The sequence below is a fragment of the Pan troglodytes genome, chromosome 3, assembly GCF_028858775.2.
Source record: "Pan troglodytes isolate AG18354 chromosome 3, NHGRI_mPanTro3-v2.0_pri, whole genome shotgun sequence".
Lineage (NCBI taxonomy): Eukaryota > Metazoa > Chordata > Mammalia > Primates > Hominidae > Pan > Pan troglodytes.
Genome location: NC_072401.2, coordinates 82,369,187 through 82,920,857, shown reverse-complemented (window position 1 = coordinate 82,920,857; position 551,671 = coordinate 82,369,187). Strand labels below are relative to the sequence as shown.

Below are 551,671 nucleotides of genomic sequence, written 5' to 3'. Positions count from 1 at the left end.
AATTCCAAAAATATTAAGTAAAAATGAAAGTAAATCACAATAGGATACAATCAATATGATACAATATACACAAACATTATTTGGGGCATATAAAATTATACACAAATTATATCAAATTGAATGTATCCTATTGTGATTTATTTTTATGAATTTTTTTTTTTTTCAGACAGAGTCTCACTTTGTTTCCCAGGCTCGAGTGCAGTGGCGCCATCTCAGCTCACTGCAACTTCTGCCTCCCACGTTCAAGCAATTCTCCTGCCTCAGCCTGCTGAGTAGCTGGGATTACAGGCACACACCACCACGCCTGGCTAATTTTGTATTTTTAGTAGAGACGGGGTTTCGCCATGTTGGCCAGGCTGGTCTCGAGCTGTTGACCACAAGTGATCTCCCCGCCTCAGCCTCCCAAAGTGCTGGGATTACAGGCGTGAGCCACCATGCCCAGCCTATGTAAAATGTATATATATACACACACAGTATGTATAGAGAGAGCATATATACAGTATCTATAGAGAGAGAGAGAGAGTGTGTGTGTGTGTGTGTGTGTGCGTATGTGTGTCCAAAACATAAACTCATGCATGGCAATGATACATTATTGACAGGAAATGGCTAACCCTGGGGAGAGAAAGCAAAGAGATAGAAGTATGGTTTTAGTTATATCCATAATATTATGTATCTATATTATTTTATTTATTTAGAGAAAATCATTCTGAAGATGGCAAAATGTAAATATCACTTAAATTCAGATGGTAGGTAAATGGTTGTCTAATATTATTTACTGTATACTGGAAATATTTAATGATTAAATTAATTTTTTATTTAAGTTATTAATAAGAAAAACAAATTGTTTTGAGAAATACAAAAGCAAGGCATATTGAAGCCATCTGAAAAGGCTCAAGTTCATTAATAGTTAATTTTGCCCCCATGACTAGTACTTGATGTAACAGCTCCAATTAAGCCCGAAAGAATGTCTGTTTTTAAACTTATCTTGGTGGGGAGCAGAACTGTTTTCTACTTATCTCCCATGACAGTGTGATGATTAAATTTTAAAAGGTTTTCCAAGCTTTTGTTGACCTTACATTTACAAGTCAAAAGACAGATTTAGGCAAGTGAGCAAGTCATTCATACTTCAAATCAGTTTCTGTCATTTATTCAAATTTTTTATTATATTTGCTTCTTGTGTTTTTTGTTTGTTTGTTTGTTTTGAGACAGGCTGGAGCGCAATGGCGTGATCTCAGCCAGGTTCAAGCAATTCTCCTGCCTCAGCCTCCCAAGTAGCTGGGACCACAGGCATGTGCCACCACGCCCAGCTAATTTTTATTTTTATTTTAGTAGAGACAGGTTTCATCATGTTGGCCAGACTGGTGAACTCCTGACCTCAAGTGATCAGCCCTCCTCAACCTCCCAAAGTGCTGGGATTACAGGCATGAGCCACCGTGCCTGGCCTTTTATTTCCTTCTTTGGGTTGCTGATTTATTTGTTTGATTTTCTCTGACATTGTATACACTCGATGAAAATGCAAACCAATATAATTTAAGAAATCCCAAACTAAAGAATGTCTTTGTACCATGGGTAACCATCGCAGTAGCAACTGGTTCAGTCAAGAATCATTAATGGGTGCTGAAACTGGTGGGCAAATGTTCAATGGGAAACAGGATATATAGCCCCGAAGTATCTCACCACAAATTACTTTTTAACTTTAAAGGGAAAAATAGTAACTTTAGAGTGGAGAAAACAGGCAGACATCACTTTAACCAAAGTAGCATCATGACTACTGAGACAAACCAATATTATGTGAACTGATGTGTGCACGACACAACACACTGAGATTACAGCATCACTTCTGTGCTAACCCTAACCCAAATGCATAACCCGAATCTAAGCATGAGGTGACATCAAACAAACCTAAACTGAGGAACATTCTACAAAGTAACTGGTCCATATGCTTCAAAAATGTCAAACTCATGAAAGACAAAGAAAGCCAGAGGAGTTATCCCAGATGAAAGAATACAAGAGCGACATGGCAGCTAAATGCAATAAGTGATCCTGGACTAGATTGGACTCTGTGTCACAAAATTATTTTTATTTTCCTAAGAATGACATCATTGGATAATTGGTGATTTTGAGTAATTCGTTCCATGTTGCTTTTATTGAGAAGCCTCAGAATGCAAATTTAATATAAAATACTTAAAGTATCGACACCATATAACAAGATTAAAACTGTGAAAACATTAGTCTCACCTTGCCCCTTCTGTAAGAATGATCCAGTTCTAAAAGACGGTTCTTCAGACTTTGCTCTCAAAAATTACAAACAACTCTCATAGTAACATTGACAGAGAATTTCTAATATATATAGGTCCTGAATATGTTACAGATTTCATAAACTAAATTTGAGGACTGTTGGTGGGAGCTCAGTAGCTGATCTATTCTACTGAAAAGCTGAAAAAGGAGAAAGATGATTAATAAGGCTGTCATAACCAAACAATATGAGTTTTATAGCTTATACCAGCTTTCAGAATTGCACTTAGAAACACAGTGGCAATCAGTCCAATACCTTGACCTTGATGCAATGCATTCTATTTCCTGTATCATTAAATGTAGTGGAATTGTTATGAAGATGAGTGTTACACATCCCAGTTTTTTGGATAATGTTCTCCATAAATTTTATATATTGACTGCAATGCCTTATAGTTAAAAGGCAAGCTTGTTTCTCATTAACTATGTAACTTCAAGCTAATTATTTGGCTTCTTTGAGCCCTAGAGCCTGAATTTGTTATATGATAGGGTCAGAATCTCTTGTCTCTGAAATTCTTTTCAAGTCTAGTTGTGGATCATTCGAGATTTCAGTCAATAGTTAAGTTATCTGTAAAAATGATATATTTCTTCTAAAGCCAAAATAGAAAACTGCTCTTCTTTAAGAGCAATTCCTTATGTTAGCTTATTTTATGAAGTATTTTAGTTACATGAAAAATGTATAATTAAGAATAGAACAAACTTCCGCGTACCCACCATCCAGCTAAAATACAGAACATTACAGTTTGTTATCTACCATGTTGGCAAAAATCCTTGAGTCTGACAAAATGCCTTATTACCAACTCTGCAGGGAAACAGGCACTTTCACATATTGTTGGCAGGAATGCAAAAACAGTATGATGGGAATTTGGCAATATCTAGCAAAATTACATATGCATTTAATCCTGGACACCACAATCACCTTTCTAAATCTATCTCAGAGATATATAGGCAGAAATATGAAATGATGTATATACAAACTTATTCATTGTAGTACTATTTGTAATAGCAAAAGATTGCAAACAATCCAAATGTTCATCAATAAAGGACTGGTTGAAGAAATAATGATGAAGTACTATTCCACTATAAAAAATAGTCTATAAGATGCTGTGAATTGCGTATAGCATGCTACCTTTTGTTTAAGAAAGAGGGACTATAAGTGTATGTGTGTGAGTGTGTGTGGAATAAGCATTTTTTAAAAGTGATAATAGAAGGATAAACCAAAAGCCGATAAAAAAATGATTACTTATAACGGAAGGAAAAAACAGGAATCAGAGGATGACAAATACACATAAGAAAAGATGTTCAACCTCATACGTCATTAGGGAATTGCAAATTAAAATGAGATACCACTACACATATATTAGAATGGCTAAAATTCAAAACACTGACAGCACTAAATGCTTGTGAGGATGTGGACAACAGGAACTCTCATTCATTGCTGGTGGAAATGCAAAATGGTAAAACCACATAGGAAGACAGTTTGGCAGCTTCCTACAAAACCAAGCATACTCTTACTGTATGATCCAGCAATCATACTCCTTCGTATTTGTCCAAATGAGTTGAAAACTTACATCCACACAAAATGCTGTATGTTATTTTCTACAGCAGCTTTATTCATAATTGCCAAACCTTGGAAGCAGACAATGTCCTTCAGTAGGTGAATGGATGAACAACCTGTGGTACATCTTTACGGCAGAGTATTATGCAGAACTAAAAAGGAATGAGCTATCAAGCCACTTAAAGACATGGAGGAAACTTAAACGCATACTGCTAAGTGAAAAAAACAGTCTCAGTAGATAATTATAACTGTAATAATCCACCCTTATCCACAGTTTTGCTTTCTGCAGTTAACCAAGGCCTGAAAATATTACATGGAAAGTTTCAGAAATAACTAATTCATAAGGTTTAAATTGCACACTCTTCTGAGTAGCACGATGAAATTTTGTGCTATCCTGCTCCATCCTGCCCTGGACCTGAAACATTCCTTTGTCCAGTGCATCCATGCTCTATATATTACCAGATACATTAGTTACTCAATAGCTGTCTCTGTTATCAAATCAACATATACAAGAAGAGTGAGTACAGTACAATTAGATATTTTGAGAGAGAAAGCATATTTACATAACTTTTATTACAGTATATTGTTATAATTGTTCTATTTTATTATTATTGTTGTTAATTTCTTACTGCACATAATTTATAAGTAAACCTTATAAGTATGTATGTGTAGGGTTCTATGCTATCCATAGTTTCAGGCACCTACTGTCGGTCTTGTAACATATCCCTTGAGGATAAAGGGGGACTATTATGTATGACATTCAAGAAAAAGCAAAACTATGGATACAGGAAAAGGTCAGTGGTTGCCAGGGTTTTGGGGAAAGAAGGGAGGGATGAATATTGGAACATAAGGGATTTTTAGGGCAGTGAAATTACTCTGTATGTTATTGTAATGGTGGATATGTCATTAGACATTTTTCAAAACCCACAGAATGTGCAACACAAAACAACAAACCTTAATATAAACCATGGTCTTTAGTTAATAACTGTACCAATGTTGGCTATCAATTGTAATGAATATACCACAATAATGCAGGACATTAATAATAGGGAAGAAGAGGCAGGTTTTCTGTAAACCTAAAGCTGTTTTAAAAAATAAATCTGTTAACGAAAAAGAAAGGCAGGGGACACAGACTGGAAATAAACCTTCTCAGATGAAATCTGCCATATGGTTTTGACTTTCAAAACATGTAAATGTGACTATTAAATAACTTCAAAAACCAATTACTTTAAGAAGAAAATAAAAGAAAAAAGCAATCCCTAAAAATCTAAACCAAATTGAGACAAGTGAACTTAGCTCTACAGTAAGTTGGTGGCAAGACCAAATAGAGAAGAGCTCTGTCTAATGACTGCAAAAGGAATATTTTGGCTTTCATTCTTTTGTGAGATATATCCTAAAGACTAAAACATCACAAAGAAGTGTAACCTGTATTTAGTCATTTTATTGTTACTTACAATATTGGGGTTGCTATTTTGAAACTGTTATTTAAAAAATACCCATGATGCTGGGTGTGGTAGCTGCACCTGTAGCCCCAGCTACTCAGGAGGTTGAGGCAGATTGCTTGAGGCCATGAGTTTGAGGCTGCAGTGGGCAATATAGCAAGCACTCTACCCTGGGCAACATAGGAAGACCCTATCTCTAAAATAAAAAATAAACAAATAAAAAGCTACATATAGCAAATATACATTATTTATATGGTAGGAAAAGACAAATACATGTTAATGTTATTAAAAACCAAGATTTTTAGCTTAAGAGAACAAAGGCAAAATATTACAAAGTAGGTTAAAGTTCTAATCTTTAATTTAAATAGAAAATATCAGTACAAACTCATTATTTACTTTTCTCCTCCTAGAAAATAGTTATTTCCCAGTTCTATCCACTGGAAAGTTCTGGAAGTAATAACAACTTAGTAGCAATGATCATCCCTAGTGCTCAGATTATAGTCTTCAAAGACCAAGGAAGCAAGCAAGGCCTTTGAAGAACTGGCTGATTTCATATAGAATAGGAAATATACATCCTGAGCCTGAGACCACTTGCTGTGCCTGAAAGACAGAAAGCGATCAGAGACTACTGGGGTCACATCAAAATAATGAAAGAGTCAAACTAAAAATGCTCCACTCGCCAAAAATGGCAACAATTTGAGCATCAAAAGAGAATAACAGGACACTTACTATATGATGCAAATGAGTAAAAGAATCCAGAGACATGATTCTACTTTTAGGAATTCCTAGAAAAACCTAATCTATAGTGACAGGAAGCAGATTAATGGTTGCCTAGGGCTAGGGATGGAGTGGGAGTAAGACTGACTGCAGAGGGGCCAAAAGGAATTTTTGGGGGTGATAGAAATATTCTATATTCTAGGCCAGGCAAAGTGGCTCACGCCTATAATCCCAGCACTTTGGAAGGCCGAGGCAGGTGGATCACTTGAGGTCAGGAGTTCAAGACCAGCCTGACCAGTATGGTGAAACCCCATCTCTACCAAAAATACAAAAATTAGCTGGGCATGGTGGCAGGCACCTGTAATACCGACTTCTCAGGAGGTTGAGGCAGGAGAATCGCTTGAACCCTAGAGGCAGATGTTGCAGTGAGCGAGATTACACCACTGCACTCCCGCCTGGCAACAGAGCAAGACTCCGTCTCAAAAAAAAAAAAGAAATTTTCTCTATTCTGACTGTGGGGGTAGTTATACAGGCATATGCATTTTTCAAAATTCATTCAATTGCACAGTTTCTTTTTTTTTATTATTATACTTTAAGTTTTAGGGTACATGTGCACAACATGCAGGTTTGTTACATACGTATAAATGTGCCATGTTGGTGTGCTGCACCCATTAACTCTTCATTTAACATTAGGTATATCGCCTAATGCTATCCCTTCCCACTCCCCCAACCCCACAACAGGCCCAGGTGTGTGATGTTCCCCTTCCTGTGTCCATGTGTTCTCATTGTTCAATTCCCACCTATGAGTGAGAACATGCGGTGTTTGGTTTTTTGTCCTTGCGGTAGTTTGCTAAGAATGATGGTTTCCAGCTTCATCCATGTCCCTACAAAGGACATGAACTCATCATTTTTTATGGCTGCATAGTATTCCATGGTGTATATGTGCCACATTTTCTTAATCCAGTCTATCATTGTTGGACATTTGGGTTGGTTCCAACTCTTTGCTATTGTGAATAGTGCCACAATAAACATACGTGTGCATGTGTCTTTATAGCAGCATGTCTTATAATCCTTTGGGTATATACCCAGTAATGGGATTGCTGGGTCAAATGGTGTTTCTAGTTCTAGATCCCTGAGGAATCGCCACACTGACTTCCACAATGGTTGAACTAATTTACAGTCCCATCAACAGCGTAAAAGTGTTCCTATTTCTCCACATCCTCTCCAGCACCTGTTTTTTCCTGACTTTTTAATGATCGCCATTCTAACTGGTGTGAGATAGTATCTCATTGTGGTTTTGATTTGCATTTCTCTGATGTCCAGTGATGAAGCGCATTTTTTCATGTGTCTTTTGGCTACATAAATGTCTTCTTTTGAGACGTGTCTGTTCATATCCTTCGCCCACTTTTTGATGGGGTTGTTTTTTTCTTGTAAATTTGTTTGAGTTCATTGTAGATTCTGGATATTAGCCTTTTGTCAGATGAGTAGATTGCAAAAATTTTCTCCCATTCTGTAGGTTGCCTGTTGACTCTGATGGTAGTTTCTTTTGCTGTGCAGAAGCTCTTTAGTTTCATTAGATCCCATTTGTCAATTTTGGCTTTTGTTGCCATTGCTTTTGGTGTTTTAGACATGAAGTCCTTGCCCATGCGTATGTCCTGAATGGTCTTGCCTAGGTTTTCTTCTAGGGTTTTTATGGTTTTAGGTCTAACATTTAAGTCTTTAATCCATCTTGAATTAATTTTTGTATAAGGTGTAAGGAAGGGATCCAGTTTCAGCTTTCTACATATGGCTAGCCAGTTTTTCCAGCACCATTTATTTAATAGGGAATCCTTGCCCGATTTCTTGTTTTTGTCAGGTTTGTCAAAGATCAGATGGTTGTAGATACACAGCATTATTTCTGAGAGCTCTGTTCTGTTCCATTGGTCTATATCTCTGTTTTGGTACCAGTACCATGTTGTTTTGGTTACTGTAGCCTTGTAGTATAGTTTGAAGTCAGGTAGCATGATGCCTCCAGCTTTGTTCTTTTGGCTTAGGATTGACTTGGCAATGTGGGCTCTTTTTGGTTCCATATGAACTTTAAAGTAGTTTTTTCCAATTCTGTGAAGAAAGTCATTGGTGGCTTGATGGGGATGGCATTGAATCTATAAATTACCTTGGGCGGTATGGCCATTTTCATGATATTGATTCTTCCTACCCATGAGCATGGAATGTTCTTCCATTTGTTTGTATCCTCTTTTATTTCATTGAGCAGTGGTTTGTAGTTCTCCTTGAAGAGGTCCTTCATGTCCCTTGTAAGTTGGATTCCTAGGTATTTTATTCTCTTTGAAGCAATTGCAAATGGGAGTTCACTCATGATTTGGCTCTCTGTCTGTTATTGGTTTATAAGAATGCTTGTGATTTTTGCACATTGATTTTGTATCCTGAGACTTTGCTGAAGTTGCCTATCAGCTTAAGGAGAGTTTGCGCTGAGACGATGGTGTTTTCTAGATACACAATTCATGTCATCTGCAAACAGGGACAATTTGACTTCCTCTTTTCCTAATTGAATACCCTTTATTTCCTTCTCCTGCCTGATAGCCCTGGCCAGAACTTCCAACACTATGTTGAATAGGAGTGGTGAGAGAGGGCATCCCTGTCTTGTGCCAGTTTTCAAAGGGAATGCTTCCAGGTTTTGCCCATTCAGTATGATATTGGCTGTGGGTTTGTCATAGATAGCTCTTATTATTTTGAGATACATCCCATCAATACCTAATTTATTGAGAGTTTTTAGCATGAAGTGTTGTTGAATTTTGTCAAAGGCCTTTTCTGCATCTATTGAGATAATCATGTGGTTTTTTTGTTTTTGGTTCTGTTTATATGCTGGATTACGTTTATTGATTTGCATATGTTGAACCAGCCTTGCATTCCAGGGATGAAGCCCACTTGATCATGGTGGATAAGCTCTTTGATGTCAATTGCACAGTTTCTAAATGAGTGCATTTTATTGCATTTAAATTATAATTCCAATAATATTAATTTTTAAAAAAGAGAAAAGGAATAAAGACTACAATGAATAGAAATCATAAGTGTAAAAATCTCAGAGTCCTTAATAAGTCTTTTTTAAAAATCGTCTTCATTCACCAATTGCCAGGATACCAACTGCTATAGTTTGGAATACTGTTCCCTCTTAATCTCATGTTGAAATTGGACACCCTATGTTGGAAGCGGGGCCCAATGAGAGGTGTTTGGATCACAGGGGCAGATCCCTCATGAATAGTTTAATGCCCTCTCCCAGGAGTGAGTTCTTACTCAGTAAGTTCTCATGACAGCCTGTTGTTAAAAGGAGCCTGGCATCTCCTCTGTTTCTCTCTTGCTTCCTCTCTCACCATGGAGCTCTGTACACGCCAGGTTTCCTTCACCTTCTACCATGGATGGAAGCCTAAGGCCCTCACCCGATGCAGATGCCTGTACTGTACTTCTTGTACAGTCTGCAGAACCGTGAGCTAAGCAAACCTCGTTTCATTATAAATTTCTCAGCCTCAGATATTCCTTTATAGCAACACACAACACACTAAGACACCAAATCATTATGCTAAAAATCGATAAATGTAAGTTATCACTTACCCTGCTTGTCTTATGTGGGCTGGACTTCAAGGTACCTAGTGGTTGATGAGGGAAAGTTCTTTATAGAACAATTACAGTTAATAAATGCAGAAAGAATGATAAATTAGAAAATGACTATTTTTGAATTATTTTACAAAATGATGAATCTAAGTAAAAATCATCAGTGGTTTCTAAAACCATTAGGTGAAAGATAGATAAGGATCCTTAATACTACATCTATTGATGAATCAGGTCAACCACATTTGAACCACATTTAATTGATGGATAACCAGACATTACGTGCCTCTTGCTGTGATACAATAGGAAGTATAGAGCATCATATATAGAGTATCCTTGCCTAAATAAATAAATCTTAAAAACTGAATCAAAAACAAACCTCTAAATCTTACTGTCAGTTTGTAGGAAATACTATTCTGTACTCGCTAAAATGAGAACGTGAGTCTGACCTTAGCAAGCTTAGTGAAGATGTAGAACCCTGGAAACTCTCACAATCTGCTGCCAGGAATGCAAATTGGCCCACGCAGTTTGAATTTGACAACACATACAAAATGGGGAAAATCACCTCCTTGCCACTAGATGGTGCTTATTGGCTTTTGAGTAGTTTGTTGTATTGTTTTCTGTTACATTGCTGCATTCCTCTTTTTACTTCTGATGGATCACTGGAGGAAGGGACTGGGCACTAGGGACTAGAGCCTCACCAGAATGTTGTCACTGGGATCCCAAAAGCCATATCTGCTGCGGAACTGTGTTGCCCCTGGGGACACATCTCTGAGAGTTGCTGCTTGCCCTAGCCACTTACATTATTCAGTTCCTTAACAATATCTGTCTCTATACTGTGTCGAGGGTATTTTTCTGAAGAATATATTTTTCAATACAGTCTTATTATTTTTAATTATTTCACATAATATCTGTGCTCTCTATTTAACTTTTTTAAGATAACTTTGAAATTATAAAATATGGTACAAGAAAATCCTTTATACACTTCATCTAGGCCCCAGGTTCACCACTTATTACGATTTACCATTCTCTCTCTCTCTCTCTAAATCATATGTATATAATTTATATATGCCATATATATTATTTTATATACTTTTATATATTATATATAATTTATATATTATATAATTTATAGATATGTATATAATTTATAGATATATTGTATAATTTATATATTATTTTATGTATTTATTATATAATATATGATATATAGTTTATATATATTATACATATATATACATTTCTAAACCTTTTAATAGTGAGTTGCAGACATAATGCCCCACTGGCCTTATAAACACAGACACTATTCTATAAAACCACAGCATACCCATCAAAATCAGAAAATTAACATGGATATAGTGCTATCTAATGTACAGACCCCTTTCAAATTTTACCAGTTATCCCAATAGTATCCATTATAGCAAACATACAACAAAACAAAATAAGAAACAAAAAACCCACAATTGTTTAAAAACTTCTTTCCCTTTCCCCTTTTCCTTTCTGTTCCAGGACTCAACCCAGGATTATCCACAGCATTTAGTTGTCATGTACATATCTTCTTCAATCTAGACAGTTCCTCAGGCTTTCCTTGTCTTTTATTATCTTGACATTTTTAAAGGCCAGATATTTATACTACCTTCAATTTGGGTTTGTCTGATATTTTTTCATGATTAAAGTTATGATTTTGCAGGGCAGGACTATCACAAGTGATACTGTGTTAGTGCATCATATTAGGAGGTGCACAATGTCAGTTTGTCCTATTACTGGTAAATTAACCTTTATCATTTTGTTTGTCCACTGTTAGTCTTATAAATAAATGTTTATTTATTATTATTATTAATGATATTATTACATAATTAAAAAGCATTTTATGGGGAGATACTTTGAGACTATGTTAAGTATCTTTTCTCTCATCAAACTTTCACTCATTATTTTGGCCTCCTATTTTAGTATGGTTGTTATCAAATGGTGATTCTCTAATTCCATTATTTCTTTTTTTTTGAGACGGAGTTTTGCTCTTGTTGCCTAGGCTAGAGTGCAATGACTCGATCTAGGCTCACTGAAACCACCTTCCGTGTTCAAGCAATTCTCCTGTCTCAGCCTCCTGAGTAGCTGGGATTACAGGCACTTGCCACCACACCCGGCTAATTTTTGATATTTTTAGTAGAGACGGGGTTTCACCATGTTGACCAGGCTGGTCTCGAACTCCTGACCTCAGGTGATCTGCCCGCCTCGGCCTCCCAAAGTGCTGGGATTATAGGTGTGAGCCACTATGCCCAGCCTATTATTTCTCCTACATTAACTATTTGGCTTAACTTGTAAAGAAGAGCTTTCCATTTATTTATTCATTTCTTTGTATCAGTATAGGTTCATGGATTCTATTTTATTCAATGGCTTATAATATGTTACTAACGTTATTTATTTTGATGCTCAAATTGTTTTGTATTTGGCAAGTGGGATCTCCTTCCGTTTGAATCCTTTGTCCTTTAATGTGGTTCAAATCTACTTTGAGAGCTTTCTTATTTTCTGGTGCAAGAAGATGTTTCACACTCAGCTTATACTGTTGTCTGCACAGTCCTGAAACTGGTGACTTCTCCATGAGCCTTGGTTCCTTTTAGTAAGGTATTTAAAAACCAAGATCTGGGTACTAAGTGTGCTTATCGCTACAAAGATGCCACTGTTCACAGACCCTCTTACCAAACACAGCCAGAGAATACATATATATCCATTCCTATATATATTTCAACCTCTATATCTGCATATTAACACCACTATGAGCTCACAGAAGTATCTATAATTCTAATCATATACCACAGAGTTTTGTTTTGTTTTTGAGATGGAGTCTCACTCTGTCCCCAGGCTGGAGTACACTGGTGTGATCTCGGCTCACTGCAACCTCCGCCTCCTGGGTTCAAGCAATTCTCCTGTCTCAGCTTCCCAAGTAGCTGGGACTACAAGCACTTGCCACCATGCCCAGCAATTTTTATATTTTTAGTAGAGACAGGGTTTCACCATGTTGGCCAGGATGGTCTCAACCACAGAGTTTATTGTAGCCTTTCCTCTTTCTGTATTTGTTCTCCTTACTCTGTAAGAAAGTTATCTTTCATTGTCCTTAATCTATTAATTTTCCCTGTAGGTAATCAATATCCAGATGAAGTGAATTATCTCTTTGGCAGAAACCAACACACGATATCCACAGTTTACTTCCTCAGCCCCAGCCCCTCTAAAATTTCCAGGCACACGATATCAGTCTCCCTACCCCAAATGATCTCCAGTCATTCATGATTCCTGCCTTCCCTGCAGTATGCACATAGGATCAAGCACCAAGGCCTGACTATGCTACCTCCTAAATTTTTCCTGAATCTGCATTTTCCTCTATATTCTATGTGATTGCATGACTAGGAAAACCTTGCCAACTGCCTAGTTAATCATTGATGTCGTTGAGATAACTAATATAATCTTTCTCCCTCTCCCTTTAATTTTTTTGACTTATTAAGAATTATTAAGTGTTGGCCGGGCGCAGTGGCTCATGCCTGTAATCCCAGGACTTTGGGAGGCCGAGGCAGGCAGATCACGAGGTCTGGAGATCGAGACCATCGTAGCTAACACGGTGAAACCTCGTCTCTACTCAAAATACAAAAGAAAATTAGCCGGGCGTGGTGGTGGGCGCCTGTAATCCCAGCTACTCGGGAGGCTGAGGCAGGAGAATGGCGTGAACCCGGGGGGCGGAGCTTGCAGTGAGCCGAGATCCCGCCACTGCACTCCAGCCTGGGCGACAGATCGAGACTCCGACTCAAAAAAAAAAAAAAAAAAAAATTATTAAGGGCCTTATTAGTCATAGGTAAAGATCAGCATATTTCCCCAGCCATGCTTGTTATCGTCCTAGTAATTATTCAAGGGGTTCAAGAATTGAACATGAGAAGTTAAGCCTTGGTCCTGGCCCACAAAGTGGGGAGAATGATACCCAGGTGACAGAGCTGTTTTAATTAAAGGATAGAGGGAGTAGGAGAAGGTGAGAGGCCATTTCTATCAGTTCAGCCTCACTGGTGGGCTCCTTATCCTCTAGCTTCCAATCCTAATCTCTAATGGGTAAGGTCTAAAGCTCAGCTCTTCTCTCCTATTCTGGCAGGGATTAAATTCAGTATTAATCAGCTACTAACTAATTGCTAAGCTTCTATGGGTAGCTCAGGTGGATGCTGCACTCTTTCTAGTAATTTGCCCAGGAGTCCAGTTGAACCGTACTTGTCTTTTAACAATTTTGCTTTGTCAACCACCTTGCTTTACCACCTCAGGGTTGATATAACAGGTGGGTGTGGGGTAAGGTTGGAAAAAAAAGTAACCTTTTTTCTGATTATAAAAGAAATCATTACATTATAGAAATTTGAGAAAAATAAAATGAAGAAAACAAAAAATCACCTATAATATCACAACCTCCTGATGTAATTTTTTCCAGTTTTTGCTATGGTTTTATAAAATAAACTAGACATTATAATAAGTATTAACCTTTATACTGTTTTTCTTTTTCTTTCTTTTTTTTGAGAGACAAAGTCTCGCTCTTCCACCAATGCTGGAGTGCAGTGGCACGATCAGAGCTCACTTTAGCCTCTTTGAACTCCTGGCCTCAGCCTCCTGTGTAGCTGGGACTGTAAGTACAAGCCACCATGCCTAGCTAATTTTTTAAAATATTTTTTGTAGAGACAGAGTCTCAAACTCTGTCTGCTGGTCTCAAACTCCTGGCTCCAAGTGATCCTCCACCTCAGCCTTGTTTTTTTCTTAACATTATAATATAAACATTCTTCCATTTAAAAATTCTTTTAAAACATTAATAAAAATATAGATGTGTCTAATTTCATAAGGTACACATTTTTTACATGGAGGTTGTTTTCAGTTTTTTATTATTATAAATATTTCCAAAATAAACATTTATGTACATAAATCATTTTTCCACATTGATAGTTACTTTCTTAGGTTAAATTGCCAGATCTAGAATTATCTGGCCTAAATCTGTGAATACAGTTAAGCTCTTGGAGAATATTGCCTTATTGTTTTTCGAAAAGCTTGCTGTAATTTGCACTTTCATGGGCTGTGTATGAGAGTGAGTGCCTTTTTCACGCCCCAAACATTGCACCTTAAAAAACAGAGTAAGAAGTAATATGATGAAAAGGGGAGGTAAATAAAAAAGGGAGATCAGGCCGTCACTTGAGAGAGAACGTTAGCTTCTGAGTTCTCTCCTTCTACATGAGAATGTGATGGGGCTATTTAGCCATTCTGATCTTCTTGGGGGCCTTTAGCCTTGTCTAGGGAAAACATGTCTTGTACACGTCTAGGGAAACAAAAGATCTGAAATCATAAGATGCCTCAGTGCTGCTGGAATTCAAACTTACCATTTGACAGGAAAGAGAAGGAAATTAGATTGCAGAGGATGGATACTTTGGAACATCCTTCCTCCCTCCTTTTTTCTCACCCTTCACATCTGATCAATCTACAAATCCTGCTACTCCGCTTCCTCTCTGTCACCACCTCTCCATGCCTATTAGGTTCTCTAGTTCAGGCTGTCATCATCCTTCAACCTGAATAAACACAATAGCCTCCTAACAGATCTCCCTCAAGTCCATCCTTCTCCCAGAGTAATCTGTCTAAAGCACAAATGTAGCCATCACCAGCCCCACAAGCTCCCTTTAAATATCCTCAAGGATGCTTCTGCCTACAGAATGGAGGTGAAGCTATTTTTCCTGAAAGCAAGGGTGTCCTGACTTATTCCCCACCTGTTATTACTGCTTCATCTTTTCCTTTCTCCTTCCTTGTACATTATGCTTAATTAATAGCAACTACTGGTAGTTACTGCCCAAACACCATTCTATTTTTTGCCTCTAAATTGTTCGTTCCCACTACCTAGCATAACTTTCCTCCCTCTCTGATAATGACCAGGGCAGTATTCTATTCAAAATATTCTTTTTCAAAAATATTAATTGCCCATCCCTGGGGTAATATCTTACTTCCCTGCTCAACAGAAATCAGGTTTGGACACATAATTTGTTTGGACCAATAGTATGTGGGCAGAAGTTATGTTTATCACTTCCAAGCAGAAGCTTCACGAGCCAGAATGTGACTTGCTATGGGTTTTTGTTTGTTTTTCTTTTTCCCTGCTATGAGATCAATAATGTTCTAGAAGCTGCTTCGTCAGCTTGGGTCCTAACATGAAAATATTGGCAATCTGGAATATATATGAATGAGACATAAACCTTGATTGCTGTAAGCCCCTGAGATGTTGCAGTCATTTGTTACTGCAGCATAATGTATCCTATCCTGACTGATAATACTGGCCATCTCCTAATCATTCTTTCAGACTAGTATTACTTCTATGACGTTCTGTACATGTATGGCTGCCTAATACTTAATGATACAAATAAATGTTTTCTTTGGATGATATGGTTTGGATCTGTGTCCCCACTCAAGTCTCATGTTCAATTGTAATCCCTAGTGTTGGAGGTGGAGCCCGGGGGGAGATGACTGGATCATGGGGCAGAGTTCTTATGAATGGTTTCATAACATCCTTCTCGGTACTGTACAGTGAGTGCGTTCTCATGAGATCAGTTTGTTTAGAAGTGTGTAACACCTCCTGTCTCTCTCTCTCTCTTTCCCTCTCTCTCGGTCCTGCTCCTGCCATGTAAGACTCATGCTCCCACTTTGCCTTCTGCCATGCTTCTAAGCTCCTTGAGGCCTCCCCAGAAGCAGAAGCCACTATGTTTCTTGTATATCCTGCGGAACCATGGCCAATTAAAGCTCTTTTCTTTATAAATTACCCAGTGTCAGGTATTTCTTTATAGCAGTTCCAGAACTGACTAATACATTAGGGAAGGCCCCATTGCATGATGTTTGGCAAAAAACAGATTCTGCCTCCCACTAAGGAAGCCAGAAAGAGCAGATACTTGCTCTCCTAGACTCCTCACAGCTAGGGAAATACCATGTGACCTAAGGTCAGCCATTTGGAAGTTCCCTGCTCAGGACTTAAGAGTTTTGATACAAAGAAGCAAGAACAGGATAGTATAGCATTAATTCTGTTGCTGGAGGCAATATCCAGCGTCCAGTGGAGTGACAGTAGTGAGAACAGAGTCAAGGGGTGAGAGCAAGTGTCCAAGATAAGCAGACTGTTCTGGTGGTATCTCTGGCTGAGTTCCAGACTGCCTAGTCCCTTCAGTTCCTGCCCATTTCCTGAACCTGCTCCTCCAGTTTTCCCAATGATTCTTTTCTTTTTCCTTTTTTTTTTTTTTTTTTTTGAGATGGAGTCTCACTCTGTCACCCAGGCTGGAGTACAGCGGTGCAATCTTGGCTCACTGCAACCTCCACCTCCCAGGTTCAAGCAATTCTTCCACCTCAGCCTCCCGAGTAGCTGAGATTACAGGCATGAACCACTACGCCTGGCTAATTTTTTGTACTTTTAATAGAGACGGGGTTTCACCATGTTGGCCAGGCTGGTCTCGAACTCCTGACCTCAAGTGATCCGCATGCCTCAGCCTCCCAAAGTGCTGGGATTACAGGCATGAGCCCCTGCGCCTGGCCTATCATGGGTCTTTGCTGAGAAACCTTACCTGAGGTCTATAGCTATATCAGTATATTGTATTTATATCTCTATATGAAACAGAGCATTTCAGCTCATTAATACTCCATAATTGTGAATGAAAATTAAATAGCAAGTTTCAAGCTGGTAGGGAACCTATGGCAATGCTTGAAGAGGAGGGGATCAAATAAAACGTGGACTTGTGAGGGAAATCCACTTTAAGATAATTCAGGTTGAATTCAGAGATTTTAATATTTGTAGTAATCTATCACATCCACACTCTTCAGGGAAGGTCTGAGAGTTGAATATTGCTTAGAAGGAAGGGAAAGTTGAGAGTAGAGACATGCTGTTTCACCTCTGTTGCATGCACTTAAAAGAGAGAATTTATAAATGGCAGATTTTGATTACTTTGCTATTCTATTTTAGCTTCTATTTTTTGTCACTTTTATTACACTTTCTTCTCTTTTATTGTAGTATCTGATTATTTTATACACGATAACTATGGACAGCAGAATTTTTTACAAACTTATTTCCTGAAACTAAAATGGTAACCATTTTAGAGAATGCTTGGGGGTATCTAGTTAATTTGAAGATGCACATGTAACCCAGAAATTGTACCTGTAAGTATATATCCTAGAGAAACTCTTGCATATATGCACAAGGAGACATATACAAGTATGTACTTACAACATTGTTGGTTGTGTCTTCTATTAATAGAAGAATGAACAAATTAATTGTGGTCTATTTATTGAAGAGTATACCATACAGTAGTGAAAAAGAATGAGCTAGGCCTACATGTATTAACATGGGTGAATCTTGAAAACATAATGCTGAGGGAAAAAGAAGATTGGATAAGAATACCAATAATAGTATAACAGCATTTGAAACAGTGTGGCATAGTCATGCAGATGTGCTGGTGTCAGACTTCCCTGGTTCAAACGTGCCCCCACTATTTACTATCAGTAAGACCCAGGCAAGTCTCTAACCTCGATTGGCCTCCAATTTTTTATCTGTAAAGTGGGGATAATATTTTCCACATCTTATAGTTACTGTGAAAATTACAATAAGTTAGTACTAAAGTACTAACAGGAGTACATAGCACCATCATTTTTATGTATATTGTATAAGAATGTGCACATGTTGGTAAAAGTACATACAAATAAATGATTCAGAATGATAAACACAAATTCAGGATAGTGGTTATCTCCTGGAAAAGGAATATTTCTTGATCTGTGGTGGCTACATGATGGGTTTGTTGTTATTCTTCTTATGCCTTTGTGTACAACTGAACTATTTTATGATAAAATTTATGGGCCGGGTGCGGTGGCTCACGCCTGTAATCCCAGCACTTTGGGAAGCCAAGGTAGGAAGATCACAAGGTCAGGAGTTTGAGACCAGCCTGGCCAACATAGTGAAACCCCCGTCTCTACTAAAAATACAAAAATTAGTTGGGCGTGGTGGCACACACCTGTAATTCTAGGGAGGCTGAGGTTTCAGTAAGCTGAGATCGTGCCACTGCACTCTAGCCTGGGCAACAAGAGCAAAACATCGCAAAAAAAAAAAAAGTGTATATATATATATATATTTTAAATATCTGTATATTTATATTTTTTTATATATATAGATATAGATGTAGATTTTTTTTTTGAGACAGAGCCTCACTCTGTCACCCAGGCTGGAGTGCAGTGGCAGTATCTCCACTCACTGCAACCTCCACCTCCTGGGTTCCTGGGTTCAAGTGATTCTCCTGCCTCAGCCTCCCGAGTAGCTGAGATTACAGGCATGCACCACTACACTCCGCTAATTTTTTGTATTTTTAGTAGAGACAGGGTTTCACCATGTTGGCCAGGCTGGTAACTCCTGACTTCAAGTGATCTACCTGCCTTGGCCTCCCATCGTGCTGGGATTACAGGCGTGAGCCACTGCACACCTGGTCTATTTTACGATAAAATTTAAATCGAATGAAATTTATTCTTAAAACTATAAATACAGTGTAACCAAATTTCTGAGAAATCGGAAACTAGAGGAAAAACTCCAAATTATACCATCTTATCCCACAATTTTAAAAATTAAGTAATTCTTCCAACAACTGAGTGACATTGGTGAATGAAAATGTTATTTTTGCAGCATTCTTCATAATAGCCAAAACATGGAATCAACCCAAATGGCCACTGACAGGAGAAGGGATAAACACAATGTGGTATATCCACACAGTGGAATACAATTCAGCAATAAAAGAGGAATGAGATGGTGATATATGCTACAACTTCAATGAAATTCAAAATCATGCTCAGTAAAAGGAGCCAGACACAAAAGACCACATATTGTATGATTCTATTTGCATGAAATTTCTAGAGAAGGCAAATCTGAGGAAGCAAAGAGTAGATTAGTGGTTGCCTAGGGCTTGGGAAGGAACAAGGAGTAACTGCAAATAAGCATGAAGAATTTGGTGGGAAGACAGAAATATTCTACAACTTAGTGACTGTGTTGATTACAGAACTTTGTATATTTACTCAAACTAATTGAATTATACACTTAAAAGGGTGAATATTATGGTATATAATATATGTCAATAAAGCTATTTTAAAAAGCAGTCTTGGCCAGGCACAGTGGCTCATGCCTATAATCCCAGCATTTTGGGAGGCCAAGGTGGGCGGATCGCTTGAGGCCAGGAGTTTGAGACCAGCCTGAGCAGCATGGTGAAACCCCATCTCTACCAAAAAATTCAAAAATTAGCCAGGTGTAGTGGCAGGCACCTGTGGTCCCACCTACTTGGGAGGCTGAGGTGGGAGATTGCCTGACCCCAGGAGGTTAAGGTTGCAGTAAGCCAAGTTCATACCACTAAACTCCAGCCAGGGCAACAGCGCAAGACCCTGTCTCAAAAAAAAAAAAAAAAAAAAAAGAAAGAAAGAAAAAGAAAAACCATCTTAAAAATAGAATAAACATTTATGCTTGGGTGGGAAGGGAACATTATTTCCATTTATAGGCATGAACACGGAAGGATATGATCCTGAGAAAGAACCCAGAATCCTACTCCCTATATCAGCAGAAACTCCTTTCTGTCAGGGTATCTGTGAGAAGGCCACCTTGGAGTAAGACATTTACCAATGTGGAATTGCCACAGTTAAAAAAAAAAAAAAGTAGTGGTGGTACTGTTGGCTGAGGGAAAGCCTGAGATGGTGCTCCTAGTTCTTCATGACCTGTGCATGGTTTACAGGAGATTCAGAAGTTCCTGTATGCCCTGATTTGGGGAGGGTGAGCACCAAGCCTGAGAGAGTGAACTGAAAGAAGCCTGGAGATTGAGATTCTGGAACCACGTATCATATATATGTCGATGACCCCCAAATTTATATCTCCAACTTAAATCTTGTACCTAACTCTAGGCTTCCATCTCCAATGGCCAACAGGGTGTCTACTCTTGCACAGAAAGATCAAAGTAAACAAAGCTCCAAATGGTATTCTTCATTTCTTCAGCCCTAAATCTCTTCCACCCCACCACTCTCCCTGATGGCCACCCTCTCTCCTCTCCACCCCTCACCCATATCCACTGTCCCAGTCTCCTCAGCATGGAATCTACTTTCTCTATCACCACTGATATGGACAGGAGACAGGGAAATACTGGGCAGAGGAGGGCATTCATTTCCCTGGCAAAGGCCCCACCCTCAAACCTGGAGACCTGCAGTCCTAAGAGGGAACAGGCATTTTTGCTTTCATGCCTAGAAAGTTAGCTTTTGGCCTGCCACACCCCCCTATCCTGTACCCATGTAAACCCCAAACCCCAGACTCCAGAAGCAGATGAGGAGATGGGGAGATGAGGAGACAAGCAGACGAATGCCATGACAGAGAAAGAGACAAGAGAAGGAACATCTGAATGCCAACAGGAGCTCATCTGGGGGTGGTCAGAGAGGAGTTCGGCCGCTGGATGGCCAAAACTCTAAGGGAAGGTCATCTTCCCACTCCATTCCCCTTCCAGTTACCCATCCATGCCACTGAGAGCCACCTCCACCACTCAATAAAACCCTGCATTCATCCTTCAAGCCCATATGTGACCCAATTCTTCTGGGATGTTGGGCAAGAGCTTAGGATACAGAAAGCTGTCACACTGGTCTCCTCCTTGAGAAAAGGCAGAGGGTACACTGAGCTGGTTAACACTTAAGCTGTCTGCAGATGGCAAGGCTAAGAAAGCGTTGTAACACTGAGGCCGCAGGCACCCACCCCTAGACACTACCATGAAGCTGGAGCCCAAAGCACTTTCCCCATTCCTGCACCTGCCCATAAGCATGCTCCCCCTCTTGTCAGGGGTTTGAGCAGTGGTGGAGACCAAATGGGCGAGCCACACCCCTGTCGCACATTCTGCAAGGGGAATCAGGGAATTCTCCCGTTTCACCTTTGCCACCACCTATTCTTGGCCACCATCATCTCTCCCCTGGATGAAGCAACAACCTTTTAACTGGCCTGCTTCCACTTTTGCTTTCCTCCAATCTATCCTCCACACAAAAGCAAAGCTCATTGCAAATTGGGTCTTGTCACTCAAGTGCTTAAAACTCTTCAACAGCTTCTCATTGTACACACAATAAATCCAAACTCTTCACCTTGGTCTGTAAGGCCCTGAATAATCTGGTCCCCACCTAATTCCCAATTCCCTACAGCACCAAATGGCATTCTTCCCCTTACTTACTACATTTACTTATGCTTGTTCTTTTCCCAATCTTCACAATTCCCTAAGCTAACATCTCAAGAGTTTGGCATGCACTGTTTCTTCAATTGGTACCAATCCTTCACCTTCTCATCTTGCAGACTTCAGTTTAAATGCCACTCCCTCAAAGTCATCTTCCCCACTCATTCTATCTAAGGAAGCTTTCCTCTTTACTCTCCGCCTTCATTCTTCATTTGTTTTCTTCATAGCACTTCTCATTCTTAGCAGCTATTATGTATTGGTTTACATATTGTTTATACCACTTCCCTTACAAAAATTGAAATTCTATGAACCATGTGCTGTTCACTATTGTAGCTCCAGCATCCAGCATAATACCTGGAATGCTGCAGCTGCTTAACAAATGTTTGATGAATGAAAGCACTTAGAAAACCACACAGATATTTCCCCCTATTGTCCAATTTTCAGAAAGAAACAGATTTTGTTGGCCATATCAGGGCAGTTTTGATTATAAGTAACAGAACACCACCTAAGCCTAAATAAAAGAGAGATTTTTTTTTTTCTTTTTTTTTGAGAGGGAGTCTCGCTCTGTCACCTAGGCTGGAGTGCAGTGGCGCCATCTGGGCTCACTGCAGCTTCTGCCTCCCGGGTTCAAGCAATTCTCCTGCCTCAGCCTCCTGAGTAGCTGGGACTACAGGCACGTGCCACCATGCCCGGCTAATTTTTGTATTTTTAGTAGAGACGGCGTTTCACCATGTTGGCCAGGATGATCTCGATCTCCTGACCTCGTGATCTGCCTACCTCGGCTTCCAAAAGTGCTGGGATTACAGGTGTGAGTGCCCAGCCCAAGAGAGATTTTAATATGCAGACACATGGTTCTCCCAGGAAGCTGAAGGGCAAAGGCATAGGTATGTCTTGGAAAGAACTCAAAGCAGGAATTAGTGCAAGGTAGAGAACTCAAGGATTTTGCCCTACTTGCAAGCTATCAAGTTAGCCTGCCTCAAGTTTCATGGCAGAAGACACAAGATTCCTGCATTAGAGACAAAGGACAATGTATCACGCATAGCAATAGTACCCAGAGTATCAGCATTTGCTCTGGTTCCCACAAGGAGACATGAATAAAGCCAGGTGGGGCTTATACACCCAGTGGGTTGTGTTACCAGTGAGAAACTCTGAGCTTAGGGAACACAAATCTTTATAATTGTCAGTAAATACCGGACCTTTGCTCAGAAGGGAAACATTACCTTTATCTTTATATTGGATAGTAAATAAATCTGCTGTTTGCTGCACAGGGAGAAATTATCTCTGTACCAAAACTGTTTGCTGTGTAAACATCCCTGAAATGATATTGCAGAACAAGAGTAGCCAGTGCCACATCACAAGATGTGCAGAAATGCAAGAGATCCATGGAGAAATGTCTTCCTGTTAACAAGCAGGTGTGGAAGAAGAGCTAAGCAGAAAAAACTATAGATATCCACCATAGATAACATCTCTGGAGCTGTGGTACCTTCTACATAGACTAAGGCAATAAGTTTAGCACTTGTTACAAATGAATTCAGGGAATATTTATTAATTTGTATTTTAGAAAACATTTACCATTAGATTGTTTTTCTTAAGAAAAACATTGATATCTCTAAAAGGTAATTTTGAAAACAATATTAATGTGTCACAATAATCTATTGAAGGAGAACAATTTAATTCCTGGCAATGATGAATTTGAAATAATTTTTTCATGGACTCTCATTTTTTATTTTCTGTTTCTGTTTCTTAAAGAAATATTGTAGCAAAGGGGAAAGTAGGGTATTGTTTGATGTTTTTCCTGCTTGAGGGAATCTGAAGTATTCTGATTCTGCATGAATAAAAAAAAATTGGAACACTTACAGATACTTTTTAAAAATTCTAATGCAGAACTAAGGGGATTGAATACCCTGGGAACTCTTGATAACCATTTCAGATATTTTTATTATATTTATACATGCTTTTGAAATTCTGGCTAGCCACAATTCTGTGGATGATGAAGTCATAGAGTCTTAGGAGATGAATCACTAGTCAAGGCTTACTGCTACCAGTTTAAACTTACTCTATAATTTCTCTCTGACTGATTGTTGTAGAATGGTAGCTTGTAAGTAAACCAGTGATTTATTTGTTTATTGTATTCAAATGATGAATTTGAAATAATTTCATTAATGGCCTCTCATTTTTAATTTTCTGTTTCTGTTCCTTAAAGAGATACTGTAGTAAAGGGGCAAGTAGGGTATTGTTTGATGTTTTTCCTGCTTAAGGGCAAACAACTTGCTCATATGTAATTTGTCTTAAGTTGTTGAAGCCATAAACTATTGGGCTTGAATTAGTTTAACTCACTTTATAGAAAATTTAGCATAGCAATTAAGCACTTAAATAGTAAATTAAGAAAATGGTCCTCAAATCAATTACAATACCAGGATTTTAGATCTCAGTGAAGGATGAGTATTTAGAAGCTTCCTTCCCTCTAAATCAGTGTTAATACTTTTTTTGTCTGTCTCTGAAATTTAAGAAAGATAATCCCTGTTTTTTCCTTGTTTCTCCCATTTCTAACCCAAGAGAAAATGAAATGATTTCAGTCATATTTAGCAGTAGAGTTAATCTACTAGCAAATCTCGATCTCCTGACCTCGTGATCTGCCCGCCTCGGCCACCCAAAATGCTGGGATTACAGGCATGAGCCACCGTGCCCAGCAATCTACTAGCAAATCTAAGTGGAACAAATTACACACTGTTTTTCATGTGAGAAAATACGTTCTTAAGCTAGAGGAATATTTTAATAACAAATATCCATTAGAATCTACATGCAAGACACTAGCTTATCTAATGAGAAAAGTCAGAGAAGTAAAACAGCAAAACAACTGCACATTCTTTAATGTTCATTCAGAATATTAAATGCCATTAATTGACCATCATTATTATAAAATTTACTATTTAGATAAGTGAATTTTAGTACAGTGCTATTTAAAGTATGGAACTGTTACTGGTGTGTGATCAGTACAGAAATTGAGACTAAGCATTTAGAAACCTAGAGCAATTTGACATAGCAATCTTCTGTCTGTTGAATCTAATAACAAAAAAAAAATTTTCAATTTTGCATATCTTTTTAAAATTTAGTTTGTCAAGGAATTCATTTTTAGCATATTTTACAAAAACATCATTCTCCTATGGAGACTATTTGGAAATACAAATAAGAAAACTGGTTCTTACCACAGATAGTTTTAGAAACCTGTTTTAGTGTAAAGCCATCATTTAGTATAAAGTCATCTATTATTACTATTACTCTGAAGTGGTTACTGAGCATTACAACAGTAGGTAGGATTATAAGTTGTTTACTAAATATGCTAGATTTATTAACTCATGTATATATTTATTGAGAAACCAAAATATTTGAAGTACTTGATGAAGTTGATGTGCTAACCATTGCCTGTCTGCCCATATTCCCTCTTGGAAATATTACAGGATTCTGCTCACTTCTGACTCCAGCCTCAGCATGCTGTACCATGGTGGGCTAATATTAGTTAGTCTAATAATATGTGAGTCTAATATTATGTCACCCAAGAATCTGGAATTGGGACACTGAGAGACTGAGTGATTAGGTCATAGTAGTCACATGAACTGAAATGTCACCAGTTGTTACACCACCAAACCCAACGCCACATGTAGACTGATGTTAGAGAACACAGAACATGAGTAAGCAGAGGTTCTGAGATAGAATAAGGGGGAAGGGGGCAAATGGCAAACATGCAAGAAACAGAGAAAGAGATCCCATCAAAATATAAGTTAGGTCCTGTCACTCCTCGGCTCAAATCCTGCCTTGTCTTATGTCATACGGAGTAAAAGTCAGTCTTCACAACTGACTACAGGCTGTAAGGAATCTTTCCTCCATCTCTCTGACTTCATTTTCCACCACGCTCTTTGACACTCATTCCAGTTTAGTCATCCAACCTTGTTTTTCCCTGAAGCCAGGCACATTATTGCCTCAGGGCCTTTGTACTTGCTCTTCTGCTCGGTATGCTCATCCGCAGTTTCCTGCCTGGTTGGCTCCCTCACCCTCCTTCAGAGTTTTGTTCAAACATCATCTTCTAGGCGAGGCCTGCCCTGAGCACCCTATTTAAAATTGCAATCCCGGCCGGGCACAGTGGCTCACGCCTGTAATCCCAGCATTTTGGGAGGCCAAGGTGGGTGGATTACTTGAGGTCCGGAGTTCGAGACCAGCCTGGCCAATATGGTGAAACCCTGTCTCTACAAAAATAACAAAAATTAGCCGGGCCTGGTGGTGGGCACCTGTAATCTCAGCTGCTTGGGAGGCTGAGGCAGGAGAATCACTTGAATCAGGGAGGCGAGGTTGCAGTGAGCCGAGATTGCGCCACAGCACTCCAGCCTGGGTGACACAGAGAGACTCTCTCTCAAAAAAATAAAATAAAATTGTAATCTTGGCCAGGAGCAATGGCTCACACCTGTAATCCCAGCACTGTGGGAGGCCAAGGCGGGTGGATCACTTGAGTACAGAATTTGGAGACCAGCCTGTGCAACACAGCAAAACTCCATCTCTACAAAAAATAGAAAAATTAGCTGGGCGCGGTGGTATATGCCTGTGGTCCCAGCCACTCTGGGGGCTGAAGTGGGAGGACTGCTTCAGCCCAGGAGGCAGAGATTGCAGTGAGCTGAGATTGCACCACTGCACTCCAGCCTGGGTGACAGAGCAAGGCCTTGTTTCAAAATAAATAAATAATAAAATTGCAATTCTGCCCTCACCCACATTCCCTATCCTCCTTTCTCGATGTATTTCTTCTCCATAGCACTATTTCTATGCCCTTCACTCTATTCCCTCTTTCTCCATTTGTTTAACATTTTTATTGATTTTGGGTTTATCTTTCGATTGTATCTTTTTACAAACATAAGCATTTATGTATACATTTTCATATCCTTTCCTGCTTCTTGTGCTAAAGGTGTATACCATAAGCACCATTTTGAACCAGCTTTCCTGGAGCTTCATGGAGATCTTCATCTCTTTTCTTTTTATTGATGCACACTCCTCCATTATGTGGATGTATCATAGCTTTTTTAAACTAGTCCCATATTGATAATATTTGGGTTGTTCTCAGTCTTTTGCTATTGCAAGTAATACCATAAAAAATAGCTATGTGCATAGGTCATTATACGTTTTAGCCAGTTTACTTTTAGAATAGATTCTTAGAAGCAAGATAAGTGGATAGCTCCCTTTTTAAATTGAGATGATACAAGAGGATTTCTGTTCATTATATCCAACAAGTCATGATTAAGATTGCTACCTGTCCCTGTAGGTACATCTCAAGTGACACTTCTTCTGGGAAAACTCTTATTCCAGGCAGAAGGAATCTACTGCTAGTTCCCTAATATGCCCTCAGGTAAAAATAAAAAACAATCCTTATATTTTATATTCTTTCTTGTTCCCATCACTCACATGGCACTTTTTACATGCTGCTTTGTATATGCAGTAATTTATGTACCTCTGATCTCCTTAAATGGACAATAAGCTGCTACCGATTAAGAAGCACATTCTTTTTGATGTTTATCATCTCTGGTCCCTAACAATGTGCCTTGAACTGGTAATGGATGACTGAATGAATAAATACAACAGGTATTTGTAATCCTGCATGTGACAGTGCCCCATATAAAAGTGTCCCTGTGATTTATGTTTCACATAACATACCAGAAAAAAAATCTCAAGTGGACTAAAGAGTTGAACATAAAAAAGGTAAAAAATAAGAAACTATAAGAAAAAAAGTAGTAATATTTATTACCTGCTTAGAGGTCACTTAAAGGATTGTTTGAGCCTTATGCCTTTATTTTTTTTCTTTTTCCCTGAACTAGCCACTGCTTGAGAAACTTACACCTTTAAATAAGACTGACACAATAAAATGAGCCTGGAGCCCTGCAGCACATCATTTTGGATCCTCTTAAATAGCTCCTCCCCATATTCTCTCATGGTAACAATCCTAGCTGGTGGTCCTTCAAGGGATGATTAAATGTTCTTGCCCAAATCTAAGGCTCCAGAGTCAAGCCCATTGATACAGCCATGTGGAAGATCTGGCAACCACATTATTGTGCTCAGGAAGAACATCACCTTCTGTGTGGAGGTTGTGGCCTTTCGACTGAGTGTAGGAGAAGTTACTTGTTCTATGTTCATATGCCCTGCCTGGACTCTAACAGGCTACACCTACTCTTAAAGGGGACCTTGTGCGACATTATGATGTAGCTCTGAATGCATCAGAGGTGAAGAGATAGAAAGGCATGTCTTCTATCTTTGCTTTTGGAGAGGTTGCGGAAATTCATTGCCTCCCAGGTAGCCTGCAATTCCACCTCTGAAAGCAGTACACACTCTCCATCTGTCCTATAGTATATAAATACCCTCTCCCTACCAGGATGATTACAGTTAACACCGTGATCTGCCCTGCTGTCACTGCGCAGCAGAATTTTGGTGGGTCTGCTGTCTACAAATGATTCCATATCATGATTTGAGTCCAATATAAAAATACTCAGTAAGCAGAGCGGCATCTGACTCAAGGTGGACCAAATACAAGGCCACACCTCCTGATCAACTGACCTGGGCTGTAAAAATAGGCAGTAGAAAAAGCTCAAAGAACTTGGGAGGATTGTCCTGGTAGGGAAGAGGAAACCAGTCCTCCAATAATGCAGTCCTCCAATAAGACAACCATGCCAACAGACAAAGCAGTTCTGTTGTCCATTTCTTCACGTGTAGGTGCCCTATGTGAGGTAAACCATACCCACTGATACAACAGGTAGCCGCCTGTGCCATACCCAACTATTCATCTCTACTCTGCCCTGCCCAACACATTACCCTCATTTCTCTAGAATACAGTGAAGATGTGAGATGAAGGCTATCCGGTTTCCAGGAACTATGGGAAGATAGAATCTGTTTACACAACGGTGGACTCTTCTGCATTAGGGAGCTTTGCAGATTGGGCTCTAGTCCAGCAGATCTGGTTACCAATTTGTCTCAATGCTGGAAACTCACAACCCTGCCAAGTCACAGAATCCCTAACCCTTAAATGCAACTGTTTCTTCCACATGCCCTTTGCAAAGGGCATGGAAACAAAGGTTGCAGCTGCCTGCAACCACTTTGTTTTGGCATTCACAAGGAATCACCCTGTTACCTAGTGTTGAACCCGGTACACCTGGCTCTCGTCTGTTTCCCAGGCTCTATACTTTGGCTTTTCATGTCTGCTTCTAGTCTTCCCTATATCAGGACCCGTTCGAACTTTTCTTCTCTGTTCGACTCTTGCCGAACAGAGTCTGGGCAAGAGGCCCAGGACTCTTGCCGCTAAATTCTGACTCTCAGATCTTCTTGCTTTGTTGATTATGGTGTTATTACTGCCTTGGGTAAAAGACTCCTTCTGCTAACTTCTGCCCCCATAAAACTCCTACAGGCTGGGCTAGTTCACTAACTTTTCCAATGAGAAGCTCAGATGCTGAAGCTTTATTTTAGCAAACCACTGACTGATGGGTCTTCAGCCGTTCCTACCTATCTCTCCAGTACCTGGACTAGTGCCCAAGTATACAGCCAAATTTTGAGCAAGAGGTCCAGGAACTACCTCCCTCTCTCTCTCTCTTTTTTTTTCCCCAAGATGGAGTTTCGCTCTTATGCCCAGGCTGGAGTGAAGTGGCACAATGTTGGCTCACTGCAACCTCCACCCCCACCCCCCGGGTTCAAGCAATTCTCCTGCCTCAGCCTCCCAAGTAGCTGGGATTACAGGCACCCGACACCATGCCTGGCTAATTTTTGTATTTTTAATACAGACGGGGTTTTGCCATGTTGGCCAGGCTGGTCTTGAACTCCTGACCTCAGGTGATCCACCCCCTCCTTGGCCTCCCAAAGTGCTAGAATTACAGGCGTGAGCCACGATATCCAGCCGAACTACCTCCCTCTCTAAAGAACTGATTGCTTCAATGCTGGGTTCCAGAGTTGCTGAGACACCAAATCTGGCAAACTTGCTGTTAGAGGAAGATTGTGTTGTTGGTATTGCAAATGCGATGCTTAAGTTCTCAACATTATCCCTCAATCCCCACCCCAGATGGTAGCTGACTAGGTATCAATACTCTTTTAAGTAAAAGAATGGAGAACTCATCATGCTCATGGGCCAAAGGGGATTCTAAGTGCAATTCTGAAGTCAGACCAGCTGGGTCTAATTTAGCTCCACTACTTCCTGGCTATAGTACTGGAAATTATTTAACCTCTCTATATCTCAGTTTCTTCATTTGTAAAATGGAGATGATGATGAGAATAGCAGCTACCTCCAAAGACTATTGTGAGTTTTAAATGAATTATCACATGTCATAAAAGTGGTTAATAACTATTAGCTACTATTATTATTGGGCCAATTTGGAGACCTGGATATTTATAGAATTAAACTTCCAGGGCACATATAACTGTCTACATAAGAAGGATGATGAATAGAAAGTAACTTTGTAGACATACTTGGGCAAATTGAATAGTTGATGATGTCAGTCGGGGTAATACTCCAGGAGTTTTCCAAAGACTCAGAAATGGAATTCTCTACAGCTTCCTAGAAGACTAATTATTTAAGTATCTCAATGGCAGCTTAATTTACTTTTGCTTGATACAAGTCTCTATGTATAATCTACTCTCTCCACTGCATCTCTAAGTCAATACTCAGAATAATGTATTTTAAATCCTAGGGCAGATTATTGGGACTTATCTTATTGACTTGAATATTTGGATTATTCCAAGTTTTCTTCCATCTTTGAATAGTAGTTTCTGTAGAACATCAAACACGTTCAGAAGTGGTTCATATTCCACTCTTCCAACTTCACTGTCCTACTGATATACTACTTAAAGAAAAAAAAAGAAATAATAAATGTTATTTAAGAGCTTATCTTCCCATCTGCTGCCAGAAAAAGGGTGGAAGACAGGGTATTGTTTCATTTTGGGTAGCTTCCTAACAGTTCAAGAACCTGTTCACCCTTTGCTCTGATCACGGACTTACCCACCCCTACATCTATATAATATATGCCCCCAACAGTGTGATAGGGGACCACCCTCTAGACAGAGAATCTCCCTAAAAAAGCCCCCCTTCATTTTGCCACCAAGCGTTCAATTCAAAATTTCTCATATACTTAACCTTTAAGGTTCCTGGGACTCCTTTGTAAAATTGTATTGTACCAAGACAGTGAAGAAGGGGCCGTTTGATAGATCAAAGGGAGGCACATCTGGAGGAGGGATGCTGGTGAGGAATAGATGAAAGAGGGTAAGTAGAAAATAACTGACCATGTGTACCTATGAAGATTAAATGGATGGACTGTCTAGTGAAATGATCTGTTATGTTAAAAAATGGATGGATTGGATAGCAAAGGTTTTGTCAAAGAATCTGAGCATTTTCTAAGGAAATGCAAATATTTCTGTGTCTAGCAATTTCTAAACTACTTTTTAGCATGTGCTTATATAGATACACACACACAACTTGATTTAGGATTTTAGAATGGCTAAATATCTTTAAGCCATTGAGTAACAGTTTTTCATTCCAAATACTTTTAGTGGTTTGTAATATTTTTCACTTTGTCAGGAGTTTCACTAAGAGCTAACATGCATGTAGGAGCAAGTTCTGAAAATGGGACACACCTGCTTAGAAAAGAAACAAATCCTTCTTCCAGCAACAAACCAAGCTTATCATAAAACACAACACCTGAAAAACTAGTTGGGCTAACTGTGATGCATACTTCAGACACCTACTAGCTCTGCTCCTTGTAGCTATATAAAAGTCACTTTTAGAGTGACTTTTAAAAACATGCTGTAACACTTCTGAGTCACCAGAGAAGACAGGGTATCACAGCTAACCTGAAAGAGGAAGATCCTGGCAAGGTTAAGGATAGAAAGGAAATATTCTTGTCCTTATGCTTCTCAATGAGAACTTAAAACTCTCTTCTCAGCAATTCTTAAGGGCTGTTGGCTCTCAGGAGGTAGAGAGTGACCTAGTTTTGAGGATGACATATATGGTATGACATGTTGCTCTTTTGGAAGGAGAAAATATAATTTTAAAAGTCAACCATTCAAAATAATTACAAATTTCCACTTCAATGATTTGAGATATAACCATATTTATCTGAAATTCTCTTTTAGGAGACTTCACTTAGCGTAAGTCCATTAACTCTCTCGTTCAAAAAACATGTATTGAGCACTTACCATGTACTAGGCACTGTTGTAGGCACTGTTTTAGGCACTGGAGGTATAACAGTGAACTCTGTTCTCCTGCAGTTCACATTCTACTGGTGAGAGACAGGCAGTGAAGAAAAAAAGAAAGAAAAGGAAGGAAGGAAAGAAAGAGAGAGAGATGTGTCTGAGAAAAAATGAAACAGGATTAAGAGGATGGGGAATGACACGGATGCTATTTTATGGAGAATCATAATGAGGATAGTGAATTTAGGTGCTATTTGGGCAGAGACCTGAAAGAAGTGAGGGAGTCAGTCATGTGATAACGTGAATGACAACCAGATCCTAGACAGAAAAGCAAGTGCAAAGTTCCTAAAGTAGAAACATGCTTGGCTTGTTTGAAGAAAATCAGGAAGGCCAGTGTGGTAGAGTGATGGGGAAGGTGTTAGTTAATGAGATACTTGCAGAAGTTGCCGAGTATCCAGAGCCCTATAGTCCAGGGAAAAGACTTTGAAGTATGTTGGGAAGCCAGTTGCTTCTGAGGATTCTGAGCAGGAGAGTAACCTGATGTGACTTACACAAAAGACACAGAGACTGTAAAGCAGCAAAGTGGAATAGCTCATTAAAAGAGTACCACTGTAATCTAGACAAGAGAAGATGGCAACTTGAATTAGAGTCGTAGCAGTGGAGGTGCTGGGAAGTAATTAGACATATTTTGAATGTAGAGCCAGCATGACCTGCTTAAAGATTGGATTTGGTGGGTGAAAGAAAGTGAGCAGTAGGGATTATCCTAAGGTTTTTGGTCTGAGCATTTAGAAGAGCTGTCATTTATTGGAATGGTGATGACTACAGGACAAGCAGATTTAAGCGTGTGTATATGTTGTGTAGTGTGTATGTGTGTGTATGAACTGAATGTTGTTTGATACTTAAGAGGCCTATTAAACATCCAAATATCTAAATTCGTGCCTGCCATATAGTAGATATATTCAATATTTATTGAATGAAAAAGGTAAGACATTGAGTAAGGCAATAGAATTTAAAAATCCAAGTATATCTATCCACTATGAACTTCTCTATATGTCTAAGTATATTCACTCTTATGTTTTGCAACCATGAGGACTCACCAGAATCCTTTACTTTTTCATCCTGGAAGAGATACTGGAGATCCTCCAACTCACGCATTCTAAAGTAAACTAAGGACCAGAGATTAGAGAGCAGCGATCAAGGTCAAGTGCATTTATGCTACAGCTAGAACCCGACATCAGGCTTTCTGATTCTTAATTCATTGTTCCACACTACAACAGCTTTTCCTGCCCCACAAACATTAGTGCTAACTTCATAATGTCCGGTGAACTGTTCTTTTCAAGGAGTATATTTGAAGGGTTCGCCTTACAGAAACTGACTAGTTGGAATCTATTTTACAAAGCATTGAATGCAAGTGAAAACTGCTACACGTGAAGTAGTCATGATTTTTAACCCTCTGGCAACAAGTTCAGACTGGTCAGAAAGAGCAATGATATTTAGATGAGCATTACACAGATAATATATATTACTTGACAATTATGTTAGCAAACAATCACATCCTTTGACTAGGTCTGTATAGCTAGAAAAATACTCGACTTATAGTTAGCCAGCAAACTTTTAACACAAATACGTTTTTTGCTACGAATAAATAGCTACGTGGTTTTAAGTAGAACTTACAGTCTACTTAACTTTCAACAAACCAAGTATTGAGTGTCCACTGTGTCAGTGTACTAGACATGGGAAGCAAAAATGAACAGTGTCCTTAAATCAAGTAAACAGACAAAAACAAACGAAAAATAATTCTTAGAGAAAAAAGCAATTTTAAAAAAAGTGCAAACACCTATTGAGAACTATTGATCACGTAGTGCTAGAATATGCAGAATAATTAGATCTTTGTGGAATTGTTGGGAAGAGGTTTCCTGAATGAGAGAGTATGGGATTTAAGAAAAGAATCAGATATGGCAGGCGGAGAATATGGCACTAGAAAAGCTAAAGGGTAGAAGCAAGTCAGTCATGGCATGAGTCCACACTCAGGTGTAACAGGACTGGATCATTGTTATTAAACTAAGGGTGGAGGCGGCAACTGAAGAAAAGCTGCAAACACAAGCCAAAGCAGTTCACAATTGACATCTGAAGACCAACGAATGTGATAATGTGATCAAAACAAAGCATTTAAGTTTTGTTTAGGTTTCCTGCCGCATTCTAAAGGCAGACTTCACATTCTTACAATTTTCTTCATTCTTCAGTATCTGTCAGCGTGTTTAAGTACTTTTAATACACAACTTTTAAAAAAGTCAAGACACACTACGAGGAACTTTTTCCGAAGGAAGTGATCCAAAGAACAGAGTGAGTCAATAAACGGAGAAAGGGAGTAGAGAAGCGGTTTACTATCCCCTGCTTCCGCCCCAGTGTGCTGTAAACTTTAAGTCGGGAAAACTATGTTTTAACCGATGAGATAATGCCTTTAAAAGTGCTTAGCACACTGTCTGGCCAGTAGGAAGCACTCAAGAAATTATGATTATTTTGACCTTAGACCTCTCTTAACTGTCTGAAACTGGGGTTTCTTATTTTCAGGGGAAGAAACAGGACACAGGCAGTCTCAGAGGCTCCTGCCAGCCGAGACAATCTCCAATTAAAAGTTGGCATCGATTAAATATTTGCTGAACAAAGTAAACTGTCTCTCCACCGCCGGGCTGAGCGCCCACTCGAGATCCGGCCCGGAACAAGGGCGAGACTGGCTCGCGGGTCCCACACTCCGTGTAAGGGGTGGAGAACACGCCCACACGCCCAGACCAACAGGCGAGGCTGTTCGAGGACCTTGTTAGCCACCTCAGCCCCGCCCGCCGCGAGCCTTCTGCTGGCCTCCCGTTCTGCACGGACCCTCCCTAGCCAGCCCGGCCGCGTCCCACATCCGCCGACACGCCCCTTCCGGCCTAATCCCCGCCCCTCAAGCACCGGCCCCGCCCCATAGGCTCCGTCCGTGGCCCCGCCCCGCCGCGAGCTGGCGCCGGGTCCTCTCAGCGCCCGCCGGCGGCCGCGTCCACCCCCGACGCTCTGAGGTCACCGACTGGGCCGGCCCGCGGGGGGGCGGAGGGACGGAGGGAAGATGGCGGCAGGGGCCGGATATTGGCGCCGCCTCCCCCAATCCCGGAGCCGGCGCAGATGAGGCAGTTCGGCTGGGGCCAGCGGCGCTTTGGAACCCGAGGTGGGGGGACCCTGGCGGTGGGGCCTGGTCCTGCTATATGCCGGCGCCTCGGCTAGAGTGAGCGGCGGCGACGCCTCTTTCCTCCGGCTCTTTCCCTGTCGCTGCGAGAGCGAGCGGGCGGCGGAGGCGGCGGCGGCGGGGCCGGGATGGAGGACGTTAACTCCAACGTGAACGCGGACCAGGAGGTGCGGAAGCTGCAGGAGCTGGTGAAGAAGCTGGAGAAGCAGAACGAACAGCTGAGGAGCCGCTCGGGGGCCGTGCAGGGCGCCGGCTCCCTCGGGCCCGGCAGCCCGGTTCGGGCCGGCGCGTCCATTCCCTCCTCCGGCGCGGCGTCTCCTCGGGGCTTCCCCTTGGGCCTCAGCGCCAAGTCGGGCGGCGGGCCCGTGTCGGGCCCGAGGCGGACGAGTAGCGAAGAGCTGCGGGACGCCACCTCCTTGCTAGCGGCGGGCGAGGGCGGCTTGCTGGACGAGGTGGAGCCGCTGCGGCCCGACGAGCTGGAGCGCCTGTCAGGCTGGGAGGAGGAGGAGGAGAGCTGGTGAGCGCGAGGCGCCGGGCAGGAGCTGGGCGGGGACGGGCCCGGGGGCGGAGAGCGTCCTCTGAGGGTCCCTCTGGTCGGGCGCCTCGCTTTGTTTTGCCGGGTCCGCTCTCCGGTGGGGACTTGTGGTTTTCTTGCTTTGGCAGAGGGAACGTCAGCTGGAGTTGGGGGTTCGAGGCGTGCGCAAGTAACAGGGTTGTAGCTCGTTGTCCTTTGGATTGTGGACCTTCTGAGTGCTGGACCCTATTGGGGTCTGTGGGTTGGGGCAGCTTGAGAAGGGCTGTTCGCCTGGGGAGGAGTCGGAGGTGGGAAACTGCTTTGTAGGCAGGGATCCTGCTTTGTGTAAGATACTGGCTTTCGGATGGTGGCCCTGGGCATTTTGGATGTAGGAGAGGGGTCTGCTTGATGAGGTATCACCAGGTGTGGGGGTCGGGGGCAGACCAGAGTCGTCTACGTCTATGCAGCGGTTGGTGTTTGGGACCCATTTCTGGCGGGGATGGGGAGACTGTATGAATCAGCACTCCCCTTTGGGTAGTGGGGTAAACCTTGCTTTGTGTGAAGAGAGGGCAGAGGATGGTGCTGCTTTTTTTGTTGTTGTTGTTACTCTGTGTGAAGAGTCAAGGGTGGAACAAGAGCCCTGGCTCTTATTTTCTAAAACAAGAATTGAGTCTGGCGTTTTGCAGAGCTCTGAATTGACAGTTATCACATCCGTCTTTCATTTCCACGTCCTTCTAGGGGCAGATAAAAAGAGTCCTATTTAAAAATTTAAACCAAAGCTGTATTGTCATAAGCCACTTCTTGATGAAATTGTGGCCCCCCCACCTTAATATCACTTTCATAAATAGGACATGGGAGGCTTTTCCTCTCGTTTTATTATAAAGATGTGTGTGGGCAATTATTTGTCTTAATTCATTTTTCTTAAAGTTTTAACTTTTAGCTAAAATGTCTCTGCTCTATTGAAATTAAAACTTCTAACAGTGAAATCGAGATCATTCATAGACTCTGGTATTGCAGGGCTGGAACTTTGCAGTGTTCTGAGGTAGTTAAGAGCTTTCCTGGGTTCGCCCCTGATTTTGCCACTTACTAGCAGTATGACCTTGAGCAAGTTACTCTGAGGCTCACTTTCTTCTTGTATTTGATGGAGAAAATAATAGCACTTACCTCTATAGAGTTATGAAAATTTAGTAAGATAATTATGTATGCATTTAGCGCTGGATCTGGCACATAGTAAACTGTCTAAAACAAGCTGCTATTTGTTACTCTTAAGCCTAGTTACTTAAATCAAGAAACAGAGTTCTTACATGATGTTGTAGGAGATTCTGGTGAGTCTTAAGTGTTGATCCCTGTTCATAAGGCAGTTATAGTCTTGTTGAGAACTAAGTTTTGTGCAGTTAAATAAACTAGAAAGTGTACAGTGAATTACCCAAAGAGTGATAGAACAAAGAGTACTGACAGTGCTCAGTAACTGGGAAAAAAATAGTAGTCCAAAGTAGTTGGGCCAGACTTTGAGGAGGAGGTGGCTTGGAGTCTGAAAGTGAGGAAAGAGCGGGAAGGGCATTTTATGCTCTTGACAGCTACAAGAGCAGAGTCAGAGGTATTTGTAACTCCCAGTTAGGAAGATTTGAGTAACAGAATTACTCTTGAGTATATGATGACATACCTTTATTACCAAGTGATATCAAATATTAGAGCTGACTGTGGTAGTGACAGTTTTTGATATAAATGTGAAATTGCATTCTCCCAAAGGAATCTTGGGTATGTATGCACTTTAAAAGAACCCAGAATCTTGTAAATATTGTCACATGGCTCTTGCAAGTGATGATAATAAAATGATGCTCATAATAATGAGGATTAGCTGCACCCATCAGCCCATTTTAGATTATGTATTATTAGAACACATTGAGTCCACTTGGGGAAGCCGATTAAGTCTTTGGCTGCTTTGGTTCCTGAGCATGAGTTTTGTTAAGGTAAAGCAAGTCTTCCTTAAATACTGTTCCAGGAGTTTCTTTTGACCAGATGATTCCTGCTTACTGCTTTGATCCTGGCTTCATATCTTGATATTATAGGTGTCCTATACTTTTTCTGAGATTTGTGTGAACTGAAAGTTGAATATAAATCATATTTAAAATGCGTTGGGGTATGTGATTAGGGTAAAAGTTGTAGGGGATGGATGTCAGTGGCAGGAAGATTCAAAGTCAATATTTTTTCCTTTCTTAGCAAGCTAAAAATCTACCTTTTGTAACTTCTAGCTATTGCACTTTCCTTTTCATCTAGAGGAATGTTTCCTCCCGAGTGTATGTGCCGCAAAGTGCTAGTTCTGAAGATGTCAATAAGTGTTATGTAGAAAAAAAGTGGGTGGGTTCTGGGATGGAATAAATGTGGGAAAAACTGGGTTCAACAAAAATAAACAGTTTTCTTTAATGCTGGGCTCCTGGAGATGCTAATGTGTTTTGAACCTAGTAAATCTCTAGGGAGTATGGTTTGGTCCTAAACTTAATTGAGCTCCCAGGGAACTAGTATCTTTTTTAGAAAACAGTGCTCTACAGCAGTCACTTTCATACTCTTCTTTTTTCTTTTGGACCCAGCTTCATGATAAGAAATACATTTTAACTCATAATCAGGAATTCACATGTATCTGAATAACTGAAGCAAAAGTTTCACAAAATGTTTATTACTTTTACTACAAGTGGTATGCTTGGATATTTTCCGCTCTATTCTGTTTCATTAAAAAAAAATGCTGGTTACTCCCCAGCTAAGCTGATTTTGTGACCCATTAAAGAGTTGCAATTCTCACTTGAAAAACACTGTTCTAGAATAACTCAGAAAAGTTTAGGGATGAGAACTAACATCGTTGTGCATCACAGTGTGTCAGTCTGTGCCAGGCAGCTTATAAATATTTTTTGCCTCTAATTTTATACATTTATGAGATAGGTATCATTTTCTAGGTAAGAAAACTAATCTCTCTCCAAGCATCAAATAATGCGCACTGAATGATGGCACCAGGATTTGAATCCGGGTCTTTATACATCATAGACTATGCTGTTCCCACAGTATTTTGCTTTTTCCAAGTATAATGTCCTTTTCACATGAATGGCCTCTTCACATAGTTGAAGACTACTGTGGTGTCACTGCTGACCCTTTCTCCCTGCCACACACTGTGAGCATTCCCTTCTCTTCTTCAGAGTAAATAATCCCAGTTTGTTTTATCATTCCTTAGATAATGTAATTCTCTGATCCTTCGACCATGGTTATTTTTTTCTTAATTAACTCTAAGTTGCTCATTGTCATTATACATGGTTCCCAGAGTTGTACCCAGCATTTTTGATGATATTTGGTCAGATGGAGAGTGTGGTGGGTGTGAATCAAATGCTGTTTTTTTTTTTTAACCAAATACTTCATTGACAGTTTTAACTTCTATTATGCTTAATATGAGCCTGAAGTATCAACTTCTCTCCCATATATTTTATACATAAGATGTTAAACTGTGTCTTCCTAACCCTAGTTTTTGTGTAATGGATTTTTTTTTTAGCTTAAATATAAGGCTTTTATTTTATTTTTTTTTTAGGCGTGCTCAGATTAAATATAAGGCTTTTAAATTTCCTTTTGTTAGTTTTTATTTACACATTTAATATTATCCTTTCTGATTTATTTGGTCATCTTTGTATTTGGTAGGCATATCTACTACGTCTTCATTCAAATTGTTGATAAAAATATTAAATTGACATAATAAATTACTCTGAAGTGGGCATGTCAGCTAGACTCACTCTGGATTAATACCAGTCCATTAATCAACACACATGGTTGTTCAATAATTGCTAGTTCTATCTATTATCGTCAGGCCCATATAACATTTTGTGTAGACATTATGAAAGATTTTGTAAAGTGCCTTGCTATAATTAAGCTATACTCTGCCTACAAGATTCTTACCTACAATGAAGAATACTACATTACTATCACCAACCTATTAAAATAGCCATTGCAGTTGATTTGTTTGGACTTGTTCATGATGAATGTTCTAGCATTTCATGTGTCCACTTTTCCTTTCTTCACAAACTTTTTTTTCATCCAGTTTTGAATTTTGCAAGGAATCAGTTTGGTCTGGACTTTCTAGACACTGCTTATTTTTCTCTTTAGAAGTCACCATATTTCCTTTTATCCAGACTTTTGATCCTGCCCGTGTTCACCATGATATTAGTGATAAAATTTCTGTTCTTTTCCATCATTTGGAGTGGTAGGCCTAAGCCCATTTTAAGCTACATTCTGGCTCACTAGATCAGTTTATCTTAGGTTTATGAAGACACTTCAAATTCATACTGACTTCTCATCGATAACCTTTGTTGATAAATGTCCCAATTCAGAGCTAGGTAGGTATGTGGTTTTTATACTTTTTTGTCACTCGTGGCTCTTCACTGCTGAGAGTTGATTTATTGTATGACCTCTTTGTTTATGTATGCTTTTTGTAGAGGGCCATTGGTAAAAGTTGCCTGTAATTTAATTTGGTAAGCCTAAGTTAATAAAGCAATTTGTGTAATTATCACCACTTATCTGAATAGTTTGGCAGTCATTCATTGATTAACATACTAATATCTTGGGAAGTTTTATGTTTTCTAGACTCTTCTGTACCAAGGAGATGTTACTTTAATGTGGTTTGTGTATGTGTGTGGGTTAGATGAATCAGAAGTTAGACATCTAATAAGCTTTCTATTTCCCTTTTTTTTTTTTTTTTTTTTTAAGAGACAGGGTCTTCCCATGTTGCCCAGGCTAGTCTCAAACTCCTGGGATCAGGCAGTCTGCCCACCTCAACCTCCCAAAGTGCTAGAATTACAGGCATGAGCCACTGTGCCTTGCCCTCTATTCCATTGTTAGCAGTGGTTTTCCAGTCATTCTAAAATGGCTTTAATTTTTTTTCTTTAATGGAACAAATACTTAGAGTACCTGTGTGCAGCACAGTGTTGGGAACATTGAGAGACATGATAATGCAAGTTCTTAAAAAATAGAACTTGGCCAAGCAGAGCCTCATGGTTGATAAAAGTATATTGCAGTCACTGTGGTGTGCCCATGTTTTTATATGCCAAGCATTTTGCAAGACAGCAGTCGGCAACCTTTTTGGCATCAGGGACCGGTTTCGTGGAAGACAATTTTTCTGTGGACCAGGGGTGGGGGTATAATCTACAGCTCACTGCAGCTTCAATACCACCCCCCCTCCCTCGCCCCTGGCTCAAGTGATTGTCTTACCTCAGCCTCTTGAGTAGCCAGGACCGCAGGCGCGTGACACCATGCCTGGCTAATTTATTTTTTATGTTTTGTAGAGATAGCGTCTCACTATGTTGCCCAGGCTGGTATCGAACTCCTGGGCTCAAGTGATCTACCTGCTTCACCCTCCCAAAGTGTTGGGATTATAGGCGTGAGCCATCGTGCTCAGCTCCTTTACACATGTTAAATCATTTAATGTGTACAATTTGGAGTTGTAATTATTATTATTTTTATTGTAAAATATAACAAAATTTACCATGTTAATAATTTTTAAGTTTACAGTTCAGTGGCATTAAGTACATTCACAATGTTGTGCAATCATCGCCACCATCCATCTCTAGACCTTTCATCTTCCTCAATTGAAACTGTGTACCCATTAAACAGTAATTCCCTGTTTCCATGGACGCCAGCCCCTGGCAACTACCATTCTACTTCTCTGTCTATGAATTTGACCACTCTAGGTAGCTTGTGTAAGTAGAATCATACAATACTTGTCTTTTTGTGTCTGGCTTATTTCATTTAGCATTATGTTTTCACAGTACATCCATGTGGTAGAATGTGTCATTTTATCCCCATTTTACAGCAAAAGAAACTAAACCCAAAGTCGCATAGCTAATAAAGTGAAATTGAGATTGACACCAAACCTAAAAGTCAAGTCTGATGAAGAACGATTGATCTTGATTTATTTAGCCTATAGATATTTAGCTTGGGGAAGAGAACTTTTTGAGTATTTGAAGGACTCTAATAAGGATTATTACTTATGTAACTAACTGTTCATCGCTAGACTAATAGGTGTAAATTAGAGGCAGGCAAATTTTGTTTTAGTAGAAGGAAGAATTTTTTAATAGAGCTGTTTTTGGATGATATGCACTACCCTAAAAAAATTGTTGGAAATAACCTTCAAAAGACGGCTGAATGCTCCTGTGGCAGGCGATGTTACAAAGAAGTAAAAAAGTTGAATTGGGTGAATTCTGAGTGTTCTTTTAATTCTGTTGCACTCTATGTGGGAGCATAAGAAACCTTCAAGACAGGCTGGGCATGGTGGCTCATGCCTGTAATCCTAACACTTTGAGAGGCCAAGGCAGACAGATCACTTGAGGTCAGGAGTTCGGAACTAGCCTGGTCAACATGGTGAAACCCTGTCTCTGCTAAAAATACAAAAATATTAGCTGGGCGTGGTGGTGGGCGCCTGTAATCCCAGCTGCTTGGGAGGCTGAGGGAGGAGAATTGCTTGAATCCGGGAGGCGGAGGTTGCAGTGAGCTGAGATCACGCCATTATACTCCAGCCTGGGCGACAGAGCAAGACTCTGTCTCAAAAAAAAAAAAAAAAAAAGAAGATACCTTTAAGACAGAGTGCTAAGCTTAAGTGTGAGGAGATATTTAGCAGCGGAAGCATCATGAATGTTTTCCCTTTAAGTCTGTGGCACATTTCTCTGAATATCCTCAGTAATGGCCAGTTGTTTTCCTCTTGAGGGTAGGTTTGAATTTTGAAAACCATTAGAAGTCATTATCTTGCCTGGTGAATAAAAATGAGTTAGCAGGGTATTTAAAAGTCCTCAGCAGTCCAGCGCTAATTTAGTTTTTTCCTAGATTTACTTGCTTTTGCCAGAACCTTCAAGAACATTTATGCCCTTTGGCTTTTGATGTTCATCCGTTTTTTTCTCTTCCTCCTCTTACCAAAATTTTACTTATTCTTCAGGCACAATGCAGATTTTCTTTCCTTTGTGAAATTCTCCTGAATTTTTAACTTGGTTTACTTCCTCTTCATTGTTAACCTATCACTGTTTATATACCCTTTTTTAGAGTATATTTAACGCAGCCACCTTGTGCTTTGGTCTGTGTAGTCTAGAATGTGAGCAGTTTAAGCAGAAGGATAGTAGCATATTCATCTTTATGTTTCTGAACAGGACCACAGTATAGTAAGAGTTCAGTGACATTAATTTAAATGAAATCAATCTATCAGTGATGTTAGGTTAAAATGAGGCAAAACTGTAAAACAGTGAGACCAGATTTCTTACATGACGCTTATGCCAGTTACAGATGAGATACTTCACAGATTCTGAATAATGGCAGTATTGAATGTATACTTTCCCATGATGAATTAAAGAAGAAAATACTGTCTAGATGTAGTGTGTGATTTTTAAAATAAGTTTAAAAATTAGCCAAAATACTGGCATGGCTCTGTTTAGTAGGATTACAGAAGCACTTTGTTTTAAACTTCTTTGTACTTTTTGTGATTTCCAAGTTTTCTGATAAGACATGAATTGCTTTTAGAATTTAAAAAATCCTATTGATAAAATTTAAGTCGGTTTTATTACTCTGTGATCATGTGGGGATCATAATATAACATGATACATTAGAAGCCTTTTTACTTGTAGTTTTCCTTGTTACTTAGTGGTAGTAAGATTATATATCACAGATGGATACATTTTGGCTTCAACAAATATGGTTTCATTTATTGAGTAACTGCCATAGGTGGAGCACTGTGCTGTAATGATAGCACATTTTTGATAGAATTGGAACCCAAGATATGTATTTGATCTTATGATCTATTATTCTTGTTTGTTTTAAATTTAACAATTTAATTGGGCAAAAAAAACATTTATTGAACTGGGTAGCACCCAGGACCGAAAGTGATTTAGAATGCTTCTTAGAATGTTCTTAACTTTACACTTAAAAAATTAAATTCCACAAGTGTAACTATTAAAACATTTATCAGATCTACCTAAATAAATCATGTAGTCTGTTTTCATGAAAAACACAACTTTGGTTTTTAGGAATATCAGATAAGGAACACCAAAGTTGTATACCTCACATCCTGTGAGCCTTCTGGATCACTGATGTTGCTACTGCTCCTCAGTCCCCATCTTTGGGGCCTCCGTGTATTCACATTCCTATGCCAGATTGCCCAGGGAACCTGGTGCTGATACCCTGGTAGCCCAAAAAGGCTACTTGCCTTCTACTTCCACTTACGCAGACCCCTGCCTCCTTACCCTTCTGCTAGGAACATATCTATAACTATATAAATTCATGTAATTTTGACATTATTTTTTAAAATGGCAATTTGGGCAGTAAATAGCAGAATTAAGTAGTGTCTTAATATAAATGGTTTGCATTACCTGAATACACTATTCCTTGTAGTAATTATCTGTACTACCCAGAGCACATTGCATGTGACTCCTGTTGGGCTAATTTTCAGCAGCAAAAATGAATTTGTAAAATAATGTAGGTTTTAAGGCTTTGGTAATAATAAGTTCTTATTTCACCTCTTTCATTTACTCAAAATTACGTCTTCTGAGATCTTTTGAGATCGAAGTTATGGAGGAAATGAACAACTTTAGGACAAACTAGCTTATTTAAGAGGAAGGCTTTAAACTAGGTCTTTAGGAGTGGCTCAGAAATTGCAGAACAGTTTACTTTGATCTGGGAAAGGTCTCACATTCTGGAATAAAATAGAAATTAGAGACTTTAGAGAAAAAAATATTGATTCTATCTCCTTGAAATATGAAGAATAATAGATGCAATATAATGTAGTACCACGGTATCAGATATGAAATTCTTGAAAGTATTTGGAAAGATAAGACAAAGGAAGTTGTATTTCGTTAAAAATCAGGTTTATAATTCATGAGGATGAATCAAATCATCTCCCACTTCTGCAGTGTACTAGACTGAAACTCCTCCCCCACACATCCCTCTACTACTCCATTCAGGAGCTTCTGCTCCTCTCTCTGTGAGAGAGTAAGAAAGTACCCAATTATGTGTGGCTCTTGAGGCTTATTTTGTTTGAAAAGTGTGAATGAGAAGCAGGAGTGGGCCAAGCTAGTCTGTAAGTGACCCTTGACTCCAATAAGCTTGAGGAATGGGATTTAATAGGTACTCTCAAGTTAGGTTTTTAGTATGCATTTAATACCTAATTGGTACTATATTCTATAGTGATAATCAGACTAAATTGTGTGTTTTTGCTAATACCTATTTAGTAGATACAGAAAGAGTACTTTAGTAATTTTAGGCTGTGAATGCTTATATCTTTTGAGTGGGCCTGCTCATTTCTCCTCTGAGTGGGAGATAATGAATCTTGTGTTGACCTGTCACAGTGGAACTCTTATTTGCCATTGGTTATACTTAGGACTGATCTGGAGTGGATTAAGAAGCAAAACCCAAAAAACTGATGAATCCTAGAAACCTGAATCTAGAGGTTTGGAACTTGATGAGCAGGCACGGTCAGTCTTGATGGTAGTGCAGCCTGCGAGTGAAAGAGGCTAACAACCTTTATGTGAGGTGTAATAATCTAGTTTTATCTTAATTCATCTTCACATTTCTGTCTAACGCCATGTCTGGCCAGTGGTAACTGCTGTATAAATATTTGTTTAAATTACTGAGTGGAGCATAAGCTTTCAAGGTGTTTAGAGTTTGGTTAGGAGACAGAATGAACATAGAATTCTGTTCTCTCTGAAACCAGTAATATTTTCTAGAAGAAAGGTGTATATGGGCTTAAAAGTGAGAGCCGGGACTTTGGATTTGGGCACACATGGAAAGGTATTTTTTGCTGTCTGTGAGAATCAACAAGTTTAGGGAAAAGAGCGAGTGATACATTTGAGTAGGGTAGAGAAAAGGCCTGTGAAGATCTTAACTAAAGGGATGTTTGTTAGGGAACAAGTGAGAAAGTTGAATCATTGGGTTGGAGATCATACTGTGAATGGCCTGTGAAATCTAGGAGGAGAGTTTTTGAATATTGGAATGCTTTTAACAAAATGGCATTTTGGAGAGGTTAGTGTGGCAATAGTATGTAGGCGAGAACACAAGTCATAGCTACCTTTATTGGCTAGAAAACAGCCTCTGAGGTTTGTGTCCACCTCTTCTGCCCTGAAGTATTCAAACCAAAGTATTGAATTCAAACCAAACTATTGAGTCCACAGTGATACTCTTTCCATTTCATACCAACTACTTATAATATGTTGCATGAAAACCATCACATCACATCAAGCTAAATGATTAAAGATCAGGCCATTTACCTATGAAGGAAATAATAGATATCATTTTGGTTTCAAGATTGTTTAGTTCCTCTTAAAAAACATTCACATTGTTTAAAAATGTCATTTTGATCTTATTAATGTTATTGTAAGGATAATCCCAAACAGGATTCTGCAACCTTGACATTTGGGTCAGATAACTGTTTGTTGTGGGTGCTATCCTGTGTGTTGTAGGATGTCCAGCAGCATCCCTGGCCAACCAAAAATGTCTCCAGACATTGCCAGGTGTCCCTTTGGGGCAAAATTACCACAGGTTAAGAACCATTGCCTTAAAGGATACTTATGGTATGGTGTCAACATGACCAGAAATAACTAGTACTGTATTGCAGTAATAAGTTTCGTATTCTAGTTACTTTGCTCCATTTACATTTTCTAAGTCAAAAATAGTGCTTGATATGGTTTGTCTTTGTGTCCCCACCCAAATCTCATCTTGAATTGTACTCCCATAAGCCCCACGTGTTGTGGGAGGGACCCGGTGGGAGATAATTGACTCATGGGGCGTTTTCCCCTATACTGTTCTCTAGATAGTGAGTTAACTCTCACAAGATCTGATAGTTTTATCAGAGGTTTCCGCTTTTGTGTCTTCCTCATTCTCCCTTTGCCTGCTGCAATCCATGTAAGATGTGACTTGCTCCTGCTTGCCTTCCACCATGATTGTGAGGTTTCCCCAGCCTTGTGGAACTGTAAGTCCAATTAAACCTCTTTTGTAAATTGCCCAGTCTCAGGGATGTCTTTATCAGCAGTGTGAAAACCAACTAATACTGTGTGGTTCTGAAAATTAAGAATAAGTTAAGGGATTGGGCACTACTTGAGAGTCAATGGAGCACTAACCAGATGAGATGTCAGAACAGTAGATTTAAATTAGAACTGCCTTGGGGAAACTGGAATGAATGGTCACCCAAGAAGTAATCATCAGACATTTATTGAGTACCTGCCATAGGTGGAGCACTATCTATCATGGTAAGAAATAGTCATAAGAACTTTGATGGTTGGAAAGCTTCATGAAAGCTTCAAAAAAGACTTCATGGTCAGTCTTGAAAGGCAAAGTAAGGCTGGGTTAGATTAAAAAAAGGAAACTTTTTTTTTCCTTTATAGTGAAAATAACTATGAACAAAGAATCCATGGGTTAAACTCTCCACGATGCATGAAACAAACATTTATTTGGTCAGTTTGGCTGAAAACAGAAGGTTTTTTTTACTGGAGTAAAGATCAAAGGACATAGTTTTGAATCTGGTAACACAGGATTTTGAAAACTAAGCTGTGGAGTTTATCTGATGGGAAAGTTTTTAAGCTGTGAAACAGTGGTATGTATATATGTGTTTCAGAGTATAAGTGGTAGAGTGTAGATAGATTGGAAATATGAAAGTCTGCTAGGTATGGAGAAAACAGTTAAGATTATTGTAACAGTCCGTACTTGATGAGATGGGGCCTAGACTAGAGCAAGGTCAGTGGAAGTGAAAAGGAAGGGATGGATTTAATAAGGATTAGTGAATCAATAGGATATGTTAATTGAATATGTAGAGAGAAAACAGTCGATATTGGCTCAAACATTTTCATTTATTGATTGGAAAAGATGATGCTATTTTGAGGGTTTTTGGGGGGATGTCCGTAAGAAGCAGTTTAGAGCTCTGTGACTGACACCAAGGAGAAAGATTAGAACTATCAGAAAATTATGTATGTCCAAAAACCAATAGTTGGTTATGGCAAAACAGCAACAAAAACTTTCAAATTAAAAAAAAAAGTTATCTGATAAACATAGAATAAAATAGTAGGAACAAGTATTTAGTTGTATCTTAAGAGTTGATAGAATAACAAAAAGATCCTGGGCTATATAAAGTGAAGGAATAGAAGAGCTCATTTTTACACTCTGTGCATTTTCAGACCCTCAAATCATCACTTCTGGCTTGGGTAATTAAACTGTTGTAAGTGATATAGAAAAAACTGATGGGAAAGGGAAAAAGTTAAGGGATTAGAGTGGTTAAACTTAGCCTCTTAGGGATATTGGGCTATAATTTGATTACTGTCACTTGGGAGAGAGATCCTCGTTAATTGTTATGGATATTTTTTTTTTTTTCCCCCTCAGGCTGAGTCTCGCTGTGTTGCCCAGGCTGGAGTGCAGTGGAGCAATCTCAGCTCACTGCAACTTTTGCAGCCCGGGTTCAAGCGATTCTCCTGCCTCAGCCTCCTGAGTAGCTGGGATTACAGACACCCATCACCACATTCAGCTAATTTTTATATTTTTAGTAGCGATGGGTTTTCACCATGTTGTCCAGGCTGGTCTCATCCAGACCTCAGATGATCCGCCTACCTCGGCCTCCCAAAGTGCTGGGATTACAGGCATGAACCAGTGTGCCCAGCCTGTTATGGGTATTTTGAAAGGAACAAATAATGAAATGATTATGAATTAAAATAGGAAAAATTTGATTCAGTTGATCTACAGCTGGTAACCGAATGGTTAGGACCAAGAAAAAAATGTAAAATTTTCTTTTCTTTTCTTTTTTTCTTTTCTTTTTTTTTTTTTTTGAGAAGGAGTCTTGCTCTTGTCACCCAGGCTGGAGTGCTGTGGCACCATATCAGCTCACTGCAACCTCCGCCTCCCGATTTCAAGCGATTCTCCTGCAGGAATTACAGGCGACTGCCACCATACCTGGCTGATTTTTGTGTTTTTAGTAGAGGTGAGGTTTCGCCATGTTGGCCAGGCTGGTCTCTAATTCCTGACCTCGTGATCCGCCTGCCTCAGCCTCCTGAAGTGCTGGGATTACAGGCGTGAGCCACTACACCCAGCCAAAAATTTTCATTGTTATATTTCAGGAAAAAAATGCCATGCTCTTTTATGATTCTTCATACTTACTTCCTTGCATTCCTTTTCTACTGTGTGCCAGGAAGTTTTCTTTGGGGGTGAGGAGGCATAAGGGATGATGTGAAATATTCTTATTCCTGTTCTTGAGAAGCTTAGAATCCCATGTGAAGACAGTTATAAAATTATATAGAAATTGGGTATATAGGCAGAATCACAAACTCTAACAATGGAAAATTAGATTAGGTTTTCTTTTAGGACAATGTCAATTCTAATAATACTATTCCTTCTTCCCCCCAAGTGTATTTTGTGCTTTCTGATCATCTCAGAATACAGTATAGTTCAAGAATCCTCACATACCTGTTCTTATTTTTATATATAATTCAAAAGAAAAAAGGAAGAGAATGTCTAGCCTGGTATTCTTAAATATTAACTTTAGTTGTATAAACAGAATACAGTATACCCGTCTCTCTTACCTCCTACTCTGGCATGTAACATAAAAATATGTTAAACTTTCTTTAGCACTTCAATGTTAAGGTTAAACACGTATTTAATATACACATTTTATATGTTTATAAATATATAAATGTAGATTATATCTAATTACATATATTTATATTTTTCTCATTCTTACCTGGTTTATATTTTCACAAAGTTGGTAAAATATTTTAATTTTATTATAACTCAAAATAATTTTAGAATCTATAGGAATACTACAGATAGAAAATTCTGAGATGACAATTTTTTAATCTTTACTGTCTTAATAAACCTTTGTTATCAGTGTTTTGTGGGTTCAAACTTTATGTTTCTGTATCTTTTCCAAGATAATTTATTTGTAGATGCTTTATCAACAGTATGAAAAAGTGTTAATTTTTTAAACCTAAATCATTAAGTTGACAAACTATTAAAAGTCATTATAGCAGTATGCATTATCATCTTGGATTTGAAGAATATATCATTTGCTGAAAATATGACGTTTTAGCCAGGAACTAACATGTTCTATGGGTAAGATCCTGTTTTAGCCACTAAAAAGCAAAGTACTCTAAAATAAACTGCATGGATTATGCATGTTTGTAATGTTTATATGTATATATTATATATGCACATATCCATACATATAACCATGTGTGTTTTCTGTGGACTAAAAACTTCTTGTGTTAGTAATTGCTATCCATATATGCAGTTGTAGCTGAAAAGATCTGTACTAGTAGCTGAAAAGATCTGTACTAGTAGCTGAAAAAATATGTACTAGTAGCTGAAAAGATCTTTACTAGTAGCTGAAAAGATACGTGCTAGTATACATAAAGACTGTATTGCAGCTATTGCCACAATTTGCAAGTCTGGAATAGTTTGAGACTCCCTGTCTTCCTGATGTCTTCTCTCAAAAAGAAGCAACTCAGTTTCTGATTGATGCAGTCTAGGTTGGTCTCACTGTAACTAGTGTTTCCCAGCATTCCCGGGTGCATAGTTATGGTTCAGTACTAGAAGTTTGTTTTTTAAAGACTTAATTCTGAACCTCAAGTTTAGTGACACTTCAAGGAATATCAAAATTGTTTTGATTCTCTTAAAATTAAAAAAAACCATGCCATACTGGAATGGGAATAAAGTGAGTCATGAAATGAAAATGGAATCATAATAGCTATTTCTAAAAATTTGAAATATTTTAAAAGGTTATCTTCAGTTTACTCTGCTTGCTTTGCACTGTTTTTTGGGTTCACCGTGTTGTTTTGTGTTCTGTCACACATACTGTTTATATACACATATATTCTACCCTGCAACTAATGTCACTTCAGTGCTTGAAAATAGCTCTGTTCTAAAACTTTATTAATGAGTTTGCCTTGCTAATAATTAGTATTATTGATAATATTTTTAATATTCCTCTAAAAACCAGAAGAACATATTATATATATATTTATATAAGTATAGTATTATATATCTTTTAGTTAGCTGATGGGCCAAATATAATAATAAAATAGCACTATGAACAATCTAGAAGTTCAAAAAGACGCTGTATATTTGAACTGAATATGTTTTTCTTCAACTTAATTGTGATTTTTGGTTGTAGTAGTAGGTGGGATTGATTGAAACCTTATATTTTATAGTTGGTAAGGCTTAAGAGAGCAGGGAACATTGTGGCTGTTAAAATGATTATATTTAAGTCTTTTTTTTTTTTCTCCTGTTTCAAGAGACAGGGTTTCTCTCTGTTGCCCAGGCTGGAGCGCAGTGGCACAGTCATAGCTCACTGCAGCCTTGAACTCCTCCTGGGCTCAAGCAGTCCTCCCACCTCAGCCTCCCAAGTAGCTGGGACTATAGGCACCTGCCACCATGCTCAGGTGACTTTTATTTTTTTCCCCCAAGATGGAGTTTTGCGCTTGTTGCCCAGGCTGGAGTGCAATGGCATGATTTCAACTCACCGCAGCCTCCACTTCCACTTCCCGGGTTCAGGTGATTCTCCTGCCTCAGCCACCTGAGTAGCTGGGACTACAGGCATGCACCACCACGCCCGGCTAATTTTGCATTTTTAGTAGAGACGAGGTTTCTCCATGTTGGTCAGGCTGGTCTTGTACTCCCAACCTCAGGTGTTCCGCCCGACTTGGCCTTCCAAAGTGCTGGGATTACAGGCATGAGCCACCGCACCCGGCCCCACTGATGTTTTTAAAAAACTTTTGTAGAGACAGTGTCTCACTATGTTGCCCAAGTTGATCTTGAACTCCTGGCCTCAAGTGACCCTCCCACCTCAGCCTTCCACAGTATTGGAATTACAGGTGTGAGCCACCACGCCTGGCCCTATTAAAGTCTTTAACTTAGGAATCTTTTATATTCTTTTTTAGCAATGCTATTAGGCAGTAAAGTATAATATTTAAGAGTACTGCTTCTGGAGCACTTTTGGTTTTGCCATTTAATAGCTGTGCCACCTTGGACAAGTTACTTACCTCACTTGTCTCAGTGACCTCATCTGTAGAATGGAGATTATAATAATACATATCTTATAATTTTGTAATGAAGATTGAAAGAGTTACTATATTTAAAACACTGAAGCAGTGCCTGACATGTAATGAGCATTTGATACAGTATAAATTATAATAATTACTGTTACATTGACTAACAACGCTTTTTTTTTTTTTTGAGACGGAGTTTCACTCTTGTTGCCCAGGCTGGAGTGCAATGGCACGATATTGGCTCACCGCAACCTCCGCCTCCCAGGTTCAAGCAATTCTCTTGCCTCAGCCTCCCGAGTAGCTGAGATTACAGGCATGCACCACCATGCCCGGCTAATTTTGTATTTTTAGTAGAGATGGGGTTTCTCCATGTTGAGGCTGGTCTCGAACTCCTGACCTCAGGTGATCCGCCTGCCTCAGTCTCCCAGAGTGCTGGGATTACAGGCGTGAGCCACTGTGCCCGGCCCAACAAAGCTTGTTAAAGCATTATAAGCAATGTATCCTAATGGTTTAGAATTATTAAATTATATTTGCTTGTGAGTAAAACCAAAGATACTTGTATTTTTTTATTTATTTTTATTTTTTTTTTTGAGATGGAGTTTCACTCTTGTCGTCCAGGCTGGAGTGCAATGGTGTGATCTCAGCTCACTACAACCTCCTCCTCCCGGGTTCAAGCGATTCTTCTGCCTCAGCCTCCTGAGTAGCTGGGATTACAGGCTCCCGCAGCCACGCCTGGTTAATTTTTGTATTTTTACTAGAGATGGATTTTCACCATGTTGGCCAGGTTGGTCTTGAACTCCTGACCTCGGGTGATCCGCCTGCCTCAGCCTCCCAAAGTGCTGGGATTACAGGCATGAGCCACCACGCCCAGCCTAAAGATAATAAGATAAACTTTTATTAAAGTTTTTTTTAATGATAGAATTATTAAAATGGAAACAAATTACAATCTCAAAGTGGCCACTTTAATTTACTTTGGTATCCTCCCTTTATCTCTTTTCATATTGCTTTTTTATTCAGTGTGAATTCAGATCCAAATATTTGAACATGTGTAAGTGTCTGTGTTGGGGATTCTGCATTGAACGTTGTGAAGACAGTGTCTGTTCTTTTGCACTGAATGTACCTTACTCAGTGAATAGGTAGAGGGGGATGATTTAGGGGTAGTAAAAGTCTGATTATTCTCCTCAGCCTGTAAAAAATTTGCATCTAAAGAAATTTATTTCAATAATGCTTTTAATATAACTTTTATTTTTATCTTAAATTTACATCATTTTTGTCCTTGGCTTCAGTAGCCTACTTTCAGCTGGCTACAATATGAAAAGTGATTACTGCAGTTACCACAGATTCAGCAAAGTAACTCCTGTCTCCTTTCCTCTCCCCATTATTTACTTATTAATATATGTCTATGTGAAGAAATATATTAACAATGTGAAGTCTGGAGAGACATACTCCAAATTGTAAATAATTTTGGAGTGTAATTTTGGTAGAGAAAGGGAGGTTATTATCATTTCTTATATTTGTACATTTCCATATTACTGAAAGTTATTACACTTAAAGAAATAGTTATATTCTTAGTTGTCTTTAATCACCATATTATACAGGTATGTGTGACATATGGGCCAAAATATGACTTCTTATTGTAAGCTTTATATAACTTTATTCTTAATTACATTTCTAATAAGTCAGTATTTAACAGTATACTTAAATTGTATTTAATAGTGGTTAGGCCGGGCACGGTGGCTTACGCCTGTAATCCCAGCACTTTGAGAGGCTGAGGTGGGTGGATCACGAGGTCAGGAGTTCGAGACCAGCCTGACCAACATGGTGAAACCCCGTCTCTACTAAAAATACAAAAATTAGCTGGGCATGGTAGTGCGCACCTATAATCCCAGCTACTCAGGAGGCTGAGGCAGGAGAATCGCTTGAACCTGGGAGGCGGAGGTTGCAGTGAGCTGAGATCGCGCCATTGCATTCCAGCCTGGGTGACAGAGCGAGACTCCGTCTCAAAAAAAAAAAAATAGTGGTTAGTTCCCTTGTAATGATTGTTCTAAGGGAAAAAGTGGCATTTTGAAAGGCCAGTTTATTCTTATCACATTTTAACAGCTTTATCAAGATGTTATTTATATACCATAAAATGCACACATTTAAAGTGTACTGTGGGCTGGGCATGGTGGCTCATGCTTGTAATCCCAGCACTTTGGGAGGCTGAAGTGGGTGGATTACTTGAGGTCAGGAGTTTGAGACCAGCCTGCCAACTTGGGAAAACCTGGTCTCTACCAAAAATACAAACATTAGCCAGCATGGTGGTGTGCACGCTTGTAATTCCAGCTACTTAGGAGCCTGAGGCATGAGAATCACTTGAACCTGGGAGACGGAGGTTGCTGTGAGCTGAGATTGCACCACTACACTCTAGCTTGGGTGATGAAGTGAGACTCTGTCTCCAAAAAAAATAAAAAATAAATAAATAGATAAAAAATAAGAAATAAAGTGTACTGTGGTTTTCAGTGTTCAGTAGTTTTTAACGTATTCACAGAATAGTACAACCATCACCATAATTTAGTTTTAGAGTATTTTCAGCATACTGAAAAGAAACCCTGTGCTCATTAGTAGTCATTTCCCATTCCTTCTCTCCACCCCCTCATCTATCCTCAGGCAACCACTGATCAACTTGTCTCAGATTTGCCTATTCTAGACATTCCATATCAATGGTATCATACAATCTGCGATGTTTTGTGACTGGCTTCTTTTACTTAGCATAATGTTTGAAGTTCATGTGTAGCATTTTTATTGCCTCCAACACATTTTTAAATGTCTCTTTTCAAATTATAAATACCAACTCAAAAAATTCAAACAGGACAAAAATGAATAAAATATAGTCTCTAATTAGAATGGGCGTAAGGGATAGAATTTCCTTTTTCACAGGGCAATCTAAATGTCTACAAAGATACTTTCTTAAAACATTTTGCATCAATGTTGTACATAGTGGAGACACTTAATATGATCTTACTAGAGATGTTCCAGGAAGGTTTTCCTGAAGAATTGAAATTTAAGCTGATACCCAATAGAAAATAGAGAAGAGCTGGGTGAACTTGAGCAGGGGAGGGTGAGGTAAGCAAAAAAGTGGAATGAAACTTGTTGCAAGGGGAACAACATGCACAAATGACCTAGAAGCAAAAGTGTTGAGCTTTCCAGGAATAGAAATTAATTCCATATGGCTGCTATTTAAATATGTGTGGTGGAGGAAGGTGAGAAATGAAGCTAAAGAAGAACTACAACAGTTAAATCATTGGTTAGGTCTCTAGAGCTGTGGGGATCATTTTTAGAAAAAAACTCCATCTTAAGGGCAGAGGGAAACTGGCACAGAATTTTTAGCAAAAAAATACTAATAAAGTCAGATTTGTGTTTTAGAAAACACTGGCTGCAGTGTACAAGATGAATTTGAAGAGCAGGCAAGTCCAGAGATTTGCAAAATTAAAAAGATTTTTTTTTTCCAAAATTGTTTTATCCGTTCTTTGGCCTTTGCATTTTTATATAAATTTTAGGATCAGCTTGTCAATTTCTGCTAAAAATGCCTGCTGAGGTTTTCTAGGGATATGTTGATTCTAAAGGTCAGTTTGATGGAGTTAACATCTTGTCAGTCTTATGTTCAGATCTATAAACATGGTGTATTTTTTCATATGTCTTCTTTTAATTTCTCTCAGCAGTGTTTTGTAGTTTGCAGTGTACATCTTGCATTTCATGTGTTAAATTTATTCCTGAGTATTTTATTCCTTTTGATGCTGTTGTAAATGAAATTGTTATATCTATTTCATATTCAGGTCATTTATTGATAGTGTTTAGAAATACAATTTTTTGCTTATTGATCTTGTGTCTTGTGACCTTGCAGAACACATTTATTATTTCTTTTTAAGAGTTTTATAATGGATTTTCTATATGCAGGATCATGTCTGCGATTAAACATGTTTTACTTCTTTCTTTTCAATCAGGATGCCTTTAGTTTTTTTTTTCTTGCCTTATTGTACTGTATATTATTTAATAAAAGTATGAGAGTGTACATCTTGATCTTGTTCCCAGTCTTAGGAGAAACTATTTGGTCTTTTACCATTAAGTCTGTTTTTGTGAAAGAGTTTGTGTAGGATTGGTATTGGCATTATTTCCTTAATATTTGATAGAATTAATACGTGAAAACATGTGGACTTGAACTTTTCTTTCTGGGAAGGTTTTTAAATTTATTTATTTCTCTCTCTCTCTGTCTCCCTTTCTCTCTCTTTTTTTTTTTTTTTTTTTGGACTGAGTCTTGTTCTGTCGCCCAGGCTGGAGTGCAGTGGCTCAGTCTTGGGTCACTACAACCTCTGCCTCCTAGGTTCAAGCGATTCTCCTGCCTCAGCCTCCCAAGTAGCTGGGGCTACAGGCACCTGCTACCATGCCCAGCTACATTTTTTTTTTTTTTTTTTTTAGTAGAAACAGGGTTTCACTGTGTTAGCCAGGATGGTCTCGATCTACTGACCTTGTGATCCGCCCGCCTCAGCCTCCCAAAGTGCTGGGATTATAGGTGTGAGCCACCATGCCAGGCTGGTTTTTAAATTTCTAATTCAGTCTCTTTTATAAGTCTATTCAGGTTCTCTTTCTTGAGTTTTTAGAGTTTTTTTGGTAATTTGTTTCCTAGGAATTAATCTGTTTTATCTATTTTATTAGCATTAGGTTGTTCATAATATTCGCTTATATTCCTTTTAATCACAGTAGTGTTTGTGGCGATGTCCTCTCTTTTGTTTTTGGTAAGTTATATTTTCTTTTTTCCTAGGTCAATCTCACTTAAAAATTTATCCTTTTTCTGTCTTTAAAAAAAACTTGGCCTGGTGCAGTGGCTCATGCCTGTAATCCCAGTACTTTGGGAGGCTGAGGCAGACGAATCACTTGAAGTCAGGAGTTTGTGACCAGCCTGGCCAACATGGTGAAACTCCGTCTCTACTAAAAATACAAAAAACTAGTTGGGCGTGGTGGCGGGCACCTGTAATCCTAGCTACTCGGGAGGCTGAGGGAGAACAGCTTGAACCTGGGAAGTGGAGGTTGCAGTGAGCCGAGATCGCAACAGAGCAAGACTCCATCTCAAAAAAAAAAAAAAAAAAAAAAAAAGAAGAAGCACTTCTTCCCCCTATACTCTTCTGTTTTCTATTTCACTGATTTCTACTTTAATCTTTATAATTTCCTTCTGGCTACTTTGGGTTTATTTATTTATTTATTTTTATTTTTTTGAGATGGAATCTCGCTCTGTTGCCCAGGCTGGAGTGCAGTGGCGGGATCTTGGCTCACTGCAACCTCCACCTCCCGGGTTCAAACAATTCTGCCTGCCTCAGTCTCCCGAGTAGCTGGGATTACAGGTGCCTGCCACCACACTCCGCTAATTTTTGTATTTTTTGGTAGAGATGGGGTTTTGCCACGTTGGCCAGGCTGATCTTGAACTCCTGACCTCAGGTGATCCACCAGCCTCGGCCTCCCAAAGTACTGGGATTACAGGCGTGAGCCACCGCACCCAGCCTACTTTGGGTTTAATTTGCTCTTGTTCTAATTTTTCAAGCTTAGATTATTGATTTTAGACCTCTTTTCTTTCCTAATGTGTTTGAAATTACAAATTTTTCTCTAAGCACTTTTTTAGCGTCATCACATAATATTGGTATGTTGTATTTTTGTTTTTATTCAGTTCACAGTAGTTTCTGATTTCCCTTGTGATACATTGTTTGACCTTTGTTATTTATAAGTATGTTGTTTAATTTCCAAATATTTGGAATTTACTACATTGCTTTCTGTTGCTGATTTCTAATTTAATTCCATTGTGGTCAGAAACCATACATTAAATAATTTCAGTTTTTAAAAATTCAGTAAGACTTGTTTTATGTCCTAGCCCTTGGTCTGTCCCAGAGAATGTTCCATGTGCAGTTAAAAAGAGTGTGTTTTCTGTTACTGCTGGATGGAGTGTCCCATAAATGGTTAAGTAAAGTTGGTTGATAATGTTGCTGAAGTCTTCTGTATTTTTTCTGATTGTCCATGTAGTTCTTTTTTCAGTTATTAAGAGTCGGCTATTGAAACCCCAAAACAAAATTTCTGAATTGTTTTTCTTTTCAGTTCTATTACTGTTGATAGGTATGTTTAAATTTATAATGTTATATCTTCCTTTTAGTTTCCAGTAATTTTTTGTTTCTAGTAATCTTTTATATCTTAGTCTATTGTCTAATAATTGCCACTCCAGTTTTTGTAGTTACTTTTTCATGGTCTTATTTTTTCCCATTCTTTTACTTTCAACCTATTTATGAATTTGAATCTAAGATGTTTCTTTTGTAGACAACGTTTTGTTGTGTCTTATTTTTTAATCCAGTCTATCTGCATTTGAATAGGATGTCCCAGTTCCTTGTTTTGCCAGATTGGAGGCTGAGCTCCCCATTGGGCCTCCATGACTTAATTTTAGTAGTAATAGGATAATGAAGTAATGTTTGTTTTTTTAAGCAAGTAAAAACTTGTTAAATCTCAACCTGTTTTAGGTTGCATTAACTGTAAATAAACTTGCTGTGTTCATCAGAATTGTGTCCCTCTTGATTAAATCATATTCTATGATTTAAGAAATTCTAAAGTGTCAAAATGAAAAAAATGTCTTTAGTGGGAAAAATATTTTGAACAAGTCCATGTGTTTGTAAGAAATGAGCAAAGAATATGATATGTATTGTTATTACAAATAGGTTTATTTGTAATGAGAGTTTACTTAGGATTTCCTTTTAAATTGAGAGACTTAAACAACTCTGTCCTGCTAAAGGTGAATTCAGTTATGTGGTACAGCTCAGCTCATGTGTCCTCTGGCAGGTTTAGAAGTATGTACTTTGAAACCTCAACCAAAGGTTACCTGACCAAGGAATTTTGTGCCAATATCATACGGGCCAACGCCCTTTGTTTCTAGACTTCAGGTAGTAATACATAGGGACACTGAAATAAGAGGATAGAGTGATATAGAAAGTTGGTGTACCCAGGGCTTACTGAATCATTGTCTCCCTTTTCATCACTATGAATAAGTGTGGACAAGTTGCTTTAATCTGCTAATGGAAGGAAGGAGCATTCTGTATTCCCAATTAAGGGAGCAAGTACAGGAATGGGAGAAAAAAATAGTTTATAAAGGTAGGCTCAGCAAGTCTTGGTGACAGATTATTGATAAGGGTAGAAAATAAGATGGAGCAATCCTAAATTACAAATTTTTAGTCTTTATAACTGAAAGAATTATAATGCTATTAACAGGAAAGAAATGAGGGATTTGGGGGTGGGGGGGGGCAGTTGTGATGTTTTAGTTGGTTTTGAATTATTGTTGTATTCATTTAGTTTGTAGTAGTTTCTGTATTTTTAAAGATGCCAAAGCACTTTGCAACTTTTTAAAAACAGCTTTATCAAGATATAATTTATATACCATAAATTTATTCATAGCTTATAATCAACATACCATAAAAGTCTTTAAATGTTAGTGAATTTAGTGTATTTACAATGATCAAACCATTACCATAATTATCACTATCATATAATTTTAGAACATCTATATCACCCTAAAAAGAAACCTCATTCCCATTCCTACCTCCAGCCCTAGGCAACCACAAATCTCTTTTCTGCTCCATATGCTTTTCTAGACATTTCATATAAATGGATTCTTATGTGTCAGTATGCATTCACTGAACGTAGTGTTTTTGAGGCTTTTTTTTTTTTTTTTTTTTTTTTGACAGTGTTGCTCTGTTGCCCAGGCTGGACTGCAGTGGTGTGATTGTGATCTTGGCTCACTGCAACCTCCACCTCCCAGGTTCAAGCAGTTCTTGTGCCTCAGCCTCCCGAGTAGCTGGAATTACGGGTGCCCGCCACCACACCTGGCTAATTTTTTGTATTTTTAGTAGAGATGGGGTTTGTATTTTTAGTAGAGATGTTGGCCAGGCTGGTCTTGAACTCCTGACCCCAGGTGATCCACCTGCCTCGGCCTCCCAAAGTGCTGGGATTACAGGCGTAAGCCACTGCACCCGGCCCTGCTTTGCACTTTTTAAAAAGGAGTTTCATAGCCAGCAGTAGGGTAACTATGTATGTAGTACATGTGAGCCATGTGGGTAAATTATGTAAAACCAGTCAGTGTAGGAAAAATATATATATTGAAAGAGTAGTGATATCATAAAATGGTTTTATTATTGTTATTATTCATCTATAGAGGTTTACCTTGCTAAACATTTGCTGACATAGGATATCAGTATGTAATATTTACCACAATTTTTAAAGTGTAATTGCTGAGGTAGAGATTTTTGTTAAGGAATCTTTGCAGTATTTAAATTGGAAAGAGAATGAACCCCATTGATTTCATTTTGAATTGATAGTTATTCCATAAATTGAGATTTTATTTCACTATTTTTGTCCAAATGAATTTGGATTGTAGACTAAAGAAATGGTCGTCTACCCCATTATTTAGCCTTGATGATCTTGATCAAAACTAAATAATGCATATGAGAGACAGACCTAAGTTATAGATGGGGAAAAGAGACAAGTGATGGAAAAGGTACTGTTGCCACTAAAAGTAGTTTGTCTATTGTAGTTCTGTAGATACATCTTTATTTAAATGTTTACAGTGAAACAACACTTCATGTTATTACACTAACTTGATTAATGTAAATGTGAGATTATTGACTCCTTATTGAAACCTTTCACTACATATACAGTATCAAAGCCTAATTTTGTTTGCTTCATAAATTCCATTTAAAGTGTCTTATTTGAAAATCACCCTGGTTAGAAATCAATAGCTATTTGCATTTTTCATATGGAGTGACACTTGAAATAAATTAATAGTAACTGACATAATCTGGATTAATCTGAGAAACATGAAGTAGAAAATTTATGTACACACTTCCTTATCTTCTGCTCAACTTTTCCCTTCTGTATACTTTCCCTGTTAGCTTATAAAATACTGTCTCTTGGTCCTTTTCTGAAACTGAAGCAATTTAGTAATTGATTCACATTTAGTTATTTAGGGTTAAAGTATTGCTTTTCTCCAACACATTGTCGTTTGAAAAGAGGACTACAAATTGGATACTGCTTAACTAAAAGGAATGAGTCACTAATGGTAGATGTTTGTGTATGTCGTGGGAAGGGAAATAGGTGGAGAGCAAGGAATTTAGCTCCTTCTTCTGCTTCGTAGGTAGATTTAATAATCTGGCTATATTAGGGAGTTAGTCAAGTAGTGTTGAAAACAGAATAAACTGTTGGAAAGACAGGTATTTTCTCATAGTCTTAGTAAAACACCTACTTTAGGAATACCTCATTTGGGTTCACTTAGTACTTGGAATTTGGATTTATATTGATTGTTTTACTATAATTTTCTTCCTGTGCAGTAAGTAAATGTGGGTGATTTAAAATATACTCCATGACTTTTACTCCCTTCTCCCCTATTTAAATCGATCCAAAAGGATCCCTGTTTTATATAACCTTGTGCTTAATAAGGAATTTTCTGTTTTTTGTTGTCTTCTTCTAGGCTGTATTCATCACCAAAGAAAAAACTTACACCAATGCAGAAATCGGTTAGTCCATTAGTTTGGTGCAGGCAAGTTTTGGATTACCCAAGTCCTGATGTTGAGTGTGCTAAAAAATCTCTTATCCACAAACTTGATCAAACTATGTCAGGTATGTCTATAATTTTGCTTGTAAATTCATCTCTTTGCTTTCTTTAGTCGAAAACCATAAATGTTGAGCAGTGTGTTTTTAGGAAGCAATTCTTTGGAGCATTTTTCAAATCTCATTGTTCATATCATCATGAGAGTTTTTCCCATGTTCACATAACCCTGTTCTATCATTTACTTAATAGCTTTTTAAAAAAATCTTGTTTTTATTTAGCCTCATCCTAAAGAATAATATCCATGAAATAATGAATTTCGTATGATAAGCTTTTTTCTAATACAAGTTAAATAACTATTAAAATATAAAATGTCTGGTATTGTATAAAATCCTCTCACATTCCACTCTTTGGGGAAACTGGTGTGGTAGAAAGATACAAGTGGAGAGCTACAGAGACCTTGTTCTCACTCTAGCCCTTAATTGCTCTGTCACTGCATTATTTGACTTGTGTGAGCTCAGTTGTCTCATAAGAATGATGAACCTTGAAAGGTAATTTTCAGGGTTAAGTGTTATGTGAAAGAGCCTAGCATGTTTTCTGGCTAACAGTAAGTGCTGAGTAAATGTATTCATTTCCCTTGTTATGTAAAACTGCTTGACATTTTAGGTTTAAATTGCTTTTATGCTCTTTTGTTTAATAGCATTCACAAAGCTGACAAAATGTGTCTGTGGCTGTTTATAACATTTAATGTAGCATGCCAGTGTGGGCAGAAATGTAGGAAAAATATTGTTTATTTCTTCTTGTATTTCTCTCAGTCTGTTTTATGAAATATTCAGATAGTAAAAGATGGATGCATGATTAGTTTTGTTTTTGTTTTTCTGGTTTTTATTTACTTGGCAGCCATGTACTTAAAATTACTTATTTTGGCTTTATTATAGAAAACAGTATGTGCTTTGTGGTTAGAGTTTAAGCTGAAAATGGTCACAGGAAGCAGAGGGGACAGTTAAAGTGGCATACATAAAATGAAGTTTATTTGGCGATAAGGGGTAGTGGTTGTTACATGCAAATAACTTACGGGATGTTATTACAGAGGTTCTGAATCTGGGTCAGTTTTGACACTAAAGTATTACTTTTCCTCTAAGAAAAGAAGCCCTTTTGTTTTTGTTTTTTGTTTTTTTTTGATATGGAGTCTCACTCTGTTGCCCAGGCTGGAGTGCAGTGGTGTGATCTTGGCTCACTGCAGCCTCAGCCTCCCGAGTAGCTGGGACTAAGGTGCCCACCACCACTCCTGGCTAATTTTTGTATTTTTTGTAGAGACGGGATTTTGCCGTGTTAGCCAGGCTGGTCTTGAACTCCCGACCTCAGGTGATCTGCCCGCCTCAGCCTCCCAATCTGCTGGGATTACAGGTGTGAGCCACCATGCCTGGCCAAAGAAGCACTTTTGAAAAAGCAATAGCCTTTATGTGATTTTTTAAATGTTTAGTATGACTATCAGCTTATTTGTTTGAATTATACCCTGAAGCTTGATTTAAGTTATATTCATAAGAGATTATTAGAAATATGTAGACAAGCTAGTAGACCATTTTAAATAGCTGGACATTTTCTGACCAATTTCTGGCATTAATGTACTTAATGCCACAGAACATTAAGTATGGAAATTTTCTGACTATATATTGAGAATATTCCTATAGAAGGAGCATGATTGAAAGAAAAAAGAATATTCCTAGAGGGCTAGGTGGAGTGGCTCACACCTGTAATCCCAGCTGATTGGGAGGATCACTTGAGTCCAGGAGTTCAGAAGCAGCCTAGGCAACATAGTGAGACCCCACCTCTACAAAAAATAAAAAAATAAAAATAGCCAGGCATGGTGTGCGCCTGTGGTCCCAGCTAGTCGGGAGACTGGGGCAGGAGGATCCCTTGAGCCCAGGAAGTTGTTGCAGTGAGCCATGTTTGCACCACCGCACTCCGGCTTGGGTGACAGAGCAAGACCCTGTTGCCAAAACAAAACAAAACAAACAAAAAGTATATATATATATATAGATAGATAGATAGATAGATAGATATAGATAGATATATATATACACATACACACACATACATATATACACATATATACATATATACATATACATATATACATATATATACATATATATACACACACACACATATATATCCCTAGAAACTGTTTTTCAGTACCCCACCTTAGAAATAATATAATTTACAATTTAATTAGGAATTTTCATCATTGAACAGCATGTATTGAGAATCTGCTATAATAGGCATTGTTCTCAACACTGAAGTTATGGCAGTGAATATAATAGACCAAAAAATGGCTTACTTCTTGGAGCTTATATTCTTTTAAGAGGAGTCAGACAGTAAACAAATAAATAAAACTCTGGCAAACTTTTTCTGCAAAAAGCCAGATAATAAACAATTTTAGTCTTTGTTGCCTGTAAGATCTCTGTTGCAGTTACTCAACTTTGCTCTTGTAGCATGCAAGCAGCCATAGACAATACATAAATGAGTGGGCATGGCTGTGTTCCAGTAAAACTACTTAAAGTAACAGGTAGTCGACTAGATTTGGCCTGAAGGCTATATTTTACCAACCCCTGGTTTAAAACGTCCTAAGGAGTACGAATTATTAGCAATTGGTGACTAGCAACCTGGACTTGGGTAAAAGTAAAGCTGCTGCACCTCAAAAATAGCAATTTTGAGTGAGTGGCTTTTTGCTTTATTGCAAGGAGGATATTAGGAGTGTAAGAGAGGCAGTTACTCTTGAACCATAACTAGGTGTAATTAAGTACTGCATCTGTTTAACATTGTTTAAATTTTATAGCTGTATTCATAGAACAATAGCTACAGCTATAAATACAATGTATATTTGAAATATATATTTAAAATCTTTTAAGGAAAAATTTTGGCTTTTACAAGTTTGAACTTTGTAGTTGTAAATCCCCCATTTCCCAAGGAGATTGTTTTTTTTTTAAATACACTTTTTTGGTAAGGCAGAGCTTCCTAGGAACTTAAGTGCTGTATTGCAGCAGAACAGTTATTACTCCTTCACACTTAGGTTTGCTGCAGCGCACTATCACTCGTTCCTAAAATTTTCTTCACTTGTTTTTTTTGACAGTGTATTGTCTTTAACCCTCATTTACCCTCCCTGCTCTTTTCTTTTCAGTCTTCATTGAAGATTCTTCCTTTCCTACCCATCTTTTAAAAATTGTCATAAAATTATATAATACAAAATTATCCATTTTCACCCTTTAAAAATGTACAGTCCTGTGGCATTAAGTACATTCACGTTACTGTGCAACTGTCACTATCATATCCAGGTGAAAAGAGCTTTTAATCATCCTATACTAAACTTTTTCATCATCCCATACTGAAATTCTGTACCCGTGTTAACCAATAACTTCCCATTCCCTTTGCTTCCTCTCTGCCTGTTTTAGGTTTAGGTTGCCCCAGGTCTCTCTTTTGCCTCATGTCTCTCCCTGTTTTGGTGTTTTCATCTGTTTATATGGTGTCTAGTATCACCTCTGTTGAATCACATTCATTCATGCATATATTCAAATAATTTTTAATGCAAACCTGTTAAGTATCAGGCTTTGGGAAAAGGGTGGAGGTGGGGTACATTATAAAGAAAAATGAACACTGTACTGGCACTTAATGGAGTTTATCATCTAGTAGGGGAAACATACTACAAATAATTTTTTTAGTGATATATATATAAAATAAAGGAATAAAGGTATAGTGCTTTGAGAAATAGGAATTTTCCCTTAGGAAATGATGTTTGACCTGAAACCTTAAGATTCAGAACAACTTAAGTGTGCTAAGAAAGAGATGTGGCCGGGCGCAGTGGCTTACACCTGTAATCCCAGCACTTTGGGAGCCAAGGTGGGCGGATCACCTGAGGTTGGGAGTTCGAGACCAGCCTGACCAACATGGAGAAACCCTGTCTCTACTAAAAATACAAAATTAATGGTGTGGTGGCACATGCCTGTAATCCCAGCTACTCGGGAGGCTGAGGCAGGAGAATCGCTTGAACCCCGGTGGTGGAGGTTGTGGTGAGCCAAGATCGCGCCATTGCTCTCCAGCCTGGGCAGCAAGAGTGAAACTCCATCTCAGAAAAAGGAGATGGAGTAGAGCATTCCAGATAAAAAGAAAGGCATGTGCAAAGGCTCCATGTGGGATGAAGCATGACATATACGAAGAAGTTGCTGGAGAAGAGTAAGGAAAGGAGAGATGTGAGATAAGGCCAGAAAGATACATAGGAACCAGACTCTGTAAAACCTTATAGGCCATGTTAAAGATTGTGGACTTTATTCTTTTTCTTTTTTTGGAGACGGAGTCTTGCTCTGTTGCCCAGGCTGGAGTGCAGTGGTGCGATCTTGGCTCACTGCAACCTCTGCCTCCCAGGTTCAAGCGATTCTCCTGCCTTAGCCTCCTGAGTAGCTGGGATTACAGGTGCCTGCCACCAGACCCAGCTAATTTTTTTTGTATTTTTACTAGAGACGAGGTTTCACGATGTTGGCCAGGCTGGTTTTGAACTCCTGAGCTCAAGTGATCCACCTGCCTTGGCCTCCCAAAGTGCTAGGATTAAAGGTGTGAGCCACTGCAGCTGGCACCCGGCCAATTGTGGACTTTTAAGAGCACTAGAAAAATATCGAAGGGTTTTCTGCAAGGGTGTAGTGTATGTGGACAGGAAGGACGTCATCAATTTTATTTTGGAAAGGTTATTCTAGTAGTAGTAGGGAAAGTAGGTTGGAAAGGGGCAAGAGTGAATGTAGGATGCCTTTGAGGAGGGTTGATAATGATAGCTAGGCCATGTATGCTGAATGGAAAGCATAGTAGATATGGTAATAAAAAGGAATGAACCAAATATGAGGAAATGGTGGACAAGAATATCAGTAGTGATTTCTAAGTTGCCAGCTTCTGCGACAAGATGAATATTGGGATCATTCTGGAAGAGGGACCCTTGGAAGATAATTAGATGTTAGTGCGAAGATCATGAGTTGATCTTATATGTTGACTTAGATACATTTGCCATACCCAAGGGGAGAGACATTAAATGGGTGGTGTATATAGGTCTGAAGCTCAGAGGAAAACTTAAGACTAGAAATTTAAATAATGAGGAATGTTTAGCATATAGTTAATAATTGATGTATGATTGAGATTCCTTAGGAGAAAGAATATGGCATAGAGTGAGAAGATAAAAAGGCTTAGAACTTGGAATGCTAGTGATTAATAACTAAGTAAAAGAGAATAAACTCCAGAGGAGATGGAGGAGGAGGAAAAAGGTAGAATTTAGCAACTGTATTTCTGCACAGGTTGATAGTTCCAAGATCATGCCACATACTGCATACTAAATATATATAAAATATTGTTTTATCTTGCGTCTTGTCTCATGGTGAATATGTACAAAACTACATGGTGCAAATTACTGCACTGTCTAACTAAACAGAAAACATATGTTCCTCCTCCCCAAAACCACTACTCTACCAGTAGGCAAACCAGACATTTCATTCAGCTGATTTCTTTTCTTTAACAATCCTTTCCAGTTTTTAATATCTATCCTTTTTTTCTTCTTTTTCCTTTTTTCTAGTCACCGTGTACTACCTAGTTCAGTCTAACTTATTAAACATCAAGATTTCTCTCATTTTTTCTCCTTACACTGATCCGATCATATCATATGCTTGATCAAAATCACAGATAGTTTTATCACTGCTACTAAATAGGCTTAGTAGCCTACTAAATAGGTTTAGAAACCTACTAACTAGGTTTCAGACTTCTGAGCGTAGTGTCTCAGGCCTTCCATGACCTGGCTCCAGCTGGTTTTATCTGTTTTGTCCCTGCCCTGCGCTTTATCACACTTACCTGAGCATGCTCTGCATTTCCGAGACACTGCTTTTGTTCATCTTATAAATACTGAGTAAAGCACATACTTTCCCCATCCTGTCAAGTTACTACTCATCCTCTCAAGACTGCTTCAATGCCTCTCCTTCCAAAAAGCCTTACCCAGTTTCTCTCAGTTGTAATGAATTACTCCTAACTCTTCCTTTCCATTGCCCTTTGCACCTTTATGATAGTACTCGTTTCATTTTGCCTTGCAATGTTTGTTGACTCTGCCTGTGGTACTTGGCTGCAAGCCTCTTAAGAGAGAGAGCACCATATCCTGTTTCTTGTATATATTCTATAAAGTGCTCTTGCCAGTGCTCATAAATATTGAATAAGCTGTGGATATTAGAATATGAAGGAAGGGGCTGGGCACGGTGACTCACGCCTGTAATCCTAGCACTTTGGGAGGCCAAGGCAGGCGGATCATCTGAGCTCAGGATTTCGAGACCAGCCTGGGAGACATGGCAAAACCTTGTCTCTACTAAAAATACAAAAAATTAGCCAGGCGTGGTGGCACATGCCTGTATTCCCAGCTATTTGGGAGGCTGAGGCACAAGAATCGTTTGAGCCCAAGAGGCAGCAGTTACAGTGAGCCGAAATCACGCCACTGCACTCCAGCCTGGGTGACAGCAAAACTTTGTCTCAGAGAAAAAAAAAAAAAAAAAAAGATTGAAGAAGAAATAGTATTTTAAGTGTTAATTTTTTAAATATATGCATTTGATATCTTAGTCCTACTGTTGTACTATTTATTTAATTTTACATGCATAGCACATTTTTTTTTTCTTTTTTTGACAGAAGTATTCAGGTTGACTTTTTTTTTTTTTTTGAGACGGAGTCTCGCTCTGTCACCCAGGCTGGAGTGCGGTGGCTCGATCTCGGCTCACTGCAAGCCCCGCCTCCCGGGTTCACGCCATTCTCCTGCCTCAGCCTCTCCGAGTAGCTGGGACTACAGGCGCCCGCCACCACACCTGGCTAATTTTTTGTATTTTTTTAGTAGAGACGGGGTTTCACCGTGGTCTCGAACTCCTGACCTCGTGATCCGCCCGCCTCGGCCTCCCAAAGTGCTGGGATTACAAGCGTGAGCCACTGCGCCTGGCCGAGTTTTTTTTTTTTTTTTAAGGATTTCCCCTGTCTTGACCTTAAACTGGCTTAATAATAGTCGGTATTGCTTTAAAAAAAAAAAAAATCCAAACTTTGAAAAGGTGATTTAAACAACTTATTTCATAGCTTTTAAAAAAAGTAATAGGTTGAGTGCAGTGTCTCACCCCTGTAATCCCAGCACTTTAGGAGGCCAAGATAGGAGGATCACTTGACACCACGAGTTTGAGACCAGTCTGGGCAACATGGTGAGACCACATCTCTACAAAAAAATATATATATATTTTTTCGAGACGAGTCTCACTCTGTCGCCCAGGCTGGAGTGCAGTGGCACGATCTCTGCTCACTGCAACCTCTGCCTCCCGGGTTCAAGTGATTTTCCTGCCTCAGCCTCCCAAGTAGCACGCACCACCATGCCTGGCTAATTTTTTTTTTTTTTTTTTTTTTAAGTAGAGGCAGGGTTTCACCATGTTGGCCAAGCTGGTCTCGAACTCCTGACCTCAAGTGATCAGCCCACCTCAGCCTCCCAAAGTGCTGAGATTACAGGCATGAGCCACCGTGCCTGGCCCAAAGAATATTTTTTAAAATAAAAAGTAATACATTTGTTACAGAAAAACGAGAAAACATAAGTATGCTTTTATATTCCATTTATTTTTAAAGGTCACTCAGGATTGATACAGCAAGTATCAAAGAATAAACTTTCCAACATAGTAGAAGTGAATTAAGTGGCCAATAATCTGTTTAGGAGTTACTCTTCCTGCATTATTTTTGTTGTTTGGTGTGGCTACTGTTTTATTTGCATACACAGTTTAAGATAATAGAAACAATTTGTTGGGATTATTATATTTTTCCCCCACTACCATAAGAATATTTCTTCATTTAAATTGAGATAATGATTTAGTTTTCTAATAGGAAAACTTTAGAAATGAAACATTAACTTTTTCTCAGTTGTTAAATTTGATTTTCCCCTTCTCATTAATGCAGCTCTCAAGAGGCAGAATTTATATAATAATCCTTTCAACTCTATGAGTTATACCAGTCCTTACAGTCCAAATGCCAGTAGCCCATACAGCAGTGGCTTCAATTCTCCATCCTCAACCCCAGTGCGACCTCCTATAGTCAAACAGCTTATACTTCCTGGAAATTCAGGTAAGGAGAAAATGATATGGAGCTATTAAGGAATGTTTTTTAGCTTACTGCACTGTATCAGAAAATAACATTCATCTGCAGTTCGAGTTCATTTTATTTATGAAACTTTCAACTGGTTAAAGAAAATATCATTGAGGAGCAGCTTAGCACCAGGTACTATATTAGGCACCAGGGGTATAAACATAAGCCAGTGTGCTAAATACATAAAATTTTCTTTAGCAAGTACCTAAAAATTTGTAAGTCTGGCTTAATTAAATGGGTTACAAATGTGATTCTTTTAATCAATAGATCCTTATTGAACAGCCTACTTGGGTTGTAAAAACTACAGAGTTAAAACCTCTTTATAGGAATTTTAATAAACTTTGATACTGCAGCTAAATAATAGTATGAGGTTAGAGGTGAATGTACCAACAGAGTGAGGGGGCAGTAAATGATGTGGGAAAGCCAGATTGCTATAAACCAGGGAAAGAATGTTCTGCTCTGAGACTGTTATTGTGTAGCTTACTCTTCACGAATTCACAATTCACCCATTTATTTACTCTTATTGTCGCTGAAGCTGTTGTTATGACTGATTATTATAACTTCCTTAAAAATTAAGGTTAACCACCTCAAATTTTGACCTGTGCACTCCCTAGTCTAATGATCCTATTCTTTGTGTAGTATATAGGTTGTTACTTGCTACTTACTTCACCTATGATGATACCATGTTAAAAAGTTTAAGCTGCAATATTTGTTTAAAATAGGTAATTTCGTTCAGGCATTATTTGAGCCTGACCTTGTAGTACTTTTCCTATCATGTGCACTCTGCTCTTTTTTCATTAATAGTATAAAGATTAATTATTTTGTACTCTTCTTGCTCTCCTTACATGCTTTTCATGTTGGAGCTGACTGTTATGGTGAAGAATTCTGGAAAACAAGTGTTTCAGATAAATCTGTAATAGAAATATTAGTGACAGTGTTGGGATTTCATTATTTAGTAAAAGTTGATGATCTGATGAAAATATTTCATTAGAAACAAGTTAGACTTTTTTGGATGTGTGTATTCTTTATTCCTCTGGCCTGTTTTCTGTCTTCCTTTTGGTTTAGAATGATAAAGTACTTTAAACATGGCATAATGTAGGAGAAACAAGCCTCATGGTGTTTGTTCCTAAAATCTCTAAGGAATCTAATTTTATTCAAATTATAGTTTTCTCATTTAGAAAAATGAGAGAAAAGATGATGGTGTTTGTCAATGACTGTGAATTCGGGAGAAGAAAACACTACATCATAAACTCATCTATTTATAGAGCAGTTTCATTGGCTATCTTGTGCAAGTTGAAATCCTTAACATATAGTTATTGAACACCAATTACTTGCCAGGCACTGTGCTGAAAGCTGAATTGTTACATCAGAGAATAGATAAGTTATACTTAGATGAAAATATGTTTATGCCATAGCATATAAAGGAGTCTCAGTAGCCCTCATTTTTCTTAATGAGGTCAATTTCTAATTTCAGGGAATTTTTTAAGCAGAAAAGGCAGAACAAGAATGAATTAAATCAAAGGGTATAATATCAAGTTAGTTGCAGTAGGCATTTATTCAATAGTTGCTTTACCAGAGTTTGAATTTTTTCTTTTTTTTTTTAAGGTAACTTGAAAAGCTCAGACAGAAATCCTCCACTCAGTCCTCAGTCCTCTATAGATAGTGAGTTAAGTGCTTCAGAATTAGATGAAGATTCAATTGGATCCAATTATAAGCTAAATGATGTAACTGATGTACAGATTCTAGCCCGGATGCAGGAAGAAAGTAAGTATTCTAATTGTTAAGAGTTGAGGTTTTTTACTATTGCATAATTTTGTTGTATATTAAATATGTCTTAAAGTATTGTGGGGGTAGTAATGTAGTGAAAGTAGAAATGTTGCAGTGGACATTTCAGAGACTTAGTCAACATATGTACATGTTTATTCATCAACTTCTTTTCAGAGTCCATTTTTACATAGAGCAGTTATGCTGTGTGAGGGACAAAGAACAGCATTTATGCTGCTCTGCTTCTATGACTGGTTTTTATACCCTGCATGTTACTCTGCACTAGCACTTAACTCTTGTAATTGTTAGTCTATTACCCTTTGTGTTTTAGTGTAAACCAGCGTTTCTCAATTTTTTTCTTTTCGGTTGCTCCCCTAAGGAGCCTTGTTAAAAACTTCTTTTCCTTTTCTCCCACACTCCCCATGAAATCTTAATACCACAAGATATACTCTATATATGTTTAAGTACTATGAGGGCCATATACAATTTTTTCACACCCCAAGAACCAGTTTTTGCCCTCTTGGGAATGAATATCTCCTCACTTGAGAATACATGGTGTAAACTGTAAAAAAGACCTTTAGGAGAACATTGGAATTGTGACATTAAATTAAATGAAGCATGTGATGGTGCTTTGCAGAGTGAATGATGAAAACTTTTTAGGTCACAGATACCTTTGAGAATCCTTTTATCATCAAAATGTACATATGCACAAAATTTTTAATACTTTTTAAAGGGTTCATGGCTACTTGCCCTGGTACTCATCTGAAGGTAGTTATTCTTGCCAGTACATTTCATTAGAAGATGCCATCTGCATAACTATGGAGTAAGAAATCTCTCTAAAGCAATCTCTTTAACCTTTACAATGAAAAGAATCCTTGAAATACATATGTTGACAAGTCTTGACAGGTGGCTGAGGTTAATGGAGCATTGCTACGGTTTAGTTCAAAAACTTTCTGTTGTCTGTGTATGTAATAGGTTCTCTTTAAATATGTAGTAAGCTTTATCAAGCTGTAGCATTTATTAAGAAACTAAAGTGTTTCTTATTCTGCTGATTCACTTCCCATTTCCATATAGCTTCCCCTAGGAAGATAGAAGGACTTAGTGCTTGCTTTATTTAGCCCTGCAACCTAATAGCAGAGTACTCTTTTTCTTCTGTAATTTTAATTAACTCCTCAGTGAGACTGTGGTATTGTCAGCTGGTTAGGGGCTGATTATTGTTGTGGATGTGAAAAAATAAAGAATGCTGCCTAACTCTGTACTTTAGAACAAGTTCTCTCATTTCTTTGAACCCTGGCTTTTTAGATCCTAGTATTTTGTTAGAAGCTCAACCAGCTCTTTGCTTTTGGTTTTGTATTGTGTTTTGGTAACAATAGAAATTTTAGTCTTACTTTAATAATTTTTTCTAAGCCATCCACATGCATGAATATTTATTTTCCTGATGAGTAAAAATAGTAATAAAAATATATGTGATACTTCTTGAAAACTACAGCTTTTTTTTGTCTTAGAGATGATTTTCCTTTTTACAACATTGTGTTTTGTAATGATTAGAAATGTAGAACTACAGATTTGGGCAGTCACCTGGTCAAGGTCATTCGTTTTTAAGATGAGAAATGCAAGCTCCTATAGTGATCCAACAGTGCTCTTTTCATTGGTCTGTTGTCTTTTGTTAGGTGACTTTAGTGCCATGTTGGCTATAACTAGACACTAAGTAACTTGTTGGTTACTATTTTGGTTCCCTGACTAACTGAAGGGCTAAGTGGACTCCAGGAATTTATAGTTTTAAAGATACCCTAGGGTGATTCTCATCCACTGGTTTGATGAACCGTGTTGATAGCACTTTCTGTGTGTGAATACATGACTTTAGGATTTGAATACCACTTTATAACAGATCTTTTTGACTGGAGTGCTAATAGTTAGCAGGTTGTGCTCAGAATATTACCTAAATTCTATACGTTTGCATTGCAGTTTGTTTCTTCATTGACTATGTTACGTATCAACTTTTTTTTCTGTTGTTCTAGAAGCATCTGTACTATTTGAAGGGCTCCCAAGGTTGCTTGGGTGTTTTCGAAGGTATCAAGCTATATAGGAGAATTCTTTGAAAATTCTTACTTGAAGACTTAGAATTTAAGCTTGAAAACAAGCTTAAAACAATAAAAATGAAAGTCTCTTGGGTAGTGAAGCAATCAAGATTTCGTTTGTGCCCAAGTACTGAATTCCTATAAGTGGGTTAGAAGTTTCTTTAGTACTTTATCATCTTCATGAGTAAGATTATTTCAGTAATTAAGTATCCAAGAAGTTTTATTTACTCACATACGTATTCTTTTTCCACTGGTTGGAATTACCATCCACTGGTTGGATGGTAATTGTTTCCCCTCAATATTCCTTTAATATTAGTCTCAAATTTGGATTACTGTCTTTAGGGGTAGAAATATTTTTAAATTTATGATTCTACCATGTGAGACAGATTTCAGCTTTAAGAAGAAATCTGGAAATTGGGCAGTGGTTTATGGGATTTCATTCAATTTAAAAATAACCTTCAGATGTGATTTATGCCTCCTTATATGGACATATAAGCCTATATAAGTCTAAAAGCAGAAAGGGAGTTTTCTTTTACACTTTACACCCTCTTTGAATTTCTCAGTGATAATCTTTTACTTTAAATTTTAAAATTATTTAAATGTTTAAAAATATTGTTTAAATAAATAACATTCATTGTTGCCAGGTCTCCGGCAAGAATATGCAGCCACCACGTCTCGGCGCAGTTCTGGTTCATCTTGCAATTCTACAAGACGGGGTACTTTTAGTGATCAGGAACTTGATGCACAAAGTTTAGATGATGAAGATGACAATATGCATCATGCAGTATACCCTGCTGTTAACAGGTTTTCACCATCACCACGCAATTCACCTCGACCGTCACCTAAGCAGTCACCCAGAAATTCACCTCGTTCACGATCTCCTGCTCGGGGAATAGAATATAGTAGAGTGTCCCCACAGCCTATGATTAGCCGCTTACAGCAACCTCGCCTTTCACTTCAAGGCCATCCCACAGATTTACAGACAAGCAATGTTAAAAATGAAGGTAAAATAGCAGATTTTACTAATAATTAGACAGTTTCTGCTAGCCTGTGTAACATAGCAAGACCCCGTCTCTAGGAAAAAAATTTTCATAATTAGCTGGGCATGGTGGTGCACATCTGTAGTCCTAGTGACTTGAGAGGCTGAGGCTGGAGGATTGGTTGAGCCCAGGGGTTCAAAGCTACAGTGAGCTGTGATCACACCATTACACTCCAGTCTGGGCAACAGAGCAGGATCCTGTTTTCAAAAAAAAAAAAAAAAAAAGTTTCTAGATTAAAAAAAAGAGAAAAAGTGTCCTTTATATTTCACTATGAAAGTAATACAATTTTTGCCAAGTTTTTGTATTTCAGATAAGTAAATCAAGAGTGTAGTCAGGTTTACTATTTTATTAATAGTGAATCATTACAAAAATAAAAGAGAAAGTGAATTTCATTTTACTTGGTTATGTTGTTTTTGCTTTATTGTTTTATGAAGTTACCTGTATTTAGATTTTGCTTTAAATATAAAATTTGTGGTTATCTTTAAGTGTTCTCTTATTCTACCCACTTACAGATCCTAGATCGAGTTGTTTGTTTTTTTTAATAAGACAAGTCCTTCCTATTTTCTCATCTAAAATAAACAGAATGTTTGATAAACAATTTGATTTTTGAATGCTAGTTAATATTTTAATTTTCTCCATCTGAAAGAATATGATTTTTTTAAAATTAAAATTCTGTTGCAGAAAAACTAAGACGCAGTCTTCCAAACCTGTCCCGAACATCTAATACACAAGTTGACTCAGTGAAAAGCAGCAGAAGTGACTCAAATTTTCAAGTGCCAAACGGAGGAATACCTCGTATGCAACCTCAGGCTTCAGCCAGTAAGTATCCTTCTTATGCTTTCATGTATCAGTTATTTAAAGAGAAGTGAAAATTTTAGATATTTGTTTTATGCTGAAAAACCGTTTTAAACCATAGCTATAGTAAAATTTAGTGTTTATTAGTTGCTGGATGATAATCAAAGTTATATTACAATTTAAAATTTTCTATGTAGGATACTTGATTCTACCAGTATATCTGTCTATACAAAACTCTGGTCTCTCCAGAATTTTAAAATAAGCAAAATGTAACTATTAAAAAAGTAGGTGTAGCTTTTGCTTATAGATACTAGAATTAGAAATAAAAACCAGTAGAGCATCCAAAAATATATGTCCCTTAGTACGTAAATTTTCTTTAATAACCTCCACTTTAAAAATACCTAAAAGTTTGATTATTACATAATTTTAGAATCATACTCAAAATAATCCATTGTTCAAACCTGCAATATATTAAATCTGTTATCAAAGTTGAATTGTTGAAGTTCTTTTCTTTCCAAAACAAAAGTATACCAGGAGAACTCTTGGATGATCTCATTTTATTTCTGCATCTGTTGAGATAAGATTTCTGGTTTTGATTTGATTTTCTGTGTTTGTTAAGGCTATTTTAATGAAAAAATACAATATTGAATCAATATGTATGCCAGATTAATTCATAGTCCTAATCCTACTTATAGATTAAAATTTGAGATAAATTGCCAGAAACCATCACTTTTTAAGAATTGATCAGGACTTGTCTCTTTAAATTATCTTTCAGAAAACAAATTCTTAGAGTTAAAGCTAAACTCTTAAACAGAGAAGGTGAATTTTAGAAGTATAGTAGAAAGAACACATGTAGATTATAATTTTTAATAAGTTTTGGCCATTGGGTGGTTACTAACCCATGAATGTGACAGTATTTGTATTCAACTATTATTTGTAATAGATACTTGAGTTTTTATTTTGTGGCAAGTAGTATGTTAAATCAATACAGGCATTTCTACTATAGCACAAAATATGCATTCCTTAAAAACCTCACATTCTGCAGTATTACACAATAAAAATGATAGGATGATGAGGAGTGGAGGGAATAGTCCTGGAACAGACCACTGAAAACCCAAGCAACTTTCTTAGAAAGCATTAATAAAAACAATAATGATACTAGCACAGTTAAATTCATGTTAAATCTTTATTAAATACTCCAGGAGAGATATAGAACTTCATTTTTAAAGAAAGATTTGAAGGTAATGTGATGGAAAGGAAAGGTTGAGACTGTTGAATTAAGGAAACATATGCAACATAGACGAAGATCAGAGAGAATCATACAGTAAGATCATCTAGGACAAAATAGCCAAACTGAGCCAAGAAGTAGTGATGTTGGAGTAAATGGGCATTGTGTATATTAATGTACAAGTTGATTTTAAAGGAATTTCAAAAAATTACTTTTTAGCTAGGATAGATTTGAGCATGTAGTCAAAACAGTTTTAAATAAATGATTACAGTTATTTTTATGATCTTATAAACGCTCAGTATTCATCCCATGTGTTTCACAGCTCACATCAGTCCCATATATGAGCTGTGAGACACAAAGGGTGCATATTCACTTGGGTCCTTGTAGGGACACAAGGGATGCTTATTCACTCAGATCCTTGTAGGTACACAATGGATGCATATTGTCTCAGATCCTTGTGGCATATTACTATCAGTGGTTGAAGTGGTAGCTGTGTTATATTCTTTCATTTTCTCAAGGCTATGAAGAAGTGATACAAACGAGTTTGTTGACTGTTCACTTATAACTTGTTTATTAAGCAGTTAAAAATTTGAAGATATTTAACCCTTTTTTCATTTTCATCTTTTTTTTTCTTTTTTTTTTTTTGATTGAGTCAGGGTTTCACTCTGTCACCAGGCTGGAGTGCAGTGACACAATCATGGCTCACTGCGGCCTCACCTTCCTGGGCTCAGGTGATCCTCCTGCGTAGCTGGGACCACAGGCGTGCACCACCATGCCCAGCTAATTTAATTTCTTCACACTTTTCCTTGGCCCTGTTGTGTTTAGCTGACTTCATATACTTCATGTTAAGCTGTTGTTACTTGGTGGCTCAAAAATCAACAGGCTAGCAGGAGTTTGAGACCAGCCTGAGCAACACAAGACCTCGTCTCTAAAAAAATGTTTTTTTTTTTTTAAATTACCCAGGCATGATGGTCACATGCCTATAGTCCCAGCTACTTAAGAGGCTGAGGTGGGAGGATTGCTTGAGCCCAGGAGTTTGAAGCTGCTCTGAGCCATGATCATGCTGCTGCACTCTAGTCTATTGAAAGAAAAAAAAAAAAAAAAAAAACAAGCTACGAAAAAACTATATTTGAATCAAAATGACTTCTGTGGTATATTGACAAATTTTCCTTATTTACAAGGTGCATATGATATTACTTATATAACAAATTTATATTATACTGTATTTAGATGCATAATCTTATTTAATCCTTAGAACAATTCTATGAAGGAGGTACGATTATTACCACATTTTACAGATTAGAAATTGAAGCTTTGAATGGCCAAATAACCTATCTCTGATTATACAGCTTATAAGCGGCAAGTTAGAATTTAAACCCATGTTGATTCATCTTGAGCACTGGATCTCAATAGGTGAGAGTCCAAATTCACCTAGTGAGAGTTGTCACATCTGTGGTTTAGACCATGATATAAAACTTATCCAGAAATATAATTTCCATTTTTCCTAAGATTTAAAATTCTAACGTTTAAAGCACTGTAGAAAATTGGTACCCAGAGATTTGTAAACCACATTTATTCAGCTAGATATATGCTAAAACCTGTTTTTATAGCAAATTACATTTTAAACTTAGTACTCCAAGTCTTATTGTGAACTCTGTAACTGAGAGTGCCATTATAATACTCACTGTAGTACTAATAAATAGTATAGAAAACAGGAATTCACAAAACACTTGAAAGGAAGGATAGAATTTGAGCTTTATCTTTGAAATCGTGAGTGATACAGATTAATTTGACACTTGAGAATATCCTGTTTCTGGCTTCTTTTTTCCCCTGACACATTTGGCTGATGCAAAAAAAACCACCCACAATGTTAATGTAACAGGAAAGAAAAATAGTAAATCATTAAGAAGGTTAAATAATAAAACTTACGTATATTATAAGCCATGCTTTTACAGCATGTGAACAGATGATCCGAAACAATGTTTGTACTTGGCTTTCAAAGATGCTTTCATATTTAGTTTGAACTGTTACATTCTGGATTTCTCAAAAGTTTACATGATACATGTCCAGACAGCATCCCAGATACTTTCTAAAACTAGCTATATCTATATCCTCTACCTCGTCCCCTCATACATGCTCTGTATTTGAACTGTTCTAGCATGTCAAAGCTTTATGGAAATGAAAAATAATTCTTCACAGAAACAGAAGAAAAAACAAAAGGTTGGGAACCTAGGATAAAAATGTTAATAGAAATAATGCATTGTCTGTGTCTTAAACTTCACAATGATTGCTTGCCTTCTCTAGTGGTAGAATTACCATTTTGTAATTATAATCACCTGCTGATACCCTATAATTTTTTTTCTGTAGGTGAATTACTTTTCCTTTTTTTCCCAGAAGTTGATAATTAAGGAATATATATAGGGAAAACACAATGGGATTCCAATCATTGATTTACTTTTAAGTGGAAAGTATGTATGCAATTTCATAATGGTGTATTTCAGTACTTGAATATGTAGGTAGAAGAGAAAGTAAGGTACCATGTTTTTTTATTCCAATTGTATGTACTTGTTTATATTTGTAGCTGTAGTAAAGCTTATAATTAAAATGTCACATATTTATTTTGGTATAGAATTATACTGTTCTCAAAAATGTATTTGGAAAGTAGGAAATTCAAAATATTAGCAAGTTTAAAACTTAGTAAAGTTTACTTTAAAATGTTTAAAACTTTGTTGAAAGTTAACATGAAGCAAAAAAAGTGTTACCAATTTATCTTGAAATTTCATATATATTTGATACATGAAAATATATATGTAAGCATTTTTTAAATTAGTATACATAGTTTTCATAATAGTCTTTATATATATAATTTGTACAATTATTATAATAAGCTTTATATACTTTATACATGAATTGGTATTTTGTATTTTTTGTGTAAATTTCAGTTGTTAGTGTAACAGATGTTGCATTTTGTTTTAAGTATTTATTTTTTCAGCTCTTAAGTGGTAAAGCTTTGGTTCTTACTTGCTGGTCTGCATGAACCTAACTTTGCAAGGTTGCTGTTACTTCCACCTAAGGGATCACTTCTTTTGCCTTGTTACTATGCCAATCACTATTTTTATATGCTTATTTGCTGTGGCTGCATTATTGTGGATGCTGGCATTGAAATATGAGATTTATGAGAGTTCTAATGTATCTTCATTTTTATAACTATTACCAATTTTGACTTTTATATTTGGAAAATATAACTTAAAAAGTTTAAGAAAACCAGAGCATTGCAGAGGTCATGGATACATGTCAATTTCTTAGTTTCCTCAATTAAAGGAAGGAATGTTTGTGAGAGAGAGTTTTTCAAAAGGCTAATGCCTTGCTTTCTAAGACTGTTAAAGCACAGGTTTAGCAGAAAGTTAAGTTTCCAGAAAGTCATAGGAATAATTGGTTGAGAAATAAGGGAAGGGAGAAAAACCCAACACAATCTACTGATTTAAAAAATGATACCCAAATTTTATTTGTTTGTAAATGTTTAAGTGTATTATTTCATTTAAACATCAGAAATCATTTATTTTTATAGAAAGGGAACAGAGATCCATATAAATTAAATGAATTGTACAAGGCCATATAACTAGGGAAGTGGTAAAAGCAAGGCCAGATTTCTCCCTCTTCCCAGCTCCTCCCTGAGTCTCCTATTTTCCTCTTCCTCATTGTTTGGATGAGATCATGCTGACCTAATTCAAATGAGTGCATCTTGGAAAACATTCTTGAATGACTGTCAGACCATGATTTGAGATTAACTGCAAGTATTTTGTGAATTACCACAGACGAGTAAAATAATTTAGTGAGATATTATCCATTTGCTTACATTTAGCCAAACAGAAGAATATTTTTGCATGGAATACAGAGTATACCCCAGAGAAAATGCATATAGCATCAACATTGTACTTGGACCTCTTACTGAAGAGAGAAGGACGACTGACTGTCCAGGGCAGTTGTCAGCTTATGCATAGCCATCCTGTTATGAGACCAGTGAGGAAGGAATTCCCATCCAGATTTCACTTACTACCAAAACACTAGTAGATTACACTTGAAATATACATAATTTTGAAACACAAATTGAAATAAATAAGTCATGATTAATATGTGTAATGTGCTAATCTAAGAATGAATGAAACATTTATAGAACATCTATGTAAGTAGTACAGTGATGTTGGCTCAGTTATCTAATCACAAGGACACTTTATAAAGGTAGTTTTTCTGGCCTTTACCGCTGGAAATTTTGATTGAATGCCCTTGGGATAGGGACCCAGATTGTGTATTTTAGAAGCATCTCAGTTGATTCTGGAGCACGTTCAAGTTTGAGAACCAGTGGGTTAGACCCGGACTTTGGTGGACCTTGAATAGCTTAGTATAGAGTTCTGGATTTTATCCAGTGGTCAGTCACTTATGTGTTCCTTAATTATTCAGTAGATATTCTTGGGTATATGTTATATTTCCAGCACTGGGAATATAAACGTTAAGACAGCCCACACCTTCCAGTAGCAGGGAGAGTTAGACAGGAACCTCTGTGGGAACAGAGGAGAGGCATTAAATTCAGCAGTGTGAAGGGATTTTCAGGAAAGATATTAAAAGATATCTCAGCCAGCTCAGAAGGAGCTTATATGAGTTGCCCAACAAAGAAAGGAGATATAGGTTTTCCCAACAGTGGGATCAGTAATGAAAAGTCTTGAGAATGGCAGCCTGAGTATAGTGGTTTTGTATAACTAAAGTGTAGGGTGTATGATGGGTAAGGGAGCGGGTACAGCATCCCATGAGGGATGATAGCTATAGAGACAGGACAGGCTGTAGGAGTTTTAAAATATCATAGGAGTTTGAATTTCATCCTGTAAGTGGGAGGAGCCATATTTGGCTTTTAATCAAGGTGGTTTCTTAGGAAGTTCACTCTGATATCAGTGTGGAGAATAGATTCAGTGAGGTGAGACTAGAAACCACTTAGGCTATTATTGCATAATCTAGGCAAGAAATTAAGATCTGAAGACACAGCAGTGAGGGAGTGAGGGTGATGAGATCTGGATGAATTTTATTTTCTTTTTTTCTTTTTCTTTTTTTTCCTGAGACTCTGTCTCCCAGGCTGGAGCGGCGGTGGCGTGATCACAGCTTACTGCAACCTCCACCTCCCAGGTTCCAGCAATTCCCCTGCCTCAGCCTCCCTCTCAGTAGGTGGGATTACAGGCACGCACCACCATGCCTGGCTAATTTTTTGTATTTTTAGTAGAGATGGAGTTTCACCATGTTGGCTAGGCTGGTCTTGAACTCCTCATCTTAAGTGATCCTCCCACCTCGGCCTCCCAAATGACTCTAAATCAAAACTTCTAAGAAATAAAAGATTTAAACAAAAATGAGGTTATGGGACAATGGGGTATTTTACCTAGCAGTAATTAATCTTCACTCACAGAGGCTGTGCTTACTTAGTATTTAGCACCTTAGAGAAGCTAATTTTTAACATCCTCCTATATATGAAAAAATCATTTTCAATTATCATGAAACTAGTTGTAGTACTAGTGGCCAGGAAAAAAATGCAGACAGTGAAAATATTCTTCTATTGAAATTGTATTTTATAACTGTCAGTAAAAAATAAATAATAAAATCAACATTATAATACAAAAATAGACAATGGGTTAATAATTTGAAGTTACATTGATCATTTTTTTAAAAAGGAAAAATGTTTTTATATATTGATCTGTCACAGTGGTGAATAGTATAGCTTTTGTTTTTGAAAACTTATCAATAGCTTCTTCAGAATTGATCTTTTGATATTGGGGCTTAGTACATCATAGCCAGATTTATCAATCTGTCTACTCTTACTTGATGGAAGAACACTATCTTTAAATTTCAATTTTGAAAGTTTTTTTCATGAAGCAACTGCTACACAGAGAAAATCTTCAGCATAAGGATAAGTTCAGCAGAGATTCTTAAAATTCCATCCTCCAGTAAATTCCAGAAATTGCCATACTTTCCTTGCCTTTGTTTTTGAAGGATCAAGTCTAATGATTTTTCAGTGTCTTCGCAGTTAAAATATTTTAAACACAAGCTCAAAATCGCATATAATGACAGAATTGAGGCAACTCCAAATCCTTTCATTGACTTTAAAAATCACTGTACCATTGTTGTTTATTTCTAATACGCTTAAATATAATAATGTATTGTACCACAGGGTTGGAGGCACACATTTTGCTGAAGCGAGCTTGAATAATTTCAGATTGCTACCAACTTTCTCTTGAAAGGAACATGTGTAGTGGAATCCACCTGTATCAGGGGAGACTTTAAGTAGAAGACTATAACTGGGAGCTTTCCTAATTAAGTCTTACATGAAGTGCGGTATTTATTAAAGTATAAGTCATAAAATGTGCTTACTTAAAGCTTACATGTATGTTATTAAAACTCAACAGTTGTTTATAGCTTAGACCAACTATTTTTCAGGGAGGAGTGCTTTTATAACTGATGTTTATTATTGCTGGGGCATGATGATAATAGAAAGCCGACCAACTTGGTTTTATTTTTGTTTCCAAATTGCCTACAGACAATACACCCACTTATTGCCTACTCTTGGGGAGGTGAGCAGCACTTTCACCACCCTTCCCTTGATGTACATGAGCAGAGTGAAAAGGATTAACTATACGGAGACCACAAAAAACACTGATTGGAATTCCAGAAATAGGGTGTGATGAAGGCCTGAATTTGGTTATTTAGGAGACAACAGGAATGTAAAGGAAGCGATAGATTTAAGAAATGACCAGAGATTAATAAATGGAATTTAAAGTAAGAAAAATTTGAGCTAGAATGACTTGGAAAATGGTGTTTTAACAGAAAAGAGATTTTTAAAGGAGCTGGTTTGTGGAGGAAGACATTATACTGGGAGCATGAAACAATAATTGTTTTGCACTAGCATCTTTGCTTCTCACAGTAAGGTATTGCTGAAGTGGAATTATCTAAATATTAAAATAACCAAAGAAAGTTTTAAACCATAAATATTTTCGAACAGCCAACACACTGAACTCTGTTATTAGAAGGATTCAGAGTTTCACTTAAACTACTACACTTTGTCATTTAAAAGTGATTTTGTCTTAGAAAACTAATCAAATTAAGATAATTCAGAATAACATTGGATTTTTGTTATTTGAGTAACATTATATGACTGTGGTATTTTAGGAAAATCGTTCATTTCATTCTTTCTGTATCAGGTGAATTTAGAGTTTACTGCCTGATTCTGTGTGTAATCTGATTCTTCAGATTTCCCAGTTCACAGTTTTTGCTTGTCTGTAGATAACTGTTGTTATTACAATCACATGTGAAACTTGAGGGATAAATAGGGGTGGGGTCCATTGGAGTCGCCACAGCTATTAATTCAAATAGGATCCTTCCAGACGAGTTCATTATAGACGTTATTTAATATTGAATCCTTATTAAACTTTTTTTTAATGGTTAATAGTGTGGACTGTGATGTGGACTGTAGTGTATGTTCAATTGGTTACCTTTACCCTCATTTATTCCACCCAACAACTGGCCTACGTTCTGTTCTTCAAACATACCAGGCATGGTCCTATCTCAGTATCTTTTTCAATTGCTTTTCCCTCTATCTGGAATGCTTTCCCCACATATCTACATAGCTTACTTCCTATCTTTTTTCAGATTTCTATGCAAATGTCATCTTAGGGAAATCTTTCCTGATCACTCTATTTATAATTGCAACTTAAATCGCCTACTTCCTGTCCCTCTTTTCTACTTAATTTTCTCTTTAGCAGCTATCACTATCTGGCAGGCCATATATTTTACTGCCTCATTGTCTATCTCCCCTTTCCTAGAATATTAGTTTCATGAGAGTGGGGAATGTAGCCATCTAGTTGCCTACTGGATACATTATACCTAAAACAGTACCTGGAATAAAGCAGATAATAAACTATTTGAATGAATGAAAAAAACAGGAACAAGTGAGTAGATGAATAAAAATATAAATGGTTGAAAACATGTATGAATATATATGTAGATGAAAAATACTCTGATAGTAACCTGTATTTTTGTGCAATAGAAGTAAGATAACCCATTGGCCGGGTGCAGTGGCTCACGCATGTAATTCCAGCACTTCGGGATGCCAAGGCGGGCAGATCACTTGAGGTCAAGAGTTCCAGACCAGCCTGGCCAATATGGTGAAACCCCGTCTCTACTAAAAATACAAAAATTAATACAAAAATTAAGGCAGAGCCTTGCTTCATCGACTATGCTGAATGGAGTGCAGTGGTGCAGTCACAGCTCACTGCAGCCACAACCTCCTGGGCTCAAGCAGTCCTCCCACCTCAGCCTCCTGAATAGCTGGGACCACAGACACACCACCATGTCTGGCTTATTTGTGTGTGTGTGTGTGTGTGTGTGTGTGTGTAGACAGAGTCTCCGTGTGTGTGTGTGTGTGTGTATGTATGTGTGTGTGTAGACAGAGTCTCCCTGTGCTGCCCAGGCTGATCTCAAACTCCTGGGCTCAAGCGAATCTTCCTGCCCTGGCCTCCCAAAGGCCTGTAAGTGCTGGGATTATAGGCATGAACCACCTCACTTGGCCAAGAAATCTTAATTCTTTCTGATAATATATCAAGTATCCCTTTATCAGCCCAATAACGTTTATGCAGCCTAGCTAGGTTTAGAGTGACGAGAGCTCTCTTTTTTTGCACATAAACACTAAAGATATATGAAGTCTGACTTTCAAATCAGCAGAGTAACTAAAATATTTTAGAGCTGCTTAAATACACTGGTAGGTGTGAGAGTCATCAGTCTGTCAGAGCCATAGTAACTGTATATTGGGGAAATTGGAACCACTTTTATCTTGGATGGCCCTGAGCTGCTGATTACCTGCTAATTTTGAGTTTCAGTGCAGTTAATAGATTAGGAGTTTGGAAAAAAGCTTAGCTTTCCTCATGGAAAACTTTAAAAGGTAGAGATGGTCTGACTCCTCCAAACCCCTCAACCCACACCAGCATTACATAGCGTGCTCCCCACTTGCATACATATGTGCACAGCTTAGATATCCAAAGTCTGAGGTAAAAAATTAGTTGTACTCTACAAGATGATATTGAACATATTAAAGTTACTAGATTGTGACTCGCCAAGGACCTGCTGGGTTCTGAGTTTTCTTCTCCTTTTTGAGTATGCAGATTATGGTTTCACATTAGGGCAATTCATCTAACAATAACCGCTTTGCCAAAATCTGCTTTTTTTGCGTTGAACAAGTGCTGCACTTCATACTGTGTGCTTGTGTTCATCACTTTTATCTTTGTATTCTTTGTATCCCTAGCATGTTTGTGGTGGTTTGTTTTCTCTTTGATATTTTGACCAATAGACATATTGGAGATTTTCTCACCTGTAAGAAACTCTTTTTTAAAGTTTATGTTCTATCCCCTTTTCTTTCCAACTTAATGCACTAAGCATCACTTTAAAATTCTTTTGCTTCTAGGATTCTAACATATTTGCACCTTATGGCTTCTGTTCTTTGATAAATTTTTAAGTTTGTATTAAAACATTCAAGTTTACAGACGCTGTAGCCTTTATCTTGTACTTCCAGGCAAATATTACAGTTCCTTATTTTTCAACAGCTTCGCAAAGGCTGAAAAATTTGCCTCGCACTTCCCTCAAAGCCAAACAGTTGCTTCAAACTTCATCTACAAAAAGAGGTAACTACAGCCTCTTACTCAGTTTAAAATTTCAGCAAATGATCCAGTTAAATCTTAAGCCATTTGGCATACTGAGTCAGTGGTGTCTGTAAGGCACATTTTAGTCTTATTTTAAAGAATAATAAAATAATGAGGATTTATTCTGTTATTTGGATAAATCCAGAAGAAACATTTTCTACAGAGGTATGTATTGGGTTGCTTTTCTGAAAGGAGTAAATGATATATAGAGAATATATTTTTCTTGCCCACTTAAAATGAAAGGGCATCATTTCAACTTTTTGCCAACTGAACTTCATAAGTGCTTTAAAATGAACCAAATGTCAAACATTCTGTATGTTGATGTTTTTTCCTCAGACTTCAATTTTTACTTTTACTTACCTGTGTAAAATGGGAACACTTCCACATTAGAAGGTAGTTGAAGTTAAATCACAAGTTGTGGTTGATTGATAGGTCTGGAATGTTTATGGAGTGGTAGCTTTCATAATAATAGTTGAAGAAATATATGAAGGTCGGACATCAAAGCTGTCCAATATTGGTTCCAAGACACTGAATGTATGGGCAGCTAGATGGAAGTAGAATTAAGAGAAAACAGTGGGATTGGATAGACCAACAGTAATAAAAACAAACAGAGGCCTCAAAGGAAATGGTATGAAACAAAGAGGAAAAGTATTTTTCCTATCCAGAACATGTAGGTTTTCTGATAGCTTTAGATCTCACTAAACAACCAAAATATGTAACAGAGATAAAGCACTAAAGAAAATTACGCAGGAAGAAGAAATTAGATTTTTTTTGAAAAAAAAAAAAAGAAAAAATTTGGTTACATTTACAAAAGTGCTATAATAGAAGTTTTGGCAAATTTATTACTGCAAATGTTTTTGCAGTGATTTCTTGGATTGAGTATAATTTAAGGAAATTGTTTTAGATAATAGGATTTGAAGGTAAGTCAAATAGGCAAATAAAAAAGCAGAATGTATGAATGTTTGTATTTTGAATATCAGAAGTTGACCATGGGCCTCCAATATGAATGTTTTTTGGTGCCATGGTCAGGTATGTTAGCAATAGACTGGATAGATTATGTTTGATGGGAAAGGAGGTGACTTAATAGGGGTTATTATAGAAAGGGGTTTTTGTGGACTTATTTGGGAACCTTAGGCTTTTTTTTTTTTTTGAGACTTTTCAATATTTTTTAGTACTTCCATGGCTAGGGGTGGGAGGCATATAAAAACATGAACCTGAAAACACTGTGGTATCTAAACTAGGGCAGGAGATCACTATACCGTAATAAAAGAGTAGAAGATTTTAAGTTTATATAAATTTTGTTGTTTGCCTCTGTAAGCTGTTTCATAATGTTTTTTGGAATTAAGTAGGTTTACATAACTTAAAATTTTTACCTAAAGATTTCATGTTGCTGTGTTGATCAGGTTAAGAAAACCATAACTTCTAGCTGAATTTTTAAAATTTGCCTATAGGGGTTACATTATTTTTATCACTCCAAGCTACCAAACTACCTATCCTCTCTGATAAGATAACAGGAAAGCCCAAACTTGGAACTGTTATGAACTGGAATTCTTGGCATCTCTAGCTGTCTTGTTGACTTAGTAAAGGTAAAGAAGGTGGAGGAGGGGCAGGGGGTGTGCTATTCTGTTTTGTTTAATCCCTTACTTATTTAACTTGATCCAGACTTTTATATTTTCTGATTAGTATTGTGACGTGGGCATTATCATTACCTACCTCTTCTCTGTAAATTTTTAACCAGTTGAGAAATGGACACAGATATAAGGTAAGATTTAAAATATTAGCTTAATAATTGATGAAGCTGAAATGGAGAATATCTTTTGGATCCAAGGCCAAAATGGATTTTCTGATTTCCCCTCATATCGAGACATTAAAGGGAGGGGTCTGCATTGACTGGCAGGAGCCTCTTCTCTTGTGGGGTTGTGAGGCACACAGGAGACAAAGGCCACCTGTTCACAGGTATATTTGGCATATTAAACGTGTCCAGTAAAGAAACATGGACCAACAGGTGATAAATTGGCACACAAATCAATTCATCCATCCTGGGGATGAACCTGTACAATTGTCTAGAAAGCTAATATATCGTAGGGGTGACAGGATCATGGGAGGAGGAAAAAGATTACTTAACAATTGGAAATATAGTCACTTTGATTTTAATTGCATTTAGTAGTAGCAGGCGTTTGAAAATGGAAAGTAAGAACTGTGTTGCTTGGCACAGTCACTCCATAAATATTTGTTGAATGAATATAGTCATGCTACTAAAGTCAAAAAAGGATGGACGCGTTCTTCTTTGCATTTTCTTTTTGCAAGTTCTTTGTGTTTCTTCAGCCTATCCCACTCTGAAGAAAACAATCCAGTCTATGTTTTTAAGACTTCATGGAAGTGGCTATTTAAACTGCTTTGAGAAAGATTTTATTCATTCCCTGTTGTTGGGCACTGAGTGAAGTGGAGGTAAATAGGGCAGAGACCTCACCAAGCCAGCGGGAAAAAATGAAGACTAATTAGACAAAGTGAATGCAGAGATAACAGGATATTAATTCCTTCTTAGTTGCCTCTTTCCTTCTAAACACCCCATTAAAAAATGGGCAAAGGACATGAACAGACACTTCTCAAAAGAAGACATTCATGCGGCCAACAAACATATGAAAGTTCTTGCCTCTTCTGTATTTAGAAGGAAAGAGGCAACTAATAAGGAAATACAGAAGGAAAGAGGCAACTAAGAAGGAATTAATGATGGTAATTGTTTAATACTCTTTTCACTATATTTTGAGATACGTTGAAATAAACAGTATTTATAGAAGACCTTAATGATAAGATTTTTGTTTTTCCTTCAATTTTTATTTTAAGTTTTGGGGTACATGTGCAGGATGTGCAGGTTTGTTACATAGGTAAATGTGTGCCCTGGTGGTTTGCTGCACAAATCAACCTATCACCTAGGTATTAAGCCCAGCATTCATTAGCTATTCTTCCTGATGCTGTCCCTTCCCCCGCCGCCCCTGACAGCCGCCAGTGTGTGTTGTTCCCCACAGTGTGTCCATGGGCTCTTACTGTTCAGCTCTAACTTGTGAGAACATGGGGTGTTTGGTTTTCTGTTCCTGCATTAGTTTATTGAGAATAATGTCTTCCAACTCCATCTATGTCCCTGCAAAGGACATGAACTCTTTCTTTCTTATGGCTGCATAGTATTCCATGGTGTATATGTACCACATTTTCTTTATCCAGTCTGCCATTGATGGGTATTTGGGTTGATTGCATGTCTTTGCTGTTGTGAATAGTGCCGCAGTGAACATACACATGCGTGCATACATCTTTATAATAGAATGATTTATATTCCTTTGAACATATACCCAGTAATGGGATTGCTGGGTCAAGAGGTATTTCTGCTTTTAGATCTTTGAGGAATCACCATGCTGTCTTCCACAGTGGTTGAACTAATTTACACTCCCACCAGCAGTGTAAGTGTTCCTTTTTCTCCACAGCCTCGCCAGCCAGCATCTGTTGTTTCTTGCCATTCTGACTGGTGTGAGATGGTATCTCATTGTGGTTTTGATTTGCATTTCCCTAATGATCAGTGGTGATGCGCTTTTTTTCATGTTTGTTGGCCCCATGAATGTCTTATTTTGAGAAGTGTCTGTTTATGTTCTTTGCCTACTTTTTAATAGGGTTGTTTGTTTTTTTCTTGTAAATTTGTTTCAGTTCCTTGTAGACTCTGGATAGTAGACCTTTGTCAGATGGATAGATTGCAAAAATTTTCTCCCATTCTGTAGGTTGCCTGTTCACTCTGATGATAGTTTCTTTTGCTGTGCAGAAGCTTTTTAGTTTAATTAGATCCCATTTGTCAGTTTTTGCGTTTGTTGCAATTGCTTTTGGCATTTTCATCATGCAACCTTTGCCCATGCCTGTGTCCTGAATGGTATTGCCTAGGTTTTCTTCTAGGGTTTTTATAGTTTGGGGTTTTACATTAAAGTCTTTAATCCATCTTGAGTAAATTTTTTATAAGGTGTAAGGAAGGGGTCTAGTTTCAATTTTCTGCATATGGCTAGCCTGTTCTCCTAGCACCATTTATTAAATAGGGAATCCTTTCCCCATTGCTTGTTTTTGTCAGGTTTGTCAAAGATCTGATGGCTGTAGATGTGCAGTCTTATTTCTGAGTTCTCCCTTCTGTTCCATTGGTCCATTTGTCTGTTCTTGTACCAGTACTATGCCGTTTTGGTAACTGTAGCCTTGTGGTATAGTTTGAAGTCAGGTAGCATGATGCTTCCAGCGTTGTTCTTTTTGCTTAGGATTGTCTTGGCTATTGGGGCTCTTTTTTGGTTCCATATGAATTTTAAAATAGTTTTTTTCTAATTCTGTAAAGAATGTCAGTGGTAGTTTAATGGGAATAGCATTGAATCCATAAATTACTTCAGGCAGTATGGCCATTTTCATGATATTATGATATTGATTCTTCCTATCCATGAGCATGGAATGTTTTTCCATTTGTTTGTTTCCTCTCTGATTTCCTTAAGCAGTGGTTTGTGGTTTTCCTTGAAGAGGTCTTTCATTTCCCTTGTTAGCTGTATTCCTAGGTATTTTATTCTTTTTGTAGCATTGTGAATGGGAGACCATTCATGATTTGGCCCTCCACTTGCCTGTTTTTGGTGTATAGGAATGCTAGTGATTTTTGCACATTGATTTTGTATCTTGGGACTTGGCTGAAGTTGCTTATCAGCTTAAGAAGCTATTGAGCTGAAATGATGGGGTTTTCTGGATATAGAATAATGTCATCTGCAAACAAAGATAATTTGACTTCCTCTCTTCCTCTTTGAATATGCTTTATTTTTTTCTCTTGCCTGATTGCCCTGACCAGACCTTCCAAAACTATGTTGAATAGGAGTGGTGGGAGAGAGCATCGTGGTCTTGTGCTGCTTTTCAAAGGGAATGTTTCAAGCTTTTGCCCATTCAGTATGATATTGGCTGTGGGTTTGTCGTATGTGTCTCTTTTTATTTTGAGGTATTTCCTTCAATACATAGTATATTGAGAGTTTTTAACGTGAGGGGATGTTGAATTTTATTGAAGACCTTTTCTGTGTCTATTGAGATAATCATGTGGTTTTTGTCTTTAGTTCTGTTTATGTGATGAATTACATTTATTGATTTGCGTATGTTGAACCAACCTTGCATCCCGAGGATAAAGCCAACTGGATCTTGGTGGATAAGCTTTTTGAAGTGCTGCTGGGTTCAGTTTGCCAGTATTATATTGAGGATTTTTGCATCAACATTCATCAGGGATATTGGCCTGATGTTTTCTTTTTTGTTGTATCTTTGCTAGGTTTTGGTATCAGGATGTTGCTGGCCTCATAAAATGAGTTAGAGAGGTGTCTCTCCTTTTCAATTGTTTGGAATAGTTTCAGTAGAAATTGTACCAGCCATTCTTTGTACCTCTGGTAGAATTCAGCTGTGAATCTGTCTGGTATTGGGCTTTTCATTGATTGACAGGCTATTTATTACCTCCTCAATTTCAGAACTCATTATTGGTTTATTCAGGGATTCAGTTTCTTCCTGGTTCAGTCTTGGGAGGGTGTATGTGTCCAGGAATTTATCTATTTCTTCTAGATTTTCTAGTTTATGTACATAGAGGTGTTTATAGTATTATCTGATGGTTGTTTGTATTTCTCTTGGGTCACTGGTGATATTCTCCTTATAATTTCTGATTGTGTCTATTTGAGTCTTCTTTTTTTTTTTTTTTTTTTTTTGAGACAGAGTCTTGCTCTGTCGCCCAGGCTGTAGTGCAGTGGCACAATCTTGGCTCACTGCAAGCTCCTCTGCTTCCTGGGTTCAAACAGTTCTCATGCCTCAGCTACCCAAATAGCTGGGATTACAGGCATGTGCCACCACGCCTAGCTAATTTGTTTGTATTTTTAGTAGAGACGGGGTTTCACTATGTTGGCCACACTTGTCTTGAACTCCTGTCCTCAAGTGATCGCCCGCCTTGGCCTCACAGAATGTTGGGATTACAGGCGTGAGCCACTGTGCCTGGTCCCTTTTCTTCTTTATTATTCTAGGTAGTAGTCTATTTTATTAATTAAAAAAAAGCTTCTAAATTCGTTTTTTTGTTTGTTTGTTTGTTTGTTTGTTTAAGGGTTTTTCTTGTCTCTATCTCCTTCAGTTCTTCTGCTAGCTTTGGAGTTTGTTTGCTCTTGGTTCTCTAGTTCTTTTAGTTGTCGTGTTAGGTTGTTGATTTGAGATCTTTCTAGCTTTGTGATGTCAGCATTTAGTGCCGTAAATTTCCCTCTTAACATTGCCTTAGCTGCATCCTAGAGATTCTAATATGTTGTCTCTTTGTTCTGATTAGTTTCAGAGAAAGTCTTGATTTTTGCCTTAATTTCATTATTTACCCAAGAGTCTTTCAGGAACAGGTTGTTCACTTTCCATGTAGTTGTGTGGTTTTGAGTGGATTTCTTAATCTTGAGTTTTAATTTGATTGTGCTGTGGTCTGAGAGACTGTTATGTTTTCAGTTCTTTTGCATTTGCTGAGGACTATTACATGATCAATTTTAGAGTAAGTGTTGTGTGGTGATCAGAAGAACGTATATTCTGTTGTTTTTGTGTGGGGAGTTTTGTAGACATCTATCAGGTCTACTTAATCCAGAGCTGGGTTCAGGTCCTAATATCTTTGTTAATTTTCTGTCTCGATGTTCTGTCTAATATTGTCAGAGGGGTGTTAAAATCTCTCACTATTATTTTGTGGGAGTCTAAGTCTCTTTGTAGGTCTCTAAGAACTTGCTTTATGAATCTGGGTGCTCCTGTATTGGGTTACATATATACTTAGGATAGTTAGCTCTTCTTGTTGAATTAAAAACCCTTTACCATATGTAATGCCCTTCTTTGTCTTTTTTGATCTTTGTTGGTTTAAAGTCTGTTTTGTCAGAAAGTAGGATTGCGACCCCTGCTTTTTTCTGTTTTCCATTTGCTTGGCAAATTTTCCTTCATCCCTTTATTTTCAGCCTGTATGTGTCTTTGCATGTGAGATGGGTCGCTTGAAGACAGCATGGGTCTTGACTCTTTATCCAGCTTGCCACTCTGTGTCTTTTAATTGAGGCATTTAGCCCATTTACATTTAAAGTTAATATTGTTATGTGTGAATTTGATCCTGTCATGATGTTAGCTCGTTATTTTGCAGACTTGTTTATGTGGTTACTTTACAGGATCACTGGTCTGTGTACTTCAGTGTGTTTTTGTAGTGGCTGGTAACGGTTTTTCCTTTCCATATTTAGTGCTTCCTTCAGGAGCTCTTGCAAGGCAGACCTGGTGGTGATGAATTCCCTCAGCATTTGCTTTTCTGAAAAGGATCTTATTTCTCCTTCACTTACGCAGCTTGGTTTAGCCAGATATGAAATTCTGGGTTAGAAATTCTTTTCTTAAAGAATGTTGAATGTTGACCCCCCAATCTCTTCTGGCTTTGTAGTGTTTATGCTGAGAGGTCCTCTGTTAGTCTGATGGGCTTTCCTTTGTAGGTGACCTGGCCTTTGTCTCTGGCTGCCCTTAATTTTTTTTTTTTTTTTCCTTAATTTCGACCTTGGAGAATCTGATGATTATGTGTCTTTGGGTTGGTCCTCTTGCGGAGTATCTTACTAGGGTTCTCTGGATTTCCTGAATTTGATTATTGACCTTGTCTTGCTAGGTTGGGGAAGTTTTCCTGGATGATATCCTGAAGTATGCATTCCAACTTGATTCTGTTCTCCCCATCTCTTTCAGGTACCCCAATCATTCATCGGTTTGGCCTTTTTACATAATCCCATATTTGTTCATTCCTTTTTCTCTATTCTTTTCTGCCCGTCTTATTTCAGAAAATAGTCTTCAGACTCTGAGATTCTTTCCTCCGCTTGGTCTGTTCTGCTGTTGATACTTGTTATTGCATTGTGAAGTTCTCATGTTGTGTTTTTCAGCTCCATCAGGTCAGTTATGTTCCTCTCTAAACTAGCTATTCTGGTTGTCAGCTCCGGTATTGTTTTATCATGATTCTTAGCTTCTTTGCATTGGGCTCAGCAAAGTTCAGAACCCTACTTCTGTCAATTCAGCTGTCTCAGCCTCAGCCCAGTTCTGTGCCCTTGCCGGAGAGATGTGGTCATTTGGAGGAGAATACAAATTCTGGCTTTTTGAGTTTTCAGTGTTTTTGCATTGATTCTTTTTCATCTTTGTGGGCTTATCTACCTTTGATCTTTGAGGTTGCTGACCTTTGAATGGGGCTTTTGTGCGGTCCTTTTTGTTGATGTTGTCGTTGCTTTCTGTTTTTAACAGTCAGGCCCTTCTTCCATAGGGCTGCTATGGTTTTCTGGGGGTCCATTCCAGACCCTAGTCACCTCAGTCCCTCCTGCATCTGGAGGTATCACCAGTGAAGGCTGCAGAACAGCAAAGATGGCAGCCTGTCCCTTCCTCTGGGAGCTCCGTCCCAGGGGGACACTGACCTGATGCTGGCCCGAACTCTCCTTTATGAGGTATCTGGAGATCCCTGTTGGGAGGTCTCAGGCAGTCGGGAGGAATGGGATCAGGGTCCCACTTACAGAAGACGTCTGGCTGCCCTTTTGTGGAGCAGGTGTGGTGCTCTGGGGGGATCCCCTTTTGTCCAGACTGCTCTGACTCTCCAGAGCCAGCAGGCTGGAAAGGCTGTTGGCTGAACCACAGAGACAGCGGTCGCTCCTCCTCCAGGGGCTCCATCATCAGAGTTCTGTTCGTATAACCCTGGCTGGAGTTGCTGAAATTCTCACAGGGAGGCCTTGCCGAGTGAGGAGGGATGGATCAGGGTCCTACCTAAAGAAGCAGTCTGGCCACAATCTGGCACAGCAGCTGTGCTGCATTGTGGGGAACTCCTGGTCTGGACCATCTGGACTTTCCAGAGCCAGCAGGCTAGCACAGCTGACTCCAACCACAGAGATGGCGGCCACCCTTCCTCCCAGGAGTTCGGTCTGTGTCAGGCAGTCTCCAGCCTGCTACCACTGGCTGGCTGGAATTCCAAGCCAGTAGGTCTTGTGAGGTGCCGTGGGAATGGAGCCCAGAAAACACTGCTGCCTGGTTCCTTGGATTCAGCCCCCTTCCTAGGGTAATGCATGGAGGGATCTCCTGCCTTGCATGAATTCCTGGAACTGGAGTATGCAAAACTACTGGGTCTCCGTGAGTGCCTGAGTGGCCATTCTGCGGAGACGCCACACAGCTTTGTGCTTTGGATCCTAGGCTATGGTGGCGTGGGCTTGTGAGGGAATCTCTTGATCTGTGGGTTGCAAAGATCCGTGGGAGAAGCGTGGTTTCCCAAGTCAGGGCAGGGTTGCACAATCACTCACCACCTTTCTTGGCTGGCGATGGGGGCTCTCCTGGCTCCATGCTGCATCCAAGTGGGCCATTGCCTCACCCTGCTTCTTTTCCTCTTTCTCCATGGGGTCAAGCTGTTCGCCTAGTCAGTCCCAGTGCGAGAACCTGGATACCTCAGTTCAAGGTGCAGAATGAACTCACTCTTTCTTTCTTCTTTTCATTCCTCTCTGTGAGAGCTGCAGACCACTGCTACTTCCAGTTGACCATCTTGGCCCACCCTCCGACTTTTGCATTTCTAATGATTAGATTTTAAAATGCCTTTTGATATTAGACTACCTGAAAATGGAGAATGAAAGAATTTTGTGATTACCTAGGATTCAAAATTTAAAATTGTCTTCTCTTTTCTATCAGCTGACAAGTATTTATTGAATCTGTATCAGAAACAAGATACACTCATTATATCCTTTCCTCTTTGCTTCTCTATTCTAGCCCCTCTTTGCTTTCTCCTCTTACAGTCGTGTTCAAAACTAGCTTCTGACATACACAGACTTCTTAGAAACAATTAAAATGATAGGAGTTGTTTCCCCTCCTATGATTTTGATATGTAAAATTTGGAGAATGAGAGAAGAAAGAGCATGGAGGCTGTTCTTGAGGTTCCCTCCAAACACACATTCCTGTTAGACCATTTCATGCCAGTTTTGGAATGATAACATTATAGGTTTTATTTTACATTTAGACTTAATAATGTTTTTATGGCTTTCTAAGGCCTTTGTCTTTCTCTGTAGTTAAATCTTGATTACAGCTGTCAATTTCCTTTGCTGAGAAAGTCCTAGGTCAAAACTCTTTAAAGGTCACCTGTATCCAATCAACCTCATTATATTTTTATTGTTCCCTGGCCCACATGTTTATAGATGAGTCAAAATGCTGCTGCCGTGAAACATTTTTTCCAATAGTATAACTGCAGCTTAGTATACCTCTTGAAATCCTCTCTAGTTTCCCCTCCACTTATACATAAACTTTGTTAAAGTATTTCTCTCCATATCTTGATGTTGTAGGACTTTACTTGTTCTTTCATAGACTGTATTGCATTTTTCTAATAATTTAGGGATTAATAAATTTATAATGATTTCTGGTTTATAAATCTGTTTTTAAACTTTGCTATTTTTAAATAAAACACAAAATCAGAAAACCAATGCACAGTTTAATTAATTCTTATACGGCAAACGCCCTTACCATCCATATCAGGAGACTAGAACTTGGCTAGTTCTAGTCTCCTGACTATGAACTAGTCTGACGATGTCAGACTAGAACTCTGACATCGTCCACCTGTCTGCTTCCAAACACAACCCTCTCTTGACCCCTCCCCAAAAAGTATCTACTCTTCTGAACTTTCATAGCAGTCACTTCCTTTTTTGTATAGTTTTATCATCCAAGTTTTGAAACTAGTTTTGCCTTTTTGATATGTCTTTTTAAGTTTCTCTTAGTTTATCGCTTTCTTCCATTTCTTTTCTCTCTCTCTCTCTCGTTGTTTGTTTCTTAGAAGAAACCACCAGATCATTTGTTCTGCAGAGGTTCTTACAGGCTGAACTGTGCTGATTACTTTTTCATGGCTTTGTTTAGCAAGTTCCCTTGTATTTTCTATAAGGTGATAGTTGGATCTAGGCAATTAATTAAATTGTTTTGCTATTTTTTGCAAAACTATTTTTTTTTTGCATAGGTAGTAGTGCTTCTTTATCCAAAGGTGCATAAAGTGGGGTTTCCTCTTTTCATGATGTTAGCAGTCATTGATGTGTAATGCCTAGATTCGTAATTCATTAGTTATTACAGAATTGGGAATTTTAATTCCCGTGTTCCTTTTTTTATTTGTCAAAATACTGTATAAAGAGAATTTTTTCCTTATTTGGTCACCCAGTGGTAGTTTCTTTAGGAAATTCAGACCAAATATTTGTTCTTTCCCTTTATTTACTAGTTTACAAAATTAAAAAATGGCAACGTGGCACCTTCCAAAGGTGGCCAGTTTTAAAAAATGTTTTTCATTATGAAATTACAGATTTAAACGTATTTTTTAATACATTTCAGGTCATTCTAGATGTTTTTCCAACTTTGCTGGAAGCCTCTACAAGTTGGATTCCAAGTCTTTTTGACACAACTCTAGTAGTCTTTGATACCGTCTTGCTAACTGGTATGACAAGATTGGCTGGTCTTGTACATTTCTTGCCAGAGACCTGGAGTCAGGCATTTCTCCAAAAAGTCCTGCTTGCTTTTGGTAGGCAATGGTATTTCAAGACCAAAATCTGTGTGTTTAGCTATACTTATTGCTACTGGGTTGGTCATTGTTTCCAGGTCTTTTTAGTTACTAGAGCTAGGAAATGTGTAGGTTTGTGTTTGTATATTTTTTTAATATTAAATGCAGAGCTTGTGGGCAATTATTTAACCTCCTTTAGCATTCTCTCATCCTGAGAATCTTATTTCTTAGCAACACATAGAATTAGAATATCATAATAATTTGTTTTGTCCCATATTTCACATAAAGTGTTCTTGGAATAACATTAGTGTAACATACAATATGTTTACTGAAAACAGTTTTTACAACTTTTGGTTATGCTCTCTCTCTCTTTTTTTTTTTTTTAAGTTAAGCTATATCCACATTGTCAGATACCTGTTACATACTATTTTCTCCTTCACGTACCTCATTTAGTTTAGGCTCTCCGTTTAAATACATGTTTGATGCCTAATGCCAGTTTATATGTCATTGTCTCATCAGTCATTTTTCTTGTCTGAAGCTTATTCTGTAATAGATTCCTTAAGGAATTATGAGAACAGTATTCATTCTTTCAATTTTTGCATGTTGATGATAACTTATCTCTTGTTTTCATACTTGAAAGTAATTGTCTAGATATGAAATCTTTGGCTCACTTTTTCTTTAACTTAAATGTATTACTCCACCTTCTGCAGGAATAAAGAATTGTTTCTGTTATAATCATTTGGTCTTTTTATCTGGATGTACAATGGATATTTTCTTTTTCTTTATAATAATTTACTAGAATATGTCTTAGTATTGATCATTCTGAGCTGATTTTCCCAGATTCGGGGTATGTTCTTTCATTATAGAGTAGCAAACTTTGTTTTTCAGAAAAGTTTTATTGAATTATAGTTTTTTATATTCTGTTCTCTTGCTTTGGTTTTCTTTTTTTGTGGGAACTCCTGTTGTATGCATGTTCGAGGTTCGTTTCTTGTTTCTAATATTTGTTGCCTTCTCTTGAATTATTTTTTTTCTTCTAAAAGTTTGTTTTCATTGTCTGTTTCTCTTACATTATGTATTGTGTATATTGACTCTTATGTTTCTCCTTAGTCTTCTTCTTAAAATGATTCATTTTATAGCTAATTCCTTCCTGAGTTCCATCAGCTCATTTCCGAGTGTTTCTCACTCTGATTTATGCTATTCTTCCGTATCTTGTAGCAATATTAAAATGTTTTTAAAATGTGAAATAATAGATAATTTCATCTTTGTGTGTATGATTTCTTACCATGATTTCTGGTAAGATTTCACTTCTTGTAGAAGAGTTACTCTACTCCTTATTTAAATTCTTTTTTTTCTTGTAATAACTTTATGTGTGATTTGACTTCAGTCCTTTTCTTTTGCTCATTTTTCCGTGAAATTGATTTTTCTAATCACTTAGCTTGATTTAAGACTTACTAATTTTATGGTTCTATAGCTCTCTCTCTTGTATTTGGAAGTGTTCAGAAACATGGCTGCTTATTTTCTGAGATTTCTTTCCTTTATTCCCTCTCTCCACTTTCAAAATTACCCTTTCTTAAAGTGTACTATTTGGTGTTTTTTAGTATATTCACAGAGGGAGAAACCATTACCACTATCTTATTTTAGAAGATATTTATCACCCCCATAAGAAACCCCATACTTATTAATAGAACTCCTCATTCCTCACTTCTTCCAGCCCCTGGCACCCACTCATCTACCCTCTCTGTCTCTAGATTTGCCTATGTTGGACATTGGATATAAATGGAATTATACAATATATGATCTTTTGTGACTGGCTTCTTTTACTTAGCATAATGTTTTCTAAGTTCGTCATTCTGTAGCATGTATCAGTATAGTCATTTGCTGCATAACAGAGTTTCAGGGCCAGGCACAGTAGCTCATGCCTATAATGCCAGCACTTTGGGCGGCTGAGGTAGGAGGATCATTTGAGCCCATGAGTTTGAGATCAGCCTGGGCAACATAGTGAGACTACATCAGAAAAAATAAAATAGCCAGGCATGGTGGCACACACCTGTGGTCCCAGCCACTCAGGAGGCTGAGGTTGGAGGATTGCTTGAGTTTCAAGAGGTTGAGGCTGCAGTGAGGTGTGATCGCACCACTTCCAGCTTGGGCAACAGAGCAAGACAACCCTATCTCAAAAAATCTAAAACGAACAAAAAAAAAAAACCACGACATTTCAGTCAACAATGGATTGCGTGTACGATGGTGGCAATTTCTATCACCTAGTAACATCATAGACTTTCCAGTAGGACAAGATGTGGAGGTGGAAGATAGTGATATTGATGATCCTAACCCTGTATAGGCTTAGGCGTATGTGTGTGTTTCTGTCCGTTTTTAGCAAAAAAAAAAAAAAAAAAAAAAAAAAAAAAAAATTCAGGTGAAATAAATAAAAATTTAAAATTAAAAAACACTTGTAGAATAAGGATATAAAGAAAGAAAATATTTTTGGACAGCTGTACAACATGTTTGTGTTACAAGCTATGTGTTATTACAAAAGAGTCAAGTTTTTAAGTTAAAGCTTATAAACTAAAATAGTTACAGTAAGCTAAGGTTAATTTATTATTGAAGAAAAATAAATTTAGTGTAGCTTAAATGTGTAGTATTTATAAAGTTTGCAGTAGGGTGTACCCTACTGCAGACTTTCACATTCACTTACCACTCACTCAACTTCAGTTCTATAAGCTCCATTCATGCAAAGTGCCCTATACAGATGTACCATATTTTGTCTTTTATAACATTTTTACTGTACTTTTTCTATGTTTAGATATGTTTGGATATGCAAATGCCGTTGTGTTACAGTTGCCTACAGTATTCAGTACAGTAGCATGCTGTATTGGTTTGTAGCCTAGGAGCCATAGACTATTTTAAAAAATTTTTTGTGTGTACATAGTAGGTGTGTGTATTTATGGAGCACATGAGATATTTTGATACAGGCAATCAATGTGAAATAATAACATCACAGAGAATCAGGTCCCCATCCCCTCAAGCATTCATCCTTTGTGTTACAGACAATCCAATTACACTCTTTAAGGTATTTTAGAATATACAATTAAGTTATTGTTGACTATAGTCACCTGGTTGTGCTATCAAATAGTAGGTCTTTCTCTATTTTTTTTTTTTGGTATCCATTAACCATCTCCACCTCCCCCGACCCTGCCATCAGCTATTCCATATAGCCTAGGTGTGTAGTAGCTTAAATCACTTAGGTTTGCATAAGTACACTCAGATGTTCCTACACGGACAAACTTGCCTAACGATTCATTTCTCAGAACATATCCCCATCGTTAAGTGACACATAACTGTACTTTGTTCCTTTTTATTGCCAAATATTCCATTGCGTGGATGCACATTTTGTTTATCCATTCATCACTTGGTGGATACTTGAGTTGTTTCCACTTTTTGCCTATTGTGAATAATCCTGTGGTCAGACCCGGTGGCTCATGCCTGTAATCCCAGCACTTTGGGAGGCCGAGGTGGGCAGATCACCTGAGGTCAGGAGTTTGAGACCAGCCTGGTCAACATGGTGAATCCTCGTCTCTACTAAAAGTACAAAAATTAGCTGGGTGTGGTGGTGGGCGCCTGTAACCTCAGCTACCCGGAAGGCTGAGGTAGGAGAACTGCTTGAACCTGGGAGGCAGAGGTTGCAGTGAGCTGAGATCGTGCCATTGCACTCCAGCCTGGACGACAGAGCAAGACTCCATCTCAAAATAATAATAATAATAATGCTGTGAACATTCATGTACAAGTGTTTACATGGACAGACATGTTTTAGTTCTCTTGACTATATGCTTAGTGTAATTACTGGATCATATGGTAGCTTTATGTTTAACATATTAAGGATCTGCTAAACTGTTTTCCAGAGTGGCTACAACATTTTACAGTGTCACCAGCACTGTATGAGGGTTCCAGTTTCTCCATCTCCTCAGTAACACTTGTTGTCTTTTATTTTAGCGATCCTGGTGAAGTGTTGTAAAGTGGAATCTCATTGTGGTTTTTATTTTGCATGAATAATGTTGAGCATCTTTTCATGTGCTTATTGGCCATTTGTATATCTTCTTTGGAGAAATGTCTATTCAAATTCTTTGTCTCTGTTTTTTTAGTTTTTTTTTTTTAATTGAGTAGTCACATTCCTTTATATATTCTGGATTCAAGTCCCATATCAGATCCATGATTTGTAAATATTTTCTCCTACTCAGTGGATTTATTCTTCACTTTCTTTATGGTATCCTTTGAAGCACAAAAGTTCTTAATTTTGATGAAGTATCATTTATCAATTTTTGATCTTATGGGTCATGCTTATAGTGTCATAAGAAATCAGTGCCTAACCCTAGTCATTACTCCTGTTCCTTCTGCTCTACCCCACCTGCTCTTGCCAGACACGAATCCGCTGCGCTTTCCCCTTCGGTACTTGGAGCTTTCTGCAGCCCTTCCCTTCCCCAAGTCCGGCTCCGCTTGCAGTATCCTGCCCTCCTCCCCATCTGGCCTGCAGCACCAGCACCAGGACCATGCTCTTCTATTCCTTTTTCAATCCCTATGGGCAAGGATGTAAACCTGGAACTCAAGAATGACCTGCTTATCTGTGGACCCCTGCATTCTGTGGATCAGTATCTCAACATCAGATTAACTAACATCAGCGTTACAGACCCTGAGAAATACCCTCACATCTTCATTCGGGGCTTAGTGGTCCAAAATGTGCAGTTGCCAGCAGACAGGGTCGACAAAGTTGCTGCAGAATGCAGCAAGGAAGGAAGCCCTATAGCAGAAACAGTGATGGCTCCTCCTCTTCCTCCTCCTCTTCCCTTCCCTCTTCCATTGCTGACCCATAACCCCAAGTCCCAGCTTAGGACCCCTGACCGTGAATACTTGAAGCAATTGTGTTTCGTTGGTGTTTTTTCGTCATTGTTGTTTTAACTAGTGAGTGTGTGTGTATGTGTGTGTGTGTGTTTAAGGGATGACTGGATGAGAGGGATAATAGGGAACAGCTGTCCCTGTTGAGAAGGGGAGGATAAGTAGGCTGGGAAATTTCAAAGCCTTCCTAGTCCTCAGCATCTTTCTTTCTCACTACTTCCCTAGAGATGGTGGGAGAGTTTCCTAGGTCTTTCCAGGGCAGCATGTGATTCATTTTGGGGATGGAAGAAATCTGTACCACATCAGGAATAAAATTTACGATGCAAAAAACAAACAAACAAACACTCCTATGTTTTTTTCTAAGAACTTTGTGGGTTAGCTCTTACACTTAGGTCTGTGATCCATTTTGAGTTAATTTTTTTAATAGTGTGAAGTGTAGGGGTCCAACTTCATTCTTTTGTACGTGGATATCCAGTTGTCCTAGCAGCATTTTGAACTCTTCCCTGCTTTTATCTGGACTTCATTTTCCTTTATCTGGAATGTCCCTGTTCTGCTCTATTTGGATTATCTTCTGAGTTTTTTTCCCCTTAGCATGAAGTTTTACCTGGAAGAGGGATTTGGCTGGTTAATTTTAAGAATTCATAGCCACTCATGTTCCTCTTAGACCTTACAGTAGACCTCTTGTACTTACTCACTATTGGAGTATGCAGATCCTTCCCAGTTCAGCTTCTGTTCAGCATTTTTTTGTATGAGTACTTGTTGGTTATTTTGGAATTTTCAGGACATTGAGATATTCCTCTGCTTCCTTCTGCACAGATGCTAATAATTCATATGGTCTTGTAGTTGTCAGTGGCTTCTTCCTACCCACTTGTATTTTGGGCCTCATGGAGATACTCCATCACCTGGTTTTATTGTAGCTATTGTAAATGGGTTTTGGTTTGACCTTCCTAGTTGCTCTGTATGTTTTTATGGAGAGAGTTGAGGAAATTCATAAATTACACCAATGCCGGTACCATCTTTCAAGAATCCTCATAATTATGTTTCTTAATCTTGACATTGACATTTTTTCCGCTTTCCTCACTAGACACTCTAAGGTTAGTTATATGTTAATTTATTAAACTAAAATACAATAAGTTATATAGGTATAGATGTACAGCTGTTTATATATACTGTGTACTAAAACTAACGTGTCTCTCAAATCTTGATATCATGTATTTTGATACCTAATCAATTCCCTAATTTTGGAAATGCGGCTATTTTGTTAAAAACTTCCCCTACCAGGGTGGAGATATCTAATGAATCTTAATAGTTCCTGTAATGTATGTTTGTGTATGTACATACAAACACACACACACACACACACACACATATACATATACACATTCCCTCTCTCTCTCTCTCTGTCTCTCAGCTTTGGCACCCAAAGGGTGGCTAAGGTTTTCAGTTGAATAAACATATTTCTTTTTAAAAAGTTTATTTCTAAAAGTCATTATTGAGGTTGGGGCAATTATCTTGAAGAGGATCAGTTCCAAAGTTATTTTCTATTTAGAGTAAATTGGAAGATTAAGCTGTAAATGTTTGCTGGTAGCTTATGCATTCATATATATCTTTTTGTATTTATGGAAGAAAAGGTATTGAAGTCCTATTTTCGGGGCATTTTCTGCATCTTACATTTAATAAATTTTTCTAATAACAATTTTTGTATGCTTACAAAATAATAGTCATGTACGTTAATGGAAGAAGAAATCAAAGGTTTCTGTGTCTTTCTCTTTTATGGTTACTTGTCAGCAATTGCCATTTTTATATGCTTTGGAGTCATACCTTATAAAACCTGCCTAGGATAGTAACCCCACAAATAAACTTTCTGAGTCTGGTTGAAAATTAAAGTGTTGATAATGACACTTTGGCCAGACACGGTGGCTCACCTATAATCGCAGCATTTTGGAAGACTGAGATGGGCAGATCACTTGAGAGGCCAGGAGGTTGAGACCAGCCAGACCATCATGGCAAAACTCCGTCTCTACCAAAAAAAACAAATTATCCAGACCCGGTGACCTGCATCTGTAGTCCCAGCTACTTGGGAGGCTGAGGCACGAGAGTCGCTTGAACCTGTGAGGCAGAGGTTGCAGTGAACCAAGTTTGTGCCACTGTTCTCCATCCTGGGTGATAGAGCGAGACTCTGCCTCAAAAAAAAAAAATGTTGATAATGACAGTAGAGATGTTTCTCTTTTGGTTCCTGGTAAAGAATACTGATCTGGGAATCTGGAGACCTGGGTTCAGTTCAGTTACAACACGACATCCTGACTTTCCTGTTTGCTCAGTTGACTTCTGTGGTTGTGGTAATTTCCCTTATCCATGAAGTGAGAGGGTTAGAGTACATGGTCAGTAATAACTTTTTTTACAAGGATTCTTTAATTCTGTAGTGAGAGAATCATATTTAATTCATCTTTTTGTTCTTTAGCAGCCAGAACTTATTTTTAAATACTTGTGTCAGTAAATTGTGATTATCATTGATAGGGTAGATACCATTGAATAATTGAAATGATATGACAGTATAGTAAGGGATCGTTGACAAGGAGATATTTTTGTCCTTCATTTGTTAATAATGGAATTCATATGTGTTTTAATAAATGATGTTTCCTGTTGGTCATGATGACCAGTGTTTTGGCAATGTGTTTATTTTTATTACTATATACTTACTGGGCATTTATAGTTTTTATAAATTACGCAGCTAAGGGAAGTTGTAGTTTGAAGGAAGACTGCTCTGTGAAGACAACTTGGAATATCTAACTTTTGTATTGCTAGGTACATGTTGGATATATTTTTATAAAACATTTTATTTTCAGTGAATATCAAGTTAAAAAGATATGTATAATTTATTCAGTTTTTTCATTTTAGGGTTAAGTGCATGCCTGGATTATAGAAACCTTAAGTAGAAAACAAACTTAACACAATTATTAAATACTTATTAAAAGAAAAAATATTTTAAGATACGAATTCTCTATTACCCATCATCCTAATTTGGAGATAACTTAGACACCAAGGTTAGGATTCTTAGTCATGTCATTTTTATAAATAGAGTTCTAATTTTTGCTCAGAGCAGATCTCCTTCACATTATGCCTGACTCGAGTGTAATTCTTGGTATTCAAAAAGAGTAAAGAGAAATTATAACTTGTCAATATCAATTTGGGTAATACATTTTGGGTAATAACTTAATATTTACATTTGAGTTAATTTATAGAGAAAGCCTAGGAGACTGTTCTGAGTGGCATTGTTGAATATCCATCTAGGAAATTCATGTGTAGCAGACTAAAGGAGGCCTGTTCTTTAGATAAGAAAGCCACAGATAAGAATGCCTTACAATTTGTTTAATATTTTACATTTTACTAACAATGTACACATTTATTACTCGTTTGCTCTTCACAGCAAACTTACATTGGCTGAGATTTATTAGATTTATATGTAAGTGGTTTTCTTTTCAAGCAATGCAATTGGTGTGGTATTTTTAATCTTGATTTCTAATGTTCGTTGCTGGTATATAGAAACATAGTCAGTGTTTGTATTTTTATCCAGTTCTGTGACCTTACTGAATTCACTTATTATTTCTAGAAGTGTGTGTGTGTGTGTGTGTGTGTAGATTCATTGGGATTTTCTGTGTAGACAATCATGGGGACAGTTTCTAACCTCTGTGCCTTTTATTATTTCTTCTTCTTCTTCCTCTTCCTCTTCCTCCTCTTCCTCCCTCCTTCCTCCTTCTTTCTCCTTCCTTCTCCCTCTTCTTTTTTTTTTTTTTCTTGTTTATTGCACTGGCTAGAATGAGTGGTAAGAGCGTATGTTCTTGTCTTGTTCCTGGTCTTAGGGGAGATGCATTCAATCTTTCTTCATTAAGTATAATGTTAACTGTAGGGTTTTTGTAGATGTTCTTTATGAGGTTGAGGAAATTTTCCCTATTTCTGTTTTTCGGAGAACTTTTTTCATGACTGTGTTGAATTTTGTCAGATGCTTTTTTTGAGTCCGCTGTTACAATTCTGTGATTTTTTTCTTCATCCTGTTACTGTGGATTACACTGATTGATTTTCAAATATTGAACCAACCTTGCATCTTGGAATACATCCTCCTTAGTCATGGCATATAAATCTATTTATATATTGCTGGATTCTATTTTCTAATATATTTTTAAGGATTTTTACATCTATATTTGTAAACAATATTGATCCGAAGTTTTCTTTTTTGATACTGTCCTTTTCTAGTTTTGGTATCTCAGTAATACTGGCTTCATAAAATGAATTGGGACATGTTCTTTCCTATTTTGTGACGGAGATTATGTTGAATTTGTGTTCATTCTTAAACATTTGGTGGAATTTCCCAAGGTTGCTCCCAACCTCCAGCAAACATTTGTTCTGCTTCTTGTTACCATAAATTAGATATGACTTTCCTCAAATTTCTTTATAACACAACATTCTACAGTGTGTGTGTGTGTATGTACACAGGGACTGTTTTGTGTCTGGCACTCATTTCATTCAGCAAAATTTTTGATATTCATCTTTGTTCTATACATCAGTAGTTTACTCCTTTTTACTGCTGAGCGGTATTGTGTTGTGTGGATATGCTACAAATTGTTTATCCATTCACCTGTTGATGGACATTTGAGCTTTTTTCAGTCTTTGGCTGTTACAAAGTTGTAGTCAAGTCTTTGTGTGGACATAAGCTTTTTTCTGTTTTCCTTTTTTTTTTGAGACAGAGTCTTGCTCTGTCGCCCAGGCTGGAATGCAGTACCGCGATCCCCGCTTATTGCAACCTCCGCCTCCTGGGTTCAAGCAGTTCTCCTGCCTCAGCCTCCCAAGTAGCTGGGACTACAAGCATGCACCACCACCCCCAACTAATTTTTGTATTTTTAGTAGAGATGGGTTTTTCACCATGTTGGCCAGGCAGGTCCCGAACTCCTGACCTCAGGTGATCCGCCCGCCTCGGACTCCCAAAGTGCTGGGATTACAGGTGTGAGTCACCACGCCTGATCTTCTTTTTTCTTTTTGAAGCAGAGTCTTGCTCTGTCACCCAGGCCGGAGTGCAGTGGCATCATCTCGGCTCACTGCAGCCTCTGCATCTCTGATTCAGGCAGTTCTCCTGCCTCAGTTTTGAGTAGTTGGGATTATGGGTGCATGTCACCATGCCCAGCTGCCTTTTTGTTTGTTTTTTCATCATATTGTGCTTTGTGAAGCACAGCAGTGGAAGCACTTTTTAAAAATGATTTTTAGTTTCTAAATGTTTAGTTACAGTGTCAGTAATATGGGATTTGGACATAGAGCCTCCAGATACTTTGATACATGTTTACATGAATGTTTCTTTTCAGGGGAAATACATTTCAAATTCTAGACAACAGTTGGATAGTCAACCTGTTTTTCACCTCTAGAATGTTTGTTCATATGTGGCCCACATTAGTTTCTGCAGTGAGACAGAATCCTGCAGTGCCTTTTCTCTTCTGGTGTTATGGATTCCAAGCTGGCCTATTTAAAATACTGTTGTCAAAGACAGTTGTAATCCTCTAAGTACTTGGTTATTTAGAACTCACAGTTACTTTTTTTCTTTTAGTAGCCCAGGAATAGCTTTTATTGTTTGCATTGCTGTGAAGTTTCCTGAATACACATGTACTAGTGCCCAATCATCAGTTGTAATTTAAAGCAATGGTTTCATATATACAGATTTCCACTCAAAAATTGGTTTTTCTTTGCCATCCCACAGTACCTTCTCCAGGCAAATTCCGTTCCCCTGCAGCACCATCTCCTTTGGCTCTTCGGCAACCAGTGAAAGCATTTAGTAACCATGGCTCTGGTTCTCCTGGTAGCCAAGAAATAACACAGCTCACACAAACCACCTCCTCACCTGGGCCTCCTATGGTTCAGAGCACAGTCTCAGCAAATCCTCCCAGCAATATCAACAGCGCTACTCTAACCAGACCTGCAGGGACAACTGCAATGAGAAGTGGCTTGCCCAGACCCAGTGCCCCTTCTGCTGGGGGCATACCAGTGCCTCGCAGCAAACTTGCACAGCCTGTTCGCAGGTAAGTGGCAGATGTTCTGTTTCAGCATTCTTGAGTGCCTGAAAGTGGATAGACTGGAATGAATTAGCTTCATCCGTATGTTTGATAGTAAACAGAAAGTCATGGTGGATTCCCACCAGAGTTTTAGTACCATTTGAATAAAACTTTACTACATTGTTTTTAAGAAATCCTCATTTGGGACTTTTACCAGTTTGGTTCAGATTAAATTTGTCCACTTGCCTAACGTGATTAAGCATCTCAGAGGACCCCTAGAAAAAAAATAGTTAGAGCCTCTCAATTTGATTGTGATATTCATTCATTTTGAATAGAATTATATTCAATAAAGATGATAAAGGTATATTAGAATATAGAGTGATATTTAAGATAAAACTTCTAGCTACCAAGTCTGAGTATAATCTATAAGCATGGTTTTCAAACCCTTATTCTATAATTCAGAATTATCTGTGAGATTTATATAAATGTAGGGTGTAAGTTTTACCTTCAGAGAGTCTAACTTAGTAGATCTGGTATAAGGCCCAGAATCTGTGGGTGTGCTAGGTATTTTGTTGTTGTTTTTTGTTTTGTTTTTGTTTTTGTTTTGTTTTTGTTTTGAGATGGGGTCTTGCTTTGTCTCCCAGGCTGGAGTGCAGTGGTGCAATCTCAGCTCACTGCAGCCTTGACCTCCCAGGCTCAAGCAATCCTGTCACCTCAGCACCCCCTGTAGCTGGGACTACAGGCGCGCACCACCACGCCTGGCTAATTTTTGTAGAGATGGGGTTTTACCATGTTGCCCAGGCTTGTCTGGAGCTCCTGAGTTCAAGTGATCTGCTTGCCTCAGCCTCCCAGAATGCTGGGATTACAGATGCTGGTTTTTTTGTTTGTTTGTTGTTTGTTTGCTTAATCTTCAGATGATTCTGAATCAGACAGGTTGGGAATGATGCATCTGTAACCTTTCAAGAATGGGATTACCACCATCAGTAAACTTTGGTGTCAAATATAATTAAACTGGAAATATTTATCACTGTTCTAAATAAGTAAATGCTTGCTTTGTTTAATCTTCATAATAATATTAAATGAGTAGGTATTCTTATTTCTATTTTTCAAAAGAGGATATTGAAATTTAATGGAATTAAGTAATTTGCCTAAGGCCACATAGCTAATAAAACTATGAGTTCCAAGTATGTCTGACTTTGGAGCTCTTTTAATCACTGTCCCATACTGCCTTTCTAGTGATGCTGACACTGAGCTTCTAATATCACATTCATCATTCTGCCTCTCAAAATAATAAGTAAATGATAAGGTTGGTTATCTGTGTACTTGGAAAAGGTGAGACCATCTTTTCCTTTCTTTTATCTAGTAGCTATGTTAACAAAATGGGAAGTCATCTGGTGCCCAGTAAAACTTGGAAGTTGTGAAAATGCAGAGTGTAGGGAGGTTGTACTAGTACCTGTTTAGAGCTTAGGACTTGGTACGGCCTTCATGGGATCGTGATGCCACCTGAAGAGTAATTAATATATGTGTGAGATAGTATGGTACTATTTCATAAAGACATTTATCAAATTTTAATTACAAAATTGCTTTATTACAGATCCTTGCCAGCTCCTAAAACCTATGGTAGCATGAAAGATGACAGTTGGAAAGATGGCTGTTACTGACCAGCAAAGACAAGAATGCAGAAGTCCACGGCTTCATGGATACCCTTCACCAGGCTAAAAAACAACTTTTATATGCAGACTGTTCAGATAAGACTCTTGGGGTTTATAAAATCCCAGCCCTCTCTGTCTTAATTAGCACAAACCGACAGAGATCATCAAACAGCACTTTAATGACATTTAACATCAGATGTTTGGTAATCATACAGTCACTCTCCATAGAATCACTTTTAGTTTTGTTTAATAGAAACTAGGTTGATTTTTAAAAAATATTTGACAGAGGCCAATATCTGGGCAAATACTTAATGAATGCCAAAGAGAAATGCCCATTTGTAAATGAGAAAAATGCCCATTTGTGCACAAGAAAATGGTGAATTCAGGCTATCCAAAACTTCACATTCAACCTAATTTACTGTATAAATAGTATCAATAAATATTTGTGTCAATGAGAACTAATATTCTGACTAATTATCTAAAGTGTTTCACTAGTACACCAGGAAACTACAGATTGAGATTAAGGGGTGGGAGGAAAGAAACCTGGGCTAGAGATTAAAACATTCCTAAATTTAGCAGAATTTCAGAAATGATTTTTGCAGATTCATTAGAAAAATTGTCATTTAATCTTAAGTTTTGGATGTAGCTCACATGTCACCACCACCAGATAGTGTTACAGCATGTATCCATCATGTTGCATTGACACATCAAACTTGTGTGTGTTTGTTTTGATTGCCAAAAGGGCTTAATATCAGTTGTACAATCTTTCTGAACTTTATAATTCCTGGCTCAGGAAAGATGGCCTTTGCTATTGAAGCCAACTTCTTCACATGCTGTTATCTTTACAGAACTAAGAGATCTTGTTTCTATTAGCAGGTTTTCATGATAGGAAAGAACAAGTAGTGTGTGTCTTTATTCTTGATACAACACCACCTCGGTGCTTGCAACCTGGAACAAAACCATACCATGAGAAAGAGAGGGGGAAAAAAATCTATGCACTTAACCTACAAAATCTCTGGTGATGACAGTTGTATTGTTGCTATTACATGGCATAACGGTCTATTATGTGGTAGGAAAATATAGCCTGCTAAATCCTACTTAAGTTGATCCACTTTAAACTGAGTAACTGTATAAAACATCTATTGAAAATTCTTTTCCTTTTGACTTAGATTCTGCCTTACATCAATTTTTGCATTTTTGGTAAAAAAAACCCTACTACGTATGACCCTAACCTGATACTTGCTCTCTAATGGCTCTTAATATATCCTTGAAATCGGCTATTTCAATTTTATCAGACTTTTACCAGAGTAAAACTTCCTTCTGTAGCAGGCCTCTCATTTTTTATTATGAGGTCTGTTTTTAAATACTTAATTTGAACAGCTCTAAGATATTGTCACTTAGGTCATCTAAAAGCTTTTAGAGATTTGAACATAAGTTCATTTCCTGTTAATCAAAGACATTCCGTAAGTTGGCAAAAGAAATTGGGAGAGAGAAATAGAAGGCTTGATATTCTGGACAGCATTAAGGTTGATAGGTTGATGATAAAAACTTAAAACCAGGACCTCCATTCTGTCATGACTGACACCATGGTAGTCTGTCAGCTTGACCAGTAGAGAGTCATTCATTTAGCACAAGCAGCTGGAGATTTAAACTGCCAGTACTATGTATTTGGTGTATAATGCAAGGAAGAAACTTTATCCTTGAATTTGAGGGTGATGGGGTGGGTCAGGAAAGGATGGCGCCAGAATTCTACATGATAATGAACTAAAAAATGTTGCTTTTCAGAGGAAGATAAAGCATCTTCTTTTGGGAGGGGGGTATCTCATGTCTAAGTAAGTAAAAGAAAGAAGTAGCTACTGTCTCTTTTAAAAACCACGTACAAAACAGAACAAGTCTCAGTTTTCAGTGCAACATTTCAAAAAATATATATGCTGCAATCTAATAATTAAAAGGAATTTTACCTATTATGAAACACATTACATTTTTTAAGTTAGATAATCAGTTTCAAAAGGAGTATTCAGGTTATTTTACTTTGTTTTTAAATGGCTGCATCAGAAAAAAATGTCTATTTTTTTTTATTAAAATATTTCATCACTTGTTAAAACGTATTTTTGATCTGAGTTTGGTAAAGTATTATTTTACCTGCTGTTGTACTACCACAGACTGTTGACTTTTAGTTTCTTAAAGAGAAAAATTGCCTTTTTACTAGAAAGCCTTTGTATATCGCAATTTTTCTGTTTGGGAAAATCTAAGGATTTACTGTGGTTAGTCTTACAGAAGAAATGTGGATTTGATAAACTAGTGCCTATGATTTTAACTTATGTTTGATATACAGTAGTAAGGGTTTTATGAATGTTGATTATTTTGTGCCAACAGCCCAGAATTGTCACTTATATGTAAGCAGAAAACAATGAGCTCTGCTTCCAAAGTTATTTAATTTTCTCAGTGTTTGAATGTTATTTTTTGTAAGTGTGTTAATAAAAGTGTAAAGAATTGGAAAAAATATAAATATTCTTAACTCAAGCATTTGCTGGATCATTTTTCTACAAAACTTGTTTGTACAATATAAAACACTCTCTGAAGAGTTGACTTTTTTTCAGTTTCGTATCCTGGAAATCACATTTTGTAAAACTGGGGACCATTCATAATTGTCAGATACTTTTTAAAATTATCTCAATACATCACTTTTATTTAAAAAAAAAAAGTTTTTTTGAAAGAAAATTAGATACATATGTGGCCCCAGATGTTTGTATAACTCTAGAATGATCTAGACTATGTATGTTTAAATTAACTTTTTATTGAATGTACAGGTGTCCATTTTTGACGTTAAGCATGGTCCTTTAAGGTCACATGACATTTGATTTGCAAACATTTCTATAGCCGAACTTGTATATGTGGTTGCCTCCTTAATAAACAGCCTGACCATAATGTTTATTATTAAATTTATATTCTTTAAGTGTTTAATTAATCTCTGGATATGGTAAGATTGCTTTTTTCCTCTCAGTTGCCTACACTTGGTTTTAATAAATTACTCAGTTGAGTTTTTCTTTAACCACAGAAACCCAAATCATATTGCCCTTTCAGATTTAGTCTTCATGGGGTTGGATTATGCCTTATATTTTCTCCGTCAGAGTTATTTCATATGTGGATTTTACTTGAAGGAAATTTATAGTTTACTCTAAATTGATTTGTTCTTGGAACTTTTTTACCTGCTGTGAATTGATACCTAGTTTTAAAAAGCTAGCATTTGCCTAGATCATAACTATGTATGATATCTAGTTAGAAAAAAACAAGCAAAAAGCTATTATGAGTTTCCAAGAGGGACAATTAATGCATTTTCATACCAAATGCGAATATTTAGGTGATCACGTGCATCTTTTCTTGTATGGATGGAAAAATCAAGAATTGTACACTGTTTAATGAGTTCTCCATATTCCTTTAGGAGATATTTGCTTTGCAATTACATGTTACAATTAGATTAATACTGATGAGAGGGAAAAAAGACACCCTTCTGTTTTTTTCTCTCAAGCCAGTCTAAAAACTTGAAGAGCCATTTAAAATTAAATGTCACTATACTTGTATTATAAATCAATACATAAGTTTAAACCTGTTATATACTCAGTGCAACAGAAAAACCCATATGGAGGTTCAACCACTAATGTATTTTGAATGATCCTAAATATAAGTCTTGGGTGGCTAAATGGCCCTCTGCTTACCAGTCTGAAAATGAAACCGATTATACTCATCGGCCTTATTTACTATAATACAAACTGGTTAAAACTATGTTAACTGAATGCTAGTTTGAAACAAATTATCTACATTAAGTCATCTTAATGTTTTCTCTTTAAAAGAAATAAAAAAATCTGTTTCTTCTGATTTCGAAAGTAATAGAAACTCTGCTGTAGAACATAAACTAAAAATATTAAAAAGTATAAAGGTAAAAAATGATAGTTGTCTGCAATCCCATAATCCGGAAATATTGAAGTACTGTCCGTAACATGGTTATGACATGTTAAGTGGAAGGGTAGAAGGTCTTTTTTTTTTAAGGAGAAAATGTTTCTTTTAAATAAATGTTTCTTATGTAAAAATGTTGACATGAGTTTGCTTTTGCACAGAAGTATACATTAACTGCTGTTGAAAGCTTGGCATATATCTTAATTCCTGATTTTAGATATTTCTTGATAAAACTATCATATGTATTGTTTGTATTGTTTATAACATTAATTGGTTTTTTACAATTTATACTTTTTTTTTTTTCAACAGTCTTGCTCTGTTGCTCAAGCTGGTGGAGTGCAGTGGCATGATCTCGGCTCACTGCAACCTCTGCCTCCCAGGTTCAAGCAATTTCCCTGTCTCAGCCTCCCAAGTTGCTGGGACTACAGGCGCATGCCACCATGCCCAGCTAATTTTTGTATTTTTAGTAGAGACCGGGTTTCACCATGTTTGTCAGGCTGGTCTCAAACTCCTGACTTCATGTGATCCACCCACTGTTGTACCTGCTGTTGTATTTTTTACCTGCTGTTGTACTACCATAGACTATTGACTTTTAGTTTCCTAAAGAGAAAAACTTTTCTTTTTTAAGAGATGGGGTCTCACTATTTTGCCCAGGATGGTCTCGAACTCCTGGGCTCATGCAATTCTCCCGCCTCAGCCTCCCAGAGTGCTGGGATTACAGACATGAGCCACCACGCCTAGCCTCTATACATATTGAAATTTGAGAAATATATAATAAATTATAAAGAAGAAAAAGTACCTAATTCAATAGGTAGTCAGCCACTTAAATTTGAAGATAATGTCTTTGTTTCTTTTTCCTTCTAAAATTGTAATCATATGCTTGACAGTAACTTTTTCTTAAGTCTGAATTCATGACTACCATGATGTAGATGGATTCTGCTGCTACAAAAAGCCATTTAGTTCTGGAAAGAGTTTATAAATATTCTAAAACTTTGCCAAACTGTATTATTGTAGTCCTTCGTATCGTATCCTTTGTTGATACTTGAATGCCCCCCACCACCACCCCTGCCTCCCATCTACCACGAATCGACAGTATTGATTGAGTACAATGCCAGTTTTAAACTACCTTTAAAGAAATAACAGGCACAACCAAATAGTTAGGCTAGTCTCCAGTAGAGTTACTAAACTTGATCACCGGAAGGGCTATTAAAACAGATTTCTGCACTGTACTCCCGAGAATTTCCAAGTCCAAAAATTCTAGGAGTAGGGTTCCCAGGACAGGTCAGGTGCACATTACTGGACTAATTGACTGTGACTAGAGGATTGGGGTTGAGGTAGAACACTAGCTATGGTTTTCTACTGTGAAAACCATATGGATGGAATGGGGAAAGACCATTTTCCCTGAAGGTGGTGCTGTCCCAAGAAAAGTAGGCCAGGTCTTGAGCAAACAATACAGTAGGTACACATCACAAATGTCTCAGTGCATATTATATAAAATGATTATACCATGTCAGTGGTCACTGACCTGGAGGAAACATTTGTAGTAAGAAGAGAAGTTTCTGGTAGTATTTGAGCTCCTGGCTCAATTGTTCATGAGGCCCTGTATTACTCCTGTCCATGGATTCCACTAGGCATCTTGGTATGCTTATTAAAAGTTCCCCTTCGTACATAGGCCAGTTTAAGCTAAGGTTCTGTCATTTGCAAACAGCAGGAAGAGATGATTTTTCAAATGTTTTTAAAATTGATAAATTATGTACAGAAGTTTGTACAACTCAAATGTTCAGCTCAAAGAATTATCACTAAATTACTACATGTGTAATCACCATGTAGACAAGAAATAGAATGTTCACCGCACCCCAGAAACTCTCCTAGTGTCATCTGACAATCTGCTTCCTTCCTCTTCTACAAAGATAACAGTTACTGACTGGGTGGGGTGACTCACACCTGTAATTCCAGCACTTTGGGAGGCTGAGGTGGGAGGATCGCATGAGCCCAGGAGTTGGAGACCATCCTGGGCAACATAGTGAGACCCCCATCTCTCAGAAAAAAGATAACAGCTATTCTGACTTCTAACATTGTACAGCATTGGTGCATTATATAACATCTCAGTCAACATGGTCTGCCTATAGGTCAATACTCCAGTAAAATTATAATGGGACTGAAATATTTCTATCGCCTAGTAACATAGCCCAACGCATTACTCACGTGTTTGTGGTGATGCTGATATAAACAAGCCTGCTGCGCTGCTAGTCATAGAAGTATAGCGCATAATACTTGATAATAAACAACTTTGAAACTGGTTTACATATTTACCATACTTTATTGTTATTTTAGAATGCACTCCTACTTATTTTTAAGTGAACTGTAAAACAGCATCAGGCAGATCCTTCATGAGATATTCTAGAAAACATTGTTATGATAGGAGATGACTGCTCCATGCATTTTATTACCCCTGAAGACCTTCCAGTGGGACACATGTGGAAGTGGAAGACAGTGATATTGATGATTTTAACTCTGTGCAGGCCTAAGCTAATGTGTGTGTTCATGTCTTAGTTTTCAACAAAAATTTTTTTAAGGAAAAATGTTTATAGAATGAGATATAAAGAAAATAATTTTGAGCAGCCGTACAATGTATTTTAAGCTTAAGTATTGTGAAAGAGTCAAAAAGTGAAAACTCTAAGTAATAAGGTAAAAACCTTGCAGTAAGCTAAGGTTAATTATTGAAAAAAATTTATAAATCTAGTGTAGCCTAAGTACAGTGTTTAAAAGTATAGTAATGTTCTAGGCCTTGACATTCACTCACCAACCCACCTCAAGCAACTTGCAGTTCTGCAAGCTCTGTACATGTTAAGTGCCCTTTACAGGTATCTCATCTTTTATCTTTTATACGGTATTTTCACTGTAGCTTTTCTGTGTTTGGATATGCAAATACTTACCATTGTGCTACACTCACCTACAATATTTAGTGCAGCAACATGCTGTACAGGTTTGTAGCCTAGGGCTATATCATATTGCCTGGGTGTGTAGTGGGCAGTCATCTAGGTTTGTGTAAGTACACTCTGATGTTCCCACAAGGGTGAACTCACCTAACAATGCATTTCTCAGAATGTATCTGTGTCAAGCGACACATGACTGTAATTTAGTTTTGCCTACTTTTGAACTTTAAGTAGAACCATACAATTTGTATTTTTTCTTCTTTGAAGGGTAATTTTTTCTTTGAAAGCTGAAAATGATTTTCTCTTAGTCACTAAACAGAAATAATGTGAGATTCACACATGTCGCTGATGTCATTGTAATTTGTTCATTTTCATTGCTGCTGTTATATGCCATTGTATAAATATATCACAGTTTGTCCATTCTAATGTCAAGGACAGTTATGGTGTTTCCAGTTTGGAGCTCTTAGAGTAATGCAGTTTTGGATTTCAGTATAGTCAAAATGGCATAAGCCCATTGAAGCCTCTCTCACTGACTAAAAATTCTGTACAAAATGTAAAAGACAACTGAGAACACTGGGGGTGGGGGTGGGGTGGGGGGTAGCAGTAGGATTGAAGACGGAGTCAGACCTGGAGAAAAGACCCATACAAGAGTGAACTTCTCATTTCTCCCCTCTTTCTTGACCCTGAGCCAAGGGAGGGCACCCAGAAGAGCTGTCACAGAGGCCCTTCTGGCAGATAAACTTTGAGGAAAAACCCAAAAGATGAGAAAAAGGAGTTCCTGGAAGCTAGAGAATGTCAGGGGAAATCCCCAGGTATTTATGTTTTCTCTCATGGCTTATCTTGGGTAAGCCCTCAGGTAAGCTGTGCTAGCAAGTGGTGCCAACAGTTAAAATTGATGGAAGCACTCTCTCTGGGCAGAGGAAATGGGAAAAGAGCCTTTGCAGTCTTGAAGACTGGAGGTCATCTGCATTTTTCTCTATTTACTCTCTCTGTTCTGAGGGTGGCCTGAGTTGTGGGAACTGCATAGTAATAGTGGTGGAACTAAAATTCCAAGCAAAACCCTTGTTTCTGGCCAGAGGACAGGGGAATGGGCTGTCTTAGGGCATGATGGGGGGAACCAGAGAGAACAAAGCAGAAGGAATCCCTTTATTCTATGTGTTAATTAGTACAAGCTCTAAGCTTACATACTCAGGACAGACCCAAAGCAGCACACTAGAGGCTTTAGTAACTAAAGTACAATTTAAACCACTGGCCAAGACACACATTACTGAGCAGTACCTGATAAGCTTGATCCAATATAATATAACCCTTTTTGAAAGCAACTGGGAACCACAGCCACAGAAGACGGCAGAAAACTTTCAGTATGAACCTATCTGGGTTTATTGTTAAACAAAAATCAGCATTCTCCAGAATATTTTAACAAGACCTAGAGTCTAAATTATAATATTCAGAATGTGCAGCATTTAATCTAAAATTACCTGGCATACAAAGAACCAGGAAAATGTAATACATTCTCAAGAAAAAAGACAGATGTCAACACCAATATGATCCAGATGTTGGACTTACAAAGTTTAAGGCAGCTGTTATGAAATAAGCACTCTTATGAATGGAAAGATAGAAGTCCTCAGGAGAGTAGAAAAAATAAGTTTAAGAACCAAATAGGAATTTTAGAACTGAAAAAATATGTAAAAGTATTTCAATTTGATGGATTCAACAGCTGACTGAAGATGGCAGAAGAGTCAATGAAGAGAGCAATACAATTTACTCAATCTGGAGAACAGAGACAAAAAATTGAAAAAATGAGCAGAGCCTCAGGAACCTGACAACGATATTGAAGGTCTAACAGTTGTGTTATTGGAATCCAATGGTAAATTGGCTCTCAAAAGGTTCTTATTTGTATTGTTTTCCAATGTCCAAGTGCATCCATTTGGGTATTCTCTGTTGTGAAGTCTCTTTCAAATCATTTGTCTGATTTTATATTGAGGTGTCTCTTTCTCTTACTAATTTGTAGGAGTTTTGTAGGTATTGTGGAGAGAGTTTTTAGTAAAGTTGTTTGTAACCCTTTTTAATGAATGCAGGATCTGAAGTGACAACCCCTTAATTCCATGTGTTAGTATTTGGATCTCTCTCTCTTTATCACCTTCCCTCCCTCACTCTTTCCCCTCCATACCTCTTATCAGTTCCACCAGGGGTTTCTTAAGTTTAGTGTTGTAGCTATTTGTTGTGTCCCAGGATCCAGTCCTTGGTCCACCTCTCTGTCTACACTCTTGCAGTGTTTCATGGCTGAGAAACCATTTGTTATATGTCTGGAGACTCCAGACTCACATACCAAACTGCCTCCTCAGTGTCTTCATTTGGATATTAAACAGGCAGCTCAGAGTGTACCTGTGCAAAGCCGCAATTCTGATCTTGCAAACCTGTTTCATTCATCTCAGCTAATAGCAATTTTGGAGTCATTCTTGGTATCTCTTCTCCCTCACTCACTCTTTTGCTCTCTCTCTCCATACACACCTAACCAATCTGTAAATAAATCTCATTGATTCTACCTTCAAAATATATCCAGACTCTAACCACTTCCTTGCCTCAACCCTCACTCCCACATAGCCACAAGTGATCCTTTTAAAATGTAATTCAGTCATGTCAAACCTCATCTCAAATCCTCCAGGGGCTCACCAAGTATTTATTGTAAAAGCCAAAATGTCTATTGCTCCCCCGACTTACTTCTCTGGCATTATCTCCTCCCTCACTCCACTCCATTTCAACTTCCCTGGCTCCTGGCTCCTGGCCTCAGGCACATTCCCTCCAGAGACCCAAGAAAACACTGCCTGTTTCCTCTGCTGAGACGCTCTTGGCCCCAGATGCCATATGTCGAATCCCTTACCTGCTTCAAATCTGCTCATGTGTCACCTCCTCAGTGAAAATTTTGACTCAGCCCCTCCCCCAGCTTCTAATCTTTTTTTTTTTTAACCAAACTCTTCCTCTTTTCCATAGCACTTATCACCTCCAAGCATCCCATATAATTAACTCATTATTATGCCAGCTTTCTCTTCTCCCTCCACTCGTGTGCATGCCCTTGCATGTGGGCACACACACCCACACACACCCGCATGCATGTATACCATATATGGTTCATGGAGGCAGAGATCATTTTTGTTTATCAACTCTTGGCAAATACCTAGACCAGTGCCTGGCACATGGTAGGCACGCAGATATTTACTGAATGAAAGCATTGCTGATGGGAGTCTCTTTAGAGAGCAATTTGAAACACAACAAAATTTAAAACGTACCTTTGGCCTGGCTACGGTGGCTCACACCTATAATCCCAAGTTTGAGAGGCCATGGCTGGAGGATTGCTTGAGACCAGAAGTTTGAGACCAACTTAGGCAACATAGTAGACCCCATCTCTACAAAAAAAAAAAAATTTTTTTAAATGTACCTTTGGACCCATTGATTCCACTTCTAATAATCTATCTTATAGGTGTACCTGTCTATGTGCTTGTGTAGATAAGAATACAAGAATATGTATATAGTAGTAGTTGTGGACAAACAAGGCTGGACTTAAATGTCCCTCAATAGGAAACTGGTTAAATTATGAAACATTCACTGAAATATTAGGCACCTATTACCAAGATCAAGATATAATAGCTCTATGTGTAATGATATGGAAAGACACCCACGATGCATCATGAAAAGTAAAAACAAGGTGTCAAAATGCCATTTGGAATAAAAAGGTTTGTGTGTCATATTTGCTCTGTTAACAATGACTGCTTCTGAAGGGATACAAAAGAAACAGGTAACTGGTTACCTGTGAAGACGGGAGTGGGAGACACAGCTAACAGTGGTAAGGAGATAAGGAACCAGCATTTTACCTGAGTATTTTAATTCTTTTTTTTTTTTTTTTTTTTTTAAGAGACGGGGTCTGTTGGCCAGGCTGGAGTGCAGCGTGATCATAGCTCACTACAGCCTTGAACTCCTGGGCTCAAGCGATCCTCCCACGTCAGTCAGCCTCCTGAGTAGCTGGGACTAGGGGCGCACACCCACCCCACCTAGCCCTGTTTGAATTCTTTATCATGTCCATATGTATACCCACTGCTTTTTCAAACAGTAAAAGAGAAATATAACCGCTGTTTTCCTTGCTCCCCTCAAAAAACTTGTTTTACTTAATGAAATGAGTTCAATCTAGTCTGTGAATGCACTCTTCATTGTTTCAGCCTTCTCCATTCATGGCATCATGAGTTTTGTATTTGCACCACAAGAAGCATTTTCATGAATTTTACTCTAATATTATGCATTTGGCTTTATCAAGGGTTTATGAAGAACAAAAGCTGCTTCTGCCTCTGGTGTAAAATTATCAAGAGCATTGTTCATTATGTGACTCAATATCCCCTATATAAAGGCCCATGTGAGAATTTTTTTCTAGAATGCAGTATCTGGAAAAATCATTGTCTCTTTTGAGGAACTGGGGCTCTCCTTCAATACAAGACCTATGTGATTTATCATGTTTGCATTTTTGTCCCTGTTGCCAGAAAGTTTAGATCCATATATGACGCTCAATTGCAGCAACTGAATTTATTATTTTTTTTAGCCGGTTTTGTCCCCAAAAGGATTTAAGGTGGTTTATAGAAATACGAGATGAAGGTGTGGTTTTTTGAGTCTCGTTCTGTCACCCAGGCTGGTGTGCAGTGGCACGATCACAACTCCCTGTAACCTTGGACTTCTGGGCTCACAATCCTCCCACTTCAATCTCCCCAGTTGCAGAATTACAGGCATGAGCCACTGCACCTGGCAAAGGTGTCTTGTTTGTTTATATATTTGTTTATATAATTTCAACTTTTATTTTAGATTCAGGGGGTACATGTGCAGATTTTTTACGTGAGAGTCTTGCATAATGCTGGAATTTGGGGTTCTATTTAACCCACCACCCAAACAGCGAACATAGTATCCAGTAGGTAGTTTTTCAGCCTCTCCCCTTTTGGAATCCCCAATGTCCACTGTTCCCATCTTTTTATCCATATGTACCCATTGTTTAGCTCCCACTTATATATGAGAACATGCGGTATTTTCTGTTTCTGCGTTAATTCACTTAGGATGATGGCCTCCAGCTGTGTCCATGTGACTGCACAGGACATGATTTTTATTCTTTTTTATGGCTGTGTAGTATTCTGTGGTGTGTGTGTATCACATTTGCTTTATCCAGTCATTTGTTGATGGACACTTAGGTTGATTTCATTTATATAATTTATATATATTAATAATATAAATATATTAAATATATAAATGCTATTGTGAATAGTGCTGCGATGAACATACAAGTGCATGTATCTTTTTGATAGAACGATTTCTTTTGAGTAAACACCCAGTAGTGGGATTGCCAGATTGAATCAAACTATAAAAATCCTAGAAAACCTGGGAAAAACTCTTCTGGACATTGGCTTAGGCAAAGAATTTATGACTGAGATCTCAAAAGCAAATGCAACAAAAACAAAAATTGACAAATGTGACTTAAAGAGCTTCTGCACAGCAACAGAAACTATCAAAAGAGTAAACAGATAATCTACAGAATGGGAGAAAATATTTGCAAACTAGGCATCTGACAAAGGACAAGTATCCAGAATCTATAAGGAGCTTAAACAAAATCAACAAGAAAAAAAACCAACCCCATTAAAAAGTGGGCTAAGGAAATGAACAGACACTTCTCAAAAGAATACATACAAGTGGCCAATGAGCATGAAAAAATATTCAACATTACTAATCATTAGGGAAATGCAAATCAAAACCACAGTGAGATACCATCTCACACCAGTCAGAATGGCTATTATTAAAAAGTCAAAAAATAACAGATGCTGGCGAAGTTGCCGAAAAAGAGAATGCTTATACACTGTTGGTGGGAATGCAAATTAGTTCAACTTCTTTGGAAAACAGTATGGAGATTTGTCAAAGAATTAAAAATAGAACTAAATTAAAAATAGAATTAAATTTATATTTACATTTTTAATATACATATCAGATTTTTCCACCTATTTTCATTCTCAGCAAGCTAGCAAGGCTTCTGTAGGTTTAACTTATTTTGCACAGCCCTATGCTATGGACTGAGAACAAAAGCACTCCTAATCATGTAATTTTATAATCAAGTTAAAATATTAGCTTTATAGGAAATAAAGGAGATTATGACTACTAAGTAAATGTAAGCAAAATCTGTTAGTCTTTTACAAAAAGTGTTTCTATAAGAGTTTCTTTATCTTCATTACTTGTAAATAACAAGAAAAACACTTTTAATTACAACACTCAAGTTTCTGTGGTAGACACTTTTTTTCCCACACTTCTAGAAAGTTGAAGGGGAAAAAAGCTATATTTGAGAATTGGAAATTTGGCCAGCAGCTACTTAAGATATGTACATTTCAAACATCTTTTAGACAAAAGGTGATATCTACTTATTTTTTTTGTAAGATGCCACCAAACCAGACATAAATATCTAGAAAGAGTTCTTTTGATGCTAACTTTTAAATCCAAGATGTTTCCACCATAATCTGAAACACAACTAATTTTCATTGAGGCCTAGGTTTTCTTCTCATGAAACCTCAGAAGGAGATCTGTGAATCTCCAGAAGAAGATAAATGTTACTAATATTTGAGAGAGAAGAACATGATTTTGAAATGTCTAAATCTCAGAATCAGAAAAGAATGATAAATATGTATTCATCTGACAATTATCATTTAGCATCTTCTATGTGTCAGTACCTGTGCTATGTGCAATTTTCATAAAATAAGGAACACATTATTAAGTTCACATCCTAATTTATTTTCCCCAAACATTCTCACGTTTCACTAAGAAATTGATAGTGATTAAGCCTACCACATTATCAAGAAGCAACACTAGATACACTCTCCTTGACCTGGAAGAAATAAGCCAGTCTTCAGACATATTTTATACAAGGGGATAACTTCTTAGTGTAACAGCACCAAAACCGAAACTGACATTCATACCCATGAGCCTTTACAATAGAGCTTCTCTGGAAATTGACTGAGATGGCATCCTTGGTCATAGACATGTGAAGTAATAATTTTTTACTAATTTATGCTATTGTCAATTTCATAGACTTCCTAATTAACAGGGTAAATAAATTAATCAAAAATCAATAGTATGAGTGGAAAAGCTTGATAAATTTAATAATATAGCATTTAAAAAATTATTTTAAATGTTTAGAACATTCCAAGTGGACTCAGTATTAAGTCATACAGATTTTTGAATTCCTTATAAAGGAGCAATGATTATATTGCAGGGCTGATGAACCCACCTGATAACAGAGTAAACAAAAACAAGTCACCAGGATGGGTAGGGAAAGAAAGAATGCCTGGTTTTAATAGTTATTTTCATTTGTTGAAGCATTTTGCTCTTGTAGACTTAAGTTATTTTGGTTTTATTGTCTGAAAGACAGCAGAGCAAAGGTCTTAAAAGGGTGTGGTCAGCTGAGATGATAATGCTAACAATAGCAGCAATTTGTAAAGTGCTTACCATGTGTTTGCTGGGCATGTACATGCATCATTTCAAAACTATGAGGTAGATACTAATATTTTTCCTAATTTTAATACAGGGAAATTTTGGCTTATGTAGGGCAAACAACTTGCCCTAGCAACGCATAGCTAGCAAGTAGCAAACTCAGGATCTGACCCACAGTCAAGTTACAAAGCCCTTTCCACTACACCTACCTGCACAGTTGAAAGTTCCAAGCAGAAAACTGGTAAAATATGATAATGGTAGTTTTATTTTATTGTGGTCAGAGAAGATACTTGATATAATTTCAATTTTCTTGAAATTTTTAAGATGTATTTTGTGGCCTAACACATTTTCTATCCTTGAGATTGATCCATGTGCTGAGAAGAAGAATGTGCATTCTGCCACCACTGGAAGAAATGTTCTGTAAATATCTATTAGATCCATTTGGTCTATAGTGCAGATTAAATCTGATGTTCCTTTCTTGAGTTTCTGTCTGGATGATTTTGGTCCAATACTAAAAGTGGAGTGGTGAATTCTCCAGCTATTATTGTATCAGAGTCTTTCTTTCTCTCGCTCTCTCTCTCTCTCTCTCTCTCTCTCTCTCTTTAGCTCTAACAATATTTGCTTTATGTATCTCGGTGCTCTAGTGTTGGGTGTATATATATATATATATATATTTACAATTGTTATATCCTCTTGCTGAATCTACTCCTTTATCATTATATAATGACCTTCTTTGTCTCATTTTATAGTTTTTGTCTTGAAATCTATTTTATCTAAGTATAGCTACTCCTGCTCTTTTCTGGGTTCCATTGGCATGGTATATCTTTTCCGATCCCTTTATTTTCTGTCTATGTGTGTCTTTATAGGCAAAGTGTATCTTGTAGCAACAGATTGTTAGGGTCTTATTTTTTTGTTTTGTTTGGTTTGTTTGTTTTTAAATCCATTCAGCCAGTCTATGTCTTTTGGTTGGGGAGTTTAGTTCATTTACATTCAATGTTATTACTGAGAAGTAAGGACTTATCCCTGCCATTTTGTTATTCGTTTTCTGGTCTTCTCTGTCTTCTTTCCTTCCTATTTGTCTTCCTTTCCGTGAAGATGATTTTCCTGGTGGTATGTTTTAATTTCTTGCTTTTATTTTTTGTGTCTTTACTGTATACTTTTAAATTTGAGGTTACCATGAGGCTTGCAAATAATATAACCCATTATTTTAACACTGATTGCATAAACAAACAAACAAAAAAACTACAAGCAGAGAGAAAACAAATAAAAACTCCACACTTTAACTTCATCCTCCTGCTTTTAACTTCTTGTTTTTTCTATCTGTATCTTTTTTTTTTTTTTTTTTTTTTTAGACAGAGTCTCGCTCTGTCACCCAGGCTGGAGTGCAGTGGCACCACTTCAGCTCACTGCAACCTCTACCTCCCAGGTTCAAATGATTCTCCTGCCTCAGCCTCCCGAGTAGCTGGGATTACAGGTGCATGCCACCACACTCAGCTAATTTTTGCATTTTCAGTAGAGACAGGGTTTCACCATGTTGCTCAGGCTGGTTTCAAACTCCTGACCTCAAGTGATCTGCCCACCTTGGCCTCCCAAAGTGCTGGGATTACAGGCATGAGCCACCACGCCTGGCCAGTTTTTTTCTATTTATATCATAGTCTATGTCTTGAAAAGTTGTTGTGGTTATTATTTTTGATAGGTTCATCTTTTAGTCTTTCTACTCAAGATTGAAGTAGTTTACACGCCACAATTACAGTGTTATAATATTCTGTATACCTACTACCAGTGAGTTTTGTACCTTCAGATTATTTATTATTGTTCATTAATATCCTTTTCTTTCTGATTAAAGAACTCCCATTGGCATTTCTTGTAGGATAGGTTTGATGTTGATGAAATCCCTTAGCTTTTGTTTACCTGGGAAAGTCTTTTTTTCTTCATCATGTTTGAAAGGACTGCTGGATATACTATTCTAGAATAAAAGGTTTTTTCCCTTCAGTACTTTAAATATGTCATGCCACTCTCTCCTGCCCTGTAAGGTTTCTGCTGAGAAGACTGATGCCAGACATAATAGAGCTCCTTTGTGTGTTATTTCTTTTCTCTTGCTGCTTTTAGAATCTTCTTTATCCTTGACTTGTGGGAGTTTGGTTATTGACTATCTTGAGATAGTCTTATTTTGGTTAAATCTGGTTGGTGTTCTATAACCTTCTTGTACTTGAATATTGGTATCTTCAGGTTTGGGAAATTTTATCTTATTATCTCTTTGAATAAACTTTCTACCTCAGTCTCTCCCTCTACATTCTCTTTAAGGACCATAACTTTTAGATTTGTGCTTTTGAGGCTACTTTCTAGATCTTGTAGGTATACTTCATTATTTTGTATTCCTTTTTCTTTTGTCTCCTCTATGTATTTTCCAATAGCCTGTCTTCAAGCTCACCAATTCCTTCTTCTGCTTGATGAATTCTGCTGTTAAGAGGCCCTAATGCATTGTTCAGTATGTCAGTTGCATTTTTCAACTCCAGAATTTCTCCTTAATTCTTTTTAATTATCTTAAGCTCTTTGTTAAATTTATCTCATAGGATTTTGAATTCCTTCTCTGTGTTATCTTGAATTTTGTTGCGCTTCCTCAAAATAGCTATTTTGAGTTGTCTGTCTGAAATGTCACATATCTCTGTCTCTCCAGGATTGGTGACTAGTGTCTTATTTAGTTCATTTGGTGAGGTCATGGCTGGTCTTGATGCTTGTGGATATTCACTGGTGTCTGGGCTTTGAAGAGTTAGGTATTTATTATAGTCTTTGCAGTCTGGGCTTGTTTATACCGTTTTTCTTGGGAAGGCTTTCCAAGTACTTGAAGGACTTAGGTGTTATGATCTAAGGCTTTGGTCACTACAGCCATATCTGTATTGGGGGCACCCCAAGCCCAGTAATGCTATGGCTGTTGCAGACTTGTAGAGGTACTGCCTTCGTGGTCTTGGGTAAGATCTGGGAGAATTCCCTGGATTACCAGGCAGAAACTCTTATTCTCTTGCCTTACTTCCCCCCAAACAAATGAGTCTCTCTCTCTCTCTGTCCTGAGCTGCCTAGAGCTGAGGGAGGGCGTGACACAAGCACAGCTATGTCACCAGAAGCCAAGGATGAGAATCGGGGACCCCAGGAGCCTGCATGGTGCTCTATACCACTGTGGCTGAGCTGGTACCCAGGCTGCAAGATAAAGTTCCCTTTACCCTTCCCTCTCCTTTCCTCAAACAGAAAATGTCTTGCCCCATAGCCAACACAGCTGGGAATGTGCTAGGTCACACTTGAAGCCAGAACATCTCTGAGTTTCGCCCAAGTCCCCTGATGAGTACTGCCTAGCTACCACTGCTGATTATCCAGGGACCAAGCACGCTTTAATCAACAGGTGATTAATCCTACCAGGACTAGGTCCTTCTCTTCAAGGCAGCAGGTTCCCTTCTGGCCCAGGATGTGTCTATAAATATCTAGTGCCCTACTGTGGTTGTATCCAAGTTGTAAGATAAAGTCCTCTTTACTCGTCCCTCTCCTCAAGCAGAAGGAAGGAGTCTTTCCCAGAGCTGCACTTCCTGGGGCTGGGGGAGGGGTAGCACAAGCATGCCCTTGGCTAGTTTCTCACTTGGTCCCATGCCCCTCAAATCCACTGGCTCCAAGCCCAGTCCAGCACCAGGACTTGCAGTCCTTGTGGCCAAGACTGCCTTTCAAGTTTATTTAGAACCCCAAAGAACTTTATACTGTGGTGGTGGGCCTTGCTGGAACTCACATTCTCTGGGATAGGTAATTTGGCTAGGGCTGGTGTAAATGCTCCCTCCATGGTCCTGGCTGAGTTCTGCCCCATGCTGCTTTCTTCTGTGACAGGGCAGCACTAAGTTCCAAAGCAAAGTCCCACAGTCACTGTGCTCTCCCTCCCCAAAGCACAGAGGTTCTCTCTCTGCTGCCAGGTGATGGGGAATGAATGGTGTAAGCAATTCAAGACTGTCTTTCCTCCCTCTTCAGTGCCTCTTTAATGTGATGTTAAAAGCAGATACTGTGATCACTCACCTGATTTTTGGTTCTTATGAAGGTGCTATTTTTTGTGGATAGCTGTTCAATTTGGTGTTCCATGGGGGAGTGGGTGGGAGATGATTGCTGGAGTGTTCTATTTGGCTTTGGCCATCTTTGAAATTCATTAACATTTAATGGTAGTTATTACAAGTTTCTAGAACTTAAAAGTCTATCATCATTGAGATATCAGTTACCAATACAAATTTACTGACTTGAGCATAAAAATGTATGCCAGCAAGATCCATGAAATATAATAAACTGAAACAGAAAAGTGGTAAGTAGAGCGATGAAAAAAGTATTTATAATGCAGAAAATCACTGGAACAACCCAAGAGCTATCAGACCAGCCTGCTCTACAAAAATCTATGGTATGGTTTGGCTGTGTCCCATGCAAATCTCATCTCTAATTGTAATCCCCATAATCCCCATGCGTCGAGGGAGGGACCTAGTAGGAGGTGATTGGATCATGGGGGCAGTTTCCCCCATGCTGTTCTCATGATAGTGAGTTCTCACGAGATCTGATGGTTTTATAAGTGGTTGACAGTTCCTCCTTCCCACGCACTTCTCCTTCTCCTGCTGCCTTGTGATGAAGTTGTCTGCTTCCCCTTTACCTTTTGCCATGATTGTAAGTTTCCTGAGGCCTCCCCAGCCGTTCAATTCAGTCCATTCGACCTCTGTTTATAAATTACCCAGTCTCAGGTAGTGTCTTTATAGCAGTGTGAAAATGGACTAATACAATCTAATACTGTAATTCTCATTTTTGAGTGAAGGTTTGAGAAAAGTATCAGACAAAAGACATAGAAAACTAGATCCTGAAGACATAATGTAGGTGCAAAAATTCTAAATGGAAGTCTTGCAGCAGTGTTGTGGAAATGATACTGTAACTGCATGGCAGAGTGAATAAGAAAACATCTGGGGTCAGACCTGAATTGAACCCTTGTTCCACCACTTACTAGCTGTGTGATCCTTAGCAGCCCACATCATTAAATTTTAGAATCCCTCCTTCACCCTTGAAAAAAAGAGCTTGATGGTAAAATCTACATAATGGACTTTGCTGTGTGGATTAAAAGAGCTTTACATGGTGCCCTCAATAAGCATTAATTATTTTTATTAATACTAAAGAGAATATTTAGGAATAATTAATTGGTCGATATATAATGAGTTGAAAGTAATAGAAAACTTGATTTTCAGGGGGCATAAACAAGTGTGGAAGAAGTCCATATTAGGTTATTGGTGATGTTGGTTTAGTGCTCAACAATAATTTTGAGGATACAGGCTCTTCCTAATTTTCTGCCCCACCATTCTTAGCGTTTCCTTGTGGTTCATTATCGCTGCTGCGGATCCACTCGGCACATCTTTACTCAAGGCAGGAATATGGGGCAGTGCCAAGCGTATGTGTTCCCTTTTGTCTGGAAAGCAAAAGCTTCCCAAGAGGCCCAGCAGATTTTTGCTTGTATCTTATTGACCAAAACTGTCACAAAGCAACTTCTAGCTGAAAGGAAGCTGGAGAAATATTTAGCTGAGTTCATTATCTTCCCAAATAAATGAATTCTGTTAGCGGTAGAAGAGGGGGAATGGATGTTGGATTAGCAATCAACAGGGTCTGCCCAAATAATGAATGAATTTACTAAATCACAGAAACTTAGCTAACTTTCAAGAACTTTTAAACATTTTTTAGTCATTTTTAATAAAAATATTTTTCGGATGCTTTCATAAAAAGAAGATGCTGATTATGATGTGAATGTTGTTAATATAGGTTCATCAATAAAATGAAGGACTATACTCTGCGTTCAGTAGATTTATTTCTTCCCTGGCTACCAGCTGTCAATCATGCTGCCAGAAATCCAGTGTTGAAGCTATCCTTACAAATGTGCTCTTTTCTTTCTGCCAACCAAAATCAATCTAAATTATTAGAATTTCATATTAAGTAATAATAGCCAGTAAATTCATAACTGTGTTTATTTCTACATGGATACCTAGTTTCTTTTTGCCTGTCTTTGTGATAGTTATTTCACAGGGCTGTTTTCGCATACTTCCTGATTTTTCACTACATTCAATGGTTTGAGTAGTCAGAAATCTGATGCCCAGTTAACTCAGAAGTGAGAGTGAGAAGTGTGAGGGGGGAAGTGTCGCGAACTATACTGCTCATCGAAACTAATAGATAGCCATTTCGAATATTAATATCTATGGAGAGTGAATACCTTATCTTTTAGATTCCTTAATCCTAATCAATGCACTCCAGCTCCACAGGTTTTTTTACATAAACACCTCCCAGGTCTGAGATTCCATCTCTCTCTTCAAGGGCATTTCACTATTGAATTTGTTTGCCATTTTTGTTAGTAATTGACTGTGTCTACCCTTTCTGTTGGTGATATTGAAACCGAGATGTTTATTTCCAAAAAAAATTTTTTATTTTTTATTTTTTATTATTATTTTTTATTATACTTTAAGTTTTAGGGTACATGTGCACAACGTGCAGGTTAGTTACATATGTACACATGTGCCATGCTGGTGTGCTGCACCCATTAACTCTTCATTTAACATTAGGTATATTGCCTAATGCTATCCCTTCCCACTCCCCCCACCCCACAACAGGCCCCAGTGTGTGATGTTCCCCTTCCTGTGTCCGTGTGTTCTCATTGTTCAATTCCCACCTATGAGTGAGAACATGCGGTGTTTGGTTTTTTGTCCTTGCGGTAGTTTGCTGAGAATGATGGTTTCCAGCTTCATCCATGTCCCTACAGAGGACATGAACTCATCATTTTTTATGGCTGCATAGTATTCCATGGTGTATATGTGCCACATTTTCTTAATCCAGTCTATCATTGTTGGACATTTGGCTTGGTTCCAAGTCTTTGCTATTGTGAATAGTGCCACAATAAACATACGTGTGCATGTGTCTTTATAGCAGCATGATTTATAATCCTTTGGGTTTATACCCAGTAATGGGATGGCTGGGTCAAATGGTATTTCTAGTTCTAGATCCCTGAGGAATTGCCACACTGACTTCCACAATGGTTGAACTAGCTTACAGTCCCACCAACAGTGTAAAAGTGTTCCTATTTCTCCACATCCTCTCCAGCACCTGTTGTTTCCCGACTTTTTAATGATCACCATTCTAACTGGTGTGAGATGGTATCTCATTGTGGTTTTGATATGCATTTATCTGATGGCCAGTGATGATGAGCATTTTTTCATGTGTCTTTTGGCTGCATAAATGTCTTCTTTTGAGAAGTGTCTGTTCATATCCTTCACCCACTTTTTGATGGGGTTGTTTATTTTTTTCTTGTAAATTTGTTTGAGTTCATTGTAGATTCTGGATATTAGCCCTTTGTCAGATGAGTAGATTGCAAAAATTTTCTCCCATTCTGTAGGTTGCCTGTTGACTCTGATGGTAGTTTCTTTTGCTGTGCAGAAGCTCTTTAGTTTCATTAGATCCCATTTGTCAATTTTGTCTTCTGTTGCCATTGCTTTTGGTGTTTTAGACATGAAGTCCTTGCCCATGCGTATGTCCTGAATGGTCTTGCCTAGGTTTTCTTCTAGGGTTTTTATGGTTTTAGGTCTAACATTTAAGTCTTTAATCCATCTTGAATTAATTTTTGTATAAGGTGTAAGAAAGGCATCCAGTTTCAGCTTTCTACATATGGCTAGCCAGTTTTCCCAGCACCATTTATTAAATAGGGAATCCTTGCCTGATTTCTTGTTTTTGTCAGGTTTGTCAAAGATCAGATAGTTGTAGATATGCAGCATTATTTCTGAGGGCTCTGTTCTGTTCCATTGGTCTATATCTCTGTTTTGGTACCAGTACCATGCTGTTTTGGTTACTGTAGCCTTGTAGTATAGTTTGAAGTCAGGTAGCGTGATGCCTCCAGCTTTGTTCTTTTGGCTTAGGATTGACTTGGCGATGCAGGCTCTTTTTTGGTTCCATATGAACTTGAAAGTAGTTTTTTCCAATTCTGTGAAGAAAGTCATTGGTGGCTTGATGGGGATGGCATTGAATCTATAAATTACCTTGGGCAGTATGGCCATTTTCATGATATTGATTCTTCCTACCCATGAGCATGGAATGTTCTTCCATTTGTTTGTATCCTCTTATATTTCATTGAGCAGTGGTTTGTAGTTCTCCTTGAAGAGGTCCTTCACATCCCTTGTAAGTTGTATTCCTAGGTATTTTATTCTCTTTGTAGCAATTGTGAATGGGAGTTCACTTATGATTTGGCTCTCTGTTTGTCTGTTATTGGTGTATAAGAATGCTTGTGATTTTTGCACATTGATTTTGTATCCTGAGACTTTGCTGAAGTTGCCTATCAGCTTAAGGAGATTTTGGGCTGAGACGATGGGGTTTTCTAGATACACAATCATGTATCTGCAAACAGGGACAATTTGACTTCCTCTTTTCCTAATTGAATACCTTTTATTTCCTTCTCCTGCCTGATTGCCCTGGGCAGAACTCCAACAATCTAAACCAGGAAGAAGTTGAATCTCAGAATAGACCAATAATAGGCTCCGAAATTGAGGCAATAATTAATAGCTTACCAACCAAAAAAAGTCCAGGACCAGATGGATTCACAGCCGAATTCTACCAGAGGTACAAGGAGGAGCTGGTACCATTCCTTCTGAAACTATTCCAATCAATAGAAAAAGAGGGAATCCTCCCTAAGTCATTTTATGAGGCCAGCATCATCCTGATACCAAAGCCTGGCAGAGACACAACAAAAAAAGAGAATTTTAGACCAATATTCCTCATGAACATCGATGCAAAAATCCTCAATAAAGTACTGGCAAACCGAATCCAGCAGCACATCACAAAGCTTATCCACCATGATTCAAGTGGGCTTCATCCTTGGGATGCAAGGCTGGTTCAACATATGCAAATCAATAAATGTAATCCAGCATATAAACAGAACCAATGACAAAAACCATATAATTATCTCAATAGATTCAGAAAAGGCCTTTGACAAAATTCAACAACGCTTCATGCTAAAAACTCTTAATAAATTAGGTATTGATAGGACGTATCTCAAAATAATAAGAGCTATCTATGACAAACCCACAGCCAATATCATACTGAATGGGCAAAAACTGGAAGCATTCCCTTTGAAAACTGGCACAAGACAGGGATGCCCTCTCTCACCACTCCTATTCAAAAAAATTTTTTAAATCGAAGATTTGTTCTTCAGCGTTAGCACGACGTTGGAAAGTCAAAGTGCTATTATTTATCTAAACACTAGGGGGAGATCTTGATTTCTCTTGGAGTGTTTTATTTATTATTTTATTTTTAGCTTTTTTTAATTTTAATTTTTAATTTTTTAATTTTTGTGGGCATGTAGTAGGTGTATATATTTCTGGGGTACATTAAATACTTTGATACAGGGATGCAATGTGTAGTAATCATAATAAATGGGATATCCCCTCAATCACTTATCCTTTGTGTTACAATCCAATTATACTCTTAGTTATTTTTAAATGTACAATTAAATTATTATTGATTATAGTCACCCTGTTGTGCTATCAATTCTAGGTCTTATTCACTTTTTTTTTTTACTTTTGAGACAGTCTCGCTCTGTCGCCCAGGCCATAGAGCAGTAGGGCAATGTCGGCTCACTGCAACCTCCACCTCCCAGGTTCAAGTGATTCTCCTGCCTCAGCCTCCCTGTAACTGGGACTACAAGTGCATGCCACCATGCCCAGCTAATTTTTGTATTTTTAGTAGAGACGGGGTTTCACTATGTTGGCCAGGATGGTCTCAAACTCCTGACCTCAAGTGATCCACCTGCTTTGGCCTCCCAAAGTGCTGGGATTACAGGCGTGAGCCACCGCACTTGGCCCTTATTCACTATTTCTAACTACTTTTTGTACCCATTAACCATCCCCACATCCCCCTCTCCCACCCCCACTACCCTTCCCAGCACCAGCTTTTTCAGCCCTTCCAGGTGAGCTCTTTGAAGTTTGTTTTTTAACTCTAAGGTCTTGAAAAGCTCAACCAGTCCTGTATGCTGATTTCATATCTTCCTAAGGAATCCTTGGGTGCCACTTCATTTTCTGAGCACAGCATTTTGTTCATGTCTCTCCTTCGGCCCTTGTTCTGCACCATAATTACGTGCTCATCTTTTGCATTAGACTATGAGCACTAAAAGAATTCATGTATTCTCATCTTTTTGTTTCTTATGCCCAGCATAGAGCATGACCTATAATAGATGATCATAAATGTTGATAGAATGATTCACTGTTCCAATGTCTTCTACAGAAGTCTTTTGCATTAGTCTAGTGCTTAAAGCATATTCACACTAGCATAGTTTAACCAAATATTCTTAAGAGCAATAAAAAACAAGTGAAAAACCATATAAAGGCCTACTCCACCCACACTGAGTTATCAGTTTTTTTTATGAAGTCAGAAATACCATAATCATGAGCTTAGACTTAAAATTAACTTTAATTGGGATATAATTCATATACCATAAAATTTATCTTTTGAAAGTATCCAACTCAGAGATTTGTAGTGTATTCACAAGGTTGTGCAACCATCGTGACTATCTAATTCCAGAACATTTTCATCACCCCCAAAAGAAACCCATACTCAATAGGAGTCACTCCCCAATTTCCCCTCCCCCCAGCTCTGGCAATCACTAATCTACTTTCTGTCTCTATGAATTTGCCAATTCTAGACATTTCATATAAGTGGAACCATACAATATGTGACCTTCTGTGTCTGGCTTCTTTCACCTAACATAACATATTCCAGGTTCATCCATGTTGTAGCCTTTATCAGTGCTTTATTCATTTTTATGGCTGAATAATATTCCATGGTATGGATATGCCACATTTTGTTTATCCATTCATCAAGTGGATTGATTCCATTTGTTTGTTCATTTGTTTTAATCTTTTAAGTTCAGGGGTACATATGAAGATTTGTTGTATTTGTAAACTTGTGTCATGGGGGTTTGTTGTACAGATTATTTCATCACGTATGTACCAGGCCTAGTACCCAGTAGTTATTTTTCCTCATCTACTTCCTCCTCCCATTCTTCACCCTCTAGTAGGCCCCAGTGTCTGTTGTTCCCCTCTTTGTGTCCATGTGTTCTCATCATTTAGCTCACACTTATACATGAGAACATGCGGTATTTGGTTTTCTGTTCCTGCGTTCTTTTGCAAAGTATGATGGCCTCTAGCTCCATCCATGTTCCCACAAAAGACATGGTTTCGGTCATTTTTATGGCTTCACAGTATTCCATGGTATATAGGTACCACATTTTCTTTATCCAGTCTGTCATTGATGGGCATTTAGGTTGATTCCATGTCTTTGCTACTGTGAATAGTGCTACAACAAACATTCATGTGCTTGTGTCTTTATGGTAGAATGATTTCTATTCCTTTGGGTATATACCCAGTAATGGGATTGCTGGATGGAATGGTGGTTCTGTTTTTAGCTCTTTGAGGAATTGCCACACTGGTTTCCACAATGGTTGAACTAATTTACACTTGGAGTATTTTAAATCCTTCCCTCAGCTTGCTCTGAATTAAATTTGTTCTATTTTCAGTACAAGTGAATCAGTGTGAGATGTGCATATTTATCAAAATAAAAGGATATATGACAAGTAAATGTAATGCAGTGTCTTGGGCGTGATCCTGGAACAGAAAAAGAACATTAGATAAAAATTAAGGAAATCTGAATCAACTGTGAAATTTAGTTGATAAAAGTATATCAACGTTGGTTCATTAGTTGAGACAAACATAGAATACTAATTCATGTAAGATGTTAACATTAGGGGAAAGTGAATATAGGGTATATGGGAACTCTCTGAACTATGGGAACTATCTTTGCAATTATTCTGTAAGTCTAAATTATTCCCAAATGAAATGTTTATTTAAAAAATATTTTTTCAAAAAATGAGACCAGAACCTAATTCCCATAAAAATACTTTGAAAAGACTATATTTGAAGAATAAGTTGACTATTAGGAGTTTGCTAAATGAGCTATAAGTATCTGAAGATATAATTAAATAGGATTAGATAAACTAAAAATACTTAAATATAAAAATATGTGTTATTTGAACTTCTCCACCTCCTACCAAAGAACCCCTGTCAGCAGAGGAGGTGAAGGGGGAAGAGGCTCTGGGGACTGAGTCCAGGGAAGCCGGCTTCAAGTGCCAAGTGTTTGGCAAGTTTCTTGGGTCCTCATGGTAACTCACGTGTATAGGCTACCTTGAGGCTTGTCTTAGCCTGGCGTTCCATCTGGAAAAAACATAAAACTGATTCTAAAAAGCATTGAAAAGTGACAAAAGTCTGTTAATGTTTCTTAAGGAGCCATCACAGAGGTTTATTGGCCACAATACCTAACAAGAGTTCCCACAAATCCACTCAGACCTCTCTCACACTCTCATGTTCCCACTCCTCACAGGAACTCCCTCATTGCTCTGTTCTCTCTCAAATCCAAAACACGCTGTCCCTAGACTCATTGCTCTCTTCCCCTCTCCTGTCCTTTTCCTTACTCCCGCCTCTAGAATCCATTTGTTCCTCCCTCCAAGTGGCTCCACTTCACTTCTTTAGAGCCATGGTCCCTTCTTTGTGGTGGGAGGGATTACCGGTCTGTGGTTAGAGTGTCCATCCACCAAGACTCTGGTTCTCTTCCGCCTGAGCATGAGGTAGGATTTAACATCCCTGGCCATTCTCTTCCTTCAGCCAATGGAACGTGAGCAGAAATGACATGTCATTTCTAGGCAGAAGGCTTCAGGGGCTGGTATGTGACTCCTGACCTTTCCTTCCCTCCGCAAACACTGTCATTCCAGGTGGTGGAGCCTCCCTCAGCGTGCTCGCTTGAGTGAAAAAACGTGAAGCCCTCCATCCAACCACAGGGACATATAGAAGGAGAAAGGAAAATATCTTTGTGGTTTTAAGCCCCTGAGTTTTGGGGGTCGTTGCTGAATATAACATAACATAGTTCATCCTAACTATCATGGAGCCACCATACCTCCAAGCAAAACATAGTCTAAAAAATGAGTTCCCTCATTTTACACGTGAAGGAACTGAACCACGGGGAGGTTGAGTCACTTGCCCAGTATCACCTAGCTACAAAATCGTGAAGCCAGGATTGAAATCCAGGAAGTCCGGCTCCAGAGCCTGTGCTTTAACACCGTCCCCTAAAGACTCCCAGAGAAGACCAAGAAAGCATGGGACCGTCCTCCCTGCCTTTCCTCCCCACTCTGGGGCCGACTGCTACTTCCATCTGCCTGGGTGGTTTCCTAGGCCTACTAGGTAGATGTTGTCCTGAAACTTACCTGTGTTAGAACCTTTCCCTGGATCTGTGTTTTTTCTTTATTGGTTTACTCCCTTGTTTTGCTGAAGCTTCCTAAGTGGCTCATAGGAAAGGATGCATGAGAGGTAAACTTTTGAAGCCTTCCTTGAAAGTTTAAGATTACATTATATTTTTAAATTATACATAAATATTATATATTTATTATAAATATAAATGTATAAATATATACAAATTTGTTATATATTAATTATAATTAATATAACATATATTTATATATTAATATGTTATATATTTATTATATATTAATATAATGTAATTAATATATAATTAATATATTAAATAATATAGTAAATATATATTTATATATTAAATATAGCAAATATATAATGATTTATACTTATATTAAAATATTAAATATACAATTATGTATGAGTGTATTAGTCAGGTAATAATTTTTTTATATTTACTTATTATATTATAATAAATATGTTTATTATAATATAAATATTATATTACCTGACTAATACACACTTCATAATTGATAGTTCAGAGGATATATTTATATATAATAAAAATATATAAATAAAATATATATTCATGTACTATATAATATACAATGTTTTATTTATATATAATATAAATACATAAAATATGATATATGATAGTTACAATAAATTTATAAGTATATATTTATAATATAAATTATATATAAAAGATTTATAATATAAATATATATTATATAACAGATTTATAATATAATAAATTTATTATAACTACAATATAAATTTATAAATATATAAAAAATATATAAATATTATATTTTAAACTTCCTTGAAAGTTTAAAAATATTAACCATTGTGATGGTTAATTTTATGTGGCAACTTGGCTGGGCCGCGGAGCCCAGATATGTGTCAAAAATTATTCTGAATATTTCTGCGAGGATGTTGGGATGAGATTAACATTTACATAGATGAATTTTGAGCAAAGCAGGTTGCCCTTCATAGTGTGGGTGGACCTCATCCAATCATTTCAAGGCCTGGATAGAACAAGACTGGCCTGCCCTGAGCAAAAGGGAATTCGGTCAGTGGATGCCTTTCACACCTGAACTGCAGCATTAGCTCTTCCCTGGGTCTCCAGTCTACAGGCCAACCCTGCAGATTTTGGACATGCTGGCCTCCTTAATTGTGTGAGACAGTTCCTTAAATCTCATAGATATTTATACATGCATCCTGTTGGTTCTGTTTCTGTGGAGAACCTGACTCATACATAATTCATATAAGTGACGGTTCAGAGGATACCGTATTCTCTCCCAAAAATAATAGCTCCTCAGAATGTTGAGGGTATTACTCCATGGTCTTCAAATATTTTAGGTTGGTACTGAAAGTCTTTTTGTCATTCTATTACTGTTGCTTTGAATGCGGCTCTTTGCCCACTCTTTCTGGGGAAATGAAAAGGATTTTTTTGTGTGTGTCTCAAGTGTTTTGATATTTCATCATTTTACACACACACACACACACACACACACACACATTTGTTGTTGTTGTTAAGGTCTTTTTTAAAATGTGCTGTTCTGGAAACACCATTCTGGATATGAGCCCTGGCAAAGATTTCATGACAAAGACTGTAAAAGTAATTGCAACAAAAACAAAAATTGACAAGTGAGACCTAGTAAACTAAAGAGTTTCTGCCCAGTAAAAGAAACTATCAGCAGAGTAAAGAGACAACCTACAGAATGGGAGAAAATATTTTCAAACTATGCATCTGAAAATGGTCTAATATCCAGAATCTATAAGGAACTTAAATAAATTATTAAACAAAAATAATCCCATTTAATAAACGGGCAAAGGACATGAACAGACACTTCTCAAAAGAAGACATACACACAGCCAACAAACATATGAAAAAAATGCTTAACGTCACTAATCATTAGGGAAATGCAAATCAAAACCACAATGAGATACCACCTCCCACCAGTCAGAATGGCTATTATAAAAAGTCAAAAATTAACAGATGCTGGTAAGGTTGTGGAGAAAAGGGAACACACACTGCTGGTGGGAATGGAAGCTAGTTCAGTCACTGTGGAAAGCATTTTAGAGATTTCTCAAAGAATGTAAAACAGAACTACCATTCGACCCAGCAATCCCATTGTGAGGTATGTACCCAAAGGAATATAAAGCGTTCTACCATAAAGATACATGCAGATCTATGTTCATCATGGGACTATTCACAAAAGCAAAGACATGGAATCAACCTAAGTGTCCATGAACAGATGACTAGATAAAGAAAATGTGGTATATATACACAGTGGAATACTATGCAGCCATAAAGGAGAATGAAATCATGTCCTTTGCAGCAACATAAATGCAGCTGGAGGCCATTATCCTAAGCAAATTAACACAGAAACAGAAAACCAAATGCTACATGTTCTCTTGTATAAGTGAGGACTAAACATTGAGTACACATGGACACAAAGAAGGGAACAACGGATACTAGTTCTACTTGAGAGTGGAGGGTGGGAGGAGAGTAGTCTGTACACCAAACCTCCTGACCTGTAATTTAACCATGTAACAACCCTGCACATGTACCCTCTGTAAAATAAAAGATGGGAAAACAACAACAATAATAATAGTAATAATGATAGGGAAATAACCCAATTAAAAAATGGGACAAAGACCTTAACAGATACCTCACAAAAGAAGATACGCAGGTGTCAAATAAGTATATGAATATACATCCCATATCATATGTCACCAGGGAAATGCAAATTAAAACAATGAGATACCGCTACACACATGAGAAGGGCCAAGATGCAGAACACTGACAACATCAAATGCTGACAAGGGTGTGGAGTAACAGGAACTTTCATTCATTGCTGTTGGGAATGAAAAATGCTACAGCCATTTTGGAAGACAGTTTGGTAGCCACTTACAAAGCTAAACATACTCTTACCATATGATCCAGCAATTGGGCTTTTCAATATTTACTGAAATGTGTTGAAAACGTATCTACACACAAAAACCTGCACTTGGATGCTTATAGCAGCTTTATTCATAATTGCCAAAACTTGGAAGCAACCAAGATGTCCTTCTGTAGGTGAATGAACAAATATGCCCAGATAATGAAATATTATTCAGTGCTAAAAAGAAATGGGCTGTCAAGTGTGAAAAGATAAACAGAAAAATTAAAGGCATATTACTGAAAGAAAAAATTAATCTGAAACAGCTACATACTGCGTGAGTTAAACTATATGATATTCTGGAAAAAAAAAAACAAAAAATATGGAGACAGCAAAAATCTCAATTGCTCCCAGGAGTTAAGGGGTAGGGAAGGATGAATAGGCGGAAGACAGAGGATTATTAGGACAGTAAAAATACTCTGTATGATACCATGATGGTGTACACATGTCGTTATACATTTATCCAAACCTATAGATTATGCAACACCAAGAGTGAACCCTAATGTCAACTGTGGACTTTGGGTGATAATGCTCTGCCAATGTATGTTCGTGAATTGCAACATCCCCCACTCTGGTGGGGGATGTTGATAATGGGGGAGGCTATTCCTGTGTGGGGCAGAGGATGTATGGGAAATCTCTGTACTTTCCACTCAGTTTTGCTGTGAACCTAAAACTATTTTAAAAACTAAAAACTATTACAAGTAAATAGAAATATGCTGCTCCAGGCCCTCAACAGGCCTTTTCAGCCTGGGAACTCACGAGCTCCTATTCTTCTATTCTGGAAATGTTCTTTCCTCATGCATGTACTTCATTAGACCATAATACGCTTTGTCAAGGCAGGAACCATGTGAATCTTGCTCATGATTCTTTTATGGTGCCTAGTGAAGTACCTGGAGCCCAATAGCTATTTAATGAGTGAATTAATGAATGAATGAATGCAGGAAAGAACATGAGTGCTTTGGGAAGAAGATATTCCGCTGAGCTTCGGGGATGCCAAGCTTAAGGTGTACATTGTATGTAAGAGCCTAGACCCACGAAATATATCAAGGCTGCAAATGTAGGCTAGGGAGGTAACTGCATATATTTGGTACTTGAAGTCCTGGTGGTGATATGGTCTCCCTGGAAAGGTATATGGAGTGAAAAGAAAAGAAAGTGGCTAGTAAAGGGCAGTAAAGTCCATGGTTTCTTTGAATGAAGAAAAAATGTTGTTTTCCAAAATTTCCAAACAAAAGCGAAACTCATGGAGAATTTTCCATTATCCTATGGCTTTCTCTACGTCTCAGCAGAACTTTTCATATACTGTAAGAAGCATGATACTAGAGTACACTAATTATTAAGGTTCATCACCAAAACTCACCCCTTCTATATCCACAGAGAAAGAGGCATATGCAGGTAGATAACAGAAATGACAGGAAAAGCTATTGACAGATGAGAATAGCGGCCAGAAGAGAAATATAGGTGAAGTGTTCTGGCCTACCCAAACCCTCAGTCTCCAGCCCAGATCCTCGGCTCCTGAAAACACTACAAAATACTCCCCCAGTACTCCACCCCTGCCACTAGCAAGTATCACTTGCAGGCCCATCCTTTGCTCTCTTAACCATGCCCACATGCTCTTTCCCACCGCGTCTTATTCCTCCTCTCTAAGAAGTCTTACTCTCTGTGTAAGAAAGCTTAAGTCCTCTGCTTGTTCAGCCTAGCTTGAACTGAAACCAATATCCCCAATACCAGCTAAAGTTAGCTAACGTGATCTAATTCCTGGATATTTAGGGCCCCCTCTAACTGCCTCTATCACCAGCAAAATCACCTGCTGGGAACTGACTCTCAGCCCAGGTTCTATTTCTGTCCCCCACCCGCTTCATCTACCTCTGTAAGTTCTGAACCATCTCAGAATGAAGCTCCCAGAGAAACCCTGCCCTGCATGGTATATTCCTGCCAGTGCATGCTTGCAGATGCGCTCATAATTGAATTTGTTCATTTTAATGGTGGAAGTTTGGGCACCTGGGAGCCAATTTTAGAAAATGCATTGGCTATTGGACAAAATGATGAAGTCCAGATCTAGCATGTGGGTCTGAGATTCTCCACTACTGGGCTAGCTAACCAGATTGCTAAAAGGAAGTAGAAAGAGAGTTTATGTGTTGTGACATTCTATACAAACAAGAATTCAGTTCACATTAGTGGAAAGTATTAAGAATCAATCTTTCTCCACAATGAAAAACACTGGATAAAATATATTTAAAACACTGAATAAAATATATTTAAAGTCACGTTAAAAGCAAGGAAGGTCTGGGCATGGTGGCTTATGCCTGTAATCCCAGCACTTTGGGAGGCCAAGGCAGGAGGATCACTTGAGCCCAGGAGTCGAGCCTGGGAAACATAGTGAGATTCTTGCCTCCACAAAACATCCAAAAATTAGCTGACCATGGTGGTGGGCACCTAGAGTCTCAGGTACTTGGGAGACTGAGGTGGGAGGATCACTTGAGCCTTGGAGGTCGAGGCTGCAGTGAGCTGTGATTGTGCCACTGCACTCCAGCCTGGGCAACAGAGCGAGACCCTGTCTCAAAAAAAAAAAAAAAAAGAAAAAAAGAAAAAAGAAAAAGAAAAGACAAGGAAGGATTACCACATGTCATGCCACATTTTGGTGGGAAAAGCCTGAACCTGGAAGCCAAGGAAAAAAAGTATCTGAGCAACAAAACCCTTCTAAGGGGGCTTACTGACACTGATCACTTAGTCTTGAGTTCCCCAGCCTCATGTGGCCAAAAGGACAGAGTCAAGGCCCAGGGCCACTCAAGAAGAGGAAACTTGGGGATAACATTTTCTATGTCAAATGAACCCCAAAACACTACATAATAAAATAAATTATAAACAGAACTAAACTCCTCCTACTTCCCAGTAGTAATGGAACAGGGAAAAACAAACAAAAGAGAAAAAAGAGAGAAAGAAGAAAAGAGAAGAAAAGAAAGGGAAGAGAGAAAGAGAAAGAAAGAAAAAGAAAGAAGAAAGAAGAAATAGAAAAGGAAGAAAGAGAAAGAAGAAAGAAAAAGAAAGAAAGAAAGAAAGAAAGAAAGAAAGAAAGAAAGAAAGAAAAAGAAAGGAAAAGAAAGAATCAAATCCCTAAGAAGTTATGGGCATAGATTGGTCCTCCTAAGTATTTGTACTCTAGACAAACATAGCCTGGGTGAACAGAGAATCTCAAGTTGAGACCATCCACAACCAGTGTGCCCTTGCACTTGACAGAAACAAATGCAAAACCTCTATGAAACAGGAATAATTTATCCTAGGCACCAGGGAACCCACCAAATTTTTCTTAAGGGCAATGACCAGCAAGCAAAAAATACTAGACACACAAGAAAGCAAGGCAACATGAATGAAAATTGGTAGAACAAAAGAGACTACCCAAATTTCAGCTATTCAAATTAGCAGGCACAAATTATATAAATGACAAGTTTGAAAATCTCTGTAAGAAACCATTAAATACAGAAAATCCCTGTAAGAAACCATTAAATAAGATTTCTGTAAGATTTAAGAAAAAGCAACATAGAAATTCTAGAAATAAGCCAAGCATGCTGGCTCATGCTTTGGGAGGCTGAGACAGGAGGATTGTTTGAGATCAGAAGTTCAAGACCAGCCTGGACAACATAGCAAGACCCATTTTTACAAAAAAAAAAAAAAAAAAAAAAAGCTGGCATGGTGGTATGTGCCTGTAGTCCCAGCTACTTGGGAGCCTGAGGTGAGAAGATTGCTTGAGACCAGAGAGTTCAAGGCTGCAGTGAGCTATGATCGCACAGCTATACTCCAGCCTGAATGATGGAGAAAGACCCTGTCTCTTAAAACACACACAGACACACACACTCACACACACACACACCAACAACCAAAATAAAAACTCAAAAGACATGTTTGGTAGTAGAAAATTAGTGAGCTAGAAGATAGAGCAAAAGAAATCACTCAGAGTGTGTAACAGAGAACATAGAAAATACAGCACAGGGAGCGATGGCTCATGCCTGTAATCCCAACACTTTGGGAGGCCGAGGCGGGCGGATCACCTGAGGTAAAGAAATTGAGACCAGCCTGGCCAGCATGGTGAAACCCCGTCTCTACTAAAAATACAAAAATTAGCAGGGCGTGGTGGGGCACGTCTGTAATCCCAGCTACTCAGGAGGCTGAGGCACGGGAATCACTTGAACCCGGGAGGCCACCATTGCATTCCAGCCTGGGCGATAGAGTGAGACTCTGTCTCAAAGAAAAAAAAAAAAAAAAGAAAAAAAAGTACAGCAGAGAAGTATCAAGATAAAGTCTTAACTATTTGTGATTGGAATCCCAGAAGGAGATGAGAGAGAGAATGGGGCAGAGAGAATATCTGAAGAGATAATAGCAGAACATTTCTCAGAAAAAAATGAGATACCTAATCCACAGATTCCAAAGGCTCAGAATATATTTTTATTTATGCTGCTTGTGATTTTAACACCTGAATACATCATAGAGGAAACAAAAACAAAGACAGTCTTAAAAGTAGCCAGAGGGGAAGTAAAAGAGAGAATGTCTTCAAAGTAGAAGCATTTAGACAGACAAGTGAGTTCTCAACAGAAATAATGGAAGGCAGGCCAGGCACAGTGGCTCATGTCTGTAATCCCAGCTACTTGGGAGGCTGAGGTGGGAGAATTGCTTGAACCCAGGAGGTGGAGGTTGCAGTGAGCCGAGATCATGCCGCTGAACTCCAGCCAGGGCAACAGAGCAAGACCCTGTCTCAAAGAAAGAAAAAAAAAGAAATAATGGAAGGCAGATGACAATGCCATAATGTCTTAAATAAGCTGCAAGAAAATAACTGCTGTATCAGTCAGCATTCAACCAGAGAAGCAGAACCAGAAGGAGATATATATTAAGAGACTTGTTGTGGGAATTAGCTTACACAATTGTGAGAAGGACAGGCTGGAACTCTCGGGTACAGGTTGAAGAGACAATCCACAGGCAGAATTTCTACTTTATTCTGGGAAGCCTCAACTCTGCTCTTAATGTCTTTTAACTTATTAATCATGCCCATGCAGATTATCTAGAATAATCTTCCCTACTTAAAGTCAACTGATTATGGACTTTAATCACATCTACAAAACCCCTTCACGGCAACCCCTGGTGTTTGATTGAATAACTGGAGTCTGCACACTAGCCGGTTCGACATATCAAAAGATCATCACAACTGCTAACCTAGAATCCCAATGAATTATATCTTCAATGAAAATATCTTCCATGAATGAGAGCTGGCCAGGCATGGTGGCTCACACCGGTAATCCCAGCACTTTGGGAGGCTGAAGCAGGAGGATCGCTTGGGGCCAGGAGTTCGAGACCAGACTTGGCAAGATAGTCTACAAAAAATTTGTTTAAAAATTAGCTGGGCATGGTGGCACATGCCCGTAGTCCCAGCTACTGGGGAGGCAGAGGCAGGAGGATCACTTGAGCCTAGGATTTGGGGGCTGCAGTGAGCTATGATCATGCCACTGCATGTCAACCTGGGTGAAAGAGTGAGATCTTGCCTCTAAAAAAATAAAAAATGAATGGAAGCCAAGAAAAGATATTAAAACAAAAATAGAGCGCATCACCAGCATTTTATCACCAAAAGAAATTCTAAAGGATATACTTCAGATAGAAGGAAAAAGGTCTCAGATAGACCGTCTGAGTTTCACTAAAGAATCTGAGAAGCAAAATAAATAAACAAAATAACGAAAGAAAAGAGAGATACAGTATATACTTTTAAACTATTGCTAGAGGGCCAAGAGATTGAATGATAAAATAATGAATTCAAAGGAAGTCAAGAAAACAAAAATAACAGGTTGAGCAAAAAATAAGATGATAGGTTTAAATCCAGGTATATCAATAATCATATATTTACAGATAGACAAAATGCTCCAATTAAAAGACAAAGAAGAATTGAGTGGGTAAAAAAATTAGTTATTTGCAAGAGACACATCCAAAATATAAAAATATTAAAAAATTAAAGGTAAAAGGATGAAAAATATTAATCAAAAGAATTATTTAGTAGCTACATTATTATCAGAAAAAAAATTAGAGATCGAGTCATTTCAAAATGACATTAAGTCAAGTCATCGTGAAGAGATGAAGACCCTCGAAATAAATAAAACAAACACAGGCACATTACAAAGAGAAATAGACAAAAAGTCTACCATGGTGTGAGGTTTTGGTCACAGATTCAAAGTTTGTCAGAAGTTTCAGAGAGGTCAATGAACGCTCATGTTTGTGTGATTTAAAAAATGATGAAGACATCTTTGTAATAATCCCAAAGTCAGGGAATAACGTGTATCTTTCCTGAGATAATTAAATTATTATGAAGAAAATAAATCACGATAAAATAAAGGGAAACCTTAGAATTACTAACACAACTTCTGATACAGATAATTTGCATTACATTATTAGAACTGAAAACAGTCACAAAAAATAACAAATCACCAAGAATGCATGGATACCGTGAAGTAACGCCTCTCAAATGTGTTTTGCCTGGATGTGTGTTGGAGAATGATAGGAACTAAATGTAGGCCTGGCACAGTGTCTCACACCTGTAATCCCAACACTTTGGGAGGCCAAGGCAGGAGGATCATGAGGTCAGGAGTTCAAGATCAGCCTAGCCAACATGGCGAAACCCCGTCTATACTAAAAATACAAAAATTAGCTGAGTGTGGTGGCGGGCACCTATAATCTGAGCTACTTGGGAGGCTGAGGCAGGAGAATTGCTTGAAACCAGAAGATGGAGGTTGCAGTGAGCTGAGATGACACCACTGCACTCCAGCCTGGGCAACAAGAGCGAAACTCCATCTCAAAAAAAAAAAAAAACTAAAACTAAATGTAATATCAAACAGTGGCTAATAGAAATTAACACTCTGCCTAAATGTCTACACTGGAAGAGGCAAAGTCAGGTCAGAGAACGCATCTTAGACTTGAAGTTAGAAGCCCTTGAACCTGGGTTCAAGTTATTCCCCTGTCCTTAGCCAGGAGTCATCAGTTATAATTAGCTGTGGGGCCTTGAAAACATCCAATCCTTTCTGACTAAGCACTTCAGCAAACTTTAAAAGGGTTGCCCCTTTTAAAAGAGTTTGACGCCATCCAAGGGTAACCCACCTTACCTCCATTCTGACCCCAGGACTATCATCCTGGGGAAGCAAATAGAACGATTTTGCCATTTTCTCATGCTATGTCTCTGGCAAGGGGTAGGATAAGCATAATACTCCCCATCATCTTGGGGATAGGATTACCACATATCACAAAACCCTAGAGAACATGGCCTGAAACCAGAGGGAGCACAGAGAGGAGGAGAAGCATGGAATGGGAAAGAGAACAGCACAGGCTCTTTTGGACTGCCCAGCAGGGTTCTGTGCCCCTTTGGTACACCTGACTCATAACTCACAACTTGCAGCCCACCACACAGTGAATACGGCTTTTTACATATCACTTACTGCTTTGCAAAAAGTCCCAATACAGTTCCCAGGAATTCTCCAAGTTCCCTTTGTCATGGTGGCAAAGGTAGGGAGGGCCACAGAAAAGCAGCCTCATGGACTCAAGGAGAAAACAGTTTTTCACATAGCCAGAAGCCTTCACAGCAAAAACATGATCTTTCTCTTAAAAAGATCAATTTCATCATTGCAGGGATTTTTGTGAGACTGGGGAGATAATCCATTTGGAAGTTTCAAGAAGTTAGAGAGGTTTGAACTGTGAGAGAACGAGAACAAATCTTTAATTTCTGATCATGTATATTGCTAATAAGTGGCCCCATGAAGTGATCCAAAAAACTTTACCGAATAAGACAAAATATGAAAGTAATTCCCTAATGGGACTTAAAAAAATATATGGTTGAGCCATATGAAGTTGCTGATATTTGAACATTTATTACCTATAAAAACTGTGATTTCATATGTTTCAACTCATTTAAAAGATCAGAAGGAAATGTCCATAAACATTTTAAGGGAGTGCATTAGGGATGTAATATTTTGACTGAGGAAGAGAAGACCAGAAACTGCAAATAAAAGAGAGTAGAACTCTCTTTGAAGAAAAGCCCGTGGACAAGATGGCATCTTACTTATCGAACACAATATAATTTTAGTTAGCCAATTCATAAACAATTTCCCTGACTTTAAATAATATAAATGGCTTAGAGACATGATAACCAAAACTACGCAATGTTCCTTTGCAAAGAACCACATAAGGAGACCATTTCCAAAGTCAAATGGAATGATTTATCCTCATTCATTTTCCTTATCTGTTTCCCTTATTTGCTTCATGAGATAGAGAGAGACTAGATACTCACCAAATACATTCCTTCCTCTTAAACACACAGCTAAATCCCTTTCCCAGGCCTCTTGCACCTAGGTGGCACCCTGTGACTCTGGCATATTGGTAAATGCTTAACACCTGGCTCTCTAGATGAACAAAGGCCTCATCTGTAGCATTTGCCTACTATTGCATGGTGTGAATATTCACACAAAGGCCAATTTCAAACCACCAATATGATATCACTAAAGTAGAATTGGGAGGAAACGCATAAAAGTGACTCTATGAAGCTGGGACCAGCAGGTTCCAGCACACCTGGAGTCACTGAGATGGTGACTCGTTCTTAGCAAAGGAATTTGAGGAGAAGCGACATGTGACCTAGGCAAGCAATTATGAGGTCTTCTCCTCCCTAACTCGTTCACTCCCTCAGAGCTTGGCAGCCCCACAGGGAAGATGATGGAGCTGCAAGTGGTAGGGGACTAAATTTTTGAGTCCCTTCCTGGAGATGAACTGTTCAATGAACTGCTCAGAAACATCCACACTAGACTTCACATGAGTGAGAAATAAACTTCCACTATCTCAAACCATTGAGAGTTCAGGGCTATTTGTTAAAGCAATTAGCCTGTTCTGACTAATATATTGCCTTTTTAGAGAAACTGCAACTACACTCCAACATATCTGATTTTTATCAATTGTCTAAGTCTTGCTTAAACTCAGACTCTGACCAGCTGTATCAGTCCATTCTTGCATTGCTATAAAGAAATATCTGAGACTGGGTAATTTATGAAGAAAAGAGGTTTAGGCCGGGTGTGGTGGCTCACACCTGTAATCCTAGCACTTTGGGAGGCCGAGGCGGGTGGATCACCTGAGGCCGGGACTTCAAGACCAGCCTGGCCAACATGGTGAAACCCTGTCTCTACAAAAAATTCAAAAATTAGCTGGGCCTGGTGGCAGGTACCTGTAGTCCCAGCTACTCAGGAGGCTAAGGCATGAGATTCACTTGAACCTGGGAGGTGGAGGTTGCAGTGAGGAAGATCTGGCTGGAGACACAGATCCAAACCATATCCCCAGCATATAATCATTTAAGTTATATAACAATTTTTAATCCTGCTGTTAAAAAAGTCTTCATTTTCCAATAAATCATGATCATCATCAGGCATTTATTAAATTACGAAGTTAATGTTTCATAATTTTAAAGAGAGACTTTAAGGAAAACATCAATAAGAGACATTTTAGTCTCAAATTTAAAAAGACTTTAAAAATAACTATTTAAGCCCTTTGAAATAGCTAAGTATCAATTAGCAAATCATGCATCCATTCAGTTATATAATCACTTCCACCCTTGGAAGAATGGATATAGAGAGATGCACGTCGGACTTTATTTTCTTGGCGAACTTCCAATCTGAAGATAACAGTGGTTAATAAATTACATGTGACAGGGTTATATTAATTCACTTAAAACTGAAGTCGAATTTCTTGGCAGAATTTCTCCTAATGGTGCAGGCTCTAAAATAGGACACATCTAGTGAAATTTATGCTATAATTGACCCCAGCTGGCTTTGTAATGCTGCTAAATGCAGCCATAAAGATAGAACCCAGTAGCTGAGACAAAGGACAGTACAAACCGAAGTCATGGATCTGATTTTCTGGAACCACTTGAATCATCAAATTCTAACTCACCAATCAGACAAGAGGGGGAAAAACATCTTTTCAGCATCTGTTTTTAACGACTGATAAATTTCTCACTAAGTATCCCCTCTCCTCCATGGAGGTAGCCTTTATTTTGGATGGTGGAAATTCCCAGGAACAAGCTTGGCCGTAAGCCTCCCCTCTTGCTGAGGCTTGCCCGACACTCAGCTCTAGGATGGTGTAGTTGGAGGAAGGATTTCCAGGGCATGAGGGGACTGGCAGAGCATTCCTCTGGTGATATTTTCCTGCTAGAAGACCCCTTGGCTTTCAATACTCCCAACTTCACAGAATGCAGCCTCTCAATACATTTTTCAGCTGAAGTTTATAGAGAAAAAATGTTTACTTATGACCCCAAATCCAATATCTTAAAAATGATGCATAGGTAAAGTCTCAAATTATTTCTGAAAATAACTAGGGGACATCTGAATGGTGTGAGGATGGTTTGAAAGGCATCAAGGGTGGTCTGGCTGGGCCATTTTATTAGGGGGTCTTCAGTGTCATTATCTTTTGATCACAGCTTGTAGGTTCTGAAAACCAAGTGGAAGGAAAGAAGCTATGGAAAGCACAGTATCCTGCTTGCACACGTTCACCTATTCTTCTGCTTACCGTATTTGTGCCCTCAACTCTTCCTGATATCCCCCAGTGCAGAGACTCTTTTACCTTCTCCAGAGAAGAAACCTCCCATCGAGAGGAGCATCTTAGTCAGTTCTGGCTGCTGCTACAAAGTAGTATAGACTGGGTGGCTTATGAACAATTGAAATGTATATCTCACAGTTCTGGGTGCCAGTATAAATTGGCTGTGGTGAGGGCTTTCCTCTGGGTTGCAGAATATTGTCTTTTCACTGCATCCGCACATGGCAGAAAGAGTGAGAGAGCTCTCTGGGATCCCTTTTAAGGGCACTAATCCTATTCATGAGGGCTCCACCCTCATGACCTAATCATCCCCTCAAAAGCCCTACCTTGTAATACTATCATATTGGTGTTAAGATTTTAACATATGAATTTTGGGGGAACATAAACATTCAGTCCATAACAGGGAAGTTGTACAGACACATAAACTGGAGTGTAGAACTGGACATTTAACAACCTCTACTTCTTCTTTTACTCCTCTCCCCCTACTCCCACACTTGAACCTCTTCTCCTCCTTTGAAAACAGGTTTTATTGAGATATAACTTACATACTGAGAAATCCACAAACCTTAAGGGTGGACCTAACAAAGTGCATCGTTAACAAACCTCCTGATGTTGGCCTATCCTTTGCCCCATCTTCCTCAAGTACATGGTGCTGTACATTCTTGAGCCATTGGGAATTTTGGGATGTAAATGGAGTTACTGGTGTAGTCAAACCCCAGTCTGGGTGACAGTTGGGCTGGCTGTCATTACTAATTCTCTCAGGAGACATTTCTCTTTTCTCTTTTTCTTCCCTAGCACCTAGGCTGAGATGAACAAGATACATTTTTATGTGCTTTGCCTTCGCTAAGGCACAGATACTTTTTCCTCTCCTACCTTTGTGAGGAGGCTGTGGCCCTTCAAGGCTCTGGCTTTATGTGGGGAGTCCCACTTCCTACTCCCCACCTGTGTATGCCCTGGGTTCTGTCTCTTGTGCCCTGTCCTTTGCATACCCCCATCGCAGCCTCTCTCCAGGGTTCTGGGTTCCTAGTATTGGCAGATACTACGTTCCTGGTTTTCAAAGACTATTTATTGTATTTAATTCAGCAGTTTTGGTGTTTTGTAGCTGGAGAATTTTTCAGAATATCTAGTCTGAGGTATTGCCAGGAACAATTAATCTTGTTAAATCCTATTCATCTTAAAAGGCTCAACTCAAAGGTCACCTCTTATGTAAAAGCTCTCTGTCCTTCTCCTGGAGGAGTTAGCCTTTCTTCCTCTAATGAAAGAAAGCTTCCACAGGCCCTGGTGACATCCCCACTCCAGGGCCGTCACTCACTTGAAAAGTTGCCTTAACTGTGTCCTTAGGGATCTGTCTCCACCACCAGTTAGGAGCTGCTCAAGGCAGGCACTTTAGGATGCATCTCTTATCTTCTACATTTAGTCCAGTGCCTACCACTGGGGTGTGGTGGGTGGGGGGAGGGAGAGGGGAAGAGACAATTCTAAATACTCACGGAATTAAAAGAAAGTAATTGATAATGCACTAATGCCATGGTTCAAGTTCTGCCGAGGCTCGCTCCCAGTCATGTGTGTTACGAGATACTCAATATACACACATTCAATACAAACACGTATTGGATGCCTTCATTCTGTCCCTGAAACTTGCCAAGCTTCTTCCCATTTCAAGGTCTTTGCAATTGTTTTCTTTCTGCTTGGAATGCCCTTCCCCTGGAAGTTCACATGGCTACCACCTTCCTCTTAGGTAGGTCCCAACTCAAATGCTGCCTTCAGAGACAGGGCTCTCCTAACCACCCCCACCCATGCCCAGCCAGGTTATCCAAATATTCTCTTCCTCATAGCATATGATTATAGAATCACTTAAAGTTAGCTAATTTTTAAAAACGTAATGCGATCTACATACTAGTATTCTCAGAATCTAGGATGATGCCACATGATAAATATTTAGTAAATAATTTGTGGACTGACTGCCTAATATGAATAGGTGCAAAGGATTTTTAAAAAATGAATATGGGGCCCTGGTAGGTTCACAAAGTTCAACTGCTGAAGACAGATCTTCTTTCAGACCACTTTTGAGATTTTTCTATGGCTGTGGTAGACAACTCGTAACATCTGCCTTTTTCTAGGCCAAAGTTTTCTAAGTTATCCTCTGGAACTTTGGGGATCTCACTCATCATGGAACCATGAGTTGGAGTGGGTTCAGCCTGTTTTCTAGGTAAAGTCCTGCCTTCGTCTGTAGGTAGTGCCGGCTTTGGTTCTCCTCAACAGAGTTACAGAGTGGGGTGGAATTCCTTCCAGATGGAACTTTGGCTCTGTTTCCCTTAAAGCATGTCCACCCCCCGCCCCCCACCAACTGATTCTGCCTGTCCTTCCATCCTGTACTAGGTAGAAGGGAGGCATGAGATGTAGATAAGGGAGAACACACTTAGTTGGGATTTAGAAAAATGAGGTGGTACAAGGTGCCAGGGAGTTAGAAGAGAGGGTAGGGCTAAGAAGTGGGATAAAGGGAGAAAAAAAAAGTGCAAAGGCCTCAGAAATAACTTGGGCCTATTTGGATAAGTAGGGTCAATTTTGCCTACAGTTAGCTTGAAAAAAAAATGCAGTTTCTCTTGACTTATCTTGGCAGGAAAGCTTGCGTGAAAATGGGGTAAGGGGGCCAAGCAGGGTCACTGACACTTGTAATCCCAACACTTTGGGAGACCGAGATGGGCAGATCCCTTAGCCCAGGAGTTCAAGACCAGCCTAGGCAACATGGTGAAACCCTGTCTCTACAAAAATTAGCTGGGTATGGTGGCACGCAGCTGTAGTCCCAGCTAATCTGGAGGCTGAGGTGGGAGGATTGATTTGAGCTCCGGAGGCGGAGGTTGCAGTGAGCTAAGATTGCATCACTGCACTCCAGTCTGGGCGACAGAATGAGACCCCATCTCAAAAATAAATAAATAAATAAACAAACAAAAAAATAAATAAAAAATAAAAGAAAGTTGGGCAAGGAAGGGGGTGCAAGATGACAATTTTTTTTTTGTCCTGGGACATGAGCTTCTTAGCTGACAAGGAATATGGTGAAGCAGAGCATAGATTTCTCCTTCAGTTCTAACACTGCAGTCATTCTAGATCTCTGTAGCCCAGTGGAAATGTGCACCCTTCCTGTCTGCACCCCAGCCTTCCAACCATACTCCCACTTAGCTCTACATGCTAAGTGTGTCTCTTTGGAAATGGTTCTGACCACATCCAGCCATGTGTGCACATGGCTTCCAGCAGGGCCCCTTCCTTCAGCTCTAGAGTACCAAGAGTTTGTTAAAAATGCTAGTCCTCCTTCAGAAATTCTGATTCAGTAGACTCAATGTTGGGTCCAGGTATCTGCATTTTAAACTAGCACCACAGGGATTCTGATACAGGCAATTTGTAAATGACTCTTTTATAAAATTGGTAGTTAGATTTACTAAATATTTCTATAAGCTAAGTGTGGTGCTAATCCCTTTAGATGCATTATCTTAATCCACACAAGAGCTCATCCAGTTATAGCTGAGGACACAGGCTGAGACGTCAGCTAGAACTTGTAAATGATGAATCCTGGCCTTAAAAACAAAGGCCTCTGATTACAAAGCCCACATTCTTTCATGGGCTAGGGATAGCTTTTAAATCTTTAAATTATTTTAGGAGTTTCTAATATCTTGCTACTCAAAGTGTGGTCCATGGACCTGTAACATCGAAGTCTTCTGGGAATGTGTTAGAAAAGTAGACTCTCAGCCCTCCAGGCCCTGTGAATCAGAATCTACTTTTTGACGGGATACCTGTGTGATGTCTATACACATGAAAGTTTGAGAAGCACTGTGATAATATATTTTATTTATTCATTTGTACCCTCATCTCATGCCAAAATAAATTACTGATGTCATTTCCTATTACATATTATGGAAATACCTTATACTGTAGCTTGCATATGATTCCTATTGGTTTATGAGCTATAATTCATCCATTCAACTAGATTTAGTGGAACTGATTTTATTATTTGTCACCCAGACTCTTAAAATTATCTCCTATTTGGTTTATCTGCCTTCAGTCTCTCCTGTCTTTTAATCTATTGCTAGAAAAGATTGAAAAAAAAACAGTGGAACACATTATTGCAACAAAATCTTGGTGAGAAACCTACAATAATTAAAGTGCAGCTGCTCCGGTTGAAATGTGTGTGCAGTGGAGGGTGGGGTCAGAGCTCTGTCTTTTTAGCTCCCCCCAGAATCCCCAAGACACTTCCCGTGAACTCCCAGGGGGTCTGTGGAGCACAGATGACCATGCTTACTCTCCCAGTTCCCCACGACAGCGCTGTGACTCTTTCAAAATCAATTAAGTGATGCATTGCATATAATTTGGTAATAATGAAAGTACAAATGTTTGTGATGAATTTAGTTTAAAATAACTTGGAGGGAGTGGATTGAAGTCATGCCCTCTCTTGCATTCCAATATGCTTTCTTTAGGAAGAAAGCCCTAATATTAGATACACACAGGAAAATGGGAGGATGTCACCATGGATGTCGTGGTGGGAAAAAGTCAAGAGTCATGGATCTAGGCTGGCTTCCAGGTTGCTGCCAGAGAGAGCTTCTTTAAAGCTGTAACTCTTTTTGCCTATAAACTCATCCTCCACAGCCTACAGAATTATTAATACGACCAATCTGCTTACCCCTGCTTATCTCTCTCATCTCCCACTCCTCCCAACCTCTCCAGGACTCCAGTACTCCAGCCCCCTCATGCCAAAACACAGCAGATCTTCCATGAGTCTGTGTCTTCCCAGGTGCTGTTCCTCTGCCTGGAAACATCTTTTTTTTTTTTTTTTTTTTACAGAGTTTTGCTCTGTTGCCCAGGCTGGAATGCAGTGGCGCGATCTCAGCTCACTGCAACCTGCACCTCCCAGGTTCAAGTGATTCTCCTGCCTCAGCCTCCCGAGTAGCTGGGATTACAGGAGCGCGTCACCATGTCCAGCTAATTTTTGTATTTTTAGTGGAGACAGGGTTTCACCATATTGGCTAGGCTGATGTCAAGTTCCTATACTCAAGTGATCCACCTGCCTCAGCCTCCCAAAGTGCTGTGATTATAGGCATGAGCCACTGTGCCAGCTTGCCTGGAAATGTCTCTTTAAAAAAAAATTTTTTTTACTTTAAGTTCTGGGATACATGTGCAGAATGTGCAGGTTTGTTACATAGGTATACATGGTGGTTTGCCACATCTATCAACCCATCATCTAGGTTTTAAGCCCTGCATGAATTAGGAATTTGTCCTAATGCTCTCCATCTCCTTGGCCCCCACCCCCTGACAGGCCCCGGTGTGTGATGTTCCCCTCCCTGTGTCCATGTGTTCTCATTGTTCAACTCCCATTTATGAGTGAGAACATGCGGTGTTTGATTTTCTGTTCCTGTGTTAGTTTGCTGAGAATGATGATTTCCAGCTTCATCCATGTCCCTGCAAAGGACATGAACTCATCCTTTTTTACAGTTGCTTAGTATTCCATGGTATATGTGTGCCACATTTTCTTTATCCAGTCTATCATTGATGGGCATTTGGACTGGTTCCAAGTCTTTGCTATTGTAAATAGTGCTGCAATAAACATACGTGCGTATGTGTCTTCATAATAGAACAATTTATAATTCTTTGGGCATATACCCAGTAATGTGATGCTGGGTCAAACAGTAACTCTGGTTCTAGATCCTTGAGGAATTGCCACACTGTCTTCCACATGGTTGAACTAATTTACACTCCCACCAACAGTGTAAAAGCGTTCCTATTTTTCCACAGCCTCTCCAGCATCTGTTGTTTCTTGACTTTTTAATAATTGCCATTCTAACTGGCATGAGATGGTATCTCATTGTGTTTTTTATTTTCATTTTTGTAATGACCAGTGATGATGAGCTTTTTACATATATTTGTTGGCTGCATAAATGTCTTCTTTTGAGAAGTGTCTGTTCATATCCTTTGCCCGCTTTCTGATGGGGTTGTTTTTTTTTCTTGTAAATTTGTTTAACTCTCTTGTAGATTCTGGATATTAGCCCTTTGTCAGATGGATAGATTGCAAAAATTTTTTCCCATTCTGTAGGTTGCCTGTTCACTCTGATGATGGTTTCTTTTCCTGTGCAGAAGCTCTTTAGTTTAATTAGATCCCATTTGTCAATTTTGGCTTTTGTAGCAGTTGCTTTTGGTGTTTTAGTTATGAAGTCTTTACCCATGCTTATGTCCTGAATGATATTCCCCTCACCTCCCCTATTGCTTTGCATGGTGCCTATCCCAAAGTAGATGCACTGTGAAGAGGGTTAAGTGAATGAATGGATGAATAAGTGAATGGAGTAGAGGAGAGGGGGGAGAGAGAAGGAGATGGGCAAAGAGAGAGAGAAGCTCAGGTATGCAAAGAATTATAAAAAGAGAACCAGAGAGACATGAGGAATCCTGACCTTCAGTGCCTGGCTCTAATCCGTCCTGGAACCTGGCTGTTCTACTTGCCTTTGGGATCTTTGATACTGGTTGTTTCCCTCACATTGGGCTCTGTTGCATCCTTTTATGTTTGTCTGTGAGTTGCTCAAGGGCAGAGATCTAACCTCACTCATCTTTGTATCCTCAGGGCCTGGAACACAGTAGGACAACAAGCTATTTCTCCCTTTCCACATGGAGAAAACTAAAGAAACTACATCATGTTTTAGGGTGTTTAGAGCCCTCTTTCTACCCTTTGCTGAAGGTGACATATGAAAACACTCCTTTGAATGAAAATAAAATACAGTGTGTTCTTCAGGGTTCTAATTTATCAGAAAGATTTTTCAAGTTCTAGTTTTTCTATAGTATCAAGAATTATTTATGTTGATTCCCTAAAGAAGCACCAGTACTTTATCATCCCAGTCATTTTCCATTTGCGTGAGATACACATCAGGAATTTCCTTCTTCATGTCAAACTCAGCACTGCACAGAGCCAGGCTTTTAAAACATAATTCATTAGCTTAGAAATAGGAAGGGACAAGAAGTAATTGATCTATTTCAATTTGCTCTCACAAGAGCTAGCTCTTATTTCTTTGCCCCATGGCCTCTTTTTATTTAGTGTATGTATTTTCCCCCAAATTTTTATCTTTTTTTTATTCAAAGGGGAGCAAATTTTAGACTGTTAAGGCTATTTTAAATCACAATTACGGACCTCTCAGTCTAAAATATCTACTTGCCTATTGCAATTAAATCTAGAAATCAGGCAATACCAATGTCTCCTGTTTTGCTGCTGCTCTCATCTCAGCATTCTAGCCAACCTTCTTTATTCTCTGCTTTCCCCTGCCCCCACGGAGATTTTAATTTTGTTAAAACGTTTTTACTGCAGCTGTGACTCAGGCAGCTCAGTTAGCTGCAGAAACACAATGTCATTTAATATTCCAACCCACAGCCCAGACAGTTTCACATTGGGTCATTTGGAGCAGAGCTGTTGAGAATGCTTTATATGACAATGATTGGCAACACCCTGCTGTTGAAAAAAAGGCAGCATGAAAAACAGCTAGTGTGCTCCTAGCAATATCTCTGTTCTCAATACCAGACCATGAACAGGAGCCAACTGAACAGAACCAAATGTGATCATCAGGTGACGATGTAATACTAAAGCCACACTCTTGATTTCCTCTGTGTTGGTTGGATAAGATGCTTTCATTCATTAATCCATTCGTTCATTTAATTATATTCAAAGTGGACCTATTTCAGGATAGGCACAATGCAAAGGCAATGCTAAGACATAAAACAATAGGGGCACAGCTCCTGCTACTAACATACCTGTAGTCTGTTGGAAAAGGTAGATTTCAAAAAAATATTTACAGGTTGTCTGGAAAACCAAGGAAGATAGCACTGAACACTAACAGAGAAACCAAAGGGGAGTTGAAGGGGCTCACAGAGGAAGTGAGATGTGAAGTATATTTCGAGGGATGAACTGGATATTTCCAGATGAAGAAAAGGAGTGGATATATCCCCCAGCAAAGAGATACATATGCAACGGCAAGAGACTGGTGTTGGCAGCTAAGGTAGAAAGGAGACAGGGTGGGATGGAGATCATGAATTCTACCTTATGATATGTTCGCAGTATCTGGTTGATTTAGCAGTCAGATGAGATTTGGGGCTAGCAATAGAGATTTGGAAGTTAATGAGATCATTTTTGAGGTTGGACACGGTGGCTCACACCTGTAATCCCAGCACTTTGGGAGGCCAAGGTGGGCAGATTGCTTGAGCCCGGGACCAGCCTGGGCAACATGGCAAAACCCCATCTCTACAAAAAATATGAAAATTAGATGCATGCCTATGGTTACAGCTACTTAGGAGGCTGAAATGGGAGGATCACTTGAGCCCAGGAGGTTGAGGCTGCAGTGAGCTGAGATTGCACCATTGCACTTCAGCTGGGGTGACAAAGCGAGGCCCTGTCTCAAAAAAAGGAAAAAATCACCTAAGAATGTGCAGAGTGAGAAGAAAAACGAGCCCATGACTGAGTCTTTGGAACATTTAAGGATCTGACTAAAGAAAAGGGACACACAAGGAGTTGTGAAAAAGTGTAGAACGAGTACAAAGAAAAGTGTGTGGCAGATACACAAGGCCCTGCTTTTACCGAAACTGTCTTTCTCATTGTAGCATACTTTGTACCTGATAATCATTTGGATATCTATTAAATGAGTAACTTTAGATATGATCCCACTTAATTTTATCTTAGGAATGAGAAAAGTAAAGCCCAAAATTATGTAATTTGTGTAACTAAGGTATTTTCTTTATCTTTTTAAAAATTTTCACTACGATATAGCCAGGTATAAATTCCTTCCTTCCTTCCTTCCTTCTTCTCTTTCTCTCTCTCTTTTTTTTTTTTCTTTAGTCTTGCTCTATCATCCAGGCTGGAGTGCAGTGGCCTGATCTTGGCTCACTGCAACCTCCACCTCTGGGGTTTAAGCAATTCTTCTGCCTCAGCCTCCTGAGTAGCTGGAATTACAGGCACTCGCCATCACGCCCAGTTAATTTTTGTGTTTTTAGTAGAGACAGGGTTTGACCATGTTGGCCCAGGCTAGTCTCAAACTCCTGACCTCAAGTAATCCACCCATCTTGGCCTCCCAAAGTGCTGGGATTACAGATGTGAGCCACCACACCTGGCCTGAATTTATTTCTACTTACCCTTCTCAGGACTCATTATGCTTCCTGAATCTGGATACATGTCTTTCTTTGAGTCAAGAAAATTCTCAACAATTATATTTTAAATGATTACATTTTGTACATTCTTTCCTCCTGGAATGCCTATTAGATGTGTGTAGAGGTTTTTCATTCTATCCTCCATCCCTCATAATTTATCATATTTTTATTACCTCATCTCCATACTGCCTTCTGGGTAATGCCTCAAATCTATTTTTCAGTTTGCAAATTCTCTCCTTAGCCATGTTTAGCCTGCTATTTAACCTGTGACTGAGATTTTCGTTTCAATATTAAACTTTTCATTTCTGGAAGTGTTCTATCTTTTAAAAAATTATTTTTCAAATCAGCCTGGTCTTCTGGGAGCAATATTTTTTACCTTTTAATGTTTTATTTTCTGTCTTTAATTATGTATTTCCTTTCTATATTTTGGTCTCTAGCCAAAACATGTATTTACTGAGGCTCTTGAAATCTAATCAAGCTGTTTGGATGTTTCCTCATGGGTAGTTATCTTCTCATGTTTGTGACTGTTGATGAGAACTCTGAGGCCTGGGTTTAGGGTATGTCCTTCCAGACAGGCTCTGCTTTACTTCTGTTGGGTACCCTAGGATTTCACCATCCTGAGATCACATGTTGTGTCAATTTCTTAGGCTGGGTACACCTAGGCCACGCTACTATTATAAATTCTAACTTCAAACCTGCGTGAAGACAGGCCTATAGAGTGGGAGACAGAGAAATACTTAACAACCAGCTAGCTCTCTTGAGAAAAGCCCTGATTTGAAGCATTTGTCAATTGTTTTGCAAATATTTACATAATTGCTGATTTTAAGCAGCCAACTTAAGGCACTGAAGGAGGAGTTAGGAAGAAATGTGCACTTTCAGCTCTTGCAAACTACCACAAGCCATGGCTGCTAATTTCCCTCTGTTCCTAGTTCTTTCCACCAGGCCTCATAATTGCAGTTCACTTGCATATTAGACTCCAAGAGGGCATCACAAACACCTTACACTCAACCATCTAAAACCCGAGTCTCAAACATGGCACTTTGCCTATGTGTTCTCTATCTCAGTTAATGTCATGCCCATTCATCCAGTTTTCCAAATTAAAGCCTAATTTTTTCTTGAATTATCTCTCTCCTTCTCCACAAATGTACCTTCTCTCAACTTCTATTTCTTCTCTCATATAAGCTGCCACTATTTTCCACTGGCATTATCATCATAGCCTCCTAGTTTGACTCCCTGGCTGGCCTTTATTCATCTGTATCCATTTGTCCAGGGCTTCTGGACCTGCCTTTCTGAGTCTTAAATCTGGAGATGTCACTTCCCTGCACAGAAAGCTTAGCTAACTTTCTGCTGTCAGCAAAATTAAGATCCAAGTGCTTTTCGTGCAATAGAAGCCCTAAATAATTTGCCCTACTACCCACTTTTCCATAGCTTGTTTCCTGTCCCTGCCACTTTGTTTTTTGTTTGTTTTTTGTTTTTTTTTTGACACGGAGTCTCGCTCTGTCACCCAGGTTGGAGTGCAGTGGTGGGATCTCGATCTTGGCTCACTTCAACCTCCACCTCCCGGGTTCAGGCGATTCTCCTGCCTCAGCGTCCTGAGTAGCTGGGATTACAGGTGCCTGCCACCACGCCTGGCTAATATTTGTATTTATAGTAGAGACAAGGTTTCACCATGTTTCAACATGTTTCACCATGTTGTTGCTCAGGCTGGTCTGGAACTCCTGACCTCAACCTCCCAAAGTGCTGGGACTGCAGGTGTGAGCCACTGTGCCTGGCCTGTCCCTGCCACTTTGTATCCACTCTCTGTTTCCAACATGGAAGTGATGTACTTCCATGACTTTTCTCAAGGTGTTCTCCTGCCCTGGAATGGCCTTTGCCTTTCTTCACATGTTGAAGTCTAGTGCTTCCTAGTTAATGATGCTTAGACTCCACATCTAGGATTCATCATTCCCATTTCTATTTGAACCTAAATATATAAAGTTCATCATAGAGTGCCTTGCATTGCAGTTGACTTACACTTAGAGCTTCAAGGTCTTTGAGAACACAAAACATACCTTAGACATGGTTAATGTTCTCTATCATTCCTACTGCCTAGCAAAACTTTGGGAGATTAATATACAGTTGTTAAATTGAATGGTTATAATACAGTGTTACCAAAAGAACTCTGAAAGTTTAGGAGTCAATGTCTACTAATTACAGACAACTATAAAATAATAGAAGAAAAAATATATATAATATATATTCCAAAATATCAGTTTTTTTTTAAGTTGTTTATATTTGGTCAGCTGTTAAGAGAGAGCCTAAGCAAGTATGATAAAAATGCTCAGGACCAATTCTTAATCCCCCATATCCAGCCCCCATTAAGTCAGGCACTGTTTTGCAGATGTAGTGGGGGAAAGCAGTGACCTTCTCCTCTGTCCCCTAGTCAATATTCTAGACAAGGCAGGGCAATGGATAGCAATGACAGGTGCTGGTGAGCAGCAGCTTTGGGTAATAATTCCCAGATCTCTTGAATGGCAAGACCAGTTCAATATTGGGAGTAAGAAAAGATGTACAAAACATAAAATTATTAACAGACCACGGTTCATCAGCATTCTTTACAATTCTACCAGTACCAATTAGTGAGCAAGAGGTTGTTTCTATGATTTGATTCCTGCATAATGGACAAGAAGTTTATAATTATTTCAAGAAAAATCTATCTTTGAAAGTTTCAAAATAACACTTTCTAAAATAAGAAATGTTAATGCTTATCAACTTTGTATGGTGTGACAGAAAATGAAATAGTCCAAACCCAAACCAATTAGTAGAGTCCAATTTTAATAAAATTTCTTTTTCTTTCATCTGTTTTTGCTATTGACTGTGTAGTCTGGTTACTCAACAAGAGGTAATTTTTCAGTAGTGAGCCTTGAAACATATCACTGGAGTTTTTTTTTATGTTTAGATCAAATAAATTCTCAGTTTAATATCCTGCTAGAGCTTTGTAGATATTGTTTTCTCCTTTTCAGTTTATCAGATGACAAATGCCTCCTGATACAAGACTTTCTGCCATACAAAGATAGTTGTGTGAAATCCCCAGGAAAGGCTTCAAAAACATGCACCAAAAACAAGTTGAAATGTTAGGTTAAAGAATAGATGAAAACAAGGATGGGACTGATCAAAGAATAGAAGATTAGTAGGGAAAAGAGAGAGTGAAAACAATCTTCCCATTAAAGCAAACTTTTGTTAAGCCTTGAAGAAATCTGTAGAAAGCTGAGCCCCTCTGGTACAGACTTGGAGATAACAGGAAAGGAGGGCCTGGAATAAATGAAACCTCAGTTGACACCTTGTTGGTAAGGACTAGGCAATTGAATCATATGATTTGAGAGCCGATGAGCTGGTACCTTTACAAAGCTGATTGCTGTATGAGATCTGACGTGTTATCAGAGCAAACAGGATAGGCCGGGGAGAGTCATGCGAGGACACGAGGAATCACAGCTTCAAAAATGCGGCAGGAGGTTTGGATGCAACAGCTACACACAGATCAACTTTGAGATGCCAAGATGATCTCAGCACAGGAGCTAGATTAGTTACAAGGCACAGAAAGTTATATTTTACATAGCTACCTGTTAGCTCTATGTGTATTTGGTAATGGTTAAGATCATCTCTAGGTATGGAAAGCTGGTCGTCCTTGATGATAGATGATGCTGTTAGCAATTGCTTGTTTTGTGGAAAAACTGAATGTAGCCCATACTTCCCCTTGGCCACATGAGTTTGAGGCTGCAATCCAGGAATATGGGCTACCTGCTTAGGGCTACCTTGAACTCTTATTACCTGAAGCTAACACAGTAAAGCCTTGGACTTGGAAATACCACCTAGAAAGTTATTGGATAACTAATGCTCCTTTTTTTTTTTAACCATTTCATAGAAATGGCCTTATTACTTAGGGACTCCTTCAGTTGCAACTTTAACTAGCTTGGCTAAAAGAAGAAGATTTAATAGCTCATATAACCAGCTAGGTGAGGAGTGTTGTTGGAAAGGACCAGAACAGGGTCTTGGTGTTGCCTGCACTTTCTCTTTTCCCCTCTCATCTCCTTTAATTCAGCTTTTATTTTTGGCTTTTTTCTCCCAGGCTGGGTGATATCATAAAATGAACCATAATTAGTAGCAGTTTCTGAGCTCACAATTTCCCAGCTTCTTAACTAGAGAGGAAAGGGCTCTTCCCCATGGCTCTTATTACAAAAAAAAAAAAAATCACAGGGAAGGATCCCAAGTGGCCAGGGTGGATCACGCTCCACCTCCAAATCAGTCACTGAGGGTAGAATATTGGTTCCTGGCATCACATCGAATGCAAAATTTAACTTTCACAAATTCAACTATGAGAATTAAATGAGGGAAAAACAAAAGAGAGATTGAATGAATGATATGTGAGCCAGGAAATATGAATCTGCAGCTACCAAGGTCAGCCTCAACTCCCTGCGCTTGTCATGGCCTGAGCATCTGGAAGAAAGATCAGAGGGTTCTTTCTTATACTCTGACCCCAAAGCCAGCCACTCCGCCTGGAAATCAGCTATTCCCATACTGGGGAAAGAATGTCATTGTGGCCTTGATGAAAAAAGATTATTTTATTGTTATAGGTATTTAAAGGATTTTCAAGGGCAAATATACTTACTTATAAATGAATTTCTCCCCACAAACTGATAATAAAATCTAAGCCCTGCTTAGGGCTACCTTGAACTCTTGTTAAGATGGGCTCAGAGTGGATATGGGAGGCTCATCCCTAAGCTATCACTGAAAACTTGGAAGTGGGGTCCTGTAGGAAGGGAGCAGCTTCCATTTGGACTTTATGGTAGGAGCCATTGGAGGTGTGATTCCTCCGACAACGGAGGGCCTATTTCCCAGAAGAATAGGGGAACAGTGCTGGGAGCAAAATAATTGAGATAAACAACATTGGACTCACTACAGAGGCGTCCACCGAGGGTGTAAGTGTCTCTAAGTGCCCTCCTCCATTTTGACATTCATGGGTCCACTTCCCCTCAGCTCCTCCCTGTGGCTTCCTGGTCCCATTGAGCGACCAGGATCACTTTTGTCATTGTCCAATTTACTTTCACTTCATTCTCAAAGTACTGCCTGCTCTAAGGTTCTTGTGTCTCAATGTTCCTCCCACTCAAACTGTTATTCAGCTACAAAACATATTTATCTCTGATACTGTGTTGCCCTCTCCACACAGAACCAGGCCCAAATTCCCTAGGGGACAAGAGAGGGCCTCAACCCACGCTGCCTCCTCTTCACCAATCCCCAGACAGCATCCCTAGCCCAGGCTTGTGCACCTCCTCTTTGCCCATCTAGTATATTTCTTGGAATTTAGGGTTTATTTTCTAAATGCATGGAGATCTTAGCCCCTGGAGGCCACCATGCCGTCTCAGTTTTCTAACAATCATCCGTCTCCAGGTAAGATTGCCAGGTGAAATATTTGAAACATCTTTATACTAAAAACGTATTTGTTGTTCATCTGAAATTCAAATGTAACTGGATGTCTTGTATTTTTATTTGCTATGTCTAACAACTCTACCAGTGAGGCTTCCATAAATATGACCTCTGCCTGGCTGGTCCACCAGGCCACCCAGACATTCCTGAGCAGGTTTTAATATGCTTGAGTTCACCATGAGCAGACAAGCCAGGCCCTCACTGATTTGGAGTATCCAGACTTTTGTGCCAAGTGTATAAATGTAATATTGGGAATTAGTAAGTGTTTTAAGAGTGGTATACTTTTTGGACACAGAAAATAATCTTTTGTTTTATCCATCATTAGTTAGTTATTAAAGAGTAATTAATGTTGTTAGAAATGGACTTTTTTATTCTGTAAAATAGACTTAATTATATAAAGCAAGTATAATCAACAGGCCATGTTGCTTTTAGATACAAATCAGCTAAGAACAATATTCCAGTCAGCTCTCCTGTTTGACGGATCTCTATTAAAAGCAAACCTTCCAGCTTCCTTTCAACAAAAGTGGCCAAAACAAACATGTCTGTACAATAGTCCCCCCTTATCCTCAGGGAATATGTCCTAAGACCCCAGTGGATGTCTGAATCTGTGGGTAGTACTGAACCCTATATATATCTACGTTTTTTCTATAAATACATACCTCTTACAAAGTTTAATTTATAAATTAGTTGCAGTAAAATATTAACAACAGTAACTGGTAATAAAATAGGACAATTATGACAATATGCCAGCATCACTACTGTTGCACTTTGGGGCCATTATTAAATGAAATAAGGATTCCTTGAACACAAGCACTGGAATACTGAGACAGTTGATCTGATTACTGAGCCTGCCTACTCAGTGACTAATGGCTGCCTGTCTACACTACCTACCCATTGGTCACTAATGCCAGGCACCTGTAACCCCAGATACTCGGAAGGCTGAGGCAGGAGAATCGCTTGAACCCGGGAGGCGGAGGTTGCAGTGAGCCAAGATCATGACACTGTACTCCAGCCTGGGCAACAGAAGGAGACCTGTCTCAAGAAAAAAGAAAAGAAAACAAAAAGGAATGCAAAAATCCTCCATAATCCAATATATTTTGGCCCAGTCTTTTTGAATGCAACTATATAAATACTTTTAAAGAAACTGGGGCCAAGAGCCACCCTGCAGTCTGCTATGACCATGCCTATGAATAGCCACTGCACTCCAGCCTGGACAATGTAACATCTCTAAAAAAATTTTTTCTAACAAAATACAAAAGAAAGAAATCAACATAAAACGGTACATAACTTGCTTTTTTCACATAAAAATATAACATGAAAATTTAAAATAGTTGCATAGTATTTATTCTATTATGTAAATAAAAAACAATTTACTCAACCAGTTGCATATTGTTGGATACTTAGGTTGTTTCTAATTTTTCTTCTACCAGTCTTATCGTTGTACTTAAATTGTCTGCAAGTCAGATGATTTCTGTAAATAGGCAAAATACATCATTTATAATATTTTTATTATTCAACTGAAAAAGTTCTATTTCACTAGTAGTTAAATAAGCACAAAATATGAAACTTTTAAAACAGCATATTGACAAAGATTCTTAAGGTAGCAGTACTTACTTCTGGAAATGCAATGGAAGAAGCCCTCAAACACCTTTGAGGGTGCTGAGGTACTGAATACAACTTCTGTGTACGCTTATTGCTTTTCTGCCTACTCAACATCCATTTTTCCTCTTTCTGTTAACAGCACCCACTATTCCTCTGAGGAATCCCTTCCCCAAATTTGAGTTGATGTGTCTTGAGTGGGGATGAGACCACTCCCTTGCTTGAGTGAAAGCATTCCATCCTATGGCCACAATGATTGGTTGAAGGATGGGTACACTTCTCTTGCCTATTTTCTATTTAATTTTTTAATTTAATTACTTCTACTTTTAAAAAGCCTTCTAGCTTCCTTTCAAGAAAAGTGGCCAAAACAAACATTAGTGTACAATAGTTCTCCCTTATTAATCCCAAGTTAACCCCAGGACTTTTATGAGAACTCCTGGAAGTAGGTGCTCTCTTTCCATGATTGTTTCTATGGTAGGATATATCCAAATTGATTGTATCCTTGCCACTGTAACATAATAGCATATATCTGAATCTTTTCCAATACTGAAAAATGGCATCTAATTGCTTCAATTTAATTGCTCTGGATACTAGTGAATGTGACTATTTTCATAAACATGTTGGCCGCTTGCATCTCTTTTGTGATCTTGTGTCTATTCATGTCATTTGCCTCTTTTCCTATAAAATAACACAATAAAACTTATAAATTAATCATAAATTTTCTCTTAATTTCTTAAATGATGTTTTTACTATAACAAAGTTGAAAGTTTTTATGTATCCATATCTACTGAGCTCCCCATTATGATTTCTTCTGTTACTTTTTTGCTTAGAAAAATTTTCCATATCCAAAGATGAGATAAACACTTGCCAATCTTTTTCTCTAGTATTTTGTTGCATTATTATTATTATAATAGTTAACCCTTTAATCTACTTGGAATTAGCTTTGGTATACACTGTGCCACAAAGCTCTAAATTTATTTTTCCCCAAATAGCTAGCTTAATTTCATCTTCCTTCCTTAATTTTTTTTTTGACACGGTTTGCTGTCACCCATGCCTGAGTACAGTGGCATGGTCATGGCTCACTGCAGCCTTGCCCTCCTGTGCTCAAGCGATCCTCCCACCTCAGCCTCCCAAATAGCTGGTACCACAGGCATATGCCACCACAGGCATGCGCCACCATGTCTGGCCAATTTTTGTAGTTTTTGTAGAGACAGGGTTTCACCATGTTGTCCAGGGTGGTGTCAAGTTCCTGGGCTCAAGAGATTTGCCCACCTTGGCCTCCCATAGGCGTGAGCCCCATGCCTGGCCATATTTTCTAAGTACTATGTTATCTCTCCCTTTTACATATTGTTTCCCCCTTGGGAAAAGAATACTTCACTTCACCAGTGTCACCACACCAGTGTCATCACACCTGGAGAATGGGCTTAAACCTAATCCTGGGGTTTTCTCATACATAGTGAGGAAGATGAGAAAGAAGGGGAGGCCAGAGCACCTGTTTTCTTTACAATGACAATCACCCCATCAGCAGGAGTGACATCAGGTCTGTAGGTCCCAAGAATCCCCCAAGATTGCAGGTGCAACATGCCCCATGATTTACAATCGCAGCCCATCATCCCCTTCTTTTTTATTTTTTCAGATGGAGTCTCAGTCTGTCATCCAGGCTGGAGTGCAGTGTCACGATCTTGGCTCTCTGCAAACTCCACCTCCCAGGTTCAAGCAATTCTCCTGCCTCAGCCTCCTGAGTAGCTGGGACTACAGGCACACACCACCATGCCCAACTAATTTTTGTCTTTTTAGTCCAGATGGGGTTTCACCATGTTGGCCAGGCTGGTCTCGAATTCCTGTCTTCAAGTGATCCGCCTGTCTCAGCCTCCCAAATTGCTGGGATTGCAGACAAAAGCCATGATGCCAGGCCCCTTTCTGTTTTCAGTCTTCGCCCATTGCACAAGTTGCCTCCCAAGTCCCTCCCTAAACCCTGAGAGGAGGTAGTTGGATGAGTTGAGTTGGTCTGCCTCTAATTACTGCTTATTTAATGTGATTGTGAATTTTAATATCATTAACACGATGAGGGTTTCTGAGGCAAATAGGAGTGGTGCCTGCACAGTTGGCTTCAGCTGGATCCCTTGCCATTTGTGTTCTTGGCTTATCTCATTCTGTGGTTTCAAGACTGTGAAGGCTCAGCAGTGCCTTCCCTCCTTATCTTGTCTGTTTCTCCACACATCTTCCCTGGGTCTACTAATGTAATGGTTGGGTAGCATGGATCATTGTATATCTGAATATCTTTCTTTTTACCTACATAAGCTGACATGTCAACTTAAAATATTTTTGGTCACAACCCACTTCCTTTAAAGTTTAGCTCACTGAAGTTTTTTTTTCTGGGTTTAGTGTTTTGGAAAAGTGTAAGGGTACATTATCCTCCTAGATTCTTGCAAAAGCTCTGCCCTCATGGAATTTACAGTCCAAAAGAGAAAAAATAAATTATTTGTGATGAAGAGTGCAATATGCTTTGCATTTGCAAAGTCTTACTTTTCATAGTCTCCATCATCTTCATGAGATTTGGGGAGGAGGAAAGGCTCAGCCCACCCTTGGGTAATAGAAGTCACTCTGTGCCAGGACAGGAGTTAGGGAAAAGTTCCCCGATAGAAGAATTCACTATATCTTGGCTCCTTGTGAAAGCAACCCTGGGCTAAGACTGAGCCTTGATTTCATTCTAGAAATTCCTGTTGGTTTTCACAACTCAACTGACTATCACTTTATGGTCACCCCCAGGGAGCTAGATGCCTCCTTAACAGGCCCCACCTGGTTGGTAAGCAGCGAAATTATTTTCCTTTCTACATGCCATCTAGTGACTGACTTAAAAGTTGTTGCATCTCCATTCCTAAGAGCTCTGCTTTTGAATTGTTTTGGGATAAACCTGTCTCAAGCAGGGAATCTCGGCACTTTATTTCTTTTCACTCCTTTAATCCTAATGCCAGGGCCTTACTCATAAAGCTTCGTAAATCTGTGGCCACTGAAATATCCTCTCTCCACCTGCCAATAACTTCTTAAACACACATTTTTCATGGAAATTGTTATTAGCCAAGCTCTTCTCTGCCCTCTTTAGGGACACATCGCCGTGCAGATTCAGCCAGGTACTTGTGGGTTCGGTTGATAAGGCTGAGAATTCCTCGTTCCTCAGTTTCCTCGTTTGTAAAAATCGAGCTTGTAAAAATGGTATCTATCTCACGGCTTTGCTGTAAGACTCGAATGAAATAATGCACACGCACTTGCACAAAACCCGCTATATTATTATTACATTCTACTTTAAGACTGAAAATCATGCAAAAAATTGTTTGCAAATTCAAGCCAGATATCGTGTCATGCTTACTAGAGAATCGCTCATATTAAGTCAAGCACCCCTCTTAGGGCTGCAGGCTATAGGAACAGTTTCTACCATGAGCGTGCATCGATGAGGTTATCCACCCACCCCCTCCACTTTGTGTGTCTGGGTCTCCAGATTTCATTATAAAGAGGCAGAGCCCATCAGAGAACTTGATCGGCAGCCAGGAACGGTTTTTTCCTGCTCTGGTCCTTTGTCAGGTCTTTGTTCCGCCCCTGGCTACACTCTAACAGAACCACTTACTGGCGATTCACAGGAGGGGACCGGGCGGCAGGGCGGGGCGGGGCCTGCGGGGCGCGGGGCCGGGGCGCGGAGCCGGCGCAGCGATTGGGTTCACCCGGGGGGCCGCGCTGCGCGGAGTGCCAGGCTGCGGGCGGCTGCAGACCTGGGAGCGGAGACCGGCCCGCCGCCCCCGACGCCGCCGAGCACGTCAGCGGCGCGCAGCCGGGGCTCGGAGACCGACGGGCAGAACGACGGGCGGCGGCTGCGGCGACCGCGGGACGGCGAGAGGCACGCGGCGGGAGGGGACCGGAATCCGCAGCTCCGGCCGCGCCATGGACGGCAACGACAACGTGACCCTGCTCTTCGCCCCTCTGCTGCGGGACAACTACACCCTGGCGCCCAATGCCAGCAGCCTGGGCCCCGGCACGGACCTCGCCCTCGCCCCTGCCTCCAGCGCCGGCCCCGGCCCTGGGCTCAGCCTCGGGCCGGGTCCGAGCTTCGGCTTCAGCCCCGGCCCCACTCCGACCCCGGAGCCCACGACCAGCGGCCTCGCGGGCGGCGCGGCGAGCCACGGCCCTTCCCCGTTCCCTCGGCCCTGGGCGCCCCACGCGCTCCCGTTCTGGGACACGCCGCTGAACCACGGGCTGAACGTGTTCGTGGGCGCCGCCCTGTGCATCACCATGCTGGGCCTGGGCTGCACGGTAGACGTGAACCACTTCGGGGCGCACGTCCGCCGGCCCGTGGGCGCGCTGCTGGCAGCAATCTGCCAGTTCGGCCTCCTGCCGCTGCTGGCCTTCCTGCTGGCCCTCGCCTTCAAGCTGGACGAGGTGGCCGCCGTGGCGGTGCTCCTGTGTGGCTGCTGTCCCGGCGGCAATCTCTCCAATCTTATGTCCCTGCTGGTTGACGGCGACATGAACCTCAGGTACGGATCTTTCTATTCCTTGGGCATCTGTCTCATCCCAGACGCGCGTTTACGGCCGTGGGCTCACGACGAAGGACAGAGGCAGTGGAGGGGTTGGAATTAGGCGTGGAGGAAGGAGGAGAAAAGGAGAGGAAGTTGATGACGCCCCGGCTTTAGAAGTCAAGGCCGACCTGCAGGTTGTGCTGCTAGGGGAGCAAGCTAGACGGCGAGGGGGCTGCTCCAAGGCTGGGATTCCATGCGCAGCGCGGCCCTTCAGCAGGGTCCCTCGCCGTCCTCCCCGAGCGTCGGGGTGGCAGCGCAGGTCGTTGTCCAGTGGAAGACAAAGAGAAGGGGGAGTCTGAACTAGAACTCGCCGGCAACGTAAAAGTAAAATAGGGCTACTGGCCCGTCAGAGAAAGTAATCTCACATAGAGTGCAGGATTGTTGAGTTCGACCAACAAGTAGCAGTCAGCAGCTTTACCATGGCTTACCTTGCAGGGGGCTTGCAAGGAAGAACGTTCCTTCCCCTCAGAATCATCCAGGCTCAATAGACTTTATAATGTCGAGGGCAGCAGTACCGAGACAGGGGGCTTGTTTTTCCTCCCTGCCTTGGGTTCATAATTCCATCGGTGTTAGACGTGCTGCTCTCTTGGCACTCTCCTCGGATGTAGGTTCTGCCCAGACTTCAACCCCGGGACTTGCAGTCTCCCCGTTCCACCTCTACTCAACATACAAGAAAAAGGTTAGCTGGCTGTTTGACTCAAAGCTCGTTCTGATTTCTGCACATTCCCTTTTCTGCAGCATCATCATGACCATCTCCTCCACGCTTCTGGCCCTCGTCTTGATGCCCCTGTGCCTGTGGATCTACAGCTGGGCTTGGATCAACACCCCTATCGTGCAGTTACTACCCCTAGGGACCGTGACCCTGACTCTCTGCAGCACTCTCATACCTATCGGGTTGGGCGTCTTCATTCGCTACAAATACAGCCGGGTGGCTGACTACATTGTGAAGGTAAGGCCCCCTCTTCCCTTTCCATACTAGCTTGGAGAGCCCTTGATCTCTGACCCACAGCAGAAATGTTAGGAAGTTTGGAGAAGGCGGAAAGGAAGAAAAGGACTTGGAAGTAGTTGCATGGATAAAATTTATTTTAAAAAGTTTATGCTACAAAGATAACTTCCACTTTTGGGATTCCTAGAATGACAGCTTTAATTAAGACACAGCTTAATCAAAACCAGCATAAGAGAACTATCAGTACTCATTGGAAGGAAACAGATCATAGCAGGGTGGGGAAGATGACAGTGTAATTAAATGGCAACATATTTTCCACTAATTGTATATAATTAAACATAAAAGCAGATTAAATAAAATTACTTTAATAGAATTGGTGCAGTATTTTAGAAATGCATGGCTATCTTTTCAAAAATGGAACTCTAATTCTGAGAAACTCTGTAGTAGGTTCCTTTAACATTTTATTAAATTTTTAAAAGTAAGTTGATACTAATAGGACAAAAAGTAATGGAAAAGTTACATTGTAGTAATAGAACACACAAAATATTGGCTTTAAAGCACAAAATAAAATTGGGTCCTGGATAAATAATGGAGGTTATGTTGACCTTACTAAATGTGTTTCTTTTTCTTTCTCCATTGCAATATTTTATATGGCTTCTAAAGCTAGTGAAAAGATAGGGGATTTCTATAATTTGTGCAATATTTCTCCTAAGGCTTTGATTTTTTAAAAAATGAATGCTTTCTGTAGCAGTAGAGATTTTAATAGTTTAGTAGATTCTAGTAGTTGACTGGAGGAAAAAAAAATCTTTGTAAAATTAAGCTGTCTTTGAAAATTCAAAAACAGTAGCGAAAAAGAATAAACCATGACCAGGATGCTGACTTCAGGTAATTAATCAAATAAAATACGTAACTATTACTGCAAAATGCACAGGCAAATTCCTTTAGACAAATGAAGAGAAAAAGAGCCACCCTAATGTTTCAATTATGTAGATTCAAGAAGACATAATCTTTTATTTTACTTATTTTCTAAAGTAATTTGATTATATAGAGTCAGCTTTTATTAATATGAAAAGTAGAGAGTTCTTTTCTGTGCATATATCCAGGCTTGAGTAAAAGAAATCCTGCTCCATAATGCACATGTATATGTGAATGTAAAAATGTATGTGTACATGTAAATATGCATATATTAATACCTGTAATATATACTCATAGATACGCTTGAGATGCATTAAGAACTTGTTAATCTTAATCATTAAGCTAATGCTATTAATGTGATGGCATTTACTATAAAACCTTAGGAAGTCTAAGAGAAAGTCAATCAAATGACCTATTTACACACCCAAAACAAGAAATATATTTAATATAAATATATTAATAAATTAATATATTTAATATTTAAATATAATAGACATAAGATTAGCTACCTTTGAATTTAAGGTTAACCTAGCCCTATTCTTTAATTAACACACTATTAAGAAACGGTTTATATAATTGTTACACCTTTGCAAACACTTCAAAATGAGCATTCAATGTCAATGCTTGCCCAAATGATTTAAAATAGTTCTAAGGGACTTTGGAGCCAATATTTCAAAATGAAGAAATCAGACTGTTTGTCAGTGCTTTCAATGTGACATACTTTGAAATGGTATGCTTTTACATGTAATAGCTTGGTTTCTGCCAATTTTGCATCTGTAGTATCTGTACCTTATATAATAATTATTGCAGCATCCTCTAGGGTAGAATTTGTGACCAGCTCAGATAAATTTTAAATAATTTTTTAAGAGTGTAGAGTTATGCCATTCCCGAAGACTGCAAAAGGGATATCCCAGCTATCCAGGGAACCAGAAGCAACATTTAAGCTGTTCTCTCTGGATCTAGTTTCCTTTCCCTGCCCACTCCTCATTAAAAAAAAATAAGTTAACTACCAATATGAAGGAGAACTAGGAGAGGAATTTTTAGATTTCCGCCTTACAATTCATACAGACTGTTTTATTTGAATGAGTGAAATGTACCAGTCAGAACATCAAGATGACACGTTTTATACAGAAGTCAGTTGTACTGTATCCGAAATCCATCTATTGTAATAATACCTAAGCATCATTAGAGACTTACAGATGGGAGGTTTCTCATGAACAAATAAAAAAGGGGAAAGTTGCCAAATTGCAAAGAATTCTTCACATATTTATTTACATTTTTCTCTCTTACATAATCTAAGAGTAGGTAATTGTTTCAATATTGCAAGCAATCCTCTGCAGTATATTTTGAGGGTTAAAAAGATCACACACTGAGCGTCAGACATTTTAATCAAGTTTCACAAGTTTTAACTCATGTAAAATGAGAACTAATTTCTTATGGAAAACACGGGGTTCAGTTCAGGGAAAGTAAACATCCACTTGTCTGCTCTGATGATCAGACCATACCTGGGGTATTAGGTTCAGTTCTAAATGCCCTGTTTTTAAGAGGCACATTCACATATGAAACACATGCTCAGAACAGTCAGGATACCAAAACAAAGTTATGTGATGGAGGTTTAAGTCTGGGGATGATCTGCCTGAAGAAGAGTAGCCTTCCCCTGATAACCAGTTTTTAAGCTTTTGAAGAGCTGTTTTTCAGAAAAAAAGCTTTTGAAGGCTATTTTTTTTTTGAAGAGCTTTTTTTTTTTTTTTTTTTTTTTTTGGTGAGATGGAGTGTTGCTCTGTCACCCAGGCTGGAGTGCAGTGGCGCGATCTCTGCTCACTGCAACCTCCACCTCCCAGGTTCAAGCAATTCTCTGCCTCAGCATCCCGAGTAGCTGGGATTACAGGCATTCACCATCACACCTGGCTAATTTTTGTATTTTTAGTAGAGACAGTGTTTCACCATCTTGGCCAGCCTGGTCTTCAACTCCTGACCTCATAATCCACCCACCTTAGCCTCCCAAAGTGCTGGGATTACAGGTGTGAGCCACCGCGCCTGGCCAGAAAAGCTGGGTTTTTTTGTTTGTTTTTTGTTTTTGAAGAGCTGGTCTCTGTCGCTCCTGAGAGCCTATATCCAACTCAATGGCTAGAGGTTATAGAAGGCAAATTGTCCCTCGACATAAGGACAGGCCTCCAAACAATCAGAGCTGCCCAATGTGGCTCTGGATGCTTCCTGAAGAGGTGGCCTGCCCATCTTCAGAAATATTCTGTCAAAGGTCTCCATTTTGTGTTGGAGAGCATACTAGATGGGTGTTTTCTTCCGTGAGCTTAGGATTCTCTCACCTGAGTTCATCTTCAACCATCTCATTGTAATTTTCTATTACTAGGTTTCCCTGTGGTCTCTGCTAGTGACTCTGGTGGTCCTTTTCATAATGACCGGCACTATGTTAGGACCTGAACTGCTGGCAAGTATCCCTGCAGCTGTTTATGTGATAGCAATTTTTATGCCTTTGGCAGGCTACGCTTCAGGTTATGGTTTAGCTACTCTCTTCCATCTTCCACCCAACTGCAAGAGGACTGTATGTCTGGAAACAGGTAGTCAGAATGTGCAGCTCTGTACAGCCATTCTAAAACTGGCCTTTCCACCGCAATTCATAGGAAGCATGTACATGTTTCCTTTGCTGTATGCACTTTTCCAGTCTGCAGAAGCGGGGATTTTTGTTTTAATCTATAAAATGTATGGAAGTGAAATGTTGCACAAGCGAGATCCTCTAGATGAAGATGAAGATACAGATATTTCTTATAAAAAACTAAAAGAAGAGGAAATGGCAGACACTTCCTATGGCACAGTGAAAGCAGAAAATATAATAATGATGGAAACCGCTCAGACTTCTCTCTAAATGTGGAGATACACAGGAGCTTCTATCTTGCTGAAATATTGCTTCATATTTATGGCCTGTGGTAGTGCACATGGTTAACATAAAAGATAACACTGGTTCACATCATACATGTAACAATTCTGATCTTTTTAAGGTTCACTGGTGTATTAACCAAACGTTGTCACAAATTACAAATCAATGCTGTAATATAATTTGCACCTGGAATGGCTAACGTGAAGCCTGAATTAAATGTGGTTTTTAGTTTTTACCATCACCAATTTCTATGACTGTTGCAAATACAGAAACTATTAGAAAACAGGGTCTTGGAAATGTAGAATTTTGGCACACTATGAGGAAAAACAAGCTATCTTTGTAAAGCATAATTGAGTTTAATGTAATTGTTGTAAAAAAAAAAAAGTGTGCTTGCTCTACTTAAAATTCCTCACAATGTTGAATTTTGACCTGTATTCAGAAGAATTCCAAAACAGGTCAGTTAAATAAGGAAATATAGTATTTGTCAAACCAGTATCAGAGAAAAGTTACATTAATGTATTTGATTACTTGATCTGGTATCTACTTATTAATGAATAATCAACATTTTTCTAGTGGACAAGCCATGTTCTTTTCGACTGGTCTTCTGCATTTATGTAAACACACCCCAAATCAATTTATCTTTTGTAGGAATGATTTGGTTGGGAAATTTTTCAGAACCGCTCTGGAGCAGAACAAAACGGTACCTCCCGGTCACCATTGGGACTGGGGGAAGGGACACGCTCCAGGGGAGAAAACAATTCGCCTAGATGAAGATCCCTGGGTGGTTCTCCATGCACTCGCCGAGGGGGCTCAGTGGGTAGCCTCTTAGAGCAGCTCTGAGATTAAACTTATCATCTGAGTTAACGGGTAATAGACCCAGAACAGTTCCCAAACCTTGGCACTTTCGCTCACTTAGCCAGAGGCACTCGGCCTGGCCTCGGCTTCCCGGTGAGGGAGCGGGGGTTGGGGGGGATGCGCAGGCACCTGGAACAATCAGGGCACCGGGAGAAGCCGGCTCAGCTGATGCCGGTGATGAGTTTCTCTCATTGAAATCCTCCTCACCTCGGGCGCCTTGGTTCCCTTACGGATCAGCCCTTTCATCACAAAGAAAGCCCTCTTTCCAGATCATCTAAGGGTCATTGTGCCAACATCCGGGCGTGGAGAGTTTCCGTAGGGAGAAGGACGAAGAGGGGCCCCCTCGGCGGGGACGCGGGCCGGTTGCTGGAAGGGCGTGGAGGGCGGTGCAGCGTGCGAGCCCCCGCCGAGGGCCATCCCCGCCTCCGCTCGGCCGCCCGGGCAAGTCGCCTATTTAGGGTGCGGCGGCGGGCGGGAGCAGTGCGCCCATGGCGGCCCTGGGGGACGAGGTGCTGGACGGTTACGTGTTCCCGGCGTGCCCCCCCTGCTCGTACCGGTACCCATACCCCGCGGCCACCAAGGGCAAGGGCGCGGCGGGCGGCAGCTGGCAGCACCGCGGCAGGGGCTGCCTTCCCGCCTCCTCCCCCTGCTCGGCGGGCGCGGCCTCGTTGTCCTTCCCGGGCTGCGGGCGGCTGACGGCCGCCGAGTACTTCGACAGCTACCAGCGGGAGCAGCTCATGGCTCTCCTGGCGCAGGTGGGGCCGGGTCTCGGGCCGCGCGCCCGCAGGGCCGGCAGCTGCGACGTGGCGGTGCAGGTGAGCCCGCGCATCGACGCGGCGGTACAGTGCTCGCTGGGGAGGCGCACGCTGCAGCGCCGGGCCCGCGACCCCGAGTCCCCGGCCGGCCCCGGGGCCGAGGGCACCACGGGTGGCGGCTCTTTCTCCCAGCAGCCAGCCCGTCGAGGCCTGGAGCAGGGCAGCCCCCAGAACGGCACCCCGCGGCCCATGCGCTTCCCGCGCACCGTCGCCGTGTACTCGCCCCTGGCCTTGCGCCGTCTCACTGCCTTCCTGGAGGGGCCCGGGCCCGCGGCGGGCGAGCAGAGGTCCGGGGCGTCGGACGGAGAGGGGGGGCCGCCGCCCGCGCGGCTTCAAGGCCCGGAGGAGGGGGAGGTGTGGACGAGGAAGGCGCCCCGGCGGCCGCAGTCCGACGACGACGGCGAGGCCCAGGCCGCAGTCCGAGCGAGCTGGGAGCAGCCGGCCGACGGTCCCGAGCTGCCGCCGCGAGAGGCCCAGGAGGGCGAGGCGGCTCCGCGGTCGGCGCTAAGGAGCCCGGGGCAACCTCCGTCGGCGGGGAGGGCCCGAGACGGCGGCGACGGACGGGAGGCGGCCGTCGCGGGAGAGGGGCCGTCGCTACGGAGCCCGGAGCTGGGCAAGGAGCGGCTGCGCTTCCAGGTAAAGCCTAGGGCGGTCAGGGCACAGGGGAGCCCGGGGGTGCGGGTGTCTTCCTTGGGCCTGGCCCTGTGACTGCTTCGGGCACTCGGAGGTGCGGCGCTTCCCTAAGCGTGGGCCACTTCCGTATTTCCGAGACAGCCAATGACCGCGGTAGGTGTCTTCCTTGACAGCACAGTCTCATGTCCCCGACATCCAGACTTACTCGTGGCGGCTGCTCCACAGGCTGGCCAGGGCGACGCCCTTGGGACGTTCTTATAACCCACATATTTGCACTGTAAACCTCGCGCAGTGGGCGCATAGGCCAGCCCTGACCGCACGGTTGGATTACCTATCAGTAGGCACAACTGAACTTCGGAGCACTTGCCGGCTGGAGAGTCGATTCCCAAGGATCCCTCTCTCCCATTTCCGCACTGGATGTGGCAAAAACCCTTCAACTGCTGGGATTCTGGTCAGCAATTCTGATTTCTCCTTTACGAGCTTCCAGGCTATTGGAAAGCTGGAGCTCCTAAAATGCCCCTTCCTAGGAATTTGCTTTGCTTTTAAAAAGCACCCCCAACTCAGAAATCCAATACTGCGAAAGCATTTGGACTGCTCAGTGTTGCTGCCCGAGGGCAGCAGGCTGAAACTTTAAAGGGCTGGGGCACGCAGAGGGCAGTTGTGACCTAGCAGAAGTGGAAAGGCACAAGAGGTGGTAAGAAGCCCGAGGGAGTCCCTCGCGGTCTCTTCCACGGCCACCACAGGCTGGTATTCCTTTTGAGGGGCGGGGTTGGTGGCGGTAGGCTGATTGTGCGAGGAGTGAATCGAGAGGCCAGGGCTTTCCAGCGTGGCTGTGCAGGAGCTGTGTGTGATCTTAGGCCAGTCATAACCTTTCTGGACTTAGCGCAGTCTCACAGGTGAGCAGACTGAATTAAGTGCTCCCCAGAGTTCCTTCCAATTCTGAAAGGCTAACTCTAAAAACGTGTGTATAACTGCTTGCTTACTGGGAGGAAAGAAGGGAAGTTTAAGTAACACTACTTTTGTTCATATTGAATATGAATTATGGCTTACGTACGATTTAGGTTCCTGGCACTACTGTTTGGGAATTAACTAGCAGCATGAAGAATGTGATCTTGGGTGAACCTTTAAAGTTCCTTAGATGTGGAGTCTTATTTTTCTTCAGCTTAATACATGTGTGCATAGTCTAAGATCAGGCTTTATCTTAAAAGGCCTCCCTACAGAATCCCAAACTTTAGAGAACTGTTTATTATGTCCCTACTTATTCGTTTATTAGCCAGCCTTATGAACTGAGTTAATCTGGTATATGAACTCTAAGGCCCATGCTTGCTTAATTGTTTGACTAGGCTATTAAGCTCACTTAATTACTGTATTGAAGAGGCGTACCCAAACCTGACCTGCTTTCTTTCATGATCTGAAGTTGCCAATTTCAAATATCAAGTAGATCCTTCCCAACGTCTGAAATGAAGGATAATTGAGGTGTTTTGTTGGTTAAATTGACATATCCTGTTGTTCAGTTCTTAGAGCAGAAATATGGCTATTACCATTGCAAGGACTGCAACATCCGCTGGGAGAGTGCTTATGTGTGGTGTGTACAGGGAACTAACAAGGTAAGAAATACCAGGTAACTGGCATCTTCTTGCTGAAAGTGTCAAGGCGATTTTAAGTTTATCCTCTTTGTCATCACAGGTTTACTTCAAACAGTTTTGCAGAACTTGTCAGAAGTCTTATAACCCTTACCGAGTGGAGGATATCACCTGTCAAGTAAATCAGATGTTTTGCATTTTGTCTGACCTGGGCAGTCGTCGAGGGTTTTTAGTATAGTTTGAGTATACTTCCAAAAAGAGGCCAGGCCCCCAGACCTTAGGTTTCAACTGGCTTTTGTTAGGAGTGGTAGAAACAATACTCAGCTGGGAAACGGGGCCTTGGTGTTAGCTTCTTTCTGGCCTTGCAAATCTTGCTGTTGTTAACCTCTTCTAAAACTGTTAACCTCACTTGCAATATGGAAGAATACTTGTCTTACTTGCTACTTAGTCTAATGTATAAGAAAATCAACAAAAACATGCTTGTCAGCTAACATGAGGTAGTCAAGGTTGACTGTTTTACCGAAACGCTTCTTATGAAGCACAACCTTAAAGTACTTAAGCACAGGGGGTTAGTTTGTCTTGCCTGAAAGCTCACAAAGGGACAGTTTAAGATAAATCTAAGTTGTCTAGCTGTATGGGGAGTTGACTATAATGGTAAGCAAGCAATATGTTAACTAAGCATTGCTTAAGCGCTTGCTTGCTATTAACTGTGCTAAGGGGCTTAGCTAATCTTTAAGAGGAAAGAAGTGACTACATTCGCCTCTTATCACACAGCTAATGGAGTCTGAATTGCCAGTTAAGACAGCCTAATCAATACACTTGACCCACGTTGGATATTTAGAAGCATTAACACCCTGGGGTGGTGGAGAGAAACTAAGTATGGAAAGCCACTTAGAATCACTTAGATCAGGGCTGGGCATGTTTCTAAAAGAGGATGCCTTAACCACTCTGCTCTTGGTGTTCATTGTCAAATTCATCCCTGACTTGTTCTCTACCCTTTCTCTTAAACAGTTGTTGTAAAAGAAATTTCACAATTCATAATTGGATCTGATGCAATATAGCAGCACTACAGCATGGTTAAACACCCACTATTCCTAGCCCTGTCATTGCTACGTAGGTAGGGATGTAGGGGGAAAACAAGATTACTATGGGACCTTGCTTAGAGCACATTCATAAGTACTTGAATGGACTAGAAAAATGTTGAAGTCCTAGGAAATCACTAAGGGTTTATCTTCTGTATGCCCTTCTGTATTTTTTTCCCCCAGAGTTGTAAACAAACGAGATGTTCCTGCCCAGTAAAACTTCGCCACGTGGACCCTAAACGGCCCCACCGTCAAGATTTGTGCGGTAGATGCAAAGGCAAACGCCTGTCCTGTGACAGCACTTTCAGCTTCAAATACATCATTTAGGTGAAAGTCAGTGTTGCTGTGCATGCGCTGATGGAGTAGACGAGTGAGCTTTTCCGTGCCTCTCCTCTCCACCTCTCCCTTCTCAAAATACTTCATGAAAGGCAGTGTATTCTGAAAAAGCCTTCAAATAAAGGTATTGCAACATGATTTATACATTGCATAAAATCTGTCTTTGAAAATAAAGTTTCAAGAGCGCTTGTCTTGTGCTAACAGTCTGGGCCTGTCACTTCACCTTTATGAATGCTTGCTGATGGCATAGAGTGGGCCAGGCTCTGAGTTAGGCTGCAGCCACTTGGAAAACAATTTAGGGGGGTGCTTGTAGACGAGGTCTACTTATTTAGGCAGGTCTGGAGGACTGAAGCTTAGAAGGAAGTTAACTGAATAAAAAGCCGCCTAGCGATCGCGCCACTGCACTCCAGCCTGGGTGACAGAATGAGACTCCATCCCAAAAAAAAAAAAGCTGCCTAGCTGTAACATTAAGGCATTCTTTTGGGAGAGGTGGAGGCAGAGCCATTTATTGGTTGCATGAGACCGTTGGAGGTTAACGTTGAGTAAGAATGCTGAGTGGCGGTGATGGGGTAGGTAAAGGCTTTAGTGTCCAGGTGACCTTAGGAGGTAAGCTACTAGGTGGAGGGAGGCTGGGAAAACTAACCTGGCTCACTAGTCAGTTTCACAAATGTGGCAAAAGTGGGGCTTGGAACAGGGTGGCTGTGGGCAGCTAGCTGCTTTTAAGACACTGAATAACCTATCAAGTAGACTTTGTGTTTCTTCAAAGCCTTTTTTTTTTTTTTTTTTAAAGTAGGCCTCCTAAAATGCACTTAAAGATGTCAAGTTAGAGGTGTAGGCCTTAGCTTTTGTCTTCACTGACTTAGTGCTAGTCGGGATGCTAGACTCTAACTGCGTCTAGTAGCTTCTCATGACAACACTGAGGCCCCACTGCCAGAATGTTCCTAGTTGAGGATGGGACTGAGTTTAGAGCCTCAGGTGCATCTGATGAAATTAAAGTTGTAGTATTGGTTTAATTACAGAAACCATATAATTGGAACCATGTGCTAATTATGCCTCCAATTCTCTAACATCCCACTTAAGTGAACCCCTTACTACCTTAGGCCATAGGACTAAGTCTTAACATCTTGGACACTTGTTAAAAGGGACCAAAGTGGGTTTGAGGTCTCCATAGAATCCGTATCTCAAGGGGAAAGGCCCACCTGCATCAATGTGGACAGAGATGGTGCGTGTAAAATGCAGATTACTGGGCACCTGTCCTACCTACATTTGAAGCATGAGAACCTGTGCTCGGTGGAGAAGAGGTGTTATCTCATGGAGCTTCCAGTAGAGTGGGCAGATGGCCACTAGTTTTTATATAAATGTAAAACTGAGGTTCTGACCTGTGATCTGCTTATGTGCCTCTGCAGTAAGGGACCTGACTTAGGGAGATCAGGGAAGCCCTGCTTACAAGAATGATACCTCAGCTAAGCTCCAGTTCGAATGAGTCGAATGAGGCAAAAATGGAGAGGGGAAAATTTCCAGATTAGGGTAACAACAATCTGCAAAAGCCCTGTGGTAGAAAACAACCAGGGGGAGGCCACAGTGTGAGAATACTTTGGAGGACATGCCAGGTGAATCTAGCAGCGCCAGACTGGAAGGGTGTTTTAGGCCTTCATTAGGAGGATGGTCTCTACTGGAGTGCAGGGGCTACTCACAGGCATTATCAGGGAACACCACGGCCTCAAGCTCCTGGGCTCAAGTGATCCATCCTCCTGGCTCAGCCTCTCAAGTGGCTGGGACTACAGGCACTTTGCCAGGCTGCACTAAAAGGTTTTAAAGGTATGGTGGGGATAGTGGGGCATGGTGGCATATAGATTAAAAAATCACTCCAGCTGTACAGTGGATACCTGTAGATAAGGAGACTCACGGGGACCTGATAAAGTGGTGGCAAGGCTAAAGAGAAATGACAAGAACTGGTGTGGGTAAAGGCGATGTGTTTTTTACCGGTTCGAACATGTTCCTGTTGATTTGGCTGGAGGTAGGTACAGGGGTAGGAAACCTATTATTTGTACTGTGGCATGCAAGTGATACATAATGATGTGATCAATAGTATTTGCTCAATGAATGAGTGAATTACATAAATGTACCTACATTGAGTCCTAAGAAAGAAATTTTCACTGGCTATTAATATGGTTACATTGTTCTTTAATATTGCTCGCCATTAATTTTCCTAACATAGCAGCTAACCCTATTTTTCAGTTGAGGAAAGTGAGGATCAGACTGTTTTACCTAGGGTGGGTGGGCATGCAGATATTCAAAGTGGCACAAAAACATGCCATTCAGGTTATGATTACATTCAAGCAATGAAAAGGCACTGCCAAACTCTATGTGTACAATCCAAAAACTAAAAGATGTGAATAGATTTTAAGTTGAGAGAGGTTAGAAGGAAACACTCCAAGATGTCTCTGGGTATCAAGAGAAGTAACTGTAGTTTTCTTCATATTTCCTTTATTTTCTAAAGGAACCATGGATCACTTTGAAAAATTAGGGAAAAAATGCTATAAAATACCAACAAATGGATTTTCATACTGTCTTTCTCCTTTTGTTTAGGTTATCCTGGTGTTTTATGTGAGCAGTATTCACTCACAGGCCTGGATGAGGAACCTTACTCTGCCCTTGAGTCTTTTCCAAGAAAGCATGTAATGATTTCCTAAATTTAAGGGAGGTTATGTGTTTTGCCACACCCTCTATTTTACATCACTAAAAGTAGAAAATATATTTTAAAATAAGAAATCCTGTGGTTTTGTTTTAGAAGCAGCATGAAGAAACTGCCGGATTGCTGCTTTTGCTGTTGTCTTATAAGCGTACTATTTAAAAATGATAAATTTAGTGGGCAAAAGAAAAAGGCTGTATGTAGCAAAAACTGGGCTCCAAATGGAACTAAATCAGGTAATAAATTAAGCATTGGAATATATTTGTTAATAAATGCTAACTTGGGATTCAGAGGCTGAGGAGCAGAGAAGTGTAGGTTGGAGGAAAATGCTGTTGCAGAAGGCCATCCTAATGAATTTGTTTGCATCTTGCTTGCTGCAGGTATATTCATTTTTATTATATTAATAGACTTAGTTACATATAAATAAACACAAAAAGCAAATATCAACTGAAAGGTTTGGTTGGGTAGTCAACTAGTTTTGTTCTTTTCTAAGGCAATTCAAGAAGGTAACATTTGAAAGGTTTCTAAATGATGCACACTGTAATCATTCATTCTTTGTTAAAATACAACACAAACCAACAGCTACAATGCTTTTTATTTTTAACAAAAAGGATGTAAGGAGGGTGAGAAAAACAGAGGACAGTAAGATAGGATGTAAAGTGTGATGTATCTCTGGACGCCATCCCTCTCTGCCTGCCCCACACCCAAAAGTTTTAAATAATTTAAAGGATACCACTTACAGTACCAGAACACCATCAAAATAATTGTCTTTATCAGGGTCAAAAAATACAGTGATTATGAATGAGCCGTGACCAGTTACGAAATTTTACTGGAAATGTAACTAACTGTGGTCAGCAGTCCAATGGTGTGCACAGTGCCTTCAATTAATGCACTTGAGCATACGTAATTACATTTCTGGCAGGGTCCACACCCCCCAAGAAAAGGTAAAGCTAAGCATTTCATTTCTACATTCTAAACTCTGGAATCACAGAGCCCAGTTTAAAAGAAAAGTCACAGTGGATAAGAGATGTATATAAAAAATACAAGGTGTTTCTTTCAAATCAGGAGTTGTGGGACTACATTCTTTTTTTTTTTTTTTCTTTCTTTTCTTACAAAATGCGATTTTAGAAAAGGATAGAGACTCCAGTTCATGTTATACTACAGACTTAGACAGTGAATAAGTATATTGCATGTTTTGGTAGTCAGTCTTCGGGCTTCCTTTCATTTCCCCTAGCCCCAGGTTTCTTTAGGGTAAAGCATGTGAGTCCTGAATAAAGATACAAAAATGCATTTGCAGCTCTTTTCTTGAATTCTGCAGACTTCAAAGCCTGCAAGTCATATATTCCATCATCAATGACCACAATTTTTCTTTAGCTTTGTACACCTATTCTTGTATAACAGTGCATGGCACAAATGTACAAGAAAATAACTGGTTTTAGTCTCTACAGTTTCTATATGGAGTAAAATAAGTTAAAACTTTTCTAATGAGAATAGCTGACAGGCAGCATACATCTTTATTTTACATTTTAAAGTCTCTGCAGGCATCTACTTTGGTTAGTTATCAACAATCGTAACATAAGCACTGATCAGAGAACTGAGCAGCATTCCAATAACGTTAACAGATATATTATTTCTTTTTGAAATACTGGGAAAGCCCAGTTTTAAAATATTATTAAAATGTTCTAACATTTACATACTATGAAGAGTTAGATCTAATAAAATAACATTTCTTCAAAAATAATCTTGCAGTGCTCTTTTAGGCATGCTCTGAGACGTTATCACCAAACATCCATACCTTGAAAATATGACTATCACATATCCATACATCCCAACTCACACACACGTAATTCCTTATACAGACCAAAAAACAAAAAAACCCAAACCCTTATCCCACATACTGAAAAATCAATGGTTTTTGCAAACGAGTCTTGATGCGTATAGCTGACTGCATGTTCATGTGGATGGATGATTAAGCATCAATTGCAGGTTAGGTTTTCAACTGCTAGAAATCCAAGCAGCTTTGCAGGTCTTCAGCTAAAATGAAACAGCCTTGATTTCAGCCTCATTTCACCTGCTTTTGGTTGTTTCAGTATTGGAGGCCATTATTGCAAACATTCTTGGAATTCTTTTCTTTCCCCAGAAAGTAATGTATTTGTAGGCATCACTTTTAGCCCTTTTCTTTTCACGTAGGTTAAGTAATTAAAAAATTCCTTCTTCATACAGTTATTGTGGGAGATATTGGCAGCTGTTAAAATATCAGATGTTTTTTTCTTTCAGATCTTTGTTTTTGATACAGTTTGACATTAGTTACACTAAAAAGTAGATGCTGCCAGAAAGTTATCAGTGAATGCAAGGGTCCATAAAAGGTGCTTGGTTAATATTCTTCATCATCTTCAGTTTAGTTTCTTTCCTAAAGGCCTGAAGTGTCTCTCAGAATCCAGTGCTCACCATATTTCCCATTGGTTTGGCCTGTGCTAGAAGTTGGTATGATTGCACCATGCGTAGAGACTCTCTTATTTCTAGATTAAGTTCCATCAGTTTGTAGTTGGCTTCTGACATGTCCAGGTTAGAGCCTATAACTGCAAAGCTTCCTGTCTGGCCCAGCGTCTGATGATGGAAATATATATGTAACAGTGTCTGTACAGGGTCATCTTCACAACTGCCAAAGATATCACTGGGCCAGAGAGATCTGAAAATACACAATAGTTTTTCAGTTCTGAGACTTAGGCAATAGTTAAGACTAACTCAATTTAAGTTAAATACCTATAACAACAACATTTCCTTGTGAATAACATGATCTGTTTTAATATTTGAGCAAATATTAGTCAAAGTACCACCTGAATTCACTTTCAAAGTACCATCTGAAAGTGAAATCTAAAATTGGTATCATTTCAGTGGCAACCGTTAAAAATACTCATGTTTTTCTTTCACAAAGACATGATATGGAAACAGCAAATTGAAAATGAAAACCTAGTATTACTAAACTTCCTGTCTAATTTAAAGGCATCACCTTTAAATCCCGTCACGTTTTACCTGAAAGCTTTGACTTGTGCTACAGCTGATATAAATTCCTTATTTTTCAAAGTTTCAATTAAAGAATGAATGGCAGTTTCTATAGTAGTTTGTGCAGCTTTGGAAATGTCAATTTCTTCGTTTTCGGAAGCGGACTCAGCTTCTTTGAGGATACTTTCCAGTTGGGCAAGTTCCTCTGACATGTTGATGACCTAAAACAAATACATCTTTAAGGATCTATTCGTATGTTTGGTAACAAAAACATTTAGTTGGCTACAAGAATATACCTGATGGCAGTAGCACTGTTGCTCTTAAAGATTATTTTTAAATGTTTGTCTTGGAAGAAAGGGCAGTTAATATTTCAAGTACTCCATTCTGTAGGAGCAAATAAATTCCACCAAATAGTAGTCTTGAAATTAAATGTTCTTGATAAAGCAACAAGTTGTAATAAATGTCTATATTGGTTTTAATATTACTACATTTTGGATAGTAAAAGTACATTTACTGTTATGGGGGATCATGAAAACTATACAACAGTAAAGTCTTTAGATTTTAAAAGATTATTTACCCCAGGGTATTTTTATATAAAAAATAAATATATATATATTTCTTTTTACAGATTTAATGACTAAGAAATTAAATCATTTCCCCAGTGATAGTTTTATTACCAGCAGATGACTAGGGGGGGAAAAGACTAAAGTTAGCATCTTTGAGGCTATGTATTGATTTTCAACATTCAAAGTGTTCTTTAACATGTTTTTTCTTGTGTGCACTAATAAAACTGTAACAATGTGGGCTGGGCACGGTGGCTTATGCCTGTAATCCCAGCACTTTGGCAGGCCAATGCAGTGGGTCACCTGAGGTCAGGAGTTTGAGACCAGCCTGGCCAACATGGTCAAACCCCGTCTCTACTAAAAATACAAAAAAGTTAGCTGGGTGTGGTGGTGCACACTGGTAGTCCCAGCTGCTTGGGAGGCTGAGGCAGGAGAATTGCTTGAACCCAGGAGGTGGAAGTTGCAGTGAGTTGAGATCATGCCATTGCACCGCAGCCTGGGCAAAAGAAGGAGACTCTGCCTCAAAAAAAAAAAAAAAAAAAGCTATAGAAATACGAATAACATGTTGAGGGAGGGGGGTTGATGATACAGTTTTATGTCTTTATTGAACTGATGTGCTTTGTTTAACTATTTTGATTTTCTGAGACAGGGTCTTGCTCTGTCACCTATGCTGGAGTGCAGTGCTGCAATCACAGCTCACTACAGCTTCTAACTCCTGGGCTCAAGTCATCATCCCAGCTCAGACTTTCGAGTAACTAGGACTATAGGTATGTGCCACCATCCCTGGCTTTTACTTGACTTTTGATTATAGATGATCTGTTTCTACTATGGAAACCTTTAAGGTCTTGAACCTTTTACAACTGCTGGATATCTGCTGTCTTATTTACTCATAGGTCCTGACATAGCACATCATTAAAAAACAAATTATTCCTTAACTGAAAAGAAAAAAGACTCACTATAAGTGACTTTTGACTTAAGCTATTTTAACAAGTAATAGATGTATATTTTAAAATTTTTTTAGAATCAGTTACTGATGCCTAATACAACTGAATATTTACCTCTGCTTCATTTTTTATCGTATTTACTTGGTTGATAAGTTTACAGTAGGCCTGGAACAGAAGCAGCAATTGAAAATGCAATTTGTATAATCTTCGGCAGAGCTCCAATTCCTAGAAATAAATAACATTACATTAAATTTAGGTGTTATTTTCTAGACAGCATATTTCCAATGGAAATTTATAGTTAAAATTGTCTTGTCGTTTATTTTTCTGCAGTAAGGAAGTTAATATGGTATGAAGCTGATGAAAGGCAGGTGAAATATGCTTTAAAGACTAAGATTAAAATAAAAACAAATATCACTGCTGGTTACATAATTCAGTTTTAATGTTAAGCACATTTTCACATTCTACAAATAGACTGTTTCAGCAGGCAATTAATAGGATACTTTAAAAAGGATTCATTAGAATTTAAAACTTTAAATTCATAATTAAAATAATCAACAAATGCAAAGACTTTTGCCCTCATTGAGATGTAGATCTCACTGCATTTATCAACAAATGCTTGATAAAGCAAAGTGAAACCGGATAACCTCTTACCTAAAAAGTAAGAAAAGCTGTCTTTTAAAGTGAGGTCATTTTTCTAAAGAAAACCACTTGGTAATCTCATTGAAATGAAACTATGAAATTAACAACGTGGGCCGAGCATGGTGGCTCACGCCTGTAATCCTAGCGCTTTGGGAGGCCGAGGTGGGCAGATCACTTGAGCTCAGGAGTTTGAAACCAGCCTGGCCAATGTGGTGAAACCACGTCTCTACTAAAAATACAAAAAATAATTAGCTGGGCATGGTGGTGGGTGTATGTAATCCCAGCTACTGCGGAAGCCGAGGCAGGAGAATCGCTTGAACCTGGGAGGCAGAGGTTGCAGTGAGCCGAGATCATGCCACTGCCCTCCAGCCTGGGCAACAGAGCAAGACTCCATCTCAAAAAAAAAAAAAAAGTTGTGCACTTTGATTTTTTAAATTAAGAAATTTAAGAGGAGATATGTTTAAGAAAAAGGTGACTGCTAATTTTATGTATTTTAACATCTCACTATTTTAAAAGAACCAACATTTCATGGATTAGGGCTTTGCAAAACTGAAGCACATACTACTTGTAAAGTAGTCTATGAGAAAACATTGCTGGGTCACAAATGGACAAATGGCAGATGAAAACCAGTTTGTCTGGCAAGGGTGAGTAGTCTATAAATCAAGACAGGTCACTTACTGCTAGTATTTCCATTTGCTAAGCAAGAAGGTGATCAGGTCACAAAAAATACAAAGGAAGAAAAAGACCAAGAATTAGTGTAAGAAATCATTTTAACTAGGGTCACAGATGTTCCAGGTAAACTGAAGAACATATATTTATACCCCAAAGAAAATTATACAAAGTTATTTCCAGAATAAAACTTTTTAGACATTTACTGCAATGATTCAGGGTGTTTTTAAACACTTTGCCAAATAATAAATTACATTTAGGCTATGACTTATTTCTGTGTAAAAGCTACAATGAATAAAACTGAACTATTGTGATCTTGGTAAATTTGGCTATCCAGGTTTAAAAAAAAAAAAACCAAAACCCAACTGTAATAAAACTTCCATTTGTAAACTGGAAAACTTATGATTAGAAAATAATAAACAAATTAATTACTGTTACTTCTCAGAAAAGAGGCTTATAATCGTACATAATAAATACTTATCCATCACCATCAAAAGATTATCTCCAGGGTGGCTCATTCCAGGCTTCCTATCCTTTACTGTCTAATTAGGTCCTACTTTGCCATAACTGGTGCTGAGCCACAGGGTGGAATATCAAAAGCAGATGCATGTTCTAAATTGCATTCCAAATATACTTCAGTAAGTTTCAGCAACTTAACCCGACTAGGTTTGAATCAACATAATGTATGTAAAACACAGAGTAAAAATTTATGAACCATCTTAAAAACTATATGAAAACATGTACAGCAACTTGGATCTGGTCTCTTACGAGGAGAATGACTTCTAACTAAAACAACAATTGTTACACTGTAAATGTATCTTCTAAAAGTCATTCTTAAGCCTGCTTTTCTAAATAGTTTCCTGTGAAGGACTGTTTTTCATAAAGTTTATTCCTATCAATTTAGAAGGGATTTGCTAAATAAGCAAAGGTGAACTTTAGCTCCATGCTGCTTACCATAAATTATGTGGATGCTCATCCAATAAACATCAGTTGAGCACAATCCAAGGTCAACCATATTCCATATCTAAATTTCTGAGGGTTTAGTTCATACAGTTTATTTCATATGGAAATTAACAATTTGAATTTTAAATACCTTTCCTCACTTCTATTAGCACAAATAAAGTAGAACTGATTCTACAAGCATATATGTATAGCCTCTACTTTGGGATGTAATGGAACATAAACTGCTGATAAAGTTTATGATCGTAATTATAGGAAATAACACAAATGTAATGAATTTTACAGCTCTGAATTACCAGCAATTACTCTAAATATGCTAACAGTGCAGTTTTTGTGGATGAGTGTGTGTGTGTATATATATATATGCACATTTTAAAGTATATTAAAATTTGCACATTCTTTTATTCATCTAACAAATATTTGACTGCTTATTATGCAAAAGACAAGACTGGTACACAAGGACAGATCAAATTGCATAAAAAGGGTCTTCCACCCTCAAAACAGTTGAATATGAAAGGTGAGCTGAAATATAAATGAAAGTGTTAAACGTTCAGTTTCCACTTAGTAGAAAACCTCAAGCTATGTTAACTGACTTGATCTTAAGATGGATATAATTTTCTTCAAGGTAGAGGGGATATAAAAAAAATCACTTAATATAAACACCTAGTTTTTGTAGGAAAAAAGGTTACATTACTTGCCGAAGTGATGCAGTTAAACAGTGGCAAAGACAGAATTAGAACCAAAGGATTCTGGTCTAGGGTTAATTCCTTATCTTCATTTCTTTACATAGATGACTTAGCAGTTTCTTTTTAACATTAGTGCAGGATTTGGAGTCAGCCTGCCTAGGTTTCAGTCTTGGTTTCACTATTTGCTGATTTTAGATAAATTAGCTTCTCTGAACCTCAGTTTCCTCATCTTCAAAACCAGGATAATTAGAGCAACTACTTGCCTGAGTTGTAAGGATAAAGAAACTATAGAGGCTGGCAAATAGTTAACACTTAGCGAGTATACTATTATTTTCTCAACACTGCAGTTTTTGCAGAACTTCAACTTTTTACTATAATAGTATAACCTAATAATAGTTTAACCTTTACAGACACTAGAAATCTGTAATAATATAACCAAAGGTAGAATATAAAAGACTGGAATTCTGATGTCAAATGGAAATAAATTTCAGTTGATGAATGTATTTTCCCCTGTGAAGCTGCACTTCCATTGGAATAATTTGTAGGCCCTAACTTATCCTCACTTACTACAATGTATGTGTTTATGTATGTGCACCTTTCTAAGAAAATATAATGCTGTTGTTTTCACTGAGCCTTATATTAAAGAAAAACATTATAATTTATCCAATTCTAATTTTACCTTTAACATGGATATATTATATCACATTATTCTTAGGTTTGCTTTCTTGACCAATTTATCTAACAGAATAGCAGAATACTAACATGGGACAAATTTTTCTTTAAGAGGCACATGCAACTAAAAGCCGACCTGGACTGTCCAGATATCCATCAAGCTTATCTACTGAATGTTATTAAGCTTCAGTCACAAGCTGGTCGTTCATTTTTATTAAAGTGAATTTTTCATTATGAAACCAGTATTTCATTGAGCTTTTACAAAGATTGTTTTGATAACCAAAATGAAAAGTTTTACAAATATTCTTTATTTTTAGAAATAATCAAATAAGGATATTTGAACACATGCATTGTTTTACCTGATACAGAAAATGTATGTTGCAAAAACAAGAAACTTACTTGTGCATCTGTGTTTATCCTATACATGTCTTCTTTGGCACCAAATGTCCTCTTACAATCATCTAGCCACTAAAAATAAGTAACAGTAACGTTTAATATGCACAGTAAAATGGGTAGTGTAACAGCCTGTCCATATACAACACCAAACTTAAAGTTAACTTGAAGTTCTAGGATTGGTTGTAGACCTAGACTTTTATCTCCATTCAAGCCAAATCATTTATATGGAACTAACAAAAGCAGGGATAGCATTAATGTAACAAGAGGCACACACTTGTGACAGCTATACTAACAAAACCCATTCCATTCTAGGGACCTGTGATGTTCCATTTCAGTAAAGGATATTCTTCATTTTGCAGGTTTTATGAAAATCTTTACAACCTATGCCTGACCTTTGTGTAACGTAAGACGGGGAAAGGAAAGATGTGCTTCCCCTCTGATCAATTTAATAAAGACAACTTAGAATTAAGTAGGTCTGTTTGCTTATGAGAAGTGTAATTCTCAGAAGACTAGTGTCAGTTTTAAATTTGTGAACCGGCAATCAAGATCCATTTTAAGTCTTGTTTTTCTTTTCTTTCTTTTTGGACAGTAATGAATGACAAACATGTTATTTATTTCCAAACAATACTGGATGTAGAAGCCAAATGTGGTTTTTCCTTCTCTGGGGGTATTCCTAATGTTGATATAAAAGTACAGGCTGGGTGTGGTGGCTCCTGCCTGTAATCCCAGAGCTTTGGGAGGCTGAGCGGGGAGGACTGCTTGAGGGCAGGAGTTCAAGACCATCCTGGGCAACATAGGGAGACCCTGTCTCTAAAAAAATAAAATAAAAAAAAGGAATACTTCAAAAATAAAGTACATTTTCTTCAGCAAAATATAAATAAAACAATAGCACCGTGGTATGGTAGAAAAGAAAGAACGCTGGACTCACAGAATTTCCAAGCTGAAGTAAAAGCTAAGTGCATTCCAGGTAAGCTCCTAGCTTTGGACAGTTTGATATTATCAGTTGTTTTGACTTCTAAGTTCTTTTTCTTAAAAACAATACAACTTATATATATATATATATGAAATCATTAGGACTTTGAGAAACTCAGACTAGCTGCATTAAGCAGCTACTCTGAAAGTATTTTAGTATTCGACATTTAACATTCTCTATTGTAGCTTATGTTGTACCCACAAAGAATTAAAATTAGACATTTCAGTTATTTCAAAAATGATCTCTTTGACCTTATTTTCCTTTTATTCCAGTCTCTCAGATTTCACCGGCCCTTAGGCTATTTGCTTGACAGCATCTCTGAAGAAAAACATGTTAAGCTTTTCTAGTGAGATACAGCTGATGGCAGCCATTGTCAAAAGCTATCAGTGGATTTCTTTGTATCAGCAAAATGCAGTTGACATCTAACATGGAACCTGTGCATTAATCTTTATTCATACAAAATGTTAAAATATTTATACACTTAATTATGCCTTATCTATCTTGTCCAGTTTGTCCAAGTATACTAATTTGAAAATAATTTCAGTTGATTATTTAATGGCTTATTTTTATACTGTGTACCTAATGATACAGCCTTTTGGGGGGCACTATTCAAAATAATTATTGCTGATTTTTATTCTGTTAAAAGACAAACCCCAACCATATAGTCCTGTGGCTGCACACTGGCCTGAGAGATACAGGTCCACACCTTTCCAGCCAGAGCATACAAGACACGGTAGTTTGTGCTCAGAACACCCTCCAGTTCACATCTAATCAGTCTTCCTGTCACGGCATTTTCTTTATTCAAGGTTCAAATGAAGGTTAAAATTTTTAACTGTCGAGGTTCTACTTCTGGGTGTGATGGAGTAGCCTGTATAAAAGAAGACCAATCCTGCAAGGACAATGATGGAAGCTGAATCCTATCGGCCAAAACTCACTCAAACAGTTAGAGAAAAGTACCGGAGTGAGCCCAATACCCACCCCAGTGCTTACTCTACTCTAGGTGTATTCATATTCACGTCCCTGCGCATAGAGGCTGAACAGAAAGCAGTGGCCTAGAGTTTATGCCCTACAGTTTCACTGGGCTGGGAAAACAGTTTTCAAAGATAGATAGATAGATAGATAGATAGATGATAGATAGATTAGATAGATCATGAGATATTGAGGGCCAATATCCTGGAGAAAAGAGAACTGCAGAGAAGTGACCCCAATAGTCTCTGTGCAGTCTCGCCTTAGAACACTTGCTGGTCCTGTTTATTATCTGCAGGGGGAGAGGCTACAAAACCACACAGCAGCCCCTGGGAGACTGAGAAGGTCGGCAGAGACCGCTGGTCTCTCATTGCTGGGGAGAGAAAAATAATTCAATTCACCTGTGAGCCTTAGCAGTCTTGAATAATAATAAAAAGAATGTATAACTCAAAAACGAATGGGAAAATTAAATAGGGCAGACAGTAAATATTTTAGGCTTTGCAAAACATATAGTCTTTGTAACTATTTAATTGTTACAGTGCAAACATAGCCATGGACAATATGTAAGTAAACCAGATAGCTGTTTTCTACTAATTTTATTTACAAAAATAGGCAGTGGGCCAGATATAACTTGACAGCTGTAGTTTGCTAACCTGTGTTCAAGAAGTTTGTAAGCATTATTAGTTGTTTGAATATCCATATAAATTTTAGAATCAGCTTGTCAATTTCCATTAATATACCATCTGAGATTTTGAATGAGACTGCATTAAACCTATAGACCATTTTGGGGGAAAATGACATCTTTACCATATTGAGTCTTCTAATTGATAAACATGGTATATAGTCCTCCATTTAGGTGGTCTTTCATTTTTCTCAATATTTGCAGTTTTCTGTATAGAGGTACAGCATATCTTTAGACAGATTTATTTGTAGGTATTTGATATTTTCCTATTATAAATGGTATCTATTGCTTTAAAACCAACCACCCTAAAACTTAATGGCTTCAAACAACCAAAATGAATCTATGTGCTGGCTGGGAGTTTCTTCTGGTCTTGCCTAGGGTCACTCATGAGTCTATAGTCATTGATGGCTTGATTGGGGAAGCGGCAGGGTTGAAGTTCCAAGTTGGCTTCACTCATATGTCTTGCACACTGACTGTCAATGGAACGCCTCTGTTCTCCCCTACATGGCCTCATCTTCCAGCAGGCTAGAGGTCAAATAGTTTCCCAGAGTTTATCCCAGTTTGCACTCCGACCAGTATGATGGCAAAAGCAGACACCACAAAAGACCACTTCAGGACTAGTCTTGGAAGTTACACAGCGTTGCTTCTGAACTTGATTGGTTAGAGCAAATCACAAGGCCATCCCAAATTTAAGAGATGGTGAAATGGACTCTGTCTCTTCATGGGAAGAACAGCAAAGTCACATTGCAAAGGGGTGTGGCGACAGAGAAGCATGATTCATTGGGACCAGTATTTTAACAATCTACCTTTGCTTCTAGTAGGCAATGATTTCTGAAGATAGAAAAACCATAACCATGATGGAAAAGGCTGATAACCTGGACTTATTAAAATTAAAAACTTCTGTTCATCAAAAAATGCTACTAAGATAGCAAAACTGCTAGCTACAGAGAAGGAATAATCTTCGCAATACATACATCCAAAAAGGGCTTGCATTTAGGATAAAGAGCCCCTACAAATCAGTAAGAAAAACCCAATCGATTTACAAAAATGAGCAATGTACTTGAAGCCACAATTCACAAAATATCTTAAATGAAGAGATCCATTTGAAAAGGGGCTCAAATATTAGTCATCAGGGAAATGCAAAATAGTACCATGAGATACCACCACACACTTCATTTTTCATAGGTCTATACATGTCACAGATATTTACTACTTATTAATGAAAGACCCATCTAGAAAAATAATTGCCTACTGTATGCAGTTTGTGTGAAAGAGAGAAATTATTTTTTGTTCTTCTGTCCCTCCCAATTGAAAATGTGCTGGATTTACTCTTAGGGAAGGAACAGAGCTACTCTGTTTTCAATGCCAGATTGGACTTGAAGAAGCCTTTCTTAGGAGGTAATTGTCTAATTCACTACATGCTTTTTTCTCCCACTGCTTGCCCATGTACATGTACACATCATGGGAAAAAGATTACAGCTTTGTCAGAGGTTGTGGATTTCCTAGACCACAATTCTCTAATGCACTGAGAAATACTGCTTCAATTTCCCCGCTTGGAATGTTGACAGCAGTGACACAGTCTCCACAGAGAAGCTTTTTACAAAGCTATGGTTTTCCATTGTGCTGTTAGAGGACTGATTTTTAAAAGCCAAAGGTAGGAATTTGCTGGATAGAGAGCTCAAAGAACCTGCTGCTCTCAGGAAAACCCTGAGGCAGGTGCTGAGAGGTCTTCTTTTCTGTCTGGGCTATTCTGCTGCCAGGATTACCCTTCCAGTGTCAAGAGCAAACCACTTTTCGCACATGGTAAAAAGAGACTGACCTGCTCAGCGGCTTCTCTTTTCACATTGTATGTATCCAGGTGTTCTTGCAACTCCAAAACACCAAACTTGAGTGTTTCCAGCAAACCACATGACATCAGCTGTCAAATCAGAAGTATTGATCCAGGTTACCATTTCTGATTGAAATCATGAGACTCACAAAATCATGAGACTTTTCAGTCATGGAATACCTGTTAGTTGGTTTTTGGATATTCTCTTAACTCTACTCTGTCCCATACTTAGAGCTGAGCTCTCACTGGAACAGAGTAGGAGTGCAGTGGGACTTGAGGAGGGTCAGGAAGGACATCCTCAAGTGTTTTCAAAGACGTCATGCCAGACCAGTACATACCTCAAAGGTATCAACCTTGAAGCTTTTTAAACCTTAGTTCTTTAAATATCTTAATATATAATCTAGAAGTGTGCTTAGAAATAAATCAGGAAATGAACCAGGAGGCCTGGGTATTTCACGGGTGGAAGTTTAGGCATCTCCTACCCATTTTTATTTAAGAATATAAAAATTACCCATCTCTAGAGCATGACTTTTTAGTTTTCCCATCTAGGACTCTGTAGAGGGTAAGGGCAGGAAGGAATCAGAATCAGAAATAGTCACAAGTTGCTGCACCTAATATACTAGAATTGTAGTTTGCCAAATATTTATAATCATGTTGAAAATACGAACCTTTATACCATAAAATTCAGAATTACTTAGAAAAAAAGACTTACTGAATGATGCCATTCCAATGTAGTCTTTATAATAAACCTGCATGTAAAAACTTACTGTTTCAGCATCCACAAAGACTGTTGGGCATTCTGAACACAGCATCATCACTTCCAAGGAACTTTTAAATTTGGTACCAATGCGTTGCAGACTATCACCAAGAAAGCTGACTGCCTCATTAGTTATTTCTCCAAACTTTCTTTGAATTGTCTATGGAGAAAAGCAGAAGAAAGAGTTTAGTGTTTCATAAGAAGGCCTTTTTTCACCTTTAAGTAAAGAAGCATAATAGGGTAGACTTTTATTTTAAAATTATAATGATATATAGAACTTTAATCATTGATCTATAAATCCATATTTTTAGGTATTTCCTTAGAAAACATTAATTTCTAAAAAGAAACAAAAATTTACAAAATAGTATTACTGAAAAAATGATATATGCCGTTCATCTCCCTATTCCTGAGATTTTTTTCATCAGGGGGCAGACAGATGGATGCATGCTGTACATTCTTAGCAATGAAAGTCCTCACCTGTCTTGAGGAAGTTGTTCATCAAAAGTTATTACCTGAAAGAAACTTTCAGTAAATGTAGTTTACTATTCTTGGCTATGGGCTGCCATCTGGCTTAACTTTAGGTAAAGTCATAAAAATGTATTAAGAGTAATATCTTCTCAGAGTCCAAGAATATTCATTTCCATAAAACAGACAGTGCCTGACTCATAGTAAGTCAATCAATTAGACTATATTATCAGTAGTATAATTATTATATCAATGGTTAAAGTATACCTACTTATATATGTGTTGCACTGTTAGGTGGCATTATGATTAAAATAAAAAGCATAAATCCACACTTTCAGCCATCATGAAACTTACAACATCAATAAGAATATGAGTAGAAAAACCAAGTAGTGATGCAATAAGTACAGAATTAAATAAGCGCTCCCATTAATGAGCACTAAAGAACTTCCAGGATGAGAAAGACTGGAGGTTGGAGTGGTTGGGAAGGCTTCGGTAAGAAAATGCATTTAGCTGAGTCTTCCAAGATGGGCAAAATTTGGGAGGAGAAAAGGGAGGAAAGGTGGTAGATAGTTCAGAGGATAATAACTTAAATGGTGGCATTTTTCTGTGCCTTAGTTTCCCTCTCCACTGAGTGCTGAAAATCAAATCTACATTCCATAGTTGTGGTGTCAGAACACTTACTGTAAAGCCCTTTAGCACAATGCCTAGCAAGTAGTGGGTACTCAATAAATTTTAGCTTGTATTATCTTTATTATTGGGGAGGAAGCAACCTTAACAGCTAAAAATTTTAAGGTCCTCACAAAGTCAATGGACACTTTTAGTCCATTACTTTAAGCCTTGATTATAAACTGATTTATGATATATTAACTGTAAGCTCCCTGAAGGCAGAGCCTTTATTTCTTTGGTATCCTGATGGTGCCTAAGCATACTGCAGAAAACATATCAGACGTTGTTTTGAAGTTTTATTCTAATTGCCTTAGGGGAGAAATCTCTACCAGTCATTGTGTAATGTACCAGCAGTACCACAATGTCACAGTGTCAATGTAAGTAATACCATTAGCTTAGAAAAAAAAAATTTGTTAAAACTGGTAGGAATATTAAAATCGGAGATGCTGATTTTAGAAGAAAAACTGTAACTTGATTAGGTAACTATAATATGAATTCAGAAACCCTGAACCTCACTGACCTGAAACAGCCTAGAAAACACATGAAAAGTAAACACTGCAGAGGACCCGTCGGTGTCAGACAGCATCTGATTGACGTGGCAGCGCCAGGCTTCCTCTTCATCATCATATGCCACGGGCTGAAAGGCGGCTATGATGGCAGAAAGAAATGGTGACGGCAGAGGCGACGTCTGTACTTCTGGAAAACCATCTTGCTCTTCTTCATCTTGACTATTAACACAGATATCATAAATATCATAACACTATCTCAGAAAAAAAGAATAGGCTCAATCACGTAAGACAGCTTAAGTCATTTGACAGGTTATTTTTATTCATCATACACACTGATTTAGAAAATGTACAACAACCTAAATCTTGTAAGAAAGTGTGAATAAGTGAATTCCTGTTCTTTCTAGTTAGCATTTTTAGAATCAGAACTCTAATTTCAAGCAACTACCTTAAAATAACCCAAGTCCTATAATATGCCACCACTATGGATTCATTTTAGTAACTTCTATGAATAATACCGATTAGAATGCTTTCATTTTCAATGGTCAATTTTGGAGGCTTTTATTTGAACAGCCTCACATTGGTGATAATAATATTCTTAAAGTTTTGATCATGGTCATTTGTGTTAAGGGCTATGTTAGGGGCCTCATATGGATAATTTCATTCAGTCTTCACAACTATATGAGGATTAGGTTCTATTATTATCTTGATTTTAAAGCTGAAATAAAAAGTTCAGTAAGGTTAAATAATATGTCTAGTTACTGGGTAAGAAATGACAGAGCCAGAATTTGAACCCAGGACTACGGGTCCAAATGCTATTAGCCAGGAAACACATGGCTAGCTCAGCTATTTCATAAGCATATACTATGTTCCTAGCAATATGGCCGATAATAGATTTGACTCCAAAGAAACATAAGACCTCGCCATTTCCTTCAAATAATTTATAATCCCTAAAGTCAGATTATACAAACAAAAATGAACAATGGAAAAAGATGAAGATGTATTTGGGTTGGACATTCTACAACTCTCGGCCATAAAAATGAAGAAATATTGAGTCTGACACTTCATAAAAAAGAAATGTGTTATTCAGGGTCTTAAAATTGCATGTTTCGCATTACAAGCTAGTTCTATAAGGCTTTACAGAAATTTTGGAGCAATGCATATGGTCTTCCATATGCATTGGAATGCATGGAGGGACCTGAGTAAAGACTGGAGAAAACAATCAAAACAATCGAAATAAAGCAGACATCTGAAGTGAAAACAAATGAGACCTCAAAAAGGTTAATTTTAAAACTGTCACTGTGGTGATGATTTTAACACATATACCATAAGCTAGGGTAGATAACCTGTACACTTAGTAGGAATGCTCCATTCTATTTCAGCTGCAGTACTTGGCCAAAGTCAACTGTTTGGCTTCAGCCTTTTAGAAAGCCAAATAGCTGAATAACATCGTTTCTGGCATCCCTGAACTTGTGCATGATTAATGATTGAGTGGTTGCATGGGCTACTGCCATATTCAAATCAGTAATATGAAAAAGGTGTATCACTAAGATTTATTGTTAATATCTGATTATATCTTTTCAAATATAGGTAAGTATTCTTGATATGTTGATGGTAAAAAAAAATCTCCAATGTGTTGTATATGTTAAAACTCTATTATCACATGAAGTATAAAGGTGTAATTTTTATTGTAAAAGTAAAATTCTGAAATACTCGATAATAATTAAATATTAATTTTATATAAAAACAGTTATCCAGGAGCTCCAAATTGTTGAATGGGGAAATAGATACACTCACAGAGTGCATGAAGTTAGATAGCTTTATAAAAAACATAATATTGAACCACAAATATTTGTGAAATTTAAACAGTGGATATTCTATTATAATTCTAAGTGTTAAAGAATTATTTGGTTTAAGAGTTTCGTAACAGCCACCAAAATTTCCCCTAAAAGCTATATATAATATATGATTATTATGATTATTATTCAAGTTAGTCCTTGAGTAAAGAAAAAGTTCCACTTGAGAATTCTTCATACTTTCTGGTAATAAATTTTTAATGTATGGAGCATAAACATTTAAAAGGAGCAATCTAGCATCTAAGAAATAATTGCTTTGCCTATTATAGAAATAAAACTTTAAAAATATGACCACTGATCATGAAACTGTAAAAACAATTTTTTGGAATATATTTTAGATTCAAATTGTGGTATCACGGAAGTTCATTCCAATATTGATTTTAACATTTGGCCATTTGGCATCTGCCAAAATAGATATTTGGTGTGCTTCTAAATGTGGAATACCACTTACTATGCTTTGAAAATAGCCTAATTGTTTTTCTTTATGGGAATGTCCATAATCGAAGAAATATCCCATTAGAGTCAGGCATTTTATTTTTAAAAACGAAGATAGTATGATTCTAGACTAAAACACACAAAGTATGATTACAGACTGAAACACACAAAGAAATGAAAGTAAGTAAACTGGAATAGAGGGGCACTCTTTGGAAGGAATAGGGGAGAGATTATCCCCTCACTACAGTGTTTATGATACTGTATTCTCACCTAGACAGTCCGGAGAAATCCGCTTCTTCTTCTTCACATCTTTCATCTAGCTCTTTCAGAGCTAAGGTAACATCCTCTTCACAGATTGACTCGGGGTAGCTTTCAGGAGCTAGAGGCTCTGGCATTTCAGTTTCTTCTAAATCAAGAATTCCTTGACACACAAGAGAATCCTGCTGTTCTTGAATTATATAGGATCCTTCATCTTCAAAGGTTGTAACATGTTCCTCCTTTAATACTGAAGTTGTATCCTACAAAACAATCATATTTTTAGTGAACTATAAACACATAAAAAAAGAATTTTACAACACAATAAATAAGTATTGCCATCCACCTAAGTCTGTTTTATTAAGTGGTGTTCATTTATACAGTCTGTCACCCAGGCTGGAGTGGAGTGCAATGGCGTGATCTTGGCTCACTGCAATCTCCGCCTCTCAGGTTCAAGCGATTCTCCTGCCTCAGCCTCCCAAATACTTAGGACTACAGGCACATGCCACCATGCCCAGCTAATTTTTTTTTTGTATTTTTTAGTAGAGATGGGGTTTCACCATGTTAGCCAGGATGGTCTCGATCTCTTGACCTTGTGATCTGCCCGCCTTGGCCTCCCAAAGTGCTGGGATTACAGGTGTGAGCCACTGCACCCGGACACTTTTATAGTTTTTGAATCAGTTATAAATTATTTTTAATGGTCATAGGTTTAAAATATTTTGAAATTAAAATATATCACCTATTATCATATAGAAACATTGAGGACTTTTTTTCTCTTCAGTAACAGGATTTAGGTGTTTACTTGGAAATATGTGCTTTGGTAAAATATCTTCTCTCATATATGTTCTAACTCTACACAAGTAAAACTTTGTATTATTAGTATAAATCGTCTCCTGTTTGAAATGTCATTGCTTTCATTACAGTGGAACACAGTATATTCTGGATATAAGTAGGAGAGATGACTCAAAATAGTTAACCCACTCGTCCTGTGGGGCTGCCACACAGCAGGAGTAGGTACTGACCAATCAGAAGGATGCTGAACCTAGACAACTAGGCTGGCCTTACTACAAAACCTCATTTTGGCTTTGAGTATTGATAAAGCTTCATCACTTAGCTACAGTTCAGAAGACATTAGGACACTTTAGATAATTATACTTTTGAAAATTAAACTATCACAAGCTCATTATCAAAAAAGACTATATTCTCCTCATTTGAAGTAAACAATAATGAAAATACATGTTATAAAGCATACTAGTGGTGTGCCCTTTCTATCCACTGTAATGTTACTGAAACAATGTTGCTATGTGATAGACAAGTGGTAGAGGCTCAAGAGATATTGGTTGAATGAGCTGCTACTATCAAAAAAGGAAAACACTTTCAAAGCATATATGATGATGGTATCAACACTAGTTTTTAGTTTATTGGTTTAATCAATTTGAAAATAAGTACTAATGGTCATAGTTCTAGGAATAAAGATCAGCTTCTTTTGAGTATTTGGACCTAAGTTACTTCTCAGCTGTAGAGTAGCTCCTTATCTGTTTTTCATGGATAAAAATAGAATTTTCCTTCCAAAATAAGAAAAGTAAGAGAAAGTCAGAGCCTATAACCCTAGACTAGCCCAGGCCTTATTCATATGTAAAACTCATCTATAAAATGAAGGATTTTGACTAGATTCTGGGCTGAGTGCTCTGGTATAAATAATTCCTAACTGCAAATAGTTTATAATCTAGTCTAACAGGTTAGGCTAGTAAGTGAATGACAATAACATATACCAGAGTATGGTAAATGTACAGTAAATACTATCAGCAACATACAAATGGGTGCTGGTACTCAATGATGGGAAAGCTCTCATCTAGTTCAGGCAACTGAGGTGAGTCTCCTTGGAGGAAACAGCATGTTTTGACAAACATGAGGTAGGGATGATATTGCAGGGAAAGTGATTAGAAGATATCAAAGGCACAGAAATAACACCATGAAAACATGAAGTGTATAAGAGAACACTGCTCTGGATTTAGTTAAGCAGGGAAAGCAGCAAACTCTGAGTCTTTACTTTAGCATTAAATATAATATAGTAGGATTATTTCTTAATTCTTCCACCAGTTTATATTCAATATACTCTAAGGTTTCCGGATGAATTTTCTAAAAAAAATTTGGTCATTATTTGGAAAGATAATCTATGTGACAGTACTAGAGACATTTCTACACCTAGAATATTTATTGGCATGAATTTTTCCTTCTACATCAACATGAACATACTATGTTATCTCAACCCAAACTTAGTTCAATGCCCTCACTTTTCATTAGTTCACACCTGCAGTGGATTGTCATTTTTTCTTGAATAATAATTTCAAGATGATATTTTATCTGTAGTTAGTATTATATAACATACAATGAAATTTTCTAGTAATGCCTACATATCACGAAGAAAGTGCTTTTGGGGCTGATAGAATGGATTCCATTGTTTATATGTAGATTATGAGAATCAAATTTTCTTGTAATTCACCTTATTAGACAATGACACATGCACATATGCTTTGTTACAAAGATTTCTTTCCTATAAGGAATAATTTGTCATCCATGAGGTGGATTCCAAGCTATCATAAATAATAAAAGAAACCCTCTGTGAGTAAATACAAGTGAAGAACTTAATCCCCTCTTGAGATCAGAGTGTAACGTGTGTATATTACAGAGAAGAAAGGGACACTCAGCTCTAAAGTTTGTCATGACAGAAGATGCTTTAGCCTACTCCATTTTATCTTTCCAATATTAACATGATTTAAGGGAAGAAATTCGAATAAACATTTTTAGGAGTGGATTTATTCCTTTAATTCACAAAACATTTCACCCATCAAAATTAATTATATTCTTTGTCTTAAGAAGTTGCTTTAAAAATAATTATGGTTTTATTTCAATATCTTGGTGCTTTTCTACTTTTCCTTTTGGTACAAGAGGCAATTTTGGGTCATTTGACACTATTTGGCAAAACAGAGAAAAACAAATTAGGCCAATATATCCAACAGATATAAGGCTGTCATGTTCCCTGTGGATAGCCATTCTTTTGGTGACAGTTTTAATATCAGTAGAACTGTTTCTAAATGAAATACCATGCTTTCAAAATATCCCTTTCATTCTCATCCACTGGTGTTACGGTGTATGGTGTGATCTATGGTGTGATCCAAACTAGGCACTGTAGTTTGGCTTAATAACTAATAAACCTCCCAACAACTGAAAGGAATATAGTCTACTTAAAACCCACCTCTAAATTCCATCAGTTCTCTCCTGTAAACATTTCTCATGTTTGTGCCCTTAGTCAGGCCCTGCTAAATTCTTGCTAATATTCTTCCAGCTTAGCTCGTTCATCTCCTCCAATCTACCCTCAAAGCCTCTGCCTTAGAGACTTCACTACCAACAATGAGGCTGCAAACCTTCTGTGATTATCCCTAACTGCAAGCTCTATGTGTCAGGGACTAGAACCTACTTTCCATTTTCGACAAAAAAGGCCAAAGTTTTAAAAAATAATCAGATCATGTTCTTCTTCAATGGTTACCTGCTGTGTGGCCTGTGACACATGTCATGACAGTGCCTTGGCCCACCCCTCTCCTTCTTGTTCACTGTGTTCCAGGCTCACTGGCCAGTTTTCTGTACTTCAGATATATCAGGGCCTTTTAAACTGCTGCTTCTTCTGCCTGGAACCTTCTCCCTCCAAATCTTCAAGGGGTGGGCTGGTTCTTGTCATTTAGGTTTCACCTTAAATGCTACCCCTAACTTTCTCCTTCACTCGAGTCCACATTACTGTTAGACTTTCTTAGTATGATGAATAAGATGAGACATATTATTTACATTTTGTTTTACCTGCTTATTATCTGTCTCTTCTACTAGAATGAAGCTCCATAAAACCAAAAGCCTTTGTCTGTGTCACAGTTGCCACGGGCCCCGTGCCTAGCCTAGTGCCTAGCACGAGGTAGCGCCTCAGTAGATACTGGTCACATAAATGAATGCTCACATGCCATGTGGTTCCATCTTGGTATCTGGTACAGTGCTTGTTACTTAATAGGTATCTCTTGAAAGGATAAAAATTCGAATGTCTTTCTGTTATCTCAAGACAAAGTCTTAAGTCTTTAGTGTGGCACATAGGACTTCTCCTGTCTATTATCTCAAGATAAAGTCTAAGTCTGTAGTGTGGCATACAGGACTTCTCCTGTCTTGGATCCCATTCATTGCTCCTATTGCTCTTCCTCTTCCTCCTCCCATTTTACTCTCTGGAAATACTCAATTTCCTGCTTTTAGCTAGACACATCATGCTATTTCACACTGCCATCCCTTTCTACATTGTGTCCCTCTGCCTGGAATGTCCCAGTTACCATGAAACCTGTCCTTTCTTACCATCACTCCCCGTGCACAGCTGATCACTTTCCTCTCAGTTTTCATAAAGCCTTGAACCTATTATTGAATTTTCCATACTGAAATGTAATTTCTTTTTTTTTTTTTTAATTTTTTATTTTTGAGATGGAGTCTCACTCTGTTGCCAGGCTGGACTGCAGTGGTGCGATCTCGGCTCCCTGTAACCTCCGCTTCCCACATTCAGGTGATTCTCCTGCCTCAGCCTCCCGAGTAGATGGGACTACAGGTGCACGCCACCAGGCCCAGCTAATTTTTGTATTTTTAGTAGAGATGGGGTTTCACCATGTTCGCCAGGATGGTCTCAATCTCTCTCTCGCTCTTTTTTTTTCTTTGGGACAGAGTCTCGCACTGTTGCCAGGCTAGAGTGCAATGGTGACATCTCAGCTCACTGCAACCTCCGCCTCCCGGGTTCAAGTGATTCTCCTGCCTCAGCCTTCCGAGTAGCTGGGACTACACGTGTGCACCACCACACCCAGCTAATTTTTGTATTTTTAGTAGAGACGGAGTTTCACCATGTTGGCCAGATGGTCTCGATCTCCTGACCTCATGATCTGCCCACCTCGGCCTCCCAAAGTGCTGGGATTACAGGCGTAAGCCACAGTGCCTGGCCTGAAATGAAATTTTTTTTAAAGCCTTCTCTGTCTTAATAGACAGCAAGAGAACGTTCTCTGAAAACAGGGCCATCCATGTCCTATTCTTCTTTCTGGCACCTAGCTGAATGCCTGGCATCTACCGAAAGCACAATAAATATTTGTTGAATTGAATGATCTAAACCTTAGCCATATGAGTATGAGCATTTTAAAGATGGCTTGCTAATAAGGAAGCCAAAGTGCCTTCATTTCAAAATATGTCTGGTTACTGTTAAAGTTCAAATATGTACAAGAGTCAGCCTAACAAGAACACAATAGTGTTTTATCACCTTACAAAAATAATAAGATCTGATACCTAGATTAGATCTAATAACTACATTAATTTGATGAACAGTGACAAAAGGTAGCATTTCCTAATATTTACCAAGGAATAAAAATAGCACATATGGCAGAGCTATAGCAATTACATTTTTAAAAAGTATAATAATCTTTTAAAAAAACACTAATACTTACTTATTTTTGGTCAGTCATTAGCTTCAAATCTGGCTTACTTCTCACAGGCCTTTCCAAAAAACATAATACTAGTGTTCCAAAGTCTTTTTAAAAGATTTCATTTAACAACTGCTAAAAACCACAGCTGGCCTGAGGTTTTAATCCCCATCACAGCACCAATCACATAAACCCAACACAAAGCAAAAAGAGAAGAAAAAACCAAAGCGGTCCTTCTAAGAAAATACAGTGCAATAGATGATGCTCGCCAACCCCAGAGAAGCGTCTGTACATTAACCTCATCATGTTCTGCAATGCAAACTGCTCATTAAAAACACTCAAGATTATTTTTAACCTGTAGGTCATTTCCTTAATCTACCAACTTAAGAAAAAATCAGATTTGACTATTTCATTTAAAATAACTCAACAGGTTAGAAATACTGGAAACAAATCAACTTCAAAACTTTTTTGAAAGAAAAGCGGGAGCTATAAAAGAGTGCTAAAAAGAGCCCAGATTGGCCATGCACCAGCCTCCATTTCTCCCCACCTCAGGCAGCCGGCTGTTAGCATTATCTAGAGAAGCCTCCAAACTTGGGGTCTCATCCCTGATTTGAAGCACTTCCTCTGTTGTGATGCTGCCAGTGGAATCTTCAGACTGGAGAAGTAAGTCAGGATGGTCTGGTATTGTTTCATCAGTGGCAGAATCACTGTTTAACTAAAAAGAGAAAGAGTAAAATAAGGAATTCATTTATGAGTCAAAAGCCACAGGAAACATTCTCTGTCATAAAATATTTTAGGGGCTTCGTTATAAAGAGCTTCTGAGATTTCCTAAAATCATCTTTCTTTCCTTCCAGTCTAAACCAGAATGGGTGTTGTTAGGGTAAGCAGCTAATCCCTCCGTAGAACTAAGTACACATTAATACAGGCTAAATTTTGCTAAACAAAAACTATCAAAGTGGAAGAGCTCTATGTAACTATGTTAACCTTGAGCTGAAATTCATATTGGAGCTGAATTCAAATTCATTCATGGAGGACGAAGATTTATGTGGCACGGTTAAGTGAATGGGCACTAGAGACAGACCGCTTGATTCACATCTACTTACTAGCTATGTGTCCTGGGATAAGACATGTAATATGCAGATCTGCAATAACCATACTTGCCTTGTGTTAGGAGGAGAGTTATGGTGACTAATACATGTAAAACACCTTGAACAGGGCCGGGTGCATCGTAGACAGTCAGTAAGTGGTAACGTATTATGGCTGCCATTAGCAGCAGCGGTTGGTCATTGAACACTTAAATGGGAGAGGGGCAGTTAGTGGAAAGACAAACTGGGGCACCAATGAGATGTAAATACAGGAGAGAGGACTGGACACCAACCACAAACCGACAACTTGACATTGTGCCTAAAGCAGCTCAGGCCCTTCCATTCAACATCACTGCCAGCACTTTACCAGCAGGCCGAGTGGAGCAAATGGATCTAAATTAAAGGTAGGTGGCTGGGTGCGGTGGCTCATGCCTGTGATCCTGCCACTTTGGGAGGCCGAGGTGGGAGGATCACTTGAGGCCGGGAGTTCAAGACTAACCTGGGCCACATAGCAAGACCCCATCTCTACAAAAAATTTAAAAAAATTAGCTGTGCATATGTGGCGTGCACCTGTAGTCCTAGCTACTTGAGAAGCTGAGGCAAGAGGATCACTTGAGACCTGGAGTTTAAGAATACAGTGAGCTATGGTTGTGCCACTGCACTCCAGCCTGGGTGATGGTGTGAGACCCTGTGCCTAAAGAATAAAAAAAGGAGGCATTCCTGTAAGAGCTGTGTAACCATAGCTGGTGCCTGGTCTCCACTGGTTGCTTCCTTATCACATGTACCAGGGTAGCTATTCCATGTGCCTTCTCCTTCTTTACAGTGCCATCTTCAAGTTCCAGCCCTACCACTGGCTTTTCTTGCACCCGTACTCTTCTGAAATAACAGGCTACTCTTGCAGCTTTCATTTTCCACTGACTCTACTTGATCTCGAAAGGGACCAAACTTGTGCTCTGTTTTTCCACACTATGCTAACTAGGAAAGAAAAGTGAGTGGTGAATTAAATGGTGTTGGTGCTCACATTGATACCAAAAATATGTTATCACTGAAGGCCTCTAATAGGGCCCAAAACAACTCACTGTGACTAGGAAAGAAGCAAGAGAAATTATATTTTAGCAGCTAATAGGTGTGCAGTATCAACCTAATAAGTTTAGTGCTGTCATGAATAACAACACGGTACTCCATTAGTGTTGCAATCTTGTAGATTCATTTCAGTGTGTGCATTTCACCAATGCACAAGAAATAATCATTACGAAGTTGGAAGTTAAGAGGAAAATGAGACCAAATGTCACTGTAAGAAAAGTGAATTGTATACCATCTGTGTGCGTGAGAGTATCTGGCTTGCTGTAAGTGCCGCTTCTTCTTCCGAGGACTCATCTGTATCCTCCTGATTGGTGAGGTTCAGGCTGGGGTTGCTACTAGAGCACTGGTACTCCTGGAGGGATGGAGTGTCCCCTTTGTCAATACTGTCCAGTGAGCGCCTGCGAACTCCCCAGTTGAAATTGTCCATACTTTCACCCTGGAAAAGCAAGACACGATTTCTAAAACCTCAAATACATGCTTCTAAATGTACTAAATGTAATATACCAGAAAAACATATACCAAAATGAAAAATACTTAATGCATCATTAAAAGCAGAGTTTCAATCAGCCCTTCAATTTCTTTAAACTGTTAACACACCATCAAATATTTATATTTAAAAAGATCAAAATTATTTGGTTGACAACCTGTTTTAACGAAATAATTTTCTTGACTTTCTATCTTGTATTACTGGGGACCGATTAAATCTACTATCTAAGCCATTTCTATTCTAATACACAAACATGAATGAGACCACAAAGAAGACAAATACATCACAGATGACAACAAATAAACAATCCACAACACCAGGCTGCAACTTACCTGCAGCTCCTGGTTAGCAAAAAGGAAAACACACAGAATTAGAAAAAAACGAAGACAAACATTTAAATATACACTACACTTTTGGGGCAAACTCTTTGTGATTTCTCAAACCCAAAGACTGATTCAAGCTCGGGATTAAGCTTTGTGCAGAAAGTCAACATGTGATTCAAATCTTTTTTTATGCAAAATATGTTGTGAAAAAGTCAGAGACAGACACTTAAAACAACATTTCTATGATACACTTTGGCAACACAAACTTTAAGAAAATCTTCAAGATTTACAAAGGTTTAATACTTAGTACAATGCAAAAACTGACTTCAAATACCCACATGCACTTGACAACATACAAGGTCACAATTATTTCAGTTGGTAGGATAGCTCTGGCTAAATTCAATGGTCATTTTTTGCTATAAAATATAATTTAAAATCAAGATCACAGCCATCAAAACATAACTGTTGCCAATTTTAAAAGGTCAAGAGGAAATATGACAAATTTCAATTTCTCCCACTTAAGGATTTATATAAGTTATGTTTCTGTTATTCTAAGCTGCTCCTCCTTTTGTAAGGATATAATCCCTACAATTTTTCTTAGGCCCTGATATGACAAACCATATTGAGCTGGCTACCAAAATATGATTTTTTTTTCTGTATCCCTTTACACAGGAATTGTCCAGATTAGAAGTTTTCAAATCTTTTTTTTTTTTTTTGAAAGCAGAAGAATACTTATTTCAAATGAAATTTTAGATGGCAGTCAATTGTGCAAAACAGAAAACCAGAGCTGCTCTGGTTGAAGGTGTCCAGGAACTTGGCCCATTGGATCTTTGAATCTGTCCCGGCTGTTTCTGAAGATATCTTGGAAGCCCTAGGGCCCTGCATGTCAGAGTTTGAAAACCACCTTCCTGGAACATATCATTTCAAATATTATTATGTATCAAAACACATAATGGCAACAGCACTCAATAGCAATATATATTTGGTGAGTGAATGAATATGCACTGTGGGCTTTCAAAGTGAGGAGATATTTTATTATAATTTTCATTAGTGGTTAAGTTTGTTTTGTAGCAATCAAAGTATTTCCTATTACCATGTTTTAAACAAGACTATATCCAGGTTTTAGAAAATGTGTATCGCTCATTTGGCGTAATTATGAGGGATAAATTAGCATGCTCCACCCCACCCCTGATTACTGTGACTTGAATTAAAGACAGAACTACAATGAACATCCTTAGTCCATTCTAAGGTTCTATTAAAAGCCATGTTTATTACCACTGACATTTTAGAGCACTGAATGAACTTGAAAGCATTTACAGTTCTCTTTAAACAAAAAAGAGGCAAACAAAAAGAAAAATAACCTTACCATTACAAAAATGTCAAGAGCTGCCTTTAGAAATTTAAATTCTGGACTGAAAAAAGCAACTAACTACAGAAGAGTTTGGAAGCTGCTCCTGGCCTTGGGTAGGGCAGCAGGTCTCTTTAACCTATTCCACTCTGTTACTTGGTTGTGCAAGTCTTTTCTATTTCCTACAATATATTTTTTCAAATGATGAGTGTGAAACTAATTTTAGGGTGGTAACCTACACTTTTTGAAAAAAAAAAAATGAAAAGGAAGAGAATAGAAAATATCAGTATGCACAGCATAGAGTTTGGATGCATATTCTTGCAACTTTTATTTTTAAAGATATATATATATATATACTTGGATGTGATGTAAAATATATTAACTGTGGATTAGTGTCAAAAAAAAGTTTAAAAGCTACTGCTCTGAAAGGTGCTAAATAATACCTGTTCTTGAGTTCCTATGAACCTGTACAATTGTGTCTTTGGGAAAATGTAAATGGTGGAGTATTCCACAGGAGCCTACACAGCTCCTAAACTGACATGAAGGCATTTGCATTACTTGGAGGCACCATGGTCACATCCTCACATCTGCAGGGGGCACTGAGGCATGTTGAGGAGAGGGAACTTTACTTCCTCAAACTGGTCTTCCATGGACAATGAACAGTGTGATACGGGAGAGTGCATTACATTTCATTCCTCCGCCTCACCTATTAGAGCCAAAGGAAACACCCCTACAAGAAGAGCTGATGAATGTGTATGAGCTGTATATGAGTTGTATATGTATATGTACATGAGAGTTGATCAGTGTGTACGATCTGTATGAGTTGTATATGTATATGTATACGAGAGCTGATGAATGTGTATGAGCTGTATATGAGTTGTATATGTATATGTACATGAGTTGATGGATGTGTATGATCTGTATGAGTTGTATATGTATACGAGAGCTGATGAATGTGTATGAGCTGTATATGAGTAGTATATGTATATGTGTATGAGAGCTGATGAATGTGTATGAGCTGTATATTAGTAGTACATGTATATGTACATGAGAGTTGATGAATGTGTATGAGCTGTATATGAGCTGTATATGTGTATGTATATGAGAGCTGATGAATGTGTATGAGCTGTATATGAATAGTATATGTATATGTATATGAGAGCTAAATGTATTTGAGCTATGAGTTTTGATTCTTTAGAAAAAGATACATCAAGATATGGTATACAGATACTTGGTATTAAGGCATTTTGGTCTTCTTGCATACAGATATTTGTAGCAATTTCAAAATGTACATGTTTAAAACAAATCTATTTGATATAAACTTTCAGGGTTAAGAGACTGTGGTTTAGGGAACTGAGCTCAGCTACAGGAATGGATCTCTAATAGCCTAAGACAACCAGGGTAATCCTATTCTATTCACTAGAGTGGTTGTTTCAGAAAGTAGCATGTGTCCTAATTTGGGCCAATGAGATGTTACAAGAAGTTTGCTAAGACCATTTAGGAAAGCAGCTTCCTTACTTTTCTGAGAGCATTTCTGGATGTGACCCTCACCTCCTTCAAACACTGCTGTGTGTGGGGCTAAGATTCCCAGCAATGAAGACCGTTTTGCTGCTATCTGAGGTCAAGCTGACTTGCAGAGAAGGGGAGAGCCTAGAGAACTGCAGATAAACAGCCAGAAACTTCATTGAGCCATATCTAAATATAAGCTCTAATTCTGGACTAGTTTTGTGGGCTAATAAATCTACTTTTTGAGTTTTAAATTCCATTTAGAAAGCATCTCAACTGGCATAACTACCAATATAATGTAATCCAGACTAAATCAATTTAGAAGAGAAACGCTTTGAGTATTAAATGAAACCAGGCATTTGAGAGAGTTACCTACATCATAAAGAAGAAAGTGATTTCGAATGTCAAAGAAAGAAGCTCAGTCATTTGCCAAAGGGAAGAGTTCTAGAAAGACAAACCCTTTGTGATAGTCAATTTAGTGGTAAGTGCAACTCTCTTTGAAGTTGTCCTTAATCAATTTTCATATACATTTTTACCATTTGGCTGCATATTAGTTTGTAAGACAAATCATGCAAAACATTTAAGTCTAAGCATACCCTGAAAATAATTTTGAAGAAATCCATTTTTTAATTTTATATTTTTAAAGATAAAGATGAAAAATGGAATGTTTCTCTTTTATCTCAGACTTATTCTATTGACTAATTGTGGTAATCAAATTTAATTCCTAATTTAGATTTTTACCTTTTTGACCTTACACTGACCTCAATAAGGAATGATCCTGTGATCAAATCCTTAATTCTCATACAACTGTTCTATAAATATTAACAGAGAAAGCCCACATCCTTACCTCTGCATCTTCCAATTCAACATCTAAAAAGTCAAAATCCTTAAAAACACCAAACTGTTGTTCACTGCTATTATCTTCCACAGCTACTTCTTCCTCTTGATTTATGTCTTCTGTTGTAGAAATTAGGCTAGTCTGTTGGTCACCGACTTCCAAATCCTCATTAGAAGAAAATACAACCTGATGCCCGATTAAAAAAAAAAAAAGTCCATCCATCAGATTTGTTACTCTGCGTATATCAGTACCCCAAAGCCACCACAGGCCTCATTCTTCAATGAATTCACAGCTTAAATTTGGTCTTCATGTTTAACTAGTTGAACACATAGTTAGCATGGCTGCCAGGTGTCACAAGAGATAAGAAATCTTTTTTTCATTCTGAGTTAATACCGTAAGTAAGGTAAATTAGAAAAGGCAAGCAAGGAGACAGATCATTTCTTCAAGGAATAACATGATCTTTAAGACCTTGACACAGGCCTTCATGATTACTCACTGATGGGTTCTTTGGGAGGCCAGATTCTGGACCACAGAGAGAAAGCACATTCATTAGCTTTTCTCTTGTTCTTCGCTAAAGGAAAAAAAAAAAATTAAAATGTTAGGACTGCTGATAAAATAAGACAAATTCTCAAGTTTTCATACCTATAACAAAACTGATTCTTCTATGAATGTTCCATTTTGATATTCTTTATGTACCTGTGATAACTGTGGCCTTTTCCAACTAACAGGAACCAAGGCATTAGAATTAGAACCAGAAGAAGTTGAGGAAGTACTTCTAGTGACAGCAATAACTTTTGGTTTCCCATTTCTTCCAGCCGCACTGTGCTGATCACCATATTTGTTTCCAATAATTGGTGTCTACACAGAAACAAAATGTCAGTGTTTGGCTCAAATATTTCAACATAAAAGAAACTTAAAAGGGTTAACAGTGCACCTATAATATTTTTTACAAACAAAAAAAAAGATGAGGAGAGAAATTACTTTGCATGAGGCAGATGTTAACAAAGATCAAAGGTAATGATATATATATATTTTTAATCAAGAGACTTTATTGGAAATAATAATTTTACATCTCAGATTATCAGAAAGCCTATTCCTACTTGAAATATAATCTGCATTCTTTAAAAACCACCATCTCCACCTTTCCCCACCATGATTATAAAATATACCCAAAACTCAGAAAATGTAAAAAAGATTTATATTTTAAATATCAAATCATCTGTTTTCTTACCACTCAGACTTAATATTTGTTAAATTTTGGCGCTTTTTCAAAGCATACTGTTAAGTATGCTTCAGCAATGTGGTTTAGCAAATACTGAAGTAACAAAAGAGGAACATTTCTATGTAGATTCTTACTACAAATCTGATGTGTAATACTTCCAAAATTTATTTCAGTAAAAATTCTATGATAATCAAAAACTCATTTATATTTGACTTTGTAAAGTGTTTTAAATTTGCATTTGAAAATAAAATTCAAGCTCGTCTGCATGTCATACGAGTCCCTTTATGCTCAACTGATCATCAACTACGACCACTTCCCCCTCTCTGAACTTCACACACCAGCAAAACTGAGCTTGCTCTTGTTTTCCAAACATACCATGCTCTTTTATAGACCCGTGTTTTAGCCTATGTTGCCCCTTTGCATGGAATATCCACTAAGTAAACTTCTAATCATCTTTTAATGATGACTCCAGACTTTTAAGGAGGCCTTCTGTTCTACCACCACCACCTCTGTGTAATCAAACTTGGACACTTACCATGCTGACTGTAAACTGTTTATGTGCCTGACTTCCCTACTACACATGTATCCACTGGACGATGTGTGATTGCCTCTATACCTTTGGTGTATCTCCAGTGCCTATGCATGGCAGGTACTGAGGAATTTTTGATGCAACAAATTGAAATTAAGTATATAAAATGTTTTGAGAATTTGCATCACTGCTTCAAATAACATAATTAAGTTACAATCGATTTCTGAATCAGAAGGAAAAGGAAAGCCAAGCTTCTCTATCATACTCCCATGCTATTATACATACATCTTGCTAGAAATTCTCAGATATTAACTAAAAAATTAGTAACAAATATGCTTTCTACATAAAAAAATAAAGTTTAGGATAAATTCTAATGCCAAGACTAAACTGCAATAAAACATTTTTTATCTATATAATTCTAATCAATAAAAAAGTAAGTAGAGCTTCAATTTTTAATCTTTCTCAACCTTACAATACTTGATCAATAACTTCCTTCTTGAAAAGTTCCTCCCTTGGCTTCCGAAAGACCACTTCAATGGCACCAAGGCACCAAGAGTGGGCTCAGGTGCCAGAGGGAAAAAAAATCGGGACTCTCAGCAAGGATGAGAAATCTTTAAGTGAGATTTTTATTAATATACAGCATAGCCAGGCTCCAGGGTTCCTTCTGGACTGATGGCCCCTGCTTCTGTCTAGTCCTAAAATATCCAGTTTCTCAGGTTTCCTTTAGTTGTTGCCTTCTGTTCTTTTCAGTTTTCCTTCCATGGTTTCAGCCATCCACTTATACAACACTGAAACCCTTAATTTGTTACTTCCACCCAAGTTTTCCTCTAAAACTTCAGATCCCAAAATTTAACTGACCACCAGGCACCTCCTTTAGTATGTTTCTGGGTCACTTCTGCGTCAACATGTCCAAGACGGAACTCATTGCCCCCTCTCCTTCCTTGCTGTAAGATCTGTTCCTGCATTCCCACTCTCTTGAATGGTGCAACATTCATCTACCTGTCAAGGCCATTCATCAAATCCTTGATGCCTCTTCCCCACTTTCCCATTAAATCCCATCAGTTACTTCCTTGGTCTTTTTGTAAACCATCTCTCTTCCTTCTTCATTACCTCTGCAATTGTCTTGGGACAGTCCCACATTATCTTTTGCCCAAATTCTTCTAACAGATTCCTTACCAACTGTCCTCTCCTCCTCCCTGCTCTATTTTCTATCCTGTGGCTAGAGTGATCCTCCTAAAATGCAAACCCTAATACGCCAACTAAAAATCCTTTAAGAGCTCCTACTGGTTTAGATAAAACCAGTTTGTTACTATGAAATGCAAGATCCCCATGATCTTGCCCCTTCCTATGCCTTCAGCCTCATGTCTCATCACACTCTACTTGCATTTTTTTGAACTCTGTGCCCAAGGTAGGCGGTACTAGTTGGAAGTGTCTGGAACACCATGCTTTCTCACGCTTACAAGCCTTCAGTCACACATTCTCCATTTCCTTGCATTTAACCTCCCCTCCCCAAACTGCCACAGATGCCTGTCTAGAATTACTTGTCTTTCAACACTCAGCTCAGATGTTGGTTCCTTTCCGAAACCACTCCTTTAGATAGATGCTACATACTCCCCTAGCACTTTTAATGTATTCCAGCCGAGTGTTGATTACTATGTTTAGTTGTTAAGCTAAACACTGTTGGGAAGCTAAGTTGTGGCGTTTCTTTTAGATGGGGAATGTATAGTCTGTTTCTCTAACAGACAGTAAGCTTTCTAACAGCAGGCCTTCCCCCCATCCCCACTTGGTTATTCATAACTGCTATCATATTGTCTAACACTGGGTATGAGCTCAATCAATGTTTGTTAAATCAAAGAATGAATAAATAAACAAATGAAAATTCCTAGTAGAGTAACTTCATCAATTTCTGAGCATCTTACCTCAGATATATCAAAATGAAAATCTAAGGTCTTCCCAGGCAACTCCTTAGAAACATTATTAAAAATTTTAGTGAAGGATATTTCAGGAGAACCTGTATCTCCTCCATAGGTCTTGGGGATATCACTGGGTACGACAAGACTCGCAGAGCGTGACACCACCAGCTTTAATATGTTAAGGGCTTCCTTCCAGTAAGGACTCTGGTTTAAAAAATAATTGACACGTAAAAGTTACAAATGCACATTCAACTAAGAACAACAATTTACTGTACACCATAAAAATATTATTTCTACAAAAATACTTGTAAAAATTACTCATTTTGAAGATCCTTAATGAAAGGTTTGAGTTACAAAAGGAAAGAAAACACAAGTTATTATTTGTACTGTTAGATTTATCAGATACCATACGTGTAATAATGCTACCCAACTGAAATATCTTGCTTTTCTCCCAATAAGTGCTTTGTAATTATCATTAATTTGGACAGACTAATACAGTAACTTGGCAGTAGTGGTAAACAAAACATTTGTATATACGTCAACTTTTAGCTGAATGAAGTTTATAGCTTTGAGACTCTAAAATTTAAGTATTTTAAGTCTTTGCAGACAAAAATTTTTTAACGAATACCTTCCTTTTTAGACATAAAAATATTAAAATACTAAAATACAGTTAAGTCTTTTTTTCTTGATGGCCCAGGCCCCAAATACTGAGAGTAGATATCATGCTAATGTGATGTTCTCAGGGATTACTGAGTTGTGTAGGGTGAGGTTTTTTTTTTCCCTACATATTTTGGCTATTTAAAAAAAATTTTTCTGCTTGTCTTAGTTTTGTATATTCCTACCAGTGAAATCTAGGAATTATTTATGAGATAGATGTATATGTAGAGAAGAGTGAATGTTTGATAAAGACTTTATAATATCTTTCTTTTACCACCCACTGAAAAGGATACATAGAAAAAACTACTTCTTACTTATGGTACCAAAAATCACATCTCAACCTTGTATTATATTATACATATTCTTTCACAGCTGATATCTGAGGAAGGAAAAATAACCATTAAGACACCAAAAAAGGAAGTAAAAAATCTTTGGCAGAATTGGGCTATCCAATTGAGTTCATAACATCTTGCTATGAAGACACCTAAAACACAAAATACTTGATAATAAAAAGGTCTACATGATACTGTGACATTTTAAGAACAGCACTGTAAAAAGTAGTTTAAAGGCCGGGAGCAATGGCTCACGCCTGTAATCCCAGTACTTTGGGGGGCCAATGCAGGCAGATCACTTGAGGTCAGGAGTTTGACACCAGCCTGGCCAATGTGGTGAAACCCCATCTCTACTAAAAATACAAAAATCAGCTAGGCATGGTGGTATGTGCCTCTAATTCTAGCTACTTGGGAGGCTGAGGCAGGACAATCCTTGAACCCAGGAGGCGGAGGTTGCAGTGAGCCAAGATCGCACCTCTGTACTTCAGCCTGGGCAACAGAGACTCCATCTCAAAAAAAACAAAACAAAACAAAAAAAAGTTTATATTTAACAAAATCATGACTAAGTAGAAATAATCATCATATTTTTTCTGACAGAAATAATTACAATCTCTGGGCATCATGAAATGCTAAACTTTAGGGATGTTTTCATAAATTATATTGCTGGTTGCATTTAAATGTAAAAGACTATCGATAATTCAATTCTGTGAAATATTTAGTTGTTTAATAAAGCACAAGCCAGCAGCTGTGATGAGCCATCAGCTAAATATGATCTTGATTCACACATTTATAAAGAAATCTGGAAAAAAAATTGAGTCAACATTTTAAAATCAGGAGATTTTACAGAAAAATGTAGATTTCCAGCTTCTCTTAAAGTGAGAAGTCTGCCACACTGGACCCATATTCTAACATGAAAACCACCAGAGGAAGCTAAGTTGTGTTTCTCCTTTGAGATGGGGAGTGTGCAGTTCACTTAGCCACAAATCTATGCTCCTTCTGGTTATCTGCTTGTCCACTGGCAAGTTGAGCTTGTGGTTCTGAACATAAGAAATGTACCTATGGTTCAGAAGGTAGTGAATTCAATGTGGTATATGTTTCTATGTGAAATATAGCAAATATTTTATAAGTTTTTTTTTTTAAGGTTTAAGAAGAAAAGAGAAATGTGCTTTAGAAAGAGATATAACTGCTATCTGGTAAAGCCTCACTCACTGAAGGATAAGACACAAGATAAATAGGGCCACCAGAAAATCTCCCGTTTTATTGATATCTGCAATCACTGATTTTCAAGGGAATGTTAAGAGGTAATGTGGATTACATAACTGAATCACTGAAAACATTTTACTACAGTTTTATTACTTTCAGATATGAACTAGAATAAATTCCTTGCCAGCTAAGTATTTCCCATTCTAAGTTCTGCTCTAGTGAATGCAAACTTAACTGGAGTATAAACACAACATATTAATCTATTAAGGTTGTTAATGAGCTTGTTCTCTTTGGTGAGTTGTATCCATCCTACTGATCTGCTCAGCAATGCAAAGCTTTCTTAACTGGTAGCTCAAACCGATATCTTAACTGAATTTCAAAGGTGAAATTCAGCAAAGACCAGGCCGACTTGTCATCATTTACATTTAAATCAAGTTTAATTTTCCACTTTCTAAATATCTGGCACTTTTTATCAGACACACAAAAAAATCTCTAAAATGCAAACTCTTCAAAGAGGTTTTCTGTTTCTAAAAGTAGTGTATGCCCACTAAGTAGAATCTCGTTAAAAAACAGAAAGGTACGAAGAAAGAAAGAACAATGAGGCCAGGCACGGTGGCTCACACCTGTAATCCCAGCACTTTGGGAGGCTGAGGTGGGCAGATTACCTGAGGTCAGGAGTTCGAGACCAGCCTGGCCAACATGGTGAAACCTATCTCTACTAAAAATACGAAAATTAGCTGGGTGTGGTGGTACATGCCTGTAATCCCAGCTACTTAGGAGGCTGAGGCAGGAGACTCGCTTGAATCCAGGAGGCAGAGGCTGCAGTGAGCCGAGACTGCGCCACTGCACTCCAGCCTGGGCAACAGAGCAAGACTCCTTCTCAAAACAAAAACAAAAACAACCAATGAGTCACAGTCCTAATTTCCAGAGTTTTGACTGCTGCAATGTGTATATGCATTCCTTCCTGTCATTACAGAACATTACAGAAATTGTTAATACGAAAAGTAGAAATCATACTAATTCTGATTCTGGTTTTTGTCACTTACATTGAGAACATTTTCCATACTGCAAATATCCTGAAAACATGATTTATGGTTGAACCACTTCCCCATTCTTCGACATTTAAGGCATTTCCAATATTGTGTGATTATAAATCATTTTTAGATGAAAAATGTTATATGTAAGTTTTGTGGTCACTCACCTGTACATATTTGCCAATAATCTTTATGATCTCCAGATTAAACTGCTTGGCTGGGGCTGCAGACAGGTCAATATGACTCAATAGACTATAAATAATCTGTAGTAATGATTGCTGCATACTGGACAATCCTTTCTCTAACAGCTAAAAATAATGTTAAAAGTAATATTAAAGTATACTTTAATCAGGTTGAATAAAAACTCAATATTTACGTTTAACAGGTTGAAAAACATAGATTTAGCCTATGAGTTTATAGTTATGTGGATTAGAAATCTAGAGACTAATAAAGTGAAAGGCAGAGTCTATTACTGTTATTTTTCCTTGGTTCAGAAAGGAGAATTAGATGATAACTTTTCATCTAAATCATGGTGTTTTATTTCCTTAACTAATTTAGTAGGTATTACTTTATTATAAACTGACAAACATTTTTAGTGACTAGGAATCTCTTGCTTTTGACTTTCTCTTTGTGCCTATCTACTTAGTAATTTACTTTTCTGGGCATAAAGTTACTTCTTAGGCATCAAATAGATATTAACTTTTTGTGCTGTTCTAGGGCTACTTTATCATCCATTTTTTGCTGTCTCAAAATCATATTTTAGATAGGAAGCAAATGTATCATCAAACTAAAAACTTTTCCAGAAGAAATACTTTTGTATGCTGTAATTATTATTCTAGAAAAGATTTCTAAGCTAAAACCTAATTTTGTAGAAATAAAAATTATAACCATTCTCTAGGATCAGGACCACTAAAAACCCATTTTCCATTTTTAATTAGGTAAAGTGTATATTATTTTGAGTTTCATGTCACTTAAGGACAGTAAATAAGGATATAAACACTGGACATGGAAAAAAAACCCACCTTTATAAAAACTTCTTTTACACTTGATAGGAAGTACTTATATTTTTATCTTAAAAAATTGTTAACTATGTTGACTGTCAGACAATTTGAATATCAGTTAATACCAGTGCTGCTTCTGCATATAAATCAACTTGATAAGGTGCCACAGAGTAGTTAAAATATATATATGTGTGTATATATATACACATACACACACACACACACACACACACATATATATATATATAGTAAATAAGAAAATATTTTTGGTAAATTTACCTCTGCAAGATAAGTCACAAGATTAAATGTTGTATCTGAGAAGGAGTCATGCAGGTATCTGCACACGACATTGATCCAGTTAGAACAGTCTCTGGAATACGTGTGCGTACTGTACAAACTCATCATGTGTGCCAGATTGACAAGTGTTGGGCATTTTTCTTCTGCACAAACCTAGAAAACAAATAAAATTATTTCATTCACCTAAAATAAAGACACAAGTTTAACTTGATTTTATGCTAAATGTATTCGCTTAATGAAATAATTTAGATGTATATTGGTTTTAATGCATTTTACTTCAATACGTTAGAAAAGTGAAACGAGAAAAAAAGCACAAGGCATTCTTCACAGAATAGTAAGAGCTAATACAGAAAGAGGATTAATGTCTTTGTGGGTACTAAATAGTACGGCCTTCTTCAGTCTGAAGATCTGTAAACTGTCTCTGGCAGAAACCATGTATGGTGTGAACTCGGGACATCATTTTGGAATTGCTTTGTCAAACCCAGGATGGATCAGTGCACAAGTGACTACACAGGCAGATATAACTAGGGAATTCTCAGGGAGGCTCCGAGCTGCTGTGACTGGGAGGAAATGCTTCAGCCTCCAGCTGTGTCCGGGGTATCTCAGTAGAGCAGTCAGTTGCAAACAGCCTCAACATGTGTGACAGTCAAAGGACATCACTGGGGCTCTGATGAAATCTGGAGTCCAGAATCTCCAATGGATGACAATCTGCATGGTGGACCTCAAACTGCTCTTCCGGAAATCACCTAAAGCTCTAAGATCCTCGGCCAATCTTTTAAAGGCTACTCCAAAATGTACTGACTCTCATGTTTGTTTGATACAATATTAAAGAATCTGAACCAACTAATGTTTGGGGGGAATTTTACTGACTGAATGCACTTCTTAGTCTGTTTGTTCCCTGGGTTATTGGTGAGGATGTTCCCTGGCCTCTCCCAGGGAACACCTGAGCTATGCAGAACTGGAAAAAGGCCATGCTACTCTTACATACCAATCTGTCATAAAAGGCTAACCTCATTGTCATTTCTGCTTTTAGTTTTCCTTTTCCTTATTCTTCTATCTTATGGATGTTTTGTATGTATTTTTACAACTACCTACAGCATTTGGTAAAGAAACTGTCCTTTTAAATATATACATCTTCAACTTTCAAATGAATATCACTAATTTTGGTAATTCGGAAGATGTTTAATAGGCTTGGAGGGCCTCAAATTCATCATTTGAACATTATCATGGAACAAGCACAAAATATAAAGGTTATGCAAGGTCGTGCATAGACTATTAACACAGTAGTACCTGGGAAGTTATTTTATACAATCATTAAAACCAGCTGATTTCATGCAGTAGTGTTTTGCCCATAAAACAGACACCAGAAAGAAAAAGAAAAAATGGGTTGGTATCTCTTATTTGCATTTCAAAATATAATAATTTAACATATTATTAAAAATCGCATAATTTTATAACTTCTCAAGTTGTTAAATTCTTTAAAACATAAAAAACTTTCCTGAAGAATAAAACATTCTTAGAGAATTCTTACATTCTTAAATAATTTTTTTAAGGAATGATTTTTAAAAACTTATTTTTTGAAAAGGGAGAAAATTCCTTGGAATATATGCTGTGCAATTTTATAATAGAACAAGTGACAGATTTAATTTTGGAATTTTTGAAATGCCAGGTTAAAATACGATCCAAAAAGAGTGTGTTTTATAACAAACTTTTTTAGCATACTATTTTTGCCATAATGAATCACTAAAGAGAAAAATATTTGTCCTAAGTGTTGCCTCATTTTGAAATTCTGTGCTCTCCAAAGGCACAAACAGTAGAACTAGGGATATTTGCATAATGAAGGAGCACATAATGGCAGAAAATTACTCTCGACAGTTATAAGTGAGAGAATAATTAAGGAACCAATTTAATTCACATCCTGCAGGTTGCTAAAAGCATACGGAGAGGGAACCTTTGTGTGCTGTCCAACAGGAAGAAAACAGACTTAAAAACAATTTATCAATCACAGAAGGCCATATCTGATTTCTTAAAAACATAAAAGATATTTGGGAATTTCCATGGCCCTACTGTGGTCACGATATCAGCAGCTCGATATTCAAGGAGCTGTAACATCCTTCAGGCTAGGAGGCCCCACTCCTTAGTTATCCCAGCATTTAGCAGGCAGTAATCATTCAACACATTTCAGCTGCCACTCTTAAATGCTTCTACTTCCCTTTTTAGGGGATTTATGCCTTTTATTTTCTTGAAACCCCCAAGTAAACCAATATACACATTCCCCCTTATATTTGCTTTCCAACCCCTCAGGTAGGGAAAAAAACTTTGTTTACACAAATTTTCTAATCATGTGTCACTAAAATATTAAAATGAAAGTTATTTTAATAAATTTTGTATTACGATTAGACTATTAATGCAAATACAGGCAGTTGGTTTTAGGCGAGTAATCATTTTCAAAAGGCAATATTTCTAATAGTCATAATTTTCACCCTCTCTTGATATTTAATGTTCTATTGGATTAGTTTAATAAAAACCAAGAATAAAAGACTTATTTTTGGCTTATTTCCTACCACCACCATTTTTATTAAAGAAACGAAGATGTTTCCATTAGCTAAAATAATGGCTCTTTTAAAATACATGCTTTTAGAATAATTATATTAAGAATCTTTCCCTATCTAATTTATTTAGAAATTTAATTGGGGATGGTGTTAAGAGCATATTTTATTAAGTATTTTCATATCATTTATTAAATGTTATTTATCAAGACAGTGAAAAGGTTCTTACTCTTATTACTGCTAATGGGATTCATTGGGTTGCCAGTATTTTCTTTCTTTACTATGCTGGCACCTGGAGATAAATGTGTACTTAGCAGTGCTGCAATCTGGGCCATGGAAAGGTGGGGGTTTTATTTGGCTTCCTGCATGCTTGCTCTTTCCCCTTGCTGTGCTACTTGTTAATCAAATCCCAGCTTTAAAAAAAAATTGCTTACATAAAAAGCTTTTTCTGGGGATTTTATTTGCTTGTTCTCTTCTGTAGAAAAAAACTTCCTTTTTTTTTTCTCCTGGTGCTTTAGCCAAGTTCTTTTACTTATCTTGCTATTCACTCACCTCCCCCAGTTCACCAAATTTCCTATTACATGTATACTACTTGTAAATTTATGTAACTCCCTCTTAGAACTGTTTATATTTTCAGTCTGAAAAGCCTTTTTTCCTCCAGACTCAATGACTGACTGAAAAATGTTATGAATTATATTTAAGCAAAAGGCAGGCTGTTTGACAGTTCCTTATTGTTCTTGAGAGGGGACTACTAAAAATATAAAATGTCAAAATCACATTCTTTTAACATGAAGATTAAGAGCTATAACACTTTTAAACAAATGTTAACAGATGATTTATAAAAATATATAAAATGTCAAAATCACATTCTTCTAACATTAAGAGCCATAATACTTTTAAACAAATGTTAACAGATGATTTACAAATAGCTACACCACTGTTTCTAAAACAGTATGATTTTTGAAGGTAAAAGAGCCAAATAAGGAATAAAAAAAGAATGGAGTAGAGAGAGAAGATGAAGAGAAAGACTGTTAAAAGGAAAAAAGGCAAACAAAAAGGGACAGAGAATTTTCCAAATCCTAAAATATATTATGCCCTCTTCTTCCTCAGAACCTCTGCATCTGTAATTTCTTCTGCCTAGAAAACTTCAAACCCTGAACTCCACTCTTTGCCTCTCATCCAGGGATCTTACTTTGGTTATTCCTATCCATTCTTCGATAGTGATCTCAGTCAGCTTAGATATCACTTCCTCTAGGAAGACTTCTGTTTTGTGTGCTCTTTGAGTATTCTGCCCCCCACCCTCCCCCTGCCCCGATAAAATACCAAATCAGACTCTCTGATTACTGTCTATTTACTTCACTGCATTCCCCATGATAAAGTACACTATCTACTTTGCTTATCATGTATTTGTAGCATCTAACCCAGTGCTCAGTAAATATTTGGTAGTGAATAAACGAATGAATGAGAAACAGACAGAGAGGCAGAAGTATGGAAAAAGAGCAGAAAAAGACTCAGACTCAGAGGAGTGTTACTCTAACTAAATAATTTTATTTACTGTCATTTGAGCAGTTGTAACTTACACCATTACTATGCAAGTCCTTTATGTGCATAAAAATAAAAATTTAAATGCAAAATTCATATGGGAAGTGACAATAAAAGGAGTTTTAAGAGATTTCCCCCTCCTTTAACATAGACTACAAAATAATTTCCCTATAGTGTTACCTTTCAGCATAACATTTGCTTACCTTTGCTATTCGACTAGCTGTTTCTTTGCAAAACTGAGTTGGGCTGTCAAAATGCTGGATTAAGTGAGGCAATAAGCAAAGGATGTTAAGAGGAAAGCCTATCAAAACAAAAAAAAGCAAACAATAACCAATTTTATTGCACATTATTTTAAAAGTTAAAGGTATTTTTTTAGATGGTTCACAGAAACCATTTTCTTTTCATTTCCTGGGATACTCGATCTTCTAATTCTTTTTTGGCTTTTACCAAATAATTTAAGCTACCTAGCGTATAAAAACTATGACTATTTGCAAAAAGCAGAAATTAGTAGATTTCAAAACAAATGATTAGTTTACATTTTACTGCATAAAATGCAAAGTGCTGGTGCAATTATATTAACATCACCTGACAATTGGGAAGGATCCACCAATGTATGTTTGGAGACAGAAATGAGTTTACTGAGGAGGTGCACGGTCATTTCTTGTGTAGATGCTGAGGTAAAACCCTTAAGAAAGAGCTGCTGAAGTCCTGGAAAATTAGTCCATTTCAATTTGCTTTGTACATTTTCAATCTTCTCTCGACTCTCTGATTTATCCAAAGGCAAATGGATAAGCAGTTTGTTGAGAAGCCTGAGAGCCAGGAGGTATTCATATTCATAATCTGATTCTAATAAAGATGCTGCTATCCAAAAAATGGTGGCCATCAAGTTGGTAGGCTCAGTAGTGGACTGCACGTCATACATTCCTTTCTCTCTTAGAGAGGAAAGGCTTCTAGTCCTTGCTAAACTACTGCTATGGTTTATCCGTCCATCCATTATATCCAGTGTGTTACTCCGCCGCCGGTCACCTCGTCGGTCACCAATCAAACTTAATCTCAAAGAGTTACTTCTTGCATTACTGTTATATCCCAAATAACTGCTACTATTAATGGGACTTGTGCTTAGATTGAGTTGTCCAGTGCTTTTCCTGTTAGCTGCATACTTGTTTCCCATTATAGGATCATGATATGAGGTTCTTAAAAAAAAGAAAGAATAGATGAATGCATACCCAGTCACTTCTTTTGCTAAATTAATTTTACTTCTGAAAACACTGAAAAATAGTAACTGGTACCAGAAAAATCATTTTTCAGTATATCTGACTTTGTTGAATCAAATTTCAGTTTTCCCTTCAAATTCAAAGAAAATGTACAACAGTATCTTTTCTCTTGTGGCTAACAGTTTCCTTTGAGTTGAAAGGAGGCTCTACTTGCTGAGAAAATTCTGCTATAGTAATCGCTAACAACGTTCAGCTCTGAGATTTAGGCATACATAATGTCCAAAGCTGACTTCATTTGTCTTGTCCTCAAACTTGATGGTCCTGATGTCCCTATTTCTGTCAATGACACACTCTTTTCAAAAGAACTAAGCTCAAAAATTTTCGATTTCTCCTCCTTCCTCACATCCAATTTTTATTAAGAAAATATTGACTGAATGCTTTTTATGTTTGCCAGCTGTATAGAAAAGGAAGGAATATTAGACAAGTCTTTTGAAAGAGGAGATAGATATGTAAATGGATAAATTTATAGCCTGCTAATTGCTATTATTACAATATGTAAAAATCACTATGAGAACCCAAAGGATGGAATAATTAGCACTACCCTGAAGGAGTTAGAAATGCTTAGCTAGGAAGTGACATTTGGGATGGGACTTGAAGGACTAGTCAATTCTGGGCTTGCAAGGTAGAAAAAGTGGGGAGAGAGGCTGCTGCAGGGAGAAGGAACAATATGTGAAAGGTGGGAGAGCCTTAAGGCTCCCAGACAGCTGGGGGAGAAACAGGGTGCTGAATCCTGAATGTGGCAGGAATGAAGTGGTGCATTAGAAAGATCTCTAACCAGCACATTAGAAGAAGAACAGCACTGCTAAAATCAGCACTTGGATTTTTCACAAGTCCTCACTGTCTGCGGCCCATCTCCCCACTGGTAATCCATCTAATTTGGGCAGTATTGTGCTTACTAACAATATTAGAATTTTAAAAGTTATAGCTATATGTAGTTAGCTATTCAAGTTCTCTCTATATTAGGTTGCCTGGTTTAAATTCTTACTGAGAAAGGGCAGAAAGAAGATCATAATGCTTCACGGTTTCAGCCAAAGTATCAATTGCAGATTCCAATGTGAGAAGAAGCTCAATCACAAATCCCTGGGGGGAAAAAGGCAGATTTTAATTAATTATGCTCTGGAATAAAGAAACTGCAATGGACTTCCTAATGGGATTTTAAAATAGAACAAACTCCATGTTGTGTTACAAAATGATTAAACTCTTGAGCAACATGATCTTGCTGATTGATGCAAACTCATCAAATCAATGGTGTATAAATTGATTGTAATGGTGCCACAATTTACTCAAAATTGCTCAGGTCAGAAATCTAGGAACCATCCTTGTTTCTTTCACATCTAAACTGAATCCACCAGCAAGTCTTGAAAATATTACTTTTGTTTGTTTGTTTGTTATTTGAGACGTAGTCTTGCTCTATTGCCCAGGCTGGAGTGCAGTGGTGCAATCTTGGCTCAATGCAACCTCTGCCTCCCGGATTCAAGTGATTCTCCTGCCTCAGCCTCCCGAGTAGCTGGGACTACAGGCATCCGCCTGCACACCTAGCTAATTTTTGTATTTTTAGTAGAGACAGATTTCGCCATGTTGGCCAGGGTGGTCTCGAACTCTTGATCTCAGGTGATCCACCTGTTTCAGCCTCCCAAAGTGCTGGGATTATAGGTGTGAGCCACTGTGCCTGGCTGAAAATATCACTTTTAAAATACACATTAAAAATCTGACCACTTTCCTCTACCTCCATAACTTCCCTTAATCTAAGCTACCACCATTTCAGCTGGACTCTTAACCTCCTGCCCTCTCTTGCCTCCACTCTTGCCCTCCCTACAGATTTCACCCCAATGTCACAATGAGTTTTTAAAAAAAGAAATCACATCCATCACCTTCCTTCCCTCAAAATGTCTGAGTAGTTTCCCATCAATTCAGAGTGAAGTCCTGCCTCTTACCAGGGCTTACTAGGCCTTACGTGATTTGAACCTACCTACCTCATCAATTTCCTGCAACACATCCTGCAATGTATTCTAGCGACACCAATTTTCTTGATGTTCCTCGGAAAAGCCCTACTGCTTCTGCCTCAGGACCTTTGCACCTGTTAGTCCTATTTTCCTATGCCTGAAATATTCTTCCCCAGATCATAAACAGAACCTACTTCATTTCAGTATCTCTTCAAAAATCACCTTCTCAGATGGATTATCATATGTAAAACAATTCCTTCTCCTTTAATCTTATTATCTTATTATATTCACAGCATTATCAGTAGGATAAATTATGTTATGTATAATTGGAAGACTAAAGGTTTGTTTCCCTCAATAGAATATGAGCTCTAGAATGTTAGGAACTTTGTCTCATTGATCACTGTATCCCTGATATTTATAATAGCGTTAATAAAGTCATTCATCTGTACAAACTGAAGTTCTCTAGTGCAACAGTTCATTTATCTTAAAACATAAAATTCAATGCTCCACTTCACATTTAAATTTAACTTCCTATCTTTTTTACCCTGTGATCATCCCAGGTTAAGATCTTGGGGGCGGGGTGTTGTGTGAGTGGGCGAGTGTAAAGCTTTTTCCGATAGGCACTAGAACAGTTGATTTAATTAGTAGGTTATTCGATATTAATTACAAAACTAACTTTGTCTCTTAATTCTTTGCCTGCTCAACATCTGACTATAATTCTAGATGCCCATTATCTTGCTCTAGCTATAGCAATCTATACGGACAATAAATCCTTGACAACTAGTAGCTGCTCAATAACTGCTGAAAGAATATAAGGAAATACCTGTGCATCTTCTCCTGGATCCCCTACAGTTTCTACAAGTCTGGAGAGAACATCAGAAAGTGTAGTTGCAGTGAGAGGCTGCTTTAGGGCCCTGAAAATCTGAAAGGATCTCCCAGCATAGTGTCGAGAAGAACAGGAAAGTGCTGTTTGCAGAGCAACTTCACTAAGGTGATGTTCCAGATGAATTCCTTCTGTGAATGCAAAGGAAACGAGTAGGTTGTTCTTGTTCTTTAGAATACTAATGGGGTTATAATCAGAAGTGAATCATCTTAAAGCTAGCAGCTAGCACACTTCCTGGCTCTCACATTTTATAAGTCAATGCTTTTTCTTTGCTTAAACTCCATTTGCATTTTAGATGACCCTTTAATCTTTACGGAAGCAATCCTTGAGACCAGGGTTTCTCAACCTTGGCACTACTGACCTTATAAGACAGAAAATTCTTTGTTGGAAGGGCTGCCCTGAGCAGGGTATGATGTTTAGCAGTGTCTCTGGCCTCAACCCACCAGATACCAGTAGTAACCCCTTGCCCCTAACCCATAACGGTGACACTGTCTCTAGACATTGCCAAATGTCCCCTAGTTGAGAACCACTGCTCTAGACATATACAATTTGACTATGATTTTCAGAATGTGTTGAATTTTAGATTACTGAAGACTATACCAGCACAATTTTTTTTAAGTTTCCCATTTCTATATACGTCCGTTTAATGTATTTTTTTCATAATATGCAATTGTATTGTAATTTTATGATGCCATCAAACACAAAACTAAGGAGCCTAGCATTTCATAGATAGCACTCATTTTTAAGTAGTAACTTAATTTTTCTTCAGTGAAAACATCTGTTATCATTAATAAATTAAAAGTCTAAAACTTTTAGAGGTATCACAATATCAACTATTAACTTTTTGCTAAGCATTATCAGAAATTGACATCACATTAAAATGTCACTAAAACTAAAATATTTCTTAAAAGATACCTGAGCTTGACTGCTTAAAAACAGAAACCACATGTTTCAAAAATGTAGTTAACTGTTCAGCACTCTTTATGCTAGGATTCTTGGCAGAAACATCCTCATGGTTCCAAAGGGGCCCTCTTTTTCTGAAAACAGAGAACAGATGTAATTTCCTTGGATTTTCACTTGTGATTAACAGTTGTACTCACACTTGCCTAAATTACACCTTTACAATTAGAAAGGATGGTAGTTGAATAAATAGGTCACAGTCTACTACTACTTAGGCACATGAATATGTAATGATCTACAGCAAGGAGAGAAAGATCTCATTTCAGTGTCTAGCAACAGACCAGTCAAATTCTCTCAGACGTAGTAGAAAAAGATGCCAAATTTTGCCAAGTGTGAAGCATATTGGTTACTGCTTATGTGTTCCAGGTCAAAATATAATCTGTATTTAGATTGTAATGCAAAGAAAATAATTTGCTGGTGAAATGCAATGAGAATAATTTACTAGCTAAAACTACAGGGAAAGTTTAGGACAGAGTAATGTCCTCTTGATTCTTTCTTCAAAACGTCTTTGTGTTCTTGGCCACCACCTCGGTTAAGCTCTTTATTAACACAGGCCCAAAGTGCCCTGAGAACCCGCTACGCACTGCTTCTGGTTCCTTCCACCTCTAATGCATCCTACACGCTGTTATGGGGCTGATTTTCTCCACATATTTATTAAATGATGCCTCCCACCCTCCTCCCAGCTTAATGATTTTCAATATAATCTACAACCTTATGGCCTGGGCTTCATGGCCCGCCAGTTTGAACTCTCCCAAGCTTTCCATAATTGTCTAGAACAACTCTCTTTTCTCTGTGTTACAGTCAGAGTGGATTCCTCACCATTTCCAAACACATGGTTTTCTTGTGCTCCTGTGATTTTGTTCTTGCAATGGAATACCATGCCCTTTCTCCCCACCTATATTCCCTCTCTACTCATTGTGTCTTGCAAAGAGTAGACCATAAATAAATATTTGATGACTGAATGATAATGTAGCTAATAAAAGTGAAATATATATTCAGATAATACTCATTCTCTTTGGCCATTAAATAGCCAGATATGATTAAAGTCCTGAGGTATAACTGCATTGGCACAAAAGAGTCTTTGATTGCATCCTAATTTTCAAAATACTGTGCAATACAAACCTGTGTATTTCACATCAATGGTATTTCAGACAACAAAAATATGGCTCATAATACCTGACCAATGAAAGAATGACTTAACACATACACTGCTGGGATGATAAGAGCTGCCAGTGTTACCTTGAGGTAATGAATTCCATGAGGGTTTTGACTTTTCCATCCTGCTCCACTGAGATGTCAACCTCATTGAGGATAGTGGTGTGCAGATGTGAAATGGCAGCACTGTTATTTCCTAAGCTGATACTAGAAGAGGTAGAACTTGAGCTAAGCCCTGAGTCAGTCATAGGGGAGGGCTGGTAATCAGGTATAAAATCGTTAATGCCTGCTGAAAGAGAAAGATCGTCATGAATACCTAAAACATGAAAGAATCTCACAAAATACCTATAGAATTAAACTGTTGTTCCTTATAGACTCTATGGGACACATAAGGCAATCTGTCAGTGCAAGGTGATGTGAATCAGTGCTCCTGCTGATCCTCATAAACACCAAATTACAGCAAGTAAGTTTTGGGGCAAACATTGTTTCACAGCTTGAAAACTTAGCAATTTGGATGTACTATGCAGTCCTCTGCCGCCATCTGCTGAAGAAACTTGCAAGAGGCAGTTTCCTAATATTCTGGCATATTTTGTCAACATTGCTTGTCAGTCACATTTCTATAATATGAACTGATTTTTAACTTTTTATAGAAAATTTTCTATAATTTTTGATCCATTTCCATTGCAGAAAGGCTCATCTATCTGAAATACACATAGTGCGTCAATCATTTTTTAAAAAACTGTTAAAGGTTATTACTAATGCCCATATTTACAAATTGGTAAGAGAAGCCTTAAAAACAAACAAGCTATGGAATTTTGAATAATGGTGCCTTAATATAAAAAGGCAGTAAACTTCATTCCATTTTTCTTTTAATCATAGTTTTAAAAGGCTAATAAGTTTCCTAATAATTGTTTCCTAACTATAGGATTTTAAATAAATAACAGGGTTTTAACTAACTTTAAAATTGATGAACCCTGTATCTGACACTGTATGATTAGAAAAAAAAAAAAGGTAATTTTATTGCAATTTTGAAAAAAAAGTTTCTAGATCACTTGTTATTAGCCTGACGGTACTGATGAATGAAAGAAATGTTAGTTATAGGATATAAGAAAATATACCTTAAAAGTAAAAAACAAAAATTAACATTGACAGTGCAATAAACCATATTAAGTCTCATTAACTTGGACTTCACTACTTCAAAATGTATGTTTTTAATGCAGTAAATATAATCACGAGAATAACAAAATTTTAAATGCCTTACTTTATCAGTTTTCAGATCCTGCAAATAAGAGGAATCTAATACAAGCTCAACATCTTTTTCGTAATTCGTCCTCAATAAATTAAGCAGTTTCATTATGTCTTCAACTTACATATTCCTAAGTTAAATCTCGATAAAGATCGTTCGAGGTAATGCAGACTCAAATATTTTAAATTTAATCCCTTCTTTTACTAGCAAATAATTTAAATGGTACTTAAAATAATACAACTACATTTTTAAAATGTTCTCTAGTATTTCAACTTTTATTCAGTTGACTTTCTCTAATGCAGGATTCCAAATTAATAAAGTATAATTCTACTTTCAAATTGTACATTTAAAGCAAATACCTGTGAAATTATAATCTAAGTGTGCAACTTGTTTGACTGTAAGCACCCTGGGCTCATTAAACTCCTTGTTCCTGAGAAGGACAGAAGCAACAGTTCGGATGTTACTATTGGGTCCCATTACTATTAATAAGTGCAGAAGCAGGCGTTTACAATGTTCGTACACCTCAGGGTGGCAGTGGTCAAACCCTAAAAAGGATAGTAGAGAAACATTATCAATAAAGAGAAATAATGAGTATTCTTACTACCAAACTCACATTTTGAAGAAAAGGAGAAATTATATGAAAGATTTCATGGAAGGTGACATATTATATGGTTTTTTATTGCCCTAGAGTTCTTACATACTTTTACAATAGCCTACTGTCTTATAGTACTAGGGAGACTCAAGGTAAGTTAAATGTGTTTCATGTCTAAAATTTAGTGATCTCTTAAAAATTATTTCTGTTACATAACATAAAAAAATTCTGGAAATGAATTTTTTTTTTTAAAGGCAGGGTTTTTTGTGTGCTTAGCACATAACAGAAAGTACATGATTAACTGAAGGAATGATGTAATACACCAACAGTAAGTGTGCCCATCAGGAAAACTTATAAGGAGATGGCTATCTGGACTTGCTTCAGGAAGCCAATCCTATAAGCATCAAATGTATTATAGATATGGTAGATCCCACATGTTTGCTACAGAAGGCACGATGGAGTTTCAGGTATAATAATGAGGCTATCCAACAACCCAGTTCTTTTGGGAAATACTTAGAACCTGTCTCAACTTTTCATTCACTCTGAAAGTTTCCAATCCCAGAGGTAAGTTAATTTGACTCTTGCCACAGCCACAGAATTTTTCCTTGGTATAGTATATGTGTGTTTGTGTGTGGGCAGGCGAGGCCATAAGATAGGAATAGGAATGGGGGTAATAGACATGTTTGTTTGTGGTTAGAAGAGGGGCCAGACATAACTCCCCAAGAGACCAGAGGAATCATAGTGAAAAGTGTCATGGAAATAACATAAAAATAACAGGAAACAGAAACACATAAAAACTGTCATAAAACCATACTGCTTTTAAATTATCATAAAAATATAAGATGAAAGAATTAGAACCAAATATTTATTACCTATAAAAATTGCATGAAGAAGAAGATGGAGGTAGCTTCCCCATTCCACCTTCACACTATGATCAATGATGAGATCAGTCAAAAGGATCACTGCTATGTTACACCTATGACAAATAAGAGTTTCATTAACGTTTTACTAGATCTCAGTAAACCTAGAGAGAATTTGGTACAAAATTACTTGAAGACTTTAATATCACATTTCATGGAAAAATACAACTTATCAAGGAAAAAGGAGGAAAAACAAATACAGCTGAAGAAAACGTTAACCATTAAGTTAAAGAGATGGAACAGAACATAAGGGCTAAGGGCTCCTTGAACTCAGGAGCCACATTTTCTTCATCTTTCAACCTTGAGACTTAGCACACTGCTTGCCACAGTAGGTGTTCAATACATGTTTGGTGCATTAATACATTTTGAAAGAACGCAGTAATTGCTCTATTGTGATTTTGCTAAGTAGAATTCAATTTAACTCGATGCAAAATAATAGTGCCTACCATAGGAAAGTCATATTTTTCAGATGTAGTAACTGGGTCCCAGAAAGGTCAAGTAACTATGCCAGACACCCAGAAAAGCAGCAGCAGAATTAGATTTAATAATATTAATTTTATAAAGTTAGAATTCTGAGTTTTTTAGATTTCTTAGAATCTAAACACATTGATCTGTGTTGCAGTATCTCCATAAAGAAGATTGCTTTTATTCTGTGTTGTCAGATAGCACAAAGAAAGCCGACAGTGTTCAGCAGCAACTTGGTGCATATGTAAAAGGAATGACGCTGTAGTCCACCTGTGAAGAGGTAATCCAGGTGATGACGTTTCAGGCACGTAATCCACCAGTGGTGACCAGCAGCCTCCAGCTGGTGGGAAGGGCAGTGGCTCTCCTTGGTTATGCTCCATCACTTTCAGTCGCCAATTAGAATAAAGTGGCATTGAATCACCTATCAAGATAAAATGATCTCATTTTCTACACCATCTAATTTCTGCCAATATAAGCAAACTCTAGTAAGATCCCAACTATTTATATAGTATTGGAAAGTGATAAAAAAAATTTCCCACTATTTCAACATGTTTGCTAGGAAAATCTAGGCACAAATATTATCAAATTAAGCAAACCAGGGAGAGGGAGAGAGAGAAAGAGATTAATTTAGGTTCCACCCTGTACGTCAAAGCAAAACTATATTAGCACTTCATCATGATTCCATCAATGATGTCCAAGCCAGGAGATCACATTATTGGTGAAGCTGCCTTGTAACAAAGGGCCTTCTGGTAAGTTATTCAGTTCTAAATATCCTGAGATAGGGCCAACACAGCTCCATCTTGAAAGGAACTCTGCTCTACCACAGTGGGGCTGCGGGGTGCAATAAAAAATGTCAGGAAATGTGAATTCTGTGTGACGTGGGTAAGTCACTTAACCTCTCTGGACCTCAGTTCCATCATGTGCAAAATGAGGAGATTGGACCAGATCATCTTCAGTGTCCCTTCCCAGTCTGAAAGCCTGTGCTTCTATGATACCCTACCTTAACGTTATAGTGAAACTTGGGTAGATTATTCACTTTGCAATTGCCAAGGGAGAATCTTTTAAGGAAAAAGTGAATCCATGCGGAAGGAGCAATCCTGCTAAAAAAAATCAGCCTGTTTCCAGTATTTGTTCTATGATGCTTCCTGAGAACCAGTTCTTATGTTCCTTGTGATTTATCTATAGGAAACCACTGCTTTAAAAAAAATTTCACCCAATTACATTTCTTCTTAAAATCAAGATGTTTCAGATTATGTTGGAACACCACTAGTGGCAGTTAAATACGCTTTTTAAAAACAATTTACTGAAAATATATATTTATTAACATTAATGTAATTAACAATACACCTCACCCTTATAGTTATATTAAAAACATTTGGAATTTATTACTTTTTTCTTCTTCATAAGATCCTCCAGAGCTGCTACTGTATCGGGATTCTAGTCTGTGATGTTGCCGATTCAAATGACTGTTTAGTCCACTGTAAATGTCCAGGTGCACATAGCTATGGGAATGATCACTGAAGTTAGTCACAGTTCACGGTGCAATGGTATTTATACTTTATGTTTCACTTTCTCTGTTTAAAAAAGGAGGACAGATGCCATGGTTCAAGCCTGTAATCCCAGCACTTTGGGAGGCCAAGGCAGGAGGATCATGAGGTCAGGAGATCGAGACCATCCTGGCCAACATGGTGAAACCCCGTGTCTACTAAAATACCAAAAATTAGCCGAGCATGGTGACGTGTGCCTGTAGTCCCAGCTACTCCGGAGGCTGAGGCAGGAGAATTGCTTGAACCTGGGAGGCAGAGGTTGAGCTGAGATTGCACCACTGCACTCCAGTCTGGCAACAGAGCAAGACTCCATCTCAATTAAAAAAAAAAAAAAGGACACAGTACACAAAATACTAACAAAAGTTTACTATGACGTACATTAATTTCCACCTTATAATCCAAAAGCTTAAACTTTTAATCAATTATTTCGACCTAAAATAATATTCTGGCATACAAAACAGGTGGAGTAAATACCATTTATATAGGTCTAAAACTTTAAGCAATACAAAAAGTGACTTACCATATACCACCTATTTATACATTAGAGCATATAAAAAAATCTAGCAGGCTAGCATCTTTAATGTTGAAACTCTCAATGTGGAAAGTTTCCAGCATGGAAATATATTTTTTTCACTCGAATTTTAACACAGCAACATCCACATTTCAATGCAGAAAATATCATTTATTCTGATGACAACCAGTATCTGTCAAACTGAAAGGCTAATACAGAACAGAGAAGTACTTACCTCTCTTCAATATTCTCTTTAATGGGCTTATTATCAGGATTGCCATCTGTGGGAGCTACCATTGTATTGCTACTGGAAGTAGTTCCTGTAATCAAAGACAAAGCAGTACTCGTGAATCTACAAACCTGGAATAACCCAATAAGAACAAAAGATCTCAAATTATAAGATATCAAAACTTAACTAAAATGAGAGCAAAGTCATTTAAAAAAAGGAATGTACTCATAATGACCAAAAGGGAAAGGACATAAGACAAACAAATTTTTGCATGCTAGAATACAAACGGACAGTAAGTAATTAAGTGTTAAGAAGGCTGAATCCAAAGGTAGTGGTGGGTGAAAACCAAGAAGCTTCCATGTTTATATTGCTGAATTTCCAAAAGGCTCAGGGATGAGTAGCATCAAGAACCTCTGGAAACAGGGGTTGAAGGTGGTGCGAAAAAATAGGAAACCTGGCTGAAAGTCAATCTATTTTAGAAGTAACTGGTTCCCCAAATCTACTTTCTTGCCTCTTGCAGCTGGGTGGCTGTCTTTCCCCACTTCTAGAAGTCTTTTCTGATGAGAGTAAATCAGAAGATTCCTGAACTAGGGCACGCCATGTACTCCTGAAAGAGGAGGCACCTTACAAAGAACGGGGGCATTAAATGAAAATGCACATGCTAAAATTTGAGACTGCACCCCCCCCAAACATCCTTCTTACCCCACTGGGCTTCCAGAAAGTTTGAAGCCTGTGTATATGTGTGTGTATAAATATAAACAGTCCAAAGGGGCGTGTGTGTGTGTGTGTGTTCACAGACACACCCTCTGCAGGCAAATGACTAGAAAGAGTTTTCTCTAGGGAATCTGATAAATCTAGGAGAAAAGACCTACAGACGTTGGCATCACTGAAATCATGGTACAACAAAGCACACAGACAACAAGTTCCATATATACTTATAGAACTTATATTTTTTTAATATTCTACTCTTTATGAAAAGACAGATCTAGAATTGGTAGGCTTTTGAGAAAAGTTTTATCAACACAAAACAGCAATGTAGAGAAAATGAGGACTTCTGCTGGGAGAAAACTTTATAACTGTATTGGATACGAAACAACAGTCCAACTATGAAACATGAATAGGATGCTACTTTAAAAAATTATAATTAAATGAAACTTTAGAATTAAAAACATTCTAGCCGATATGAAAAATTCAATAGAAGCATTATTAGACATCTCCTGGAAAATAAAACAAAAGGACTAAGTGATGAAAATGGATGGTAAAAAATAAATTATAAAGAGATAATTTAAAATATTTCTAGTTTTACAGATAATGTTATTAGCATGCTGAAAACATTTAAAGTAAACTGAGTAACAAAGAGTTTAACAGAAATTTCATCTACAATAGCCTTTTTACTATTTTGAATTTCATAGGATGTTCTTCTATTAGGAACATAGTTTCTTCATACTCAAAATATTACAATAATTTTAATATATGCACATACATATAGGTGTGTATATATATATATATACATTTAAAGACACAATAAACTCTTGTTTAACAATTATGTTAAGCTTCTCTTTCAATACTGAGGAAGATTTGTTTTTTTCTTTTAATAAATTTTATTGTATATATCTGAGATTCATAACATGTTATGGGACATAGAGACCCTAAAATGGTTACCATAGTGAAGCAGATGAAGATGTCTATCATCTCACACAGCAATCGGTTTTAACAAATTTCTCACCTGAGGTGACAGAAGGGATTTTATAGCTGGAAGTGATGCGATAATACGGGGGATTATCCATGTGAGTGACCCCTGAACTGACAGGATCGGTCAGCTGAAGCTCACTCACCAGCTCTTCTAGCAACTGCATTGTTTTATCTCTACCTAAATATACAATGACCTTCTTCACCTGTCACAAAAGAAATCGTTCAGAAAAGAAAAAGCAAAGTTTTTATCTCATTAATTTCTCCTGAGACAAACTTTATCAGAGTAAGTTCAACTTTAAGTGGTAGATGAATAAACACAATCTAAATCAAAATTAGCACTGATCAACAATAAGACATTAATCAGCTTTATCAATACTGTCCTCCCTCTAACTCTCAGCATTAGATCTAATTAGGATGAACTGAGTATGTTTAGTGGTTTAGTGGTTTCCACTTTATGCACTTTCTTTACTTTAAAAAAAAAACAAAAAAATACTTTTCTGTAAAAATTTCTCTTTTAATGGAAACACAGGTAATAACATCCTAAGATTTTCCTCTGATTTTTAGTTAGCCAGCCTCCAAACCCAGGGTTTATCTTTTATTCCGCCTTCCCCATTCCCTATAGTCAACCAGAGTAGTCATTAAGAGCAAAGAACTAGAACTAAATTAGAACTCCAACTACATTGCCTGGTTTGGAATGTGGATATACCACTTACTAACTCTATCATTGGAAAGTTGCTCTCAGTTTTCTCATCTGCAAAATGGGGGTAGTAATAGCACCTACTTCATATAGCTATTAGGAAGATTAAATGAGTTAAGGTTTATAATGCACTTTAAAAATGGCTAGTAACACAGTATAAGTAGAAAAACTTTTCAGTAGTATATACATATGTTTTAGTAATGTATACTACTGAAATAACTTCATAACTGATCAGCCTATCTCTTTTTCTCCCTATTTTAATCCTTACTACTCAAAATGTGATCCTAGCAAGACAGGCATCATCATCTGGAGTTTGCTAGAAATAGAGACTCTCAGGCCCACCCCACCTCCAGAATCAGAATGATTCGTATTTTTACAGACATATGAAAAGCCCTGCTTTATATGACCCCTGGATGAATCTTAAAACATGATTTATTATATCCCAACCAAATTCTTTCTTTTTTTTTTTTGAGACGGAGTCTCGCTCTGTCGCCCAGGCTAGAGTGCAGTGGCACCATCGTGGCTCACTGCCACCTCTGCCTCCCCGGTTCAAGCAATTCCCCCTGCCTCAGCCTCCGAGTAGCTGGGATTACAGGTGTCTGCCGCCACACCCAGATAATTTTCGTAGTTTTAGTAGAGATGGGGTTTCATCATGTTGGCCAGGCTGGTCTCGAACTCCTGACCTCAGGTGATCCTCCTGCCTTGGCCTCCCAAAGTGCTGGGATTACAGGCGTGAGCCACAGCACCAGGCCAAAACTCTTATCATGGTTACCCAGTGATAACCTTCTAGGTATGGCTCTTTACTCCATCCAATAGGCACTACTTGCTAATTCTCTCTATTTTCAGGTTCGATCTCCTCTGAGCATGCTGTGTGCATTCCTGCCTTTGTGGGTTCCTTCCGCCTGACTGTGGATCTCCGAGTTGACACTCCCAACCCTAATCCTATCAAGTCTTCAAGCCCCATCCCCCACCTTAACTCTACTCCTTTCTCCATGAAGCTTATACTGACTTCACAATCAGATCTGGGTTGGAATTCTAGATCTATTAAGTGACAAGAGTGAGAACTTGAGGAAATTACCGTTCTCTCTGCCCTGTTTTTTCCTCTGTAAAACTGCAGTGATCTCACCAAACTCATAGATTCTGAGATTTAAATAATGTGGATGAAGTGCTTTTACCATGCCTATAATAAGCACCCATAATAAGTGCTTAAAAAATAATAACCAATAAATTATTATTGACATTTAAAAATGGCTCCTTTTAAATTCCTGGAAAATGGCTATTCCCCAAATTTTCATTTGGCCTCTTAAAAGTATAATCCCATGCTTTTTCTAGTTCTGACTCTAACTCCCCCATTCGTTCATCCAATTAATGGGCACCTTCTATGTGCCAGGCACTACACTAAATGGAAATTTAGCAGTGAATCAAATAGACAAAAACTACCATTCTTAAGGAGCCTACAATCTACTGGTTGATGCAAAATTAATGAGGTAAATAGGTAAAACATATCATGTGTTTGGTGATGATTAAGTGCCAGAAAGATCAATGAAGAAGGGAAAGGAAATGGAGTGTGTGTGTGGAGGTGGTGCATTTGCAGTTTTAGACAGGATGGGCAGCAGAAGTCCCAGTGGGCACTGCCACCTGAAGGAGGACCTGAAAGAGGTGAGGAGTGAGTAACGTGGCTAACTGGGGAAGAGAAGGCAAGTGAGTGTGAGGGCCCCGAGGAGGGAATGCCTGGTGAGAGAGCTGGAAGCAAAGGGGGCCAGCGCAGCTGAAGGGTGGGAGCACCAGACAGAATATAGGAGACACAGTCAGAGAGGTAACGTGCGGTAACGTTGTCTTGTACCATACACCTACAGTTCTCTAAGCACTTCTCAAAGGCACTATGCCTGTGGTACACCTTGGCAATGATGCTTTCAGTGACCAAGTGAACTTGGGGAATGCTGAGTAAAGCAAAGCTATCAAGTGGTTTGTTTAAAATAGAATCTGTAGAACTTTTATTTATTTATTTATTTTTATTTTATTTTTGAGACAGAGTCTCACTCTGCTGCCCAGGCTGAAGTGCAGTGGTGCAATCTTGGCTCACTGCAACCTCTGCCTCCTGGGCTCAAGCAATTCTCCTGCCTCAGCCTCCTGAGTAGCTGGGATTACAGGCATGCACCACCACACCCAGCTAATTTTTGGATTTTTAGTAGAGATGGTGTTTTACCATGTTGGCCAGGCTGGCCTCGGACTCCTGACCTCAGGTGATCCGCCTGCCTCGGCCTCCCAAAGTGCTGGGATTATAGGCATGAGCCACTGCGCCTGGCCTGTAAGAACTTTTAGATAACATTCTGTAGGACTAGTCTTCCGTGGACCACACTTTTGGGGGATGCTGCCACGGGATAGATATCTATATCTGCATCTACAAAGACATGTGAGCATGTGTATCCATTTAACCCTCAGGTTTCATAGTTTCATATCAAATGTGTCCTCTTGACTTGGGCAGATCTGGATGTTCCTTTCTCCCCTGGAAGGCAAAGATGTTATCTTCTTCGTTTCATATCTCTTACCATGCTTTCCCTTGCTTCCAGCAGCCTGAAGGACAATCCTACGTGCACTGAGCTCACACTCACCATCCTGTTCTCATATCTAAATGCCAGCTCTGCCTAGCAGAAACTAGAAACATCCCCAGTGTGTGGTTTCAGCTTCAATATCACTTTCTCTCAAGTGTCATCTTGAATCCTTCCAGACAGCTGTGGTTCCTAGGTTTTTTACTCTCAGAACTCTGCAATTTTTTTATAGCCTTTATCACACTATACTTTATTAGCTTACTGGTTTATTCATTAAATAAATCAGATGTAGCTTCAACAAATAAATTCTGTATTATCCATCAGATTGTAATGCCCAGAAGAGCACCTGGCCTGTCATAATGATAGATAACATTTGCTAACTGAATCAGTGAATAAATCCATGTGCTATTTCCTGACTGTCTTCATCCTGGCCCTTGCCTTGCCTTGCCTCTCCTGGGCAACTGCTGCCCATACTCTGACATCACAAGATACTAGTAAATATATACATATATTTTAAAATTAAACGAACTTGAATACATACGTAAGGCAAGAGGCTTGGTTCGCTATTCACCCCACAAATGCTGATCAAAAAGTGCAAAATTATTTTCAGGTTTTTGGGCCAGCCATCTGCAAGTGTGGTCCACACATTCTCCACCTCCGACCAGGCCAGTTCATCGCCATACTAGATGCAATATGCACAAAAGATACTTCAGTCATGACTGCCTATTATAAAAACCAAACTTGTCATACCATGAAATATTAAAAAATGTTTTGTACAGATAGCTTTAATCGTTTCCACACTTTACAGAAACAATAATTTCTTCCAACAAATCTAAACATAAATATCATTAATCATATATGGTTTTAGTAAAAAAAATTCATATCTAATGAGTCTTTTTTAAAGAAAGACATTTGTTTGGTTATCACAGGATTATGGAGCCTCTTCATCTGTTTCTAACCACATCTACTCACTCAATAATTCTGTGCAGCAATTATAAATACAAAACTCATTTTACCTTTGCTGTCATATACATCAGATTGTTCAAAACCATTGCAGTGGCTTGTGGAGATCCCCATCCTTCTCCTCGTAACCAGCGCCTACTAGTCACCATAAGTTCTCGGTCTTTTAAGGAATCATCTTCATCTTCATCATGTCGCCTTGCTGTGGGGAGAGGTTTTAAGTCCACCAGCTCGATGTTGTTCATCCATGGTAGCAGGTAGTGCAGCATCACCTGCCGCCCAGCAGGGTGAGCTGTCTGGATTCTCTGGCTTATCTCTGAAAGTGAAAACAAGTCAAAGATAACTGATGTAATTTCAGCTTCCTCTGACCCGTAATTAATTCCAACAGATTTCAGAAGCCAGATTTTACTCATTACACTTAACAATTATGAGTATTGTTTTTCCTTTTAGCAAATTTCACCTCAACGACATCATAAAATTAACAGCTAACATAAATCACATACATTTTATACAAAATATTTTTGGCAGTTAAAATAAATGTTTGTGCACTGTTGGTGGCATTGTAAAATGGTGCATACTTTCTGGGAAACAGTATGATGGTTCCTCAAAAAAATAAAAATAGAACTATCATATGATCCAGCAACCCCACTTCTGAGTATACATTGAAAAAAATTGAAAGCAGAAACTCAAACAAATATTTGTACATCCATGTTCATTAACAGCACAATTCACAATAGCCAAGAGGTAGGTGGAAGCAACCTAAATGTCCATTGACAGATGAATGAATAAACCAAATGTATATACATATAGTGGAATATTATGCACCCTTAAAAAAGGGAAAACAGGAAAGAAATCCTGTCATATGCCACAACGGGGCTGAAGCTTGATGACATTATGTTACCTGAAATAAGCCAGTCACAAACAAAAATACTGTATGATTCCACATATATGGAGTACCTAAAGTAGTCAAATCCATAGAAACACAAAGTAGAATTCTGATTACCAGAGCTTGGGGGCAGAGGGAAAAGCAGGATTGTTGTTTAGTGGGTATAGACTTTTCAGTTCTGCAGGATGAAAAAGTTCTAGAGGTCTATTTCACAACAATGTGAATACACTAAACAATTCTGGAACTTAACTGCATACTTGAAAATGATTAAGATGGCAAATTTTATGCTTTTTTATCACAATGAACAAAAACATGTAATCAAAAGATAAAAGAACATCTTTATACACAGATTAATTTTAAATTGACCCATTAGGAACCTCACAAATTTTGGTTCTATATAGGGGAGATGCCTATGATGTGCCTGTTACTTTTACATTCAGATCCTTTAATGCTCATGACAAACCTGTGAGGTGGGCGGAGTCAGAGTAATTTGCTGAACAATTACCAAATGGCCAAGATTCAAACCGCAAGGACAATTCCAAAGCCTGTGAGCCTTTTATACGTTGTTTAATTTCCATAAATCACCATAAACAAAAATCTTCTTTCTCCTTTGCTCCTCTCTTTCCATGCTAGACCCTGTACTTACTTACTCATTAAGAGAAGTGTTTTAGAACTTGGCTCTGGAATTGCACAACCCTGGGTTTGAATCCCACAGATCTACCACATATAGATAGCCTGACCTAGGGCTAACCTATTAACCTCTGATCCTTGATTTCTTATTTGGTAAAAAGAAAGTAACAAAACTAGTTGCCTCATGAAGTTATTGTGCAAATCCAATATAATGCCAATGAAGTGCTCAGTCCTGGCATGCAATTATGCTCAACCTTAACCTTCTACAAAGATTCTATCAAGACATCAATTTTATTACCTCTGGTATAAAAGACATGGAGCTCAGAAAGTAGTTGAATGAAGAGATCCTGACTATGGAAGGAAGAGTCTGTCTGGGGGTATAGGGGTCACGGTGTGGTTTGACTTCCTGGAGGGAGATGAGATGATAGGAGGTGGGGGCCCGAGATGATACCCTAGTAACACTAACACTTAAGATATGGGGCTGGGTGCGGTGGCTCATGCCTGTAATCCTAGTATTTTGAGAGGCTGGGGTGGGAGGATCCCCTGGGCCAGGAGTTGGAGACCAGACTGGGTAACAGCCAGATCCTCTCTCTCCAAAAAAAAAAAAAAAAAAAAAAAAAAAGCCAGGTGCGGTGCCGCACACCTGTAGTCCCAGCTACTGGGGAGGTTGAGGGAAGACGATGGCTTTGTGGGGGAAGGGAGGGAGAGAGGAAGAGGGAAGGAGGGAGAGAGGAAGAGGGGGAGGGGGATAGGGGGTGGGGGAGAGGGAGAGAGAGAGACTCTGTCTCAAAAATAAAAAAAGAAAAAAAGGGACGGAAGGCAAGAATCTACCAAAAGAGACAGAAAAGGAATACTCAATGGCAGAAGAAAAAGCAGGAAATATTAAGTTTTTGGAAATTAAGCGAGGTCAGAGCTTAAAGAAATATAAGATGGCTAACACCAATTGCTGTGGAAAGTAGCAAACAGACTGAAGACTATTAGCCAGTGACTAGACTGAGCACTTGGAAGGTACCTGGTGAGGCTACAGAAAGGAAATTGATACTAGTGGAGTGTGAAGGCCATCTGTGAAGATCTAAGGCATGCAGGAGGACTGAGAATATGGAATAGTGAGTGTATATACTCGAGGCAAGGCACAGGGGTGAGGAAGGGGTTAGGAGCAGGTGTGAAGGAGGGAAAGGATGTGAGGAGCAAGAATGGGAAGGGCCTCAGAGCTGACAACATTTAGAGACCATTGCATTGAATCTGGAGAAAGAAAGGATCAGGGCCCTCAAATTTTAAAGTGGCAAAGTTTATGCTGATACCTGTATCTGTGCAGTAAAATTCTGAATGAATATTGTGTTTGTCTTGCCTTAGAAACAGTGAAAGTGAAAATGTAGGTTAGCTATGGAATTTGTCAGGTTGAGAGGCTGTTTTGGTTTAGAATGAACTACCTTAAGCAAAGGAGTTAAAATTAGTTGATGCTAAGGACAAGAGTGTCTGAAGAGAGAACTGAAGGAAGAATGACAAGGTGGTGGAGGTGTGGGCACGGTCGAAACCTGTACCAGCAGACATCCTAGGCGATGACATGACATTCTAAACAGTTACATGATCTCTTGAGACCCAGCTGGACTCCTCTACTTTCTGTGCAAAAGCCTCTAGCAGCAGCTCAGCAGCCACAAAATCTGTGTTCACGGTGGCCGCTATTTTGTGTTGATGATCACTCATATTCATCTTGGAAGGGCTGTCAGGGATGCGGGGGTTGGGAAAAAGGAAGAGACATTGCTACCAACTACCAGGGCAAACCAAACAGGTCAACTGCTTTCAAGAACTAAATGTTATGAGAATTTAAGTTGTTGTTATTGCTTTTTTCTCCCACTCAGGTCAATTAGGGATGGGAAATAAACTATTTCTATTGCTAAAATAGGTGCTGTGCAAAGATCCCAAGCCAGCTAAGTCCACTATCTCTTGAGCCCAAATGAAATAAAGGACCCACAGCAGAACTCTGCAATCTCCCAGATCCCAGTGTTGGAGCATGGCCAGTACTTACAATGGAACAAGATCTTGATGTAGGCGACAAGCAACATGTGGGAGACTAGAAAGAGTTTTGCTCGAGGCACTGTACCACCTGCTCCTATGGTTAGGGGTTTCGCTCACGGAAAACTGCCTATAACTTTATCCCTGCCTATTTTTATTATTAAACATATGCCAATACACAAAATACAATGTATTCAAGAAGTCCTATGTCTACTAAGAAATACTTTTAAGTCACATGTGAAAAGTCGTCCCTCTTGTATTTTTTTCTTTTTGATGGAATAGGGAGCGAAGGGAAGGTCAGGTATAAAACCCTATAAGGACGCCGTTGATAGAAAAACCTAAATATTGTGACTGATCAGAATTAAGAGTTCTTATTGAAGAAAAAAATATTTCCTATGTAAAGACATGTCTGGTTTTGATTTAACCTGTAATTTAATAAATTTATAATTTTCTAAAAATTGTTTCTGAAGAAATGATTGACAAATAGAAACTACTAACCAGTTCATTGATCATACCTGAGAATATGGCGAGAGTTAGCTCAGGATACGCCCTTGCTAGTTCCTCGGACAACTGATAATATGAAACAGAATAGAGATGTGGTAGAGGAGACAGCTGGCTGAGTACTCCATCTGTTCTCTGAACCTCCAATTTGTGAGCATAGCGAAACATCTTCGGTTCCAGAATCTATAGGAATGTGATTCCATCAACTTAGGTTAAGATTTTATGGGTTCTCTAAAGTTTAACTATAATTTTATAATTTTTAAAAAAACTCTTCTCCCCAGCTGAGTGGAGTGGCTTATGCCTGTAATCTCAATACTTTGGAAGGCAGAGGTGGGAGGATCACTTGAGGCCAGGAGTTCGAGACTAGCCTGGCCAACATAGCAGGACCTCATCTCTACAAAAAAATTAAAAAATTAGCCAGATGTGGTGGTGTGTGCCTGTGGTCCCAGCTACTCAGGAGGCTGAGGGTGGAGGATCACTTGAGCTCAGGAGGTAGAGGCTGCAGTGAGCCATGACTGTGCCACTGTACTCTAGCCTGGGTGACAGAGTGACACCCTATCTCAAAAACAAAATGAAACAAAACAAACAAAAACTCTTTCTCACTAAAAGAATTTACATTCCTCGTATTTAATGCCAATGATCCAGGTTAGTAACACAGTCTGAAAATAACTCCAGCAACTTAATATACGATTACTTGAAAAAGATTTACCACTTTTCTTGCACAAAAATATGGTAGTACAATATATGCATAAGTGAAAAAAAAAAAAACCCTTCAAGGAGGACCTTTCGACATTACACTATTTAAAGAGCTGTACTGCTGAACTTTCCTCTTAATTAACAAAGGCATTAGGGTATATAATTCCTAAGATGGATCTACTGGCATCAGAACCACTTCAGAGCCTTTGGAAAAAGCATCTACTTGAATCCTATTCTTAGCCCTTGGTTAAGATGGAAGAATCTTGCCCTATTATGAATTAGTTAACTATTGTATACTAACAATATATCCGTGTTTGGTAAGTTAACTTTCTAAGTTATTTCTCCTCAACCTAATAAAGAAAATTTACATGAGAATATGATAAAAAGAGCTAATTATTTTTCACATGGCTCTCCAAAAAAATTTGGACACACATTGTTCTCATCTGCTGAACAGAAATACTTACATGGACACATATTTATAAGTACCTTCATACACATACACACACATTATCATAAATAATCCTTCTACAATACACTTAGGAATAGTTTGCATGACTTATAAATTTAAATATCTATATTATCTTTGTCTTATACTTCTAATAATAATTAGGCTTTGATACCATAACTTCTTTACTATAAATAAAGCTAAATACTATTATCAGTATGCTTTAATAGCAAGACTAAATTATTGGGCTTCATTAAATCCTGAGTAAAAAAATATTTAAATTCACATGTTTACAAACCTGTAAAAGTTGCATAGCAACTTCATAGATACTTCTAGAAGAATCAGCTGCTTTAAACAGTATCAGATTTAGAAGCATCACTGTGTCACATTGATAATCCCTAGGAATAAATTTTACATATTAAGTAAATAACAATGTTTAGAGGCTTTTGCACCATTTAATAAATACGATACGCAAAGGGCAAGGCTTATAGGCATCTATCTTCTAAGCCTATGAGGAGACTTGGTTTTTTCAAGGCAATAGGTACAACAACAGATGCATGGTGATAATTGTCCTTATTTTGGTTAAATTCCATTAGAGCACACGTGTTCAACCTTTTGGCTTCCCTGGGCCATATCAGAAGAATTGTCTTGTGTCACACATAAAATACACTAAAAACAGCTGATGAACTAAAAAAAAAAAAAAAATTCATGCATAATTTTTGTAATATCCACCACCACAGATAAGCAAAAAGGTCCTCACATTCAAAGGGTTAGACACGGCTGCATTTGAGCTTAAGAAAAGAAAATACAGTCAACCCTCTGTGGATCAAAAATATGAGGGAAAGGCCAAGCGCGGCAGGTCATGCCTGAAATCCCAGCACTTTGGGAAGCCAAAGTGAGAGGCCAGGAGTTCAAGACCATCCTGGGCAACATACGAGTGAGACCTCGTCGCTACAAAGAATTTAAAAATTAGCCAGGCATGGTAGTGGGAGCCTACAGTCCTGGCTACTCGGGAGGTTGAGGTGGGAGGATCACTTGAGCCTAGGAGTTTGAGGTTACAGTGAACTATGATCATGCCACTGCACTCTAGCCTGGGTGACAGCGAGACCATGTCTAAAAAAAAAAAAAAAAAAGGAGTATACGGGAGGATTTGCATAGAGTAAATACAAATACTACAGCATTTTATATAGAAGGCTAGAGCATCCATGGATTTTGGGATCTGAGAGGGGTCCTGGAACCAATCCCCCACAGATACTGAAGGACAACTAAACTGGTGTCTTCCTATTTTTGAATTCAAAAGAAAAACTTTTCTTTAAGAAAACAGAACAAAATGAAACAAAAAACCTGTATCTAAAGTACCTGTTCTGGAAAACATTAGCAATGGCTTTAAAGCAGCCGGCCGCCACCCTCCTGGAGCCCGTGTAGCAGCGGTCCACAGCCCAGTACATCAGGTTGCTCTGATCAGGGTTCAGCTCCAGTAACAACGTAACTGCTTCACAGCCCAGCTGGTGAACCTAGGTAAAGGTTGCGAAATTGCCCGAGAGAGAACGTTATATATTTTTTGTCTATTTCCCTATAGTTCTTACTAAAGTAATATAGTGCATATATTCATTGTAATTAATAGAAAAATTCCATCTCCTTTTGTTCACCTCCCTCTCATTTCATTCAGCCAGCAGAAAAAACCACACAGATGAATTGAATTTGGCCTCTCGCTTTTTACGCGAGCCTCTCTAGTATGATTTTGTCTTCCAACAGAGCCCTGAAGGCAGTTAATGAATATGAATAGTGATTAGGTGCTTTCAGAAAAATGAGTCATTAACCTCTCCAATTATTTTTATCAAGCTTTATTCTTGTTTTTGATAATCCAACAGAAAAACTGTTCTGAGGGGGAAAAATGTAAGTCCTATTTTAAATTGTGAAGTCTGTATATGTACAATATGAGAGTAAGGAAGGCAGAGTGTGGAGGGCAAGGAGGAATGATTAAATGGAAAGTGGTTAAAAAACCGAAATGAAACATAGCAAATAACATATTTTTCCCATGCAGCTCAATATGTTCTATGCTGGTATTTTATTTATTGACTTAGAACCCTGTTGAGAGACACATACCACTGTATTAATCCTATAATATAAAAAGGGAAATGAAAATTATTCAAATTAGTGATACATAAGAATTGGAACGTTTTTACATTATGGGATCCTATTTAACTTTATATAATATGCTTTGTGCATATGATCCTAACCTATCTTATTTTTTAAAAAGACTTGTTTTTAGTGCAACATACATTAACTGCAAATAATACAATGACAACTTATTATGAACCTTTAAGGAAATTGTCATAATTACCTTTTTGTCCAGAGAATCCAAAATGTTATCCAACCATTTGTACAAATAGCCATCTGATGAAAGTCCTACATTATCTGCAACAGGGCCACAACATAGTACAGCAGACATAGCCTTCAAATAATAATATTAGAATTACATTTAACAAATTTAAGAGGTTAAATGTTGGTTGCTTAATGAGAAGAGGCAAAATACTTATCTAGTCACAATACTTTAATCTTTTTCTTTACAAATTATTTTTTAAAACTGAGAAATTTATTATGAGTAAGTAAATATGATACCAAATTAGACATGGAGTTTGAACAGTACTGGAAGGGAAGATAAAAAGACCAAGAAAAAGTAATTAAGTAAGGGAAAAAAAGGCATTTCTTTCAAGTAATCCTAAGTTCTTTAAGATAATGGTGATCAAATTTGAGTAGATTCTGGAACTGTTTTTCATTGTATTTTATGTATTTAAATATAACTTATGGTATAAGTTTTGAATACGGCAGAAAAACATTTTAATACTCTCAGATCCTCTTTTTAATACTAGTGACTGAGAGACTTAAAAATATTTAACTCTGCTCTTAAGAAAAAAGAAATCAGGTTTCTAAGTAAATACCTTTAACGCACAGTATTGATGTCTATTAATTTGCATATTTCTATCACTGTATCTGTCCAAGGGCGTAAACATGATGCTAAAAGGACCTGCCCAGTGACTGAACAGCATAAATAGACTGTGACGAAGGCTCTGTTGAGGAAAAATACTTCTTCTCTGGTGCACTGTGAATAAAAAAAGATAGAAAACATTTATTTCCATTTCTTTTTGCTTTAACTTTTATACCAACATGTTATTGAATGTGTAATAGTGTAAAAAAGAAAGCAGAAGTTTTCATTTTAAACTATCAAAAACCTCCGCGGTAGCAGGGATCATTTATATATATGCAAATCACAGAAACAAAGTTGCAGTCTGTGTCACCCTGTCCCAGCATTACATGACATAGAGCATCTCTGCAAGCAGAAATTCCATGGCAGGCTCAATGGCACATGAAGGCTGGCACAGAGGTGGGGCCAGGAGTCCATTTCTCCCTGGGCTATCACTGGCTATATGGTAAGATTGGCCAAGATTTTAACACAGACACACCTCTGTATCTTGGTTCACTGGTAAGTAAGGGCTTTGGACGAGATACGTGTTTTCAAACTTTCTATTTTTTTTTTCAGCAGGAAAGCTGCCTTTTCCTGCTAAAGGAAGCTTACATGTAATCTCAGTATATAAAACAGATAAAAGGGCAGTTCAGGCCTAGTGTCCAAACACATTCTGCTGCTTTCTGCGGATGGCATCAGAGAACCTCAGGGCTTTGAGAAACACCAAAGTTTGAAAACCACTGGTTTAAATGATCTCCAAGGATTTTTTTCCCCCATTTTGAAATTCTACTATATAATTTCTCTACATCTATCCTTCTTGAAGAAACTCAGCAGTATCACAATAAACCAACGTGGAAGTTGTAAAAAAGTGTTTAGTAATAGACTAAACCACATCTTTATACTAGTGAGCTTCAGATCAGAAAATTTCGAAAAAAATATGCTCTTTTCCTTTGACAGTGTCATTTTCCTTTCAAAGATGAAAACAAGGCTCCTACAGTTGAAATTGACATATGTAATTAAGTGCTTAATGACCCTGTTATAAAATATAACCCATGTTCTTTAGGCATCCACTGTCTGTATATACTATTCAAAATAACAATGTGACTTTAATTTTTCAAAGAGAAAAAGAAACATTTATAGTGTATGCCAAAGGCTAGTCACATTACTTCTTACAGTTGTAAATAATTTAACTTCTAAAAATGTAATTGTGTATATTAATCTTCCTAGTATCTAAACCAGTATCTGTCGATATAGAACCTACTCAATAATTGGAACATATCTGGTAAATCAGTAACATGGTATCCTTGTTACATTTTGTATTTATGGCCTATACTCTTTTCCCATTATTCAAAAGTATCTTCTTAATTTTATTCTCAATTATCATGAGACACTGCACTCTGCTTATTGCATCTAAAACAAGGCTATCCTAAAGAGCTTATTCTATTGATTTCTCCAGGTTTTTGTGTCAGTATCCTGATTATTACTGAAATTCTATGCTGGGTTGCTTTTTTATTTCTAATCAGTGACAATAATTCAAAGGGAAAACAAACTCCAGCCATCCAGGTTATGCTGACATATTTTTCCAGTATGTTCATACGTTATTTATCAACTTAGATTATTAAACCTCAAGGAAAGAAAAAATATGACGGTTCCTTAATACTCAATAATGCTTTAAGAAACTGAAAATAATACCTGGAACATTCTGAATAATATTCGCCACTAAGGCACTAAAATGGCATCGTATATCCTTCAGTGTGTCAGAGTCTTTTTCATTTTCTGCTTCCAGTAGTTGTCTAGTTAAATCTACATACTCCAATAAAGTGTTGTTGAGAAAATGTGTTTCATTATCAAGGCCACCACTTGCACTGAAAATATTGAAGAAAACAAAAGATGAAGCAAATGGGACTTTATGATTTAAATAAAAAATTCTTAATACTCAAAATCAGAATAATACATGTTAATTTTGCATGCTCATGGCAGCACGCAACTTAATATATGAAAATTAAATGAATATGATTTTGCTTACTTTAATATGAAAATAGATGGTGCTTCTTAATCTAGGAACTGCTATTGCAATTTATATTATTCAACTCCATATCTAACTTAAATCAACTCAGTGCTAAATGTTGTTTCCTCTCTGTGAAACACACAGATTTCTAAATACAGAGACAGGAGGCATATGAAATGGGGAGGATCAGTTTAGAAAAGTAGAAAGAGGAAAGACTAGTTCTATTTATTCAGAGCTGCCATGTCTATTCATATTGTGCCTTCAGCATAATTAAATATCTATTAGTCACTTAGTAACATTCTGGGATAGGTATTATCAGGGATGCAAAAATCTAAGAGAATTCTTGTAAGAATAGGGTAGAGTACTGGGTTTCAAAACCTCTTTCTATACCTATGAAATTGCCTTTAAGAATATCTGCAATGCGCTGGGCATGGTGGCTCACACCTGTAATGCCAGCACTTTGGGAAGCCAAGGTGGGTGGATCACTGAGTCCAAGAGATTGACACCAGCCTGTGCAACATGGTGAAACCCCATCTCTACAAAAAATACAAAAATTTGCCGGGCATGGTGGTGCACGCCTGTAGTCCCAGCTACTCGGGAGGCTAAAGTGGGAGGATTGTTTGAGCCTGGGAGACCTGTGATCTAGTCACTGCATTCCTGCCTTGGTGACAGAGCAAGAGCCTGTCTCAAGGAAGAAAGATGTATCTGCAATGAGGTTTTCTTTGAGGCAAGGGATCTATGTCTGCGCCTGGCAACCACTGACTGACTGATAGGGGAGTATTTGGTTAGAGTCAGAAGTCCTGGATTCCTGTCTTGTTTCACCAATCATTAAGCATATATCCAGTATCTACTCCAGAGTGTTTTAGTAAGGATGTAAATGAACTGCTATATACGAAAAGGCCTAGTAAACAATAAGTGCTATATAAATGATTAGCTATTACATATGCATTTGTTTAGGTCAGCTTTTTCTTATTATGTTTGAAAATTACTTCTAATATATATTATTTTAAAGGTAATTTTTTTTTTTTACTAGTTATGAGTAACTTCGGAATAAATACCCTAAACCCATGAAAACAAGAGTTAGGAGTGGCAATGGTACTACAGTATATTAACTAGATCAGTCTACAACAATAAATATGTATTGAATGAATCAATGTATGACCTTTATTCCTTAAATAAGTGTTTTTCAAATTTTTTCCTTTATTCCTTAAATGAGTGTTTTTCAAGCTCTGGATCATGACCTACTAGTGGATAGGAAACTGATTTAGTGGACTACAACCTGTACCAGAATAAAATCTTCATTAATCTAACAAATATTCATTACCTTCTATGTGTCAGGCACATGAAATCCACTAGGTGACAAAACAAAAATTCTGAATGCCTGTCTTCTTGGCATTCAGAATTCATTTTTTTCCTTAGCCATGAAAATTTAAAAATCCAGAATAGCAATAACTTTCTATTAATAACTCTTTTAAAAATACTTCAAAACAAAATACACAACTGGGTTCAAAAATCATTATTGCTTAATAGTCATATAGTTTTTGGTAATTTTAAATACAGCAAAATTTTGCAGTCCCCAAAATAGAACCATTCAAAGATTCTTCTACTAATGCTACAATTAAAGCAACCAAAAAAGATTCAGATGTGTATCAGGTTGTTAATTTTTTGCAAGCCCACAGGTTTCAATTTTACTTTTCCTAACTTTAACTCTTATTTTTTGTGGAGGAAAGAAAAGAGAATAGTATTTCTTTCCTTTTTTTTTTTTTTTTTTTTTTTGAGACAGAGTTTCACTCTTCTCACCCAGGCTGAAGTGCAACGGCACTATCTTGGCTCACAGCAACCTCCACCTCCTGGGTTTGAGTGATTCTCCTGCCTCAGCCTCCCGAGTAGCTGAGACTACAGGCACGCATCACCATGCCCAGCTAATTTTCGTATTTTTGGTAGAGACGGGGTTTCGCCATGTTGGCCAGGATAGTCTGACCTCAGGTGATCCGCCCTCCTTGGCCTCCCAAAGTGCTGGGATTACAGGTGTGAGCCACTGCATCAGCCAATATTTCTTTTTTTTATTTGCTTTTTATTAAGAAAGAAAAGTAAATCAATGGTTTAAATACTCTGATTAAAAATCTATTTTGAAAGTATTTGTCAAAAGCATTCAATGCTACATATGAAAGGTGTTCGGTAAAATAAATAATTGGGAGAAATGCTAAAGGAATAATGCTGTGCAGTTATCATAGTTACTACACTTGTTGGATTAATAATACTTCTCTTTTTTCCTTTTTGTTTCAAGACAAAGTCTCGCTCTTTTCCCAGGCTGCAGTGCAGTGGCATGGTCAAGGCTCACTGTAACCTCAATGTCCTGGGCTCAGGTGATCCTTCCACCTCAGCCTTCCAGGTATCTGGGACTATTGGTGTCTGCCACTATTCCTGGCTGATTGTTTGCGTTTTTTATAGAGATGGGATTTTGCTATGTTGCCTAGGCTGGTCTCCAACCCCTGGGCTCAAGCGATCCACCCATCTCAGCCTCCCAAAATGCTGGGATTACAGGCGTGAGCCACTGCACCTGGTCCATTTTTTTTTCCTTAAGATATCTTTTCAGTGACCTTTTTGGATATGGTCACATCTATTATATTTCTCCTTCAACGGTCAGGTAACACCATTATCCTCCTAAGGAAATAGTTATTTTTCAACATTCAGCTGATGGAATTTTCCTCAAGGGGCTGGGCTTAGTGTGAAGATGCCTTTACTGCGGCAATATCTCCAGGTTTCATGGTTTTATCTGTGAATGGTGGAAAACAGTTATGAATTATATTTGTAGATTTCATAATTTTCCCTGGCAGGATAGATAGCAAGTTCATTTGAATAAATTTGTAAGCCTTACAATGTTTAGCCTGTGAATATATTATTTTTTCAAGCTCAGAAGAAAAACATCTTTAAAATGAGGTAAGAAAAAGGAAAATCTGTGAAGAAAAAGCTACCACTGTCCACTTGCCAAGATAACTAGGTTCCAACAAATATCAAAATCATAGGAACATTATATCCATTTTTTGCCAGAAGCAATCCAATTCTGGTAGTAGATTTTTCAATACATTTTTAGCTACTGGTCAGTGTATCGAATGCATATTTATTTGTTAAATAATTTTCACAGTGATACATACAGGTTTTCTTGTTGCAATGGTGCTTTTCTGTTTCTATACATTTCATGAGCGAAAAGAGATTACGTTCTCTAGGATCATTCCAAAGTTTTAACAATCTGAATCCAATACTGACCTGTGACTAATGACACCAGCATCTGCCAGCAGTTCAAATATTCGTACCAGTTGTACTCGTAAAATGTCTCGACGCCTGCGCCGTTTCATATTCTATTCCAAAGATACAAACACATTAATTAAAATCCTGCTGGTGTAACTTGGAAAGAATAATGTGACTGTCTCAGAGAGAGGTTCTGGGCTCATTGAAGTTATTTTGCTTGTACAGTGTAGACTGTGGGTACTCTGGTAGCTACTGCCTCAAAGAGGTATGAGTGAACAGTTTGAAATGAATGAGTCAAATAAGGTCACATGACATCTTACATGGTGACAACCCCTGTGTGTCAGGGGAAGTAAAATACTACATTTTTAGGTTATTTGCTAATCAGACAGTTTTGGAATTGAAGCAATTAGTAAACTGTTATCATGGAATTATAAGGAATCCCTAATACCCTCCCAAAAATATGACAGAAGTATAGGGAAAACAATCCTAAAAAGGACTTAAGATTTTGCTCATGCCACAGTTTTCTACACAACAATTAATTTTGGCAGAAAAAATATAAACAAATACAAGAAAAACTTCTTTACTCATTATGATATGAATAAATATGTTTGTATTACTAGGTCCAAAGAACTAGAATAATGCCCAGAATAATAGCTGTAACATTTCAACGTGATTCTGCTTCTAGCAGAAAGTCATGTAAGAGATATCAATCACCTATATCACCTTCTACTATAGCTCATTATTTCATTTGTGATGTAATTTTCATATTACAGAGCAAATTAAAACCATATTTACTAGTCTTTCACTTTCTTGTCCATGACCCAATTTTTCTGCCTTCCAGGTGCATGATAATTTACTAATGACTAATCAATTACATTTACTTTTCTCTTGGCTCTTTCTAAAGTTGACAGCAATTCATTTGAAACAGGATGATTTCTTATCAGTCTTTGAAGATTTCTGCAACTGGCTTTTGCAGTTTGGTTGGCCTGTTTTCATTTTGTCTTCACAGAAACAGTGTGAGTCTAAAGCTCTTCAACTATAACTCACATTCAAGGCACATCACTGCATGTGTTTAATAGCATTCCTTCTGAAATTCAGAAGAATAAATACTGCTATTTTGTTTTGTTTCAATCTCACATTTCTCTAACAAGTCATCCAGCACTGTAACCAAACTGATCATTCTGAAACAAAAATCAAATCAATGACAAAATAGGAATACTATCATGACCCTACAGTGCTGAATTAAAGGAGAGTGAGGAATTGCAGATGATGTTTCAAAGTCCCTAAACTGCAGGGATTATCACCATCTCCCTCTCCTGCTTAAATTCCTCAGGGCATCCCCAACATTAACAGCACTGATTCCCAAACAATGTTCTACAGCAGACTCATCTAAGATGCTTTACAAAAACAGACTTCTGGACCCTATTCCAGGGATTCTCATTCAATAGACCCAGGAGTCTAAAATTTTTAGCAAGCTCCTCAGGTAACTCTCAGATGCCACAGGCACAGGAACTACTGTTCTACTGGTTAAAGCTAAAGCTAGTAGTTTTTCATGAGATATTTCTCATCTTGCTATCCAGCCTAATATTCAATCACTTCCCCCATAATATAACTACACAGAAAAATTTGCAATTTCAAAATTCTTTGTAAAGTTTGCAAATGCTGTTCTTTGCCTAGAATACCTTTTTCCCTTGTTTGTCCACTGGGGAACGTGCTTCAAAATTCATCTGAAATATCAGCACTTCATCTATAATGCCTTCCTTACCCTGCAACCAGAGTCCCAGGCTTTCTTCTCTGTAGTTCTTAGAATCCCTTCTCTATGATTTTACTTGAGTGCATAATAAATTGTTAGAATTAAGGTTTTCATAACCATCTGTCCCACTGGACCTATAGTTTCTGAAAGTTGCTCAGAACCTGTAGATTTGGGAATCTAGGCTCAGTCTTGTGAAACTACAGCCCATGGGCCAAATCTGGCCCACTGCTACCTGTCGCTGCAAATTTTTTACTGTTTTACTGGCAAACAGCCACACTCCTTTTTTTATGTAGTTTACGAACGCTTTCATGCTACAAAGGCAGGGCTGAGTAGAGACAGTATGGCCTGTAAAGCCGAAAATATTTACCATCCGGTCCTTTGCAGAAAAAGTTTGCCAACTCCATTCTAGACCCTATTTTCTGCCCTCACTTAAGTTAAAGCAATTTTTCATCCGTTTTACATAATGGGTTTCTGCATAAGATCTTCTGGGGGGAGGGGAAGTGTCTGCATCTTAAAAAGAAGAATACACTAGATAGACTTCGTAATTTCTAACTTTTGATATAACATGTAAATATGGCAGAAAAATGAATGTTCACTAATACAAGGCTGCAGAACACAGCTCACCTCTGGCCTTCTTTCGAGTGCTTCTTTAATTATGGGATGTAATTCCTCTATTAGTTCCCTGGAAGAAAAATGGTACATATTCTATTAATAGCTACACAGATATAATCTGACACATGTAAATATGTAAAAACATGATGTAAACTGACAAGTGTTAATTCCAATCCTACTGTTTTAAACACAATGTCTATTTTTTTATTTGGTTTATAAAATAACACATTATATTATAGACTATTTGGAAACCAGAAAAAAAATAGTATAGGCCCCTTATTTTAATTTATAGAGGGAATACTATCAATATTTTTATTCAATCAGTTTGCAATCCACATACGTTTTACTTAGTTGAAACTGTTTTATATAAAATGGCATCCTTTTTTATTTTTTGAGATGGAGTTTCGCTCTTGTTGCCCAGGCTGGAGTGCAATGGCGTGATCTCGGCTCACTGCAACTTACGCCTCCCGGATTCAAGTGATTCTCCTGCCTCAGCCTCCTGAGTAGCTGGGATTACAGGCATGCACCACTATGCCTGGCTAATTTTTTGTATTTTTAGTAGAAACAGGGTTTCTCCATGTTGGTCAGGCTGGTCTCAAACTCCCGACCTCAGGCGATTTGCCCGCCTCAGCCTCCCAAAGTGTTGGGATTACAGGTGTGAGCCACCGCGCCTGGCCTATTTTTCTTTTCTTACACTAACATAGTTAATTTTATATGCCAATAATTAATTCATGATATTCGAACATAGGGTGGGGTACCATAATTTTCCTAGACATTTTCATTTATTAATGAATCATTTTATTTTATCTAATTTTCTCTTACTAAAAATATTGCCTTTGTGAACAACTTTGTACATTTTTCACTGTCTTCATTTCTATCCCCTTAGGATTAATTTTACAAATTAAATTAATGGGTCAAAGGGTATGAACTTTGTAAAAATGATAAATTTCTCTTTATTTATATTTTGATTTTAAATTGAAAATGTGCTTATTTTAAGATTGGGAAAATCTGAAAAAACATAAGAAGAAAAAAATCATCCACAATTTAATCATGTATCGAAAACTGCTGACCTTTAAAAGTGCCTCTGAATTGTTTCTAATTATGAGAATTTAATTATTTTAAGTTGAGATCACTTTTAAATCCTATTTTTTTCAATTAGCAGAAAAGTGTCTTTATCTGTCTTAAAATCTTTTTCCAAAACTTCATTTATAAGAAATGCTATCCCATACCTATAGATATATTACAATTTATTAACCTATTCTTTTTTACTTATTTTTATTTAAATGTTCCTCTCTATGGAAATCTTTAGCAAAAGGCAAAAGATTTATACAATCTGAAGCGAAACCAGAGTATTAACCTATTCCCTGGTTGTATAGGCTATCTTGGAGACAAAACATCAGATACCATTCTCATATTAATTGAGGAAATTCTCAAAAGAATAAATTCTGTGCCCAGGAGACAAGGCAGAACTTCAGGCAAAACTGAAGAATTTGCTTCATTAATATAAAAAACATCACGAATGATATCAAACATCTATGTAAATACTTTTTGAAAGATACTCTAATTCTCTTGGATAAGAAGGGGGAAAACTGGAGTTTTAACTACTAGAGCAAGATTACACATTAAAAGAATGACTACATAAATAAATATAGTAGTAAAATATTAAATATTTATATGGCATTTCATTATTTCTAGAACATATAGGTAAGTTTTAATCTGCTCAATCAAAATGAGGAAATAAAGCTTCCAATAAATGTTAATGTTTGGATTTTAATGTTAATCCATGTTAAATGTTACATGGCTAGTTAATTGGTGAAAGTCAGGCCTGGTATGTGGTCAAGCACTCTGCTTGACCCTACCACACCTTCTAAGGACCCTACCACACCTTCTAAGTAGCACATTTATTCTTTTAGGACATAGAAAAAATGTATGAACATAGTTACCTAAAAGCTCCTGGGTTGGTCCTGCCAAGACCTAGAACAAGGGATTCTGTGATTTCCATGCTCTCAGAACGCATCATTGGAACTATGTGCTTAAACAAGGATGAAGGGGATGGGATGCCAATAATCTGGAAAAAAAATATTGTATTTATAACAGCCACTAATGATACTATGTCCAATTAGATAATCTGAGATTTCAGTAGTCTTATGTCAAGGATAAATGGACAGGTGAAACTTTACTATGAATGATACCTCAAATTTCACCTGGGGTGTACATAACTTAAAAGGTTAAATAACTTGTCCAATGGCTTAATGCAAGTTCATTAACAGAACTTGGGGCTCCTAATTTCTTACAGACACTCATGATCATATAATAGGCTGACTCCCTTCATCAGATACTCTGTACCTTTTGGTCCATGAACATGAAGAAAACAAAATGACTTCTAAAATAGTTATCAGTGCTAAAGTCAGACACGCTGGTCTTAAGTTTTGTCATTTTCATGAAAACTAAACCACTGTTCTTATCAAGTACCCTTTAGATCACTACGTAATTTAGGGAAATTCTAGAAAGGCGTTTAATTATTTAAATGATTCCTTTTGGGTTCTGAGAAGTGTGAGAACTATAAAAACTAGAATATGGGAAAATAGGTATGACAATTTCTTTAAAAATGTTGAGTATGATAAACTGAATGAGCACGGGTCTTTCTTTCCAATGGAAAACTATGTACGTATTATTGATTCCAACTAGGAATCCATAAAAGCAATGATGGGCTTTCTTGAGGTATTTTCCTTTTTGCAAGTAAGTAATACATTTTCAACTGAGTTACTTTATTGTCCATAAAAAGAAATTTTAAAATCTTATTTTTATGGGGCCATTCAGATTTCATACATCCAACAGTGGATCTGAGAAACTTACTTTAGAATCAATGCTATAGCCGCTATCTGGGGTAGACGCCAGTGTCTCAGGAGGAGAACATCTCACAGAACCTGCAGATGTGGAAGATGACGATGTTGCTGCACTGCAGCAAAGGATCAGATAGTTTCTCCACAGGCCAATGTATGAGTCACTGCTTGTGGTGGTATTTACTTTCTTAGCATTGATGGGGCTACTAAGGAAAAAAAAAGAAAAATAGGCAGATATGAATAACACAACACGTTTTTAAAAGTTTATTTTAACTAATGCTAAATTTCTTTCTTTTTTTTTTTTGAGACAGAGTGTCACTCTGTCACCCAGGCCGGAGTGCAACTGGCATAATCTTGGCTCACTGCAACCTCCCCACCTCTCAGGCTCAAGTGATCCTCCCACCTCAGCCTCCAGAGTAGCTGGGACTACAGGTGTGTGCCATCACGCCCAGCAAATGTTTTGTATTTTTGGTAGAGATGAGGTTTCGTCATGTTGCCCAGGATGGTCTCTAACTCCTGAGCTCAGATGATCTACCTGCCTTGGCTTTCCAAAGTGCTGGGATTACAGGGGTGAGCCACCATGCCTGGCCTAATGCTAATTAGAGAGATGGTTAGCATAAGGTTTTTCTTACTAGTACTGTTTTTGTGGACTGATATCAATGAATAAAGTAATGGATTAAAAATTAAAATATGTTACCAGATCATTTTAACATTATTCCTGTGATAAAAGTTAATATTTTATTGGGCCATATTTTATAACTTACTATGCATACTCAATGTAGAAAGAAAACAAAATCAAAATCACCTTTAATCCCACATGAAAATAAACACTGCATATTCTATATATCTTTAATTCATATACATGAACTATAAGTGCATGAATACATCTCTTTTAATTTATACAAATTAAATGTTTATTTTATTTTGTATCTACCTTTTAGACTTATGTATTTTTCACCTCTCTATGTAAATTAATATACTTCTGTGACATTATTTTGATTAACTATATGCTATATCAATATGAAGTATCATATTTTATATAACCAAAGTTTTGTTGTTTGACATTTTAGCTAATAGCAATTTTTCCCTATTATACACAATACCATACATTTGAATATATGGTTAATTATTTTCTTAGGTAATTCTTGAAAATGAAATCACAGAGTCAAAGAAGATACATATTTTCAAGGCTTCTGCCAAATTTCTGTCTTGAAAGATTACATCAATAAAACACTTTGAAACAATTCCATAAATCTTTCCAAATACCGAAATTATGTTAGAATTAAGAACTGAGAGCAAAACAAAAGAGGAAAAATACAAATATATAATCCTTGCCTTCAACTAGTTTTGTAATATGTTAAGGTAAGTAATGCAAACACATCACTTTGTTAATTCAGCAAGAGCATCATAGAACAATGTCCTAGTATGTTAGAAAATGATCTAAGCACTGGTAACATATCAGTCAAAAAAACTGTCAAAAAAATCACTGCCCTCATGCAGGCCATGGGAGACATACAATAAAGAAATAAATAAAACAATGTCAGATGGTGCTAAGTTTGATGAAGAAAAATAGAGCAGAAAAGGGAGATAAAGAATGCTGGTAGGATACGGGGTTATAATTTAAAATATGGTAATTAGGAAAGGCTACTTAAGGTCATAAATGGTATGCAAGGTGGCAAATGTCAATCTTTATTTAAAAAGTAACATCCAGACCAGGTGTGGTGGCTCATAGCTATAATCCCAGCACTTTGGGAGGCTGAAGTGGGAGGACTGCTTGAGTCCAGAAGTTCGACATTGCAATGAGCTATGATTACACCTCTGCATTCCAGCCTAAGTGACAGAGTGAGACCCTGCCTCTTTAAAAAAAAAAAACCAAAAAACAAAACACAAAACAAAAAAGAAATCCAATACACAATACCTGAGAACATATATATACAATTAGCATGTATATGTAGAAATATATATACATATATATATATTCAAATCCAAAAGTAAGAAGGACTACTCTGGGTAGGAAGTTTAAGAGATTTTCAAAAATAAGATTGAATTTGAACTATATTAGATACGGATATGCAAAAATTAAAAAAAAAAAGGTATCCTACGCTCATGTGAAGAAAAGCTCACAAAATGGAAACTATCAACCACACTTAATGAACTCTGAGGGGATAATTTGGTTCCAACTTTGAAAGTATTGATAGAAAGTAAGAAAAAAGGTACAGAGTGAAGTCAGGTTTGAAGAGCCTTTAATGTAGGCCTCCAGTGATAGGTCAATCCAGATGCTGGGTTTACATGGGCAAGTTATATGCTGAGAGGACTCATTCCATTCAATGTGATCAATGGTGTACTCTGTAAGGAGAAATCAGGAACCCAAACCCAGATTCAAAAATTCTCCTCTGTATTTAAGAGCAAAAAAACAAAACAAAACAAAACAAAAACTAACTGAAATTTATAATGACCTTGGTCAACTCTCCATTTCATCATCAGTTATTCCAAATCTTTACCAACATCCTCAAATCTCCTACTCAGTGTGTTATTACCACTCCCCACCAGAAGGTGGCCTTCCTTACACTGTCATCGGGAAAAGTAAGGCCACTGAGCTGAGTTTCGCTCTGCTTCTCACCCTTTATCTACAAACTTCTGTATCTACATCCATACTCATCCTTAGATTCTTTCCCAATTTTTTCCCTTAACACAGATTCGATGGACACAACTATGTACCAAGTACAGTGTTATTAAGTAAATTAATAATTAAAATTTGGTGAGACTGTATTACATGAAAAGGATGAAGAAGTTATGAGACTATGTCCTTGACAACATTCTTCTCCCTCCTTAAGACATCAATGCAGTATCACATATTATTTATGGGCCTTCCAATCTGTAATACTTTTGAATTTTTCAAATAAATACATATGAAAGCTGACAGTCTATACATTTTTAAATTTACACTAGGAAAATAACTTACTTTATATCGACCTGAGGGGACAACAACTGAAGTCTTGTGTATGCAAACATCCAAGCATAGCTCACAGCTGTAGAGCAGTGTTTAGGAAGATTTTCTTGCTTTAAAAAACTGGAGAGACTTATAATCCATGGGTCTTGGCCTTGGGTCACATGTGCAAATATCCATATGTGTGATGGACTAATCACATCAAACTGGTGGCTAATAGGAGAAGAGTTCCATTCTGCTAAAGTTTGTAAATCTATCGAGCTAGGGCAATAGAGCAAAGTAGTCTATATGGAGAGGAAAAAATTGATTATTACACATTTCAATAACTTTGAAATTTTACCATATAAATTGCTTTAAACTGAAAGTGGTGTATTAGTAGTTTCTAAAACAAGATAATATAAAGTCCATGGTAGGTTGAAGGGAGTAGAGAATTCCTGAAACTGCATGTAAAGTTTCTGTATGTGCATACATGTCTTTTTTTTGGAGAGGGATTCCACTGTTTTCATTATTCTCAAGAGGACTATAAACCAAAGAAGTTCAGGACCACTATTTAAGTAATTCTTAAATAAATATCCAAATTTCATCGTATACCAAAAGCTGCCAGAGAACTAAAGAGTGAACCATTAACTTTCATGTTGACCTGTATCTATGTATGTGTGGAACAGACTCAAAAATGAGCTCTTCTCCAGAGGTATATATTCTTAAATACTTGTTCAATATTTGAACTCTTATACTGAAGAGATAAACATTTATGTTCAAAGAAAAGTATATTAAGCACTGCTTTAGGCACAAGAAACAAGTCATCCATTACTCTCTTTTTGGAATAATTCATAATTTATGGTTAATATCTAAAACAAAATGTTTTGAATTGTATAGATCCTTTCATAAAATAACTAGAAGAGAGGCTTTTAAAGGTTCTTACCACAAATAAATGATAAACACATGAGATGATGGATACACTAACTACCCTGATTGGGTCATTATATAATATAGACATGTATCGAAACATCAAATTGCACCGCATAAATATGTACAATTGTGTCTATTTAAAAATAAATAAAAATTAAAAATTAGTTTTTTAAAAAGTTTAGCATCATGGTAGCATCATGGCGGGGGGGAATTGTACAGATTTCTAATAATCTCTTAGGCTTATAAAATCTTATTACCTCCCTTGGCTACATATAACTCATGAATTATAAGAATCAGGTGTTATGCCGCAAGCGCTCTTAATGTTATGCATTAACCTCTTGACCATGTATTCTAAAATAGGAGGAAATATTTTTAAATAGTAAGGTTTTATAGCTATTCTTACATCAACTTTGGAATCTTAATATATGACCTTTTACCCAACCAAGACCAAGCAAGAAAGCTTGCATAAACTTTGTTAGTAATATGTTTGTGGACAAAGTGTTTCTCTCCATTTTAATGAGTCAAATTACTTATGACATTGGTATAAAACACTATGTACTTAATCCACTATACTTAAACTTATGTGATACACAAAAAACAGTTGCCAAAAAAGCAGGGTGTAAGTTTTTGCTTTGAGTATCACTATTTTTTTCCCGTAGCATTTTCACAAGTATTTCTATCTCACGAACATTATATGCCATAATAAAGAGCAAACGGTAGCATAAAGATTCCATTTAACAGAAACTTCTTAGATTGGAAGGATTAGAATTTTACAAACATAAAATTATTTTTATTTCTATGTAGAAGAGTACTTAACTAAGTATAAATGAATGTCACTTTTTAAGTACTACTCTTAAGCATTTTCTAGTTTTCAAAAATACTTTCTAACTCATTACATTTGTTAAGGAAGTTATTTTATGTATGCACATGTACATGTATACATATGTGTCTGTCTTAAGTCTCAAAACAAGATTGGGTAGAATGAAGTCACTATAGTTACCTGATCAGCCCCAGTGAGATGTATGAAGCTCTCAAGAATGGATGGGCTTAGCCTGTCCATCACATCTATGGCTAATTCATCATCACCCTGTAAAAAAGACATCATATATCTAAAAAAATTAGGAATGTTTAAGCAAAGTAGCCAAACCCAAGTAAACACTAAAAATTCACTTCAGCACTATTTTTTTTTTTTTTTTGAGACGGAGTCTCGCTCTGTCACCCAGGCTGGAGTGCAGCAGCGCCATCTCGGCTCACTGCAAACTCCGCCTCCTGGGTTCACGCCATTCTCCTCAGCCTCCCGAGTAGCTGGACTACAGGCGCCCGCCACCACGCCCGGCTAATTTTTTTTTTATATTTTTAGTAGAGACCACCGTGTTAGCCAGGATGGTCTCGATCTCCTGATCTCGTGATCCGCCCGACTCGGCCTCCCAATTGAGAACGGTAGGTTAGTTTAGACCCATGGTAGTAACCTACCTACATGGGATAAGGATGGACAAAAAGATGGTTTTTAAGTACTTTCATTAGATAACTGAATGAAATACCTAAATCTTACCTTAGGTATTTCCAAAAGTGCAAATAAAGCCCGTATTTCTCTAAGGACACTGACGGCTAGTCTCCTAGTGGCAGGTCGACTGCTACAGAGAATGACAAGCGCAAAGCCTTCAACCACATGGAATACATTGGAATATGGGCTCCTTTCCAGAGGAGGGGGATGAGAAGCTCCATTAGCTACACCATGCTTGAAAAACAGAAGTTAAAAATAAAATATAAAAATGTATGCCCAGACATTTCCGAAAAACAGTTAATAAAAAATAAAGCAAATCATAGTGATTATGACTACAGGTCTGCCTCAGCTCAAGCAATGTAAATAGCATGTATTTTATAAAAATGGAATAGTGTGCACAGTGAAAACATTTCACTGGCAGTCTAAATATGAATTCTGTACCTAACTTCTATCATTCTCTGATTATTTTGTAACCTTGGAACTGACAGTTGCTCTTCATCTGATTTCTATGTGGAAAATGAGGGGATTGTAGTGTATCTTTCACACTCAAGAGTGTGGACCAGCAGCCTGGCAATACCTGAGAGCTTCTAAGAAACTCCTGAAACTCTTTCTTAGGGCCCTGTTGATTTGCATGCTCATTAAAGGTTGAGAAGCTAGGGTGGCTTCAATGGCTCGGGTCTAAAATTTCAAGGTTCTATGATTTACACATTATCATAAATCAATGATTTGAGCATCTTTTATGGTTAAGGAGCACAGTTACTGTCTATGTGAAACAGGGACTGGTGACATGGATAAAACAATCAAATAACCCAAATGGAAGACTACCAAAAATTTATTGTACTGGCTTTAAATATATTGGAAACAACCTAAAAGTGAGCTGGAATTATCTCTAATTTCTATGCTCATTAAAAACCCAAAGAAGAAGATTAGAAAAGTTAGACACATAAACACTATATATTCACTACAGGAACTATGGGAAAGTTCAGTTTAAGGGATTAGGAACACATTGAGAGTGAATAGAACTAATAATACTTTTAGTGTTTGATAAAGTAAATCTGTATTAAAACCATTATTGGTCATTTAGCACTGACCACATACAAAAGGACAATAGAAAAGAATCTGGTACCTGAGTGTCCTGGTTTTTATTATGCATTTGGGCTGCTTGTTTCCACTGATTTATTAATTGTACCAACATCTTTACGGCATTATCAAGAAGCGTGGGATGGACATCAGTCACTTCACGAACAATAAAATAAACAAATCCTGAAAGAACATCCTCCCGCCAATCTGGAAAATCAAGCATTAGTGCCTGCAGAGTATTGAAAGCCAGAGCACGCAGTTCTTCATCCATATGAATTGTGAGCCTACCAAGAACAAAATTCCATTAGCAAACTTCAATACTTTTCAATTAGTTTTATCATCTGAAACTTAAAACTATGACCTTAAAATAAATGTCCTCTTAGTTGTTTTGTAAGAAATATGAAGATAGCAACCAATGATCACTTTTTCATGCTATATTCAACTTTATGCTAGTTTATACTCTCATTTGTTTAAATTCACATATGAATCTATTCCCATTAGTTGGTGTTTTTACTATAATCTGAATAATAAGTTTGATACAAATGACATTAGAATTCCATTTAAAATCCTTTAATCCTTAAGATACTGTATTGTTATCTTATAATCAATCAAAAATGATATCTAATCATATGCTATCTTAGCACTATCGTCACATTTATTTAATCTTTGCTATCACTGGCAAGGACACGATTTATCTCAATCATTCTTTTTTTTTTTTTTTTTGAGACAGAATCTCGCTCTGTCACCCAGGCTGGAGTGCAGCGGCATGATCTCGGCTCATTGCAAGCACTGTCTTCTGGGTTCATGCCATTCTCCTGCCTCAGCCTCCCAAGTAGCTGGGAATGCAGGCGCCCGCCACCACACCCAGCTAATTTTTTGTATTTTTAGTAGAGACGGGGTTTCACCGTCTTAGCTAGGATGGTCTGGATCTCCTGACCTCATGATCTGCCCGCCTCGGCCTCCCAAAGTGCTGGGATTACGGGCGTGAGCCACCACTCAATTATTCTTTATACACACTGAAGTTACAGCTGAATACAGGATGGCTGATTGTGAAGAAGGATATACAACAAATGAAGATGGAATCAATGCAACACAATGATTATTGAAGGTCAGAATGAGAGTAAATTTAGGAGTAATATTATAAATGGTACATGCCTAGAAAAAAAAAATAAGGCTGAGCTCAGTGGCTCACACTTATAATCCCAGTACTTTGGGAGGCCAGGGCAGGTGAATCACTTGAGGTCGGGAGTTCGAGACCAGCCTGGCCAACATGATGAAATCCCATCTCTATTAAAAATACAAAAACATTAACCAGGCGTGGTGGTGCACGCCTGTAATCCCAGCTACTCAGGAGGCCGAGGCAGGAGAATTGCTTGAACCCGGGAGGCAGAGGTTGCAATGAGCCGAGATTGTGCCACTGCACTCCAGCCTGGGCAACAGAGCAAGACATCATCTCAAAAAAAAAGAAAAAAAAAATGTGTTGACTCCGCACATAAGTTCCTAAAGAGAGTTTAAGTCTAAACAAATTAGGAGATGCTATATACAATCTGCTTTTAAATACATCAAAACAATATGGGGCTTTGAATATAATTTTAGTTACAGAAGTTTACCATAACATAAAAGAGAATGATAAACAAGAAATTCTTTTAAAAAATGGCTACAGTAGTGGAAGCCACCATTATATAATATTATATGAATAAAGAGTTTCTGATTTGGGTCTGAAGAGAATTATGTTAGTAATTGACTACAAAGACAAATGTATCAGAGTTAGAAATAGTCTGAATGAATAAGGTAAGTACGTAATATTAAACACAATTATATGCTTGGGAAGCTGGAAAAATGGAGTTATCCACGACAGAGGCAGAAAGTTGTGTGGTTTAGGAGAAAGGAGATATAAGTATTCACCCTGCTGAACTCAGTTCTAGTCATCACGAAGCCAACTTTCAACTGACAATGAGACTAAAGAGAAGTCTTATAGCTAGACAGACTGAGGAGTAAGCAACAAAGCAGCAGCAGTTCCATCAGCACATGAGAAATAAACAGGGTCAAATGAAGCATCTCTAGTCCAGTATTCTGTCTCTAATAGTGGCACCAGGAGATACAATATTGGAGAAGAGAGTGACAGTCCTCAATGATGTTGACTTTAAAGGTTATTTCAACATTCCTTAAATCCATGAATATGTAAATATCTATCTTACTCCTATCTGTGTGATACAGGGTATACATGTGTGAGTTAACTGCTCATTGTACAGAGCAGAAAACAATAAAGCTTGGTTAATTAAAGGCAGGGGAATTAATTAACTTTCCTTAGGGACAGGATACAGGTCTGCACATTTACAATGCACCTTTGTTTTGTTTGTTTGCTTCCTTTATGGTAAAGTAAATAAGATTTAGACAGCACAATTCCAAATGATAAGAAGAGAGGAGAGAATAGAATAGACCCTGGGATCTTCCTTTCCATTGAGGTAAATTATTAGTAAACAAATATCATAGGAGAAAGAAGCAAAGTGAACAGCAAAGCAAATTGTCATTCACTATTCAGCTGTCTGCTCTTTTACTAGGCTGTCCCATCCCTGGCCCTCATAGTTACAGTTTCATTTTGGTGGAAAAGATGGGAGATCTACTCTTGTGGATCAACATCCACAAAGATGTAGATGAGTTATGTTGAAATAGGAGGAGTAAGAGCAGAATTGAACAGTAGTTGTTTACTGCTCTCCCAAGGAATAGTATCATAAATAATTAATGTTTCTTATTTCCAATGCTGGCATGAACTTTGTAACTCTACAATCTAATTCACAAAAAAATTAGGAGACTGTGCGAAGGGAACAAATTTATATAATGCAAAGTAACCCCTTTCTTTCACAATCATCACAGGAGACATAAAATCTCTGATCACAACAGGCTACAGTTGAGGATAATGTAGTGCCAGGGTGTGTGAAAAGCTAGGGAAGTGGGGAGAAAGGATTGCTGGAACAGTCTATTAATTGTTTATTTATTATGAATTTAACTTACACCTAAGTGATAAATGCCCATCAACAAGTAAACACCTTTCAACATAGTCAAATATTGCTGCTCTGCTATAGTCATTGTATTTGTTTTTTTCATCTAGGACAGGGGCTGGCAAACTGTGGCTCAAGGGCTAAATCCAGCCAGATGCTTATTGGAACGCAGTCATGTGCACTCTATTGTCTATGGCTGCTTTTGTACTATAATGGCAGAGATGAGTATGTGTTTGCTTGTTTTATTGATACACAACAGTTGTACATACTTTTGTGGTAGATGTGATAATCTAATGCATTCAAATAACTTGTAAAGATCAAATCAGTGCAATGAGGATATCTATCACCATAAATACTTGTCTTTTCTTTATGTTAGAAACCTTTAAATTATTCTTTTCTAGCTATTTTGAAATGTACAACAGATTATTGTAAACTATAGTCACTCTACTGATCTATGAACACTAGGTCTTACTTCTATCTAACTGTATAATTGGACCCATTACAAAGATCATAATGATCTGCAAAACCCTAAAATACTGTCTGGTACTTTCCAGAAAAATGTGCTGATCCCTAATCTAGGGAATCCCTAACTACATTAACAAAGCAGTTTTTCAACAGGCTATCGTCTCAACTTAGAATTAGGAGCTAGTATTTAAGTTTGGTTGTCAGGTTATTTACTCATTTTACAGAGCTATGACATGCCTAATAGAAGAGAGAGAAAAACTTAAATGCCACAGTTCTGCCATAGGGGGAAAAAAAAGCACAAATGAGACCTGATTACCACTAGAGATACTAAAGAAATGACTGTAAGAGTAAACACAATAATTAATTGCCTAACTGGGAATTATCATACACTGATAATGCCCGTATGTTAAGGGATAATGTGTTACAGAAATCCCAGGAAAGAATACTAGATGGAAAAATAGGGAACTGAAAGATAGGATTTGTGGGGGGAATCTAGAAGAATTTGAGAAGTTAAAAATTAGTGAGGAAAATGTGTTTAACAACAACAAAAAAAGACAAAATGGAAGTTTAGAAAGTAAATCAGATAAAGGATTAGAAATGTCTTTAACATTGCCTTTTTAGTGATAACAGTAACAAAGGTATATTAGAAATATAAAGGAGCAGAAGACATAAAACAACATAGCAAACAGTAATTCTCATTTACCTTGCTAACAATTCAATCAGGTCAGTTCTGCTCATACCGTCAGGAATCAACCTTGGAATCGCAGCAATACAAGTTCTAAACAAATCAATCTTGGGTTTTCTTTCCCCCCTGAAAAATACAACAGGATTTAATAAGAAACATATTACATATGCTAGACAATTAAATCAAACTTGGAAAAATAACTACAGAAAGTGCGAGTCCTCCCCTAAAGTTTAATGTATTTAATATTTAAAAAATGCACATAAATCCTGTAGATAATTATTAGCCTATATATGGACAAAAGAATACAGAAATAATTCAAAATAAAACCAGCAAACAAAAAGGTTTTCAGTAACTAGACAACAAGCATTACAACCATTATTACATAACATTTAAACAGATTATTTATAATTAATCTTATTAATATTTAAGATTAAATATTTAATATTTAGCCTCCCACAAATAATATTAAAATAAATAACATTGATATCATTAAATAACTAAATACTGGTTATTTTGAGGGGCCTATAAAATTAGCCACATTGTTTTCACTTAGTATCTTCCACTAACAAAGGTCTTAGAAACATTCATCTCATACATAGGTGTTTATACTGTTTGTTCTTGTCCTGTACGTGACACACACACATAAATACACATACTTAAAATTTCTATGTAATAAAATGAGCCACGTTTTTGAAAATCCTGGTACCTCTAGAGGCTTAATACAATTTAATTTTACTATATTTTCTTCTAGTTATTCAATAATTTTATTTATTTTAAATGTCTAACCTCTTAATATACTGGTTTTTATTCTGGTCTGTATTTGAAGGTGAGGCCTTTTAAATTTCTTTCATCTAAATTGTTCTTCAGTTGGCCTAATAAAATAATCCTTATGTAGAAAAGAATTTGGATATTCTCAGTGTTTTGGGTTTTATTTTTATTTTTTATTTTTTTTTTGAGATGGAGTTTCGCTCTTGTTGCCCAGACTGGAGTGCAATGGCGTGATCTCAGCTCACTGCAACCTCCGCCTCCCGGGTTCAGGCGATTCTCCTGCCTCAGCCTCCCGAGTAGCTGGGATTACAGGCGCCTGCCACCACACCCAGCTAATTTTTTGTATTTTTAGTACAGATGGGGTTTCACCATGTTGGTCAGGCTGGTCTTGAACTCCTGACCTCAGGTGACACATATGCCTCGGCCTCCCAAAGTGCTGGGATTACAGGCATGAGTCACTGCGCCTGGCCTTGGGTATTTGTTATAGTGGCAATGGACTCACTACCTAGAGATTTCATATAGTCAGTCCTCTTTTTACATGGTTTCAAAATGCATGAATTTCAGTTACCACACTTTAGTTAAATAATACCAGTCCCCAAAAAGGCAGTTCAAATGTAAGCTACCATACATTAAGTAATGGCATAAACAAACTTTGCTTTCGCTCTTTGGTCCATAAAGCACCATGCACATCATAATCACTGTCATTTTCCATCAAGGCTGTCAGTGATTGGTCAAGGTGCATCTGTTATTCAGTTCATACACAGACAGCAAAGTGTGCAATGGTGTTGCCTCCTGGTCTCCCAGGATAACCCACATGACATTTTACAGAAATAGATAATCAAAAGAGGGTATTGGCTAACAAAGAGGAAGTACCACAAAGAAAGAAAAAGTAACATCACTGTGTAGTGTGTTCTTATAATTTTATGTTGCTTTGACACCCATATTAAATATAAGTTTGACTTTCTCATACCAGAAATAGGGCTCAGTCACCCTTGAGACAGTTTCCAGTTCTACACCCCACTCCATCCCCCAGTTCTTTAATGTGGTTGATTCAGCTATCTGTCTTACACAACTTCTTCCTGGTAATCACCTCCATATGGATACCTAGATGCAGGCTACTTGACTGGCCCCACTGACTTGCGTACCCCACATGGACTATGCAGATGTGCTGCAGTGACCACCTCTCAGGCACAGCATGACCTCCTGAACTCATGCCTGCTTGCTTTCAATCCACCAATTAGAATTCCCCATAGGTAGCTGTTTGGAAAACACCCTCAACCCAAAAAAGGCATTGGCCCATGGGCCTCTTTCTCTCTCTCTCTCTACACATGCTTCCTGACCTCCATGAGTGTGGCTTCCACATGTGCAGTGCCCCCCACCCACCTGTAAGTAATAAAATCTTTATTGCTATCCTGCTTTTTTCCTAGTCACTGAGAGGGTGCTCTCTATCTCAAAGATCCTAAATTAAAGCACACTGAAATAGAATAGAAAGTTAATGCAGTTACAGAAGAAATACACTATATAGGTGTCAGAGGAACTGGGTGAAAGCAAAAACTTACTGACTAAATGAGGGAAGTGGTTGTGGTGAAAAACAAGATTTCCCAGAGGAAGTAACATTGGCAAAAAACTTCACATTAAAGAAACTCTCAGAGATATTGGCATATAGTAGTACATAATAATTGTATATTAAATAAATTGAGATTAAATATCAAATTTGGTATTCTAAGACCTATAATGCAAATATTAATATCCAGAAGAATCTCCTCCCTTACAGAGAATATGTAGATGTTTTCTAGCAAATAAAGTAAGCTATTGCCATAACATACAGTTTCCTGAGGAGGAAGTCCCTAACAATAAGAAAAAAAGATGCAGAGATGACAAATAATGACAAGGCCCTTGGGGTGGGGTGGGATGAGGTAGTGTTTCGAAAAAAACTGCTCATATGTTATTCCTCTCTATGCCCCTTAGTTCCTAGGAGTCAAAAATAATCAGAGTTCAGATTTTCAGGATTTTTTTTTTTTTTAAACTAGGGCTTTGGCAGTGAAAGCATTTATTTGACATAATAAACCAATCATGCCCACATACATCCGGGGTACCTAGGATTCATATTTTGCTTACAGAGTAAGTGTAGGGCCTTGTCATTGACAACACACCAGACTGGGATCTAGAGTGAGTTTTGCTATCTATACCAGTTTGACAGCACTTTAAGGAATAAAACTGAGTGTGTGGAAGGAATCACTGTATTGAAAACTGCAGCAGATAGAAACATGGAAGAACTCCAAAGACCAAGTAAGGAGACAGGTAAGCAAGAGCCATCCACACTGTCTTAGGAAAACTGAAATAGCAATGAAGGCACATAATTTACTACATACGTAATCATGTCTTCAGGCTCCTTATTAGACATCTGCACACTGGTCATACACATTGGTCTCCCAACTTCTTTGTCCAAATGTCTGAGGATGCTATCTAATGCTTTTCTTACTTGAGGATAGTAAACTGACATTCCTAGGGGAAAAAACTTCACAGTTATAAAATATCTGAAATTAGATAAAGAATACTTACTTTCTGTAATAAAAGCCTATTAATCTTTAAATGATTAGCTTATTGTTGCCACAAAAGGGGTTTCAACTGTGACATATTCTTCTCTCTGATGATCAGCTTCAGTATATTGGACTAACTGGAGAAATTATGTGAAAATTATGCAGAGGACTAAAACTAAGTTGAAGAAAGGACAGAATGCAGTGAATAGGATCCTGTGATAAAGATTTAACTGGAAAACTCTTAACATGAAGACTCACGACTATTATCAAAAAAACGTATTCACTGTGGGCTGAGCATGGTGGCTCACGTCTGTAATCCCAGCACTTTGGGAGGCTGAGGCGAGTGAAATCACCTGGGGTCAGGAGTTCAAGAGCAGCCTGGTCAACGTGGCAAAACCCCATCTCTACTAAAAATACAAAATTTAGCCAGGTGTGGTGATGCACGCCTGTGGTCCCAGCGACTTGGGAGGCTGAGGCATGAAAATCATTTGAACTCAGGAGGTAGAGCTTACAGTCAGCCAAGATTGCACCATGCCCTCCAGCCTGGGCAACAAAGTGAGACTCTGTCTCAAAAACAAAAACAAAAAACAAAAAAAACCCAGAAGTATTCATTTTGTATGGCTGTATATACTAGAAAAACCATATTAGGCAAATTTATATACATTTTATATTTGATCAGACTTTTATAAAAGAATATGAAACTGTATTACAAAGCAACATTTAATTTCAATTAAACTAACCTATGACTTTTGCTTCTTCATCTGTCAAGGTTTTATTGAGAAATATTTTCTTTACACGAAGAGTATTTCCTGAGGGAAGAATAACTCCTGTTGTTGGCATGGGTGGTTCACCATCTTTCTGCTGCAAACTGTCTGCTATTACAAGGAAGACTCTGAGACCTATGTTCATTCTCTTGAAAGGAAAAAAATTCAAAAGGAAGAGATGAGTATCATAAATTACCTTTTTTGCATGTTAGAAATATTTCATCAGTAACATCAGAGTTGGGGGGTGGAAGGAAGGAAGATAGTAGGAACACTAACCTTTCTGTCCAACATTTTTAACTAGCACAGGCATTAGAATTTGCTTTAATATCAAATTCCCAAATGCCACTCACTCACTTCTGAGGTCGACCAGCTTCCTTATTGTCTCTAAGGCTTATAGCAATCCTCTTCCTCAACTCTCCTATCCTTCTATGGTCCCGTCCCCTCCCTTTCTAGGCAAATGACTTGTCTTCTACTTCACAGAAGAAAAAAAATCACCAACTTTCCTCAATCTCTCAATTACAAATCACACTAATTTACTTATACCTGCACCTCTTCTCCCTCCCTTTTGCTCTTGGTATAGTGAGGGAGTGACAGTCTTCTTAGTTGTTGGAATCCCATCTGTTCTTGCATGTTTGGAAACATTACAGCACCAATTACATACACGTTTTCTTTCTTGCATCTTCAACATTTTCCTTTCAACTGAATATATCCCCCTTCTCTTAAATATACTGCTATCTTAATGGAAGAAACTTTCCCCAAATACTTCCCTGAAGCCATTCTCACTCATCAGTTACCATATTGCTCAAAACAGTGGGCCTATTTATAGTATGCTACTTGATTTTCCAGCAACATGGACAAGGTCAAGCACCCTTTCTCTCCTGAAACACTCCCTTCCTTTGGTATCTATGTTCCACTTCTGGCTGTGTCATCTTTATCTGCATTTCAGGTTTGGCCTCCCTGACCTGGGTATTAAATGTTAGACTGCTTCAAGGCAACATTCTCCTGGGCTGCCTTCTCCTATCATCATGTATTACCTCCCAAAGCAACTGCATATACTTACATGGCTTCATTTACCACCCATACCAGATCACCCACAAATTTTAAGCCTGGCCTCTCTCTGAACTCAGACCCATCTGACATCTCTTACTTGGATGCCTCTACCTGGATGCCTCATGTTAAACATGTTCAAACCAAATGCATGACCTTGCCCCCAGATTTGATTCCTTCTTAATGTTTTTTCTCAGTGAATGCTCCTCTATCTGCACCACTACAATCCAAGCCCAAGCTGTCATTATCTCTGATCTACATCAGTGGTCTCTCAAGTGGGGTACACGCATCCCAGTGGGTATGCAAGGTAGTTCAATGGAATACGGGAAGAAAATAAAGCTCATATATATATATATATATAATCTAAGTAAGATTAAAAGTTTAAGCTTCACTCTTCTTTATATACGACATAGTACTGGTGCCCTCCCTTAGTCTAAGTATCAGATAGTCACATGTCACATAGTCAAAGACGACACCTTGAAAGACGCAGAAAAGCTCCACAATGTAGCTTCACTTATACATTCTTTCAGTGTATTGCAATTTGCATGTATTTGATTAAATGGGCTAATGGATAATTTTATCTAGCTTTAACTACATGAGCTCTTACAAAAGTCCTTGAAAAGAAAATACAGATCCAAGAAAAGAAAATACAGATCCAAGATAATCCTAACAAAGTAAACCTAATAAATAACAACCACCACCGCCACAGAAAAAAACCCAGCAGAACTGATTTTTTTACTCATACCTAGTATGAGAACTTCAGTAAGAAAAAAACTTACTTTCAGAAATAAATTTATTCAATAGAGTGAATATTTTCTTAAAATGGATGTTCAAGAAAATATCTTTTGTTTCATAATTTTTGTTGCTGGAAACCATTTTTGTCGGTAGAAACCAAAAAATATATAAATAAGAGCTTTATTTTCTTCCTGTATTCCAGTGAACTACCTTCTACACCCACTGGGATACATGTACCCCCAACATGTTAAGTATGTCAGCTATACAAACAATCATGTTTGCCCACTTCCAAAATCTGGAAATAATTATTAAACTATCTTAAAAATATTACAAATGAAAAGCTGCATTATCTTTCCAACTCATTTGTTAACCACATAAACACATACCTTAGGATTTGACTATGTATAGGATCAAGATAGTAATTTAAAATAAATAAGAAAATAAACAGATAACACCTATTTTGCCTTTTTATATTCTCAAATGTAATTAGATTCCAACAAAGAATTAATTTATGAAATATTTTGAAAAATCCTGAAAATCTAATGTCTAAAGAATGAATTAGAGTTTACTAGTGAATAATGAGACCATGGAAGCAGGATGTAACATTCACTTTTTTAATGTTGATTTTTTTTGGCATGGGGGAAACAAATTTTTGTTTTTTCTATAACACCTAGAACAGTGCCTGGCACATTTCAGGTGCTCAATAAATATTGAATGAATGAGATTTATTGAAGAACACCTTAAATATAAATAATGTGAAGTAAAAAAAAAAAAAAAAACCAAAAAAAAAAAAAAACCTGGGCTCATTATAACTTCCAGGAGCCAGCTGAGCTGACTAACCTGATAAAATTTTCCTTTCTTTATTCATTTTTTTGAGATAGAGTTTCGCTCTTATTGCCCAGGCTGGAGTGCAATGGCTTGATCTCGACTCACCGCAACCTCTGCCTCCCAGGTTCAAGCGATTCTCCTGCCTCAGCCTCCCTAGTAGCTGGGATTACAGGCATGTGCCACCACTCCCGGCTAATTTTGTATTTTTAGGAGAGATGGGGTTTCTCCATGTTGGGGTCAGGCTGGTCTCAAACTGCCAGCCTCAGGTGATCTGCCCGCCTCAGCCTCCCAAAGTGCTGGGATTACAGGCATGAGCCACCGTGCCCGGCCTATTTATTATTTTCTACCACGCTTAAACACCATTATTTCACTCCAGCCTGGGCAACAAGAGCAAAACTCTGTCTCAAACAAACAAACAAACAAACACTATTATTAAACCATTCGGCCAGCTATTAGAAAGGTTAAGTAACTTGTCCTGGATCACAGCTACTATTAGAAGTAGAGCTGGGATTTGAACCTAAGAGTTCTGATTCCAGAAATCATGCTCTTAAAAAAAAAAATCTAGGATTTTATATTATTACATTATAATTTTTTTACCTCTGGATTAATGGTGAAAGTTTTAGTAGATTTTCCAACACTGAGAAGATCAAATATTATTTCTTTCATTGCAAAATCCAAGCGTTCCTTAAAAAAAAAAAAATCCTTATAACTTGCTACTATGTGTTAGGTATCATGCTAAGAATTATAAATATAATATACAATGACAACAAGACAGGTTTGTGCCCTTAAAAAGTTCACAGCTGAACAGAAGAAAAATACATATGAATTAAGGTCAAAATACATGATTATAAGTATATTATTTAATTATCAAATGATTTGTTTCATACCCAAACCAACAGAATAAAGTTTTAAACATTCATTCACCAAAATCATATTAAAATCAAAGTGAAAGAATTCCCAGGGTGACAATGAAAGGAAGTCCCAAGACAATAGCCAGGCAGCAGGCCTAGACAGCAGTGAGTTCATACTGGGTCAGGAAGAATGGGGCTCTAGGAAGGAAATCTCCCGGGGGGTGGGGGGAAGTTAACTAATAAGATTAACTGCTGTTTGAAAGGAGTTTTATAATTCTGGTGGAGTGCTGGAGGAAGGTAACTAATTCAAGGGAGTGGGTACAATTCTGGAAAAAAAGAGATGCAACCTAATGTCACAAGTTTTTTGAACACTTGATCTAAAGCACAATTTGCTTTTATTAATCTTACTGATATCCTTATACTTATCGAATTATCATTACTTTTGTACTCTAGTAAATAACAATGTACTAATTCTATTTAAATATTCTTTATTTCTTCACTGTCAAAAATAATTGAATTATGGATCATCTAGATTGTTACAGTTTCAGTTGAAAGAGAATGCAATCAATATTCTGGAATCACAGCATTTTCCCATGTTGACGAGATAACCTTACCTATGTTTCTCCAAGATGGATGTCCCAAAAGGAAATGTGACCAAAACCTTGTATTGGCTCATTAACACCCATTTAATCCCCCTCTAATAATCCTTCCTTTACTGCAGAGGCTAGAAAGCTAAACTTGTACTTCCCAGGATCCCATTTAACAAAAAGCTTGAGGATATAATTTAAACCCTGCCAAGTGATACACTCATGTGAGTCTCTTTGGGAACTGGGATATGTAAAGAGGAGGAGGAAGACAGGGAGAAATGAATCTATTTTACTGGTGAGGACCGTAGCAGACGCAGCATGATTCTGAAGCATACCCACATGTGGTGACTTCCTTGTCTGGTGGCTGTTTTATTTTGGCCAAGGTAGCAGTTTCCTCTTTGTCGTTCAGACTAGAATTCGTTTCTTCAGCCCTACTATAAATTCTCTGAGCTATCTATATTCCTTTCGAGGTCCCTTTGGGTTTAACTAGCTACAGTGGAATCTATTATCAGTACCTAAGAATCTAGATTAATGTAGACTATGAAAATAATTTTCTAAGAAATCCTTGAAGATACTCAGAAGGTAATTAGTAAATGCACTAACATTAGGATTATGAGATATGTTGTTTATCCCTCTTCAATTCAAAGTGCTGCCACCTGTGGGTTTTCTTTCCATCTACAAGTGTGTAGATTAATGAAATAAACTTATTCAATGTTGTGTTACTATGTTTTTAGATGCATAAAAAATTTCAAAGCTCCAAGTGATTAGAATAGATTACTCTAACAATTTATATACATACATACTATGAGATGAAGCACTCACCTGAGCAATGAACTGAATAATCTTCACAAATATATTGAGAGGTGTGTCACGAGGAACCACACTTCGTGAGCCTTTTGGAAAAAGTGCTGACACTATGCTCATAAGACGACTACAGGGAAAAAGATCTAGTCATAATGAGATCATAACATCAACAGCATATTAGCAAAAAATTCTTCCTATTCTTCATAATATATTGACAGAATTCATATTCCACCCACAAAGTATAATGTTTACTAAAATTCCCAATAGTGTGTTTTTTTAAAAACAAGAATTTATTTTTAAGGCACTTTAAAGCAAAGATACTCACCTTTGAGTTACAGTGTTGCTTTCACATTTTATTCTAATTACATAAACCCACAATAATCTATACAAAGATTCCAGTGCAACTCGAGACATTTTCGGATCTTTATTCTGTTTTAAAACAAAAGAGAATAAACTTATTATAATACTTGCAATCACTTAACAGCAAACATATTCTCTGTCAACAACTAAAAGCCAATCTTTTTTGTATTCAGTCTAAAATAGGTTTAAATACCCAGGTACATATTTGGTATAGGGTAAATATATGGCTCAAAAGTAACCATAAATTTGGAAATTGAGCCCTTTCTTACACTTTCAAAATGCTAAAATTTTATTTACTAAATTTTACTTATTAAATACAATTATACTAGTATTTCTAAGAATTCTAAAATTATACAAACAAACTTACTTGATGATGAACAGTTCACACTCCAATACTGACATAATGACTGAAAAAGGATCACTCATTTTTGGCAGAATTCATTTGTAGCCCATATATAGTTAAAATTCAGAACACCAAATGGTATTACAGTCATTTGCATTTACGAAATAATGCAAAATATTATGAAGTGTATATCCTTATGAGTGAACAGGGAGTTAAGAGCGTGGACTCTAAAACTGGGAAAAACAGGGACTAAATCCAAGCTCCATCCTTGGGCATTGTTATATGATTCTGAGTCACAATTTCCTCATCTCTAAAATGGAGAACATATGGTACCTACCTCAGAGGTAAAGTTAATATCTGTAAAGCACTTGGAACAGTACCTGGCATGTATTAAACGTTCATTGACTATTAAGTGTTATAATTTTTATTTAGAATAAGGACATTATTTAAATTATTATTATTTAGAATCAGTTATTCCATTTCAATTACAATTTGATCAGCAAACTTTTTCTTCATTCTAGCTGTTATAAAAAATAAAGTTCTCAAATGACCAATAATTTTGAAATGTTGATTATTTTGAAATAATCTCCTTTTTTTTTTACGGAGAAACTCTTTATACATCCGTTGATTAGTTTTAGGATGTACTGATTGTTGTGAATTTACATTTTAGATTTTTGCACATCTATTTGGATAAAGATTTGATATAATTAAAAATGGAGGATCAGTTACTGTGCTCATTAGACTCTCAGTATCAATCCCTCTCTCCACTGCCAGATCCACAATGATCCCAAATTTCAAATATACTCCCCCAGTAATTTCCAGTTATGTTTGTTAGTAATGTAACTAAAGTAACATATAATGTATACTACAAATATAACAACCAAGCATTTTGTAGTAATGTCTTTGAGAAAACATTATTTTCTTTTCTATCATTTAAATATAAGATATCAGATGTCAAAATAGTTCAGCCAGGAGTTAGGGAGGTAGAGAGAAATGAATAGGCAAAGCATGAAGGATTTTTAGGGCAGTGAAAATACTCTGCATGATACTATAATGGTAGATACATGTCATTATACATTTGTCCAAACCCATAGAATATACAACACACCAAGAGTAAACTCTAATGTAAGCTGTGGGCTTTGTGTGATAAAGATGTGTCAATGTATGTTCACCAGTTTTAACAAATGTATCACTCTGAAGGGGGATGCTGATTACGGGGGAAGCTAGGTATGAGTGTGGGTAGGGAAATTTACCCACAGGAAATCTCGGTACCCTCCTCTCAATTTTACTGTGAACCTAAAACTGCTCTAAAAAAAATAAAGTCTTAAATAAGTCCCATCAGTTTTTAGGTACACATGAAATAACACTTTCATATTGTTAAATTGTATTTTCAAAATATTATTAAAAATTATACATTAAAAATATTTAAGTCCTATTCTACATAAAAACTGTTCTCATATGAATGATTAAATATAAAAGTATTTGGATTATCTTAAGTGATGAGGTATCTGGTATGAAAAAACTTGATTTTCAAACAAAGCTGGCATTCACACAATGACCAAAAAGGCAAGGTGAGAAGTGACAAAAATCAATTATTATTTTTTCAGCTGCTACAATGCTGCTATATGTCTGAATAATAAAATCATCCTAAATTTATCTGAGCTTTAAACAAAGATATTCAATCTAATTTGAACAATTACACAAATAAAAATCTAATGAACTTAATATAAAACAAAATTTTGGTATGTCAGTCAAATATAGTCTTTGGCAACAATCATTTTAATGTTTCTTCTCTTTTTTTCTACTGTGAACTAAAAAAATGATTTGTTTAAAACCAAAATCAGTAAAGCCAGGCATGGTGGTGCATGCCTGTAGTCTCAGCTTGAACCCAGGAGTTGGAGTCTAGCCTGGGCTAGTCAGACCCTCTCTCTGAAAAAATTAAAACAAAAAACAAAAAACAAAAAACAAACCCAAATCAATAGGATAAAGTTTTAAAAATTAATTTGTCAATACTGTATTCCATTAACTTAAAGAGTAGACTTGGATTCTTTGTAACTCAAAGGATAAATGCTTGAGGGGATGAATACCCATTCTCCATGGTGTGCTTACTTCACAGTGCATGCCTGTATCAAAACATCTCATGTATCCCATAAATATATACATCTACTATGTACCCACAAAAATTAAAAATAACAGCAACAACAACAACAAACTATATTCAAAATCTAAGCTACTGTCTCCTTAATTTCACTGGAAATTTTTTAAACATTTTCATTTATAACAGCTAGATAATGTATGTTAAACAGAATATTTTTAAATTGTGACTTTTGGTGAAGAATCAGCATTCAGTGTCAGTTCTATTTCTTAAATTCATCTTCTTGGGGCCACACTGATATTAAACCTTCTGAAGAATGTTTCTGCTGTGTGCTACTCTTCTCTTAAAATACCAGAAGCAGGTTGGAATAAATACATTAGACATGCAATGCAACAACGGGAAAAGGAAAAACAAATGCCACGCTTAAAGGAAATAAAGCAGTATTTTACTTTGTAATGTCAACACAACTCACCTGGAGTGTTTCTATTTGTTTTCTGATACTGTTGTTAGATGGCATCTAAATAAAGCAATGTGAGACAGCAAACATAAACATGAGATGCAGCACATGCATGTTAGATGAAAATAAGCACAAAACAAGACAGCTCTTCACCAAGGTCTCTATTTAGAAGAAATTTGAAATGTCCAAGACAGTGGCCAGAAACACTAAGAAAAAAAAAAAATCTCACGATTTGGGCATCATGTAAGATACACCTATAATATTCCAACTGAGAGAAAACAAAGTTTTAACTACCTAATTTTTCTTAGAATTCTTCTTAAAGCATTGTATTTCAGTTCAACTTTAAATTTTTAAATGAATGTAAGTATAGATTGTTGAAAAAAATCTCCAAATTATTTTCTATGATAACTACTCTTATTATTCACCTATCTCTCTTAATAATTCTCCAGAAACTTTAAAATCACTTTTCACACAAGCACCTAAATTGATATAGATATAGGAATGGGAGACTACCAAATTCTGTTTGGGACAAAAATTAAAGATTTAACTTTTCAGTGAAAATAACGTGACACTGTCACAAGCTATTTATGGGCATATAGAGATAAAGCTCATTTTTCATGGTCATCAACTTTAAAAACTAGTATGGTAATTTTTTAAAACTGTGCAATATCATAAAGTGCCTTGAAATTCATCATATTTATTCTTATGACTAGAGAGTAATGCCTTTTTAATATCCTCAAATTATTGCTAACATGTTTTCTTAAAATATTCAGTGCTTATATCCAACAACATTCCTTATACTACATTCAGAAGTAAAATGGTGGACTAGAAGAGCAAGAGCTATGGAACTATGTGAATATGGACACAAATCCATGCTGGCTCCCAAAACACGGGTTATTGTTTATCTTCTTTCAGCCTCATGTACAGTAAAAATCAAATGAGATTCTGTACTTAGAGGATGTAGCATCCAATAAAAAGTAATAAAAACCAGTCATAAGAAGTATGGGTCTAGGCTGGGCGCAGTGGTTCACACCTGTAATTCCAGCACTTTGGGAGGCTGAGGCGGGTGAATAACTTGAGGTCAGGAGTTTGAGACCAGCCTGGCCAATATGGTGAAACCCCGTCTGTACTAAAAATACAAAAATCAGCCGGCGGTGGTGGCAGATGCCTGTAATCCCAGCTACTCAGTAGGGTGAGGCAGGAGAATCGCTTGAGTCCGGGAGGTGAAGCCTGCAGTGAGCCGAGATCATTCCACTGCACTCCAGCCTGGGTGACAGAGCGAGACTTCATCTCAAAAAAAAAAAAAAAAAAAAAAAAAAAAAGGTATAGGTCTAATAAAAGGAAATTGTTTAGGTTTTTAGTATCAAGAGATTAAATGGATCTCAAAATAGTTTAGGTAAGGCCTTTATCTTGGATCAATTTTCCCTATACATAAAATAAATAACTGTTACAACAGATAACTAGCATAGTTTTTCCTTCAAGGCTCAACTCCTTACCTCAACTATGCAGAGCAGCCACATTATCTAAGACTTAATAAATAGGAGCCAATTCATAAAATTTCTGCTGAATAGAGCCTTAATGTAAGTTAAGGGTTAATGGCCAAGACAATTATATTCCAAATACTCATGCTAAGTGGCTCTTATCTCCTTTAGCCTGGCAGATTGACATAGCCATTAATGAAAATGAACAATATGCCAGAAATATTTAACAGGAGGTAAGGGTTCAAAGAAAACAGAGCATTTAAATGAAAGCCTTAAGACAAAAAAAAAGTTAAGGTACTGCGAAGTATTGCAAATATGTTAGGTGAAACGTATATATATAAAAATTCCAACAAGCAACAGAAAAGTATGAACTGTCATGAAACAAAGCAGCCTTCCAGAAACATTTAAATGCATATCTTAAAAATATTTTAATGAATGTATGAAAAATCATACTATCCAGAAAAATGATCAATTCTCTTTTGGTCCCTATATCTGTACAAATTACCAAAAATAAGAACAGAAACAAGTATAATGTAATTAATTAAATAAAATTTATTTCCTGGTTGCATGACATAAAGAGTTCAATCAGTTTGATTTGGTCCTGGGAATTTTCATAAATAGTCAAATAAGGCATATAAATTCTCATCCAAACATGAGTAATATCAACGTTTATCTAGAAGGAAAATAGACAAAAACATTTCTCAAAGTAGTATATATTCCGTATACCTAAGAAACTGAGGCAGTTTTGAAAATTATACATAAAATCATGAAAAAGACGTACAGGATAACATCCAGTGGATCATTCCTGAAATATGAAAGAAGATCCAGTCCTATTCCTACAATAGCACAACGAGCTGCATACCCAGAGACAAGTCACTTTCTCTATCTGCCTCGGTTCCATTATCTTCAAAGTATAAGGTTTTCAGTCTCAAGTCTAACTTAGAGGAATACCAGGAAATGGAATGTCATGTCTGCAATATTTCTATAACTTGCAAGCAAATATTCAAATAGGCTCATCTAAGTATATATCAAAAGAATATTCAAATCAAGCATTCGCATGACATGCAGCTGAAGAATATTCCCACACTGTCAGAATTGTGTTCCTACCCAAAGAAGAAAAGAGGATCCTGCTAGCAGAGCATCCTGGGAAGAAAATGATCCTTCTATCTCTCACAGTTTTGTTTTCAGGACTAAGAGAGGCTGAATATGGATGTGCCAAATAGTGTTAATGACAAGTACCCTTTCATTCAAGTCAGAATCATTTCAGGAGCTTTTACATCTGTGCAGATCCAGTACCAACTTTTAGATATGGCTGGGCATACTTAAATGTGATTTTAGTGATATTATCAAAGCTTTTTCTCATATTGTTCAGACTTAAACCAACATTACTGATTTTCTCAAAAGACAAAATAAGTATCTAGAAGGTTTTGTGAGATTAATACTCTATAATTCTAAAAGAATTAACAAATATTCCTAGATTTAAGATAATATAAATATCACTAAAAATGTACAATAATCTTGCACTCATTAGGACAAACTAAATTTTCAATCAAAAGTTTACTCATATCTATAAATGATTCCCTATAGAAGAAATACAGTGGGTATAAGAAAAGGAATGTGGCAAAGTGTTGCTATTCAAGTATACCAATAGTAACAAAAGTTTCATTATGCACTGTTCAATTTATATGCATAAACAAAATATACCAGTCAGTATTTACATATCAGAAGTGTGATTACATCTTACCTTTAAATGTGACAAACAGTTCTGTAGGAAAATATGCCAATTATTTAAAAAAAATTGTTTCTGACTGACACATAAAAGGCAGGTAATTAGTGGATATAAAGCCTATAGGAGACGGGGAAAAGACAGAATTAACATTTTTCATCGAAAAGCACTGGACTTTTAAATTTTATATTTCATTTATTCTCATAAGCAAGGAAACAAATCTTTTAAGCAGTTTTCCAATTCGTAATAAGAAATATAATCTCATAGAATAATCTAACACAGAAAGATAAAGAGTAAATTTTCTACGAGGAAAATTCCTTGACTGATCATACCTGTCTGAGTTAGAATATGCTATTAGTTCTCCCTCAACCCATTAGTCTCTCATCCATTTTGTGGTTATGACTAGTCCCTGGGATCAGATGACAGATGGTATTAAAATGTTAGCTTTCTGTTTGTCAAATGTGTAACTTCACGATGGCTACATTAGGTACTCTAAGCCTCACTTTCCAAACACATAAAGTAGAGGACAATAATCACAAATATCTTATAGGGTTGTGAAGCTTAAAGTAAGAAAAAAAAAGTACAAAGTACTTAGTTCAATGCCTGGCACAATCCATGTTTAGTATTACTGTATCTCTAGTTTAGAAGGTCAAATATTTCACCAATTCTCCAAACTTTCTCCAAGCTACGTAAAAGTTATGTGAAATAGACAGGTAGAAAAAAATGCCTTCAATCTCTGAATAGAAAAGACGTAATTAGACAGAAAACAGCTGCTAAAATCACTTTATGACAGTGATCCCCTGAGGTTACAACATATTTTTACTGTACCTTCTCGTGTTTAGATACACAAATATTATTCTGTTACAACTGCCCACAGTACAGTAACATGCTGTACAGGTTTGTAGTCTGGGAGCAATAAGCTATACCATATAGCCTAGGTGTGTAGTAGGCTATAGTATTTAGGTTTGTGTAAGTACATTCAATGATGTTTGCACAATGAAATAGCCTAACGACACATTTCTTAGAACATATTTCCATCATTAAGCAATGCATGACTACCTAGAAGGAAGTCTGAACAACTCAACAAATGCAGAGCTAGTAAAATTAAGAACAGAACATTTAAATAGAGCCACGCAAAAAATACGTATGTAAAACTTGCCCTTGTATTGCACTTCAGGGATTTTACAATTACAGATTTTACCATTCTCTTAAATTTCCACTGAATTCATAAATCAATTACTAAAAATCCCAATTAAATATGAAAAGGTTTGAAATGTTTCTTAATACCAATGAATGCTTCTTTCTCGAGCTCAGTTCAAAAGTAGTCTGATAAAGCATCTCCACAAAATTTTTCAAACAGGGAACATTCACTTCATTTTTAACAGCCTAGTAAAAAGATAATGCAAACAAAGAAAATGATACAGATGTTAGATTAAACTATACAAAGAATACAAGAACTTTCTGTAAGGTTTGAAATTGGTTAATAATTCACTGAGACTCTCACTGAAGTACTACAATGTGCCAAGTGACCAAATGTTAAGTACATAAGATAAACCTAGTCCCACCCTGAGTGAACAAAGTGGGAATACAGGCTAAGAGGACACAGTATAACAGGTCCACTGAGAACAAATTCTCTGTGCTCTTGGAGCACTCAAAAGGGGCCCCTATGGAAAAACTCAACAAGGAAGTAACATCTAAGCTGCATCCAACATCTCTTAACAGAAATAGTGCTAAAGCCTCCCATTTAACCTTGCTGGCCTTATCTCCCACCCTCGGACCATGTGCATGGGGACCCAGCCTTTGGAGCTTCCTTGCTGTTCCTAGAACGCATCAAAGAATTTCTTGCCTTAGGATGTCTACGCTGGGGCCTTTTGCCTGAGAAGCTCTTCCCACAGACACAGGAAGTCTTACTGTCTCATTCCTTTAGATTTTGCTCAATTGCTACCAACTCTTTCGACGTGGTGGTCTTCCCTAATCATACTCTTTTTAAAATTTCAACTCCCTCACCCCTTTGGCAATCCTATGCCCCCTACCCTGTTTACATTTCTTCACATTACTCTCCACAATCTGACATACTACCTATTTTATACACTAGTTTATTTTCTATTTTCTGCACTAGCAATTAAAATCTACGGTACTAGGGAGTCTTTCCTATCATACTCATTGTTGTGTTCCCTTGTGCATAGAGGAAGACCTGACAAACAGAAAGCACTCAATAAATAAATGAGTAAAGAAAGAGAAGCCAGCCAGAGAAAGAGGGGAGGGAGGTTACTAGAGAGGCATGAATGTTCCAGGCAGAAGGAGCTGCATGTGCAAAGGCCTAGTATTATGGGTTGAATCATATCCCCCCAAAATTCATGTTGAAGTCCTAACCCCACAGACATCAGAAGGTGACTTCATTAGGAAATAGGTCATTGCAGATCACATTAATTAAGTTAGGATCGGGAAGACCCTAATCCACATGACTGGTGTCCTTTTAAAAAGGGGAAATTTGGACACAGACATACACTCAAGGAGAATGCCATGTGACAATGAAGGCAGGATTCAGAACCATGCTTCTACAAGCCAAGAAACACAAAAGATTTTCAGTGCACACGAGAGGCTAAGCAAGGGGCATGGAGCAGGTTCCTCCTCACAGCTCTTAGAAGGAACCAACCTGCTGGCACTTTGATCTCACACTCTAGCCTCCGTAAACATGAGACAATATACATTTCTGTTGTTAAGCTATCCAGTTTGCAGTACTTTATTATGGCTGTCCTAGCAGGCTAATAAACCTGGACACAAAAGCAAATATGGTATAAAAGAATCAGGCAACACGATGATAATGGACCATTGTCAAGTGCCTCTCTTCCTACAACCTGCTCCTTTTGATGAACTGCCTTAAAAACTAAAACCTAATCTCAGCCATCTGGGAGAAAAAAAAAGGATGATCAAACAAAGGGTGATGTACAAATGATCATTTGGAAGGGATAAACAGTAATTCAAACAACTTACAGGAAAAGAAATCAAAGTGCATATCTAATAAAAGACTAAAACTGACATGACTTATACATGATAGCCTGTTTTCTTTTTTATAAAATGAGCCCAATTCATATGGCTAAAAACTGGGTGGGAGGAAACGGGGGCTGTGTAACTCAAATAAACCACTTGCAAACCTTTAATTTATGAGTTTTGTGTGTCCCCATTTTTAAAAATCTTCAATGCAAAACAGGTCTTAAAAAAACACGTCAATCACTCTCATTAATATTTCAAATTCTTAACTTTTAAAACAATTCTCTGTTCACCTTTTCTAAACATGCTCTAAAGGTAGGACCTGAATACTACAAACCAATTCATATAAGCCCATAGGTCACAAGTAAGTGAATTCAATGTTTAAAAATGAAAGCCAAAACAGTTCAACTTTTCAACATGTAATACATTTCTTCATTTTTGAGATTTTAATTAGAATAAAATCTGAACAAAAAGAATGTAATTAATCTCCATTTCTAGCCAAGATGGAGCTGGATTTCCCCTACCATCTGCAACAACCAAAAAACAAAATACATGAAATGATCTCTAAAACATTGTATGATCAACAAAAGGAAGAGACCTCTGAGCAACAGGGAGCAAATGAGACGAGCCTTCCCATGGCCACAGCTTATTGTCATGTAAGTATTTTTAGGACAAAAAATAAAAGTATAAGGTTGATAAGGTTCTTGTATAACACACAAATGGTATGAAAATAAGAAAAATACTTACAGCAGCTACAGGGATAAGAATCTCCACAAATAAACCAGCAAGTGCATGTTTTATATCTTTATCTTTCACTTCTAAGAAATACTGAGCACATTCCTTAAAGGGAAAGAGGTATATACTTAGATTAACAAAAGAGGAAAGGTTAAAGAATTTGTAATATCACATCATTTTGTGAACACTCTGCCATTTTACCAAAAAACTAAGGTCAATGCATCTTCAAGTCAAAAAACAAAGCTGGCTGGGTGCGGTGGCTCACACCTGTAATCCCACCACTTTGGGAGGCTGAGGCGGGCAGATCACCTGAGGTGAGGAGTTAGAGACCAGCCTGGCCAACATGGTGAAATCCCGTCTCTACTAAAGAAAAAAAAAAAAAAAAAATTAGCCAGGCCTGGCGGCAGGCGCCTGTAATCCCAAGTACTCGGGTGCCTGAGGCAGAAGAATCGCTTCAATCAGGAAGGTGGAGGTTGCAGTGAGCCGAGATCATGCCACTGCACTCCAGCCTGGGTGACAGAGTGAGACTCTGTCTCAAGGAAAAAAAAAAAATTAATTTACACTTAGAACAACTTAACACATGGAATAAGAGACTAAAAATGATGCCATTAATTTACGTGTATTTTGTTTCTTTTAAAAAGTCATGAAGAGCAAGGACTGTTAGGCTTGCTCTATTTACTGTCATTTAGAAGGTATATCACCTGCATAAATTGAAATGATGCTTCAAAATCTTCTACAGGATACATTTTTACTCGAAAAAATTTCATTCCCATTATTAAGCTGATGACACTTTGTACCACATGTGGGCTTTGTTCCTTTTGTCGCAGTTCTTTTAATTCTGTCACAAACTTCTTCCTTACAGCCTGAAACCTTTAATATACGTGGAGACATCATTTGATTTGAATTAAAAACACTAATTTCCACATGATATTTAAGGGTAAAAATCAAAAGGTATGCTACCTAAATATCATCTCCTTTCTCTACCTTCATTACAATTGCCAGAAAGGCACACAGAGGAAAATAAAAATTGCTACTCTAAATTTGCTGTTCATTTCTTTTAAAATTAAATTAAAAGTTTCTGAAGGAGAAATAATAGGATTTCTTTATTCCTATATTATCAAGACACCACCACTACCATTTAATTAATAACCATAATAGAATAATATCAAATAACCAACCCACAAAACGCCACCATGTAAATCAGTGTCTCCATCTTTTAAGGCTCTTTTTATATAAAGTCTGCAATTAGTTATATGGAGAGCATATTGGAGACTATAAATTTGTTCACAGAGATAAGCCAATCAATCATACAGTACTAATTATCACTTAAAATCAATACATCATTACACTGCCAAAAGGCTTTTGAAATGTGAGCATCATCCTGGATTCAAATCACAATTGTTAAAGCTAGTAAGCTTTCCTTCACTTACATTTGAAAAGGACATCTAATAGTTTATTAATCAATTATACTTATTTATCCCCTTCCCCCCTATATATTATGAAACAATTAAAGACTTTACTGATAATGTTACTTGGGGAAGCCAGTTCCTTAAAGTTAAAATAACCTCAAAACATGCTTTCCAGTGGTCACTGACTACAGTGAGAAGAACAAAAAAGAATTAACAAAATATGGATACATGACTGAAATATAACATCTTTTTTGATTTTAATCTTGGAGAATATGATACCATTTTTCATGACTATATTCTTTAGCACTTCATTAAGAAAATTTTTGTAAAATGGATAAAGTCTTTCCATTGAAATATTAGAATCTAAGGATTTTTTCCTTTTGTTAAACTACTTACAAAAATTATTAGTCACTACAAACCATGAAAATACATACACCAAGATTCAAATATACCTCCAACCTTTATCTCCTTCTCTTCCCCACTCCCACTCAACCCCACCACCTGCCCCCTTAGGTGCTATCAGCCTAACTCAAAGTGGATCCTTTCACGTTTTCTCCCATGTTTATTACATGCATGAGCAGAAAACATCTTAGTATTGCTCTAAAGTGGCATTTCTCCTACAACTAGCAGGTGAGGCTGAGTACCATTTCATACATTTACTGGCTGTTTGGACTTACTATCCTTGCCATCTAGAGTTAACGTAGCCATGATGGAGTGTTCTCCTGGATCCAACTTGCTAATATATTATTTAGAATTTCTGGTCTATATTCCTGAGACAGAAACTCAGTTTTGACAAAAATAAAAATAACATAAACTGTCATAAAGAGAAATACATCACCGCTCATATCTATGTTTTTGTGTCAATTTAATTCCATGCGAGATATTAAGATATTATTGTTGATGTCTAAATCATTTAAAATACTCAAACCATAAGGTATTAAAAAATTATCATCTATATCTAAATCATTTAAAATACTCAAACCATGTTCTAAGTTCTATAGCATTTGCTATACAAGGGTTCCTAGTATATTAAAAATTTTAAAAATATGCTAAATAAAATATTTCACTTAATATTAAAATGCAAACTACTTAAACATTAACAATAATTGTACTTGCCTTCTTAGAATTTAGAAAGGTTGTTTGTTATATGATGATTTCAGGGCCAAAGACTCTTTCAAACACATCTAAGAAAATATAATTTGATACTTTTTTCCTTATAAATTTCCCAGTAGTAACAAAGGAAATCCAAAATCTTCCATAATTGTTACAGTAACCACAAGTTGCTAATAACAAATATATTTTGCTGTTTACTAAAGTGATGGTTCAGTACAACTCAATGTGTATAACTCTTAATGAATTAACAGTTTTAATTGAGTAATCCAGTATCTTTCATCTTTCCTTTTTGGTGTCTCTTACCAATTCAAACTCTGTGTAGCATTAAAACAAATATGATTAGAAAACACTGCATTGCTGAGGAATAAAAGTTCTCACTTGGAAAATAATTATTAGCTCTGTAAAGAGTTCTTTAAAAAGATTCTAACAGAATTGTTAAAAATAGGGAAAAAGATAGTGTCCTAAATATGGTTGGCAATTTCTGATTTGTTCGATTCAGACATTTATAGAAAACCCCAAATAAAATTAAAACAAGTGGTGAAATTGAGGTATGAGTGTTAAAGAGCTTCTGAGAAACAGAGCAGTAAAGTAATAAAAGGTGGAGTTGACTTAGTGCTATGGAAAATGGTGGATTTCGAACTATCAGTATCTATTGTATTCATTGGTAATGAAGCATTCTAAAATGCAAAGAAAATCTAAATGGGTGATTTACAAAACTTACTTTGATTGGGCAAGAACCCCTATCACCTCTGCATATAAATCAGCAATAATATGCACATTCCCAGTGTTGGTTCCTGAATATCTAAAATGACAAAAGAACAAACATAACATTTCATTAAATTTTTCTACAAACTCTCTTTCCTAATACATTTGAAAATTCCTTATCAGAGTACTGTATAATTTTCTCTGAATATTCATTTATACGATAAAAGTAATACTAATTTTATTCTATCTTCAATTTTACTTTACTATATTTAACCTTCTGGTTCTTACATATCCAATCTGTAGTACTAAGAATTATTTTCACAAAATCTTTCTTATCAGCATTTTTTGTGGATTTAAAAGAAATGGGGGCTGGGTGCAGTGGCTCACACCTATAATCCCAGCACTCCTATAAGCCCAGGAGTTCAAGTTCCAGCCTGGGCAACATGGCAAAACTCTGTTTCTACAAAAAATACAAAAATTAGCTGAGTGTGGTGGCGTGCACCTGTAGTCCTGGCTACTCAGGAGGCTGAGTTGGGAGGATCACTTGAGCCCAGGAGGTCAAGGCTGCAGTGAGCCATGATTGCATCTCTGCACTCCAGGCTGGGTGAAAGTGAGACCTTGCCTCAAGAAAAAAAAAAAAAAGGAAGATAAGAATTGCCTTGAACTCTCAAACAAATGACCAGTAAGACTTAAAATAGTCTAGACCTGGATTGCAAAAAAAGGCAACAATCCCAAGTTAGTATTTTACTTACCCTTCCTTATGTTTAAAGTGCTTAAAAGCTAAGTTTAGAACTTCATGAACTAAGGGATCGGGTACAGGATGAACAGGAATCTAGAATTTAAAAAAATTATCAAGTAAGAGTTAAATTATTGGTTTTTTATGAGTATTCTCATCAATTCAACTAATTAAATCAATAATCAATCTTAATGTTCATGGGATTATTACTAATCTGTCAATCTTCCTTTTTTCTGGGAATCTCGTTTTCTCTAAGAATTTGGTTACTCATCAAATTTCACAAGCTCTAAATTTAAGAATATTAGCTTCATAATCACAAATCACTGAACTATAGACTATGCAGTGGGAAAAGCAATAGTTGTTACTGTTATTACTGCTTAATATTTACTGTCAGCAAACTAAAAAGACATGTACACCTCCCTGTAACACTTACAGAAAAGCACCTTTGTAATGAGTCAGCCCTACATTTAATATAACCCAATTTTGAACTATCATGAAAATGGTCACAAGGGACACTATCTTTTCTAACAATCTTAAACTATTTATAGACTTATTATTAAAAACCTGACATTTAAATAGTCTCATTTCAACTCTAAAAGAGTACATGCTAGTTCCTATTATGTAAAACAAATTTTAAAAATTTAAACCAGTAATAAAAGCCCTACTCCTCCACCACATATAATCATTATTAACAACTTCATGTACATCCTTCCAGACTTTTTCCTACACATCCTCACATGCATGCGTGCATTCCTTAGTTTTACTTAACCGAATAATGTATCTTTCCATGTCAGTATTTAGAGCTCCTCCTTATACTTTCTAACAGCCACTCAATATGTATATATCACAATTGGTATGTATATATAAACCATATACTCAATATGTATACCTATATACATATTGGAATATGTATATAGAGTATATATGTATATATTGTATATATACATATATGTATATATACATATATGTATATATTGATATATACATATATGTATATATAGTATATATACATAATATATGTATATATACATATATGTATATATAGTATATATATCACAATTGGTATGTATATATAAACCATATATATTATATATATAAATATATATATGTATTATATATCACATATACTATATATATGTATATATAGTATATATATCACAATTGGTATGTATATATAAACCATATACTCAATATGTATACCTATATACATATTGGAATATGTATATAGAGTATATATGTATATATACAATATATACATATATATGTATATATACAATATATACATATATATGTATATATACAATATATACATATATATGTATATATACAATATATACATATATATACATATATATGTATATATACAATATATACATATATATACATATATATGTATATATACAATATATACATATATATACATATATATGTATATATACAATATATACATATATATACATATATATGTATATATACAATATATACATATATATATACATATATATGTATATATACAATATATACATATATATGTATATATACAATATATACATATATATGTATATATACAATATATACATATATATGTATATATACAATATATACATATATATGTATATATACAATATATACATATATATGTATATATACAATATATACATATATATGTATATATACAATATATACATATATATGTATATATACAATATATACATATATACTCTATATACATATTCCAATATGTATATAGGTATACATATTGAGTATATGGTTTATATATACATACCAATTGTGATATATACATATTGAGTATATGTATATATACATATATTATATATGTTCAATATATTGTATATATTGAAATATGTATATATGTATACACTCAATATGTATACATATATACACTCAATATGTATATATCACAATTTGATATGTATATATCACAATTTGAGGAGCCCCCTATTAATGAACATTTCAATTCAGATTTTCAATATTCAAGTAGTACTACAATAAACATCTTGTGCATTTAACATTATATACTTGTAGAGTTCCACAGGAAAGACTCTGAAAGAAGCAACTGCTGGGTTAAAGAGTTTACAAGTCATTGCTAACACATATTCTAGTTCTACACAGTCATCCTTCAGTATATATGGTGCATTGGTTCCAGGACCCCCGTGATACCAAAATCTGCAGATGCTCAAGTTCCTGATATAAAATGGTGTAGTATTTGCATATAACACTACGTACATCCTCCCGTACACTTTAAATCATCTCTATCTAGATTACTTATAGTATGTAACACAATGTAAATGTTACATAAATAGTTGTTATACTGTATTTCCTATTATTTTTTATTATTGTGTTGTTACTTTTATTTATATATATTGTTTTAATTTTTAATTTTTGTGTGTACCTACCAGATGTATATATTTATGGGGTATTTTTATATTTTTGATCCAAGGTTGGCTGAATTCATGGATATAGAACTCACAGATATGAAGGCCCTGACTGTGTGGGTCTATCTTTGAGCTCTCCATTTTGTTCTATCAATCAATTTGTATGTGTCTATACCAAAATCATACCATCTTTTTAATTACTAAAGCTTAATAATAAGTTCTCATATCTAGTAGTGCAGGTCCTCTCCTTACTTTTCTTCAGAGATAGCTTGGCTATTCTTGGCCCATTGTTCTTCCATATTCCATCTAGAGTCACCTTTTCAAGTTCTATAAAAACTGTTAGGATTTTTATTAGAGCTGCAATGAATCTATAAAACAATTTGAAGTAACTGTATTTTTATATATTTACATGAAATAACTTTTAGTAATATTTTCTAATTTTCTGGTTTTGTGCTTTGACAAAGAGATGCTTGATTTCACTAATTATAAGGAGAATGAAAATCTTCAAGATATCATTTTATACCTACTTGATGGGAAAAAGATTAAGTCTGAAAATACCAAATAGTAGAGAGAATGTAAAAAAGTGAGGTTCTGTATATACTGTTGCAAAGCAGCATACAATCTAGTGAAGGAGATCAGGTATGTCACCCCACAATATATTATTTGGCATGCAGATTATTTTGAGCTAAAGGCAATTGAGAAACAGCAGATGCAGGAACAGTTTCCTCTACAATCCTTACTAAATAACCATTACATTCCATTAGTTTTCTGCATATATTTACCTTCCCACAATTTTATTGTTTCTAGAAGCCCAAACCTTTTTCCTTTGTCTTGTCACTACTCTACAACTTATCACTCTTTGTTAAAATGGTATATATTCCAGTCTGTAACTGAATCTTTGAAAAAAAAAAGTGTATTAATTCTTGGATCTTTGCATATTTTCTTCGAGGCATCCATGTGCATTCGTAATAAACCTTTTGACCCTGGTAATCTTTCTCTTGTCAGTTCAGTTTGTAGAGCCCCAGGCGCTAAATCCAAGAAGGCAGAGCAAAAAGTTTTTTCCTCCCCTATACAGTAATTCTTGTGTATCTACGGTTTTGCTTTCTGTGGTTTACCCAAGGTCAACCATGGTTTGAAAATACTAAGACTGTGTGTGCACATGTGTGTGTGTGTGACACCACATGCATACAGTTTTATTACAGTATATTGTTACAACTGTTCTATTTTTATTTATTTATTTATTTTTGAGACAGTCTCACTCTGTCGCCCAGGCTGGATAGAGTGCAGTGGCACGATCTCTGCTCACTGCAAGCTCCACCTCTTGGGTTCATGCCATTCTCCTGCCTCAGCCTCCCAAGTAGCTGGGACTACAGGTGCCTGCCACCATGCCTGGCTAATTTTTTTGTGTGTGTGTATTTTTAGTAGAGACAGGGTTTCACCCTGTTAGCCAAGATGGTCTCAATCTCCTGACCTCGTGATCCACTTGCCTTGGCCTCCCAAAGTGCTGGGATTACAGGCGTGAGCCACCGCACCCGGCCAACTGTTCTATTTTATTATTAGTTATTGTTGTAAATCTTTTACTGTGCCTGGTTTATGAATTAAACTTTATTATGAGTATGTATGTATATGAAGAAACATAATACAGGCTTAGTATCCCCTATTTGAAATGCTTGGGACCAGAAGTGTTTTGGATTTCTGATTTTCTTAAATTTTGGAATATTCACATATACATAATGAACTATCTTGGGGATAAGACCCAAATCTAATCACAAAATGTTGTTTGTTTCATATACACCTTATACACATAGCTTGAAGGTAATTTTATAAAATATGTTAAATAATTTTGTGCATGAAACAAAGTTTTGACTGTGTTTGACTGCAACCCATCACATGAGGTCAGGTGTATAACTTTCCACTTGTAGTGTCATGTTGGTGCTCAAAAAGTTTTGGATTTGGGGACATTTCAGATTAGGGATGCTCAACCTGTATATACAGGGTTTGATATTATCCATAATATCAGGTACCAACTAGGAGTGCTGGAACATATCCCCTGAGAATAAAGGGAGACTACTATATTTGCTTCAGTTATGACTGAAGTTTAACAATGACAGCTAACGACAACACTCAGCCATGCTATGTGCTCTTTGTTGCCACCCTACTACCACCATCAACATTTTCTATGTTTATAACACTTGTAACAGTCTTACAAGACACAGGTATACCTCCTACTTTACAGATGAGGGAAATGAAGTTCAGAGGTTGCTGTGTACTTCTCTAGAATATACTGTGTCCCTAGATTCTGATATATGTAAATGCATTTGAGGCTGGGCACAGTGGCTCACGCCTGTAATCCCAGCACTCTGGGAGGCTGAGGCGGGTGGATCATCTGAGGTCAGGAGTTCCAGACCAGCCTGGCCAACATGGTGAAACCTCGTCTCTACTAAAAATATAAAAATTAGCCAGGCGTGGTAGCACACGCCTATAATCCCAGCTACTCGGGAGGCTGAGGCAGGAGAATTGCTTAAACCCAAGAGGTGGAGGTTGCAATGAGCTGAAATTGCCCCACTGTACTCCTGCATGGGTGACACAGAGTGACTCCAACCAAAAAAAAAAAAAAAAGGCATTTGAATAAATAAAACAAATCAGCAAGAAAACTTTGGTCTTATCATATTACTGCCAGGAAAGAAAGAGAAACACAGAGAAGTAAAAGAAGAAATACATCTTATCTTTAATTTTAATTAAAAATACATAAGTTCTGGTGAGACAGAGTTCGAGGTGTGATAAAAAAATACACAAGTTCTAAAAATTTTACTTTAAGAACGAACATTATCAGAACACAGACATCCTGAAAGTCCCTATTTCTCCCCTTATTTTCAGTAGTTTAAAAAAAAAATTCTCAAACTGAATTTCCAAAGAAGAAAGAGAAAAGAATCTCATTTCGGGTCACAAAGAAAACGTTCTACTTTCATGGAGTAATATCTCCATCTTTAGCAACAAGAATTTCTAAGATCTTGCCATCGGTGTGATTTTAGAAGCGGCTCTAATTCTACTTCAATATGCAAGAAAATCTAGTAGAAACTATAGTAACTGGCTAGGTGCAATGGCTCACGCCTGTAATCCCTGCACTTTGGGAGGCCGAGGCAAGCGGATCACCTGAGGTCAGGAGTTCGTGACTAGCCTGACCAATATGGTGAAACCCCATCTCTTCTAAAAATACAAAAATTAGCCAGGCTTAGTGACGTGCACCTGTAATCTCAGCTTCTCGGGAGGCTGAGGCAGGAGAACTGCTTGAATCAGGGAGGCAGAGGTTGCAATGAGCCAAGATCAAACCATTGCACCCTAGCCTGGGCAACAGAGTGAGACTCCATCTCAAAAAAAAAAAAAAAAAAAGAAACTATAATAACAAATACTCAGGTTTATTCCAAGGCTATTTCCACTACCACTGCCAAAAGTTTAATGCTTTTATCACATTATGAAAGTAAAGAACAAAAGACTAGCTTAAGATAGTGTGAAGTTGGACTAGCCCAATCATTAGCTAAATGACCAATTCTCAGCACCAAGGAGTGTAAACATCACACTTTAGCAGAATGACAAGTCACCTCCCATGTGGACCTTTGGGACTGCTCATCAATATCTAAAATGCTATTAAGTCTGAAAATGCAAATAATCTACTCCGTATACATAAAAGATATCACCACCTTCTGATAGTTCACAATAATATGAATAAAACCAAGCCAAGAGCTTGAAATGGCTCACAAACTAGGTTTCTCAACTTCTTGTTTGTTTTAAAGAATGAACATATGACTAAAATTCAATATTAAAAAGAGTATTGCTTCAAACTTTATAAATGTGATATTGCTGTTTAAACATGCTTTTATCATGGATCTAAGCCCTTTGGTACAAACATACTATTTTAGTTGGGCATTACCCCAAATTTATTCTAATGACTTTTTTAGAAAAGCAAAATTAGTCCTCTATTATCTGGAATTAATTTTGTTTCCAAGGTGAATCCCACTACTTAATTTCATCATATTTACATTAGCTCTTCGGCTAACTTGTTACAATGAAAAGTTTCATTCAATTTTATAAAATACTGGCCATTTCCACTATTCACAATAGCAAAGACTTGGAACCAACCCAAAAGCCCATCAATGATAAACTGGAGAAAGAAAATGTGGCACATATACACCATGGAATACTCTGCAGCCATAAAAAAGGATGAGTTCATGTCCTTTGCAGGGACATGGATGAAGCTGGAAATCATCATTCTCAGCAAACTAACACAAGAACAGAAAACCAAACACTGCAAGTTCTCACTCATAAACGGGAGTTGAACAATGAGAACACATGGACACAGGGAGGGGAACATCACACACTGGGGCCTCTCAGCGGGTGGGGAGCTAGGGGAGGGACGGCATTAGGAGAAATACCTAATGTAGCTGATGGGTTGATGGGTGCAGCAAACCATCATGGCACGTGTATACCTATGTAACAAACCTGCATGTGCTGCACATGTACCCCAGCACTTAAAGTATAATAATAAAAAAAAAAATACTGGCCATTTCACCTAATGTATCACATATTTTACCAATGAGAATTAAGTTTATTTTTATCATTAAAGAGAAAATTTGGAGTAAAATCAATGAATTTGCTTTATAATCTTCAGCAAATCACTACAATTAAGAACATTTCTTCACCTGTAAAGTGAAAATAATAGATAATATGTATTGAGGACTTTCCATGCATCAGGCATTATTATATTTAATTCTTATGATTCTACAAAAATGATATCACACATTTTTATAGAGGAAGGAAGAGTCAGGGACAATAACTTGCCCAAAGTTACAAAGCAAGCAAGAGAGCTGGCATATTAATAGTACTTGCCATGGCCATCTCCCAGGGTTTATTACAATGATCAGTTGGCACAAAAGAGATAGAGTCCTTCATACATTTTGAAGAGTTCCAAACGTGTGATTATTACAGACAAAACAAATTATTCAAGATACAAATAATTTCTAATACATGAGGTCAAAGTCTAACCTATAAGGAATATTTTACTCGTCAAGACTGAAACAACCATTTATCAACACTTCAATCCTCTGTAGACTGTGTGCCTCATCACAATAAACCTGAATCACATTTTAATATAGGTGTATTATATGGGGCAAAAGTAAAAGTCCTATTAAATTGTAGATATATTACATTGTTTACTCTCTGGATCTATTAAACCTCATGTTATTCTGACAGAAGAAAATTGGGTTAGTTAGTGGTGATATTTCAGCAAGCTCTATTGATTTTTACATCGTTTTCTCTAGTTTTATTAGAGAAGCTACAAAGACTTGCCTTTTACCAGCGGGAATAATCCCTACATAGGATTTTAGATGAATAAAGTGTATCTATGTTCTTGGTGAGATACATATAAATATATTTTTTGATGAATGCATTTAAATTAGCGTATGGGGATAATAGTAACAGAGGGGAAGAAGTAAGTAGAAAGGATACTATAGGTTGGAATAATATGGTGACAGATCCAAAGACAAAGATTAGCTATCAAGGCCACTGCATTTCTTTTTCACTTTCAGTCCATGTGAACCATGGGTCAGAAATGATTTTGTGCAATGCAGTGAATGTGAACAATGAGTCCACCAAAGAAAAAAAAAAAAGATTTTTTTTTTTTTTTTTTTAAAGAGACAGGGTCTTGCACTGTCACCCAGGCTGGAGTACAGTGGTGCAGTCATAGCTAACTGTAACCTCAAATCCCTAGGCTCAGGTGATCCTCCTGCCTCAGCCTCCAGAGTAGCTATGCCTACAGGCACATACCACCACACCCAGATAATTTTTAAATTTTTTAATATTTTGTAGAGATGGGGTCCCCACTACTAAAAAAGTGTTATGTTTATAGATCTTTTTTTTTCTTTTTTTCCCCCTACATGAAGACCTATCTGGACTGTGTTAAAAGAGGAGGAGGAGGGCTACAAAGGCAACAAGGAGGGGAAGAGGACAGGGAGGATGAGGGGGAAGAGATGGGAAAAACGCCTCCACAGGGTTGCCTGTGAATTGTAGTTCTGAAGCCAGTGCAATTGGGCAACTTTAGGATGAGGAGCGAGACTGACATCTAAGAAAAGGATGCCATGGGAAATGAACGAAGGAGGAAGGCACAATGGGGCCAGGTCACTGGGGTTCCTGAATGCTAATGTAGGGAGTCTGCCATTTCTCTGGCTGGAGGAAGAAACCCTATACTGTTTAAGCAAAAAAGTACAAATACTGGTTACCAATCCACTTAAATGAAATACATTTAGCACACAAGATACACCAGGGATAAATCACAATGAGCAGTAGTCAGAGTCCATTGCTGGGCTCTGGCCATTTCCAGTCCTTAGCTCTTCCTATCCTAGTGACTGCTGCCTTAAGGTCTTAGTATCTCAGTTAAACCAAGAGATCACAGAAGTCAAATTTGGCTTGTTAGCACAACTCCCAGAGGAGATTTCTTTCCTACCTCTACCAAAAAACGTTTATGAAATGCATATATTAAAGTGATTTAACCTTTAATTAACTCTGTTTTACATATTTAAAATTATGTTTATTTGCAGATTTCAGAGTACCAAATAACTGTCTTTTCATATTCCTTGTAAAAATAAAAGCTAAATAAAACTGATTATATAATTCAAGTACTTTTATACTATGAGAAAAACAGACTGTCAATTAATTTTATATCTTGTATTTGCTGTTTGTCACATATTCCTTTCTATGTAACAAAAACAAAACTCCCTGTCCAAATGTGTCATATCCAAAATATGACTCTGACCTTTAGGCTTCCTAACTTGTTTCAAAAGAATACAATGTTCGTGCCTGGAAATACATGGTTCATCCTTGAATGATATAACTTTAAAGACCATGATCTTTAAAAAAAAAAAAAAAAAAGCTTTCAAATTCAGCACGCATTTATACTGATCTGGAGTAATAAAAATACTAAGACTATACCTGACACTATATTATATATTCATATCTTTACTGTGTATCTATCCCATTCAAGTGCAAGCTCATGAGTTTATTGCCTAAAACAGTGCCAGCACACAGTAGGCATTCTAATATTCATTGAATGAATAAACATTCCTAACTTATTATCTGAAGTATTCTCACTTGACTGAAAAACATTTGCACATGACAATTCGGTACCCTTATCAAATCACCCCATGCCTCTACTAAAAGTGCACAATTATTACATGTTGGAATGCAGGCTTGGGGGCTTAGAGGAGAAATAAAGTGGAATAAGGGACTGAAGTAGCTGAATGGCAGGCAAACTACATTTACAGCTAAAAGTCAATATTAACACAATTTCCATTCAGCTCCATTTTGCTAACAAGATTTTATATCTTGGATAAGCATACAAAGGCAAAAAATAGAGGAGATAACAGATAGGTACAGGGCAGGAAAGCCCCAGGCAACTGAAAGAAGTATAATTAAATTACAGGAATTTAATTTATGTGGGCTAAAATTCTAGACACAGCATCTTAAAGTAACTGAAACACGAAGGCACAGTAAGCAAAGAATAAGGAATACAGACTTTGCAGAAATAAAAGAGCTTACCTGCTTTAGAACTTCAACTAAAACTAAACAAAAAATGAAGTCTACTGCTAAGTCCCTCCTTTCAAGAAGATAATCTCTTTCACGTTGCTGTTCATCCCTGAAACAAGAATCCAAAATTAGTACTGCATTAAGATTATGACTTTAAAAATAGCTGTTAGTTAGTAGCTCATGTTGCTTACTGTTTTCCTACTATGTAAAATGTGCTACAGCAATTGTTAATATGAAGCTTTTTGTTTTTTATTTTTGTCTTTTTGGTTTGAGACAGGGTCTCGTTCTGTCACCCAGGCTGGAGTGCAATGCTGCAAACATGGCCCACCGCAGCTTCAACCTCCTGGGTTCATGTGATCCTCCCACCCCAAGTAGCTAGACTACAGGCAAGCGCCACCATGCCCAGCTAATTTTGTTTATTTTTTCTAGAGAAGGGATCTCCCTATATTGCCCAGACTGGTCTCAAATTCCTGGGTTCAAGTGATCCTCCTGCCTGAGCCTCCTAAAGCAGATTACAAGCATAAGTCACAGTGCCTGGTCTGAAGCTTTTTAATAATCCAACATATGCACAAACATGTTTTTATGTTCTTTCCCTTTTTATATACGGGGTGTTTATTCAGAGTTCACTATTGTATCTGTTAGCATTTAAACTTAACCTAAAAGAATTAGTAAGAAGAAGAAAAGTATTTTAAATTTCATTTAGAAAACGTAGCATTGTTCCATATTTGATTACTAGTATTTTGTTAAGAACTGAAACAAAAGTATTAACTTTTCAACATGAAAATACAGTACAAATTCTCACAAATTTCAGTTGAAAAATCACAAGTGGCATCTACTGAAGTCCAACACTAAACCATGGACAATCACCTGAACACACGTGGCTCTTACATGCATGACAAGATCATCCTGGGAAATTTGAAGGAGAAGAAAACAAGTTCTAGGAATTGAGCTCCAAGAACAGTATCATAGTACTATTATAACACAGGGTTTTGGCAGTCTTCCTGTATTACAATAATTGCCTCCCTTCATAAACCATATAAACAGGAACTTCTTTGAATATTTTCTTAACTTTATGACTATTAAAAGCTCCTCACTGAACTGCTGAAATGGCACTCCTAAATAGGTTTTTGTATTACTAATTTTTGCATGATACCCAGTATGAGTACTGTAGGGCTACATCTAGTTTAACTGGTACCTTCTCTTGATTTACAGTTTATGTGTGAACTATCCTTCTCCCTTACTACCACCTTTGTAACAAAAGTAATCAACGCAGTTTGCTTAGGAATCAAACAATAACAACCTTCAGTTGATAATATCACCCCTTCATTGGAAGTGGGTTAATTCCAGGTGAAACAGTGTAAAATAAAGCACTTACCCCTTAGACTTTGTGCTAGACCGAGGCCTATATTCATAAGATTCATCTTCCGTTCCATTTTGGCGTCTGTACCAGTCAAACAAGGTGCGAAGTAAGGAAGGGAGACAGTGCTCTGCTACTGAGCTCATAGAGCTTATCAACTGAAAACACAAGATATTACCAGAAAATAAATTGTAACACTGAATGTACCACACTCTAAGTTCTATTAGCTATCATTTAGAAATGAATAAACACAGTAACTCAATGCAATAAATGTGCTTTAAAATTAAAGCAAGGGTCAAGGGTTTAGCCAAGTAATAAAGTTGGCTAAGTTTCACCCACTATTAAACTTTATCCAAATCCACGTGGTTTAGCTCAATGGCTTTCAACCTTTTCCCTGCCTCCATATGCCACCCGCACATGTAAAAACATGCCCATTAGTAACATCCCTGATTAAATACACAGATATCTTTGGGGGAAGCATTACAAATAACATGTACTTTCTGCCCTGGCAACTCCTATGTGTTCATGTGAACAAATGATTCTAAAATATTGCCACTACATGGATGAAAAGACAGAAACAAAGACTACATTATGTAAGAACTGTGGGGAAAGCTCCAATTTACTATGCTATGACAAAGAGGAGAATTATAATTACTCTGCTATCTGCAAATTAGCATGTTAGAAACATGTAAACAGTGTGTAAGGCTTAGACTACATAAAAGGACAACATAAATGATAAGTGTACTGTGATGAAAAAATGTTACTAAATTTGGGGCATTCTTGAAACGATCTGAATTCTAGGTGAACATCACAGATTCTTTTCATGAATGAATCCAACTTGTCTGCACAGGCTACCATCAGCAGTCCCTAAGGTCACTCTTTACCTTGAGGATCCCAAGAACAATTTTCTCTCTTCACAAAAATTTCTGTATGTGATTCAACCCATTTCTCATAAAATTAATATTCTGAAATCAGTATATAATTAAATATGCTTCACTTTGTTAACTTATTTTTAAAAGTATGGGTTGCAGGATATTCAAGGTCTCTTTTAGTTCCATGACTAGAGCAGGAGTTAGTTATTGAAGAAGATAAATTGATACCTCTGTAAATTGAACATTTAATTTTCCTGTTATTTCATATTCCGCATAAAACTTCATCCAGAAAAAACAGAAAAGAATGAAACAGTTTATTTGATTCTGTTGGCTGTTCTCATTTTCATTACTTGTACTCTCCTTTAATAATCCTTTTATTGTACATTATCATAATTTGACAGGTAAATAGTTTCTAATACAGAAAACTAAGGTATAAACAAGGTTCTAATTTTATTTAACCATACTTTTAAAAAACCTGTATTTCATTAACAATGAACACTATCACTCAGAAGAAATCCCTTGCAATATCTAAAGAAGGAACAATAAAAACCCATCAACTATTGTAAATAAATACAAAACAGTTTATACCACACAGAGCTTTTTATTGTGAGCACCCTTACAAAAAAAAAAATCAAGTATGAGGCACAATCATTTATAGTTTATTAATCATTTACAATAAAAATGGAAATTGTCCTTAAAATGTTGTTTAATCAGATTTCAAATCCTGATTATGGATTGATTAGTGACATGGATTCAAGATGTGAATAATCTAAATAACTTTTGTAGTGGCATGAGACTTGAAAAGCACTGTATAAGGTGATCTTATTATAGTCTTATTGTAACAGAGGTCTTACTGCCCTATTTATGGTTTCTTCTTAGACCAGTGACTATTTACTAAATGTATGTAACAGAATCACCTAGGAAGCTGTTGTACATACAGGGGCCAGAGCACCACCCTCAGTGATTCTGCTTTGGCAGAACTGGAGTGGATCCAGGAACACAGTATTTTGGTAAGTCTCCACCGAGTAATTCTAACCACTCTTCTTTATTTAGTCAATTAGCCTGATATGAACATTAAACTCTATTTCTGAGATATATAATTTTGGGTAAAGTGTCCCAGGAGTACTAGATAGTAAAGAAAGTTAATTTAAATTATTGGTTTTTAAAAATAACCACCATATATTTAAATACTTATAAGAAAATTGATCCAACATTTAATCCAAGCAAGAGGAAGAATTAGCATTAGAAGATCAGCACAAGAGTTGTTAGACACCGGCATTCTACATGCAGATTGAGAGCCCCACAGAAAAATAAATAAATGTTAAAAGGTAAAATATTATTATGTAAAAAGTGTGGCAATTGATACAGAAGGAAAGACTGAGGGATGTAACTGAAAATGAAAAATGTGAAAGGTACATTAAAGAGATTAACAATGAAAAGCTGTAAAATGCTAAATGAAGTGAAACTAATCACAGCTCATTATACTACTTATTTAAAAAAACTATCAAATCTAGAATGAATTAAGCATACAAGGATATATAGAAATTAAGGAATTCCTTAATATTGAATACATTTGGGCCAGACTATTAGGATGAACACTATTTCCAGGGGAAAAAAAAATTCTCCCAAAATTGTCATACCTGATCAAACTGAAGATCTTCACCCCTCTGAAGAGATCTGGACAATAGCTTCTCCTATGATTAAAAAAAAAAAAAAATTAAAAATAAAAATAAAGCACAAATATAAAACATTAGAAATCTTCTACATAATAAACAGTTTAGATTTGTGCGTTTGGTTTTGCTCATTTTCACTTGTTACTAGATTGTTTTAAAGAAAGATAAGCCTCCTCTTTGCCCAAGGTCACATGGTTAATTTAAGTGTGGCTCCAGAGGCAAGGCTCTCACTGTGATACTCTCCATACCAAAGAAAGTGGTTGTGCTCATCATCTCCTTTTGTAACAAGTTTAAGTTTGATAGTTCTTAGATTACAGACTTAAAGTTCAACATAGGTTTTGTTTAGATTCAAGTTCAAAAGTCAACAGTATGTGTTCTTTCTTTCATTCATTCAAGAGTTTACTGAAAAGCAGCCTAGTACAGAGATTATCAGTAGCCAGAGGGCCTTGGTGTGACCTCCGACCTGACTACCATGAAGTGAATGACCATAGGCTGATGCCTTATGGTCTCTGTGCTTCAGTTTTCTTATCTGAAAAAACAAGGCGGTTGTCAAATACTGGTATCAGCAATATGCCTATTCTGTTTAAAAGCTTATAGCTTTTAAATATCTGTTCAATACTTAACCTCACTCGTAAGAGAAATATAAGTTAAAAAAAAACAAAGAAATACTTTGGGTATAATATATTGTATATACACATTCACTTACATTGGCTAGTAATATAAAATATCTCTTTTATATGTATGTAAAACTATATTCTGTATGTATATGTAAAAGAACCATGTGTTTACCAGTGGGGAGAGAAATTTGATAGTTAGAAAAAGAGGTAAAAGTTGGGGCCTGAGGATGGAAAGTTGTTACTGCATAAACTTCTGTGCCAGTTGAACTTGCTTGGTATCACAGAAGCCAAGAAGAAAGAGTATTTCATTAAAAATAAACAGTATATTGCCAGTACAATACTTTCAGGAGGTAACCTTCCAGTATGACTGCTTCTTATTAATTTAACTGATATCAGGAGAGGGTTCTGATTTAGTGGTATATCTTGCTTCAGCACAGAACAATCTCTCCTATCACATACCAGAATTTTTTTTTAACTTTCCATCTGCTGATTTTTTTACTGAACAAACAAATATTGAGTTCCTTCTATGGGCAAGTAATATCTACAAAACACAGAAGACGTGGTGGGACTCACTGTGGAAAGCTAAGACCCTCTATCCTTCAACCTCTGAGTCCAGCGGGCATAATAGATACTAAAGTCTCTCTACCATCTCTCATCTGCATATGTACTCATTCTTGCTTGTATGAAGAAATGCCCAAAAGGGGTCAGTCTAGATCACTGTCTAAAATTAGTATAGAAAGATCACCATTGGTACATAAAGAGGCTTCCCCCAGTAGAAAACAGGAGACTGAAGAAATGGACTATGATGCTATCTTGCAATGGGTTGACAGAAAGTGGGAGTAAAGAAAATCTTGGACAAACAAAAGTTAAGATGGACACTGGATATTGTAATGTTAACTTTATATGTCAACTGGACTGGGCCATGGGGTTCCCAGATATTTGATTAAACATTATTCTGGATGTGTCTGTAACAGAGTATCTGTGGATGAGATTAACATGTGAATCAGGAGACTGAGTAAAGCAGATTGCCTTCCCCTATGTGGGTAGGTTTCATCCAGTCAGCTGAAGGCCTGAACAGAACAAAAGAGGTGACCTTCCCATAAGTAAGAGGGAACTCCTCCTGCCTGACTGACTTGAGCTAGGACATCGGTCTTTCTCTGCCTACAGATTCAAAGTGAAACATCGGTTCTTCTTGGGTTTCGAATGTGCTGGCTTTCAGACTAGAACTTATACCATGGGCTCTCCTGGTTCTCAAGCCTTCAAATTCAGACTGGAACTCCACCATTGTTTCTCTTGGGTCCCCTGCTTTCTGACTGCAGATTTTGGGACTTCTGAGCCTCTGAAATCATATGAGCCAATTCCTTGTTATCTATAATAAATCAATCTCTCTTTCTACATACATACAAACACACACCCTATTGGTTCCATTTCTCTGGAGAACCCTGAACAATACAAACATAATTTCTAATTTAATCTCCTCTTTGACCCAAGAAAAGAATATGTCCCAGGGAAAAAATGTATACACATTTGCAAAGAGGTGTATAGAAGGACATTCACTATCAATGGAAAAAATGTGAAGCAACGTCAATGTACAACAATAAAACTTTGGGTCAGTAAGTCATGGTATATTTCTTATGCAGTTGGCCTTCCATATCCTTGAGTTATGCATTCATGGATTCAACCAACCTTGGATCAAAAGCAGTAAAAAATAAAATAAAACTGCATCTGTACTGAACATGTACAGACTTGTGTCATTATTCCCTAAACAATATAGTAGAGCAACTATTTCTATAGCATTTACATTGCATTATATCTTACAAGCAATCCAGAGATGATTTAAAGTATACGGGAGGATGTGCATAGGTTATATGCAAATACCATGCCATGTTATATAAGGGACTTGACCATTCATGAATTTTGATATCCAAGGGAGGTCTTGGCACAATCCCCCATGGATGCCAAAGGACAACTGTATTAGAATATTGTGTAGTCAGTTAAGTAACAGGTAGACATAAATTTATAGATTGAGCAAAATGTTCTCAATATATGAGTTAAATTAGAGAATAACAGATAAAAGGAAAGAAAGTATGTATATATGGTAGTTAATACATATAAATTTAAAACTCTAGGAATATATATATCATACATTAATATGTAAAGCACAATTATAAGTCATTTTTTCATTATACCATTATTAACTTCATTTTCATTTTCTGAGTTTTCTACAAAGAACACAGATGACATGTTCTCATCCTTAAACTCAAGGGTTGCTGCTGGGGTTTCTAGTACTTGGTGGTATCCAGCAAATCCATTTAATTATAGAATACAATATAGCCACGAAAGGTATGGTTACAGAATAAGTGTTTTAAAACATTAAAATAACAATATACCTCAACAAAAACCAGGAGGTATGGAGAAGTGAGGTGGTTTAATTTCCTCATTGTCAAATCTGTTTGTCAATAAACCTCTCTCTCTGTGTGTGTGTATATGTGTATACATGTGTATACGTATGCATATGTTTAAGTTTAAAGATATCTTAAGAACTATTCGCTCTGTAACAAAAACATTATCTGAATGTAAAAATTAAATCATTTTCATTTTAGTTTTTTGTTCTGTTAAACAAAATTAACCAATATAATTAATCAAATTATTCGGCTAATTGATAAGCTAATATAATTAATCAAATTAATCAAACCATTATAATTAGTTTAACTTAAAATAGCATGTATGATGTGATTCTTTTTGTCAGTCTTTCTACCTACTTGTCTTGCTGGCTGCCCCTAACTTACTATATATATTCATAAGAGATGTTTGTGATTATGTTTATAAGTACATGATAGTTGGTTTTTCTGTCGAGAATTTCAGGATGATTTTCTAAACTGTCTATATCATGTATTTTAATTGAAATTTACATTAAATACATATCACAGAAAAAGTCATTCTCTGAAATAAACAAGAAATATATAGAGATTTATGAAGCTTCTCTAGCCAGTAGTCCCAATTTTTTTCTCTCATGTATGATTAATCTTTATGAAAACAAGATCACAAATGTATTTACCACTGAAATATAAAAATTCCCAATCTAACTTAAGAGAATAATGTTTGATTACACCTGAAGCCACATTACTTTCTTAATAAGGTGAGATTTGGGGAACGTCTTTAGTACTCGGGTCTCTGGGGTTAAGCATATTTGGTCAATTATCTTGTAGGACAAGACATTTATCTCTAAAATCAAACTGCACACCATTCACATGCAACATGAGGATTCTGTACAATAATATACTAATATATGTTCAATTAACTAGCTCTAACACTTCAGTGAAACAGTATGTCCCATAATAAGTCCTGTAGAACACTGTTTCTAAAAGTGACTATACTGAAAAATCTTAGCTTTTTTAAAAATGGATTTTACTGTCCTAATGTGAACTATGTATCTAAGATTGGGGGTGGGGAATACAGTAAGAGGTTTCTTTCTAACTTATTTGACTTATTTGATCCCCCCTTTTCACTGTAAATATTAAGTCTAAAGAGCTTTAACATTTTGAGGACTGCTGATTCAAGTAGTTTTTTACTCATGTAGCGTATTTATTCAACACAGTTATAGCCAACTAGAAGAATAAGAGAGAGTGATAAACTTTTCAGAAACACACAGTTGCCTTATGTTTAACATTTATTTGTTTCATAACAAATCCATACTTCCTGAAAGATTTCTGAAGATTTGACATCCTCACAGAGCTTTTCCTGAAGCGGAAAATGGGGGTGGGTTGTTTTGTCCATAAGAACTCAGAAGTGATTTTTGAATGCAAAAGGATATGTTATCCAAAAAAAAAATAAATAAAAAAATAAAAACAGAAAACATGAAAAGATATACTACACTAAATATAAATTACTAATCAAGAACTTTGTATTAACTTCTTAGGTTCATTATAGTGTAGTTGAGGATGCCCTAATGCTTGCTCAAGTAGATGTACTGTGTTTCAATATGTAAGTTTTTTTATATAAAAAAACTGTCACCCAGACTGGAGTGCAATGGCATGATCTCAGCTTACTGCAACCTCTGCTTCCTGGGTTTAAGTGATTCTTCTGCCTCACCTCCCCAGCAGCTGGGATTACAGGTGCCTACTACCACGTCCAGCTAGTTTTTGTATTTTTAGTAGAGATGGGGTTTCACCATGTTGGCCAGGCTGGTCTCGAATGCCTGACCTCAGGTGATCCATGCGCCTCAGCCTCCCAAAGTGCTGGGGTTACAGGCATGAGCCACCATGCCCGGCCTCAATATATTAGTATTTTTTAAAAGACAAACTATTAAAAAACATTTATTGTCTATGTAACTCACCACAAACAACTAAAAAGTAAAATTATTCTTTACACTAACACATAAATGAATGCAAAGATGTGTGTACAGCAATATGTCCTGTAGCATTTCTTTAAAGCAGCCTCAAACTAGGGTAAGGCCAAAACTGCCTATCAATAGAGACTGATTTAAAACTATATATGTAATATTCGACTGTTAGAAAGAATGAGATTAATTTATATTGGCTGATACATAATAATCTCCAATTTAGATTGTTAAAATAAAAATATCTGGGTACAGAAAAAATGTGTATTTTATATATATCTCCCCTTCATTTGCGTGTGTGTGTGTGTGTGTGTGTGTGTGTGTGTGTGTGTTTAAAGGTGATTTCATATAAGTAAAAAAAATAGAACAAAGAATACGAGAGGCTGGGAGGGGTAGGGGAAAGAGAGGCACAGAGAGATTTGTTAAAGAATACAAAATTACGACTAGAGTGGGGGGAATAATTTCTAGTGTTCTATACCACTGCAGGATGACTATAGTAACAATAATACATTATATAGTTTCAAATAGCCATAATAGAAGGAGGATATTGAATGTCCCAACATAAACAAAATGACAAACATTTGAGATGATGGATATGCTAATTAGCCTGGTCTGATCACCATATGTATTACCACATCCCTATGTACTCCCATGAGATCTGCAATTATTATACGTCAATTATTTTTAAGATTAAAATTTTTTAAATTTAAAGAATAAAAAGTTTTTAAAGGTGGCAGGTGCTACAGAGATGGATAAGTAATAGACATGAAAAACTGGTAGACTAAAAACTGTTGATAGTGATTAGATGTTTTTATTATATAACCTTTAAAACTATTTCTACTTTTTATAGTCTTATTTTCATAGTAATAAAAGTTATAGTAATATTATAATTATAAAATATAATACTTTATAATATTATACAGTATTATAGTGTTATTTTCATAATACTATAAAAAGTTAATAATTCCAAGGCTCACAATCCTATATTTTATAATTTAATTCTACATATAGTGCATATGTAGGATACCAACAGCAATATGTAGCTTCAGAGAAAGCAAGAGAATTTTTGGAAAAATTTTGAAACCGTAACAATGACACTGAAACATTTCAGTAATCTGTAATTGGAGATGGCAGGTTGAACACTTGTATAGCCAACCTTCTATCCTAAAACAGAACAGTGAAATAATTTTTATAAGGGCTAAAACAAAAGAACAAAAAGGATGGGAGAGGAGGTGAAAAGCAGATGAAGACCATAACTAATTATCTCACCAAACAACGGTGACTCCTGAGTAAGCAAAGGGGAAAGTCGGCAGTCTGTTCATTCAGTCAGTCATTCACTCATTTGTCCAAATTATTTACCGGGTTCACAGTATGCCACACATTGTTCTAGGTTCTGGAGATACAGCCATAAAAAAACGGAAAACAACTCGCTCTCTTACAGAGTTAACAGTCTAATTAGAGAGTAAAGGAAGTGTATATTATGTCAGACAGATTTAGGACAGGAAGTTGGAATGGGGACTGAAATTTCAGATAACATGATCATAGAGAAGATGACACTTGAGGCACAACCAGAGGGAAGTGAGTGAGCTTGACCCACAGAGAGTAAAGGAAAGATAACCCAACTGATGCTTTAGAACTTCCCAGAAGGCTCAGGAATTGGAGAACTTGGGTACTCTGAAAGTATGGCTAAAGGTGAGGATAAAAATAAGAGGGCTGGTTGAAAGATTGTTTTAAAAAGCTTGTTTAAGAAAGATTTAGACCCTCCCTTTCACTTTACCTTCAGAGGCATTGCCTTTCTTAGGAAAGGGCAAAATACAATGATGCTGACTGGGGCATACAATGGTTGAAGAGGTACCATACTGAAGATAGGGAGGTTAAGCAAGAATATATACACCAAATATCAAAAACCCCAGTTATCTTCTGAGTCTAGTTCCCCAGAATGCTTGCAGCTAAAGCCTAAACTCTCCCATTCAGAGTACTGTAGGAACCTTCTTTGGGGACTCTGACAAGTCCCCCAAAAAAGATCTGACACTGATGGTCCATTGACAGTAATACACAGAAGATCACAGTCAAAAAGGCTCCTCTGTGTACACTGGACTTCCAATCAACTGTGTTTCATTCTTAAAATATAACAAGTTAAAATAAACATGTGAGGAGAAGGTAAAACCAGCAGAAAAATGCAGTTTGGAAGAAACTGACCATACAGGGAGAAGAAACCCTTTAAGACACATACACATATTTATACTCTCAAAAAAATAGTGAAAATTTTAGAGTTTTTAAAATGCTGGGCCTAAATCAAAACATAAGGTCTAAATCAGAAGAAGATAGGTAAATGGATTTTCTTCTATCTTCTTTTCTAGTCCCCAGCAATCTAAAAGATTAACAGATAAACTTGGATATACCTAGGTTATTACCGAGGATTGATCCATCTCCTTTTAGGAAAAAAGGACCTAAGGTATTGGATTGCATAGCCTGCAAGTTGCCATTTCAATCACCGATTGCCCTTCTTGAATCTTCCTTCTAAAATGAAAATGAAATTGTGGCTAAAAATCCAACTCAGCTAATCTTCAAGTCTTTTGGCTTCCTTAATCTTCTTTTATTATGGTTTCTAATATAAGAATGAAAAAGCCAATTCTCTCATTTTAGTGGTAGATTAAATTCTTTCAGCAAAAGCCATTCACATTTGTGTTTTTGAAACCTACTATCTGACTGACCATGAGCAAGGCCAGCCTTCTTGTATCTGACAAGCCCTGGATGCTATTTTCTTTAAAGTGACTCTGAACCCCGAGAGTCATCTTAGATGATTATTACCTAAAAGGGTACAGAATAAATTTCAAAATAAATGAAATTCCAATAAAAGCATTTGAAGCTATATTGTAAACACTGTGACAATATTAGATTAAATGTATTTTCATTATCTAATCTTGAAGCTATGGATTCCCAACTTACCCAGACTTGGACATAAATAAAAACAAAGCTGGCACTCTGCTCTAGATAAGAAGAAATTATCTTGGTATATAGGAGTGTAAGGGGTAAAATCTGTAAAATATGATGGTGATGTGGGGGTTTTCCTGGTGTGTCAGGAAGAGTAAGCAGTGATGCCTCTTCTATTTGTGATGGCAGAGTAGAAACATCTACGTTCTGATGAAATCCTTACCACTATTAATCATAATTTTATAATCTCAGATTACATAGCAGATGCCTCTAAAATTAACTATTAAATAAATGAATTAACTAATAAGATAAATGAATAGCATCAGGCTATTCTGAAAGAACTATCGGAAGCTCTGGCTAGAATGAAAACATTATTATTATTATTAGAAAAACAAAAGGCACACACCACAGCAATACTTCTTAAGGCTACATTCATTAAAATACAAATATTTAACAAAAACCCTCTACTGAGTACCCACCACCACAAGCAGTGCCACAGATACAGAGATGAGAGAGACCTGGTTCCTGGTATCGAGTAACTCACATCGGAGAAGATAAACATGTAAGCAATTAACTATAACGTGATATCATCATAATCTAGAAGTATGTACAAATTATTACAGTAAAATACATATTCATTTAGCTTAGGGGGGGATGACTAAGTTAGAGGGAATATATGGGAAGTTTGGAATGAGAATATACAATATGGCCAGAAGTGGTGGGTCTATAATCCCAGGACTTTGGGAGACCAAGGCAGGTGAATCACTTGAGCCCAGGAGTTTGAGACCAGCTTGGGTGAGATCTCATCTCTACAAAAACACAAAAATTAGCCAGGTGTGGTGGCGCATGCCTGTAGTCTCAGCTACCCAGGAGATTGGGGTGGGAGGATTGCCTGAGCCTGGGAGGCGAAGGTTGCAGTGAGCCAAAATTGCGCCACTGAACTCCAGCCTGGGAGACACAGCAAGACCCTGCCTCTCCAAAAAAAAAAAAAAATATATATATATATATATATATATATATATATGCACACACAAAATCTCAAATATATAAATATATATATAAAAATTGAGAACTGGTAGGACTGTATCACATGATACTACTATAAAACATTTCATAAAATAAAGTGTTTTTAAAATGTGCTGTGTGACTTGAAAATGGCTGAGGCCAGGTGATGGGTCCTAAGTGTTCATTATACCATAATCTTTAGTTTTATATATGTTTGACATTTTCCATAATAAATTCTTCAATTTGTTTAGAGTTGTTCCCTTACTGTATGCTGTTTAAGTAGACTAGTGTAGTAATTTATCATGTAATTCAGAGACCATTGAAAAAGAAAACTAACATTTTGTAGTTTAAGCATATCTATAATCAAATCTTATAATCATGAACTTATGCTATAGGCTTTTGTAATCCTTACTTCTAAAACAGAACTTTATATTAATAATATATATGCTGTCTCTCTATATATATACTATATATACATTATACAATATACACAAATATATATACATTAGTATAAAAATCAATTTGTTATGTGGAAAGCAATCATGGGATGATTTAAACTGAATATAAACATCTGCACAGTTTTGAAATATACATTTGGCTATTATTACGTATCAGATCCCAGAACATATTATTTCATAGATGCTTTCCTCAGAGTAGTTTTCTCTACTTAATCATTGAGAAGAAACTCACCTTCACAGCAATTTCAAGGCTACTTCACTAAGAAAATAAGAGCATTGACAATACTTCCTTCAACTTTCTTCCTGCCCTGTCCTCCCTTCTGTTGTTTTCCTCTCTCATCCTTCTAAGGAACTATAACAGGCTCAGTAAGCACACAGGTTCTAAAGCCAATATATTATTGTGCCTAACTCCTCAGTGCGCCGTCACAAACCCTCTGAATCTGAAATTGGTGGTGAATAGCTATCCCTAATTCAGTTGTGTAAGGAGTGAGTTTCAGCTGTTACAACATCCTTCGCCTTCCTCTCCATTCCCAACATTCCACATTGAACCTACACTGTGTTCTTAGTACATCACATACCCACTTCCTTCCAGCCCAAAGAGTAACCTAAACTGTCACCTATTTAAGGTGGCAGAGAGTCAAAGTTACTTCCTGTAATTATATCAAGAAGGTAAAACTGTTCTGTTTTATTTCTGCTTATTTCCAAATCCAATAACCACTTCTCTCAATGTTCATTGTACTTTGCTGCTCTACGTTATTGGCAATAATAATTCTATATTTTCTTTCCCTTGAAATCATCATTTGCTCTTTTGGCTTCAATTTACACCCTCATATAGATGATACCAAAATCTGTATTTCTAGTTACCATCTCTTGAGTTCTCAAAAAGAATTTCCAACTACCAATCAAGCAACTAATTCCATGTGGTGAGATCACCAGTATCTCAAGCTTAAGGTACACAAACGAAAAATCATTTTATCCACCTTTTCTACCCAAAGATATTCCTGTGTACTTTACCAAAGTAAATATATTATCATCTTTACTAACACTCCAGAGCATCTTTAACCCTTAACTTTCATTCAAAATGCCCCCTACTTAGTTACTTGTCAAGTTCTATTGATTTTACTTCTGTTATTTCTCTTACTTTCTTCTGCAACCATTTCTACTTTTAACACCATAGTTCAAGACCCCTTTCATTCCAGCCTGAACTATGTACAATAACTAAATAGTCTCCGCTCTCAATGTCTTCTCTCTCTATTGTTCAACCACCATATTATCCATCACAATAGCATTTACAACTCTTTAGAAACTGACCCATGTGTTTGTTTTCAGTCTTTCTCTTCCCTCCTCCTCATCATGGGCTCTAATCAAATAGAGCTTCTCACATTCTCCAAGTATGTCTCACACAATATACATGTAAAATATGTTCTCTTGTTTATTATAAGTTTGGCTGTGACCTTAGTGTTAACTCACATTATATCCTAATTTTCCTTTATTTCCTATGTTTTATTTGTTTCCACAATTCCCACTGTTGAAGTTCCTTTTTGTTCTTTTGCGACCTGCAGCAACTTATCAAAGTGGATTCTAAAGTCAGTGCAGCTTTCTACATCACCACTATCCCTTAATATTTTTTTCAAGTATATTATTTCCTTTGAAAAATCTGTATTATAGTGGCTAATACAAAAGTCAAGAAAATATTTCAGATTTATAGGTCAGCTGTACTCACCAAGGGTTCGGCCATTACAACTTCAATTTTCTTTTCAGCTTGAACAGCAAATTCTGCAAAGAGGCTCTTGATGACATATTCACCAGGTTTGACATCTGGGTCAATCGTAATATTTGACATGATGATATTTTTTTTTCCCCAAGTGGAATGAAAGTTGGAAGAAGCACAGTATTTATTTACTTTGCTGACTGGCGCTGAAGCTAAAAGTAAAAGAAACAAAAGAACTCTACTTTAATAAATCAACTCAAGAGGTCTACCATAACTACCCTATTTAATTTGTAAGCTGCCTCTAACCCTCAACCAGTTCTCCCAATCTCCTCTACCATAATCCATTTTGTCTATTTCTAACATACTAACATATTTATAATTTAATTACATATCATGTATATTATGTACTGTTTCTCTCTCTATCCTACTAATGTGAATATAAGAACAGGGATTCTCTTTTGGTTTTTGTTGTTGTTGTTGTTCACGGTAAATTCCAAGTACCTAGAACAATGCCTAGCATAGATTAGGTGCACAGTATTTGCTGAATGAATGAATGGATTCTAATCAGACAGTCAAATGCAATAAAGGAAATAAAACAGGTGTGAATAAATGAAACAGGAATGGGATTGGGGAACTGAAAAACAACACTACTTTGGAAAATACGCTCAGTGAAGACCTCACTGAAGAAGCTACACTTAAACTCAGGCCTAAATGATTTTTAAAATGAGGGAGCAAGACAAAGCACCAGGAACAGAAAACACAAGACTGAACATGCATGCTTAAAACACAGAAAGACCAGTGTGGCTGGAGCTCAAGGGAAGAAGCAGAGGTGGAAGGGGATATGAGATAAGGTCAGAATCAGTAGTCAGGGAGCAAGTCACAGAAGATCTTTAAGAACTTTGTAAGAAAATTAGATTTCATTCCAAATGCAATTAAAATTCAGTGGAAAGCATTAATATGGAGAGGGATAGGATCTGGCTTTCTCTTTATAAAAATCTCTCTGGTACCTCTGGAGAATGGATTGAAAGAGGGAAAATGTAGACCCAGGGAAGCCATTACAGAAATCCAGGTGAGATCATTGCAACTTGGGCTAAGAGGATGGCAACAGCACAGGAAAAAAAGCAAAGTATTTGAGACTTGTCATATATTAGTGGATTAATCAGTGAGGTGACAGAAAGGAATTAACAATGACTCACAGCATTTTTACTTGAATCACTCATAGGATAGTGGTGCCATTTACTCAGATGGAGATGACACGGTGCTGGCAAATAGTAAGCTGCATCAGGCTTGGCCCCAAAAGAAGACACACCACTGCATGCTGTGCAGCTTCACCTGCTCTGTTCTTCTGACTGCCTGGGCAGCCTACTTGGCTTCCTACATACAAGTTTTCCAGTCATGTCCATATCGATCCCATATGTTGATATGTCGATCCCATATCCTCTAACTTAGCTTATGTTGCCTTTTTTGGCTTAGAATATTCAGGGAGAATCTGCAAGTTCGTGCTTCTTTACCTCAACCTGAACTCCAGAGACTGCCCTTGAACCCCTTCCTTGAAAGAGGAAGCAGAACACAATTACTTAAACACTGATTTCCTGTGTTTGTGTCTATGTGCACATAACTATAGGATAATAAATTTGTTCTAAATACATAAATTCAAAACTTATTTAAAAATTTTTGTCAAATTAAAAAAACTTGCTCTACCACACATAGGTCAAAATACACAAATCTGTAAAAGTAATCTAAAGAGTATCACAAACGTAATATATCTAAAATAAATATCTTTGTGTCATATCAAGTTAAAATACATTATGTACTGTATTCTAGAACGAAAATTATATAACAACTCAAAACAAAAACTCACAGTCCTTTGAACACAGTGTACATTATTTTAAACAATGACCTGTTTGTTTACTCTGTTTCATGATCCAACATTGTGTATTATCAAAGAGGGAATCTGTTAACAAATGTCATTGTGGAAAAAAGAAGAGCTCTCTAATTTTTAAAAAATTATTTTGGAACATTAAGAGTACCATAATTTAACTTAAGGTAGTGGTTACAAACTATACCTTTTCCTTTAATTAAGATTCATAAGGTCATAACAGTTATAAAGTTTCTCCGGCTTTAACGTTACAGTAAATGTAACTAAACAAGAACCTTATAACTAACCTAGGTACTTCAATTCTAAATTTTAACAAAGTAAAAACTTCTAAAATGACATTCTAGCCTTTAAACATTTTTTCTACAAAGAAAAAAACTTTACTTAAAATGACTTCACAAATAATTTGCCTTTACTGTCTTCTACTTTCTTAAAAATAAAGCATAACCAAATATTCCTAGGTATCATAATTGCATACATTAAAAAATTTGCCTATAAAGCCAAAAGTTTTAGGCAAACCTTTATTTACAAGTTATCTGTCAAGATAAAAATATTTTGTTTGATAACTCAAATTTTTATGAAAAAAACGTTTTTGATTAAATATTTAAATTTTATTTCTTAGTAGGTGTTTAATAACTGTTAGTTGAAATTATTAATATAAAAAAGTAACAATGAACAGATCTACTGATTGAAATTTCAAAATAAATTTCAAATTTTATTTTATTCAAGACAAATGATTTTTATAATCTAATAAACAGAATGCTAAACAGATCTTTGAAATTACATTATCAAAAAATACCAAATGGCACAGGAAAGTGTTCAAAATACAGCATTAGGTGAGTAAAGATCCTAAGAGTATGTATATAAAACCAAAGTAAAATTAGACAGCAGGAAAAAATATGTGGGCATATAATAAACACACAGTTAATCACTTTTGTTTCTACACACAAAGCTGTGATGAAATCGACTAGAAAAACACCCACACCCCCAAACTGAAACAAGGACAAGGACATGAACAAGCAAGTCACAAACAATAAAATGGAGGAGGCCAATAATATTTAATTTCATTACTATTCTAAACACAAATAAAAATCAGGTAACATTTTTCATCCATCAAAGTTGTCCCCCTCAACTTTATATTTCATCATAATGTTCAGCCTTGGTAAAGATACGTGAATTCTTTTCATTTTCTGCTAATAGGAGAGAAACAGGGATGATCACTCCAAGCAGAAGAAGAAAAGCTAGCTTCCATATAACTAGACTAACTTGGTATTACCTGACTGCTTGCATTAAATACCTTATAATGCTAAGTTGTAATATTTCTCTACATGCTAACCCAAAATTTTGAAAGATTTATGTAAGCCTATGAGAGAAGGAAGACATAACTGTTAATATAATTCTAAAGATTGCAATTCAAGCATTGAATTACAAACTGGAAAAACCCCATGTCGTATTAAACATACTTGGAATATAAATCTACTAAACTCTAACTGCTAATAATAAGAATAAACAGGACCTGAATAATTAAAATTTGGGAATCTAAAAGCTAGCATTCCTGCTCTGTCTCTTAGATAAAGCTCAAATAAAAACTACATATCAGTATTTTTGGATGGCTTACAGTCTCCATAGCACTGTATTTAATATATTTAATAAAATAATTGTCTTTTTCATGCTGATGAGACTCCTAAACCATTATAAAATAAATTTAAATTCAGTCAAAAAGAAGAGACAAGTGAGAAGAGAAATAACGTATAACTCTTACAATTAGGTGTGTTTGAGCTCATTACAGCAGCAGATCTCAGCTTTTTTCTGACTCTATTATGTTTTTACACACTACATTCTGAATAGTAACAGCCCTCAAAATACACACTAGTTCTCAACAATTGGGGTATTTCAAAATCCCTACAGGTAGATGTGGTCTAAAATAACCACACTGAAGTCTGTGGAAGCTGCCTCTAGCTTCCTCACCCCCAGAGGTCTTTAAGGATTTAAAAAAAAAAATCTTTGGGCTACTACCTCACAGCCACAAACTTACATATGTACACACATATTATATGCATATATTTATGCATAGATTTATATAACAGAAATTTTTACATAACATACAATTGCTTAGTATTACAATAATTATTATTTATACACCATATTGGCTAATAATAAAAATTTTGATGATTACCTACAAAAGAAAAAGTAGAAGGTAAAGGCTTTGGAACATGAACAAAAGTAAAAAAAATATCTGTGACTTTACAATGAGATACCATCTCACGCCAGTTAGAATGGCAATCATTAAAAAGTCAGGAAACAACAGATGCTGGAGAGGATGTGGAGAAACAGGAATGCTTTTACGCTGTTGGTGGGAGTGTAAATTAGTTCAACCATTGTGGAAGACAGTATGGCAATTCCTCAAGGATCTGGAACCAGAAATAACATTTGACTCAGCAATCTCATTACTGGGTATATACCCAAAGGATTATAAATCATTCTACTATAAAGACACATGCACACATATGTTTATTGTGGCACTGTCCACAATAGCAAAGACTTGGAACCAACCCAAATGCCCATCAATGATAGACTGAGTAAAGAAAATGTGGCACACATACACCATGGAATACTATGCAGCCATAAAAAGGATGTGTTCATGTCCTTTGCGGGGATATGGATGAGGCTGGAAAACATCATTCTCAGCAAACTAACACAAGAACAGAAAACCAAACACCGCATGTTCTCACTCATAAGTGGGAGTTGAATAATGAGAACAAAGGGACACAGGGAGGGGAACATCACACACTGGGGCCTGTTGTGGGGTGGGAGGCTAAGGGAGGGATAGCATTAGGAGAAATACCTAATGTAGATGACGGGTTGATGGGTGCAGCAAACCAACATGGCATGTGTATACCTATGTAACAAACCTGCATGTTCTGCACATGTATCCCAGAGCTTAAAGTATAATAAAAAAAAAATCTGACTTCAAAAAGCAAACACAAAATTTTTAGTTTAGAAAGCAGGTCTACCCCCCAAGTTAATTCGTGTGTATCAACAAGCATATTCTGAAGTTTATATGGAAAGGCAAATAACCCAGAACAGCCAGCACAATATTGAAGGAGAAGAAAAATGTCAGAGGACTGACAGGACGTGACTTCAAAAAAGTAATCAAGACAGTATGGTACTGATTAAAGAATAGACTAACTGATCAACGGTATAGAATAGAGAGCCCAGAAATAGACCCACACAAATACTATCAACTGATCTTTGACAAGGTAGCAAAGGCAATTCAATGAAGAAAGGAGACCTTGCCACAAATAGTACTGGAATAACTAGAAATCCACATGTTAAAAAAAAAATCTAGATACAGAACTTATACCTTCTGCAAAAATTAACTGAAAATGGATCATAGATCTAGATGTGAAATGCAAAACTTATTAAACCCCTAGAAGATAGGAGAAAATCTAAGTGATCTTGGGTTTGGAGGGTGACTTTTTAGATAAACATCAAAACCATGATCCAGGGGAAAAAATTATTAAAATGAAGCCTCGAGCTCTGCAAGACACTATTAAGGGCATGAAAAGACAAGCCACAGATTGGGAGAAAAAAATTGCAAAATACATACTTGATATAAGACTGGTATACAAAATACATAAAGAACTCTTAAAACTCAACCACCAGAAAACAAATAACACAAGTAAAAAATGAGCACCAGATTTAATACACCTTACCAGAAGAAGATGTACAGATGGCAAATAAGCATATGAAAAGATGTGCAACCTCATATGTCTTCAGGGAATTGAAAATTAAAACAACAATGATACACTACTACATGCTGATTAGAATGACTAATGTTGAAAACTGACAACAGCAAATGCGGGTGAGGACGTGGAGCAACAAGTACTGTCATTAATTACTGATGGGAATGCAAAATACTACAGACACTTTAAAAGATATTTCGGTTATTTTTTTCAAAACTAAACATATTCTTACCACATGATCAGGAAACATGCTCCCTGGTATTTACCCACAGGAGCTGAAGACGTATGTCCACAAAAAACCTGCACATGGTTGCTTATAGCAGCTTTATTCATAATTGTTAAAACTTGGAAGCAACCAAAATGTCATTCAGTAGGTGAATGGATAAATAAACTGTGATATATTCAGACAATGAAATATTATTCAGTGCTAAAAAGAAATGAGCTATCAAGCTATGTAAAGACATGAAGGAATCTTAAGTGTGTATTTCTAAGTGAAAGAAGCCAATCTAAAAAGGCTATATACTGTATGACTGCAACTATATGACATTCTGGAAAAGACTGTAGAGTCAATAAAATGATCAGTGATTACAAGGGCTTGGGAGAAGGAAGCAACGAATAGGTAGAACACAGAATTTTTAGGGCAGTGAAACTCCTCTGTAGTATAGTATATGGTGGATACATGTCATTATACATCTGTCAAAACCTACAGAATGTGCAACCCAAAGAGTTAACTGGAATGTAAACTTTAGTTAATAATCATGTTTCAATATTGTTTCATCAATGGTAACAAACATACCACACTAAAAGGAAGAAACTGGGAGTGGAGAGAGGGTATGCGAGAACTCTCTACTTTCTACTCAAGTTTTCTGTAAACCCGAAATTATGCTAAAAAATAAAGCTGATTAATTTACAAAAGAAAAGCCAAACAAAAGAATAACAAGCCTATCCTATCCCTGTCAGCCAGAACCAAAGTGCCTGGGAAGAGTGAAAATAAAAAACAGCTCAAGCTGGAGCTTAAAACAATAACATACTTGGATCACACTCAAAGACAGGAAACAGTTTATAAGTCAATTAAAAGGAAAATGTCAAAAACACTAATCAGCTTATATGGTAGACAGATTAAAAGTAGTGAACAGAAAAAGCAAAATCAGTATTGGGGAATAATAGCAAATAGCAAATTTCAACTTCTGGTGAGGCCAGTTGAATTGGTGACAGTACCAGACCTTTCAACTACCTATCCAGAGGAAAACTGTACATTTGAAAGCAACTAATGTGAAAAGGAAAAAAGGAAATATAAGTAATGTGTATGCTGTGTGTGTTGAGAGGTGTAATCAGAAAATATCATTTGATGCACAGATATAGCTTATCAAGAGCAGAGAGTGGGCTTTAGAAGTCAAGGATACCTCAAAATTCCTCCATGTTAGTGAAAAGCATACCAGATGCTGTTTGTTTCCAATGGGAACAAAATATAATTTAATATATAAAATATTATCTTTTTAGTCTAACAAATCTATTCTTATTTCAAGTAATATGCTGGTAAATGGCTCTCTTAAAAACAAAAGAAAACAAAAGGCAGGGGAGAGGGTCCCATTTGTAGCCTTTGCCAATATCCTTGGTATAAATATTCACACCCCAGAGGCTCTTAAGCCACTAATGGCTTAACGACTGGCTCGTAGGAATTAGATCCAGAACATCACTCCTAATTATAGTGCATTTATGATGAAGAAACTGACTCCAAATGAAAGCTACTGTCGTGTGGGAGTGGCAGCACTGGAACACAAACTTGCATCATGGTTGCTAAGAACTTTCCCATCAATAACTTTATTTCTTCCATAATTACCAAATGCAGATGGATCCTTCTCTCATTTAAAGGTCCAAATTCTTATCATACTGTTTGCTTAAAATAAATATTTCCCAAATCTAATATTTTGGTTATATCTTCTAATTCATTTGCATAAAAAGAGCAAAAAAGTTTCCCCATTTTGATTAACTACTTACCTATATTTTAACTCTTTTTAAGTTCGCTTTATTTGTTCCATTTAAATTTGTCATCCAATTGTAACTTATTTGAGCTACTGATACGAAATAAAGATTTTATCGTTTTTCCTCAATATTTAATCAATTCTCTTGGGTTCATTTACTGAAATTCTGTCACTGATTTTACTCACTATCATAAACTAAATCCATACTCAAAGTATGCTTTTCTGGGCTTTCTATTCTGCTCATTAAAAATCTGTGTTTGTGTTAGTACCAGACTTTTTATTGTTACAGCTGTATAATAGGTTTTATTATTTGTAGAGACAAATATTCCTATGTATTCACCATCTTCAGCTATTGTCACTCATACTTTCAAGCTTATGCATGCCTTCACGAACTTACTTGAAAAAAACTTGACATCTTTATATTATAAAACTTCTTGTCTAGTATCTGACACACCTCCATTAACTCGTCTTCTTTTGTGTACCTAGAGAAAAAAATGTATACTTTCCTTCAGAGGAGAGATCTAATTCTTATTAATTCTATTCCCAAATACTTTATGTTTCTATTTTGTGCAAATGAAATCATTTTCCCTCACTATCCAGTTCAATGTTTTTGCTTCTGGTTCCATTTCAATGGACAGAAAAATTATTACTTCTGCTTGTTCTTTGGACAGCTGTCCCTAAAATGTTTATTTATCCTAAACTATTCTTATTGAAAAGAGTTTCTAAACATAGAAGTCCTATGACATCTTTGGCATATGTCCAATGTTTTTTACTTGAAGTCTACTACAGAAATATCACTTATTATAAAGCTCAAGAAAAATGACCTATCATCCAAATAATCCATTATTCACTCAGCTATAGTTTCCTTGAGGTTATTATTTTCTTGTGCTTTTTTGGTAATCTTTGGGAGCTCAACTAAGAAACTATTCTAAAAACCTAGAGATAATGAGGTATTTTAAAAATGTGCATGGACCTGGGAGCCAGAAGACAAGGGCTCCAAACTTGACTTGGCTACTCATGATGGTTATAATCTTGGTCAAATTTAACCTCTTTTGCTTCCCTCCTAGCAAATGAACAAGCTGAATTATATTGCTACCATGAGTATGTGTAAGAAGCAACAAGAATGTTGTTTTCATTTTTGTTCTCCACTCTTCCCCTGATATAAATATTCACTGCCAGTGAAAAAGCTATTGTGGCTGACTTTTCTCCTCTAGCTGGAAATGGACCTGTGAATCAACACAAAATAGTCCTGTAAACACCAGAATCCTGCAGGACCTCATCCAGCAAACATACCTGGACCCAGGGACTGGGGGAGGTTGACAACTACATAGAGATGTGTAGCCCTTTTCTCTGACTGCTATGAAGCTGAGCAGAATTGAAATAGATGGGCTGAGTCCTCTGTAGCTTAGAGGGTGAGATGATGAGAAAAGACAAGAAGGAAAGGGGCTCCCTCCTACTATCTTAACAGGCTGTTAACTGCTGCTAACTTAGGCTGCTTTCCCTTCCATCACTCTTGGGATTACTTCTTAAAAGACGGTAGCAGTCTGACCTACACTCAAGTAGCAAACAAAGTAATATAACTGTATACCTAAAGGTATCCAGCAGCCAGAGACAAAGAAAACAAATAAAATATTTAACAAACATCAGCAGCAAATAATATAGGCTGCAAAACAAACCTATTTCGATTAAAAACAGAAACTGAAGTGATTTTTGCCTTGCTATTCAACACCATCCTGGAGATTATAAGTAAATGCAATAATATTAAAAAATTAAATCGTTACAAATATTAAAAAAGATATGAAACTTTATTAACTAGCAACAATCACCTAGAAATAGAAAATGATTTTAAAAAACCTATTCGCAAAAATAAAATCGGTAGAAATAAATTTAATAAGAAAAGCATAGGACTTCATACAGAGGAAAGGACAAGCACTTCCTAATATAAAAGAAGATCTGAACATGTGAAAAGACATAGTCATAGATGGAAGGATTTATCATAAGTGTCAATTTTCATAAAATTAATATATTAATTAGCACAGCTCCAACTAAAATTTTTTTTTTTTGACATGGAGTTGCGCTCTTATTGTCCAGGCTGGAGTGCAATAGCACGATCTCGGCTCACTGCAACCTCTGCCACCCAGGATCAAGCGATTCTTCTGCCTCAGCCTCCCAAGTAGCTGGGATTACAGGCATGCGCCACCATGCTGGCTAATTTTGTATTTTTAGTAGAGATAGGGTTTCCCCGTGTTGGTCAGGCTGATCTCGAACTCCCGACCTCAGGTGATCTGCCTGCCTCAGCCTCCCAAAGTGCTGGGACTACAGGCGTGAGCCACCGCGCCTGGCCAGCCCACTAAAATTTTGATACTGTTTTGTCTAGGTTTATTGGATAGATCTATATTACAGTATACATGGAAGAATAAACACTCAAGAAAAGCCAAAAAAATTACTTTAAAAAATACAAAGAATATTATTTGAAATTAACTATAATCAGAACATAACTATAATCAAGACATATATCAGAACATAATATGATTATATCAGAACATAATATAACAATAATCAACTCAGTAGACATAAGTGTAGATAAATCAGATAATTGTAAAAAAAAAAAAAAAAAGTACCCCCTGCATTCCAGGGTAAGAATTCACATGGGCAAAATTAGAAGGAAAAAGATTATCTAGTAAAAATGTTGAAACAGCTGGCCATTCATCTAAAGAAAAAATAAATATACTATACTCAAAAACCAAAGTCCATCAGATTCCAAACCTGACTGGATAAAACAAACAAACAAAAAAAAACCAATGTCCAGATGGACATGAAGTTAAAAATTCATTTTTCAAAACCTTAGAAGAAATTGGGAATCTTCTTATATAATCAAGGGGTGAAAAGACCTGTAGCCTAGAGAGCAAACCCAAAATTATATATTTTTTAAAGATAAATGCTTTTAACCAAATACAAATTTAAAATATTTAGGATAAATGATACCATAAACAAGACAAAGTTGGAGAAATATTTATAATGCAGATGATAGAAAATATAAAACATTCAAAGAGCTCTTACAAAGTAATAAGAAAAAGACAACACAATAAAGAAAAGGTGCCAAAAGATATACATAAGCAATTCAACATAACAGCAAGTCTAAAAAGCCAACAGGCATATGAAAAAATGTTCAAACAGTGTACCCAGAAAATGCAAATTAAACCAGCAGTGAGCTTTCATTTTATATATATCAGACTGGCAAATACTAAAAAGAATGCATATATCACCTACTGCAGGTAAGGTACAGGGAAATGAAACACTTAACACAGCGCTGATAAAAAGGTAATGCCCAGTTAAGTACAGCGCTGTGGAGAAGGTGTTCTTACAAAGGATAAATATTCTGGCCCCTAGAACAGGGCATAAATTTCTTCGATCTTCAGGCTCTCTGTGCAACCTTCTGATAATAATTTAGCTTTGTATGAGCTTATCCCACAAGAATGGCAAAGGTTGGGCTGCCAACTCCAGCATTAATATCCACTTGGCATATTTCTCACTGTAAATTAGTAAATTGGCAAACATATAAGAATTTGTCTGTCATATTCTTTATGATGATTCCACTCCCAGAAAAGATTTCATATATACTCTCAGCATTCTGACAATGCTAAGCTTTCTGACTTGACCCTGAACTTTGCTGGCCATCTCTGGCCATACCTTAAGTCAGAATCAAAATCTTTGGAATGGGGCCCAGGTATGTGTATGTTTTTGAAAGCTCCCCAGGCTGATTCTAATATGCAGCCAGGGTTGTGAACTATTGCCTTACCCTATTCTTCTAAAATGGAACAGTTGGCTCTATACAATAATTTTACTTAAAGTTGATTGTGATCATTAAAAAGTTTCAAAAGCACCATAAATAAGGAAACCTGTAATTATAATACCACAAATAATAGCCATCAAGTAGTTCTATTCCAACCATACAAAAGCCCTACACATCAAATCATGGCAATACAATGCCCTTGCACTCTACGTAAAAACACACTACTAACCTTATCTTCAACGATATTACTAAGGCTATGTTACTGGAATCATCTTCTTATTTTCTTCCACATAGTCTCCCTATAATAAAATTTACTCATTCAGATATTGTTCCAAAATCATGTAAAGCTTATTTTAAAGAAAAAAGGATCGACTTAATGTATCAAATGTAAGTCTGTATTTGTTATATCATTACTATATTGCATGATAATGGATATTAATAATTAATTCCTCATTTTTTATGAATGCCTTGACTACTTTCTGTATCATATATCAATAATGTAACTGAAAATACAGCTTATAAAACAATTCACAAGATTTTCTATGACATTTACAAGTCATTACCTTCTGGGAAGAACAGGTCTGACAATTTGGAAATTCTCTTCGACAGCCTTCCCTATTCAAATGAATTTCTCTTTAATTATCTTTCTGTAAAAACCCTTAAAACTTTAATCATTTAGCAAAATTTTAAAAATTGGAAAATAGCATGCTTAATGAAAACCAACTAATAGATCTAAAATCGTCAAAAATGCCATCAAACAGGCAATGTCCTGTGGTATCACACATCAACAGACTAGGAAGAATAACCAAAAAGACATGACCCATTCTCATCCTGCAAAAGGCTAGCAAACTTGTCTTATCAATGTGACAATGCAACTGCAAAAAGTTACTTCCAGAAAAGAAGACTAAGAGTTTGACCAGTAGTGGAATAGGCCAGAACCCAGTGATTTGAGACTCTGGCACAGGCTATGCCTATAATAGGCAAGACAGCTGTCAGGTATCATATTTAAAATATTAAGCAATCAGTACAGAGGGGCTATCAGAAGAGCTACAGCCAGGATGCCTAATGACTGAATACCAGCATTGTTGGAGGTCATACGGCATCTAATTATGGAGGCAGAAGACGGTACCTAGAGAATATGATAACAGGTAAAAAGCACCAGGGAGGTCCAGGAGAACAGCAGATGTTATCCTGGCAAACAGTTGAATAATGCAAAGTCTATGAACAGGAAATATATAGACACACAGCTAGGGAGGTGGGTTTAATCAACAAAAAGGTATGTCAGCAGAACTTCATTCTCTTCAAGATCAGAGCAGGGTTCTACATTTGAAGGAAATGGAATACCAAAGTTTGATAAGGAAAGGCTCAGGAAAGAAGAGATACCAATAATTACAGATGGAGGCTTTGACACAAGAATGGGTAGCCGAGATACTACAACTGAAGAACAAAGTCAGATCCAAATTTGTAGTGAGGTTGGGCTGATGGTAAGTCACTTGAACTAATGAACTAGGGGTGTCCCAAACTCCCCATCTTAGCACAGGATAGGACCCAGGGACTGCTATAAGTCTGAGTCTATACATGAGTACTACAGCAGGTACAGAGAAAGGTCATGACAGATATGTTAATAAAATAGAGGGTCAAATTTAACACAGATATTATTCTGGCCTGTTTGCGTATTCTCAGTCACCTGGCCCATTTGGATACTCTCAGTCACCTATGAATATTTTGACCATCTATGTTGGATTTTCTTGATTTTGAATCTTATTAGTAAACTATGTATTTAATATTTATCAATAAAATTTTAAAGCAAATTGTGAAACCCAAATACTTAATGAGTCCGATAATCAGCTGTACTTCTCACAACACTAACTGTTTAGTCTCAAAAATGAAATGTCTCCTTTCTCAAATGAGGTGAAACTAGCTTAAGAAGTTAGAAACAAACAAACAAACAAACAAAAAAGATACAGCAGGCCCATGACTCTAAATCCAACGACACCTGGAGCTAGAAATCCCACTTTTCAGGGACCATCATGAAAAGTTCATGTTGTTTACTTAATAGTACAATGAGTTGGCTTTCTTAGGATCCACTTCTCAAAGCAGACAAATTTATCTGAGGGATGATAAAAGTATTCTGACAATAAGCAATAGGTGATTCTTTTCCACTATGACCAACATTAACTCTCAACAGATACATTTCTGAAACTGATGTCAATGAGAATGTAACTGACCCTACAAAATTAGTTGTGCAAACAGCTAGTTAAAAATTTCCGTTATCTCCTGTACCTAACCCAAGACCTATTTTTCCTACCTCTTAAATATTTCCCATCACTATGAATGTTTTGTAAAGTGCTTAGAAGAGTACCTACACATGTTGTAGGTATTATATACTTGTTTGCTAAATAAATAACATTTCTTCCATTTGTTCAACCTCTATCTCACATATAGTCTATTTCAATAGCATCCTAACTTGTCTCCTGGCACCACCCCAAAGACAGAAACTTGATGAAATCACCCCAATCACTGTCGCAAAGCCCATCAATGGTTACCTATTTATTTTAGGATTAAGACCAAAATCCATAACAAGGTTTTTGCTATTCTACATGGTCTAGTCCTTGCTTAACTTTCCAGCTTCATTCCCACCATGCTCTCCATAGCTCTCTGCTCCAGCCAAACCGGCCATTCCCTCCAGCTTCTAGCACTTGATATCCCTTCTGCCCACCCACCTATCTCCCAAACTGTTAACTATTTCTTCCTTCAGATCTTGCTAAAGTATCACTTGATCAGGGAAGCCTTCAATTAAAATATGCAGGAGTAGAGAAAGTTAGCTAAAGAGTTTGGGTGTGAGATTTTCTGGGGGGTGAGGGAGTGTTCTTAGTGTTCTTTTGCTTATCTGAGCCCCAATTTACTACTCTATAAAACAGCAATTTATCAACTGAAGAATGGATAAACAAATTGTGATATATCCATCCAATGGAACATTATTCAATACATGTTATGACATAAATGAACCTTGGAGATACAGTTAAATGTAAGAACCCTGTCACAAAAGAACACCCATTGTATGATTCCATGTATATGAAATGTCCAGAATAGACAAATCCGTAGTGACAGAAAGTAGAATAATGAGTATGAGGTTTCTTTTTTAGATAATGAAAACGTTCTGCAATTAGATACTGGTGATAATTGTACAATTTTGGAATACACTAAAACCCACCAAATTGAATACTTAATGAATTTTATAGTATGTGAATCTCACAATAAAGTTGCTACTTTGAAAAACAGCAATAATATTCCTCTTGAGATTTTCATGCTGATGGTTACAAGAGATTTAATGTATGTGCATATAATGTGAGTATACACAGATACGTGTGCAAAGACATACGACAGGTACTTACCACAATACTAGACCTATAAATACTTCAACAAATGGTATTATTTCAATCAAATAACACAGATTTTAACTGAAATCTAGATGAATGTATAATGTGCTTTTTGGGGTTGGCTTTTACTATTTTTACAATCCCAAAAAAAATCTGAGTATTAAAAACAATTTATGAACTTTTCTCATTGTGCAAAAATGCAAGTAATCTACGCAAATACAGTTTCTTAACATACCATATCTTATTCACATTTTAACTTATAAAATTACGGTTTAAGAAGGTCAATCTATTTTATGTCTGTGATAAAAACTAAATTCTTTGAAACACCAGCTCTCATAAAAGTATGTATGCAAAATAAATTCTATAAATTAATATGCTTACAAGAGGTATTATATGGACAGCAAATGCATCTGTGATCTTAGCATTACATGAACAGATCTCAGTACTGAGTCTTGCTTTGTCTTATCAATTTTAGGGAACTAAGCCAATCTTTTAAATGATAACATCCTCACGACACAGCTGGTTTAACAGAATGTTCCTGATTCAGTTTTTAAAAGAAGTAATGCCTAAAACTGTTGGCACAAAGACAAAATCCTGAATTTAGGCCATATGAATGTCACTTCATTGTTGTTACTGAAAGAAATAAGCTCAACTATAATCAAACTTCAGCAGCACTGCATCAACATTCTGCCAGCTAAGCAGGCCCTGAAACCAGAGGGCCTCTAGCGACTAATATAAAAAGTAGCATTTAACATTAATACAAAGCACGCAAATGCATCTTATAAATAAGAAACACTATTATAATTAATGATGAACTATAATAATATACACTGCTTTTAAATTATGTTCGATGACACAACCCATAGATTTTTTTCTTTTTCTTTTTTCTTCAGGAGGGTAGGGGCAACATTTGAAATATATAATTTATTTAATGGAAAAAAATTTTCATTTCTTTTTTTATAAAGGCTATTAATAAATCAAGTTTTCCTCTGTTCTTTCCAAGAAATTCACTAAATAAAATGTTATGAAAATGTATTTAATCACTAAAAAATCATTTTATGCATTCCTACTTCAGGAATTGTTCCCCTGAGAGATATCAGTAGCATAATATTAATAACCAAATTATAAAAGGGGCCATATATTTATGCTTCTACCTTCTTCTCTATTATAAATTCATCCCAACAAAAATTATCGCAGCCCTACCCAATATCTTACTTGTCTGCACATTTACCAGAGCTTAAATAAGCATTAAATACACAAAGAACAAAAAGACAATCAACCAATACCCTCCAGAAGCTTACACTCAAGTAGCAGAGAAAGACATGAACAAGATGATGAGTATAATGATACAATGATGTTTAAAGTGAAGAAGAGAACAGACGAAGCATTAACTATGTGGCTCACTGAAGGAAGAATGGGTCTTGAAAGAGGAGTAAAAATCATTGCGATGCAGGCAGAGAGATGAGGGGGTACATTTCAGGCAAAGGTAGCCTCAAATATGAAGGCACAGAATGCTTCCAGAACTGGCAAAGCATGGCGAGAATGGCAACAGGCAAAATGAGCAGAGGCTAGATGATGAAAGGCCTCCTCCCACAGGAGACAGAAAATCTGTGAGGTAAGGAAGGGAGGGACATGAAGAGCCAGCTTTTAAAAGGAACCCTTACCAGCAATGTGGAAGATGCAAACAGGACCAATATGGAAGCTGTGGCAATATTCCAGGTGATGATGAAGAGAGGCCTGAACTAGGATAGTGGCTGTGGAGAGGAGAGACTACGGAAATTTGAGTAGGCAGAATGGCAAGTTGTGGTCAAGGACCGAAAGGGGTTGGGGTGAAAGAGGCGTGGTAACCAACCTCTGGTTTCTGGCTTGGGGAGACTGTGGATATCAGTACTACCTACCATCATGGAGAGCATCCTATCATTCAAAACCAAACTCAGAAAAATCCCTTTCCCTCTTAAGTCTCCACTGACCCTGTAGTTCAATGTGGTTCCTTCTTATTTTTTGTGTTTCCTTCTGTCACCCAGGCTGGAGTACAGTGGCATGAACAGGGCTCCTGGGCTCAAGCAATCCTCTCACACCTCAGCCTCCTGAGTAGCTGGGACCACATGCACCGTGTGTGTGTGTGTGTGTGTGTGTGTGTGTGTGTGTGTGTGTGTAGTGGTAGAAACAGGATCTCAGGATCTCACTATGTTGCCCAGGCTGGACTCAAACTCCTGGGCTCAAGTGATCCTCTCACCTCAGCCTCCCAAAGTACTAGGACTACCAACGTGACCTCCCATGCCCAGCAGACCAATGTGATTCCTTCTATCTCTGGACTCTCAGTCTGTTTTATGTATAACAGTCATTTGGTAAGTTACAGTGCACACACAACATTTCTCATTTGACTTCCTTACTACAACTTTTCACATATACTTTCTCTAAGCTCCTCGAGAGAAAGGAACACGTTTTATACTTCTATCTGCCACAGCACAGTAGTATACGCTCTATAAACGCTGGTTGACTCAAAAGTGTTGATGTTACAAAAACATTCCTAGGAAGAAAGAGCTAACTACTATCCTTTTCTATGGTCTTAATATTTTAACCCCTCCCCCTATGAGTTGTATTTAACTCTCTCATACAACAAAGATAAGTGAAGACAAAGAAGACACCCACAGATACTGGTGAAATAAAAACATTCTTCCACTTTCCAGGGCTACAGCAGACAAGGACAGAGCCCTGCTGAACACTGAGACTAGCAATTTCTTTCCAGTATTAACCTATTACTTCAGAATGGTAAAGACACCTTCATGAGATGTGTACTATGAATGCCCAAGGGCAATGGGATACCCCCAGATTGACTGAATCACTATATTACTAACTGCTAAAAAACAAAGGCTTTACAAACATCTGTTTTTGGTTCACTACTGGATTCAAGGAGTATGATTAAACAAGATTTGGCTGTGGCTGGTTACAGGGTTCAGGCAACGACATGCAGAAATATTTAAATGGCCATAAAACAGGATAACCACATAGTTCACAAGTACCTAAACAAAGTTCTTACAAGACAAGCTGCTGTGATATAATACGCTGTTCTTCTATAAGAAGTTGTTAATTATAGCTTTATTCTCACTATAAAACTGTCTTACTATTTTTAAAAAAGTACATGGTAAGGATGGGAGAAGCAGGGGAAACAGTACTGAGAGAAAGATTAGAAGCTACAGTCCAGTTTACTTGAGCAAAAATGTATTCTACATTACTGTCTCCCTTTTAACTAGTGAAAGTATTTAACTTGATTTAGTCAGTAATTACAATTCTCCCAATATTTTAACTATGTATATTCACTTAAAAACTTTCCTAGAACTAAGATAATTTTCTGCCATCTGGCACAACAGTATCTCCATATGGAAGAATTATTTATAGATAAAAAATAAAAGAAATATAGGGATTGTAAATGCAGTATATTTGGCTGCATTTACAAACCTCCTCAAACCATATTCAATAAGACTTTATCTTAAGAGGGTTTTTGTTCTCATGTCAATATTTTCTCTTTCATATTATTTGCTTAAAAAACAAAACTACACTAAATAAATATTTTGGTAAAGAGTTAACCTGGAAAAATGTAAATTTAATTTCTGATATTTTATTCATTAGTTTGCTCAGGCACCAGCAGCACAGTTGGGAGCAAAAACAACCAGGTTCTATTCCAATTCTTTGCCACTGTATGACCTTGGAAAAGTCACAATTTTTCTATACTTCAATTTTCTTTGACCAAAACAAACATGATAATAGAACCTGTGTTTACTTAATTCATGAGTTTGATATTGTATTATGATACTTTTGGCAAAAAAGTAAACAGACTATGGTAAGTGTTTTGAGATCTTTAAAGGAAAAACTGTGATTGAAATATTGAACAAAAGCAATATTTCTGCCAAATTCATATGTTAGGAAGAGAGTTACGGACAGAATAATAGCTCAACGGCATCAGTTGTATTGACTTAACTGAACTTTGAAATCTAAGTATATCATCCTGAATGTTATTTATCAGAAAATTTACTACATATGAAAATTACACATTATAACTTCAATTAGAAGAATGAGGGAAAGCTATTATCATTATATTATGTTTCTAGTGCCTTAAGATAGCTGATGTTGATTCAAACAACATTCTGTGCTAACAGAAGTGTGGAAGAGTACTGGTATCTGATAACCCTGCAGAGATTAGAATCTATTTGTGGTCTTCTTCCCCCGTCCCACACCCCGCCCCCCATTTATGACTAATTGCGAGAAACTTTGCCAGAATAACACAAATTACCAAGAAATTCAAGGCTGGTAAATTTTCATCAAAGAAAATTTAACTACTGATTTTACAACTGTCTGATGTGTGCATGTCTAGATTTTCTATCTTACTGATTACCATTCAAGAAAATATTCTTCATGCTATTTTCAACAGCTTTTAATCTATTTGGATTGGTCTGAAGAATCAGCATGCAAGGAATGGCAATGATAATAATACCTCAGCATTTTTTTTTTTTCATGTAGGAATATATACTTACAGCTGCTGCTCCAGGACTTTAACAAGGACTTTATGGTAATTTCAAAAAACACAGAATCCTGTAGACTCAACATAGTGTCTCAATCAGCTGCAAAAGCAGCAGCAGCAGCAGCAGCAGAAGCAGAAGCAGCAGCAGCAGCGGTTTTGCCGTTCTGTCTCTCCAAGCCGCTGTCCCTTCTCTTCTCACAGGCAGCAGAGTTTTGGCCCACAGTGCCTTGGCTTCATTACCATGCAGTCTTGCAGTGACGCACAACTATAGTGGAAATGCCGCTGAATGCAGATGAACTATCCAGTTGAATAAAAGCTTACAAGTTTATTATAAGTGCCCAGAAGGGCACCCTCACCTTTCTTTATGCAGATATACACATGGCCAAGATTATCTTCTTTGTTTATGTTACTGTTACCAGTTTTGAGGAGCAGTGTCTCTAGCTATGTAATCACGACTGCTAGTAAACAGACAAGGGTAAGAAGCTCTGCCCTTGGGTACCAACTTTTCTCACTAAGAGCCTTAGAAATTTTTTTAAAAATAAATAAATTAGGATTTAGTATAAAATCTTTAAATCTTTTCCCTTAAGAGCTGATCAAAAAAAAAAAAAAAAAAAAAAAAAAAAAAAACTGGAGGTATTTGGCTGACTACAACATCAGTTTCCTCTAGGTGATTTTAGTAGTAAATTCTCTCCACCTCTCTACACACCCAGGCAGTAAGCAGTGATTTTCTCAGCATGTTTGTGATGATGCAGAGTCCACTGTCTCACTTACCCCACTGGAGATCACGCTGGCTAATGGAATGAAAAGATGATGTAATGAATCTATGGCTGAGCCCCCATCAGCCTCTAAAACTGCTCAGCTCAGGACAAACTTTCCTCTGCTGCATGCAACTTACTCAAAAGTGATAACTCTATTATAATAATGGGATTAGTTGAAAATACAGTCTTCTATTCTTAATATAGCACATAATTCCCACGAAAATCTTATAGTCAAAATGTCAATGAATAGCGAGAAATCCTCTGGTCAAACAAAATACTACACATTTGTAAAACTTTCTTCTATAGAAGCTGTTCTACACTGAAAGCAGATGCTGTTAAAGCCTAACTGCTCTTCAAAACAGTAGAAAAAATTCACAACCAAAATGAACAAATAATATGTCATTATCAGAAGAAAAATGTCTTGGCCTCATATTAGTTTACTGTGACTTTGAAGGTCATGTGTTTGGAGTTATTTTTTTCCATATGTAGCAATACATTTGTACCAATCCATCTACATGGCATTGTACCCTTTAAGTAACACAAAGAATAAGGAAATGCAGTGATCAAAGTCATAACTGAATAAATTTATTCACAGCCAAATGGCTAGGCACTGTATCATAAGCTAAAATAACATCCTTTCACAAACAACTATCATACATTATGGGAAATTCATTAAGAGATATTCAGTGGTAGTGGTATTTTTTGGAAGGGGTGGGGGTCATTTGAAGGTATATTTTTTCTCAGAGCAGTCCAAGAAATCTGGCCATCCCTACTCCTAAACTGACCCAAAAAGTAAATTCAAATCAGGAAGGCAAAGGCTAACCAACACAGAACCATAATACCACAATACTGTTGTTTGGATACATCGCGATTAGAGACATCTCGTAATTAGTTTAGACACCAGGATTTCTCTTCATATAATGGAAAACATGCCTTAAGATGCTGAATGAAAAAAGTGCATCCCACAGCCCAGAAACACTACATACTATAATACATCCCATTCTTATACATTAACAATATATGTCAACATGCAAAATACTCCCAGTTTTACAGAAACTAGTTAAATTTTTCTGATTAATTTATCCCCCAAAGTGATTTCATAATACAATCCTCTTTTCATCAAACAGTTGTTAACAAATTCAGGAAATAAGCCAATTTAGACCCAAACAAATATATAATTATATATACATTATATATAATGTATAATGTATTATATAATGTATATATTATATAATGTATATATACATATAATGTATAAGTATATAAAATTATATATAATGTAAAATTATATATACAGAATGTATTATATAATTATATATACATTATATATAATGTATTATATACATACATATATACACATACATGTATATAATGTATAATTATATGTACATTATATAATGTGTAATATATGTATATATAATGTAAAATATATAATGTAAAATATAAAGTATATATAATATATAATGTATATATGATTATACATAATATAATTATATATAATTTTATATAATGTATATATTGTATACATATATACATAAATATATACAATATATACATTATAAAACGTATATAATTATACATTATATAATGTATAGTTATATATACATTATATATACATGATTATTCATTATATATTCATGAAAATTTGAATATATATTATGAATATATATTTGAATATATATTATTCAAATATGAATTCAAAATAAATTTGTATATTATATTATATATTATATATTATATACTAAATATATTATATAATATATACTAAATATATTATATAATATATACTAAATATATTATATAATATATACTAATATATAATATATAATTAATATATAATTATATATAATGTATAATCATGTGTATATAATGTACATATAATCATGTACATATAATGTATATAGTAATGTATACATATATGCATTATATATAATGTATATAATGTGCATGTATGTATATATGACTGATACATATATATGCATATATATAATGTATATATATATGACTGACTATATATATATATATATATATATATATTTATCTCCAAGGCAAATTAATAGTTTCTTTGGAACACACGCAAGAAATTAATTTCAGAGCTTATTTTGGAAGTTCCATTTTACATCAGGGCTTTATCATACACAGAAAGCAGGTGACTATGGCACTTCCCATTTATATGTAGACTAACTCAATAGGCCCATGTGGGCAGAGCCTCATTCTCTCAACTCAATTCTGAAATGTAAAGACTAAAATAGTGTTACTATTTCAACTATTAATCACAAACATCTTAGCAAAGCTTAGTGTAATAAGTATTTTCTTTCTAATCCTTCCTGAACTTTTATCATCCAGTTTAGCAAAGTATTAACTAGGACAACTACATATGCATGCAACCAAACCTTTTAGATGATGATGGAAGAGTCCCACTATATTCTGAATGCTTTCTCAATCCTTTGATTACTAATCCTGTTTTTGTTTTGTTTTGCAATGGGGTCGCATTCTGTTGCCCAGGCAGGAGTGCAGTGGCACGAACAAGGTTCACTGCAGCCTCAAACTCCTGGGATCAAGCCATCCTCCCACCTCAGCCTTTCAAGCAGCTGGGTAGACAGGTGCACACCACCACGCCCAGTTGACTTTTCTTTTCTTTTCTTTTTTTTTTTTTTGGAGAAGTAGGTTCTTGCCATGTTGCTCCAGCTACTAATCCTGTTTTTAAATTACGCAAAGAACGATACTGCTATCAATCTTCAAATGAGTTTTCTACCCTTAACCTGCCAATTATTCACAGAAACTAAGTCACCGCCACCGCCTAGAGCTTACTGCAAGATTGTCAAAAGACAAGCAATGCCAATTTTCGATTGTATTCTTTTTATAAATTCAGAATTCTCCAAATTGTATCACATACCTCATCACCATAAAAAGATAGCCCCCAAAATTGTTTCTTGATGGCATATCCTTGGCAAAGCAGAAAAATCTAATTTGGATAATTTCCTTCAATTATACTCCTCCCCAACTTTTAGATTATATATTAAAGAAGGCTTTTTAAATGGTAAGTTTTAAAACATTTTTAAGAAAGTCCAATTTCAATATTATCAGCCTTTATTGAATAAGGTCCTCCTGGCATGAGCCAAATACTATATACTAAAGATTTGACACAAAAGATGACCATAGAAGTTCTCTTGCCCTCAACGAGTTAGAAAGTAGGTTTCCCTATTTCTTTTAATCACCTTCCACTTAACTCTATGCCCATTTAACTGGCATTTTGAGGATTCATGGAAGTAGCTACTTGCTTTACATTTTTAAGCACAGAGTCAACAGAGGTACATTCCAATACACCAAAACCATACATACCAGGAAAAATTCTTAGTAAATCTTACAAAATATTGCTATTTAGATATGGATCTGAATAAAATGTTACTTAATATAGAATGAAGTTCGGATTTAACTAGAAATATTATGCAATTGATGAGAATTAAATGGTCTGGCTAAACAAAATTCTTCAATTACTCATTTGTAGGAAAAAAGTACACATGTATGAATTATTCCTCATATTGACAGTTTTAAATATCTCCAAAATTATTAAACTGGTATCCAGAATTACCATAAGGAAAAAAAAGAAATTGGCAAGTTTTTCTATACAAATGTCAAATACCATATCAATCCTAGAACCTTCTACAGCCCCCACAGATTTCAGCTTTTCAGAGTCCTCTCTTTTCTGGAGTTTAGAAAAGAGACTGAAAGGTTTTAGGTAGACTGGGTAAGGTGGCTCACATCTGTAATCCCAACACTCTGGGGGGCCCAGGTGGAGGACTGCTTGAGCCCAGGAGTTTGAGACCAGCCTGGACAACATGGCAAAACCCTCATCTCTACAAAAAAATACCAAAAAAAAAAAAAAAATTGCCAGGTGTGGTGGCACCCGCTTGCAGTTCCAGCTACTCAGGAGGATGAGGTGGGAGGATCAACGGGGCCCAGGAAGTCGAGGCCGCAGTGAGCCATGAATGCGCCACTGCACTCCTGCCTGAGTGACAGTGAGACCTTCATAAATAAATAAATAAATAAATAAATAAATAAATAAATAAATAAGAAAATCAAGGTTTTAGGTAGAAGGAAAGTTGCTTTTACATCTGTTATGTAATTACCACCACACATGAAATATAAACAAGAAAAAAAAACAGTTGTAACAATCACTTCATATTTTTCTTTGAAACCTCATTAAATACCACAACAAAATGCTAACAGTAACTACCTATAGCGTTGACTAACTTCTTGATATACTTACTTCTTTCTTCTATTTACCTATGCCTTCCTATATTTCTCAAATTTTCTTCAAAAAATGTTTTAACATTTCTAAACTTTACTACAAAAAGGAAGCAGGGGCCAGGTGCAGTGGCTCACGCCTGTAATCCCAACACTTTAGGAAGCCAAGGTGGGTGGATTGCTTGAGGCCAGGAGATCAAGATCAGCCTAGACAACATGGTGAAACCCTGTCTCTACTGAAAATACAAAAATTAGCCAGGCATAGTGGTGTGTGCTTGTAGTCCCAGCTACTCGGGAGGCTGAGACACAAGAATTACTGGAACCCTGGAGGCAGAGGTTGCAGGGAGCCAAGATCGCATCACGGCACTCCAGTCACTGGGCAACTAAGTGAGACTCTTGTCTCAAAACAAAAAAAAAAGAGAGAGAAGAAGAAGGAGAAGGAGAAGAAGGAGACGGAGAAGGAGAAGGAGAGGAAGAGGAAGAGGGGGAAGAGGAACAGGAAGAGGGGGAAGAAGAAGAAGGAGAAGAAGAAGGAGAAGGAGAAGAAGAAAGAAGAAGAAGAAGAAGAAGAAGAAGAAGAAGAAGAGGAGGAAGAAGAAGAAGAAGAAGAAGAAGAAGGAGAAGAAGAAAGGAGGAGGAGGAAGCAGCAGCAGCAGCAGCAGCAGGACTCCTTGGAGAAATTCTAGGACACAGGCAGAAAATATACAAGATAAGCCTGGAGCATCTTGGAGTATCAGAAACAAAGAAAGTAGAGAAGGTAGAGAAAGACAAGGGCTCAAAAAATAAAACAATGTGGTATGTCAGATACAGGGGCCAACTGAAAGAGGTCTTAATGGTCAAAGCTGAAACAAATTTGAGCAACAAAATAAACAACATAGGTTCATATTGATATAAATGAATGACCGAAGAAGTAAATAAACAGGGGAGAACAGAAAAAGTTTTCATTGTATGGGAAAGGAGTTAACCTAGCAGGCCTGACTGCTATCCTTTGAAAGGCCTTACAAGGTTGGCCCTTGGCTGACATCTGAGAAATTAGATTTTGGGAGGGACCCACCACTCCCAGAACTGGTTAAGAGTGGCTCCACTATGCCTAAACTGTTTGTATAAATAATACAATTTACATCAAACACCTGCTTTCCTCCTGGGCATCTAAAATTTGAGTTTATGCCAGGTAAGGGGGTGCCCACATGAATAGCTCCAATAAAAACCCTGAGCACTGTCTCTAATGAGCTTCCAGGGTTGGCACCATTTCACCTGTGGTGTGATAGTTCATTCCTAGGGAAATAAATCCCAGGGAAATAAAAACAGGAAGAAATGGGTAATTTCATTATGGAGAAACCTGACAAACACTACCTCAGCCAGGAGATCAAGGTTAACATTATCAGTGATAAGTCATTTTAATACTACAGACTCTTGATAATGATGTGATGAGAATGGCACTTAATCTGTATTCTTCTTCCCAAAAACCTTTAAGCCCAGTCTAACCATTATAAAGAAAAAACATGAGACAAATCCAAATTGAGGGACAGTATACAAAATACCCAACCAATAATCCAACATTATCAAGATCATTAAAAACAAGGAAAATCTGAGAAATTGTCACAGTCTAGAGGAGCCTAAGGAAATGTGGCAACTGAATGTAAAGTGGTTTCTTGAAGCAGAAAAAGGACAATAGATAAAAATAAGACAAATTCAAATAAAATATGAGCTTTTGTAAATAATAATGCATCAACATTGGTTTATTAGCTGTAAACAGTGTACAACAATGTAAAATAGTAACAGCAGTGGAAATTAATTGTAGAGTACACATAAACTCTTTGTACTATCCCTGCAACTTTTCTATAAATCTAAAAGTATTCCGAAATAAAAAGTTTGTTAAAAAAAATTTCATTTTCAAGACTTCTACTTCTAGCCCTGAGGGAGTAACTGGAATTGGGCTTATTCTCCTACCATAAATAATTACAACATTGTACAAAGTATATGATCAAGGTTTTCAGACATGACAAAGGAGAATGATGACCCCTGAGAGATGAGAGACAAATAAGAGGAACACTACAAGCACCTCAACTTCTGCCTAAGGGCACTTTCAGGACTACAGTACAGGAAGGGATCCCATGAAGTCCCACAAACCACAGTAGAGGTCCCCATTAAATACTGAGGGCATTCTGTAGATTCTCCAGAAGGTCATGCCTCATAATGGGGCTAGCAACTATCTAAGCACTCCTTAAAGTAGTTTCAAAGACTCCAAAACAATCCTCTAAACCAAGCTGCAAAGGATCAAGCTGATCTGCAAGTAACTGCCTTCCAAAACAAACAACACTCTTTAAAATAATGTGACAAAATCCAGCACTCAACGATGTCACAAATGGCAGCATCCAATTGAAATGTATTAAATGTGTCAAGGAGTAGGAAAATGTGTCCTATAAAACCAGTCAATAGAGTAGACCTAGAAATGACAGAGATGACAGAATTGATAGGTTCTTTAAACGGCAATTATAAATGAGTTCCAGGATGTAAAGGAAAAAATAAATACAATGAAGAAGAAATAGAAAATAAAAGACTCAAATAAAATGGAGAAAGAAAAACACAGTATCTAAAACAATAAATTCACTATGTAGAACTAACAGAGGATAAGACGCTGCCAAAGAAAAAATCAGTAAACTTGGAGAAATGGATATAGAAACTCTCCAAAGTGAAGCACTGACAACTAAACATAATGAAACAAACAAACAAAAATGAACCTAGACTCAGTGATTTATGCAACAGCAGCAAATGATCTAATATATATGGAATTGGAATCTCAGAAGGAGTGAATGGAAAATATTAATTGAGGACAGGCACAGTGGCTGACACGTGTAATCCCCAACACTTCAGGAAGCCAAGGCGGGAACACTGCTTGAAGCCAAGAGTTCACGGCCAGCCTGGGCAACATAGTGAGACTTTGTCTCTATAAACAAATTAAAAAATTAGGACCTGTAGCCCTAGCTAGTCAGGAGGCTAAGGCAGGAGGACCATTTGAGCCTAGGAGTTTGACGTTACTGTGAGCTACTACCTGCAGCCTGGGCAACAGAGCGAGACCCTGCCTCTAAAAAAATAACAATAACAATAATATTTTTTAAATAAAGTAAATTTAGAAAATAAAATATTATTCGAAAAAATAATGATCAAAAAATTTCTAAAATTGACTGGCTAAACCCACAAATCCAAAAATCTCAAGCAAAAGTAAACAACTACCCAAAGAAAAAGCATGCTAAGGTGCACCATAATCAAACTGCTGAAAACCAGTGATAGAGAAAGAATCTTAAAAGCAAGAAATTAGCCAGCACAGTGGTGCGTGCATGTAATCCCAGCACTTTGGGAGGCCAAGGTGGGCAGATCAATTGAGCCCAGGAGTTTGAGACCAGCCTTGGCAACATAGCAAGATCCCATCTCTTGAAGAAAAAAAAAAAAAAAAAAAAGCAGGAAATTATACAAGGCAGAAGTTAGAATGACATCAATGAAAAGCTTAAAGCATAAAACTACTGACCCAGAATTCTATATCCAGTAAAAATATCTTTCAAATATAATAGGAAAGTAAAAATGTTTCCAAGACAGACAAAAGCTAAAAGACTTTGTCACCAACAAATCTGCACTACAAAAAATAAAAAAGAAGTTCTTCAGGTGGAAAGAAAATCATGCAAGATGAAAACCTGAATCTATACAAATGAATGAAGAATGTCAGAAACAGTAAATGTGTAGTTAAAATACTTTTTGTTTCTCATTTTAAATGTCCTTTCAAAGTTAATTAACTATTTAAAGTAAAAGTAATTAACAATGAACATTTGGGTTTATAATGTATGTAGAAATAAAATAAGTGACTACAATAGCACATAGGAGGACAAACAGAAGTATAAGGTTTCAGGTTCTTATATTATATGTAAAATGTTACCCTACTATTTGAAAGTAGGCTGTGAGAAGTTGAAATTCATTTTATAAACCCCAGAACAGCTACTTTTTAATTAAATATATAATTAAATTAATTTAATTTATATATACATAAAATAAGCCAAGAATAGAATAAATTAGAATACTAAAAACTACACAATTAATCCAAAAGAAAGAAAAGCGGGTGGGGAAAGAAAACACAACAGATAGGACAAAAAGGAAACAAACAGCAAGACAGATTTAAACCCAAACATGTTGGTGGTTACCTTCAATACAAGTGATCTAAAAACTGCAAAGAATAATTGAGTAAATAAAAGAGATCCCCTTGTGTCCTTGGAGAGGTTAGAATCCAATAGTGGATATTAGAAGTGTGTGTGTCCAAATGTTCCCACATACAAACACGTATATAAAATTACGAACTGTGATGAAGTGCTGTGAAGGCAGTGAAGGGGATACACTCACAGAGGAAACCAGAGGGAGCCTGAGATAGGGTGGTCAGGGAAGGCCACTCTGTGGGAACAACATCAAACATGAAACTGTTCAGCAGGTGGGTATTCTTCTGAAGAATGAATCTTTATGCTCAAGCCCAAAAAGAAAAAAGGATAAAAGCAAAGGAACTCTGGCTGACCACAGTTAAAGTGCCAGAGTCCTATCCAATGGGCTCTTCCATTTACCTGAAATGATTCTCAGAGAACATCTGAAATACTCAGAGGGCTCCAGGAAATATTAAAGTAGATACTGAAATGCCCAAGAAGGGTTTTGAGATCAGAACAAGATCAGACAGGCCACTTGACTGGTTAGGTGGCGAGGGGACTTGCAGAGGACACAGTGGAAGTCAATGGGCTATTTAAATTGCTGAGGTGAAAGACAATTACTTTAAAAGAAAATAGTACACTGATAGTAATTAGGAAGAAGGCAGTAAGAATGAAAATAAGGAAACAGATTTCCAATTTTTCCTGCTAGATATTTCCTGATGTATTTGGTGACTAACAAAATGGAAAAACATAAGTAAAGTTAAAATATTCAAAGGTGACCCCCAGGCTTAGCGGACTCAGTAGAAGGTCATGCTGAATGTGGAATAGCCCAGTATGGGTCACATAAAGAAGAGTCTAGGCTATATATTAATAAATCTAAAATACAAAAGGATGAAAGGACTAGACAGCAGAGAAGTAGACAGATTACCAGTCCCACATAGCTCTCACGGCATCTTGTTTATTTATGAAGGGGAAAAGTGAATTAATTATTTTCAAGTGCTTGCTAGCCAACAATAACCACACTTAATGAATTCAGCTGAACTGAGGAAAAAGAAAGCAGTAAAGAGACAATAATTCAAATATAGCAGTATCAAAGGTAAACAAAATAAACCACTCAATAATGAAGAGAATCTGTTGCTGAAACAGTTGGACCAGAATTCTGCCTAGAATTCTAAATAGAAAGGTTTCAGGTCATGTCCAAATTAACTGCTTATATTTAGAAATATAAATCAAGTTTCTAATCATAGCTATAAGTGGGTTTCTAAAAAAGGTAAGTTTTATACAAATGTTACAGATTGGACCAATGCAATAATATACTCATAAGTTAGCAACATAAAACCAGTAAGGAAGTATTTTAACTAAGCTCTGTAATTTGGGGTGTGGTTACCTATGCAGCAATTATATTGCTTGTGTAAGCCATAAGGTACAATTACTGTTACATTCCTGACACAGGTATTCATTAATAGCCCAATTTGTTCCTGGCTTTTGGTTTTAGTTCTTTTTATATATTTCACACATTTAAAAAACATTCCTCTGCTAGAATGAAACAGTCTAGAAGATCACACACCATACCAATTTCCTATCAAATTTGGCACAGTGCTAGAAGATATTATTTATTCAAAGATAAAACATCTGCTCTTTCCAAATATATTTAAAAATCATTCTCAAGCTCCTTTGAAATAGAGATAGAAATATTTAATTACTTGAAACAACAGTTTTTGAAGATATTAATTAAAATCCAGATTTTAAAATTTCTATTCAAAAAGCTCCCAGTTACTGGATTTGTATTTTTATAACATAATGCATATTTATTTTATTGTCTTGAAGCTGGAATTATTAATACCAACATAGTTTCACTGACAATACAGGTTATACAGATGCTTGGGGAAGAAAGGGGTATCTGCCATCAAAATTGGCTAGTCCTAATGGAACAGAACGAGTAAAATTCTATGAAGCACCCATAGTGTGAATATAGCAGAGCTGCTTTGAGCATGAAGTAGGTACTATTAATAATGATGCCAGAAAAGAGACTTAAACTGCAACTACCCAGGGTGTACGGAGACCTCTTACAGTCACCTTCTCCATGAAGCACTCATCACAAAGTAAAGGCTCACTATTTACTGCCAAAACTTGCCTTGTTTCCTAAACTGTCAGTAGTAAACTACATTTTCAATCAACTATAGGTTCTTTACCATTAAAGCCACCTTTGATATCACTCTAATTTTAAACCACAGAGGTGAGTCAGCAAGGCTGTAACAAAATAAAGGTCTAAACCAGGAAAGGAAGAGCCAATAAACTGCAGAGGCAACCAAATATAAGAGCAAAAATAACTCTTAAGAGGACAAGGCCAGGCACAGTGGCTTACGCCTGTAATTCCAGCACTTTGAGAGGCCAAGGCGGGCAGATCACTTGAGGTGAGGAGTTTGAGACCAGCCTGGCCAACATGGTGAAACTCTGTCTCTACTAAAATAAAAAACCAAAAATTAGCCAGGTATGGTGGCACACACCTGTAATCCCAGCTACTCGGGAGGCCGAGGCAGGAGAATAGCTTGAACCCAGGAGGTGGAGGTTGCAGTGAGCCGAGACCACGCCACTGCACTCCAGCCTGGGTGACACAGTGAGGCTCAGTCTCAAAAAATAAATAAATAAATAAATAAATAAATAAGAATTAGAGAACCAATAGGGTTAAAAGGAAAAGATGAAAAGATCATCCAGTAAAATTAAATGGGCAAGTCCAAAACATAGATAAATGTTTGTGCATGGTTAACCTTAATCAAAATGCACTGTATTCAAAGCAATTTAGAAAAAGCTAACTTCATAATCTTAATATTCCTTAAACCCCCACTCTAAACCTAGAAAACCAGAATCTATTGTTTAATAAGATCCCCTACGTGATTCTTAAGCACGTCCAACTTTAAGGGCTACTTAACAGGAAATTTTGGAAGCCTAAGAAATAATAAAGAGAAATTTTCTGTATTGATTACAACGAACGTTTCACAGTTTTTTTTTAAAGTTTCTTCATCAAGTTGACTAGAAATGTGCATCAGCTTATACTTCCTCTTGAGGACAGTGTAAGAGATCATCAAACGGCCCATTTAATCTTAACTCACTCTTTAGAAACACAAAAACCCATCAAAAGTCTAAGTAAAAGAACTAAGTAAAAGAAGAATTTAGGTAAGATTACTATGATTTACTTTGTAATAACTAAAATTATTTTGGATTGTTTAACAGTTTAAATAAGTCAGTGATGGCATGTTTGCTTTGCTAGATAGACTAATCCTCATCCTGATTGCCATCTTTCTGCAAAGAATCATCTGAGATGGTCTAGGTTACCTCTACAGCTAATTTTTTTTAATACAAAACAAAATGACTCAGATTAATAAATTTTATTATTAAAATAAAACAAAGTATGTATTCTACCCCCATATGTAGCAGGATGGGGTGGGAGAGATGAGTGGAAGGCATGTAGGTATACCCTAGTGGACAATCCATTCCACTGAGGACAGGTCATTGAAGACAGGTCCATACAACAAAATAACTAATAAAAGTAACCACTTCAGAACTGCAAATCAGGATACTGGGCACATACAGGAAATGTGTTAAGCCAACAATTGTTATCTCTAAAAAATAAAACATCCGGCCTTCCAAAAACAGTCACACAGAATCACAGAACCCCACCCCCCCACTTTTTTTTTTTTTTTGAACTGGAGAGATTTTAGCAATCATTTATCATAATCTCTTAAATTCCATGAGACAACTGAAGACCAAGGAAGATAAGCAATATAGTAGGATCTCAAATCAAATTAATAAATATTTACTGAACACCTGCTACAGATAAAACACTATTCCAAGGGTTACAGAAAATAGAACTAAGTATAATATTGGACCCTTTCTTCAAAGCTTCCATTCTTTTTTTTTTGGAGACAAGATCTTGCTCTGTCTCCCAGACTGGAGTGCAGTGGTGCGATCTCAGTTCACTGTAACCTCCGCCTCCCAGGTTCAAGCAATTCTCTTGCCTCAGCCTCCCCAGTACCTGGGATTACAGGTGCACACCACTACAGCTGGGTAATTTTTATATTTTTAGTAGAGACAGGATTTCACCATGTTGGCCATGCTGGTCTCAAACTCCTGACCTCAGGTGATCCACCCACCCTGGCTTCCCAAAGTGCTGTGATTACAGGCGAGAGCCACAGCGTCCGGCCAAAGCCTCCATTCTCTATTTCCCAGGTAAGTTACTTGTATGTAGCTCTCTGATGTTACCAATATTCTTTTCTGTGGTCTAGCTTAGGGGTTGGAAAACTGACCCCCAAGGCCAAATCTGGCCCAACAGCTGTTTTTTTAAATAAAGTTGTAGTAAAATGCAGCCACACACATTCACTCGCATATCATCTAGAACCACTTTGGCTCTACAAAACCAGAGCTAAGTACCTGCGACAAAGACCTGTGGCCTGCAAAGCCTAAAATATTTACTATCTGGCCCTTTACAGAAAAGGTTTACTAACTGCTGTTCTAGATTGATCATCGTTTGCTTAATTTGAGGTGGTTTTTTTGTTTTTCTCCTTCCGTTTTGAAACTAAGGCTGGAGATCGCATCACTGCACTCCAGCCTAGGTGACAGAGCAACACTCCATCTCAAAAAATTAAAAAAAAAAAAGAAAGAAAGAAACTAAGACTGGTTTTGCCTAGGGAACCATTGCCTACTGAGCAATGTGCTAGATGGTTTTGAAGGACAAGTCAGTGAGCTAAATATGGCAACTGACAGCACTTCTTGTTAACAAGTAAAAACTTGCTCTGGTACATGAAAGCTAGAGGACTCTTAACATTTATTTAACAAAGGTTTACTAACTGCTTAAGAAGTGCTTGCCACTGGGCTAAGCTCTGGGGTACCCACAAAAGTCAGACCAACTCAGTCCTCAACCCACTATCTGGTAAAAAGAAACAATACTTTCATGTTAAATAGAATAATAACTGAGGCTAGGCGGTGAGGAAAACTTATTAACCCCAACGATAGTCATACAAGAGATTTCCATTCCCCTTGTAGATTCCAGTTTCAGGAAGTCACCAGAATTGGAGGCTTATTAACTATAGCTGCCTCAACCCAAAGGCCACAACTTGTATCTGGGTGGGGTTAACCCTTGGACTGAATATTGCTTCCTGAATTCCTTTTATAGCACTTGATTTTTGTTTAACCTTTACAGTATATGCCTTTAGTTACATTTTAAACTTCAACTTAGCTTTATTCTTCTTAACCTATTCTACTCTTCTTTTTAAAACCGTATCTTTATTTTTTCAATATTTTGAGATAGACATTTTATTGTCTTATTCATCTTTTTACACCTTTATTATTTTAGTATGTTTTACTTGCTATTTATTTAGTGATATATTTACTTAGCAATACATTTTTCTTATCTCCTTTGTTTCAATTATTTTACCTTAGATTCAATACTGCTTTCCTTTTGCTTCTTAAGTGAGGAATAAGCAGCTGTGATCATCAAAACAGTCATCCACCAGGAAGGTGCAGCAACTGAACAATTAGAGCAGGTGCAGCCTCAGAGTGGAGCTGAGTTCTGGGAGCCCTATGGTGTGCCTCACCCTTTAGTTTATGAAACATATGGTAGTCCTGGGATGAGGGCAGGGGTATTTGAGCATCAGGAGCAATTGGGGGAGGAGATTTAGTAGTGGCTAAATATCAACTGATATGACAAATGGTAATATTTTAACAACCAGTGTCACCATACCAGTACCTACTGGATATACACCAGTCTTGTGACTAGTGTAATTTACATTATAATTTATAATAATATTATAAGGGTATATATATATAAAGGATATATATGTAAAATTATATTAAAGGGATATATATAATTTTTATTACATAAAACTTTTATGTAATAAAAATTATATATCTCATTAATTATATATATCCTCTTCATATATCCCTTATATTATTAAACATATATTTAATATATAAACATTTTTAAAAGATAGAGGAGACAGATGTATGTTTACTTCAATTAAGTTTCCTGCAAATTCTAAAAGCCAAGGAAATAAAGATCCTGACCCTAAATTTAACCATACTTAACTGCCCCAATTTTTAATAATATCCATCCGTGTAACTTTGGGAGGCAGTCTAAAAAGACAGCTTTTAAAATAATTTTTTTACTGTTAATTTTATTTTTTTTTACATTTTTTAAAATCATTTTTTACTTTTAATTTTTATGAATAGATAGTAGGTGTATATACACATGGGGTGCATGAGACATGTTCATACAAGCATGCAATGTGTAACAATCACAGGGTAAATGAAGTACCCATCACCTCAAGCATTTATCCTTTGCATTCCAGACAATCTAATTATACCTTTTTAGTTTTTTTAATGTACAATTAAATTATTTTTTACTATAGGCTGGTGCAGTGGCTCCTGCCTGTAATCCCAGCACTTTGGAAGGCTGAGGTGGGTGGATCACTTGAGGTCAGGAGTTCGAGATCAGTCTGGCCAACATGGTGAAACCCATCTCTACTAAAAATACAAAAATTAGCTGGGCATGGTGGCACACACCTGTAATCCCAGCTACTTGGAAGGCTGAGGCAGGAAGACTGCTTGAACCCGAGAGGAGGAGGCTGCAGTGAGCCGAGATTGTGCTACTGCACTCCAGCCTGGGTGACAGAGTGAGACTCCATCTCGAAATATATATATACATATACATATATATATGTATATGTATATATAATTTTTTTTACTATAGTCACCCTGCTGTGCTAGCAAATACTAGATGTTATTCATTCTTTCTAACTATTACTATTTTTGTAACTATTGACCATCTCCACTTCCCCTCTCCTAGCCTCTGATCTCATCACTGCTTTACCCAGCCTCTGGTAACCATCCTTCTACTCTATCTCCATGAGTTCAAATGTTTTAACTTTTAGCTCCCACAAGTGAAAACATGTGAAGTCTGTCTTTTGTGCCTGGCTCATTTCACTTAACATAATGACCTCCAGTTCCATCCATGTTGCTGCAAGTGACAGAATCTCATCCTTTTTCACAGCTGAATAGTACTCCACTGTGTGTATGTACCACATTTTCTTTATCCATTAATCTGTTGGTGGACATTTAGGTTGCTTCCAAATCTTGGCTGTTGTGAATAGTGCTGCAATAAACATGGGAGTGATGACATCTCTTTGATATACTGATTTCCTTTCTTTTGGGTATACACCTAGTACTGGGATTGCTGGATCCTATATAGTCACTCTATTTTTAGATTTCCGAGGAACCTCCGTACAGTTCTCCATAGTGGTTGTACTAATGTACATTCCCATCAATAGTGTACAAGGGTTCCCTTTTCTCCACATCCTCACCAGCGTTTGTTACTGCCTGTCTTTTGGATAAAAGTCATTTTTAACTGGAGTGAGATGATATCTCACTGTAGTTTTGATTTACACTTCTCTGATCATCAATGATGTTAAGCACCTTAAAAAGATACTTAAGAAGTGATTAGACTAACTATAAAAATACCCAACAAAAACTACTGATATAGTACTGTTGCACGAACTTCTTAAAAAACCTTTGTATCTGAATCACACAATCATTTGGCAGTAGCTATATGGAAGACACACATTATGAACAAAAAAGGAAAGCTAGGGCCGGGTGTGGTGGCTCACACCTGTAATCGCAGTACTTAAGGAGACTGGGGCAGGTGGATCACCTGAGGTCAGGAGTTCAAAACCAACCTGGCCAACATGGTGAAACCCCATCTCTCCTAAAAATACAAAATTAGCTGGGTGTGGTAGCGCATGCCTGTAACCCCAGCTACTCGGGAGGCTGAGGCAGGAGAATCGCTTGAACCCGGGAGGCAGAGGTTGTGGTGAGCTGAGATTGCATCATTGCACTCCAGCCTGGGCAACAAGAGCAAAACTCCATCTCAAAACAAAACAAAAAAATATAAAAATACAAAAATACAAAAATTAGCCGGGCCTGGTGGTGCACGTCTGTAATCCCAGCTACCCAGGAGGGTGAAGCACAAGAATCGCTTGAACCTGGGAGGCAGAGGTTGCAGTGAGCCAAGATCACACCACTGCACTCCAGCCTGGGCGAGAGAGCGAGACTCCATCTCAAAAACAAAAACAACAACAACAACAAAAAAAAAAAAAAAAAAAAAGAAGGAAAGACAGAAAAAGGTGCTCTGTTTCAAGCCCCCATTAACTGTCCTATAAGTCAAGTGCTAAAATTTTCAGGAATTATGCACAATAAAAGACCTAGATCCAAATTCCTAGAATACTTTCTGTGACAGAATGCTCCAAGGTTAAATTTGTAATTAAATTGATTCATCTACATCCAAATAAAAATCAAGAAGTCTTTGTAATAACAATAGACACCATTTACTGAACAATTGTCAATTTTGTTGACAATTTTTTATAATCTTGTAAACAATGCTAGAAAGAAGATATGATTCAAATTGATAGGTGAGGTTAACTAGTCTAGAGCGATTAAGCAGCCGGTTCAAGGCAAGTCACTGGTACAGCTCAGCTTAGTCTGGATGGAAGTGCCATCTCCTTCCTTTCTCAACATTTCACTGCCTGGCCCCCCATCATGACTGCAGGTATTCCCAATATCCCTCCTTTGTCATGAGAATTCCCAGAAGATAACAGAGAAGACATGAATACAACAACCCAATAGGGCTTCTCCTAAATCTTCCAATAATTACAGCCTGAAAAGTACTCCGAAGACCCTCTTAAGAAAAGGAACATATTTCACACTATGACACTATGAAAGCCCAGTGCTTCCAAATCCTATTTGTAGTCGGAAAAAGAAGTCCTGACCTCCTTCACACACTTACATAGTAAGTGTGAGGTTCTATCTTGGTCAGGCTGAAAGTTCCATAGCAAACTGATTATTATTTGGAGCTCAGGTTCTTCCAGGCATTGTGCTGCCCAGCAACCTTTTTTATCACTTCTGAATTCCAAACAATTCTCCATCTCCTTCAGTGTATCAAATCATAAGCATTTGAAGTGTTAGAAACCTCAACTCAATTTTCTCCCAGGACCTTCTCTAAACTCCTCAAGAATAGTCTGGTCTTCAATGAAGACTTAAGTCACCCATTATCCACTTTGTTCCCTTCTAAAAAGAAAAGTGGCCTGTCATGTTATTCCTCTACCCAACATTAAGAGTATCAAACAAAAATCTGCTAATCTGGACTTAACACAAGTTAACAACTGAGAGCAATGGTTCTATGAAAACAAAACTGAAAAGATCACTTACTAAGGAAATCCAGTTAGTAAAATAAGTGCTACATTGTGGGTTGTCCCTGCTAGTGAGCTGTGCTGAATACCTAGGGAGAGGTATACCAGTATACGATTTAAACATTTATATCTCATGAAGCCATTAACACTTCGTAATGAAATGGAACCAATACAATATGTGTCTCTTGTTTTTGTAAAAGTCATGTAAAATAGCCATTTACTTAATCAGTTTATCTCACCAGTGTTACAAAAACTAATTATCAACTGATCATTAAAGACAGTTTCAAAGAGTAATGCTTAATACACACTAGAATTAAAGTTTTTTCCTATTAAAATATATCTTTAAATGAAAGCACCAAAAAAGCATACGTTCTTTAATAAAATAATAAAACTTGATAGATACACTAGTCTTTATTTTTTTAAGAGACAGAGCCTCGCTATGCTGCCCAGGCTGGAATGCAGAGGCTATTCACAGATGTCATCATTGGATACTGCAGCCTGGAACTCCTGGGTTCAAGTAGTGCTCCAGCCTCAATCTCATAAGTAGCTGGGACTACCGGTGCATGACACTGCACCCATCAGACACACTAGTCTTTTTTAAAAAAAATACTGTATACCTAAAGATTCAAAAACATCAAACAATAATGCAATGCAATAGAGTAGAAGGAGCAAACGCCTTATTTTAAAACAATGGCATGGCTATATCACTTAGTAATCAAAAGGCCTCAAATAATTTTAAGTTCCCAGGAATGTTTAAAATTCTAGATAACGACCTGTCTCACAGGGTTGTCAAGAGGACTTAGATAGATAACATTCACTAACTTCAATCAGTGAGCAACTATTATGTCCCAAGCCTTGGAACACATCAAACAAAACAAAGTTCATGCTCAGCTTATGTTCTATTTGATGGGGGGAATGGAACACATATGTACTAAATAGGTAGACAAATGAGATCACCTCAGTTATTGGTAAAACAGAACAAGTTAATAGTGTCCGGAATATAGAAGGTGCTCATATGTTTCTTCCATTCTTAATGGTGGTATATATCTTCTTCTGTTAAATGTATCATTGTCTCTGTTCTTGATGAATTTTATAAAAATCAATGTTAAAATATATTTTTTGTTACATTAACCCTTATCCTTGATTCCAAATGGAATGAACAGCGACAATATTATGTTGATTCCATCAGAATAAAATAACCCAATCCGAGACATAGAAGGACTTCTCTGTTCAACAGTCAGAAAACATTGTTAGTACATTCTGAATCAGTAAATAATATCTTCCTCCCACCAACATTTATACCTGAATATAGATATTATAAGTTCCAATTCTACTAGTATTTATCAGTGAAACCAGTCTTGGATCACATAATTAGGACTCTACACACACACATACAAAAAAACAGTCTAAGGATATTTAAGCATTTCATGAATAGGATAAGATTATATCACATCACATGTGATCATTTTGATTTCTTTATTAAGTAGGAATAGCAAATAAATGATTTCTCTTAAAAACTGCAACATAGGGAGGCCAAGGCGGGTAGATCACGAGGTCAGGAGATAGAGACCATCCTGGCGAACACGGTGAAAACCCATCTTTACTAAAAATACAAAAAATTAGCCGGGCATGGTGGCGGGCTCCTGTACTCCCAGCTACTAGGGAGGCTGAGGCAGGAGAATGACGTGAACCTGGGAGGCGGAGCTTGCAGTGAGCCAAGATCACTCCACTGCACTCCAGCCAGGGCGACAGAGCAAGACTCCGTCTCAAAAAAAAAAAAAAAAAAAAAAAAAATTGCAACATTATACAGCTATATATAGTAGAAGCCCTTTGCTGTAACACAACTGTTGTCTAATTATTTAATCCAAAACTCCATTGAAGTAGAAATTGGGGGAAAAACAGATCAAGAGGTTCACTAAAAGTTTTATTTTAACTTAAAATATAAAATTCATGTTTATTCCCCAGCCTTTTGATATAGTGCCAAGGCCTTATCTTGCAAGGCAGATATGCTGATTACGCCATTGTCTTTTTGCCTAAAACGAAACCCATGTACATCAGCTATGACTTCAAGTTTCAATTTCTTTTTTCTTTTTTGTTTTTTTGAGACGGAGTCTCGCTGTGCAGCCCAGGCTGGAGTGCAGTGGCGCAATCTCGGCTCACTGCAAGCTGCGCCTCCCGGGTTCACGCCATTCTGAGAGGTGACAGCGTGCTGGCAGTCCTCAGAGCCCTCGCTTGCTCTCGGCACCTCCTCTGCCTGGGCTCCCATTTTGGCGGCACTTGAGGAGCCCTTCAGCCCACGACTGCACTGTGGGAGCCCCTTTCTGGGCTGGCCAAGGCTGGAGCCCACTCCCTCACCTTGCAGGGAGGTGTGGAGGGAGAGGCGCGAGCGGAAACCGGGGCTGCCTGCAGCGCTTGCGGGCCAGCTGGAGTTCCGGGTGGGCGTGGGCTTGCCAGGCCCGGCACTCGGAGCAGACGGCCAGCCCTGCTGGCCCCAGGCAATGAGGGACTTAGCACCCGGGCCAGCGGCTGCGGAGGGTGTACTGGGTCCCCCAGCAGTGCCAGCCCACCAGCGCGGCGCTCGATTTCTCACCGAGCCTCAGCTGCCTTCCCGCGGGGCAGGGCTGGGGACCTGCAGCCTGCCATGCCTGAGCCTCCCACCCACTCCATGGGCTCCTGTGTGGCCCGAGCCTCCCCGACGAGCACCACTCCCTGCTCCATGGTGCCCAGTCCCATCGACCACCCAAGGGCTGAGGAGTGCGAGCGCACAGCACGGGACTGGCAGGCAGCTCCACCTGCAGCCCCGGTGCAGGATCCACTAGGTGAAGCCAGCAGGGCTCCTGAGTCTGGTGGGGCCTTGGAGAATCTTTAGGTCTAGCTCAGGGATTGAAAATACACCAATCAGCACCCTGTGTCTAGCTCAGGGTTTGTGAATGCACCAATCGACACTCTGTATCTAGCTGCTCTGGTGGGGAGGTGGAGAACCTTTATGTCTAGCTCAGGGATTGTAAATACACCAATCGGCACTCTGTATATAGCTCAAGGTTTGTAAATACACCAATCAGCACCCTGTGTTTAGCTCAAGGTTTGTGAGTGCACCAATCGACACTCTGTATCTAGCTGCTCTGGTGGGGCCTTGGAGAACCTGTGTGTCCAAACTCTGTATCTAACTAATCTGACGGGGACATGGAGAACCTTTGTATCTAGCTCAGGGATTGTAAAGGCACCAATCAACACCGTGTCAAAACAGGCCACTCAGCTCTTCCAATCAGCAGGATGTGGGTGGGGCCAGATAAGAGAATAAAAGCAGGCTGCCCCAGCCAGCACTGGAAACCCGCTCGGGTCCCCTTCCACACTGTGGAAGCTCTGTTCTTTCACTCTTTGCAATAAATCTTGCTACTGCTCACTCTTTGGGTCCATGCTGCTTTTATGAGCTGTAACACTCACCGCAAAGGTCTGCAGCTTCACTCCTGAGCCAGCGAGACCACGAACCCACCAGAAAGAAGAAACTCCCAACACATCTGAACATCAGAAGGGACAGACTCCAGACGCACCATCTTAAGAGCTGTAACACTCACCGCGAGGGTCCGCGGCTTCATTCTTGAAGTCAGTGAGACCAAGAACCCACCAATTCCGGGGACACTCCTGCCTCAGCCTCCTGAGTAGCTGGGACTACAGGCTCCCGCCACCAGGCCTGGCTATTTTTTTTTTTTTTTTTGTATTTTTATTAGAGACGGGGTTTCACACTGTGTTAGCCAGGATGGTCTCAATCTCCTGACCTCGTGATCCGCCCGCCTCGGCCTCCCAAAGTTTTGGGATTACAGGCGTGAGCCACTGCACCTGGCCACGTTTCAATTTCTTTAAAGTGACAGAAGAAACTGAAGGTATCCAAGGGCAAAATCCTTCCAATCTTGTATACTTTCCTGGCCTATGTGAAATTCAAATGCACATTTTTCTCGGGAATTAATCTTTATGAAGTCTAACCAAAGCATTCAACTTTGTTTACACTGAAACAACTCTTGCTTTTGAATCGCACTTTATTGAATTATGTAATATTTAATTGAATTACATAATCACAATAAGTATAACTGGCATAAACAGAGTTGTTTAAAAATATAACCAATTCTTGTTAAGCCCACAACTTAGCCTATTAGGAGCAGAAATGGTAGCAGGGAATTTCATCAGTATTTAGTAGTGTGCTACAGGCATTTAAAAATATATTTTACAGAGGAATAGAGGATATTGGTGAAACCGAAGAGTTGTTTGAGAACTTCTAGGAAAATTTTTAAAATATTAGGCTACTTAACATTTAAAGAAAGTTAAAAATAAAAAAATTATCAATAGCAAAGAATCTTTAAAATATCATTCCCTTCAAATTACACATATTTTTGTTAAATCATAAGCATCTATAAATAATTCTACAGTTAAAAGCTGCAGGTAGATTTCTATATATTCTAAGCTAGACTTATTCTCGGTTGATTCTCTCACAAACGTACAACTGTCAGTACAGATTACAATCTTACCTAAAATATCTTAGGAAAAAATAACGTTTTTTTGTGTGTGTGTGTGTGTGTGTTTTTTGAGACAGAGTCTCTATCTGTTGCTCAGGCTGGAATGCAGTAGTGCGATCTCGGCTCACTGCAACCTCATCCTCCCGGGTTCAAGCGATTCTCCTGCCTCAGCTTCCCAAGTAGCTGGGATTACAGGCACCTGCCACCATGCCCGGCTAATTTTTGTATTTTTAATAGAGACGGGGTTTTGCCATGTTGGCCAGACTGATCTCAAACTCCTGACCTCAGGTGATCCGCCTGCCTTGGCCTCCCAAATTGCTGGGATTACAAGCGTGAGCCACCGCGTCAGCCCGAAAAAATAACTTTTTAAATACTGAATTAGTAATTAAAGAAGTTGGAAACAACTGATTCAAGTATAAAGCTTTGAGATTACATGCCATTTTTTCTCTAAAAGAATAGCTCTTTCTTTGCATCTTTTTACATGAAGTCTCTCCATATCATTGAGTTCTCCTTTCAGTAAATGAACAAAACTGTAACACCCCTTAGGTGAACTGTACTGGTCATATTTTAATGACTTCTGGCTAAACCACTGCATTATCTCTATCCCAGAACCACCAGTAAATAGGAAGTAAGATTCACTTATGTTGAGACGCAAGTAACCTATGTGTACATTGGTATGAACCGTCATATTTACAATTTGTATATGCAATATAAATTTAGTATCAAATCTTGAGATTCAAGAGAAGGAATTGGCCGGGTGTGGTGGCTCATGCCTGTAATCCCAGCACTTTGGGAGGCCAAGGCAGGTGGATAACAAGGGTCAAGAGATCGAGACCATCTTGGCCAACATGGTGAAAATGATTGGCACAGCATTTCAAAAGATGAAGCACAAATGGTCTACACAGAAATCAGGAAAAAATGGTTGAAAAAATTAACTCTAGATGGATTAAAGACTTAAATCTAAGACCTAAAACCATAAAAACCCTAGAAATATAAAAATTAGCTGGGTGTGGTGGTGTGTGCCTGTAATCTCAGCTACTCAGGGGGACTGAGGCAGGAGAATCGCTTGAACAAGGGAGGCAGAGGCTGCAGTGAGCCAAGATCACGCCCCTGCACTCCAGCCTGGCGACAGAGCAAAACTCCATCTCAAAAAAAAAAAAAAAAAAAAATAGAGAGAGAAGGAATTGATCAGTACAAGTACATTGGAAGAGCCAGACACTTTAAAACCAAATCTCTCTACATAAATTGCCAAATAAGTTCTTTAAATTAATTTTAATAGTCATTTCCTGAGGTTGAATTTTTTTTTGCTTCCCCATCCTCAGCCCTGAATTTTATTTTTGAAGAGAAAAATCATGCAAGAGTTATTCCACAAAGAACCTGTAGCCTCAGAAATTTCAACATACATCAGATTATTTGCTGTTTCATGATTATGCTTTACTTTGATCTTGATTAGTAAAAACATATATACCATAGGAAATTCTTAATCATTAGATTGACTGCTTATTTGCAAATTAATACAAATTATAAAATCTAATTATTATAAATTGTAACATGTGTGCTGTATTTAAGAGTATAAGATAGTCTTTTAAAAAAAGAACCAGTTAAGAGATAAAAGTAAGGAGCCATATAAATAGGCATACCATATTACATTTAAATACCAAGTCCAATTATGTAGGCTGTAGTAAAGTGAAGAAAACAACTAAATGATTCAAGTAACTGCACATATTAATATATACATATTTTCACTTATGCATATACACTGTTGAACACAAAACCAAGTGCTGGCTGATTTATATTTTTTTAATTAAAATTATGAGATGCCAACCCATCAGTGGCCTCATTTCCATTTCTACTCAAATAAGCGAACAGTATAAAAAATTGGTAACTCCTAATACCAGTACACACTAGACACCAATATATATTTCTTTTTAAAATGTAAAAGCTCCTTCTTTATTCTTTTACGTAACTGGTATTTTTTAAAAAGAAAGTATGGTTTCTCATAAATATACTATTTTTTAAACTGACATGAAACGATGGTAGGGAGAATATAAGGTAATGGGAACTCTCATATCCTACCCTAAGGAGCTTAAAATGATAAAGTTTTCAAAGGTAATCGCACTGTCTATCAAAACTTAAAAGGCAGTAGAACAGAAAATAGGAGAATCTAGGAAGGGCAGGGGGAAGGTGGGGGAATAGGGAGAGATTTGTTAAAAGATACAAAATTGCAGCTAGATAGGAGAAATGAGTTCTAGTGTTCTATACCACTGTAGGATGATCATAGTAATAATATACAGTTTCAAATAGCTAGAAGGAAAATATTGAATGTTCTAACACAAAGAAATGATAAATGTCTGAGATGATAGACATGCTAATCACTCTGGTAAGATCACTATACACTGTAAGTATCAAAACATCGCTATGTAACCCATGAATATGTACAATTATGATGTCAATTTTAACAAATAAAATGTAATATAATTTTAATATGAAATCTTATACTAATAAGCACTCATCCCAAGGTATGAAGTGATATATGAATTAATATTACATAATTATTTTTAATAACTAAAAAGTAGTCATTCTAAATGTTCCTCTATAAGGAATTGAATAAATCATTATATTCACACAACAAAGCACATTTCAAATGAGACAGGAAGATGTCTATGATGTACTAAATGAAAAAGCAAGTATCAGAATGACTTGGACAATAAGTCTCATTTTTTCAAATTCTGCTAATAAAAATGTGTATGTGCATGCTTAAATATGTATACATATTAAAATATGCATGGAAAACAGCTATAATACATATCAAACTTGCAGAGGGTTTACAGAAACTCCCTTCTACTAAATAGCACATTAATTTATAGGTACAGCTATTTACTCCCTAAAATTAAAAAAAAAATCATAGAGAATATTTTAAACTGTTTTAATCAAATATTTGAAAACTTGAAGCATTTTTTCATCTTTTTCCTAATTTTCCTTTCCTCTAATATTTGTTAGTTACTATATGCAAGCTGATGTTTATCCTAAAACATATTAACCATTATCCTCTCAAACTTTAAAGAACATTATATTTACCTTTGCAGGATTACACATAACAAAAATACTATGATACAAAATAATCCTTGTTCTATTCAAAGATTTAACTTTTTAATATTTCAGCCCAAATATTCATTATCTTTTAAAATAAAACAATGGAACATATTTTTAAACAAAATTTAAATGGTTTCTATAGTAACAGATACAATTCAGTATCTTATTTTTTGTTTACATATCCTATAGGTGTAACTAACATATTGTCAATAACGCTTCAAAATATTTTCCAAAGATCAAAACTATTAAGTGCATTAAAGTTTTATCTTGACTTACAGCATAAATATTTCTCCAGCTATACTTGAAGAAAAATTTTATTAAAAAAGTAGGCCAACTATATACTTCATTAAACATTTTAATATTTAAACTTGATTTTCAAAATATTCCTGCTCACTAGAATTCATACTTGTAAAAATAGTTTTACTTTCCTAAAATACTTTTTTAAAGGATGCAAAGAAATACGTTTTTACTTTACCTAGTTGTTGGTGTTCGTATTTGTCATAATTACTATGACAGAAATTGGTTCCACCTTGCTCATCCACCGTCTTCTCAGATGAAAGTGAGCTAAGACGTTTCATCTTAACTAATCTTGGGGAACTTTCCTCAGTACTAGTATCCAAAACCACATCTCCCGAAAGAATGGGAGGAACAACTCTCTTTAAAAAATCCATTTTAAGGTTCTTCTACATTACTAGGCCCACAAGCACACAGAAAGGTGCCTATACCAACTTCCTTGATGAGAAGTTCAGGTACACTATTTGTGTCAAAGAGCAAATAAACGTCATATGAATTTAGGCGGTGCTAAACCCCAGTCAGTCAATTGCCAGCTGTTTTGAAGCTGATTTTTAGGACATTACTGTTTGTGCTGATAACAAACCAAACAGCTATAGACCATGAAACTGCCCTTCATGTACGCGTACATGTACAATGGGTGTTAACGACAATACTGAGACCAGAAAATATTGAGCGTCCATCTAGTTTAACACTTAGATTTTGAAAACTTTCACTGTGATCATGTAAAGAGAAATTTACTTTGGCCTGAGGTGTGTCTTCCTTTTAAATAAACTTAGAGCTGACGTGTAAAACGGCAACTTGTATTCAAAAGATAATTCTTATCATTTTGAAAATTCACTAACAGACCTCAGGAATGTCAACTTTTATAAAACATGAAAAGGAGTCATTTAAAACTTTATTCTATATTACAAACATTCTAAAGTTACTTTTAAACACCAAAAAAACTCCCTATTACAATCAATGATACTTATCAAGAGTAATGGTGAAAACTTTGGCATGAATAACCAAAAAAATTGATAATTTTAAATATATGGATCTAAAAACATAAAGCTGAAGTACTGAAAGTATAAATTCTTAAATTCAATAAACACAGTCATCAACATTATGTTTTTCAAAATAATTGAGCACCCTACAAAATATCTGGAAATAGCAAAAGTAGCCAATCCTACTGCCTTGATGTAATTCAGAAGTATAACAAGAGAGTACAATAAAGGAATACCTACAAAAGACTTTGAAAACTGAAAGTTCTCTCCCTTCCTTTGCCTGCCCTCTTGTGGGGTTGTTAAGTGAGCAAGAAGGAAATGAAAACACAAAGGTAACAGGGTAAAACCCCTAAGCAATCATATCTATAACTCTGAATGACACATAATAATTTAAAAAATCTGATTCACTTAGTGAAACACAATACAATCTCATTCTTCCAATGCTCAACATGAAGAAAATGATTTGCATAGTATTTCAAAAGATGAACCACAAATGGTCTACATAGAAATCAGGAAAAAATGGTTGAAAAAATTAACTCTAGATGGATTAAAGACTTAAATCTAAGACCTAAAAGCATAAAAACCCTAGAAGAAAACCCAGGCAATACCATTCAGGACACAGGCATGGGCAAAGACTTCATGACTAAAACTCCAAAAGCAATAGCAACCAAAGCCAAAATTGACAAATGGGATCTAATTAAAGAGCTTCTGCACAGCCAAAGAAACTATCATCAGAGTGAACAGGCAACCTACAGAATGGGAGAAAATTTTCACAATCTATTCATCTGACAAAGGGCTAATATCCAGAATCTATAAAGAACTTAAACAAATGTACAAGAAAAAAACAAACAACTGCATCAAAAAGTGGTCAAAGGATATGAACAGACACTTCTCAAAAGAAGACATTTATGCAGCCAACAAACATATGAAAAAAAAACTCATCATCACTGGTCATTAGATAATGCAAATCAAAACCACATTGAGATACCATCTCATGCCAGTTAGAATGGCGATCATTAAAAAGTCAGGAAACAACAGATGTTGGAGAGGATATAGAGAAATAGAAATGCTTTTACACTGTTCATGGGAGTGTAAATTAGTTCAACCATTGTGGAAGACAATGTGGTGATTCCTCAAGGATCTAGACCTAGAAATACCATTTGACCCAGCAATCCCATTACTGGGTATATACCCAAAGAATTATAAATCATTCTATTATAAAGACTCATGCACATGTAGTATATTGCGGCACTGTTCACAATAGCAAAGACTTGGAACCAACCCAAATGCCTATCAATGATAAACTGGAGAAAGAAAATGTGGCACATATATACCATGGAATACTATGCAGCCATAAAAAAGAATGAGTTCATGTCCTTTGCACAGACATGGATGAAGCTGGAAACTATCATTCTCAGCAAACTAACACAAGAACAGAAAACCAAACACCACATGTTCTCACTCATAATTGGGAGTTGAACAATGAGAACACATGGACACGGGGAGGGGAATATCACACACTGGGGCCTGTCAGGGGGTGGGGGGCTAGGGGAGGGATAGCATTAGGAGAAACACCTAATGTAGATGATGGGTTGATGGGTGCAGCAAACCATTATGGCACGTGTATACCTATGTAACAAACCTGCACATTCTGCACATGTATCCCAGAACTTAAAGTATAATTAAAAAAAAAAGAAAAGAAAAATGGGTAAATTTCTGGTTCTGAATTACTTCGTTTTTAATTCTTATTCTCCTACCACATTACTTATTAAGTCAACTATTCTTCTTTTCATTTATTTAAAAAGCATTCAAGATCCTTTCCATGTAAAGCATTAATATAGTATTAAGGTTCAGAGAAAGTTTAAGGATTTATTAATACAAATCCTGTCTCAAGAACTCCCATAGGAAAAAAACAACAAAGTCAAGTAAAAGACATAAATTTGTTGCCCTGAAGCAGGTATAGATTCAACAGGAAAAAAGCACTGACTTTTAGAAGCAGATTGTCTCTTAATCTTCAAGCATAAAAGTGTCAAAATTAAGATCCAATCAGTCTATTCCCCACAAACAGAAAAAACAACTTGTTAGAATGGTAAACTGCATGCCTTAATATGCCTAAAACTCATTCCTTTCTCCCCCTCTCTCCCTCCTTCTCTCTCTGGATATGATCCCATGTTATTTCCATTTTGTCTGTGGTTTTCCCCAGGTCCCTCTGCAGGTTGTCCTTATCTATGAAGCCCAGAAACACAGTGGTACATAGAAGAATGCTAATTCATGTTTGTTCATGACATGCAAGACAACCATTTGTGTCACTGTTAACCTCACCATTCTCAACTGCACTTTCAACTGGAGAGAGCAAGGGGTTAAGGTAAGAGGAATAGGATTAGGTGTTATAGAAGATCCCATAGATTTTTGTCTGATTTCCTTCATTCAACAAATGTTTGTTGAATAGCTTCTCTAATGATCTGTGCAAGATACGAAGGCATTGAAGATATGTCTCTCTACCCAAAAAGCTGACTACTTAAGAAGGGAAATATACTCTCACAGTTATAATATTCTGTGTAGGGTAGGCCAAACCTTTGTTAAGCCTGCACTGCAGTTCAATTTCCTATGCTTCATCTGCTTCCTAAGCCCCCTCGTTATAGGTGTTGATTGCTAACAAACATCGAAAGGATCCACTCTGAGACATACAGCAAAGGGGAAGTACTCCAGTAATGAAACTGTATTTATTACTGACAGGACCTATAAGGAGGAAATGCCACAAAGCCTTGTTTACATGGTGATACTTCTAAGCACTTTAGCTGATTACCACAACTTCTAACTCCTGGTATAATAGTTATAGGATCAAGAAATTATAGTAGAACCTCACAGCTAAAATACAGCATTTAAAAATCTTTTCAGACCTCAATCACTATTTAGCCTTGAGAATATTTACTATAATCTTACCGTATCACTTGAGACAGTAATTTCTTGGTGGTGACTTGGATCATCTAATCCTATGACTCTTGAGTGGTTTCAGGAATTAAGCATTTAGATGTTAACCATCCAAGATACCAATAAATGGCTTCAGCTCTGAAGAAAAACAAAATACATTTACACGTTAGGTGCGTTTAACACCTGTGTGTTACTCACATCCATCCTTACTTCTGAACACATTTTATACATTTTATACACCAGTGTCACCTAGTGCTGCAGAGATCCTCTTTCAATAATGTTACATGACATTTTTTCTAAGTTTTTTATTATGGAAAATTTCAAACTAATCCAAAATTATTAAGAATAGTATCATGAACCCCCCACCATTCCCAGCTTCAACAATTAACTCATGGCAAATCATGTTTCATTTATATCTTCATCCACTTTCCCCAACCTCTATCCCACCACTCTGGATTATTCTAAAGCAAATTCCAGACATTATAACATTTCATCTGTAGATAATTCATTATGTATCTCTCTAAGACAAGGATTTACTTTGTAAAAATAAGTTAATACCATTATAATGCTTACATTAATAATCATCTACTACTATAATAATAATCAACTACTAATCATCACTCAAATTTCCCCAATTGTCTCATAAGTATCTTTTTAACAATTTTCTCTAAATTTAAACAAAATCCATACAGGCAATTGTGACCATATCTCTTAAACAAATCTTAATCTATAGTTTTTCTCCTGCCTTTCTTCTGTATAGAGTGACAATGCTTTTACTAGCCAATGGTTAAACTAATACACCACAACTTAATTATTCAATAATACATTATTTTATTCACTAAAATAAATATAGATTTGTAAAATAGTTCATGTATCTGCTAGGCCTGATATTTATCACATCTACAGATAACATTTGGGATGCATACTTTTCAGAGTCTACCTAAAATAACTCTGAGGGCGTCATGGACCATGAACTACTGTACCATATTTGTAATACTTGGATGGTTACTAAGAATAAAGAAAATGACCACAGGGAATTGGGAATTGTCTTTTTACCATTTATAAAGATTCCACGTTATCAGGCACATTTCATGTTTTCTTGGCTTTTTTTTTTTTTTTTTTTTTGACGGAGTTTCACTCTTGTTGCCCAGGCTAGAGTGCAGTGGCACGATCTCAGCTCACTGCAACCTCCACCTCCCGGGTTCAAGCGATTCTCCTGCCTCAGCCTCCTGAGTAGCTAGGATTACAGGTATCCGCCACCACGCCTGGCTAATTTTTTGTATTTTTAGGAGAGATGGGGTTTCACCATGTTGGCTAGGCTGGTATCCAACTCTTGACCTCAGGTGATCCTCCTAAAGGCTGGGATTACAGGCGTGAGCCACCATGCCTGGCTGGTCTTGGTATTTTTCTATAGCTAAAATAAGACAAATTTTAAATCTGGCATTGAAACTCAAATTAGCCTTTATTTTAAATAACCAGCTGCATATTAGTTTTTCTCTTTAATTAATTTAATCTCCAACCCAACAGAAAGGGTGAAATATCCTGAAATAGTAATTTGTACTAAAAACTCTTAATTTGAAATTCCTTTAGCCAAGTTAGAAAAACATAATATTTCATTTACTCACAGGCATAATCAATTAAATCATGACTAAAGCCAAATCTTCAAAGCCAAAAATCTGGGAAATATGAATAAAATACTAACTTGTTTGTGCTTGTTCATAATATCATTCAAACTTACTGGAATTTTTTACTGTTCCAGCAAATATTTCTAAAATTTATTATCAATATGATAGCTAACAATCCTGCCATAATCTTGATACTTTGCTTATCTTAGGTTCATGGAATCATTTCTCCCTCAAACCTAAAAAAAAAACTAATGTGACAAATAGCATGCCATGTCTTGTGGGCACGGTCCTGCACTGGACAATATTTAATGAGATTTAAGCTATCTTTCATTTCATCTTCTGGGACAAATCACAAAACCAGTCACTACTGGAAAACAATGCAGTTTTAGGAATACAGCAAAAATCCTACCTAGGACCAATTTGTACCACCATGTCTAGGTATTTCATTTTGCTTTGCTTTTGCAGTCTTCTGCTCAGACATAGCAAGTGCTAATGTCATGCTTTTGTTGTATGTGTTTATTCTTCTTGTAATCACACTGTCATGGCACTATGTCACTTTAAGACTTCTCAATATTTGAATATTTGTCCAGAGTTTGCAACGCTTCTTCAGCAGACACACAACCTTGCTATTTTCGACTTTTCACTTTTGATAAGATAAAATAAATGCATCTTTTGGTAACCCTGGAAAATACGTAATTTATACTTCTCTGGCTTTCTTTATAGGTTATAATCACTTTTAGCAGGGCTGGATTGGTGGGGGTGGGTCTTTCTGGGACCTTTTTCGTCTGTTTACTTGCAGGACAATCACTTTTTCATCTTGTCTCCATATGTATTACTTAACATGGGATTAATTTTTATTTTCATTCCACTTGATCAGAGAACATTTTATCTGTAAAGAAGAGTAATTTTTACTACTAATTTTATAATATTATTTTGAGACAGTGAAGGTCAGAGAGGTTTGGTAATTGTACATGGTCATGCTATACAAATAACCATTGCTGTTCTTTCTTATTTAAAACAAAAAAGTTCAAATAAAAACGGACATCAGTTGGTATTTGACAACACTGAAGAGAAGACTGTGAACAGCCCAACAGCACAAGCTTTGAAGGGCAAGACTTTTCACCTACAGCCAGAGTAATCATGTGGAAGCTTCCATGTGTAATAAATAGTGAACAGTGGTCCAGCTCTGGTGCTTGGGAGGGCCTCAGGGCAAATGAGGTCGGGGGGCGGGGGGCGGAAAGCCTCGCTTCACTTCAGTACACAAAGCAAAAGAAAGCTGAATGGGTGTTCAAATAACACGTGAACCTCTTTCCTTTCTGAACAGAATTTCTAGAATAATAACAGAAATGCCACAAATTTATCTTAATTTTAGGAAGACATTTGATGTATGTGTCTCTGATATGCATTAACACAGGAAACAACAATCCCAAGCAAATAGAGCAAAAATTAAGGGTAAATGACTTTCAGAGATGTTCAATATAGTATTCGCAATACTTGTCTGTATGCCGGGAATACTCCACAATTCGAATTGAACAGAGAAGTTATGGTGCCTGGCATATGGTAAATTTGAGCTCAACATAAGGAACAACGACTTAATTAGTATGTAAGTAATACGAAGACTGCTTCAGAAAAGATTGGGGTCCCTGCTCAGTGAGTCTTTAGGCAACAGTTGTTAGGAATGTTAACATTCTTACAGAATGTTATAAAAGGGATTATGCCACCAGGTAAAAAGATTATGGTAAATTACCTCAAAGATCCAAGCTCAAAACTCTAAATCTAACTTCAAAATGTATTTTACATTATACTTGAATACTAGAGGGTGTGGTGACTTAGAAATTCATATTTCAACTAAAGCTAGAAACTGCACTGTAAGATATGGAATCTATGAAGGTCAATTCCTGCCATTCTACTAAAATTAATTCTGGGAATCTTGCAAGGCCTCTTAAAATGATGCAAAAACCAAAATGACACAAGTGTTCTGACAGCCTTTTAGAGTGAGGATGCAATCGTTTTCAAATAAATTTAAAATGATTATAGTTCCTGTAATACCAAAATAATTATAGAAAACAAAATGCAGTAACTTCTTTAATCTGCCAAAGATGGTGTAAAACAAGAAAAATTTGCTCACAAATAATCAAGCGCAGGCAGCAAGCAATTAGTCAAATATTGTTTATATCTGACTGGTAAAAATCATTTTAAAAAAAGAATTTATGGTCATTCCTTTAATTACCAAAGAAAATTCATGATTTGTAAAATTATCAGTGGTTTATCATTCTTCAATTGCTAAGTAATTCACTTTTTCTCTTGAGAAATGCTATAATTTTTAAATTTTTTAAAAAATGAACTTGCATTTAACCTTCTCTTAGTCAATTTTTTTTTTTTTTTGAGATGGAGTCTCACTCTGTTGCCAGGCTGGAGTACAGTGGCACGATGTTGGCTCACTGCAACCTCTGCCTCCCATATTCAAGTGATTCTCCTACCTCAGCTTCCCAAGTAGTTAGGATTACAGGCGTGTGCCACCATGCCTGGCTAATTTTTTGTATTTTTAGTAGAGATAGGGTTTCACCATGTTGGCCAGGCTAGTCTTGAACTTTTGACCTCAAGTGATCCACCCACCTCAGCCTCCCAAAGTGCTGGGATTACAGCGTGAGCTACCGCGGCCAGCCTCTTTTTAACCTTCTCCCAAATTTCAATTTTAAAAAGTATGGAAACATACTACACTGACTAATATAATTACAGATTATATTACATGACCTGCTAAAAATGCTGTGTAATGATACTCAGCCATAATATTTGGGCTTCACTGCAAAAATCTAAATTTCTTGCTGATAAAGCAATGTTCTCTGCAGGTGAATTTGTCAACATTTTATTGACTTTACATTTTCAGCCAGAACAGCAGTTATTGTCATATTACTTGATCTAATGAAAACAAGCAGCAAATTTTCCATTCACAATTTTAAGAAGAAGTTTTCTGTAACAGTTTCATTCATTAAATCAAATGAAAACAGCATCACAGTGGTACATTTTCTTATACACTGATGAATGAACATGTATTTTTAGAATAATTTTCATACTACATTTTCATGTTGGCACAGAAAAATGGAATTCAACTACAAATTTATCATATAAATCTTTCCATTCTACATCTAGAGTTAAGTACCAAGAGAAAATTTTTGGACAAATTCAGAAGTAGCCCAGTTAAGACATCAATCTGGGATTTACTACATACACTCCTAACTTCTAAAAATCTATTACTATAAGTACACCACACATAAGTTTACAGAAATCATACACTCGACAAATATTTATTAAGCAGAACTATCTGCCAGTCTGAGGGAAAAAAAAGTGAATAAAACAAAAATCCCTATCCTTGCGGAGTTTACATTCCAGTGGGAGCTTAAGCCTTTTGGAGTTACTGCTTTAGAAATTTGAAAGAGGTGGAGATGTCATCTTCCAAAAAGCACATTTCTATAACTTTGAAGAGTTGAGCCCTCCTAATCCAACCATTAATTATGGATTAAGAGCCTCTGATAAAAATCCTCCTTATACTTATTTTCTATGCCTACCATTTATAGTAGGTTTTTTAATTTCTTTCTTTCTTTTTTTTTTTTTTTTTTTTTGAGACGGAGTCTCACTCTTTGTCACCCAGGCTGGAGTGCAGTGGCGTAATCTCGGCTCACTGCAAGCTCCGCCTCCCGGGTTCAAGCCATTCTCCTGCCTCAGCCTCCCGACTAGCTGGGACTACAGGTGCCCGCCACCGTGCCCAGCTAATTTTGTTGTTGTTGTTGTATTTTTAGTAGAGATGGGGTTTCACTGTGTTAGCCAGGATGATCTCGATCTCCTGACCTCGTGATCTGCCTGCCTCGGCCTCCCAAAGTGCTGGGATTTCAGGCGTGAGCCACCGCGCCCGGCCAGTAGATTGTTTTACAATTTTACTATTCATAGTAAAAAGTAGTACTTCTTTTTTTTCCATTAAACCAATTACAGCCTTCAACCCTCAATAGAATGCTTTCTGTTTATTCCATTTGTACTGCTCATGAATTTCTGGACTGTCAGATTACCCATTATCAACATGGTTTTTCTAGAATAACCTAATGTATTCAGTGGCTTCATATGGAGACTTTCTTTACTGATTTCATTAATTATTCTCTGGACTCCCTTAAGTTAAAATGCTCTTCTCCCTACCACCCAAACCTATAATTAAAGTCTGCAGAAGTTGCCTACAAAGTCTCTGGAAGATGATACGCCCACGAGAAACACACAATAAATCTTTAACTATTTAACAAAAATTTCAATTAATTCATCCAGAATTTTCTGTTCTTGCTTGTCAGAGGAAGGGAACATGTGACCCCTTAGAAAAATTCTTTTTAATTTAAAGATGCAACATCTAAAATGCTTTCTAGGGTCATCTGTAATCAATGTGTTAACCTTTTATATGTATAGTTTTTTTAATTATACAATGGAACTTATGCTATCTAATTATGACCCTAAGGTCCTATAAAGATCAAACATCAGAGAAAATGTGTATAGATGATAGCTATATTTTACATGTTTATATAAAACAATTGCAATGAAAAGGTTTCTAAGTTAATAAAAATGTTAACTAGAAGAGAAAAATGAATAAATAGCTGCTCAAGGTCATAAAGCAAGTAAGTAGCTACAATTTAATCTCCAAAGTTTGTCTTTCCTCTTTTTCTCCGTGTTCACTGCCTCCAGCAAGCTTAGAGAAGCCTGACTTCTGTAACAGAAACTATGAAAGCACAAATTCCCACAGATGATTTAGATGACCCATTTCTCCCAAATTTATAGCCCCAAAACAACTTTTAAGGAAAGAAGGTCATTTGTCACCTGCAATCTCACAACTTGTACCAAAAGCCTCTAAAATGTTTATGATCTTTGACCCAGTAACTCCATTTCTAAGAGCTTATTCTAGAAAGATAATCAGACATGCACACACAAATTTATTTGCAAAGACGTTCATTGTACTATTATTCCTATGAGCAGAATATTGCAGTAGAGGCAAAGAACAAAAAGGACCAGTTGAAAAAAAATCATGGCACATTCCTAAGATGAAATGTCATCCATCAATTTTTTAAAAAATATATTGACTACTTTGTGATAATATTCCACATACATTTTTACAAAGTGAAAAAAAAATACATTTGGAAGCCAAGAACACACCTAGAAGGATACACTCAAATTGTCTATTCAATCTCCGTTTCCTCATCTATACAATAAGGATAATAAAATCTCTTAGGGCTATTTTCAGAACTAAGTGTAAAAGATGAAAAGTGCTTAAACAGTGCTTGACACACAGTAAGTACTCAATAATGGTAATATTTATTAACTTATACCACAAATGCTGATAACATTTGCAACAATTTCCCAAAAAAGTAATGAAGAAATAAAAATTCCTCATAATTCTAACACCTAGAGGTAGCCACTATGAATTCATTTTACCATCTGGGTTAATTTCTGTCAGGTCTTCCTATATAAATTAAATACTGTATACATTGTATACAACCGGAATCATATTGTACAATATCTAGTGGTTACAAAACATTATTTTATAAATATATTATCTTCATTTAATCATTCCACTAATATTGAGCATTAAGTTCAATTCCTTTAGGCTCAGGAAATGAGTACTGCAGTGCTATTTCATGAATGTTGCTGAGCAACTATAATTTAGAAAATTATTCCTCAGAGAAGAAAATAAAGACTAGAAACTTATAATTTCATAAATAGTAGATGGGGAAATGTTGAATATAGGATACTAAAGAGAAGAAATAAGAAACAATTATTTTTATTAGCCATATTCATGCAGGGAGGCAACAGATTGTATTTAGCCCTGAGTTAGGATTTTTCAACCTCACTGTTGCATTATTTCTTGTGACCTGGAGCAAAGTCCCTTCTTCACATTTCTTACTATGGGCCTAAATCGCCTTTTTGACTAGGTCAGGAAGTGGTACAGTATAATGTTTAGATAAAAAGGCTCTGGAATTAGGTTAAGTTTAGAACTCTCCTTTATGCTTATTTCCTGAGTTATCTAGGACAAGTTAGTTAAACTCAAGCCTTAGTTTCTTTCTATCTTTTTTTTTTTTGAGACAGAGTTTCACTCTGCCGCCCAGGCTGGAGTGCAGTGGCGTGATCTCAGTTCACGGCAACCTCCACCTCCCAAGTTCAAGTGATTCTCCTGCCTCAGCCTCCTGAGTAGCTGGGGCTACAGGCACATGCCACCACACCTGACTAATTTTTGTATTTTTAGTAGAGCCAAAGTTTTGTCATGTTGGCCAGGCTGCTCTTGAATTCCTGACCTCAGGTGATCTGCCTGCCTTGGCCTCCCTAAGTGCTGGGAGTACACTACTGCACCCGGCCTAAGCCTTAGTTTCTCATGTGAAAGTTGGAGGTTGTAATAAATATTGCTTATTTATTATTGTTGTTAGAGGTTTATGTCATATAATTCATGTTAAGGTGTTAGCAAAATGCTTGAAATATGGCAAGTACTTAATAAATGGAAACTACCTGTACTATTATCTATAAAAATAAAAGAACGGACTAAAAGATCTCTTTAAAAAAAGGTTCAATTTCTCATTTCTATAAGTAATATTGTAGTGAATATCTTGATTGGCAATCTTTGTACACATCTTTGATTTCTCCCTTAAGAAAAAGTCTTGAAACAGAATTGCTATTTCAAATGGTATGAAATACACTTGGCTTTACTCCCCTACTGACCTATGTGGAATGCAGACACATACTGCCTGTTAAAAAATGTAAATGTCTTCCTTTTCTCCATGAGTACTTTAAAAGCTGTTAATTGGCCTTTTCACACCTTTTCTACTATTTCTTGGTACAATTGCTTGTCGGTATTTCTTTTTTCCACTTACTCCATTTAAGCTATCTCATTTTCCTTTATATCGCTCTAACATCCCATACACAAATTTAATTATCATAATTCAGTATATTCTTCAAAAAGGTTTTTAAGATTCTTCTTTATCTATCTAAAAACAGAAGTCCTTGTCTCTTACAAATGCATACCGAAGTATTTACAGGTGAAATGTTGTGACAAAGAAAATGACTCAAAAATAATTGGGACCTGCAGAAAGGGGGTGGGTAACAATGGTTTCATAAATGTTTGAGCTGAGGAATGGGCACCTGAGCATTTATCCTACTATTCTCCCTGTTTATTTTTTAATCCCTCTCAGTGGGAGAAAATTGTTTTTAAACTATATCTTTAAAAGAAGACATAAATATTAAAATAACAATCATGGTTTAGCTTCAACCATTGATACAACAAAACAATAATTCAGCGATTTAAAAAAAAAAAAAGACCAAAAATACTTAAGCCAAGTTCAAAAGTGAAGGAAACAACTACAGTATTTAGAATCTCTCAATTATATTTGCCAGTAATTCCCACAGATAAAAACATACTACAATGCATTTTTCCAAACCATGGCTTCAGCATACCATGCTGATTCTCCAAAACAATATTAGTATTTATATTGTGCATTACAAGAATACAATTAGGCCTCTGTATGTGCCCACATGAATATTTGATAAGGAGTTTTATTATGTACGAGTATTAAATAATCCAAATTCTCTTGGTGACTAAATCGCATCTTGGTACCAAGTTAGGCACATCATAAGCAATACCTAACAGATTAACAGAGCCACCAAAATGTTTTATTTTTGCCCAAAGGCATGCAAGGAAGACCAGCATAATGAAAAAATGATCTCACTGCATATTTTTTACTATCACAGGGAAATATGACCTGGTTTCTGGGTAGAAAATGCTTGACTTTGGTGTCAGGCATGACAGCAAGAGAGCACAGCAAAGAGATTAAGCTGCATATCTCGGGATGAAGAACAATGGCTGCTCCCCAGGTTTCAAGTGGGGGGTGGGAGGTGGAGGAGAAGACACATTAAAAATATGTTTTCTAAAATCTTTTCACTTCAATAAAAAAATACATTTAAAAAAGTATTTTAAAATTTATAATACTTTTTTTTTTTTTTGAGACAGTCTTGCTCTGTTGCCCAGGCTGCAATGGAATGGCGCAATCTCAATTCACTACAACGTCTGCTTCCCGGGCTCAAGCAATTCTCCTGCTCAGCCACCTGAGTAGCTGGGATTACAGGCATGTGCCACTGCGCCCAGCTAAGTTTTGTATTTTTAGGAGAGACAGGGTTTCACCATGTTGCCCAGGCTGGTCTTGAACTCCTGACCTCAGGTGATCCACTTGCCTCGGCCTCCCAAAGTGCTGGGATTACAGGTGTGAGCCACTGTGCCCAACCTATAATACATTTTTTAAAACCCAGTATATATATACACAATATAATATGATATATTGGAAATAATCTGCAATATGCTTTGGTAGTCTCTAATGTAATTACAGGAAAAACAAGTGTTATATTCTAGTCATTTCCCACTAAAATTATTTCTTGACTTCATAATTTGTAAATCCCTGGCCGAAAAAAACTGCCCCATGCCTGGACATGATAGCTCACTCCTGTAATCTCAGCACTCTGGGGGGCCAACGCAGGGGGATCACTTGAGCTCAGGAATTTGAGACCAGCCTGGGCAACATAGTGAAACCTCATCTCTAGTAAAAGTAAAAAAAGTCAGCTGGGCATGGTGGCACTAGCCTGTAGTCCCAGGCTAAGGTGAGGGGATCACCTAAGCTTGGTAGGTAGAGGCTGCAGTGAGCAGTGACTGTGACCCTGCACTCTAGCCTGGGCAACAGAGTGAGACCCTGTTTCAAACAAACAAACAAAAAATTGGCCCACATCTCCTGCTTACTGAGCAAAGGAGAAAATGCATAAGAATCAGTGAACTACTGTTTAAACATACCCCTAAGAGAAGATAACCTCCAGAGTTTCTTCCTGTTCTAGAGCTCTGTGGTGCTGTTAAGAGTTGCTCTGAGACTGTGATCCTCTAAAGGGTACATACATCATTACATCTCCCACAGAAACTAGAAAAGTGGTGTTCGGAAAAATAGAGTACTAAATAAAGATGTACTAGCTTCAACTGATAATGTGCAAACTACGCATATATGTAAAGGTCTCCATCATTTAAAGGTAAGTTTTCCACATATGATTACAGGTAAAAATCAATGCTACTATGTATCATTTGAAAATTCATAAGCATTAAGATGTTAACATATATTTACTGTAAATATATATATATATATTTGTATGTGGGTATAATGTATGACAAAACACATAAAACAAATGCCACAGAACAAATACTATTCTTGTTACTTTGTCCATAAATATAATAAACTGCAAAATTATGATATAGGCATGAGCAAAGACTTCATGATTAAAATGCCAAAAGCAATTGCAACAAAAGCAAAAATTGACAAATGGGATCTAATCAAACTAAAGAGCTTCTCTACAGCAAAAGAAACTACCATCAGAGTGAACAGGCAACCTACAGAATGGCAAAACGTTTTTGCAAGCTACCCATCTGACAAAGGTCTAATATCCAGAATCTACAAGGAACTTAAACAAATTTACAAGAAAAAAACAACCCCATCAAAAAGTGGGCAAAGGATATAAACACACACTTCACAAAGGAAGACATTTATGCAGCCAACAAATATATGAAAAACAGCTCAACATCACTGATCATTAGAGAAATGCAAATCAAAACCACAATGAAATACCATCTCACGCCAGTTACAATGGCGATGATCAAAAAGTCAAGAAACAATAGATGCTGGTGAGGCTGTGGAGAAATAGGAATGCTTTTACACTGTCGGTGGGAGGGTAAATTAGTTCAACCATTGTGGAAGACAGGGTGGCGATTCCTCAAGGATCTAGAACCAGAAATACCATTTGACCCAGCAATCCCATTACTGGGTATATACCCTAAGGAATAAAAATCATTCTACCATAAAGACACATGCACACATATGTTTACTGCAGCACTATTTACAATAGCAAAGACATGGAACCAACCCAAATGCCCATCAATGATAGACTGGATAAAGAAAACGTAGTACATATACACCATGGAATACTGTGCAGCCATAAAAAAGAATGAGTTCACGTCCTTTGTGGGGACATGGATGAAGCCAGAAGCCATCATCCTCAACAAACTAACACAAGAACAGAAAACCAAATACCGCATGTTCTCACTCATAAGTGGGAGTTGAACAATGAGAACACGTGGACACTGGAAGGGGAACATCACACACTGGGGCCAGTCAGCAGGTGGGGGGCAAGGAGAGGGAGAACACCAGGACAAATAGCTAATGCATGTGGGGCTTAAAACCTAAATGATGGGGGGATAGGTGCAGGACACCATTATGGCACACGTATACCTATACAACAAACCTACACGTTCTGCACTTGTATCCCGGAACTTAAAGTATAATAAAAAAATATATATACATAGTCAATCAGATTAAATTACTAACTTTTAGTTTCAATGGTATTATTTTTCTCCTGCCTGCTTAATGATACTATTATTAAGCAAGAAAATAAGAAAAAAAAACATAAGCCCAGTATAAAAGAAAAATAACGATAAGAGGACTATCTATCTATCTATCTATCTATCTATCTATCTATCTATCTATCACTTTCACAAGTCAACCATGATCAACAGCACTCTTAAATCCATCAGGTTTTGGCTCAAATAATCTCTGCTTTTGTCTTAAAATGAATAATTTTTCTCCAAAAAAAAGTCAATTACAAGGTTTTTTCCTATATGCATCAAATTTCAATAAACTATTATGGTGTAACTGAAGAAGAAGAATAAAGGAAGCTACATCGAAGACTTGGAATTTTAAACCACAATAAAACCTTGTACAGTAAGGATAATAAGGTCAATTCCTATATTTTTATATACTATAAAATACCATATGATACAGTAAAAGACATTTCTTATAACAGCCTGAAAATTATGACTCTTACTTTCTTTCCATTTTTACCTAAATTTTACCTAAAATTTCCATTCTTTTGAGGTTTTGACTTATTTGGAAAAAATCTAGAATTTTACCAAAATTAATATAATTTCAGATTTGTAAACAAGGGAAATGTTTACAAACTTTTTTTACTTCAAAAAATAATGTATTTTTACAGGTGCCAATTTTAAATCTCCAGCTCTAGTTTACATTTCTCACCTTTCTTGGATTTCTCAATGTTGATTATAAACTAACTAAAATGAAGCATACTTCTATTTTTATTTTTTGGGATGGAGTCTCACTCTGTCCCCCAGGCTGCGGTGTCTCAGCTTACTGCAACCTCTGCCTCCTGGGGTCAAGCAATTCTCCTGCCTCAGTCTCCTGAGTAGCTGGGATTACAGGTGCACGCCACCACGCCCGACTAATTTTGTATTTTTAGTAGAGATGGGGTTTCACTATGTTGGTCACGCTGGTCTTAAACTCCTGACCTCAGGTGATCCACCCGCCTGGGCCTCGCATGAGCCACCATGTCTGGCCCTAAAATGAAGCATACTTTTAAAAAGCTTCATAGAGAAGTACTTAAAGAAAAAAATGAAATAGAGAATTTGCATTGGCAAAGAAGAAATAAGAATGGTAATGATGAGGATAGTACAGAATGGGAATAGCATCTCTGGAGACTTTTCATTAAAGACCTGTTAGTGATCAAGTTGAAGGATACAATTGAACCAATTGATGTTGAGGCATTTCCACAGGCACAGGGAGACCTGCATTTAACATTTACTGGCGATCAACCTAAGCTCCAGGAATCTATACTCAGTGGCACTTACACACACAGCTGCTACCATCAAGGAGTTTACAGACAAGCTGGAAGGGAGACATGGGCAGTAGCATGTTTCAAGTGCTTTGAGAGAAGTTACCTAAATATGTTCAAGCTGCAACCAGGTACAAAGGAGACAGTCATCAACCTGAGTGGAGAAGGGAACAGGAAAGACTTCACTGAAGAAGTGGTGCTCACAGCTCCTGTTACCAGAAGACTTACTATAGCCACAATCTGTAACTACGCGAATGGGTTCTTGCCTCTCTTTGAGAAGCTAGCTAACTGATGACTTTTAAAAAGCTACATAAGTAACATATTCAGGTGTTAATAAACAAGATGTTTTTCCTGTAAGCCTCCCTGCCACAATTTCTCAATGTGACGTGATGGGCTCCAAAGCTGGATGCTATCACACACCCTCTGAGTTACACAACAGCTCCTGGCTCTGTCCCAAAAGTGCTTATCTTGGTATTGCCTCCTCCCCATGTTTGTGAAAGAAAATATTGTGCTGGGTGAGATTTACACTGATTGACAGTTCCTCTCGCTCTAGAAATGTATAAAGCATAATAAGCAGTTTATTCAGATCAACATCCTCTGTAGAGAAAATAACACATTTCCAAGTTAGTAACAAAACAACATTCCAAATTAGTTTGGTCACTATGGATGACCATATAGAACATGCCACCACAAAGCTTAATCCTTCACATTCCAGTACACATCCTGTAACTCTGAAAAAACATGCATATAAGAGTCAGTAGGCACCACCCCCACCCCAACCCCCACAAATAGGCTTTATTCTCCACAGTGGTTAAGTCAGTCTAAACAAGTAACAAATATAGGAGGGTAGAATTCAGAATTGGTTCACTGCACTCTAACAAATGGTGCCCTAGAAATCCAAGTTAATTAAATACCCATAATAACAGCAGCAACGACTAATTACCGAGAGCCTACTATGTGTGACCATCTAAGATGCTTCACATATGTTACTTCATTTTAACCCAAACCAGCCCATAATTTCAGTAAATGTTCAATTTTACAGATGTGGAAACTGACAAAGCTAATAAATGAACTGAAAAGTACTGTACCTCTGGATTATATTTTAAAGTATAAGCTGTTATATGGAGTTGAGATAAAATTCTCAAATTAAAATGCAATTATTTTCAATGGCTGTTTGGAAAATAAAATGCAATTATGATTTCAATATGTTCTTATATTGATTCTGAACCTCAGAACAGAAAAAGCTAGAGAACTCTCAAAAAGGATAACTAAACATAATTAACACATAATTTGCTTTAAATATTTCATGAAAAGATAAGAATTTGCCTTATCAAAAGTAAAAAATAGTGGGGGATGGGAAAGAAATCATACTGTGACCAACAAATCACAGAGATGCTTATTTGAAGACTAAATTCAATCCTCATCTGTTAATATCTTACTATTTAAAGTTCAATGAACAACTTCATAAAGGAAAGAGATTGTCCTTTGTTTCAGCCAAGATTTTTAAATCTTTAATCTAAAATACATGCTTCTCAAAGATGGATGCTAACAATTTAAACAAGGTGCTAATTCAATCAGTTGCACAATTCTGGCTCAGCAGTTTCTCTATTACAGGGAAAATGTGACAAAGTAAACAAGCCCTATCTGTGGTTTAAAATGAAAATTCCCTCCACTCCACATAAATCACCCTTCTTCTTCTGGGTCCCTACATGCCTCTTTTCCTTTTTCCTCCTCTATTTTGAGAGAATATTTGGCCCCTGGATCAGTTTACTGGTGTTCAGGGTCATCTGAATTGTATCTTTTGAATATTGTCTACAGATCCAGTTCCCAATCTAGATTTGCTACTACTCTTAAGAATTTTAACATACATTTAAATCATATTAAGCTAGATATTAATGTTAACTAGAATATTTATTAGAGTAAAGCAAAAAGACAAAAAAAATTTAAGTGCTCCAAAAACCTAACACCAGGTATAGTATAATAAAGGAACAGAGTCCGACTGCCTATCGAGCGCACTGCACTAGGCAGTGAGAGACACGAATAATGAATAAGACACCACCTACCACCTTAAGGAATTTGTGGTGTGGTGTGACTCATCCAGCTAGCTCTATACGTCTCAGAAGGAGATTGTGGTAGAAAGTTCTAATACGGTACAAATGCAGTTATTACAGAAAAACAAAAGATTTTTTTTTTAATATATGAGGCTTCTGAATTAATGCCATGATTATATTTGAAGCTGTAATACTCACGTAGAACTTAAAATGAGAGGGGAAATAAGACACCGGGAAGGCAAAGTGAGACATTGGGTCATTTCTCCCACCTCATCAGGTTTTTTTCACCATCACTACTAGTTACATAAATCCTATGTGAAATGCAGTATTTTACTTATGACAATTTTACATTTTAAGCCTTTCATAAACCTGTCAAACCATGAGCTACAATGAATATTTTTGCCTTTATAGATTCTCAGTTTTAAAAATAGTAACTTTCAGCTAGACACAGTGGTCACGCCTGTAATCCCAGTACTTGGGGAGGCTGAGGTGGGAGGATCACTTGAGCCCAGGAGTTCAAGACTATGAGGCTGGGCAACATAGTAAGACCCCATCTCTAAAAAAAAAATCAAAATCCTAGCCAGGCATGGTGGTGTGTGTTTGTAGTCCCAGCTACTTGGGAGGCTGAGGTGGGAGGATCGCTTGAGCCCAGGAGGTCAAGGCTGCAGTGAGCTATGATTGCACCACTGCACTTCAGCCTGGGTGACAAAGCAAGACCCTGTCTCAAAAAAATTAAATTAAAAAAAAAAAACTTTCATCACTCCAAACTAAATGCATTATAATTGAAGCTTACTGTACCAAATAATTTCACTCTTACCTGTAAGTACTTGCCCTAGTTACTATTTCAAAGTAATTTTTTAAAAAAACTTAAAATCACATTGCAGAAACTAGACTCAAGGTGCTTATTTAATCTTAGGTGAGCTCATTTAAAAATTCCATTAAGATACTTCTACCTTAAAATAATACAACCAAAATAGTTTTCATTAGTTAATATTATTGAAACACCAAAACTGTTAAATGTGACTTTAGAAAACTGACTTTTAAATGGGTTTAAAAGTTTAGTTTCTACTATATTTCAGATAACAAAAATTCAGTATAGGACCAAAATTATTATAATCGCCCAACTCTTTTATTGCATCAATATGTATTAGGAGACAAAAACAACTATTTAATTCAAGAGGTGATCCAAAGAAACTAAAAGTTAGATTAATATCTGTAAAGTCATATCCACAAGAAATCTGTAAAAACCCCATTTCCTATGTAATTTCAGAGAAATGATTTCATATGAGAAGGCAACACAATGTATGCAGTATAGTTACACAATACTAAGCCACAGTTACCCACACAAAATCATTTAACCTCATTTATAGGAAGAAAAGGAGAGGAAAAAGAAGGGAGGGAAGGAAAAATTGAATAAGAGAGAGACAGAAGGAAACCTGTAAGGATTTTTAAAAAGAGAGTATATGAAATCATTTTGCAAGTTGTAGGCAGTAAATAATAATATTAGTACCTTTCCCTTTACAAAAGAAACATGCTGGCTGGCGCTGATCTATTAACAAAATCAAGTATGAGAATCAAGTAAACTAATCCTTGTCAATAGACAGACTATTACATTTACTCTAGAAAGATACACGCTAAGAAGTCAGCTAAGTGGACAATGAGTCCAAAGGTATCTCAGATAAAAGCAGAGGTGCATTCAAATACCTACACATTCATTATTTTATTGACCATTTTCTGCTACCTGGCGATCAAATATTTAATGCCCTAAATATGCCATTACCCCTAGTAAGTCATAAGAACTCTAATATCGCCATACTGTCTTATAAACATATTTCTGTCAACCCAATATACAGAATATAAGCATTATTTGATGTGCACTGAACCATAAAAGCTGCTTCAAACAGCAAGTAACATTCTTCTGTTTCTAAATGAGGTTACTCCCGAAAGTTCTATTCAAAATTTTATAAAATTATACTTGAGACTTCCTTCTTTTATAAGAAATTTGAATGACTGATCCACCACATGGAATGCTCCCTAATCTCATACAATTCAACATATATCTACTGGGTTCCTATCAGTTTTAAAAATAAAAAATAGGCCAGGTATGGTGGCTCATGCCTGTAATCCCAGCACTTTGGGAGGCTGAGGCGGGCGGATCACCTGAGGTCAGGAGTTCGAGACCAGCCTGGCCAACATGGTGAAACCCTGTCTCTACTAAAAATACAAAAACTAGCCAAGCATGGTGGTGCATGTCTGTAATCCCAGCTACTCAGGAGGCTGAGGCAAGAGAATCGCTTGAACCCTAGAGGCGGAGGTTGCAGTGAGTCGAGAATGTGCCACTACACTCCAGCCTGGGTGACAGGGTGAGACTCTGTCTCAAAAAAAAAAAAAAAAATGCTGAGCGCAGTGGCTCACGCTTGTAATCCCAGCACTTTGGGAGGCCGAGGCAGGCGGATTACGAGGTCGGGAGATCGAGACCACAGTGAAACCCCGTCTCTACTAAAAATACAAAAAATTAGCCGGGCATGGTGGTGGGCTCCTGCAGTCCCAGCTACTCGTAGAGGCTGAAGCAGAATGGCATGAATCCGGGAGGCGGAGCTTACAGTGAGAGGAGATCGCGCCACTGCACTCCAGCCTGGGCGACAGAGCAAGACTCCGTCTCAAAAAAAAAAAAAAAAAGAAAGAAAAGAAAAAATATATAATTTCTTTGTACTCCAAATAAATACATGAATATTTCTCAACATAAACTATGATAAATCTTAGAATTGACACAGCAAAAGAAAACTGAGTATATATTGAGTTAAAAAAATTAATCTTGGGATCTAAGAAGGATCAGAGAATAGTGGGGGTTGGTGGAGAAGAGAGGTACAGATGTCATGATGGAAGATCGGAGACGAGCTAAGAAAAGAGGCAGAAAAGTACCCATCTTGGCTGCCCAAAGAAACTTGTCTCAGGAGAGCAGATCTTGAAACCTAAAGAAAATGATAAAAGCTTCAATACCAGATGGGATCTCATTCTTCCACAATCATAGAACCACCGTAAGTTTTTGAGAAAGGAAGTGATATGAACAGACTGTTGACTCTAAAAGTTGTCTTCTGAAGCAGACTAGATGGGGAACAGGGACTAAGACAGTATGGGACCAATTTTTTAAAATCTATCCCAGTAGTCAAGAGAGGGAATGAACAAAATCCTGAATTAGAACTGAAAGAATTTTATAACTGAATAAATAGGCACCATCACCTTTCACAATTACTACAACAGTCTGCTAACCAGCTCCTGACTGACTTCTACATGACCCCCTCCAATGGATTACCCCTGCCATAGCCAGAGTGATCTCTTTACAAGGCAATCAGATGATATCTCAGGCCCCTCAATCCCTTCTCCCTGCATGCCAGCTAAACTGGTCTTTTCATTTCCTAGAAGTCCAACTTCGTTTCTGCCTCAGGATCCTTTTACACACTGTTTCCTATGTCTGGAAACTGCCACACTGACTTTTTTCCACCAAGCTAATCCTAAATATCCTTCAAATCTTAGCTTAAGTGTCATTTTCTCAAAGAGGCAACTCACAACCTCTCCAATGTAATAATGTGTCCCCACTTTTACATTCTCTCTTGGAATTCTTAACCACATATTTAGACATAGTTTGTGTATTTGTGGAACACCTACTCCCCTCTTAGACCATTCCCTGAGAGCTAGGATTATACTATTTGCCACTAGTGCCTAGCCTGTACTTGAAACCCGACAGGTACCCAACAAATACTTGTTGAATAAATAATGAATAAATAATAAATAAAGTCAAAAAGGTCACTTCAATTTCTCATCTGGGAAAATGGCAATACCATTACCTGATAAAGGGAACACAGGTTTGTGGATAAAGTCACATTCTATCTAAAGCATGTTGAACTTGAAAAAATAATGAAATAGGTCTGACGTGTACAAGTGGAGACACTAAATGTCGAACAATCACTTATCCAAAAGAATAAATGTAACGTTAATGAAAAAGAATGAGGAAAAAATGAAGCCAGTTGAAAGCAGAACAGAGAATACCTCTGTTTAACAGGAAAAAGAAAACAAAGACAAGAGATTGATATTTCTAATGTGTAAAGAGCTTATAAAATAAAAAACACCAACAAACAGAAAAGGGGGCTAAAGAAATGGACAGTTGGAAAAAGAAAAAGAAATGCAAATGCCTCTTAGCCATATAAAAAGATATTCAATATCACTCACAAAGAAGGGGAAATTAACACTACAATGAGATTCCATCTGACAAAACCCTCAAAATTTGACAACATATTCTGCTGACAAGGTTATGTATGAAAAAAAAGGCACTCTCATACATTACTGATGGGAACACAAAGAGGTATAATTTCTTATGAGGATAAATCTAGCAATACCCAAGCTTTTAAAAAACAACAACAACAACAACACAAGGCTGGGCATGGTGGCTCACGTCTGTAATCCCAGCACATTGGGAGGCCGAGGCAGGGAGATCCCTGAGGCTAGGAGTTCCAGACCAGACTGGCCAACACGGCAAAACCCTGTCTCTACTAAAAAATACAAAAAACAGGCTGGGTGCAGTGGCTCGCACCTTTAATCCCAGCACTTTGGGAGGCTGAGGCAGGCGGATCACCTGAGATCAGGAGTTCCAGACCAGCCTGGCCAACAAGGCAAAACCCCGTCTCTACTAAAAGTACAAAAATTAGCTGGGCATGGTGGCAGGCACCTGTAATCCCAGCTACTCAGGAGGCTGAGGCAGGAGAATCGCTTGAACCCAGGAGACGGAGGTTGCAGTAAGCCAAGATTGAGCCACTGCACTCCAGCCTGGGCAACAAGAGCGAGACTCCGTCTCAAAAAAAAAAAAAAAAAATTAGCCAGGCATGGTAGCGCACACCTGTCATCCCAGCTACTTGGGTGGCTGAGGCACAAGAATTGCTTGAACCCAGGAGGTGGAAGTTGCAGTGAGCCGAGATCATGCCACTGCACTCCAGCCTGGGTGACAGTGAGACTGTCTTAAAACAAACAAACAAACACTGCATTCTCATTTACCCTTTGGCCCTGCAATTCCACTTCTAAGAACCTGCCCCAAACACAGTGGCAAGATATAAAAAGATTTATATATCCGCAAGGTTATGCATTTATATTATACCATTTATATTAGCAAAAGATTATAAACAATCCAAGTCCCCATCAATTGGGAACTGGTTAAATAAACTACGGCACATTCACCCAATGGGTTATTATATAGCTATAAAAAGAAATCAGTAATACACCACTAAGGAGTGATCCCCAGAATATAACAAGTAAAAAAAAAAACAAAAAACAAAGTATATGGTATCCTATCATTTATATAAGGAGAAATATGAATATATAGCTTGCTTATATTTTTCTTAAAAAAAAAAAACAAAGTTTCTAGAATATGAGTACTTATACGGAGAAGAAAACAGAATTTGACTTTGGAACCATAAAACTATTATACATGATTATAAAACAAAGTTACATTTTAGAACAGTTATTAAATATGAAAGATAATGAACTTAATTGTATATCCAGTTGGTGGCATAACTATACAGAGAACAATTATTAAGACTAACTTAAACAGTATAGTATTTCTGAGAGCAGCCCCTATGATCATACTTCCTGGTATTCACACCCTTAAGTATTCACTATTCACCTCCTTTTTTTTTTTTGACACAGAGTGTCACTCTGTCGCCCAGGCTGGAAAGCAGTGGTGTGACCTCAGCTTACTGCAACCTCTACCTCCTGGGTTCAAGCGATTCTCCTGCCTCAGCCTCCTGAGTAGCTGGAACTACAGGCACACGCCACCACTCCTGGCTAATTTTTGTATTTTTAGTAGAGACAGGGTTTCACCATGTTGGACAGGCTGGTCTCAAACTCCTGACCTCAGGTGACCTGCCTCAATCTCCCAAACTGCTGGAATTATAGGCATGAGCCACTGCGCCTGGCCTCACCTCCCTTTTAGTGTAGACTGAATTTAAAGACTTGATTCTAGGAATAGAATTCAGCTGAATACCTTGTTCCTAGCATCATTATTCACAACAGCCAAAACGTGGAAAGAACTCAAATATCAGTTGATGGATGGGTAAAATGTGGTATGTAAATACAATGGAATATTATTCAGCCTTAAAAAAGAATGAAATTCTAACACGTACTGTAACATGAATAACCTTGAAGACATTATCCTGGGTGAAAAAAGCCAGTCACAAAAGGATAAATACTGTAACTGCATGATTCCACTTATGAGGTACCTAGAGGGGTCAAACTCTTGGGAAAGTAGAATGGTGGTTGTCAGGGGCTGGGCAAAGAAGACGATGGGGAGTTATTTAATGGTTATAGAGTTTCATTTTGTAAAGATGAGAAAGTTCTGGAGATGCATGATAGTGATAATTGCACAACAATGTGAATGTATGTAATGCCACTGAATTGTACACTTAAAATAGTTAAAATGTTAAGTTTACATTATGCACACTTTAGCACAATAATTTTTTTAAAAGGATGCAGCAAGTGTGATGGGCTCCCACTCTAAGAATAAGTTACAGAAAGAGCTTGGTTTCCATCTTGGATGCCCTCTCTCCCTTGCTCTGAACTAACAACCAGCTGCCCATGTTGTTAGCTGCCCTACTATGGAAGGGTCAAGGAATTGGCCTCTGGCCAACAGCCAGAAAGAACCTGAGACCTGTTAATAATCACATGAGTGAGCTTGAAAGCACCCCCAGAAGGCTGTTCCTTTGTGCCTCTTTTACTTGAGTTGTGGGATGATTGCAGCCCCAGAAGATACTTGGATTGCTGCTTTATGAGAGACTCTGAGCCAAAAGCACCCAGCTAAGCTGCACCCCAAAGAAACTGACTCACAGCAACCATGAGACAATAATGTCACTGTGTTAAGCCACTAAGTTTCAGGGTAGTTTGTTACACAGTAATAGATAATAATATATATAGTAATTTGACTAAACATTGCTAAGAGAATGTGCTAAGTCCAAAACAATATTGCAAATTCTTTTTCATTTTTTAATTATTTTTATTTGCATCATGTTTTTTTATAATATGAATGTGCAGAAGTGCAAATTCTATTTCTGAGTGTATACCCAAGGGAAAAAAGTACACAGATCTGCCCAAAGATATGTACAAGAGTGTTCATAGCAATTTTATCATTACTTTTTTAAAAGGTCTTAAGGATACATCCTGAAATACTTATAAATAAGATACATGATGTCTAGAATTTGCTTTAAAATAACACAGGAGTGAGAGACAAGTTGGTGGGGAATAGCTAAACAATTTGGGCATGACTTGATAATTACTGAATCTGAGTCTGAATACAAAGCAATTGGTTACACCAGTCTGTTTACTTCTGCATATGTTTCTCATTTTCCATAATAAAAATTTTAAATAAATAAGACAAAACGTTTATTTTACAGACACTAGAAAAAAAAAATCCTGAAATAAAAAGAAGATCCTCTTTCCAAGACCTTAGAAAAGAAACTGTTCCAGGTACTAATGAGGTCTAAGGCAAGAAGTGATTGAAGTCAGAAGTAAGAGAACTTTGAGGCTCCAGTTCTGGTGAACTAATGCTGACTTTAGCTACCTGCCAAAGAATCACACCCTTCTCCCAAATTTGTTTCAAAAAGTATCTGTATTTCTTTTTCTTTTTTTTTTTGAGATGGAGTCTTGCTCTGTCTCCCAGGCTGGAGTGCAGTGGTGCAATCTTGGCTCACTGCAACCTCCGCCTCCTGGGTTCAATTGATTCTCTTGCCTCAGCCTCCCCAGTAGCTCGGACTATAGGCATGTGCCACCACGCCCAGCTAATTTTTTGCATTTTTAGTAGAGAGGGGGTTTCACTGTGTTAGCCAGGATGATCTCGATCTTCTGACCTCGTGATCAGCCCGCCTCGGCCTCCCAAAGTGCTGGGATTACAGGTGTGAGCCACCACACCTGGCCTGTATTTCTTTTTAAGAGACAGGGTGGTAGGCACCTGTAATCCCAGCTACTCAGGAGGCTGAGGCAGGAGAATCGCTTGAACCCAGGAGGCGGAGGTTGCAGTAAGCCGAGATTGAGCCACTGCACTCCAGCCTGGACAACAAGAGCGAGACTCTGTCTCAAAAAAAAAAAAAAAAAAATTAGCCAGGCATGGTAGCGCACACCTGTCATCCCAGCTACTTGGGTGGCTGAGGCACAAGAATTGCTTGAACCCAGGAGGTGGAAGTTGCAGTGAGCCGAGATCATGCCACTGCACTCCAGCCTGGGTGACAGTGAGACTGTCTTAAACAAACAAACAAACACTGCGTACTCATTTTCCCTTTGGCCCTGCAATTTCACTTCTAAGAACCTGTCCCAAACACAGTGGCAAGATATAAAAAGATTTATATATCCGCAAGGTTATGCATTTATATTATACCATTTATATTAGCAAAAGATTATAAACAATCCGTTCACCCTGGCTGGAATGCAGTGGCGCAATCATAGCTCACTGCAACCTCAACCTCTTGGGCTCAAGCAATCCTCCCACCTTACCCTCCCAAGTATCTGGGACTAAAGGTGTGCAACTATCACACTTGGTTGATTTTTAAATTTTCTGTAGAGATGGGGTCTTGCTGTGTTGCCCAGGCTGGTCTCAAACTCTTGGCCTCAGGTCATCCTCCCACCTGGGCCTCCCAAAGCACTGGGAATACAGGCATGAGCCATCACACTTAGCTTCAAAAGGTATCGTGTGTTTTTTTTTGTTTTTTGTTTTTTGTTTTTTGTTTTGAGATGGATTCTCACTCTGTCTCCCAGGCTGGATGCGGTGGCGCGATCTCGGCTCACTGTAAGCTCCGCCTCCTGGGTTCACGCCATTCTCCTGCCTCAGCCTCCCGAGTAGCTGGAACTACAGTGCCCGCCACCATGCCTGGCTAATTTTTTGTATTTTTAGTAGAGACTGGGTTTCACCGTGTTAGCCAGGATGGTTTCGATCTCCTGACCTCGTGATCTGCCCGCCTCGGCTTCCCAAAGTGCTGGGATTACAGGCATGAGCCACCGCACCCAGCCCTAGGTATCTGTGTTTTTATAAAGGGTCCCAGAATTAGAATCACTGATCTAAGATGTAGTGACCCTGGAAAATTGCTAACGTGAAAATAATGGATGCTAGACACGTTAAGGAAGCATAATGAGAGCCACTAATATGATATTGGAGTGGACAGAAAGAGACGGTCTGAGTGAAATGAAGGAAAGTCCTCAAGGTCAGTAGGAGAGAAGGATAAGAATGTGGAAAGAAAGAGAATAAAAGAAAGACACCAACTTCAAAACAGAAAGATTAACTGAAAAATGTTCAGACAGTGGAGATCTTATTCTTGCCCCACAATTCAACAAAAATAGATCTAAAGTATCTCTATCAGATACGTTAGGGAAGAAAACATAGCCTCAAAAAAAACCAAAAATCTATCAATTTGTTCATTATAGTTCATAAAGTGTTGGGATTATGAAACCACCAAAAATCCTTAAAAATCATTTAGTCTAATTCACCCATTTCAGACGAGAAAACTGCGTCTACCAAGGCTAATTAACTGGCATTCTAGAAAACTATGCAATTAATGATTAGAACTAGAGCTAAAATGTACCCCAATTTTCACTCTATCTGCCTTTCATCTTTATCTAATACCACATTTTCCATTTGGTAACTTACTTCTCTATTATGCTAAATGTCATTATATATTTTCATTCTTAAACAGTAGGCATTGGTCGACTGGCTCAAAATGAGCCTATTTTAATCATTTTCTTTTAAAGGTCTCCCATTTCTGCTCAATTTTACTCTCCCCTCACTACCCCTATGTTTTCTGAGTAAATCTCAGAGTTGCCTAGAAAACTTGTTGGCTAACTGACATCTATGCTTCCAAAAAAAAGTCAGAATATGAAAAGGCACACATAGTGCTATGCTATAAAAAGAAAAGCTGGCATTGCACACCTCTCTTATCATTTCCATGAATGTATACATAATTTACAATTGCCAGGAAGTAGGAGGATATTCTTCAACAAATGGGCTGAAAATCCCTAAATAGGTAAGACAGTAACAAGATAAACTACCTCAGCCTTACAATAAGGGACTATAGAGTACAAATAAGGCACATAAAGTGCACAGGCATAGTTGTTCACATGTGTTTATATTCTTTATAAACATGCATGTTCTGTGCACAGAATGTAATATGTAAAAAATGTTTTGAGGTCTCGAAAAATCTGATGTTTTTGCCACTTTTAGATTTGATTTAGAAAAATCAGCAAAAAGTGCAGGTATTAACTCATATATAAAAAAGGAAAGAAGGCCTAGAAAAGAGGAAATATACATGTCCTTACCACTTAGAAATGGTTGTTGAGGCACAGAGTTTGTAGAAAAGACACCAAGTTTGGAAAGGATCCATCTAGAAGCTTTTTTGATCTGGAGCTTGTACTTTACAGGCACTCGAGTGGGCACACTGGTACAAAGCAGTAGTGAGTGAGTCACCGTGTGTGAAGCAGAATATGGAATGTTCTAGGCTGGAAGATTAAAAAATAGGAAATATGGTTATTACTAACAGCCATGCTTACAACATGTTAACATTTTAGCAGCTTCCGTATAAAAGTCTAATCAAAAGTCTGCAATCAAAAGTCTGCAAGTTCCTCAAAGGTTAAACATCATCCAGTAATTCCACACCCAGGTATATACTCCAGAGAAATGAAAACATACCCACACAAAAATATGTATACAAATGTTCATAGCAGCATTATTTGTAATGGTCAAAAGGCAGAAACAACCTAAATGTCATCAATTGATGAACAGATAAATAAAATGTGGTATACCCACAATGGAAAATTACCTTGCCATGAAAAGGAATAAAGTACTGATACATGCTACAACATGGATGAATCTTAAAAAAAAATTATGCTGGGGGGAGGAGCCAAGATGGCCGAATAGGAACAGCTCCAGTCTACAGCTCCCAGCGTGAGCGACGCAGAAGACGGGTGATTTCTGCATTTCCATCTGAGGTACCGGGTTCATCTCACTAGGAGTGCCAGACACTGGGCACAGGTCAGTGGGTGCAGCGCACCGTGTGCGAGCCGAAGCAGGGTGAGGCATTGCCTCACTCGGGAAGCGCAAGGGGTCAGGGAGTTCCCTTTCCTAATCAAAGAAAGGGGTGACAGATGGCACCTGGAAAATCAGGTCACTCCCACCCAAATACTGCGCTTTTCCAACGGGCTTAAAAAACGGCGCACCAGGAGATTATATCCCGCATCTGGCTCGGAGGGTCCTACGACCACGGAGTCTCACTGATTGCTAGCACAGCAGTCTGAGATCAAACTGCAAGGTGGCAGCGAGGCTGGGGGAGGGGCGCCCACCATTGCCCAGGCTTGCTTAGGTAAACAAAGCAGCCGGGAAGCTCGAACTGGGTGGAGTCCACCACAGCTCAAGGAGGCCTGCCTGCCTCTGTAGGCTCCACCTCTGGGGGCAGGGCACAGATAAACAAAAAGACAGCAGTAACCTCTGCAAACTTAAATGTCCCTGACAGCTTTGAAGAGAGCAGTGGTTCTCCCAGCACGCAGCTGGAGATCTGAGAACGGGCAGACTGCCTCCTCAAGTGGGTCCCTGACCCCTGACCCCCGAGCAGCCTAACTGGGAGGCACTACCTCACATGGCCGGGTACTCCTCTGAGACAAAACTTCCAGAGGAACGACCAGACAGCAGCATTCCCGGTTCACGAAAAACCGCTGTTCTGCAAACACCGCTGCTAATACCCAGGCAAACAGGGTCTGGCGCGGACCTCTAGCAAACTCCAACAGACCTGCAGCTGAGGGTCCTGTCTGTTAGAAGGAAAACTAACAAACAGAAAGGACAGCCACACCAAAAACCCATCTGTACATCACCATCATCAAAGACCAAGAGTAGATAAAACCACAAAGATGGGGAAAAAACAGAGCAGAAAAACTGGAAACTCTAAAAAGCAGAGCACCTCTCCTCCTCCAAAGGAACGCAGTTCCTCACCGGCAATGGAACAAAGCTGGACGGAGAATGACTTTGACGAGCTGAGAGAAGAAGGCTTCAGACGATCAGACTACTCCGAGATACAGGAGGAAATTCAAACCAAAGGCAAACAAGTTAAAAACTTTGAAAAAAATTTAGACGAATGTATAACTAGAATAACCAATACAGAGAAGTGCTTAAAGGAGCTGATGGAGCTGAAAGCCAAGGCTCGAGAACTACATGAAGAATGCAGAAGCCTCAAGAGCCGATGCGATCAACTGGAAGAAAGGGTATCAGCGATGGAAGATGAAATGAAAGAAATGAAGCGAGAAGGGAAGTTTAGAGAAAAAAGAATAAAAAGAAATGAACAAAGCCTCCAAGAAATATGGGACTGTGTGAAAAGACCAAATCTACGTCTGATTGGTGTACCTGAAAGTGATGGGGAGAATGGAACCAAGTTGGAAAACACTCTGCAGGATATTATCCAGGAGAACTTCCCCAATATAGCAAGGCAGGCCAACATTCAGATTCAGGAAATGCAGAGAACACCACAAAGATACTCCTTGAGAAGAGCAACTCCAAGACACATAATTGTCAGATTCACCAAAGTGGAAATGAAGGAAAAAATGTTAAGGGCAGCCAGAGAGAAAGGTCGGGTTACCCACAAAGGGAAGCCCATCAGACTAACAGCGGATCTCTCAGCAGAAACTCTACAAGCCAGAAGAGAGTGGGGGCCAATATTCAACATTCTTAAAGAAAAGAATTTTCAATCCAGAATTTCATATCCAGCCAAACTAAGCTTCATAAGTGAAGGAGAAATAAAATCCTTTACAGAACAGCAAATGCTGAGAGATTCTGTCACCACCAGGCCTGCCCTAAAAGAGCTCCTGAAGGAAGCACTAAACATGGAAAGGAACAACCGGTACCAGCCGCTGCAAAATCATGCCAAAATGTAAAGACCATCGAGACTAGGAAGAAACTGCATCAACTAACGAGCAAAATAACCAGCTAACATCATAATGACAGGATCAAATTCACACATAACGCTATTAACTTTATTTGTTAATAAAGTTAATTTAAATGTAATAAAGTCCATTTAAATGTAAATGGCCTAAATGATCCAATTAAAAGACACTGACTGGCAAATTGGATAAAGAGTCAAGACCCATCAGTGTGCTGTATTCAGGAAACCCATCTCACGTGCAGAGACACATATAGGCTCAAAATAAAAGGATGGAGGAAGATCTACCAAGCAAATGGAAAACAAACAAAGGCAGGGGTTGCAATCCTAGTCTCTGATAAAACAGACTTTAAACCAACAAAGATCAAAAGAGACAAAGAAGGCCATTACATAATGGTAAAGGGATCAATTCAACAAGAAGAGCTAACTATCCTAAATAGATATGCACCCAATACAGGAGCACGCAGATTCATAAAGCAAGTCCTGAGTGACCTACAAAGAGACTTAGACTCCCACACATAAATAATGGGAGACTTTAACACCCCACTGTCAACATTAAACAGATCAACGAGATAGAAAGTTAACAAGGATACCCAGGAATTGAATTCAGCTCTGCACCAAGCAGACCTAATAGACATCTACAGAACTCTCCACCCCAAATCAACAGAATATACATTTTTTTCAGCACCACACCACACCTATTCCAAAATTAACCACATAGTTGGAAGTAAAGCTCTTCTCAGCAAATGGAAAAGAACAGAAATTATAACAAACTATCTCTCAGACCACAGTGCAATCAAACTAGAACTCAGGATTAAGAAACTCACTCAAAACTGCTCAACTACATGGAAACTGAACAACCTGATCCTGAATGACTGCTGGGTACATAACGAAATGAAGGCAGAAATAAAGATGTTCTTTGAAACCAATGAGAACAAAGACACAACATACCAGAATCTCTGGGACACATTCAAAGCAGTGTGTAGAGGGAAATTTACAGCACTAAATGCCCACAAGAGAAAGCAGGAAAGATTCAAAATTGACACCCTAACATCACAATTAAAAGAACTAGAAAAGCAAGAGCAAACACATTCAAAAGCTAGCAGAAGGCAAGAAATAACTAAAATCAGAGCAGAACTGAAGGAAATAGAGACACAAAAAACCCTTCAAAAAATTAATGAATCCAGGAGCTGGTTTTTTGAAAGGATCAACAAAATTGATAGACCGCTAGCAAGACTAATAAAGAAAAAAAGAGAGAAGAATCAAACAGACACAATAAAAAATGATAAAGGGGATATCACCACTGATCCCACAGAAATACAAACTACCATCAGAGAATACTACAAACTCCTCTACGCAAATAAACTAGAAAATCTAGAAGAAATGGATAAATTCCTCGACACATACACTCTCCCAAGACTAAACCAGGAAGAAGTTGAATCTCTGAATAGACCAATAACAGGAGCTGAAATTGTGGCAATAAACAATAGCTTACCAACCAAAAAGAGTCCAGGACCAGATGGATTCACAGCCGAATTCTACCAGAGGTACAAGGAGGAACTGGTACCATTCCTTCTGAAACTATTCCAATCAATAGAAAAAGAGGGAATCCTCCCTAACTCATTTTATGAGGCCAGCATCATCCTGATACGAAAGCCGGGCAGAGACACAACCAAAAAAGAGAATTTTAGACCAATATCCTTGATGAACATTGATGCAAAAATCCTCAATAAAATACTGGCAAACGGAATCCAGCAGCACATCAAAAAGCTTATCCACCATGATCAAGTGGGCTTCATCCCTGGGATGCAAGGATGGTTCAATATATGCAAATCAATAAATGTAATCCAGCATATAAACAGAACCAAAGACAAAAACCACATGATTATCTCAATAGATGCAGAACAGGCCTTTGACAAAATTCAATAACCCTTCATGCTAAAAACTCTCAATAAATTGGGTATTGATGGGACGTATCTCAAAATAATAAGAGCTATCTATGACAAACCCACAGCCAATATCATACTGAATGGGCAAAAACTGGAAGCATTCCCTTTGAAAACTGGCACAAGACAGGGATGCCCTCTCTCACCACTCCTATTCAACATAGTGTTGGAAGTTCTGGCCAGGGCAATTAGGCAGGAGAAGGAAATAAAGGGTATTCAATTAGGAAAAGAGGAAGTCAAATTGTCCCTGTCTGCAGACAACACGACTGTATATCTAGAAAACCCCATTGTCTCAGCCCAAAATCTCCTTAAGCTGATAAGCAACTTCAGCAAAGTCTCAGGATACAAAATCAACGTACAAAAATCACAAGCATTCTTATACACCAATAACAGACAGAGAGCCAAATCATGAGTGAACTCCCATTCACAATTGCTTCAAAGAGAATAAAATACCTAGGAATCCAACTTACAAGGGACGTGAAGGACCTCTTCAAGGAGAACTACAAACCACTGCTCAATGAAATAAAAGGGGATACAAACAAATGGATGAACATTCCATGCTCATGGGTAGGAAGAATCAATATCGTGAAAATGGCCATACTGCCCAAGGTAATTTATACATTCAATGCCATCCCCATCAAGCTACCAATGACTTTCTTCACAGAATTGGAGAAAAACTACTTTAAAGTTCATATGGAACCAAAAAAGAGCCCGCATCGCCAAGTCAATCCTAAGCTGAAAGAACAAAGCTGAAGGCATCACACTACCTGACTTCAAACTATACTACAAGGCTACAGTAACCAAAACAGCATGGTACTGGTACCAAAACAGAGATATAGACCAATGGAACAGAACAGAGCCCTCAGAAATAATGCCGCATATCTACAACTATCTGATCTTTGACAAACCTGAGAAAAACAAGCAATGGGGAAAGGATTCCCTATTTAATAAATGGTGCTGGGAAAACTGGCTAGCCATATGTAAAAAGCTGAATCTGGATCCCTTCCTTACACCTTATACAAAAATCAATTCAAGATGGATTAAAGACTTAAACGTTAGACCTAAAACCATAAAAACCCTAGAAGAAAACCTAGGCATTACCATTCAGGACATAGGCATGGGCAAGGACTTCATGTCTAAAACACCAAAAGCAATGGCAACAAAAGCCAAAATTGACAAATGGGATCTAATTAAACTAAAGAGCTTCTGCACAGCAAAAGCAACTACCATCAGAGTGAACAGGCAACCCACAAAATGGGAGAAAATTTTTGCAAACTACTCATCTGACAAAGGGCTAATATCCAGAATCTACAATGAACTCCAACAAATTTACAAGAAAAAAACAAACAACCCCGTCAAAAAGTGGGCGAAGGACATGAACAGACACTTCTCAAAAGAGGACATTTATGCGGCCAAAAAACACATGAAAAAATGCTCACCATCACTGGCCATCAGAGAAATGCAAATCAAAACCACAATGAGATATCATCTCACACCAGTTAGAATGGCAATCATTAAAAAGTCAGGAAACAACAGGTGCTGGAGAGGATGTGGAGAAATAGGAACACTTTTACACTGTTGGTGGGACTGTAAACTTGTTCAACCATTGTGGAAGTCAGTGTGGCGATTCCTCAGGGGTCTAGAACTAGAAATACCATTTGACCTGGCCATACCATTACTGGGTATATACCCAAAGGACTATAAATCAAGCTGCTATAAAGACACATGCACACGTTATGTTTATTGTGGCACTATTCACAACAGCAAAGACTTGGAACCAACCCAAATGTCCACAACAATGATAGACTGGATTAAGAAAATGTGGCACATATACACCATGGAATACTATGCAGCCATAAAAAAGAATGAGTTCATGTCCTTTGTAGGGACATGGATGAAATTGGAAATCATCATTCTCAGTAAACTATTGCAAGAACAAAAAACCAAACACCGCATATTCTCACTCTTAGGTGGGAACTGAACAACGAGAACACATGGACACAGGAAGGGGAACATCACACTCTGGGGACTGTTGTGGGGTGGGGGGAGGGGGGAGGGATAGCATTGGGAGATACACCTAATGCTAGATGACGAGTTAGTGGGTGCAGCACACCAGCATGGCACATGTATACATATGTAACTAATCTGCACATTGTGCACATGTACCCTAAAACTTAAAGTATAATAATAAAAAAAAACAAAAAAAATTATGCTAACTGAAAGAAGCCACTCACAAAAGGCCACGTAGTATATGATTCCATTTATATGAAATGTCCATAATAGACAAATCTAACAAAGAGAAACCACGTAAGTGGTTGCCTAGGGCCAGGAGACAAAAGATAGGTGGTGACTATTAATGGGTACAGGGTTTCTTTCAGAGGGTGATGAAAATGTTCTAAAAATCTATTATAGTAATGGTTTTGCAATTCTGTGAATATAAAAAAGGCTCTAATTGTACACTTTATTTATTTGAAAAGGGGTTTGACTCTGTCACCTAGGCTGGAGTGCAATGACGCAATTATAGCTCACTGCAGCCTCAAACTCCTGTGTTCAAGCAATACTCCTGCCTCAGCCTCCAGAGTACCTAGAAGTGCAGGAGCATGCCACCATGTCCGACTAATTTTTTAAATTTTTTGTAGAGATGGGGTCTTGCTGTGTTGCCCCGACCAGTCTCTATTTCCTGGCCTCAAGTGTTCCTCCTCCCTCACCTTCCAAAGTACTGGGATTTCAGGCATGAGCTATCACGCACGGCCTTAAGTTGTACATTTTCAATTGGTGACTTGCACGGCATGTGAATTATATCTCAATAAAGCTGCTACTTTTTAAAAACTACAGTCTATAACTTCCTAACTACTAACCAATATCTGACATATTATTCTACATCACCTTATAACTCCATATAATGAGAAAAGCATTGAATTCAGGGATAAAACCAGATTACTGGCAATCCTAAAACCATAGACAAGCAACAAGTTCTGAGCTTCAACTTCCTTGTAGGGGAAAGGGGAGTCCTCTCTGGTACACCATCTTATTTTTCTCCCAGTAACAGAGTTGCATCCTAGAGTAAATTGTGTTTATTCTAAAATCAGTTTATGTCTGTTGTATTTAGTATAATTACATAGTTTAGTTGCATATTACATCAAAAATGAGTGCAAAAACAAAATGCTTTGTCTCTAAACATTAAATCATGTAATTTAATTAAGGCAAGCCAGTTTAAAAACATTTTAAAGAAAATGTCTTGGCTATACATCAAAAGACTGGTGAAATATAAGCATTCATACACGTATAAAATATTTAAGGTATGTATCTTTCTTTCTCATTTTAAACAAATATTCTATTTAGCCAACCCAACTGCAGGTATATTATATAGCCAATATTGTTTAAGAGAACTTCTACTCTATACGTTAGTTGTATAAAAGATGAACATAAGTGCACTACTATTATTCCATGTCACACTCTAAAGTGTGAAAATTGACCCTATTAAATTTGAATTCTCTCTTACAGAGGTTGAGACTTGTCTACTCTTCAAGTCCCCAGGCCCACTACAGTCCCATACTCTCTACAGACACCTTCATCTGCTTAAACTGAAAAAGGTTGCCCAATGTCAACCCTTCAAATTCAAGACTGCTAAAGTCCCTCCTTCTTGTGCTCATAGGCTCTATGTGTGAAGCATTTTTTTTCACATATCTCTCAGAATCCTCCCTTTTCAAAGCTAGTCCTACATCTGACCTACATATTCAGGTGACCATTATGCTCCCCCAACAGACAAAAAAAGTATTACTTACACTTATGCTCCATAGACTCCTCCCTTCCACTTCATTTCCAGTTACATTTGTGCTTCTCCCTTCTCACCTCTCAACTTACTCCTGAACTATCAGCCATTTGCACTCTGACCCCAACTACTTTCTAATGACTGCAAAAGAATTCCAAGTGGTCACTCTGATCTTTGGCCTCCCCTCTCTCACTACTCCAATGCATCTCAGATATTGCTTCCTAGCGCATAACTCTGATCACAAAACCCCCAGGCTTGGTAATTCAATGGTGTCTCCCAGTGCCTACAGAAAACAGTTCAGGAATTCATTAACCTCATCAAGATTCTAATGGAAGAGACTAAACTGCCAGCCCATCTCCCGAATGTTATCCAGACTTCAGTCAGGCTGAACTCTTTACTCTGTTCAAATATATCCCATGCCTTCCTACACACAGATCTAACGCATGCTTTATTCCATGTGGAATGCCCTCCCTTCGTTTCTATGTATTGAAATTCCTCTAAAATCATTTTTAAAGTAGAAAGTCACTTACCACTCAGAGCCTCACGCTTCTCAACTATAAAATGAGAATAACACCTTCAAGGCTGCTATATAAAGATGACAAACCATTATTAGTATCAAGTATTGTTAAGCATAAACTTAGAATAATTGCTGGTAGATAATACTCAACAAATGTTATTACTCTTGTTCACTAAAGACAATTAAGTGCCCAATAAATATATTATAAATTGACAAAACAAAACAATAGAAATATCTTTTCCAGCCACACTGTGCTCTTTGCTCACCAATCAACTGTTTAAGGTTTGACACCTCTGGGAGTTAAGATGATAAAAATTCCTAAAAACGTTTTCATTTTGTGGGACTCTCACATAGATTCATGATGCAAGAACAACCACCCTCTATTTCATGATTTTGTCAGGAACAACTTGATTCACTGATATCTACCAAAATGGGAAGAGTGGAGCAAGGTAATAATTTTATCACTGACTTTTTTAAAAATTGCACTAAAGGCCGGGTGTGGTGGCTCATGCCTGTAATCCCAGCACTTTGGGAGGCTGAGGTGAGTGGATCACGAGGTCCGGAGATCGAGACCATCCTGGCCAACATGGTGAAACCCTATCCCTACTAAAAATACAAAAATTAGCTGGGTGTGGTGGTGTGCACCTGTAATCCCAGCTACTTGGGAGGCTGAGGCAGGAGAATGGCTTGAACCTAGGAGGCGGAGATTGGAGTGAGCCAAGATTGTGCCACTGCACTCCAGCCTGGTGACAAAGAGAGACTCCATCTCAAAAAAAAAAAAAAAAAAAAAAATCAGTAAAATACATATAATTTACCATCTTAACCATTTTAAAATGTACATTAAGGCTGGGCATGGCGGCTCACGCCTGTAATCCCAGGACTTTGCGAGGCTGAGGTGGGGAGATCATGAGGTCAGGAGTTCAAGACTAGCCTGGCCAACATGACAAAACCCGGTCTCTACTAAAAATACAAAAAATTAATCAGGCATGGTGGCATGCACCTGTAATCCCAGCTACTCAGAAGGCTGAGGCAGGAGAACTGCTTGAACCCGGGAGGTGGAGGTTGCAGTGAGCTGAGATCACGCCACTTCACTCCAGGCCTGGGCAACAGAGCAAGACTCCATCTCAAAAAATAAAATAAATAAATAAATAAAATTAAAATTTAAAAAAGGTGTACATTAAATACATTCACACTGTTGGGCAACCATCACCACCATCCACCTCCAGAACTCTTTTCATCTTACAAAACTGAAACTCTATACCCATTACAGTCAACCCCATTCTCTCTGTCACAACCTGACAGTCACCATTCTACTTTATGTCTCTATGGGCCTGACTACTCTAGGTACCTTATGTAAGTAAAATCATACAATATTTGTTCTTTTGTAACTGGTTTATTTCACTAAGCGTGATGTCCTCAAGATTCATCTATGTTGTTATTTACTGTTTCCATAAGAACTCCAAAACCACACAGGGACACAGTTTAAACATACTCTAGCTAAGGTAGATTCTATGGCACTACGCCACAGATTTGGAACACTCAAATTACAGAAAGAAAGGGAAAGGAAAAATAGCAGTACTTGATAATTAGGTATGTTGCCAGTTACTCTGCTAGGTGCATTTCACACAGAACTTATTAAGTCCAAACAGCTCTAAGGAGGTAGATGATTATCATTCCCAATTGACAAATGAGAAAAAGGTTCAGAAGAACACACAATAATAGCAAGTAGGCCTCCCATGTCACTATCCTATTTCCATTTTGTTTTCATTATAGAACTCATCACTATCTAACATATGCTTGGTTTTATATACTTATTTAATTCCTTATTACCTTTCTCCCTAACTAGAACGTAAACACCTATGGCCATTGTATCCTCTAACCAGCCCAGAATCAGAGAGGTAGAGAGTGGAGGGGCAGGAATGGGGAAGTACAAAACAAGTAATGTTATAAGGAAAATGTGCCACATGTGCACACTATATGTAGATTTTTTTTTTTTTTTTTAATGGTTGAGATTGGCTGGGCATGGTGGCTCACACCTGTAATCCCAGTACTTTGGGAGGCCAAGGCAGGATCACTTGAGCCCAAGAGTTTGAGACCAGCCTGGCAACATAGGGAGACCCCATCTCTATAAGAAGTAAAATAAATTAAAAAATAAAAGGTGGAAGTCATTACACTAGTGGAAGGGTCACATTTTTACAACAAAATTGTGTCTATGATATACACAGCTTAAAACTTGAACATCTTATCATCTCTAGCTGTTCTGAGATTCTTGCTTCCATACATACACTTGAGATGGAGTCTCACTCTGTCACCCAGGCTGGAGTGCTGTGGTGCGATCATGGCTCACTGCAACTTCTGCCTCCCTGGTTCAAGCAATTCTCCCCGTCTCAGCCTCCCGAGTAGCTGGAATTACAGGCACCCGCCACCACACCCGGCTAATTTATGTGTTTTAGTACAGATGAGGTTTCACCATGTTGGCCAGGCTGGTCTTGAACTCCTGACCTCAGGTGATCCACCTGCTTCGGCCTCCCAAAGTGCTGGGATTACAGGTGTGAGCCACTGCACCCAGCCCATATGTACGTTTCTTAGATGCTCAGAAATGGGGAGGCTTTTCTATGGCCAAAGATACATTTAGATGGGTTTTTGTTCTGGTTTTTGGAGTGGGAAGTTGGGTAAAGCGTAGAAGATAAAATTCCTTGGTCTCCAGTGAGCCCAAATTCTATTATTATATCCTTGTCTTCTACGAATTTTTGTTGTTTTTAATCAAACTTTACCCGAGGAATTGTTCTCTGCCTTCTGGCTAAGATCAAGGGTAGTGCCTGAGGACTTTACTACTAAGGGTGAATTAACAATGGGAAGCAGATACTAAGTTGCGACAGTCTACTTACACCATAAATATATGCTCACTAGAATAGTAACTATATTTACCAAAATACAGATTTCCTTCCTCTGCTTCAGAATAAAAGTGAATATTCCTACTACCATGCATTGCTACATTTTCTGTTAACATTTGTTAAAACGTTTTATTAAAACCCAAGAAATTAATGACTGAATACACACTACTAACTTTCTCAAGCTATATTTTTCCATAATTTATATTAATAGCAACTACCTCTACAATTAGAGAAATCTGAAATGTTATGATGAGAAATCAGGATTTCTAAGGGCTTTCACTGAATAAATCCTCACTTGTAACATGTCTACATTTCCCATTAACTTATTGTTTTCATAATTTCTTCTGATCACAGTACAAAAAATGTTAGTCATAAAAGGAGTACTGTGTTCACAAAATAATGTTATCTTCACTGATGTAACAAAAAGTCAGTGGTTTCCTTTTTGTGGTAAACAATGGGCCTTGGGAAGCACATTCCCTGTTAAATGTCTTTTACATTTTTTATACACAATTGGTTCAACTTCCTAATAATCACCATTTACCAGAAATGTGAAAGATAAAAATCATCATGATACACAATAAGACTAAGCAAGCCAAAAGGAGAAAAATAAAAGAAAATTATAATGGCTCACTGAGGACAGTGGAGTAGGAAATACTTCCAGCTTACACCAATTCTCTCTTAATATTACCTTTTTAAACTGAGAATATCAGTTTCACGGTGACAAAAATCTCACATCTTTTTTTCTCTCCTCCTAAGGGATCATGCCATCAGCAAATTCAACTATCCTCCTGGACATCTAAAGGACCTCAAACCTAACAGGTTTTTTTTGTTTTGTTTTGTTTTGTTTTTGAGACAGGATCTTGCTTTGTCACCCAGGCTGGAGTGCAGTGGTGTGATCACAGCTCACTGCAGCCTCGACCTCCTGGGCTCAAGCGATCCTCCCACCTTAGCCTCCTGAGTAGCTGCAACTAAAGGCATATGGCACCACGCCTGGCTAATTTTTGTATTTTTAGTAGAGACAGAGTCTCACCGTGTTGCCCAGGCTGGTCTCGAATGCCTGGCCTCAAGCAATCCACCCAGCTCAGCCTCCCAGAGTGCTGGGATTACAGCCATGAGCCACTGTTCCCAGCCTTAACTCTTAATATACCAAAATCTTTGCCTGCTCCCAGTCTTGCTCCTTACTAAACTCCTTACTAAATAATACCATCCTTATTTTAGTTGCTAATGCCAAAAACCTAGCAGTCACATGTATTTCCTTTCTTTCCTTCACATCCCCACATCTAATCCAACAACAAGTTCTGTCAACCCTATTTACAAAATACTGTATATCCTAACTCAGACCGTTTATCTACAAATCCACTGCTGCTACTCTAGACAGAACCACCATTATCTCTGCCCAAACAATTCAAGGAGACTCTTAGCTGATGATACTCCTGCATCTCCTCATTTCCCATTTCTCCACATAGTAACCAGAATGATCTTTTAAAAATATAAATAGCCAGGCATGGTAGCTCACACCTGTAATCACAATACTTTGGGAGGCCAAGGCAGGAGGACTGTTTGAACCCAGGAGTTTGAGACCAGCCCAGGCAATATAGTAAGACCCCAACTCTACAAAAAATAATAATAATAATAATAATAACAAAAAAAATTAGGTGGGTGTGGTGGCACACACCTGTAATCCCAGCTACTTGGGAGGTTGAGACAGGAGGGCTGCTTGAGCCCAGGAGGTCCAGACGTTAGTAAGCCATGATCCTGCCACTGTAATCCAGCCTGGGAGACAGAGCAAGACCCCATCTCAAAAAATAAATTGAAATTAAAATTAAAATTTAAAAATAAATGGAATATAAATGTATTCACTCCACCAATACTCAAAGTCCTCCACTAGTTTTACATAAAAGACAGGGGAAAAAGTCCATGGCTAAACATCTCTGACTTTTCCTTTCCCCTATTCCAGCCACACTAGTTTTCCTGCTATCCCTCAAACTCAAGTCTATTTCCACGTGGGGCCTGTGTGCTTGCTAACCCCTCTGCCTGGAAAGCTTTTCCCCTGGGCATGGCTTGCTCCCTCCCTTTGTTCAGATCATTGCAAATACTACCCTCCAAAGAGGACTTCCCACATACCCTATCTAAAATAACGGACACCATCACTCTCTAAGCAAACTTAATTTCTCATCATAGAGTTTATCATCCAATATTTGTTTACTGTTTGTCTACCCGACTAAAAAGCAAGCTCCAGGAGTTGGGTGCGGGGGGGCTGTCTTGTGGATATTTACAATCCCCAACATCATCTCCTGGGTCACAGGAACTCAATAAACATTTGTTGATTAAACAAACGGTGCCCCTGATAATAAATGACAAGAATCAAAGAAAAACACCAATATGCATACTTTCAAACAGTTTATTCAATAAAATGCATATTAACAACTTCATAAATTTCCATCATGCTGCCTTTAGAGGACTTTAGAGTAGGGTAGAATAATAGGGAAAGGGAGGGAAACTTGTTGCCTTCAGCACATAAATCCAATATATTTGAATATCTTATTTTACATCCATGTTGAGATGGAACCTAATGTCTCCAAAAAATAACAAATTCGAAACTGTTTTTATTCCTGTTAAATACTGGAATCAAACTTTATCCAAACAAGCTTAAAAGGAGAAGCAATATTCAGATGATAACCTAAGAATACACATTTGACTTAGCTCCCTGTTCCATTATCCCTCAAGATGATTAAATCAATATAAAAGAGAAAATTCAAGCATCATCAGAAATTAGAAAGGGGTCTCACCCTTCATCTGAAACTTCTGAATTTTCACAAAGGTATTTTGACATGAGACAAAAGAGAATCAATCTGCCCTTACATCGGCCATATCTGCTGTGCTCCATCCACTCCAAGAGCCTGTCTGCCAGTCTACTCCACTAAGGTGAGGCCCAGAAGAAAATGGCCCACACTTAGTTGCGCCCCTCCATCAAATTCTCTGCACTAAATACCAACTGCAATCTTCAACAGACTCTGTCTATCCTCTGAGAGAAAGAGAGAATACAATCTCGTGTCAAGCTCTGATACAGCCTGTGCTATTTATCAACACTAAATAAAGTGTACAACCGTACCCCCTTATCCAGGTTTCATTTTTCAAGGTTTCAGTTAACCTCAGTCTGACAATATTAAATGGAAAATTTCAGAAATAAACAATTCATAAGTTTTAAATAGCACATCATTCTCAGTAGCGTGATGAAATGTCACGCTGTCCTGCTCCATCCTGCCCACCCGGGACATGAATTATCCCTTTGTCCAGTGTGTCCACATCCACACTGTCTATGCTACCCACCCACTAGTCACTTAGGAGCAGTCTCAGTTATCAGATCCACTCTCGCAGTATCACAGTGCTTGTGTTCAAGTAATCTTTATTTTACTTAACAATGGTCCCAAAGCACAAGAGTAGTGATGCTGGCATATTGTTGTAATTGTTCTATCTTATTAACTATTGTTGTTAATCTCTTACTGCGCCTTATTTAGGAATTAAACTTTATCAGAGGTATGTATGTATGGGAAAAAAACGTAGTATACATAGGATTTGGCACTATCTGAGGTTTCAGGCTTCCACTGGGGTCTTGGAACACATCTACTGAGGATAAGGGGAAACTACTATATAGGAAAAAAAATCACCAATCTTATGACACGAATTGGCAAATACAGAGGACTGGTGAAATTCTCAGAATTTCAGAGATAATGACCTTGAAATTCTTAACAAAGATGTGAAAGGCAAAACTACTTGCTTTTCTAAGATATAAGTTCTTTTTGTGGGGGTAGGTGGTGAGGTGGTCAGGCTTACCAAACCAGCACCTGCAATCAGGGTTAGAGATGATAAGACACTTTCAAGAAAACACGAAGCAAGTAATCAGAAAAATAAAGATACAGAGGCCATTAACAACATTATCCATTTTCCCTTCTCCTTCTGGGCATAATGAAGAATTTTACTTTCCTTTTCCCTGTTGAAGTTAGACACAGTCATGTGACTTCTGTTGGTCAATGAAATGTGAGGAGAAGTGACCTATAAACTTCCACAGATGCGGGCGCGTGCAGTGGCTCATGCCTGTAATCCCAGCACTTTGGGAGGCCGAGGTGGGTGGATCACTTGAGGTCAGGAATTTGAGACCAGCCTGGCCAACATGGTGAAACCCTGTCTCTACTAAAAATACAAAAATTAGCCGGGCATGGTGGCGTATGCCTGTAATCCCAGCTACTAGTGAGGCTGAGGCATGAGAATTGCTTGAACCCAGGAAGCGGAGGTTGCAGTGAGCCGAGATCATGCCACAGCACTCCAGTCTGGGTGACAGAGTGAGACTCCATCTCCAAAACAAACAAACAAACAAACAAACAAAAAACTTCCACAGATGCACTTAATTGTTGGGCTCTGAACCTCTCTCTTCTGCTGTCTCAGTAATTGATGACTCATAGTGCCTTTACAGGAAAGACAACTTTCCCTGAAAGGTACAAACTGGATATGAGTGAGAAATAATAATCTTTGTGTTTTAAGCGACTGATAATTGGAGGATTATTTTCTTATTGCAGCATAAGCTAACCTACCTTGACTAGTATATTAGTTATTTGAAAATTCCAATAAAATTATCAAAATTCAGCAAATCAAGAAAATCTGACAGGGGCAGGTAGTTTAAGAGATGGACATAAAAACATACAACTATGACATCAATAGTGAGAAATGGATTATAACTACAGAAATAAAGGTTTTTTTAATGGAATGTGCCTTTGGAATCAGTAATCTCATCTCAATTTTTAAAGATTTTTAAATAGCAGGCTACCTCTGCAAGGATGCACTAAAACTTGTAATACTGTTTGCCTCCAGAAAGGAATACTGTATAGCAACTTAAAAAAAAAATGGGAAGAAGAGACTTCTGGTTTCTGATCTGACCTGAAAGAAGCTTGGAAGTCATCACTCCAAAATAAGTAAAAAGCGAACAAATTGAAAAAAAAACAACAACAACTAATCTTAGCTCCTTAAAAGAAATGAGGTCATAAGGCAAACCACTGCCCCACTGCCCCCCAAATTGGAGGGACATACAGAAGGATACAGAGAATCACAACTTACCATAGTAGAAACCCATAAGCAGAAGGTTGAGGGAACCAGTGCAAGGGAAGAAAAACCTGACCTGTTTGACAAATTGTTGGAGGATCAGTGTAAGAAAGTCTGAGAGTCAAAAACTCCAGGGAACCCAGTCAGAAGGGGCCTATCGCACTTTTTCTGACTTTTACCTCCAGGAGCTTGACCTAAGTTCTCACAGTGAATATCAGAAAAATCTCCCCCTACTTCCAACAGAGAGGAAAAACAACCATTTTGAAATGCACCACAACATTCTGTTTTTAACAAGGCTTGCCCTCAGGAGAAACTATTTAGCCAGAGACTAACTTGCTAACTACCCCTAACTAACTTGGGGGTAGGTTAATACCTAATCCCAGTCAGCCTTAGCTTTCCATGTGGAGGAAAAGAAATACCTAACTCTAGGCAGTTCTAGCCTTCCATGTGGGAGACAGGAAATACCCAACTCTAGCCTACTCTTAACTATACTGTCCCACCTAAGGGAGTACTGAGAAGCACTTGTGAAGCTGATAATCCAGAGGCACAGCCTCACTAAAAGACTGAGATCTAATCAGAGGACTATAGAAGACCTCCCCTTCCTCCACACCTTGCCACCACATTATAAAACCCTATATTAAACAGTTCCTTTTACACAGTACATCATGTCCAGCTACAAAGAAAAAATTACAAGGCATACTAAAAGGCAAATAATGTAGTTTGAAAAGACAGAGCAAGCATCGGAACAAGACTTAGATATGGCAAGACATTGGAATTATCAGATCAGGAACTGAAAACAACTCTGGTTAACATGCTAAGAGCTCTAATCAATAAAGCAGATGACACAGCAAAAAATATATATATCTGAGATTGAAGATATCTCAATAATAACCTCAAAAACTGGAAAGCAAAGAGTAAAAAGAGTGGGGAAAAAAAAAACAGAGGACAAAACACAAAACTCAAGAACTGTGGGACAATTACAAAGAGTGTAACATGTGTGAAATGGGAGTACCAGAAGGAAAGGAGAGGAACAGAAGAAATACTTAAAATAATAATGACTGAGAATTTCCCCCAAATTAATGTCAGATATCAAACCAGATACCCAGGAAGTTAAGAGAACACCAAGCAGGAGAGATGCTGAAAAAACAAAAAAAGCAAACAAAAAACCTACACTTAGACATGCCAAATCATACGCAACTACAGAAAATCTAAGATAAAGACAAAATCCTGAAAGAAGCCAGAAGATAAAAACACCATACCTATAGAAGAACAAAGATAAGATTTACATCCCCAGAATTTCTCCCCAGAAACCATGAAAGTAAGAAGAGGGGGTTGCTTCCAAGATGGACGAATAGTAACAGCTCTGGTCTGCAGCTCCCAGCAAGATCAACGCAGAAGATGGTGATTTCTGCATTTCCAACTGAGGTACCTGGTACATCTCACTGGGACTGGTTGGACAGTGGGTGCAGCCCACGGAGGGCAAGCCGAAGCAGGGCAGGTCGTCACCTCACCTGGGAAGTCCAAGCGGTCAGGGGATTTCCCTTTCCTAGCCAAGGGAAGCCGTGAGTGACTGTACCTGGAGGCGCAGTACACTCTTGCCTAAATACTGTGCTTTTCCCATGGTCTTCGCAACTGGCAGACCAGGAGATCCCCTCCCGTGCCTGGCTCAGCAGGTCCCATGCCCACGGAGCCTTGCTCGCTGCTAGCGCAGCAGTCTGAGATCGACCTGGGACGTGGGAGTTTGGTGAGGGGAGGTGCATCTGCCACTGCTGACACTTGAGTAGGTGGTTCTATGCTCACAGTGTAAACAAAGTGGCAAGGAAGCTCCAACTGGGCGGAGCCCACCACAGCTCAGCAAGGCCTACTGCCTCTCTAGATTCCACATCTGGGGACAGGCCACATCTGAATAAAAGGCAGCAGACAGCTTCTCCAGACTTAAATGTCCCTGTCTGACAGCTCTGAAGAGAGCAGCTGTTCTCCCAGCACGGTGTTCGAGCTCTGATAATGGACAGACTGCCTCCTCAAATGGGTCCCTGACCCCTGTGTAGCCTGACTGGAAGACACCTCTCAGTAGGGACTGACAGACACCTCATACAGGCGGGTGCCTCTCTGGGACGAAGCTTCTGGAGGAAGGATCAGGCAGCAATATTGGCTGTTCTACAGCCTCCGCTGGTGAAACCCAGGCAAACAGGGTCTGGAGTGGACCTCCAGCAAACTCCAACAGACCTGCAGCTGAGGGGCCTATTAGAAGGAAAACTAATAAACAGAAAGGAAGAGCATCAACATCAACAAAAAAGACATACACACCAAAACCCCATCCGTAGGTCACCAACATCAAAGACCAAAGGTAGATAAAACCACCAAGATGGAGAGAAGCCACAGCAGAAAGGCTGAAAAGTCCAAAAACCAGAACGCCTCTTCTCATCCAAAGGAACACAACTCCTCACCACCAAGGGAACAAAACTGGACAGAGAATGAGTTGGACAAATTGACAGAGGTAGGCTTCAGAAGGTCAGTAATAACAAACTTCTCTGAGCATGTTCTAACCCATCGCAAGGAAGCTTAAAACTTTGAAAAAAGGTTAGACGAATGGCTAACTAGAATAACCAGTGTAGAGAAGAGCTTAAATGACCTGATGGAGCTGAAAACCACAGTACGAGAACTTCGTGAAGCATACACAAGCTTCAATAGCTGAGCCTATCAAGTGGAAGAAAGGATATCAGTGACTGAAGATCAAATTAATGAAATAAAGTGCGAAGACAAAATTAGAGAAAAAAAGAGTGAAAAGAAACGAACAAAACCTCCAAGAGGCCGGGCGCGGTGGCTCACGCCTGTAATCCCAGCACTTTGGGAGGCCGAGGCGGGCGGATCACGAGGTCAGGAGATCGAGACCATCCTGGCTAACACGGTGAAACCCCGTCTCTACTAAAAAAATACAAAAAATTAGCCGGGCGTGGTAGCGGGCGCCTGAAGTCCCAGCTACTCGGGAGGCTGAGGCAGGAGAATGGCGTGAACCCGGGAGGCGGAGCTTGCAGTGAGCCAAGATCGCGCCACTGCACTCCAGCCTGGGCGACAGAGCGAGACTCCGTCTCAAAAAAAAAAAAAAAAAAAAAAAAAAAAAAACCTCCAAGAAAATATGGGACTATGTGAAAAGACCAAATCTGCATTTGATTGGTGTATCTGAAAGTGATGGGGAGAAGGAAACCAAGTTAGAAAACACTCTTCAGGATATTATCCAGGAGAACTTCCCCAACCTAGCAAGGCAGGGCAATCAAATTCAGGAAATACAGAGAACACCACAAAGATACTCCTCAAAAAGATCAACCCCAAGCCACGTAACTGTCAGATTCACCAAGGTTGAAATGAAGGAAAAAATGTTAAGGGCAGCCAGAGAGAAAGGCTGGGTTACCCACAAAAGGGAAGCCCATCAGAATAACAGCAGATCTCTCTGCGGAAACCCTACAAGCCAGAAGACAGTGGGGGCCAATCAACATCCTTAAAGAAAAGAATTTTCAACCCAGAATTTCATATCCAGCCAAACTAAGCTTCATAAGTGGAGGAGAAATAAAATCCTTTACAGACAAGCAAATGCTGAGAGATTTTGTCACCACCAAGCCTGCCTTACAACAGCTCCTGAAGGAATCACTAAACACTAAATACCAGCCACTGCAAAACATGCCAAATTGTAAAGACCATCAATGCTATAAAGAAACTCCATCAATTAACAGGCCAAATAACCAGCTAGCATCATAATGACAGGATCAAATTCACACATAACAATATTAACCTTAAATGTAAATGGGCTAAATGCCCCAATTAAAAGACACAGACTGGCAAATTGGATAAAGAGTCAAGACCCCTCAGTGTGCTATATTGAAGAGAACCACATCACGTGCAAAGCCACACATAGGCTCAAAATAAAGGGATGAAGGAAGATCTACCAAGCAAATGGAAAGCAAAAAAAAAAAAAAAAAAAAAAAAAAAAGCAGGGGTTGCAGTCCTGGTCTCTGATAAAACAGACTTTAAACCAACAAAGATCAAAAGAAACAAAGAAGGCCATTACGTAATGGTAAAGAGATCAATTCAACAAGAAGAGCTAAGTATCCTAAATACATATGCACCCAATACAGCAGCACCCAGATTCAAAAAGCAAGTTCTTAGAGACCTATCAAGAGACTTAAGACTCCCATAAAATAATAATGGGAAATAAGAGAGGACACAAACAAATGGAAAAACATTCGACGCTCATGGATAGGAAGAATCAATATCATGAAAATGTCCTTACTGCCCAAAGTAATTTATAGATTCCATGCTATCCCCATCAAGCTACCACAGACTTTCTTCACAGAATTGGAAAAAACTACTTTAAACTTCATATGGAACTAAAAAGAGCCTGCATAGCCAAGACAATCCTGGGTAAGAAGAACAAAGCTGGAGGCATCAGGCTACCTGACTTCAAACTTTACTACAAGGCTACAGTAACCAAAACAGCATGGTACTGGTACCAAAACAGAGATATAGACCAATGGAACAGAACAGAGGCCTCAGAAATAACACCACACATCTACCACCATCTGATCTTTGACAAACCTGACACACACAAGCAATGGGGAAAAGATTCCCTATTTAATAAATGGTGTTGGGAAAACTGGCTAGCCATATGCAGAAAACTGAAACTGGGCCCCTTCCTTACACCTTATACAAAAATCAACTCGAGATGGATCAAAGACTTAAACATAAGACCTAGGACCATAAAAATCCTAGAAGAAAACCTGGGCAATACCATTCAGGACATAGGCATGGGCAAAATGTCTAAAACTCCAAAAGCAATGGCAACAGAAGCCAAAATTGACAAATGGGATCTAATCAAACTAAAGAGCTTCTGCACAGCAAAAGAAACTATCATCAGAGTGAGGCAACCTACAGAATGGGAGAAAATTTTTGCAATCTATTCATCTGACAAAGGGCTAATATCCAGAATCTACAAAGAACTTAAACAAATTTACAAGAAAAAAGCAAACAACTCCATCAAAAAATGGGCAAAGGATATGAACAGACACTTCTCAAAAGATGACACTTACACAGCCAACAGACATTTGAAAAAATGCTCATCATCACAGGTCATTAGAGAAATGCAAATCAAAACCACAATGAGATACTATCTCACGCCAGTTAGAATGGCGATCATTAAAAAGCCAGGAAACAATAGATGCTGGAGAGGCTGTGGAAAAATAGGAATGCTTTTACACTGTTGGTGGGAGTATAAATTAGTTCAACCATTGTGGAAGACAGGGTGGCGATTCCTCAAGGATCTAGAACTAGAAATACCATTTGACCCAGCAATCCCATTACTGGGCATATAACCAAAGGATTATAAATCATTCTACTATAAAGACACATGCACACATATGTTTACTGCAGCACTATTCACAATAGCAAAGACTTGGAACCAACCCAAATGTCCATCAATGATAGACTGCATAAAGAAAATGTGGCACATATACACCATAGAATACTCTGCAGCCATAAAAAAGGATGAGTTCATGTCCTTTGCAGGGACATGGATGAAGCTGGAAACCATCATTCTCAGCAAACTATCACAAGATCAGAAAACCAAACATCACATGTTCTCACTCATAAGTAGGAGATGAACAATGAGAACACATGGACACAGGGAGGGGAACATCATACACTGGAGCCTGTGGGGGGTGGGGGGCTAGGGGAGGGATAACATTAGAAGAAATACCTAATGTAGGTGACGGGTTGATGTGTGCAGCAAACCACCATGGAGTGTGCGTACCTATGAAACAAAACTGCATTTTCTGCACATGTAACCCAGAATTTGAAGTATAACAATAATAAAAAAAAAGAAAGAAAGTAAGTAAGAAGAAAGTGGAATGAAATATTTAAAGTAGTGAGAAAAGGCTGGGTGTGGTGGCTCATACCTGTAATCCCAGCACTTTGGGAGGCCAAGACGGGTGGATCACCTGAGATCAGGAGTTCGGGACCACCTGGCCAACATGGTGAAACCCCGTCTCTACTAAAAATACAAAAATTAGCTGGGCTTGGTGGTAGGCGCCTGTAATCCCAGCCACTCGGGAGGCTGAGGAAGAAGAATTGCTTGTACTCGGGAGGTGGAGACTGCAGTGAGCCAAGATCATGCCACTGTACTCTAGCCTGTGTGACAGAGCGAGACTCCATCTCAAGAAAAATAAAAAGTAATGAGAAAAAAAAAAACCCACCAGCCTAGAATTCTGTATCCTGTGAAATTATCCTTCAAAAGTAAAAAAGAAATAAAAACTTCCTCATAGAAACAAAAATTGACAGAATGTGTTGCTGGTGGACCTGCCTTGAAAGAAATGTTAGAAGAAGTTCTTTAAAAATAAAAATAAAAAAAGGAAAAGGAAAATTATATAGCTCAGAAACTCAGATCTGCAAGGAAAAACTCTGGAGAAGGAACAAGTGAAGGTAAAGTAAAAACTTTTCTTTTTCTTACTCCTAATTAACTTACCAGGAAATAGTTGTTCAAAATAATAATAGCAACAATGTATTAAATTATATATGCATACATATGTGTCTACATACATATATACATATATATGTGCATGCTTATGTAGAAGTGACATGTATCAGCAATGATACAAAGGAGAGGAGGGAGGAATTAGGATTATTTTATTATGATAAGGTACTCACACTACTGATATATATTGCAAACTCTCAAGCAACCACTTAAAAATAACACTATACCACTAACAACTTAAAAGTAACACTATACCACTAAATGCACATTGCAAACTCTCAGCAACCACTTAAAAAAGCAACAAAGAAATATAATTCACATATCAAAAAAGGAAAGGAAATGGAATCATATAAAATGCTCAATTAGAACCACAAAAGGCATAAAAAGAGTAGAAGACAAAAATAGGAACAAAGAACAAGGGCAACAAATAGAAAAGAATAACAAATATTGTAGATATTAAATCAACTACATCAATAATCACTCTAAACATCAATGGTCTAAACGCACTAATTAAAAGAAAGATTTTCAGAGTGGATCAAAAAAATAAGACATAACTATGTTGTCTACAAGAAACTCACTTTCAATATAAAGACACATATAGATTAAAAGTAAATGGATAAAGAAAGAGATGTCATGCTAACACTAATCAAAAGAAAGTGGGAGTAGCTATATTAATTTTAGACAGAGCAGACTTCAGAGCAAGGAAAGTTCTCAAAGATAAAGATTAGCATTACATAATGATAAATGGCCAATTATCCAAAAAGATATAACAATACTAAATGTGTGTGTGTGCCTAACAGAGCATCAAAATGTGTGAGTGAAAAACTGATAGAATTACATGGAAAAATAGATGAATCCACTATTAGAGTTGTAGACTTCAACATTCCTCTATCAGAATCAGAAGCAGTAAGGACATAGCTGAACTCAACAACACCATTAACCAAATGAATATAACTAACATCTATAGACTAATTCAACAACAGCAGGTTACACATTCTTCTCAAACTCACATGGAACAGTCACTAAGATAGAACACATTCTGGGCCATAAAACAAAATTAAAAGAATAAAAATATACAATATCTGCTCTCAGACCACAATGGAATTAAACTAAAAATCAATAACAGAGAGACAGGTAGAAAAATCCCAAAATACTTGGAGATTAAACAACACACTTCTAAATGACAGATGGGTCAAAAAATAAATCTCAAGAGAATTTTTTAAATATTTTAACCACAATGAAAATGAAAATACAACATCAAAACTGTGGGATGCAACAAATGAAATGCTTAGGGGGAATTTTGCTGCCTTAAATACATACATAGAAAATGAGAAAAATCTAAAATCAATAATCTAAGCTTCTACCTTAGGAAACTAGAAAAGGAAGAACAAATTAAATCCAAAGTAAAGAGAAGAAAAATAAAAATTAGAGTGGAAATCAACAAAATTGAAAACAGGAAATAGAGACAACCAAAAGCTAGTTATTTGAGAAGATCAATAAAATTGATAAGCTTCTAGTAGGTTAACTAAGAAAAAAAGAGATATGACACAAACAACTAATATTAGAAAATGAAAGCAGAGACAATACTACAGATTCCATGAGCATTAAAAGGATAATAAAGAAATACTATAAACAGGCCGGGTACAGTGGCTCACATCTGTAATCTCAGCACTTTGGGAGGTCCAGGCAGGTGGATCACCTGAGGTCAAGAGTTCAAGACCAGCCTGGCCAACATGGTGAAACCCCGTTTCTACTAAAAATACAAAAATTAGTCAGGCATGGTGGCGAGCACCTGTAACCTCAGCTACTTGGGAGGCTGAAGCAGGAGAATCGCTTGTACCTAGGAGGTGGAGGTTGCAGTGAGCCAAGATCGCACCACTGCACTCCGGCCTGGGCGACAGACTGAGACTCTGTCTCGAAAAAAAAAAAAAAGAAAAAAGAAAAAAGAAAAAGAAAGAAAGAAATACTATGAACAATGTGATCAATAAAACTGATAAGCTTCTAGCAGGTTAACTGAGGAAGAAAGACACAGGACACAAATTACTAATATTAGAAATGAAAGAGGGGGCTGGGTGTGGTGGCTCACACCTGTGATCCCAGCACTTTGGGAGGCTGAGGCAGGCGGATCATCTGAGGTCAGGAGTTTCAGATCAGCCTGGCCAACATGGCGAAACCCCATCTCTACTAAAAATACAAAAATTAGCCAGGCACACTACTCAGGAGGCTGAGGCACAAGAATCGTTTGAACCCTGGAGGCGGAGATTGCAGTGAGTCAAAGATCATGCCACTGCACTCCAGCCTGGGCCACAGAGCGAGACTCCATCACAGAAAAAAAAAAAAAAAAAAAAGAGAGAGAGAGGGGACAACCAATACTACAGATTCCATAAACATTAAAAGAATAATTGAGGAATACTATGAACAATGCTTTGCCCACGAATTTGATAATTGAGATTAAATGAGCCAATTCCTTGAAAGCCATAATCTACCAAAATTCACACAAGAAGAAATAGGCAATCTTAATTGGCCTATATTATTAAAGAAATTGAATCAATAATAACCTTCCAAAAGAGAAAGCACCAGGTCCAGACACATTCACTGGTGAATTCTACCAAACTTTTAAAAAGACATTATACCAATTCTCTACAATTTCTTTCAGAAGATAGAAGCAGAGGAAATACTCCCAAACTCATTCTACGAGGCTAGTATCACTCTAATACCAAAACCAGGAAACGACATTACAAGAAAACTACAGACTAATATCGATCATGAACATAGATGCAATTACCTTCAACAAAATATGAGTATACTAAACCTAACGATGTAACAGAAGAACTATACACCACAACCAAGGTATTTATCCCAGATATGCAAAGCTGGCTCAACATTTAAAATCAATTAATGTAATTCATCACATGAACAGGCTAATAAGTCATGTGATCATATAAATAGATGCAGAATAAGCATCTGACAAAATACAACACTCATTCATGATAAAGACTCTCAGTAAATTTAGGGAGAAATTTCCTCAACTTGACAAGTAATATCTACAAAAAACCTACTGTTAACCTCATTCTTCATGGTGAGAAACTAGAAGCTTTCCCACTTAGATAAGGAACAAGACAATGGTGTCCCCTCAATACTCCTTTTCAATATCATACTAGACGTCCTAGCTAATGCAATAAAATAAGGAAAGGAAATAAAAAGTATATAGATTGAAAAGGAAGACATAAAACTGTGTTTGTTCACAGATGACAGGATCATTTATGTAGAAAAGCCAAAAGAATTAACAAAAAAATTACTGGAACCAATAAACAATTATAACAAGGTTGCAGGATACAATGTTAACATACAAAAGCCAACTACTTTCCTATAAGCCAACAATGAACACACAGAATTTGACATAACACAATTTACATTAGTACCACAAAATATGAAACACTTAGGTATAAACCTAACAAAATTTGTGTAAGACCTTTATGACGAAAACTACAAAACTCTGATTAAAGCAATCAAATAACTAAATAAATACATATTCTATGTTCATGGATAGGAAGACTCAAGCTTTTGTTGTTGTTTCAAAGAGATGGGGTCTCACTCTGTCACCCAGGCTAGAGTGCATGGTGCAATCATTACTCACTGTAACCTCAAGCTCCTGAGCTCAAGTGATACTCCAGCCTTAGTCTCCCCAGTAGCTGGGACTACAGGAATATGCCACCATACATGGCTAACTTTTTTTTTTTTTTTTTGGTAGAGACAGGGTCTCGCTATGCTGCCCAGGCTGTTCTTTTAACTCCTGGCCTCAAGAAATCCTATTGCCTCTGCCTCCCAAAGCAATGAGATTACAGGTGTGAGCCACCGCCCCCAGACAGGAAGACTCAATATTGTAACAATGTTAGTTATTCCCAACTTGATCTATAGGGTCAATGCAATCTCAATGAAAATTTCAGGAAGTTATTCTGTGAGTATTGACAAACTGATTCCAAAGTTTATGCGGAAAGACAAAAGACTTAGAATAGCCAACACAATATGGAAGGAAAGAACAAGGTTGGAGGACTAACACTGCCCAACCCAACACTTACTATGAAGCAACACTCATCAAGACAAGGGTGAAAGAACAGATAAACAGATCAATGAAACAGAACAGAGAGCCCAGAAATGGATTCACATAAATGTATCAACTGGCTGGGCACGGTGGCTCATGACTGTAATCCCAGCACATTGGGAGGCCCAGGCAGGTGGATCACTTGAGGCCAGGCGTTGAAGACCAGCCTGGCCAACAGGGCAAAACCCCATCTCAACTAAAAATACAAAAATCAGCAGGGCATGGTGGCATGTGCCTGTAATCTCAGCTACTCAGGAGGCTGAGAAAGGAGAATTGCTTGAACCTGGGAGGAGGAGGCAGAAGTGAGCCAAGATTGTGCCACTACACTCCAGCCTGGGTGACAGAGCAAGACTCCGTCTCAAAAAAAAAAAAAAAAAAAAAAATCAACTAATCTTTGAAAATGGAGCAAAGGCAATACAAGGGAGAAAAGATAGCCTTTTGAACAAATTGTACTGAAACAACTGGACATTCACATGCAAAAAAATAAATAAATCTAAACAGACCTTAAACTCGCCACAAAAAAAAAACTCAAAATGAATCACAGACCCAAATCTAAAATACAAAACTTGAAAACTCCTAGAAGAAAACATAGGAGCAATTCTAGCTGACCTTGAATTTGGCAATGACTTTTTAGATATGACACCAAAGGCAGGAAACTGATAAGCTGGTATCACGGTTTGAATGTCTGTCTCCTCCAAAACTCATGTTGAAACTTAATCCTCGATGTGGTAGTATTGAGACACAGGGCCTTTAAGAGGTGACTGGGTCATAAGGGCTCTCACCAAAATTCTTGGATTAATAGATAATGTATTCATGAGTTAATGGATTAATGGGTTATCATGGGAACAGAACTGGTGGTTTTGTAAGTGAGAGACCTGAGCTAGAACACGCAGCCATGTGAAACCCTGCACCACCTTGGGACACTTTAGAGAGTCCTCACTAGCAAGAAGGCCCTCATAAGATGCAGTCCCTCAACCTTGGACTTCTCAGCCTCTACAACTGAGAAACAAATTCCTTTTCTTTATAAATTACCTAGTTTCAGGTAATTTGTTAGAAGCAATAAAAAACAGATTAAGATAGCTGGACTGCATTAAAATTAAAATTTTCTGCTCTGTGAAAGGCACTGTCAAGAGACTGAAAAGAAAAGTCACAAACTGGGAGAAAATATTTGCAAAACCTACATCTGATAAAGTAGCATCCAAAATACATAAAGAACTCTTAAAATTCAACAATAAGAAAACAATCTGATTTTTTTTTTTTTTTTTTTTGAGACAGGGTCTCGCTCTGTCACCCAGGCTGGAATGCAGTGACGCGATTTCTGCTCACAGCAACTTCCACCTCCCAGGTTTAAGTGATTCTCCTGCCTCAGCCTCCTGAGTAGTTGGGACTACAGGTGCGCACCACCATGCCTGACTAATTTTTGTATTTTCAGTAGAGACAGGGTTTCACCATGTTAGCCAGGCTGGTCTCGAACTCCTGACCTCAGGTGATCTGCCTGTCTCAGCCTCCCAAAGTGCTGGGATTAGAGGGGTGAGCCACCATGCCCGGCCACAACCTGATTTTTTTAAAGGGCCAGACACATCACCAAAGATATACAGATGGCAAACACACATGCAAAGAGATGCTCCATATCAGACACTATCAGGGAAATGCAAATTAAAACCACAATGAAATACCACTACACACTTAGCAGAATGGATAAAATCCAGAGCAATGACAAACCAAATGCTGGTGAGGATGTGAGGCAAGAAAAACTAGTGGGAGTGCAAAATGAAACAGCCACTTTGAAAGACAGTTTGGTGGTTTTTTACAAAACCAAACATTCTTATCAAACACATCCAGCACTTATTCGTTGTTATTTACTCAAAGGAGATGAAAACATATTTCCACACAAAAGCCTACATATGGATACTTATAGCAGCATTATTCATAACTGCCAAAATTTGGAAGCAAACAAGACATTGTTCCGTCGGTGAATAGATTTGATGAAAAAAAAAAGCAAGCTGTGCTACATCCAGACTATGGAATATTATTTAACACTAAAAGGAAATATGCCATCAAGCCATAAAAAGCCATGGAGGCCGGGTGTGGTGGCTCACGCCTGTGATCCCAGCACTTTAGGAGGCTGAGGCAGGTAGATTACTTGAGCCCAGGAGTTTGAGACCAGCCTGTGCAACATGGCGAAGACTCATCTTTATTAAAAAAATAGAAAAATGACCAGGTACGGTGGCTCATGACTGTAATCTCAGCACTTTGGGAGGCCGAGGCAGGCGGATCACGAAATCAGATCGAGACCATCCTAGCTAATACAGTGAAACCCCATCTCTACTAAAAATACAAAAAATTAGCCAGGCTTGGTGGTACAAGCCTGTAGTCCCAGCTACTCAGAAGGCTGAGGCAGAAGAACTGCTTCAACCCGGGAGGTGGAGGTTGCAGTCAGCAGAGATTGCACCACTGCACTCCAGCCTGGGCAGCAGAGAGGGATTCTGTCTGAAAAAAAAGAAAAATTAGCCAGGTGTGGTTGGACATGACTGTAGTCCCAGCTACCTGGAAGCAGGAGGATCACCTGAGCCTAGGAGGTGGAGGTTGCAGTGAACCAAAATGGCGCCACTATACTCCATCCCAGGCGACAGAGCAAGACCCTCTCTCAAAATAATAATAATAATAATAATAATAATAATAATAATAATAGTAATAATAAAGACATGGAGGAAACTTAAGTGCATATTACTAAGTGAAAGAAGCCAGCCTGAAAACTGACTGGCTGATTTCAACTCTACGACATTCCTGAAATGGTAAAACTATAGAGAGAATTAAAACATCAGTAGTTGCAGGAGGGATGAGGGATAAACAGGTGGAGCACAGGGAATTTTTAAGGCAATGAAGCTACTTTGTATACTATAATAGTGGATACATGTCATTAGAAGTTTGTCCAAACCCATGGAGTGTACAACACCAAAGAGTGAGCCCTAATGTAAACTATGGACTCTGGGTAACAATGATATATCAATATAGCTTCATTAATTGTAGCAAATGTACCCCCCTGGAGGGGGATGTTGACAATGGAGGCTATGCATGTGTGGGAGCAGGAAGGAAATAGGAAGTCTCTGTACCCTCCTCTCAATTTTGCTGTGAACCTGAAACTACTCTGAAAAGTTGTCTGTTTTCAATGAGAAAGAATTTTTTTACTTTATACGTTGTGCACCTTTTAAAGTCTGATGTTAATTTTTAGTAGCATGAAGTTTTACTTAACACAATTTAGAGTCTTCATTTTACTTAACCAATCAGCACATAAAATGCTGTTGACCTTGAAACTGTTCCCTCATTTGGCTTCCAGGACATCACATTGTGTAAGTTTTCCTCCACTGGCCAGTCCTTCTCAATCTTCATTCCTAGTTCTTACTCTCCCAACTTCATCATGTTGGATGCCACAGGACTCAGTCTCTGGACCTCTTTTCTATCTATACTCCAACTTATCCAGTCTCACAGCTCTGAATATCATCTTTATGGTATTTAAAATAGATTGATATTGTCAGTTATTCCCTACTGTAACAGACCAACTCAGGACTGCTATTCATTCTTAGTATTAGTCATGCACTAGCACAATCCAATTCAGGCATTATTCATGCCTGAACAAAATAAAGTGCTCTCAGGTACCATCACTAGCCCCCAAAAAACTCCAATCATTAAAACTACACACAATACCAATTTTTTACAGAAATTTCAATTTGCCAAGAGTGATTTTACTTGTCCCACCCTTTTGGAGGGTAATCTGAGATTTTTTGTTGTTTTTTTGTTTTTTTTTTTGAGACAGAGTTTGGCTGGAGTGCAATGGTACAATCTTGGCTCACTGCAACCTCCACTTCCTGGGGTCAAGTGATTCTCCTGCCTCAACCTCCCAAGTAGCTGGGATTACAGGTGTGTGCCACCACGCCTGGATAATTTTTTTTTTTTTTTTTTTTACTAGAGACAGAGTTTCATCACGTCGATCAGGCTGGTCTCGAACTCCTGACCTCAAGTGATCCACCTGTCTCAGCCTCCCAAAGTGCTGGGATTACAGGTGTGAGCCACCACACTCAGACAATCTGAGATGTTTAAAGGTAGAAAAGTAGAAAGAGAATTGAATTAGGGCAATGCTAATCTATTATGTAATCAAAGGCAGAAAAGTAGAAAGAACACTGAATTTACAAGCCTTTCACTAAATTCTTATCTAGGTGTTACTTTTCCTAGAAAACCATGTCACACCTAAAAATCACAAATCCAGAATCAGAACTAACAATTACAGGGGTTCAATAAGTTCAAAGAGGCTTAGAGATGACTTAGCTTGTTTTTTCAAGCTTTTTTGTTTAAATATTAAGCTTCCATATAATAATTCAAGAAAGGAAACCTGATCAAGTTGAACCTCTTGTTTAACAGATAGGGAAACTTACAGCCCAGAAATGTTTGCCCATGGATAAAGCTCTCACTGGTAATACCAAGACCAGAAAGTAATTCTCCTGTTCCCTAATTCAATGCTCTTTCTACTTTTCTACCTTTAAACATCTCAGTGAATACTTGTGTGATTAATTTTATGTGTCAACTTGGCTAGTCCATGGTACCCACATGTTTGGTCAAACATTATTCTAGATGTTTCTGTCCAGATATTTTTTATATGAGATTAACACTTAAATCAGTAGACTCTGAGTAAAGCAGATTACCCTCCAAAAGGGTGGGTTTCATCCAATCAGTTGAAGGCCCTGATGGAGAAAGACTGACCTTTTCAGAAGGGGGAATTCTGCTAGCAGACTGAATTGCAACTCTTCCCTGGGTCTCCAGCCTACCCTGCAGATTTTTGACTTGTCAAGCCTCTACTATCACTTGGGCCAATTTTTAAAAATTTAACAATTTAACAACTCTCCCTTTCCCTCTGTCTTCCCACCACCCCCATATACATGTGTACATGTGTGTGCACTGCACACATACACATTTTTGGTTCTGTTTCTCTGCAGAACCCTAACACAACCTATGTGAGCATCTAGATGAATTTCGGTAATTAATAGGTCAGTAAATGTATTTACTAAGAATGTTAAGAAAGCCTGTGACCAAATATATAGAAATAATATGAATTAGTAGGGGAGGGGGGTGACTGCTAATGGGTAAGAAATTTCTTTTTGGGGTTGATATAAATGGTCTAAAATTAGACATTGGTGATAGTTACATAACTGTAAAAATACTAAAATCCACTGGATTGTATACTTTGCAAAGGTGAATTTTATGGTATATGAATTACAGCTTAATAAAGCTATTATATATTGTTGAAGGAGGGGAAGGAGAGAGGAAGAAAAGAAGGAAAGAAAGCCAGTCAGCCTGTGAAACTAAGAGGCATTATAAATGACAAGGAAAAAAATGTTAACTACTTCATAAATTAATATTTACTCTTTCAAAGTCACTGAGTTACACAGGGAACCCCAAAGAAATGTTAGAGAATGGAATCAGAGAAAATATGCCTGATTTTTTTTCTTTTTCTTAAATCAAAGGCAGCAAAGCAGTTAAATAAAACCTGTGACATCTGAGAGATCAACTAAAAACTGCATTAAGGAGAAATGTCTCAGTTAACAGTGACATGTGAAACCAAACTACAGAACTAAAATCTTTCATTTGGGATAACTTTAACTGTTTTAAAAATCCTTCCCATACTTAGTCAAATCACAGGAATCATTTCAAACAACAAAAAGTTTCTATTGTATTTACCATATTTGCGCTATTTGCAAAGATTACAATGTTTATTATGAAATCCTCAATATCTCCCACCCATAATATAGTGTGAACTTAAGTGATAGGCACTCAATATGAAAAACAGACTTTAAAAAAAAGAATACGATATGAATAGTGCTTCTGTGTACAAAGAAGAAGGCAAAGGATAATAGATGTCCCAGTAAATTATGATTACATTGAGAAATTCAGTATAGCTAGAATAAATTGTGCATTTGTAGGGATTGGCAAGAAATAAGGTCAAAAAGCTAGGCTGGAATTTGGATAGATAGTCCAAGAGGGCTTTTAATCAGGGGAGCAAAATCATCAGAATTGAGTTTTAGAAAGATATATACAGTGGCTGTTGGTGGGACTGTAAACTAGCTCAACTATTGTGGAAGACAGTGTGGCAACTCCTCAAGGATCTAGAACTAGAAATACCATTTGACCCAGCAATCCCATTACTGGGTATATACCCAAAGGATTATAAATCATGCTGCTATAAAGACACATGAACACGTATGTTTATTGCAGCACTATTCACAATAGCAAAGACTTGGAACCAACCCAAATGTCCATCAATGATGGACTGGATTAAGAAAATGTGGCACACATACACCGTGGAATACTATGCAGCCATAAAAAAGGATGAGTTCATGTCCTTTGTAGGGACATGGATGAACTGGAAACCATCATTCTCAGCAAACTTATCGCAAGGACAAAAAACCAAACACTGCATGTTCTCACTCATAGGTGGGAACTGAACAATGAGAACACTTGGACAAAGGGTGGGGAACATCACACACCGGGGCCTGTTGTGGGGTTGGGGGAATGGGGAAGGATAGCATTAGGAGATATACCTAATGTAAATGACGAGTTAATGGGTGCAGCACACCAACATGGCACATGTATACATATGTAACAAACCTGCACGTTGTGCACATGTACCCTAGAACTTAAATAATAATAATAATAATAAAAGAAAGATATATACAGCGGCAGATACTAAAGGAAGAAAGACTTAAGAGAGGACAATAATTATCTAGGTGAGAAATTATAAAGGCCTGTCATAGGACAGTGACTATGAAATTGAAAAGGAAGGAAAACAGATTGAGACATTTAGAAGATGATTGATTTAAAGATGTCTAGTGCAATGTAGGTACTCAGTATCTTAGAGTAAATTAAAAAAATATATACGGTGGTTAACTGATTTCCATGAGTTCTGAATTTGAGTCCTGAATTAAGTACAATGTCAAAAAGAAAATTTGGAACTACTGGTAAGATATAAGTTCATTAAAAATCACTGAGGAATGTTTCAAATCAATCAAGCACCTCCGTGCGTGAACAGCAAAGGCACATACATTTGCATTTCCCACAGGATGGGTCACTGTGGTTAGGAGTCGGCACAGCCCTCTTCTCTAAGGATCTGGATTTCTCTACTACTAACTGGTCTATTGACAGGTAGCAGTTGAAGAGTCATGCAGTGGTTTTAAAACACGTCTGCAGCCGGGCATGGTGGCTCACGTCTGTAATCCCAGCACTTTGGGAGGCTGAGGTGGGCGGATCACGAGGTCAGGAGATCGAGACCATCCTGGCTAACTAAAAATACAAAAAATTAGCCGGGCATGGTGGCGGGTGCCTGTATTCCCAGCTACTCAGGAGGCTGAGGCAGAAGAATGGCGTGAACCCGGGAGGCGGAGCTTGCCGTGAGCCGAGATCACACCACTGCACTCCAGCCCAGGCGACAGAGCAAGACTCCGTCTCAAAAAAAAAGAAAACAAACAAAAAAAAAAACAGGTCTGCAAATTCTTCAACACTCTTTCTACCAAAAGTTGGATCCATGTCCTCTGACCCTGAGCAGTCTGTGACTGCCTCCACAAACAGAATGTGGCAGAAGTGGTGCCAGCTTCTAAGGCAGGTCAGAAAACGCCACACAGCTACTGCTATGCACGTACCTATGACTGCTGTGATTCTACCTACTCTGAGGCCACACACCATGTAGAGAGACCACATCAAGAGACACTTAGAAAAGTCCCAGCTGTTTGACTCTTCCCAGGTCAGGTGCTAGACATGTGAATGAAGACCCCAGCCCAAGCCATGGTCTGACTGTAGCTTTGCAAGACAACCCACATGAGAAATGCCTGGTGGAGCCTAGGCAGCTCTCACATTTGTGAGCAAAATAAATGATTGTGTCTTCTAAAAACGACTGTTTTAGGGTAGTTTTTCACAAAGCAATATTGATACTGAGGACAGGCCAATTCCTGGAAAAAGAGCAAAACCCTTCCCTGATCCTACAATGGGCTGGGAGATTGGGGAGAGAAGATTAGTCAATGAGAGAGGGAGGTTCCCTCAAACAAATATATTTCCCCTATCCGCCCCCCCCAAAAAAAGATTCCAGGAAGAGAAGTAACAACATTCTTGCATTTGTAATTTATATGCTGAGGACTTAATAAACAAGACAGTACTTGTTGGAGATAATTTTAAAGTGAGTGATAAGGGGAAAAAATTATCAAAGGTTATTTCCCAAGAAATGGAAAAAATCCTCAAGAGTGAGGATTGTCTGGAAATATTTTTCTCACCTAAAACAAAAACTGGTACTGGTGTAAACAGGATGCCAGGTGTGAAGAAAGCAGGCATGATAGAATATTACTTTTACAATTATTTTATTCAAATTTATATTTTATTCAGATTAAAAATAATCAATATATGAATTCATAATCTATTTCTTGATACATCAGCAATATGGGCTTTACCAAAGATCATCTCATTAACTTGAGGAAAAATAAAATAAAACAGGATGAATTCAATTCATAAAAGTTGTGAAGAATCCTGATAGTTTTTTTGACAAGACAGTTTTTTTGACAAGGTAGGGTTCTACCTCATCTGGCTCCAATTCCAGTTGTTCCCACATATCTTTCCAAATCATGTTTTCAGCTTTGGTTGCCATTAAAACAAAAGGGTGAAATTGTTGGGAAATAAAAAATAACATATGTATTGCTATATCAAAGAAATGGCCACAATCTCAACTTAAACCAGTCTTCCCATGAAAATTTACTCATAAATTCCATGCTTATAAAAAAGGGATAATAAAAGTGCTATTTTAAGAGGGTTTCATGAAGATTAAGAATGTTGCGAGCCCTCTGTGAGGACGGGCTTATTTAAAAATATTAAGCATCAGGCCAGGCGTGGTGGCTCACGCCTGTAATCCCAGCACTCTGGGAGGCTGAAGAGGGCAGATCACTTAAGGTCAGGAGCTTGAGACCAGCCTGGCCAACATGGGGAAACCCTGTCTCCACCAAAAATAGAAAAATTAGCTGGGTGTGGTGGTGTGTGCCTGTATTCCCAGCTACTTGGGAGGCTGAGGCAGGGGGATCATTTGAACCTGGGAGGCAGAGGTTGCAGTCAGCCGAGACCACATCACTGTACTCCAGCCTGGGCAACAGAGCGAGACTCCGTTTCAAAAAAAAAATACTTAAATAAAAATTATATATATGCATCAAATTGGACTCTGACATCCATTCCCCACTCCTGTAAAAATAGAACTCCGAAGTTTTAGCTATAGATATAGCTAGCCACCTGAACATTACGTTTCCCAGCTTTCCTTATAATTGTTTATGGCAATATGACAATGTTTTGGCCAAGCAAAGATAAAAAGTGCAGGTTGGCATCTGGGAAGGAGCACATGTGCCCTCCTGGCCGGGATCTCTTTCCTCCTTTTTCCTCCTTCCTCCTGACTGAACACAACAACTGCCCAGACACGGAAGACACATGTTAACTACATCAGTTATCCCTCCACCTTTCCCCAGCTACAGATGGGAAGTAGATACTTATCTTGTTTAAGCCACATAAAAAGAAAAAAAATAAAAACCAAGCATCAACTGTGTGTCAGGCACTGTCCTAGGCAGTTGAGATGTATCAATGAACAAAACAGATGCAAAATCCTGCCCTCATGAAGCCCAATTGCTAACAGCAGGAGACAATAAACAAGATATTATAGTAAGTAGATTGCGAAGCTATCAGAAGAAAAAGTAGATAAGAATCATGCAGTGGCAAGTGTGGGAGATGGCGTAGGGGCTGCAATTTTTAAGTAGTCAGAATACAAGTTGTCAAAAAACTTGACATTTCAACACAGATTGGAAGCAAGAAAGTCATCCAGGTGGACATCAGGAGTAAGAACATTCTAGCCACAGGAAGGGTCAAGGAAGGCCCGAAGTGGAAACATATCTGGCATATTACAGCAACAGCAAGGCGATAAGCAACATCATAACAGATGAGCAAGGAAACGGTAGGGGAAAAGGTCAGAAAGGCCGAGAGGGGCCAGCTCAGGTAAGGCCTGTAGACAACTGCACTCCAAGGTAAGGAGGGAACCACTGCAGGGCGGAGAGCAGGTAATGTGATCCACCATACATTTGAAAGAATCACTCCGGCTACTGAAACTAACAGAGAAGCACAGAAGCAGGGAAACCTCTGGCTATATTTGTGACTTAAGTGTTAGCAAAACTCTTGTCTTTCAGCATGAGAAATTGGGCTTGGATTCAGTTTAACCCAGCTATTAGCTCTGTTCCCGTGGAAACCATACAGGCAGAATGTCAGCTATGTTACTAGGCAACACTGCTTATGGTAAAAATGACCCACTGGTAAACTGCGAAAGGACTGGGAGGAACTATAAATACCTGTGCTGGCCATAGCTTAGGGCTTCTCTTAGTGTGAGGACTCCTGTAATTTGCCATGTGCCTTGTCGGGATCCTGGAAGCTCATGGTTGTCAAGCAAAATAATGACTTGCGGAGGATGGGGCTCCTAAGCCATGTTAGTGATATACCCACTCATGTGAGCCTCATTACTCACACCTGGGATTCACCCAGAAGCAGGCAGTGGCATAGAGAATGTTCTGGCTGTTCTCTTTGTGGACTGCTACAAGTACCCCCACCAAAGAGAAGACCTGGAGCTTCCCTGATGGCAAGCCGTGTTTCCTGTCCCATATCCTCCCAAGTGAATCTGATGTCAAATGTGGTCTGTGGCAATCCAAAGGTCTGTCTAGTTGAACCCTAAGAAACCTCCCTGGGCCAGGCACAGTGGTTCATACCTGTAACCCCAGTACTTTGGGAGGTCAAAGTAGGAGGACCACTTGAGGCCAGAAGTTCAAGAGCAGCCCAGGCAAAATAGTGATGCCCTGTCTTTATAAAAAAATTTTAAAATTAGCCAGGCATGGTAGTATGAACCTATAATCCCAGCTACTCAGGAGGCTGAGGCAGGAGAATCACTTCATCCCAAGAGTTCAAGGCTACAGTAAGTTGTGATCATACCACTGCACTCCAGCCTGGTTGATAGAACAAGACTCCATCTATTAAAAAAAAAAAAAAGGAAAAAGAAAAAAAAGGAAGAGGCTGGGCTTAGTGGCTCACGCGTGTAATACTAGCACTCTGGGAGGCCGAGGCAAACAAATCGCTTGAGTCCAGGAGTTCGAGATCAGCCTGGGCAACATGGGGAAACCCCATTTCTACAAAAAATACAAAAATCTGCCAGGCGTGGTGGCATGTACCTATAGTCCCAGCTACTTGGGAAGCTGAGGCAGGAGCATTGCTTGAGCCTGGGAGGTTGAGGCTGCAGTGAGTTGAGATTACACCACTGCACTCCAGCCTGGGTGACAAAGTCAGATCCCATCTCAAAAAATAAAAAAATAAAAAAAGAAAGAAAAGAAAAATAAAAGTCTCTGGGTAGGCACTGTTCTATTGCAGTAACCCAGGCAAGCAATGGTAGCAGCTTGGAAGAGGATGCTAGCAGTGCAAATAATAAAAGTAGTAAGACTGTAAATATAATTAAAAGAAGGAGCCTATAGGATCTTCTAACGAACTGAATGTGGGATGTGAGAGAAAGAGAAGAGTTACAGATAATTGCAAGATTTTTGGCCCAAGCAACTAGAAAGATGAAACAAAAAATTATGGAGAGGGAGCTGGGGATCAAGAGTTCAATTTGACAAGTTAATCTTGAGTTGAGAGTCATTCTTCATTTCACTTTCCCCCCTATGACCCAAGATGGCTACAGCAGCTCCAATTATCATGAGCTTACATTACTATATCCAAAAGGAGTATACCTTATAAATTCAGGGAAACCAGACTCCCAGCAGACTTCCCTTGTGTATCACTATACCTGAACCAATCATTGGCAAGGGGAATGGAACTGACTTCAGGCTGAGCAACACTTACAGTTGCCCCTTGGGACTGAGGAGCACGTGAAACATACAAGCACTAAATGCCTAGATAAAATTAGCAAAAGAAAGAGAAGAATTACTAATAGGCGCAATATCTGTTAGAAAGGCCAAGGGTATTAGATGGACAATCGACACAGATACTAAAATCATCCCAAATAAAAGAAGATCAGTAATAAAGTACAGGTACAAAATAAGATAGGTAATCAGCTTAAAAATGAATGAGAGGAAATGACCTCCCCTCTATTCTATGAAAAAAAAATTAGACAATTTCTATGAAATTTCACAATGATGAAGATTTAAAATAATTTGAGAGGAATAAAACATGAATTAAGAATCTGACTAAAATCAGAAACTCTCAACTGTAGAAGACAGAGAGCACTGTCTGAAAAATTTCCAAAGTAAAATAATTTGGCTTAAACTTATATATCCCAAATGATTAAACAAGTGAGAAGGCAGAATAAACGCATGTCCAGGACATCGTTTCAGGGAGTCCTTTAGCAAAACAAGGATGGAAACCAATGAAGTCTGACAAGAGATACAAAAGAAACAGTGGAAATAATCCAAGAGTAAAATGAAAAAGAAGTCCCAGAATGGCAGCTGTGCAGCAGGAATAGACAATAATTCATCCCATTAACACAGAAAACTAGTGAGTTCCATGAAAGGAAAAAAGGAATGGATTATGTTCAAAAGACAGAATAATTAAGAAGCTGCCTTAATGACAGGAATGCATATTTCAATTAAAAATAAAAGACATACAACAGAAAACTGCAGCAGAATATTGCTGGTTGTATATCCACAGCCTTTCCTCCCTTATGCCTTGCTGAAGAGATTCAATTTTTTTTTTTTTTTTTTTTTTGGTCACCTGATTTCCTAAGCACCTGATTAGGAAAGGCAGCCCCTCCCCCAGACCCGTGGGATGAATCCCACAGGTCTGAAGTAATCCTGAAAATCCCATTCTCCTTTGCCAGTGATTGGTTTAAACCAACGAAACATACAGGAAAGTCATCTGGGAAGCTTCTTGAAAGACTTTCCTCAATGATAAGATGAGAGATCTGATGCGGGGTGTGGGGGATTTGCCATAAAGAACGTTATTGGGCAAATAGTGAATGTGAATATGGACTATATACTGGACAATAGTATTATATCGTAGTGGATGTGGAGGTGCACCACTCACATCCAAAAGACTCACCGGCAGGTGTGAGAAGGATGGGTAAACTGAGAGCTCTAGCTGTTAGCTTTATGTTGGCATTAGTTTTCAAAAGACTTGCACATTCTTTGGACAGCCTCCAGCTATGTTATAACTAAGAAAGGTAGTGGTATAGACCAATTTCTGCCCAATGAGAAACTCCTCTAATGAACCATCTTGACTCCGGATCTGCCCCTGGAGCTGGCCCCTGGAGCTGGCAGACAAAGTATAATCACAATCTGATGGTCTCATCTGTCCAACCCTGCTTCCTCCTTTTACTTTTGTGCAATTGTAATTCTGTCTTGGCATTTGCTTCAACAATTAACAATGAATGTTACATTTCCTGAATTTAATCATCGTTCCATGAATGATCACATTGATAAAGTCCTTTTTCTCTGGTGATATGTGCTGAAGTATTTAAGGTAAAGAGTCATGATATCTGTAAGTCTCTCAAAAGATTCACCAAGATAAAAATTCTAGATATACATCCAGTTATATAGGCAAAGATAAAGAAAAAAGCAACATGATAAAATGTTTATAACTGATGAATACAGGTGAAAGCTAGACAAGAGTTCACATTACTATTGTCACAACTTTCTTGTAAGTTTTAAAGTTTTTCAAAAGTATGTTTACAAAAGGGGAAGATCCAGAAGCAGCAGCCCCCACCTTCTATTCCCTTCTTCCTGCCTTTTAGCACAATGTGAGAAACAGATGCTGGGAGCTGCAGCAGCTACTAGCAGTAAGAGAAGGCCAGCAAAATCAGGTGGCGCCTATCGTTGGAGTCTGTTAATTGCAGCCAAAAACAACTGAAATGATAAGGTGGTTGGGGGGTCGGGGGGAGTGAGCAGGGCAGAAGGGGAGGAGGAATTATTCAAGAACGTCATAATTCAAGTGTGGAAAAAAACATGACATGATTTTTAACAACTGATGGATTGCAGGGAAAGAAAATCCATTGACCTTGCTAATAAGAGATCTTCTTTCTATTGGCACGGGATCATGACATTAAACAAGTAGAGAAGGATGTGCCTAAAACTTACTACTCAGCTCTACAATGAGTATTTACATAAAAAACTTAGGCTCAATATAAAAATAAAGCACCAGTGACTTCAAAGTTACAGAAGTCATGTTTACAAGCTTGTCAGTATAAAAGGTACAACTGAGAGAAGTTAGGGGGGAAGGTGGAGAAAAGAAGGATTTCAATTTGAGTCCCTTCACAAGACTAGGAATCTCCTCTGAACATATTCTAGGTGACTCATTTTTTAACTGTTGTTATTGCAATATAATTCATATACCATAAAATTCACCAATTTAATCATCATTTTAATTGGGCTCTTTATCTTTTTATTACTGAGTTGTAAGAGTTTTCTCAGTACAAGTCCCTTATTAGATATGATTTGCAAATATTTTCTCCCATTTTCACTTTCTTGATAGTCTCCCTTTGAAGCACAAAAGTTTTTAATTCTGATGAAATCCAATTTATGTCTAATATTTAATCTTCTGTTGTCTGTGCTTTTGGTGTCTTATTTAAGAAAGTTTTGCCTAACCCAAAGTCACCAAGATTTGCTCATATTTTTTAAGAACTTTATAATTTTAACTTTCTCATTTAGGTCTATGATCCATTTTGTTCATTTTTATGTATGGTATGAGAAAATAACCCAAATTCATTCTTTTGCATGTGGAAATCCAGATGTCTCAGTATCGTTTGTTGAACAGATCGCGCTTTTCCCCCACTGAATTGTCTTGGTGCCCTTGCCCAAAAAAATGTTTAGTTAAAAAAAATTCAAGGGACCATAAATGTAAAGACTTATTTGTAAACTCTCAATACTATTTAATTAATCTATATGTATTGACACTTTTTAAAAACTAAGGTAAAATCCACTAACCATCTTAAAGTGTGCAATTGAGTGGCATTAAGTACATGCATTATATTTTACAACCAACACCTCTATCTCTTTCCAAAACATTTTCATCACCCCAAAAGGAAACCCCATACACATACTAAGCAGTCACCATTCTTCCTTGTTGCTGGTAACCACACCACAAATTTGTGTCTCTATGGATTTACCTGTTCTGGATACTTCATATCAATGGCATCATACAATATGTGATTTTTTTAAAGGTTCATGCACTTTATAATAGTCAGTACTTCATTTTTATGGCTGAGTAATACTCCATTGCATGGACATACCATATTTCGGTTATTCATTCATCAGCTGATGGACATTTGGGTTGTTTCTACATTTTAGCTAACGTAAATAAGGGCTGCTATAAACATTCATGTACAAGTGTTTGTTTGAATACCTGTTTTCAATTATCTGGGAGTATATACCTAGGGTAGAATATTTGAGTCATATGACAATTTCACATTTAACTGAGAAACCACCAAACTGTCTTCCACAGCATGTGCACCACTCTCCATTCCCACAAGCAATGTGTAAGGTTCCAATTTCTCCATATCTTCATTCACACTTGTGATTTTCTGGGGTTTTTTGGGTTTTGTTTTTTTTTTTTTAAATGAGAGTCTCACTCTGTTGCCCAGGCTGGAGTGCAGTGGCATGATCTTGGCGCACTGCAGCCTCCGCCTCAGCCTTCCAAGTCGCTGGGACTACAGACATGAGCCACCATGCCTTGCTAATTTTTGCATTTTTAATAGAGATGGGGTTTCACCATGTTGGCCAGGCTGGTCTCAAACTCCTGACCTCAGGTGATCCACCCGCCTTGGCCTCCAAAATGCTGGGATTACAGGCGTGAGCCACTGCACCCGGCCCTGAATCGTTTTCAATTGTGACAACTGGAACTGAACACAATACCCTGGGTGTAGCATTGTGTACAGAACTGTGTACATTGCAGAATAACGTAAGACTAGCACTCTCCCTCTTCTCAACCTCCTCCTTCTATTAGTCTAGACTATGATTCTGTGAAGCCATCTGGTAGTCACATGTTATATCCAAATTGAGTTTATTAATTAAAATATTGACGTTGTTTATATTCAGTCACATCTGCCTCACCCTTGTAACTGTGCAGTTGGTTTTTTAACCCATGTATGAAACTTCACATCCAGCTCCACGCTAAGTTATCCCATTAGCCATGGCCCACTATTTCACTCAGAAATACTATTTCCATTAAGTTAACCCTAGAAAATTCATTTCTTCCAGAAATTTGATACACATAGCCTCAACATTTTCATTCACATCATTACAAAAAATAGACAGTGAATTTCCACATGCCACTAGAAATTTCTCTCCAGTTGTCACCAATTCATTACTCATTAACTTTTGAGGTATGCCTCAACCAATCACATTTCTACCTAATTGTATGGTCATCCAGCCAACATTATTCAGCTGACATTATCCCCCTTGTCAGAGAGAAACGTTGCAAAATCTCCAGCTGAAATCCAGTTATACTGTACCTTATATGTTCTCCTGACCCACACTCTAATAATCCTCTCTAAAAACAAGGCTAACCTAATTGTCTTTATTGAGGCCATGTGATACTTTTCTTTAAAAATGTAATCAAAGCCAATGTTTTCAGTACATAAAGCACAAAGACCTTAGATTAGATCATACTAGGCTTCAAAACATACTGAGATTTTTATACCAACATCAAAATAAAAAAACAGTATGTATCACTCAAGGCAACACAAGGAATTATCTCATGCATTCTACTTGAGACTATCAAGACAAATGTGTCAATTTATTGCAACTTAAGTTTATAATTTGTTTAAATTCTACAAGTCTTTCCTCAACATCAAAAATTCAATTAAAAAAAAAAAAAAGAGGCCAGGTTTGGTGGCTTATGCCACCAAATCCCAGAACTTTGGGAGGCCGAGGGAAGAGAACTGCTTGAGCCCAGGAATTTGAAAACAGCCTGGGCAACACAGGGAGACCTCATCTCTATAAAAAATGAAAAATTAGCCATGCGTGGTGGCACATGCCTGTAGTCCCAGGTGCTCAGGAGGCCGAGGCGGGAAGAATTGGTTGAGCTGGGAGGTCAAGGCTGCAGTGAGCCAAGATTGCACCACCACACTCCAACCTAGGCAACAGAGCAAGACTTTGTCTCAAAAAAAAAAAAAAGGTTCCCCCATGTGTTTCCCAAAATACAATTTAATTGGTAAACTTTTGTTTCCAATAATGTAGATTTTATTAAAACCAATTTCCGTAATTCCTTTAAGAGCACATTCCTCACTCAAATCACTCTCACAACACTGTCAGATATTGTTCCAGTCTAAAATGACCTCTATTTTGCCCTTCCTGTGGTACCTACTGTCTCTGCCACTCACTCTGACACTAAGCCATCTGCTGTTTGGTATTTGTTGCTTGTTAACTGTCTGATAATTTGCTAATTGTCTACAATTGGATCCTTCAGAGAAGTGACTCCTCTCATACTATTCTAACTTTACCACAACCAACAAAGTGTTTATTAGAAGACACGCACTCAAATACTTACAGTAATTTATATCAAATATAATAAATCCAATGAAGAATTAAAATTGACAGGAGAAGTAGCTCATGCCTGTAATCCCAGCACTTTGGGAGGTGGAGGTGGCAAGTTTGCTTGAGCTCATTAGTTCAAGACCAGCCTAGGCAACACAGTAAGACCCTGTCTCTACAAAAAATTTAAAAAGTCCCCAGGTGTGGTGGCACACACCTGTAGTCCAAGCTACTTGGGAGGCTGAAGTGGGAGGACTGCTGAAGCCCAGGAGGCTGAGGCTACAGTGAGCCATGATTGCGCCACTGCACTCCAGCCTGGGCTACGGAGTGAGACTCTGTCTCTAAGGTGAAAAATCATCTGATACCTCCGAAGACATTTAAAGTTGTCTAGTTCATCTGGGTGACTGTAGTGTAGTGACTAATAGGGAAAGCAGGCTCAAGCAGAGGACTCCCCAAGACAAGGCAGCTCTGTGCATATTCCAAGGTAGTGGGAAAGAAAAAGAAACAGAAATGAACTGAAAATGAGAGGTGAAGAAAAATGTAAAAGAAACAGGCTGCTGCATTCCCTTTGAAAACTGGCACAAGACAGGGATGCCCTCTCTCACCACTCCTATTCAACATAGTGTTGGAAGTTCTGGCCAGGGCAGGAGAAGGAAATAAAGGTTATTCAATTAGGAAAAGAGGAAGTCAAATTGTCCCTGTTTGCAGATGACATGACTGTATATTTAGAAAACCCCATTGTCTCAGCCCAAAATCTCCTTAAGCTGATAAGCAACTTCAGCAAAGTCTCAGGATATAAAATCAGTGTGCAAAAATCACAAGCGTTCCTATACACCAATAACAGACAAACAGAGAACCAAATCATGAGTGAACTCCCATTCACAATTGCTTCAAAGAGAATAAAATACCTAGGAATCCAACTTACAAGGGACGTGAAGGACCTCTTCAAGGAGAACTACAAACCACTGCTCAATGAAATAAAAGAGGATACAAACAAATGGAAGAACATTCCATGCTCATGGGTAGGAAGAATCAATATCGTGAAAATGGCCATACTGCCCCAGGTAATTTATACATTCAATGCCATCCCCATCAAGCTACCAAAGACTTTCTTCACAGAATCGGAAAAAACTAAAGTTCATATGGAACCAAAAAAGAGCCCGCATCGCCAAGACAATCCTAAGCCAAAAGAACAAAGCTGGAGGCATCATGCTACCTGATTTCAAACTATACTACAAGGCTACAGTAACCAAAACAGCATGGTACTGGTACCAAAACAGAGATATAGACCAATGGAACAGAACAGAGCCCTTAGAAATAATACCACGCATCTACAACCATCTGATCTTTGACAAACCTGACAAAAACAAGAAATGGAGAAAGGATTCCCTATTTAATAAATGGTGCTGGGAAAACTGGCCAGCCATATGGAGAAAGCTGAAACTGGATCCCTTCCTTACACCTTATACAAAAATTAATTCAAGTTGGATTAAAGACTTAAATGGCAGACCTGAAAGCATAAAAACCCTAGAAGAAAACCTAGGCAATACCATTCAGGACATGGGCATGGGCAAGGACTTCATGTCTAAAACACCAAAAGCAATGGCAACAAAAGCCAAAATTGACAAATGGGATCTAATTAAACTAAAGAGCTTCTGCACAGCAAAAGAAACTATCATCAGAGTGAACAGGCAACCTACAGAATGAGAGGAAATTTTTGCAATCTACCCGTCTGACAAAGGGCTAATATCCAGAATCTACAAAGAACTTAAACAAATTTACAAGAAAAAATCAAACAACCCCATCAAAAAGTGGGCAAAGGATATGAACAGACACTTCTCAAAAGAAGACATTTATGCAGCCAACAGACACATGAAAAAATGCTCACCATCACTGGCCATCAGAGAAATGCAAATCAAAACCACAATGAGATACCATCTCACACCAGTTAGAATGGCGATCACTAAAAAGTCAGGAAAGAACAGGTGCTGGAGAGGATGTGGAGAAATAGGAACACTTTTACACTGTTGGTGGGACTGTAAACTAGTTCAACCATTGTGGAAGACAGTGTGGCAATTCCTCAAGGATCTAGAACTAGAAATAACATTTGACCCAGTCATCCCATTACTGGGTATATACCCAAAGGATTATAAATCAAGCTGCTATAAAGACACATGAACACGTATGTTTATTGTGGCACTATTCACAATAGCAAAGACTTGGAACCAACCCAAATGTCCATCAATGATAGACTGGATTAAGAAAATGTGGCACATATACACCATGGAATACTATGCAGCCATAAGAAAGGATGAGTTCATGTCCTTTGTAGGGACATGGATGAAGCTGGAAACCATCATTCTCAGCAAACTATCACAAGGACAGAAAACTAAACACCGCATGTTCTCACACATAGGTGGGAATTGAAGAATGAGAACACCTGGACACACGGTGGGGAGTATCACACACCAGGGCCTGTCATGGCATTGGGGGAGGGGGGAGAATAGCATTAGGAGATATACCTAATGTAAATGACGAGTTAATGGGTGCGGCACACCAACATGGCACATGTATACATATGTAACAAACCCGCGTATTGTGCACATGTACCATAGAACTTAAAGTACAATAATAAAAAAAAAAAAAAAGAAAGAAACAGGCTTCTGAGGCTCAAGTGAAAAGAAAATGGACACCTTTTTCTCTCAAAAAGGAAAACTAGATGTGTTGTAGCAGACAAGGGTTAAGGTTAGCAGGTTGTGTTAAGAAATAAAATGTTTATTTAGTTACCAATATGTATGTTGTAGGCACTATACCAGTTTCCCATTGCTTCTGTAAAAATGTACTACAAATGTAGTGGCTTTAAACAGCACACATTTATTATCTTACAGTTCTGGAGGTCGGAAGTCCAAAACAGGTCTCACAGCTAAATTCAAGTTGTCAGCAGCTAAGAATCCGTTTTCTTGGCTTTAGAAGTTTAGAGGGTGCCCCACTTCCTTCACTCAGGGATGCCTGCCTGATTTTTTGAATTTATTTTTGTAAGATGAGGGCTCACTGTGTTGCCCAGGCTGGTCTCAAACTCCTGGGCTCAAAGGATCCTCCCGCCTCGGCCTCCCAAAGTGCTGGGATTCCAGGTGTGAGCAACCCGCGTCTGGTCTTGCTGGTTCTGACTCTTCTGCTTCCACTTTTCAGGACCCCTGTGATGACATCAGGCCCACCCAGTAATCCAGGCTAACCCCCCTATTACAAGGTCAGCTGATTAGCAACTTCAATTCCATCTGGTGCCTTCATTCCTTCTGCCATGGAACATAACATGCACAGGTTCTAGGGATTAGGGTGTGGACATCTTTGGAGGGCTCCTATTCTGCCTAGCACAAGCACTATGTTATGTGCATCCTTTACATCTTATTTGATCCTCACAACTCTAAAGGAATTTTTTTTCCTCATTTTATATGTGTAGAATCTAAGGCTACCCATGGTATTTTTGGAGACTTTAAATAACTTGACCTGAAGTACAACAGAACCAAGATTCAGAGACTCCACCCTTCATCAGTCTATTTCTGAAGCCCTCACTTTTTTTTTTTTTGAGATGGAGTCTCGCTCTGTGGCCCAGGCTGGAGTGCAGTAGTGCAATCTCAGCTCACTGCAACCCTCTGCCTCCTGGGTTCAAGAGATTCTCATGCCTCAACCTCCCAATTATGGCATGTGTATTAATTTTCACTTTATATTCTAATTGTTCTTTGCTGTTATATAGAAATAAAATTCATTTTACACTGATTTTATAATCCTGTGACCTTGCTGAATTCACTTACTTGTTCTAATCATTTTTTTCTAGATTCTGAAGAATTTATCTTAGGGTTGTCTATACACATTATTATATAGTCTGCAAATAAAGAGTTTTACTTCTTCTTTTCCAATTCACATGCCTTGTGTTTTTTTGTTTGTTTGTTTTGTTTTTTCCTTGCCTTATTGCAAGCACTAGAACCTCCAGGGCAATGTGGAATACTTTTAGAATAACCTTTCTTGTTCTTGACCTTAGGGAAAATGTTGTCATTCATCATTAAGTATGATGTTAACTGTAGATTTATTTGTTTATTTATTTATTTAGAGACAGACTCTCACTCTGTCGCCCAGGCTGGAGTGCAATGGTGCAATCTCAGCTCATTGCAACCTCCGCCTCCTGGATTCAAGTGATTCTTATGCCTCAGCCTCTCGAGTAGCTGGGACTACAGTTGTGCACAACCATGGCAGGCTAATTTTTTTATTTTTAGTAAAGACAGGGGTTTCGCCATGTTGACCAGGCTGGTCTAGAACTCCTGGCCTCAAGTGATCCACCTGCCTCAGCCTCCCAAAGTGCTGCTATTACAGGCACGAGCCACCGCCCCCGGCCACCCTCGCTACTCTCTATTATTACTCTGTGTGTGTGTGTGTGTGTGTGTGTGTGTGTGTGTGTGTGTGTTGAAGTAAGAGGAAATATACAAAAAGTAAGGATCTTCTTGCTTTCTACTTCAACCAAAACCACTTTCTCCTTCTGTCTCCTTATATTTGAGATCCCTGTGTATAATTTTGTTTGAAAAAAATAATTTTACATTTCTACTTTTCACCATGCTATATTCCATGTAGGCTTTGGTGAATAAGAAGAGGCCATATATTAAGAAACAAGGGTAAAATTATGTGAAAAGGTGACACAGATGTGACTATCCAACATATTTATATAAAATTGTGGGTGCATAATGATGTTACATCAACGACTGATTATAATTGGTCCCACAAGATTATAATGAAGCTGAAAACTTCCTATAGCCTAGTGACACTGTAGCCATAGTAACGTCCAAAGGCAATGCACTACTCATGTGTCTGAGGTAATGCTGATATAAACAAATCTCTGCACTGCCAGTCATATAAAAGTGTCCAGTAATATCCTAGGCCCTCAGATTCACTTCACCACTCACTTACTAACTCACCCAGAACAACTTCTACTCCTGTAAACTCCATTCATAAGTGCCCTATATAGGTTTTTTAATCTTTTATGCCCTATGTCTACTGTGCTTTTCTTTGTTTAGATACAAGAAAGTATCTAAACATAGAAAAGTATCTAGACGAGTAAGTATCTAAACATAGAAATACTTATTTGTTACAATTGCCTACAATGTTCAGTACAGCAACATGTTGTAAAGGTTTGTAGCCTAGGAGCAAGAGACTATATCATACAGCCTAGATGTGTAGCAGGCTGTACCATCTTGGTTTTGAGTAAGTACATTCTATGATGTTCGCACAATGACAACAGTCACTAAGGACACATTTCTCAGAATGTATCCCCATTGTTAGGCGTACGGCTACATCTCTACCCAAAGTGATGACAGGAGGTGGGACCTTTAGGAAGTAATCATGTTATGAGGGTAGATTCCTCATGAATAGGATTAGTGCCCAGGAGAGGCAAGAGAGCTAACTAGCTCTCTTTCCACCAAGTGAGGATGCACAAAGAAGTCCAAAGTCTGCAACCTGGAGGAGGGTCCTCACCAGCATCCAACCATGCTGGCATGCAGATCTCAGAATTCCAGCTGCCAGAACTATGAGAAATTAATTTCTATTGTTTATGAACCATCAAGTCTAAGGCACTTCGTTATTGCAGCCAGAACTGATGAAGACATTCCCCAAAGTGTAATATATTGGCTTAGAGATTATGAACATTTTAACATATCTTGACACATAGAGCCTATTGTTTCGCAGGATCCCATCAACCATATGTGAATGTATGAATATCCTTCTTAAAAAAATGATTGCTGGGGTAATATAACTGACTTCCAAGTGTCTCTTCTCCTCTAATAATGAACTCTTGTGTTGCTTCTTGGCCTATTCCTAAACACTTGGGTAACAATAAATTCTATTTTTAATGTCCCTAAGGAAAGGTTATAGACACAGGATGGAAATCAGGGGAGGGTATGTGACAGATGGCAGAAGCTTTGGTGTTGAGGTGATTGGCAAATGTCTTTGATGTAACTTATACCTCTAAAGGAGCCATTTTTAATCTTTCTTGTGTGCTGGGCCCTGCTCTGAGAATCTGATGAAAACCACAAACCTCTCACTGGAAAAATGCACATGAACACACACTAAAATTTTTCATACAACTTATTTTATTGGATTTTAAATTGACCACCATCACATACCATATAAAACCAGTCTTTGCAAGGATTTTTGCATGTCTCATTTTTAGTTTTGTGCCAAAAGTTGCTCCATCCAGGAATAAAATCCAAAGTATACAATAAAACAAATCAAACTTTAATTATTTTCAACAAAAATATATCAAAATAATGATGACTCTGGCTATGTGACTTCTGGCATAAAAGCATGGTTCTAGGAAAAGACCCAACCTTTTATACTATTCTCCAGGGAAAGCTAGGAAAAATGCAGGTGTTAAACAGAGACAAGGCTCAGGTCCTAATAGTAAAGAAAGAATTATATTGACTGAATTTAATGACTTTCCCCAAACAACATTTTATATTTGTACAGATTTGTAAAAAAAAAAAAAAAAAAAAAAAGATATGGTTTCAGAAATTGAGAGATTTTGGATAAATTTAAATACTTGGAGGCCGGGCAAGGTGGCTCATGCCTCTAATTCCAAGCACTTTGAGAGGCTGAGGCAGGAGGATTGCTTGAGGCCAAGAGTTTGAGACCAGGCTGGGCAGCTTGGCAAGACCCTGTCTCCAAAAAAAATTTAAAACTTAGCTGGACATGATGACGTGCAACTGCAGTCCCAGCTACTCGGGAGGCTGAGGCAGGAGGATCGCTTGATCCCAGGAGTTCCAGGCTGCAGTGAGCTATGTTCACACCACTGTACTCCAACCTGGATGACAGAGTGAGACCTTGTCTCTTAAAAAAAAACTTGGAAAAAAAAGTCACACCAGACCCATGTTCCTAATACTTAATCATTCAAAATGTATTAAATTCAAAGTGGAGTACATGTACCCCTTAAAAGTAAGATGATCAAGGCAATGAGTAAAGAAAATCCTAGAGGATTACATGTATTTGTTATCTTAAAGTTAAAATTTGAGCTTTACTAAGGCCATGTATGATAAGCTCACAGCAAAGGTCATACTAAACACTGAAAAGCTTAAAGGTTTTCCGCTAAGATCAGCCAAGAAAAGGGTACCCACTCTTACTACTTCCACTCGACATGTACTAGAAGTCCATATAGGAAAGGTTGAAGTAAAACTGTATGTTTTTAACTTATATAATCTTATATATAGGAAACCCTAAAGATTCCACAAAAAACAATTAAACTAACAAATGAATTCAGGTTGGACTTTGTGGCTCACATCTGTAATCCCAGCACTTCGGGAGTATGAGGCGGGCGGCTCACCTGAGGTGAGGCGTTCCAGATCAGCCTGGCCAATGTGGTGAAACCCTGTCTCTACTAAAAATATAAAAATTAAGCCAGGCATGGTGGCAGGTGCCTGTAATCCCAGCTACTCGGGAGGCTGAGGCAGGAGAATAGCTTGAACACAGGAAGCGAAGGTCATAGTGAGCTGAGATTGTGCCACTTAACTCCAGCCTGTGTGACAGAGCAAGACTCTATCTCAAAAATAAATAAATAAATAAATTAATTAATTAATTAAATAAATTCAGTTAAGTTGCAGGATACAAAATCAACAGACACAAATTAATTGAAGCCAGGCACCGTGGCTCACACCGGTAATTCAAGGACTTTAGGAGGTCAAGGCAGGAGGACTGCTTGAGTCCAGGAGTTCAAGACCAGCCCAGTGCAACAAAGTGAGACCTTGTCTCTACAAAAAATCAAAAGGTTAGCCGGGTATGATGGTGTGTGCCTATGGTCCCAGCTACGTGGGAGGCTGACACAGGAGGATCACTTGAGCCCAGGAGGTCAAGGCTCCAGTGAGCCATGATCATGCCACTGTGCTCCAGCCTGAACAACAAAGCGAGACCCTGTTTCAAAAAAAAAAAAAAAGAAAGAAAAGAAAAGAAAAAACATTAACTGCATTTCTATACACTAACAATAAACTATCTGTGAAAGAAAACAATCCTGTTTACAACAACATCAAGAATAATAAAATACTTACGAATAAATTTAAACAAGGAAGGGATAGAGCTGTATGTGAAAGAAATTGAAGGTGACACCATTACATAGAAAAATATCCCATGTTCACGAATTGAAAGAATATTATTTTGTAAAAACGTCCATACTAATCAAAGCAATTTATAGATTTGGGGCAATCCCTATCAAAATTCCAACGGCATTTTTCACAGAAATAGGAAAAGTGATTTTTTTTTCCCCGAGATGAAGTCTTGCTCTGTTGCCCAGTCTGGAGTGCAGTGGCACCATCTCGGCTCACTGCAACCTCCACCTCCCAGGTTCAAGCAATTCTCCTGCCTCAGCTTCCCAAGTAGCTGGGATTACAGGTGCACACCACCATGCCCAGCTAATTTTTGAATTTTTAGTAGAGATGGGGTTTCACCATGTTGGCCAAGCTGCTCTTGAACTCCTGACCTAGTGATCCCCCCACCTCGGCCTCCCAAAGTGCTGGGATTACAGGTGTGAGCCACCATGCCCAGCCAGGAAAAAGATTTCTAAAATTCATATGGAACCACAAAGGGCCCCAAATGCTAAAGCAATCTTGACCAAAAACAACAAAACTGAAGGTATCACACTTCCTGATTTTGAACCACATTAGAAAGCTATACCAATCAAAGCAATATAGGATTGGCATAAAAACAGATAGAGACCAATAGAACAAAATAGAGAGCCCAGAAATAAACCCATAAATATAGAGTAAACTAATTTTCAACAAAGGTGCCAAAAATGTACAAGGGGGAAAGGACAGTCTCCTCAATAATGGTTTGGGAAAACTGGATAGTCACATGCAGAAGAATGAAAGTGGATCCTTATATTACACATACACATATATCAATTCAAAATGGATTAAAGACTTAAACATAAGACCTGAAACCATAAAACTACTAGAAAAAGCATAGGGGGAAAGCTCCATGACACTGGTCTTGGCAATGATTTTTTTTTGGATTTGACACCAAAAGCAAAGGCAACAAAGCAAAACAAGTGGGACTATGTCAAACTAACAAGTTTCTGCACAACTAAGGAAACAACAAAATGAAAAGATGACCTACAAAATGGGAGAAAATATTTACAGACCATATATCCAAAAAGAGGTTAATTTTCAGAATATATAAGGAATTCATACAACTCAATAACAACAGTAAAAAAGCCCAATTTAAAAATGGGCAAGGTACAGAATAGGTATTTTTCCAAAGGAAGACATATAAACAGGCCAATAGGTATATAAAAAGGTGTTCAATATCACTAAACATCAGGGAAATGCAAATCAAAACCACAATGAGTTATCTCACATCCAGAATGGCCAGTATCAAACTATAACAAGTGTTGGTGAGGATGTGGAAAAAAGGGAATGCTTGCATACGCTGGTGGGAATGTAAATTGGTACAGTCATCTGGGAAAACAGTATGGAGGTTCCTCAAAAAATTAAAAATATAACTGCCAAATGATCCAGCAATTTCACTACTGGGTATATATCCAAAGTAAATAATATCACAATCTCAGAGAGATATCTGTACTCCCACGTTCACTGTGGCATTATTCACAATAGCCATAATGTGCTGTTGTGAGTTTGGTTTGTGAGGAACTACACACGATGGCTACAATCTCTGTTCCCTGAGAAGCTGCAGGGGCTAGTCAGAGTCCACACTCCTGAGACTTTTACCTTCCTTCAAGACACAAATAAAAGAGGTCAGATGACAGCTGTCAATAAAAGAGGTCAGATTCCAGGCCCCAGGAATCAGTGACTTTTGGAGACATGCTGGTATATTTCACTAAGCAGAATGGGCCAGCCTGATGCCTACTCAGAGGCCCTTGTGCAGGGATGTGATGCAGGAGGGCTCTGAGGCTGTTGGCCTTCCCAATATCACCCACTTCCAACCAGCTCTGATCTCTCAGCTAGAGCAAGGCAAAGAGCCATGATCCACCCAGTCACAGGGGGCCCTGAGTAGGAGGAACCGAGAGCAGACTCACAGGATGCATCTCAAAACCAAGAAGATTTACCTACTCAACTGAAACAATATCACATACAATACAATTTAAAATTTCTCAAAATAATCAGTGCTAGGAAGTCAGAACAAAGGCTTCATTCTTTTTTCTTTTTTTTGTAAAGGCATTCATCAAGTAGTACAAAGGCTTAATTCTTTACACCTTTAAATACCAGTTTTCAAAGTAAGGAGGTGATTTAAGAGTCACCTTAAATGATGTCAAATTAGCATTTTCTTCTGTAGATTCATAGATTTCCATAGATTTAATGTTTTCAATTCATTAAAATTATGAATTTTGATGTTAAAAAACAGATGAATAGATAAAAAATCATAATATATATCTATATATTATATATTATATTATATATTTTATATATATAATATATATAAAATATATATTGTAATATATAATAAATATATATCCACTGTATTCGTCTGTTCTCACACTGCTAGAAGACATATCTGAGACTGGGTAAGTTATAGAGAAGAGATATTTAAGGCTTATAATTCTGCAAGCTGTACAGGTTTCTGCTTCTGGGTAAGCCTTAGGAAACTTACAATCCTGGCAGAAGATGAAGAGGAAGCACGCACCACCTTCACATGGCCAGTAGGAGAGAGAGGGGGAAGGGGGATGTGCTACACACTTTCAAAGGACAACAGCCAGATCTTCTGAGAACTCGCTCACTATCACAAGAAGAGCAAGGGGGAAATCTGACCCCATGATCCAATCACCTCCCACCAAGTCCCTCCCCCAACACTGGGGATTACAATTTGACATGAGATTTGGGTGGGGACACAGAGCCAAACCATATCATGCACATAAACACACAACAGAATATTATTCGCCTTAAAAAAGAACATCCTGCCATTTACAACCACGTGGATGAACCTGGAGGACATTATGCTAAGTGAAATAAATCAAACACAGAAAGATGAATACTGCATGATCTCACTAATATATGGAATCTAAAATTTAAAAAGCCAAACTCAGAGTAACAGAGTAGAATGGTGGTTGCCGGAACCAGTGGGTGGGAGAAAAGGGGAAATATTGGTGAAACGGTACAAACTTTCAGTTTATAAGATGAGTAAGTTCTGAAAACCTAATGTACAGCATGCGTTTTCTCATCTTGGGTGGTGGGAAGCAGCGTGGTAGTGGTGGCAGCAGCAGAGGCTTCTTCATCCAACTTCCTAATCCTGGATTGCAGCTACGGGTCCATTCTCCAGTCTGTAGAGTATCCAGAGGCAAGGACGCCAACAGCACAAGCTCTAGATTCCAGCACAGCCCCAGCGGTGCCCTCAGAGATCCCCTTGTGGGTAACCTCTGATTGATTTGGAGTCAAATGCGGCAGTCCACCCTAAAACTGCTGCTTGGCCCTTCTAATAATTCTGTAAGCACCTTGCATTAAACCTCTTCTAGCTTCAAATACTCAGGGATGTTTCTTTTCCTGACACTGAATACAGTACGTAAAGGTTTCCTAAAGGAAAGGTGGCAGTTGCACACCCTGAGGGATGCCTTGTGATGTCCTCTCATTTGTTCCCTTCCAGCATACTGCAACACACTGCAGCTTACAGGTGCCCAACTAAGTAGATTTACAGATCTCATCTGAATTGCGATAGCACTCACAAACGGACAAATGGATTCTTAAAAGATTTTTACAAAGAAGGACAGATTACACATAATATTAACAAATCAAAATACAAGCAAACAAAACGAAAATCGTAGCACTAGCAGTTGCTCTGTTACCAATATTAGTGCTTTATCAAAAATTATAAGGTAAAAAAGTGATTATTTTGTAAAACATAAAACTTTCAGAAGAAAACAGAGGCGAAAATCTTCAGGACCTAGGACTTGGTGAAGAGTCCACAGACTTGACACAAAAAGTACAATTCAGCCGGTTGCAGTAGCTCACGCCTGTAATCCCAGCACTCTGGAAGGCTGAGGCAGGCAGATTACAAGGTCCGGAGTTTGAGACTAGCCTGACCAACATGGTGAAACCCTGTCTCTACTAAAAATACAAAAATTAGCCGGGTGTGGTGCCGGGCGCCTGTAATCCCAGCTACTCAGAAGGCTGGGGTAGGAGAATCACTTGCACCCAGGAGGTGGAGGTTGAGTGCGCCATTGCACTCCAGCCTGGGTGACACAGCAAGACTCTGTCTCAAAAAAAAAAAAAGGTACAATTCATAGAACAAAAAAATTGATTAAATGCATTATATGGCTCGGCACAGTGGCTCACGCCTGTAATCCCAACACTTTGCGAGGCTGAGGCAGGAAGACTGCTTGAGGCCAGGAGTTCAAGACCAGCCTGGACAACACAGCGAGGCCCTGTCTTTACCAAAAACAAAAACAAAAACAAAAACAAAATTAGCTGGGCATGATGGTGGTGCAGGCCTGTAGTCTCAGCTACTCTGGAGGCTGAGATGGGAGGATCACTTGACAGGTGGTAGAGGTTGCAGTGAACCATGATTGCACCACTGCACTCCAGCCTGAGTAACAGAATGAGACCCTGTCTCAAAAAAAATAAATAACAGATGGACTATATGAAAATGCAAACATTCTGTTCTATGAAAGATCTATTAAGAGGATAAAAAGACAAGCTTCAGATGCAAAGAAAATGTTTACATACCACATAACTGGCAAAGAACTTCTATCTAGAATATATAAAGAATCCTCAAAACTCTACAATAAAAAACAATCCCATTTGCTCCTTAGGGAAACAGTTAATTTAGGGAAAGGCATATTAAAACCACAACATTATCAATACAATACTATTAGAACAGTTAAAATATAAAATAATGATAATACGAAATGTTGGAGAGGATATAGAGAAACTTTCATATCGATGAAATGGAACTTTCCATATATTGCCGGTGAAAACATACAGCCACTTTGGAAAACAGTCTGGTAATTTCTTATAAAACTAAACATACACTTACAGTATGACCCAGTAATTGCACTCTTGGTCATTTATCCCAGAGAAATGAAAACCTAAAAACTGCACATAAATATTCCCAGCAGTTTTTTAGTTAACAGCCAAAACCTGGAAATAGCTCTTATGTTCTTCAGCAGGTGAAGAGTTAAACTATGTACTCTGCTACGTTCATACAATAAATACTACTCAGCAATAAGAAGAAATAAGCTATTGAGTGAGACAGGTTGGATGGTTTTCTAGGACTTTACACTAAGTGAAAAAGTCAATCGCAAAAGGTTACATACAGTATGATTCCATTTATGAGACATTCTCAAAATGACAGAGTGAAAAGAGAATTAGTGGCTGCCAGTAAATACGGAAAAGGAGGTGGGGGGAACCTTGAGCTTCACGAGGGAGTTTCTTGGCAGTGGTGGGACAGTTCTATATCTTGACTGTGGTGGTGGCAGTTATACAAATCTACCTGTACATACACATACAAAGGCATATACAAAAATTTTATCAAATTGCATAGAACTGTACACACGCATATACATACAAATGAGCACATTAAAAAACATGAAATCTGAATATTAATGATATTGTATCAGTTTCCTAGTTAAGGTTATTAATATGTTATCTTATATAAGATGTTACAACTGGGAGAAGCTGAATGAAGGTGACACAGGACTCCCTGTACTATTCTCGCAACTTCCCATGAGTCTATAAATACTTCAAAATTTAAAAAAAAATGTTTAAGTGATGACATTCAATCACATTTTTCTTATTTTACAAATTACTAATATTTTAAGTAGGATCAAAAACATGGAACTAATATATTTTAAATTATTTGAAAATGTTTTTCATCCTTATCACATTTTTTTGTTAATGTCTTTTTTATTTTTTATTTATTTTTTATTTTTTTGAGACAGAGTTTCGCTCTTGTTGCCCAGTTTGGAGTGCAATGGTGCAATCTCGGCTCACCGCAACCTCCGCCTCCCGGGTTCAAGTGATTCTCCTGCCTCAGCCTCCTGAGTAGCTGGGATTACAGGCATGCACTACCACGCCTGGCTAATTTTGTATTTTTAGTAGAGATGGGGTTTCTCCATGTTGGTCAAGCTGGTCTCGAACTCCCAACCTCAGGTGATCTGCCCGCCTCAGCCTCCCAAAGTGCTGGAATTACAGGTGTGAGCCACCACGCCTGGGTTAATGTCTTATTATGAACATAATTTATAGTATATAGTTTACAATAAATAAGCATACAGATATTAGGAATGAAGACTCAATTTTTTATACTGCTGAAATAAAATTTTTGCAGACTTCTGTTACAGAGGCTACAAAATTCCAAGCTACTATCCATCCCTTAAAATTTTTACCTTGGGAAGAACATTAGAACAGGAAAAATGTTAGAACAGGAAAAATACTAAACTAAGAAGTTCTTTTTTTGTTTGTTTTGTTTTTCCTTTCAAATCTACACCTGCAGAAAAAGAACAATTCTAAACAAGTCACAATCTCATTCTCATCTATAAAATGCAGAAATTCTACTGTATCATTCCTAAGGACATTCTAGCTCCAAAAACATTAACTCTAAGGCAGGAAAAGGTGAAACAATGAAAAAATGCATGACAAACTGTAACTAGTATTTACTGAAAGTATATTAAGGGTTCAGTAGTATCAGGAATATTACATACAAGACATGGTCTAAATTCTATCAACACAAATACAGAAAAATGCATCTATAAAGATAATTTTACCTCAAAGAAAACAGATTAAGATCCAGTTTAAACAAAAATATTTAGGTAACAGACACATCTGGCTATTTTACAAGCAATCTCATAGTGCTTTAAGACTTTTAATATCTGCTCTTTGAATTATATTGTAACAAACAATATACCAGTAGATCTAAGTATCCTAGTATACATGCTTAGGGTTTTGATGGTTCTTACAAGAAGTACACTAGCCAGTCATTCTAACAGGAAAAACAGTTCTTCTCCATCCACTTGAGTTAGACTTAACGAGACAATTTTTAGAGGTTTATTATTCAGAGGAAGTTAAACATCCACAAGGTAGCATCTACCATCCTGTTATACCATCCTCGGCTATCCAGAAGCATCACTTAGCCAAAACAGAGTCAAAAACCAGAAAAAAAGCACGAGTCCTCTAAGCAGTAAAAAACAACAAGTCCCTAGCACTAAAGCTCCATGCACAGGAAGTCTTCTGGTTCCTCACCCAGAAGAACATGCTGTCATTTTTATCCACCATTCAGCAAGTACTGTATGGGGTTCTGTTCCCACAGCACACTGAAAACATCAAATTATAAAGAGGAGACTACTATGGGCAGGCATAATGAGAGCAAACAAAGAGATAACAGTTAACAATAAAGTAATAAGCAAATCAACCCCCAAAAGCAGACATGATTTAGAAAGGAATGGTTTCACCAACACACAAACAAAATATGATTCTCTGTACATTGCTGGCTGAGGACACTAATTGGCTAGAGTTCCTTTTGCAAATAAATTGTTGTGAGTTCACTGACATCCCAGACATATGAATGTCACTAAATCTATTGACTACTTAATAAGTAAGGTATACGTATTAATAATGTATATGTACCATCTTTTAAGGTGGAAGGATGCAGATTATATTTTGAGAATTTTTTGTAATTGTTTCCATTAACTATACTTTACACTTCTACAGGCTAGCAAGTCTTTGTCTTTTTAAGATTATTTTGAACGACTATTTTTGATAGTAATTCACTTGATAGTCACATGAGACCTGCCGGTAAAGGCAACAGTGAGCCGTGATTGCACCACTGCACTCCAGCCTGGGCAACAGAGCAAGACTCTGTGTCAAAAAAATAAATAAATACCTTTCTAAACTTGGATCTACATACATCAAGGGATGATGTACTTGAATCTACTCATACTATTTATACACATTGAGAGGGATCAAGTTACACAGGAATGTACATTTATTAAGATGCACATTCATCAAACTAATATTTTTTAACCAGTATTATAGATGGCATAACCCATCTTAAGTTTTAAAATGGAAAAATAAAATCACAAATTATCTTTCCAGCATTCTTTACTATTGAACTAAATTAAATCACATCTGAAGCTTACCCTGAAATGAAGAGACCTACCAAAAAAAAAAGCAGAACAAAACAAGAATTCTGAGAAGTGGAAATACTACACTGAAATCCATTCAGGCAACAAAGAACACGTGAGTGGTTTATATCCTAAAAAGCAAGGCTGCACTGCAGTAAGTAAACAAACTAATGTTCCTTTTTCATCAACTTTCAGATGCTTTTAACAACAACAACAACAACACTTTTAACCTTTCTGAAGTATGGACGCTGAAATAGAGGTGTATCTTACAACTACTGTCATCCAACAGTGGGATGTAGTTGGTGAAAACGTTCAGTTGATTCCTCCTGGAAAGATCAAGGAAGCACCAGCATCAAAGTGTCTTACGTTTGATCAAAAATAGTCACTCAAAATAGTCTTAAAAAGACAAAGAAATGATCAGAAGCCTGTAAAAGTATAATCAACAGAGACAACTACAGAAAATTCTCAAAATGTAAACTGCATCCTCCTACCTTAAAATATGGTACATATAAATTACTTATCACACTACTTAGCAAGTAGTCAACAGATTATCTATTATTATTATAAGATGCAAGATAAAGACTAGTAGAGCTGATGAAAGTATCTGTGATCATAGTGATCAGCCAATCAATAAGCACTTATTAAGGGTCTACCAAGTCACTAGCAATATGCAAGAGTAATGCAAATCCATCATGATTAATCTACAAAGCACTATTTTTTTAACCAGTAAGGGGCAAGTGTCACATCACATTCATCAACGACTAGAACTCAGTACTTTTAACTTCCTTTAAAGCATTGCCCTTTATTTGAGTCCAGTCTGCAGAACTCGAAACCTAAATTGTTTACTTGAAAAGAGTCATCAAATGATTATGTTAGTATAAGGAAGTGTTACCAGAATGAGTCTAATGATTTTCATAGGGGAAAAAAAAATTTTCCTATTATTCTCCAGGCTTAGGTAGAATAATGATGGGTTAAATTTTCTCTTAAAACCTTTCTACGGTGGCTCACACCTGTAATCCCAGCCCTTTGGGAGGCCAAGGCAGGCAGATAGCTTCAGCCTAGGAGTTCAAGATCAGCCTAGGCAACATGGCAAGATCCTCTTTCTACAAAAAATAGCTGGGTGTGGTGGCACATGCCTGTGGTTCCAGCTACTCACGGGGCTGAGGTGAGAGGATCACTTGAGCCCAGCTGGTGAAGGCTACAGTGAGCTGTGACTGCACCACTGCACTCCAGCCTGGGAAACAGAGTGAGACTCTGTATCAAATAAATACATAAATAAGTACCTTTCTAAACTTGGAGCTACCCACATCAAGGAATGATGTACTTGAATCTATTTACAGTACTTACACACATTGAGGGGGATCAAGTTACACAGGAATGTACATTTAATAAAATGTTATTTTTTATTTATATAGAATGTCCAAAATAGGCAAATATAGAAACAAAGAATATGGATCAGTGGTTGCCTAGGGCTGGGGATGGGGTGGGGATGGGATGAAAAAGTTCTAAAATTAATTGAGGTTATGGTACACAACTCTGAAATAGAATAAAAACCACTGAATTGTACATTTTTAATAGGTAAATTATATGGCATACGAATTATATTTCAAAAAAGCTGTCACTTTAAAATTTTAACTCTTCACAAAACTTAACATATCAAAACTGCTGCATTATGGTCAAATTCCACAGGACCTACTACCCCTCTGTCAGATATTATTCCTGGCCCAGTCAACACACCATCACTGACAGTGTTACATGGTCCCTTTCTTAACACTCCAATCTTTCCCCCACAAATATAAAGACTGAATGGGAAAAGGAGGGTGGTAGGGGGATCTATTTTGTCAAAGTTAAAAATATTTCACACTGAATTTTAATACAAATAATTTTTTTTTTTTTTTTTTGGAGACGGACTTTGCCCTGTCACCTAGGCTGGAGCACAGTGGTGTGATCTCGGCTCACTGCAACTTCCGCCTCCTGGGTTCAAGCGATTCTCTTGCCTCAGACTCCAGAGTACCTGGGACTACAGGCATGTGCCACCACACCCGGCTAATTTTTTTGTATTTTAAGTAGAGACAGGGTTTCACTATGTTGGCCAGGCTGGTCTCGAACTCCTATCCTCAGTGATCCGCCCACCTCAGTCTCCGAGTGCCGGGATTACAGGCGTGAGCCACCGCGTCCAGCCAATGATTTTTCAAAATAATATTTTTCGTAACAAAAAGCACAAATCCTGGTAAAGACATGTATTTATTATAGCATTTTGAGCTTAAAAGAATGTATTACTACTATGTCAGCAAAATATGAGTTATTTGCTAGGATACCCATGTAGTCTCATAATGATATTCTTTGAAAGGCATGATACCTGTAAAGTATAAGGAAAGACACAACTACGTTTGCAGAATTTCAGAAATATTTCGCCCCACAGGAACAGCAGTGTTTGCAATCCCAAAAAACAATTCTAAGCTAACAAGTTTAATTCAAGAGGTTCCATGGACCTTAACCCACCTCCTGTGGAAGACAAGGTTTGTGTGCTAGGCTATTTTGGAAGAGGCTATGCAGAAAAATAAACAAATGAGTGAATAATAAGTTCACCAAAGGGTGCACTTCATCTAAGCTACCTTTAATCCACATGTTCCACTCTGCACTGGTCTATTTAAGGTTCCTGCTCAGAGGAGCTCATAACTTGTGACAGATACAAACTTAATCTTACCCTCAATGCCTAGCATGGTACACACTATAGATGCAGTTCTCAAAAGTCTGCTAAATGAAAGATTTTTTTTCAGCTGATTAGGCCGCCTGGCTGCTTACAGCTGGGTTTTCTATTTAGGATCCTTTGGAAACCCTTTCTGCCCTCTGGGGTAGCTTAAAGAAGCACGTGGAACAACAGACTCTTCTCACCTACTTCACCAGCCTAAACTGTAGCCCCCTTTTTATAATTAGCAACTTAACGTTTGAGTGTTTCCACCATGAACAAATCTACATTTCTCCTTGGGCTACTATGAGGAGTGCCCGCTGGGAGTCTCAAAGCAATTTTTAATCCTCTCTCTCTCGAGAAGAATAATCAAGAAATAAGAAGAAATTAAAGTGTGTACTCCAAAAATATTCTGAGGTAAAGGCAGATAAACTGTTCAGGCACACAGGTTTTGATCAGTTTTTGCAGAGTATGAAGTCTACATTTTGAACACAAACATACTAGTGGCAGCTTTGTATCCTAAGAAAAGGTAAAAGGAACTAGAATTGCCAGAATTACTAGGCCTGGAGAAATTATTTTTAAAGATAAGTATATAAAAAATGATTAGTTTTCTCCACTCCCAATAAATGTAATTTACTAACTAAAATTTGCAAGCATGAGAGACAGTTTAAGACAGTCCTATACAGAGGTTAAAAAAAAAAAGGAAAAAAAAAACCTGAAAGAATAAACAACCACTAACAATGTTATAATGTGATAGGAGCAGTGTTATGTGACACTTTTCGTTTCTTTTTTTTTTTTTTTATAAATAGAGTCAGAGTCTCCCTTTGTTGCCCATACTGCTCTTTAACTCCTGGGCTCAAGCCATCTTCCCGCCTCAGCCTCCCAAAGTCCTGGGATTACAGGCGTGAGCCACCATGCCCAGCCACTTTTAATTTTGAAATTATGCATTTCTTTCATATTAATATTTTACAACAAGCATGTGAAACTTTGATAAGCAAAACCTTTTTCTCCTTTAAACATAAATACACACTTTCCAAACCCAAATAAAACTAAATTTAAACTTCTTTACAGTAAGTGATTTTCTAGAATACTGGTGGGCTATTAAAACTGCCCAAGTACTTTAGGCAACAGTAAAAATGAAAGGGCTCTAACTTCTGTTAATTTTAGCAAACTCCACAATCTAATAAAAGAAATATACACACAGCCATACTGTAAGTCAGACCGTGGCTTGTACTGTAAGAGGATTTTACAGGAGCAAAAACAAAGAACAATCACCTGGGATTAGGAGAACAGAGGAAGAGCTTGCAGACAAGGTGACATCTGAGCAGGGCCAGATGGATGATCCCTGTCACTATGTAACAATAGTTGAAATTCAGAGCACATACTCTGTCTCCCCAAAATATTTTATACATAAAAATAGCTCGAGTAGACAACATATACCCAGTCCACCCCCAAAACTACTTTATTAAAAAATGTATTTAAAAATATATTTTCTAAAATCTGCTAAAGCCATGAAAACTTGTCCACTTCAATCATTTCAATTACATGAATCCTGTGTCACTGTTACTTTGTACTTGTTACTGCACTGACATACCCACTGTCCTTTTCCTAAGAATCGTAATTTTGCATCTTCTCATTAAACTGTATACATCTGATTTGCTGGCTCTGGGTCTAATTTAAAAAAAAACAAAAGCTATTTAGAGCAAGACTGTCATCCAGTTCTACTTTATCTCCATAAATACTCTGTCATCGGTTTCTACTTTACATAATACCCTTTAAATAAAAGTATACTCAACAGATCTTATTGACACATAAAACCTAGTCCTGAATAATTGTGAATAATTGTGACAATGTGTTCACCATCACAAAAGATGTCTGTGGAACAGATATTATAAACAAATCACAATTTTGTACACAGAACAAAGAACCTCTAGATTGACATATCTTCCCCCAACAGTAAGCCAATTGCTGGCCTTTAGTATAAAATGTTCAGAAAGGTGTTTATTTAAAAAATTAAATAACTCAAGCGGTCTTTACAGGACATTACCTTTTTCTGTCACAAAGACCTAAAATAAGACATTTATTGGGTACTAAAAAGGTCCGAGGTGATACAGTGAATCTGCACAGAAATGGAGGATAATTCTGGCTCCCAAGGATCTCAAGAAACAGTTCATAACTCAAGAAATGTGTGCATATAAAACAATGTGTTTAAAACAACGTAGAAAGCACAAAAGAGGAAAAAGTCTTTTTCAGGAAATACAGTCTAGATATTTCAAAGATAATTATTTCTGAATGTTTTATTTATATGTGCTCTTCTAAAAGTTGAGAAATTCTTTTATTATTTAAATAAATTGGTAAGTAAACAAAGACAGACATTTAAAAACTTGCTTTAACCGTCTCCTTTTATTATGAGATGGGAAGGAAGATTATGCCTAGCTGCTTGCCTGACATCCTTATCACAGAAATGGATCAAAGAAAAAAACAAAAAAGAAGAAATATTAGGTGAAACAATGCCAGATACCATCAAGATTACTACAAACGGCCAAGCACGGTGGCTCAGCCTGTAATCCCAGCACTTTGAGAGGCCAAAGCAGAAGGATCGCTTGAGGCCAGGAGTTGGAGACCAGCCGTCTATACGAAAAATTAAAAAGTGAGACCACCATCTCTACAAAAAATAAAAATTTTAGCTAGGCGCAGTCGTGCCAACCTGTAGTCCCGGCTACTACAGAGCCTGGGGTGGGAGGATCACTTGAACCCAAAGAATTTGTTTTTGTGTGTCTTTATTTCCTAAATTCTGTGAGAAGAATAGATTTTTCTTTCAAACATTATCTGATATTGGCTTCCAATTTCCCAAGTAGTTTCTCTATTGTTACTGCTGAGCCTGTGAATTTACAATGTTCCACACCACTCCGAAGTTACTAGACAGTAAATTAATCGATGAACACTTTAAAAAGTTGGACTGCTTTAATAAAAAAAAAAAAAAAACTGGGTCACATGTTCCAACAGAATTCCCTCTTTTAGAGAACTAATTTTACAAAATAATTCAGAGTGGAAGACAAGACACGATGGAATGCTATTTTTGATAATGAGTAGCAGAAAAAAGACCAGAGAATAACACACCCACTGCTACTTTGTTTATACGGTTGTAACTTGCACATGCAAGTACTCTACAAAGTATTGCACAAGAAGAAACTGTCAAAAATGAATGCTTATGAAAACATGCTTCACTAAGGCCTCTAACAAGGAATGTGCTATCTCTGATTTCCTCGGCAAGTATTGACAGATTAAGCAGAGTGATAATGCTCAAGATGAAAAGACGTCTTATACTAGTTTTATCAACAGTAAAAGCTGTTGGTACTAATTATAATGCCTGTAAATTCAGTAGCAGAATCAACTTTACAGACGATATCTCCTAGGCAGCACAGCATTTTATAAAACCAACTTTACTTCCATCAAAACCCTTTTCCCCCCCTAATCCGACAGACCCTGGCAACCTGTCTTGCTGTGTCTTTTTTCCCCTACCCTTCCAAAAGAACCCCAGCCGGTGAATCGAAGTAATATTTTCCGCAGTTCAAAGGTAAGGGCAAACTCAGCTCTACTAAGAACTCTTGCTCCTCACCAGCACACACCCTAACCCCCACCCCCTTTTTTTTTCTTTTCAAATCTTGGCCTAGGAAAGATTAATGCTCCCGTATCATTGCAAATCCACAAAAATGCGATTTTAGGTGGCGAGGAACTAAACTAGGATGGCAGGAAAGACCGGCAGCAATCAATCATTTCGCCCTAGAAACCAGCCTCTCCAGAACGCAGGAAACCAGGCTGTGCCCAAAGAACCTGCCGCCCGGAAGCAACAACTTCCATCAAACGGCAAATAAAAGTTGCAAAGAAGAGCTCAGCGCCCAGGCACCCTGCCCGGTGCCGAGGCTGAGAGCAGCAGGCAATCTACAGGCCGAGTCAGCTCGCGGGCGGTGGCCGCGGTGGCCGCAGGGCTGGCTCCGGCTCCGGAAGACTCCGGGTCCCGGGGTGCGCCAATGGCCCGGGGCTGCGCGGGCACAGCGCCCGCACCCCTCCCCAGGACCGCGAGCAGTGGGCGGAGAGACCAGAGCAAGGGAAAAGGCGGACAATGCCCGGCTGGGCTGGCGCGCTCCGCCGGTCCCCGCCAGCCCTGCCCGCCGGGGCCCGCCAGCCGCCGCGCTAAGTTTGCTCCTCAGCCCTCCCTTCCCAGCCGGGGCGGCGGAGCCGTGGTCGCCGGTCTTCCTCCACCTCTGCCACCGCCTTCCTTCCCGCGGGGCGGCTCCCGCGAGTCGGTGGCGAGGCGGCGCGCGACCAGAGCAGGACGCGCGAGAAGACGGCGCGCGAGGGGTACCCGGGCGCGCGCGAGAAGAGCCAGGCACTGGAGGGGAAGGGGACGTGCGGGAGAGACGGGCGCGCGGCGCTGCCGGCGGAACCGCCGGAGCTCGGGCGGGCTTTCGGTTGAGGCTGGGGTTGCGCCGCGGTTTGGTGTCCGTTACGAGCGCCGGCCCGGGCCGCGCCGCGCCGCTTGCCAGCCATCCTGGACCGCCTTCCCTCGGCGCCCACCAGGAAGGACAGCTGGCGAGGGCCGACGACCTCGTCTCCCGCCCAGGCTGGGCTGCCGGCGGCGGGCATCCCGGCGCCTGCCCCGGGGCTGGAAGAGAAAGTGAAATGAAGCGCCTTTCCCCAGTCAACACCTACCCGTTCCCAGTCCTAGTACAGCTGCCTCGCTCCTCCAGCGCCGCCGGTCCCCGCCCTCGGGCCCCTGGCTCCGTTCTCTTGACAATGGCGCGTCCCCTTTAAGGAATAATCCGATCGGAACCGATCTGTGGTTAAACCTCCCTCCGACTCTGATTTTAACCGGATTTCTCTCTCGCTCTCTCCCAGAGCCCGACGGGCGCCCGGCTGTGCTGCGAGGTCTTCCCACCCCTTCCCTACCCCGCCCACCCCCTGGCCTTCCTGATTGGCGAGAAACACTACAACAGGAACAGCAGTCCTCGCCCTCCACTGGCCTGGCCAGCCGCCGCTCAAAGTTGCTCCTACCTTCTCCCCGCCCCTTTTCCCGGGTTGGTCCTCCCTCTAATCATTCTCTGCCCTCGCCTCTAACGTTGCTTTGGAGCCCTGGCAGTCAAGGCTCACCCTCCCGCCTCCGGAAAGCGAACTTTATTTTTATTGGTGAAAGGACATCTTCCTGTACACTTGATTGGGCAAGGAAAGAGCTAGTCTGCACGCCCCCTACCATTATTACTCTCTCCTTACGGGCTTGAGAAACACAGCCGCAAAGTCTTCTCCGCTTTGCCTTCTAGGAGCGACTTTACCTTTAAATGTTGTTAGGGGTCGAGGACAAACTCATATCCTATATTGAGGAAAGCTGGAAAGGGACAAGAGAAAAATTCAAAATTTTCTCCCGATCAGTAATGTATCCAGAGCTGGCGCCCGGATCCTGCGGAACCTTATCCAATGATCCAGAGAATGGAATGGTTAGAATTGAGTTAGAATACCTGAAAGTCCAGTGCTAATTCCTCCTGAGATTTACTCAACAAGTTTCATCCACTGTCCGCCCTACTCGTACCATTGATTGCACTGGCATTTTGCCACCCGGAAGAGCTTTAATCAAGTTATCTGCAAACCTGGAGGTTTCCTTGCTTGTCTCGCAATTGTTCATTTAGAAAATCATTTCCATTACAAGTTCCGTTTAAGTCACGTCCTCTCTGACGTTCCCGCGTTTCCACGAGACCTGTTACTTTTTTGAAAAAATTAAGTAGATGGTACCCTTATGCCATCCTCAAAGTGTAGGACTTCGTTCCCCCTTGCTAGAACTGTAGGAAAAACACCCCAGGTCACTTGAACAACTGAGATGCCTCTCAGGAGAAAACGAGTCTGTCTAAGGGAAAGAGGGAATCTGATACCAGAAGCTTGACCATGGAGCAGAACCTCACGCATTGAAAAGAGAAGAAATTATGGGGAAGCCTAGTGCGGGGTCTGCTTTAGAGTTTCCCCAGTTTCCCACTGGAGCTGTAAGAACTAAAAGGTTTATTTCCACTAAAATTGAGTACAGGTACAGCTTCGGTACCCATCTAAGAATGTTAGGGGAAAATGGTTATGTGTTCTCTCCCTCTTTGCCGATGAACCTTGAAGACTGTGTACCCCGGGGGCTTTAGTACATTTGCAGTGATACCCCAGTATAATCTAATGGTGCCAAGGAAGTGTCAGTGCTCAGCAGTACCCTAGAAAAGGGGCTTGATGATGACAGAGAAGGGTAAGTAAACATCAGTAGTTGGTAGTTCATAGGACTTTTCCCCAAGTACAGGTGAAAAATTTCATGAGGATTCCCGAAAATATGAAAGAGCAGGAAACAAAAGGGAACGTTGCAGGAAGGTGGTTTAGGTATCACTAGTGGGGGCAAGAGACGATGAACTATCTGGGTTGCATTTATATGGCCTTCACAGATACACACATCCTCTCTATTAAGTCCCTATAACTAAATCCCTATGCTTAGCCTATTATGATTTTACTGTATAATAAAACTGCAGCCAAGCTAAACTAATACTTCTGGTTTACTCACTTACCACTCTCAAACTCTGAGACTGCTTCTGGGTTCTAATATTCTACATTAGAATATAAGAAGAAGAAGATACTATGTACTGATATCTAGTATGATCTTCTGGAGATAAAGATATCCAGTGTTTCAGGCATGTACACACCTGCAGCTTTTGTTCAAGGTCTAAGTGATGTTTTCAGGTTCTTTCTAAAACACCTGCCCTATGATATCCAGCTTGTTACTGCCCTCTTTTGCTGCACTAGCAGACTGGGCATATAAACTAGAGAAGGCAGTCTACAGTAACCTCTAGATTCTCTTACTTGCATTGAACCAACTATGCTGAGATCATCACCTTTCAAGTATAATTTGTGTTATTCTTTTCTCTAAATATTTCATATTTGCCCACAATAGGATCATTTATCACTTTTTAGCCCACACATGCAACTTGCTGGTACTAATACTCCTACTGGCATTTCACAGCAAAGAAGAATTTTAAAAATCTACAAACCTGGAGCTTACAACGTACAGGTTATTCTTAAGAATGTTCAGTGTTGATGAACACAGCCCCAGTTCTAACCCTGGAGAATTTTACAAGTTGTACTTTCTCATTCAGAGAGACTTTATCTCCCTACCTTAGTTTCTCATTCTAAGCCCAATCCCCACTCTTTAAAAAAAGAATATTTCTCGGCTGGGTGCAGTGGCTCACGCCTGTAATCCCAGCACTTTGGGAGGCCAAGGCAGGTGGATGACTTGAGGCCAGGAGTTCAAGACCAGCCTGGGCAACATGGCGAAACCCCATCTCTGCAAAAAATACAAAAATTAGCTGGCGGGAATGGTCACAGGCCTGTGATCCCAGCTACTGGGGAGGCTGAGGCAGGAGAATCACTTGAACCCGAAAGGCGGAGGTTGCAGTGAGCCAAGATTGCACCACTGTACTCCAGCCTGGGCAACAGAGTCTCACTCTGTCACACACACACACACACACACACACACCCTTCTCCAATGTGCTAATGTAAATAAAGCTTTTTAAATTATTGTATATAGATGTTTGTTAAAGTCTTTTAAATGGTGAAATACCTCCAGGCACCGTGGCTCACACCGTGCCAGTAATCTCAGCACTTTGTGAGGCCGAGGCAGGCAGATCACCTCAGGTCAGGAGTTCAAGACCAGCCTGGCCAACATGGTGAAACCTCGTCTTTACTAAAAATACAAAAATTAGCCGGGCATGGTGGCGCATGCCTGTAATTCCAGCTACTCGGGAGGCTGAGGCAGGAGAATGGCTTGAACTCGGGAGGCGGAGGTTGCAGTGAGCTGAGATCGCACCACTGCACTCCAGCCTGGATGACATAGCAAGACTCCGTGTCAAAAATAAAAAATACAAAAAAAGTGAAATATGTTATGATCACTATTCTCCCTGTTTATATGCAAATGTACCCCTCAAAGAGGTTCCATAGTTTAACCAGTAATTATTTTTCCTCTGAAAAATTATGTTACCATTCCTATTGGAAATTCTTTCCAGTTCACCACACACTTATATAGCGACTATTATGTGTTAAGAATAGTGAGAAAATGGGGGCCAAGTGCAGTGGCTCACACCTGTATTCCCAGCACTGGGAGGCCGAGGCAGGTAAATCACTTGAGCTCAGGAGTTCGAGACCAGGCTGACCAACATGGTGAAACCCCGTCTCTACTAAAAATACAAAATTAGCTGGGCGTGGTGGCACGTGCCTGTAATCCCAGCTACTCAGGAGGCTGAGGCAGGAGAATCGCTTGAACCTGGAAGGCGGAGGTGCAGTGAGCTGAGATGTTGCCATTGCACTCCAGCCTAGGCAACAAGAGTGAAACTCCGTCTAAAAAAAAAAAGAATAGGGAGAAAATGATGAATATGTATCCATTCTCCAGAGAGTATGTCATGAATCTCCACCTATAAGGGGCACAGTTTTTACCCTTTATTTCCTTCAGAGCTCTTGCGTGGAGACTATGTATTCACCAGAGATTTTTCTATAGTAAAATTTTTAAAAATCCAGAGCATGGTGTGATGGTGCACACCTGTAATCTCAGCTAGTGGGGAGGCTGAGATGGGAAGATTGCTTTGAGCCCAGAAGTTCAAGGCCAGCCTGGGCAACATAGCAAGATCCTGTCTTTTTTTTTTTTTTTTTTTCAAAAAAAAAATCCAACTAATGGAAGCTGTCAACCAAAATCACTTCCCCTGTCCCATTAATATTGATGAGAATAAGTTAAAAGAAAATAAGTACACAGTAGTTTGATTTAATGAAAAAATTTCAGGAAATATTTCCACAGTCTCCTAGGTCTCCCAGAGGAGGTCCAAGTCCTTCACTCTCTAAAGTTAAATGTGTTGCTTTGTAAAATAAGAACTGATATTCATTGAGTATGTCACTGAAAGGTCTGCAATTATCAGTAAAAAATTCAATTGTGTTCAGTATATTTCATCTACTGGGTAGAATGTGGATATTAATACATTTTTAGAAAACTTTCCAATTATCTCTTGCTTAAAACCCTTTAGAGATTTCTCTAGGCACATTCTGAATATAAACACCGCGGCAAAACGTACAAGTCTCTTTATAATCTGACTATAGGCTTCTTCTCAAATTTCTTCCCTGACCACTCCCTCGTTTGACACTGGAAGTGTCTGCTCTCTCAATATCAACTATCATGTTCTTTCAAGCTTCAATGCCATTCCCTTTGTGTAGAATAGCTTTCCCCTCTTTGCTCATCTGAAGGACACTTCAATCCATCCATCAAACTGATGGCCCAATAGAAGCATTGCCCTCTTTATGCAGTCTTCTCTGGTTGCACTCCCTTCCTTGACTTAATTATTCTTTGTGCTACTTTTCTACTACATATATACTATTTTGTTATAGGTATCACTTTGAATACAGAACTTAAATGTTTCTTTTCCTGTCTCTTGTACTAGTCTGGTTTGTTCTCACAGAGCAAAGCCAGGATTATGTATCATTGCATGGGCATCATTTAGTATGATGACTGGCATAAGTGAGGCTTTCAGTACAGCATGTCAAATTGAGCTGAATGAGCACAGCTGAAACCAAAAAGTTAACCTACAATGTGAAAATCTAATTAACCACAAGACCATTCTAGGAGCATTCTAATTACTTGATATTTTATTGCAAATCTATCTTATCAATTAGTAAAAGATCACTGGTTCTCAGACTTTTTTATTTCATGAACTGGTAAAATTTCCAAGGAATTTTTAGAAACTGACATAAGCTTCTCAACTTTTTAATTTTTCCGTGTAAGGTACAAAAATAAATATAAATAAAACTTCTATCTATTCTCATTATTTCATAAAATAAGAATATTTTAAAGCCAGACCAGGTGTGGGGGCTCATGCTTGTAATCCCAACACTTTGGAAGGCCAAGGACAGGCAGATCACTTTAGCCAGGAGTTCAAGATCAGCCTGGGCAAAATAGCAAGACCCTATCTCTACAAAAAAACAATAATCAAAAAATTAGCTTGGTGTGGTGGTGCATGACTGTAGTCCCAGTTACTCAGGAGGCCAGGGCAGGAAGATTGCTTAAGCCTAGGAGTTCAAGGTTACAGTGAACTATCATTGAACCATTGCACTCTAGCCTGGGTGGCAGAGTGCAACCTTGTCTTAAGGAAAAAAAAAAACTTGGAAGGCTGAGTGGGAGAATTGCTTGAGCCCAGAGGTTGAGGCTACAGTAAGCAGAGATCAAACCACTGTACTCCAGCCAGGGCAAGAGAGGAAGTCCCTATCTCTAAAAAAAATTAAAAAATTAAAATGGGGAAGATTATAACATCAGAATGAAAGTTATTGAATTAAATAAACTTAACATTATGAAAACTTGCACAGACCTCTAGTTGTGTCTAGAATACTCTTTGCACTTTACCGATACTTGATCAGGTGCTTCTTTGCAACTTTTTTTTTTTTTTTTTTTTTTTTTTTGAGACAGAGTCTTGCTCTGTCACCCAGGCTGAAATGCAGTGGTGAGATCTCGGCTCACCGCAACCTCTGGTTCCCGGGTTCAAGAGATTCTCCTGCCTCAGCATCTTGAGTAGCTGGGACTACAGGGTTGCACCACCATGCCCGGCTAATTTTGGTATTTTTAGTAGAGGCGGGGTTTCACCATGTTGGTCAGGCTGGTCTCAAACTCCTGACCTCAAGTGATCCACCCACCTCGGTCTCCCAAAACACTGGGATTGCAGGCATGAGCCAGCCTCTTTGCATCTACTTTAAAGGATGGTTTAGAAATTAGAATATTCCTGGCCAGGTGTGTTGGCTCATGCCTGTAATCCCAGTATTTTGAGAGGCTGAAGCAGGTGGATCATTTGAGGTTAGGAGTTCGAGAGCAGCCTGGCCAACATGGTGAAATCCCGTCTCTACTAAAAATACAAAAATTAGCAGGACATGGTGGCGCAAGCTTGTAGTCCCAGCTACTCGGGAGACTGAGGTAGGAGAATCAATTGAACCAGGGAGGCGGAGGTTGCAGTGAGCCGAAATCACGCCACTGCACTCCAGCCTGGGCAACAGAGTGAGAAGTAAAAGGCACTATATAAATAAAGGCACCTATATTCAGTTTAACCCTCTTTGTCTACCTATTACTAAAAATACCTGTGAATTCAGGACCCAAGAGCATATAAAGTGGTTTTCAGATTAGACTTTTTAATTATTTAGAGGAATGAACAATTCATCTGTCACTGCTCCTTTTCTTTCTTTCTTTCTTTTTTTTGGCTTTGAGATAGGGTCTTTCAGTGTTGCCCAGGCTGATCTAAAACCCTTGGCCTCAAGTGATCCTCCTGCCTTGGTCTCTTTGAGTAGCTGGTATTACAAGCATAAATCACTGAGCTCAGCTAGTCTGCCACTGTTTGAATGGTTATCTAGTACTGCGGTGAAATTATTTTGAAACTATCTTAAAATGTGTTAGATTTATGTGTGCTTTAAAGTATTGCTCTAGTAAGTATGAATTTCTAACTTTAAAAGATGACAGAAAGCAGTTTTTAATCTGTTCCTAGTTTATGAGTTGACAGAAAATAGATGAAAAAAAGTAGACACTCTATTTAAATGTATTGCCACCACCTATCAACTCATTATCCCGTTTGAAAAAGAATTCATGAATTATCCGAAGAACTGGGAAATTTTTTGGTTGGGAGGTAAATCAGTTACATGAGCATACCGCTGGCAAAGGAGTATGCCATATGACTGATCTCTGTTGGGGAGCTTCTGTCTGTTGACAGAGAAGCAGAAAAACAAAGGACAAAGGAAACCCTCATTAATTAATCTTACCAACTAAGCCAAATAAATGGACCACTTGTTTCAGCAACAGAAGCAAACTGTTGACAATTGAGAAAAGCCACCTGCAGGTGCTTTTGAACACAAGCTGCCCCAGAGACCCAAAATACTATTGTCTAACACAGGGGTCAGCAAACTTTCTCTGTTAAGAGCCAGATAGTAAATATTTTTGGCTTTGCAGGCCATATGGTCTCTGTTACAACTACTCAACTCTGCTGCTGTAGCCTGAAAGTGGTCAAAGACTATATCTTATAAATTAATATGTAGGGTTATGTTCCAATAAACTTTATTTATGGACACTGAAACTGAATTTCTTTTCATTTTCATGTGTCAAGAAGTATCATGATTCTTCTGATTTTTTTTCAGCCATTAAGAAATGTAGAAACCATTCTTAGCTTGCCAGCCATAGAAAAACAGATGCCGGACTGGATTTGGCCCATGAGCTGTAGTGTGAGGCCCTCTGATTTAATGTAATTCTAATTCCTTTTTAAAAAACAATTTTTTTTTTTTTTAGTTCAGTATCTAGTATGTGTCCGGCACTATGCTAGGCCTGGGACTATAATGGTTAACAAGATAGACATGGTCCCTGTCCTCATGGAGCTTTTGGTGTAAGAATTAGAACTATAATAAATGGCTCTGAGGGAAAAGTACAGAGGATCTACACTGTGAATTGTAATCTAGACCAGGCAATCTAGAAAGGCTTCCCCGAGGAAGAATTCTTTGACAAGGACTGAAAAATTAGTGAAGTGAGAGATGGGAAAGAGGAAAGTATTTCAGGCAGAAGGCACAGCATGTGCGGCACTCTGGTGGCATTGAAATAAGGCCTGTGTGCCTGGAAAGTGCAAAGTGAAGGAGAGGGAGGAAGGCAGTGAAGTTGGAGAAACAGATAAAAGGAAAGACTTCAGCACCTAATAGGTCTTTATTCAGAGTAGTAGAAAGCCATTGAAAGCTTAATATCAAGGCCATGACATGTTCAGATTTGCATTTTATTTTTATTTTATTTTATTTTTCAGAAAGATGGTCCAGCTCTGTCACACGAGCTGGAGTGCAGAGGAACAACCATAGCTCATTGCAGCCTCAAACTCCTGGGCTCAAGGAATCCTCCCACCTCAGCCTCCTGAGTTAGCTCGGAGTATAGGCACACAAAACCACACCCAGCTAATTTTAACATTTTTTGTAAAGATGAGATCCCACTGTGTTTCCCAGGCTGCTCTTGAACTCCTGGGCTCAAATGATCCTCCTAAACTCAGCTTCCCAAAGTGCTAGATTATAGGTGTGAGCCACCACGCCTGGTCTGCATTTTTATTTTTATTAATGTTTTTATGAGATGCAATCTCACTATATTGCCTGGGCTGGTCTCAAACTCATGGGTTCAAGCCACCCCTCCTGCCTCAGCCTTCCGAGTAGCTGGATTACAGGCACATGCCATACACCCGGCTCAGATTTGCATTTTTAAAAGATCACTAGCTACAGTGTGAGGAATGGATTAGTGAGGAGGCAAGAGTAGTGATTACAATAGTCAAAGGCCTCTAGACCCTAGATGCTTAGACCTCTAGACTCTGCACTCTAGACTCTAGGTCCTAGAGTCCAACACTAGTATTTTACCTAGGCTAGTTACTGTTCTTAATGCTTTAAATATACCAAATCATTGAAAGTTCACAATTCCATAAATAGGAACTATTATCCACTACTTTACAGAGGATGAAACTTAACTACAGGCTCTCTTTCAATTTTTTTCCCTTAGTACAGTGCCAGTTGCCTCTAGTTTAAAGAATTATGGGAAATAATTGCAGGAGAAAGATAAGAGTGAAGTAGAAAGAGAGGCAGAAAGAAATAAAGAAGATGTATTCTACGAAACCACAGCCTTGGTTCAGATCCTAGTCTCTTTTCCAAGAAATTATATTGTTTACTGGGAAGGAGGCTCAAATTCAACAAGGTAGCTGCCTTGGGTATCAGAAGACACCCTTATGAAAGTACAGATGCTCCTTGATTTATGATGTGGTTCCACCCAATAACCCATGATACATTGAAAATACCATAAATAGAAAATGCATTTAATACCCCCAACCTACCAAACATCAGAGCCTAGCCAACCTTAAACATTCTCAGAGTACTTACATTAGCCTACAGCTGGGCAAAATCACCTAACACAAAGCCTACTTTATTAAAAAAAAGTGTTGAATATGTCATGTAATTTAGTGAATATTATACTGAAAGTGAAAAACAGAATGGTTGTATTGGTACTTGAAGTACAGTTTCTAGTGAATGCCTATTGCTAGTGAAGTTGAAAAGTCATAAATTGAACCATTAATACTCAAGGACTATCTGTAGTCCCTGCAAAAATATACCCAATGCAATATACAGGACATAATTACCCTAAAACAGTACCCTCTGTTTATCCAAGATTCAAATTGAACTGAGTGTCCTGTATTTTATCTGGAAGTCGTAAGGAAACACATTCCTTCCCATGTTCCTAGATGCAAGCTGGAGACACCTGGCCCCTTAAGATTAGAAAATCAGCCTGAGTGTGTACCTTAAACAACTCTAAAAGCCCTCTGGAGGATTTTTGTGAATTACCAGGGCAGGAATGTGGGACTGAGGAATTATGTTTCCACTTTTGCCTCCAGGCTTATTCTCTCTTTCCTCAGGACTCACTTCCGAGACTCTTCCAATCAATGTACAGAAACACTGTAAGTGTGGCCCATTTCACAGTAGAGCTAGGAGTTGACGAGAGCTGTCACATCAGGCATAGCCTGGAAAACAACTCAAAGTAGGATTTTATTTTTATTTTTTATTTTTTTTTGAGACAGGGTCTTGATCTGTCACCCAGGCTGGAATGCAGTGACATGATCGCAGCTCACTGCAACCTCGACCTCCCAGGCTCAAGCCATCCTCCTTCCTCAGCCTCCCTAGTAGCTAGGATTACAGGAGCGTGCCACCAAGCCTGGCTAATTGTTTAATTTTTTTGTAGAGACGGGAATCTCCTTTTGTGCCCAGGCTGGCTCTTAAACTCCTGGGCTTAAGTGATCTTCCCACCTTGGCCTCCCAAAGTGCTGGGATTACAGGCATGAGCCACTGTCCAGGTAGGATTTAACATACTCTCTTTTTTAGCATCCTTTCAGCCACCTAGCACCAACGGTTTCTCATGGTCCTCTGCCATAACCTCTGGGTCATGCTCACTCTGTTGACACACGCTTTTCCCTCCTCTGTCATCTTCTGAACATTCTCTCAGTAGCCAAAAATGTCTCTCCTCCTAGAGAACAAATTCTTAAACTAAACAATTTTGACTTCCTCTCTCAAGTTTTGCAACCAGCTGATAGACAAGACCTCAGGGTCTTAATCATTTATTGAGACATTCTTCCAAACAAAAACAGTTTGAAATTCTTGCTGAGAAGAATTCTGATGCCAGCAGTTAAGACAATAATTTTTTTTATTAAATTATTGCAATGGTATCATTTTTGCCAGCATGCAGGAAAAAGAAGGATCTCTCTTTCAGTTGTATCCAATGGGACCCATTTGAGCTAGTTACATCATCATTCTCCTGGAGGAAATTCAATTGCTTTTTGCCCTGTGACTAGGTACAATAAAAGTTAAGGAAAAAGTCTAATGGGCAGCATTTTGGATTCCATTATAGATTCTGGATAAGCCTGTTTGTTTGTCTTTCTGCCTTTAAATCTAATTCAGAATTAAAGCCCATTATACTTTTTAAGGTAAAGAAAGAAAGTTTTGGTAAATATGCCATAATTTGGTATAGCTGAAAGCATTGTGTGATCTTTTTAGAAAAAAAAAAAGAATGAAAGGTACTGTTAGGTAATTATATGGTTTGGCTCTGTCCCTACCCAAGTTTTGTCTTGAATTGTAGCTCCTATAATTCCCACATGTTGTGGGAGGGGCCCGGTGGGAGATAATTGAATAATGGTTTCCCCCATTTTGTTTCCCCCATACTGTTCTCATGGTAGTGAATAAGTCTCACGAGATCTGATGATTTTATAAGGGGTTTCCCCTTTCAGTTGGCTCCCATTCTGTCTTGTCTGCTGCCATGTAAGACTTGCCTTTCACCTTCTACTATGATTGTGAGGCCTCCCCAGCCACATGGAACTGTGAGTCCATTAAACCTCTTTTTCTTTATAAATTACCCAGTCTCAGGTGTGTTTTTATCAGCAGCATGAAAAGAGACTAATACAGGTAAACTCAGGTAACAGTGAGGAGGAAAGAGGAGGCAGGAAGACATGAAGAAGTTGGGCTCTGTGGGACCAGAGGCTTGGCTCAGACCCTAGTCCATGATCTTTTCCAATGTTTATCTTCTAAATTTAGCTTTACTCATCAGCACTTTCCAGGTAGCTCCTAGGTATTGCAAAAGCCACATAAAGGTATACAGACATAGTAATCTTGCTAGTCAATTAGCATAATAACTCAACAAAGATTTATAAATAAATATATCTGTGATGTCATCTATCATAGATATAGTGAAAAAGATAATTTGGTCATCCAGATACTCCTCTTAAAAACAGCTTTGCCATAATTATCTGAAAATTATTAATAATAGATCCATCCATTGAGTAGTGTTTGGGTTCTTTTTCATTTGTTTGAACCATTCAAATAAAAGCCTTAATGTTTTACTATCTTTCTGCAAGTGTAAATCTGGCCTGAATTTTAGGCCAGACTTTGGGAAAACATGTATATATGATACTAATTTATTAATTATGTAAATGATAAGCAGATTAGTAATAAAGTAGCCACACTGGTAAAATGATAATAGAGAAGTCATTTTTTCCTGATGTTTATCACACCAGAAATTTTCTATCTGCTACATGTAATAAAGGGCCAACATACTAAAACAAACTAAAAAAAAGAAAATCCTCTTACAGTAAATTAGCCTTTTAACATAGAAAAAAATCCACAATTACTGAACAATAATCTAAATTGTCCTTCAAAGAGACACCTTGCCGTTAAGTCTAATTCTGAATTAAAGCTGATTACACTTTTCAAGACAAAGAAAGAAGGTTTTGGTAAACATGCCATAATTTGTTACAGCTGAAAGCATCACTTGATCTTTTTAGAAAAAAAAAAAAAGAAGAAGAAGAATGAAAGGTGCTATTAGGTAAACTCAGGTAACAGTGAAGAGGAAAGAGGAGGCAGGAGGATATGTTTCTAGAGAATTTTGCTCTTTCACTCAATGAAGCAATGTAAATCTTTATCTGTGAGGGTTCCCTGCCCCCCGCACCCCCGCACAGGAAAATTGTCAACTTTGCATGCCTCAGTATTTTGGCAGGTCACATTTTCCATAGACTAGACGAGTTTTACAAACCATATGTAGGTATCTGGTGGCTGTTGTGAAATCCCACTTAACACAATTTAGTATTTTGGATCTATTTATAGAAGTTCTGCTATGTGAACATTTTTAGCCTGTACAATGTCAGCCTGGTAATTTTCATGCAAGTAAGAAAACAATTTGTTCTAGCCTCCAAAATGGTACTGACATCAAAAATGTCCTTCATATTGGGGAGCTTATGACTGAAGAATTTCCACAAAATCAGTAAAAATGGTAGCAATAGCACTTAAGTGGCAGTGCCAGTGAGACAGCAGTAACTCATGGCCAAGATAGCAGAGGCAGAAGTCATTGTTGAGTGATTGTGAGAGAGAAAGTATCTGGGTTTCAAGTTCATCTCTCTCTCCCTGGATATGAAAGTTTTTCTTCTTCTTCTTCTTTTTTTTTTTTTTTTTTTTGGAGACAAATTCTTCTCACTCTGTCCCCCAGGCTGCAGTGCAATGGTGCAATCTCGGCTCACTGCAACCTCTGCCTCCCTGGTTCAAGTGATTCTCATGCCTTAGCCTCCTGAGTAGCTGGGATTACAGGTGCCTGCCACCATGCCCAGCTAATTTTTGTATTTTTAGTAGAGATGGGATTGCCCCATGTTGGCCAATCTGATCTCAAACTCCTGAGCTCAGGTGATCTGCCCACCTTGGCCTTCCAAAGTGCTGGGATTACAGGCATAAGCCACCGTGCCCATCTGTAGATGAAGGTTCTGCCAGTCTCAGAGAATCTGGGTTGTTGTTGTGGTTGTTTGTTGATTTGTTTGCTTTAATGACAATTACATTACAGACCCCAAGTTGTTTTTCCAGTGCCATCTCCCACTATTCTCTGATATTTTAATCGAACTGGCCTATATACTATTCCCCGGATTTCTTCACTGCCCTTGCCTACATCACAGAGAAAGGTCTCAGGAGACTGCTGTCTAAGAAAGTTAACAGAAATTTGGAGAAAGCAAGAGTATAATATTTTATCATTGGCATTCTGGTTCATACACCACTGTTACAAGTTTGAATAATGTCAGTCCAGTCCATTGAGAGCAGCTGGGGAGATAGAGTAGTCTGGCTATATCCCCTACGAGTGGCCCTAAGAAACCTGTAAGTGAAGGCTGGGCATGGTGGCTCACGCCTGTAATCCCAGCACTTTTGGAGGCCGAGGTGGGTGGATCACCTGAGGCCAGAAGTTCGAGACCAGCCTGGCCAACATGGTGAAACCCTGTCTCTACTAAAAATACAAAAATTATCCAGGTGAGGTGGTGGATGCCAGTATTCCCAGTTACTTTGGAGGCTGAGGCAGGAGAATTGCTTGAACCCAGGAGGCGGAGGTTGCAGTGAGCTGAGATCACGCCACTGTACTCCAGTCTGGGTGACAGAGCGAGACTCTGTCTCAAAAGAAACCTGTTAACGAATCTGAGGAGGGTGAGACTAGGACAGACAACAGAGTCCTCTTAATATATTTGGTATCTACCAATGGGCAGGCCCAGGGGAGCACAAACTACTATCAGTATTTATGGACCACACATAAGCATCCTTAAGGATTCTGGAAATGAGAGAGGTCTAAAGGTCATCTTGGAATTCATTTTAAAGCCAACACATAATGAATCAGAGAAGTCCAGAATCACCAAAAAGAGACAGAATGGCTCCCAATCCTACATGACTTGTCAGGAATGGATAATATGTGCCATTGTATCTAAAAAGATATGCATGTCCATCAGAATGCGAATGGTTAGCTACAGAGGTATACAAATAGGAGAGTCATAGAAAATTGCTGGCAGCCTTTATTCAAGCCCTTATGGAGAAAGGATGCCATGATTGAAGGCCTCAGTTTGTCAATCCAAGTGGTAAGAATATTATTATTACATGTACTTTACATGTGTTCACTTGCTGACTTCTTAAAAATATCATGTAGTGCTGTATTGGTCAAGGTTCGTTTTTTTTTGTTTTTTGTTTTTGTTTTGAGACAGAATCTTGCTCTGTTGCCCAGGCTGGAGTGCAGTGGCATGATCTTGGCTCACTGCAACCTCTGATTCCTGGGCTCAAGCAATTCTCATGCCTCAGCCTCCCAAACAGCTGGGATTACAGGCACACACCATCACGACTGTCTGATTTTTGTATTTTTAATAGACACAGGGTTTCACCGCATTGGCCAGGCTGGTCTGGAACTCCTGACCTCAAGTGATCCACCCACCTTGGCCTCCCTCACACTGGGATTACAGGCGTGAGCCACCACCCTTGGCTGATCAAGGTTCTTCTGTTGCAAATGAGAAAAGCCAACCCTGACTAGCTAAAGCAAGAAGGGGAGCTTTGGGAGAAGACACAGGGACTTCTTAAGACAGGAGAAGGCTGCTGAGCCTCAGAAGGGCCTGGAATAGGGAGGTGGCAAGCATACTCCAGGCTCTCTCTCCAGTGCTTATGGTCCCAGTCTCTGCTTCCCTGGGCAAGCCTGCTTCCTTCCCCTCTCCCATTTTTCTGCAGACCCAGATTCAACTAACTCTGGCCGCACGTGAACAGGCATCATTAACTCCACAGAGGCAGCCTCCAATCCCAAGTTTACATGACTTCATTCAAGCAAACAGACCAGACTGGATATAATCTCTGCGTCTAAATTGCAAATTCCTATGAAAGAGAACCTGATTGGCCCTACCTAAATAAGGAGTCCACCCCTTATTTATTTCCCTGTGAACAGCGGTGCAAGGTCACAATATAAAAATAGGGTTACTAGAGGCCCACATAGAGGGAGGAAGTGAGAAAGGGGGAGAAAGTGGTTATTATTAGAGAAGTAAACCAGTGTGTCCTGTGAAGACATCCCAAAAAGTATCTAGTACAGGTAGGGACTGTTTTTGTTTTTTTTTGAGATGGAGTCTCACTCTGTTACCCAGGCTGGAGTGCAGTGGCACACTCTCGGTTCACTACAACCTCCACCTGCCGGGCTCAAGCCATTCTTCTGCCTCAGCCTACCAAGTAGCTGGGACTACTACAGGCATGCATCACCACACCTGGCTAACTTTTATATTTTTAGTAGAGACGGGGTTTCACCATGTTGGCCAGGCTGGTCTCAAACTCCTGACCTCCAGTGATCCGCCCGCCTCAGCCTCCCAAAGTGCTGGGATTACTGGTGTGAGCCACCACTCCAGATTGGTGGGACTATTATTATCCCCACTTTACAGATAAGAAAATGAAGGCATTCAGAGCTTAAGTAACTTGCCCAAGGCCACAGAGCTAGTCAGTGTCAGACTCAGGATCTAAAATCAAGTCTGTCTGAGCCCTAATCTTTATGCTATGATGCGTCTCCAAATTTCTGCTCACCAGGCAACCTTCTTAGTTAATATGGCTTTTTATAAAGGTCTACGTACAGGCATGAACTGATTATACAGACTTCATATATTCCAATTCCTATAATCATTATAGTTCTCATTATAAAGTAATAAATTGGCATTCTGGTTTATACACCATTATTACAAGTTTGGATAATGCCAGTCCAGTTCTAAGGAGTGGATCTCTTCTTAGTATGTTGACAACATTGGATTCCAGAGCCTGTAAGGCTATGCTAAGGCTGAAATTTAATGGTTGTAAATTTCACCATCATGGCCATTGTTGAAGGTCTCAGCCTTAGCTTTACAGGAGTAATGTATGCTCCTAGGAAGTTTCTTAAAGAACTGTTGCTAGACTTTGTGACATGACAATACCTTTCTTCATGAAACATTTTGATTTCTACAAAGATTAGATCTTTTTTACTATTAGCTTCTAAACCAAAAAAGCTAGGTTTCTGTCTGCTTCCTTAGCAATTTCCATTTTCCATTCACTTGCTCATTCCACAATTATTTTTAGTGCCAATTATATGCAAAGCAACGTGGTAGGTCCTGTGAATGCAGCAAACAATACAGGCACAGTCTCTGCCTTCAGGTTGTTTATTGCCTAATCTAGCTTAGAATTTGAGGCAAGTTGAATTTCTCCTAACAGGTTTTGAGAGGAGAATGAGAATAAAGGGAAGAGAAAAGAAAGGGAAAAAGTGATTTGTGGGCATTTTTCCACAGGAGGAATGAAGAAAAAGGGAGTAGAGAAGAAACAGAACCTTGAGTTTATTAAAAAATAACCCAGAGATAGATTTCATGAATACTTATTAATATATTAATCATGACAGCAATATCTTCCTTCTCACATCACACCAGAAAAAAAAAGGAAGTGCATTGTGACATGAATAACCCAAATCAAGGTGGACTTGGCTAAAGAGCAACTAGCGTCAGCAACAACCAAAGTACTATATGATTATGAGTCTTCTGACATGTCCATGGAGTTCATTGTCTCATCACCTTAACAATCAATCCACAAATACATATGAGATTACAAATCCAATTTGCATTAACTGGTAGATTAAATTGGGCCTCAGCATGCTTAATTAACCAAAACACTGCTAAGCTTTTGGTTAAACTTTCCTAAATTTTTAAATTTTCCTAAAAGCAAAATCAGATTTTTTTACAAGCCTTGTTTTTCCTCTGTGACAGGAACAAGTTTGGCATGTTCAAAGAAAAGCAGTAAAAGAGGGAGAGTTATAAGGATGAGGTCAGAGAGGTGGGTCAAAACATTAGGGCCTTGTAAACATGGGTAAAGACTGGGTGTGAGCTGAGTACAGTGGTTCAGGCCTGTAATCCCAGCATTTTGGGAGGACAAGGCAGGAGGAATGCTTGAGCCCAGGAGTTTGAGACCAGCGTGGACAACAAAGTGAGACCCTGTCTCTACAAAAAATAGAAAAAATTATCCAGGTGTGGTGATGTGTGCCTGTGGGCCCAGACACTCAGGAAGGTGGGATGAGAGGATCATTTGAGCCCTAGGTGGTTGAGGATAAAGTGAGCTATGATGATGCCATTGCATTCCAGCCTGAGAGACAGAGCACAATCCTGTCTCAAAAAGAAAGAGAAAAAAAAGAAAGAAAGAAGGAGAAGGGGAGAGAGAGAGAGGGAGGGAGGGAGGAAGGAAGGAAGGAAGAAAGGAATGAATTAAGGAAAAGACAGAAGAGAAAGGAAGAAGGAAAGAAAGAAAGAAAAGGAAGGAAAAGAAAGAAAAGAAGAGAAAGGCTTTAGAAGGAGTGACCAGTGAAGTAGAAAAAGCAAGAGTGGAGACCCTGGAAGCCAAGTAAAGATACGTTTAAGGAGGGAATGAATGATTGTCAAATTAAATGCTGTTAAGAGGCCAACCAAGCCAGATGAGAAATGACAAGCGACTGCTGGATTTAGCAAGATAGAGGTCACCGGTGGAATTTTTTTTTTTTTTTTTTTTAGAGACGGTCTTGTTATGTTGCCGAGGCTGAGCCTCAACTCCTGGGCTCAAGTAATCCTGTCATACTCAAGTAGCTAAGATGATAGGCATGAGCCATTGTGTCCAGCTTGCTGTTGAATCTGGACAAGAGTAGGCTTGGAGAAACAGTCCATTCCAGCTTTCTAGGGTAATGCTGGAATGGAGTAGTTAGGATGCTGTAATACTGGAAAAGAAGTGAATCAAGTTGAAAATGCAAGGTGACAAAGTAAAGACAGTAAAAATAGACATTTTGAATGGACTATTTCTATAAAAGGAAGTAGGAAAACATGCCACATTTGAAGAAAGTTGTGCCACATAGTTGAAAAAAAGATGAGGACACTAGAGAGAATTTATATCCTGCTGTATCATACATCATGCTGTATGCTATATGGATATCCTGCATAGTGAAGTCTGGGCTTTTAGTGTAACCATCACCCAAACAGTGTACACTGTACACATTACGTAATTTTTCATCCCCCATTCCCTCCCACCCTTTCACCCTTCTGAGTCTCCATTGTCTATTATTTCACTCTCTATGTCCACGTGAACACATTATTGATCATTAGAGTATAGGATTCTAGAAGTCAAGCTTTTTGTTCTTGCCCATTAGGTCATGAACAATAAAAAAGAAAAATAAATAAATAAACAATATTTTGGGGGTGATACAGTGATATGGTAATAATAAATTCTCATTTATCAAGGTATATGACCATGATGGTGTTTTGTTGAAATGGAGTGGAGGAAACTAATATTGGAAATGAGAAGTCCACACATGGTGGCTCACACCTGTAATCCCAGCACTTTGGGAGGCTCAGGCGGGAGGATTGCTTGAGCTCAGGAGTTTGAGACCAGCCTGGGCAACAAAGTGAGACTCTGTCTCTACAAAAAATAGAAAAAATTAGCTGGGTGTGGTGGTGTATACCTGTGGCCCCAGCTACTCAGGGGGCTGAGGTAAGAGGATCACTTGAGCCTAGGAGGTCAAGGCTGCAGTGAGCTGTGATCATACCACTGTACTCCAGCCTGGGTGACAGAGCAACACCCCGTGAAAGAAAGAAAGAGAGAAGGAGAGAGAGAGGGGAGAGAGAAAAAGGGAGAAAGAAAAAAGAGAAAGAGAAGGAAAGAAGGGAAGGGAGGAAGGAAGGAAGGAGAGAGAAGATTAAGGAACTGAGAGGGTAGGGTGTTTACAAGGATTATTTTTTTATGGATGCCAAAGTCACCTATCATAGGAACATGGGATAGTGATGGACAGAGAGAGAGAAAACTAGATGCTAAAATCTCTGTTGAATAAGCAAGAGTTAGTAAGTGACTGGTAGATGACTCAATAAAGAAGAATAGTGGTCTGTTGACATGTGCTTCAAAAAAGTTAAGGGGTTTTGTTTATCTTGTTGTCTTTTGCTCTATTTTTAGGGAAGAGGAATCATAAAAATACCCAAAAGCACGACAAGAAACAAGGATATCACCTCTAGGTCCTATGAAAATGGGATGTAGGAGAAAACACAGTGACCACTGAGAGAGCTGAGAATGTAGTTTCTTCAAAGGTGAGTCAAACTTCAGTTAGAGAAAGAGGAACCATGAATTCCAAAGCACACAGTGGAAGAATTTGTTTGGTTGGGGAGGAGTGGGAAATTGGCTCAGATCCATGACAATACTAAACTGTCTGAATGATAATGAATGAAGCAGCTGGTTTGGACTTCTGTTTGCCCTGAAGTTTACGACATTTGGCATAATGGGATTAATTCTGGTGGTCACCTAAGGGAAGGTGGGTATCAGTCTTCCTTTCTTAAAAAATTACAACATGTGGCCGGGTGCGGTGGCTCACGCCTGTAATCCCAGCACTTTGGGAGGCCGAGGCAGGCGACTCATGAGGTCAAGAGAGCCAGACCAACCTGGTAAACATGGTAAACCCCGTCTCTACTAAAAATACAAAAATTAGCTGGGCATGGTGGTGCACACTTGTAGTCCCAGCTACTCAGGAGGCTGAGGCAGGAGAATCGCTTGAATCTGTGAGGCGGAGGTTGCAGTCAGCCGAGATCATGCCATTGCACTCCAGCCTGGTGACAGAGTGAGACTCTGTCTCAAAAAAAAAAACACACACACACACACACAAACAACAAAAACAACATGTTTCTTTCTTCTTTGATTCATATTACATGGGTTTACAGCTATAAAAGACAAATGCAAGCATGCTTTATTTTTATTTTTATATAGATTAAAGGGGTACAAGTGTAGTTTTGCTATATGTATATATTGCATAGTGAAGTCTGGGCTTTTAGTGTAACCATCACCCTAATAGTGTACACTGTACACATTACTTAATTTTCATTCCCCACTCCCTCCCACTCTTTCACCCTTCTGAGTCTCCATTGTCTATTATTTCACTCTGTATGTCCATGTGAACACATTATTTAGCTCTCACTTACAAGTGAGAACATGTGGTATTTGACTTTCTAAGTTATTTCACTTAAGATAATGGCCTCCAGTTCCACCTATGTTGCTGCAAAAGGTGTGAATTCAATCTTTTATCTGGCTGAGTAGTATTCCATGGTGTATATGTACCACGTTTTCTTTATCCAATCTTTTTTTGTTTGTTTGTTTGTTTTTTGAGATGGAGTCTTGCTCAGTCACCCAGGCTGGAGTGCAGTGGCACAATCTCAGCTCACTGCAACCTCTGCCTCCCAGCTTCAAGCGATTCTCCTGCCTCAGCCTCCTGAGTAGCTGGGATTACAGGTGCCCACCACCAAGCCAGGCTAATTTTTTGTACTTTTAGTAGAGACGGGGTTTCACCATGTTGGGCAGGCCAAACTCCTGACCTGAGGTGATCCACCCACCTTGGCCTCCCAAAGTGCTAGGATTACAGGTGTGAGCCACTGCGCCTGGCCTAATTCTAGCATTTTGGGAGGCTGAAGCCAGGGGATCACTTGAGGCCAGGAGTTTGAGATCAGCATAGGCAACATAGGGAGAGACCCCATCTCTACAAAAACAGTAAAAAATTAGCCAGATATGGTTGCACATGCTTGCAGTCCCAGCTACACCAGAGGCTGAGGCGGGAGGATTGCTTGAGTCGAGGATTTTGAGGCTGCAGTGTGCCATGATCACGCCACTGTACTCTAGCCTGGGTGACAAAGCAAGACCCTGCCTCTAAAAAAAGAAAAAAATAGAAAAAAATAATTGTTATTATATTATTTTCTTTTTGGCAGTTGCAATATTAATTCCTAACGTAACTGTTAAACACTTATTAACATTCACCTTTTATCTGGACATAGTTTAAAAATTCAAAGCAGCTCAAAGCAAATGAAATTAGCAACAGTTTAAAACAAAACCAAACCGAGTGAAAACTTACAGGCTGCTAAGTGTTTATCCAACAATGAACTGTGCTGGACTACAGTTCAAAGAATTGAAACTCATGTCCCAACAAGCTAAAAGCTATTAAAAGTATAACAGCCTTTTACCCACCCTCCAATACTCTTAACATAAATTAATGACACAGAATGATGTTTAAAACAATGGGAGTTTTATTTTAACATTTCAAGTCCAAGGTGTTAACGTTTATTACTGGAGTTTGGAATGCCCAGATGGCTGCACTAGGAAACTGATCAAACATCCGAGTCTTGTTAGAATGCTACATGCGGTTAATACATAGCCCCAGCTTTGTACCTGGTTTCTTAGCACTTAGTAGGAGAGAGAGGCAGGTGGCAGCCTTGCTAGCTGTGTGGCCTTCCCTTCTATCCTGCTGAAAGTGGTATGATAGTATGGAGATGGCTGATTTTACCAGTGCAGGTGGTCCAAACAATTTTAAAATACACTATTATTATAATGATTTTGAGTAAGTCTTAATGAAAGCTAAATTCAAAGTATAGTGGAAAGATAGATGACAAATAAGATTTGATTAAAAGGATTTAAAAACCAGAACAGTTCCATAAAAGTTTGAAATAGATGGCTCTTTGTGCTCAATCTTTTCCATCTTTATAACTTCACCTATGTGCATTGTATAGTCATTACTCCCCTTGAGAAAAGCCTCCTTTCCAGATTTTTTTCCTCCTCTAGTCCTTTTCCAAAGCAGCTGCCAAAATCAACTTCCTCTGTTGCCATTCTGACAATGTCACTCCCTTCCTAAAATTCCCTTTAATGGCCTCTGTTGGTCTTTGTGTGAGAGGCAGACTTCTTGCACTGCCTTTAGGACAAACACACTATTTATTTATTTAAGGCTCAGATTTATTTAAGGCTCCTGCCTATTTTTACAAATCCACATGTCATTTCCCTCTGTATGTAGACTGATTACCTTTCAATGCCTTGACTTCTTTATGGTCATTAATGTTTAGATTGTAAATATTTTCTCCAGTTTTGGCCAATAAGAGGAGTTCCTTATTTTACTGCTATCTTCCTTGCTCATCTCTATCCCGGTGCAAATCTATACACACTAAAAACCTCTGGAGCTATTCTCCCGAAATTTGATTATTTTTGAAGAACTACACAAGAAATCATGCACTAAAAATTTTTGCCTGATTAAAAACTAAACAACACCAAAAACAAAGTACTTTTAAAGGATAAAAATAATATTGTGGAATTTCCCTAAGGCATGAAAAGACCTTTCAAAATGAGTCACACGGCTGGGTGTGGTGGCTCATGCCTGTAATCCCAGCACCTTGGGAGGCTGAGGCAGGCGGATCACCTGAGGTCAGGAGTTCAACACCAGACTGGCCAACATGGTGGGACTCCATCTCTACTAAAAAAAATGCAAAAATTAGCCAGGCGTGGTGGCAGATGCCTGTAATCCCAGCTACTTGGGAGACTGAGACAGGAGAATTGCTTGAACCTGGGAGGCAGAGGTTGCAGGGAGCCAAGATTGTGCCATTGCACTCCAGCCTGGGTGACAAGAGTGAAACTTTGTATCAAATAAATAAATAAATAAATAAGTCAGTCACAGGAAAAAATATCTAATGTTATGATCATGGGCAACTCCTAGGAAAAGGTTCTCCGGATTCCAAAACACACTAATGCTGTGTTCGTTTTTTCATCTTTTTTTTTTCTTTTTAACCTAGAAAACCTGAATTCAAGACCCACCCTGGTTATTTGCAAATTGTGTGATTTTTGTCATTTAATCTCTTTGAGCATCAGCTTCTTGTTGGTAAAGAGGAAATAACAATATCTGTATGGGCTTTTTGGACAATTCAATGGCATTTGTAAAGTAAAAAGCACTGTACGAATACAAGAGATTATTATTACTTCCTTCAAGTGTTTTCTTTTGATTGTGAACTTTCCCAGGATTTCCCTTCTCATACATTTTTATTTTTTAGAGACAAAGTCTCACTCAAAGGCTGGAGTGCAGTAATGCTGTAATAGCTCCCTGCAGCCTCAAATCCGTGGGCTCAAGCGATCCTCCTGCCTCAGCCCCTAGAGGAGCTAGGACTGCAGGTGTGCACCACCATGCCTGGCTAATTTTTTATTTTTTATTTTATACAGGTGGGAGTCTCACTATGTTGTCCAGGCTGGTCTCCCACTCCTGGCTTCAAGTAGTCCTCTTGCCTCGGCCTCCCAAAGTCCTGGAATTAGAGGCAGGAGCCACCCCAGCTGCCCCCACACATTTTTATCTGGGTGTAAATCTAGTAGTGCTGTTACAGACCTACCATCTAAATGGGAAGTTGTGCTAAAGCTGTCTGAGATACTGATATTATTGCTAACATTTTTTTCTCTCAATCATTATTGTATTTTACAGGAAACCAGACATACTAATTTCATTTTTTCATTATCATTTAAAAAATATAGAAAGCTTATAGGAGAAAATAAAATATATTCGTAACTTCACCATCTGCCACCCTACCACTCCCCAAAAAAACCCAACTATTAAAATTTTGGTGTATTTTTTTCATATTTTTTCCAGGCACCTTAAATGAATTATCTAACTTATTCTTCAAAACAACCTTGTGACCTAGGTGCTATTACCATGTTCTACTTTTCACAGAAGAAAAAAAATCAGTTCAGAGACATGAACTTTCTGAAAGTCATATAGGTCAGGTGATCAGATTAGGAGTTGAGTCCTGGCCACCTGATGCTAGAGTCCTTACTGTTAAGCACTTGGTTCTTTTACCTTTATTCTATCTACAATGCTGTAATTCCATTGTGCCACTTGTGCACCACTTTTTCATTTACCATAAATAGTGATCATTTTACTATGCTATTACATACTCATTTAAAACATGAATTTTAGTAGTCTTCGTTGCATGGATGTCATTATTTATTTAATTACTCCCCTGTTATGATATACTTATTTCCATTTTTTCACTGTCATATTCACTTTTAAAGTGATAATCAAATATATGTTCAATATAAAAAAAGTTTAAATAAGAAAATATATAGAAAGCAAAAATCCCCTGTATGCCATTCTCCAAAGAGAAACTCCATCCTCTTTCTCTCTCTCTCTATTTTTGAGTTGAACACACATAACAGTTTAGTCTATATTCTTCCAGGATTATTATTTTTATTTTATTTAATTAAAAAATGTTTTTACCTTAATTTTTTTGGGTGCATACTAGGTACAATTTTTATTTTCTTTTTTGACAAAAAAAATGAATTCATCTGTATGTGTCTTGCATCTTGCCTTTTTGGCTTTGCTGTATTTCATAGACACCTTTTCATGTTGGTCCATGTATTAATTAGGACTCATTATAGCAAAAATTAGATGTCAGTTCAAACTACACTAGATTAAAAAAGGATTCCTTTTCTGCAAAGTCCAGAGATATATCTGTACCCCATGTGCAGCGGGATCCAACTATTCTAAAGATAGCGTCAAGAAACCTCTCTCTTCCATTCTGGTCTCTGCTTTCCTCTGTAGTGACTTCCTTCCCAGGCAGGCACCAACAGTTGAGCAATCCCAGTGGAAGCAGTTTGCCAATACTTTCAGCTCAAATCTCAGCGTGGACGAGAGCCTAGCTTGAGTCGTGAGCCCATAGCTAGAACTAAGTGGTGGAATCAGCCTCAACATCACCACACTAACTGAAAGTGAGGAATGCTTTGTTATCTAAAAGAAAATCAAGGCATTGCTACCAAAAGAAGGAAGAGAGCTGTCTGGGAAGCTGCAACAACAAGCATTTGCTATGGTACATAACGATCTGCTTATGATGTGAGCTAGTTGTTTTTGGCAATTGGATTATAGTTTAGTTCAACTATTCTTTTTAGAATAGTTGCCCTATTGCCCAAGCTGGAGTACAGTGGTGTGATTGCAGCCCACTGCAAATAAATATGGAGGAAGTGACAGCGTGTGACCTCTGACACTAGGTCATAAGGGCATTGCAGCTTCCTCCTCTCTTTCGCAAATCAGTCACTCTGCAGAAGCCTAATGCCTGATCATGAGGACACTCAACCAGCACTAAGGAGATGAACTGAGGCCTCTGCTAGCAATCATGTCAGTAAGCTGCCTTGGAAGTGGATACTGCAGCCCCAAGAGAGCCTTCAGATGACTGTAACCCCAGCCTACCTCTTAATCACAGCCTGGTAAGAGACCCTGAGCCAGAACCACACAGCTAACCCACTCCCAAATTTCTGAGCCACAAAAACTGTGAGATAATAAATGTATGTTGTTTTGAGCTGCTAAATCTTGGGATATTTTATTACACAGCAATGGATAACTAATACAGGGACTATACAGATGGTAAGCAATTTGAATCCTTTTTTGGTCAATTCTATAACTTACTTTGGATAAATGTGAAAAAAGACATAAGATTTTTGATGTGGTAAAAATCCCAGCTACTCAGGGGAGGATCACTTGAGCCTGGGAGTTCAAGACTGCAGTGAGCTGTGATTGCGCCATTGTACTCCAGCCTGGGTGACAGAGCAAGACCCCCATCTCTTAAAAAAAAAAAAAATTATCAGAAATCTCTCTTGTCCCTTTTACACAAATTTTCCTTTGTATTCTATATTCCAGTTAACAGTTGTTTAGAAAAAAAATTTTTTAATGCTGAGCAATTTTATTTTTGTATTTTAGGGGTATATGAATTATACAGTTATATGCTGGCTTTATAAATTAATGATCTCTAGAAAAGATAATATTCATACTCTGTTTTCTAAAATTAAAGCCATCTCAATTTTCTTCATTCAGTTTCATGTCTGGCTTCTTTAGCATTTGTCATTTAAATTTGGAAAAACAGGCTGGGCATGGTGGTGGCTCACGCCTGTAATCCTAACACTTTGGGAGGCTGAGGCGGGCAGGTCACCTGAGGTCAGGAGTTTAAGACCAGCCTGGCCAACATGGTGAAACCCCATCTCTACTAAAAATACAAAAATTAGCCATGCACGGTGGCAGGCACCTGTAGTCCCAGCTACTAGGGAGGCTGAGGCAGGAGAATCGCTTGAACCCGGGAGGTGGAGGTTGCAGTGAGCCGAGATCACGCCCCTGTGCTCCAGCCTGGGTGACAGTGACACTCTGTCTCAATAAATAAATAAATAAATAAATTTGGAAAAACATTTTAAAGAAAATATTCTAGTTTTTTGCTTTGATTAAAACACCTTTTTGGACAACTTTGGAAAAGGACTTTCCATTTTGTTAGTTTTCATTCTTTTCCAAAATCACTTTTATGATTTTTTTTTCTTTTTCTCTTTTCTACTCAGGAACATTCTACCTTTTTCTTTAAATTTATAAAGAATGTTTAAAACTCATTTCAAATTCTGGATTTTTAAAATTAGACCACAGATACACAGAATAAGATTGATTTGGCTCATCACACTGTGGTTGATAGCACAGAATTATCACTGCCCTTGCCCTTTTAAATTAACTTTTTTTTTCTTTTTTTTCTTTTTTTGACATGGAGTCTTGCTCTGTTGCCAGGCTGGAGTGTAGTGGAGCAATCTTGGCTCATTGAAACCTCTGCCTCCCAGGTTCAAGCGATTCTCCTGCCTCAGCCTCCCGAGTAGCTGGGACTACAGGTGCGTGCCACCATGCCCAGCTAATTTTTGTATTTTTAGTAGAGATGGGATTTCACCATGTCGGCCAGGATGGTCTCGATCTCTTGACCTTGTGATCCACCCACCTCAGCCTCCCGAAGTGCTGGGATTACAGGCGTGAGCAACCCAGTCCAGCTTTCTTTTCTTTCTTTTTTGAGGTAGGATCTCACTCTGTTGCCCAGGCTGCAGTGCAGTGGTGCGATCATAGCTCACCGCAGCCTCAAACTCCTGGGCTCAAGCGATTCTCCTGCCTCAGCCTCTGGGGTAGCTGGGACCACAGGCACACACCACCAACAGGTGGCTATATTTTTCAATTTTTTTGTAGAGACAGAGTCTTGATATGTTACCCATGCTAGTCTCAAACTTGTAGCCTCAAGTGATCCTCCTGCCTCAACCTCCTGAGTAGCTGGGACTACAGTGCTTATGAATTTGTTTATAATGCAGATTCTGATTGAGCAGGTCTGAGTGGGAGCTCAGGAGCAGTTCAGGTTTATAGTGAGCTACGATTGAGCCACTGCACTCCAGCCTGGGTGAAGAGCAAGATCCTGTCTCAAAAAGAAAAAAAAAAAAATCTGAGAGGCACTAATCTAGAGCATGGACTAGATCTAAATCCTGGATCTACTACTTATTAGCAATATGAACTTCAGTAAATTACATGCCGCCCTTGTATCTCAACTTCCTCATCTATAGAGTGAGGATAATAGTACCAAGTATCTATCAGGTTGTTATAAGGATTCATATTATATTGCTCTAAAGTGTTTAGAACAGTACCTGACTCATACTAAGTGTGTAATAAATGTTAGGCATTAATATTAATTCCCTTTCTTTCTTGCCTTTTTTTAAAAGTATGTTTCTTGATCTCTTCTTTCCATCATTTTAATCACTGGTTTCCAGTTGCAGGCTGGCCCAAGCAAAATCAACTGAGAGCACTTAAAAATTTAGATTCCTTCTTCTCATCTCTGATGATTCTGCTTCAGTAGATTTGGGGAGGGGCTCCAGAGAATCTGTATTTTTAAAAACTTCCCAAGGTGATTTGATGCTCAAAGCCACTGCTTCAAACGTGGGTGTTTCCCAGGGTTCATTTCACTCTTTTGCTACTATGACATCAACTTCATCTATGGCCTGATGTCTCTAGACCGGATGTTTTCCTGAGCCCCAGATCGGCACTGTCACTTTGTATCAGAATAATTTTACATGTATCATTTTATTTAGTTCTCAAAATAAGAGGTGGATACTATTAAAATACTGTTTTTATAAACAAGGGGACCTAAGCACACTCAGTGTCATAGAGCTAGTAACTCCAGACAAATACATCCAACTGTTCACTACAGCTCTCCACTTGGGTATTCTGCTATGTTTTGTGTATACTCTCTCCAAAACCCAGATGTTGCAAATGTGATGATATTAAGACATGGGGCTAGCCAAGTACAGTGGCTCAAGCCCATAAGCCCAGCACTTTGGGAGGCCAAGGCAGGAGGATCACTTGAGCCCAGGAGTTCAAGACCAGACTGGACCAGGTGGTGAAACCTCATCTCTACAAAAAATACAAAAAAATTAGCTGGGTGTGGTGGCATGCATCTGTAATCCCAGCTACTCAGGAAGCTGAGGTGGTTCAACTACCTGAGCCTGAGAGTCTGAGGCTACAGTGAATGGTGATTGCACCACTGCACTCCAGCCTGGGTGACAGGGTGAGACCTTATTTCCAAAAAACAAAAAAAAAAAAAAAAAAAAAAAAGGAAAAAGATGGTGCCTCAAGGGATAATCCCCTGAGGGCTGCTTCCTTATTAATGGGATTAAGGACCTTACAGAAGAGGCATTGCAGCATTTGGCTGGCTTGCCCTAACCCATTTCTCCACATGAAAACATAGTGTTCCTCCCCTCTGAAGAATGCAGCCCTCACCGTACAATTGAACCTGCTGGTGCATTGATCTTGGACTTCCCAGCCTCCAGAACTATATGATATAAATTTCTGTTTTTGGTAAATTACCCAGCCTGTGGTATTCTATTATAGCAGCACAACGAAACTAAGACAATTGTAAACTCAGCACATCCAGCACTCAGCTGATATACTTCTCTCCCTCAGTCAAAATTTTCTCCCTCTAGTATTCTCTATGGCAGTCAGGGATTCTACCACCCAATACTGTTACCAAACCTGAGAGTCATTCTTGTCCTCTTCCTCTTTAACAACCCTCCTTAGTTGGTAACCACGTCCTTTTGATTATATGTTTTTATTATTTCTTAAATCAGTTCACCTGTATTCATCACCACTTCAACCATCTTAGTTCAAGCCTTCATTTTTTTTCCTTGTATTACTAAAACAGCCTTAGTTAATATAGCTGTTTTCCTTTCCTTTAATTTAATCTGTTACCTACACAGCTCATAGTGATTTTTCTACAATTCAAACCTTATTTTATTTCCATTTCCTTGTTTAAAATCCATCTATGGCTTCCCTATTGCCTTCAAGATAAAAATGTAAAGGCCAGGCGCGGTGGCTCACGCCTGTAATCCCAGCATTTTGGGAGGCCAAGGTGGGCGGATCACCTGAGGTCAGGAGTTTGAGACCAGCCTGGCCAACTTGGCGAAACCCCATTTCTACTACAAATACAAAAAATTTAACTGGGAGCGGTGGTGGGCGCCGATAATCCCAGCTACTTAGGGAGGCTGAGGCAGGGAGTACTGCTTGAATCCGGCAGGTGGAGGTTGCGGTGAGTCAAGATTGCGCCACTGCACTCTGGCCTGGGTGACAGAGTGAGACTCTGTCTCAAAATAAATAACTAAATAAAAATAAATTTAAAAAGTTAAAATGTAAAATCCTAACTATGACATTTGAGGCCCTTCATGATACGGCCTCTGTCTACCTTATCAGCTCTTATCACCTTCTCTCTGCCACTTTATTCTCTAGCTATTACTAATAACATTTGTAGGATGCCCAAGCACCCCACTCTTTCACCTGTTGGTGCATATGCTGCACTTTCTGCCCTAAGCACCCATTCCTTTGTTCTTCCCTTGGCTAACTAATTGTGGTCCCTCAAAATCACCTTTCCCAGAAAGTTTGCCCTGCTATGTTTTCCTCTAATGACCTAGGCTCCCTTTAATCACAGTAGTGACTTATTGCATTATAAATTGCAGACTTAAGTACTTAACTATATGAGTTCCAAAATCAGACCGTATGGATTTGAATCCTAGTATCACTGGTTACTAGCTCTGTGACATTGAGTGTGCTTCTTAATTTCAGTGCTTTGGTCCCCTTGTTTGTAAAATATTATTTAATAGTATCCACCTCTTATTTTGAGAACTAAATGAAATGATACATGTAACATTCTTAGAACAGTGCCTGGTGCTTGCGAAATATTAGATATTATTATTATCTCTGCCAAAAAAATCTAGATTTTTAGGAGCAGAGTGCGTTAGCTTTTTAGGAACTCGGTGTGTGTGTGTGTGTGTTTAAGAGATGAGATCCTAGCACTTTGGGAGGCTGAGGCGGGTGGATCACGAGGTCAGGAGATCGAAACCATCCTGGCTAACACGGTGAAACCCCGTCTCTACTAAAAACACAAAAAATTAGCCGGGCGTGGTGGCGGGTGCCTGTAGTCCCAGCTACTCAGGAGGCTGAGGCAGGAGAATGGCGTGAACCCGGGAGGTGGAGCTTGCAGTGAGCCGAGATCGCACCACTGCACTCCAACCTGGGTGACAGAGTGAGACTCCATCTCAAAAAAAAAAAAAAAGAGATGAGATCTTGCTACATTGTCCAGGCAGACCTCGAACTTCGTGGGCTCAAGGGATTCTCTTATCTGTCCCTGGCATATGATATATACTCACCAATGACTACAATTTATTTATTTATTTAGTCTTTTAGGAAATATTAGTTGAGCACCTGAGCGTCAGGCACTGTTCTAGGCACTAGGGATGCATCAGGGAAAAAAATTAAAATCCTGCCTCATGGTGCTTACCTAGAGAGAGACAAGGAATAAGTAAAACAAGAGGTTAGACTGTAGTAAGTGCTACCGAAGTGGAGGAAAAAAAGGCAGGAAATAGAAGGGGGATAGGAAATGTCTGCAGTGGGTAGTGATTGAGGATGGGAGAAAAAGAAGAGAGGAGTTGCAATTTTCTTTTTTCTTTCTTTCTTTTTTTTTTTTTTTTTTTTGAGACGGAGTCTCACTCTGTTGCCCAGGCTGGAATGCAGTGGCATGATCCTCTCACCTCAGCCTTACAAGTAGTTGGGACCACAGGCACACACCACCATGTCTGGCTAATTTTTTGTGTTTTTAATAGAGACAGAATTTTGTCATGTTGTCCAGCCTGGTCTCAAACTCTTGAGCTCAGGCCATCCATCCGCCTTGGACTCCCAAAGTGCTGGCATTACAGGCGTGAACCATTGCACCCGGCCTGATCCCTTCTCATTAGATCTCCCACTACCACATTGATTCACATCATCGTGATCTCTTGCCTAACTTATTGCAGAAGTCCCCTAGCTGGCCTCCACGTCTTGTTTCACTTTACTCTTAACACAGTAGCCAGAGTGATCTTGTTAAAATCCAAGTCAGATAGCCACTCCTTTGCTCAGACCCTCCAAATGGCTTCCCATTTCTCCAATAAAAGCCAAAGTCTTTACAATGGCATAGGAGGCCCTGCAGTCTTTCTCTTCCTTTCCTCCAGACCTTATACTCCACCATTCTTTTCCTCATTAATTACACTCCAGCAGCACTGCTCTTGCATTTTCTCAAACATGCCAAGCAGGTACCCATCTTAGGCTCTATGTAATTGCTCTCAGATATCTGCGTAATACAATTCACCATTATTGAGCCTGGGAGGTGGAGGTTCCAGTGAGCCAAGATCATGCCACTGCACTACAGTCTGGGTAGCAGAGTGAGATCCTGTCTCAAAGTAATAATAACAATAATAATGAGAAGGGATCAGATTATGGATATACTTTGAAGATAAATCCAATAGGAGTCACAAAGAAATTTTATGTAGAGTGAGAGAGAAAGAAGAGTCAAGGATGCCTCCACAGATTTTAGTCAAATGAAATGGAAAGAGGAATAGCCTTCAAATGAGATGAAGAAGATGAGGAAGACTGAAAAGAAAAGTTTCATTTTTTTTTTCTGTTGTGGTGTCAAAGACCAGGAATTTGGTTTGAGGTATGTAAAGTTTGAGATGCAAATTAGATACATGTAGGCAGACATATGTGTCTGAAGTTCCAGAGAGAGGTCTATACTAGAAAACTAAATTTGGGGCTGGGCACAGTGGCTCATGCCTGTAATCCCAGCACTTTGGGAGGCTGAGGCGGGTGGATCATTGAGGTCAGGAGTTCAAGACCAGCCTGGCCAAGGGTGAAACCCTATCTCTACTAAAAATACAAAAAAATTAGCCACGCTTGGTGATGCATGCCTGTATTCCCAGCTACTTGGGAGGCTGAGGCAGGAGAATAGCTTGAACCCAGGAGGCGGAGGTTGCAGTGAGCCGAAATCATGCCACTGCACTCCAGTCTGGGCAACAGAGTGAGAGTTGGTCTCAAAAAAAAAAAAAAAAAGAAAAGAAAAAGAAAACTAAATTTGGCATTTATGATATGGTATTTAAAGCCTTGAAACCAGAGGTTACCAAGAAAGTGGCTACCGAGATGTCCAAGGCCTGTCTGAGTCAAAGTGCACCCCAAAATTTGGAAATCAGAAAGACAAGAAAGAACCAGCAAAGGAAACTGAAAAAGACTGGTCAGTTAGATAGAGGGAAAAAAGAAAAGGGGGCCAAATTTTGGAACAAGAGAAGAGAATAAAGGAGTGATTGACTGTCAAACGCTTTAGAATAGGTCGCATAATACAAGGATAGAGAATTGAAAGATTGATTTAATAACACAAAGGTCATGGAGACTTTGACAAGGACATTTGCCTAGGGTAAAAGTGTTTGGAGTGAGCCCAAGAGAGACTGGGAAGAGAGGAATTGGACACAGGAAGTAGAGATAATTCTTTCAAGGAGTTTTGCCATAAAAGAGCAAAAAAATGAGAATGTGAGGTCAAGAAAAGCTTTGGGATTTTTCTTGCTGTTAAAGCTGAGAATCATAACTTGTTCATAAGCTGATGGGAATTTTCTTACAGTGAAGAGAGATCAAGGATGGGAGACAGAATGGGTTGAACTGCTGGAGGTGGGTACCTTGAGTAGGTGAATACCTTGAGTAGGTGAGAGAGGATGGAATCTACCTCTCAAGTACAGGGCTGGTCTTGGATAGGAGCACAGGCAGAAGAGCTGTGTGTGTCATAGAGGAAAACATACTATACGGGTACAGGTGCAGAAGAATTCCACAGGCTCTTGTCATGACCTCTATCTGGCATGATGCGGGATGGATGTCAAGTTAAGAGCCTGTGGAATTCCGATTGCATCTTTCAAGAAATATCGCAACACTTTTTCTATTACATATTATGATTTTTCATTTAATGAAACATTTTTGAAAGAGCCTGGTATACGTGATACTGTTGATATGGTGTGGGGGTTCCCTTTACTTGTAAGAATCAGTATTGTGGGCAAAACAGGTAAACAAACAATTGTGATGTGGTAAGTGTTATCCTACAGGCATATGAAAATGCTGCAGCAACTGGTTGGGGGTGGTGGCTCACGCCTGTAATCCCAGCTCCTTGGGAGGCGGAGGTGAGTGGATCGCCTGAACTCAAGAGTTTGAGGCCAGCCTGGGCAACATGGTGAAATCCCGTCTCTACAAAAAATACAAAAATTAGTTGGGCGTAGTGGCATGTGCCTGTAGTCCCAGCTACTTGGGAGGCTGAGATGGGAGGCTCACTTGAGCCGGGGAGGTGGAGGTTGCAGTGAACCGGGGATCAGATCCACTGTGCTCCAGCCTGGGTGACAGAGTGAGACCCTGTCCCAAAGGGGAAACAAACAAACAAAAACTGGCCTAAAGCTGCTAATATTTTAGCTTTGTGGCCTGCAAACTTCTAGCATTTCTATAACAGGCATCAAACTTACTTCTATATCAGAAAGTATTTGGCTTATGTCAAAGTTTTAAAAACTTTTTTTCATGTGACACTTTTTCTTAAGAGGAGCTTGTGAATAACTATTTAAATGTTACAGTTGGCTTGAATTTTAAACATTTGGTGAGAGTTGTAAAAATATATATTTTAAACTTTCAGAGAATAAAAATTTAAGACCCACTTTCTTAGAAGTTACTATTAATAAATTATTTTGTAGTTCTAATCTCATTAAAAAAATTTTTTAAGACTGAGATTGATGTTTAGGACCCAGCTGCAAAATTCAAACCAGTTACATGCAGCTGCACTCTGGTTCCCCTAATTCATCTAACAGCTCTTAGTGTGTTCTATAAGTGGCAATAGAAAAGGCACAGCAGATGTGCAAGATGGCTCCTGAAATCTAAAGTGGGACAGATGGTTCTCGGTTTGATTGACAGCATGAGGAGCACTGTAGAAAGGGTCACCTCCTGTGGAGGGGTTTTTTTTTTTTAATCCTTGCTTCTGCCTGAAAACGAAACTGTCCAAGAAAGAAAAGCAGAGTATGGCTATTCAGAAAGCCTTTTTTTTTTTTTTCAAATATTTGTTATAGTGAAATTATAAAGTCATCTAGACGTGGAAAAAACTCTCCTCTAACTTTTGACTGAGAGCTGACTCTGCATATTTATAACAAAGTAGACAGATTGGTGTTTGAATGCAATACTCAGAATATTGGAGATAGAGCTGGAATTAAGGCAAAAACAAAAATAACATAATTTACACAACAGCATCAATTAGAGCTGGAATAATGATCACTGGAAGCCCTATTTTCCCCTTAAAAATAAACTTTTTGTTTTAAATTTTAATTACAAAGTTAGACAAATTATTTGCAATAGTTTACCAGGAATGGTTCTAAATTAACAATATAGGCTATATCACTTTTATGCTTACCTCTCTCTCTCTCTTTTCCAAACTCCTTTCTAGTACTTTAAATCTTCAAGAAAAACAAAAAAGAACTCACATTTTCTGCATGCAAACCAAGTCCTGGATGCTGTGTTAGGTACTTTATAACTTTATATGATTTAGTATCTCAGAGGTATTAATAGATTCTTCTTAGTTTCATATTCATACTGACACATGGGCTCCATGATTTTATTGATGCTTCTCTTCATCTTCTGCTGAAAAAAGGAAAACAAGAACAAAATATGCCTCAAAATAATAGTCCATATATTTAGATACATTCTGGGAGTCCAGGATTTTTGAAGTCCTCTTAAACCATTTCTAGAAGAGGCTGGGTGCAGTGGCTCACGCCTGTAATCTCAGCACTTCGGGAGGCTGAGGCGGGCAGATCATGAGGTCAGGAGTTCGAGACCAGTCTGGCCAACATAGTGAAACCCCGTCTCTACTAAAAATACAAAAAATTACCCGGATGTGGTGGTGTGCACCTGTAATCCCAGCTAGTCAGGAGACTGAGGCAGGAGAATTGCTTGAAACCAGAAGGCGGAGGTTGCAGTGATCTGAGGTCGCGCCACACTCCAGCCCGGGGAACAGTGTGAGACTCCATCTCAAAAAAAAGAAAAGAATAAATTATTTCTAGAAGAAATTCACACAGCGGCAGATGCAAGATTTCTCTCTAGACAAGACTCGGGATTGACAATGTATTTGCAAGAAATAGCTGGGAGGTAATTGTCTTGAAACTTCATTTGCATGGGAAAGTATGCTTTTTTGGAATGACCTGCAAAACCTGCCAGGGAATTTACATTTCTTGGTAAGCCTGCTTTTTGGAGGATCTTTAAGAAGTGCTGCAGTTTGATAAAAGTCTGAAAACTACAGTAGGTCTGACATATGAACAAATATTTACTTCTGTGACTCATGAACTAAACTAGATTCTGATAATGTAGACAGGGCTATCTCAGTTCTTGTAAAATTCCCAAATCTCTACTCCATTGGCTTGGAGGAAATCAAACTGTTGAACTAGACAGCAGCTCAGAAACCCCAGGGTCGCAAATGACTTTCCCTTTCACTTCCCATCGCCTCTGTTTTAATGACAACAAAGCTTTTTGTGGTCAAGGCATAAATTCATTGAATATGAAATATTTACATTCCACCATCTAGTCAACATCATATTCTTTCAGCTCTCCCACATAGGTAATCCCGCACATACCTGTTCTTTGGCATCATACTGACTACTAGATCTTTGATACTCTTAATTTTATCCCTATCTGATTGTTTTCATTTCATCCCTACTTAGCTTCAATTCCATTGCCAATAATTTCAACCATTCTCTTGCCAATATCTTCAACTACTTTGTCTTTCTATCACAAATGTATAAAGTGGCCTGTATTCTATAACTTTCATTACCTTCTTCCTGCTAGTCACACAGGATGGGTAAGCCCTTCTCCCATTTATGTCAACTTATCCACCTGTGCATTTCTCTCTCTCTCTCTGTTTAGACATTCTATGCCAATATGTCCCAATCTTTTTAATATCATGGCACACATAGAAAAATGCTAATCTTTGTGCAGTTCATTAGAATAAACTGGAGGCGATCAGGACATCTATATAGCGCTTAGTTGATATATGCTAATGGCAATTAAAAATACAAAATATAGTCAAGAGATTGAGACCATCCTGGCCAAAAAATTAGCTGGGCATGGTGGCACATGCCTGTAGTCCCAGCTACTCAGGAGGCCGAGGCAGGGGAATCGCTTGAACCTGGGAGGCGGAGGTTGCAGTGATCTGAGATCACGCCACTGCACTCCAGCCTGGCAACAGAGCAAGAGTCCGTCTAAAAGGAAAAAAAAAAAAAAAAGGAAGATAATAAATACTGGCTTTTGTTGAATAAATATTGACTTTTATAAAACTTTGAAATAATATCTTTTAAAACTTGGGCTTGCTTCTCAAAATACAACTTCTTAACTGTTTACTATTAGGCTTAAATTTGAAACGGTGGCAGGGCACCGTGGCTCACGCCTGTAACCCCAGCACTTTGGGAGGCCAAGGCAGGAGGAACACCCGAGATCAGGAGTTTGAGACCAGCCTGACCAACATGGCGAAACCCTGTCTCTACTAAAAATACAAAAATTAGCTGGGCATGGTGGCACACACCTGTGATCCTGCTACTCGGGAGGCTGAGAGAAGAGAATCGCTTGAATCTGGGAGGTGGAGGTTGCAGTGAGTGGAGATTGGGCCACTGCACTCCAGCCTGGGTGACAGAGTGAGACTCCCTCCTCCCCAAAAAAAGGGGTAGGAGAGGGGCCAAGATGGCTGAATAGGAACAGCTCTGGCCTGCAGCTCCCAGCAAGACCAACGCAGAAGGTGGTTGATTTCTGCATTTCCAGCTGAGGCACCCAGTTCATCTCACTGGGACTGGTTAGGCAGTGGGTCCAACTCATGGAGAGTAAGCAGAAGCAGTGTGGGGCGTTGCTTCACCCGGGAAGTGTAAGGAGCCAGGAACCTCCCTCCCCTAGCCAAGGGAAGCCATGAGGGACTGTGCTACCCAGCTGGGTTACTACACTTTTTCCATGGTTTTTGCAATCTGCAGATCAGGAGATTCCTACCGGGGCCCTGGGTTTCAAGCACAAAACTGGGTGGCTGTTTGGGCAGACACTGAGCTAGCTGCAGAAGTATTTTTTCATACCCCAGTGGCACCTGGGACTGTGCTACCCAGCCGGGTTACTACACTTTTTCCATGGTTTTTGCACTCTGCAGATCAGGAGATTCCCACCAGGCCCCTGGGTTTCAAGCACAAAACTGCGGGGCTGTTTGGGCAGACACCGAGCTAACTGCAGAAGTATTTTTTCATACCCCAGTGGGGCCTGGAACACCAGTGAGACAGAATTGTTTACTCCCCTGGAAAGGGGGCTGAAGCCAGGAAGCCAAGTGGTCTAGCTCAGTGGGTTCCACTTCCATGGAGCCGAGCAAGCTAAGAACCACTGGCTTGAAATTCTTGCTGCCAGCACAGCAGTCTGAAGTCAACTTGGAATAATCGAGCTTGGTGTGGGGAGGGGCATCTGCCATTACTGACATTTTAGAAGGCAGTTTTCTCCTGACATTGCTTAGGAGGCTGGGCGCTCTGGGCTGGGTGTGGCAAAGCAGCTGTGGCCAGACTGCTTCTCTAGATTTCTCCTCACTGGGCAGGGCATCTCTGAAGGAAAGGTAACAGCCCTAGTCAGGGACTTACAGACAAAACCCCCATCTCCCTGGGATAGAGCACCTGGGGGAAGGGGTGGTTGTGGGCGCAGCTTCAGCGGATTTAATCATTCCTGCTTGCTGGCTCTGAAGAGAGCAGCTGATCCTGACAAAAGGGATTCTCCCAGCGCAGTGCACCAGCTCTTCTAAGGGACAGACTGCCTTCTCAAGTGGGTCCCTGACCTCTGTGCCTCCTGACTGGGAATAACCTCCCAACATGGGTTGACAGACACCTCTTACAGGAGAGCTTCAGCTGATATCAGGCCAGTGCCCCTCTGGGACGAAACTTCCAGAGAAAGGAGCAGGCAGAAATCTTTGTTGTTCTGCAGGCTCTACTGGTGATACCCAGGTGAACAGGGTCTGGAGTGCACCTCCAGCAATCTGCAGCAGACCTGCAGAAGCGGGTCCTGACTGCTAGAAGAAAAACTAACGAACAGAAAGCCACAACATCAACATCAGCATAAAGGACCCCCACGTAAAGACTCCATCCAAAGATCATCAGCCTCAAAGATCAAAGGTAGATAAATCCACGAAGATGAGGAAAAAGCAGTGCAAAAATGCAGGAAATTCCAAAAACCAGAAGGCCTATTCTCCTCCAAATGATCTCTACTCCTCTCCTGCAAGGGCACAAAACTGGACGGAGAATGAGTTTGATGAATTGACAGAAGTGGGCTTCAGAAGATGGGTAATAACAAACTCCTCTGAGCTAAAGGAGCATGTTCCAACCCAATGCGAGGAAGCTAAGAACCTTGATAAAGGTTACAGGAACTGCTAACTAGAATAACCAGTTTAGAGAGGAACATAAATGACCTTATGGAGCTGAAAAACACAGCAGGAGAACTTTGTGAAGCATACACAAGTATCAATAGCTGAATTGATCAAGCGGAAGAAAGGATATTGGATATTAAAGATCAACTTAACGGAATAAGGGATGAAGACAAGATTAGAGAAAAAATAATGAAAAGGAATGAAAAAAACCTTCAAGAAATATGTGACTATGTGAAAAGACCAAACCTACAATTGATTGGTGTACCTGAAAGTGATAGGGAGAACGGAACCAAGTTGAAAAATACACTTCAGGGTATTATCCACAAGACTTCCCCAACCTAGCAAGACAGGCCAACATTCAAATTCAGGAAATACAGAGAACACCACTAAGACACTCCTCAAGAAGAGAAACCCCAAGACACATAATGGTCAGATTCTCCAACATGAAAACGAAGGAAAAAAATGTTAAGGGCAGCCAGAGAGAAAGGTCAGGTCACCTACAAAGGGAAGCCCATCAGACTAACAGTGGATCTCTCTGCAGAAACCCTACAAGCCAGAAGAGAGTGGGGGCCAACATTCAGCATCCTTAATATCTAGCCAAACTAAGCTTCATAAGAAAAGGAGTAACAAAATCCTATACAGACAAGCAAATGCTGAGGGATTTTTCTCACCACTAGGTCTGCCTTACAAGAGCTCCTGAAGGAAGCACTAAATATGGAAAGGAAAAACTGGTACCAGCCACTGCAAAAACAACCCAAAATATAAAGATCAATGACACTATGAAGAAACTGCATCAATTAATGTGCAAAATAACCAGCTAACATTATGATGGCAGGATCAAATTCACACATAACAATGTTAGCCTTCAATGTAAATGGGCTAAATGCCCCAATTAAAAGACACAGACTGGCAAATTGGATAAAGAGTCAAGACCCCTCAGTGTGCTATATTGAAGAGACCCATCTCACGTGCAAAGACACACATAGGCTCAAAATAAAGAGATGGAGGAATATTTACCAAGCGCAAAAAAAAAAAAAAAAAAAAAAAAAAAAAAAAAAAAGGAGGGGTTGCAATCCCAGTCTCTGATAAAACAGACTTTAAACCAACAAAGATAAAAAAAGACAAAGAAGGGCATTACATTACGGTAAAGGGATCAATGCATCAAGAAGAGCTAAGTATATATGCAACCAATACAGGAGCACTCAGATTCATAAAACAAGTTCTTAGAGACCTACAAAGAGACTTGGACTCCCACGCAATAATAATGGGAGACTTTAACACCCCACTGTCAATATTAGACAGATCAATGAGACAGATAATTAACAAGGATATTCAGGATGTGAATTCAGCTCTGGACCAATGGGACCTAATAGACATCTACAGAACTCTCCAACCCAAATCAACAGAGTATACATTCTTCTCAGCACCACATAGCACATATTCTAAAATCAATCACATAATTGGAAGTAAAACCCTCCTTAGCAAATGCAAAAGAATGGAAATCATAACAGTCTCTCAGACCACAGTGCAATCTAATCAGAACTCAGGATTAAGAAAGTCACTCAAATCCGCACAACTACATGGAAATTGAACAATCTCCTCCTGAATGAGTACTGGGTAAATAACAAAATTAAGGCAGAAATAAATGAGTTTTTTGAAACCAATGAGGACAAAGAAACAACATACCAGAATCTCTGGGACACAGCTAAAGTGGTGTTAAGAGGAAAATTTATAGCACTTAATGCCCACAACAGAAAGCTGGAAAGGTCTAAAATCAACACATTAACATCACAATTAAAAGAATGAAAGAAGCAAGAGCAAACAAATTCAAAAGCTAGCAGAAAACAAGAAATAACTAAGATCAGAGCAGAACTGAAGGAGATAGAGACATGAAAAACCCTTCAAAAATTCAATGAATCCAGGAGCTGGTTTTTTTGAAAAGATTAACCAAATAGATGGACCACTAGCTAGACTAATAAAGAAAAGAGAGAAGAATCAAATAGACACAATAAAAAATGATAAAGGTGATATCACCACTGATTCCACAGAAATATAAACTACCATCAGAGAATACTATAAACACCACTATGCAAATAAACCCAGAAAATCTAGAAGAAATGGATAAATTCCTGGACGCATACACACTTTCAAGACTAACCCAGGAAGAAGTAGACTCCCTGAATAGACCAATAACAAGTTCTGAAATTGAGGCAGTAATTAATAGCCTACCAACCAAAAAAAGCCCAGGACCAGACGAATTCACAGCCGAATTCTACCAGAGGTACAAGGAGGAGCTGGTACCATTCGTTCTGAAACTATTTCAAACAATAGAAAAAGAAGGACTCCTCCTTAACTCATTTTATGAGGCCAGCATCATCCTGATATGAAAACCTGGCAGAGACACAACAAAAAAAGAAAATTTCTGGCCAATATCCCTGATGAATATTGATGTGAAAATCCTCAATAAAATACTGGCAAACCAAATCGAGCAGCACATTAAAAATCTTATCCACCACGATCAAGTCGACTTTATGCCTGGGATGCAAGGCTGGTTCAACATACTCAAATCAATGAATGTAATCCATCACATAAACAGAACCAATGACAAAAACCACATGATTATCTCAATGGATGCAGAAAAGGCCTTTGATAAAATTCAACATCTCTTCATGTTAAAAACTCTCAATAAACTAGGTGTGGATGGAACATATCTCAAAATAATAAGAGCTATTTATGACAAACTCATAGCCAATATCATACTGAATGGGCAAAAGCTGGAAGCATTCCCTTTGAAAACCAGCACAAGGGTGTCCTCTCTCATCATTCCTATTTAACGTAGTATTGGAAGTTCTGGCCAGGGCAATCAGGCAAGAGAAAGAAATAAACGTATTTAAATAGGAAAAGAGGAAGTCAAATTGTCTCTGTTTGCAGATGACATAGTTGTATATTTAGAAAACCACATTGTCTCAGCCCAAAAATTCTTAAGCTGATAAGCAACTTCAGCAAAGTGTCAGGATACAAAATGAATGTGCAAAATTCATAAGCATTCCTATACACCCACAACAGACAAGCAGATAGCTAAATCATGAGTGAACTCCCATTCACAATTGCTACAAAGAGAATAAAATACCTAAGAATACAACTTACAAGGGATGTGAAGGACCTCTTCAAGGAAAACTACAAACCACTGCTCAAGGAAATACGAGAGGACACAAACAAATGGAAAAACATTCCATGCTCATGGATAGGAACAATCAATACTATGAAAATGGCCATACTGCCCAAGGTAATTTATAGATTCAATGCTATTCCCATCAAGCTACCAATGACTTTCTTCACAGAATTGGAAAAAACTACTTTAAATTTCATATGGAACCAAAAAAGAGCCCACATAGCCAAGACAAGCCTAAGCAAAAAGAACAAAGCTGGAGGCATCATGCTATCTGACTTCAAACTATACTACAAGGCTACAGTAACCAAAACAGCATGGTACTGGTACCAAAACAGATGTATAGACAAACGGAACAGAACAGAGACCTCAGAAATAACACCATGCATCACAACCATCTGATCTTCAACAAACCTAACAAAAACAAACAATGGGGAAAGGATTCCCTATTTAATAAATGGTGCTGGGAAAACTGGCTTGGCCATATGCAGAAAACAGAAACTGGACCACTTCCTTACATCTTATGTAAAAATTAACTCAAGATGCATTAAAGACTTAAATGTAAAACCCCAAATCATAAAAACCTTAGAAGAAAACATAGGCAGTACCATTCAGGACATAGGCATGGGCAAAGACTTCATGACTAAAACACAAAAGTAATCACAACAAAAGCCAAAATTGACAAATGGGATCTAATTAAACTGAAGGGCTTCTGCACAGCAAAGAAAACTATCATCAGAGTGAACAGGCAACCTACAGAATGGGAGAAAATTTTTGCAAGCTACCCTTCCAACAAAGGTCTAATACCCTGAATCTATAAGGAACTTAAACAAATTTACAAGAAAAAACAATCAACCCCATCAAAAAGTGGGCAAAGGATATGAACAGACACTTCTCAAAAGAAGACATTTATGTGGCCAACAAACATATAAAAAAAATGCTCATCATCACTGGTCATTAGAGAAATGCAAATGAAAACCACAATGAGATACCATCTTACACCAGTCAGAATGGTGATTATTAAAAAGTCAGGAAACAACAGATGCTGGTGAGGCTGTGGAGAAATCGGAACGCTTTTACACTGTTGGTGGGAGTGTAAATTAGTTCAACCATTGTGGAAGACAGTGTGGCAATTCCTCAAGTATCTAGAACAAGAAATACCATTTGACCCAGCAATCCCATTACTCAGTATAAACCCAAAGAATTATAAATCATTCTACTATGAAGACACATGCACATGTATGTTTATTGCAGCACTGTTTACAATAGCAAAGTCATGGAACCAACCCAAATGCCCATCAATGATAGACCGGATAAAGAAAATGTGGCGCATATATACCATGGAATACTATGGAGCCATAAAAAAGAAAGAGTTCATGTCCTTTGCAGGTACATGGTTGAAGCTGGAAACCATCATTTTCAGCAATCTAACACAGGAACGGAAAACCAAACACCGCATGTTCTCACTTATAAGTGGGAGCTGAACAGCGAGAACACATGGACACAGGGAGGGGAACATCACACACCGGGACCTGTTGGTGGGGGGGTAGGGGGCAAAGGGAGGGAGAGCGTTAGGGCAAATACCTAATGGATGCGGGGTTTAAAACCTAGATGGAAGGTTGACAGGTGCAGCAAACCACCATGGCACCTGTATACCTATGTAACACACCTGCAGGTTCTCCACATGTACCCCAGAACTTAAAGTAAAATAAAAAAAAGACATATTGTAATACTTAAAAAAATTTGAAATGGCTATACACATTTCCTTTTTTAAATGATGATCTCTTTGAATTTACTTTTATTTTTATGTATTTTTAATTTTTTTTTTTAGAGAAGGTCTTGTTCTGTTGCCCAGGCTGGAGTGCAGTGGCATTATCATAGCTCACTGGAGCCTTAAATCCCTGGGCATAAGTGATCCTCCTGCTTCATGCTCTAGATTAGCTAGGACTGCAGGGGTGCCACAATGCCTGGCTTTTTTTTTTTTTTGTAGAGATGGAGTCTTGCTATGTTGCTCAGGCTGGTCTCAAACTCCTGGCCTCATGTGATCCTTCTGCTTTGGCCTCCCAAAGTATTCAGATTACAGGAGTGAGCCACTACACCTGGCTTTCTTTGAATTCTTCTTTTGTTTTGTTTTTAAGACAGGGCCTCGCTCTGTTGCCCAGGCTGGAGTGCAGTGGCATGATCTTGACTTACTGCAACCTCTGCCTCCCAGGCTCAAGTGATCCTCCCACTTCAGCCTCCTGAATAGCTGGGACTACAGATGAGCACCATCATGCCCAGCTAATTTTTTGTATTTTTATGTAGCGATGGGTTTTGGCCGTGTTGCCCACACTAGTCTCAAACTCCTAAGCTCAAAGCAATCCACCTGCCTTGGCCTCCCAAAGTGCTGGGATTACAGGTGTGAGCCACTGCGCCCAGCCTGAATTTTCAATAGTTTCCATTAACAAGAAATTTTGAATGCAATAACCACTCAGTATTTACAATTGAAATTACATCAAAGACTCTAAAACTGTTTTTTTTTTTTCTTTTTCTTTTTTTGAGACGGGACCTCATTCTGTTGCTCAGGCTGGAGTGTACAGGCACAATCATAGCTCACTGCAACCTTGAACTCCTGGTCTCAAGTGATCCTGTTGCCTCCACCTCCTGGGTAGCTAGGACTACAGGCATGCACTAGCACACCCACCTTATTATTATTATTATTATTATTATTATTTTAGAGATAGGGTCTTTTTATGTTGCCCAGGCTGGTCTCAAAACTCCTGGCCTCAAGCGATCCTCCTGTCTTGGCCAGGTGTGAACCACCCACTGCACTGGCCTCTTTTCTTTCATTAAGAAATGTAACAGAGGCCGGGCGCGGTGGCTCACGCCTGTAATCCCAGCACTTTGGGAGGCCGAGGCGGGCGGATCACGAGGTCAGGAGATCGAGACCATCCTGGCTAACACGGTGAAACCCCGTCTCTACTAAAAATACAAAAAATTAGCCGGGCGTGGTAGCGGGCGCCTGTAGTCCCAGCTACTCGGGAGGCTGAGGCAGGAGAATGGCGTGAACCCGGGAGGCGGAGCTTGCAGTGAGCCGAGATCGCGCCACTGCACTCCAGCCTGGGCGACAGAGCGAGACTCCGTCTCAAGAAAAAAAAAAAAAAAAAAAAAAAAAAGAAATGTAACAGAAATATAATGAATGACAATTCAGGTGAATTTTGAATTCAAATGAACTTTTTTGTTTTAGACAGAGTCTTGCTCTGTTGTTCAGGCTGGAGTGCAGTGGCACAATCATAGCTTGCTGCAGCCTTGATCTCCTGGGCTGAAGTGGTCCTCCCACCTCAGCCTCCCAAGTAGCTGGGATTACAGGCATGCACCACTACATCTGGTTAATTTTTGTATTTTTAGTAGAGACAGGGTTTCACAATGTTGCCCAGGTGGGTCTGGAACTCCTGGGCTCAAATGACCTGCCCACCTTGGCGTCCCAAAGTACTGGGACTTACAGGCATGAGCCACTGCGCCTGGCTGGAGTTTTTAATTTCAAATAAGTCAAAATAATGAAGGAACTGTAATTTGCATTATGAGAGCAGATCCCCTGCAGCTGGCATGGACACCACAAAAAGGACATTTCAACCCCAAAAGTCCAGACATGCCCAATTAATGTGAAGACTGAGATATGGGCTTGCTCTTTGGGGTTACTCCCTGGAGCTGCACCTGCCTGGGGCCCCAGTCCTGACTCCTTGTGCTCCCACTCTACTAGCTGCACCTTGGGATTCCTGCCATCCCATGCATCCAGGGTATCTAGGGTATGCATCCAGGGTATCTAACACATGAATCCAGGTCATCTAACACATGAATATCTAGGTATGCATCCAGGGTATCTAACACATGAATATCTTCAGCAGCCCCATAGGCCCCTTGCCCATGATGGGCAGCAGCGTGCCCTTTGGCTGAATTTTCTGAGATTTAGTATGGGAAAGAAGAGCTGAATTTTGCTTATCATTCTCATCACTTTTGGGGTACATAGGAATACCATTAGACTTTGTTTTCCTCTAAATCACCTCAGAGGACCCCCAAAGAAGGTTGTTTATAATGCAGGAAACTGGCCCATGGTCTCTGCCCACAGACTGCTGCAAAGGCTGAGTGAGTGAATCAATAGCTTGTGGCATACCTATAACACATCCATGGGAATATTAGTTAAGAAATCCGCCCTATGCTATTAATTATCCCTTCTTGCTCCTGTATTTTCTCTTTCTTTCCCTCCCTCCCTCCCTTCTCTCTCTTTCTCTTTCTTTCTTTCTTTCTTTCTTACTTTCTTTTTCTTTCTTTCTTTTCTTTCTTTCTTTCCATCTTACAAGAGCCTCACTCTGTTGCCCAGGCTGGAGTGCAGTAGTACAATCTTGGCTCACTGCAACCTCCACCTCCTGGGTTCAAGCAATTCTTCTGCCTCAGCCTGTCAGTAGCTGGGATTACAGGCATGTACCACCACGCCTGGCTAATTTTTGTAGTTTTAGGTAGAGACGGGGTTTCGCCGTGTTGGCCAGACTGGTCTTGAACTCCTGACATCAAGTGATCCGCCCATCTCAGCCTCCCGAAGTGCTGGGATTACAGGCATGAGCTACTGTGCTTGGCCTCCCTCCTATATTTTCTTTTTTTTTAAATTATACTTTAAGTTCTAGGGTACATGTGAACAACGTGCAGGTTTGTTACATATGCTTACATGTGCCATGTTGGTGTGCTGCACCCATTAACTCATAATTTAGCATTAGGTATATCTCCTAATGTGATCCCTCCTCCCTCCCCACAACCCACAACAGGCCCCAGTGTGTGATGTTCCCCACCCTGTGTCCAAGTGTTCTCATTGTTCAATTCCCACCTATGAGTGAGAACATGCGGTGTTTGGTTTTCTGTCCTTGCGATAGTTTGCTGAGAATGATGGTTTCCAGCTTCATCCATGTCCCTACAAAGGACATGAACTCATCCTTTTTTATGGCTGCATAGTATTCCTGGAATACTATATTTTCAATTCTTCTCTTTAGTGGTTCTTTCCCTTTGCCAATTACAATTAAAAGCCTATGGAATTAAAAAACAAAAACATTGAGGTAATGAATATGCTAGTTACTCTGATTTGATTATTACACACTTACATATTTCAAAATATCATGTTGTACCCCATAAATATGTACAATTATTATGTCAATTAAAAATCATAAAAGCAAAAACCCAAAACAAAAAATAACCTTCATCCATTTTTATTTTTTCCTCCAGCTACCACTCTATCTTGCTTTCTCTAAACAGCTAAACTTCCAGAAAGAGTAATGTACACTTTTCCTCACATTATCTCCAATCACTCTTTTGTCAACCCATTGTAATCTAGATTTTAATAAAACTACACTTGCAAAAGTTATAAATAACCTTTTTATTGCTGCATGTAATGGATAGTTCTCCATCCTTACCAGCATTTGATATAATTGACCATTTCTTCCTTCTTAGAAGATTCTTTTCCTTTGGCTTCTATGACACTACATTTTGAATAATAAATATGTGTTAAACTAGATAGTCTGGTGAACTAATAAAACACAAGTTCTGCTCTAATGGAACATAAATAGAAATATGCTGAATAATAATTTATTGAATAATGATTGCTTGAATAATCGCTGAATAATTATCAATTATGGAAGTTCAAGAGTTCATTTGAAAATAAATCTTTTATTGACACTGAAATGAAGTAGAAATTCACTACATTGATTTCATTTATATACATTAATGAGTATAATTATCCCTTTATTATTAATTTTTAAGTGATGTCTAATAAGTGGAAATTTCTTATGGTACATTTCATTAGATCTTAACTCAATGGAGGTATCATGAAGACTGTTGATTTAATTTAATCCAGGTGGATCGATTTCTGGTGATCTCACCATTCCAGATTAGAACACATTAGTCTGAGTTGGCTAATAAATCCTACAGCCCATCTCTAGCAAATGTGTATCGACTTCCCGCAAGTCTTTGGATCTTGCCCAATTTATGTTTGAATTCTTTGATTGTTGCATTACCCAAATTACCAAAAGACTCAATAACCTCTAAATGCCAGCACAAATGCAAAGTGACAGTTTACTTGAATGTTTTAGAATCCTATATGTTCCCACAGAAGGAGCTCATAGTCTTTTATCAACAGAAACTCAATTTATTGATTAATTGCTGAGAAATTAGGGGGCAACAGAAAATAGACTTATCAATCTACCATGCGCTATTGCAGGCACGTGGCGTGGGACTGGCAGGTAGCTCCACCTGCAGCCCCGGCATGGGATCCACTAGGTGAAGCCAGCTGGGCTCCAGAGTTGGGTGGGGACTTGGAGAACTTTTATGTCTAGCTGGAGGATTGTGTATGCACCAATCAGCACTCTGTGTCTAGCTTGGGGTTTGTAGATGCACCAATCAGCACTCTGTATCTAGCTACTCTGGTGGGGACTTGGAGAACTTTTATGTCTCACTAGAGGATTGTAAATGCACCAATCAGCACTCTTTGTCTACCTAAAGATTTGTAAATGCACCAATCAGTGCTCTGTGTCTGGCTAGTCTAGTGGGGACTTGGAGAACTTTTATGTCTAGGGAAAGGTTTGTAAATGCACCAATCAGCACCCTATGTCTAGCTCAAGGTTTGTAAATGCACCAATCAGTGCTCTGTGTCTACCTAATCTAGTGGGGACTTGGAGAACTTTTGTGTCTAGCTAAAGGATTGTAAATGCACCAATCAGCACTCTGTGTCTAGCTCATGGATTGTAAATGCACCAATCAGCACCCTGTCAAAATTGACCAATCAGCTCTCTGTACAGTGGACCAATCAACTCTCTGTACAATGGACCAATCAGCAGGATGTGTGTGGGGCCAGATAAGGGAATAAAAGCAGGCCTCTTGAGCCAGCAGCGGCAACCCACTCAGGTCCCCTTCCACACTGTGGAAGCTTTGTTCTTTTGCTCTTTGCAATAAATCTTGCTGCTGCTCACTCTTTGGGTCTGCACCACCTTTATGAGCTGTAACACTCACTGCGAAGGTCTGCAACTTCACTCCTGAGGCCAGTGAGACCATGAACCCACCTGGAGGGATTAACAACTCCAGACGCACCACCTTAAGAGCTGTAACACTCACTGCGAAGGTCTGCAGCTTCACTCCTGAAGCCAGGAAGACCACGAACCCACCAGAAGGAATAAACTCCGAGCATGTCTGAACATCAGAAGGAACAAAGTCTGGACACACCATCTTTAAGAACTGTTACGCTCACCGCGAGGGTCCGCAGCTTCATTCTTGAAGTCAGTGAGACCAAGAACCCACCAATTTAGGACACACTATGTGTTAGGCCTGGCTCAGTAAGTATAAAGAATATGATAAAACTGGATTCTGGAATCTTACAGTCTAGTCAGGAAGCAAAGAAAAAGACTTTGCTTTAAAGTTGGTGTAGTGGCTCATGCCTATAACCCCAGCACTTCCGGAGGCCAAAGTGGGCAGATCACTTGAGGCCAGGAATTGGAGACCAGGCTGGTAAAGTAGTGAAACTCTGTCTCTTCTACAAATAAAAAAATTAGCTGGGCGTGGTGGTGCACACCTGTGGTCCCAGCTACTCAGGAGGCTGAGGCACAAGAATTGCTTGAATCTGGGAGGCGAAGGTTGCAGTGAGCCGAGATGGCACCACTGTACTACGGTCTAGACAATAGAGCAAGGCCCTGTCCAAAAAAAAAAAAAAAAAAAAACAACAAAAAACTTTGCTTTAACATAAAGCTCACCACCTAGAATGTCTTCTAATTTTTTTATTTTTGTTTCTTCTAGAATGTCTTTTAATTTTCTTATTTTTGTTTTTTCTCCTATAAAAATGCATACAACAAATTCATTTAAGAAATATTTGTTGGCTTCATATGATCATGTGCCAATCACCGATGCTAGGCAAATACGGCTCCTACTGTCATAGACCTTTTTAGTGAAGAGAGAGAGACAATACACAAACAAATCATTGTTTTAGACCATAACAAATACTATGAAAGCAATAAGCAAGGTAACATGGAGAGTGACTGGGGTGCCATGTTAATTGGGTGGTCAAGGAATGCCTCTCTGATGTGGTGACATCAACTGAAGTCTGAGACAAAAAGCCACGTTGAACATCTGGAAGAACAGTGGTCTAGAAGAGGGAACAGCAATTGCACAAGCCCTGGGCCCAGAAGTAAATTAGCTTGTCCCAGGAACAAAATGAGTATTAGTTACTAATACTGATTATCTCAGGGATTTATTTGGTTCTATAAAGACTTACAAGCCAACATCTCTGTCCTAAAGGAGCTCTGTAACAGAGACAGACGTAAGTAAAAAAGATCACTATTCAGTGCAAAAGTACATTGCAGTGACAGCAGTATGGACAAGCTAAGGACTAAGAAGGAAGAGTGATTACTTCTCTGGGGTGTGTTTCAGGGAAGGCATCACAAAGGTGGTGATGTAAAAGCAGAATTTTGAAATATCGTTAGAATTGACAAAGCAGGGAGTAGAGTTGTGCTGGGGGAACAGTGCACAGAGAACACTGAGGGCAAAGACCTCCAGGCTGTTTCTTGTTAGTGAACACTGAAATAGAAGAAAGTGACGCTCAAAAGGCACAGGCACCACCAGGCCATGATGGGCCTTATATTCGGTGCATGACTGGAGCTATCAAAAGACTCCAAGGAAGGAAACACAGCGTTGGATTCGTTTCACGTGACTGTCTCCCTTAAGTATGTCTTCGGGAGAATAAATGTTAAATGATAAAGTGGCAAAGGGGCTCAGAAAGATGAGAAACCTGAGAGGCTTTGAGGGGTTGACAAATAGGACTGGATTTGCCCACTGTTTAGTCACTAATAACTTGCAGTACATGGCACTAATAAATACTTCAGGAAGGAATGTATGAAAATGAGTAAATGCTGATTGGCTGGGTGTGGCAGCACCATGTCTGATGTGCAGAGGTCGTGAGCCCCCTCATTAATAGACAGTGATGTGTTGTTTTAATTCTAACAACCCTATATGTAATTCCACTTTTCAGGTGAGAAAAACCGTAGCCTCAGAGAGATCACGGTACCCTGCCAGAGGTTGTAGAACTTGTTGGAAACTTGGATCAAGAGGGTGTGACAAATAACCAGGTATGCATGCTTAAAAATTACTTTCTACTACTTAGCCTACAGGCTCAAAGAATGAAATTATCTCATAAAAGAGATAATTTATAAAGTCGCTCTCAAAAGAGGGACAACAGAGGGTTCCGGAACGTTCCCGCCAGCCGCCACGAGAAGACCAGAGAGGTGCGTCACAACAGCCCAAAGTCAAGCCTACCCCCAACCCCCTTCCCCGCCATCCAGGGAAGGGCGGGGCAGGGTTCTTGGTCCGCCGCTGTCGCCTGCGCAGTCGCAGTGCGGCTCGTGGCCGCAGCTGCCTGAAAGAGAAGGGCAGAGGGACGAGTATACGCATGCGTCTATTCCTAGGCTGCTCGCTCTCAGACCCGCAGTGAGGTCTGACGTCATTTCCTGCCGTAAGTATACAGTGCCTCCGGGTCGCGGTCATTTTGAGCCCCTGTCTGGATGACTTCTTGCGGCTGTTCTACCCCTCCCCCTCCCCGCGGTACCTTGCACTTTTCTCCCTCCCTGCCCCCTCTCGAGTCCACCCTCCGGGCCTTCTGCCCCTGATCGCTTGGTTTTCCTTGCCGTCGCCTGCTGCTGTCGTCGGGAGGTGGGTGAGGTGAGGCAGACAGCCCCGTTGTTGCCCTCCGCGTACCCCCTCACCACCTTTGCGGCCATCCACGACTTTCGCACCTTCCGCCATTTTCCTGCCTGTGAGGGTGGACAGATCGCGCTCGGGTCTCGGCCTCCTGAGTGCCGGTGACTGCGGGAGGCGACGGAGTGCTTCTGGGGGTGTGAGCTGGGGAAGTTTGTGGTCACGGATGCGTGTGGGGTTGCTGCTCAGTCTGTAACGGCAGGTGGGAGACGGACACTGGGTGGAGGATGGAGTGCGGGAATCAGCGGTTGTAGGCCGCTTAGGCTTTAATCCAGCGTTGTTTTGTGTAAAGAACTTAAAATGGTATTGTCTTAAGCGCCGTGTCAGCCCTGACAGTCTTCCTGGTGTTTCTAGGAAGGATGCCGTTATGGGAAATAAGAGGGTTTCATTTTTTCTCATACGGTTGTAGGGTAAAGGTAGTTTATTCAGCAGGCTCCATCCATCCATGAATTCAGCTGACCTTTTTTATTTCTTTTCTCTAATTAAGGGGTTGGCATGTAGTAGGCCTTCATGGCTTATTGACTGAATGAATTATGGAAGGGCTCAGTTGCTGTCCTCATTGCGTATGCCATTTCCTGTTTCCATGCAAATTGTTTTTAAAATGAGAATAATCGTGGTCCCACGTAAACGTTCTGTAAAATACAGTTACTTGATCTGTTGGTCTGAGTCCCAATATATGAGTTTTTAAAAAAAGAACCAAATAAAAAATGTATATTCTTGGAATTTTATGCATTTTTTTTCTTATATTCTTGGGGTGGAAGGAAATTTGGAGATACAGAATTTGCTGTTAGTTTTACCTCACAGGGAGAAGGATATGTCGTCTTTGTTATTCCATAATTTTGGAGTGCTCCTTTGTGGGAGAGGTTGAATGTTTCTGATGATTATTTCATTTTTTAATATGGAAGCTCAGAAATGACTTGAAATTTTTTTTCTCTTCTATTCTGGGGAATTATCCTAATCATTGGGCATAGATTCGAGAAACGACCAAAACATAGGATGTGAAAGAACCCACTTTCAGGAGGAAAAAATACGTCTGTTATTTTATTGATATCTTGATAGTAAAAAAAATTATAAACTTATAAAACGCATATGCTTTTTCAAGTAAGGGACTTAACCTGAATAGTGAGTTCCAAATTAATCAGTAGGTCTGTTACTTTTTCATCTAGCTATTTACATGTGGAGTACTTAAGATATAGTAGTGTTTAATAAATATTTGTTGATTGATTGCTGTGTAGACTAGTAGTTTTACTATATCATACGTCTTGATTTACTTTGACCTATCTAGTGATAGTTTCTAATACTTAATATGTAATGTTTTTGATACAGGAAAGATGAATGGGAGGGCTGATTTTCGAGAGCCGAATGCAGAGGTTCCAAGACCAATTCCCCGTAACTATCTATTAAGTATTTATAATTAGAAGCACTTCCTATGTAAAGGAATTTTCACTGCCTTGAGTAACAGTGGCAGGTGGGCTGGCTTCATGGGCATGTGCAGACAGCGCCCCATACTTGGTTTCATGTTCTAGTCTTGTTATCTTGAAATTCATAATCATTTGGACAAGGAGTCCCACGTTTTTATTTTGCACTGGGCCCAGCACATTAGGTAGCCAGTCCTGACTAGCAGATAGTAGCATTAATTCTATTTGAAGTCAAAGTTTGTTGAAAGTGTATAAGTGGCCTGGCTCGGTGGCTCATGCCTGTAATCCCAGCACTTCGGGAGGCTGAGGTGGGTGGAACACCTGAGGTCAGGAGTTCGAGACTAGCCTGGCTAACATGGTGAAACCCCGTATCTACTAAAATACAAAAAATTAGCCTGGCGTGGTGATGGGTGCCTGTAATCCCAGCTACTCGGAAGGCTGAGGCAGGAGAATCGCTTGAACCCCGGGAGGTGGAGGTTGCAGTGAGCCGAGATCGCGCCATTGCACTCCAGCCTGGGCAAGAAGAGTGAAACACTGTCTCAAAAAACAAAAAAAGTGCATAAGCCAGTTGTTTTATTATTTGAGTTTAAAAAATGGGTGTCTCATTAATATTTAGGCTAAGATAATTTTTCAGACTTAGTTTTATTATGGATAATTTAATGTTTTCTGATTTTCCCTGGTAAAAAGACATAGGGCCTGATTACATTCCAACAGAGGAAGAAAGGAGAGTCTTCGCAGAATGCAATGATGAAAGCTTCTGGTTCAGATGTGAGTTCAATTTTCTAATTAATATAATTTGATCCAAAATTTGTACCTGAAATTTTGACTTGAATTTGAACCTGAAATTATAATAACTCCGTATAGAACAAATTGGCAAACTTTTTGCATAGTGTGGTTGTTGTTAAAAGAGATCAAGGAGATAAAGGAATTGCACACATTTTAAAGTAATTATTTCCAGATTTTTAACAAAACCATGAGGTAATTTTGTTGATAATAGTAATAGTTAGCATTTACTGTGTGTACATAGATTATATAAAAACAACCCAATAAGGTTGATAACTATTATTACCCTCACTTTACAAGTGAAGGAATTGAGGTTTAGAGATGTTAAATGGCAACACTTAGTGTTACACAGGTGATAAATTACGATGTTTGGAGTTGAAAACAGGTCTGTCTGAAACAGATTTTACTCTTAATGCTTTTAACCATTATGTAATAGCAGATTAGTTCCCATTTTATCATTGTGAAATGTTGTTATACTACTAGCTCTTGATTTCTGACTAAAGAAATATATATATATTTGTGTATATATATATATCAAGATTGTATTTTTTAAATACAGAGATTGTTGGAAGCAGTATACAAAATATACTCTCACTATTTAACAAAGAATTGGTATTGCTTTACTTGGAAACTGTAGTCCTTTCAGATAAAAAGGAGGATGAATTTTTTTTTGTTTTTGTTTTTGTTTTTGTTTTTTTGAGATGGAGCTTCGCTCTTGTTGCCCAGGCTGGAGTACAATGGTGTGATCTCAGCTCACTGCAATTTCTGCCTCCTGGGTTCAAGCGATTCTCCTGCCTCAACCTCCTGAGTAGCTGGGATTACAGGCATGTGCAACCACGCCCAGCAAATTTTTCTATTTCTAGTAGAAGCGGGATTTCACCATGTTGGCCAGGCTGGTCTTGAACTCCTGACCTTAGGTGATCTGCCTTGGCCTCCCAAAGTGCTGGGATTATAGGCGTGAGCCACCACGCCTGGCAAATTTTTTTTTAAAAAAGGCAACTTGGCACGGTGCCTCATGGCTATAATTGCAGCACTTCGGGAGGCTGAGGCAGGAGGATTGCTTGAGCCCAGAAGTTCAAGACCAGCGTGGGCAACATAGAGGGGCCTTGTCTCTACCAAAAATGAAAGAAATTAGCTGGGTGTGGTGATACGTAGCTGTAATCGCAACCATTTGGGAGGCTGAGGCTGAGGTAGGAGGATCCCTTGAGCTGGGTACATAGAGGCTGCTGCAGTAAGCTATGATCACATCACTGCATTCCAGCCTGGGTGACAGAGCCAGACCCTGTCTCAAAGAAAAGAAAAAAAGGGCAACTTAAGCCATTAAGGAGGATGTATGTTTTCATCAGTCAGCCTGATATGTATGCTTAAAATGTGCAAGGTACCTGTTGGGAAGATAAGTTTTATGAAAGACAGACTTTGTCCTGAATTAGTTTTCTTTTTTGTTTGCTTGTTTTTGTTTTTGAGACGGAGTCTCACTCTCTTCCCCAGGCTGGAGTGCAGTGGTGTGATCTCTGCTCACGTCAACATCCTTCTCCTGGGTTCAAGTGATTCTCCTGCCACAGTGTCCTGAGTATCTGGGACTACAGGCGTGCGCCACCATGCCTGGCTAATTTTTGTATTTTCAGTAGAGACTGGGTTTCACTATGTTGGCCAGGCTGATCTCGAACTCCTGACCTCAGTTGATTCACCTGCCTTGGCCTCCGAAAGTGCTGGGATTACAGGTGTGAGCCACTGCGCCTGGCCCTGAAGTAGTTTTATATGTGGTGAGACAAAGCTAATACATGAAACACTTAGAGATTAAGTGTGTAACTGCAGAAGACTTTTTAAAGAGATAAATTAATTAGAATGGACTTACTGAAATTGAAAAATTTGAATAACTTTTGAGATTTTAAAACTCAAAATTTTCTCAAAATTTTACCAAATTTCAATTTGGTAAAAACTGAAGCCTCTTACAATTTTACAGTTGTGTTTTTCTGTAACATAAGGTAGAATACCTGAGTTGGAAAGAGACCTTTATTTGTTAAGCAAACAATACTTTAACAACTTTATAATAGTACTACAGGCCAGGTATGGTGGCTCACACCTGTAATCCCAGCACCTTGGTTTTGTTTTGTTTTTTATTTTTGTAGATACTAGGTTTTGCCATGTTGCCTAGGCTAATCTTGAACCCCTGAGTTCAAGCGATCTGCCTGCCTTGGCCTCCCCAAATGGTGGAATTTCAAGCATGAGCCACTGAACCTGGCCCCAGCACATTGGGTGGTTGAGGCAGGAGGATCGCCTGAGACCAGGAGTTTGAGACCAGCCTTGGCAACATAGTGAGACCCTGTCCCTAATCCCCCAACAACAACAACAAAAGAATTAATAGTTAATAAGTAGATAAGTGAAGAGGAAAGGTGGAGTAGCATTTGGAAGAAAGGAGTAGTGAACAAAGGCAGAGTTTGCAATAACTTCATCTCTGCTGGAGCCGTGAGCCTGAATTGATTGGAACAGAGGTCTTTCATTGAGGATAGAACATAAAACATAGTAATGAGTTAAAGGTTTGATCCATTATATCGTTTAGGTTCTTGAGCAGAGGGGGGTGATATGTAAGGTTTTTTTTAAGGAAGGTTAGTTAACAGTGTGCAAGATGGGTAGAAGGGTGAGAAGTTGTACTTGGTAAAATCTGTTTTGAGCTTTTGGCAGTAACTTAGGCATATATATGTAGTCAACGATGAGATATAGTTGATTAGTGTGTCATTTGGACTGGAAAAGATGAGCTGGCAACGAAAGACTTTTTAAAGGACAAATAAAAGGATTTTTAAAAAAGTTCGACTAAGGGGGAATGAAGGAATGGTAAGAGGGAGGTAATAGCTTTAAGATAACCAGCTTAGGAGACTCAATGATACCTCTGAATTAAAGGTTCAGTTAGAAGGAGTTCTTGTTTGAAGATGAGTTTAGTTCAGACGTTTTGAGTTCATGGTGCAACATTCGATTGTCGAAGATTTCTAAGCAACTAGAGATAGAAACAAAAGCATACATGAAAAATTAGTTTATTGTGGAGTTGTGTTGGTGAATTCGCCTATAAATTAAGTGTAGAGATAAAAGCATAAAACTGATAATAGTTTCTGCCCTGTGATTAATACTTAGGATTGATAGAATAAAGGATAAAGTTTGGATAGTACCCATGGATAAGGGAACAAGTGATAGTGAAAGAATCAACAGAGACCAAGAGCAGTTAGGAAGATAGAGGAGCTCTGATAGAATCTTTGTCATTTTATCCACCAATATTCAGAGACTTGCAGGTATTTCAAGCTAGAAAGAACCTGAATAAGAATTAGGTGATGATGTCCATTTTAAAGTTATGATGACTATGCATCTAAAACAGTTATTCTCAACTGGGAGCAGAATAACTGGAACGAGTTGAGAATAATTGTTATAGATGCATAGTCATCATAAAGTAAGGGCTTCTATAAAATTTTCATGGCTCATTAGAATGGGAATAATTTCTTTCTTTTTTTTTGAGACGGAGTCTCGCTCTATCCCCCAGGCTGGAGTACGGTGGTGCAATCTTGGCTCACTGCAAGCTCCGCCTCCTGGGTTCATACCATTCTCCTGCCTCAGCCTCCCGAGTAGCTGGGATTACAGGCGCCTGCCACCATACCTGGCTATTTTTTTTTGTATTTTTACTAGAGATGGGGTTTCACCGTGTTAACCAGGATGGTCTCCATCTCCTGACCTTGTGATCCACCTGCCTCGGCCTCCGAAAGTGCTGGGATTACAGACGTAAGCCACCGTTTTTTTTTTTGTTTTGTTTTTCTTTTTTCGGTTTTCTTTTTTTTGTGACTGGGTTTCACTCTTGTTGTCCAGGCTGGAATGCAATGGCACAGTCTTGGCTCACTGCAACCCCTGCCTCCTGGGTTCAAGCAATTCTCCTGCCTCAGCTTCCCAAGTAGCTGGGCTTATAGGCGCCTGCCACCATGCTCAGCTAATTTTTGTATTTTTAGTAGAGAAGGGGTTTCACCATGTTGGCCAGGCTGGTCTCGAGCTCCTGACCTTGTGATCTGCCCACCTCGGCCTCACAAAGTTCTGGGATTACAAGCATGAGCCACTGTGCCTGGCCAGAATGGGAAGAATTTCTTAGAGAACTTGGCTGTATACTCTAGCAACAGTTCTTTTTTTTTTTTTTTTAAATCTTTGAAGATTATATAGAGTAGATAGGATAAAATGATCTATTTTCAAGTCTTGATGACACAGGATTAAGAAAAAGGCAAGTGTGATAGAGGGGATTTCGGATTATTGTAGTGTTGGGCTAACGGTTAAATAGATGCTAAGGTGTCCAGATTTATTTCTGGCTGATAAATGTATGCTGTTGCAGGTGTTTAACAATCTAAATAGCTGTGACAGGTTTATGCCAAAAGTACATTAAAGGGTAGTGAACAATGTCAGGATGCCCATGTATACCAGACTCTTAATAGTGGGACATGTGGTATATGAACAGTACAAAGCTAAGTGATTTCTGTGCATTAAAACAGATAAATCACAGGTTGAAAAGACAAAAAGCGGCTGGGCTTGGTGGCTCACACCTGTAATCCCAGCACTTTGGGAGGCTGAGGCAGGCAGATCACCTGAGGTCAGGAGTTCGAGACCAGCCTGACCTATATGGTGAAACCCCGTCTCTACTAAGAATACAAAAATTAGCTGAGCGTGGTGGCAGGTGCCTGTAATTCCAGCTACTCGAGAGGCTGAGACAGGAGAATCGCTTGAACCCGGGAGGCAGAGGTTGCAGCAAGCCAAGATCGTGCCACTGCACTCCAGCCTGGGCGACAGAGCGAGACTCCATCTCAAAAAAAAAAAAAAAAAAGACAAAAAGCATGTAATAAGGACAGGCTGGAAGACAGCTTGTTAATTTTATACCATATCTACATTACTGAGAAATTACAGCAGCCAAAAAATTACTGTATTAATAGGTAGCATTTGACTCTCAAAACAGATAACCAAGGTGTTGTTGCATATTATAGCATCAAACATTGAAATGTAGAAGCTTGGTTGTAACCAGATGATAGGAAGTTCAACGTATAATTATCAGAAGGATGATAATCATACATAGGAAATTTTGTACTTTAACATTTGTACTTTCGAATTAGATAGTCTATGCTGTATGTGACATTTATGTAAACAAATAATGGCATCTGTTACTTTGGAGAGTATCACCTTGGATTAGAAAAAGGTGATAAAAGCATTTACGAATTTATAAAAAAGCACTTACTAAGGTAATTTTTTATACATTTTTTAGGTCTGTTAAAATACTTATCCTGTTCTAAAATTAGACTTGTTGATCTAGGGACCATTCTCTTTCCTTAAGATAACTATGTTTCTATACTGACCTACATTCCATTAATCTGAAATATAACTATGAAGGCATCTTATTTCTAGGTGCTTAAAATCGTGACCCTATGCACTGACCTAAAATCACTATGTCTGTGCCCAAACACACAGGTAGTGAAGACCCTGTGCATATAGGGTCAGTTTATTGCATATTCATGTTAAAATAGTTCTCAAACTCCAGAATTACTAAAAAGATGTATCAATTCATATTTGTATCAGCTGGAGTCTATGAATAATATTTCATATATGTGTACTACTGGTTTTCAAATGATACAGTATAAGAGTGATAAGAGTATGGGCCGGGCATGGTGGCTCACACCTGTAATCCCAGCATTTTGAGAGGCTGAGGTGGGCGGATCACTTGAGGTCAAGAGTTCAAGACCAGCCTGGCTAACATGGTGAAACCCTGTCTCTACTAAAAATACAAAAATTAGCCAGGTGTGGTGGCACATGCCTGTAGTCCCAGCTTCTTGGGAGGCTGAGGCAGGAGAATGGCTTTAACTCGGGAGGCAGAGGTTGCATTGAGCCAAGATTGTGACATTGCACTCCAGCCTGGGTGACAAAGCGAGACTTCATCTCAAAAAAAAAAAAAGAGTATGGACTCTGAGGCCTGATTGGCTGGATTCAAATCCCAGCTCCACACACAGTAGCTGTGAGATTTTGGACAAGTTCCTGAGGTCTGTGCTATACTTTTCTTATCTATAAAATGGGGATAACTGCCTAGCTCATGAAATTATTATAGGGATTAATGCAATTTAATTAAGTGTTGGCTATCTTTATTAAATAGCTATTAGTGTTATTATGATTAATGAAATAAAAATTTTTATTGACTACAGTTAGGAATATAGAGTAGCTTTTTGTTACTGTGAGGGGAGAAGAGTTCAAAGAATTGTAGGGATTCTTGTATATATTGAATATAGTTTGGGACTGTGGTAATAATGTGCACTAGGTTTTGGTCAGCAGTATTACTGATTTGCCTATAGAAACAGATTATTTAACAAAATAGATATTACATACTGTAGTGGAAAAGGCCACTGACTAGGGAGTCAGGAGACTTGGGTTCTGATCTCAGCATTACCACAAACTAACCAGCTGTGTTGCTTTGAGCAAATGACTTGTCTTTTCTGGATTTCATTGTACTCAGATTGGAATGAGGACTAGATAATCTCTGAAGCCTCTTTCAGTCTTACCATTGTCTTTTTCTGTGACATAAAGTAGAATACCTGAGTTGGAATGAGACCTTAGGTCTAATCCATTATTCCTTTATAGCATGAGAAGAAGCTATGCAAAGACATTGTGGTGAATGGCAGAACTAGTACTAGAATCTCCTCGAACAGACTATTACTCTGCGTTACATGGGGAAAGCATTATCCATTGTAGAAATGGCCAGCTAACTCATTGCCTTTTATTCTTATATGATTCTTCAGTGCTTCATGTTGCAATCCTTGAGTCAAGCTGGAGAAAAATGATTGCAAATTGTACTGGTGCTGTAATTAAAAGGGATTTGTCCTTTGCAAAACCTTAAATGATAAATGATAATGCATGAAGGCATTCTAACTAGCCAACATTAAAGAAACCATATTTCCAGCAAAGGTAAAATCTGTTAGTAAGTAGGATAGCATGAATTCAGACCTTAGCGTTTGTGCAATTTGTGTGTGATGGCAAAGTTAATGCCCTATTCCAAAGTGATGGATTTTAATCATGAAATCTCTAATAATTCAAATGTCTTAATTACTTTGGTTCTTAAATTGTCCATATATGGTTTAGACCAGAGTTGAACAAACTAGCCCATGGACCAAATCTGTTTTTGTATGCATGAGCTAAGAATTGTTTTTACATTTTTAAATGGTTAAGAGGCTGGGTGCAGTGGCTCACGCCTGTAATCCCAGCACTTTGGGAGGCTGAGGTGGGCTGATTACTTGAACCCAGGAGATCGAGACCAGCCTGGGCAACTTGGCGAAACCTCATCTCTACAAAAAAAAAAAAAAAAAAAAAAGAAAAAAGACAAAAAATTAGCCAGGCATGGCGGTGCATGCCTGTAGTCCCAACCACTCGGGAGGCTGAAGCAGGAGGATCCTCTGAGCCGGCAGGTTGAGGCTGCAGTGAGATGAGATTGTACCACTGCATTCCAGCCTTGGTGATAGAGTGAGACCCTGTCTAAAAACATAAAATAAGATAAAATGGTTAAGAAATCAAAGGAAAAGAATATTTCATTACGTGTGAAATTACATGAAATTCATATTTTTGCATCTAAAAATAAAGTTTTGTTGGAACACAGCTACGTTCATGTGTTTTTGGATTGTCTTTCGGTGCTTTTGCTTAAAAACGGCAATTGAGTAACTGGGACAGAGATTGGCCCACAAAACCCAAAATATTTACCATCTGGCTCTTCATAGAACGTGTTTGCCAACCTCAGGTCTGGAACAGCACTGTCCAGTGTGGCAGCCAGTAGTCACATGTAGCAATTTAACTTTAAAATAACTTGCAGTGAAAGGATATAAAGCAAAATCATAAAAGGAAAGGGAGCATGGGGTGAAGTCCGGCGGAAACCAGGTCCCAAGAGTTCTTTTCCCAGGGAGTGTAAATTTCTCCAACAGCTAGTCGTAACAATGTGTGAAGTTGTATCTACCCGGGGAACTCATTAGAGACTCAGTGCCCACAGTTTTTATTGGGGGCTGGTCACTTATTCACCCTCTGCCTAACAGGTACCAAAATTCCAGACTCCTAGAATGAAAGCAGATGTTTGGCATGAACTGTATTTGTACAAACAGTTTGGGCACAGTGAGCCAATTACGCATATCAATGGGGGGAACTGTTTACCAGTCAAGTACCAAGACCAAATTGATCGCAGGGTTGGTCACTCAAAGACCAACTTCCATTATCATAAAAAATTCTGTTAGACAGTGCTGGTGTAAAGAACAGTGATTCATAGCTGTTTTTAAGTTATAGCCCCCTTTGAGATTATGAGTTTTGGATTTTTCACTCTCGGTTTTAGGCATATATATATATAGATGTAATATTTTCATATAGTTTAAGGAGTTCACTAGTTTAGAAGAAAGAACATAAGTGTTTAAAATATGTGCTTTTTAATTTTTGCCCCAGCCACGGTATGATTACGGTCAAATATGTTTTGTATTTTGGTTTAGACGGTATAATAGAGCTTAAAAGCTTGAGATCTGGTATCAGACAGATTTTATTAGAATCTGTAACCAACCATTCAGCTAGTTGTTTGGCCTTGAGCAAATTACTTAACATCTCTAAGCTTCAGTTTCCTTATCTTTAAAAGGGTGGTAATAACATTATCTACCTTATAGAAATATGATAAAAAGTATAATAAATGAGATAATGCACATAAGGCGCTTAGCATGATGCACAGAATTTAGTCATTACTCAGTAGTGGTTCTTACTTGTAACTTGTTTCTTACCTCTCCTTCATTAACTTTTTCCCCTTCTCTTACTTCAGAAGTAATTTTGAGTCACTTTTACTGTGTTGTCTTAGTTGATGCTGTTGATGAACAGCTGGCTATTTGGAACCTAAGCCTAGATGGTTCATGAATTATATTGTTTAATATTTTGTGATGTTTTCTTAAATTTAAAATGCTCCTTTAATTTTTCCACTATGTATACAGTACAGCTTTTAAAAATGGAACAGTCTTTTTTAAAGGTCTTAGTTATGCAATATAATTCCTAGATGGTTTTACTGCTATTCATTTATCTAATGAACTTTAGACAAAATCTTTTACTTTTGTTGATGTTAACAAGGTCTTTTTCTTCCTATAGCTGTGCCTTTGGCTGCAACAAGTATGTTGATTACTCAAGGATTAATTAGTAAAGGTAAATATTTAAAATTTGAATTTATTTAGCATTTTGGATACCATGTTTGTTTTGTGGTATTTTCCAGATCTTTAGAAAAAGTAAAGATAACAATGTATCATATTAAACACTATGTAGAAATTCATTGATGAATTTAAACGTTTTATCTCTGTGGACCCACTGGCTCAAATATCATGACTTGAGAATTTCTCCTGCACTAATAGCATCATTAACAATCTGCAAGAGCAAGAAGGTAACTAAACACCAGTATTAGCAGGGCAAACCTGGTCTAGGTGGGCCAATAGCAACATTATTGCCTAGGAGCTTGTTAGAATGCACATTCATGGGGACCAGGAGTCTGTGTTTTAACAAACTCGAAGTGATTCTTATATAATGATTTAAAGATCAGTAGCTCTCTAAACCAGCTTTGTCTGATCACCTGGGGCGGATGAGTGGCGGTGAGTTAGCATTATTTAAAAAATCAGAATCTCAGGGGTCTGGCAGGTGATCTATTTTTAACAAGCCACCGAGGAGACTTTCTTGTCCTAAAGTCTATTGGCTCAAATAGTACAGTAGTGGAATTGAGTTTAGATTGAGTATTAAATGTCTTGAGTCCTGCATTTAAAATGTAGTGGAGTAAGCAGTAGAGTTGCTTAATTCCTTTACTTCATGAACTATCTATCTGGTAATGGGAAGGTGTCCCAGAAAAGGATGGTGACCTTAGGATGGCCTGGAGGCCTATTGTTTTAATTAACTGGCTCCTTCAAAAATGTGACTTAATGATTGGAAGATTTAGCCTTTTCACATTAGGATATGATGTATGGTACTTAGTTTTGACACAATTAGTTGATAAAAGTAGTTTTGGAGGCAAATGAGAGGATTTTTTGGGTAAAAATTTATTTAAGGAACTTCTGAAGAACTTCATTACAATACAGTACCATGACAAAAATCTTAAACATAGAAGTGAGTCAAGATGTATGCACTTATATGTCCTTAAGACTAAGCTGTTTTATAGACTGAGATTGGTTCTGTATTGTGAAAACAACAACAACAACAACAACAACAACAAAACAAAAAAAACCCCACTTGAATTACATTCTTTGTAGGAAAAACTGGCACAGGGATGAAATTACAGTGTTTATTATTGTTCTGCTTCTTTTATCTATTTTAATCCAGTGTGTCATTTAATAATGATTGGAGCTAGGTATGCAGAAGGTTACACAAAAGAATTTAATAGCTGCTAGTAGTTCACTGGAGGAAACAAATGGATGTGAACATATGTTGAAGCAAATAGAAAATTTAATTACATACTTAATAAGCTACTAAATTGTATAGTAGAGACTGTAAGAGTTGTAGGTGTTCAAAGAAGAAAGATCTTTGTAGGGCTGTTGTAATCAAGGAAAGTTTCTTGAAAGAAGTGGGTTTTGAAGGATGGGCAGGATTTAGATTAAATGAGAAGAAAGAACATACCAGGAAGGAGGGACCTGATGATGAAGACAAATAGGCATAACTATTGGGAGAGGCAATCAGGACTGAACTGAAGAGACAAAATCATGCAGGGAGGAGTGAAAAATCCATTAAATAGCTGAAGTAGAGCCAGGAGAAATTATAATTTGGATTAGGTTATGGAGAGGAGAAAGTTTTTTAGAGATTTTGGGTTTAGGTGCAGTTGAAGACTTTGGGCTACTTGAGGGTATGGTAGAAGTGATATTGGGAGGCCGAGTCGGGTGCATCACAAGGTTAGGAAATCGAGACCATCCTGGCCAACATGATAAAACCCCATCTCTACTAAAAATACAAAAAAATTAGCCGGGCGTGGTCGTGCGTGCCTGTAGTCCCAGCTACTCAGGAGACTGAGGCAGGAGAATCGCTTGAACCCAGGGGGTGGAGGCTGCAGTGAGCTGAGATGGCGCCACTGCACTCTAGCCTGGGCAACAGAGCGAGACTCTGTCTCAAAAAAAAGGTAAAAATTGAGAGAGACTTTAAGAAAAGAATTTGGACTCCACCAAGACATTTTGCATTTAATCAAAATCCCTGACATTTTGTACAGTGGTCCTTTTGTGTCTGTGTGGATTGGTTCCAGGACCCTCCAGAGGATACCAAAATCCACAAAAGCTTAAGTCTCTGATATAAAACGGCCTAGTAAAGTTTACGTGCATATCTGCATGTATACTGTAAATCATCTCTAGATTACTTATAATACCTAAGACTATGTAAACACTATGTAAACAGTTGTTATACTGTATTGTTTAGGGAATAATGACAAGATACAAGTCTGTACATGTTTAGTAGAGATGCAGTTTTTTTTTTCTAAATATTTTCTATCCGCAGTTGGTTGCAGAACGTGTACATATGGAGGGCTGCCTGTATCCCCTTTCATCCACAGTGTGTCATACTCCACATGGTCTTAGATGTTCCTTCTGTTTCTTCCTGATCTGCCAAAACCATTTAAACATGCTCAGGTCTCTTCTAACTTGAGAACATTAAAAAGAAAAAAAAATCTTCCCTCATTTGTTTTTCCAGCTAATCCCAACTGCCTCATATTTGAAGCCAGAGGCAGACTTCATGAATGAGCCCTTCACTTTTTACTTCGTTTAACCCATTGCAGTCAGTGTGAGACTATCCATATGTTCTACCATTTATTGGAACTTTTCAAAAGTTCAAAAACAAACTTTTCAGAAACAACCTGTTTGTTGCTTAAATATGATGGACAGTTTTTGTTCTTGACCAACGTTACATAACTTTAACCAGTTTTTCTTGAAATAGTCTATTCTCTTGGCTTCCATGATGGCATATTCCTAACATTTTTCTCCTACCTCAGGTGATTCCTCTGTTTCATGTTTTTTGAGTGTCTGATATGTACTATACATTGTTATATAGCACTAAACAACAAAAATTCATTACCTCTTGGTGCTTACATTCTTGTATGGGTTTTTTTGTCTAGTTGTTTTGGAAATGTTGGTGTGACTATATTTTGGATATAATATATAATATGTATGGCCCTTCTGTAGGCTCCTCAAACAGAACTCAACCATTTTCCAGAAAACCAATTCCTCCTTTCCCTTCATGACTGAGTGGTGTTAGTACTATCCAGGAAACTGGGACATTATCCTTCACATCTATCCCTTATCTGCCTTGTCCAATTAATGTCTTTTAGCTCTTAAATGTCTTTATTAACTATCTACCTCCATCTGTACTGCCAGCATAATTAACGCAACCATATGTCACAAAGAGTATTGCGTTAACCTTCAACAAATCTATTTGCTTCCATTCTTGCTACTTCTCCTTAGGAAAATAAGCTATTTCTAGCACCTGACAGAGGACATACATAGTGCACATAGTACTCAAATATTTGAGGGGATGAATAGCAACCATGACACTATTATCTTTGTCTTAACTCTCTCTCTAGACTGTAAATTCCATGAGAGTAAAGAGTGTGTCCTGTTTCCTGTTAATATCCAGTATGTAGTGCCTTTATGTTGTAAGTGGTCTATAACTAGTTGGTGACAGTATGAAGGAACAACTTTTTAATGTAAAAATAGAGATGTTCTTACCATCTTCCTTTTTCTGTTGTCATCCCAGTTCTTATAAATGAAGGAACTGAGGCTAAAGGCACAGATTAGTTGTCTGTTTTTGTACTTTAATTACATGAAATCATACACTGAAATATTCTTTTATGTAAGTTCTTTCAACATGGTGAGATTCATCCAGTAGTATGCTGGAACTGGTTTGTACTGGCTCCTGAGAATTGGTTGTTAAATTTTCGGGAACTTTGGCAAGCTGGTTTTTAAAGTGTTGGTAGTTGGCCGGGTACGGTGGCTCATGCCGGTAATCCCAGCACTTTGGGAGGCTGAGGCAGGCGGATCATGAGGTCAGGTGATTGAGACCATCCTGGCCAATATGGTGAAACCCTGTCTCTACTAAAAATACAAAAAATTAGCTGGGCATGGTGGTATGCACCTGTAGTCCCAGCTACTTGGGAGGCTGAGGCAGGAGAATTGCTTGAACCCAGGAGGCGAAGGTTGCAGTGAGCTGAGATGGCGCCACTGCACTCCAGCCTGGGGACAGAGCGAGACTCGTCTCAAAAAAAAAAGAATTGGTAGCTTTACACCATGGAAACTGACAAACATTAAAATTAGAGCTTTTTATAGGGAGTGCTGGTTTACCAGCACATCATTGCACTTAACCACATTGTTGCATGTAGTTGCCCTATAGTTTTCCTCTGTGTGAATACACCAGTTTATCTATCTGAACTGTGCATTGATAATTGGTAGTTTTCAATTTTCACTGTTACAATTAGTTTTGCCAAGAATATGGTGCCTTTTGATAGACATTTTGCTGGGTCATAGATTTTGTATATATTTATTTAGCTTTAGTAGATATTACCAAACTATTTAGACCAATGTATACTCCTACATTCTCACCAACACTAGCTATTTTTATGTCTTTTATGTTTTAGCCATTGTGGTAAATAAACACTAATATTGATTGCATTGTGGCTTGAATTTGTATTTCCCTGTAACCAATGAAGTTGAAGACCTTTTCATTTGTTTATACTTCATTTCAGCATATCTTTTTCTGTGAAGTATCTGTTTAAGTCTGTTAACCATTTTTCCATTGTATTGTCTTTTTTCCTATTGGTTTTGTGAGACTTCTCTGTATACTTTGGAAGTGAGTCTTTTGTCAGATATAGATATGGTGATTATTTTTTCCCCACTCTGTTTAACTGTAGTTTTCAGTGTTAATAGAGTCCAATTTATCAGGTTTCTTCTTTCTAATAGGTGCTTTTTGTTGACTCTTTAAGATCTTCGTCTACTCTAAGGACACAAAGATGGTCTCATGCTTTCTTCTGTAAAATTTTTTTAAAAAATCTTTCATATTTAAATTTTTAAGCCATCTGGATTATTGTTCGATGTAGGATCAAGGTACATTTTCCCCTGTTAATGGATATTAATTGACCCAGCACTATATTTGAAAGGACTATGCTGCAGTGTTGTCTTTGTCATAAATCAAGTGTGCAGGTGTGGATCTGTTTCTGGACTCTTAGTTTTGGTCAGTTTACCTATTCTTGTACTTAATACCAGACTGTCTTAATTACTACAGCTTTATCATGTAGATTTTGCTATCTGGTGGTAGTCAGTTCTTTTTTTTTTTTTTTTTTTTTTTTTGATATAAACTTATTATTATTATTATTATTTTGGCATTAACTTTTTTTTCTTGTATTTTTAGTAGAGACAGGGTTTCGCCATGTTGATCAGGCTGGTCTCCAACTCCCGACCTCAGGTGATCCGCCCACCTAGGCCTCCTAAAGTGCTGGGATTACAGGTGTGAGACACCATGCCTGGCCTTGACCTTAACTTTTTTTTTTTTTTTTTTTTTCTTTTTTTGTTTTTTTGGTTTTTTTTTCTTTTTTATTGATCATTCTTGGGTGTTTCTCGCAGAGGGGGATTTGGCAGGGTCACAGGACAATAGTGGAGGGAAGGTCAGCAGATAAACAAGTGAACAAAGTTCTCTGGTTTTCCTAGGCAGAGGACCCTGCGGCCTTCCGCAGTGTTTGTGACCCTGGGTACTTGAGATTAAGGAGTGGTGATGACTCTTAACGAACATGCTGCCTTCAAGCATCTGTTTAACAAAGCACATCTTGCACCGCCCTTAATCCATTCAACCCTGAGTGGATACAGCACATGTTTCAGAGAGCACAGGGTTGGGGGTAAGGTCACAGATCAACAGGATCCCAAGGCAGAAGAATTTTTCTTAGTACAGAACAAAATGAAAAGTCTCCCATGTCTACCTCTTTCTACACAGACACAGCAACCATCCGATTTCTCAATCTTTTCCCCACCTTTCCCCGCTTTCTATTCCACAAAACCGCCATTGTCTTCATGGCCCGTTCTCAATGAGCTGTTGAGTACACCTCCCAGATGGGGTGGTGGCCGGGCAGAGGAGCTCCTCACTTCCCAGTAGGGGCGGCCGGGCAGAAGCGCCCCTCACCTCCCAGACGGGGCGGCTGGCCGGGCGGGGGGCTGACCCCCCACCTCCCTCCCGGACAGGGCGGCTGGCCGGGCAGAGGGGCTCCTCACTTCCCAGTAGGGGTGGCCGGGCAGAGGCGCCCCTCACTTCCCCGACGGGGCGGCTGGCCCGGCGGGGGGCTGACCCCCCCACCTCCCTCCCGGAGGGGCGGCTGGCCGGGCAGAGGGGCTCCTCACTTCCCGGTAGGGGCGGCCGGGCAGAGGCGCCCCTCACCTCCCGGACAGGGCGGCTGGCCGGGCGGGGGGCTGATCCCCCCACCTCCCTCCCGGACGGGGCGGCTGGCCGGGCGGGGGGCTGACCCCCCCACCTCCCTCCCGGACGGGGCGGCTGGCCGGGCGGGGGGCTGACCCCCCACCTCCCTCCCGGACGGGGCGGCTGGCCGGGCGGGGGGCTGACCCCCCCACCTCCCTCCCGGACGGGGCGGCTGGCCGGGCGGGGGGCTGACCCCCCCCCACCTCCCTCCCGGACGGGGCGGCTGGCCGGGCGGGGGGCTGACCCCCCCACCTCCCTCCCGGACGGGGCGGCTGGCCGGGCGGGGGGCTGACCCCCCCACCTCCCTCCCGGATGGGGCGGCTGGCCGGGCAGAGGGGCTCCTCACTTCCCAGAAGGGGCGGCCGGGCAGAGGCGCCCCTCACCTCCCGGATGGGGCGGCTGGCCAGGCGGGGGGCTAACCCCCCCACCTCCCTCCCGGACGGGGCGGCTGGCCGGGCCGGGGGCTGACCCCCCCCCACCTCCCTCCCAGACAGAGCGGCTGGCCGGGCAGAGGGGCTCCTCACTTCCCAGAAGGGGCGGCCGGGCAGAGGCGCCCCTCACCTCCCGGATGGGGTGGCTGGCCAGGCAGGGGGCTAACCCCCCCACCTCCCTCCCGGACGGGGCGGCTGGCCGGGCCGGGGGCTGACCCCCCCACCTCCCTCCCAGACAGAGCGGCTGGCCGGGCAGAGGGGCTCCTCACTTCCCAGTAGGGGCGGCCGGGCAGAGGCGCCCCCCCCACCTCCTGGACAGGGCGGCTGGCCGGGCAGGGGGCTGATCCCCCCACCTCCCTCCCGGACGGGGCGGCTGGCCGGGCAGAGGGGCTCCTCACTTCCCAGTAGGGGTGGATGGGCAGAGGCACCCCTCGCCTCCCGGATGGGGCGGCTGGCCAGGCGGGGGGCTGACCCCCCCACCTCCCTCCCGGACGAGGCGGCTGGCCGGGCAGAGGGGCTCCTCACTTCCCGGTAGGGGCGGCCGGGCAGAGGTGCCCCTCACCTCCCGGACGGGGCGGCTGGCCGGGCGGGGGGCTGACCCCCCCACCTCCCTCCCAGATGAGGAGGGAGGACGCTCCTCACTTCTCAGACGGGGTGGCTGCCGGGCGGAGGGGCTCCTCACTTCTCAGACGGGGCGGTTGCCAGGCAGAGGGTCTCCTCACTTCTCAGACAGGGCGGCCGGGCAGAGACACTCCTCACATCCCGGACGGGGCGGCAGGGCAGAGGTGCTCCCCACATCTCAGACGATGGGCGGCCGGGCAGAGACGCTCCTCACTTCCCAGATGTGATGGCGGCCGGGAAGAGGCGCTCCTCACTTCCTAGATGGGATGGCGGCCGGGCAGAGACGCTCCTCACTTTCCAGACTGGGCAGCCAGGCAGAGGGGCTCCTCACATCCCAGACGATGGGCAGTCAGGCGGAGACGCTCCTCACTTCCCAGACGGGGTGGCTGCCAGGCAGAGGCTGCAATCTCGGCACTTAGGGAGGCCAAGGCAGGCGGCTGGGAGGTGGTTGTAGCGAGCTGAGATCACGCCACTGCACTCCAGCCTGGGCGCCATTGAGCACTGAGTTAACGAGACTCCGTCTGCAATCCCGGCACCTCGGGAGGCCGAGGCTGGCGGATCACTCGTGGTTAGGAGCTGGAGACCAGCCCAGCGGACACATCGAAACCCCGTCTCCACCAAAAAAATAGGAAAACCAGTCAGGCGTGGCGGCGCACGCCTGCAATCGCAGGCACTCGGCAGGCTGAGGCAGGAGAATCGGGCAGGGAGGTTGCAGTGAGCTGAGATGGCAGCAGTACCGTCCAGCTTCGGCTCGGCATCAGAGGGAGACCGTGGAAAGAGGGGAGAGGGGAGAGGGGAGAGGGGGGAGGGGAGAGGGGAGAGGGGAGAGGGGGGAGGGGAGAGGGGAGAGGGGAGAGGGGAGAGGGAGCTCTATCTACCACACAGTCCTGGGAAAAACTTTCCTAAAATAAAAAAGTAAAAAACATTTTTTGATCAACCATGCCAGAAAGCTCGGTAGTCAGTTCTATAATACGATTCTCCAGTGTTGCCTTGGCCCTTTGTGTTCCACATGACTCTTAGAATAAGCTTTTCAATTTTTGTAAAACTTTGATTTTAATTGGGATTGCATTGTATTTATAGGTGAAGTTATGGAGAATTGCCATCTTTAGAATATTGGGTCTTTCAATTCTCAGTAAGTTTTATAACTTTCAGTGTAGAGATCTTTCATATCTTTCATTAGATTTGTTCCTGGGTTTTGAGCGTTTTTTTTTTGGTGCTATAATTAATTCTGTCTTCTAAAAAATGTTTGTTTTTTTGTTTGTTGTTGGTATAAACAGTTTTTCATACACACACACATATATATTTGGTCTATTGACCTTACATCAAGTGATCTTTCTAAATTTACCTGTTCTAATACTTTGTAGAGTCTTTTGGATTTTCATCATATTTCTCTTGATACTGAATTCATTTGGTTTTCCCTATTAAACAGTCTAGGGTTCTGTAGGATCATGGAAGGAGCTAATGTTGTAAGATTATATTTAAAGATAGCCTTTACTGATTTTTCTTTCTCTAACAGTGTTACTCAGAAATACTTAACTCTTTTCTTTAGGAATACTTTCAAGTCATCCCAAATATGGTTCCATCCCTAAACTTATACGTAAGTATGAACAACATTGTAGTTTTCATAGCTTTTTAAAACTTAAATAAAATTATTTTTATCAAATGTTTTATCATGTCTTACTCATATTAGTTATGTGGTTACATGCTCTGATAAATCAGTTTGTTAAAGCATTTCATTAAGTGGATTACTTGGATATTTTATTGTTAGCATAAAAAATCATCAGTTGAAATAGGCATTTTTTTGTGTCTTTATAATGTAATAGAACAATTAATTTAAAATTATTTTGTAAGGATAAAGTATTTGAAAATAAATTTTTGGTCTGTCTATGGGGAAACAAAGTTATGAAGCTATTCTGATTAATCAAAATAAAGTATATTTAAAATTAAGCTTAATTTTTAAAAGAAATCTCTCTAATTTGTATTTTAAAATGTAAATAAGCATAACTTATTTACACATTGCAATATAGTTAATAGAAAAAGAAGCTACATTGCCCATCAATGATAGACTGGATTAAGAAAATGTGGCACGTATACACCATGGAATACTATGCAGCCATAAAAAAGGATGAGTTCATGTCCTCTGTAGGGACATGGATGAAGCTGGAAACCATTATTATCAGCAAACTATCACAAGGACAGAAAACCAAACACCGCATGTTCTCACTCATAGGTGGGAATCGAACAATGAGAACACGTGGACACAGGAAGGGGAACATCACACACCGGGGCCTGTTGTGGGGTGACGGGAGTGGGGAGGGATAGAATTAGGAGATATACCTAATGTAGACGATTAGTTAATGGGTGCAGCACACCAACATGGCACATGTATACATATGTAACAAACCTGCACATTATGCACATGTACCCTAGAACTTAAAGTATAATAAAAAATAAGTAAATAAATAAATAAATAAAAGAAAAAGAAGCTACATTGCTCTTCAAAAGAAGTACCTGAGGCTTTTCATGAGTCTTTCAGGTTAGCCTTTCTTTTCTGTTCGAAACTCATGTGATGCAGTAAGTGCCACGTTTAGGTTATGGTTTGTAATTTATTACTTTAAGGGATTTGTTGCACCTAATTTTACTTTAAAACAATCTTGTGAAAATGGCTGTGCATATGATATTCTGTTTTATAGGAAAATAATGGCCTAAATCCTTGTGATCTAGTTCTGTTTATTTAGAACTAGAAATAAATAAATGTTTTGATGCTTTTATTCCTTATCCATTCCTCTTCCCATTATACCTTTACTAAATCTTTCCTGTATATATTATAAAGTAATTAGTATACTATAATTGATTTATTTATAGCAACTTTATTTTGGCGCACTTTTTTTGGAAACTGAATTATATCCATAGACTCTGTCTATGAACTCTGATCTGATTTAATTTTGATTTCTTCTACCATTATTTCAGGAAATCTCAGTCTTTCTAAACCAAAGACTTATTTAGAATCACACTTTAAAACAAATTTTTCTTTTAGAAAATACTTCTGTCTGAAAGGCACATTCAGTTACACTTTTTGTTTGATTTTACAAATAAGTTGCTTGTATCATGGGATACTTTGCTGGAAAACTTTCTTATGTGAAAACTTGCCAAGAGAAATTCAAGAAACTTGAAAATTCCCCGCTTGGAGAAGCTTTACGATCAGGACAAGCACGACGATCTTCACCACCTGGGTAGGCCAGATTCTGATCTTTACTTAAGATTTTTAATTTTTAAGAAACAACTAGATGTTGCTATAACTCATGGCTCAAAAACATTGCTTGAAGGACCACTGGATACTTGCCATTTGCTGTAGGCTAAAAGTAATTTGCTTCAAAAATTGGAGCAAGACTTGCCACCATTTATTTATTTATGAATGAATGAATGATGGGGTCTCCCTCTGTTGCGCAGGCTGGAGTACAATGGCATGATCCTAGCTCACTGCAGCCTCAAACTCCTGGGTTCACAAGGCCCCACTGCTTCAAGCTCCCTGAGTAGCTAGGAATACAGGTGTCAGCCACTGCACCCAGCTAATTAAAAAAAAATTTTTTTTATGGAGTTGGGGGTCTCACTATGTTGCCCAGGCTGGTGTTGAACTAGTGGGCTCAATCAGTCCTGCTGCTTTGGCTTCCCAAATTGTTGAGATTACAGGTGTGAACCACTGTGCCTGGTTCTTCATTTTTGTTTTGTTTTGTTTTGAGACAGAGTTTCACTCTGGCTCCCAGGCTACGAGTACAGTGGCGTGATCTCGGCTCACTGCAACCTCTGCCTCCTGGGCTCAAGTGATCCTCCTCCCTCAGCCTCTGGAGTAGCTGAGACCACAGGCATACACCACCACGCCTAGCTAATTTTTTGTATTTTTTGAAGAGACAGGGTTTTACTGTGTTTACCAGGCTGGTCTCAAACTCCTGAGCTCAAGTGATCTGCCCCACTTGGCCTCCCAAAGTGCTGGGATTACAGGCGTGAGCCACTGCATCTGGCCTTCATTGTTGTAAATATAGAGTTGTGTCCTATTGGGAGTACATGTCTAGAATAAAGGATTTTATCTCGATTCAATTTGGCAAACACCTTTGGTTACTATAGTTTGGACTTTTCTTTTGAATTCCCAAATCTTATCAATCCCATCTCTTAACAGATTTCAGCTTTTCATTTTAATGCTTCTTAAACAGATAGGCAAGCAATATAATCCCCATGAGAGAGAATTTGTATCTGCTTTAGCAAATTAGTGTTTATATAGATTCTTAGCTGTGATATTACCTTCTCAATTGACATGGGAAACGGGCATGGTTATTGAAATTAGACCTGATTTAAAGTGCTTTTTCTTTCCAAGAACTTTCAAACATAATAAAATTATCTTGAAAGGCTGGATATACATTTCCTATTTTTCTATACTGACAGTGACTGCTTTTAAGATGTATAAGTGGGTCAGGACTTTTTAAAAGTGTTTTGTTGGCAGAAAGAAACAGACCTCATTTTACTGATTATAAATAACTGTGTTAAAAATTATTTCGAGGCCAGACGCGGTGGCTCATGCCAGTAATCCCAGCACTTTGGGAAGCTGAGGCAGGAGGGTTGCTTGAGCCCAGTAGTTTGAGACCAGCCAGGGCAATATAGTGAGACCTCATCTCTACAAAAAACCAAGTGGTGGCGCATGCCTGTAGTCCCAGCTACTTGGGAAGCTGAGGGGTAGGAGGATTGCTTGAGCCTAGGAGGTGGAGATTGCAATAAGCCAAGACTGCGCCACTGCACTATAGCCTGGGTGACAGAGCAAGACCCTGTCTCAAAAAAATAAAAAAAATTATATGTTTATATAATTTTGGAAATAAGATATATGAAAGAAGTTATTTTAACACTTCTTTAAGATATAGGCAATGACTCATATTTCTTACTACAATATGATTTTCATTTACAGGCACTATTATCAAAAGTCAAAATATGACTCAAATGTGAGTGGTCAATCGTCTTTTGTGACATCCCCAGCAGCAGACAACATAGAAATGCTTCCTCATTATGAGCCAATTCCATTCAGTTCTTCTATGAATGAATCTGCTCCCACTGGTATTACTGATCATATTGTCCAAGGTAGAAACTTCTCTTGAAATGAATTTCAACATTTTATGGTCCAACGTATGTATAAACTTTATTTGATGACCTTTTCTGCTGGATATCACCTGTGTGTTCTACCATCAATCATCAACCTAAACTCAGCATGTTTGTTCATTTGTTTCTTCATTCATTCAACTTTTCTTGAGGACCAGTAGGTGTCAAGGACTCTGCTAGACGTGGAAGAAGATGAATAACACTTGGTTCTTGTCCCTGAAAAACTTCCAGTCTGTTAGAAGATATAGAAATACAAGGATGAATTACTAGTATGTCCCAGTAATTGAAAATACTAAGGCAAGCTTAGTGGAATAGTGAAGAAGAAATGATAAATCGTGTCTCAGGAAGTAGAGCTCCAGGAAAGGTATAAAAAGGTTACATTTGATAGGCTGGGTTTTAAAGGCGTTCAGCTTCCTTGTCTGTAATACAAGAAAGAACTGTTGTCAAGTGAGAAAATCCATGTGAAAATGCTTTGTGAAGTTTGTAAATACTAGCTTTGAAGATCACACATGTAAGTGCAACAACATCAATTTTGTATTAAGGCTTGGATTTGAATCATGATTGACATTTGCTAGCTATATGACCTTGTAATACTACTACTACATTATAATAATGTAGTAATATTATTATAACTACTTTATGATCCTTTCAGTTTCTTGATCAGTTGAATGGAGATGATAATACCTCTCTTAATGAACTGTTGGAATTAGAGGAAATAATCAGAGGCAATGTCTGGCAAATAACAGACTCAAAAAACAGTTTCTTTCCTTCAGTCTAGTCGGCAGTAAAAGATGAGGAATTAGAAACGGGAAATACAGGTCTGTAATTCTTTATCTAAAATCCTGAAATTCAAAAAGGTTTAAGCCAAGTTTTTTTTTGTTTGTTTTTTTTGTTTTTTTTTTTTTGAGATGGAGTCTTGCTCTGTCGCCCAGTCTGGACTGTAGTGGTGCGATCTCGGCTCACTGCAACCTCCGCCCCCCGGCTTCACGCCATTCTGCCTCAGCCTCCTGAGTAGCTGGGACTGCAGGTGCCCGCCACCACGCTCGGCTAATTTTTTGTATTTTTAGTAGAGATGGGGTTTCACTGTGTTGGCCAGGATGGTCTTGATCTCCTGACCTCGTGATCCGCCTGCCTCGGCCTCCCAAAGTGCTGGGATTACAGGTGTGAGCCACTGCCCCCGGCCTGTTTTTGCTTTTTAATAAACTGGTAATAAAATCTGACCTGAATTCATTTAGCAGAATACCCTGACCTAAATTCACATAAGTTATATAAACGTAGACTTTATTTACTTTGCCAGATAAGATTTTTCCTTTATTTCATTATAGAAATATTAATGTGTTTGCTTACTCATTCCTGTCCTAAACCTCTGAATGGATGGATATTAAGTAATATAAGGGGTATTTACTGTAGTATTTTTCTAAAACCTCAGAAACTCTGAATAGTGAAACATACCTGACCCCAAGGTTTGGATAAGGGATTATGGACCTTTGTAGAGTATACTCTTTAAATTTTAAAAGATTAGAGGGAAAGAAGTTAAAAGGAGGGGAGGGTATACAGTGGAAAGGGAGAAGTTGATTATAGGTCAGAGAAGGTTCTAGAGAATGCAGAAGGGGGTTCTAGGTAGGTCAGAGTAGCCGCTAGCCATATGTGGCTATTTAAATTAATTAAAATTAAATGAAATTTAAAATTCAATTTCTCAATTGCTTTGGTAGCATTTCACTTGCTCAATAGTCACATGTGCTAGTGGCTACCGTGTTAGTGCCAATATAGAACATTTTCATCATTGCAGAAAGTTATGTTGGACAGCACTACTTAAGAGCAAAAGTCGGGGCAAAGGGGTGAGTATTAGCCTTGTATAAAGGAAGAGACAGGAAAGAATGGAAGTTCAGATGATTAAAGAATTTGGATGAAAGTTATTGAGAGCTTCTTAATCCTCAACTCTGATTTTTTAATTTTTTTCTTTAATGGTTGGAAGCAAAGGCATCAAATTAGTCAGAAAAGGAAGGAAGGGAATGGGCAGATTAGGAGAGAATGGCTAAAGTCACTATCTTATCTCCAAAGGCAGCTGTCCTTGTTCCTCACTATGTCTCATTTAACCAGTCTGAAGTTCAAATCCATTCTTCTTGTACAGTAGTCCCCCCTTATCCATGGGGGATAAGTTCGAAGACCCCTGTGGATGCCTGAAACCTCAGATATTACCAAATCCTTTATGTTCTATGTTTTTTTGATCTAGATGGCTACTAAGTTACTAACAGGCATGTAGTGTAGATAGTGTGGATATGCTGGACAAAGGGATGATTCAAGTCCTGGATGGACCAGAGCAGAACCTCACAAGATTTTATCACACTACTCAGAACAGGGTGTAATTTAAAACTTATTAATTGTTTATTTCTGGAATGTTCCATGTAATATTTTCAGACCATGGTTGACTGCAGGTAACTGAAACCCTGGAAAGCGAAACCACAGATAAGGGGGCACTACTGTATTCTAGACATGCACTAACTCTTTCCTTGTGATGACTTGCATCCTCCCCACCATTTGCATTAGGAAATTCTGTTATATAGTTTTTTTCCATACAAAAGCCAACAAACAAAAAGCCCTTTGGTATCTACCCACAAGACTACTTAGCAAGGCCATGTCTTAATATTATTTTATGCCTTCCACAGCAGCCATCCATCCATCCACTGCTCTGCCTTCTGACCCCCTTCTCTAAATCAAAGTGGCTACTTTTTTACTGCTCTCCACATGGGCCAGCAGTGGCCTGCTTTTGCTTTGCCCCAGATGCTATCCTCCCCTACCAGGGCATCTTATTCTTTGGTTTAAGTCCTACTTTAGTTCTGCTCTCTTTTACCAGGAATTCAGAGAGTTATTAATCTTTTAAAATAGCAAGCACTCCTTCAGAGCTGTTAGGAGACTTAGAGTTTATTACAGTTAGATTTAAATCAGTGCCACTTTACATTTTTTTATTCCTTCCAGTTCTTTATAACCTTCTCAAAATAGTAAATCATGTTCTCTCCATAATGTGGGAAATTCTCCCCAGTCTTCTTCTGTCTGATGTATATATTCATTATTTGTTCCAGAATTTTATAATGGTAAAATATTTTTTATAAGAAAAAGTATTAGACCTGGAAGGAACTTCAGAGATCATCTACTCAAACTACCATATTTCACAATTGAGAAAACCAGGATTCAAAGAAGCTTAGTGATTTGCCCAAGGACATTTCCTAATTGTCAGCAGAGTGGGGTTAAGAACCCAAGGTTCCTGAAGTACACACGATTTCCTTCAGAATTTTTAATATAACATATATGGTGAAGGGAAATGAGTTCAGTAATTACTTATTACTAATGAAATGCAAAGTGTTTTAATCCCAATATAAGGTTATAATATTTTTCTTTACATTCTTTTTTTAGTAAGAAAAATGTAGTTTTGAACCATCATATAATACTAGAACTAATTAGGAGAAATTTAAATCCTCTTTGCTTTATATCAGTATAGTATATATTTATTTAGCAGAATAAATGTTTATGGTTGAAAATGGCTGGGTGCAGTGGCTCATGCCTGTAATCCCAGCACTTTGGGAGGCCAAGGCGGGTGGATCACCTGAGGTCAGAGTTCAAGACCAGCCTGACCAATATGGCGAAACCCTGTCTCTACTAAAAATGCAAAATTAGCTGGGCATAGTGGCACATGCCTATAATCCCAGCTACTCGGGAGGCTCAGGCAGGACAATCACTGGAACCTGGCAGGGGGAGGTTTCAGTGAGTCGAGATTGTGCCCCTGTGCTCCAGCCTGGGTAACAGAGTGAGACTCTGTCTCAAAAAAAAAAAAAAAAGTTTATGGTTGAAAACATTATTTAATCTATAGTTATGTTGCTTAGAAAATTCTGATTATTCACTGGGATCTTACCTTTGAGTTCTAAATAAGTATCACAAAAATTATTTTTAAAAAAGTTAATATTAAAATTATATGCCCAATTTGTATGTCTTATTGAAAACATCTTTGAAAAATAGTACTTTTGGTGTGGTATGTGGTAGGTAAGACTTTGTAAGTTAAGTAGTTGTTCACTGAATGTTAGCATCTTTTTTTTTTAATGTTCATATGGCCTTTCTTGCTGTTTATAAATTTTATAAACTATGTTCACTATTTGATCCTGTCAACCAATATTAGGAGTAACCACTGCATTATATTTACATTTGACTCTATGATAATATGTAATATTCACATTTTGACTCTCTTTGGGAGAAATAAAGAATAAATGTTAGTTCCCAGGCCAAAATAACAGTTGATACTTTCTTCTGCATCAACATTGCATCTGTTAGACTGGAATGAAAACAACACATATTCTGATTAAAGGCTATGTTTTATACTTTTCAAGTAATTATTTTCAACTTTTTTTCCTTTTTTTTTGAGACAGAGTTTTGCTCTTGTTGCCCAGGCTGGAGTGCAATGGCGTGATCTCAGCTCACTGCAACCTCCGCCTCCCGGGTTCAAGCGATTCTGCCTCGGCCTCCTTAGTAGTTAGGATTACAGGTGTGTGCCACCACACCCAACTAATTTTGTGTTTTTAGTAGAGATGAGGTTTCTTGTTGGCCAGGCTGGTCTTGAACTCCTGACCTCAGGTGATCCGCCCGCCTCGGCCTTCCAAAGTGCTGGGATTATAGGCGTGAGCCATTGTGCCTGGCCTATTTTCAGTATTTTTGTTTAAATTTTGTAAAAAGGTAAAATAAATGATTTTTGAAAATAGCTGGAGTTGTTTTCATAGAGTCTGTGGTTATAGGACTATTTAACTATATATTGAGTAAAATCTATGCTATGTCAAGTTTTATTCAGTTGTCCCTAGTAGAATATATGTCTCTTTTAATTCTGTATACAGTATGAGTAACTCCAGTTTAAAACACTGGTATTTTAATGAGTTTAAATTGTACTGTTATATATTATGATACATATTTTTCTTCTGGCTGTGGTTTAGTTTTTAAAATTTTTGATGTCCATTTTAATTTTTAGAAATAAAAGCTTAAAAATATAGGTGGAAGTAGATTTCAGTTTGATAATTATCTTCGTGAAAGTATAGTACCTGTGAAATGGTGGTAATAATTTGATTCTTTATTCTATTTTGATTGTAGCTCCTTACAAATGTAAGGAGCATTTGTAAAATTTAGTTGCTTTAGAGTTATACAAATCCTTTTATTACCATTTATTAACTGTTTGTTGTTTTAGGACCTGATCCCAACCTTGAAGAAAGTCCTAAAAGAAAAAATATTACATATGAGGAATTAAGGAATAAGAACAGAGAGTCATATGAAGTATCTTTAACACAAAAGACTGACCCCTCAGTCAGGCCTATGCATGAAAGAGTGCCAAAAAAAGAAGGTATGGTAGTTTAGTCTGAATCACTTTACTGTTGAGGATTGGAAACTAAAACATTACTTTAAAACAATACTATAAAAAATTAATATGTGATTTAACTCTTCAAGCAATTAACCAAAGTAAAATATTTTTAAAATAGTACTTTACAGTTATCAGTTCTTTTTTTTTTGAGACGGAGTCTTGCTCCGTCGCCAGGCTGGAGTGCAGTGGCACGATCTTGGCTCACTGCAGCCTCTGCCTCCTGGATTCAAGCAATCCTCCTGCCTCAGCCTCCCAAATAGCTAGGACTACAGGCCCCCACGCCCAGCTAATTTTTTGTATTTTTAGTAGAGATGGGGTTTCATCATGTTGGCCAGGATGGTCTCGATCTTTTGACCTCGTGATCCGCCTGCCTCAGTCTCCGAGAGTGCTAGGATTACAGGCTTGAGCCACTGTGTCCGGCCAGTTTTCCACTTTTAAGGTGTTCCAAAGGCCATTTTGTGTTAGAAAATAATGAAGTCAAGGCCAGGTGTGGTGTCTCATGCCTGAAATCCCAGCACCTTGGGAGACCAAGGTGGGTGTATCACTTGAGGCCAGGAATTGGAGACCAGCATGGCCAACATGGCGATACCTTGTCTCTACTAAAAATACAAAAATCAGCTGGGCATGCTGGTGCATGCCTGTAATCCTAGCTACTTGGGAGGCTGAGGCAGGAGAACTGCATGAACCCAGGAGGCAGAGGTTGCAGTGAACCGACATTACGCCACTGCACTCCAGCCTGGATGACGGAGCGAGGCTCTGCTCCCCGCCCCCCCCACCCCCCCCCGCCAAAAAAAGGAAGAAAATAGTGAAGTCCAAATAGTAAGTCTTAAGACAGCAAGATTAGTTTAACACAGGGTAGAGATATACTCATTTGACTGTTTCTCTCTTACAACAAATCTCCTTGGAGATCTGATAGTCTTATTTTCCTAATGATACATCTATCGCATAAGTTGCTGTAGTGACCTGAGGTTGGCGTTGCGCTGTAATACCACTTGTGGCCTAACCACAGAATGATTGAGTAATGAGATTGATTTTCTTGTACATTTGGGTTTTTCTCGTGTTTTTTTGTTCTGTTTGTTTGTTTGTTTTTTCTTTTTGAGATGGTTTTATTCTGTCACCCAGGCTGGAGTGCAGTGGTGTAATCATGGCTTACTGCAGTCTTGACCTCCTGGGTTCAAGCAGTCCTCCTACCTCAGCTTCCTGAGTAGCTGGGACTACAGTTGTATGCCACCATCCCTGGCTGTTAAAAATTTTTTTTGGTGCAGTGGGTTTTTCCCTATGTTGCCAAGGCTGGTCTCAAACTCCTGGGCTCAACCAGTCCTTTCACCTTGGCCTCCCAGAATGCTGGGATTATAGGTGGGAGCCACTGTGCCTGACCTTTCTTGTACATTTGTGAATTTGAAAGAGTTATATGCCAGCTTCTAAGGCATTTCTTAAAGATGAATTTTTAAATCCTGATTTCTTTTAAGTCTTTTTGGAATAGCTATACATTAGCCAAAGTAAATTTTTTGATACAAGTTTACCTCTAAAGGAAGAGGGCATTCGAATAGGGTTTTATAGCTATTTCAGTATAGGGTTTTATGATTTTCTCTTAAGGAATTTCAGAGTATGTGTCATTGTTTCAAGATTTTCTATTTACTACTTTAAAAATGGAAATAATAGGTCTTTGGTACCTTCTTGAAGGTCATATGCCACAAAGAATGCAAAAATACATGAAAGTCCTTAGTATTTGTTGTTATGGTCATTTTTTAGAGCTAATTTTATTTTTAATCATTAGCGGTTGCTTCGTTTGGAGTTCTGTTTTTATAACAATGATAGATAATATCTGCATCATATTATTGATGTAAAAAAAAATCTACCTTTGAAATAAATTAGGGATGTACCATACTTTTGAATGTTTGTCATCAAACAACATTTAGCATAAACTGCATCTAGTGGCCATTGCTCTGTAATATGTAAAGACTTGTTGGTACTTTGTCCTGCTAATTAATTTGAGGATTTAGATTGTAAGCTCTGTGAGGGCAGAAAGTAATATTTTTCTCATTTTTGTAATCTTTTCTATTATTGTCTGCATAGCATAGTACTTTACACTGTATCAGAAATTGAGTATTTTGGTTTAGGCTTCTATGGTAATAGAGGTTAAGAAAGGAAATTTGGTACACCTTTAACATTTGCTGGATTTTGACATTTTTGATTTTTGACTGAAGTCTTCAAGTTCTGTTACATGACACAAGAATGTGAAATGATTTTTTCTTTTTTTGGGAAAAGCTGGTTTTTTGTGTGCTTTATATAATTTAAAGAAAAGACTTGTTATGAAATAGTTTCAGTGATTTTCTGAAATATTGTTGAAATTAGTACAGGGTAGATTCACATGGTCAGAAAGTGTCACTTAAAGTTTTCACCTTTAGCTTATGTGGTTGATATTTATCTAATTAGAAATTAAGACCCAGAAATTAAAAAAATTCAAGCACGTATTCCATTAGCTGCCAGAGCAACGTCACCACACATCCTGTAGCTTCTAGAAAACCATGTAACATATACTCATGAGGGAATGAGAGCAAGGGGAAAAGGCAAAATGTGAAGCATAAGGATATATAATGTCTTAGTATAATAATGAAATAATTTTGACTTCATGTATTCCCTGAAGAGTCCACACTGTGATAACTGCTGCTTTATATTGTTATGATTACTCACAGACAGAGGCTATGTGGAAGAGAAGCAAAAAAGTAAAGGAGTAGAATAGACAGCAGAGCATGTTTTAAAATGTAAAATATAGAGTACCTGTAAAATGTAGTAGTATTTTCTTCTTATAGTAGTATTTACAGCCCTGAGAGAGAAGATTGAATTAATTACAACTTGAACACTTGGCCATTTCTACTGCTGTATTTTTTGTGAAAAACGAAAATTCAAATGTTTGTTTTATTATTTCCCACTAATTTTTTTTTTTTTTTTTTTGTATATGGCTTAATATGTGCCACACTTAGGTAGTATGGTAAAGATGTAAAGGTACCTAGGCTTTGGATCTAAACAGACCTGTACTCAAATCTCAGTTCTTGTTAGGGCTTGTACCTTGGGCAAGTTACTAATCTTTTTTCTCACCATTAAAATGAGAATTGTGTTTAGAAGTTTGTTATGAGGACTAACTATTTATGTAAAATTCTAGATACAATGCATTTGTCCAACCCCAAGTTCACAAAAGTCTGGTCATCCCCTTTTTGTAATTATAATTTGACTCTCATATGCTTTTATTCAAATGAGAGAGAAACATAACTTTTCATCATAGCAACAAACTTAAAATAATGTATTTTACTTATTATTGCTTGGAATCATCAATTATTTATGCTTTTTTCCTAGTCAAAGTAAACAAGTATGGAGATACTTGGGATGAGTGAAAAATTACATCATTGGACATGAAGGAGTTTCAACATCCAGCTTCATCTAGGTGGTCATGATTACCTGCATGCTTTGAGCTCAGCAGCAGTCTTCATAAACACATTTAAAACAAGATCCTGGGTTTTTGTGGTTTGACTTCTATGGTGTTTTAAAAAAATACAGATTTTTAGTGTTAATATTGTGTAAATGTACTCACCTTGGGTATTCATTTGAATGATGGTATTATACCATGATTGTATACAGTTTGTGAAATTGTTGCAAGGGCAAAGATAACTCTTAAAAAACTGTCGAGATTACAATGCTCTAGAATCAGCATATAAGAAAATAAATGATATCTGCATGTTGAATTGGGGTGGATGGGGGGAGCAAGCATAATTTTTAAGTGTGAAGCTTTGCATCAAGAAATTATTAAAAAGCTTTTTTTCTCCAGTATTTTCTGTATTATCTTAATGTTTATGGCAAATAAAATGTAAAGGAACATGCAACAGCCCTCATCTTCCTTGATTTTATGGTTTTATTGTTTGTAATTTATTGATTTATTTTTAAGCTAGTTATAATCATGTAGGTATAGGAAATAAAGTCATCTATAATATTTAATAATATATGGCTGGAGGCAGTGGGCAGTGGTTCATGCCTGTAATCCCAGCACTTTGGGAGGCCGAAGTGGGAGGATTGCATGAGTCCAGGAGTTTGAGACCAGCCTGGGCAACAAAGCGAGACCCTGTCTTTATACAAAAGTAAAAATTAGCTGGCGATGGTGTCGTGTGCCTGTAGTCCTAGTTACTTAAGAGGCTGAGTTGGGAGGATCAGTTGAACCCAGTGGTTCTGGGTTGCAGTGAGCTGTGGTCACACCACTGAACTCCAGCCTGTGCGACTGAGTGAGACCCTGTGTCTAAAAAAATAAAAATATAATGAATGTGATTTATGTAGATAAATTGATAATATAGTAAATAGGTAAATGCCTTAAAAAGCAAGTGGTCATTTTTAAAGAATTTGTAAATTCTAAAACAATAAAAATTTGGTATACATCACAGAGACTGAGATTATGTTAAAAAGAAAAAAAATTGGTATACAGTGACCCTTCGTATCTGTGGGTTCCGTATCTGCAGATTCAATCAACTGCAGATTGAAAATATTTGAGGGAGAGAAATGGATGGTTGTCTGTACTGAACTCTTGTTATTCCCAAACAATACATTGTAATAACTATTTACATAGCATTTACATTAGGCATTACAAGTAATCTATAAATGACTTAAAGTATATAGGAGGATGTGCATTGGTTATATGTAAATACTACACCATTTTATAGTGGACATTAGGAACCTGGACCAATAGACCCCCACCTAGTCACATTTTAGAAAGAACACATGGGATGGGAGATACCGCAGCCATCTTTCAGTCTATCATTTGGCAGCTGTAATTCACATCCCTTTCCTGAGGACCTCCGTTTCCTATGCCATTACAACAGCTCAAAGTCTAGGAGCTGATCATCTAATCAGGATAAGGTATGGATGAGGCTCCTTGGGTAAAGCTTCATGAATAAAAGCATCATGAATACCATTTCTCTCAGTC

At 38.2% G+C, this 551,671-nt stretch overlaps 5 protein-coding genes and 2 pseudogenes across 66 annotated transcripts; 5 read left to right on the top strand and 2 right to left on the bottom strand.

Annotated features, from left to right (window-relative positions):
• The first annotated feature begins 35,006 nt into the window (after nt 1-35,006).
• On the top strand, nt 35,007-113,226 carry SLAIN2 (SLAIN motif family member 2). Of its 2 annotated transcripts, XM_009447948.5 has the most exons (9): nt 35,007-35,776; nt 61,319-61,467; nt 69,377-69,541; nt 71,168-71,326; nt 74,049-74,408; nt 75,126-75,263; nt 86,094-86,171; nt 108,341-108,659; nt 110,227-113,226. In XM_009447948.5, the coding sequence occupies exons 1-9, from the start codon at nt 35,388-35,390 to the stop codon at nt 110,291-110,293; spliced, it is 1,824 nt and encodes a 607-aa protein (XP_009446223.1). In that variant the 5' UTR covers nt 35,007-35,387; the 3' UTR covers nt 110,294-113,226. The 2 variants fall into 2 exon arrangements, with proteins under 2 accessions (XP_009446223.1, XP_517308.3); XM_517308.8 differs by lacking the exon at nt 86,094-86,171.
• Nucleotides 102,168-102,624, top strand: LOC134809797 (U6 snRNA-associated Sm-like protein LSm2; annotated as a pseudogene).
• A 58,219-nt stretch (nt 113,227-171,445) lies between the features above and the next one.
• SLC10A4 (solute carrier family 10 member 4) lies at nt 171,446-177,291 on the top strand. The gene is made up of 3 exons (XM_016951778.2): nt 171,446-172,254; nt 173,035-173,245; nt 176,526-177,291. Exons 1-3 carry the CDS (start codon nt 171,665-171,667, stop codon nt 177,036-177,038), a joined length of 1,314 nt encoding a protein of 437 aa, XP_016807267.1. The 5' UTR covers nt 171,446-171,664; the 3' UTR covers nt 177,039-177,291.
• Nucleotides 177,292-178,321: 1,030 nt separating this feature from the next.
• On the top strand, nt 178,322-182,492 carry ZAR1 (zygote arrest 1). The gene is made up of 4 exons (XM_001151745.6): nt 178,322-179,356; nt 180,868-180,960; nt 181,040-181,114; nt 182,202-182,492. The coding sequence occupies exons 1-4, from the start codon at nt 178,394-178,396 to the stop codon at nt 182,343-182,345; spliced, it is 1,275 nt and encodes a 424-aa protein (XP_001151745.1). The 5' UTR covers nt 178,322-178,393; the 3' UTR covers nt 182,346-182,492.
• A 3,131-nt stretch (nt 182,493-185,623) lies between these two features.
• On the bottom strand, nt 185,624-466,222 carry FRYL (FRY like transcription coactivator). 32 transcript variants are annotated; one of them, XM_063808895.1, is made up of 67 exons: nt 465,971-466,222; nt 397,479-397,658; nt 371,759-371,884; nt 333,848-333,917; nt 323,418-323,770; nt 322,234-322,433; nt 311,125-311,178; nt 308,631-308,770; nt 307,268-307,364; nt 297,301-297,380; nt 296,565-296,645; nt 294,023-294,191; nt 293,334-293,426; nt 290,883-290,981; nt 289,614-289,715; nt 286,404-286,448; nt 283,459-283,562; nt 283,152-283,260; nt 281,489-281,575; nt 278,258-278,429; nt 277,350-277,482; nt 274,228-274,335; nt 270,107-270,344; nt 269,029-269,214; nt 268,477-268,563; nt 266,583-266,851; nt 263,634-263,826; nt 262,721-262,845; nt 260,790-260,847; nt 258,431-258,522; nt 254,848-255,020; nt 253,133-253,293; nt 252,535-252,645; nt 251,550-251,704; nt 250,489-250,588; nt 249,064-249,232; nt 245,076-245,335; nt 244,601-244,741; nt 240,848-241,016; nt 239,128-239,212; nt 238,224-238,336; nt 237,105-237,255; nt 236,322-236,425; nt 235,217-235,402; nt 233,696-233,900; nt 232,412-232,533; nt 231,437-231,627; nt 229,656-229,750; nt 227,982-228,589; nt 227,600-227,697; nt 223,288-223,458; nt 222,175-222,315; nt 218,788-218,985; nt 215,814-215,975; nt 215,614-215,688; nt 215,127-215,303; nt 210,848-211,051; nt 208,995-209,162; nt 202,983-203,230; nt 200,436-200,643; nt 198,795-198,944; nt 198,019-198,117; nt 193,582-193,650; nt 190,874-190,891; nt 189,671-189,781; nt 188,080-188,270; nt 185,624-187,735 (listed from the first exon to the last, which is right to left on the bottom strand). In XM_063808895.1, exons 6-67 carry the CDS (start codon nt 322,351-322,353, stop codon nt 187,477-187,479), a joined length of 9,087 nt encoding a protein of 3,028 aa, XP_063664965.1. In that variant the 5' UTR covers nt 322,354-322,433; nt 323,418-323,770; nt 333,848-333,917; nt 371,759-371,884; nt 397,479-397,658; nt 465,971-466,222; the 3' UTR covers nt 185,624-187,476. The 32 variants fall into 32 exon arrangements, 29 of the variants coding, with proteins under 29 accessions (XP_063664965.1, XP_063664969.1, XP_054539131.1 ...); XM_063808899.1 differs by lacking the exon at nt 286,404-286,448; XM_054683156.2 differs by lacking the exon at nt 323,418-323,770.
• Nucleotides 262,057-262,124, bottom strand: LOC112209172 (U5 spliceosomal RNA; annotated as a pseudogene).
• A 24,805-nt stretch (nt 466,223-491,027) lies between the features above and the next one.
• Nucleotides 491,028-550,583, top strand: OCIAD1 (OCIA domain containing 1). 30 transcript variants are annotated; one of them, XM_009447938.5, is made up of 11 exons: nt 516,197-516,438; nt 516,744-516,789; nt 516,876-517,223; nt 518,792-518,854; nt 519,571-519,651; nt 528,811-528,864; nt 537,727-537,774; nt 539,275-539,410; nt 541,129-541,298; nt 546,535-546,687; nt 550,060-550,583. In XM_009447938.5, the coding sequence occupies exons 4-11, from the start codon at nt 518,797-518,799 to the stop codon at nt 550,095-550,097; spliced, it is 738 nt and encodes a 245-aa protein (XP_009446213.1). In that variant the 5' UTR covers nt 516,197-516,438; nt 516,744-516,789; nt 516,876-517,223; nt 518,792-518,796; the 3' UTR covers nt 550,098-550,583. The 30 variants fall into 30 exon arrangements, 26 of the variants coding, with proteins under 26 accessions (XP_063664946.1, XP_063664947.1, XP_054539119.1 ...); XM_063808876.1 differs by lacking the exons at nt 516,197-516,438; nt 516,876-517,223 and adding an exon at nt 491,028-491,191 and having other exon boundaries at nt 516,744-516,840; XM_063808877.1 differs by lacking the exons at nt 516,197-516,438; nt 516,876-517,223 and adding an exon at nt 514,758-515,058 and having other exon boundaries at nt 516,744-516,840.
• Nucleotides 550,584-551,671: the final 1,088 nt, after the last annotated feature.

Coding starts and splice junctions, on each gene's coding strand:
- SLAIN2 (XM_009447948.5), top strand. CDS start 35,388: ATGGAGGACGTTAACTCCAACGTGAACGCGGACCAGGAGGTGCGGAAG. Junction 61,468..69,376: donor ACTTGATCAAACTATGTCAG/GTATGTCTATAA, acceptor TCATTAATGCAG/CTCTCAAGAGGCAGAATTTA. Junction 71,327..74,048: donor AGCCCGGATGCAGGAAGAAA/GTAAGTATTCTA, acceptor CATTGTTGCCAG/GTCTCCGGCAAGAATATGCA.
- SLC10A4 (XM_016951778.2), top strand. CDS start 171,665: ATGGACGGCAACGACAACGTGACCCTGCTCTTCGCCCCTCTGCTGCGG. Junction 172,255..173,034: donor GACGGCGACATGAACCTCAG/GTACGGATCTTT, acceptor CCTTTTCTGCAG/CATCATCATGACCATCTCCT. Junction 173,246..176,525: donor TGGCTGACTACATTGTGAAG/GTAAGGCCCCCT, acceptor TTCTATTACTAG/GTTTCCCTGTGGTCTCTGCT.
- ZAR1 (XM_001151745.6), top strand. CDS start 178,394: ATGGCGGCCCTGGGGGACGAGGTGCTGGACGGTTACGTGTTCCCGGCG. Junction 180,961..181,039: donor GTGTACAGGGAACTAACAAG/GTAAGAAATACC, acceptor TTGTCATCACAG/GTTTACTTCAAACAGTTTTG. Junction 181,115..182,201: donor TGGAGGATATCACCTGTCAA/GTAAATCAGATG, acceptor TTTTTCCCCCAG/AGTTGTAAACAAACGAGATG.
- FRYL (XM_016951761.4), bottom strand. CDS start 368,209: ATGGATTTTTTAAAGAGAGTTGTTCCTCCCATTCTTTCGGGAGATGTG. Junction 266,852..268,476: donor ATCTCACTGGGGCTGATCAG/GTAACTATAGTG, acceptor CTCTCCATATAG/ACTACTTTGCTCTATTGCCC. Junction 215,304..215,613: donor GCCTCCCAAAGAACCCATCA/GTGAGTAATCAT, acceptor ATCGGGCATCAG/GTTGTATTTTCTTCTAATGA.
- OCIAD1 (XM_063808876.1), top strand. CDS start 518,797: ATGAATGGGAGGGCTGATTTTCGAGAGCCGAATGCAGAGGTTCCAAGA. Junction 539,411..541,128: donor CGACGATCTTCACCACCTGG/GTAGGCCAGATT, acceptor TTTCATTTACAG/GCACTATTATCAAAAGTCAA. Junction 546,688..550,059: donor AAGAGTGCCAAAAAAAGAAG/GTATGGTAGTTT, acceptor CTTTTTTCCTAG/TCAAAGTAAACAAGTATGGA.